General features: G+C 45.4%; 6 protein-coding genes and 7 long non-coding RNA genes across 13 annotated transcripts; 9 read left to right on the forward strand and 4 right to left on the reverse strand.

The window, feature by feature from the left end:
• Nucleotides 1-56,801: 56,801 nt before the first annotated feature.
• LOC135395789 (uncharacterized) lies at nt 56,802-59,057 on the forward strand. Its single transcript, XM_064626882.1, has one exon. It carries the CDS (start codon nt 56,802-56,804, stop codon nt 59,055-59,057), a length of 2,256 nt encoding a protein of 751 aa, XP_064482952.1.
• Nucleotides 59,058-59,204: 147 nt separating this feature from the next.
• On the forward strand, nt 59,205-62,096 carry LOC135395790 (uncharacterized). Its single transcript, XM_064626883.1, has one exon. The coding sequence runs from the start codon at nt 59,205-59,207 to the stop codon at nt 62,094-62,096; it is 2,892 nt and encodes a 963-aa protein (XP_064482953.1).
• Nucleotides 62,097-79,920: 17,824 nt separating this feature from the next.
• On the forward strand, nt 79,921-81,648 carry LOC135395613 (uncharacterized). Its single transcript, XR_010423212.1, has 3 exons — nt 79,921-80,046; nt 81,414-81,458; nt 81,527-81,648. It is a non-coding gene; the product is annotated as an uncharacterized LOC135395613 (long non-coding RNA).
• Nucleotides 81,649-100,148: 18,500 nt separating this feature from the next.
• LOC135395791 (uncharacterized) lies at nt 100,149-101,990 on the forward strand. Its single transcript, XM_064626884.1, has one exon. The coding sequence runs from the start codon at nt 100,149-100,151 to the stop codon at nt 101,988-101,990; it is 1,842 nt and encodes a 613-aa protein (XP_064482954.1).
• Nucleotides 101,991-105,405: 3,415 nt separating this feature from the next.
• On the reverse strand, nt 105,406-106,138 carry LOC135395614 (uncharacterized). Its single transcript, XR_010423213.1, has 2 exons — nt 106,027-106,138; nt 105,406-105,561 (listed from the first exon to the last, which is right to left on the reverse strand). It is a non-coding gene; the product is annotated as an uncharacterized LOC135395614 (long non-coding RNA).
• Nucleotides 106,139-119,547: 13,409 nt separating this feature from the next.
• On the forward strand, nt 119,548-120,287 carry LOC135395615 (uncharacterized). The gene is made up of 2 exons (XR_010423214.1): nt 119,548-119,661; nt 120,127-120,287. It is a non-coding gene; the product is annotated as an uncharacterized LOC135395615 (long non-coding RNA).
• A 59,835-nt stretch (nt 120,288-180,122) lies between these two features.
• LOC135395792 (uncharacterized protein K02A2.6-like) lies at nt 180,123-182,312 on the reverse strand. The gene has a single exon (XM_064626885.1). The coding sequence runs from the start codon at nt 182,310-182,312 to the stop codon at nt 180,123-180,125; it is 2,190 nt and encodes a 729-aa protein (XP_064482955.1).
• A 219-nt stretch (nt 182,313-182,531) lies between these two features.
• Nucleotides 182,532-183,347, reverse strand: LOC135395793 (uncharacterized). The gene has a single exon (XM_064626886.1). It carries the CDS (start codon nt 183,345-183,347, stop codon nt 182,532-182,534), a length of 816 nt encoding a protein of 271 aa, XP_064482956.1.
• Nucleotides 183,348-204,409: 21,062 nt separating this feature from the next.
• Nucleotides 204,410-487,075, reverse strand: LOC135394418 (GTPase-activating protein skywalker-like). Its single transcript, XM_064625152.1, has 11 exons — nt 486,376-487,075; nt 480,439-480,762; nt 476,196-476,312; nt 390,628-390,738; nt 346,629-346,722; nt 322,447-322,565; nt 277,412-277,528; nt 247,550-247,627; nt 214,957-215,115; nt 207,170-207,375; nt 204,410-204,941 (listed from the first exon to the last, which is right to left on the reverse strand). The coding sequence occupies exons 1-11, from the start codon at nt 486,511-486,513 to the stop codon at nt 204,806-204,808; spliced, it is 1,599 nt and encodes a 532-aa protein (XP_064481222.1). The 5' UTR covers nt 486,514-487,075; the 3' UTR covers nt 204,410-204,805.
• LOC135395616 (uncharacterized) lies at nt 211,352-212,525 on the forward strand. Its single transcript, XR_010423215.1, has 3 exons — nt 211,352-211,632; nt 212,061-212,220; nt 212,396-212,525. It is a non-coding gene; the product is annotated as an uncharacterized LOC135395616 (long non-coding RNA).
• LOC135395617 (uncharacterized) lies at nt 309,538-311,180 on the forward strand. The gene is made up of 3 exons (XR_010423216.1): nt 309,538-309,855; nt 309,968-310,186; nt 310,682-311,180. It is a non-coding gene; the product is annotated as an uncharacterized LOC135395617 (long non-coding RNA).
• LOC135394420 (uncharacterized) lies at nt 375,112-378,092 on the forward strand. Its single transcript, XR_010422889.1, has 3 exons — nt 375,112-375,411; nt 376,670-377,545; nt 377,622-378,092. It is a non-coding gene; the product is annotated as an uncharacterized LOC135394420 (long non-coding RNA).
• On the forward strand, nt 453,265-454,914 carry LOC135395618 (uncharacterized). Its single transcript, XR_010423217.1, has 4 exons — nt 453,265-453,724; nt 453,853-453,963; nt 454,080-454,136; nt 454,744-454,914. It is a non-coding gene; the product is annotated as an uncharacterized LOC135395618 (long non-coding RNA).
• Nucleotides 487,076-505,389: the final 18,314 nt, after the last annotated feature.

The following is a 505,389-nucleotide window of genomic DNA, read 5'->3' on the forward strand; positions in this document are numbered from 1 at the left end:
CTCCTCTGATTGCAAAACCCGCAGATGCAGCTGTGGGCTGTTGTTTTTGAAGTGAGCGTCTGTCAAGCACTGAATCGAGAAGCTGCTCGTAACTGACGAACGGCGTGATCGTCCGGACAACCCAGCAAACCAGATACATCCAGAAAATGTCCATAGGATATCTCGCCCGGGACGTTTGGATATCCAGTGGAGTTTGCTAGAGATCCATTTTACATCCATGAGATATCCTTGCGACTAGCATTTCTGCCATGTTTGTAGATCCACTGAAAGTCCCTGCGACGTCTTTCACGGATATTTGAATATATATGGGAGGTTACCAATATCATACATATTTTGCTTTTAAAAATCTCATGCGTGTGATATTTAATGTTTGTCAAGTGCGCAGAGACCACTGCAAATGTGTACCAGCAAAGAATATTTATTGTGTATTCTTGTACAGCACGTACCGAAACTCAGCAATCCTCAGAGATAATGTATGTTATGTCCACCCCGACTACACTCTTAAAAATGAACTTCACCACATAGCACGCTCCTAGCCAACCACCATCCCGAATGACAACGTTCTCGCCCCTGATTTGTTGAAAACGGGAGGAGGAGCCTAGTTTGTGCCGTGCATAATGCACAAAATAGGCTCCTCCTCCCGTTTTCAACAAATCTACACTCTTAAAACTGAACTTCACCACATAGCACGCTCCTAGCCAACCACCATCCCGAATGACAACGTTCTCGCCCCTGATTTGTTGAAAACGGGAGGAGGAGCCTATTTTGTGCCGTGCATAATGGGCACAAAATAGGCTCCTCCTCCCGTTTTCAACAAATCTAGGGCGAGATCTATGGCAAAAATCCCTCTGTGCATATTACAAGTAGTTCCATAATTTTCTTAATTACTTAAGAAAATTATCAAAGACTCAAGTTTTAGAAATTTGATTACACTTTCTCACTGGACACCCTGTATGCAGGAACTCAATGTTGTCGTGGTGACTGCATGAGGTGGTCTGCAGCACGTATTAAAATCAATGGACAAAAGGACTCACATCGATGACTAGCAATGCAATGAGCCAAATGCAAAATGATATGCTCCTGAATGGTGTTTTTCATATACATTACAGATTTTTAACAAAAAGACCACCAACTGCTTGACTACTGCTTTTTCCTTTGGCTTATACACCCTTAAAAATGAACTTCACCGCAGAGCACACTCCTAGCCAACCATCATCTTGAATGATATCGTTATCTGCCCAGATTTGTTCAAAACGAGAGGCGTACGCCTTTTTTGTGGCACTTATGCTGTCCATAACTGTTACAAAAAAGGCGTACGCTTACCGTTTTCAACAAATTGGGGCAGATAACGATATCATTTAAGATCATGGTTTGCTAGGAGCGTGTTATGCAGTGAAGTTCATTTTTAAGGGTGTATAAGCCAAAGGAAAAAGCAGTAGTCAAGCAGTTGCTGACCTTTTTGTAATGGATATATATATATACATATACAACTCCAAGCGCCTGCGTAGAAGTAGTCTATAAAACTGAGGTCCTCCCCCAGCTTCAACAGATAACAAAAGAACTGAAGATTGTGATACAAACACAACAGTGCTATATGTTGAGACATTCTGTGTTACATCTATTAACACAAAGACACTACAAAGATGAACATCATAGCGTTGTACAAAATATGATCCACAACTGTACACAGGGCGGTGTTGATGCACTCAAGCAAAAAAAAGAAGAAAAAGAAAAAATATACATATGGGTGGCGAGATTTCGTCAACAGCATACTGTGCTAGGGTGCCTCCAAGGACAGCATAAGAGATACATATATATATATACAAGTGGCGAGGGTACAGATTTAATTTCGTCAATAGCGTACTGTGCTAGGGTGCCTCCGAGGACAGCGTAAGCTCTTGTGGACTCAGGCAGGTAAATAACTGAGCAAACTGAAAGATACAAAACATGCTGGCATTGTAGATATGTGAAACTGCTTTTTGGACAAACATGTTATGCAAAATGTAAGGTATAACACTATAAAAATAGTAATGCAGCTAACAGTACTTAAAACAATAATAAAATCTGTTAGCTGAAGACCTATCAGGCAACACACACACACACACAGACACACACACACAGAAACTGCATAGACTTTCACAACAAAAACGCCTGTCCTTCCTTTCCTTTGCGTGGCGTAGCCATTCCTTTACTTCCTTCTCTATGTCGTGGTGTGTGGCTTTTCCAAGCTTTTTGTTTGAATGCACAGCTCCTAAAACATGAAACAGTGTTAAACTCCTTTGGTAACAAACCACATAGGCATCACAAGCAGCCATGCGAGTCAGCAAATTTGTGGCGCATTCCCAGAAATTTGCCCCTTCCCCTCATCCTGTTATTGCCTGGTACCACTAAATGAACAGCCACTTTATGAGTGGCTTTCTCGTTCACACACTTGCACAGTGTCTGATATAAGATGCACGCTACTTTTCTTTTCTTTTTTGCTCTTGTTATGGTTACTATGATATGCCATTTGGGACACACTTGTCTATATCAGCACCTCGTAGTTTAATGCCACCACATCCTGCAAGGTTATTTCCGCAAAATACGAATGGTGTGCACTCTTATGGTCCACCACCAAATACAACATTCGTGCAACATATTTCATGCGACCAAGGTAATACGGGCTGCCGAGCCTCCTGACTGGTAATTCCTGACGTGTGCGTTGCAAATAGCCCATACAGTAATTTCTGCAAAACAACACAGTGAAATTATTCACTTCTCACACAAAAGGATGCGAATTGTGATATGGGGAGGACGGGCTGGAGCACTCCAGAGAAAAAACAGCACAATTGCACAGCAGCGTAGAATGCTTCAGCACCACAAAAGCCAGAGAGTGAAAGCCATGAACAAATGGGACTTGAAGCAGCACCTCCTCCTTTCATGCCAAGTGCATGAATCATTTAAGTTACATAGCACTGCTTTGTGATGACTGACCAAGGGACCTCAAAGAAACGAAATGACACACACTGCCATCTCCTCACTATAAATATATCTCATTCACCTGTACAGTCTATAAATAGGATAAAGCAAGGCAGCAACGTCCCCTGAACACAATGAAATATTCCGAGGGTGGAACGCAACGTGGAAATCAGCACAAGGCTCATGGTTAGTTGTCTGAAAGCATGCCAGCAGGGCACTCCTCGGGGCAACCAAGAAGTGGTGGTTGAGGCCCTGTTGCTGCTCGCCCATTTTGTCAACGCCCATATTTCTACATTACAAGCAATTATGCCTTTAATAACACATTTTTGTCGGGTAATATGCAGAGCAAGTAACATAAATGAAATCATAAAACGACTTCAAAATTATAGAGGACACTTACTTATTATTGCAGCACACAGTTTCAAATCCTTGAATACAAGCTTTCCCTTTTTGCCCTCCCAGCTGGATTGTTCTCCAACGTCATCAGTAAAGAGGTGACCCATTATGCGTCTTACGATAGCCTTTACTGACCCTACACCAAGGAGAGCAAGCTCCTGGCTCTGTAATATAATTTTTAGATGTAGGAAAAAAAGAAAAATAAATACACATGAGAAACTGTTTGGGCACCTAATTGTTCACATTTCTGAGAGTGAAGAATACAACCAGCATTAAAGCAACAATATTTGCAGCAGTATCAAGAAAGACAGAGAAAGAGACGTATTATTAGCGTATATTTACGATATAGAATGCTATATCTGCTACAAATGCACACACAGCTGGGTAATTCCATTTTAAATCGACCAAGGTCTGCCGATGACATTTTTTGATTTCAGTGAAAAAAATATATGTTGCAAATGACCTTGAATGAAGACAAAAGTAGGTTCCCGGAGCTTCCTACAGTCACCCAGTCCACAGATGGAGGTGGCGCCGTCTTCGCGAAGTAATTTTTTCTGGCGACTTGGCAGCCTTACTGATGCCACTTCATTCGTATCACAGCCCTCATAGCCAGCACACGTAAAGTGTGCGCACTGTAGTATACCTGTACAGAGTGAAAACGATGTCACTTTAAAGGGACAGTGAAGAAAACATGCCAAAGTCAGCAGCTATGACAAAAATTGCACGTTTTTTTAGCCCTCATAGCTCCTCGACGGCAGGTCACATATTCATAAATGAAGTACGCTTTTAATGTGCAATCTTTCCTGTATCGTTCAATACATAGAAAACCATTCTAACCCATTTCGTTGCCTAAAGTGATGTCCGTAAAGTTTGGTGAGAGGAGAAAATTGTCTATGTTTGGTATGGCACACCTCAGCCTCTGCAACACTTATTCCAATAATTTTGCTGTTACTGAAAGGCCAACCTATCCCCTAAATCCAACTGCAAAAATATGTTGCACTATTTCAGTAGGGTGAACGCAGCGAATTTTTCTCTGTGCCCAGGTATCGCCGTTGCGGCCTTCAATAAGAATCCACTTTCGAGTGGCACGCCATTGCGCGTTTCCTATTTCACAGGTCTATCCAAGGTCTTCGGTCTCTCTGATGTTGTACTGTCTCCCGCCGCTGGAACTTAATTGTGGACATGTCCAAGTTGGCATTCTTAATTACGCGCAACCTTTTTATATGTCACTGGGAGACCAACAGATGGCGTGTAACATGCCGCAGAGAGAGAGAGAGTGGAGTACTGACTTACGTTATGTAGCTGAGTATAGCAACAACTTTTGAAACAGTTTTGTGAATGCAGCACAAGGTGTGAATTTCTTAACTTAAATTTAAAATCTGAACTGGGAAGCGCTACCAGTGGTTGATTGCTGGAGGTGCTGTCTTTATTACAGCAGCAAAAAAGAAAAAAAAACTGTCAGCATACATTGCATAGGTACCATGCCTTTCTGCGATGGAAGTTAGCGTGACATCTACTTGGGGGGACCCAAAAGAAACCGGAATTATTTTCTAAAAAATTGTGTTTTTATTGTTGCATGCTCTAATTTCAAACACCTTCAAAGTAATCTCCCTTTGTTGCAATGCACCTGTCCAGACGTTTTTTCCACTGCTCAAAACACTTTTGGAACTCGTCGACGTTGATGCTTTTTAGTGCTTCTGCCGTTTTCTTTTTCACTTCCTCGGCATCGGCAAAACATTTCCCTTTGAGGACTTTCTTCATTTGAGGGAAGAGAAAAAAGTCGCAGGGGGCGAGATCAGGTGAGCAGGCAGGGTGGGGCACAGGGGTCATGCCATTTTTGGTCAGAAACTGCTGAACACTCAGCGCGGTGTGGGCAGGTGCGTGTCATGATGAAAGAACCAGTCACCTGACTGCCACAACTCGACACGTTTCTTCCGTAGATCGTGGCGCAGCCTTCTTAAAACTTCCAAATAGAAGCTTTGGTTCACTGTTTGACCCTGAGGAACAAATTCGGAGTGCAAAAGCCCCCTCACATCAAAGTAGCACATCACCATTGTCTTGACGTGCGACTTCACTTGTCATGCTTTCTTGGGTCGTGGGGAACTGGCTGTTTTCCATTGGCTAGACTGCTGTTTCGATTCGGGGTCGCAACCGTAGCACGAAGATTCGTCTCCGGTTATGATTTTAGAAAGAAAGACGGGGTCCGTCTCCAACTGGTCCTTCAAAGCAAGGCATGCAGCCATGCGATTCTCTGTTTGTTCGGGCGTGAGCAGTTGAAGCACAAATTTCGCTGCAACTCGTTCCATGCGCAAATCGTTCGATAAAATTCGCTCACATGAGCTCCATGACACCCCTGTTAACCCCACAAGCTCATCAATGGTCCGACGGCGGTATTGCAAGACGGCTTGACGAATTCTGTCGACATTTTCTTCAGTACGGCTGATCGAAGGCCGTCCAGAACGATGTTGATCGTCAATCGACATTTCGCCTCGTTTAAATTGAGAAACCCATTCGTACACTTGTGTTTTGCTCAAAGCAGCCTCCTTGTAAGCCGTCTGTAGCATAACTGCCGTTTCCTGATACGTTTTTGCCCAACAGAAAACAAAATTGCACTTCCGCACGTCGTTCGTGCAAATCAGCCATCACGAAATAGGCAAACGCGTTGAAGTGGTCTAGAAATAGAATTCACTCAAGCCGAATGCAGCGTTGCACAACAACGCCATCTGGTGCACCGATGCAAAACAGTTCGTAAAACTCTCAGCTAGTGGTGGAATCCTGTATTACAAGGAATGCGCCCTCCCGAGGACAGTTCCGGTTTCTTTTGGGTCCCCCCTCGTATATTAATGAAAAAGAATGGAGGACGCGTTCTCACGACAAGGCTTCACCTGGTCTGGCGTGATGCAACCTTCCTCTTTATTGACCGAATCCTGTCTAAGTGACCAAATAATGTCGGGACACAGGGGATGCATGTGCTACCCATGCAGTGTAGCCGGACAGTTTTTTGTTACTTTTTTTTGCAGCTGTAATAAAGACGGCACCTTCAGCAATGCGCCACTTGGTACCACTTCTCAGTACAGATTTTTTTGAAGCACACACCCTGTGCAGTATGGACAAAACTGCTGCAGAACTTGTTGTTATACTCGGCTACATATCACGAGTCAGTATTCCACTCTCAGTCGCTGTGGTATAATAGACAGACGCCATCTGTTGGTCTCGCAACGCCATATAAACGGGTTGCGCGTAAATATAAGAATGCCGACGTGGACATGTCCACAATTAAGTGCCAGCGGCAGGAATCAATGCAACATAACGTAGACCGAAGGCCCTGTGAAATGGATAACGCGCTATAGCATGTCACTCGAAAGTGGAATCGGAGTGAAGGCCGCAACGGCGATACCTGGGCTCAGAAAAAAATTCACTGCGTTCACCCTACTAAAATAGCGCAACATATTTTTGCAGCTGGATTTAGGGAATAGTACGTTGGTCTTTCAGTAACTGCTAAATTATCAGAATAAGTATTGCAGGGGCTGAGGTATGCCATACCACATAGCAGCAATTTTCTGCTCTCACCAAACTTTACTGATATCTCTTTCGGCAACAAAACGAGCTAGAATGGTTTTCTATAGCATATTGAACGATAGGGGAAAGATTGCACATTTAAAGCATACTCAATTTATGAATATGTGACCTGCCGTCGAGAAGCTACGAGGGCTAAAAAAACGTGAAATTTTTGTCATCTCTGCAGACTTTGGCAGGGAACCCCCAGTTCCGAGATTACCATGTTACAACTTGCATTTCATCGCAATCTTGCAACCTTCCAGGTAAACCCATGACTTAAATTTTGTTAGTAGATAGTTAGCGACATATACAGGGTGTCCCAGAAAACGTGTCATTGAATTATAATAAAAAAACTACGCCACCTAAAATCATGTGGTCAACGGCATTTGTTCTTATCAAGTTTTTGCCACCTCCTGATGTGAATGTCATGTATCGTAAGTTTAATTATGTAAATATTTGCGAACTGAACTCGGAAATTTGCCAAGTAAAGGCCACTTTTTTATCCCACCAATATGAAGAGCGTGCCAAATTCACTCAAATTCATGATAATTGACAGTGATATTCACGAGCTATCCCACCGGAAAAAATAGCCGAATATCATGCTTTTCGGAGCACCGGACCATAACGTGCGATGACTTTTTGAGCGTAAGCGCTCTCAGTCCGACGAAAGGAGGTTCAAAAGCCAGCCCACAGAGTGAAAAAGTAACAGTTCCTAAAATTGGGAGAGGGAAAGCATTATCCCAGCGAAAGTCGGACGTGATAAGCCATGCCTGCGTTATCTCTTTCTGCGATGCCGGGGTGGGCTGGGTTTCCAACCTCCTTTCGTCGTACTGACAAGATTGCGATTAAAAATTCACCGTGCGCTATTCTGTGGGAGCTCGTTAGAGCAAGAAGGTTCGGCTATTTTTTCGGATGTGATAGCTCCTGAATATCCCTGTCAATTATCATTAATTTGAGTAAATTAGACACGCTCTTCACATTGGTGGGGTAAAAAAGTGACCTTTACTTGGCACATTTCCGACTTAAGCTCGCAAAAAATTACATAATTAAACTTACGTTACACGGCATTCACATCAGGAGGTGGCAAAAACCCCGTAAGAACAAATGCCATTGACCGGATTACTCTAGGTGGTATAGTTTTTTTATTATAATTCAATGACACGTTTTCTGGGACACCCTGTAGAAGCATGATGCATATCACAATATATACTTACGCACATCTCAGCGGAAAAGCTGTGGGATAGGCAAGTAACTTCAATGCTACAATATTCCATAACTGAAAAAGTTAATCAGAATCAAACATACCGAGGGCTTGGTCGCTGGAAGGTGAACTAGAATGGTGACTTCTGCCCGCTGCACGTGCAAAAGCAAGAAATTATAGGTTTTCACTCTTTGGGCAGGGTAGTTTAGTAGTGCCTACCTTTGCTTGTAACACATGGCACATGTGGCGACGTAACTGCGTGCTGGACTGCAAAGTATAAGCATACGCGCCAACTAATCTATCAACTGGTCGTCATCAATAAGCTATCAAATATTTTGCACTGCATGATTTGACACCACTACAGCTCGCTGTTTCTCTAATGGTATAATGACTGAGTGTTATCTCCAACTGAAGGTAAATGATACACCGTTGCTGACTGATGCTTCACTGAATTTTTGGCCATGATGCTTCGGGTTCTTCAGTGCATTGTCTGCAGAATCATTGTGTCAGGTGGGGAAAAGGCTACATATTTTCTTAGAGCGATGCAGAACTTTTATACTGAAATCATGAAAGTTACCTAGGCTGGAGGTGGGTTCTACGGCCTGTCGGACAACATGTGCAAGGTATTTTGTGAGTGTAATTTGGTGCATTTTTAAGAAACTGATGCACCAGAATTGGCAATCTTCGTTTAAATCATCCCCTCTCCCAAAGCTATCGCAACATACTCATCCAAAGAGTTCAAAATCTCTCACGTTATGCAGACACGAGACAACAGTAGGATGAAACTGTCCATATAGAAAATGCAAAGGCCACAGTCAGCTTATCGCAAAATATGACATGGTTCACGTGACACTGCAAACTACAACGCTTGACACTGTAGGCTAATCTGGGGTACACGTGACAGCACGGCACTGGCTGCATTCAGCCATCTTGTATCTGTTAAGACTGTCACTGCGAGTAGTGTCATAGTCCGCAATCTGACTGTGGCTCTTCTAGTTTCTCCGCTCAATGAGTGTAGTATCATCTTAGTTTGTCGTTTTGTTTCATTGGTGTATGAAGTTCTTTCGAAATTCTTAAGACACCAGATGACTTTGTGAATTTTGCTATTTCTTTTCTCGAAAGGGGAAAGGGAATACAAAATTAACACGCTTGATCACGCATAATTAACTAACCACATTGCAGTCCTAAAAGGTGTCGTACACGTCGTACGCCAGGTCATTGAGCCCCCAAGCAAAAACCATGCCTAGTTAATTTTCTGTTACAGATTAAAATTCTGTAACACTTAACGAAAATAATGTTACACTTCACAATATTGAGATAGAGATGCTGAGATACAATAACGCTGTACTTTTCACAAAGCTGTCTGGTATAGGCGGGTAGTCTTCATCGTCACTGTCGAACAGTCGAGGAGGACGGCGAATCCTCTTTGGCGGGAGCTCATTTGTCTCAAGATCAGACGTAAATGCTGAAATTGCAAGCTTCTCCCTGGTATCCTTATAGCATGCTGCAAATGTCAGGTATTATCCATGAGGAAACAAGGTGATGTTTATAAAATGAACAATTAAAAAATTCCTTTCACAACAACTTCAAACTCGTCGCAGTCAAGGCCAGGGGGAGAACCTTTTCTTATCATGCTGTGAACTTTGCTCATGACCTGCCTAGGCCAACTGCACATGTTTCCAGAAACCCAGCTGCCATGGAACGACTTCCACTTCATCTTTTTCGATGAAGTGTGCGATTGTATAGGGGACCTAGAATAAAAGTCCAATTAGCTTGAAACTAATAAGAGCAGCAACGGACTCTTCACACTGTTGGCATTTGGTGCACACATATTTTTACAAATTACTTCATTTCACGAGAACACTTACAAAGACTCCAGAACCAGGGTCTGACTTCATTGTAGAATAGAGACAGAACTGCCATATTTTTTTTCATTCGCATGACCAGCTGCCCTTAAACTAGCTACACAGATAACAGCTAAGCCAGCTGTGTAGAACCAGCAACTACTTGGGAAGGAAAAAGTTGACCTAACCAGTTCACAAGGTATTTTTATCACAACATTCGAAAGGTAGGCAACAGATTCAATGGAACAAAAAAATCAAGAAAACCACATTTCATAGTGAAGATTGAGGAAATACACTTGATTGGAGCCACGGCAAACCTACTGGATGTCCAAAATGAATCATTACACCTCTCTATTTCCGCTGCTGTAACAGCTGCATCATTGTGACTATGAGTATGTACCAAACTTTATCTACTCTGTGTGCAACAAAGGCACAACAATCATTCCAGTGGCATGAGGCAAGCAGACAACTTTTGTGGGATTTTCGAGTGGCCAGACACGCACATCATTGACCCTTGCAACAACAGGATTAAGGAGGAGAGAAAGGGCTTCTGGAAAAAGTCCCTCACCCGTACAAGTTGACAACCGACTACACATGGCTGGCCGGACGACCTCAATGTAGCAAAATTTTGTATTTCTACCACATGACCATTTATGGAACAATATCTGTCTGGACCTGTGGTTCGCAGAGTGAAACTGGCACAAGTGAATGCAGCATACTGAGGCTGCATGCATTCGGGAGGGAGAGGGCCACGGTTATGGGAATCCGTTAGACCGACCTTCTTTTTCTGAGCAGCTCGCTGGACATCTGCAAGGATAGCTTCGGCATGGCGATTATATAGCTGTGTCAGGGTGGCACCTGGTCTTTTCAGCTGCCTTTTTATAGACTTCATATTGTTTTCAAATGGGAAGGCGCTGAAAGTATCTAACGGACCACGATTTCTGACATCATCAGCCAAATGCAAAAGCCCGTGCACGTTGTAGGAAACAAAGTGCTCCCCATACAGTTTAGCAAATGTTTGGACAAAATGGGACAACAACGAGGACGCATAGCTGGTCTGCGTTTGACAGAGTTCAGGATGTGCAAGTAGAGAAATTGCACAATGCAATGTCAGGAAGTTGAGGTAAGCCGGTTTAGCAAGCACACCATCGAGAATCACAGGACCTGTGTAGAGAAGAAAAAGCCTCAACTCAAGAGCTTTCCATCTATCGATCTCATCCAAGCCCCTCGGCTTGCGTGCAAATTCAGGGGGTATGCTTTGTTGCAGCGAGATACTCCGAGTTGTAAGGGTGGTCCTGTCCATGGGGCCTAGACGCACACACAGAGGTCCACTGAGCCACAGCAAAAGCAATTTTCTCATTACACCAAGGCAAACAAGGTGCATATAGTCCAAGGGTGCGCTGCGCACCATGTCAGTTGGGAGTTCCGTTAAAATTGATGTTCCTCGATGGTGTTCGTTGTCTTCTTGGGACCGGAAGTTTTCATCAGTCCTTAGAATGGCAGAGATTGTGCCATAATGTCTTCTGTTTTCGTGAAATTCGCCCTCATCCATACACTTTGTACACCCCGAGTATCCCGTATGGCCTTTTGTACAAAATATGTAGGAATGTGCAGGTGCGTCACAGATCATGGAGTCAAATTCCACATTGACAATGCTGTTGTTGAGAGTAACCCCAATTTGAATGAGCTCTAACATCTCATCAACAAACTTCCTCAGGTACTCATTGGCTGGTGGCTTTGATGTTCCACAATACACCCCCACTACAAATGGCGGAACGTTGCTTACACCCTTCATGATACACTGGATTGGCCATAGTTCAGTTCTAGAGCTTTTATATAGAGGAAGGCCATCCACATTAAAGGACAGTGCAATTTTTTGCGGCTGTTCATCTACGTTTCTCAGGATTGTTTCTACGCCAGACTTCACGCCAAAGTGGCAATGTGTGCCAGGAGACATTTGTATGAGGTGCTTTGCACTACTTCTTGGGGTCTGCAGAAGGGTCCGCGCATAACGAGGCAGTTCGCAATGCGGAAAATGCTTCACAAGAATGCACAACAGCTTACTCAACGTGCCCTGTGTTATGGTTTCTTCAACAGCCCATGATCTTATATCTCTGGATAACTCATCGGCGGAGAAACTGAAGTTTCTGTTTTCTTCGAGTAGGCTACTCGCATCGGAATCGCTGACATGCGACTCTTACTGAGTGACGAAGGACGTAGATGGTCGAGAAGAACATTCGTCAGTCAAATTTTGATGTTGTGCGGAGTCACTGCAAGCGTTCGTCGCCGTAGCCACATGAGTCTCGGGGCGGTATACTGCCGGTAATTCAACTGAAGGCGTCGAATACGTGACAGGGCCTGTTTTAGAACTAGCCGGTCGTGAATCGCTAAACACGGATATCGTTGCTTGAGCTAGCGCTGACGCTTTTTGCCTTAGGTATTTGTCTCTTTGTTTCGGCATGCTATCTTATAGAGTCAAACGAAGCACTGTCCGGAGCATAGATTCAGAACAGCCTTCAGGCTCTTACATATAAGTAAACTTCCTACTTAGCAACGATTAAAGACTATATTTACATTTGTTCCAGCTCGCTTCATCGCTCGCAGGCGGCTCGAAATTTCGTGGTTTTAACACTGCGGCGTCCACTTTCATACAATGATACCACGTGAAATTACACAACGCACAAACGGCGCGCAAAAGCTGAATACTATACTGGCTAACAGAATGGCTATGAAGTTTGGATTATCATACCGATGGCAATGAGTTGCCCACTCGCCGCTCGCCGTGTGTACATGCCGAAATGGGATGTTGAAGGAGATCTTTTGGTTAATAACCCACGCGCTTTAGTAATAGTCAGTAATAGAAAGTTATTTGAGCGGCGTAAAGGCGGTCGCGGTAAATATATATATTTATCTTTGCTACTTTTTTCTGGGAGGTGTTATAATCGCTATCGACAAGAGGTTGGCTATACTACAGTCCATCCATTCATCAAGGCTATGACTAGTGCCTATGCTATATTCCAGCGCATGTTCGTCCAACATGAAAACATGTGGCGCACTAGCGTGTGGTTCCGTTAGCTGTTTTGACGTTTTTACAGATGAAGCATTTGTGGTGTAGCGAATGAACGAAGGGGCAACATGCGTTGTGCAAGTGCAACAATGTGAAAAATGTGTTTGAAGTGCTCAGAACGTGGTTCCGCAGCCGCGGTCTAAAGTGATGCAGCTATTGTGCGTGCCGTGCAGTGTAGCGTTTTGTTCAGTTCGCTCTTCGCTGATTTGCTGACTGCAAGAGAAGATACATCATATCCTACTTTCGCTGTTTCTTGGTTCAAACATATGCAATCGATGCAGCTTTAGATGCACTTCCCATCGTGCTACTGTCAAGAGGTGTGAAGGACCTAGATACATTTATGCTCTCATAAAAATCGTGCTCCGTATCATTCTCCAATTTCGTAGAGTGAACGACGGCCATCGCTATCGGTTCTGTGATAACAACATTGTAAACAAGCTACTAATTTTGATGTGAGCGAGAGAGACTTCATACTTTTAGAGTAGATTCTCGGGACAGTAGAAGCTTTCTTTTTCGTGGTGGGTAGCGTTACCACAACGTCAACTGGAGATTACAACTGGTGTAAAAAATTCCTGGTGCTTCAACATCGTGAATGCAGCCTTAAGTGTACAACAATGTTAATGGGAATGGCAAGTCTGTGTTAGAAGAATGTTTGCTGGTATCATCATCAACCTGCGACAGGGCTGTCACTTTTTTTCTTGGTGAAGTATGACGTATGCATGTTTGGGGACCGTCAAATTTTCAGGAACACAGCATGTGTGCATGCACCAAACTTCAGCACTCTGATGGTAGCTCCAGCATTCCAGGTTGATATTTTGCAATTTCGTTATGTGGCTGATTTTCACCTAAGCGTCATCGGTACAGTCCACATAGCGCAGGTTCTTTCTTATGGTTCTACATATATGTCTCAGGATTCCCCACGTTTATCTTCCTTGCATTCTCTGTATATGGGGTTAGTTGCCTGTGTGATATAAAAACCTGATCATCATTCTAGTGAAACCTGCGGAACACGTGTTCTATCTATGCCATTTTATTTTGCTATGTCAAACCTGTGGCATCAAGAAATGAGGAATTAATGAGCAATGATAAGACCGTGATATGGAGACGACACTGGTGCGTATCGGGTGTGTGTGTGTGTGTGCACCCCATGACAAGCTGCATGTGGGACTCAAATGCGAATGCAGCTCAGTAGCACAGTCCTTAGATTACAGCAAACAAACCGCACTCTCCTTACCTCAAATGGATTCTTGCCATGGGTGGCTGGCTATTGGACAGTGTTTTTACAGAGAAGCAGGATTCAATTTATTCAGAGTGCAATAGAGGGTTGTGCGATCAAGTCGCACATGAATAATGTGTGTAGGTTGTTGCTGGGTACTTCTGTATTTTTTGCACTTTCCTTTTTTTTAGGAAAAAATGTATCAACACTTACGCAGATAGCAACGCCTATGTCGGATGTGACTCAGCATGTTCTAGAATATTTCAACTTTACCTCTACTTCCACAACATTAATGAAGAAATATTAATTCATTATTCAAGTTAACTTGACAAATGAGGTACAATGAAAGAAGTGCTGGTCGGGGAGTACGAGTGTAAACTAATTTCAGTTGGTTTCACTGCGTAGAGCACTTTGTCATTTTTTAAAGCCCGCTCCAGATTAGCTGGGACAACGTGTATATTTCCTGTTTGTGTGGCTCCTCTTTTGCCACTTTCAGGGATCAGCACTAATCCGATACTTATGACTGATTTCTTTGAGTTTTCGTGGTAAGATAGCAGATTAGAGAACGCAATAAGTGCTTGAGAATTATTTCTTACATCTCAAGTTTTACCTTGTGTAATTTCGTCATCATACATCTAGGCACCGTATCACAATGTAACATTATGTAGCCACACAAGGACTGATGTTTACCTAAACATTTACACTTCGTTACATTACGTTTACACATATGGAATGGAATGTGCCTGGCAACTATAAGTGAAGCAAGGCTGTAATCCGCAAATCCACCATGTGTCTAAATTGTTTGTCCTCCGTTTGAAAAATTTCTCTTATGAGTAGCTCACTTGCTAACTCTCAAAGCATTAAATAATAGGTTACAATATTAGCAGTTGCTCGCCATAAACCTATTGAGCACATTGTCCAGATAGCATTTTTGATAAAAGGTAAATAAATAAGTAATAACATTTATTTCCTCATGTGCAAATGATTTAACATTATCTTACCAGCCCCACATGATTCATAAGACATATTGCACTGCGCATTTGCATGGAATAACATGGTCCCCATATGGAACGGACAGTGTATAAATTTTCCCCGTATTGTCGAGTGCAATGCCCCACTTTGACTGGTTGCCGGCGCAGCCTTGAACAGGTACCGTGTGTGCAGTTGTAGAGACAGGTTTTATCCCCTGCATGCAGACAGAGTTAATGACTAGGGCCAAAAGTTTTAGGGTTTAACCCAATTCTTCCTTGAATTTCCGCTCTACATTGAAGGTTGCCTCCATAAAGTGAAACCCGATTTTCACCAACCAGATTGCCCTCACTGAGACGTCTGCAGGAATGCGCACTAACTTGTTTGGCAGTAAATGCAGTTATATAACCCCACTATAGCAAGCCAGTACAGTTAGTTGGAGTAACTGTGCCAGATTTCTCAGGAATTAGCATACTGGAAGTTTTTCCATCTAAATTTGCATTAATTTAGAGCACGTTTCTTACCCAATTTTTACCCCCCCAATTTAGGAAAAATTATTTCTCCAAAACTTCACACTCTACACATTAACATGTGCAGTGTGAAAGCTACCCCACAATTTACCCCACAATTCATGCTAACATACACTAGTGTATAGTCGAGCCCTGACATGCGACATTAGATGACGATATGCAGCATCAATTATTGTTCTCCGAATATGTAATACATCAAATTAGAGTGATGTAAGAGTTTTTATTTTATTTGCTTGTGTTGCCTTGCTCCATTTTTTTAGGTGTTTGTTATTCGCAACATCAAAAGTTGTCTTGTATAAGTAAGGATTGCGCCTGCAACATCATGTTATTTTAATATATGAGAGCTGTCGAAAGCTGTAAAAAGCACACGTCATTGGAGCACATAAAACATGCTAAAAAAGAAAGTTTTGTTATGCTAAGTTGTCAGAGCTTCATCCACCATGCACTGGTCTCGTACTTTTCTCCAAAAGCAGTTTTTACATGTGTACAGTTCACCAAAATGTGTTTTGTGATGACATGAACTTGGGATGTCCAATGGATATTGAAAGGACGTTACAATGTCTGGGACGTTACCGACCAAATTTGGACGAAGCCATGGATATCCCACAGATATCTGGTGGACGTTGAGATGTCTGAGACATTTGCGACTTATTTTGGATATCAGCAGGACGTTTGTGGTTTGCTGGGAAGTTTCGTCTCCGTATCTCTAGTATACAGTGTCGTTGCAACGGATCCGTAGAATAAGGATCATTGTCCTCTATTACTGCATCACTGCTGTCCTTGAGGAAATCTCTGGATAGCGACGACCGTTAACATTCGCTCGCGTCGGACATGTTGACATCCCAATGCCTTGCAGAGCTGGCAGACGACGGCGGATCAAAAGCGTCCCGGTCCAGATTCTGGAGGCCGCGCCCTGATTGGTTCGTATATAAATACGTTTCCACATTCTTTGAGAGAGGAATTATCGGAATACACACAACATCCGGTGTCTGCTCTTGTCGTGTATTCCATCGAATAACAGCCGAACAACGCCGCTATTTCGTGTGGGGTTTTCGACGACGTGTTCAGCAGTCCATAAGGAATAAAATGACACTATAGTTTAGAAATCGCCCGAAACGGCTGCGACTGTCACTTTAACGCACACACTTGCGTCTATACCCGGTGTGTGCCCCATATGGCCACAGAGTCACGTTCTTCATCGTGCCAATGCAACCGTGCAACCCGCCAGCTTTGGAAGTTTTTGAATCTGGAATCGTTTAGGAAGGCGCGGTGAGACATTGCACCTCGGGCTGCATTGTCCAACCACCTGTAACTTCCGTTCCTTTACACACAGTTCTTACGATGGCAAAAAAAGAAAAGAAAAAGAGACCTTAACTAAGCAAATCTCGGAATTACATTCGTAAAAACAATTATCACAAAGCTGAAACAAAAAAGAAACGGAACGCAAAGAATCTGCGCATAATGTGCACGGGGAAAACAGCCGCATCCAATGGGGCTTCCTAATTTCAGCGCTATCCATGGTGCTGCAATCCAGAAAAGCGACTATTCATCCACCCATCCGCAGACGCAACCGCAATGTCTCAAGTATAGACCCGACAGCCATCGCTGTTGGTGAAATAGCGCGAAGGATTCGCGTTAATTCTGCCATATTTTTTCTTAAGTGACAACATATATGAAGGAGAAAAGCTAAACATTTATTTAAATTACATTTAAAAGTATAAAATATAGATATACCTATACATTTAAAACTATTAGAACAAATAAGTGATCAGCAAAAAGGAAAGCATGCCGCAGCCGAGTGCGCGGCTTGTAAGTCCAGGAACTGTTCTGAATGAGTGCGCTCATTAGATGAAGTTTACAATGGGTCGATTACTTCTTGCGCTGTTTGAACCCGCTCTCGAGGGCCAAGACCATTGATTTATCCAAATCCCGCTACACCATCCCAAAGTTTCTTACACGTTGGTATTGATGGTCGTGCTCTTCCTCGCAGCCCACCCTGTCTGGGTCGACAGATCGGTACACGGAGGTGCTTCTCCTCCTGAGTTACCCGTTCTGCATAACTGTAGTACAAACGCTGATGAGAGGCTATCTCATCTTCTAGCATCTACATTGTGCACCGACTGGCTGAGCAAGTTCAGTGTTATCGATGTTATACTATGGATAACTCTGTAACCATTTCCTTTCCTGTAGCTATGTCACTTATGCTTCGCCGAATCAAACTGAAGAGCAGCATGGCTGTGCATTTCTCTACTGTGAGCGCCAAAACTGAAGCACAGACAACAAAACAAAATGAAACAAAATATATATCTAGCTCTGTCTGTCATCCTAGTCGTTGATAGGGGAGAGTTACCAAAAACGTGTGACTTTCTCGGACGATCGGCGTGACATGATAGTAAGAGAACCCTCCGCCATGAACGCTGTTGAGCCGAAGGCATAGGGTGCCTCAATACTAGGCCCCTCTGCATAGAGTGAAGACAACCACGTCGTCTGCTCGAATTTCCGCCATCTTGACGCCCACACACAGCTCGCGACGCGCTCACAAAAGTGTAGCTATACACACTACATTTTGGAGTTGAGTAAATACATAGCAGAGGTGGTTTGAAAAAGTGGGTGAAACCGGTACACAGCATTCATGCATGGTAAGGGTGGGCGTCAACATGCCGGCTTTGGGGTATTCGCTTCTACACGGGGTGACTCCACCCTAGAGCCCTGCACGGGCCCGACCCGACCCGAGGGCCAGGCTTCTTATTGGCTGTGTGCCCCGAGCAGGGCCGAGCCCGGGCCAACAAACTACGCCAGCACCGGGCCGACAAACATGTTTTCGAGTGCGGCTTCGCCGGGTCACGCATCCAATTCCACACCAATGGAGGATTATTAGTTCATATCATCACGCGCTTGCGTCATTCCTGTGCATATATTTGCAAAAACAAGCAAAGGATACTGCATTATGCGTATGATTCGACTCTCTAGAACCTTCTCGAATCCACTTCACATTGTTCCTGACTCCTCACATATTTCAAAATCGCATTCGCAAAGCTTTGTGAGAGGTGTAGGGATTAGGACAGGAGTTTGTCGACAACATCTTCTACCTCCACAACAACTTCTAGTGCTTTGTGCTAGTGATAACGTGCTTTCCCGCTGGCGTTCTAGATTTAATTTGCGGCGATTTCGGGTGATGCATCTGGTAATCCGAGCGAGAGCGCTCAGGTCCAGTGCACGCTCTGCACGGGAGTCGCTCTGGGGCAGTCATCACCCGAATTTGTCGGACGCTCTACCGCTCTTCTACGAGGGACGATGCGCACGTACGCATTGTGCGTTCGTGAACTTTCGGCAGCGTCGTTGGCGCGTTGCGCACTTTCGCCTGTTGTAGTCCGGATCACAAGGATATACGAGAAGCAGGATCACATCTTCCCTCTTTTTCATTCGCATTATCGGTGTCAATTGAACTTTCATCGCTACTGCTTTCGTAAAGATCCATGCCGTCAATGGTGAACGCAACCAACGCAACAAAGAAGCAGATGACAGCCGTGCAGCCGCAGGAGGAATACGTAGCAGACAACACTCGTGGGGGGCTTATATGAGCATGCTCACCGTCCAGAGCGGAAGAAGAGAGTTCAGGGCAGTTCTGGCTCGGCCTCGCAGCAGGAGCCAAAAAACTGCTCTTGGGAAGATCGAACTGCTCCGCAGTACATCACACGCGGACACACGCGAACACACGGCTCTTGCTCTGACCACACCACCCGAATTTACCACTCCTGTTCGGGGCAGAAAAAAGTGCCCCAAATGCATCACCCGAAACCATTATCTATAGCGGTGTTAAACCGCCATTTATGGTATGTTTGTGGCCTTGTCTTCCCTTCTTATAAATTTGTTTTATAAGCGCTAGAAACGCGTAAGTCACGGCTGGAAATGCTAGGCCGTGCTCCATTCGCTGAGTCACCGGGCCGGCGGGAGCTAGTATTCAGGCACCCTAAAGGCACCATTTCGTGCGCCATCTCTCGAGCGCTGCTGGCGAACGGCGGGGGGTAGGCGACCGCCTTAAGACGCACTGAACCGATGCGATGTACTTAAAGGGGCACTAGAATGCAAAAAAACAACTTGTTCTCAAATGAAAGTCCACGTTTCAATTGGCATAATGCACGCAAAATTCATTCACACGGCACTGCCGTTTAGAAGAAAAACGCAATGACAACAGAGCCGTCTTTGGCGGCAACGAATTGGATCCCCTGGAAGCACAGATTAGCAGCATCCAATCAGACAGCGGGAGAAGCGCGTGCATGCACGTGTGGATTTGGAACGAGCCTTGTCGTAGCGTCGTGTACATACGCGGCGTGATGCGCATTGCTGTATTTTTTTTAATACCGATATACTGAATTGTAGCCCATAACAGTGATCATAAATGTTCTAGTGACAACATTGACATTCAAGTCCTTCGCACAGCGGCACCAGCGTGCTTCCTATGTCGTGCTATGTTTTTCGCCGAAACTGCTCCATGGAGTGGCAGGTGCGTTCACGCGCAGCATGGACTAGAAGCACCCGATGTATACCCGATGCACGAGCTGAAGCGATTCACTACGTAGTGCCAAGGCACGAAAGAGTCCGTTATAATCTCGATTGTAGCTTCGTAATGAAATCAAAAGTTTTGAATTGCGACAACACGCGCGAAATACGAGTAACAAAGCGTGTAACGTAATTTGAAAATTAACTTGTGTTTGCATTTTAGTGCCTCTTTAAACTAAGAAGAAACAATGTATAGTTTACGCTAGCAAACGTTTACCATCGGTTTTATGCCGACGGGAATATGTCGGCGAGCACTAAAACGACGTGTAAACGAACTCACATGACCTCAAAATGACGACGCCTATGACATGTGACCAGGACAAGATGGCGGTTTTGCGAAACGTACCCATTTGAGTTACAAAAATGGCGGGTTTATGTCACCCCCGTGGCTGGTGCCTTTTCTTCGACTGCCACCATTCAACTGAAGTATGCAACTGGTCGTTGTGACACTTGTGTTGCGTTTGTCCTATGTTTATTTGCCTCATTACTAGAGGCACTAAAAAGCGCGCTTTAGGTGCGTAAACAGGCACTAGAGAAGGCCCAGAAAGGCATTAGTTTTCTCGTAGTAGGCACGACCAATATTGCGCTATACCAGCACTACGAGCGATGCTATCAGCATTGGTTGCTTCACGGCCAGTTGCGGGCGTCACTTCGCTCCTCCGGCTTGCCGCAAGCGCCGAGATTCCTGTGACGGCGGAGTTTCGTTTTGGAGTCGCTGGGGGCGCCACGCAGCGCGGACGAGCAGACGACGTAGGGCACCTAGGAACGCGGCGCGCTTGTGCCTAGGTGCCTCGTTTATATGTTTTCCACTGCGTTCTTTTCCTTTTTGTGTGTGTGTGTGTGTGACTAAGACTTTTCTGGCAACGGTATCGTGCTTGTCCAACACATGGTAGACGAGGCGTGCCGAATGCGCTCATGGATGATAATGCCTCTCACGTGCACATGTCAATGAGTGCATGCTTTTTGTACGTACACAATGACGGGCCATTATTTATTATCGCACAAAAAACGAACTCACACATGCCAAATAAGAGCGTTCCAATTAGGAGTACATAGAAATTATAGTTGGCATTACATATGTCAGTTTCAGGGCTTCATATTTTCATTGATAATCTTCATTTTATATGAGGTATTTCACTGATAATCTCAAGACCTTTCTTGAAAGAGGCTTGTGTAGCAGCTCAGGACACGTTGGACACTTTCGTCTAAATTCACTCTCCTGCATGAACAGCTCGGGGAAAGCTCCTCCATCCCTACTTTGAGTCGTGTGTGATCAGCGGTGTCACACCAGTTTCACCGCAAGACTATCCAACACATTTCTGCAACGTTGATCTTGATGGTAGATTGAGCAGTTGCCGTCTCCGTGTCGTTTATGAAGCTCTAGAGATCAAACTCCGTTTGTGACGCCTCGTCTACATTAAGAGACACAACGTCGGCTTCGGCACCATGTTCGGCACTCAGTGTGGGTCGCACGTTGGATGCTTGGCTGGGTCCGCAGTCAATTTATGGGAAGGGTAGACAGGAAAAACCGATGGGACCGCTGCAGGCAGCAGAGTTCATTTTCCTCCTGGCCTGAAGTCGTCTTCTTTGAAGTGCTGGCAATAAACGACCGAGCGTAGGGCTGGCTCCCAGCGCGTTCCCTTTCGCTCACCTTCACACGATACTACGTTAAGCCATGCATCACGACCTCTCTGGTTTTACGGTATTTCGTGGTACGATGAGCCTGAACTTGTCGTCTCTGTTGACGGATATAGCGGCACCGAACACCTTTTCGGCATATTCTGCGTTGTCCCTAACGAGGATCACTGCAGTTCTGTCGTACATGACGTAAGTAACCGTCAGACACAAGCAGACGCCCCGAACCTAAAAACAAAGTACGGAATACGGGCAGCACGTGATGAAAACCAGCTGATATGCGCTTCCTGCCCGTCTGCCCGTCCGCGTTGTGCAGCGCCCCCGCGGCGGAATGGCGAAACTCTACAATCACAGCTCTCCTATTGTTTCCCTAAAACGGCGGCAGGCCGGAGCGAAGCGACGCGCGCAAGTGGTCGTGGTTGCTTTACAGTAACAGAGCACTCTACCGCGTGCAATTCTGTGACAGTTGCTGCTCCGAAATAATGCGGTTGCATTATGACTACTGAAGTCAATCTTCGGTTGCACTGCAAAGATTCTATACAGCCAACCAGAGAGATAAATGGGAAGAAAAATAGTATGGAGATTTTGGCGTCAACAAAACCACTCTGATCGCATGACAAACTTTATTTTGGAATTGAACTACGGCACGTGCACACGTCTACATATTGAAAACACGAAGACAGTATAAAACAAGAATCATTCTTATGTGTTCCGGCGTGAAATTCTATCGCCTGTCGTTACGAATTGTCCTACATGCCTATGAGGACATCACTACATCGGCCGAGTTGATCGTGCGTGCCTGTACGAACACGGGTACCCGTGAGCAGAGTTCGAAGTAACTCGTTACTGTAACTAAGTTCCTTTTTTTGGTAACTTGTAACTTAACTCGGTACTTTTTCAGTACCAAAGGCTGCATTTTTCTGCAGCACACATTTCTAAAGTCTTTGCCTATGTTTCTTTCCCATGTGAAAAATATTTCTACCCCACTTAGATTCAGTTTTGGTCACCATTCTATAAATAGACATTCTGAGGCCATTCAGAAATCACTTTCCCCTCATTTCCTCAATGCTTTCATCACTCAACTCGCACATTTTGCTGCGATGCCCATTACACAGCACTTGCCGATGTTCCCCCCCCCCCCTTTCCAGTGTTGAAAATATTTCTACCTCACTGAGATTTAATTTAAGTCAATATTCTATAAATAGACAACCTGAAGTAATCTAGAAACTGATTATACCTCATTCATTACATTTTTTATTCACTAAATGGCCACGCTTTGAAAACGCTCGTCGCTTCCGGAGCATTTTGCGAAATTTCTTTCCGATGTGAAAAATATTTCTACCTCACTGAGATTCAATTTAAGTCCATATACTGTAAAAAAAGCCCTGAGACAATCCAGAAATCGATTTCACCTCATTTGCTCTGTCCTTTCATGCCGCGTCTCGTGCCTTTCACTGAATGGCCCATTTTTTATGCACATGTCGATGTTTCTTTCCAATGTTAAAAATATTTATACTCCACCCGGGCTCAAGCTAAGTGCATATCCTATAACTAGACATTATCCTGCATTCCAGAAACAAATTTCATGTCATTTACTCATTCATTTCACCTCTCAGCTTGCACTTTCCAGGGTGCATCATGCCTCCGAACCATCAGCTCCTCACCACCTTTCCAATTTTACAAATATTTCTACCTCACACACATTTCAGGCCAAAGTAACTTAAGTTCCAAGTTACTTTTAACTCGCTTTTCACTCGTGTCCACATATTTTCTTGCTTTCTCTCCGGTTCCTTCGTGGCATTTTTTGCCATAAAACGTGATATTCAATCAATGACAGTATTTTATTCAGGAACTAACAACCGCTGCCATTGAAATGAAGCTGAACCATTGTGCGCCCACTGGGAGTAAGGTGCAAAGCGTTCCAAAGCGACCTCTACCAGAGAAACGTCATCATGACATTGGTAGACAGACTAAAACCGAAACAAATCGAAAGGAAAGGGCTGGGTTCCACGAACGGGCACTTGTTCGCTGCCTCCCATTGAAAGAAAAGCAGGACAGAGGGTCGCGTCCCTTTAAGGGACCATATCGTAATCCCCTCAAGACGTGGCTTTCGGGCGCGACCTTGTTCACCTCTAGCTACGAGTGTACTTCAATTCTAACAAATTCGTGGCGCTGTCCAACACTATGACGCCATTTGTTTACAAACAGGGAGAGGTCTATTGTTGGACATATACGAAAACGATCTAAGCGTGTTGCACTCCTCCGCAGGAAACTCAAGGTCTAACTCAACTGCTCACGCGCGCTGCGCTTGCGTAATGCTAATTTGTGTCCGAAGTAACTTGGAAGTAACTCAGTAACTGCGAGTTACATTTTAAGCTGAAGAACTCCGTTATTAACTTAGTTACATTTTTCACATGGTAACTTAACTTGTAACCAGTTCTTTTTGACGGGTAACTTCTCAACCCTAAAAGCGATAAAACCCCGGTGCAGGAGACACAGAGAGACAAAACAGACGAAGCACTGACTGACAAACAACTTTAATTGCAGAGACACAGCTTAAATACACCAACTGCACACACCCGACCCCTAGTGGTCCCAAAGGCCATCATGCTGTAATCACAAAGTTATCACGCAAACAGGAGCACCAAGTAAACGCCTCCCAGGAACCTGAATTCGAGTTAGTTATAAATGAACTGCTGAATTGTATCCGTTACCAACACGGAACGAAGTCCTTCCGTGTTGCTAACGGTGTGTGCAGTTGGTGTATTTAAGCTGTGTCTCTGCCATTAAAGTCGTTTTTTATCACTCTCCTTTCCCATCCAATCGACCTTCCACCACCATCACCATTAAAGTTGTTTGTCAGTCAGTGCTTCGTCTGTTTTGTCTCTCTGTGTCCTCTGCACCGGGGTTTTATCGGTTTTAGGACGTACCACCAAACAGCCCAATTTAATCGCTTTTTAACTTCTCAATCTATGCCCGTGAGGGATATCGTCGGGAACAGAAGGAGTGTCATCACCAGAGAAGTGACTAATTGCAAGTAATTGAGTTACTGTAAGTAATTACTTTTTGTGTAACCAATTACTGTAACAAACTCCTTTCTAAAACATGTATCTGTAATGTAATTGCTCTTTTTCGAGTAACTTGTACTCCAAGAAAATGTACTTAAATAGAATTTCCATGCGGGGGTTAGGTCCTGCAGTGGAACGTTACAGAGTGATTCTAGTGAGAACTTGAAAAGTGCCCTGCTGTTAAGAACAAATTTATCAGCATTATCAGCTTCACTACAAAGCAAGTGAGTGCGTGGGTTGTTTCAGAAGTTTGCTTTCAACGAGTACTACGTTTGACACACTGTGTTTCAATGTTAGGAAGTAACACAATGACATTTCAGGACTAACTATAACTCGAGTACATTTCAGACTAAGTAACTTTTCATTAACTTAGTTTCTTTTAAAGTCATGCAACTGTAACTTAATCACACTTTGTGAGTAACTTACACAGCTTTGGTCGCCACTGAGCATAGCTGCAAGGGTAGACACGGTCCTGCACCGGATGCAAGGAATACAGGCGAAAAAGAATCGACTTTCTGTAACAGGGGGACACACTTGGATTCTGTGATGTAGCGCGTCGAAGAGAGTCTTCGGCTGTTTAGGAACTTTTTTTTCGTTGCAGTAATTATGAAATAAACACGAAGCAGCAAGTAAAGTACCCGTTTAACTTAAGTAACTTATCGGCGCGTATTTTCAAAAACGGCACTAATCCGGGAAACGAAAAAAAAAACAGGGTACCAATGGGTTCCCTTCGACCTGATCTGAGCTTGGAGCATTGAAAGGCAGCATCTGTACGTCTCCCGACGAAAAGGCATGTGCCTGGAAATCCACTCTGTACTCATTACTGCTATGCAACTTACTTTTGTGAGCATCGAAGCAGTCTGCATTATGTATCGTAATTGTTTTATCAATATTGTTATTGTACATATATTCTAAACGAAATCTTCAATTGCTTGAACAGCATGGAGTCCATGTCGAGGCGCAGACGACGTTCTTTTATCTTGATCATTCTTTCTCGCAGTGGAAGTAGGAGGCGACTGGGTATCATAGGACGAACGATATACACTAGTGAGAACAATCACTAGCACTACCATGACAGTCAGCACTACCACCACACAGCCAATCAGAACCTGCGCAAGCAGAGCAGGGAAACGCCGTAAGAGAAGACGACGAACACAAATAATTCGCGGCACTGTGACACGTATACTAGTTTATACCGGGTGTTTCAGTTAAATCCCCGGCCTAAATAATTCGCGAACGGGTGCACCAATCGACAAACTTTCTTTTTTACAAGTATCTGTCCGATACCACCTACAAGGTAGAAATTTGGGGTAGTTGGTACATAGCCATGAGTAAAAACTTGCAGCCAAAGAGAGGGCGGGACACAACGGTAGAAACACACAAGCTGCGCACCGTGTGAATGGAATGAGTGGGAGGCGCTCATTATTTAAATAAAAATTCAGATGAGTTTCGTAAAAAAACGTAACTTCTCAAGCAGGGCGCTGTCGGCATTAAAATGGATACTACACCTTTTGGGACTTTAAGTGGACACCTTTTAGAGAAAAATCTGCCACCGAAGTGGGTCATTTGTTGCAGTAATTAATTGGTTTCAGTTTACAGGTCGCAGTGAAGCGCAAAAGGACGCTCTTCTACTCCCTTATCCACCAATGAATTATGTCCTTACACCAATGAATTACATCAATGAATTACGTCCTTCTGCGCTTCACCGCAACCAGCTGCGAGAAAATATGTAAAGCGAAACCAATTAATTACAGCAACAAATGACCCGCTTCGGTGACGGATTTTTCTCTAAAAGGTGTCCACAAGGGTCCCAAAAGGGGTATACCCATTTTAATGCCGACAGCACCATGTTTTAGAAGTTATGACTTTTTTTTTTACGAAACTCATTTGAATTTTGATCCTCCTCGTTCCAAGGGTACCCATTTGGGTACTTCTGAAAAAGCTGAAGAAAAAACAGTTAGGTAAAATTTCTGCCTACAAAGCCGGCAGCACCGGATCAGGTACGGATTGGTTTCCACTCCTACCAAAGGAGGGAGCCATGGCAGCCGGGCGCTCGGGCACTTCCACGTTTAAAGATGGCGAAGTCAAGTGGTGCGGGCAAGGGCCGGCGAACACGTGAATTTAGTGCTTCTTCTCTTACCGCCTAAATGTGCATTTCTGAGTAACTGTGAACTTAGTGAACCTGACTGACTTTGTTAATGGCCCCAGAAGTCCGATGCGGCCCTTACCTTCTTTCTGGCAACCGCCTTTTGCTTTCGGTACTCAATCGGGTACTTCGGGTCACTTGTCTGTTGTTATGCAGATGTGCATTTTTCGGTGCGCGTGATTTTAACATTTTCAGCGAAGTTTTTACAGATGAAGGAATTCATCTCCAGCGATATGTATGACTCTGGAGACAAAAACATCACATTTTCATGCGCTGTTGTTGGCCTGTTTGTTGACGATACCAGCGACCTTGAACCAGATGAACGAGATAAATATTCAAAGGCCAGGATGCGGTACCAGCTACAATCTGAAGCACAATTTGTAGGAAAAGATATGACCCAGAAGCAATCACAAGTTCCTAAAAACGAACGATGCGCTTGCACGGTCATGAACTTGATGGTCCTCCAAGAGCACGCACGTATTTGTCTTGATCGCTCTCAGTTCCCCTGGTCAATGAACCCATGACAAGAGATAGGATCTTTGAACTAAGAAACGTACTGCACTTGAAAGCATTCCTGGTATCTCAGATGAACAAATAAAGAACAAGCTGTGCCATACTGAGCCTGTTTTAGATTAGTCTATTTGAAGGTTCTAAGAACCCACAACTTATGGTTGGACGAGTAAATGATTTCGTTTGGAGGACAGTGCCCCGCTCCACAATGTCTCCTAACCAAACCGGGCCCGGTGAAGGTGAACAATTTCATTCTCGCTACATCACAAAGCTTTGTGCTAGACTTCGAGATTTATACGGGCAAGAACACTGGATGGAGAATCAAAAAGAGAACGAACTGTTTGGGGCCATTGTCAAACTCCTTCCAGAGAAAACCAGGGTTTGCTGCGTCAATTGCGACATGTTTATGTGCCCTCTAAATCGCAGTCGTCTTCTCGACTTTCATAATCTCCATGACCTGTAGTACTCAATCGGGTACCACACAGGTCTTTCTCGAAATTTGATATATCGTTTTCTACGTTTTTTCATCTAGTTGTGTTCGATACTTTGAGCAAGAATAAAGCCATATCATCGAAAATCTTTCTGTAGTCTTTCCTGAGGTCTGAGGAGGTTAAATAACGAGGGCTTCCCACTCATTCACACGGTGCGCAGCTTGTAGGTGGTATCGGACAGATACTTGTCAAAAAGAAAGTTTGTCGTTTGGTGCACCGTTCGCGAATTATTTAGCCCGGGGATTTAACTGAAACACCCGGTATACAGTAAGTGTAGCTTTGTACTACAGATGATGAAGCAACGCACTGGAGCGAACCCCGATCTGCAGTGAAATGTTTGTTACAGATATAGTAGCGCGCATCAGTGCTCTCTGTGTGCTACGAGTGCTGTCTGATTTGTCCATCACATCCAGGGGAAAGCTGTTCAACGAGTATCCTCCTGCAGGGAGTCAGTCGAAAACAGTGCCACCCTTCACTACAATATATCGTCAACATGTCAATCTTTCATTACTCACTTCTTTTCACTTTTTTACCACACCAATATGAAGAGCGTGCCGAGTTCACTAAATTCATGATAATTGACAGTGATATTCAGGAACTATCCCATTGGACAAAAAGGCCGAACATCATGCTCTTCGGAACACCCGAGCATAACGCGCGACGACTTTTGAGCGCAATCGCTGCCAGTCCGACGAAAGTAGGTCGCAAACCCAGCCTACAAAGCGATAGTAGAAAACGTGACAGTTCCTGAAATTGGGAGAGGGGAGGTATGATCCCAGGAGAAGACGGATGTGATAAGCCATGCCTGTGTTATCTCTTTCTGCGATGCCGGCCGGTGTGAGCTGGGTCTCCAACCTCCTTTTGTCGGACTGACAACGATTGCGCTGAAAAATTTGTCGCGCGCTATTCTCTGAGAGCTCCGTAGAGCGTGATGTTCGGCTATTATTTCCGATGGGGTAGCCCCTCAATGTCCCTGTCAATAATCACTCATTTGAGTAAATGCGGCACGCTCTTCACATCGGTGGGGTTAAAAATTAACCTTTCCGAGTGCAACGTTTGCTGTATGAGCAACGTTATGGGCAGTATGAGCAATGTTATGAGCCGCACGGCAAGGCCAACGAAGCGCTATGTGCGCAGATATAAGCAGTATGAGAAAAGCAATGAGCAGTATGAGCGACGTTATGGGCAGTATGATCAACGTTATGCGCAGTATGAGCTACATTTTGAGCAGTGTGAGGCAGGTTCGACCAAGCCGTTGCGAGTGCCTTCTCAGTGCTTGGGCGCTTACTTGCCTATTCTACCCTGTTTCTCTGAGCCGTTTGGACGTATTTTGCTCCGTTCTGCGTGGAACTCATATTTTCGTCGCCGTCTCCATGCTGTGACAGTGTCTTTGTGGTGTTTCAGTGATCACTGAAGGTATTCTGTGTGTGTACGTTGGAATCAACCTACGGAAGCTGTGGGAGGCGTGTGCCCATTACAGGTACGTTGCAGTCCCGTTTTTCCGTTATTGTTCGTTATGTCTGTCGGGTTAGATGTCTGCAACTGCCACACTCGTGCTTTTTGTGACTCTTTGTGGTAAGCGTTCGCTGATATCCTTTACATGTACCTATAGAGTGTTTAAAATAAAGTCGTGCACTAAATTCTTGTACGAAAATTTTGTGGCTACGTGCTCCAGGGAGCACCGAAATCGCACGTTAGCATGCTAAAAAAAAAGGTGTGTATATTTGGATGCCCCAAAGTGAAGCAAGCCATAAACACTGGGTGTGACCAACCTGTTGCTGTAGTGGCCAGCGAACAAGTATATGTACTCAGTTGTGCAAGCACTGCGCAAACATACTGAGATGTTTCAGAACCGCGTTCATTGGACATAAACAGCATTGGAGGAAGGTTCGTTCAATTTCAATCGGCAAAATGACCTCACGCTTATTCTGAATGACTAAATACAACAACAACAACTTTATTTTTGACCTTGGAGAGTGGGAAGTTTCATCGCCACAGGCGATACTCTATCCCATTGCTGATTGGAATGGGGGTAATAAAATAACGAGCCCCTTCACAATAACGATCGAAGTCCGATGGTGTCCAGAAATGTCAGAAGAGCTTTGAGCGCAGAGCGTTGCTGGGCTGGATTGGGCTAGGGACCAAGCAATTTCGATAGAGAGAAAGGGCGAGAGTCCAGCTGACGAAGAGACTCGGAGAGTGTGGTTCGGGAAGGTTGGTAGTGAGGGCAATGAAGAAGAATATGCTCCAGATCCTCAAGAGCACCACAGTGGCAGCAGGTGGGAGAGTCAACTTGTCTCAAGCGATAACGCCACTGAGCTGTAACGGCCACATCCAGACTCATTCGGTGGATTAATGCAGCATCTTGACGAGAGGTGTTTCGTGGCATGCGGAAAGCGAGCGTTGGATCAACTCTGCTCAAGATAGAGGGGGGAAGAATGTCGGTTGTCCGTTGGCGGGAAGGGAGGGGTGTCACTAGGCGTCGCAGAATTGAACGGCGGTCTCCTCTCAGCAGAACAATACGGGGCCGTTTCCGATACGAGAGTGCTGCTTCTGCGGCGCTGTCGGCCTGCTCGTTCCCCACGACACCACAATGGGCTGGAACCCACTGGAGAACTAGCCTGTGGCCTGCGGCGTAGATAGTGTGGTAAGCCATTAACACATCTGTGACTAGGCGTTGCGGATGGGCCTCGTATGCCGGAATTTTCAATTGCTTGAAGGCAGATTTGGAGTCTGTAAAGACTGCCCATTCCCGGGGTGTAAAATCAGCGATGTGTTGTAGAAAGAAAAGGATGGCATAGAGTTCCGCATCTGTGGAGGAGGTTGGATGTGAAAGAGGTCTTCCGTGCACTACGCCTTCGGATGGTATGACGAATGCTGAGGCGGACTTGTTGTTTTGGGATGCGCCATCGGTATATGCTGCCGTAAACGTAGAAAACTTCTCGTCTACCAGAGCAGAAAAATGGGCTCGGAGGACTTGAGGGGGGCCTGATCTCTTCTTTCCAGAAGGTTTGGGAAGCGTACAAAAGTGGGCGGTACCGGTAGAGACCAGGGGGCTTCCGGCGGTATAGTGTCCTTAGTTATGAAGCCAGTGAGAGTCTGGCGTGTCCTCTGCGCTACTCGATAGAAGTCGCTTTCAGGGCGGTATCGAATTTTCCTGAGGAGCGGGTGGCGGGGAATGTGAGCACGCAAACGGAGGTAGCGCCGAGCCGTTTCCCGTTCACGGAGAACTTCAATCGGGAGCTCACCAGCTTCAGCCAGTACCTGCCTTGTTTCAGCCATTCTTGGAACTCCGAGGCATCGACGAAGGCTTCGAGCAAACAGGGACCGAAGTGTATTTAATGAAGTTGCTGATATCCTGTGCAGAATAGGAAGGCTGTAAAGCACAGTCGCCCTCACCAATGCCACGTGAACCGCGAGCAGGGAACGCTGATCACAGCCCCATCCTGAGCCAGAAAGATGTTGAATTGCGGGGAGCCATCGCTGCACTTTAGTTTCAAGGTGTCTAATGTGCCGAGCCCAGCGCAAGTCCGAGTCGATTACCAAGGAAGCGGTGAAAGCTTCTTTGTACCAAGCCAAAGAGGGAAATTGGCCATAGCTTTACGCGTGAAAGGGAGCTCGACACACTTTCCGGGTGAAAGGTCCATCCCGAGGTGCGTGAGGTACGTATGGATATTGTTTAAAGCGAGCTGCAGGCAGCGCTGGAGAGCTGGGCGTGATTTTCCTACTGTCCAAAGGGCGACGTCATCTACATACGCGGAAAACGACACTTTGCGAGGAGTTACTGATTGTAGGCCGGCCATCACCACGTTACAGAGTGTCGGGCTGAGAATGCTTTCTTGGGGGACTCCTTGAGGAACAGGATGCTGAGGGCTTTGGCCTTGGGACGTACGAACAGCGACAGTTCGGTCCGTAAGGAAGTCTTGGAGCCAGATGAAGCCGGATACTCCAAACGAGCGCAAGGCGTGCAGCACACAAATGTGCGAGACGGTATCATATGCGCGCCTTATGTCGAGGAAAACCGATCGGACGATCCGTCGATGGGCACGAGCATGTTGAACTGTAGAGACTAGGTCGAGAACTGGATTCATGGAGCTTCGGTGGCGACGAAATCCAGCCATTTCGTGAGGGAACGCACGTTGTTTTTCGAGCCACCAGTCGAGGCGATGCAAAACCATTCTCTCCATCAGTTTCCCCATACAGCTTGTCAGGCTCACCGGGCGAAAGGAGGATAGGGCATTTGGGGGCTTGCCTGGTTTCAGGATGGGAACAACCAATGCCTCCTTCCATGTACGTGGTAAAAATCCTTGTTGCCAAGACGTATTATACACATGAAGGAGAGCTTGGAGTGACCGCCCGTCAAGGTTTCGTAGGTAGGCATAGGTGATTTTATCGGGTCCAGGGGACGAGCCGGCGTTCACAAGCTTCAACGCTGCCTTTAGCTTGATTAGTGTGAAGTCACGGTCCATAACTTCCGGGGGACGGGGCCAGTCTTGGTAAAGTTCAGCCGTCAAACTGCATACAGAACTGCGGTGTAGTGGCGTGGTCGAGGCAGCCGCCGGAGTTGTTAGTACCACACAGAAGTCCGTCGCAAGCGTGCTTTTGTCTACACCCTTAACGATAGCCAAGGCCGCGAGAGGATTCTTTTGAGGTGGCGCCTCCTTCAGAGATCGGATTGTCCGCCAGATCTTCGTGGCCGGATCAAACGGTGAAAGGTGGTGGCAAAACTTACGCCAACGCTTCCTGTCCTCGTTCTTAAGTTCTCGTGTTACTTTAGCTTTCATCCGGCGGTATTCCACAATGTCCGTAAGTTGCCCTGTCCGACGAGCCGTTCTTTCTGCTCGGCGACGTAATGCACTAAGGTGGTTAATTGGTGGGGAATGACCGACATGGCCTGTTACCCTTTTAGACATGACCACCGCGTCCTGAATACCGCGGGTAATTGCTTGAGAGAGAGCCTCTGGGGACATTCGGGTGTGCACAGATGTTCTGAGGCCCGCACGAAAAAGTCTCCAGTTTGTGAAAGAAATCAGTCCAGTAGTGGCTGAGAGGGGCAGTCTGTCGTGCGAAATATATATAGGAAAATGACCGCTACCTCTAGTGTCGACGTCCGTAGCGCACGACAAGTGGCGAATTATGTCGGTTGAGCACCACGAGAGGTCCAATACATCAAGTGACGTTGGGGATCGCATGTAAGTGGGCTCGCGGTTGTTCAGCAGGCACATGTTATCATTCTCCATTGCCTCCAACAACCTCCTTCCCCTACCGTCCGTCCTTCGGCTTCCCCAGGCCGAGTGATGTGCATTGAAGTCACCCAGCACAAGCGCCGGGGCTTCCAGAGAACCAAGTAAGCGTTCGAGGTCACTCCACGAGACCTGTACCGCGGGACGGATATAGATACTGACGACCGTTAACAGCATGGGGCCAAGGCGGATCCTGCAGGTGACGTAATCATAAGAGCGATGACAAACTGACCGGATGGGTGCAGCAACGAGGTCATTGCGAACGTATAGCGCTGTTCTGCTCTCAGGGGATTGATGAGATCGATAGATTGTGTATCCATTAACGGCGATGTGTACAATCCATGCAGTGTTCGCATATAGCTATGAAAGGGAACTTGTACTGTTGTAGACGTAATTTAAAATCAGGGAGTTTGTTACGCAAGCTTCGAGGATTCCACTGCATTGCCATGGCCTTTCTATGCAATGCCGTCATGCTGATGCGAAGATAATGCCTCCAGTGCCAGAAGCGCTTGAACCTCGGGCAGTTGCGACACACCAGGAAAAGCACAGACAATTGCCTTAAGGGTAGCGAGTACCGCTGAGAAGAGTCCCAGAGAAGGCATACCTCCAGTGGCTGATGAGTGTAACTGTCTCCTCGTGCCTGCTGGTTCCGTCACACCGTACAACTTCGTACTTTGAAGGTGTGATGTATGTGTTGGGATGAGAAACAGACCCTAATCATGTCCATTTCAGCATGAACCCATACGGTTGTATAAGTTGTGAGATCTGGAACACTTCCTAGACGCAGTTCTAATTTCTTTCTTTCTTTCAACATTTCTATTCTTTCTGTTTACAATTTTGTTCTTTCTTTCAACAGATGCCTTCGTCAAATATGCAGAAGGTAAACCATCGACATCAAAGGTGACTGTACAGAAACGGAAAAAGCTCGTCAAAAACCATTTGGCAAGCTTTCTCAGCGACCTACGTCGCGCGAGTACCCGAATAAACCAGTATTTTGTAATCACGTGTGATCATTTTAGCTTAATCACACATGTTGCACGTTTGCTCAGACGGTTCATGTGCATGAGTAGGCTGTATGAGATTGCTCATATGGCTCATACGCTATATCAGAATGCTGATACAGCTTATACGCTGTACGAGAATGCTCATATAGCTCATACGCTGTATGAAAGTCCTCGTATACTCATACATGCTGATATATGGTCATGTGGTTGCTCATACGATAAACACATATATGAGCACTATGTGATTGCTCATACAATAAACACATATATCAGCTCTATGTGATTGCTCATACAGACGGCTGTATGATTTTTTTCAACAGGGTCAGTTCGCAAAAATTTACAGAATTAAACTTATGTTACCTGACATTTACATCAGTAGGTGGCAAAAACCTAGTAAGAACAAATGCCGTTGACCGCATGATTCGACCGGTGATTCGACATGCATGACCGGTGCAGTTTTTTAATTGGAATTGAATTACACGTTCTCTGGGACACCCGGACGGTTAGGCTAGCAGTCATCTTTTCTTTGCATCCCAGAAATTCCCTGTACACACACGTCATCCAGGCTTGCAATGTACTCGAGCTCTTTGACACACTCATGTTTAAAAAAACATAAAAGTAATATCGTCGCACGACGATAAATTATTTTCCATGAAAACAGTATCATACCTCTTCCAAAGGAACCACGTGATGCCCCAGCACATCGGTTACGGTGCTAGGAGCACGAGACATGTCACGTGGAGCCGTAAAGTACTTAGTTACAAGTTGCTAAGTTACTGTAATTAATTACTTTTACTGTGAGTAATTATTGTATCTAAGCACATTTTAAAAGAAATAAATAAAAAATAAATTTCGAGCCACATTTCGCTCACACCAGAGCAGTGTATAGATGGCTCTGGCTGCCTTTTTCTTCTTCTTCTTCACATGAAGTGTTTTTCTTTCAAGTGTTGGGTTACGAGACTGACCATCGAACTAATTATATCAGCGACCTTTATCAATGACATAGAGACGACAAAGGCAAGTTATCTAGTAAGTTATGACGGGTGTTAGGTGTGCCCTATTATCTTGATGTGTCTACAGAGTCGTTTTATTGCAAACATAATCACTGCCTTCTTCAGGGCCCCGACCGTGAACACTCACATAGCAAGCGTTGTCGTTGTGCTTGATATTGGCGCCCTCCAAACGACACGCGGTGGCACTTGAAAACCATTTTGGTAGGACAAGATTTCAAATGTACGTTGCGATTGGCCCTCGCGCGTGAGCCTCTGGCGAATCACGGGCAAAGTGATGCATTTAACGCGCACCAGCTCACGTGGCTCAGCGGTTAGCGTGCTGGTCATGTCACGTCGAGACTGGGAGGTACCCGGGTGCGAATCCCGGTGCCGGTTGTGCTGTTTAGGGTTCCTCTTGCGTTTTCCTCAGACACTGTCAGACATAAGTAGGCAGAGTTCCCTTAGAAGTCTGCCCAGGACGCGCATTCCCCCAGAGCGTGAGTCGTGACGTTGCCCACCTCTGTGAGGCCGATAACGGCAAGCTCATTCAGCAATGCCACCACCACCATTTAACACGCTTTACAGCATAACGACAAGTTCAAGATCGGGCCCTTTGTCTACTTAATAAACCTGCAAATAGAATAGATAAAACCAAATAAATTCAATCAATAAGTTCAAATAAATAATAAAATAAACTATTTTTAGTAGTACTGTTGGCAACAAGCTGACATATTCGTCACTTTAAATGCGTTAAGTTGAAGTAACCCAAGAGTAACTCTGATGTTTGATGAGTAACAGTAATTGAGTTACATTTCAGTTTTACTGCCTTTCATTGTAAGTTAATTGCTTCCAAGGTGATGTAAGTGCAATTTAAGCACATGTTTTAGTAATTTGCATGGCTCGTGACGTGTCAGCAGTGGTCGTCCAAAAAGTATTTCGCGCTGTTCCGAATTTAACGAGACAGTGATAAAACAGTTACCGTTTTCTCTACTTTTCTCAGTAGTTATCACGCTTGATTCTAAATTAGTACCGGATGAAAGTATCTCCACTACAATTTTTGGAATGGAGGATCTTTTCCCCGGCTATACCGTAGTACGCGACAAAATGATAAAAATGGAACACTGTTGAAGAGGGAGAAAGCGAGACACTTGTAAGACAATTGTTTATGCTCATATTTTTTATTTACTTGCCCTTCAGATAGACATAGTTTGCAACACTTTATTGCTATCAATAGTTCAGTTATTCTCGTTACATAAGCAGCACTGAATACAATGTGCATAAATGTGCGCTTTGTTATAGTTTGAGGAGCTTTCCCAATTATTTTCTCTAGTGTGCGAGAAGCATGACATCGTCAATTGACGATGTTGCCTATCGCTCCAGAATGTGCGTGAATCGAACGAGCTGTGCTTATGTTAGTCCTTGCAAAGAGCCCTTTCGAGGACACACACGCATGCCTTGAAATTCGTTTATTTTTAGTATGGAGCTTGTAGTACTTCCGAGTTCTTCGGTAACCTTGAAGAGTGAATATTTTGCAAGAGGTTTTTAAACACTTCGATGGCACAAGGTTATCCTTCTCTTGAGGCAGCACTTGGTAAGTGCAACACCAAGCTCAACTTTTCATTCTCTAGGGAGAAACTATTCTCACATGCCAACCTTTTTTTTTTTTTGCTAGATCGTCTAGATGTGTACCTCAGATCCTACTAGTTGAAACACGCTTACGTTACAAATTAATCGCTCAAAAAACCTGACGTAATTGAAAAGGAAAGGAAAAAAAAAACGAACAAGACTGAGTTAGTCCACAAACATTATGTGTATAGTTACAGGGCGTTTTTCTGAACTTTACATACTTTTATAGAAAAGCTGAAGAGCAGCATAGATTTTGTGTTTGCACTTTCGAGTTACACGGCCAGGTGGACATAGTCTCGAAGAGGGTATGCAACTATATAAGATGACTAATATGCCGTTTGCAAAAGTTCCAGGGAGCAGCGCGTGCCAGGACATGCTGTGCAAAATGACAGCGACACTGCATACACCGGTACAGCGACGACGATGATCGGAGACGATAGCAAATCGCTGTCGTTTTCCACAGCATTTCCCAGCACGCCCTGCCAGGGCGCGCGCTGCTCCCTGGAACTTTTCCAAATGGCCTATTATCTAAAATTCATTAATTAACTCTTTAATTCGGGAATTTGGCGCAAAAGCGAGATAGCAGATTGGGAGACAATCCTAATTGAAAGCAATTCTATTTTTTTTAATCCTGAAGCGCTCACGTGCGTTAAATATCCATCGCCCAATTTTGATATGTCAATGAGCCGAAACCGACACAGGCTGACACGCCTCACGTGTAAGTGTACTCCAATTACCTCCTTTTACCATTCTGCGGCCCAGATAAGCCTCCGTCGGCGAAGGTGATGAGCTCCTGAGGCGCGCTGTTTTGATTTCGGCACACTTGCACGCGCGCGTTTAAAATGATGATGATAGGTCAGGGGTTTATGGCGCAAAGGCAGCTACGGCCATAATGCGTCAAGACAAATGTTGAATGTGTACCTAAAGTAAAAAATGATTATATTGAGACCAAACAGCCCGTTAAGGATTTTTAAAAGATATAATGACTTTCAATGAGGACTATCTCCCATTCTGCTATCTAGGTTTTGGCCGAAATTCCCTAATTAAAGGGAGACTCTGGTCCCAAAACGTGTTGAGGCAACAGTGCGACGTCAATCCGTACCGTATGATATTTCAGTGAATGCAGTTTATCATCCCCAAGATCTCCGCACAGATAACTAGAAAATGAATAATTTCCTTCGAGTGATTAGGCGCTCCTCCACGAAAAAGCAGTCAAGCAACACTGGGCTTCACCTCACCGGTATTCCTCGTGTATTGCTCTCTGAAGGTTTTGCCGTTACTGCTGGCGAATATTTTAGAACGAAATCAAGGAAGAAGAGCACGAAGTAGTTACAAAGCGCGTGCACGAAAAACAGCCGGTGGCCAACACGAGACTACCGGTGATGTCGCGCATGCTACAGGAGGTAGGAGAGGGAACCTTCAGAAGTTTCGTTTTCGTTTTCAGCTTCCCAGCTCTTTTCATAACTGCCAAACCAACTTTATTTATCTTTTCGGAAGAATGTATCGAATTTATTTACAAAGCGATTATAATATAGTTTCATATTGTTCGGGACTTTCATTAAAGGGCTAATTAATTATTAATTAAGGTAATTATTCATCTCGTCGTTACATACTCTCTTTGACAGGACGTCCGCTTGGCCGTATATCTCAACTGAAACTCAACTCAAACACAAAATCTACGCTGTTCTCATAGCGTTTAATAAATATTCTGTCACGGACAAGAAAAATGCCGTGTACATAACTTATGTAATTACTGATGTATGTATGACATTGCTTATGTAGTGCGACGAACTATGTTTATCGCACCCCAGAATCAGTGATACGTATTAGCCTTACATCATTTTTTTCGTTTCTTTCTTTTTTTCGCTGATGTTATTTGTAACGTGTGAGTAAACGATGTACCTATTTCTGTGTGGCCCTGTGGTGAATGTCATGATATTCAAGTTCCTAAATATTACGTACAAAACTATGAGACGCTGTGCTGCTACGCAGTAGTCGACGCACGTTTCTTTACCATCGAAACCACAATCAATGACTAGCATAAGTAGGACTATGTAGAACAAAACATGAATCTACACGGCACATGCTCAGGTTCCGCACTCAATTGCGTTTTTTAGGCTTTTTGCTTTACTCGTTTTCATTGAAGACCTCTCTCGCGCTTAAGGGACTTGAGGGCGTACTGTTTCACGAACTGGCGTAAATGGAGCGTGGAAAAAGATGGGCGATGAAAGCGATGGGCACACGAAGAGACGACTCAACAGTAGTAGTCTGTGTCGTTTTATCGTGCCCATCGCTCGTGATCTTCAGCATTGAGCTTCAGGACATAGGTGAGAGTATGGCATAGATGCAAGCAAGCTGGAGCACGAACTCCATAATGTGAAAAGCCTGAGCCTGAGCACTACCAGCGGGACACACCTGTGTGTTCGTCCGACCCTCGAAGCGCGCATGGACTCAGGCTTTTCACATTGTAGAGTTCAAAGATAGCAAAGGAACCAGAGGACAGCATAAATCCTCACTATTCCAAGTGCCTCTCTTGTTCACTACAACTACGCTTTGCAATACCTACGCAGATAAATAAAAAGTTAGACTTCGAACTTAGAAACGTAGTCACGGTACGGCGTGAAACGAGATCTAACTCAGTGAAATCTTGCGTGAGTCATCGCTGAGCTTCGTTCCATGACGGCGAAAACCACTCCACTATTCTAATACACCATAAGCCTGTTGTGAAAGACCACTTGCGTTACATGAGCAGCGCACTGAACGTTGATTACGGTTTTGAAAATACTGCTACCTATGCAACAGACCGCATTTCTAAATGATACGATGCGGTAATATTGTTATGTGACAATCCACAAAACTAGAAGCATCATGGCGGCTCTTTACCTTTTTAGCGTCGTTTTTCTGTTCCCGATGCAGTTCTTCCACTACACTTGGTGGAGGGGACGGTAAACGTGGGGTAGTACGAATCGTTGTGCTTGTAATTTGGCCCGTTGTCGTGGGAGACAGCACATCCTCGTTCTTTGTCGAACGAACCTTTGGGGTCATATCGTTTTTTACGTACTTAGGATATAGCAGATATCCAACATAAATGGGGTACAGCAGAAATGTAACAGAGTAAATGGAATATACAGAACAGCTCGGCTTAGAAAACACAGTTAAATGTGTAACGTTTTGCTTAAAAATAAAGCATTTCAGCTCACAGCACCGTAGAAAAGCAGTCCCGTGCAGTGCGTGCAGGAACTTGTTCTTCTTCCTCGCACACGTAGTCGCCGTGATCCAGAAACTGATTGAAGATTGGGCAGGGCTATATGGAACTATGACGAATAGATGTCCAGTACGCACTATCCCGGTGCCGGCTGTGCTCTATGGGGTTTTGGTTTTCCCTGGGTTTTTCACAGCCGCTGCCCACCATATGACGATACAGTTTCCTTAGAAGTCGGCCCAGGACGCGCATCTTACCTAGGAAGTTAGTCGTGATGTTGACCAACACCATACCATCTGCGTTAGTCGTGAGTGACTTTTTCTTGCCTGAGCGTGGCCGACAAAAGGATTCGGATTCACTATCACCATGGATATCCCATGCAAGTACGTGAAGTGATACGTGTAGTGCGATATTAAAGACAGTTGAGAAAGTTGCCGCTACGCCACTCGGCCTCGGCCACGCGGTCACCCATTTTCAAAAGGAGCGTTTGTGTATGATCACTATCTGCGGCCCGCGACTCAGTTTCAGTTGGAGACCCCTGCTATACAGGAAGCTGTCAAATCCAAGAACAGCAAAGTGATCATGATGGCAATTGATGTTCTGAGGCTGGAACACATAGAAAGGACAAATTGGACAAATTGTTCCAGCCTCAGAACATCAATTGCCATCATGTTCAACAGATGCCGCTTGCGTCGATCCCGTCGTATGAATGTGTGTATGAGTGAGAAAACATGTAAGAGTGAAAGAGGGATGAGTGAGAGAGTGCTCGGTTTGTCTCTTCAGATGACGCACCCTTGGAAGGCGCTGGGAAGGTGTGTTAGCTTAGCTCAATAGGCGATTTGAAAAAGTACAGGGAGCAGTGCGCGCCCTGGCAGGGTGTGCCGGGAAATGCTGTGCAAAATGACAGCGATTTGCTATCGTCTCCGATCGTCGTCGTCGTCGTACTGGTGTGTGCACCGTCGCTGCCGTTTTGCACAGCATTTCCCGGCATGCCCTCTCAGGGCGCGCGCTGCTCCCTGGAACTTTTGCAAACGGCCTATTGGTAGAGCCCTGGACCGGTAATTCAGAAGATGTGGATTCGAGTCCTACAGCTGGCTAACCTTTTCAGTGACTTCCTTCTTTCAGCAGCAAAGTGATGTCAACCACTTCAAAGGAATCGGGTGCCTTGCGTATCGTGTTGTTGGAACCGTTATCCGAAAAACCTTCCAATGTGCGCAATATCATCTAACCCCCTTCACGCTTCCTTTTAAATCACCCTACTGAACCGGCGCACAGAGGACGATTTGGCTGGACAAAACCCAAACACTTAAAGTTCACACCCAGTCGTACCAATCAAATCCGTTGGAAATGAAGCTTTTCCCCTGAAACATTTATCCCAAGAGCGACGAAAAAATGTACAATCATCCGCATGCCTGCAAAGCGGCACAACTATATCGCGAGGCAGTTTTGACACTTTGTGCTCCTTGCAAGGCCTACACTCTAAGAAAAAAGGGCTTGAAAAGGTGGTAACTTCTATAGTTACCCCACAGGTCAACATAGCGTCTGATAAAGGGTGTAAAAAGGTGGTAAAATCAATTATCATATATCTAAATTGCTACAAAAAGGCGTACGCCCCCCTCGCTCACCGAATCAGAAGCGATAACCCTATCATTCGTAGGAAGCAGGTAGAACTTTGCAACCTTTTCGGCAAAACATATGCGACAACTATTACCTCCCAAAAGGTATAACTGATCCACCCTTTTTCCCTAATAGTGTATATCAGCCGAAATTCTGTTTACTCACGTTACTATTTTCCCGTTGTTTCACGTTTTGTGACGTAGAAACACCTCCTAGCAATTCCGAGCTTAGTTATTACTGCCACACAAGCCGTTGAACTTCCCTTTGTATCGTAACTCAGACTTAGATGCCACCTCCATAGGTCGGCGAATTCATTCATGATGGCCTTCACCGACTTCATTCACCATCACCTCATAGAGAATGATGTGATGTTGAATGAAGGACATGATGTGATGTGAAGTTGAAGTTGAATGAACGGCATGATGTGAAGTGAAGTTGAAGTTGAATGAAGGGCTATGATGGGATTTGAAGTTGAAGTCCGCGTGATGGGATTTGAAGTTGAAGTCCGCGTGATGGGTTTTGAAGTTGAAGTCCGCGTGATGGGTTTTGAAGTTGAAGTCCACGTGATGGGTTTTGAAGTTGAAGTCTGTGTGATGGGATTTGAAGTTGAAGTCCGCGTGATGGGATTTGAAGTTGAAGTCTGTGTGATGGATTTTGAAGTTGAAGTCCGCGTGATGGGTTTTGAAGGTGAAGTCAGTGTGGTGGGATTTGAAGTTGAAGTCAGCGTGATTGGTTTTGAAGTTGAAGTCAGCGTGTGTGGGTTTGGAAGTCGAAGTCCGTGTGTTGGGTTTTGAGGTCAACGTCGTAATCCTCCAGCAGCGGGCAGCCGGCATAGGTCGGCATTTTCCTAAGAATTCATTCAGCATCACATCATGGTCAGTTTTCTGCAAAGCCCATCACATCACATCACCGTCATAAACCATCACATCACGAGCCCGTAACTCAACTTCAACTTCAGAATTCATCACTTCATAACCCATCATTCAACTTCAACTTCAGAATTCATCACTTCATAACCCATCATTCAACTTCAACTTCAGAATTCATCACATCATAACCCATCATTCAACTTCAACTTCAGAACCCATCACATCACATCACATCATCCAACTTCAACTTCAGAACCCATCATCGACTTCAACTTCAGAAACCATCACCGACTTCAGAGCCCATAATCAGAATTCAACTTCAGATTCCATCGCGGTTTTGAAGTTGAATTCCTATGATGGGTTCTGAAGTCGGTGATGGATTTTGAAGTTCAAGTTGGTGATGGGGTTTTGAAGTTGAACTCCAACAAAGGCCTACGTGAGGTGTGCCCGGCTGGAGGATTACGACGCTAGCGTCCTGCTCGCCTGTGTTTGCGTGGGTTCCCTGGTAGTGGCGCCAAAAGCGTAAGCGAAGGAGGGGTATGCTGTTTGGAGGGTGCGGTGAGCCTGCACTCGGTTGGACTTGGAAGCAGGGTTTACCAATGAAGGAGGAAAGGGAGGGATACCACGTTTGACCTCCGCTGTCGCATGTGAACGGCGGAAGGTGTGTTGCTTGCGCGGTAGGGATGTTGCACAATGTTGCGCCCGTTGTTGACAGATAAGTGAGCGCAAAGCACATTGCGCGTTCATGTGGCTTCGGGTGACCGCTGATGGAGTTTTGAAGTTGAATACCAACGAAGGCCTATGTCGGTGTGCCCGGCTGCCCGCTGTTGGAGGATTACGACGTTGACCTCAAAACCCAACACACGGACTTCGACTTCCAAACCCACACACGCTGACCTCAACTTCAAAACCAATCACGCTGACTTCAACTTCAAATCCCACCACACTGACTTCACCTTCAAATCCCATCACACAGACTTCAACTTCAAATCCCATCACGCGGACTTCAACTTCAAATCCCATCACAGACTTCAACTTCAAAACCCATCACGTGGACTTCAACTTCAAAACCCCAAATCCCATCACAGACTTCAACTTCAAAACCCATCACGTGGACTTCAACTTCAAAACCCATCACGCGGACTTCAACTTCAAATCCCATCACGCGGACTTCAACTTCAAATCCCATCATAGCCCTTCATTCAACTTCAACTTCACTTCACATCATGCCGTTCATTCAACTTCAACTTCACATCACATCATGCCCTTCATTCAACATCGCATCATTCTCTATGAGGTGATGGTGAATGAAGTCGGTGAAGGCCATCATGAATGAATTCGCCGACCTATGGCAGCCGGGCACACCGACATAGGCCTTCGTTGGTATTCAACTTCAAAACCCCATCAGCGGTCACCCGAAGCCACATGAACGCGCAATGTGCTTTGCGCTCACTTATCTGTCAACAACGGGCGCAACATTGTGCAACATCCCTACCGCGCAAGCAACACACCTTCCGCCGTTCACATGCGACAGCGGAGGTCAAACGTGGTATCCCTCCCTTTCCTCCTTCATTGGTAAACCCTGCTTCCAAGTCCAACCGAGTGCAGGCTGACCGCACCCTCCAAACAGCATACCCCTCCTTCGCTTACGCTTTTGCCGCCACTACCAGGAAACCACGCAAACACAGGCGAGCAGGACGCTAGCGTCGTAATCCTGCAGCCGGGCACACCCCACGTAGGCCTTTGTTGGAGTTCAACTTCAAAACCCCATCACCGACTTCAGCACCCATCATAGGAATTCAACTTCAAAACCCCATCACAAACTTGAACTTCAAAATCCATCACCGACTTCAGAACTCATCATAGGAATTCAACTTCAAAACCGCGATGGGATCTGAAGTTGAATTCTGATTATGGGCTCTGAAGTCGATGATGGGTTCTGAAGTTGAAGTTGGATGATGTGATGGGTTCTGAAGTTGAAGTTGAATGATGGGTTATGATGTGATGAATTCTGAAGTTGAAGTTGAATGATGGGTTATGAAGTGATGAATTCTGAAGTTGAAGTTGAGTTACGGGCTCGTGATGTGATGGTTTATGACGGTGATGTGATGTGATGGCCTTTGCAGAAAACTGACCATGATGTGATGTTGAATGAATTCTTAGGAAAATGCCGACCTATGGCCACCTCTTGCCGCCTTGCGAGAGAAGCACTCTTGATGGGCCTCCTCGTGGACATCGCCAAGCAAGAGCACAGCACAACAAATGACGGGAACACATCCCGCAGTTTCTTTGAGAATCCATCCTCTTCGGCGTCCATCACAGGGATTTCGGAGGAACTGATTAAGAGGTGCGATATCGTTCTGCGCACACTCTCGTGCGGATGTGGTGTGAACAGTTCAGCCTTCGCGAGGTACGTTTTTGAAACAGCGCTGCTGTTCGTACAAGCATACCCATGGTATCCAATGCCCCCGTAAAACACAAAGTACACTGTTAGCCGAAAAGGTGTTCCGAAGAGATGACAATGGTACATTCACCACTTACACTCCTCTCACGTTGGATTTACTCCCCACGAAACGAGTAAAGACGGTCCTTTACCCCTTCGTTTGAGAGGAAGGCGTATATGAGGTGTATATACCTCCCATACGCCTCCCGCAGAAGTGGTACCACGTGCATTTTACTCCTTCTGTCACCTTCTCTCCCCGACTGCGCCGCCACTTTGCACTTTCATCCGCGTATATAGGACAAGTAGCTCCCAAAAAAAAATTTAAACGTTTCAACGCATTAAAAGCTCAAAGGTACACCTCAATAGGTGCACTCTGTCTCTTATTAGTCCGCAGTCCTCGCCAACGCACGCAAATTATTCCTGAACTTGTTTTATTTTGCCCAAGTCCTGTCTGTCTGTCTGTCGAAGTTTGTTCTGCCTTGCGCGATTTCCCGTTTCACGTCGGTTTGGTGGACGCGTTCGCAACCATGGGGGTGACACAAACCTGCCATTATTGTAAATACTCTCAAGCCGGAGCTCTTCGCAAAACCGCCATCTTGTCGTGGTCATATGTCATACGCAATGTCATTTTGAGGTCATGTGACTTTGTTTACCTATCGTTTTAGAGTTCGCCGACATATTCCCGTTGGAATACACAGGCGAGAAAATGAGCTGGGAAGTAACTGGTACCAGTTCGTTCCCAGTTTGCACCAACTGGTGGTCAACTGGTACCAAACTGGTAGCAACTGGAAAGTGAATTGGTACTGGTTCAAGCTGGGCTGGGGGCAACTGGGAAGTGAACAGGTACCAGTTCAAGCTAGACCAGTGGCAACTGGAAGTGAAGTTCACATGTTGGGGGAAGTTTCGCTTTCGGTACCGGACAGGTTTCTATGAAGATTGCAAGAGGACGTTGTAGGAACGGTCAGAAAGTAAATTTATAGTAGAAAAAAATCATATTTCAATTTTTGTAAGGTTCGTTAGTGTTACTGGAAGCTAATTTGGAATTGTTATATTTGTATTTTGCGCGTTCCTGCTCCCGCAATGAATGATGCGTTTACTAGGTAACGGTCGCTTGCTTAGCTCGCTGATATGCTGCATTCGTCATCGCCTGACGTATTTTGGGTTTTTGCGTTCGCCTGAGCACGCCTGAACTGAGATTTTTGCTCCTTATGTTCTTAGGGTGATGCTAACATAGACGTTGTTCTTATAATCGGAAGCATTTGTCTGTAAGTTACGACAGTGCGACAGCACAATGAGCGTCAGCGGCTTCACTACGGCTAGATCATCCACTAGAACATCTTCTCTGTGTCCCGCGTCACATTCGTGGCACCTGCAAATGCATGCCGTTTTATGAGTAACATCCGGTTTATGCTAACGTTACCAGCACGGCACAGGGCACTCTCGTGTTTTATATCCTTCACAGGGAAAACACGGATATTCTCGAACCAGCGTAACGCGGGTCTTGAAAACAAAGTCTTGAAACCGGTTTTCAGGACTTTGTGAGCGATTTCCCGTGTTAGACTTCACCAAGTGCAGCATATTCTGCTCTTGTGTGCTCCAGAATTGCTGCCATTTCATTTTGATCGTATTCATCAACGATAAACTGAGGTCTTGAAGAGGGACATCAAAGACTGTTATGTCAGCTGAAAGGGCAGCGGCACGATCTGCACTTTCGTTACCATGTATACTCACGTGGCTGGGCACCCAGCAGAAGATAAACGATAGCCTCTGTTAGCTATTGTATTAGCTAGACGTCGCACTCGCTGCACAAGAACTTTTTTGTGTGTTTTGGACTGAGCATATTGCCTGCAAAGAGCTGAGGGAATCTGTATAGATGACAGGGCTGGGCAAGATACTTCAAAAAAGTATCTTCGATGCCGATACTCGATACCCTCAAAAATTGTATTTCCGATACCGATACAAGATACAGAACAGAAATTGATTTTCGATACAGATACTCGGTACTGTATCGTCGATACTTCGATACATAACTGAAATCCCGAATATAATACAGCTGGTGTTATGATTCGCGAAGTTTACATCACTGAAATAACAATATAATAAAGCTGGTAATATGATTAGGGAAGTAAAAACATTTATTCGTTATTTCTAGAGCCATTAGTGTATTTTTATATCGCACTTTTTCTGACAGGGGTTGAACGTATCCGACCGCACGGAGTTAATGAAGCTGCACTGTCTAAGCAGCTAGTCTTGTTAGAACTTTAGATTGAAGCCATGGGTACGTTGAAACGATCGCATCAATAAGCAGCCTAGCAAAAAACAATTCTTTAAGACAATGTTCTTTGTGCGTACCGGTCTGTGAGCACTTGACTATACATACGAATAAACCTGAAACTTTTTTTCTGCTGCTTTTATCGTTTGGTACTGCAGTACTTCCCGGTAGCCTCTGACTTTGCCTCTGACTTGATTTTCTTAGTTGGCCGTTGTGAATTGTGAGCTGTAGAACGGGTTACAGTGCTCAAGCTAAGCCGGCGGTTATTCTTTCCGCATGGCAGACGCGGAATCCACACTTCGAGTCAAGCTCTTGCGCACTGAGGAGGGGGACATCGGGCAGCGCAGTTCCAGAAGCCGTGAGGTTGGTCCTGTTTAAGGCGTTTTCGGCGCGCCCGCCGTAGAAAGAGACGGTAGAGATACTTCTGGAACCAACTAGAAGCCGCGCGCGCCCACGAGCGCGTCCCAGGGCAGGGCCCAGGGCCTCCTCTCCGGGCGACCTTGACGATGGAGTGCGCGCGCGGACGTAAGCTTCGAACGAATTTATGGTCGACATGTCTACGCCGCTGCGGCCTGGCTTGTACTACCGCCTGAGCCAGCGCCGCCGACCCTAAGCCTCACAACAGCCTCAATATTTGCGTCTTTTTTTATTATCGAGTATCGTTAAAATACACGATACACTAAAAATGTATTTTCGATACCGATACTCCGATACTCTAATTTTTGGCACCCGATACCTAATACCGATACACAAAATGTATCGAAAGATTGTATCGAAGATACATGTATCTGCGATACTGCCCACCACTGATAGATGACTGATGACTCAACGCAATGTTGTAAAATGTAGTTGAGGCGCATGAACTTCTACACTGAATATCGACATGACTTTGTGTAAACAGTGAGTTCTTGTGGCTGTCCCAGTTACCATGGCACAAGATACACCAGCATTAGTCTTCGATCCGTCCGTGTAAAAAGCCACGTGGTTTCCAAAGCTTTCCCTTAAACCCTCAAATTCCTGCTGCAGCACAACCGTGGAAGTATCGCCTTTCCTGTACTTGGTCAGTGAACAGTTGGAATGTGATGGTGGTTGCCATGGAGGCAGGCTTCCACCAGATTCCAAAAGCGGAGTGTTGTAGTGGGTAAAATAATAAAGTTCAACTTCTCGGAAAACTCGCATGCTAAAAGGAGGAACTACTGTGGACTGTGTTTAGGAACAGTTGTTCAAAAGGCGTCCTTGTAACGCATGAGAGCGCTGCATGTTGTGGATAAGTACGAATCTTTAGTGCGTACATGACACCAAGATAAGCCTGTCGCCTTCCCAGAGACCACTCATTGCATTCGATGTATAGGCTTTGAACGGGTGAGGTTCGGAATGCCCTAAGGAGCAGTCGCAAGCCCTGATGATGTATAGGATCTAAGCTCTTTAGGACAGATTGACGTGACGAGCCATAAACTACACATCCGTAGTCCAGCCTGGACCGAACTGTGGACCCTGTACAATGTTTCTCTGTTTGCACCCCAGGACCTGTGAGACAGGACGTTTAAAAGGTTCAGTGATTTCATGCATTTAGCCTTCAAGATTTTGATGTATGGAAAGAGAGTAAGCTTTCTGTCAGAGACTAGACCTAGAAATTTATATTCTGTCCCTACAGCAAGATCACTGCCGTTCATTTTAAGTGACGACTCTGGAAACATTCCTCTAATTCTTGAAAATGGTACACATACTGCAGAATTTAAAGCCATTTTACGGGCAGAATTTAAAGCCATTTTTTCTGGACCATTTAGTTAACCTGTTAATTGTGAGCTGCAGTTGTCTTCCGCACATGGCTAGGTTGCAGGAAGAATATGATATTTGGTCATCATCAACATACAGCGAGTACTTGACTGAAGTGGGTATAATCTTAGTGATAGAGTTCATTTTAAGAATAAATAGAGTAACGCTCAAAACAGATCCTTGTGGAACACCATTCTCCTGCATCAAAGGACGTGAAAGGGTTGTGCCGAGTTGGACCCTGAATGATCTTCCTTGAAGGAAGTCGGCGATGCAGTGGAATAGATGACCACGTAATCCACATGAATGCAAATCAAGCAAGATTCCAATACGTCATGCGGTATCATAGGCCTTTTCCAGGTCGAAAAAGCAGACACACAATGTTGTTTCCGTACACAGGCTTCACATATGAATGTTTCTAAACGAACAAGAGGATCCGTAGTGGAACACCCGGTCCGAAATCCGCACTGATATTGGCCAATGCACTCATTTTCCTCAAGATAGTGTATGAGGTGGTTATTAACCATCCGCTCAAAAATCTTCCCAAGACAACTTGTGAGTGCCACAGGCCTATAGTTTGATGAATTTTATGCATCTTTTCCTGGTTTTAAGAGAGGGATAACGGTTCCACCTTCCAGCGAAAAGTCCTTCTTGCCATATAGAATTAAAGAAATCAAGAAGACTTTCCAGAGAAGTGTTTGACAAATGCTGTAGCATGGAGTAAGCTGTTCGGTCTGGTCCAGGCGCTGTGACTTTTGATGATGACATTGCCCTTAACAATTCTATCATTGTAAAAGGCATATTGTATGAATACCTCCCATAAGTTCCACTAAGATAATTCTGTTTCTCCGGCTGTTCTTTGATTTTTAAGAAGTCGCTACTATAATGCAAGGAGCGTGAAACCCTCTGAAAATGCTCACCAAGAGCATTGGCCTGGTCATCCATGTTCTGTCAGGTTGTGCCATTTACTTGTAACAATGGCACAGTGAAGCTTGCATATTCACCCTTATTTTCCTAAATTTTCCTAATTTTCCTGAGTTTCTCCCATACAGTTTTTGAGAGAGTCTTAGTACTTAGATACAAAGTTTTTCCACGATTCATGCTTAGCTTCTCTTCGTATCCGCCTGGCTTTAGCCCTGGCTTTTTTAAATAGAATTAAATTTGTTGTTCTAGTATATCTTCGAAAGATACCCCATTCACGGTTTACGAGCTGCTTCGCAATCACTCGTCCACCAAGGCTTAGGGCACTTGGGGAGACGACCGGATGTTTGCGGAATGGAATTAGTGGCTGCCCTCATGGTGGTGTCTGTAATCACGTTGCTCATTTGTTCAACACCCATACCTTGACCAGAAGAGAGTGAGAGATCGGCTTCTCTCTGAAACGTGCCCCGATCTGCCTCTGATACTTTCCAACGAAGTGGACGTGTTGCAAGGGTATTTGAAGGCAGGTGCAATTTTAAGGTAACTGGGAAGTGGTCACTTCCTCGAGGGTTTTCATCCACTACCCAGTCTAGCATTTGGAAAATAGATGGGCTACACAGAGAGGGATCTATTGCAGAGAATGTCTGTGTAGCAGCGTTTACAGATGTTGGTGTACCAGTATTGAGTAGACACATTGGCTTTGAGAGTAATAGCCATTCTAACATTTTGTCACGCCTATCCACCCTTGTGCTTCCCCACAAGTAGTTATGGGCATTAAAATCTCCCAAGAAAATAAACTTTCGACTTTCGAGTTGTTTTTGTTCAACCAGATTTGACGGCGGTAGATATAAGGAACATATAGTTAGGACCCCGAGAAGACATATTTGAACAGCAACTGCTTCAAGTGTTGTTTTCATTGGAAGGTGTTTTGCAGGGATGGTCTTTGACGTGAGTATAGCAACATCTCCAGATGCACGTGTTGCACCAACCCGATCTCTTCGGAACAGATTCCATCGCCGGAGTGTATGTGTCTGTTGTGGATTCAGGTAAGTCTCTTGTAATGCAAAACACAATCCGTCATATCTGTCCAAGATATCGCTGATATCATCAAGATTTGTGAAAACCCCTCGACAATTCCACTGCAGGATAGCCATAATAGAGAAAATGAGAGAGATGTGCAGAAGAGGTGTCTGCGTCATGGGGAATACTGTACTGTTCCAAGATTTCTTCCGTTATTTCTTCTTTTGGGCCATTATGGGCTGTCTCGTAACTTTTTTCCGAGCAGTCGCTGGTTCATTCGGCGATATATCAGGGAGTGAGCCACTCCCCGAAATATTGCCCTTAGGCTTCCTTTGGGATTGTGAGCTCAGGCTCGTGAACGACCCTTGCGAGCTTGTGTCATCGTCGCATTCCATGAAGCTTGCCTCGACGGGTTGCGGTGACGAAAGTGGCGTCTGTGAAAATGACGCCACAGAAAAGGATTTCGAAACTCTGGTTACCGTTAGAGGAGGTGGTGTTTGAGAAAGAGGTGTACATGTTTCGTTAGTTTGTATTGTCTTCTCTGTCTGCGTATGTAGGGGTTGGGAAGGAGCATGGGTGAGAGTTTGCAACCTGGACCCCTGGGCCCTGCCCTGAGCCCTGCGCGTATTTTTCCCCGCGCGGCGCGTGTGTGGAGGGTTGTCCGCGTGCTTATCGGCGGGGGGAGGGCTGCGTGCGCGCTTACCTTCTCACATTTTTCAACCTGGGCCGACTTCTTTCGACATTTTTGCGCCTTGGCCGACCTTTTTCACGTATTTTTTCCCGCGACCGGCGGGCGGCGCTCGGGTGGAGGCTCTTACCGGAGGGCGGCGCGTGGCCGGAGCGCTGCGTGCGCGTTTACCCTCTCACATTTTTCAACCTGGGCCGACTTCTTTCGTCATTTTTCAGCCTGAGCCGAGTTGAATCGCTAATTTTTTCTAGGTACAACAGGTGTGCAGTAGGCTGTTTACATGCAAAGGATAGCCATACACAAAAGTACAAGTGAAAATATATTTATTAAAGCCAATAGTGCAAGCAATTATCTTATGAGTTATGACTCTGTGTGAAGGAGAAAAACCTAGCCAAAAAACCTGATGCAGAAGAAATACAATACACGTAACAAAGAATATACTTATTACAGGCATGATGCAATAGCATTGAATAGGTATAACGAATCAAACGCAATATTTTTTATTAATTGTAATCATACACACAAGTTCTCAATGAATTAGAAGGGATAGCACATTTAATCAAAGGAGATGTTCTTAATCAATACGATTACAAACAAAATTACAAGTTGTATCCTTTGCGTATTTTTTCCCACGCGGCGCGTGTGCGGCCGGGGAGGGCTGCGCGTGCGCTTATCGTAGCGTACTTTTCAACCTTGGCCGACTTCTTTAGCAATTTTTTCCACCTGGGCCGTCTTCCATCAGAAATTTTTCCGGTACAACAGGTGTGCAGTGGGCGGTTTACATGCAAGTATAGACATGCAAAGGATAGCCATACACAAAAGTACAAGTGAAAATATATTTATTTATTTATTAAAGCCAAGAGTGCAAGGAATTATGCTGTGACTCTGTGTGGAGGAGAAAAACCCAGCCAAAACCTGATAGATCTATGTAATTTCGAGCATAATAGCTAAGTTTAATATTCCAACATGACACAATTAATCAGTTTCTTATGAAGTGAATAGCGCAGACATAAGGAAATAATTCGAATCAACACATAGCAATAATATAGAACCTAACCGACATATCATCCAATATGTAGGGAAATAATAGCTACACAATACCATATCAAAACGAGAAACGGTCACCACATTTAATCAAAGAAGATATGAGTTCCCTGTCAAGCAACCGTGGTTTCAGCCTACATATCTTTATAAGCCATCATCGCATTGGCGCCAGTTGGGGCACGGCCTTCTTGTGAACATGAAGAGCTCACGCGTTCCTATGCTTCAGGTCTTGTCCTTGGTTTTCGCGCTACACGTGTTGGGAAATCTACACTTCGAGGCACAAACCAGTCCCTACCAGGCCACTCTGCCATTGCGAGACCACTACTACAAGGAAATTGTCGCCTGTTCTACGACTCTAACCGAGTTCCCTGTCAAGCAACCGTGGTTTCAGCCTACATATCTTTATAAGCCATCATCGCATTGGCGCCAGTTGGGGCACGGCCTTCTTGTGAACATGAAGAGCTCACGCGTTCCTATGCTTCAGGTTAGTTACTACAACAACGCTTCTTCTTTTCGTAGTAATGATGTTCTGCTTCTTGCCCTGCCGTGCCCCGGCTCGCCAAAGCGTTTCCTGTGTATACACTGTATTATGTCAAAGCGGTTATCAGACACGCTTGAGAAATGCTCTTGTGGCAGTATTTCTTGGGGCGATCTTCTGTTATTATGCTCGGGAGATGTAGAACAAAACCCTGGTCCCAATCACAAAAAGCCGCAAGACGAGATTGTATCTCTGTTGACATCATTGCAGGAGGGACAGGATAGCCTACTCCAGGAAATCAAATCCGTTAAAGCGTCGCAAACTTCGACAGAGCGTGTTCTTCTCGCTCTTACTGATAAAGTGACCACAACTGAAAAGGAAGTTGCTAATGTGCGTCAGTTAACATCCGAGTTTTCATCCGTGAAGTCGACCGTCGGCACGCTTTCTGCAACAGTATCTACTTTGTCTTCTCGTCTTAACGACCTTGAAAACCGCTCGCATCGGAACAATTTAGTCTTTTATGGCTTTACCGACTCACCAGTAGAAACATGGTCTGAATCAGAGAATCGTGTCGTTACCGCATGTTCTACCCACTTGAATATCAACATTGCTCCTTCCGATATTGAGCGCGCATATCGTATTGGGCAATTCAACAATAACAGTTAAATTCACATCAACCAAGATGAAAGATCAAATCCTCTCGCGGAGCTCGGACTTGCGCGCCGCCAAAATTGGTGTCGCTCAGGACTGCTCCTCGGCTACACGTCTTGCAAGAAAGAGGTTGGTTGAGCACGGTCGCTTGATTGGCATCCCGTTCAAACTCCGTTTCGACAAGCTCATCGCTGGCACCAGAACCTTTGTCTACGATCCCTCGACGGACTCGATCCGTGAAATACCGGAATAGCTAGCCCATACGACCGACAGATCATTTAACTCTTCACAAAAATCTTCAACGCATCAATCTTCAGTCTCTATTCTGTACGCCAATATTAGAAGTGTATTACCGAAACGAGATGAACTCTGCAGCATTGTCATGGACTGTTCGAGTGATATCATTGTTCTCACTGAAACTTGGCTATCTCCTGATGTTAGTGACTGTGAAATTTTACCATTATGCCCAGATTTCCTGTTCTATCGGTGTGACCGCTCCGGTCGCCGAGGTGGAGGGGTTCTTATTGGCATAAAGAATACGCTGCCATCATCACTTGTACATTCTGGTAATCCAGTCCTTGAAATGAGTTGTATCAATGTCAAAATAGGGTTTTCAGATGTGCTAATATGTGTTATTTATCGCCCTCCGGATTTCACCGACTTTGTTGGCCCATTCTCGGATACTGTAAAGTCTCTAACTTCACGCTTCCCCAACCGAAAAATCATAATCCTCGGGGATTTTAATTACCCTGGCATCGATTGGTCTTTACCTTATGGTAGATCAGCCGAGGAGAAGGTTTTTGTTGATACTTGCCTTAATTTCGGCCTTACCCAATTGGTTTCAGAACCGACTAGAGTAACTTCTACATCGTCAAGTCTCATTGATCTCATTCTTACGACTGATCCAGATATTTTTTCTCCGATCACCTTTCCGTTATTCTTAAGTGATCACAAGACTATTCATGTTTCACTCAACATTACCTCTCCGCGCCGCAAAAATCACAACAAGGTCATTAAGCTTTATAATAAGGCCAACTTCGTTAGGATTAATCACGATTTAGAAATGTACTTTCCTACTTTCTTATCCGGGTTTCACGAGCGCACTGTTGAAGAGAACTGGTTTATTTTTAAGAACACGCTGCTGGAGTTAATTGATGCCAATGTTCCTTCACTTATCATAAGGTCATCTAATAAGCAACCTTGGTTTACTGGTGAGCTGAGAAGAATGTGTAATAAAAAAAAGAGACTGTACAAACATGCCAAAAGGACCGGCGCCGCATCTGACTTTGCTCAGTACCTCTCCTACGCGAAGTCCCTTAAATCTACCCTTCGACAACAAAGACACGATTTATATCTTACCACATTGGTTGACACACTTCATTCTAACCCTACAAAATTCTGGCGAATTCTAAATCCAAAACCTAGAGATATTATTCGCTTAAACGCTGACGACGGTTCAGTTGTTCCTGATGTCCAGTGCTGTCACATTTTTAACCAGGCATTTGCCGGTGTCTTCATTAACAATCTATACAATCAACCTCTGGCGTCGTACGCCTGTAGCCTCCCTTCAATGAACCCAATCACCATCTCCCCCAATGGCATCGTCAAGATAATCGATACAATGAAGCTGTCATCAGCATGCGGCCCAGATGGTATCAACGCCAAAGTACTAAAGAATACGAAATATATATCATCACAATACTTGTCTCTTATCTTCTCACAGTCACTTAGGCTCGGTCAAGTACCAGTCGACTGGCGGCTGTCGAAGATAGTACCAATACACAAAAAAGGTGACAAAAATAATCCTCTCAATTACCGTCCGATATCCCTAACAAGTGTTTCATGTAAAATCTTAGAACACATTATATTCTCAGCTATTTCTCCTCATCTTGAATCAAACTCTTTTTTCTACAAATCTCAACACGGTTTCCGAAAAGGATACTCTTGCGAGACGCAACTTGCACGTTTTATTCATGATGTTCAAAGTAATTTAGATAATAACGTACGCACGGACGCCATTTTCTTAGACTTTGCCAAAGCTTTTGACTCTGTTTGTCACGCCCATCTCATTCGTAAGCTCTCCTCTCTTAATTTATGCCCGCTTGTGTTGAAATGGATTGAAAATTACCTGACCAACCGTTCTCAAATGGTGACGATAAACGACCATACTTCTACACCCCTTCCTGTATCTTCCGGCGTGCCTCAGGGTTCTGTACTTGGTCCCCTTCTCTTTCTTATCTTTATCAACGACCTCCCGAACTCCATATCTTCATCCATACGTCTTTTTGCCGACGACTGCGTCTTATATCGCCCCGTTTTTTCTGACTCTGACCGACATTCCTTACAGCATGACCTCGATCGAATCAACGTCTGGTGTTCCACTTGGCTCCTATCACTGAATGTTTCGAAGTGTGCACATATTTCTTTCTCACGCGCTAAGCAGTCTTATCATTATTCATACACACTTGATAATAGCTCGATCCTAAAATCTGATTCATACAAGTATCTTGGAGTGTTGTTGCGGAATGAGACCTGCAGCGCGAACCGTGCTTGATTTAGATTTTCATGTACGGAAAGACGAAGAAGAAGAAGAAGTGTTGCTTTGTTTTTTAGTGTTGTAACTTGTGAACGACGAGGAAGAGAAACTGATTTTGGAATTTTGGAACGTCTGGTTCGAGTCCTTTTCTCTAGCTCATCGAATGTCCTGCGTCACTCTGATCGAAACGAAATCCGGTTAGTAGCTATCCATCTGACCATAACATATTTGGTGCCGAAACCCGGGAAGTCTGATTCCAGACCATCGAGGAGGATGGATCGCTTGAAAGCGAAAAGGACTGTACTGCGAGGGAGGACCACTCGAATCATCAACGAAAGCAAAGCTCTTCTTTCATCTGAGACCGCCAGCGCTGAGGAGCTCACCGTTCTACTAGATCGCCTCACCATTTGCAGTACCGACTTGAAAGACGTCGACACCCAGTTGGAGACGCTCATTCCAATCGAAGATCTTCAACAGGAGTATGACAGCTGCTTTGGATACCAAGAGGAAGTAAGCACAGTAGTCTCAAAATTGAACTACAAACTTCGACAAGTTGAAGCTCCTGCTTTGCAGACCATGACATCGCAAACTGAGAGGAACACTCAGTCCTTGAGGGAGTCAACGAGATCTGGAATTAAGTTACCAAAGCTCCAGCTCCAAACGTTCAATGGCGAGCCCACGCTGTGGCCAAGCTTCTGGGAGCAATACTTAAGCAGCATACATGAAAACGCTACCCTTTCCAAGATCGAGAAATTCCAGTACCTGAGATCTCTTCTCGTTGGACGGGCGTCTGCTGCGATTGAGGGACTCCAGGCCACGGAAGCTTGCTATGATGATGCATTGGAGTTGCTGAAAAAACGTTTTGGTGATAGACAGAAGATAGAACACGAGTATTTCTCCCGTCTGCGTCAACTTTCCCATATTCGCTCTTCGCACGATACTGGTGGACTGAGGAAGATGTATGATCAGACCCAGTCTAGTATGCGAGGATTAAAATCTCTCGGAATAACTGCTGGAAGTTACGCAGCGATGATGAACGACATTCTCCTGAACGCGTTGCCACAGGACATGGTTTTGGACTACCATCGTAGGAAACAGCAACAACCAGCACAACTCGAAAACTCCGAAAGGCAGTTAGAGGATCTCCTCGATTTTCTCCAGAACGAAGTCGAAAGCAGAGAAAAGGCGGGAATATCTAGCCAGGATGGAGGAGTTGTGAAACGAAGAGGGAGTCAGATGAGCCGTCCCAGTGGGCTAGTACTCCAAACGGGTTCTGAGCCGGCCAAGTGCATCTTTTGCGGCTCTTCGGCGCATACGACTGAACGATGCTCTTCTGATATGAATCTGAGTGCCCGAAAAGAGAAGCTCAAATCTCAGCGAAGATGTTTCCGATGCACCTGGGTGGGACATATGACGAACCAGTGTGTGAGACGTGTCAAATGCGATAAATGCAAAGGTAGACACGTAACCTCCATGTGTGACCCGGAGTACAACCCAGCCCAGTCAACTAGCCCTAAAACGCAAACCCGCAGCGCAGTGATCGCCACGTCCTCAGCCACTTCACGTCCCACGGTTTTGCTACAGACTTTCCGGGCTTGGGTGGTCGCCGACAAGAAGTGCGCATACATTCGAGGGTTATTTGACAGCGGTAGTCAAAGTACCTTTGTGCGAGAGGATCTTGTTCGCAGCTTGAACTTGCCCGTCCTGAGAGAGGAGGAACTCTCAATAAGCACATTTTCCAGTGATATGGGGAGGAAACCAGAGAGGCGACGAATAGTGGAGCTCCAGATACGAAGCCAGTATGCCGAGGAGGTAATAACTATGGAAGCAATCGAAATGCCAGTTCTGTGTCATGATCTTCCATCAGCTTCAGCAGATGACCGTCACTTGATTCTACTTCAGGAAGCTGGAGAACATGTTGCTGACGTTGTATCGTTCCCAGGCATACCGCAAGTGAAGGGAATTTCGGTCCTTATTGGGTCGGATCAAATGTGGAAATTGCTGAAAGGAGAGATCCAACGTTACGGGCCAAACGATGAAATCGTTGCCATCAACTCCAAACTAGGATGGACGTTTCAGGGTCCGACTACCGATCGTTCGCTGATCGCAAGGCAGGCCTGCAACTATGTATCTGTGCTTCGTGTGAGTACACTTTCTGAGGACCTGCGCTGTGACCAGCTTTTAGAACGATTTTGCAGCCTGGAAGGAGTTGGAATCGTCCACGAAGATGAATCTCCGTCGGCCGAAGGCCATGCCGTTCTCGAAGAGTTCGAGAAAACACTGAAGATGAGGGATGGCAGGTACGAGGTTCAGCTCCCGTGGAAACAGACAGATTCGCCGTTGAACGACAACTTCGAGATAGCTAAAACTAGGCTGAAGAGACTTGTGTTCCGACTGAACAAAGACAGACATTTGATCGAAGAGTACGACAAAGTTATACGTGGATATCTTCTCAGTGGATACGCAGAAGAAGTTCCCGTATCCAACAAAGAACAGAACACTCGGGTTTTCTACATGCCACACAGATAAGTTTTCCGCGAAGCATCTACAACAACCAAGTTGCGTGTAGTGTTCGACGCGTCGTCGCATGGTCCTGGAAGTACATCTTTAAATGCCCACCTGGAAACTGGACCAAAGCTTCAAGCGGACATGCAGGATATTCTAATCAGGTTTAGGATGCATCAGATCGCTATGATAGCGGATATCGAGAAAGCTTTCCTCCAGATCATGGTCCACGAGAGAGATCGTGATGCGCTACGATGTCTTTGGTACCGCGACGTGACATTTCGTGAGATGTTGTCTAACGAGCTCTGCGTTCTCAGGATGAGTCGGGTTCCCTTCGGAACGACCGCGAGTCCTTTCCTCCTGGCTGCAACGCTGCATCACCACTTTCGTCACATCACTGACGATCTAAGGGACACCGCAAGCGACTTGTTATCCTCATTTTACGTGGACGACTTGGTAACAGGAGCTGATAACGTTGAAGAAGCCACGAGGATGCATCGTCAGGCTTTGGCAGTCATTGAACAGGCTGGAGTGCGCCTCAGAAAATGGGCATCGAATGAACCCCAGTTAAAGTCTGTGTTCAAAAAGGGTGAGACTGACGAGTCGATACATCAGAAGGTACTTGGAATTCCTTGGAATACTGAAACTGACAGCTTGATGCCTAATTTAGAAGCCGTGAAAACGTTTGTGGCAACTTCACCAGTAACCAAAAGGAACATACTCCAAGGCACCGCAAGACTGTTTGACCCTTTGGGATTCCTCAATCCATTTACGTTCAGGGCCCGATCCATGTTTCAAGACCTAGGGAAGAAAAAGGTTGGATGGGACGAAGATATCCCATGTGATGCTCAGCAGAAGTGGAGCGAATGGTGTAATGAACTATCTACATTATCAGCACTAGAGATTCCCCGTTGCGTCGTTCCAGCGAATGCATCTGCGTTTCAAATGCATATATTTTGTGATGCCAGTCCTCTTGGTTATGGGGCAGTGGCTTACCTGAGAACCGCAAACACAAAGGGCGAGATTTCAACGCATTTAATACTCTCAAAAACTCGTCTAGCACCTATCAAGCAGCTCTCTCTTCCAAGACTAGAGCTTATGGGAATGCTTATCGGAGCGAGAATGCTCACTTACCTGCAAAGGACACTGTATAAATTACAGTTCGACTATTTTATGTGGACCGACTCCATGATCGCATTGTGGTGGATACGACGCCGGCCAACCGAATGGAAAGTGTTCGTCAGCAATCGAGTAAAAGAAATCCAACGTCTCACCGAAATATCGCATTGGGCACACTGCCCTGGGACCGAAAACCCAGCCGACCACTTGACAAGAGGCATTACTGCGCTAAAACTGATTAGCAGTCAAAGCTGGTGGCATGGGCCTAAGTGGCTAGCCGGAGACTGCGGGTGCTGGCCGAACGATTTCGTCGAACAGGATCCACGAACGGATGAGGAACGCCTACAATGTCAGGCATTACTGCAAGTGGCGTTGCAACAATGGTCGCCACTTCTTGATTTGGATGCGTTCGGCAAGTATTCCCGTGTTTTGCGAACGACTGCCTGGATTCTTCGATTCATTACAAATTGCCGGCATCATGAAGAACGGCTCACGGGTCCCTTGTCTGCAGACGAACTACTTCATGCGGAAACGTACTGGGTACGTACTTCGCAGGCCGCAACGTATCCAGATGAGGTTTATGCACTGAGGGAGAAGCTGGAATTTCCCACGAACTCTAAGATCGCAAATTTGCAGCCGTTTCTGGATGCAACTGGTGTTCTCCGGCTTAAGGGTCGGCTTCACTATGCGGATGAAGTAGAACAAGTCAAACATCCCATCATCATTTCGAAGGAGCACCGCCTGGCACACCTTATAGCGTATGCTTCACACCACCGCACACTACACGGAGGACTCCAGGACACCATGAACGACCTTAGGGAGAAATGGTGGATTCCCCATGCTAGACAATTTGTAAAGACTGTGATCTTCCGCTGCCCAACGTGCAAACGCTTCCGACTTCAGCCAGCCAGAGCACCTACTGCTCCGTTACCTGCAGAGCGAGTAACCCCCATTCTTCCGTTTGAAGTGGCAGGAGTAGATTTTGTCGGCCCAGTTTTTGTAAAAACCGATGACGGATCAAAGAGATCTTATATCTCATTGTTTACTTGTGCCGTTACCAAGGCGGTACATTTCGAACTAATCAGCAACCTCGGAGCCAACGCATTTCTTCTTGCATTCAGGAGATTTGTGTCCCGTCGTGGAATACCCTCGGTGATGTACTCAGATAACGCCTTGACATTTAAGAGGGCCGCGAAAGATATCCAGAAGTTAGGGAGTCTAATACGGCAAGACGACGTGCAGAATTATATGGCCACAACTATGATCAGCTGGAGGTTCATGCCGGAAAGAGCACCCTGGTGGGGCGGGTTTTGGGAGAGACTCGTTCGGACCCTTAAACATGCTCTACGAAGAGTCATCGGAAAGCAGTCGTTGACGATCGAAGAAATGGAAACGGTGCTAGCCGAAGCCGAAGCAGCAGTAAACTCACGGCCCATCACGTACTTGCATTCCTCACCCAACGAGCCTACTGCTCTGACGCCAGCGCACCTCCTAGTTGGAAAACGCTTGATTGCCTTGCCATCTTCGAAACGACAAGACCCAACCAGATCAACTACAGAAGCGCTTTCGCGAAGGTGGGTGCACCAGCAAAAGATAGCTGACCACTTTTGGAAACGTTGGCACAAGGACTATCTCTGGGAGTTGCGATCGGCCCATGTATCACGTACCACGCCTTCGCATTCCATGAAGGAAGGCGATCTTGTACTCGTTCATGAAGAACGAACACCGAGGCAAGTTTGGAAAACAGCACGGATTGTGAAGTTTCATAGAGGAAGAGATGGAGAGAACAGGTCATGTTCCGTCAAGCTGCCATCAGGCAACATCACAAGACGACCTGTACAGCAGCTGTACCCATTCGAGGATCATCTCCAATGTGCTAGTGACGCCCATTCCGGGGGGGGGAGGATGTTGCGGAATGAGACCTGCAGCGCGAACCGTGCTTGATTTAGATTTTCATGTACGGAAAGACGAAGAAGAAGAAGAAGTGTTGCTTTGTTTTTTAGTGTTGTAACTTGTGAACGACGAGGAAGAGAAACTGATTTTGGAATTTTGGAACGTCTGGTTCGAGTCCTTTTCTCTAGCTCATCGAATGTCCTGCGTCACTCTGATCGAAACGAAATCCGGTTAGTAGCTATCCATCTGACCATAACAGTGTATCTTGCATCTAATTTAAGCTGGGGTAACCATATTAATTCCATAATCAGCGATGCCAACCGCAAACTAGGATTTATACGCCGCAACTTAAAACATGCTCCTCCGACGATAAAGAAACTAGCTTACACCACGTTGATTAGACCAAAATTAGAATACGCGTGCAGTATATGGGATCCCCACGTCGCTAACCTTGCCAACCTTCTTGAAGCATTACAGAACCGGGCTGCTCGTTTTATTACTAATGTCTATCATTATCCTTCAAGTATTACAGCTATTAAACAATCCATTGACCTTCCTGAACTCGACACACGCAGGAAATTTATGAGGCTCTGTCTCTATCACAAATTCTTTCACACCAGTTCATTGAGACCCAGTTTTCTGTTACCAGCTGTACATATATCATCGCGACTGGATCACCCCTTTAAAGTTGAACCTTTCTCAAGTAAAACCACACATTTTTCTCGCTCTTTCTTTCCTCGATGCACCACCGCATGGAATAGTCTTCCATTGCCGCTAGTCATCACTCGTGATATAACCGCTTTCAAACGTGAACTTTTGCATTTTCTCCAGATTTAAGTTACCTTACAGTTCATGCATATTATTTTACATGTATTCATTATGTCTCACTCCAAGTATATATCTGTTCATCTATCATTTTACGTGTGTGTCTAGCTGTAAATATCGTATTATCTTGTTGTTTATTTATCAGTGTGCCTAGCAGTGTGATATATACGCGTTTCATCTTGCTTGTTGTTCATGAGTGTATCTAGCTACAAATATGCGCGAGTTTTTCTTGTTTGTTGTTTATCTCGTTCCTTTTCTTTTTGCTCTGTAACTCCCTCCCTCATGTAACGCCCCATCGGGGTAATTTGAGGTATTTGCATAAATAAATAAATATTCTTAATCAATATGATTACAAACAAAATTGCAAGTTGTATCATAAAAAGTATAATATTCCTACACGTGAGAACCATCATTGCAATAGCGTGAATATCTGTCATAACATTTCGAGCGCAATTCCAACATTACACAATTAACCAATTTCTTATTAAGTGAACAGCATAGACGTAAGGAAATAACGAGAAACAAAACAATCAACAGCTAATAGAAAACAAAAACCCATCACGTAAACAAGAGGTACACAAAGGATTAATAATTGAAAAACAATCTATCAAAAACGAGAAACATGCACACACTTTACACTGAATAGCAGAGAAACATTCAAAACGGCGCATCTGCCAACGTGTAAACAACAGACACATGCAGGAAAATAATTGAAAAACAATCTATCAAAACGATAAACATGCACGGATGAATAGCAGAGAAAGGAAGTTCTGATAGCTGTATGTAATTAACTGTGAACAGCAGAGACCCTGGAAGACCACGGGACACGAACACAAGAGAAAATAAAATCTATAACACCACAAAGAAAATATTCTTAATCAAAACAACAGAGGAGGAGAATAATCTATCATTTTAAATATCATAAAATCATCCTCGTGACTTAATCTAGTCGAACTCAATACAATTTTCATTCTAAGAGACACTACAAACCTTTTTTTGTTTTATCAACACAGAAAATACATTAAAAAATGAACTTCAACGCATAGCACGCTCCTAGCCAACAACCAGCTCTAATAATATCTGCCCTGATTTGTTGAAGGCGTACACCTGTTTTGTGACAGTTATGAAAATTTCGAGCGCAATAGGGAATCTAAGTTCATTATTCCAACATTACACAATTAACCAATTTCTCATTAAGTGAACAGCATAAACGTAAGGAAATAACGAGAAACAAAACGATCAACAGCTAATAGAGAGCCAAACCTCCGCACTATCCAACACATAGAGAAATAATAGCTAATCAATCTATCAAAAGGAGAAATATTACAATATAGCACAGACTTAACGCTGAAGAACAGGGGAACACGCGGCGACACGTAGACAACACTACGACTACGAAACTTGGCGACACTTGACAACTTGACAACACTACTACTAGGCGACTACGAACCTTGATAGAGGTATCCAAGACTTAGAAAATATGCACTGTTTTCATCTAGGTTTTCACTCTTTTCCTCAAAGCCGGGAGACTTTATGTCTCTGTCTATATGACCAAGCTCCCATGCTTTATCACTCAAAGGGTTGGGGGCTATATTCCTTCGTCCAGCAAACAGGACGTTCTAGAGGTCAGATAAGATAGTTCAAAGGCGAAATATTTTATTGTGCAGCGCAAATTGATGTCGATATTATTCGCGGGGATCACTATCTTTTCATATCCTTTCCTTGAAACGGAAACCTTTCATCAAAGTGGTTGACAAGTCGACCAAGTTTGTACAGATGCGATATTGCTATTGAACATGTAGAGAAAGTCCAAATTATTAAACGGTAGCAACAATACTCAATCAAAAACGAGAAACAAATTTAATTACATCAATTTTTGTAATATCTTGCAACAGAAAGTTCTATATAGATGAACCACACAGAAAAATCAAATGTGAAACACAACTCAGAAATATGAGGCATTCCCAACTCAGATATTATTTTTACTTATCTCAATCGAGTGAACAATTGAAACAAATACGACACAATAAATACATCATGCATACATAATGTCCAACTCATAGAATATCAGTCGAACCTGAAACAAAACAATAATTAATCCAGACAAATCATTTCTAAGCAAGGAGCGTGAATACACCGTAGAATCTGTACAGAAACTTGTAATTTTCAATGAATAAACATGATGAATTAGTAGATACTAACGATAAAGTGTGATGAAACCCGACGACCCCCAACACCAACATCAAGTTAGGGAGGGACGGAGTCTAGTATGGTCTTGTACATAGAATCATTGAAAGCGCACATTTTTTCTTACTCTTCACATCGTTTTGTAAATCAATTTACATAATTCTCATGACACGTGGATATTAATAACATTCTTTAAAAAAATTAATCAATAAAATGAGCATAGATATTCTTTTAATTAAGTGTAGACGCGCACTTGAAAACAGAAGCGACAATTGTTCTACGTTGAAAAGATGGACAGATTTTGTACTCGATACCATAAGTCATGGGAGGACATGATAAAACACTGCTTCGAAAAGGAAGAGCCGCGAAACGATTCCATTATCGCTGCATTTCAATACGTCCTAGACATGGTCGTATTCGGAGATGTGGTGCAAACTACAGAACTGAAGATGCAAGAATTTATATGCCGAATCTACAATACTTATAAAAATATCTGCACATCAACGTCGGAAGGGCCACTGGGATTGATGGCGGAGTTTTTGAGATTTGCTAACGAAGAATTGAAATACACTAGACCAGATGTAATTGTAATCATTGCAATGGGCATTGCGTTAATCAAGAAAGCAGTCAGATCAAATTATCATATACAAGCGGTCTAGATCGCACGGTTCATTACGGATTTGTTGAAATTACACATATCTGAGATGGAAAGTACATAAAATCCTATCACGTGATATGTTCCAATACCACGACAAAGCAATTATTTTCTTCTACCCGTCTCTGCAAAGATGTCGAATGAGCAGAAGTTCAATATTGCCGTGCAAGGTCTGATGTATTATCACTTGTTGAAACTCAACAAACATATCAATTGTGGTGGACCACCAGACGATTTTCATCTAATACTCTCTTGTACGCCATTCAAGAGTCTTCATACAAAGAAAGGAAACATCAATAAGAGACTGTGCAAGTTCATCGCGACAAAGTGCAAGTTGTTGAAGCAACACAAACACGGCGACAACATATCGCCTACGTTAATCAACGCTGGATTCAAGCGCCCAATAATCAGAATAAACTATTTAATACCTTCGGAATTCATCAATGAAGACAACAAACGAAATAGAACTGTAATTTATCAAAATAAACAAATATATATGTATAACTGAAACAATAAATGTAATCTTTGTCATCATTATAATGAATTCTGCGCATCAGAATGAAAAACGCCTTGCATTTAGCATGGCTAGACTGAGAACAGTGATCGCTAAGGAAACGAATATTTCACAAAGTGTGTTTAAGAATTCTCATATGGAATCAGAGCTGACCACCAAATAGGTTTTACTCGACTACACTCTGTACAAGTTCAACACCCGAAGGATAGAATTGCCAGAGAAGAATCGGTCATTGAAATTTAGAGGCATGATACATCAGTCTATGATTACCAAAAAAAAGCTAATCTTTTGTGAAAACTTATAATATTTCAGGAATTAAATTTCACAGTGCATGTATATTTCTCAAACAGTTGCACTAGCCCAGACGTAGTAAAAGAAGAAAAGGCGTCTTATTATTAATCTATAATCGTCTATAACATATATCGTCTATATCGTCTATAATATCTTATTATTTCCGTCAACAAAGTTGTCCATTTGTATGACTGGATAGGAAAAATGAGCCCTCCAAGATAGGGCAAAACGGAAATAAGGCAAGATAACTGATTGCAGCGGGAAAAGTCAAAGCGTTCGCGACACAATGTCATCAACTTTTACAATTGCATTCGGGTTCACTGCCTGCGAAATAATACGAACATTATTTCAGTGTAACACATTATTTTAGTGTCACAGCATCCGGGCACTACAAATGGAAAGGCCATACTTTAATTTTATAAGTCTTTAGCTCATAATGTTGTAAAACGCAAATTCCACACTAAAGATCATTTTCTTCTTTAAATTTTCAAAGTCAAAACTGCACGCTATTTCTTGCATTTTTTTAAAGATATAGATTAAAAAATTTTGCATATACTCAAACATACTATACAAGGTATTTGATGGTGGCTTAAATGCTAAAATTTATCGATTCACATTAAGGAGAAGTGGTTACTACCACACATCAGTAAGAGTTCAATTAAAATTTGAACAGGTGTTGCGATTTATGATCTCTTCAATGGCGTACAAGAGAGTATTAGATGAAAATCGTCTGGTGGTCCACCACAATTGATATGTTTGTTGAATTTCAGCAAGTGATAATACATCAGACCTTGCACGGCAATATTGAACTTCTGCTCATTCGACATTATTACAGAGACTGGTAGAAGAAAATAATTGCGTTGTCGTGGTATTGGAACATATCACGTGATAAGATTTTATGTACTTTCCATCTCAGATATGTGTAATTTCAACAAATCCGTAATGAACCGTGCGATATAGACCACTTGTTTATGATAATTTGATCTGACTGCTTTCTTGATTAACGCAATGCCCATTGCAATGATTGCACTTACATCTGGTCTAGTGTATTTCAATTCTTCGTTAGCAAATCTCAAAAACTCCGCCATCAATCCCAGTGGCCCTTCCGACGTTGATGTGCAGATATTTTTATAAGTATTGTAGATTCGGTATATAAATTCTTGCATCTTCAATTCTGTAGTTTGTACCATATCTCCGAATACGACCATGTCTAGGACGTATTGAAATGCAGCGATAATGGAATCGTTTCGCGGCTCTTCCTTTTCGATGCAGTGTTTTATAATGTCCTCCCATGACTTATGGTATCAAGTACAAAATCTGTCCATCTTTTCAATGTAGAACAATTGTCTCTTCTGTTTTCAAGTGCGCGTCTACACTTAATTAAAAGAATATCTATGCTCATTTTATTGATTAAATTTTTTTAGAATGTTATTAATATCCACATGTCATGAGAATTATGAAAATTGATTTACAAAAAGATGTGATGAGGAAGAAAAAATGTGTGCTTTCAATGATTCTATGTACAAGACCATACTAGAGTCCGTCCCTCCCTAACTTGATGTTGGTGTTGGGGGTCGTCGGGTTTCATCACACTTTATCGTTTGAATCCACTAGTTGATCATGTTTATTCATTGAAAATTACAAGTTTCTGGACAGATTCTACGGTGTATTCACGCTGCTTGCTTAGAAATGATACCTATTGAATGCTATTGCATCATGCCTGTAATAAGTGGCTAGTTCGTCTCAAATCGAACAATCCGGTACACTTGATGTCTCGAATGAACGGGAAAAAAATATATGTTGAAGCCATCGGAGAGTTAGGAGAAATAAACGCTTTCCGAATTCTCTGCGCTGCGCGGTTCGGGAAGTAGGAGAGGAGGAAAAAACTGCCTCTCATAAGACGATGTCGTCGCGCGCGGGTTTGACCGTTCGCTACAAGGCTATTTCTTGTCACATTATAGAAATTCCTTGATCTGGCTTTAGACCACTTAGGGCACAATAGGATCCTGCGTTGGCAGTGCTGTACCGGTTTTTGTTTGTCTGCAAAAAAATATCAAAGTTGACTCAAAGTGCCGAAAAACACCATATTCACTGCAGCTTTGCGGACGATGTACAAAACGGATAAGATTGAGCTTTATGCCGTTTAATTTGTCATTCATGTGGCTATCGAATGATGTATAATTTGTTGTTCTGCTCTGCCAGGAACGTAAGCGATACCTCTTTCAGTAACACCATACCACCGAAAAATGACGAATTTCGGAAGCCTTTATCTAAAAAACCCCACCAAAAACTTGCCTCGAAAATTTTATATGTTGTAGGTAGTTCCTTAGACTATGCACAGAAGAAAAATCAAAAGTCGGACTTTATCGGTAGGCCCACTGTGAATTTTTTGCCAGCCCTATACGCGGAGCGCATTCAAGCCGTGGCACCATGTCCCGCGTGTTGCAAAATCGAATTTTCCAAAGGGACTTTCAACTTCTGTCTTCACATAAAATGTAATTGCTATCATTTGGAACCGTTCTGAGCGCTTGCGTTCATAATAGTGTTGTAATCGCTGAATGTAGATTGTGGAGCAACCATATGTGCTCACATTTTTTGCGGGATGACACACATGCATTGCAAGTGCTGGGAGCCCGTGAAGAACAGAATGCTTTAGAATACTTTTGCGTCTTTATAACAGGTGTCCACGGTGATCATATCGAAGCATATTTACAGTACACAGAATAACAAGAACTTGACAGCGAAGAAGACAAGGTGACGAAGGTAAGAAGGTAACGAAAGTTATGCAGAGCATTCCGGGTGGATGAGAGTGCTCGTGTCATGAACTGCTTTAGGCCGTTGTGGAAACCACTTTCCTTAATGTTACTTTTGATGGCAGGTTCTTGTCAGATTTTCTTTCAAATGTGGGCAAGATTGCTGCGTGTTATGATTCAGCCACCTTTGCTGTGAAGTACTTGAAGCAGCTTCTGCATAGCTGGCCCATTTCTGTTACGCCTTCGGTTTGATCTGCTGGAACCACAGTCTTTATGGCAGCTACGCCGATCTCCGAAGCAAAGCGAAAATCCTTTTTCTATAGCACTTTTTTCTTGTGTATGAGGCGGTATATATATATAGTCAGCGAAATCCACACGATCAGCACTGTACAACAAACAGGCCATTGAGGTAGGTGTGATACCAGGACGACACACTACAGTAATGCAGATGTCGTCGCACACTCTGTATAAGGGCACTTCGTGCACTTCTGTAGTCGATGTTCTGAAGTCGAAATGTTTCAAATAATACTGGAAGTCACTGCGTCCCTCCTGCCATAATGCGTACAGTAAATATGCTTCTTTAGAATAACCCTGAACAGATATGCCTCTTACAAAGATGTAAAATCATTCCGTTATTCCCGGGCTCCCAGCACTTGCAATGCATGTGTGACATCCCGCAAAAAATGCGAGCACATCTGGTTGCTCCACAATCTAGATTCAGCGATTACACCATTGGTATGAACGCAAACGCTCAGAACCTTGAAAAGGAAACCTTGAAACCTCAGAATTGTTTCAAATGACAGCAATTACTTTTTATATGAAGACAGAAGTTGAAAGTCCCTTTGGAAAATTTGATTTTGCAACACGCGGGACACGGTGCCTCCGCATGAATGCGCTCCGCGTATAGGGCTGGCAAAAAATTCACAGTGCGCCTACCGATAAAGTCCGACTTTTGATTTTTCTTCTGTGCATAGTCTAAGGAACTACCTACAACATATAAAATTTTCGAGGCAAGTTTTTGGTGGGGTTTTTTAGATAAAGGCTTCCGAAATTCGTCATTTTTCGGTGGTATGGTGTTACTGAAAGAGGTATCGCTTACGTTCCTGACAGAGCAGAACAACAAATTATACATCATTCGATAGCCACATGAATGACAAATTAAACGGCATAAAGCTCAATCTTATCCGTTTTGTACATCGTCCGCAAAGCTGCAGTGAATATGGTGTTTTTCGGCACTTTGAGTCAACTTTGATATTTTTTTGCAGACAAACAAAAACCGGTACAGCACTGCCAACGCAGGATCCTATTGTGCCCTAAGTGGTCTAAAGCCAGATCAAGAAATTTCTATAATGTGACAAGAAATAGCCTTGTAGCGAACGGTCAAACCCGCGCGCGACGACATCGTCTTCTGAGAGGCAGTTTTTTCCTCCTCTCCTACTTCCCGAACCGCGCAGCGCAGAGAATTCAGAAAGCGTTTATTTCTCCTAACTCAACGATGGCTTCAACATATATTTTTTCCCCGTTCATTCGAGACATCAAGTGTACCGGATTGTTCGATTTGAGATGGAACTAGCCAATTGTATATTCTTTGTTACGTGTATTGTGTTTCTTCTGCGTCAGGTTTTTTGGCTAGGTTTTTCTCCTTCACATAGAGTCATAAGATAATTGCTTGCACTATTGGCTTTAATAAATATATTTTCACTTGTACTTTTGTGTATAGCTACCCTTTGTATGTAAACAGGCTACTGCACACCTGTTGTAGCTAGAAAAAATTAGCGATTCAAGTCGGCTCAGGCTGAAAAATGACGAAATAAGTCGGCCCAGGTTGAAAAATGCGAGAGGGTAAACGCGAACGCAGCCTTCCGGCCACGCGCCGCCCTCCTTTAAAGGGACTATCGCATCCATCTCGGTCGATTCCGAAACTTCAGTACCACAATATTTCTCAGTGACCTCTGACAAGGGCCGCGAAAACCCCAAGTGAATAGGTCGCGTATGTGCTGAGCAATCTAATGAAATACATCGAGAGAGCAGACGACGCATAATGAGGTCCCTCTCCACCGTCTCTCCACAACGCCTTGATAACGTCACGCTCAACAGCGCCAATGAGGGCGCTTCTTCCCGCACAGCTGATCTGTGGGGCCGCGGGGCATCTGGATGCGAGGCGGCCAGCAGACACCAAGCGTAATGTTGGAATCGTCGTAATACGAAAGTGACGTCGCGTCGCTTCCAAGCGATTCTGGGGATTACAGCGTTGAAGAAATTGTGTTAGATTACGACCCTTACTCCACAGACCATCTGCCACTTGACCCTGCCGCAAGTGAAAGTGCAGGCAGTGAAAACGAACCGTCCGATGGCGACGACACTTTCAGGTAAGCCTATCATATCCGATCGCTCATGATGATTGTGCACTGCCGGGCATTTTGACATTTGTCCACTTGGAAATGACAGATGCCTCTGCACTCGCTGTACTCCAGTGCAACCTGACGAACACAGGGTGTCGGTTGCCTCGGAAATTGCAGGGACAGTTGTATCGCCGATCACCTGCTCCTCAATGGCGTTTGTCTGCGGAGGGAGCTCGCTGGTTGACGCACCCATCTTTTGTCGTGATGACCGCCGCGTATTTTTGAGCGACTTGACAGTAGGTACAGTGTCAAAACACTTCTCATACGTCGTAAATGGCGTGATTTCATTCCCATTTCATTCCGAGCACATGGATAATGCTTTACTAAAACTTTACTGCTCTTGGTCAAATAAATAATTACTTTTCTTCTTTATTATTGTTTTACACAGGCGCCTCCGATTCACTGCGTATTGTTTCTTCACAAGCTGGATTTATGGGTACCTTGGCATAAGAAACCGAAGGCGGATACCAGGATGTCCTGTGCGCAGGATCAGGACGCTGTACCCATCAACTTCATATAGTGGATCATACGAGCAACATAAGTGTCAAGTGGGCCACTGTATGCAGACCAGGCATATCCATTGTAGGACTTATCGTTATTGTCATTGTTGTTTTTGTATGTTCATAAAAGCTGGTTTCATATTGAGAAGACGTAACTGTATACACTATCAAAACATTATCGATGGTTCCTGCTTTTCATAACCATATGTGGTGAAGAAATGTTGCATTGTGAAGTCACAAATTAGTGAGCGGTTATGCTGGTCATAGTGTTAGTCATATGTGCATGCACTGACCGTTTCGAAAGTTTTAACCCTTTGTAACAGTTCTAGAAGCATGTCTCACAAGCAGTGGAGACTTGTAGTCAGATATTGCAAGTACAGTGGAATGTGTAAATAATTTTCATTGCAAATCATTCTGGAGTACAAACCAAGGTTATCACACGACGAGGACAAGCAGTGGTACTTGTGTAATGCATATTTTGAATACCACCTTTCAGCTTCACCATGGAGAGGTTTCTTTTGTACTACGTTTTGCACCTATGTTGAAAAAAAAAGAAACTTGTGCGTTTTACCCTGAGCATGGATTTATGCTTCATTTCTAAATGGAGGATAGAGGTTAGTGCCAATGTGTGTATTACCACAGTTTTAACTCCTCCTGTGTACATGGAAGCTTTGTGAACATGATACAAATATTAAATGTGTCAAACAAAAGCTGATTACATTATGTCGGTAGATTTTATTTCCCTCCTCCGTGCTATCTTTTCAGTTGCTGTGCGGAGAGCTGGCATTTAGGTTCATGTTGACAGGGTGGTAACAGGGTCTTTCCTTCTATACAATATACGAGCAGTGCAGATGTGAAGCTTGATGTGTTGAAACAAGAAAAAACTTACTATCATGCACATATCCCCTTCAAATGTGAAGCTCTTAGCATATAATACTTTGGTACGAGCCAAACTAGATTACGCTGCTGTTGTGTGGAGTCCTTATCAGAGATATTTATGTGATAAGTTAGAACATGTTCAAAGTAATGCTATAAGGTTTATTTTTAATATACACGATCGTACAATAAGTATGACAGAGACCAAAAAGTACTATAAAATCCCATTATTGGCAGCAGGGCGTAAAATAGCTAGGCTTGTTCTCCTACATAAATTGTATCATTCTGATTCTCCATATATTACTCGCGCCAGTTTTTTCTCGCGGCAGTTTTTTCTCGCGTCGTGTTGAGCATTCCTATAGGTTAGAATTAAATTTGAGCTGCACGGACGCGCATAAGCACTCCACACTTCAGCTGGGTATCAGTGAATGGAACAGGTTGCCAGCTGATGTCGTCGCACTGCCGGACCTTAGCAGTTTTCAACGTGTCTGCGAAGAAATGTTTCTTTAGAATACAATTATAAACTGTGTAAATACTTTGATGTGTTCCTCTTGTTCCCCCCTTATGTAACACCCTTGTGTAAAGGGTCCTTAAGGTAATAAAATGAAATGAAATGAAATGAAATATCAAAGCCCAATACCACCATATTCTTGAACCCTTGGAGTGTCCTCTGTGCACTGTAACTGGAATTGTACTAAAAGTCACAGGTGTGCATATATAGTTCATTAGACGCCGTTCATAGCCAGTTACTAAAATTGCATTTTAAAAAAGTTCATTAGAATCACAAACACAATTCAGAAAAGTGTTTGCAGCTGGACCAAAAACAATAATGTGCATATTGGAGGGTTCATAACACAGTGTTTGTCTCTGCATAAAACATGTGGTGGCCCTGGAAAGGGTCTTTTTTTTACTTTAGTTTCTCTGGCTCATTCAGTGTGTGACGCAGGGGGAAGCCTCACTACTAGAACCTAAAAATAAAAATTCGCTATATAACAACATCAAGCCTTCACAGTATGTGAGCAATATATATCACTCGTAGAGGCTGATACTCCGCATGAGCTGCCGGTTTCACAACATGAACGTTCACTCTGACTCAGAATTCAATTCATTCACTGTACAACACAGATATTAAACTTTCCTAATGAATAGAAGCTTGTGATACTCACCACCTGAAGCAGATTGCTGCTACCATTACCATCAAGCTGCTTCTCTCCACCTGAGATAGAAATTGAGCACTTGATGTTGGACAATATGATGCATAAAAGTATAATGCCGAATGGGGCTATTCTGTTGGAAAGCTGCCTCATTGGCTCTCTCTTGCTCACAAAAATGATGGTGAGTGCATGCTGGGTTACATGAGCAAAGAAAGATGGGATAAACTTTTTCTTAAACTTTAGTATATTTAATTGATAAATAGATAATTTGATAATCTTTTGAATATTGCAACCAGAAAAGTTAGAGGGATGCCGTCAAAAAATTACGTGAGGTGCTAGTGGGGCCTAAGGGGGTCTGGTACATCATTGCCGGCCGCGGTTTATACATATTCCGATGTACATTCGGAAACAACATCTGGAAACAAATGCTTACCAGCTCATCCGGTACGTCGGTGGTGTCCATTTGCTCATGGAACAACGTGGGCACAGCATAGGGCTTTAGCCTCTTGCATTTCGCTGACACTCCCATACGGGATTGCAATAGGTCCTCCTCCATGTACGCTTCGTCGGCAAACTGCGAGGAACAAACGTGCCGAACGTGCAATTCTTCTGCCACAACAAGAAGCCTGCCGGCGATTGCTGCTTCCAACTTTCGTTTGGCGTCCCTGTCCTTGGGTTCGTGAAACGTCATTTCTGGGTTCGCCCCAGACGATTTTTTGCCGTTAGGAACACCACGACGCGTTCCCGAACTCAACGACATGTTGCAATTTCACCACTGAGCGACATTCACAGCACTTTCGAAGAAATAGGGTGTTTCATACACGTAGCCATGCACGACGCCATCTCCAAAGCAGACGATGTCTCCGAGAGAAAATGGGGGAACGGCGCCGGCGGCGCGCCGCCCTCGCATTGGTCGTGTTGGCTTCTACGTCACAATGATGTCATCGGAGGTTTCGCTGATCGAAAAAGCTCGTTTATTTAAAACACAAACATTTCTGAGCAGTGAAAATCGGTGACATCGATTGTCGAATGATGCCAAGCATTCTCGTAACCATTTCCTACCCATGTCTCCGGATGCGATAGTCCCTTTAAGAGCCTCCACCCGAGCGCCGCCTGCCGGTCGCGGGAAAAAATACGTGAAAAAGGTCGGCCAAGGCACAAAAATGTCGAAAGAAGTCGGCCCAGGTTGAAAAATGTGAGAGGGTAAGCGCCCACGCAGCCCTCCCCCCCCCCCGATAAGAACGCGGACAACCCTCCACACACGCGCCGCGCGGGGAAAAATACGCGCAGGGCTCAGGGCAGTGCCCATGGGTCCAGGTTGCAAACTCTCACCCATGCTCCTTCCCAACCCCTACATACTACTTGTGTTGCGCATGAGATCATTTTTTCTTTCTCTTTTCTGGCATTTCTGGAACAAGAAGGGAGATGCCTTCTTCCTGGTTTCTGGATGACTTAGTTTATGTGTAACTTTGATGTTCATAACCTCTTTCTCAAACTTTCACTTTGGGCAAAACCTAGAGTACAAAGGGTGGTCACCTGAGCAGTTGACGCAGTGATCAGGCTCTCTGCACTCTCTGGAGTTGTGGTCCTGCTTGCTGCAGCGAGCACAGCAAGCAGACCCTCTACAAGCATCGGAAAGCGGCCAAGCATCGGCCAAAACGGTTACACTTGAAGCATCTAAGTGGATTAGGGATATATAGCCGCACCTCTGCGGTCAGATACCCTACCTTCAGCGTTTCTGGTAGAGTCGGGCAGTCGAATGTTAGGATTGTGTTGCATGTCGTCATGTGCTCATTCTTTTTCGAAATTTTCCTTACATCAATCACCTTTTGGCTTTTTAGGTTTTCGAAAATCTCTTCTGAAGGAACATCAATGAGCTCACCTAACAAAACGACACCACGGCAGATATTAAGGGTCCTGTGAAAGGTGTGGAAACCTACATTCCCACAACCTCGGGGCGTCAGCCCGTACGTTCCTGCGCGAAGGAACAAGCAGCAAAACCAGAAATTCAAACGAACATACCAGGTTTATTCACCTTCAAACAGTCGACTCCGGAGGTCCTCAGCAAACCTTGAATAAGGAGGCCGGGTAGGACCATCCCGGAGGCCCAGAGCATTCTCCACAGGAAAAGGGGCCTCTCGTCCCAAATTCAGGAACGCCGGGGGTGAAGCCTGTAGATCTGTTGACAGTCGTCCGTGTAGTGAACACCAGCTCAGCCAGGCGAAGATCCCAATTACGGTGGTGCTGACTAGTAAAAGCAACCAACATCATTTTCAGGTTCCGATTAACACGTTCGGTAATGTTAGCCTGAGGGTTATACGAAGAAGTCTTCTTATGCTGAATGCCTAAGACAGCGCAAGAATCTGAGGACACCTTACTTGTAAAGTAGGTTGCGTTGTCGGTGATCAGCTGTGCGGGAAACCCGAACCGGCAAAAGGTGTCGAGTAGTTTTTCCCACACTCTCTGGGAAGTCAGTGTCCTGAGGGGAAACAGCTCAACCCATTTCGTGAAATGATGAGTAACCACAAACAAATACTGGTTAACTCTAGGACTACGCGGAAATGGTCCCATCACATCACAAGCAACTATCTGCCAGTGTCTATTGCTCTGAACAGGCTGTAAGCGCCCAGGGGGTAAACCACCACGACGTTTCGCTCTCTGGCATATGGGACAAGTACGAACATACTTTGTTACATCCTGCCTCATTCCTGGCTATGTCGCAACACGACACAACTTTTCATAAGTTTTCCTGCTGCTGCTGTGACCTGCCAAGGCCGAGTCACGAAAGTAACGTATGAAAGACTTACGCAACTTCCGTGGCACCACGACTCTGAACGGGGATGAGCCGTCGTCCTCATCCGCCTGGGGTATGTATCTGAACAGGATGCCATCCTCGCCCAGCAGATAGGAGTCGTGCCGTCCGTCAGTCGTTCCGGCGTTTGTCGAGTCTTGCTCAGTTATCCACTGCGACACCCGCTGACAAAGGCCGTCCGCTCTCTGAGCGTCTAGGAGCTGCTGTCTGCTCACGACCGTGCCCCAAGACGAAGATACGTCTCGTGCCACCTGTGCTGCTGCCCGAAGTTGAGAAGGCGCCTCGGTGTCTTCCTCTTCCCCCTCCGGTAGAGGCGCGCGGGACAGCGCGTCTGCTACCACGTTCGTTGAGCCCCGCCTGTACCCCACGGTGAAGGAGTAGCCTTGTAGCGTCATGGCCCACCTGGCAAGTCGTCCAGACGGGTTATGGAGCCGCTGCAGCCAAGAAAGTGCCTGGTGGTCAGTCTGGACAGTGAAGGTACTGCCGTCCAGGTAAAGGTCGAACTTCCTGAAAGCGAAGATGATCGCCAAGCACTCCGTTTCCGTGACGGAGTAGTTCCGTTCTGCCGGATTCAGCGTGCGACTTGCAAAAGCCACTGGACAATGAGTAGCGTCATGCTCCTGCAAGAGAACTGCGCCAACCCCATAATCGCTGTTTGCACAACAAATGGTTTGTTAAGGTCGGGCAGATAAAGCCTAGCCGTATTAGCGATTGCTTGTGATAGAGCTCGAAATGATTGTTTCTGCTCTTCTCTCCAATTCCAGTGCGTGTCCTTGCGCAACAGCTGGTTAAGCGGCTGCATTAGCTCGGCACAATTAGGAATGAATTGTCTGTAAAAACCAACCATACCTAGGAAGCGCTGCAAGGCTTTGACGTTACCGGGAACCGGAAAGTCCGTGATCGCCTTTACCTTGTCGCCGTTAGGACGGATGGTCCCTCTGTCCACCACAAAGCCGAGAAGGCTGATCCTAGGCGATGCCAGTTGCACCTTGCGGGGGTTGATCGTTATACCCGCTTCATTCATCCTTGCAAGGACGATTGACAGATATTCCAAGTGTTCCTAAAAATTCCTAGAAAACACCACGACATCATCCATGTATGCCATTGCGAAATTGTACTTCGCATCAACCGCTGGAAACTGGTGGGTGAATTGGACAGTCCGAAAGGCATTCGTACAAATTCAAACAAACCTCTATGACACGTAAAGGCTGTTTTTGGGACATCCTCCGGGGCAACTTGGATTTGCAAAAATCCTCTACTACAATCAAGCGTTGCAAGATGCAGCTCGGACGGCTTGGGAGAACCTGGACGTCGCAAGATTGGACCAGGCTCGCCAGTACAACCGTGGACGTCGGAACCTCACCTACAGCGTCGGTGACCTCGTCCTTCGACGGACTCACCCGCTAAGTGATGAGTCACCAGGCTTTGCAGCTTCACTCGCAGATAGGTGGGATGGCCCGTTCGAGATAAGTGCGTGCTCCTCCGGGCTCACTTACAGGCTTCGTCGCTGCGGCACCGGCGAAGAGATTGGGCCAGTTCACATTTCGGACCTGAAGTCTTACTACCTCCGAGACCCTGACGGAGAGGAGCCCGATTTGCAACCTGCCTCCCTCCAGGACCTGGACCCGGATCCCGTTCCCGGACCTGCGTTCAGCCACTACAACTTGCGTCCCCGCAGGTGGCGCACGTAGCTGCCACTATCTCCATCGCTAAGCATAGTGCTTGTGATTTAGTGCTTTATTAGTGTGATTTCTGTTCCACAGTTTTCCGCTGTCTATTCTAGGGAGGTGCCTTCTCAGGCGCCCACGGTTTGAAGCCGCCTTCTTACCGTTTCCCTTTTTCTTCTCTCGCAGATGCAGCAACATCGTCGACAGTGGAGGACTATGGAGTCGCGTGCCTCACCTGGTCGTTCCGCCTCCCGCTCCGGCTCTCGTAGGAACCCTCGTCGTTCTGCCCCGCAGGGTCACTCTGTGGCCACTTGGACTATAATCCACAACGGACAGCCCGTTTCCTGGGCGTCGCGCTCGCTATGGAACAACCAGCCCCGACCACTAAGGGGTGACGACTTGGCACGGACACCAGCTCCATTTCTGGGCCACACTCTTGCCGAACGACACCCTAGTCCGTTAGAACCATGGAGGAAGGAAAATAAGGAGAGAGTGTGACGTCATTTTGCGCGATTCCGGAAGTTTGGGTGAGGAGAAGCAACTGGGACAAACAATTCTCCTCTCCCAGCTCTCCGCAGCTGTCAGAGGGGTTGTGAGTGCGAGTTTTGGTTTGCGATCGTGCGTTTTAAGGCTCTTGAATCGCGTGTGTTTGCTGCAGTTGCACTTGAAACTTCATTTACATTCTTCAGCGTGTAGGAGATGCCGACCTGCTGCGCGCAACGCTGCAGATCGCGCTCTCTTCGCAAAGAGCGTTTCATTCCATTCGTGAGTATATATGATCAATTCATATGCAAGGAAACTGAAAGTTGTTAGGCAGAAATGCTGGACTTCAAGTTACGGCTGATTATTGCTTTCGTCACTGTGTAGGTTTCCAAAGAACCCACAGCTAAGAGCAAAATGGATCGAGGCCTTGGGGAAAGGCGTGAACTGGGTGCCGCCAGAGTGGAGCCGAGCTTGCTCGAAGCACTTTCACCCAGACGACTTCGTCCAAATGCAGTCTCTCGTCCGACTTCGTCCACGTGCAGTTCCCAAATTTTTCCCACAACATGAGGTAGGACGACATAAACGCCGCAGAGCGCGCACGTGATACTTTTAATGCTTTCATCGTCAAATGGGTAGTTTTTGAGCAGCTTGACTGCTTGTTATAGTTATCACGCTGGTTGCATGTCGCACGTGATATAAATATACCATACTTTACGCTCAGTGGTACAGGAAGAAAAAAAAGAAATCATTGATCTGTATTTTCGCAAGGTGCGCTCTGGATACTTCAGGAAATATTTCAAACTAACAGATGTCCTTTATTTTAGATGTGTTTAGCATGCTGGAACTACAAGTGGGGCTGAAGCTACAGTGGAAGGCACAATGGTGATAGTTATGCTTATCTTGTATTGGTAGTGTACAGCAGCAAGAAGATACATGGTGTCCCAGAAAATGTGTCATTGAATTTTCATTTAAAAAGAACTACGCCACCTAGAATCATGCGGCCAGCAGCATTTGTTCTTACTGGGTTCTTGCCACCTCCTGCTGTGCATATCATGTGTCCTAAGCTTAATTATGTAAAGTTTTGGGATCTGAACTCTGAAATTTGCCAAGTATAAAGATCACTTTTTTACCCCACCAATGGGAAGAGAGTGCTAAATTTACTCAAATTCATGAAAATTGACAGGAATATTAAGGAGCTATCGCATTGGAAGAAATAGCCAAAAATCATGCTCTGCGGAGCTCGCACAGGATAGCGTGCGACGAAATTTTCAGCAAAATCTTTGTCAGTCCGACAAAAGGAAGTTGGAAACCCAGCCCACATCGGCATGACAGAGAGAGTTAACACAGACATAGCTTACCGTGTCCGGCTTCGGCTGGGGACCATGCATGCCTTCCCTCTTCCAATTTCAGGACCTGTCACTTTTTCCACTATCACTCTTTGGACTGGGTTTCCAACCTCCTTTCGTCGGACTGACAGCGACTGCGCTGAAAAAGTCCTTGTGCGTTATGCTCAGGTACCCCGAGAGACGTGATGTTCGGCTATTTTTTCCGATAGGATAGATCTTGAATATCACTGTCGATTATCATGAATTAGAGTAAATTCAGCACGCACTTCAGGGTAAAAAAGTGTCCTTTACTTGGCAAATTTCAGAGTTAACCTTCACAAAAATTGACATAATCAAACTTATAGGATACATGACATGCACGTAAGGAGGTGACAAAAACCTACTAAGAACGAATGCCGTTGACCACATGATTCTAGGTGGCGTAGTTTTTTTTATTAGAATACAATGGCATATTTCTGGGACACCCTGTATGCTTGTTTTTCACATAACAGCTTATAGCTAGAAACCGAGTCAGAAAGACCCATATGTATATCATATGATAACTGTGGGAATAACAGGTGCACCCTCTGTGGAGCAAGTTCAACAGGTAAAAGAAATTTGCCTTAAGGAATTGTTTCCACAGCGTGTTAAATATTTCTACAACTGCTAATGAGACCTGTTGCGGACCAGATGCAGTCCGTGTACAGACGCATTGCACTGAGCTATTTATATGCACTGTGCATGCCCACCAAGCAGGCCGTAAAGCGCAGAATAAAATATTAGTGCCAAGGTTTAGTGCTTATCTGGGTTCTCCTTTGTTCACTGGCTCTGACATACAAGTTAACAGTTGTAAAGCTTGTTGTTTTGCCTATTTACTCAAAAAAATTCTAGTAAATTCTGCATCATGTCATGCTCCTGTTGCAGGAATCCCCCGTGCTATCACAAGAATACATGGAGGAAAAGGAACAGGTATAATGCCAGACAACATTTAGCTTGGATTGGTGAAATTTTACATAAATGTTTTTATGAAAACGTAGCATGCTTCTGAACTCCTGTGGGGCCCTCTTGTCAGCGTGCACACTGAGGAAGCTGAAGGACCACAAGAGGTACATAGTACTTCTGCTCTGACAAAGGAAAACAGTGTAGAGCTCCCTTTAACTTCACTTGGGGTATCATCCTCTCATTATGCCACGATGACTAAGTTGTGCATATATGCTCTTTCATGTAATGTGACGTAAGTGCCCTTGGAAACCACAGAATATAGTAGCCCTTACGATCCCACATTTGAAGTTTACTGTTGAGTGCTGTCGTAATGGGGTCCCAAGTAGAGTTCTCAGAGTACATGTGGCTTTCTGAAAAGGCACAACATGCACATTTCATGCAAATTTTACACATTACAATTTATTTGAGTGAATGGTAACCCTAGGGCACAAGTGGATCTGCTCCCGAGGAAGACTCATCCAATGGTTCTGGAAACCATGCAAGTCAGGTATGAATGGTGAATTCTATGTTCACAGCCCGTATAGCTCTCAGTGTTTCTTGTGAGCATGTTGGCATAACAGGGCTCCAAAAAGAAACAGCATTCCAATGCAAACACTTGTGACACAAAGAATGATATTCTAAATGTGTTTACCTATTTAGGTTGAAGAGGCAAGATTTACTTCCCTCCCTGGCCCTTATACAAGTGCACAAATGTTATGGGTAAGCTCAGTCCCGTGTGTAGGTGCTGCAGACACACAGCTGCTAGCATTACGCAGTCATTCATCGTTCGGCAAAAGCCCCGGATCCTTCTGTCTTGCATGGTGTGTAATTTTAGGTTACAGAGCAGGTGCATATAGCTGCATCTGCGTTTAAAACTATCCATACTGATTCTCTTCTCACATTGCAGAATGTGCATGCATTTTAACCTAACTGCTCCAAATAAAATGTATACTAAAAACTTATGCCTGATGATTAAGTGATGATTTTACTAACATCTACTGACTCTGTTTTGCACAATGTACTCCTCTATGTGAATCAATAAACAAATGAATTTTTCTGAAATCAAGCGTGTGTGACTATTTACCCTGAGATTATGCACCTTACAGAAGATGAACATGTTTTTTAGCAAAATAGTTATATTTACATGTCCCTTCTGTTTATATGTAAATTAGCTATTAAACCATATTGTTCTAAATAGGAATCATGACAGCAAATTACAACAGGGGGTAAGTTTGCAATAGAATGGAAAGTTCTCTAGTATAATTGTTCCTGAAATATTATAGACTGCGTACTGCAGGCTAAATGTGAACCCCATTTTCTTTATGTAACTATAAGCCCGTAACAGCAGTCAGAGGGCACATATAAGCTATACTATACCAGGATGACCAACCTCCTGAACCTGGAATTGTTGGGGAGAACGGTAGTGTGCAGGAATTTTATCTGTGAGGTGTTCCTAATTATTGGGGAAAAATATTACTCTGAAACGATCAGGACTGCAAGAACAGTCTCCTTTCATCAATATTTGTCATGACCTGCACCAGGTCTGAACATTGAAAAGAAACGTAGAAGTGCAAGGGTGCAGGCGAGCTGGTACAATGTAAAACGACGACAAAACCTGAGACACGGAACAGAAAAAAGGTGACACGACACGTTCTCAATGAATAAATGATAAGAAACGTTCCATTTATTGCTGTGATGACATCAGGTACAACAATGTGGTTTGCGCAAGCCTGATTTTTCTCAGCTACTTGCGTACAGCGACGACATGCAGCATAACCTACCCGTGCGTTCTGTACTTTCCCGCTTGCATCCAGCAGGTTACTGTCAGTACTGTGGTACAGACAATGAAAACTTACCCCGCTATGGAGCCAAACAGCACTGAATAGATAACGCTAACAAGAACATGGTCGGATTTCATCCGTTCCTCGCAGCTCGTGATTGCTTTCTCCAGTCAAATTTTCAGCATAATTGTTCCCCTGAAAGTTCGCAGCGTGCACCGACAATGCTACGAAATTCATCGTATTACTTGTTCGCTGTTCGTCGGTTTAGTAATCTTAACTGCTAGTATCTCGTATCTATCTCTTATTGCTAGCATCTCGCCGGGCGCCACAAAACGCCATCCACGCCGGCAGCTGCCCCAGTTTGTTTGTCCCAGTTGTGGCGAAGTCTCACCGCAGATTGGCTGCCTTTAGTCACCTGATCGATATGACGTCCTTATGACGCGTACTATATGTCGTCACTTCCACTACACTTTTGTGATTCGGATAGAAACGGTCGTGCTCCCTCCTTAGTTTTCCTTCCTCCAAGGTTAGAACGGATGGTCGCTCCGTCCACCAGAAAGCCGGTGGACGTGGTAGCGTCATGCTCCTGCAAGAGAACTGCGCCAACCCCATAATCGCTGTTTGCACAACAAATGGTTTGTTAAGGTCGGGCAGATAAAGCCTAGCCGTATTAGCGATTGCTTGTGATAGAGCTCGAAATGATTGTTTCTGCTCTTCTCTCCAATTCCAGTGCGTGTCCTTGCGCAACAGCTGGTTAAGCGGCTGCATTAGCTCGACACAATTAGGAATGAATTGTCTGTAAAAACCAACCATACCTAGGAAGCGCTGCAAGGCTTTGACGTTACCGGGAACCGGAAAGTCCGTGATCGCCTTTACCTTGTCGCCGTTAGGACGGATGGTCCCTCTGTCCACCACAAAGCCGAGAAGGCTGATCCTAGACGATGCCAGTTGCACCTTGCGGGGGTTGATCGTTATACCCGCTTCATTCACCCTTGCAAGGACGATTGACAGATGTTCCAAGTGTTCCTGAAAATTTCTAGAAAACACTACGACATCATCCATGTATGCCATTGTGAAATTGTACTTCGCATCTCCCAACACTGTATCCATCAACCGCTGGAAACTGGCGGGTGAATTGGACAGTCCGAAAGGCATTCGTACAAATTCAAACAAACCTCTTTGACACGTAAAGGCTGTTTTTGGGACATCCTCCGGGGCAACTTGGAGTTGCAAACATCCTCTACTGCAATCAATCGGGCCTAGCGACCCGTTTCAGCCACTGACGGCAGAAGAAAGAAGGCTTTTGTGCCCAGTCTGCCTGGCCCCCGAGGTGCACCGAACTACACATAGACGGGGCTCCCACCACCAAGCCCGGACCGAGCCCGCCCGCGCCACGAATGATGTTGGTTGCTTTTACTAGTCAGCACCACCGTGATTGGGATCTTCGCCTGGCTGAGCTGGCGTTCGCTACACGGACGGCTGTCAACAGATCTACAGGCTTCACCCCGGCGTTCCTGAACTTGGGACGAGAGGCCCCTTTTCCGATGGAGAATGCTCTGGGCCTCCGGGATGGTCCTACCCGGCCTCCTTATTCAAGGTTTGCTGAGGACCTCCGGAGTCGACTGTTAGAAGGTGAATAAACCTGGTATGTTCGTTTGAATTTCTGGTTGTGCTGCTTGTTCCTTCGCGCACGGAACGGACGGGCTGCCGCCCCGAGGTTGTGGGAACGTAGGTTCCACAAAGGTTGATGATATTTTGATTCCAAGCATGTGGTGTGCATTCAGTATGTGCTCACAGTCGGCTTCAGAGGTGCATTTTAGCAGTAAGTCACCTGATCTAAGGCGCTTAATTTCGGTCACGTTCTCTGACAGATGCCACCGCCTTCTCAATGAAGAACGGTGAAATTTTCCCAAGTGAAGTGCTCTTTTCATTCTCAGTGCTTGCATTGCGAACGACAATATATTTAGCCTGGAAGACAATGGCTGCGTGGAAACTTCGGTCCGAGGGCGCTTTCCGCCCCTGATCAAAGATATCTATTCCATGTAACTCTGTAATCCCTTAATTGCTATCATTTAATTACGTAATAGTTACGCTACATGTGCATTAGAATGTGTGTAATGTTTGACTACAAATAAAATGCATTGTTGCATTGCAGTTCCTTGGATGTGCCTTTATTGGGAGCAGCGGTCATGCAAAGGACTACCAGTTACATACCACTTGGGCTGGTACCAGCTAAACTCTGTTCGAACAGGGACACTCCAAATGGAGCCACATTCAACCGGTCGCAGCTCAACAATGATTGCAACCAATCCCAGTCGAGACTGGGACTGGTTAGAAGCCAGTTGTGCCAACTGGTATCAGTTGAGACTGGGACTGGCCAGAAACCAATTTGGCCAACTGGTACCAGTTGATCAAACTGGTCCCTGTACGATAGCACAGTTCAGTGAGTACCAGTTGCAACAAGACCACTTCAAGTGGTACTAGGTGAACGGTGTTATCGAACAGGGACCGGTCGTCCCAACTGGTACCAGTTGAGCTGGGACCGGTTGAACTGGTTCCACTTGAACTGGTCCCTGTTCAATGACATTGTTCTACTGATGCCAGATCAAAACATTTGCGCCTGGGATAAATTTACAGGTCTGGCATCGTAACGAACGATGCCAGACCTGTAAATTTATTGTTTCGTGTACACAGATTGATAGCTACAAAAACAACTTCACTTTTAAAATAAAACACTCTCTTAACTGTAATTCATATAATGTATGCTACATAATCTTCTGCACTAAATGTCACTTTCAGTATGTCGGAGAAACGTCTAATTCCATGCGGGAACGGTTTTACTGACACAAAGGAGACATTGTTCATCAGCGACCAACCCCTGTTTCCTTGCATCTTAATCTTCCTGAACACGACTTTAACACAGCCGTGAAGATCGTCATTTTGGAATCAGGCTTTCATGACAACAACAAACGCAAAAACCGAGAGTCATTTTTAATTGCTAATTTCCAGTCCTTGGCTCCCCATGGTCTCAATATTTTTCCTGGCCCACTTTATCATCTTGTTTCCCCGATTTCCCCGAAGGTCCCAAAACATTGCCAGTCTGCTAAACATAAAAACTCTTGACCTGTTTTTCACCCACTGCAGGAGACCACGTCTGTATCGGTCACTTGACCACCTGAAGCAAACCCCTTTAGTATTGTATAATGCATCCCCCCTTTTCTTTTGCCAACTCCTGGGCCCTCTGTCTTTAAACTGTTGTACATATACCTTGTGTTCTCAACAGACATGTTACAATTCCTCCAGGTTTTATTTTTCTTTGATTATTACTTTTTCATTAATTTTCATTACTCTCAGCTTCTTTATGTTAGAATGCAGGCTAAACACGAGTGCTGCCATTGTTTAGCTTTTCTCAAACCCCAGCAGTGTAATATTTCTTCCAGCGGTCTTCTTTACCATGTTCGCTCACCTGAGATCTCTCAACGGTTTTTATCTCCGGTAACACTCCAACTGTACATCGCCTTCTTTTGTATTTTCTTTTTCGAGCCCTCAGTCCTTTCTAATAAGAATCTGTATTTCCTCCTCACCACCTTCTTTGTCCCCTTTCTCTGATGTACATTAGTATAAATATCTCTACCAAGTGTTCAATGTATCGCACCTGATGAAGGGCGGACTCCGTCCGAAAGCTTGTTTTTCAGTAAAATAAATGTTTCAATCTCTTTAAATACTTACACTGTCACACAGGTTCAATGTGTATTAACATGGGGTCGTCATCACATCTTTTAAAGTGGTCAACATTACGAGCCCTTATGTACAAAACTGCGCGTTTTACAGCGAGATTATGGGATAAACATAATTACCGGGATCGAAAAACGTCCAAAACGGCTCATTCCGTACAAAAGCTCCGGATGAACCAGACACAAGCCCCAGATCAGGTCTGATCTCGATGCGTTCATGTGAAATCCGACTATATCCGATACGTGCCGGACCTACGAAATGTCCGGATACAGATAAGTTTTGGGTCAGATCATAGGAAATCCGACTCTGTCCGGGACATGCCTGCCTCTCCAACCCTACCGGACATACGAAATGCCCGGATTCAAGCCAGGTCAGACCGTGTCCGGATCAGATCAGGGGAAATCCGACTTCGTCGGGCTTTAGCCAACACGTGCCGGCCCTCGGTCAGGGTGAGTCAGTACAATCAGACTCGAGTATGGAAGGCACCATGTGGAACATATTTTCAAGGCGGAAACCTTAAAATACATTAAAATGTAAAAACCTCAGTGTAGTCGACTGTAATTAACCGTTGTTATAGGATATAGAAGGAGGACGAAGATGGGGCACGAACTCGTGGACAGGAAAATAAAGAGGCATTCTGAGAATGTTCTAGGACGGGAACGCCCAACAGCCGCTTTTGTCTCTGGCCTTGGCTAGGCACACTACATTTTTGGCGCAGTCGACAGGATCGAACATCATGTGGATCCAGTTCTTCGTGTGGCGTACTCCCGATCCCGAGGCGAGGTTCGTCTTGGAAAAGTACCAGATCGACGGAGAAGACCCCATTACGCTGCTACCGTCAGTGAGTGCAACGGACACAATCCGGTTCATCGTAGGAAAAGCCAAGATGAGCGAGGAAGGAGACCTGGTGCTCGTACGTTGCGGTCTACGGGGGAGTAGAAATCCGTTCGAGGGGCCTTATACCATCAAGAAGCTCATCACGTTCGGAGGTATATTAATAATAATTGGGTGTTTACGTCGCGAGACAACTGACGGAGGTATATTAAAGGCGGTGACTTATCATGGACGAAAAGGAACGGAAGAAAGGGCTACCATAGGAAATATAGTGCCTTACCATCCACGGAGGGATGCACAAAGGAGCTCCGGAATAATGTAGAAGGAGGACGAAGATGGGGCACAAACGCGTGGAGAGGAAAATAAAGAGGCATTCTGAGAATGTTCTACGACGGGAACGGCAAACAGCCGCTTTTGTCTCTGGCCTTGGCTAGGCACACTACATAGGATCTTTAATGAAGTACTTCAAATGAATGTTACAATGATTTAAACGAATAATTTTCGTAGTCAGTTTTACTCTAAAGGAGAATTTGCGACATTTCTAAAATGTAGCAGCCCAGCCCCTCGCTCCAGCCTGCTAGTAAAAGAACACACAGCGTTGCAAAGACATAAAGTTTATTTTGTACACGAGCAAACGCAACCCAGCACAAAGTAATAACCACAAATTATACACCTGGGTATGACAAGGCTAGTATGGAAACTTCTGACTGTTCTTTCATTTGCAAGGGTACTTTAAACCCGTGTAGCTCAATTGGTACAAATTTAGTTCCGTGAAATTGGGCGACAAGCAGACATAGTCCAGAACCCTTATACATTTCTTTAGGTCATATGCCACATCGATGATTTCCAACTGTGAACCTTCCGTGGTAACTGGTATAACGTGAGCTACCTTGAATCCTGTGTCACCATGTGTAAACAGTTGTTCTTCTATAGGTAACAGTCGTTTTACAGCAATAGACACAAAGTTCGCTGAACTGATGAAAAACTGCACAGAACTGTAATGAACACTGCCATTCAAAGAATATGAAACGGTGTAATCATTTCGACGTTCCTGTCTTTCATATATTTCGGAAGTTACAGTAAGAGAGTTAATGGTTGCCTTCTTGTAGACTTCCACATTCCTCGATGCACCTAATAGATGTGAAACGTTCATGCGTAGTTCACTTAGCTTGCATGGTCTTCCATGGAGCACCACTTCTGATGAGACACCCTTTGCAAGACGAGTTCACTGTGGTTTCTCCAAGATACAGCGAAGTAATGGTCTGACATGATTTTCAAGAAAGCTGAGCGAGTAGCCAAGACTATAGCACTAAGACTATAGCACCTTGGAATGAATACTATCCCTACATGGTGATCCTGTAACTACATTTCTGTCGTGAGGACATTCCAGACAGCAACATGATTTCAATAGTGATTTTTTTTATTTGTGGCCAGATGTCCAAGGAAACAGATCTGGCCTGATGACCACCAGATCTGGGAATGGTATTCAGGTCAGATGCAAAACAGGTCTGGTCTGATATTACCAGATCTGGAAACGTTATTCAGGTCAGATCCAAACAGATTTGGAAATGTTATCCAGGTTAGATCCAAACAGATCTGACCAGATAAGATTATCAGATCTGGAAGAGTTATGTAGGCCCACGCAAAACAGATCTGGCCTGATTAGGATGCCGTATCTGGAAATGACCCAATTCCTGATCAGAACCAGATCTGGAAATTTTGATCAGGCCAGATAAAAACCAGATCTGACATTTTCGTAAGGGAAAGAGCAAACCCAGATGGAAAAATGTTGAAGTGGATTCACGTGCAAGTGGATTAGAAACCAGTAATTGGTTTATAGCTAGGAGTGAATTCGCATCTTGAGGTGGATCCACTTCCAAGTGGATTATGGAACCAGTAATCGGTTTCCAGCTAGGAATAAATATCCGTCTTGACGTGAAGCCACTTGTGCGTGGGTTATGAAACCAGAAATGGATTTCCGCTACGAATCAATTTCCACTCTGGAATCAGAACTCAAGAGGATCCACTTGCAAAGTCGAAATTTATTCCTAGCTAGAAATTCACTTCTGCTTCCATAATCCACTTGCAAGTGGACTGTTGAGCCAGAATAGAACTTCAGCTGGCTCTGAATCAGGTTCGAAGTGAATTCAACAGGAACATCTTTGATGTCATTATATCTCCGGAACCACCCTTAAGCGGAAACTACATCTTTGACTACTAACACCACTACGATCTCAGTGAAAGCACAAAATGTAGAGAATATGAATATCTAACTTTACTGGAAACCACAAAAATGGGTACATATATTCGAGCACATTCAAAACACAGTACATGCTGCTACAAGACATTGCTGTCCAGTGAGTGGCAGTGGCCTGTTGATGGTGTCTTCTTACTCTGAGAAGATTCTAGAAGTAACTCAGAGTTCATGGACTGGATTACTCGGAATGACTATACCAACCTGTTGCACTGAAGACTTCTTTCCGGTATTTCAGAAAAATACCTGTCGCATCATGTCATATAACACTTTAAGTCACAAATTGGTACCAGTAGACAGCAATGCTACTTCACCTGAAGAGGACTTGAACTCACCAACTATCAGCAACCCTGTCCATGTCAAAGCTGCAACACAGGACACAAACGACGAGTCAATATGACTACTGTTTTTTCACTTGTCGTTCTTGTCCTGTGTTGCTACTTTGAGATGAATAGTACACGCCAACTACCCCACATTGCTACTTTTGTATCTGGAATCCTGTTTTCTGCAAAAAAGTACACTCCACAGTATTATTTCAGCCTGGTAGCCAGTAAAAAGTGCTGGTGTACACACCTCATCGTAAATGAACTGGGAATTCAGTTTCATTCAGAAAACCTATAGAAAAATATGTTGCGAAAGTATATGTAATGCCACGGATAAAATGGTAACTCATTTCCTGCAACAATCACACAGCATACCTTACTTCAGTCGCTGGCCCTTATTCTTCTCGATTCATAAGTATCTTGCAAGTATCCTCCACTTGTATGGCAAACTAGCAACTAGCAGACAAGACAAGACGCATAACAAAGTCAGTTAAAAGCCTGAGCAGGACTTCTTGGAGTTCACCGATCAGCTAGCCTGCACTTACGCTATTTGAAATAACAGTAATAGCAGGCAGTAGATCTAACACATTCCGATAAACGTACATACCAGCGTAATTGCAGTCATATATGCGTCCCTTGTAGTTTCTCGCGATTTAGCTCGCGCAGAAGTTGTAAGACAAAGAAACCATACATAATACAGCGCTTGACGACAGGGATTAAAAAACATTCACGTTTTTTTGCCCGTTTTGAAGAGTTGAAAGACGGGAACTGCTACCGACGACCAACCGCCCACCGCAACGACACTTCAAAGCACGTACTGATGCAGATGGCGCTCAGTCTGCTCCGCTTGTCGACGACGAGACCGTTGGAGTTTCGGTTTCAAACTCGAGTGAAGATTACGGAAAGTTCGATTTCAGTACTGTGCGCGAATGTTTCTGATTTGTTTACCTAGGAAAAGGTAACTAGGGCGAATTGTGGTAGGACCACAAACTATTCATATATTATGAAATCTAAATTAAGAGTATCATTTGCCTTGCAAAAACGTCCGGTGAACGTGTCTACGCGTACTACTTGAGCAACCGTATGCACCTGCAAAGAATGCAGAGCGTTTTCAATTCACCTCGTTGAAGATTCGCATATTTCTAGGGCAGGTGTCAAAATTACAGTGAACCAGGGATAAGTCCACCTGCCAGTGAAATGAAACGTAGAAACTACAACATCCGCTTCTCAAGTTGCAGGCACATCCAGTTCAACTGGAGCCTGGGTAAAACCAGTTGGAAACCATTTGACAGTCACGTAGAACCAGATGGTAGGCAGATCCACTTCAACTGGAGACCAGGTGAAGCCAGTTGAAAACCCCTTGGCAATCAAGTTGGCACTTCACTCTGAACCAGCACCTTTAAACTCGTTTATTTAATGTGTAAGCTGTTTCCGGAAGAGTAATTTAGCCAAATTGTCTCTGAAGCGGTGACGAACATTACCCTATCGGTATCATACATACGTTCCCGGATGCGACAGTCCCTTTAAAGGGTTAGGTAACCCTTTAAATACCATGCCAATAATGAGTACCGTGCCCAGAAGAAGAACAGTCTTTGTTAGAAATATCGGCGGCTCTCGTCCTGGGGCAACTGGCAGCACAGGGCTTGAACTTGCTTTTCAGTATCTGAGCTCCCTGTTATTACGGAAAGCGGGAAGCTCAGACCCTGAGGGTCACTGCACCCGGGGAGATTAATTTGCTTTTGTCATGCGATACATGTCACATCGCAGTGGCATGTAGCACAACATCAGCAGTACGTAGACGGGTAGAAATTCAGCGAACCAGTATAAGGAAGTATGAAGGGAATCGCCCCAAGGCGAGAGCCGCCGATATTTCGAACAGAGAACGTTCTTCTTCTGGGCACCATCCTCATCATTGGCATGGTACTTAAAGGGTTAGGTAACCCTGTAAATACCATGCCAATGATGAGGACCGTGCCTAGAAGAAGAACAGTCTTTGTTCGAAATATAGGCGGCACTAGCCTCTACGCAATTCCCTTCATGCTTCCTTATACTGGCTCGCTGGATTTCTACCTGTCTGCGTACTCCTGATGTTGTGCAACATGTGACCAACTAACTGCGATGTGACATGTATCGCATGACAAAAGCAGATTAATCTCCCCGCGTGCAGCCCGAGTGACCCTCATGGTCTGAGCTTCCCCCTTTCCGAAATAACAGAGAGCTCAGATACTGAAAAGCAAGTTCAAGCACTGTGTTGGCAGATCTCATATCTGAATACACCTTGTCTAATGAGGAGTATTAAAAACTGTCACAGCCTCGCAAAATCTCATGCTTGATCTCATGATCGCAAAATCTCATCATACGGAGGTCATACTTTCCACAGTATGCCTATAAGCTACACAGATATTCGTCTACATTTTAGATTAAATCCAGAAGAATGCTTATATCTCGTAGCTGAGTTGACACATGCGCCGTTGGAGATAGGGAGATGCAATAGTAAAATTCGGAGTTTTCTCAGACAAGAATAATATGCAATAGCGAAATAGATACAATTACGTTATCTGGAGCAGTGATTGAACGTAACCTCTCTGCATTCAACCATCCTATCTGCCGTGCAGTAATATTTTGAGACCTGACGCACTTCGTTTCCTTCTTAAGTTTAACAAGACCACATAACCCGTGCCGCAGGGCCCATCTTGCGCCAACAGCAACGCTCACGTCATAATAACAAGAGGCACATGGCTGAAAGCAACAACTGCCGGTAGTTGCAGCATCCAGAACACATGGTCAAGCCAGCCCTGGGTAGAAAATAGGTCACTGGGAAACATCCTTCTGTGCACAGTCCTTCTCTCCCCAACAACAGAATGCTGTCCTATGGATATCCGATGCACGTGGGTTATCCTGGGGATACCGATTTTCGTCCGATATATGTACGCTGACAGGTCCAAGTGAGAGAAAGAGGGAGTCCTATGGGACGTTCGAAAGATATGTATAGTGACATCTAAGCGATCTATAGTGATATCTTAAGCGGACGGGAAAGGACGTTATAGGCAAATTTCTTCCAGCTAATACTCGTAATGACCTACATGATATATTCTTAATTTTAAAGCACACACGCTATATTACTAATGTGCATAATTTAATTAAGCAGACGAAATTGTTGGACTACTTTACTTAATTAATGGTGAAGATGGCATACCAGCCCTTCTCTCCACATGCATTCTGTATGGCGCATATTTGACACTTTTTCTCCGTAACCAGCTGTCAGATTTTAATGCGAGTGGTCTTACTGGGAAGGAGACGACAAGATCTGTAACATGTGGGGCTCGGAATTATTTTGAAAGTGTTCTCAGTTAGTTTGTGATCAAAGCTTGGAGGGTATCCACAAGAACCTAAGACAAATTCTAAAATTCCGGGCCCTACACTCCCCAGATCTTGTCGTTCTCTTTCCAACGATACCACAAGTACCAACGTTTGACCGTTGATTGCTGAGCAAAGCCTCAAATTGCGCGCCACTGAAAATGCACGTGGAAGAGGGAGCTGGTATTCCCTCTTAACACAGTAAATCCTACGCCCAGACCCTCGCGGACTTCTCCAACGGGAGAGCCCCTCAACTTCTCGGCTCTCATCGTTCTTTGTTCGCTTTGTGTCGGTTCGCTGACGTGTTGTGCGCACTTGGCAAGTTCGACTATTCTAGGAAACAGTCTATGCTGGTTCTTTGATGTTTCCGAAAAGTTCACGTTTATAGGATACACTAACTGCAGGGTACTGGGATTATACTCTCACATCTACCGTCACTTTTTCTTGTCAGTTATATTCCAAAAATCATGAAATTCCTGATTCCGGTTTCAATAACGACATGTTGTCCTTTAATTCTCAACTGTCGATCCACATTAACGGTGCCAAAAATGCTAGTTTTACTAAAGATGCTACATTAAGCGCTTGTATCACACAGACGAAAAAAGAAAAACGATGTCAGGGGCAAGCAGCGTAGAATACTGGATGTCTGTCGGACGTCCCAGAGGACTCCTTTCTCCACTTGGACCTGTGAGCGGGCATATATACCGGACGAAGCTCGTTATTCCAGGATATTCCAATATCCAGCACCAGACGTACATCGGATATCCTTAGGACTGCTATGTGTTGTTAGGGCGTAGATCACCGCGTATGTCAATTTCTGGATATCCTGAGGATATCATTTCCGTGCTTTATTTTCTTCATCCACGCTGGATATCAAAGGGATATCCATCAGAAAGACGAATCCGACCACTGACATTAGGGCGTACCGGATCCGTATCGGATCGTACACCCAGTGGATATTCGGTATTGTTGGGGCTTTGGGGGCACAAACTGTGCAAAAGCGCTTCGCAAGTTTGACATCATGTCTACACTGACGAAATCACAGTATTTAGCGGCGCAAAAGCAGCATTTCTTATTTCTTACTGTGAATGACATGATAACATTAATGTGGTGCGACTTTGGACAGTAGAAGTCTCATGCTCCTAACTGTTTGTATTTCCTATATGTAATTAACACTTAAGCACACTGAGAGGCGAAACTCTGAGGCTGTCTTATGTGTCTTTTGTTGAGATGTCTTCATATTCTGCACAGGGCTTGTAATTATAATTGTGCCATCAAATTTGTTCGAATCGAATATTACCATGTCCTTTAAATACCGTGGCAAGAATGAGGACAGTGCACAGAAGAACAGCAGTCAAAATATTGATAGCTGTCCTCCAGATGCACTTCCCTTCACAGTTCCTAACCAATTCGCTGGATTTTCTACCAGTTGTGGAAACCCGTGTTTCCACAACCTCAGGGCGTCAGTCCGTCCGTTCCGTCGCCGAGGACGACACAGCAGGCAAAATGTTCAAATAACAAACAAGGGTTTATTCCATACCTTCGCACAGCACTTGCCGTCCCAATCGCCACAGCCAGAAAGAGCCACCCGCATCAGTCTAGATGCCTTTTATCCTGTTTACAGCGTACGCGCCCCCTACAACAGTTCCGCAGCCACAACAGTAGATAACGCCAGCAAATAATGATAACAACCAACGACGATAACAAAGTTCAGCCCGGCGAAACGTGGAAACAGATAAAGTCCTACACAGTTTACATTTATGGACAAAAATGTCCAAAATGGCATCAGGGAGAAATTGTTTCATAAACCATTTGCTACTGCAGACATATTTCGTATGGGTCACTTGCTGTTTCATTTGCCCCTCACTTGTGTTCCTGTTGCATTTCAGCGATGCGTTATGTTGATCCTTCCTTGTAGACTTGTGTGGCTCACCTTGGATCTACTGGCTAGGCTGCTAGCACTTAATACATTTACCCATTCCTTGAAGCAAATGGGAATATAGGGCTCTGCACCTGAATCACGTGACCTGAATGCATTACTGTGAAGTTGAACATGATGGAGAACGCACAAGGACAAGTACAACAAGCACACACAGTGTTCAGCTAGCATCTGGTTTATTTGGACACACACACCCCTAGTAGAAATAAATGTCTTGCTATAGTTGAACGCTGTCCATGTTTGTTGTCCTTGTCCCTGTCCGTTCTCCAATATGTTAAGTGCAAACAGACATGCTCTACACATTCTTGCACTGTAAAATTTCACAGTCATGGTTTGCTTATCCTTCTATCCTTCTATTGTGCAGTTCAATGCACATCTACACCACCCCAAGTTCCACTCATCGTTCCATGAGTATCTGTTTCTCTGCGTGCAGCCATAGAAGCCATCTTAATCTGTAATTTTTAATTTCAAATCCGTCTAGTGTCATTTACCTGTTTCTCTAATGGCTTTTTTTTTTCCTTCATTATAATTCACCGGCTTGCACTATGGCATTGAGGAGTGCTCAGTCACCCTCCCAGGTGTATATCGCTCGGTGAGCGACCCCTGGTTTGCCAATTCCGAACGATGCGCAGCTACCCAGAGCTGACGTGCCGCAAATACGGCGAAACACGTGTCCTCTGGTGCTATCACATCGTTCCATGAGTATCTGTTTCTCTGCGTGCAGCCATAGAAGCCATCTTAATCTGTAATTTTTAATTTCAAATACGTCTAGTGTCATTTACCTGTTTCTTTAATGGCTTTTTTTCCCTTCATTATAATTCACTGGCTTGCACTGTGGCATTGAGTAGTGCTCAGTCACCCTCCCAGGTGTATATCGCTCGTTGAGCGACCCCTGGTTTGCCAATTCCGAACGATGCACAGCTACCCAGAGCTGACTAGCCGCAAACATGGCTAAACACGTGTCCTCTGGTGCTGTCGCATCGTTCCATGACTATCTGTTTCTTTGCGTGCAGCCATAGAAGCCATCTTCGTCTGTAATTTTCAATTTCAAATACGTCTAGTGTCATTTACCTGTTTCTTTAATGGCTTTTTTCCCCTTCATTATATACAGGGTGTCCCAGAAAACGTGTCATTGAATTATAATAAAAAAACTACACCACCTAGAGTCATGCGGTCAATGGCATTTGTTTTTACTGGATTTTTGCCACCTCCTTGTGTGAATGTCGTGTAACGCAAGTTCAATTATGTACATTTTCGCGAGCTTAAGTCGGAAATTTGGAGTCGCGAGTCGGAAAAACTTTTTTACCCCACCAATGTGAAGAGCGTGTCTAATTTAGTCAAATTAATGATAATTGACAGGGATATTCAGGAGCTATCCCATCGAAAAAATACGATGAATGAATACGACGAAAGGAGGTTCGAAACCCAGCCCTCCCCGACATCCCAGAAAGAGATAAAACAGGCACGGCTTATCACGTCCGACTTTCGCTGGGATAATGCTTTCCCTCTCCCAATTTTAGGAACTGTTACTTTTTCTACTATCACTCTGTGGGCTGGCTTCGGAACCTCCTTGCGCTCAAAAAGTCATCGCGCGCTATGGTCGGGTGCTCCGAAAAGCATGGTATTCGGCTATTTTTTCCGATGGGATAGTTCGTGAATATCACTGTCAATTATCATGAATTTGAGTGAATTCGGCACGCTCTTCATATTGGTGGGGTAAAAAAGTGACCTTTACTTGGCAAATTTCCGAGTTGAGTTCGCAAATATTTACATAATTAAACTTGGAGTACATGACATTCATATTAGGAGGTGGCAAAAACATAATAAGAACAAATGCTCTTGACCGCATGATTCTAGGTGGCGTAGTTTTTTTATTATAATTCAATGACACGTTTTCTGGGACACCCTGTATATATATATATATATATATATATACGGCTATATATATGCCTACTTATGCAAATATATTCATGGGAACTTTGGAAGAAAAATTTCTGGAAGGACGTGAGCGAAAGCCGGCACTTTACAAACGCTACCTGGATGATATATTTATGCTCTGGCCACATTCAGAAAGGGACCTCATAGAATTCATAAATGATCTCAACCAATTTCATCCCACTATTAAGTTCACCCACACGTATTCAACTGCAACTGTTAACTTCCTAGATGTTCAGGTAAGACTACAAGACGGAGTTCTAAGCACCGACCTATTCCGGAAGCCCACTGACTCCCAACAGTATTTGTCCTTTCATAGCTGTCACCCACGGCACACAAAGCTTGCCATCCCTTACAGCCAAGCCCTTCGGTACAGGAAAATCTGCTCGAACGATGACGATCTTGACAGGAATCTAAATCAGTTGCAACAAACATTCGTTGACCGCCATTTTCCACCGAACCTTGTGAAAGACGCTCTCAACAGGGCCCGAAAAATAGAGCGCCAGTCACTATTCGGTACGCGAAAAAATAGCACAAAAGAGGACGCTATCAACCTGATCGTAACATTTGCTGGAAACATCCCAAACATTAAGGGTATACTGAATCGACACTATAGCATACTTCAGCAATCCGACCGCACAAAGGAAATTTTTCCGCAGGCACCTCGTGTCACCTACAGGCGCGCACGCAATCTGCTAGATAGCTTAGTTCATTCTAAAATCAACGAACCAAATGATTCACCAATGGGTTGTCACCCATGTGAAGGCCGCAGATGTCAAATATGCAAATCAATGCAAAACACCACCATAGCCGAAAGTACTAGTTCTCACTTCAGAGTGACAATTAGAGCAAACCTAGACTATAATTCGTCCAACGTTATCTATCTCCTTCAATGTAACGCATGCAAAGCACAGTACGTGGGCCAGACAAAAACCGCATTCAGAATCAGATTTAACAATCACCGATCGGACGTGACGAAAAAAACCGAATCTTCCAGTTTCACGCCATTTTAGCCAGCCAGGGCATTCAATTAACGATGTTTCAATTTTCCTTCTTCAAACAAACTTGAGTTCCGACCGGTGCCGAGAACAGCGCGAATCTTACCTTATCTACAAATTCCAATCTATCATAAACGAGGACACTGGTGTACAGTCAACAATAAGAAACTTATCTGCTTAGATTGTGTACTGCTGCTTGTTCCCCTTTTCTTTGCAGAACAACAGTCCACAGCCCTTGGATTCTATCCCACCTCCCGGACGATGACCTCTTCACCGGACATGACTCAACCACTTCCTTGTACTTGACCTGCTGACGGCCGCCAGGTAGCGGGACCCCCCATATTGGGACGTCATTGTAGCACTGTATAAAACTCCAAGTGTCATTTGTCATTCTTCAGTCCTGACGAAGGCGGAGCTTCCGCCGCAACGTTGACTTCCCCCTTAACGTTCCACTAGTAAATAAATAACTCCCCCTTTTTCTACTTCCTACATCTTCGTTGTCTGCCTCTTATTTTGTTAGTACCTATTTAATTTCGCGGTCGCCCGAACCCCTTTCTTCCAGCATATATATATATATATATATATATATATATATATATCCTATTGAATGTTTCGAGAAGTACAAGATTGTGATCGATCATATCTATACTGCAAGACCATGGACAGCAAAAGTAATCGCAACATTCGTGCCTCCCCGCTTCGTCAATCGCCATCCACACTGCCCTGACTGGGGGCGCATTACGCGATTCAATATTGACACCCATCAGCTCAACACAATGCTCCTTCAGCTCGCTGCAAACGACGAAAGAGTTGGCTGCCTGGATCATCGTTTCTATGACCACGACCCCCTTCTAGTCCTCTCAGCCGACGGACTGCACCCCAGTCCGCTCGGAACCGACATAATGTCATCGCAACTGTCGCACATAATACCCTTGCTAGAAGCGCGATATTCTTCATATACATCCAGACATCCGGCATGCTTAACGGATTCACGGACACTAAGACCCTGCGGGTACCAAAAACAACCAGGACTACACGAAATGCAAGACCGTAGACAGGACCGCAGCCGCACTGAATATCCAACCGACACGGTAAAAGAACCCACAAGTCTGTCACAACTAGACACCAGACTGCCTCACACACCGTCTACGAAAGAAAAGAAATCCGGAGCTTTCCTGAAATCCAGGAAATTGTCTGACAAAATCATGCGCTACGAGAGCCATTTCAGTTTCATCTCGGAACATCTACAGAACAAATCAATTCCAAAGGGAGCGCGGCTCTCAACCAGGCTACCTTTTGCTAACTTCAACGCAACTCATCTGTCCGAGTGGGAAGCTGCCTTACATGATGCGTCGCTCGCTCTTCTCTCTATTGCATCACGCCACTGCGAAGATCAACTCATCGACCTACGAAAAAAGCAACACGAAATGACCTCACTTCTGACGTCTACGGAAAAACGCGCTCTCGCTGGTTTTCAGACAAAAAAAAATCCAATGCCTTGCGGACAGTAAAGGACAGAAAAATGGAACGCGATCTTCCGTCGGCACACCAGGGAACTGTGCAGTCGCCTCAGGACCCGACGAAGGCCATTATTGAACCACTTTTGGCAGGCCGTTCTGACAGTCCCCCCAAATCCATGGTAAATCTCTCATCAGTAACGCTAACAGACATCGAGAAACGCCTTCTATCAAAAGGACTCTGCTTCTGTCCAAGTACAACAGGATTGAACAAATTCCAACTGCACCCAGATCTTGAAAACTTTGCCCGTAAACTGCGCCTGAGGGAATTTTTCCACGATAAAGAGAACTCCAGACAGACGGCTTCCCCTTTCAAAACAGGTTCCAGCTGGTCACCCCCTGAACACAGGGACCGCCATCTCGATGATTACATCCAAGCTGTGCAAAAGGACATCCCCAAAGTAACGTTCAAAAAAGGACCCCCACGACAAAATCTGTCAAGTGAAGAACGCAAACCACTCAGCGATCTTGAGAAACGAAAGGACATTGTCATCAAACCCGCGGACAAGGGAGGTGCTATTGTGGTCATGGACACTGACGCATATATTCGCGAGGGAGCCCGCCAACTGGAAGACACAACGTTTTATGAGAGGCTTGATTGCGATCCCACACCAGACTATGCGTCAAAGATCGAGAGGACCCTAACCGACCTCCGTGATAACAAAAAAATCAGGCCTGATACACATAAGCAACTCCTTCCACAATCTCCGAAACCTGGTCGCTTTTATCTGTTACCCAGGATTCAGAAGCCGGGCAATCCAGGCAGACCCATCATATCTGGCAACAACACAGTGACAGAGAACTTGTCAACGCTTGTGGACTACCTCATCAAGGACATCCCCCCCACCCTTCAGTCATATGTGAAAGACACCAACCATTTTCTAAAGACCATTCGCAACCTCAAACTACCTGAGAACTGCTTCCTTGTCACCCTTGATGTAGCGTCCCTCTACACTAATATTCCCCACTCTGACGGCATCGAGGCGGTCGTGGAAGCCTACACGAAATCACCGTCGGACAGTCCCTACCACGTGGACAGCGCCACACTGAAGGTACTATTGGAAATGATACTAACGCTGAACAACTTCGAATTTAATGGCCAACACTATGTCCAGGTAAATGGCAGAGCTATGGGCACAAAAATGGCCCCAAACTACGCGAACATCTTCATGGGTAAATTGGAAACATGTTTTCTGTCGCGGTGCCACATCAGACCATTTCTCTATAAGAGGTATATCGATGATATATTCATAATCTGGGACAACACTGAGAGTTCACTACTGGAATTCATTCGGGGCTTCAACAACGCGCACCCCAGCATCAATTTCACCCACCACTATTCGACCACAACTACGAACTTTCTGGACGTCACAGTAACAGTCAGGGACCAATCACTGGAAACTAAGGTGTACCGAAAACCAACTGACAGTCAGCAATACTTACACTTTAATAGCTCACACCCCCGTCACTGCAAACTCTCTCTACCTTATAGTCAAGCATGCAGATACCGGCGTATCTGCACAGAGGACAGCGACCTCGAACAAAACCTAGGTGATCTACGGCACGCATTCACCGATCGCAACTACCCTCCCGATGTCGTTAATGACGCAATTGAAAAAGCTCGGCGTTTAGGTCCCAACCAGCCCACAGCTTCCTCAAAAACCGATGAGTACTGCGCGCCGAGCTTAGCTTTAACCTACAATCAAAATGTAGCTGGCATCGGATCCATTCTGAAACGCCATCTCAATATTCTGCACCAATCTGAACATCTTCGGGAAGTCTTCCCAGAGGCTCCCAAGATTGTTTATAGAAGACCGCGAAACTTATGGGACGTACTGGTGAACTGAAAAGTCACGAGGGAACAAAAAGAATTCCTTGGCTGCAGGCCTAGCAAAAAACCCCGCTGCAAAATTTGTCCCCTCATGTTGTCAGCACGGGATGTTACCAGCACCACCACAAACTTCAAATTCCATATCAATGGCACTTTTGACTGTGGGACTCAAAACGTAATATACCTTCTACATTGCACCATATGCCAAGCTCAATACATTGGACAAACCTGCACATCATTCAGAATTCGCTTCAACAACCACAAGTCCCACACCAAAACAAAACCGGAACTCCCGCTATCTAGGCATATTGCCCTTCCAGAACATGCGATTGAGAAACTCTCTATTGCCATATTACAATCCGGATTCAAGAGCGATAGGGATCGTGAAATGAAGGAATCAATTTTAATACATAAATTCAATCCGGCACTAAACGAACACCCGGGATCGCTGTCCACTGTGAAAAACATGAAGAAATAATAACGCCTACAACACAACAAGAAGCTACACCCGTTTACGCGACGCAAACGAGTCATTTCCACACAAATGCGTCTTAGGGAAAGACCCCCCCCCCAAAAAAAAAAAACAAAAAAAACACCCACGTGCGAAACACACTCGACAGGACCCCGCACACAGAATTTATGACCTCCCTTCGGCAACCTCAACGCACTGCGATTTCCCTTCCCCCACCACTGTCGAAGCACACGATAGTGAGTGTTTTCTGTTTGACCAACTCATTATATCTTTTCACTTGAAAAAGAACGGTCCACCGTTCGAAACGTCGTGTCTGTGTAATTTCAAAATGAATTAAATGAAATAATCTGAAAATATTCCTTTGGTGGTGCTCTGTGCGAACTTATTTCTTCTGCGTATTAATACGGCGCCGTCTGAATCTTCAAGACCTTCAAGAATGTATATATATATATATATATGTTTATATATAGAACAAATAGGTTAATATATCAGACGGCTACGAAGTTGAATAAAAGTGAAATAATAAGACTTGGACTACAGATTACAGGAACGTTAACAAAAACTAATTTATTTAATGGGCAATTTAACACATAGATTAAAAAAAGAATGGTCGACGTTTCGACAGTGGCACTGTCTTCGTCAGGACAAAAAAAGGACTTTTTTTTTGTCCTTAAATAAATTAGTTTTTGTTAACGTTCCTGTAATCTGTAGTCCAAGTCTTATTATTTCACTTTTATTCAACTTCGTAGCCGTCTGATATATTAATGATGATTTTATGATAATTTTTTTAATGATCTTTTTTTATGATTTTTTTATGATCATTTTTGATGATAACGGTGATTTTTACAAGTGCTTTTGTCGGAAGCGGCAAGATTTCAAACGGAATTTGTAGATCGTATCTCTTTTCTGACACTACTTTAACGCGGTACGGGTATAACTGTACGATTACATCAGCGATGGCTGCGGAATTTCTAGCTATCGTCGGAAAGCGATAACCAGCGCCCCCTTAGAGAAATTGAAAACCACGTTACTGCACCTGTTGTCTGTTGGAGCCAGAAGTTGCAGCCGGTAGCACAGGTAGGGCGAAAAGAGGATGCTCCATAATGCACTGCAACAACGTGCTGGTGCCGAGCGTCGCTACCGGGCCCACTGCACGGTAACACAATACACGTCCGGCTCCTCTGACTGCAAACCCGCAGACGTAGCTGTTGGGCTTTTCTTTTTGAAGTGGGCGTCTATCAAGCACTGAATCGAGAAGCTGCTCGTAACCGAGGAACGGCGGGATCGTCGCTACTAGTTTCGTCTTCGTATCTGCAATATACACTGTCGTTGCAACGAATCCACGGAATATGGATCATTGTCCTCTATTACTGCATCACTGCTGTCCTCGAGGAAATCTTTGGATAGAGACAGTCAACTTTCACTCTCGTCGGACATGTTGACATCCCAATGCCCGCAGAGCTTGCAGACGGATCGAAAGCGTCCCTGGAGGCAGCGCCCTGATTGGTTGTTAGGTAAATATGTTTTCACGCTTTTTTAGAGATGGATTTCCTGAATAGTTTCAACACTCTGCCTCTGCTCTTGTCATGCATTCCATTGAATAACAGCCGAACAACGCCACTATTTCGTGTGTGGTTTTCGATGACGTGTTCAGCAGTCCATAAGGAATAAGATGACACTATAGTTTCGAAATCGCCCGAAACGGATGCGACTGTCCTTTAAACCACTTTGGCATGCAAATGGGTCCACTTCGGATTCCAGTTGAGATTTTCACCTGGGAACGCCTTGTTTCCAAACGGTTTGACTGCCGATCACGGGCGCGGCCACCTTGATGGTCACATCTGAAATGACGTTCGCTGTGACGTGCGACCATGACCTGCCCAGCATGCATTGCGTTCGCCCAGTACGCTTTCGTCTATGGAGCAAAGGAGTGGATGCCACCCCTGTGTTCGCAACACATGTGGTTGTAAGTTTTCACTGTGGGTGAGTAGTTGCAGATTGAATGTGTGAAACTCCGTAGCCTCAAGAAATTGGTAGTTTTCGGGAGGGGAGGGGATTTCAACTAATACCGCCGTGAGAGATATTCGTGAATACGGTAACGCTTAATTCAATCGCTTCACACTCATAACTTTTGTTCGTATGAGTCAATTCACATAATTCTTTAACATTTTCAGGCTGCATATCACCTTGGCTAGTAATAAGAGGTGACTCTCTGACTTTGAGACAGGTGAGCTCATGTTGATTAACGGGTTTCATTGTTTATGTGGTCAGTCGCTTACGACGTACGTCTATTTGTTTTGCAGTTTCGCCATGGAAATTTGCCGCTGGATATTCAAAAGCAGGAGGACATGATTTCAACCAAATGGTCTACCGAGGCGTCATTATTTTAATGTGTCTGGACTTGCAGTGACAGTAGCAGTATGAACAGTGACTCTTCGGGTTTGCATTTATTTTCCCTGCGTGCTGTTGTAGATACCGGATATTTCGATACTAATCGTCCGAGCCTGTTTGGACTCGAATTCGAACGTACGTACTATTTCACTCTTTGTAACTGTTCTGCGTCTACATGACTAATAAATGGGAGTAGCATGTCACATTCATATCCTGTGGAGCCAAATTTATGTGTGGCACTTCGCTGGTTTGACAATATGGCGTAGATGCAGGCTGGCTGGTGGATGAACTCCATAATGTAAAAGCCTGAGTCTGGGCACACAGAGGTAAACACAAGTAGTAATGTATCAGCTCAACTAGCCGGCAAGTCACATCTTCGTCTGGACGCCATTAATTAGCAATTAGAGCTAATTGGGACCCCCCACATTAATCAGGACCCACCAGGGAGTCATTACACTAATTGGGGATCATCTAAGACACGTCCAGACGAAGATGTGAGTTGCCGGCTACTTGAGCTGATAAAAAATAAAAAATAGGTAGAAAATAAAATGAAAAGATAGAAACAGAGTGGAGAGAAACAATTTATTCGAAAATCAACGATGCCGCGGCGAAGAAACGGCTCCGGGGTGACCAGTGCTTGTTGACGTCGGGTAGTTGCAGAGATCGACGACAGGTGGCCACTTAGTTGCAAGGCATCACACCAGATGGCGCCACCATCATAGCTCTAGAGGAGAGAGACAGAGAACAAGATACTAGCGGCAGGTAAAAATGACAGCACTGCTAAACAAGTCTAGGCATGCGAGAGAAAAGGTCCAACCGCTACTGCTAAACAGAAAACAGTACACATCGGGGGAAAAAGGCTTACGGGGGGATGATCGCTTAGGCCTAACCACAACACTACGCAGCTAACACAAGGCAGAAACCACACATCGCTAAACATGCGAGAAAAGGCTTAACACGAGCGCGGTCACCGCTAAACACGGCAAACATACGAGAAAAGGAGCGCGCTTGGGCCTAACCTCAACACTACGCAGCTAACACAAGGCGGGAACCACACATCGCTAAACATGCGTCAACAGGCTTGGACACCGCAAAACAAGTCTAAACATGCGAGAAAAGGCTTAGCACGAGCGCGGTCACCGCTAAACACGGCAAACATACGAGAAAAGGAGCGCGTCAAATCACTCACCTTTTCCCCCGCGGCAACTTCCAGGCAGAAACTGAGCGAGCGCGGAGAACACACACGTCTGCTCTCTACGAGAGCCAGCCAGAAACTGAGCGAGCGCGCGGAGCGCACGTCCGTCTTCCGCGACGGTCCGAGAGAAACTGAGAGAGGCGACGCGCAGCGGCGCTATGGATGCGCGCGCGCCCTCTGCTCCACCCGTCCGCGCATGCGCGCGCGCGCGCTGCTAGCTCCCTCTGCGCCGGCCGCGGGTGTTTTCGGTTTCGGCTCTCTGCTGCGCGCGCGCTCCTAGCGGCGACGGGTGGCTTCTGTCGCTTCACTTCTCGTTTCTTTGCGCGCGCGCGTTTATCTCTATAAAGGCAGCGCGCACCGCGCTCGCGTCATCACTACGTGAAGATGTTCAGCTACCACTCTTTACAAAATTGTTCCCGCACCCACGCTTCTTGGGAAGAAGTGGAGAAGGAATGTTTCAACGGCGAAAGTCCCCGCAACGAGCTCGTCATCACTGCTTTTCGCTACGTGATAGACATGGTAGGCTTTGGCAATATAGGAGAGATCTCGCCGGGGCCACTGCAGGAGATGGTGCGTCGGATCTACGCCCGTTACAAGAACGTCTGCATAACGGTTCCTGACGGACCCCTGGGACTAATGTGCGAATTTGTGAGCTTGGCCAACGCAGAATTCAACTACATCGCTGCAGACATCGTGGACCTTCTCGCTCGTGCCATCGCTCATATTAAGCACGCCCTGCGGAAGCAGCGACATTTGCAAGCAGTCTACATCGCCAATTTTGTCATTGATTTATTGAAATACCGATTGGTTATTGACATGCAACGCATTAAACAGTCCGAATAACTTTGACGAGACTCTGTGTGTTCTTTCACTGAAACATCTTTATTGAATACATACAAAGGACTTGGTCAATAGATGCCTGCACCCTCCCTCCCTTGTCTGATCTCACGAACGCAGCATTACGAGATGATCAGACGTGCCAGAAAAGGGGAATCTTCATCGCAGCGCCGTCATTGCGCGGGTCACTGCGCCAGCACGATGACGGAATGGTCATTCTTTTCGTACACCCATTCCGCTACCACACTGCCACGATGTCCCGTGCTTCTCCTGTCTGCGAGAGAGAGAGAGAGAGAAGCATGTCTCGACTAGAACTTTTATTCTCGATTACATGCGCGTGCAGCTCTTTGTTCCGCGGTTACTCGATGCCTGACGTCGACGGTCTCGGGCTCTCTTCCGGGTTTTCCGGTGCTGCACAAAGAGGGAGTACTATCGTAATGCGATACGCGTCAAAACACTAGGAAAGCTTACCGTATTCGCAGCTCCATAAGGGAAGGAGTGTACGGCATCCACGAGATAGCGTTTGTCGTCGTAGGGGACCAAGCTCTTCTTGAGTCTCGAAATGGTGTACATCGTTTGCTTTATACTCTGGATGGTGCACTGCTTCTGAGAGACCGCCTTTTCATTGAACAGAGAATCTCGGTACACTTCGTGCAATAAATGTTTCCTCACCACGTCTTTCTTAACTCCTTTCGCTCTCGCGATCTGTTTGTGTGACCCAGCCAAGAGAATGCTGTACATTTTCGCTCGGATGGCTACGACTTCCTGAATAACTCCACCCCCCGTCTCGTCTTTGAAGTACCCCATCTGATTCGCGTGCTCGTCGTTGAAAAGTGGGTGGTCTGGCGGATAGGAAGACAGATCTAACTCACTCTCAATCTTCATCAGCTGCTCTTCCAGGCTTTCACACGTGAGAGAAAAAATTATGCTGTCCGTGTCGCTATAGATCAATTGCACTGGACATGTCAAGCGAGAAAAGAGCGACTCGTAGATGAAGCTGTACATTCGGACTTTGGATATTTCAAGAATGGCAAAGCCCACGTAAAGGGGGTGCGTGCATTTGATGCGGCGTTGCTTCATCTCGTACAAGATGCACTTATCACTCAGAATGTGAAAATGCTGACTGTCGACGGAGCTAGCTTTTCGGAGCGCGCTTTCTTTGTCGTAGGCTATAGCGTACCTTTTCATGCGTCTCACATTTTGTATCGACTTACCGAACGTGCTGTTCGACATGGTTTTGTACAGAAGTCGCTCGAATTTCGTGCTCGCGGCATTCCTCAACGCGACGTTTCTCTGCACGAAGGTTCGCAAAAAGTTGTCTTGGCGGAACGAGAGGATGCTGTGAACACGTTTTATTTTCATGCCCAACCTCACGTACAGAGCGAGCAATGCATAATGAACGACGTAGCGTTCTTTGTCGTAGCACGTCAGCAAGAGTTTCTTGGTGGGAGGGGCGTTCAGCGCCAACGCATCTTTCAGGTGGCGTTGGTAGGGGGACAGTTCGTTCTCGTCCACGCACCTGTGTTCGGGTGCCAGGGGAAAATCCCTGGTGAGCGCGTGCAGTTCTTCGGGATATGACAAGTCTACCACGTACACGTAACCCACTTCCGAATCGTGAGGAATGTTGAGAAAATCGATCTCGCTCCACCTCGAAGGATCCACCCACTCAAAACCACCTGTCGGGAGATGGAAAGTCATCGCGTACGGGTACAAACTGTTCACGTCGAGGTACTGGATAAAAGTCTTTTCTTGCTGGGGATCGTAATCGTCGCACCCCTCGTGATTAGCCCTACAGTATCTGTGGAAGCTGTTACAAATGCCTCCCCTGATCCCTTCTCGATCGTTTCGTACATCTCGCGATCGCTCATGAGCTCGAGTTTGACATTGGTGAGCTTCAGAGCGCTGCTCCACGCGTAACTGGCGAGGGACACGGTGCGTAGGATATCCATCCCATCCGTCTCTAGCGCGATCTTCCTGAAATACAGTACGACGTCGCAGAGCTGACAGGCGTCGAGCGTGACGTAGAGACGCGTGTAACCTCCGAGGTCTTGCATTCGAACAATTCGAAAATCTCGAGGGCGTACTGATAGTCCTCGTCCGTGATCTCTTGGTCGTTCAGGTCGCTTTTGAAAGCTTCCTTTGGCGGTAGTGCGGGCAAATTGTACGCTTCGAAACTGTCGACGAAGGTGTACGGGTAAATGCCCTTCCTGAGAGGCGTCGGAAACGGTCACCAAACATTTGACGGGTACAATGAAACGCGCTCTCGCCACCGCTGGCGAGCAGGGTTTCCACCAGGTTCGACAAGGACAGGTTGAAAAACTGCGTGGTATCGCGGAAATGGAGATCGCCAATGTTGAACCCTCTTATCTTTTCCGAGCTCGAAGCTAAGATCCACGGCTCGCCCAGATTTAGAACGTGCATGTGGCGGAGAAGGGAGCTCAAATCGTACTGCAGGTTGTGCACGCACACGACGAGTTCTTTGGTATTACGACACGTAAGGTTACACGTATCACACAGCGTCGCGACAAAATTCGAAGAACCGGGCTCTACGAAGCGGGTGTGGTCGTGATGCGATACCTTCCGCGTATGTCGGTTAAATTCGATTCCACAAAATTCGCAGTGCGTAGCGCTCGCGTGCCGAAAGTGGTCTTCCATACTCATGACCAACGGCGCGGGACAGACTGTTCAACCTATCGATTTGATCGCTAAATCGCTTGAGCGAGAGCAAGCATTTCTCTGCCGCGTTGGGTCCCAAATAGCCATCTACGTCCATTATTTTCCCATCACAACTTCTCACTAGCACAATGCTATACGAGCTCATCCTGTGCACACTCGAGGCGTCCTTAACGAGTGCGTCCTTTTCCAAGACGCTCTCCGTGTCCAACACCGCGAAATAGGGATAGGGATGCATGTACTGTATCTTGTTGAAGGAGACACACTCCCCCGCTTTTGGCATTTCGAGAATCACTTCGTTTACGTCTCGACACAGACGTTCGTGTTGCTGCAATGCCTCTCTCGTCCGTAACCGGACGTGCATTTCTCGCAATAAAAGTAGTCACTTCGTCCCATGAAAGTGCTAAATTTTCTGATTCCATAGAAATGCTCCCTAACCTCGAGCAGGTGGACTTTATCCTTATAGAGCGTGCAGGGAACCCGTCCGGTAGATATCGAACTCGTCTGCTCGTCGAACACGTAGATGTAGACGGAGATTTTGTTTTTTCTCTCCCACAGGGAAATGTCTTCGTAAGTGACTGGGAAGCAGGGCGGCCAGTACGTTACGCGCGTCTCCGGATTCGAAGGATTCATGTACTTGTGGTATCTGACATAATCGTTTGGTTTGTTTCTCAACGGATGCAAGAGTGCCAGCACGCTATACTTGAAACACTCGTTTTCGTGATTCGGCGGAAGTTTGACGTTTGTGAGAGTCTTTGTTTTTCTTCTTAGCAGCTCGGGAAGCTCGATCGTGCATCCAATCCGCTTCGGTTTTAAGCGCGTTAGTTTTAAGTCGACACATTGGACGTCGTTCGAGGTGAAACCAGACCCTTCTCTCGCATAGTTTTCAACGCGTTGCGAGGACTCTGCGATGGCAGCATTTATCGCGCCTTCGATTTCTTGGCGGTTATGAACGACTCTCATGTGAAGGTTCACGTGAAGGAGATGAGAAGTCAACCCGTCGGCTCCGTCCTTAACCATGAGCGCCTTCGAGCACAGACAAAATTTGAAAGGCATGGGATAAGCTTCGAGGACGCGCGTGATTACTGGAGCTATGCTCGGTAGATAGAGTCGCAAATCGTCGACGTTGTCGTCGTGCGGGGAACAGAGAAGCGTGTACCTAGTAGCCGTTCCGTCAAATGCCTCATCTGTGACAAAAAAAGGAAGGAATCGTCTCTCCGTGACGGAGGGATGATTCTCTACGACGTGTTCTCTCAATTCAACGATTCTACGACCCTGGACAGGCTCAGCTTCGTTTCGAAATTCTGGGCTTGCATCTGGTGATTCATCTCTAACCCTACCAGACAGAGGAATGAAATCTGCATACGACTGATCCCCTTCCCACATGAGCAATTCGTCTGCATTGTCATGTCCATCTAGGGGTTCGTCGTCGTCCGTTTCAGGTATTACGAAAGGCGGACTACTGTCTCTGTCGTCGTCATCTGAAAGGACGACTGGGCTATTACCGAGATTCTCTATTCTAGCTTCGTGCTCTCTTTCTACGGCCACGAGCATGGCATCGATGGGGTCGTACTGACATACGAGACAGCGCGGCACTGCGGTCAAACAAAATCAGTACGAGATTCCCCCTCACGAAACAATGCTCACTTTTCCCTTCAGTTGAGGAACGCTTGAGATTGATGATGAGAGAGGATGGGATGAGTTCCTGTGTTCAGTGTCATGCGGTGACAGCGGCTATTGGTTCCTGAAAAACAATGTCATACATAGAATACACTCTCACAGCAGAGACGGTCAACTTACATTTTGGTCCACGAAACGCCTCGTGTCGTGGATGGATGGATGCCCCTCGTGGGCTTTCGATCAATCGTCGTAGAACCAGCGCACCTTTTATAGTCGCTACACCGCTCTCCTCCTCCTCGCATTGCGACGGTGTCGTCTGTACTTTGACCACCCCGCCTTCCGTCTTTCGCGCCTTTTTGCGATGTCGCATATGACAATGATAATACCATCGACGTTGAATAAAACATTACACTAATTTCTAGCTAACACTCTGGGACGACTTGTACATGACGACGAGAAGACCCAGAGTGGGATTCGAACCCAGGATCCTTCTACACTGGGCGCGACACACTAACCACTAGTCTAATTCGTACTGCGTGACGTTTTTCGTATTGCGGGGTTCGTGTCTACACACGTCACAACATGTTCAAACACGTCCAAACATGTTCAGACACGTTCAATGACGTCATAGAGAGGAAGAGAGAGGAACGAGTGTGTCCAGGGGCGACTTCGCCGCCCGTGTCCGAACATGTTCAAACATGTTCAAACACGTCTTAACATGTTCAAACACGTTCAATGACGTCATAGAGAGTGAGAGGCAAAGCTTTACTATAAATGTCGAAGCGAATGGTCGATCGTCATTCCATCATGATCAGCTTGGTAGATCCTCGTAAGTAATACCCATGACGTCATCATCGCCGAAATGTTTGAAGAGTTTCGTTTCCAGTGTACAACACTTTTGCTGCGCGTGAAGTCGGTTTTTTCCCGCCTCACATATTTCGGGAGATTGGCAGCGCCCGCTTCTTCTGCACCAATTGCGGTGGATTGTGGTCCAAAGGTACGCTTCCTCGTTATTTTTTTAATACGTTCTATAATCGTTCACATTTTTTCAGAGCAAAAGCATTGGACGGACCGATTGATTCGCCCGTTTCTCGGCTGTCGGACGGTACCGTTCGACGTACGTTGCGAAGGACTTCGACTATTGAAGGAAGATGGAGAAGATGGACCATCAGTGTCACTCTGTGACTGAAGAAGATTGTACGTGGTGTGTTTGAGTTAAAAAAAAAACACGCGTTTCTCACACTCCTTTCGTTGCAGATTACGAATGGCTACTGACGGGAGATCTACCCTGGTCCTAACCTTCAAGCCTCCTCCAAAGACCTTCTTTTTGCGAATCGGCGATCAACTGACTACCTGTCGTTGCGGTGGACTCTGGTCGAGAAACCCCAGCCATTGGTTAGACTCGAGCCTTCGTCCGTATTTGGGCTGCCTTCCCGGCTACGAAACCAAAGCTGGAGCCTAATTCATGTGTAACGAGAAATAAAAAAAGGTTGTCTACTCTCATTCCGTCTCAGTCATGATGACGCCCGAGCAGAGGTTTGCCACCTTTGTGCAAACACGAATGTATCGGGACTTGCTGCGATTACGCGATTATATTCACGGCGATAGCTGCGAGGGAGACTTTCGCTCGATTCTCAAGACGATACCCTTACGTCTGTTCACCGTCAGTGGGAAGATTGCAAAGAAAATGAAGCGTTTCGTAGATTACAAGCTCGAGCTGCTGGAGAAGTATAGACGAGGAGAGACAGTCGACCCGTGTCTCATCAACGCGGGTTTCAACCGACCTATCGTCCGTCGCTACTGGCTTCTCCACACATCCCTCGACGTCACGGTGCAGACCGGCGACGACGGTGAGCGTCGGGTCAGCACGTTGGAAGATCGTCTCGCAAGGGTCTTGTGTATGTCGTGAAAAATAAATAGTCTATTTTTTACGAAACGAGTTCGCTCACGAGGAGACGTTTTATTGTTTCGTCATTCTCTTCGAGGTTACAGGAAAACATGGATACACAACTTTTCAAGCTGTAGCGTTTCGACATGCGCGTGGCTACGTAGATACAAAAAAGCCCGCAGTAAGGCGAAAAGGCGATTGAATACACTTGTCGTTATACTCGTCCACTACAGGTAAAGTCTTTCGAAGGTTTGCTTCGATGGGGGGAAGTCCGTAGCTGTCGAAAAACACGGCAGACCCGTCGTAGTTTTTCAGGTAGAGCACCCAGTGCTGCCCGCGCCTTCTTCGCTCTTCCGTATTGATGATTAAATAACCGGGCTTGCGTAAAACGAAGGCTTCGTCGGAAGCGCAAATGCCTCTCAGCATGGAGGAAGCGAGGGGGTTCAGGGACACGAGTTCCAAGATGTCGCTCTCGTACATCTTTTCTTATGGGAAGGTGACCGTACGGTCCTTGTCGACGTACATGAGCTTGGGACACTCGGAAATCAAGAGGACGGTGACCGCGTGTGGAAGGGCTTTAGCGAAGCGTAATTGCAGGCGAACGTTTCCTTTTCGCCACTCGTTCAAATGCGAAGGAGAAGAACACTTGTCCACGTCCAAGTTGAAGTAGAGAAGGAACCCGTTCGTTTTAAATCGCTCGTAGCTATACTTGAAATGTTTCTCTCCCAGTTCTTGCAAGAAGTTAAAGTAGGGAATTTTGACGAGGTCGTTCTGAAAGTCGTACTCGGCTCGCACTTGCTGGCCGTCCACGGAGAGCATCGAATGAGACAGGTCGTAATGACGGAATTTGTAGGGGTTCGATTGGATGTCGCCGAGAAAGTCGGACGTGGCGAGCAGGGCGACGCATAATTTGGAAGGTACCCTTTCGGGGTAAACGTTTTCAAAGTGAGCGTCCAAGCTCCCGGCACTCAAGCTCCGCACCTTGGTTTCCAATCCGCGTAACACGTAGATGGCCGGCGTGGTCTGAAGCCGCCGCTCGTATTCCAAAAATAGGGAAGGTGCCAGCGTCACCTTTTTCAAGTGTAACGTCATTTCTTTAATGTCCACCTCGTAATTGTACGTTTTCTTGTCTTTGGGGACCGATACGAGTTTAAATTCGTCGTTGTTTAACAGGAAAACGACGCGAATTTCGACGGCAGGTACCATCAGGCGCGGCTGTTGAAACAGGTCGGTATTGATCTGACCGACCAGGTTAAAGTATTTTCCACCCTTCGTCGCTTCGTAACGTTGTTTCGGACCGCGAGACGAGACGTCGTAATCGTCCTTTAAATGTTCGTCGTCCTCGACATAAAGTCCAGCCGCGTGCACTGTTTCTTGAGCCGCGGGCGTGGAATGAAGCACGACGTCCAAAATACTCCTGTAGGCGTACAACTCGTTGGAACTGACGAGTTTGTTGTTCGCATAAACGGTGACCGTCTTAAACATGCCGCTCAACAGGTGGTTTATTGGGAAAACGACATCTTTCTCGTCCATTTCTTCCCCGTCGTCGCGAACAATGCGCACGGTCAAAGACACGAAACTGCCGTAGAGATCCAAGTGTGCCCTTTGCAAATTTTGAATACAAAACTCGATCACGGAATTATTTACTCCGTTGACCGGATAAAAAAGTTGGTACGAAGTATCTTCCACGCCGTATTGAATGGAAGGGGGTTCGAATATCATCACATCACTCGTTAGACAGATCGGCGTCTGTATTTTTCCTTTCGTTGACGTCATGACGGAGCGCGCGCAGCGGATGTGTGACCTTCACGGCGTACCAAAGATATCTGCAGGTGCGTCGTGTGTCGGCGCCTTTTGTTGTCGTTTGCGGCGTTTCTTCCCATTGTTGTTTCCAGAGCCCTCCATGGAATCCAGCACGTCTCTCCCCGTTGCTATGGCCGTCTTTTTTACTGCGCGCGATATTCCTTCGCCATCGGCCAAATTCCGCGCCAAGCGCTTCAACGTTCTCTTGGCGATCGGTTTTATTTGCTGCCAGATGGGAACGATAAACTTGGATATGTTGCTCAACACACCGCCCCCTCGTTGGAAAAGGGGTCCCGTGTACACGGGAATTATTTTGGGGGAATTACGGTACATATTTGAAATGCAACGTTAGATTGGTTCTGCCTTTGGACCGCAACGGCAAACGTCTTCCCGTTTCGTCCGCGAGAACGATCGTCACTGAGGGAATTTCGAATTGAGACAGGTTAAAATACTGGATGTTATCTAACGTGTAGGTGACGACGTGCTTGTCTTTCTCGTAATAAAAGGGTAGTATTTTTAATATCGGTTTTTTCCCGCTCCCCACGTACGTGGGTTCCACGATATCCGTGTACACGATTATGTTGTGAAACGGGGGTTCCAGGAGTACCTCGACGGAGCTCGTGGCATCCTCATCCCCCGTGAACACGGTACGCGATTCGAAGCCCAAAAGCACGGCCAGGTACTCGGAAAGTCTTAGGGTGGAGGTGCCCTCGGAAAGCCGAATTTTACATTTCTGTTCGGTTCCGTCGAAGCTGAAGCGCGCGCGTTCGCCTACGCGCTGATTAATCGCATTTAGAAGTGCTTGCGGCGTCGCATAATAGCCGGGAGGCACATGTACTTGCAAAGATCGAGGAATTTTCGTCTTGATCGTGAAAGAAAATTGGCGCGCTACGGGGAGAGAGACGCGTAGCGTTTCTTCGTGTCCCTCGACGGCTGTGAGATGTAGCAGCTTGACAAAGGGTTCCGGTACGTGCAACCCTTTCGGTGTTTTCAGAGAGTACACGTTATCCGCGAATTCTAGCGAGGCGTCCAGCTTGTGCGTCTGGAAATACTTGTTGAGTGTGTTCCGTAGGGACGTGGTTTCCGAATTCAGAGTGACGTCGCCGAAAGCGACGGGTGCGGCGTGCTCCAATAAGATGGAGGTGGCTTCGCGTTCGCTCAATTTGGGGGGTTTCACCGCACGACCTGCTTCGCGGGACGCTAGCGAGGCGTCGAGCGCTTGCGCGAGCCGAGGGTCCAATTCCACGGCTTTCACGTCCACGGGTAAGACGAAGTCGTATCGCGATTTATTGTACGCGAAAGAAACGTCGAATTCCGAAAGGGCTTTTCCCAAATCCCTCTCGAGATCCGAGGTGACACGAAAAGTTCTGCCGGCTTCCACCGTGTCCTCGAAAGAAACCTCGATTTTCGCATCTTGCCTTTCGTAGCCGATATTTAAAAAATCGTTACTTATGCTGAGATCCATCAGACCGACTTTATACCGATTCGAGAGCTGAAGCGGACTATCGAAAGCTACCGTGAAGGCGTTGAGTTTATTCGAGGGAAACTTATCCATGCTGGCGTTCGAGAGCAGGTGGACGTAGATGTCTGACATCATTTCCCAATCTTGACCACGTCGCTGCTCGGAACCCAACTGTCGTGTTCTTTGTCGTAACCGAACCAGCGAACCAAGGAGAAGCTCTGACCGTTCAGCTGCTTCTTTCTCAGCACTTTCGTTACTGGCCAAGGCTGATTGGCGTCTCGGGTTACGACGAGTACCTCCTCCGGGTAGAAAGATCCGTCCACTTCCTTACCCCGGTAATCTTCCAGGTGTACGACGGGAGGAGAGGTGTCTCTCAGGCGGGAGACGGTGAAAATCTGAGGCGACCAACTCCCTTCCGAGCTCTTATGAAAACCTTTTCTGTGAAGTAGGACCCTCACTTTATCCCCCAGTTTGAGCTTCTTTTTCACGGAGGGTACGACGGGCTTCCCATTTATCTTATTGAACAGCTCCAATTCGTTTTCGGGCGTGACTTCGGACGGGCTGATGCCCAAAGTCCTGTGTTTGGTGGTGTTGTAGTCGCGCACGATCTTGGGAAGCGCGGAAACGAAGTGGTATTTTCCCGTTACTCTAAAATAACGGAATATTCTGTCGCGTAAAGTGCGTATGACGCGCTCTGCCTGCGACGCTTTGATTACTGGAGAGAAGGTAGAATACATGTGTACCTTCTTTCGTGAGAGATACTCCTTGACGGTCTTGTTGTAGAATTCCCCGCCTCTGTCGCAAAAGATGCGTGTAGGTACGTTACCTCCCCGAAAAAGTCTTATCATGGCCCTTTTCATTTCGGCGGGGCGCTTCGTCTTTAGCGGGAGGGTGCGCAGAAAGCGGGAGAGGGAATCGATTGCCACGAGAATGTAGCGGTAGCCACCGTTGAATCTCTTGTATTTTGAAAAATCGGCGAGGTCCATTTGCCACACGTCGTTGATCTTGAGCGCGATGATGCGTCTCCTATTAAACTTTCTTCTGACCGGATGGTGGAGCGTGTAGGCATCCAGCTTTCTGAGAATGGCGAGAGCCTTCTTTTTGCTCAAGTGATGCGCTTTTCTATAGCGTTCCACACCCCCCAAACCACCCTCTGGTTTCTCATATCCCTCCATAAGTCGTCCACGCAATGGAGGCCTGCTGCTGCTGCTGCTGCTGTTGAGGCTCGCGAGATTTGGGTAGAGAAATCAGACGCAATAGTTTCGAGACTTTGGGGAACCAGGAAGGTTTCTTTCCCGTCTTACGTTGCAACAAATAATTGACGAGTTCGTAAACGGAGGAGTGTCTGATGGGCTTGCCCGACACGGAGACACAACCCTCGCGATCCCAGGAAAGAACCTTCTTTAATTCCGAGACGACCCTTTCCGCTTCCTCTTCGTCCACCTCTGGAGAGAGGAGCGAATAGTCAAAGTCATTTGTAGCGTCGGACGCCTTGTTTTTATTGTCGTAGGGGTCAAATCCGTACTGCTTGAGTATGCGATACAGTGCTTGCAGTATGAGTTTCACTTTGACGTCGTCACTCTCCTTCGAGGAAAGAATGTTTCCGATGGAGGAGGTGGTCACTTCAATTCTCTTGGCCATTGGCGAAAAGGTTCAACACGGCGGAAAGCAGGAGAGGAACCACCGACGAAAGAACGCCCTGTCCTCGCTGCTGAGACAGATAGCGCTTCAAACGTTGCGGATTCTTGTGAATCTTTTTGTAGGCGAGCCGTCGTAAAAAGCGTTTGTGCTTCTTCAAACGCGCGAACGTATCTGGAGCTAGAGCCACCTTTCCGTTCAATACATTGAGGCAAATTTCGGAGAGGTGTTTCATGTCGGACGAGGACGAACGTCTCAAGACGTCGCGGCGGCGTGGAGGGGGTAGAGTGGAGAGTACTTTGAGTAAAGTGAGGTGAGGGCGGAGATTCATTTCGGAGCGTAGATATATTGACGTTCTCCCGGAAAGATATTGCTACGCAACCTGTGATCCTCGTGCGTATAGTTGTGAAGATCCACGAGTAAATATGCGTGGGGCGACGACATCGCTTGTTTATATGCGTCCAGAAAATACTCCAATCTTTTTCTGCCAAATAGCTGTTGGCCGAAATGTTCCATCTGGTGCACGCTGCGCCACAGGACGACGTAACTGGCGTTGTAGGATATTGTTCTAAAATGGCTACTGTCGAAAAAGATGTTTTGAACGAGTAAGAAGATCGACGCGTTGGCGTGGTGAGAACCCCGAATGAAAAGATCGGTCACCTCCTTCAAGGAACCGGCGTCGGTCATGTGATCGTCGACGACGATCAGCGTAGCGCGCGACGTGTCCCACTCTCGCGGTAGCTCCTTGGTAAATTTTACGGAGTCCCCGAATTCGTCCTGCATGCTCGGCGAAGCATATTTCTGCACGTAGAATATTTGTGACGGAGGCTTGTCCACCACGTCGTTCAGGTTCCTCAACACGTTAGCAACGAAAGTAGATTTGCCGCACATGGAGGGGCCGCTTAAGATACAGCGAAAGGGATGACGGAAACGAAAAGGTTCGGGGGAAGACATGTTACGCGCGTACACGTTGCACGAAGAAAAAGAAGAGACTGAGACTCGAAGAGAAATGCATCGCTTTTATTTACACATCCTCGTCGTCGTCCTCTACATCGGAACTGCGTTCCCAATACAGATTGTCCAGGCTAAAGTTGGACTTCTTTTTCGCCAGTCTGTCCGCCGCTAAGATGCGGTCGAGCGTCTTCATCTTGTCCTGACACATTTCTTGACGTGCTTGCAACCATTCCAGACGGTGGACTTGAAAGGCTTCCTCCACGATGCCTCGTATAAATTCGCGAAGTTCTTCGTTTTTTGTCTTTTCCTTGCGACGACGACGAGAAACGCAGGAGAATAAACCACACATGGCGTTTTCCACGTATCGGTCAGAATGATGACGCGAGCGCGGTGCGCGCTGCCTTTATACAGATAAACGCGCGCGCGCAAAGAACGGAGAATGAAAGCGAAACTGAAAAGCACCCGTCGCCGCTAGGAGCGCGCGCAGCGGAGAGCCGAAACCGAAAACACCCGCGGCCGGCGCAGAGGGAGCTAGCAGCGCGCGCGCGCATGCGCGGACGGGTGGAGCAGAGGGCGCGCGCGCATCCATAGCGCCTGCTGCGCGTCGCCTCACTCAGTTTCTTTCGGACCGTCTCGGAAGACGGACGTGCGCTCCGCGCGCTCGCTCAGTTTCTGGCTGCCTCTCGTAGAGAGCAGACGTGTGTGTTCTCCGCGCTCGCTCAGTTTCTGCCTGGAAGTTGCCGCGGGGGAAAAGGTGAGTGATTTGACGCGCTCCTTTTCTCGTATGTTTGCCGTGTTTAACGGTGACCGCGCTCGTGCTAAGCCTTTTCTCGTATGTTTAGACTTGTTTTGCGGTGTCCAAGCCTGTTGACGCATGTTTAGCGATGTGTGGTTCCCGCCTTGTGTTAGCTACGTAGTGTTGAGGTTAGGCCCAAGCGCGCTCCTTTTCTCGTATGTTTGCCGTGTTTAGCGGTGACCGCGATCGTATTAAGCCTTTTCTCGCATGTTTAGCGATGTGTGGTTCCCGCCTTGTGTTAGCTGCGTAGTGTTGTGGTTAGGCCTAAGCGATCGTCCCCCCGTAAGCCTTTTTCCCCCGATGTGTACTGTTTTCTGTTTAGCAGTAGCGGTTAGACCTTTTCTCTCGCATGCCTAGACTTGTTTAGCAGTGCTGTCATTTTTACCTGCCGCTAGTATCTTGTTCTCTGTCTCTCTCCTCTAGAGCTATGATGGTGGCGCCATCTGGTGTGATGCCTTGCAACTAAGTGGCCACCTGTCGTCGATCTCTGCAACTACCCGACGTCAACAAGCACTGGTCACCCCGGAGCCGTTTCTTCGCCGCGGCATCGTTGATTTTCGAATAAATTGTTTCTCTCCACTCTATTTCTATCTTTTCATTTTATTTTCTACCTATTTTTTTATTTTTTATCAGCTCAAGTAGCCGGCAACTCACATCTTTGTCTGGACGCCATTAATTAGCAATTAGAGCTAATTGGGACCCCCCACATTAATCAGGACCCACCAGGGAGTCATTACACTAATTGGGGATCATCTAAGACACGTCCAGACGAAGATGTGAGTTGCCGGCTAGTTGAGCTGATACATTACTACTAACACAGAGGTAAACGACACACAACAGACGACCCAAGTGTGTTTTCTCTCGTGTATTGTGCATAGCTGGACATTTTGGTGAAACTTCACTCGCCCTCGCCCTCACGGCCGTCACAAGCGCAAGCCGTCACTCGCCCTCGCCCTCACGACCGTCACAAGCGCAAGCCGTCACTCGCCCTCACAAGCGCAAGCTCACACTCGCCCTCACCCTCACGAGCACATGCCCTCACACGCCCTCACCCTCACGGGCATATGCCCTCACTCGCCCTCATCCTCACGGGCACATGCCCTCATGGCCCTCACGACTGCACGCCTTCACTCACCCTCACGTCGCTCACAAGCGCATGCCTTCACTTGCCCTCACCTTCACGGCCCTCAAATGCGTGCCTTTACTGGCCCTCACCCTCACACCCCCACTTTGGAGCGTTGCCCTCACCAGCCGTGGCTTGAATCAAATCAATTTCAAGCCCTCACGATCTCTCCATCAGAAGCCTTCAACTCAGCGACCCAACTGCAGGCACGGTGCATTCTAAAGCGCTGATGTGCACATTTTTGGCAATTTCGTCTATGTCGCGCTCGGAACACAGCCAAGCCTCCTAAGCTGACTGATTACTTGGCGATATGATGCCAGCGACCCAACTACCGGCAGGGTGCATTTTAAAGGGCTGGTGTGGACGTTTATGGCAATTTCGTCAGTTGCGCTCGGAACACAGCGAAGCGTCCAAAGCTGACTAATTACTTGGTGATGTGGTGCCAGCGACACAACTACCGGCAGGGTGCACTTTAAAGAGCTGATGTGTACATTTTTGGCAATTTCGTGTATGTCGCGCTCAGAATACAGCGAAGCGTGCCAAGCTGACTGGTTCCTTGGCGATATGGTGCCAGCGACCCAACTACCGGCAGGGTGCATTTTAAAGGGCTGGTGTGGACGTTTATGGCAATTTCGTCAGTTGCGCTCGGAACACAGCGAAGCGTCCAAAGCTGACTAATTACTTGGTGATGTGGTGCCAGCGACACAACTACCGGCAGGGTGCACTTTAAAGGGCTGGTGTGGACGTTTATGGCAATTTCGTCTGTCGCGCTCGGAACACAGCGAAGCGTCCTAAGCTGACTGATTACTTGGCGATATGATGCCAGCGACCCAAGTACCGCCAAGGTTCATTTTAAAGGGCTGGTGGGGACGTTTATAGCAATTTCGTCTGTCGCGCACGGAACACAGCGAAGCGTCCAAAGCTGACTAATTATTGGTGATGTGGTGCCAGCGACACAACTACCGGCAGGGTGCATTTTAAAGGGCTGGTGGGGACGTTTATGGCAATTTCGTCTGTCGCGCTCGGAACACAGCGAAGCGTCCTAAGCTGACTAATTATTGGTGATGTGTTGCCAGCGACTCGACTACCGGCAGGGCGCACTTTAGAGAGCTGATGTGCACATTTTTGGCAATTTCGTGTATGTCGCGCTCGGAATACAGCGAAGCGTGCCAAGCTGACTGGTTCCTTGGTGATATGGTGCCAGCGACCCAACTACCGGCAGGGTGCACTTTAAAGGGCTGGTGTGGACGTTTATGGCAATTTCGTCTGTCGTGCTGGGAACACAGTGAAGCGTCCTAAGCTGACTGATTACTTGGCGATATGATGCCAGCGACCCAAGTACCGCCAGGGTTCATTTTAAAGGGCTGGTGTGGACGTTTATGGCAATTTCGTCTGTCGCGCTCGGAACACAGCGAAGCGTCCTAAGCTGACTGATTACTTGGCGATATGATGCCAGCGACCCAAGTACCGCCAAGGTTCATTTTAAAGGGCTGGTGGGGACGTTTATAGCAATTTCGTCTGTCGCGCACGGAACACAGCGAAGCGTCCAAAGCTGACTAATTGTTGGTGATGTGGTGCCAGCGACACAACTACCGGCAGGGTGCATTTTAAAGGGCTGGTGGGGACGTTTATGGCAATTTCGTCTGTCGCGCTCGGAACACAGCGAAGCGTCCTAAGCTGACTAATTATTGGTGATGTGTTGCCAGCGACTCGACTACCGGCAGGGCGCACTTTAGAGAGCTGATGTGCACATTTTTGGCAATTTCGTGTATGTCGCGCTCGGAATACAGCAAAGCGTGCCAAGCTGACTGGTTCCTTGGTGATATGGTGCCAGCGACCCAACTACCGGCAGGGTGCACTTTAAAGGGCTGGTGTGGACGTTTATGGCAATTTCGTCTGTCGCGCTGGGAACACAGTGAAGCGTCCTAAGCTGACTGATTACTTGGCGATATGATGCCAGCGACCCAAGTACCGCCAGGGTTCATTTTAAAGGGCTGGTGTGGACGTTTATGGCAATTTCGTCTGTCGCGCTCGGAACACAGCGAAGCGTCCTAAGCTGACTGATTACTTGGCGATATGATGCCAGCCACCCAAGTACCGCCAGGGTTCATTTTAAAGGGCTGGTGTGGACGTTTATGGCAATTTCGTCTGTCGCGCTCGGAACACAGCGAAGCGTCCTAAGCTGACTGATTACTTGGCGATATGATGCCAGCGACTCAAGTACCGCCAGGGTTCATTTTAAAGGGCTGGTGTGGACGTTTATGGCAATTTCGTCTGTCGCGCTCGGAACACAGCGAAGCGTCCTAAGCTGACTGATTACTTGGCGATATGATGCCAGCCACCCAAGTACCGCCAGGATTCATTTTAAAGGGCTGGTGTGGACGTTTATGGCAATTTCGTCTGTCGCGCTCGGAACACAGCGAAGCGTCCTAAGCTGACTGATTACTTGGCGATATGATGCCAGCGACCCAAGTACCGCCAGGATTCATTTTAAAGGGCTGGTGTGGACGTTTATGGCAATTTCGTCTGTCGCGCTCGGAACACAGCGAAGCGTCCTAAGCTGACTGATTACTTGGCGATATGATGCCAGCGACCCAAGTACCGCCAGGATTCATTTTAAAGGGCTGGTGTGGACGTTTATGGCAATTTCGTCTGTCGCGCTCGGAACACAGCGAAGCGTCCTAAGCTGACTGATTACTTGGCGATATGATGCCAGCGACCCAAGTACCGCCAGGGTTCATTTTAAAGGGCTGGTGTGGACGTTTATGGCAATTTCGTCTGTCGCGCTCGGAACACAGCGAAGCGTCCTAAGCTGACTGATTACTTGGCGATATGATGCCAGCGACCCAAGTACCGCCAGGGTTCATTTTAAAGGGCTGGTGTGGACGTTTATGGCAATTTCGTCTGTCGCGCTCGGAACACAGCGAAGCGTCCTAAGCTGACTGATTACTTGGCGATATGATGCCAGCGACCCAAGTACCGCCAGGGTTCATTTTAAAGGGCTGGTGTGGACGTTTATGGCAATTTCGTCTGTCGCGCTCGGAACACAGCGAAGCGTCCTAAGCTGACTAATTATTGGTGATGTGTTGCCAGCGACTCGACTACCGGCAGGGTGCACTTTAGAGAGCTGATGTGCACATTTTTGGCAATTTCGTCTATGTCGCGCTCGGAACACAGCGAAGCCTCCTAAGCTGACTGATTACTTGGCGATATGGCGCCAGCGGCCCAACTACCGGCAGGGTGCATTTTAAATGGCTGGTGTGGACGTTTATGGCAATTTCGTCTGTAGCGCTCGGGAGAAAGCGAAGCGTCTTAAGCTGACTAATTACTTGATGATGTGGTGCGAGAGACACAACTACTGGCAGGGTGTACTTTAAACGGCTGGTGTGCACATTTTTGGCAATTTCGTCTATGTCGCGCTCGGAACACAGCGAAACGTGTTAAGCTAACTGGTTACTTGGCGATATAGTGCCAGCGACAAAAGTACCGGCAGGGTGCTCTTTAAGGGGCTGGTGTGGACGTTTATGGCAATTTCGTCTGTCGCGCTCGCAACACAGCGAAGCGTCCAAAGGTGACTGATTACTTGGCGATATGGCGCCAGCGGCCCAACTACCGGCAGGGTGCATTTTAAATGGCTGGTCTGGACGTTTATGGCAATGTCGTCTGTCGCGCTCGGAACACAGCGAAGCGTCCAAAGCTGACTAATTATTTGGTGATGTGGTGCCAGCGACACAACTACCGGCAGGGTGCCCTTTAAAGGGCTGATGTGCACATTTTTGGCAATTTCCTCTATGTCGCGCTCGGAACACACCGAAGCGTGCTAACCTGACTGGTTACTTGGCGATATGGTGCAAGCGACCCAACTACCGGCAGGGTTCATTTTAAATGGCTGGTCTGGACGTTTATGGCAATTTCGTCTGTCGCGCTCGGAACACAGCGAAGCGTCCAAAGCTGACTAATTACTTGGTGATGTGGTGCCAGCGACACCACTACCGGCAGGGTGCCCTTTAAAGGGCTGATGTGCACATTTTTGGCAATTTCGTCTATGTCGCGCTCGGAACACACCGAAGCGTGCTAACCTGACTGGTTACTTGGCGATATGGTGCCAGCGACCCAACTACCGGCAGGGTGCACTTAAAGGGTCTCTGACCAGAAGCTGGAGAGCCTTTTCCGCAGTGGCTACCGATAGAATACACAAAAGCAACTTCACATACGAAAATGCATGCCTCAACACCTCGTAGTTTTCGTAAACTCGAATTTTGAACATCGCGGTTCACGCCGACGCTGGCACACCTAGCGTCAAACCAAGAAAACGTACGCATATATAGAAAACTCATCTGGTCATCCCACTGGGATGACGTCAATCGCCCATGCAATCAGCGCGCAGAATGCCGTCACGTGATCGAGCACTACAACAACAACTTTCAGCAAGAACCAACATTTTTACGCCGATATGCTGTTGTCACAATGTCTGGAAATAAAAAGTATGTATATACTGCGAAATCTACGACCAGTTTTATAACTGCGATAATCCAATTAGCGACTTCCGTGGAAAGAGGAGCTACGAGGCTACGAGCTACGATGACTTTCGGGATCCAGCGCGCTATTTCACTGCGTTAGCGTAGTGTGTGTATTTCCAAGTTTTCTTTATTTATATCTTTTGGAATAACGACCAATTTATCGAGGTACAGCCCTTACTTCATTTGACGTGCCTCGGTTGTGTCGTCAAAGCGAGATTTCTCGGCGGGCACTCAGTTCCGTACGGTACTTCGCGTTCAACCGCAGCGGCAGGATAATACCGCGGCGGATTTTGCCAATCGTCTTTGAAGAATGCAGACTATGAGACGGACCCCTCGGTGTGAGTACAAAGAAGCTCCGCCTACAGCAGTCCGCAGTGCTTTCCTTGAATCTATCTTCCAAGACTGTTGCATCTGGACGTGACGAGGTTAGTGTCTTCTGTATAATTTATAGAGTGATTACTCTCCTTGTGAGAATTACGTTGTGGCATGCAGATGTTAGGAGACCATTTACGCAACAAAGAAAAATACGGATTAAAGAAAATTGAAGTTTACGCACTAAATCAAAATATTACTCTACAATTCCAAGTGTTGTTGAATGCAGCCATGCCAATGCAGTAAGCAATATTCACAGTACGTAAAATGAAGCTGTGTATTCCGCATCTGGATGTAACATTATAATTGTCACAGCAGTGTGCACCAATGTAGTTCATGACTTCCTTGGACAAGATGTGGAACCAAATGTTGGAAATACAAGGCAGGGATCAGGTACAAGTTTTCTTCTATTTGTTTTCCTTATCATATGCAGCATACTGCACATAGTAAAGAAGGGTTCTGGATTCTAAACCAACACAGTTGAAATCCTTAGTTTACCCCAAGCTGTACTATTGTTGTCTAATCTGGGGAAACACCACAGAGGGCAACTACGATAAAATTGCAGTGCACAAAAAACGAAAGAAAGAATGCCTGGTATACGACAACCATGTCTACAGGTTGTCTACAGGTGCAGTGTACTGGACCCTCGTTGCAAAGAGGCCCAGCAGGGGTGCCACTACAATCCATCCATCCAGCCCCTCAGCTCCTTCAAGACATGCAAAATACAGTAGACAAAGCGTTCACTTGGAAATCAGACATTTACACAAAATTGCCTTGCAAATTCAGGATCTTTTAGCGCTATCCCAAACACTTGCCATTACGGTATGAAATCTATCACTGTACCACCTTACAAGGTTCCACTGCTACGGACCAACTACAAAAATCAGCAGAAACTGTTCCTCTTCCGAACAATTTTTTTCAGCTGATTGGAAATGGCCTTCCTGTGTCCAGTTTCAAAACAGAGTTACACAAACTTGTTGAAGTGTTATTAGAGACAGTCCACTCTGTTATGTATTTTTTTTTGTGTGTGTGTGTGTGAAAATGTGGAAAATGCTCGGTGCAATTGTGTATTTTATTTATGTGGTTGTGATTTGCTGTATGCTCGTAGTGGTAATATCTCAGTTATCGCATTTATATGGCTTTTTTTAACAATGTTAGGGTGATGACTTCATGGAAGTGGAAGGAACAGGAGAGGAAGACATCTGGCAATGGTCATGACAGTTGTCCGTCAGGTACGGGACCAATTTCTTTTATAAATGTGGTATATAGCGTGAAGTCGTTACTAACCAAAAGTTTTTTTGTTCCCTTTAAAGGAATCTACAGGTGGTGAGCACGCGTAAGGAATTGACATATCTCAATACAACTTAGACCTGCCTGTTGCACATGAGATGTGTGACTCTACTTACACACACAAGCTTCTGCAGGTTCGATGCATGTATATTTTGAAACATGAAAGACAGAGTGCTAAAAATATATCTGAGGTGAAAAATTGAGCAGTTTATTGCAGTAATTCTATCGATATATTTTCAGCATTTTGGGAAAAATATAGTGATGGCAAGATTACCTGTGTTGTACTGCCAGACCATCTGCTGTTGGAGTTCCATGTCCCAGTTATTATATATAATAGCTGTTTGAGGTTATTACATATTTATTATGCAAGTTTTGTGCCTGTAAGTTCCTGTAAATGTGCTCTGCGGTGATCATACTGGACAGAGAGCTATGCCTCTAATAACAGTGACTAATGTTCTCCTGCCCACAAACCTATTCCTAGGGTACATCTGCACCCTTGGAAGTCACTGGAGAAGCGTGTTAGCTTAGCTCAATTGGTAAGGGCCCTGGATCGGTAATACAGAAGATGTGGGTTCAAGTCCTACTACTGGCTAACCTTTCCAGTGACTGCCTTCATTCATCATTCATTTCTTAGGCACTTGATGCTTTGTATGTATTTGCATTTTCTATGTGTTCCAGTCTCAGAACATCAACTGCCATGTTCAAAAGAAGTGGACTATGCCTCTGCAATCTTGAACCCATCCCAACATCTCTTAATCGACAAAGTAGAATTTGTACAGAACCGCACGGTTTGTTGCTCGTGATTATCATCCTTTTTCCAGCGTCTCAGCCATTAAAGCCAAACTCTTTCTTACTGCTTTGATTACCAGATGAAAGGTATCAGGCCTGGCATTCTTTCATAAGTTATATTACAGTCACACTCCTCCCCACCCCACTTACTGTCAATCCCCTCACAAGTTACTTCCAAGACTTGATGACTCGCACAAAGTACTTGCTCCACCTACACAAACAAAAAAATTCCTCTACTCTCCGCACCAGCTGATGGTGTCAAACTGGAATGACGTTCCTGCCCACATAGCATCAGAACAAAATGTATCGTCATTTATTTCCAAGTGCTATGATCGTTTTCAGATCGAATGAATTTCTTTGTGGTGAGTGAACGAATTTTGTTTGCATCATTTTGGTATTTGTCTTTTTTGGATAAAAAACCTCCCGCATTTATGTAAATCCCTTCACAAGGGTCTTTAAGTAAACAAATGAAATGAAGAACTTCGTGATACTTTCATAGTTGGAGCACTTTTAATGCATATTTTAAAACAGTGGCTGCTAAAAATGTGTCAGACACCGTTACAAAGGCTGCCGTCTGTATCAGGTGAATCATGATTTTTCCCAGAAGCCCAATAATGTATAACGCTGCATCACATACGCTATTTTGGAGCAATCTCTGCAGACATATTATGAAGATCTTATCTGAGTGCCACAATAAACTATATGAACCACATTTCATGTTACATCATCTTCGACTAAAACATGCCTATTTGAGTATTTGAGCAGCCCAAGATACAAAGCTTGGTTCCTCAAGGTCTACATCCTACTCGAACTGGGTGTGCACTTTGCACACAAAAGGAAAATTGAGAATGAAAAAATGGCTAGGAAGCTAGCGAACTGGGGTTTTACATCATGCATGGAAGATTGAGGTTTTCGATAGTCAACTTGTGTAGTGAGCACTTCTGAAGGACTGAGAGCAGGAACCGAGGTCACACACAGGGTAACCTGCATAACAGTCTGATTTACTTCCACATAACGATCATTAAAATACTTGAGGTGCTTAAACAATACTATTTGGGTGCTATCAGACAGTAAGAGTTCGAACAACAATTACGACTGAATGGGTGGACAAAAGGATGCGTCAGAACAGTATTGGATTTGTGTCTGTGGTGGAATTGAGAGCCCAATGTAATTCTTACCAGGCGGAGCAGGCTGATGAGATGGTGCTTTGTGTCAGGGGTCAGCACAGTGGTTTATCCAGAATCCCAAGCATGGAGGAGTGTTGAAAAAAGTTCGGGGGGAGGGGGGGCCATTATTATAGTTGCATCATTACCGACATGTGTCTACAGCTGAAATTGCAAGGGCACCCCCTGTAGGGGGTACTTCCACCTAGTATCTTGGGTATTTAAAGCATGTAGTAGCTACTATGGGAAAGGCTTTGCGTATCCTGTTCACCGCACAGACTGGTATAACAATTCTCTTGTTTGTTTCAAGTCTGTGCAACATCCATCTCACGAACTGTTGGTATGTAGTGTACGTATCTATTTCCTGTATGAGACACGCAAGCTTTGAACAAAGATAAAGCTAGTAGGACGCCGAGTATTAATTCAGCTGCACTCTTTCTGAATAAGTGACGAACAATAACGAAAACTTCAGAAAAACTATTTTGTATTGAAACCAACCAGCATGATTGTGCACGAGACACGTACGCTTCTTACTTGTGAATATGAGCGCTAGGTTCGTGCTGCCCTCGAAGTTCTAAATATGCTACTTTAAGAGCAGCTCCTTGCAACATAAGCACTCGACTTCTTTCGGCATTATTATGCAATGAACCACTCCGGCCCCTTTACACGGCGCCGTCATACATGAAATTTACACAAACTGTTCATATGCTTCATCGTGATGGATGCTGAAAGCTCATCTAACAGTCTGTCGTTGGAACTTCCTCTTCATGCTGAAGTCGATTCGCGGCTCAACATTTCAAAAGCAAGGCCTCCAAACTCTGCTGCACGTAGCAGGTGCCTCTCAGCTGCTGAAAGGTAGCTGAAAAGCTGACTTGTCGACTCCGCTGTGCTTCCGCCTCCATATTGAAAAAGCACCCAGCAATGCGGAAGTTGCGGAAACCACCCGAACTTCCGGTGTGGACTTTCCACCAATAAACGTCGCGGGCGTTTGACGTCATACACATGGGAAAACCACTGCATAATAGCTAGAGTTTTGCGCTGATCGCACGAGTTGAGGGCAGAAATCGAAACCGCTTTTCGGCTCTTTGTTTGGAATAGTTGGCGGCTCCGCAGAGACGAAACGTTTCAGTTGTAACTTGGAGGCACCATGTATGTTCGTTATCCATACAAACAAAGACATTGACCAGGTTCTGGTCAGAGACCCTTTAAAGGGGCTAGTGTGGAAGTTTATGGCAATTTCGTCTGTCGCGCTCGGAACACAGCGAAGCGTCCTAAGCTGACTAATTACTTGGTGATGTGGTGCCAGCGACACAACTTCCGGCAGGGTGCCCTTTAAAGGGCTGGTGTGCACATTTTTGACAATTTCGTGTATGTCGCGCTCGGAACAGAGAGAAGCGTCCTAAGCTGACTGATTACTTGGCGATATGATGCCAGCGACCCAAGTACCGCCAGGGTTTATTTTAAAGGCCTTGTGTGGACGTTTATGTCAATTTCGTCTGTCGCGCTCGGAACACAGCGAAGCGTCCTAAGCTGACTAATTACTTGGTGATATGATGCCAGCGACCCAAGTACCGCCAGGGTTCATTTTAAAGGCCTTGTGTGGACGTTTATGGCAATTTCGTTTGTCGCGCTCGGAAGACAGCGAAGCGTCCTAAGCTGACTAATTATTGTTGATGTGGTGCCAGCTACACAACTACCGGCAGGGTGCACTTTAGAGAGCTGATGTGCACATTTTTGGCAATTTCGTCTGCCGCGCTCGGAACACAGCGAAGCGTCCTAAGCTGACTGATTACTTGGCGATATGATGCCAGCGACCCAAGTACCGCGAGGGTTCATTTTAGAGGGCTGGTGTGGACGTCTATGGCAATTTCGTCTGCCGCGCTCGGAACACAGCGAAGCGTCCCAAGCTGACTGATTACTTGGCGATATGATGCCAGCGACCCAAGTACCGCGAGGGTTCATTTTAGAGGGCTGGTGTGGACGTCTATGGCAATTTCGTCTGTCGCGCTCGGAACACAGCGAAGCGTCCTAAGCTGACTGATTACTTGGCGATATGATGCCAGCGACCCAAGTACCGCGAGGGTTTATTTTAGAGGGCTGGTGTGGACGTCTATGGCAATTTTGTCTGTCGCGCTCGGAACACAGCGAAGCGTCCTAAGCTGACTGATTACTTGGCGATACGATGCCAGCGACCCAAGTACCGCGAGGGTTCATTTTAGAGGGCTGGTGTGGACGTCTATGGCAATTTCGTCTGTCGCGCTCGGAACACAGCGAAGCGTCCTAAGCTGACTGATTACTTGGCGATATGATGCCAGCGACCCAAGTACCGCGAGGGTTTATTTTAGAGGGCTGGTGGGGACGTCTATGGCAATTTCGTCTGTCGCGCTCGGAACACAGAGAAGCGTCCTAAGCTGACTGATTACTTGGTGATATGATGCCAGCGACCCAACTACCGGCAGGGTTCATTTTAAAGGGCTGGTGTGGACATTTATGGGAATTTAGTCTGTCGCGCTTGGAACACAGCGAAGCGTCCTAAGCTGACTAATTACTTGGCGATATGATGCCAGCGACCCAAGTACCGCGAGGGTTCATTTTAGAGGGCTGGTGTGGACGTCTATGGCAATTTCGTCTGTCGCGCTCGGAACACAGCGAAGCGTCCTAAGCTGACTAATTACTTGGCGATATGATGCCTGCGACCCAAGTACCGCGAGGGTTCATTTTAGAGGGCTGGTGTGGACGTCTATGGCAATTTCGTCTGTCGCGCTCGGAACACAGCGAAGCGCCCTAAGCTGACTGATTACTTGGCGATATGATGCCAGCGACCCAAGTACCGCGAGGGTTTATTTTAGAGGGCTGGTGTGGACGTCTATGGCAATTTCGTCTGTCGCGCTTGGAACACAGCGAAGCGTCCTAAGCTGACTAATTACTTGGCGATATGATGCCAGCGACCCAAGTACCGCGAGGGTTCATTTTAGAGGGCTGGTGTGGACGTCTATGGCAATTTCGTCTGTCGCGCTCGGAACACAGCGAAGCGTCCTAAGCTGACTGATTACTTGGCGATATGATGCCAGCGACCCAAGTACCGCGAGGGTTCATTTTAGAGGGCTGGTGTGGACGTCTATGGCAATTTCGTCTGTCGCGCTCGGAACACAGCGAAGCGTCCTAAGCTGACTGATTACTTGGCGATATGATGCCAGCGACCCAAGTACCGCGAGGGTTCATTTTAGAGGGCTGGTGTGGACGTCTATGGCAATTTCGTCTGTCGCGCTCGGAACACAGCGAAGCGTCCTAAGCTGACTGATTACTTGGCGATATGATGCCAGCGACCCAAGTACCGCGAGGGTTTATTTTAGAGGGCTGGTGTGGACGTCTATGGCAATTTCGTCTGTCGCGCTCGGAACACAGCGAAGCGTCCTAAGCTGACTGGTTACTTGGCGATATGGCGCCAGCGACCCAACTGCCGGCAGGGTGCACTTAAAGGGGCTGGTGTGGACGTTTATGGCAATTTCGTCTGTGGCGCTCGGAACACAGCGAAGCGTCCTAAGCTGACTAATTAGTTGGTGATGTGGTGCCAGCGACACAAATTCCGGCACGGTGCCCTTTAAAGGGCTGGTGTGCACATTTTAGACAATTTCACAGCGGAACACAGCGAAGCGTCCTAAGCGGACTGATTCCCAAGCAGCACACAATATTGGACGCATATTGGCTGGTCATTGGCGATAAGGGTCCAATATGGGACCAGTTTCGCCAAGATTTTCCCCATCTTGGCTAAAAATGGGCAATATGGGCCCCATATTCCCCAGTTTGAGCCAATATTGGGAAAATCCTGGCAATATGGGCCCCATATTGCCCGCTTACACCCCGTATTGACTGAAAATACAGAAAATAGTACGTACCCGTGTTCAACAAATGCCCAAGCAGCACGCAAGATTAAACGTTGAAGCTTGTAAAATCCCCAATTCAGAACATCGTTGCATCCAACAACTTCCCGCAGATGATACACATTGTTCGAAACAGTCAACGTACGTGGCAATCCCAATGTAACGTTCGCTAGAATTCGACAACTCAACAGTCCACGCTCTCGAAGTAGCCGCCATCTTCCTTCGCGATGCCAATGCCAATCGGTAGAGCCGACTGAGAGCGAGGGGGTTGTTTGAGCGAAATCACGCGTCCTACAACTAATGGGCATGCGCGACAGCTCGAATGGACGTTTTATGCCTGCTAAAATGTCGCTGGTTGCTGTAAGGATAACGGAAATACGGCCGGTCAAGTAAAAAACACAATGTTTGATGGGATAGATGGCTGTTCTGTAAAGTTAGGTCCTTTCAAATTGCTGCAAGCAGTGTGAATTGCTCTGGCGTATGTCCGTCACCGTAACGAAAGTATTTCGCTCCTTTGTACTCTCGGAGCGGGTTTGAAATGTTTAGTTCACAGAATATCGCGATCCCAATGAAGGCATCTGAGGGATCTTTGGCATTTGCAGTTCCGTGGGACTGCTCCTGTCCTTCAGCAAGATGGGCTTAGTACCCGTTCATCGTTTTTTGGCGCGGTATCGTGTTATTTTTTTTTTAGTTTGCAGTCATGTGCAACGTTGATCAATTAGATCAGCAGAAATGAACAAGTAAAAAACAGAGAAAAGTAACATCAGTGGTGAATATTATACAGGATTACGCTTTACTATTACACGGGCTCCCCGTTGGTGTTAACACAGAAATATAGGCTATATTGGCGCAAAATGGGCTTGCCAATATGGGCAGCCCATATTGGTTCAATATGGAGCCTTGCGGTCCCCATATTGGTCGAATATTGGCAGCCCATATGGGTCCAATATTGGACCAATATTGGCGTGCTGCTTGGGATTACTAGGCGATATGATGCCATCGACCCAACTACCGGCAGCGTGCATTTTAAAGGGCTGGTGTGGACGTTTATCACAATTTCGTCTGTCGCGTTCGGAGCACAGTGAAGCGTCCAAAGCTAGGAGATGAGCTGTAGATGCTTTGGAGCCGTGAGAGGGTCACGTTACCTGAATAGCCCAATGAGGTCGCTTTGCACACGCCATTTTGGGGGTCACTTCGGTGCGCTACCACCACACCTCTCCAAGTATTCCGAAACTATCTGTTGGGGCTCCCACAGAGATGTATGTAACCGAAACCGGGAAAGCGAGCGGTGATGTCACTGGAGTGGCCCCCAATCTCGGCTTCACTTCTCGGAGCAGTAGGGCTCCTCCTTTCTTTCCTTCCTCCATGCCAGCTCAACATAGACGAAATTGCTAAAAACGTGCACACCATCCCTTCAAAGTGCACCCTGCCCGATAGTTGTGTCGCTGGCACCATATCACCAAGTAATCAGCCAGCTCAGGAAGTTTCGCTGTGTTACCAGCGCGACATAGACGACATTGACAAAAAAAGTGCACATCAGCCCTTTAAGAGGATAGATAGGGAGGGATAACAGCTCAAAGGCCCCATGTATTTTCTATGGAACACAAAACGTGTTCCATAGAAAATACATGGGGCCTTTGAGCTGGTATGCCTGGTAGGTCTTAATCTCGGGTAATATTCGACGGATTTTCACCCGGTTTGTTTTGTACAATAGCTTGTTCAATGCTTTGCTGATTTTTTATTTTCGCTATTGACATTTTTCTAGGCGTTGCGCAAGCACGGGAAAAATTGAATGCAACTTTGAAGCGCTCTTGTTAAAAAGTAAGAAGAAAAATGAAAAATCCAAAAAAATTGAAAATCGGATGCAGAATTCTTTCCACGGTATTTTGATACCATTCTCATTGAAATCCGATCACCCGTTATCGAGATTAAGGGCAATATACAGAGGTACGTAGAGCCGTGCGAAATGGTCCTGTCTTCCTCTTGTACGGTAGCGCCATGCCGAGGATTATAGAATGGAGAAGTACCACTCCGCGTAAGGAAGCCATCGTATTCCTAACCCCTATCGTATTCCTAATGAAAAGAAGCTCACATGTTATATTATGAAGTTCGCTTTTGGTAGCGGAAAAGACAAAATAAAGCCAATGAAGGACTGCAAACATAAACGGTTATCTAGAGATTTCCGTAAAGATTCCAATAATCCGTGCGTTGTTAGGAATAGTTGTTCAATAAAAACCGAGAAATGCATGACGTGTGACATTGACATGATTTCTTCTTATCCCTCGGCGGAAAGCTGCACGCGAACGTCTCACGAGTATTTATACAAATTAGAAGCGTATGTATATGCCTCAAGATGAAATTTTCTATGAAGGTTAAAGCATAAAAAGTTCAAGATCAAGGTAGAGCGGCAACAGAACGTAGTTTTGTGACAAATTTACAAACAGTGTCAAGTCAGGAAACGTGTCACATGACTCTATGGGGAAATTTCGGATTAAAGGCTTTCCTCTGGCACATTGGTTTGCCACCTCTGAAAAAAATATTTGTGTTAATATTCAATTGAAGTAAATTTGATTTCTTGAATTGAACTTTGCCCAGCCAACCTTTTCCTAACGCTCAGATCGTCGGCCGCGACAGCCCACGTAGAGGCCAAGAAGGAGACACACACACAAGAGGTCGCGTCTCCTTTACACGGTATGCTTTACGCAAAGGTTATAACACAGAGGTGAACGCCACATTCCCAGAACACCAAAGATTTTGACCTTTCTTGTTGTGTGTTTATCTCCTTTCTACCGTAATGTGAATACGGTCAGCCACGTTCTCCCCTGGAACGGTGAGCGATGCCGTAGCGGATATAGATCGGCGGTCAAGTGCCGGGAGCGCTTTTACATTCACAATGTGGGGGCATTTGACCGAAGTGTAGGCTGCCGACTCCACACTTCAGCTACCTCTCGTTGCGGAAAGTTCTCCGAAGTTATGTCGTTGGTGCCCGTAAGCGAAGAACGATAGCGCAGCTGACTTCACTTCGACGGCCGAGAGCTCAACGGAAGACGAATAATGAAGCACCAGGACGGCATGTTGATGTTCCAACCAGCAGCTAACATGGAACACGATTCTTCAACTGAGTGTGTTGACGCTGTATTGTCTCAGGCTAATGAGACATCCTCCGGTGAGAATCATTGCCATAAGGATTCGGATGAAATCACTGGACGACGTGTCATCGACATTAGACATTTCTTCTCAACTCTGAAAAGCGTGTCGAAACACACGCCGTTTGACTGTGGCTTGGCTGATATGGACATCATATCAGAACAGCGGAACGGGTTACGTAGCTCGTTTACTCTTCGCTGCCAAATGTGCAACAAAAACGGACATAGTTCACTCTGACGGACTATAAAGAGAACCAGTGCCGAATCGACGTCAACACAGCTGCAGTTTCCGGCATAATCTCTATCGGCTATGGCTTATCTGGTCTCCAGGAGCTGCTTGGCTCTCTCGATATCCCGTGCATCGCGAGTGATACCTTTAGTATAGCTGCAGGGATACCGTTGCTGAAGGAATAGAAAAGGCTGCCCGGGAAGAAATGAGGCAGGCTGGAGTGGAAGAAGCCAGGTTAGCAAGAGAAGCTGGTGAGGTGGACAATGAAGGCTATTCATTGATCACTGTGGTCGCTGACGGCGCGTGGGCAAAGCGATCGTATAAAAACAAGTACGATTCTCTCTCAGGAATGGTAAGTGAATCCTGTACACTCCTTTGATCTTTGAAGTGCATTATCCGAGTAAAAATCCATGCAAATGAACATGCACGGCACCACACAGATTTGTCCAAATGGAGTTTGAAAATAACGTGGAATAGCCCTGCCCTTACAATGCAAAAATGATTGTCATTTGTACGTGTACAATTATATTTATAATCGTTTAACGCTTTACCTGTGATTTATTCAATTGTTTTCAACCCTGTTCTAAAGGCATGTAATTTTGGCCACCGCAATCTGCAAATATTATACTCGTTACACTTTCAGGGCGCCATTGTTGGGTACCGCACGAAAAAGGTTCTTGTGTCCGGTGTCCGCAACAAGTTCTGCACCATGTGTGCCCGGACAAAACCCGGTGACACTCCGAGGCAGCACGTCTGCTACAAGAACTGGAATGGCAGCTCAAGCAGCATGGAGAAAGATGAGAGCGTGGAAGGCTTTCGGCGCGGCATCGAGATCCACGGGGTAAAGTACATGCAGCTGATTGCTGACGGTGATTGCAGCACGTACAAGTCCATCCTTGCTTGAAGCAGCGCCATACCAGAACCAAGTTGTAAGGAAGATCGAATGTCGAAACCATATACTGCGCAACTATAGCGGCCGACTCAGGGATATTGTTCTGACTAAGAAAACGGCGGGTGTCCCATATACCATGAAGAACCTCCTGGGTAAGAACATTGCTCGACTTAGGGCTGGTGTCTACAAATCTATCAAATTTCCCAAAGAACAGGCTCAGCACTCCCTCCCACAAAGAACTCAAAATCTGGATGCGGACATAAGGAATGGCCCATGTCATGTGTTTGGTGACCATTAAGTTGTGCGAATTACTTCTGCAGTGGCGCGTACTGTATGTTTCAACCTAGTGAACAAGCCGTAAAATCTACTTAAATGCGACAACAGTTGAGACACAGACTACATGCAAGGGACAGGGAAACGTTGCAATTTGCAATCACAGTTTTACTAAGAAGAAAACAAACTTTCGTTGGTTCTTACATCTATAGCCTATCAGGGGGGCAGGAAATGCATCCTACCCCCAAAGGTAACACCACTGTTGGTACTGCTGTCTAAACCGTTGTCGCCTCCAGGTATGTACCAACTGGCCCCATCAGTACTATTAATGTGAATGAAAACTACATTAAGTGAAAGATACAAGAACGTAAGCCATATAACTAGGTTTTCGTGATTTGGTGTAAAGGCTTTATTCATCCAGAGCTACAGAAATCAAAACAGGGAGCTATGAGCCACATGACAAATGGCTTGTAGAGATCATGATGCACTTGAGATATAAGCTTTCCCCTGGGAAGAAGGTAGTGGCTGAAAATAAGCCAAAGCTAATGCTGCAGTTGTCCAGTATTACGTGAAGCCAGACCTAGTTTGACGCTTGGTTTGTACGAATAACATACTGCAAAAAATTTAACAACACAGGCAATAATAAGCACTTGTAGTGAAGAAACAGCTACTGGTGGGTAACACAAATCAACTGTTCATTAATAACAGTTCAAAATAACTCTGTAGCGAACTTCAGCATGGCAACATAACTTCCTCCAGGCACTGCAGGTAACAGTGTAGCCCCCACATCCTGTGTGGACAGGGCCAGATGCAGGGTTTTTCCAAGCCCCGGAAAGCATACTATATACAACTGAGCTATATCAGTTGAGCACTATGTGCTGACAGAAATCGAGAGGGGATCTGGACATCTGGACCTGTGCCTGTGTTCGAAAAATATTTGTAACTTTTGCTATCCGCGTCATGGAGAATTCACATTACGTTATCGAGTATATAGAAAATATCAATGCACTCGATCAAATTCCTTGTCATCGTGAAAGAGTTCTTAAAACCTTCGCGTATCAAAGTGAGCCAGCTAAAGCTGTGGAATTACGCTTTCTACAACTCAGTTCGTAAATTGCGGCTGTAGTTCAAAGTTTAATTAAACACTTACTGATGTGTGATAGTCACCACTGCTCCGGAATATGATCTGATAAAGTTTAGCAATTAATGTACAAACAAATATCTTGTATACAATGTGTGACTATATAGACAGCTTTTTAATCTATATATTAAAAAATTGTAAGAAAGAGTGTACAGTTTTGACTTTGAAAATTTAACAAGAACCTTTGGTGTTGGAGTTTGCGTTTTGTTTCATTATAAGCTGAAATCTTCTAAAATTAAAGTATGCCCTTCCCAATTGTAGTGCCTCATATGCCGTGACATAATGAATAGACTCATACTTTTTCAGTATGGCCAATGAAAAACCTCGGGTACATTCTGTGAATTGGAGCTACGTTTATGTGTGCTGCTTTGGTTAAGTTTGCAAAAGGAATATTTACTTATTATAATTACATATCTTCCATTGTGTTTATGCATAGTTCTCATCTTCATTGGTTAAACATTTCTGGTGACAGTTGTGTGATTCGATTCTCCCAAAATCTTATTGGAACTGTGTGCCGCATGTTATGATGGCTAGAATTGTAGACTCCGCCTGAGCGTCATTTCATAATACATTCCTTTCAATATAGTATTGTCAACTGTCCAATCGTCTGAGAAAATATATACACTGTGCAATTTAATTCATAAAATAAGCTTTCGCAAAATATTAGTGATCCTCTTTGTAAACAAAGATTGATGTAACATACCTCTAAATTTCAATTAGCGATTCTTCTACAATTCTTGCCTTCGGGTGTCGGTGTTGTATAGAGTGTGGTCGTGTAAAATCTCTTTGATTGCTAGCGCTGATTCCATGCGAAGATCCTTGTACATAGTGTGGAATAAACGTATCCTTAGCAATCTTCAATCTAATCATAAGCTGTTTTCGTTGCGATGTGTAGAATACATTACAATGATGACAAAGAATACATTTATTATTTCAGTTATACACTTGTTTATTTCGATGAATTACAGTTCTATTTCAAACTCTGAAGTTTCCGTTTGTTGTCTTGATTGATGAATTCCGAAGACATCAAGTAGTTTATTCTGATTATTGGGCGCTTGAATCCAGCGTTGATTAACACAGGTGATACGTTGTCGCCGTGTTTGTATTGCTTCAACAACTTCCACTTTGTTGCGATGAACTTGCACAGTTTCTTATTGATGTTTCCTTTCTTTGTATGAAGATTCTTGAATGGCGTACAAGACAGTATTGGATGAAAATCGTCCGGTGGTCCACGGCAATTGATATGTTTGTTGAGTTTCAATAAGTGACGATACATCAGACCTTGCACGACAATATTGAACTTCTGTTCATTCGACATCATTGACTGGTAGAATAAAATAAATGTATAGTGGCTCTAGGGTGGAATATATCACGTGATAAGATGTTTTATGTACTTTCCATTTCAAGCGTTAGGTGTAACTTGTGGACGCCACAAGGTGGCGACGTATCAGTACAGCAGGGAAGGGCGAGAGCCGTGACCCCCTATCCCCGGAACTGCTTAAAAGAAGTAAGCATGGAAAAAACGAGACAGAGGTGTATACGCCGCGGAACGGACCGGAACTGCTGATAAGCATGCAATCAATAAAAGTTGTATTGCTGCATTTCTTGGTTGTGTCCGTGTTCTCGGGAAGCTGTAAGACGGAACGGCAGGGAAACCCCGGTGGGGTTGAGGGAAGGGGACCCCCAAATTGGCGCCCACACGTGGGGCCCGACCCGTCTTGCCGCACTCCCGAGGGCACTGACAGCGAGTGCATTGGCAGTCTTCTTTGTATCATTTGTCGCCCGTGCCCTTCGCTCGCTGTCGCTTTTGCTGTATATTTGTAGTTCGGGAGTTTGCACTTGCTGGCCATGCCGCCCAAGAAGCCCCCTCTCCAGCCCGTCTACGAGGACGACCCGCCAGTGGCGGAGGACCTGCTTCGGCAGATGACAGCTCTCTGCGCTTTATTGTCGCAGCAGCTCCCCAGTAGCACGTCCGCCGCCCAGCCGTCCTCGGAACCCCCGCTACGCCTGAACCTGACGATACCGACATTTTCGGGCTACAGCGACGCCAAGTGCGTCGAAGATTTTCTTGCGGACCTGGAGGCTTCCCAGACAGCCGTTGGAGCAACCGACGAAGCCGTCCTGCGCCGGATACTACCCGCTGCATTGGTAAGCTCAGTTGCTGTGTGGCTCCGGTCTCAACCTGCATTTCCGTCTATGACCGAATTTCAGCGGCTGTTTCGGGAGGAATTTTTACCCCCGGATTATGCAATGCGTATGCGTGAGGAACTCATGACTCGAACGCAACACGCGGAGGAGAGCCTGTTGGAATATACCCGGGCAATCCAAGAGCTGTACCGCAGAGCTGAACCGCTCGCGACGGAAAGCGAGAAGGTGGCCCGCGCTATTCGCCAATGTCACCCTCGTTTTAAGCCTTATTTGCGGGGGCGAAGCTTTTCTTCGCTCGATGACCTCGCTAAAGAAGCCCGTGTCATCCAAGCAGATTTGTTGGCGGAACTGCAGTACCGCCCACCGCCTAGGCCGGAACAAACGCTGGAGCCTAGCTGCGCATGGAACGGGCCGAGACAGTCGTTAGACGCGGAATTAAGCCCCCGTGGGACTGTTGGAACACACGGCGGTTCGTCCGCCGGGCCAGTTTACCGTTCTTTGGATCGCTTTGCATATGAGCAAAGGAACCGAGCGAGGTCGGCACGAGCAGAGCCGCGCGAGCGCGAAGTCGGTGATGTACGTCATGCACCACGGCAGGACAGGCGCGACTCTAGAGCAAGTAATAACGCAGGAACACAACCCCGTTGTTACGGTTGCGGTGAACGCGGTCATTTTCGTGGTAACTGTCCGCAGCAGACCACTACCACCCCCAGACAACCCCCGCAGGGAAACCCGGGACGCCGGCGGCGGTAATTGGGAATGACTCAGTTCTGTCGTCGGCTGCTGAAAATGTCGATCAGAAGCAAGCGAATTCTAACTATGCTATCTTGTCTGATAACGTAGTGGCCTCGGTCCCGCTCGCATGTCGAGCGCAGGATGACATATGCAACATCGGACCGTTTATCGTGGCGCGCGTTCTGAGTAAGGACGTTGCGGCTTTGGTGGACACTGGAGCGGCTGTATCCCTGATAGGTGACACCATCCACGATTGGTGCCGGGAGCGGAACATTTCCGTACGGACAACCAGGACCTGCCTAAGGCTCGCATCAGATGCAGTGGTACCAGCCGGGGGAGCAGTACGTCTCACTTTGACCATCGACGGACAACGTGTCAGACAACGCTTCATCTACCTGCCCGGATTGGCGGGACTGATGATCCTGGGACGCGACTTCATTATCCGGATAGGACTCGTCCTGGACTTACGTCGCGGAGGCTACCAGCATGCAAGCGGTACTACCTTCTACCCTTCATGGAGTGGACGATGCCGGAAACAGAGCAGAACCGGACTGGTGAGGAGACCCAGGATCCCGGAGCTGGACAATTTACGTCCGTTGAGCTATTTTCCGGAGCAGAACACCTAACAGCGACGGTCGTACCCGCTGTTTTGGATGACGCCCTGAAAAAATTTCCAGGAAGCCCAGACCAGCGACGCATGCTCGCTAAAGCATTGCGGCCATTCTCCTGTATGTTCACAGAGAGACCAGGTCTAACCCATGCATTGGAGCACCGGATAGAAACCGGCGACGCAAGGCCCTGGCGATGTAATCCTCGGTGTTTGAGTGTGCATAAGCGCAAGCTCCTCGATGCTGCGCTGGATGAAATGATCGAGACCGGTGCCGTGAGACCTTCTCGCAGCCCTTGGGCTTTTCCGGTGGTTCTTGCGCCGAAAAAGGGTGGAACCGAGGTTGTGCGTGGATTACCGCCGACTGAACGAGGTGACGGCAAGAGATTCGTACCCTTTTCCCTCGATAGACTCGATCATGTATTCGTTGGGATCCGCCCACGTGTTTACAACTTTGGACTGCAGTAGAGGATTCCTGCAGATTCCGATAGCACCGGATGATGTTGAGAAAACAGCATTTACCTGTCACAGGGGATTATTTGAATTTGTCCGACTGCCCTTTGGACTGTCTAATTCCCCCGCTAGTTTTCAGCGAGTGATGGACGAGATGCTTGGCGATGCGAAATACAATTTCGCTATGGCGTACATGGATGACGTAGTAATTTTTTCACGTACATTCCAGGAACACCTTTCTCAGTTGAAAGTGGTGTTAGGACGCATGCAAGCTGCAGGATTGACTGTCAATTCCCGGAAGATGCAGTTGGCTACCAACAGCATCGATCTCCTTGGGTTCAAGGTGGAGTCCGGCACGGTCAGGCCGAACGAGGACAAGCTGAAGGCTATCCTTGAGTACCCCCGCCCGACGGATGTGAAAAGCTTGCAGCGCTTCCTCGGTATGATTGGCTTTTATAGACAGTTTATACCGCGATGCGCAGACCTAACGCAACCGCTAACTTGGCTTTTGCGGAAGGGAGCACGATGGTCGTGGGGTCAAGCGCAGGAACAGGCGTTTACCTCTCTCGCTAAAGCGATTGCGGAAACTACCCGCTTGTATCTCCCGGACCTCAATCGCCCACTTGCAGTTCAAACAGATGCGATCGATTACGGCCTTGGTGCAGTCTTGTTACAAGAGCATCACGGTCAACTCCAGCCCGTGGCATTTGCAAGCCGTACGCTGACGCCTCCCGAACGCAACTATAGCGTGACGGAGAAGGAGTGCCTAGCAATCATGTTCGCACTGCATAAGTTCGACATGTATTTGGCAGGTGCGAAATTCACTATGCAAACTGACCATCAGGCACTGTGCTGGTTAAAGCGGTTGAAAAACCCAGCCGGACGGCTCGCACGTTGGAGTTTAACGTTGGAGCGATGTGACTTCTCGGTGGAATACCGGAAGGGAACCTCAAATAAGGCGGCAGACGCGCTATCTCGAGCACCGTTGCCCCTTGAGGACGTCGTTATTCCGCAGGAGCTTGTGGCCGCGGTTAACCAGACCGTCACTGAGCAGGAGCTCTCGTGGGGACAGATTGTAAGCAGGAACGACATCCTGGAAGCGCAGAGGACCGACGGCCTTTGTCAGCGTGTGTCAAGGTGGCTGGAAACAGCAAACCTGCAAGGCACGGAAGACGCTGATGAGAGGTAAGTCATAAGACGTCAGTCATTCCTCAAATATTTCCATGATTCTGCATTGTCGGGTCACGGTAGCGGCAGCAAGACTTATTTTAAGTTGTGTCGTATCGCGACTTGGCAGGGCATGAGACAGGATGTTTTGCGGTATACAGGCAGCTGTCCGATATGTCAGAAGTCTGAGCCGCGTGGAGGGCAGCCTCCCGGCTTGCTGCAACCGATTGTTAGCCAGAAACCTTGGCAGATAGTCGCATGTGACGTAATGGGTCCTTATCCCAGAAGTCCCCGTGGTAACCAGTATCTGTTAGTTGTTACAGATCACTTCACGAAGTGGGTTGAGCTTTACCCGCTGCGGAAGTTGGTGTCCGCTCGGATCTGGGACAGACTGCTGGACGTTTTTTTTTCCCGGTTTGGATTCCCGGACCAGCTCATCACGGATAACGCCTCGTACTTTACAAGTAAGGTGTTTGTCGATAGTTGCTCTGCATTGAGCATACGTCACGTAAAGACGTCCCCTTATCACCCTCAGGCGAACATAACTGAGCGGGTTAATCGCAACATCAAGATGATGTTGGTATCTTTTACCGAAAGGCATAAAGATTGGGACGCCCGTCTTACGGAGCTTGGCTTTGCCACTCGTACTACGGAAAATAGGTCGACAGGATTTACCCCGGCTTATTTGAATTTCGGACGGGAAATTGTGTTCCCCCTGGAAAACACGCTGCGAACACGGCACGCACAGCCTAGTCGTTCGTACGCGAAGTATGCTAATGATCTTCGCGATAGAATTTCGACTGCCATTCGTTTGGCACGAGAGAGTCTTGAGGTCGCAAGACTGGAGCAGTCCAGCAGTCCAGTACAACAAAGGTCGGCGCCAGGTCATTTACCGCGTTGGAGATCTGGTACTAAGGCGAACACATCCCCTTAGCGATGCAGCGAAAGGCTTTCCTGCCTCTCTCGCTGATCGATGGGACGGTCCTTATCGGGTAAGCGCACAGCTAACTCCGGTCACTTACAGGCTCGAGCGTTGCAGCGACAACGAGGAAACGGGCCCCGTCCACGTACAAGACCTCAAGACCTTCAACCAGCGCATCTCGGACAACGGCAGGCGGGGGGAGGACCACGATCTAGCATCGCAAGCCCGCTCTCCCTCAAGTCCCCCTAGGGCCGGTCAACCATCCCCCCAAGAGACTACTGCCCAGGGCGGGGTTCCCGGGATTACCCGCTATAACCTTCGCCGACGTAAGCGACCGAGGTGACGTTTTTCGTTTTTTTTTCTGATGCAGGCCCCGAGCGAGGTCCCGCACTCCACGAGACCAACGAAGCCGAGCCCGTCCGCCCGTCCGCCCTCCTATGGTGCGACTCCTTGCAACCGCCCTACCTGTCACGTTGCGACCTAGACGGTTCTCCGAGGGGACACCAGTGTCTCCTTCGTATCCCGCAGACGCTGGCGCGACCAGGCCCGACCCCTTCGAGGGGACCCAGTTGCCCAGGTCCCCGAGCCCTTCCAAGGACTCACCCTCCAGAACAGACACCCTACTGAGCCGCCGGCCATCCATAGCCCGGAAGAAAGGAGTCGCCTCTGCCCTCTTTGTGGGGTGCCACAAGTCAGCCCGGGAGCTCATCGGGCGGGGCCCCTCCACCTCACCCGTGCGCAGCAGCAAGCATCCGCAGCGAGTCCCATGCTTGGACTGCAAGACTTGGAAGCCGCATTGGCCCTGGTGCGGCGCTACCAACCCCATCTTCTCACCGGGACACCAGTTCGGGTCCGCCCGCAAGATGAACGAATTTTGGACCTCCCCGACTTCCCGGACATCTGAGTTTTTTTGGGAGGGGAAGATGTGGACGCCACAAGGTGGCGACGTATCAGTACAGCAGGGAAGGGCGAGAGCCGTGAACCCCTCTCCCCGGAACTGCTTAAAGGGACGGTCTCGTACACCCTGGCCCATCCACAAAGCGTACCATTCGATTCCTCATTGCTGAAAACGTAATACTGTGAATTCGCTCGTCCAGAATCGTCACGGTTATTAAATAAACGAATTAAGTTGATAAGAACAGCGCCAGCACATTGCGATTTCTGTTGGCAACAGCGATATCCGCTACGATGGCAGACCGCTTATTGGATGAACAAATCGTCTGCTCTCGCGCCTTTTTGCAGCGGTGAGAGCAGACGACTTCCAAAAGGTGCTCGAGGATCACGGCGACGGCAATAAATTTGCTGCATGTGGTCTGGTCAAACGAAAGACGCGTATTGTAAAATGTGGTCGAACAACAATGTCAATACGTTTCGCATCTACATTTCGACCAGGAGTTTACGCGGATGACTCCAACTAATAAAGGCAGTTGACGCTTAATTACTAACTTGTCTCGTATGGTTCGGTATTTTGAGCACTTCTAGTTCGTCTTACCTGCGAAAAGAATATTCCGTATGGAAGTGGTGGAAACGTAATCCGGGTGTATAACAACTCTTTTGTCGACAACAATGTGACGAAAGTGGATATAGAAAAGCACCTGTTGGGAGTCACACACTCGAAGCATCTTCAACCAAAGGTCTGATTGTCACACGCGTGCGTGTACTCCGCACGTTTCGTTCACGATGCATATGAGGTAAGAGACGTTCTGCGAGCACGATATGTATGGGACGGCGCCGGACGCAGCTCAAACTAAAAGATGTCGACCGTCACGCAGTCAACTGATAGCGGCAACGGTGTCCAAAGAACTGGATACGCGCAGTATTGAAATGTAGGTATTACTTTGTTGGTAATAGCCAAAAGTGATGTGTACAGATATTGTCGGCACCTCACGAAACGGCAGTCCCGCGTACTTCGGTAGTATTGCGAGAAGGAAGTGCTTGATCCATCAGTTTGTTTTGCATATAGCCTCTCTAAGGTATTATCCCTACCGGAGCAGTATGTCGCCAAACTATGCTCAATAATGTTGTCTTGTACCCCTTCAGTAGCTGACACTAACTGATGAGAGTGGCACTCCTTCCTGTGCCAGAATCAACACCTATTAATGGGTCACAAATAAAACAACTCCAATTCGCAGGCTTCACAGTTCTATTTAATTTTTCCCTGCACATTGCTGATGTGAGAAAAGTATTGCATAATATAAATATGTAAGTTATATCCACAAATCAGTGTTGTGATTATGTGATGTTCAAGCAGCAAAAGACAAGACTATCTTGTTGACAGGACAGGACGACAGGTTGCTCAGAGCTTGCTGCTTGAATATCATTATGACTACCCGATATAAACAACCCATTTTTAACACAATTGGTCAGTGCTGTGGACGTACATTACAATAAGGGACAATAAAAGATGACTACATAAACACTCAACTTCCGCAACTTTTATATTCAACGTGCTGGACATCTTAGTGTGCAACCCCTGACACAATCAAAATCTGAGGCAGTATGGGCTCATGAACACACCGGTGTAGCATGAGCAAAAATAGGACTGACGACATGTCGACAAGTTGCAAACCGCTGTTCCATCTTACAAATTTGTTATGCACGTCTAGGTATTTTTCATATTTTTTAAACATTTAGACATCTTTTATATTCAACGTGCTGGACATCTTAGTGTGCAACCCCTGACACAATCAAAATGTGAGCCAGTATGGGCTCATGAACACACCGGTGTAACATGAGCAACAATAAGCCAGACGACATGTAAACATGTTGCAAACCGATGTTCCATCTTACAAATTTGTCATGCACGTCTAGGTATTTTTCATATTTTTTAAACATTTCCACATCTTTTATATTCAACGTGCTGGACATCTTAGTGTGCAACCCCTGACACAATCAAAATCTGAGCCAGTATGGGCTCATGAACACACCGCCATAACATTAGCAAAAATACGGCTGTTCCATCTTGCACATTCGTAATGCACGTCTAGGTATTTTTAATATGAAATATTATAATCATCAATGATGATAAGGGCTTATTCGATGCAGAAGCATGGTCTTTGATGCAGATATGTTGGATGGTCCTGGAAAGGGCTTTTTTTTTCATAGGCCAGGGGTAATTGAAGACGTTGACGTAGATCAGCTTATCCTTGATTTTGTCATTTGCTCCAGGTGTAATGAAATGAATGGAAAGCCTTCACTTATCACGTTGAGAACCTCCTGCCGCTTGCGGTAATGGATAGAGAGAGCAGCTTTCTTCAGCAGTCTATCCAAGTTCTGATACATTTGACGAAATGCCCAAATCTGAAATTTTGCATAACGTACCATGAAACACACATTTTTATATGCAAATAAAAAGCTGCGCAACAAAAACAAACCTTACAACACCTTTCAGGAGAATACAACACCATGTGTATGTGACGGATCGAAACAGGTTCCGGATTGTGCGCACAACACATGCTGGTATTGGCGAGCAGTGGCTACACACACACCTGCAATGTTTGTACAATTTAGAATGGTGTCACGATCAGGCGGAACATATATACGCAAAAAAGTGCGCTTTTATGGATGAGTTTTACCCGTCAATCGTTGTCGGATCATCCACTACTTTCACTGGCTAACCACGTTGTTGTGGCAAAGGGTCAGTAGCTAAAGGTTCATCGACGTCCCCGGTTCTTCAATCGATCGGCGCCGATGAGCTCATCTTCACCGCTTAGTGACAGGGACCCGTCACTATCGCTAAATTTGTTATCAGACATTACGACGTCGCGCGTGACAACTTCCAAGCGCAAAGCGCATACACCTCCGACTGTATTGTGCATTGCGCTTCGGTCGCCCAATGGGCGACCTGCCACCATAAATACCATAACCACTTCACATGTGACGTTGCATGAGAGGGAGTTGAATCCAGCTGCGACTTCCGTCGTCTGCTGTCACGGCATATTCCTTCAAATTTCTCGAAAACCACTTCGTTGTTCTGGTTGAAACGTCGCGACTGTGTTTCTGTAGCACTCTTGAATATAATTTCAGCTAAGTTTCGGAATCGCTCGATCTGTACGAGACCGTCCCTTTAAAAGAAGTAAGCATGGAAAAAACGAGACAGAGGTGTGTACGCCGCGGAACGGACCGGAACTGCTGATAAGCATGTAAGCAATAAAAGTTGTATTGCTGCATTTCTTGGTTGTGTCCGTGTTCTCGGGAAGCTGTAAGACGGAACGGCAGGAAAACCCCGGTGGGGTTGAGGGAAGGGGACCCCCAAAAACTTCAACAAATCCGTAATGAATCGTACGATATAGACTGCTTGTATATGATAATTTGATCTGATTGCTTACTTGATTAATGCAATGCTCATTGCAATGATTAGAATTACGTTTGGTCTAGTGTATTTCAATTCTTCGTTAGCAAACCTCAAAAACTCCACCATCAATCCCAGTGGTCCTTCCGATGTTGACGTGCAAATATTTTTATAACTATTGTAGATTCGGCATACAAGTTCTCGCATCTTGAATTCCATAACTTGCACCATATCTCCGAATACGACCATGTTTAGGACGTATCGAAATGCAGCGATAATTGAATCGTTTCGAGGCTCCTTCTTTTCGAAGCAGCTTTTTATGAGGTCCTCCCATGACCTATGGTAACGAGTAGAAAATCCGTCCATCTCTTCAATGTATAGCAGTTGTCTTGTCTGTTTTGTAGTGTGCCTCGACACTTAATTAAATCATATCTGTGCTAATTTTATTTATTGAAAATTTATTATGTTATCGCGTTTAGAATGTTATTAATATCCACCTGTCGTGGGAATTAAGAAAGTCAATTTACAAAAAAAAAAAAGATGTGATGAGCGAGAAAAACGCGAGCTTTAAACGCACTAGAACCCTCAATTCCCGGCTTGAGTTGTTGGAGTTAGTTTATGACTTTGACCACGACCATTGTGGGATCCCCCTACTCCCTGCGGGGCGTAAGCTTGGCGAAAGTGCATGGGAGCTCAGCTTCCCTCTCTCACTCATTCTCTTTTTTTGTTACTGGGCTCTGAATGAAAAAGATGTGTTCCTGTGATGTATCGCCCTGCTTGGTCAGAAAGTGTTTCCCTAAATTAATTACTGCTTTGAGTTTGCTTCAGATGATCGCTCTATTGATACTAATAAAAGTATTCTACTAATTGGGAAAGTATCTAAGTTGTGTGCATTGATTTTCACTGTAGCAAACTTTTACATTAATTTGCATTTGAGATGAGTTGTTTGTTTGCGGCTTCTGCGTGTAGAAATTCATATTGCAAAGTTATCATAAAACAATGTAATTAAATTTGATTCTCGTTTTCGCATGAGTATTGTTTCTATCAATGAATAAATTTGACTTTCTCTTTTTGTTTCAGATATTCACTCGATTGATATTTTGTGAGTTGAGAAAATGTACGCATAATAGTTGTGTCAGATCTGAAATACATTAAAATGCATCGTTGCATGCATCGTTTCTCGTTTTGGTTGAGTATTGTTTGCCCCGATAATATTTCTCATTTGCTTAGATAATGTTCCTCTAAAACCAGTTAGCACTGATAGAAAAGTCCATTCTTGGATTTTTTGCGTGCTATTGTTTGTTGATAGAATTCTTATTGTGTTATTGAGAATCGAATAATTCCAATGTATATTTGCGATCAATAAAAAACTTCGTCTCTGTACACCGGTCCTAAGAATATTTCCTTTTGGAGGAAAGAATGTGAAAAAGAGAGAGGGTTTCCCCATCCCGTAGATTGACAACAGATGTGCGGATTCTTCGCTTTGGGCTCGAGCCCTGGCCTTTGGGCACCCCGCCGGGCTCGAGCCTGGTTGTGCTGTGTAAAGCTTGTCTGTACTGCGTGTGTTGGATATCTCCGTCAAGGTAATGTTTATAGTGCCCGAGTAGGACAAAAATTGTATATTGTTAGGTCGCAAGGATGATTTTATGATAGTTCAAAAGATATATATTTCCATTTCCATTTATTAAAATTTGTAATGTTTGATAATTTGTTTCGCTATTATTTTCCTGCGCATTGTTTACATGTTGGCAGATGCATCATTCAAAGCGTTTCTCTGTTATTCATCCGTGCATGTTTATCGTTTTGATAGATTGTTTTTCAATTATTTTCTTTTGTGTACGTCTTGTTTGCTTTGGCGCATTTGTTTGGTTCTCTATTAGCTGTTGATTGTATTTCTCATTATTTCATTGCATGTACCTATTGTTGACGTGTGGATGGTGTGCCGTTCAAAGTGTTTCTCTGCTATTCAGTGCTAGCTTCGTGCATGTTTCTCGTTTTGATAGATTGTTCTTCAATTATTTATTCGTTGTGTACGTCTTGTTTACGTATTGGATTGTGCATTGTTTTGGCTCTCTATTAGCTGATAATCTTGTTTCAATATTATTTCCCGGTCTATTGTTGTCCTGTCTAGCTGTTGATCGTATTTCTCGTTATTTCCTTGCGTGTGTGCTATTCACATCATAAGAAATTGATTAATTGTGTGGTGTTCGAATATTCAACTTAGCTTCCCATATTTTTTATTATGTGTATTGCATTCCTTCTACTTTCTTTTTTTTGTGGCTGGGTTTTTCGCCTTCACGCAGAGTTACAACATAATTCCTGCCACTATTTGGCTTTACTATCCTTTGCATGTAAACCGCCTACTGCACACCTGTTGTAGCAGGAAAAATTAGCGATTCGGGTCGGCCCAGATTGAAAAATGACGATGGAAGTCGGCCCAGGTGTGACGGTATCGTCGCCTGGATGGGATGAGAGTGTGCATGTCCCTACTTACATGTAAACCACTCACGCGCCGCCTGAAAAAAAAATTGCAAACGAAGTCGGCCCGGGTGAAAAATCACCAAAGTCGGCCCAGGTGAAAAACTACTGAATGATAAGGGCACGCGTGGCTCTCCGGCTCGCTGGTAGGCACTCGGACGCCTCCTCACCCGCCTACTTGCATGTAAACCACTCACGCACCACCTCAAAAAAAAATTGCGAAGGAAGTCGGCCCAGGGTGAAAAATCACCAAAGAAATCGGCCTGGTGTTGTGCATGCCCCTACTTGCATGTAAAGTACCCACGCGTCAACTGAAAAATAGTCAAAGAAGTTGGCCCAGGGTGTACAACCATAAGTGTGTACGCTCAGCTCTTCGGCCCGCTGGTAAGCACACGGACATCCCCTCACCTGCGCGCCACTCACCGCGCGCTGGAAAAAATAATAAAAAATTGCTAGGGAAATCGGCCCAGCTATTGTTCTTGAAGTTATATACTTCTATCAGAACTTTGTAATTAAAACTCCATATGGTGCTCACATATAATAATGTGAGACTTTTTATATCAAAACTTGTAATTTTGATAGTAATCATATTGATTAAAAATATCTTCTTTGATTAAAATGTACTCCTTCTGCTTAACTGAAAACTTGCGTGATTACCACTAATAAAAAAATTGTGATCAGATTTTTGGCTAAGTTTTTCTCCTTCACACAGAGTCATAACATAATTCCTGACACTAATGACTTTAATAAATATATTTTCACTTGTACTTTTGTGTATGGCTATCCTTTGCATATAAACCGCCTACTGCACACCTGTTGTAGCTGGAAAAAATTGCGATTGAAGTCGGCACAGATTGAAAAATGACAAAAGAAGTCGGCCCAGGATGAAAAATGTGAGCGGGTAAACGCGCATGCAGCCCTCCGGCCAGGCTCCGCCCACCGGTAAGAGCCTCCACCCGAGCGCCGCCTGCCGCGCACAGGAAAAAATCGCGAGAAAAGTCGGCGCAGACGCGACGGTGGCGCTGCCCTGGTGGCAATGTCTGAGTTTCGCATAAGTCCTATACTACTGACCGGTAAAGGTTTTGGGTGATCCCACGCGCAACCAGCAAGCAGTGTCGAAAGATGGCAAGTCCAGGGAACCGGCAACGAAAAATTGGGTGTACCTCAAAATAAAGTTATCGCAATCCCCGTTGAAAAATAAACTACTGTGAATAAATGTTATCTGGCTATAAAATGCACAGTTGTGCGCGGGAAACTGCCAAAGCGCACTTAGACTAACCTGAACATGAAAATGCAAACACCGAACTTGTACAACCTAATAATAAACTAACCATCGTGCTGTTCCGTCGTGTCCGCCCTGCTAAGCATAAGTCGCTAAAACGTGGCTTTCGTTCGCTAAAATGACTTGGACGGACATCAAAATTTCGTGAATTTGTGTGGTAAATAGTGGTGTCGGATTTTTAAACATGACATATCATCGTACGAAGCAGTCGAGCATTGTCGTTGGTTTTCCTTGTTTCGAGAACGTGAATTTGGGTTCCGGAAAAGGTGGTTGAGGAACCATCTTTGCGTGGGCGGAAATAATGGTGCAGCGGTCGCTTGATCGTTTTTTTCTTATTGGTTCACCTGTTGGTTCACAAAAAAAAAGATGAAAGTAAAAATAAATAAATAAATGAAAGAAAGAGAAGAACAAAGAAAGCTGCAGTTGTAAATGCCATTATCCTAAGTTCCCCAAGCCCTTTTTCAAGTACTAATTGATGTCAAATAATAAACATTTTTAACAAATAAATCAGTCCAATAACTAAATGACATATTTGGATGATGCTCACTGGGTGGTGCTCCTATATCACATATCGTATTCCCTGTATCGTATTTTCTGCTATTGCAGGTCAGGCACAGACTTCGCAGTTGTTCGCTCATACTTTGGATGTCGATGAGTCGTATCTTCAGCAGAAGCGGAGTTGTACGGGCCATGAGACAATGAATAAATGGGTGTACAGCTTTCATTGTACATAAACATCGACACAGAAAAGATGCAGGGGACAAATGTAAAACCCGTGTCTGGCCAACTGTAGAAAAATACTAGCATCCAGAGGACGATGTCACTAGCGAACTAGTGCAGCGAATTATATCGATTTTGTGTTGCCCATTGAATGGAATTTCAAATCAGGAGAGCGAATGGTCGGCTGTGATGTGCCCCATCGGCTAGCGGCAACAACGACCCTGTATTTTTGGCAGCGCAGGTGCTTGCGGGACCACTTTTTCCGTCCACACAACCCGGGACCTTTTTTTTTCTTATACCCCGCGAATTTCGAGATCGTGGATTTCGCAACCGGGAATATCGAGGTCCTCCCGAAACACTTCAGAAGTTTGGAACTGACAGAGGCGTGCACTCTTAGTGAAAAGAAAAGGAAACGGCGAATTATTCTTATGAGAGACGACGATAGAATTTCTAACATTTTTTCAGCATTACGAACATTACAGCACAGTCCTGTTGAACGCTACTGTAACGAATGACTGTAAATCCCGGCTTGCACTAACCGGAAATACGAGAGATTGTCGTTAGCCTTATGAGACAGTTCAAACAGTTGAGTCCGCACGAGTCCGCACAAACTCGAACCGGCAAAATGGGCAAATTGATGTTTCACGTGAAGCGGATAAGCTCGTCTCACTCCTCTATACGCGCACCGTGCGCAGAGAGAGAGAGAAAAGGAGAGGGTTGTTGGTGTCAGTGTCCTTCTCTTTACATTACACAAGCACGACTATGCATAATGTAAAACCACGAGACTAGGGAACACGAAAAGACAGACACAACACGAAGTCTCAAACACAGATGAAAATTTTACTTCACATACAAGGAATATATACATACAAACATATGGGAAGGGAACAACCAGTTGAGGACAAAATAGGAGGTCAGTTCGGGGGAACAAGAAGAACCTTTTGTGTTCCCTTGTCTCGGGGTTTTACATCATGCATCATCAGCAGCAGCCCGCTTGCTTCCTAGCCATTTCTTCATTGTCACGACTATGCAGGCTTAGGGGATAATCCCTTTACGAGCAGCTAAGCAATCTTTTGTACTGGTCTCCAAGGCCATGCTCTAAGTCAGTGGGCCATGAAAGTAACGAGAAGAGAGAGAGAGAAAGAGGATGCAGGAACCAGCATGCCCCCTACGAGGTAGAAGTGTGATGCGCATGCGCACTGCTCGCTCGGCGGATGGATACGGTCAGCGCGGTTTCTTCTTGGCGTCACCAGGTGGCGCCACAGAGTGACATGCTTTCCGTCGGTCGTATGTGTACTCACATTTCATGCTTTTTTATAAAAAACGAAAAGTGGTAGACATATAAATTTGGTGTCTATCGATTCCTGAAATATTTCGAGAGAAAGTAAATAGAAAGTTTTTACCGAAATGGCTATAGAAGTTTAATAAAAACCTGTTCAAAGAGGGAGGAGAAACCTTCGTTTACGTATTATTCTCCGGGTGTTGGTCGCTCCTTGTGTGGGGTTAAGAAGCGAGGGTGCAATACCTGGAAAACGTTTTGTCCATTCAGGCGTCATTCATAAGACCACGGAATAATCCCTTTCAAGGTTTCTGTTGACCTCGGAACTCCTAGTTGGTTCCCAGAAATTCCATTCATTATTCGGATAGCGAGGTTCATAAAACGAGGGAAGAATGCATGTAAAAAGTTTGGTTCCTCGTGCTCGTGTTCATAAAACGAGGGAATTCATAAATCGAAGGTTCATAAATCGAGGGTTGACTGTATATCTGTTACATTTCACTCATCAACCGTCCAATGACACGCTCCGCACACAAACATAGCGGCCGCCATAGGTTTTCGATTTTCTGGTGGCTGCGCTGGCGGCGGTCTATTGTACAGGAGCGGGTTTCCAAATAAGCCTCCCGGGTAGAGGTGTACGCCAATGCCGTTTTTGTGGGCGGCGGCGTTGGGTCCATTTTGGGCCGGGAGCGGCGTGCTCATCTGCGCGTTAACGAACGACATTTTAGCGATATCGTTTACCTCAGGATGGTTTCCCTTTCAGTTCCTTTCCTCTGTAACAGTGCATTTGAGATTACGAATTAGTAACATAACGCTTGAAAAGCAAGCGAGCTGGTGTCATACACCGAATGGTTCGTAATTCAACGTGAACACTGATTAGGAAGATCCCCCAAATGCAACTACGCGTAGTTCACTGTCTTCATATTTAACGAACTGTACTATGGAATGCAGCCTAGTTCTGAATTTCCAATACATGACGTACATTGTCATGCGGTTCTACGCCCGGTTGAATTGTTAGACCCTGATTAAATGAGTTTGCGAGTGTCAGTTTACTTTAGTTTTGAGACTTAATGCAGTCCACTCGTACGTCTCCCTTCCCAGATAGCTTCTGCTTGAAGATACGAACCCTAAATCCCATACATCTGATGTGAGTGCTTCAATGTAGCCATGTCTCCAGAGTTATATGTTGAAAGAACACAAAATTGGTGCAACTCAGATTTATTGAAGGTAGAATGGCAGGTAGCGAGCAATTCGAAACAGTAAATGCAAAACGTGCACAAAACAGATTATGCAGAACTCATGCTCCAGACAAAAGTGTACACAAAATACAGAAGGCCCATTGAGCCACACTACATAATTCTGCATAACTTTATGACATGCAAAAAAAACAAAATAAAAAAAAACATCATGACCAACACATACACTGCTGACCTCCCTCCCTCGACAGCACACGGCCATAATGTCACATTAAAACTCCAGCGCAAAACATGCTCCAGATCCAAGAGTGTAGACACACAACAAACACGTAATTGGCAAAATCTCCAAGAGCACAGGAGCCTGTCCGTCTGTGGCTATTGCCTTGCCGAGGCACTCCTTGCTGAAGTACTGGTTATTCACGGACTGCCGCTTGTAGTCTTCGCTGTAGATAATGAAGTATCCACAAACACGGCTGGCCAGCAGTGTATAGTGTCCGTCACCCTAATATATTTCGACGAAATTGGAGGAAAATGCAAGGGATAACTAAACTCAATTACGATGCGCACGAGAAACTTACCTAGTTCCATCAGACGACACCCACGCGTCCGAGAAGCAGGTGTCCGAGCGAGTGGGTGCCGGTGCCCGCGTTCGAAACACAGGGGTGGCATCCAATGTATTGCTCCGTAGACGAAAGCGTGCTAGGAGAATGCAATGCATCCTGGACAGGTCCAGGTCGCACGTCACAGCAAACGTCAAGGCACACGTGACCTTAAAGATGACGGCGCCCGTGATCGGTGACCAAAACTTTTGTAAACAATGCGATTGTTGTTTCTGCACGCCGTTTTGGATGTTTTTCGATCACGGTAATTATTTTTATCGGATAATCTCGCAGTAAAATGCGCAGTTTTACACATAAAGCCTGGTACTGTTGACGACTTCCAAAGATGTGATGACGACCACGCTTTAAGACTCACTGAGCCGATGCGATGTACTTAAACTAAGGCGATATTGGCTACCATGTTGTGGAATGAGCACCGCATAGTTTACGCTGGCAAAATACGTTCATCTCTTGGCTTTAACACGACGAAATTATGTCGGTAAGTGGCAAAACAACATGTAAACAAAGTCACGTGATCTCAAAATGACATTTTGTATGACGTGCGACCAGGACATGATTGCAGTTTTGCCAAAAGCATCCGCTTGAGGGTAGTTACAACAATGGCGGGTTTGTGTCACCCCTGTGGTCTGAAACTTCTCCCACCCCCTCCCCCGGCAATGTTTCGAGTTGGTGGACTGCTTGGATTGGTCGCAATGTTTCGAGTTGGTGGCTTGCTTGGATTGGTCGAAACGGTCGAAACTATTGCGTGATCGCCCAGATTCACCAATGGCGTATCTTTCTACTCCCTATTACTGGTTTTTGCTTGCATTTGTTTATCAGTTCGTGCATCCCTCCCTTCGTCCTCCTTTCTGGAATATCTATACGCTATACTGGTCCAAACTGGTTAAAACCATGAGGTTTTGGAAATGCGCGATATACGAGGGGTGTTCAAGTCAAACCGGGGCTTTCTGTCTCCTGAGGGTACAAATGGCTCGCGCTACTTCTTTTTCGTCATTTTCACACGTGACAGGCCTCCGCGTTCACCACGTGGTGGTCCAAAGTTTGTGCAAAACAGAAGACACGTGCTGTACAAGATGGCCGACAACGAGGTGAGCGCGCACATCGAACAGCGAATTGTCATGAAGTTTCTCGTGAATGAAAGCGTAAAGTCATCTGAAATTCACAGAAGACTTCCAGCTCAGTATGACCACGATACGCTTAGCCTCAGCAAAGCGTTTGAGTGGTGCAAACGGTTCCGAGACGGCCATACATCAGTGCAGGACGATCCCAGCCGGGGCGCGAAATTCCGTAACGTAGGCTAGTTTACGCATAGGCGAATGCGCTGCATCGCTATTGGTTGGCGCTGCGGCAGCCTGAAAACCTGCGGGAGCCAGAAACGGACGCGGCCGCTACTGCGGTCAACATGGCGGCCAGTGTGTGTTTACCGACTGGACCGACTGGAATGCGAACTGAATTATTGCGAAGGGAAGGTGCAAGGAGCAAAGAAAGTGGGAGAAAGTGGTGGTGTCCGTGGGTACCGACAGACGAGGGACTCCGTTCGAGCGTCAACGGACGGGAGGCGGGCAAAATACTAAACCCACTGTGGTCCCCATATACGCGCGACCGAACGGGAGGGCTCCGGAACACGGGGCATAAACCGCTCATTCCGCCAACACGAGCAACGAGGCCAGTGACCACACTAGAATTTAGAAAAAATAAACGAATAAACGGGGCGACTCCGCTGCGCCAAGCAGGATGAGCCAACAGCCCCTCGAGACAACAGCACACGGCTGCTTCCGTCTCAAAAAGTCTGAAAACACAAAAAAACAACAGAAAATAAGACCAGCGGTGACTCTAGTGCACCGTGCAAAATTAGCGCACCGCTACGGAAGCAAGAGCCCAAAGCTCCTTCCCACTTCAAAAAAAAAAAAGAGCTAAATCACAAAATTACAAACAGGCACTCATACTCGTATTAGCAGAAAACGGGGAAGGCCCCTACGTTGGGCGCCAAATTGTGGGATCCTCTGTTCACCACCACCGGAACCCCAAACTCGCTCGCATCAACCGCGCATGGGAAAAGCCACAAAAACGGGTTCACTCCCAACCAACCTTGTTTATTGTCAGACGTTCCAGACCGCATTGCATCAGAACAGGTTCTGTCCGCCCGGGCTGCGAGGCAGCCACTGCCTACTTCCCTGTTGCGCCCCCGCTTTTATCCCCAGCAAAACAACTAGTGCCCCCAAGGGGCTACATCCCTATTGCTACCAGCGCCCCCACAAAGGCAAAGAACAAACATTTGCTCTTCTTGCTGTTCTTCCTGGCATTGGACCTCATATGAAAATCAAAATGGCATTCTTGATGCAATGCATTCATAGGCAAGCCAAGCTAGGCTTGCCTATCATTTAGTTTGTCCGCCAGCTAGCCCGTATCTACATCATAGATCTTGATGCAAAGCCTGTATTCTTTTTTTTATATTACAGGAGCGTCGGATTGATTCTGAGGCATGTCTCAGTGGTGAAGATCTGTGGAATGAGGACACACATGAACAAGACACCTCAACAGGACAGGCCACCACAGAAATATCTCATTCTGGAACTCTAGCCGCTAGAGCAGGAGCACCATGTCTACCAGGTGTCCCAGGGACAAGCAGGCAAGTGCACGACACCTCGTCACGTAGGAGACCTGCGCCACCGCGACGCTCTGTGATGCAGCCAGCACAGAGATCTGCATTATGGTACAAAAAACTAGCAAAATCGAAAATCACACTAAACCAGAAGAGGTTGGACGTAGCAAAGCTCGAGGAATCCATAGCTAAGGAAAAATTGATCCACGCACAGATGGGCACAGAGTACAAGGCTTTACTCCTTGAGTCAGCTCAACTGAACTTGGAAATAAAACAAAGACAACTAAATGCATGAGTGTGGGAACACGTAACCCTAAACAATGTCTATACCCTCTACGACAATGCATTTATTGCTGCAAAATCACATTGCATACTTTAGGACAAGAAACTTCAGAAGAGTGAGTGAGAGAACATGAAGGGCTCACTGACACAATTCCCTCTGCGGCTTATCTCTGTGAGCTTCCACAAGAGCCTTTTTGCCCACTCCAAAAATAATCAGATTATAACCAAAATGTCGATTCCAGTGTTACCAGTTCTCAGCTCACAAAGCATCTTCAGGAATGCCAAAATTCAGGGATGACCTAAGACAGAAAGCCCCTTGTAGGCGTTTATAGAGATTACGAGCAAAGGAAATTGTGTAAGTGTGCCCCCTGTGTCAACCCACTTTACTCTTCTGAGGTTCCTTTGCCTACGGTCACCTTGTTTGAAATAAACAATTGTTTTGTTTGAAAATATGTTGTCCTGTGTGTATGCCTCTTCCATCATATAAAACCAGGTAGCCTGCATCTTATGCGTCCTTCATGTGTCCTGCTTATCATCATTCTGGTAGCGACTGCTGCAGATCCTCACGGCTCCTTGCAAAGTTTGCAATTATTTGGGCTCTAGCGCTTGTGGCTCCTGACTCTAAAGGACCGTTCCACACAACATCAACTGATTCATGCTCGACAACTGACTCACAAATGTCAGGCATGCAATTGTCTTTTTGTTGAGCAATGTTATGCAACACCGCTGTTGCAACGATCACCGCCAGAGCAGTGTCAATCTTCAAACGTAGCCCCATCTTCAACACAGGAAACCTCCTCTTCCACACACCAAAGAGTCTTTCTACAGTGTTTCTTGTTGCAACATGCTTATTCTGATATCTCTTTTCTGCAGCAGAGTTAGGTGCTGCTAAGGGTGTAAGCAGATTGGGCCTGCAAGGATATCCTGCATCTCCGAGCAAATGACCCCCCTAAATTTGTCTCGAGGTGGGCTCGAATTCTGGAGCTGTCAAAAATTGTGGCATAATGGGTAGCACCAGGCCACCTAGCAACAATGTCGGTGATCCGCAAGTCAGCGTCACATACACACTGCACATTAATTGAAAAGTAGCCCTTCCTGTTTCTGAACAGCTCTGCTGTGTTACCCCCTGGTGACTGTATTGCTACGTGTGTACAGTCAAGTGCTCCAATGACTCCTGGAAAGCTTGCGCAATGTCATAGAATCCGAGCATTGTCCTTTGCTTTTCATCTTGCGTTGGTGGGAATTTTATGTAGAGAGGTGACAGTGAGGCAAGAACATGTGATACTCGCTTGATTATACGGCAGATTGTAGACTTGCTTATGTCAGAAGTGTCGCCTATAACTATTTGAAAAGTTCCACTAGCATAGAAACGGAGGCAGATTAGGAGCTGGCGTTGGTACTGAGGAGTTCCTGTCTGATGTAAACTCGAGGTGCTTCTCAATTACCAGGAGGAGATCATACACTGTACGTTTCATTAGCCGAAATCTGTCATGAAACTGCTTGTCATTTAGGGCTACAAAAGCGTCCGTGGTGTCCCTAGGATAGGCAGACGGCAGCAGTCATGCGCTGTGCTAATACTCTATCGGTACCTCTCTAGGTTTCACGGATACCTGTCTACGATATCACCTGATAGGCAAGTTTTTCTTTTTTAAGAAGTCGCCGAGAACAGCATGTGATACAAGTCTCGCTACGCAAGTTGACATTGCAAAGTGTTACACAAGAAGTGCTTCCAAGAACGGCGCAACCTTGTCGTCATCGACATCAAGCCAGCTACTCTTCGATAAAAGCACACTGTACATTTCATTAGCCGAAATCTGTCATGAAACTGCTTGTCATTTAGGGCTACAAAAGCGTCCGTGGTGTCCCTAGGATAGGCAGACGGCAGCAGTCATACGCTGTGCTAATACTCTATCGGTACCTTTCTAGGTGAGAAATTGTGTTTATTGAACCTACATTCTTGCATATATTGCTGCCGACTGCTCCAGTGACTGCTCCAGTGTTCATTTTTATAGTGTGCATAAGTGATGTCGCAGAGTGAAAGTTGTCTAGCGTGTAAAGAAATATGTGCCGAGGATGAAACATCACTAGAATATTCTGAGTGCGGGTACTGTTATCACATTGGGAAATGTTCCGGCATTAATGAACAAACGCTGGCAAAAAGAACATTTGACAAAGCCAAATGGAAGTGTATCACCTGCAATGTGGCCAGAAACCGTTCTAAACAAATTGTAAAAGAACCGGACGCTCAGATGAAATCTATTCAAGAGCATCTGTCCTTAATGAGTAAAAACCTTAGCTGCTTAGCCAACATCAAAGCGAATGTAGATAAGCTCCTATCAATGAAGACTACTGTGGATCATATCGAGGCAGCGGTAGATATGCTATCAGCCAAATACGACGAAGTTATGTTGCGCATATCGCAAAATGAAAAGGAAGTAGAAGCCGTTAAGAGGCGTGTCAACGTGCTAGAATCCCGGGTTAATCCAGAGGAAATACTCAAAGTAAGGGCTGACATTGATAAGCTTGAGGAGTACAATAGAAGAAATAATCTAGAAATACATGGTGTCGAACAGACAGCGAATGAGGACCTTTTCGTAAAAGTTAACGCTGTGGCAACTGCATTGAATGTACCGCCTGTGAACTGTGATAACGTGGAAGCTGTGCATCCCGTACCTACGAGGTCAAACAAGACTCCCCCTATTATTGTCCGTTTTGTAAACCGTCTTCAAAGGGACACATGGCTGGAGCGCAGGAGCAAACTAAGAGCCCTTATGGACATGAGAACTGTATATATCCAGGAGAATTTAACAGAGCAAACAAGAAGGTTGTTCTGGTTGGCTCGTATAAAGGCAAAAGAAATGTCATATGCACATGTCTGGGTATCACGTGGAACTATTCTGGCTAGGAAATGCGAAGGGCAGCGCTCCATCAGAATTGACTCGGAACGGGATCTTGACAAGTTACAATAACGCTGATGTTTCCCGTTTCCGCGCCTTTGATTTCCTTTTTTGTCACTTGGGTTAAATGAGTGCGAATAAATACTTCTCTGCAGATGACTTAGAGGCATTCCATGACTCCAGAACTCTGAGGTGTGTTCACTTCAATGCGCAATCGATAAGAGGCAAGTTCGATGAAATTGAATCACTCCTTGCTCAATTGCAGAATAGCATCGATGTGCTCTTCATCTCAGAAACATGGTGCGAGAAGGAATGTGATTACTTTACTCATGATGCTTATATGCATTTTTATCTAAATCGGAAGGGCAGAAGAGGCGGAGGGGTTGCAATTCTTTTAGATAAACACAAAAAATGTGAAATTCTGGAAGAGCTTTCTGTTACATGTCCCGAATATGAAATGTTAACCCTGAAGTACCAAAAACACGTCTTTAGTGTAGCGCATCGCCCACCTCAAGCAGATACATCGCCTCTCCTGCTAATCCTTGAAAGACTGTATTCTTTTGTAAATGATCACGCGCTGACACTTGTACAGGGTGGCGATTTCAATGTTGACATGTTGACGCCGTCAAGACTACAAAGAGAGTTCACTCACACCCTGCAGGTACATGATATGTATAATGTGATTGATGTTGCGACAAGAATCACTCCGACAACTTCAACACTCTTAGACTTGTTTATAACAAACTGCTCTCATGAACTACGTGCCGGTAGTGGAGTCATTAATGCGGCCATTAGTGATCACATGCCCATATTCATGTTTACAAAAACGACGCATATTGAAAACGAATACAAAGAGACCTGGAGCAGAAGTATAACACCAGCCACTCTTACGATATTTAGGGAGGCTATACAGTCAACAGATTGGGAGCAAATATTGCACATGAATGACAGCGAGGAAGCGTACAATACATTTATGTCTAAGTTTCTAGATAGTTATAATGCTATATTCCCATTAAAAAAACGTGTCACAAATAAAAAAATAAGGAAGCCTTGGGTAACCAAAGCGATACGAAAGATGATTCGGAAGCGGAATAAAAAATATAAAAAATTCTTACAAGCTAGATCACATGAACATCTGCATGCATTCAAACTGTTTCGTAACACAGTCAACAATGAGCTGAGGCGTGCTAAAGCGGACTATTACAGTCAGCTATTCTCTGGCACAAATGATTCGCGAATAATATGGCAGAAGCTAAATGGGCTACTTGGTCGCCATGGAAGAAACACAAGTAATGTTCCAGATACCATGTCTGTAAACGGTAGAGTCATCAGTGGCAGTGAACTGGCTGATTCCTTTAACACGTACCTAACTTCCTTTTCGACAAATCGAACTGAAGAGAACATAACAATTCCCTGCAATACAAGTACAAACTCCGCGTTTTTTTCGCCCACAGAGGAATCTGAGGTTGTCGAAATAGTTAGAGGCTTAAAGGGAAGCAAGAGTCCTGATATTGATGGAATTCAAATTACCCCTGTGAAATATACTATCGATATACTATCGCCATATTTGTCGCATATTTATAATATGTCATTGAGTACTGGCACCTTTCCTAGCCGCATGAAAGTAGCAAGGGTGACTGTACTGTACAAAGGTGGGGACAAGAATTTATTTTCAAACTACAGACCGATTTCAATACTCCCTGTATTTTCAAAGATACTCGAAAAAATAATGTATCAAAGGCTGCTGTCGTTCCTTATACTACACGGTATTATCGCAAAGGAACAGTTCGGATTTCGGGTTGGGCGCTCAACAGAACTGGCAGTTTTGAGTGCTAAGGAGAGAATTATTTGTAATATTGAAAATAGGTTGCTTACGTTAGCCATATTTTTGGATTACACAAAAGCCTTCGACCTTTTAAGCCATAAGATTCTCCTATCCAAGTTAGAAGGGTATGGTATCCGTGGGCTACCAAATAAGCTTTTTTCCTCATATCTGAATAACAGGAGTCAAAAGGTAGCACTAGGAGCAAAGATATCAGAACCACGAAGAATTCCTTGCGGAGTGCCCCAGGGAAGTATCCTTGGGCCACTCCTGTTTATTATATATATAAATGACATAGTAACTGTTTCCAATAACGTAGATTTCATTCTCTACGCGGACGATACAACATTACTTATCACAGGACATGATATAGAAAGTTTAGTGCACAAGGGAAACAACGTGCTTACCGATATAAGTCGCTGGACAGAAAAGAACATGCTCCGTATCAACCCCAATAAAACTAAGGCAATCATCTTTAGGGCCAAAAACAAACGTGTTGAAAATGTTCCCATTCTTAGACTGGGGTCGTCAAATGTTGAGATCACTGGTAGTGCTAAGTTTTTGGGTGTGTACTTCCACGAGTCGCTGTCATGGGATATGCATATCCATCATATTTGTGGTAAGCTTGCAGGTGCTACTGGAAGGTTGTTCAGGTTCAGACACGTGCTACCAACTCGTGCGAAAGTAATGCTCTATAATGCGTTATTCCTGTCAACGCTGAACTACTGTCATTTGGTCTGGGGCAGCACAACCATTTCAAACCAAGGAACCTTACAAGCAATACAAAATAGATTTATGCGTGCCATAGGGAACCTCGGCCCACGTCAATCAACTAAAGCCTGCTTCGAGCAGTACGGAATAGTTCCAGCCACTAATTTTCTAAATTATAAAAGTTTGTGTTGTTACAGGAATGCACTTAAAAATAATAGTAATGAATTCCTGTCTCTCGTGAACCTCTCGGCGGAAACGAGGTCCTATTATACCAGGAGAGATGCGATGTGGTCATACCCGAGACTGCGCACATGTTATGGGGCACAAAGCGTATCACGCATTTTGCCCCGTTTGCTAAATGAGTATGGTTTTCTCGGCGATAGTGTTGTGCCATCAAACCGGTATCTAAAAGCATTATTTTTTTAGGCGTCCACAACTGGACTGTAATGAACTGGTTATGAGATTTTTCGGCGGCGTTTCTTACTGTGTTTTTTGCCTATGTGACCATATGCTTTTTCTTTTTCAGTTTTGCCTATCTGATTATGTGATTTTCAGTTGTACTTGTTCTTTCTCATGTCAGTTAGTGTTTATGATAAAGTGATTGCTGTCATGCTGTAGGTGACAGGGACCTTTCGTCAAGCTCCATTGGAGCTTTTTGTCCCTGTCTCCCCCACAATATCGTGGAAATAAATAAATAATAATAATAATATCGTGACGGCTGAACTTGAAAACTCAGGTGTAGATCTTCCAGATCCTCGTCAAAGTACTCCATGGCTTTGCATCAGAAGTGATTACCTTCTGACTGTAGCAGACGACACATATTTATTCTGAAGACGATCATAATAATTAAAATATTTTAATGAATACCCTACCATGTAAACTTACTTTTCTTTACGCGCGTTGCTTATGTGAAAATACGTTTTTCAATAAGTTTTCTTTAGTGTCAGCGCAAACTATTTTTTGTTATAATCGCAGACGGTAACACACGCACGCATACACGTATGTCTTCGTAACAAGATGCAGCAGTTTTACATTCACCTAACACCCAAGAAAGCTGTCAACATACTGTTTGACTGAAATGAAGCTATTTATGTGCAAGAATAGCAAGTAATGCTTGAAATGAAAGGACAGGTACACTAACATATGGGGTACAAGGGTCCGCGATGCTGCTGATAATCCACGTATTTTATTCACAACCCCTGCGACACATCCCTGCGAAACGATGCTCATTACGAGACCAATTTCTCTTCTGAAGCACAAATCCGCCACGAAATCTTCCGCTGCAATACCACAATACCAACGCCGCCATATTTAACTCACGGGTTAACCGGCCGTTGACGAGCGATCAAGAAATCCGTCAACTTTAACGGGAGATTTGGCTAACCAGCGCTCGTGAAACAGGGGGGATATGTTTAATGCAAAGTAAGAAAAAAAGGGAGGGAAAGGTTAGCCACGGTGTGGGCTTGCTATTCCCTAATACTTTCAAGCAAACAAAAGAAAACAGCTGGGATACAGAAAATTATCAAAAAATACAGAAGAAACAGCTCCTTCACTAATCGTTGCGCATAGGACGTGAAACAGGGTTGGTGGTGAACCTCTAGTTTAAGGACCCTCGATCTCGGTTTAACTCTTAACCAGCGTTGGTGAAACCGGTCCTTAGACATCTACATGGAAAAGATAAGATCAGCACAAGTGCCTGCAGCATGTGGCCCCCAAAAGGCTGTCTTGTGCATGCTCCCAAGACAAGATGCTACTGAAGTTAAGAACAGTGTTACAGACTTCTGTGCTGCACTAACGAAAAAATGGGAAGCAACATGCAGACGTAACCTTGAGTGCAAAGATGGCCACTGTGTCAGTCAAGTTGACATATGGAAGCAAGCAAGAGTCGATTAACCCGCACGTGAAGCATACAATGAACCAGGACATAAATGCGTATGTTGCTATGTTCTCTCTCGTCACAGACGTTGACAAAATACAAGATGAGTTCCAGCTCTATATGAAAGAAGATGCACCAGGGAGTTCCGACCTTGATTCACTGGCTTACTGGGCACAAAACCATAACTACCTAAACTGGAGGCTTGCCGCAGCAGCTTTGCTTTGTCTGCCAAATGGAAGTTGCGAGGTCGAGAGATCCTTCAGCAAGCTTCGGTATGTGCAAAGTCCTGAAAGGTCATCTTTGAGTAGCGAAACACTCAAACTGAGTGCAATGTTGTTTGTGAACAAGTGCCTACACTGAACGTTGAAGGAGTGTCTCACCTGCAGATCCTTTGGACTTTTGTGCAGTCTTCTTCTAGTCATTTCTACTTTCCTATATGCAGTATTCATTCATGCTGCTATGTATTTTCTTTTCGGTTTCAGTACGTATACCATAACGTTACTCAATAAACCCGATTTTTACCTGTATTGCACTCTTGTCGAGATTTTTGCACCTGATTCCACCCGAATTTGGGCATGCCCTTTTTCACCCGATTTTTACCCCCCGAATTCTCTCAAAAATATTTCCCGAAAACCTCAAGCCCTACTTATAATTGTCTCTTGCATCCAAACCAGTGCAGTCCTCGACTGATATTTCAGACTTTCGAAATCCAGCGAATCTGTCTAAATTTTCATGCAAAATCACTTGGTATTTGCAAAGCCTTCGTGAATAATGCTCAAGCATGCTTTGAAAGAGCACTGAGGTGACCCCCATTTTCTTTTTTTTTTCTTTTTTGTGCAGAGTGTTCTCCAACCAATAGATTGAGTTCGGCAAAGGAACGATGAGTGTAGGTGACCTACACAGCGAGCGCGAGGGCTCCGTTACACACACCTTTAAAAAATTATTCTCCTTGTGAAAAGAGTGCATCACAGAATGAGAGGACGTTGTGACCTACGCTACTCCTCTCACATGACCAGTGATGCACTTCTCAAGCAGGTATTAGCGGCGTGTGACGACAAAGAAGCAAATCACAGAGCCTTCGCCACGTAACTAGCACATCATGTCGGCCATCTACAGCTGCTTTCTCCGGCTGTTTTTTGTAAATTCAATTGCATGGCTATAATGCACTGCAGAGCAAAAATATTTTGCTTGGTGACTCCTGGTGGACAGCTTGACAGACGAGGCAGTACTTCGAGCGATGTTAAATGTTATCTCATTGCTCCTTTAACAGCTGTTTGTGTGTGTCTACTAAGTTAGCCGGCCATGTGACAAAGGATACATGATCTCGTGTCATGGCTGCAAGTACTACTGATGATGGTTGCACGACAACATCATTACTCGATCCTGCTGCGACCTCACTGCTGGTTTCTTTGTACGCTCTTTCTGAACACAGCCCTGCATATCTGGCATTTCGAGCAGTTCTCCCTCTGACTTTCTGCGGGCACAGTTTTCCACGTCAAAGTTGATTATGAAAGCAACACTGACATTAAATGTGACAGTGCTTCTGGAAGCTTCAATTGCCACAAAATAAGTCAAATGGTCCTCGAGGAGCAGTCTGAATTATTGGATGAAAAATATATTGCTTTTACGAGCCGAGATGATGGTAAGACTTTTCTTCCAATGGAAGTCTGTATTTTTGGTGTTCGAATTATCAATCACAGAGTAGACGTTCCTTTTTTGGGTCATTTTGTAAAGCCTCTGAACAAAACAGAGGACATTCATCAACATCTAACCATCTGTGGTGGAAAGTTCAGAACATTTTGAGCTTTCTCCCATGCCTCCTACTCTTGACAATTTGATTACCCTGTGTGTTCTGTGATACCTGCTTGTTCGACAACACCAACAATTTTATAACGTATCCACCTATGTCGTGGCAGAACCAGAACCTCAACACCACCATGCAGCAGATACATGTTGAATGGTCTTCACCAGTCTAAGAAAGGACCAGAAGAAACAAAATTAATTTTGAATAATTTAATTTCTTTTCCAGGTTGAGGGCTCAACCATTCATGACTTCATAAAAGAGCTGGAGCGGGGAGATGCGCTTGTAGGGCAGAATGAAACCTACTCCAGGTGCTTGAGGAAGGCCGTTCTGTGCATAAAAAAAAAGCCAGGACTGAAACTCACTTTGTGGGCGCTATGATGTCCATCAGTGCCGCCCTTGGTAGTGCTACCAGGCGAAGTGGCTACATAAAAGTACAGCCGACAGGCATTGCAAGCTGACGCAAGGGGCTCACAAGGGGGGCGAAGAGGGTTCCGGCTGGACGTCCACCAAAGAAGTCTGCCACTAAACAAGCTAAAAAACGTGTGCACAAACTTCAAGTCAGCGTACAGAGCAATGTGCCCCATGCTAAATCTCATGGACAAGGCCACTAGAATTCACATATCAGCCTGCAGCGACCTGTGCACGACGACAAGTCGCATTCTACGAGCCAGACCATCAGTTCAGCAGTTCTACCGGTGCGCTCCAGTCAAGAGGCCACGCATATCTGTCCTCCTAGACATTCCATCATCACCTATCAGGGCTCATGTAGAGGACACCACCTCTGCATTTGGTGAACCTACATGTTTAGCATACGATTTGATCTCTTATCCCAAGAATTTTGCATCAGCCAACACCTTGAAGCTGCCTCTGAAGGTACCGGCCCGGTTCCACTGAGGATTCACCATCCCCTGATGCCTGCTTGCTATCGTGGCACCCTCTTGTGCTGCTTTCCACGGTCATCTTCACAACATCCCATGGCCCACGTTTCATGACTGTGCTCCTCGGGGGTCCCAGCAGTGGTGCCTTTCTGAGCACATGCTACTGCATGAGTTGCGGTATGCCGCTGTGGACCGCATTGCTGCTCTACGTCGTGGTCCCGAAACCCACCCCGCACTAGCCTTCAGAGTGGCCTTCCCCGTGCTAGCGGTCAAGTGTCCTGGGACTCGTGCCACCATTTTTAATACATCTTTTTAATTTTTTTTACAAATATTTTTTTTACCCCTCAACCACCTAGTTGTTCTTTTGTTTCTTTTTTTTTTAACGCTCGTCTCTTTACCTCTTTCAATACATCTTTTCTTTTCCTTTTAAGGTATCATCAACAGTCTCCATAATCATCCCCCATTCTACCATGATCCCTCATCGTTTTTACTGCTGAAATTGTGCAGTAAAACACCTTATGAATTACCATTCATTGAATCATCAATGGTTTTACTGCTGCAAGTATGCAGAGAAACAAGCAACGACTACGAAAAAATGAAAAACGAAAAGGTAGACCTCAAAGGCAACAAGCGAACGGTATGCCATTGTCACCCAGGTAAGAATGGAGGGCGCGTGCAAGTATGAAAGAGTGGTCGCTGCCGCTGCGTAAAGGGCAACCTCCATAGAGCGAATGTACAGCGAAAAAGCTGCGAACTTCGCTCAGCGTCGGACGCCCTGCGCGAGGCGTCAAAAATGTGAGCGTCCGCCGCCGATCTGCCCATGCCAGATATTTTCGCCCAGCGTCCGCGCTTCCGGAAGCGTCAACTGCAGATGAACCAATCAAAGTGCTCTTCCGCTACGAATCTACGCCAGATCGCCTGCACGTGGTCGTCTGCTCTCGTGAATCATCGTCGTCGTCCTCTTCTTGCAACTGGATGCTGTCGTCTGCTCGCTGTTTCGCCAACTGCATCGTTAGAACGTGAGCCAAGAAACATGTTTTCTTTTCGCAGTTGTGAATATGCTTTTCGGTACGTTACTGGGCGCATCTTTTCATACAGATGCTGGATTTAGTTGCAAAATTTGTGACATTAAATGCACTTTTATGAGCAATTGATTTCACTAAGCTTTCACCTTATACCCTGGCAACAGTGACATCACAGCATGACTTCCCGACGCCGTCCGCTGGTTTTTCGCTCCATGGAGCTGGTGCCGGCGAACAACTGGCGGCGGAACGCACGTGGCAGTCTGCCGCGCGAACTTCGTTGCAAAAATTCGCTCCATGGAGGTTGCCCTTAAAGCATGTAAGCCAGCAAATGAGAAAGGTGGCTGAAAGGCACCTTGGGCACATGCGAGGCATCGTTTTTGCTACACCCTGGTAGCCGTGGGAATGAGTGGCCTCTGTCGTGGTGTAAAGCCCACAAGCTAGCGCATGTAAATTTCATTGCTTTATTTTCTTATTTCTTTTGTATGGATGAGTGGCCGCTGCGGAGGTGTAATGCCTCACAAGCCAGTGCATGTCGTGGCAAGTGCAAGCCAGTGGTCACTGTCTAGGTTTAACGCACATAAACCAGTGATTGTGCCTTTCTTTCTTTTTTCACTTTTTTTTTTGGGGGGGGGCCACAGTAGAACGATCAGCTTGTAGCGAGTGCGTGAGCACATGTGGTATGGATGACTTAGTGGCACACACCACATGAGTGAGTGTCGGAGCGAATGAATGTTTCACACAGAGGCAAACAACAACTCCATTTTGAAGAGGGTGGTGGGTGAATTGCATCACTAATGTTTACGTTCGATTTGTTATTCCAGATTTAGGAAAAACGAAAGACCTGTGGCCCAACGTCACCTGAGCCCCACCATTAATGGTAAGTGTGGAAGACTGCAGTGATCAGGGATGATGACAGGATGTTTATTCACCAAGTGGAAGTGAAAGAAAGCTATGAGGACTCTGCAGTATATTTTCGGAGCAGAGGAGGAAGGTGCTAAGCAGTCGTGTAGGTTCCGCAAACGAATGCTCATGAACGTGGAGTGGCTATGCTTTGTTCGCAAGAATCGTCCACATTTCGTTTGCTTCCCTTATCTGTTTTTTTTTTTTTTTTTTCTGAATGACAGTGAAGTTTATAGTGACGAAAAGGCAATGCAGGGAGTGAACGGATAGTTAAAATTATTCCACTTTGGCGCTGTCGCCACCTGGAAAAGCGCACCTTCCCTATTGTCGTGTGTGATTTGACGGTATCTGCGCTGTTCAGGACTAGATTTGGTAGAGACGCTGAATCGGTCCTCTGAGCAGAGTCTTGTTGGACGTTCTCAGAATACAACCTTGAACTCACACATGCACAAGAGTGCCGTTCACACCATTATGCAGCACTTGACAATGTACAGCCAAGATCAGCCGTTTGGCATAGTAAGAGTTAGCTTGAATTAATAAGAGGTGGCATGTGGCGTAAGATCGCTCGCTTGCACGCATTCGTCTGTCGATCCTCAAGATGCTATTATCATCCAGGGAAGGACTCAGCTCCCGAACTTTGGAGGACCTAGGCATCGGCTCGCAGTGTTTCAAGCAATTTATCTAAAGTCCAAAACACGTGTGCTGCCCTTGCCTAATCCAGTAGTCTTTGGCGTATTTAAATTCTTGAGCAGTCAGTGGCCCTGTTATCTTTGATGGCAGCCTGGTGTTATTGATGAAACACAGAATTCATGCTGTGACTCGATGTACCGTGCTTCAGCTACTGTATCTCTCCATGTCCAACACTGCTGCCGACGTTGTATTTTTTTTTATTGCGTGTTAGCGCCGCGAAGCAACTGTGGCTATGAGCGGCGTACAGATGTGGACAGATGGAGAGGACAGCAGGAAGGAGTGGGGGACAGGGGGATTAGTATGCGTCCTGGGCCGACTTTAGGGGGAACTGTGCCGACATTCGTCTCGAAAGTCTTCGGAAAACCCAGGGAAAACCTCAGACAGCACAGCCGGCGGTAGGATTCGAACCCACCACCTCCCAGTCATCAGCACGACCTTGGTTATCACCAAAGAGCGGACGCCTTAGCCCACTCGGCCATGCCGCTGGTCGCCGACGTTGTAGCGACCGCGTGCAAGGCCATGGGATTCGTTTCATCTATTCCAAGTGACTGGGTATTTCAGGACCAACAGGAGCTGCTTGGGGGATATGCCCCTAGTTTAAGAGATCCGCGGGGTTTGCATCTGTGGACAAAGATTGCAAATGTTCTTTGCCTACGTTCAGACGTATTTAGGCACCTCTGTTTCAAATGAAGGTGGTCCCCTCTGATCCAGTACAACATAATCATTGAATCAGTCGAGAAGTAATCCTTTGTCTTCAAGTTCGTTTGCAGGTACTTCCATGGACGGGAGCATAGAAGAGCCCTCCCCCGAGCTCCAAACGGGCTAGTGTCATTTCTTTCGTGGGGGCGATTCTAGCATGTGCTGTCATAATTTGCTTATGTCGCTCCGTTGCAACGTATAAATAGACAGCTATTCCAAAAGCCATGGGGATGGCGTCCGAAAAGAAATGTAACTTCGCATTATTATGCAAGGCTTGCCTGCACCATAGTACAATTGAACAATTACTGCCTGCAGCAGCGTCAACTCTCAGTACCACGCTCGACAAGCATCTTTAAGATCTTGTCTTCAAGATTCGCGGCTAACAGGGCGTCCCATTCGAGTTCTCTTTTCCATATCGACTGAAGTAGCAGTAGCAGAAGTCTTCCTGTTATTGTGAAGGACAATACGAATCCCTGGGGATTATAAATTTGTACAACAATATGCAAGACCTGTTGTTTCGTGGTCCTTTAAATGGAGAAGCAGGACATCGGTTTCTCGATTCCAACACGTACTGGGAACCTTTGTAACTGCCTAGAGTTAAAATGTCCGGATTAAGGTTAGGACTGGGCTCCAAGTTGTCATTGAGAGATGTGGCGGAATCTTTAGTTGAAGCAGCGTCGAAGACTATTCTTATTTTCGTTGTCACCCTTTCTTCCTTGATTACAGCATGATATGGCATATAATACACATGTCCTTCAGGTGCATTTTCGTTAATTTCAGCTGTCACCTTTTCAGCTTCACCTTTTCCACCACACCTGGGCTTAAATGTTCTTGAATGGCGCTATCATATCGGTGCAGTGCTTATGGAGTTTGCGTCCTTCTTGTCACCTATGATAGACGACGCTCCGCAGTATATTTGTTGGTGGTCATTGATGATTGGGGCTTCGCACGGCAATGCAACTACGTATCTATTGTCGAACCGGATTGAACTTTCGGAAGCTTCACTGACAGGGTGTTGAACTTGACCATCTGTCTTGTCCTTGTTGCAGGGGATACTGATGCTATTGAGACTCCATATGCGGTCCATCAGCGTGTTTACCTCCTGATAACGCACTGAGCCTACGTGCAGCACGATGACATTGTTACAAGTGCCAGCTGAGATAAAGGACAGACAATGTGCTACACTAAAACACTCTGGGGGCTAGTGTATTGTTTGAAAAAAAAAATACATATTTATTGTACTTTCAGCAGAGGGAGTGTTCTAAAAAATAAGATGGAGTGGATGTTGTGTCAAGCATGTCTTGTGCAAACTGAACATTGTGTGTGAACATTCATTCTGTAATGGAGAAAAAATTGAAATTAACTTGAACCTTACAATTACAGATGCCAAAGAGTACTGACTTATGTGAAAACAGCATACCACATTAAAAATTCCTTGCTATTTGTGCCCTGTCAAAACTTCGCTGTGCATTGCCACCTGGCAATCTTTCGACTTATCCCCTTATTGCGTAGAGAGGTTCAATTATTCATGTTCGGTAAAATGAACAAGGTCTCAGGCTTATATAAGAAAAACGTGCGCGGGAGGAAGTGTGTAATGTTGCTTTCATAATAATACTCCAAAACATTCAAAAGGGGTTAACTGAGTAACAAGTTATTTTGCCATATAATCACCAATTATTTAAAAATAATAATATAAAATAATGTGCTCAGGACTTCCAAGCACCAGAACTAAATTAAAATGCCTGTATTTAGTGCCAGCAGAATCTGTTACTGTAGACTGACACTTGCTAATCAAAGGCACACACGGCACACTGAGTCTTGCCAATTTCTACAGGCACATGTGTCAAGGAAGTAGAAATATAATTTCTAGCACATCCGGTGGTCAACAAATTAGTCCGCAGGGTGTGACCGCTTTGGTGTTAGGCATTAACCATGGGCATTGACATTACCAGGGTTTTTTCCAAGTGGAGCAAGAGTGCAACCCCCCGAACACCTCTTTTTCTGGAGACTGACATTGGGCTTTCAGAGGTTACTATCATGGCATCTGAGAATAAACATTACAACCTATGACTAAAGAGTGCACCATTTTTACATGCGATCTTGGATGTGGACCATGGCACCCCTCTCAGTACGCCCATGACTAACTTCCTTTTCGAGTAGATTGTAGTTTGCTGACGTGATGGTAGCCAGAAAATATTTCGGGAGGACAGTTTCTATGGGGACTTTACATGGGGGAGGAGGATCCCGCTTCGTTTCCCTCTCCCAAATGCACTACCAAGGGCATGATTTGTGGGGGGTCATCCCCTAAACCATCCCCTGGACGACAGTATAGGCGCGTGCCACAGCAACAACCATTTGTCATTGTATATACAGGGTGTCCCAGAAAACGTGTCATTGAATTATAATTAAAAAACTACGCCACCTAGAATCATGCGGTCAACAGCATTTGTTCTTATTAGGTTTTTGCCACCTCCTAATGTGAATATCATGTACTCCATGTTTAATTATGTAAATATTTGCGAACTGAACTCGGAAATTTGCCAAGTAAAGGTCACTTTTTTACCCCACCAATATAAGAGCGTGCCGAATTCACTCAGATTCGTGATAATTCACAGTGATACTCACGTGCTATCCCATCGGAAAAAATAGCCGAATATCATGCTTTTCGGAGCACCGGGCGATAGCGCGCGATGACTTTTTGAGCGCAATCGCTCGCAGTGCGACGAAAGGAGGTTCCGAAGCCAGCCCACAGAGTGATAGTAGAAAAAGTAACATTTCCTAAAATTGGGAGAGGGAAAGCATTATCCCAGCCAAAGTCGGACGTGATAAGCCGTGCCTGTTTTATCTCTTTCTGCGATGTCGGGGAGGGCTGGGTTTCCAACCTCCTTTCGTCGGACTGACAAAGACTGCACTGAAAAATTCATCGTGCGCTATTCTGTGCGACATCCGTAGAGCATGATGTTCGGCTATTTTTTCCGATGGGATAGCTTCTGGATATCCCTGTCAATTATCATTAATTTGACTAAATTAGACACGCTCTTCACATTGGTGGGGTAAAAAAGTGACCCTTACTAGGCAAATTTACGACTTAAGCTCGCAAAAAATTACATAATTAAATTTACGTTACACGACATTCACACGAGGAGGTGGCAAAAACCCAGTAAGAACAAATGCCATTGACCGGATGACTCTAGGTGGTGTAGTTTTTCTATTATAATTCAATGACACGTTTTCTGGGACACCCTGTATATGTATTGAGGGAGAGTACTGTGTTACAGAGCTTGAAGAACAGTAAGTGGATCATTTGGGAAATATGTTTACGACTTTAAGACGCAACGTAAGAGCATGCACTGGTAGGATGATTGCAGAAGGATATGTTTGAATAGTCATTTGTGTCATGCATTTGTACATGTGATCTTATTTGACACTGCTTTTGTCTTCTTCAAAGTAAAAAAGACCACTGCCTGACACTGTCGTATCTTTATGGATCCAAGCTCTTGCAAATGCTCATTAAGCGACAAGATCCTTTCAGACGCAAGAATAACAGAACACTTAAATTATCTCAGCAAATGTATGGAACACAGCTGAAATGTGGTTGCACCACCTGCGGTAATAACGGTAGCCACAAGCGAGAAGCGCAATTATGAAAACAAAACGAATTTGAGGCTTCTAATGCGTGCGTCTTGTGCAGCCGTTGAGTTTATGTACACTTAGATGCAGCCAAGCAATACTGAATTCTTCCAACGTACTTGTGCAAAGCTTATGTCACACACACACACACACGCCAAACAACACGGAACGCCGCACGGAACGAGGGCTGACCACAAAGCTTCCACTGTACTAGGAGGTGACTTTTCACTATTCATCTCTCGCTTTCTTTGCTCCTTGCACCTTCCCTTCTCAATACTTCAGTTCCTATTGCAGTGTGTAAAGAAGTACTGGCAGCCATGCTGGCCGCGATGGGGCGATGGCAACTCTCCATCGGTTTCCGACCGGAATTTCGCTGCCGGGGCGGCTCAGAGCCCAGTGTAAGAATTCCCGAGAACATCCAACTTGTGGAGCACCTGATCCTCAAGGACCGACGGATAACATATGTCTCGAACTGGCTCGAAAGACGGACCTTTCTGTGGGAACGCTGAACACTATCATTCACGAGCACCTCCTGTTTCGGAAAGTTAGTGCCCGTTGGGTCCCGAGGCAGCTCTCGGCAATCCAGAAGATGTTGGTTCGATCCCTACAGCTGGCTAACCTTTTCAGTGACTTTCATCTTTCATCAGCTCTCCGTGTTTGACCGGCAGAGAAGACTGGAAATCTCCCAAGAGCTAAGCTACCGTTTCGACACTGAAGGACAGCCGTTCCTTGATCGGATGAACACGTGCGATGAAACGTGCGTGCACCAGTTCACTTCTGAGTCTAAACGCGCATCAAAACAGTGGAAGCATCCAGGCTCGCCAGCTCCCAAGAAGTTCCGAGGCACCCCACCTGCGGGTAAGGTCATGGCCACGGTTTTCTGGGACTAGGCTGGCGTTGTTCATGTTGATCTTCTGCCCAGTGGTACCACTATCAATAGTGCATATTACTGCCAGGTTCTCAGGGATGTGCATAAGGCGCTGAAGCAAAAGCGGCCGGGCCTCATCACCAAAGGAGTCCTCTTCCTACAGGACAGTGCACGCCCGCATACCGCACATCTCACGACACGCACCTTACAGGAACTTGGCTGGGAGTTGCTGCCACATTCTCCTTACAGTCCAGACCTCGCCCCCAGCAATTTCCATCTTCTCGGGCCACTGAAGGCGTTTTTTGGGGGCCGCCACTTCAGCTACGACGACAAGGTCAAGAATGCAGTCCGATCATGACTGCTACGCGCCGGTAAGGATTTCTACGCTGCTGGCATCCAAGCCCTCGTGAAACGCTGGGACAAGTGCTTTAGTGCAGCTGGAGATTACGTTGAAAAATAAAACTAATTTCTCGCCTGTAAGTTCATTTTACTTTTGCGAAAAATGAAAAGTCCCGGTTTGACTTGAACGCCCCTCGTACATACTGGAATCTTCAAGACGCGTCTCCCTTTCTGCCTCGGCAGTTATGGCTATGGGGCGAATTGTCTGTCTCTCTCAGAGGCACGATGCCGGCGCAGTTGATCTCAATGTGCAAAAAAGCGCATCTTGTACTTCGCGCTATAGTCAAATTACCTCTTTACTGACTGCGTTCGCCTCTATGTGAGTTTTTCTTTCGATTGATACAAAACAAACCAGGCTTTACTCGAGGCACGAAATGGTTGCTTACGCCAACAACGTTGCGAGCTGCGGGGAAATCACTTCCACAAAAGGTATAACACCAATTCAGAACTGTGAAAACTGGTTAGCATTATTTCGTCAAACCGTCCTTCGCTATATGCGCCGTCTCATTACATGAGTCAGTCAGGTCCCATAACAGATTAAAAACTTGCTAGTGAGTGCGGTGCACTCAACATCTGTCCACAACTTTATTTCAGACACTTCGTCGGTCACCAAGCCGAACTTTCACATCAAGATTTGTATTTATGCTGGTTGCGTCGCATATAAATGCTTCCAGACCCAGAGGGTGCATGCTTCAATAGGAAGTCGCAGGAATGCGTTGTTACGGTTTCTGACAGCTACAGAAGCCTTAAAGAGACTCTGGCCAGAAGTTGTGTGAGCTCTTTCGTACTTGCAGCCGATAAATCACCCAACAAGGACTCTTCATGCGAAAATTCACGCATTAAAACCCCACAGTTTCTCTAAACTCGAATTTTAAACATTCGACTTCATCGGAGTGCAGCGCGCCTAGCGTCAAACCGAGAAAACATACGTTTATATAGAATATCCACCCTTGCCCATCATCAAAATGACGTCAACATGAGGGCCACTGGCAACACCCACAATTGGCTCAAACGCGTCACGTGGTCACACAATACACTGTCAATTCCCTTAATGAAATGGCATTTATATGTTAATATGTTTTTGTTACAGAGTCTCAAAAAGAAAAATATACCCTGCATTTAACACATGCAGTTGGTTCTACGATTGCATTTTCAATCTGCGTTCTGTTGTCTTGCGTTCCATACGGTTCCGTATCCGGTCAGCTGTAATGGCTGTCATATGACGAGCTTGCGAACTTGTGTGATTCCTGGCTCATCCTGCCTTTTTCGGGTCATTGGGTTGGTGTTGGAGTTGTTCGCCACATTCTGAACGTTTCACCTATCATTGCGGCGTACTGTTCTTGATCTGCTGCGAAGCAACGAACCGCAACGGCAGTCACTCGCCTCAGCGAAATTCTATCTGCTGCATATCAAAGGAGCATCGGGACCTGATGATGTACTGCAAATGCTGAAGTTGAATTCTTTGAACCCAGAAACCAAGTGTGCTCTCGTGTGGTTCTGGCGGAAAAGCAGTTTCAACAAGGTTAGCACATTTATTTTTCAGTTCCAGGTCTACGCACTCAAAACCATGCAAGTGCATCCGATCATTCTGCTGTTCTGTAACACGTATGCTTTCTTACGTATCCCACAGAGCCCTCAGCTTCATGAACCCAGTTATACTTTATGTGACCCTTCTGATGGCCCCTTTAGGCTATGCCGCTCTGAAGCATTGAGATGACGAAAGGTCATGGGGGCTGCACCTCTGCTTTCGAAAGATAAAACAGTCATTCCACACTGTGCTTACTGGCTTTGTATCGAGTCTGACAAATCCGACAGGCCTGGACTGCCTTTTTCAAGGAAGTTTGAAATGTAAGTGTAGTGTCTCCGTCCCGGTTGTGTCAAAGGTACGACCAAACAAAGGCACCAAGATAGCCTTGCTCCATGCCGTTTATTCCACTAAAAACCAAACAATGTTCTTTTTCACGCGCCGTCCCCGACGTCGTCGTCTTCCAAACCCCAAACACATCATCCTCTTTTCCGAGGATATAAAATAAACACTACACCCCTCCCCTAGTTCATTAGGCAGCGTCCCTCATTCAGTAGAGTACATTGAGTATAGTGCATTCCTGACTATCTTTCGGTGGTCTCGTACAGCCGTAACTGCGGTCCCTTGAATTCGGATGACCTTGTATGGCTGAGGCTCGTATGGTGTCTCATGGGACAAGGGTGCTGTCCTCTTCAACAATACACTGTCTCCCTTGTGTAGACCATGGTGTGCGGCATGACGTCTATGGTCAGAGTATGCCTTCATTTGTCCTTTCTTCCGACTGTCCCTCTCCTGTTCGAAGCTAAGCTTCTGCTGCATTTGTGGAAGCTTGGTTCTGATCTTTCTTCCGAAGAGTAGTTCTGCCGGAGTGACACCTGTGGTAGAGTGCGGGGTGGCTCTGTTCACAGCCAGATACTCATTTATCTCGTCCTTCCAGTTATGTCCCCCTACACAGGCTGCCTTTATGGTCTTCTTCAGTCGCTCTACCTCCCCATTCGCTTGCGGCCACAGAGGTGTTACTCTATGGTGACGAATACCATTGTGCTTCATAAAGTCGGCGAATTCCTTCCCGAAAAACGGGGGACCATTGTCTGTCTTCACACTTCAGGGATGCCATGTACGGTGAACATGTCGTTCAACTTGGTGGTCACCGTTCCTCCGTTCAGAGATGATAACGTCGCAACCACGGGGAACCGTGAGTATTCATCTACGACGACAAGCAGGTACTTGTTGCCAGGTAGTGGACCAGCAAAGTATGCTGCGAGTGATAGCCACGGTCCGTCGGGAAGCTGTGTCATTACTAACGGCAGGTTCTTATTCTCCTCTACTGTCCGTTGACATGCCTCACAGTTTCTGACCACAGCTTCCACCATCTTATCGATCCCAGGAAACCATACCTTCTCTCTAATTAGCTGCTTCGTCTTCACCATACCCTGGTGTCCCCGATGGGCTAACTGCACAAGCTCCATCTGCGCCTTTTCGGGAATTACCAAGCGTGGTCCTCGCAAGACCAAGTTGCTCTCCGTTACTGTTAGTTCTCCTTTTATCTGGTTGAAAGGCTTTAACTTTCCGTACTTCCATAGATGTCTGCAAAACTTCTTGTCACGTCTTCGGAGGACTGCAGTCAGTAAGTCCATTTGTTCATCATCTTTGTAAGCCTTTTGAACGTCTTGCAGCGTCATAGCCTTCGGCGTAGCACACCTAACTAAGAACAACACATATTCTTCGGCGGCAACGGCTTCTTTCGTGGGACTTCCTTCTTTCGTTGAAGGTGGATGTCTGGACAAATAATCCGCCGGGTTCGTTTTACCTGGGATATGTTCCACGTCAAAGACGTAATGTTGCAGCCTGAGGCTAAGGCGTTCTAGCCTTGCTGATAGCTTGGCGCTTGGATTCTTGAGTATTGACACCAGAGGTAGATGGTCGGTTTTGACGGTGAATCTTCCCCCCGCTAAATAGACACGAAAACGTTCGACCATCGACACTATGGCCAGCATTTCTTTGTCGATTTGCGGATACCTCTTTTCCGTTGGCGTCAGCGGTCTGCTGTGGTATGCCAAGATGCTGTGATCCTTTTTGTCCCTGATTTCCTGGACTAGAATTCCAGCAACTCCCTCTGGTCCAGCGTCTGTGATGACGTACGTATTCTTTCTGTCATCGAAGTACGCCAGTGTCGGAGCGTGAGACATCTCTTTTCGGAGCCTTTCGAGGGCATCTTCTTGCTCTTGATTCCATGAGAACTCAACATCCGTGTGTGTGAGTCTCCTCAGGGGCTCCACAATTTCTGCTAACCGGGGAATGAACCGACTGCAATAGTTCACCATCCCAAGCAAGCTCTTTACTTCGGCTGCATTTCTTGGAGAAGTCATTTCTGCCACTGCTCTCACTTTTCCTGGGTGAATGGTGACTCCCTGGGCAGAAAAGACATGGCCGAAGAATTTCACACTCCGGGAGCCCAACACACATTTTTTCAAGTTTAGTGTGAGCCCTGCTTCTTCAAGGTTCTTTAGGACCAAACGCAATCTTCGATCATGCTCTTCTATAGATCGACCGGATACCAGAATATCATCACTGATGTTGATGATTCCGTCTTCGTCGGGTAGAACTTGGCTGATGGCGTCCTGGAATATCTCAGCTGCCGCATTGATTCCAAACAACAGCCTTTTGTACCTTCTTAGACCGCAGTGGGTAGAGAAAGTAGTTATTCTCCGTGACGACTCCTCTAGTTCTAGCTGATGATATCCTTCATTCAGGTCCAACTTGGAGAAATATGCTGCGCCATTCAGTGCATTGATAATGTCTTCAACCGTGGGCATCACGTGCCTCTCTCGAGCGATAGCCCGGTTAGCTTCTCGCATATCAATACACATTCTTAGCGCTCCTTCTGTGTGTGGTTTGGGAACCACAACAACCGGTGAGACCCAAAGGGTAGGCCCTGTGACGCGCTCAATGATGTCCATGTCTTCTAAGCGAGTCAGCTCGGCCTCCAATGCTTTCCTCATTCTGAAAGGAATTCGGCGATGTCGTTGTGCGACTGGCTTGACGTTGCTTGATATTGCCAAGTTAGCTTGAACATTCTTTAGTTTTCCAAGTCCTTCTAACAACTTCGGAAACTCTCTTCTGGCATCTACTGATGTTTCCCGGCCCACCGACTGTACGATGTTGATGAGGTTGAGCTCCGAGGCTGTTTGGTAACTCAGCAATGATGCTTGTGGCCCTTTTACTACGAATATTGCTGCTCGTACAGATTTTCCTTGAGTCTTGAATGTCGCTGTGAATGTTCCCATGACAGGGATTTCTTGCTTCAGTCCATACGGAACCAATCGTGTTCTTGTTTCTTCCAGCGTTTCTTGGAAATGCTCGCTCCAAGTCTGCTCTCCTACGACGTTTACTCCTGACCCAGTGTCCAAGCAAAAGTCCACGGGCGTTTTGTTCACGATTACTGTGATTACTGGGAGGTTGTTTATGACACTCTGTACGTGGAACACAGACTCTTCCGAACTTGCTTATCGGAGCGAGGACTGAGGTTTGGACGACGTAGTGAGAGACTGTATCGTTGCTGTGCCCTCTGCTGTGCTTCGGCACCCCCTCGCAAAATGGTTTCTCTTGTGACACTTGAGGCATGTCGCCCCCCATGCCGGACATGTCGTTTTGCCGTTCGGGTGGGGCCAGCTTCCTCCGCATCCTCTACACCTTTCAGTCCTTCTTTTGTCTCGTGCTTTATTCTTCGGACGAGTGCTGTGCGTTCCTTTCTTGGTTTCTATCTTCTGCACTGAGTGAGACTGTGCTGGATTCTCTATGCTGGTGGCTTGGACTTCAGCATTCTCAACGCTGCGAACAGTCGCTAAAACTTTATCCAGTGTGACGTCAGTTTCTCGTAGTGCTGTGTGACGTTGTCTCTGTGATGTGGTGCCCTCTATAATCTGAGAGAGAAGCTCCTTGTCCGCGTCTGTGAATTCACACGTTGTACTGAGCTTTCTGAGTCTGACGTGGAACTGGTCCAGTGTTTCTCCTGGGTTTTGCCGTGCAAGGCGGGATACGTGGCGTTCGTACACAACATTCTTCTTTGGGACAAAGTGTTGCTTCAGACAAGCAACAGCAGTGTCATAGTCTGACCTGGCATTGAAGAGCGTATTAAAAATATCGTATACTTCTTCACCGGCATAATGAAGTAACATGGCACGTTTGCGAGATGCGTCTGTAACGTTTGCTGCCAGAAGAAAATTGTCGAAGCGTGCTTGCCATTTTATCCAACGCTGTGCAAGCGATGTTGCGTCGCTGTGTGATTCAAAGGGCGGGAATGGAGGTAGAAGCGTCTCCATGTGCTCGGTGCTGTTCTTGTGGAGAGTCCTACGTGGTTGCCGTTTGCTGTGGGTTATCTTACGCAGGAAAACCTTGAGATCTTCGGGTTAGAACCCTCGTCGCCAGTTTTTGTAGTGTCTCCGTCCCGGTTGTGTCAAAGGTACGACCAAACAAAGGCACCAAGATAGCGTTGCTCCACGCCGTTTATTCCAGTAAAAACCAAACAATGTTCTTTTTCACGCGCCGTCCCCGACGTCGTCGTCTTCCAAACCCCAAACACATCATCCTCTTCCCCGAGGATATAAAATAAACAACACTACAGTAAGTATGTGTTATATTGGCTTCACATATCCCCACCACATATTGAGTGTGTATATCGCTGTACTTTTGATGCTATAGCATATTTAGCGTACATTATTATGAACACCTAGTGTGGAAAACTCGACACCTGCCACACAATGCCAACAATTGTTTCTGCCTTTTCTTCGACTGCTTATTTTTATTATAATATTATTTTAGTATAACCGTCTGATTTTTAATAGTCACAATTTTTCCATGGTTTTGGCGCACTATAGCATTATTTGCTTATGCGCCATTAAAATTGAATATTCATCATCATCATTAACTGCCATTATTCAATTGAAGTCCCATGTTTCAGTTGGATACAGAACAATGTGGTATACGATGATATGGCCAGATATATTTTTTGCTTTCGTTCTGGAGTTGCTCATTTCAGAAGAATAGTCACTGTGAAGTTTCTTTTCGAAACATTAAGAGGACTAAAACCAAACACTTTTCTTTCAGAGCATCCCTTATGCACCTGCATTTCTATTAAGATCTGTGTTACAAGAATGACAGACCACTCAACAGCGATGAACATTTGAAGTCGGAAGTGCTGGAACGAAGATGCGTTAATCTGTGTGAAATGTGCTTTGTACGTGTCTGAGTCGAGGGCATAGGTCACAAGCTAATTTCTGTCTTCAGAAGAGGTGTCAACTATGCTCCTTCTATCTACTAACCAGCTCCACTTTTTAGGGTTCCCTGTAAACTAATGGAGCGCATCATATACCAGCACGTTGTTAACCATGTTGAGTCTATCAATTATTTTTTTGAAAATTCCAGCATGGCTTTAGAAAAGGTATTTAGGCAAAACTAACATAATTCGATCACAGCATTTTAAACTGTCGTGATTTCTGGGTCCGCGTAGATGCAGTATTTTTTATTTTGTAAGGGCTCAGTCTTGCTCAAGAAATTGTTCAGTGTAGCAACGATACACAATGTCACGAAAGGAGTGCTTATCTATCGTTCCACAAGACTCATTAAAAAGGACTAGTGTTGTGTTTCAACAGAACATATTGAACTCATGAACCATGCATCATCCTGAGAGCTATAAGTCATCCTAGATACAGATGCTGAATTATTTTAAATGCGATAGACGAGCTGTGCGAAGAGGTACCTCCAGTTAGGATGTTGGGTACTACAAGCCTGTGGCAGTTTCTGTGTGGAAGGCTCGCCAGATCCTGTTCACTGCACAAGCTGGGATGTCCATCCTCTTGTTTTTCCCAAGCTTGCGGTAAAAACACCTTGCAAACTGGCGATACGCAGTATATCCATATCGTCTACGCAGATGCACATAAAATATAGTTTAAGCAAATAGGTAACCGGTCACAGTACAGGGTGTGCGTCGTGGCATTTCCACATGTACTTGAGAGCGACTGCAATTTATCTGTACACACCCTGTATATTACTACACATGAGTAGTAATAGGTCTTGTCCAGGCTACAAGGGGTCCAAACTACAGGATTCCTGCCCCTGAGCCCTGCGCGTATTTTTCCTCGCGCGCGGCAGGCGGCGCTCGGGTGGAGGCTCTTACCGGTGGGCGGAGCGTGGCCGGAGGGTTGCGTGCGCGCTTATCCGCTCACATTTTTCAGCCTGGGCCGACTTCTTTCATCATTTCTCAATCTGTGTCGAATTCAATCGCAATTTTTTCCCCGCTACAACAGGTGTGCAGTAGGCAGTTTACATGCAAAGGATAGCCATACACAAAAGTACAAGTGAAAATATATTTATTAAAGCCATTAGTGTCAGGAATTATGATATGACTCCGTGTGAAGGAGAAAAACTCAGTCAAAAATCTGATGCAATAGCATTGAAGGGGTATTTTATTAGTGATAATCACGAAAGTTTTCAATTAAGCAGAAGGAGTAGCACATTTTTAATAAAAGAAGATATTTTTAATCAATACGATTACTATCAAATTAAAAGTTTTATTATAAAAAGTCTAACATGACAACCATAGCGGAGTTTTAATTACATAGTTCTAATATGTAACTTCATGCGCAACAGCTAATATTCCATTATGATACATTTAATCAAAGAATATATTTTTAATCAATACGATTACTATCAAATTAAAAGTTTTATTATAAAAAGTCTAACATGACCACCATAGTGGAGCTTTAATTACAAGTGCCGATAGATGTATATGGACAGCAGAGAACATGGAAGACCATAGGACACGAACACAAGAGGAAATAAAATCTATAACACTACATTGGTTAATCAAAACAACAGAGGAGGAGACTATCATTTTAACTATCATAAAATCATCCTCGTGACTTCCCCATACAAACCTTAATTTGTTTTATGAATCCAACACAGAAAATACATTAAAAAATGAACTTCACCACATAGCGCGCTCCTAGTCAACAACCAGCTCTAATAATATCTGTCCTGATTTGTTGAAGACTGGATGCGTACACTTATGATTGTACACACTGGACTGACTTCTTTGGCTATTTTTCAGCCTGGGCCGGATTCATTCGCATTTTTTTCATGCGGCGCGCAAGTAGGGGCATGCAAACTGACAACATCGGACCACATCTTTGGCGATTTTTCACCCTGGGACGACTTCGTTCGCAATTTTTGTCAGGTGGTGTGTGTATCAAAATTAAAAGTTTTATTATAAAAAGTCTAACATTAGTAACCTAGCGGAGTTTTAATTACAAAGTTCTAATATGTAACTTCAAGAACAATAGATAATATTCCATTATGATACATTTAATCAAAGAAGATATTTTTAATCACTATGATTACAATCAAAATTAAAAGTTTTATTATAAAAAGTCTAACATTATTATATGTGAGCACCATAGCAGAGTTTTATTTACAAATTTCTAATAGGTATAGTTAATTGTGAACAGCAGAGAACCTGGAAGACCATGAGACACGAACACGAGAGGAAATAAAATCTATAACAATACATTGGTTAATCAAAAACAACAGAGGAGGAGACTATCATTTTTAACTATCATAAAATCATCCTCGTGACTTCCCCATACAATTTTCATTCTAAGAGACACTACAAACCTTACTTTGTTTTATGAATTCAACACAGAAAATATATTAAAAAATGAACTTCACCACATAGCACACTCCTAGCCAACAATCAGCTCTAATAATATCTGCCCTGATTTGTTGAAGACGGGAGGCGTACACCTGACAGTTATGAACATTTTCGAGCGCAATAGGGAAGATTATTCCAACATTACACAATTAATCAATTTCTTATTAAGTAAACAGCATAGACATATGGAAATAATGAGAAAAACGATCAACAGCTAATAGAGAACCAAAACACATCACATAAACAACAGACAGATGCAGGCAAATAAATGAAAAAAGAATCTATCAAAACGATCAACATGCACAAATGAATGGCAGAGAAACACTTTGAACGGCACATGATGAATAATTTAATACAGCACAGAGCTAACGCTGAATAGCAGAGAAACAATCTAAACGGCGCATCTGCCAACGTGTAAACAACAGACAGGAAAATATTACTGAAACAGATAATAGAGAGCCAAAATCCAACACGTAAACAAGAGGTACACAAAGGATAAATAGTTGAAGAACAATCTAACAAAACAAGAAACATGCACGGATGAATAGCAGAGAAACACTCTAAACGGTGCATCTACCAACGGTAAACAACAGACACATGCAGGGAAATAATTGAAAAAGAATCAATCAAAACGATAAACATGCACGGATGAATAGCAGAGAAACACTTTGAATGATGTATTTGCCAACATGTAAACAACACACCGGAAAATAATAGCAGACATTACAATTTGAAATAATATATCTTTTGAACTATCATAAAATCAACATTGCGAGCTAACAATATCCTACTCAGGCACTATAAACATTACCTTGACAGAGTTATTCAAACACGCACCACAGCTATACTTTCCAGAGTACAACCAGACTCGAGACACGGTGGGGTCACTCTCTCCCTCTATGCAGACCAGTGGGGTCACTCTCTCCATCTATACAGCCCCGAAAGCGGGGAACCTGTTGTCAATCTGCGGGGTGGAGAAATTCTCTCTCTTTTTCAAATTCTTTCCTCCAAAAACGAAATATTCTTAGGACCGGTGTACAGAGGCGAAATTTTTTATTGATCGCCAAATAGACATTGGAATTATTCGACTCTCAAGAACACAATAAGAACCCTATCAAAAAAAAAAATCTAAGAACAGACTTTCTAAGCAAACGAGAAAATATTATCGGTGCAAACAATACTCAACGAGAAACGTTGCATTTAATGTATTTCAGATCAGACACAACTATTAGGCAATCATTATTCTCAACTCACAAAATATCAATCGAGTGAAAGTCAAGTTTATTCAGTGATAGAAACAATACGAATTCGAAAACGAGAAACAAATTTAATTACATCGTTTGATGTTAACTTTGCAATACACGCAGAAGTCGCAAACAACTCATCTGAAATGCAAATTATTGTGTTTGCTATAGCGGAAATCAACGCACACAACTTAAAAATACATTCCCAACTAGTAGAATATTTTTATTAATATCAATCGAGTGATCATCTGAAACAAAGTCAAAAGCAGTAAATAATTTAGGCAAACATTTTTCATAATCACACAGCGCAAATATACATCACAGAAACATGTCTTTTTTCATTCAGGACCCACTAGTGGAAACGAAGTGAGAGAGTTCCCGTACACATTCGGTTAAGGTTACGCCCGCGGGGAGTAGGGGAATCCAAACAATGGTCTCGGTATACAAAGCCATAAAATCGCTCCTACAAGTCAAGTTAGGGAAGGAGGGTCTCTTGCGCTGTCTTGTACATAGAATCACTGAAAGCAAACGTTTTTCCTTTACACATCACATCTTTTTTGTAAATTGACTTTCATAATTCTAACGTCAGGTGGAAGATTACGAACCTGATAATAAAATTTTAATAAATAAAATTAGCACCAATATGACTTAATTAAATGTCGAGGCGCACTACAAAACAGAACAGACAACTGATATACATTGAAGAGATGGACAGATTTTGTACTCGTTACCATTCGTCATGGGAGGACCTGATAAAAAGTTGCTTCGAAAAGGAGGAGCCGCGAAACGATTCATTTATCGCTGCATTTCAATACGTCCTAGACATGGTCGTATTCGGAGATATGGTGCAAATTATGGAGTTCAAGATGCGAGACATTGCATGTCGAATCTACAATAGTTATAAAAATATTTGCACGTCAACATCGGAATGACCGTTTGGATTGATGGTGGAGTTTTTGAGGTTTGCTAACGAAGAATTGAAATACACTAGACCAAACGTAATTGTAATCATTGCAATGGGCATTGCATTAATCAAGAAAGCAATCAAATCAAATTATCATATACAAGCAGTCTATATCGCACGATTCATTACGGATTTGTTGAAATTACACCTAACGGTTGAAATGGAAAGTACATAAAAAATCTTATCACGTGGTATATTCCACCCTAGAACATCTACACATTTATTTTATTCTACCAGTCAAGGATGTCGAATGAACAGAAGTTCAATATTGTCGTGCAAGGTCTGATGTATCATCACTTATTGAAACTCAACAAACATATCAATTGCGGTGGGCCACCGGACGATTTTCATCTAATACTCTCTTGTACGCCATTCAAGAATCTTCAACATCAATAAGAAACTGTGCAACTTCATCGCAACAAAGTGGAAGTTGTTGAAGCAATACAAACACGGCGACAACGTATCACCTGTGTTAATCAACGCTGGATTCAAGCGCCCAATAATCAGAATAAACTACTTGATGTCTTCGGAATTCATCAATCAAGACAACAAACGGAAACTTCAGAGTTTGAAATAGAACTGTAATTTATCGAAATAAACAAGTGTATAACTGAAATAATAAATGTATTCTTTGTCATCATTGTAATGTATTCTACACATCGCAACGAAAACAGCTTATGATTAGATTGAAGATTGCTAAGGATACGTTTATTCCACACTATGTACAAGGATCTTCGCATGGAATCAGCGCTAGCAATCAAAGAGATTTTACACGACCACACTCTATACAACACCGACACCCGAAGGCAAGAATTGTAGAAGAATCGCTAATTGAAATTTAGAGGTATGTTACATCAATCTTTGTTTACAAAGAGGATCACTAATATTTTGCGAAAGCTTATTTTACGAATTAAATTGCACAGTGTATATATTTTCTCAAACTATTGGACAGTTGACAATACTATATTGAAAGGAATCTATTATCAAATGACGCGAAGGTGGAGTCTACAATTCTAATCATCATAACATGCGGCACACAATTCCAATAAGATTTTGGGAGAATCGAATCACACAACTGTCATCAGAAATGTTTAATTGCTATACAATGAAGATGAGCACTATGCATAAGATATGTAATTATAATACGTAAATATTCCTTTTGCAAACTTAACCAAAGCAGCACACATAAACGTAGCTTCAATTCACAGAATGTACCCGAGGTTTTTAATTAGCCATACTGAAAAACTATGAGTCTATTCGATATGTCACGGCATATGAGGCACTACAAATGGAAGCACATACATTAATTTTAGAAGATTTTAGCTCATAATGAATCAAAACGTAATCGTCAACACCAAAGGTTCGTGTTTAAATTTTCAAAGTCAAAACTGTACACTCTTTCTTACAATTTTTTTTAAGATGTAGATTAAAAAGCTGTCTATATAGTCACACATTGTATACAAGATATTTGTTTGTACATTAATTGATAAAATGTATCAGATCACATTCCGGAGCAGTGGAGACTATCAGTAAGTGTTTAATTAAAATTTGAACTGCTACCGCAATTTACGAACTGAGTTGTAGAAAGCGTAATTTCACAGCTTTAGCTGGCTCACTTTGATACGCGAAGGTTTTAAGAACTCTTTTGCGATGACAAAGAATTTAATCGAGTGTATTGATGTTTTCTATATACTCTATAACGTAATGTGAATTCTCCACGACGTGGATAGTAAAAGTTACGAATATTTTTCGAATAAAATTTACTTAAAACTCGGAGAAAGGGTCACCCGCGTCGACGAACCCGTTTCCGGAAGAAAGCAACACGCTCGCGTGGGGTGTCGCGTTAACGCGTTGGGCGCCGAATCGCGTCCGGTTTCGGAAGGGTGTCCGGGAAACGCTGCCCGGCGTGTTGCCGAAACGCATTCGACGACGCGAGTGACCCTTAGATACTTAGATACTTAGACCCTACAATGTGTGACTATATAGACAGCTTTTTAATCTACATCTTAAAAAAAATTGTAAGAAAGAGTGTACAGTTTTGACTTTGAAAATTTAAACACGAACCTTTGGTGTTGAAGATTACGTTTTGATTCATTATGAGCTAAAATCTTCTAAAATTAATGTATGTGCTTCCATTTGTAGTGCCTCATATGCCGTGACATATCGAATAGACTCATAGTTTTTCAGTATGGCTAATTAAAAACCTCGGGTACATTCTGTGAATTGAAGCTACGTTTATGTGTGCTGCTTTGGTTAAGTTTGCAAAAGGAATATTTACGTATTATAATTACATATCTTATGCATAGTGCTCATCTTCATTGTATAGCAATTAAACATTTCTGATGACAGTTGTGTGATTCGATTCTCCCAAAATCTTATTGGAATTGTGTGCCGCATGTTATGATGATTAGAATTGTAGACTCCACCTTCGCGTCATTTGATAATAGATTCCTTTCAATATAGTATTGTCAACTGTCCAATAGTTTGAGAAAATATATACACTGTGCGATTTAATTCGTAAAATAAGCTTTCGCAAAATATTAGTGATCCTCTTTGTAAACAAAGATTGATGTAACATGCCTCTAAATTTCTACTATCGATTCTTCTACAATTCTTTCCTTCGGGTGTCGGTGTTGTATAGAGTGTGGTTGTGTAAAAATCTATTTGATTGCCAGCGCTGATTCCATGTGAAGATCCTTGTACGTAGTGTCTCCTTAGCAATCTTCAACCTGGTCATAAGCTGTTTTCGTTGCGCTGTGTAGAATACATTACAATGATGACAAAGAATACAATTATTATTTCAATTATACACTTGTTTATTTCGATAAATTACAATTCTATTCCAAACTCCGAAGTTTTCGTTTGTTGTCTTGATTGATGAATTCCGAAGACATCAAGTAATTTATTCTGATTATTGGGCGCTTGAATCCAGCGTTGATTAATGCGGGTGATATGCTGTCGCCGTGTTTGTATTGCTTCAACAACTTGCACTTTGTTGAGACGAACTTGCACAATCTCTTATTGATGCTTCCTTTCTTTGTATGAAGATTCTTGAATGGCGTACAAGAGAGTATTAGATGAAAATCGTCCGGTGGCCCACCGCAATTGATATGTTTGTTGAGTTTCAATAAGTGATGATACATCAGACCTTGCACGACACTATTGAACTTCTGTTCATTCGACATCCTTGACTGGTAGAATAAAATAAATGTGTAGAGGTTCTAGGGTGGAATATACCACGTGATAAGATTTTTTATGTACTTTCCATTTCAACCGTTAGGTGTAATTTCAACAAATCCGTAATGAATCGTGCGATATAGACTGCTTGTATATGATAATTTGATTTGATTGCTTTCTTGATTAATGCAATGCCCATTGCAATGATTACAATTACGTTTGGTCTAGTGTATTTCAATTCTTCGTTAGCAAACGTCAAAAACTCCACCATCAATCCAAACGGTCCTTCCGATGTTGACGTGCAAATATTTTTATAACTATTGTAGATTCGACATACAATGTCTCGCATCTTGAACTCCATAATTTGCACCATATCTCCGAACACAACCATGTCTAGGACGTATTGAAATGCAGCGATAAATGAATCGTTTCGCGGCTCCTCCTTTTCGAAGCAACTTTTTATCAGGTCCTCCCATGACGAATGGTAACGAGTACAAAATCTGTCCATCTCTTCAATGTATATCAGTTGTCTGTTCTGTTTTGTAGTGCGCCTCGACATTTAATTAAGTCATATTGGTGCTAATTTTATTTATTAAAATTTTATTATCAGGTTCGTAATCTTCCACCTGACGTTAGAATTATGAAAGTCAATTTACAAAAAAGATGTGATGTGTAAAGGAAAAACGTTTGCTTTCAGTGATTCTATGTACAAGACAGCGCAAGAGACCCTCCTTCCCTAACTTGACTTGTAGGAGCGATTTTATGGCTTTGTATACCGAGACCATTGTTTGGATTCCCCTACTCCCCGCGGGCGTAACCTTAACCGAATGTGTACGGGAACTCTCTCACTTCGTTTCCACTAGTGGGTCCTGAATGAAAAAAGACATGTTTCTGTGATGTATATTTGCGCTGTGTGATTATGAAAAATGTTTGCCTAAATTATTTACTGCTTTTGACTTTGTTTCAGATGATCACTCGATTGATATTAATAAAAATATTCTACTAGTTGGGAATGTATTTTTAAGTTGTGTGCGTTGATTTCCGCTATAGCAAACACAATAATTTGCATTTCAGATGAGTTGTTTGCGACTTCTGCGTGTATTGCAAAGTTAACATCAAACGATGTAATTAAATTTGTTTCTCGTTTTCGAATTCGTATTGTTTCTATCACTGAATAAACTTGACTTTCACTCGATTGATATTTTGTGAGTTGAGAATAATGATTGCCTAATAGTTGTGTCTGATCTGAAATACATTAAATGCAACGTTTCTCGTTGAGTATTGTTTGCACCGATAATATTTTCTCGTTTGCTTAGAAAGTCTATTCTTAGATTTTTTTTTTGATAGGGTTCTTATTGTGTTCTTGAGAGTCGAATAATTCCAATGTCTATTTGGCGATCAATAAAAAATTTCGCCTCTGTACACCGGTCCTAAGAATATTTCGTTTTTGGAGGAAAGAATTTGAAAAAGAGAGAGAATTTCCCCACCCCGCAGATTGACAACAGGTTCCCCGCTTTCGGGGCTGTATAGATGGAGAGAGTGACCCCACTGGTCTGCATAGAGGGAGAGAGTGACCCCACCGTGTCTCGAGTCTGGTTGTACTCTGGAAAGTATAGCTGTGGTGCGTGTTTGAATAACTCTGTCAAGGTAATGTTTATAGTGCCTGAGTAGGATATTGTTAGCTCGCAATGTTGATTTTATGATAGTTCAAAAGATATATTATTTCAAATTGTAATGTCTGCTATTATTTTCCGGTGTGTTGTTTACCTGTTGGCAAATACATCATTCAAAGTGTTTCTCTGCTATTCATCCGTGCATGTTTATCGTTTTGATTGATTCTTTTTCAATTATTTCCCTGCATGTGTCTGTTGTTTACCGTTGGTAGATGCACCGTTTAGAGTGTTTCTCTGCTATTCATCCGTGCATGTTTCTTGTTTTGTTAGATTGTTCTTCAACTATTTATCCTTTGTGTACCTCTTGTTTACGTGTTGGATTTTGGCTCTCTATTATCTGTTTCAGTAATATTTTCCTGTCTGTTGTTTACACGTTGGCAGATGCGCCGTTTAGATTGTTTCTCTGCTATTCAGCGTTAGCTCTGTGCTGTATTAAATTATTCATCATGTGCCGTTCAAAGTGTTTCTCTGCCATTCATTTGTGCATGTTGATCGTTTTGATAGATTCTTTTTTCATTTATTTGCCTGCATCTGTCTGTTGTTTATGTGATGTGTTTTGGTTCTCTATTAGCTGTTGATCGTTTTTCTCATTATTTCCATATGTCTATGCTGTTTACTTAATAAGAAATTGATTAATTGTGTAATGTTGGAATAATCTTCCCTATTGCGCTCGAAAATGTTCATAACTGTCAGGTGTACGCCTCCCGTCTTCAACAAATCAGGGCAGATATTATTAGAGCTGATTGTTGGCTAGGAGTGTGCTATGTGGTGAAGTTCATTTTTTAATATATTTTCTGTGTTGAATTCATAAAACAAAGTAAGGTTTGTAGTGTCTCTTAGAATGAAAATTGTATGGGGAAGTCACGAGGATGATTTTATGATAGTTAAAAATGATAGTCTCCTCCTCTGTTGTTTTTGATTAACCAATGTATTGTTATAGATTTTATTTCCTCTCGTGTTCGTGTCTCATGGTCTTCCAGGTTCTCTGCTGTTCACAATTAACTATACCTATTAGAAATTTGTAAATAAAACTCTGCTATGGTGCTCACATATAATAATGTTAGACTTTTTATAATAAAACTTTTAATTTTGATTGTAATCATAGTGATTAAAAATATCTTCTTTGATTAAATGTATCATAATGGAATATTATCTATTGTTCTTGAAGTTACATATTAGAACTTTGTAATTAAAACTCCGCTAGGTTACTAATGTTAGACTTTTTATAATAAAACTTTTAATTTTGATACACACACCACCTGACAAAAATTGCGAACGAAGTCGTCCCAGGGTGAAAAATCGCCAAAGATGTGGTCCGATGTTGTCAGTTTGCATGCCCCTACTTGCGCGCCGCATGAAAAAAATGCGAATGAATCCGGCCCAGGCTGAAAAATAGCCAAAGAAGTCAGTCCAGTGTGTACAATCATAAGTGTACGCATCCAGTCTTCAACAAATCAGGACAGATATTATTAGAGCTGGTTGTTGACTAGGAGCGCGCTATGTGGTGAAGTTCATTTTTTAATGTATTTTCTGTGTTGAATTCATAAAACAAAGTAAGGTTTGTAGTGTCTCTTAGAATGAAAATTGTATGGGGAAGTCACGAGGATGATTTTATGATAGTTAAAAATGATAGTCTCCTCCTCTGTTGTTTTTGATTAACCAATGTATTGTTATAGATTTTATTTCCTCTCGTGTTCGTGTCTCATGGTCTTCCAGGTTCTCTGCTGTTCACAATTAACTATACCTATTAGAAATTTGTAAATAAAACTCTGCTATGGTGCTCACATATAATAATGTTAGACTTTTTATAATAAAACTTTTAATTTTGATTGTAATCATAGTGATTAAAAATATCTTCTTTGATTAAATGTATCATAATGGAATATTATCTATTGTTCTTGAAGTTACATATTAGAACTTTGTAATTAAAACTCCGCTAGGTTACTAATGTTAGACTTTTTATAATAAAACTTTTAATTTTGATACACACACCACCTGACAAAAATTGCGAACGAAGTCGTCCCAGGGTGAAAAATCGCCAAAGATGTGGTCCGATGTTGTCAGTTTGCATGCCCCTACTTGCGCGCCGCATGAAAAAAATGCGAATGAATCCGGCCCAGGCTGAAAAATAGCCAAAGAAGTCAGTCCAGTGTGTACAATCATAAGTGTACGCATCCAGTCTTCAACAAATCAGGACAGATATTATTAGAGCTGGTTGTTGACTAGGAGCGCGCTATGTGGTGAAGTTCATTTTTTAATGTATTTTCTGTGTTGAATTCATAAAACAAAGTAAGGTTTGTAGTGTCTCTTAGAATGAAAATTGTATGGGGAAGTCACGAGGATGATTTTATGATAGTTAAAAATGATAGTCTCCTCCTCTGTTGTTTTTGATTAACCAATGTATTGTTATAGATTTTATTTCCTCTCGTGTTCGTGTCTCATGGTCTTCCAGGTTCTCTGCTGTTCACAATTAACTATACCTATTAGAAATTTGTAAATAAAACTCTGCTATGGTGCTCACATATAATAATGTTAGACTTTTTATAATAAAACTTTTAATTTTGATTGTAATCATAGTGATTAAAAATATCTTCTTTGATTAAATGTATCATAATGGAATATTATCTATTGTTCTTGAAGTTACATATTAGAACTTTGTAATTAAAACTCCGCTAGGTTACTAATGTTAGACTTTTTATAATAAAACTTTTAATTTTGATACACACACCACCTGACAAAAATTGCGAACGAAGTCGTCCCAGGGTGAAAAATCGCCAAAGATGTGGTCCGATGTTGTCAGTTTGCATGCCCCTACTTGCGCGCCGCATGAAAAAAATGCGAATGAATCCGGCCCAGGCTGAAAAATAGCCAAAGAAGTCAGTCCAGTGTGTACAATCATAAGTGTACGCATCCAGTCTTCAACAAATCAGGACAGATATTATTAGAGCTGGTTGTTGACTAGGAGCGCGCTATGTGGTGAAGTTCATTTTTTAATGTATTTTCTGTGTTGGATTCATAAAACAAATTAAGGTTTGTATGAGGAAGTCACGAGGATGATTTTATGATAGTTAAAATGATAGTCTCCTCCTCTGTTGTTTTGATTAACCAATGTAGTGTTATAGATTTTATTTCCTCTTGTGTTCGTGTCCTATGGTCTTCCATGTTCTCTGCTGTCCATATACATCTATCGGCACTTGTAATTAAAGCTCCACTATGGTGGTCATGTTAGACTTTTTATAATAAAACTTTTAATTTGATAGTAATCGTATTGATTAAAAATATATTCTTTGATTAAATGTATCATAATGGAATATTAGCTGTTGCGCATGAAGTTACATATTAGAACTATGTAATTAAAACTCCGCTATGGTTGTCATGTTAGACTTTTTATAATAAAACTTTTAATTTGATAGTAATCGTATTGATTAAAAATATCTTCTTTTATTAAAAATGTGCTACTCCTTCTGCTTAATTGAAAACTTTCGTGATTATCACTAATAAAATACCCCTTCAATGCTATTGCATATGATTTTTGACTGAGTTTTTCTCCTTCACACGGAGTCATATCATAATTCCTGACACTAATGACTTTAATAAATATATTTTCACTTGTACTTTTGTGTATGGCTATCCTTTGCATGTAAACTGCCTACTGCACACCTGTTGTAGCGGGGAAAAAATTGCGATTGAATTCGACACAGATTGAGAAATGATGAAAGAAGTCGGCCCAGGCTGAAAAATGTGAGCGGGTAAGCGCGCACGCAACCCTCCGGCCACGCTCCGCCCACCGGTAAGAGCCTCCACCCGAGCGCCGCCTGCCGCGCGCGAGGAAAAATACGCGCAGGGCTCAGGGGCAGGAATCCTGTAGTTTGGACCCCTTGTAGCCTGGACAAGACCTATTACTACTCACATGCTGTCTTCTTTTAGAAACCAACATATTTTTACTTTTCAGTGAATCGAAAGTAAGAACACTCAATATCGCTAAAAGCCTAAGCTAAAAACCTAAGCACAGGGCAATACATAAAAAGATGACTTAAGACAGCACACTGACAATTACGCAGGTGCCTATATTGCTTTTCTCCAATTCACGCTTCTGTATTGTGTCGTCTTTTATGTGCTGCGCCCTGTGCTAGAGTTTTTAGCGACTTTAATGCAGGACCAAATCAATTTTGAGCGCCCAAATTTTAACATCGTTCGACAGGGCCACACGTGGCTTGCTTGTGAATGTGATCGCTCATAATTTCGCGCTCCCCACGGAATTCAAAATATGCCACCTTCAAGACAGTCGTATTGAAGCATAGAAGTTGTAACGCACTCATATTGCTGTCATTCGGCTGCGCTTTCGAGCTCCTATTGCAGCACAAGCATTCGATCTCCTTCGGCATTATGACACACCAGCCGCACCGGCACCTTAAACAGCAAGTACGCATTAAATATGAGGACACGAAATTTCAGAGAACGATTTCGATCGCAGTGTGCGTTAAAAAGCTCATCGCTTACCTGTCTGTCGAAGACAGGCGACTGATTCTGTTTGCTTCATCTGTGACCGATGTTCGTAGAGCTCTGACTTCGGCTAGCATTTGCGGCATCGGCGACGTTTCGCAAGCGAGGCTCCCGAACTGTTCAGCACACAGAATTTCCTTCTTGATCGTAGAAAGGTCAGAAAAATGTTCCGAGCTCGAAGTCACCGCATTTCTTGCTTCGACGTCCATATTGAAGATCGCTTTCTGGATGCCGCTGCTCTCACAAACTCACTAACAACAGAACTTCCGGTCCGGGCGCCCAATGAAACATGAACCTCATGTTTTCGTCACGCACGCGGAAATTGGCGGATATCCACTACAAAGAGGCTAGATTTCGGCGTCGATTGCGCGAGTTAAGGAGGAAAATCCAAGCTGGTTTTCAGCTCCCCGTTTGGCAAACTTTGCTGCCGCGCACAGCCAAAATATTTCGCGTGTGGCTTGGAGGCATATTATACCTTCGTAATAGATGCAAACGAAACATTTGTTGAACTTCTGGTCAGAGTCCCTTTAAAAGAGCAAAAGAAGAACCACTACCGCTATTGTTAAAAATAAATCGAACACTGGAATAGTTCGCTAAATGTCTGCTTCTCAAATATCAACTTTATTAGGCTATGTTAATAGCAAATGCAATTTACTCATTCCACCCTTATGCAACGCGATATACTGGAAACTTCGAGACGCTTTCCCCGTTTCTGCGTTGGCAGTTATGGCGTGAATTTTTTCTCTTTCTCGGAGGCACGATGCCGGCGCAGTTGATCCCAATGTGCATTTTGTAGCTGGCGCTTTAGTCAAATTACATCTTTACAGGCTGCATCCGCCTCTCTGTCAGTGTCTCTTCCGACTGACAAGAAACACAGCAGGGTTAATAATCGAGGCACGAAATATTAGCTTACGTCAACAACGTTTCGAACTGTGGGAAAATCACTTCCACCAAAGATAACCAAACTTGTAACCATAGGCGCCGTCCGTGCGGGTGCCTGGGGTCCTCAGCCCCCCCTGGAACTTTCACGTGGAGGGCCTGGCCCTCTCCAAGAAGTCTACCCTGCTGACAGTCAAGATGAACGTTATGAGGGATATCCGACAAATCGTATGCTTCATTCGAATCAACATAACGAAAATGGCCTCATGACAAGGAATGCCGTACACCCCGCTTGACCCCTGTGCATGAAGCGGGACTCATGCTTATCGTTGCTATGCGATTCATGGCTCACTTCATTTGGTGAAACCCATATTTTGCCTTGATTTGTCCTTTACGTGTATCCTGTATGGTGGAGGATTCAGGAATTTTTTTCTGACGCTTGGGCCCCGATCTTGGACAACATGTTATATACATGCACTGCCTAAGGCCAATTGAAGCGCTATATTTATCGGGAGAACTTGAGGGGGACTAGACCATGCCCCCTCCCCCTTAGGTCCACGCCTGATTCGTGTATGAACCAATTCAGAAATGTAAAAATCAACCCGGTGTAGCATTATTTCTTGGTACAGTCATTTTAGCTAGTTGTTCCGGACATTGTCTGCTTCTTAAATGCGCACTTTCTATTGGGTTATCTAAATTAGATAATATATAATAAGAATAATGCGATATATTCCTAGAATCTACCATTCGCATTTCTCTCTCTGCTGCGCGTGACGGACTCAGAGGGTGCGAACCTCCTCGTACGAATACGATGATAGCGATGTTCTTTGTATGGTAGAGTTGCTTATCGCTGTAACGCAGTTTTTCTTTTCTTTTTTTTTCTGACAGCGTTGAAATCTGTGTGAGTTCATCTTCAGATTTGGTTTGGCTAACGTCACCTAACCTAACCCAACCCAACCTAGCCTACACTGCCACCAGAAATCGCGAACGTGCTATGGACATTTGTGAGAGAAACTTCACACTGTTGTCTGTTGTCACATGTTTGTCTTCTTTCTCCCACTTTGTACAGCGTGCTTGTCAATGCACTCCTCGAAGTTGCTATCACCTTTTGCTGGCGGTGCCAGTACCATTGCTGTTTCATTGCTGCTGAGAGCTGAAGCTCCAGTTCGCCAACTGAATGGTCTATGGGATGGTCGCAATGTTATTCTCAGGCACTCATGTTTTCACCCTGTCGACTTCCGCAGGAAATCCGCAGGATAAAAAATTATGTTCACCTACAGCGGCGCGCAGATTAGCCGAACCGGCGGCGGCGGCGCGCCAATTCACGGGACTCGGCGGCAGCGGCGAGCAAAAATTGCCCAGCGGCCGCGCCTGGCGGCCCACACCTCTACTCCCGGGCCGGCACATTGCAGCGGCCACGGAGGAAAAGTAAGGAGTCCGAACTCGGCTGGAAAACGACGTCCCAATTCCTCGAGTCAATTGTTGGCCGCGGCGCGGCGCTCGCGTTTCCTCCGGCACAGAGCGGTATATTAAAAGGGAGTCTGGCCATTGGGAGGAGTCACAAAAAGAGGCTCGACCTGTCAATCACAGTTTCGCTCCTCTGATTGGTTTGCTTTTTACCAAGGGGGTCGCCATGACACCATACTGCCACCCAAAATGGCGACGAAAACAAACACAGTGAAGCGGGGATTTCGTGACAAAAAATTTTCACAGACTAACCTGATTTTACGCTGCAAATGTACATCCTAATATAAATTTCTCGGAAATCAGTTTCAACTTATGCTCATCCATCGATACCTAACTGAAAATAATACGTTTTGTCGCCGGTGTTAGGCCTAGTGAACACGGCGATCACAACGAAATCATAACAAAAACGACGCTGTGCTGTACAATCTTATTTTTAACAGCTGGATTTCATAGATATAAACATTCTTGTCTCTTATATTCCAACTCTTCATGTAGATTTGTTTAAAAATCATACCGACAACAGAATGTGTCCCAGCAGGTGGTTCTGCCGGCAGCGGTACGACGACGGAAGCAGACGACAATTCCCGACGTGCCTTACGCTCCCTAGGTGGCGCTTATCAAATTTGCACCAACAATCCACTACTTTTGCAGATTGCGAGAGGTATCCATTTCAATCCCATCCAATCCACTTGCCACCCAAAATGGCGCTGCCCATGTTGGATAGGGGGGCAAATAGTGAGGATAGGCTGATTGATAGCGCCCCATATTTCAAGACTTCATTGGTCGGAAAGCTGAAAAAGTGGGTGGAGCTTCAGGTATAGGCATGACCCATTAATGGCCAGACTCCCTTTTAATATATGGCTCTGCTCCGGCATTAGCTCCGCGAAATCGTCTGCACGGCAATGCGCCGTTTGTGCTCGAACACTCTACTAAAAAGCGTTCAAAACGGATGTTTGTTTGATAAGCATAAACAACGGTGTCTCCAGTAACGAGTTAATATTTTCTGGTCAGCTACAATTCTTTTTTTTTTTCAGTTTCTGGTACCTCGTTTTTGTCTCATAGATGGAAGCTACTCCAAAGGAAGCAAACGTTGTTCTGAAAAGCCACATTTGAATGGTATGGAGGAAAGAGTACTATGTTAGAAGCTCTGTAATCGAAAATCGCCGGATGCGATCTTTCCGGAATCGCGCGTTATGTGGATCGTCGCATAAGCTGGGACAGAGAAAGTTTTATCTCCGTACGTGTCAAGCAGTTAAGAAACCTTTGTGTGTGTGAGTGCAAGGAGGGGCAGGACGCCCTGCTGATGGGACACGGTGGGGTTCCGAAGGTTCTGGCACTTAGCTTCTTATTTCTTGTCATGCATGCCAATCGCTCGGTTTTGGGAACTGCAAAAGAAAGTCGGGATCTAGTCTCTAATGTACGTTGACGAACACTGACATCTTGAACAATATACTGACTTCTACATTATACACTATCGCTTTGGTGTTCAGTTTCAAGTTACTTCAGCACAAGCATGCTGCTCAAAGCGTCGCACCAGGAATTTTACGACCCCCCCCCCCAAAAAAACAAACAAACAAAAAAACAGGAACAACATTGCAACACCACTAATATACATATACCTGTCAGAAAAGCTAAAAAGCCCTAATTCCAGTAGATATGGGATTCATTCGCTCCGTTCCTCCAATGAGGAGCGGCCTCCTAGAGCGCCATCCTTCCGAAGAAATGTGAAATAGAGCCACAGAGTAGCATGGAGTCCAGCGTCCAGCACCTCGGTGCCGGCTACTTTGGAAGACAATCAGACATTCCTTGGCGATGTTCTTAACTATTAACTGTTAATGTTCTTAACTTAACGCCATCGTCGACAGTGCAACGTACAGCTCGCTACTTCGGACAGATTCATTGAGTGAAGATATCACCTGACAGGCCCAATGCTATGCTAATTGTCATCCATGAGTTTTCTTTTTTCGTGGCATCCCTGTAGTCGCTTCTTTTGCTATTGTATCGGCAGGGAAACTTCTCAACTTGGAGAATAAGAGCTTCTAAGACATCCAACGTTTCCGCCGTCTTTGCAAGGAGACGCGCGAGACAAAACGCATGCGCGGCATCCAAACTTTTCTGCCATCCTATTGGCCACTGCGCTTACGGTTTCGGAGCTTGCGGGAGAAAAGTTGAAGTTGCCTCAACTCCTTGCGGAAACGATCTTGCGGGCGCCGTCTCTTCGTCGTCATGGCAACCCCCACCGTAAACGTCCGTAACCCGTAGCCACAAGCGTAAACGTGACAGTGTGAACCAGCCTTTAGACTCAAGGAATCGAGACCACGCTTTCTCAACGGCGGCGCGCCAGAGTTCGTTCTCCTTACTTCTCCTCCGTGGCAGCGCCGCATCCAGTAAGCTCACAGCGCCTGGGAGAGGAAGATGGAATCGTGCCCTTTCTGCTCTCTTCTCTACCTCTTCCGCCTCCTCACTCCCTCTGTACCGGAAACGGTCTCCCCCTACTAACTGCGAGCGGAGCAGTACGGATCAGATTGCAGATGCATGCGCAACAGAAGCTAGAGCAGTGCTCGGACAGTTAGCGCTGTTATGTGATTATGAAGTCCATCTCTTGTGTTGTACGTTCCACAATGCTATTCCAGACGAAAAATACGGTTTCTACGGAGGCAATTCTTGGAAAAAAATCCATAGGTTATCTTCACTGGCAGATGGAACATTTCGTCGTTACGGCGTATCCATTTGTCATTTTGACGTGAAACTACTGATTACACGCACATCACAGTCAGCGCTCGTCGGGAAGTAGCGCGCTCTTGTTATTCTTCCTGTGTTGCATTGCGAGTGTATTCGAAATAATGAGCATTGAGTACAGAATATACCTGCTTCCAGTAGCCTGTGGGACCCACAAACACCAACCCATTTAGAACCCCTTAAAAGAGGCTGTGACGCGTCTCCCTAAATACTACTGGACAAATATAACAGTGAGTTGGAGTGATGTAAAGCACAAGTTTTACAGCAAAACAGAGGCCAAAACCATAACTCTTATAAGATCACTGCTCCTCTGAGACTCTGGGTAGCAATATTTGTAATTGTCCTTCTCAGAACCATTAGTAACGAAGGAGGCTGATCTGTTGTCGCGTAGGTATCTTTTACGGTCATTACTGGGTGATGCATCTCCCATGCATCAATACATACCTGTTTGTTTGCTTGTTTGTTTGTAAGGTTTGTTTGTTGATTTCGCCTGGCTGAGGTTCATCAAAACCTTGCGTGTCATACACCTCTGACTCGAAAACTCGCAGCTGCCTCCAAGCATCGCGAACGTTCTCTACTTTCTGCTCCCATTGCCTGCTATATAACACTAGATAAACTTCAACTGAACTCACATATATCAGACTTTTAAAACTAGGTAAACTAGGTCATGTGAACAACAGATCCGTCTACCGCAACAGTAATTGGATGTGTGTCCTAAAATTAATCCATCATTAAGGAATTTATCGCGGTCTGAATAATAATTACCACAATCGATTATGCTGCTGCTTATTATCGAACTGCTGTCACAATACGTTGCGCCATCGCAGTTCGTACTCACATTCGAAGCTTGCATGAGCTACACATTTTTTCTATTTCCGCCGATGCACTCTCGTTATAGAGTCCTTGCTTGTGTAACTCAGCATTGATATGTGAGCATATGGTATGCGACACAACAGAAAATAAACAAAGAAGAAAGAACCGGCTCTGAAGGTGCGATGTCGCGTTTAAAAAAAATCAGGAGAGCTTCCTAATTCGAACGTTCTTTATTTACACTTACATGGTTTCGTCAATTAGCCAAATGTCGCGGCATACCTACTGTTTCATCCGAATTCGGGACAGTGACTGTGATGCCCAGTCCAGCTCACTCAACTGTCCTACATAGAGTATGGCCTACGGGTATGCCCTCTTACGCAATTACTTACACAACATCGAAACACCAACCATATAAATAAGCTACGTGTGCACACCGCTGAACTACACCAATTATCGCGACAGTGTGACGGTACGATGCACACTTGGCAGCACTGCTTGCATTGAGAGTGTCTCTCACAAGCGTATTACGGAAATCTCGGAAAGCGTCTTGAACTACATCTTACGTATGCACAAATTGTGGTACATGTATAAGATGTCTGCTCTCCACATAGGATTATTCAAAGCCCAGGACTTCCAGAGCGCCAACGACAAACTCGCCAGACTTGACCAGAGGTGGGTTGTCAAATGTGTCACAATGCTGTGTCCGGCCGTGCTCCAGCGAAGAGTCCACGTAGAGAGCAAAGCCATTTCTGAAAGTGAGCAGAGGAAAGAGGCAGTGTGAGAGAAATTAGAAAAGTTATTAGATAGAGCTCTGGGAAGGTAGCAGAGAAACATCGACCATGTCTCATTTATACTCATGGTGTAGAAAGCGTGTCTCCAATGTTTTCTATAACGACATTGAATGTCAATAGTGCATCTTTGTGTCCAGTAAGTGAAGCACAGCTGTGTTAGTGGCAGGAAGTACAGTTTCCGCGTGGTCGTCCATCTCCACAGCGAAAGTGACACCAGCTCTCCACTTTCCTTTTTTTCCCCTCCAAATAAACATGTAGCCTCCCCCATCCCCTCTGCGCTCGTTGCATACATAACATGGTTGGTAAAGTATTCACTCTCCAGATCGCACCATAGAAAAGAGGCTGAGTGAGGTGAGGGCACAGCTCGCCCCTTGGAGTATCGATTCCGATGTGGCAGCGCTTATACCTGCTTTGACTGCTGAAATTGAATCAGAAGCTGTCAAGGCTCTCTTCACCTTTCTGGACACCACAGGGCTTCGATCCTTATTGTGAAGGGCTCATTATTTCATTCCCCGCATCACCCCCAGCAATGGGGTAGAGTATCGCCCCCGGCGATGAAACTCCCCATTCATCATCCCGTAATACAGTTGTTGTTGTTTGAATCAGAAGCAAGGTCCTACGTGTGCTATGCCACGAGGGCTTGCGATGCTTGAGTCATTGCGATTGGATGTCTTCGGAGGAGTGATGGAGAGGTTGCGAGAAGAATCGCTCGTGGGGAGATCCGTGCTTGCAACTCCAGTAACCGGGTTGCCCATCCCGTTCACACGGCGCCACCTGGTTGCACGCTACTAAAGTTGCATCCTGTGAATAGACCCATAGGTTTCGATTTCCGGTCGCCAACCTTACCACCTAGCATGGTCAGCTGGGCGCTGTGTGACACACTGACAATTTTTCTCCACTCTAACACCGGCATATTACATGCGCTACACGAAAACCAACACAGGAATTTTCCATTAATCCCACTGATAAAATTACATAAAGGCCCTCCTGTTATCCACTTCCCTCTGTAACACTCTGCACCCGAGGAGACACAAACACACAACAAATATGCATATGTGACGTGGTGTCATTCTACATCTACTATTCCACAGGAACTATTCCAGGTACTATTCCAGGCACTATTCAACAGGCTTTTCTTTCCGTGCAGTTACCACCGAACGTCTGATGTAATAGCCCTTCAAGAAAAGCCTTTCAAACTGTAGAAACTCAACGTAAAATTTCTGTCATACAATTTACATATTTATAACCCAGCGCTGAACATGGACTATATAACATCAAGTTTTCAATTGAAAAATATTGATTCTCTATACAGCTCGCGTCATTAAGTTCCGATTGCTGTCCCTCATCAGTTTGTGCTATTTCTGTGAAGCACTTTAATTATATATTGAGAAAGCACCTTTCTTCTTATCACAACTGTCTAATTCTGTATACTCATATGTGTCCTTTCTGTATTTTCTATTGGTTACCTACCTGTTGCCTTAACACGACCCCGGCTTGGTGCGTGGAGGTATAATTCTTTTTTTTTTTAATTCAGTGGCGATTTGGAGGTAAATCCGAGAGAAATGCGTTAGATTCCGGTCCAACTTGACTTCCGGTTGTCCGCCTCCAGGCTATGCTTGACTTCTCGTTCAACACTTTCCATTATTATATGTAAGTCCATTTAATTAACCTTTACTTATCATGAATTACTTTCAATTACCCTTTAATTACCGACGGTAACCGAAGGATACCTGAGGTAATCTTCCCTCCAATTACGTTTATTTGCCTTAAATACTCTCAATTCCCCTTTAAATGACGTTAATTATCTTTAGTCACATTTAATTACCTACGGTAATCTTTAATTTCAGTTCATCTTTCTCTTAACTGCATATATCTTACATTCATTGCCTTTCAACTCAACCCTCTTGCTTTAATTGCTTTTAATAACATCTAATTATTTTCAATTACCATTACCTCTTACTGTTAATTACCTTCGATTACTTCAATTTCCAATCATTTACCTCCATCTACATTTACCCTCTTATATCCCCATTACATATCCACTTATACCTCTGCCTCCGGTAAGGCTTCACCACCTCATACAGGGCGCGCACACACATATACATGCAACTTTTTCTATTTTGACACGCCTAATGCTAACGCATTAAAATAACATGAATTCGTAGATAAATGGTGATGTAACTCACCCTCCTCCCACTTGGATCATCTTCTGATCGGCGCATTGAAAAAGACGAGATGAAGCTGGCACTTCAGCGTGGCTGCGGGCTCCCACCCATGGATAATGGCTGCCTTTTTCTCCATCAAAGGCGAACACAAATGACTCTCCAGTTCCAAAGTAGGAGCGCTCCTTGTGCCTCTCGGCCCACTGTGTAGAACAGTAAACCCCGAGCCTCTGAAAATAATGAAACAAAAAAATACAGGACATAGCGCACTGGTTCTGTGTATGTGGTGCATATTTATTTAAAATGCATGAAGGACAGGTCAGTCAAACGCATGCTAGACTTGCTATTCCGTTTCTTTTTTTTTTCTTCTTTTTTTTTAAAGAAGAGAAATAACGAAAGGAAGAAACAACTCGCTCACCAGAGACTCATTAAGGCCTGTTTCACAGCGTGTTTTTAATGGAGGCCAAACGGACCCATTGGAACCTACGGGGTTCGATTGCCCTCAGCTACTATTTTTGAAACAAACGGGCGAAGAAAGACGTGTGAAAGAGCCCTAACAAGAGCTCTAATTCAGAGATTATTCGTAACTTCTATGTCTCTCAGGTTGAGCTTGACTACTGTTTCAGTGACACTCTCCACTGTGGGAAGTGGCATATAGGGCTGTTTCAGTGCTACAACACTTCAATGCATCATGAATGTCTCCGCGCGACGCGTTCGTCTGCACGCTATCGGTGATTACATACTGTAGAGCGAGGCAACAGAACGCGAAATACTCCTCGTTGAAAGCCTTTTCATGTTTAAAAAATCCTTAAACGCGCACGTGTGTTTAAATATCCGTTCCTGAAGTTTGCTATACAAATGAGCCGAAGCAAGATACTTTTCGAGCGCAGAAAGAGCGACAGGCAACCCACATGAGAGGGCCACGGGCTTTGGAGCGATGGAGCTGATTGGAGTAGGAGCTAGTCTGTTGGCCAGAAAGTCCACTATTCGACCCAGATAAAGCGAGGGTCGCATCATTTTTGCACCCGAAAAGTGCGAACTTCTTTTTTCGGCTCATTTGCATAGCAAAATTCAGCGACGAATATTTCAACACACGTGCGCGTTTAAGAGTTTCTTAAACATGGAATGGCGTTCAACGAGGAATATCCGCGTTCTGTTACCTCGCTTTTGCGCGAAATCCCCTAATTAATTAATTATAGGTAATCAGTGATCTTGTAGTTAGTTCTTCGAGAGAATGTTCCTGGCCATATAACTCAACTGCAAAAACGGCATCCATTTTGCTGTGTTAGTTGTTTACAGAAATTCTGTAACGAATAAAAATAAACACCCTGTATATGTGAAAGGAGACCCCCAAAGGGAGTCACCAAATACCCCATATTTAAATGAGATGACATTTCTTTAACGGACTCTTGAAGCCTCGGTGAAGTCGCGTCGCGTCAATTGTGTTGGAGGGGGAAAGGGGACTCAATCTCGCTACGTGCCTGTTTTCCCCTCTTACATCGGGCTGCTTCTGCTCAGCCGAAGCGCCCCCCGCAGCTCTCGCAAAATGTATGTATGAAAAAAAAAAAAAAGTAGCACTGCAGAAGGATAGACTCCTTTCTATTCGGTCGTGCGTCCTTGGCGTGCTTCGATTGGATGCCAGAATATCAACAGGGCACTTTGCGCTTCCTCGCCTGCGTAGTGCGTACTCTCTCAGCGGATTCGTTTGGACGGTGGATATCGGCAGTTTCCTTTGTTGACAGCGTTCGCGTCTTATTCGTGTATTATGGTGTCTCTGTTCACTTTGTACTACCTCTCGACACAAATATATATATACGAACAGACTGTCATGGTCGTGGTCACACCTGGGCAAAGAAGAAGCTCGGGGGGGAAACGTGCAGAGTTTGTGACGTAAGGGGCGCGGAGAGAAGTGCACGGGGATTGGGTTCTGCGGGGAAAAGAGTTTGGGCTGCATCGGCTTCGAGTTCTACAGCCCGGCTCTTGGTTGTGACTCATTTCTGGTCCTGGGTTCCTGGGTCCGGCTGCTGGTCTGCCCACCAGATTCCTGCATCTGGCTCCAAGCATTGCGTTGTCCGCGCCGAGAGTTACTTCTGCTGGGTCCGCGTGCGAGGTGCTCACAGGCCCAGCGTCTCGACCTATGCTCACAGTAAACTTTCCGCTTACAACCTTGTTTGACTCTGGCTCATGCTAGCTGCAATCCGAACAACCGTGAGGGCTCTGGCGTCCGCGTTCAGTGTAGGCATTGTGAACTGACCCGCTGTCACGTAGGTTGAGTCACAGCCTGCCGCATCACACAGACTATCGGGGTTCAACTATAGTGCTGTCGTGTGTTCTGTAGGGGTGGAACGATATCGATATTCTTATCGATATTTTATGTCTTCGACATTATCGATAATTTTAAAACATCGATATTCACATCGATAGAGATATGGATATTCCATCGACATAGATACGGATATTCACATCGATATAATATCGATAGTACATAGATACCGATATGCATGCTGATAGAAATATCAGTGATTCGGCGACTTTTCCCCGTGGACAGGATATGAAAGGAGCGGGTAAACGAGTTTATTAACCAATCAAGACGGCTTTCTCCCTGTCTCCCTCTTGATTTGGTTTTGCAACACAATACCGACATGTCCTGTAAAGATGTGATGCATGTTAGGGGAAAACTTTGTTAGTTTCTGAAACTTCGTGGATCGTACGGGGCTGCATTTCATCCATAACGACGCATTGGAATGTGCACAATGAGTTGACCGAGCGCGCAACGTACACGGCGGTCGAAACCGATAATTTTGTATTACTCGCGTGACCCCGTATTCGCAAACATCCATTTCTCGAGGAACGAAGAAGGAAGCAGGCAAGCTGGTGCGGATCCGAAGAGGGCGGCATCCTCTATTCCTAAATTCTTGCACTAATTATTACCCAATCTTTGTCACGATAATTGAGGTCCTCGTAACGCACGTTGTTCGTCGCCGTCTTCATAACGTGCCTCAGCGGTAATACGCATAAAAAACAAGGATAACTTTTTTCCCTTGTGCAAGTAATGGCGTGACGGCTTTTCAAAAATCGGTATATCGATATTTCTTTTAAAAATACCGATATATCGATATAATATCGGGATTGTAGTCGATGTCATCAATTATTTTTTATGATGTTGATATTGATCGATATCGAAAGTTTCTATATTTTTCCATCACTAGTGTTCTAGCCCGAGGAACACCTTCGAGCGCCGTCGGATTTGGAGCATAATGACAAGAAAATAGTATTCTCCCAGCTGCATCACATCCTGTTTGACGTGTATATATATATATATATATATATATAAAGAGGGGGGAAAATATATATATCTGTCTGTCTGTCTGTGTGTGTGTGTGCGTGCGTGCGCGCGCGCGCGCGTGCTTTGCAAGTTTGGACTTAGTTGCAGTGTGCGAGCAAGCGCTCCGTAACGGACGCTGTACGCTCAGTGCATGCATGTGTGTCAGGCATTTGATAAGTATGATGCATCAAATAAATTTGTGTTCGTTACAGTCCTTCCAGAGTTGCTTTAGAAACACGGAATGACTGTACTACGTGCATGAAAGCTATTACAGTTAGAAGTCAGTGGTGGCCGAAACCGGCCAAGCCAAGCGGGGAGCTGACACGCTTCTGATTGGAGGGTCGAAGGAGCGATTGTGAGAGCCAATCTGTTCAATTCGGCCTCACCGTTATTGTCATGAGCCAGCAGTGGCGCCGCTACATGCTTATAAGCGCGCGCCACGTGCTGTTGTGCGTTCTTTCATCGTACGACGCTCGTCATCATACGTCGTTAGTCATATGGATGTTGGATCCTTGCTTTAGCTCATTCGGCCTTTCATCACCCAAATTGCTAGGTATATCTCGTCAGTCATTTTATCGTTGTACGTATCAAACCAGAGTGCTAGTAAACTGTCTGTGTGTTATCCAAATGCCGTATTCCTGAACCTTCTTTTGAGTTTGGCAGATAGCCAGGGACATCGGGTCCGTTACCCACGCTTATCAACATTCTTCACCCCTTTCCCTTTGTCTATCTTGCCTCACATGGCGCAGCAGACAGGATACGGCAAGTGATTCTCCAGGGGCGCGTTCCTGGCAACATCTTCTCCGGCTGTATATCGTCGTTTCCAGGGCGATAGCCGTACCACGTGGTGTTATTCGTAGGCGAAGGAGCTGACCGCGGAGCTGACCGCGGTCAGGCTTCGTAGCGTCGCCGCACGCGGGTCACCGTTTTGTGAGAGGGTGATGGCCTACGCAAAGATATTCGCCGTGCGTCGTGAAAATGGCTGCCATCTGCGCGCTGCTCGCTGATGAAGGCATTGATCTTCTTGAGCCAACGCGCTCATTCCGTCCTCACAGAGACGCGTTTACTGATTTATCTGACGACGACTTTGTGGCTCGCTTTCGTCTGTCAAAGTACGAGACAAGAGAGGTGTGTAAAGCGGTTAGAGGAGACCTTCAGCGAGGTAGGTATTTGCAGCTGTTGATTTTACAGGTACGTAGAAGGTGAAACTGTGTGTGGACAATCGAAATATTGTTTTTCCCGTTGTGATTTCACCTCAGTACAGCGAATTCTGGAATTTGTATCAAGTACATAATTCGACACGTAGCTACGTGTACATGTGATAGAATGTATTCTGAAAGAATGTTAGAACGCTTGTCTCGTGGCGCAGACTTATAAAGAAAAAAAAAATCTTAGGTCAGGGAACGACGAGAAGAACAAACACGACCAAATAATGCTCATACACAATTGTGCAGCTTAATATATATTTATTTGTTTTTTTGTTTTGTTTTTTCATTATGCATAAGTGCCTGACCTGCTCTAACACACATGATGCTCAAGACGTCTCTCTTCACTTCCACTGTCTGATTATTGAAATCTTGTGCCACGCAGCAATGGCGACAAACAACCCTCACAGTGGAGCAGAGTGCCCTAATGCGGTGCAATTGATGGCACTGAAGTGGCGATAATTCCACCCAGCCATGCAGGCCCACGGTTTGTGGATGCAAACTACTACTGCCATAAAGGCTATCACGCTATCAATGTGCTGGCAGTGAGTAATATATTCAATTGTGTGCACCAGGCATCTGCGTCATATTTCCTTTTTATTCCATTTGTAGTACCTTCCTGTATCCTTATTGCCTGTTTGTATTTTCATTACCTTGTAGTCTGTTGTTGTCCGTCTTCCTAGCAATTTTTTTCTCTATTAATGTCTGTGATATACGCAGCTTATGTACAGTGAACAGCTGTGACGGCAACATGACATTCCCGCAAGTTTCATCACTATGGCTGTATATACAATGCCGTGCATCGCTTTTGAACGGGTTTGTGATGCTGGGCGTAAGATACTGTACCTAAATGCCAGATATCCTGGAAGCTGCCATGATGCATCAGTGTGGAGCTTATGCCAGCTTCGTCAAGCAGCAGATACAGGCATCTTTGAATCTGGAGAGTGGCTACTTGGTGAGCAGCCACACTACATTATGTACACAAGAACAACGGTGAATGCTGCTAACAGCATGTGTCATTGCTCTTATGCATCGCTTAACAGCGCTAACAGCGCTAAATCGCTTAACAGCGCTAGACCGTCACAAGTGACAGATGAACACAAGCACACAGTGGCAGGGAAATTTCTGGTGTTTTCTCTACAAAACATATGAAGTTTTATTCATGAGTATTCATTAATAGCTTTCTGGTGTACTTTATAACGAGAATTGCACTGCATTCAAACATATTTTGGTTACATGAACATGGGCAGGAAAGCGTAAGTTGCGTTGCTACACAAAGCCCAGTTTGACTAGAGGATAAAATGCACAATGTATCGTAACATAAACAGGCACAATGCAAACAGCAAAACAGCAAAAACCCGTGGAGTTAAGAAAAAGTGTTCAATGCCCAAAATAAAGTTACGTTCTTCTAAAAAACGTTCTGTTAAGAGGGCAGTTAGTGAAATCTCCCACAAAACATCCTAATGGACCCCTTTTCTGTGTGCAGGTGACAGCGGATACCCGTTGGAACTGTGGCTCATTACCCCTGTCAGGACTCCGGTGACACCGGAAGAAAGTGTATACAATGCTGCTCATGGCAAGACGCGTGTGCGCATCGAACAGTGTTTCGGTGTGTTAAAGACGAGGTTCCGATGTCTGCAGCGGTACCGTTCACTACACTTTGCACCAGATCGTTCATGTAATGTCATCACAGCATACCCTTCAGCAAGAAGAAGAAGAAGAAAAAAAAGAGCACCATTGTGAATACCATTCTTTGGCACTTCGAATTAAAAGCGACCAGGGTGCGGAAAAAGAATTTGCGCGCCCTGAAGAAATAAAATAAGCAGAAATTTTATTTTATAATATCAAAGAGCGGTGTCCAAGGCATGTTTCCACAAAATATAAACAAAATTGAAGATGGCCTTTTTGAGAAAAACGGTCCTGAAAACAGATTTTCTTGCACGCATTCGCGATTACTGCGTCACTGTGGACGGACGCCTGAAGGTATGATAACGCGCTATATACTAAACGAAAGAGTAAAAAAAGCCCTTTTATCTCATATAAGTTCCGTCATATTCGAAAATTACGGGACCACATAAGAAATTGGCAAAGTTGCGCTACAAACGTCCTCGGAGGCGTTTTCGCGATTTTTTTTTGAAATGTTTTCGGGATTTGCCACCGAATTTAATTGTCTTAAGCAAATCTTCACCACCCATTATGCCAGTGAAAAAATTGCTTTCAGAAGAAAGGAGCCGTTCGGAGGATCCAGCGCGCCAAATTTGGAAAAGCTGGAACTGCCCAAATCGCGCTCATTTACTTGGAGCCTCGCCGACCGAGAACGAAATATTGCAGAGCCCTGCGACTAGGCTTGTTTTGCTTCTTTTCGGATTAGGAACAACATTAATTTTTTCTTTAAGAAAATAAAAATGTCACCGGCGCCTCTTGGTCGATTATAAATGAAACTACCCAGTGCTGACGAGCCTTTGCTCGCTCCGGGTCTTGATAGACGGTCCATGTCCTCACAGTGTTCTTTTTCAAATTACATTCTAACAAAAGCTACGTGCGAAGGAGCGACAGCGATAGCTGTATCTATAGTCCACGCGCAATAAAGGCGACATGTGGCTCACGGTTCTGTTCGGCATGCACACGTAAACAACTCTCGGTTCTTTTCGGCTTCGTCTCATCGCAGCCATTTTGCGTTCCCTCACTGCTGGGTCATGCTGTCGTCGTACAGCCAATGCGTGTTTGGTTGCCTGTCCGCTGGATGTGCTATACCGTTTGCGTTCTGCCTCGGCGCGCCGTGCCCTGCATTCCCTATCGGCAGACGCCGTACGCACTCTTCGTGGCCGTCCCACAGCGTGTGATACAGTGACGACGACGCTTGCATACCGCACTGCTGCCACCTGTTTTTTTTTTCTTTTCTTTTTGTTCATGTGTTCTCCGTCTTCCTGCTTCACCAACCAATGGCGCGCACAATAAGACGTCAGGAACCACACCCTCCTTCACGAAAACTGAGGTGGTGGTAAGGAGACGAACACAAAACACAAATAGACGGGTTGCCCTGTTTACTTGTGTTTTGTGTTCCAGTCCCTATCCCCCCCCCCCCTCAAGCTCAAGGAAATGGTACCATCAGCATCCTTACACCAGCTTGCCTGCATTTTAATGTTTTGTTCAAGGGATGACGTTTCGCCCGAAACGTCATCCCTTATCATTTTCTCTTCACTTGTACACCAGTCTTTCAATCTTCTGTATGCATTCTAACAACCAAAATGCTTGTAAGCGTCCCAACAAAGGGTACTCACCTCGTCCTGTGTGGTGCGAATTAGGATGAGAGTGGGCTCCCAAATCTCGCAGCGTTGAAAGAAGCTCGTTATGCTGCAGCCGTGTTCATTTGTTGTGAAGATGAGCCGCGGTTCCTGCATCGCTATGCGCGCTGGAAGCCACGTCCACAGGGTACCTAGCTGGTGAAACCGACGTAACAACAGGCTCCATAAACGTACGCAAAATACGTGGCGACAATTGTGCTCAATATCTTTATACGTTTATCAACTGGTCCGTCCAAAAGGGCCGTATGAAATCCAGCGTGTTTATAGTTTGGTCTCACAAATTAATGGATGCATTTTCCAACGGTAAAGTCAACGGTATCAACACGTAGTAGTTACACCTTGAGGCTGGGTTGATGCACAAGATACACCCGCGTTTACAGATGAGACGCTATGAGCTTCACGCTATGAGACCAGCACAGATGCCGTTTTTTCAATGGAGTTATACGGCCAGGCGGACATCCTCTCGAAGAAAGTATGCAACTACAACATTACTAATTACCGAAAAGTCATTACTTAAAGGGACGGTCTCGTACTGCCACGGCGATTCCGAAACCCACCCAAAACTATCTTAACGAGTACAACACATACAGGGCGTTTCTTTTTAGCTGCAACAAATTTTCATAAAAAGGGAAGTTGCCTCATGACGCTTTTACTTTTGTCATTGGATTAGTCGACGGGGCTGCTATTAGGAAACCGTATTTTTTCTCAATCAAGGGACTAATTAACCGATATATTTTAATCAACTTTTTAATTATTGACTTTAGGGAGCACATTGCAATTGCCATATTAAAGCCTGATCTCCACATGATGCGGTCGAATCACTGATGAAGCATAAAAGTAATCACAGCGCGCGCTACGGACCTAAGTATTTTACTTCCGTCGTCTGCTGTGCACAGCAAGTAATCTGCAAAGGAGCGACAGTGACGTCGATATCTCCGTCCTCACTTAACGTCAGCGAAAGACGTCACAGGCAATTCAGGCAAACCCTTTTCGCGGTATGTTTCACGACCTTTATTTTTTGCTTGCAAGTCGCTTTGTGTATCACCGCTATATATCAGCGCTTATTGCACCGGGGAAGGGTGAGAACCGTGCCCAGCAGAATGAGAGGAGTGATACGGCGAGCGACTCCGAACACACGAAGGAAGAAAATAAAGCAAAAAAGAAATACAAAACGAAGATCGTGAAATATACTGCGATAAAGGCTGGTTTAGAGTCCGACGGAGTGGGGCGTAACGACGCGCAGCGTAGCGCCGCGCATCCCGAGCCGCCGCCCCCGGTGAGTTCATAGTTCGACGACACTCGGCGGAGCGCAGCGCGGCTACAACGCACGACTACGTCAGCCGTCGACGGGGGAGTAGAGCAATATTCTACATCTGGCGTTGGCCAGCGAGCTGTGCACGGCGTGGGCTCCGGTGGACTCACATTTCCCAACATGGCGTCGCCCACTGAGCTTTTGATCGAAGTCGTCCGTGCCCATATAATACATGACGGATATACACTATAGAGATAAGGAAAAGAAGGAGAACAGCTAGGAAGACGTGCGACTTTCTTCTTTAGTTCACTGTCCATGTTTGGGGTACCATCCGTATTACAGTAGTGCAAACTATAACATAGGTCGGCATTTTTCGAAATATTCATTCAACATCACATCATGTCCTGCCTGGCCCATAACATCACATCATAACCCATATTACATCCCTGGCCCATGACATCACCATCACAGCCCATCACATCATAACTCATCACTCAACATCACCATCACAGCTCATCACATCATAACCCATCATTCAACATCAACATCACAGCTCATCATCTCATTACCCATCATTCAACATCACAACTGATCACATCATTACCCATCATTCAACATCACAAGCCCATCACATCATTACCCATCATTCGACATCACAGCCCATCACATCATTACTTATCATTTGACATCATAGCCCATAACATCATTACTCATTATTCGACATCATAGCCCATCATATCATAGGTCAGAATTCAACTTCAGAACTCGTTCTGAGTTCAACTTCGTTGTGTATGATGGACTTCGAATCTGAACTGCAGGGACCGGTTATGAGACTGAGGGCCTTGTATACTGCGCATGCTTGCGCTTCGGCGACGACTTGGCTTCTAGGCTTCGGTGACCATGCGTCCCGGCTCCTGGGCAGATGTCATCTTTTGGGTGGCGGCCGTTTACAGTGACGTTCGTAAATTAAACGGGTGTTGTGTTTGTGCTGTCGCAATGGTGGGCGGGGCTTGGCAGGGCGCCCGCCCACTTCCCGGAGCGAGCCTTGGCGGGGCGGGGTGGCGATAGGGTTGTACTGAAAGCGTGAATGCAAATACCAGGTGCGTAGGATGAGGATTGGCGAGTGGCGTGGCAGCTGGTATGCCGCTGTCCTCCTAGTTTGCGGGTTGTTGCGCAACGCGCCGATCGACTGCTGATATTGTTACATTAGATAAGGCATGACAGGTCTTGGCCTTGGCATCCGGTGGCTTTATGGTGTTAAGTTTCTTGGCGCTGCACGGCTAATCATAGAGCTGGCATATTTCAGTTTTCTGCTACGTATGTGGAAGGTGGCGGTTGTGTGGAGAGAGGCGGGAGCGGTGGTGAAACTGCTCGTCGGTGTTCAGTAGTCGGTTACGCTGCATCGGGGAATGACCGGGATCCCATGATGGGAAAGAGGCATGTGCCAACAGAGGGTGCAGGGGAGTATCGTGACTTCGCCCCTGCTTTTCTGCGTGCATTGAGATTTCCTTTTTTTTTTTTTCCCAGTCGAGAGGTTTCGACGTGCTGCTGTTTCAACTGGGACTTTTAAACTGGGCTGTTTGAACTGGGGGTGCATTGGAAATATCTAGCAGTGAAACGGCGGATTTTCAGGCAAATGCATCTTAGTTTTCTCTCTCTCTCTCGATAGAGTGTCGTATCTCTACAATAGAAGCACGTTTGGTCATGGTTCGGGGCCGATTAGTGGATTCTATAGTGCGTATAAATGAATGTTTCGTACGTTACGGCATATACGGAAAATACTCGCACGGCGCGTATTTTGGATTATTGCCATATGCTCCAATTGCCTTTGTGTGTGTGTGTGCGCGCGCGTGTGTGTGTGTATGTCTTGCTGTATTTGCAGATGCACTGGTGTAAGCAGCATGGCGTCTGAGTCTGGTGGGCCGTACTCTGCTTCTTCGCTTTCTGTATACAGTTAGGGAAATTACCGCGTTCGCATTTCAATCTGCACTGCCGGCCTCAGTTGCTCTGTTGGTAACGTGTATACTTGCTGAGCTCATGATCGCGGGTTCAATCCTGGCCGAGAATGGTAGCAATGTGGGAGCGATAAACATTGCTTCCAGCAACGGTATGTTAAAGATTGCTTTGTCACGTCTAAAGTACCCCGAGTGGTCGAAATTATCAGTAGCCCTACCATGCTGTACGTGCAGCATCTCTTCACACAAATGGGCTAACTTACGATGCGCGTAAATTTACCCCCAATTATATTATTATTCAATATGCACTGTGGTACGGTGCAAAAAGCAGACGATGTCTGTGGTGCATGCTTTCTTTGTTGTATACCTTCACACCAAAAACGACGAAACACAATACTTACATTAACAATTTTTAATGCATATTTTGAGGTGCATAGTTGCATGCATACTCCTGCAGAGTTTTTAGTGCATATTTATGAGCACTCCTTTATTGATTATCGATAGGTCGCTGTTCATGTATCACTGAATCTCCCAGCTGGATATGTGAACACGGTAGCATCCTTTTGCAACAGGTAATGGAATAGGTCTTGTCTTGTGGATTTTCGCTGCGCTGTGTGCACTGGTGAACTACCTCAAGGACACAGGTGCTGAAATAATCTTCTAAATCATTCAGTGCTTTCACACGTCAAGCGTCCTGGAACAACTGGTCGCACCAGTGCACATACGTGCCCATTTTTTACTTTATACTTTAGACATCAGTCGTAATGATTATTTTCAGATGTCATAATAAGAACCTCTGAGCACCCGCACAGTCCGCAACGTCCGCCTTCAGATAAAGATGTGGTAGGCGATAGCACGTACGCTTGCCTCCCCTGGCACTTTCCCCTCCCCCTGAAAAAAAAATCCTGGGAACGCCCATGGGCAGCCGTGGTTGCTGAAACGGCCGACACGTCTCTCCAGTCCGCTTCCCATCCACGCAGCACTGCACTGGGTTCTGCATTCAATCGCTCACAGTCGGCTTCAACCGGCACGAACCCTCTTTGGCGGCATGTTTCGTGCATCCGCTAGTTTGGCGGTACGTGGGCCTGCTTTCCCTCTGAGCTCTGATACCAAAGGGCTTTCTCGGCTTGAAGAATCGTTGGTTTGGTTTGATATCGTCTATACGACGTGGGCCGAACAACGTGAATATCATGTGAGTCACGCTCTATGCTAAACCTGGAAGAAACGCGCGCACCCATGCGCAGTTCCTTTGGGATCGTCGTAGTGATCTGTGATCCTATTCCAGAACCGGAGTGTATCAAAAACTCGACGGCGCTCGAAAGTTCAGGCCGGACAACGGTTTCGGCAGTTCGAAGTGTCTATATACCGATTCCATTGCCACGAAGTGTATAAATGTCCAGGCATGAGAGCACACTGTACGTGAGGCCGAATCGTTCTACAGGTATTTTCTTTTGTGTGAGTCGTCACTCTTGCAGTGACTTCATTGACGTGTCGAATACAGTTCACCAACCATACCTGCGGACCATCACAGTCGTCACTTTGTTTGCTGTTCTGTACTAAACCTGTTAGGCTGTTCCTGACAGAAAACTATTTTGACCGTCGTACTCAGGAACAAAAGACAACTTCGGATAACGTAACCACAAAAACAAAATTGTGTGCAATGAAACATTGGGGCTGCGTCCCGAAGCTCTTTAGCAAAATATACTGGGTTGTCCGCTGTACGTGTGCAGAGTACGCGTGGTTATAAACCAAAATTATGCAACCCAGTTTCATGCCACATTCCCCTGGACAATTTTTCATTCATGCTTGCATTCTGCCTCTGCAAAAAAAAATAAAAAATAAAAATGCGAAAAAATCATAAAGCAAAGCGTGGTATGCTCTGGTTGCCCAAAACGATGTCGGGCAATTGATGCTGTCATTTTGTTCACGTGACAGTGACTTTCCCCGAGTTCATACTGCACAATACCCGTCCCATTTTTCCATGTACCCGCTCATTCGCCGAGACACCAGGAATGTTTCATTGCCAGCAGTAATAAAAAGAAAAGGAAGGAGTGCAAAGAGACTGATTTTCATAACCGATTTATAAGCCCGAACGCGCCGCTTCTTTATGCTCTGGAACCAACCTCCACAACGCACCTGCTCTGAAGCGATGCAAACCAAACAACGCGAGAACGCAAAGGTCAACCCTCATTTTCTGTCCCTTACGGATGACATCCAAGTGCAGCACCACAGAGTCCCCAACTCTAAATACAACGCAGAACGGGAAGCCCTTCCCCTCCCACACATGACACATCAGATATAACAGCCCGCCGCTCTTAATGCTGGAGCCATCCCCACAACACCACACCTGCTCAGAGGCGACGCAAAACGAAGAGCGCGAGCGCGCCAAGGTCAGCCCACCTCCCCTACTCCTTGTTATTCATCCAAGTGCAGCTCCGCCCAAACGACCGAAACCCCGACTCCAAAGCCTGAACATAACGGTGAACTGCAAACTCCCCTCTCCCTCCCACCCACCAGCAGCAAGGTCACACATACAACTGAAACCTTCCCGCCACTACCGTTAAGCTCAGATTATCACAGGGCACGAGAACAGGCACGCTGAAAATGGGGTACCTTATTCATGTCTAGCCATGCATACTTGCAATGCTTACTCTATGGGCAGTTGTAAGCACCCATCCAACCAACCACGACTAATGTCAACCCCACACCCTAAACCGCAGATTTCAACTTGAAAAACCCATCGCAGGTTCTTCAAATTCAATATCTCATCTTCGCACATAAGTCAACGTCAAACTCAGCATCAAATCATTGCCACTCACTCAACATTACTGTCACCATCACATCATTGCTCATAATTCAACATAAATTTCAAATTCACATCACATCATTACCCATCATTCAACATCAAACTCAACATCACATCACATCATTGCCCATCATTCAACATCAAACTCAACATCACATCACATCATTGAATCATTCAACATCAAACTCAACATCACATAACATCATTGCCCATCATTCAACATCAAACTCAACATCACATAACATCATTGCCCATCATTCAACTTCACTCAACATCACATAACATCATTGCCCATCACTCAACATCACATCATTCTGAGTGATGTGATGGTGAATGATGTCGGTGATGGACATCATGAGTGAATTCGCCGACTTATGAACTATAACAGTGCCATAGATTGAGAAGTTACCCGTCAAAAGGAACTCGTTACAAGTTCAGTTACCATGTGCAAAATGTAACTAAGTTAATAACGAAGGTCTTCAGCCTGAAATGTAACTCGCAGTTACTGAGTTACTTAAAAAACGAACGAGTTACTTCCAAGTTACTTCGGACACAAAATAGCATTACGCAAGTGCAGCGCGCGTGAGCGCGGTTGAGTTAGACCTTGAGTTGCCTGCGGAGGAGTGCAACACGCTTAGATCGTTTTCGTTTATGTCCAACAATAGACCTCTCCCTGTTTGTAAACAAATGACGTTATAGTGTTCGACAGCGCCAGAAATTTGGTAGAATTGAACTACGCTCGAAGCTAGACGTGAACAAGGTCGCGCCCGAAAGCCACGGTCTTGAGGGGATTACGATATGGTCCCTTAAAAGGACCTGCTTTCCTTTCAATGTGAGGCAGCGAACAAATGCCCGTTCGTGGAACCCAGCCCTCTCCTTCCAATTTGTTTTGGTTTCAGTCTGTATACCAATGTCATGATGACGTTTCTCTGGTAGAGGTCTATTCGAACGCTTTGCATCTTACTCCCTGTGGGCGATCAATGGTTCAGCTTCATTTCAAAGGCAAGCGGTTCTTACTTCCTGAATAAAATACTGTTATTGATTGAACATCACGTTTTATAGCAAAAAATGCCATGAAGGAACCTGAGAGGAAGCCAGAAAATATGTGAACGTGAGTGGAAAGCGAGTTAAAAGTAACTTGGAACTTAACATAAGTTACTTTGGCAAAGTTCCCTGAAAAAGGAACGAGTTCCTCTTAAAGTTACCACGGCGCAAAAGTACTGAGTTAAGTTACCAAAAAAAGGAACTTAGTTACAGTAACGAGTTACCTCGAACTCTGAACATTGCCAACGATGGGAACACGGATTGTCTTTAGTCGGATTCCGGCACGCGGGTACAGATATGACTGCTTTCCCACTACGAAATGTGAAAATCTCCTTTGGTGGTTTCGTTGCTCTGTGACGAATCGCATCAGACTATGAACCCAGTAGGATGAGGAAGCGTGGCAAAACGAACCCTAGCTGTCAGCGCGGAACGCGGGCGGCGACGGGCGAAGACTACGTCGGACTCTAAACCAGCCTTAAGGGTTCCCTACATCGCGTTTGACGTTTTTCTGTGACGTTAAGTGAGGGGGAGATATCAACGTCGCTGACGCTCTTTTGTCGACCACTTGCTGTTTACAGTAGGCGACAGCTGTCAAATACTTAGGTCCGTAGCGCGCGCTGTGATTGCTTTTGTGCTTCATCAGTGACTCGAGCACATCAAGCGGACATCTTGCTTTAATATCTCAATTGCAATGTGCTCCCTAAAGTCAATAAGTAAAAACTTGATTAAAATATCTCTGTTAAGTAGTCCCCCAATTGAAAAAAAAAAAAAATACGGCTTCCTAGTAGCAGCCCCGTCGAGTAACCAATGACGAAAGTAAAAACGTCCTAAGGCAATACTCCTTTTTATGAAAATTTGTTGCAGATAAAAAGAAACACCTTGTATACAACCGTCAATGTTTAATTCAGAATAATGAAGTCGTCTTCGAGGAATTTGTCGAAACGTGCCATAATAGTAGACGACGAAACCTGCACTTGACTCTCATGCAACTTCATGCATAACATCGGTCTGTGGGTAAGTCGCCCACGTCGCCAATTGGCCGGGCGAAGAGCAAAGGAGCAGCATGCAGTTGTCGCAATTGCCATGGCAGTTTGAACTTACAGAAGGATCCTGAGTTGAGTCATCCCCATAATATGGTGCCGTACCCATAAGCTCCCCTTTTCTTTCGAAATGGGGACACTCAGACGTATATCTCCGCGAGCGGAGAATGCAGCCCGTGCATTGACTGTGGGGTTTTCGAGAATATGGCGCATAATCGGATAAGTGGAAGCTAGGTCCCGTGTTTTTTTTCCCGCGAGTATTTAATGCGTTTTTTTAAATAAACACGCACTCCTTCTCCATGTACTACATTCCAAAACATGATCAGTGTGCAACGGGGAGCGTAATGGAAGCGCGCGTAATATCTTTTTGGTCGGGGCTGTAATACGACCACGAGCGCCGATGACGGACAACTTCAGATTTATGGTTGTGGGCGGGGTTCGCCTGCGACTTTTACCTTTGTCTCTGAGCATTGACATATAGTTGTTCTAAACCAGCAAGTGGGCTACTTCTTAGAATGTGCGTCTTTCCCCTGAGAACTGAAAGAGAATGTACGACAGTTCCCGGGGTCACCAGTCACTTCTGAAAGTCGTCTGCTCACGCCGGTGCACTAGCACGTGCAAAAGCAGACGATTTCTGCATCCAATCACGGACTTTCCCGCAATGGAGATGGTTGGAGTAGGTACCGATCTGTTGGCCAGGTAAACCGCTTTCCGGTCCATATAAGCCTCCGCCGGCGTAGATGATGCGCTCAAGGGGGCGCGCTTTCTCGATTTCGGCTCATTTGCATACATAAATTCCGCAATGGATATTTCACGGCATTGATAGAATGGATTTCAACCAGGATTGTCTCCCATTCTGCTATCTCGTTTTTGCCCAAAATTCCCTAATTAAAGAGTTAATTAATGAATTTTAGGTAATTAGCCATCTTGTAGTTACATACTCCCTTCCAGATGATGTCCGCCTGGCCATATAACTCAACTTCAAAAAGGACATATGTGCTGCTCTCGTACTTTTTTTCATAAAAATTCTGTAAAGGATAAAATAGACACCCCGTATATCTCCTGTGAAACTCCTACCGAAATAAATCTATGTCGTATACTATATGTATGCCTGGAAAATGCTATTAACATGGTTACGTACAGGCAGAAAATATGCAGTCTGATCAAATGTATCCATACTGGAATTACGTTTTCAAAGTTCTCGTTAGAAACGAGACATTTCAAACGCCCAACAATTCTGGACAAAACGTAAACAGGCTTCACATGATACTGCTCCAATAGAAGTCATGTATTAGGAATAGAAATGCGCGTGCAGTACGTTCCGTTGATGCTGCTTTGCATTCCTTCGCTTGTGGGACGTTGCCTGTGTCATGGCGAAACATTTGGTGCAAGTTTCGTTGGCAAATATTGGAGTCTTCTAGGTTCCATTTTGGTACCAAATTTCCTACCTGTAAAGGAGGCTTCACGCGATGCACTGAAGCGCTGGTTGAAGTCCTCGATCTGGCCAAATCAAATGCGCCATGCATTTTGCAAGAAATGCATGAGTTGAATGCTCTGTACCGCTTCTCATACACCCTACAAGACAGATAGGTTCACCGCATTTATTGTGGATGAAAAAAAAAAAAAAACAGATACCATCTTGCTGTCGCGAGACTTTTCCTCCAGAGCACGCAGCTTGTGAGAAAATTGGGCAGTGGCGCGCAGGCAGGGAATGCCGTGCGGCCGATATTAGAACACTAAGTTGATTTCTTTCGCCTCCCAAGAATTTTGGACTAAGCGTACAACAATTGGCATCACCAACCTGCTGCCGTGGGACGCTCGCATTAAAAATCGAAGAGCGCGTTTACCACAGTTTGCTGACACTGTTCTTAATTGGAGAGCAGTGTATTGTTTTTCTTATGGTGGTGCTTTCAAACGCAGATGTGTGGGAGAATATCTTCGGGTTCCTTTGAGGTTCCAGACTTTTCAACTTGACTTGCTGATGCAGCTTCACTTGGGAGCCCCAACGTGGAGGTTCTTCCGCACACTTCCGCATGTACTTCGCGTGCTCCAAATTGCGCTTGCATGAATTCGAAATACTGCGACCCAGCTGCTCTACAACCCTAAGCCTGGATAAGCTTAGAAAGGGACAACAAAAACCAGTTGGAATACCTGTTTCCAAAGTCCTAAACCCACAGAACCGGCCTCGCCACCTTTAATGATATGTCCTCGAAACTGCTGACTTATCCAGCCATATTTGCGTAAGGATGACTTTTTGTTTGCGCTACTTGGTTACGCGCGTTTCGGATAGTTTTCCCTTTGTTTGCTTAGAAGCACACATTACCCAATATTTATTTATATGTCCTTTCTCATCGAATGTCCATCATCGCGTCCTATTTTGTACATCCTGCCGCTGCACATAAAAAGAAGAAGTAGGAAAGCATTTCAGACATAGTAGGTGCATTCTTTTTCAAAGAAATGTGCTGCACTCGTGCTACACCAGTTGTGAAGTGCACGCGAGGTGTAGACTACAGTTCTGAACCAGTTGCACTGGCGCGACACTACCGGCTCCTAAAAAAAGAATGATGAAGCGCAGACCCTGTCGTCTGCTACGTTTGTCTTCAGCTCGTCTGTCGTTTGTTCGCGGTTTGTTTGTAGAACAATTCGTTAGCGGATATTGGGAGAATCTCTTTCTTCATGGCGTTGCCCATTGCTGTACGTGTGGACTTTGTTGACTCCGACAGTGATGACGAGGATGACCACATCGTTTTATTAGGGACGATATGCGAAGAACCAGCACAAGCGCAGCCGTGTTCAAGGATATTATGAGTCGGTCGTAAACAGTTACTACGGCCTCGAGTTCATACGGATGTTTCGGATGTCACGCGGACATGTGGCACAATTGTCCCATCGCTTCGAGGCATCTGTGCACTTTCCAAAGTCAACTATCGGCCGCCCAAGGGTGCCAGCGAAAAAGACGTCACTCATCGCTTTGGCATACCTGGGGTCGCGAACACCATTCGTGGCGGACAAGTTCAATGTCACTGAGTTTTCGGCTCACAAGTGCGTCCTGCGGGTCCTACGTTTCCTGGAGGACATAAGTGAAAATGTCATTACTAGCCCAGAGGAAACGACCCGCTGCCAGCAGTCTGCGGCAAATGGAATAGGCAAAAGGATACCGAATGTAATAGGTGCCATAGACGGGTCGCATATCCCGATCAAAACTCCCCAGTAGTCTCCGGACTCGTATTACAACAGAAGAAATATCACTCTATTGTGCTACAGGGCTTCTGCATTGAAGAAAAAATCATCGACGTTTTTGTCGGAAGCCCTGGAACATCCCACAATGTGAACGTACTTAAACAGAGTTTCTTTTACCTAGAGACATCTACTAAATGCAAAGGTGCCAGAATATCCATAGCATCCAGAGCATCCATAGAACTATTTTTAATTCTGGGAGACATTGAAAATACAGCAATCTTTGAAAGATACTTTGTGCAATGCATGGTGTTCTCATAACATTGTTTTACTGCACGGTATTTTGCTTACATATGAGTGCATCTCAGGGTGACAATACCTTCATATCATACATGTAATGTAATGAACGTGGTGGTCATATTTCAGGTAGGTGCCTGTTTGGTGATGCAGCCTACCCATTGCCGCCGTAGCGCAGGCTAAAGTTTCCCTCTTGTTTTTAAAATAATAAACATATATACCCTCCACCCCGTTGCTTCCATGGCTGCTGACAAGGGTCGGAACAAGCATTGCCGCAGTGGAAGAAGACATACAATTATGCCCACAGCAGACAACCTATTATTATTGAACACACTTTCGGTCTTCTGAAGCAGCGTTTCAGAAGACTGTAGGCGGAGACGTGGACACCATAAGGAACCATAACTTAAAAACCCGAGACTAGGGGACATAAAACGACAAACACAGACAAGGTCTCAAACACTATACCACATCTATATCACATAAACATCTATACCACCAGCTCGCTTGCTACCTCTCTATCCTCTCGTTACCATAAGGAAATCATGTCTGATCATACTGGCATGTTGCGTTTTGCACAACCTGTGCAGTGCTGAGGACGACCTGCAAGCCTTTCAATCGCTCTCCACGAATGAGGAAGATGAAAGTGAAGCGCCCCTCCCTGTGAGTAACGCTGCTGTGCATCGTTCTGCGGAGATCAGGAGACAAATAGCTGAGAGCCTCCTGTAAAATGCTCTTTTATTCATTGCAGACCTAATTCTATTAATTAAATTCATTAGCTACTTTTGTCTCATTTGCATTTACAGGTGAATGCCTCCAGTATATTTTGCGCAGTTTGCCTGCAATTCGATGGAATACCTGACAAGAGCCATTTACACTCTGTATAAAAGAGTTAAGAATGTTGATCAGACTAAGCGGGTTGGTTTTGAGCTACATTCAGTGCAAACTGATGATGCCACAAATCTCTTAAGTAGTGCAATTTTCTCTTCATGGCGCTTCTGCCTAGCTTCCTCGATCGTTTTCAGTTGATTCAGAAGTTCCCGCAGAACTTCTGCTGCACTCTCCCTGGGCGCTCTGCGCCTCTGTGCCTGATGACTTGGGTTTCCGACACCGCCTTCTGCTCTTCGGGTAGTGGTAGCTCATGGCGATTTCGGGTGATGCATCTGGTAATCCGAGCGAGAGCGCCCAGGTCCATTGCGCGCTCTACAAGGGGAGTTGCTCTGGAGCTGTCATCACCCGAATTTGTCGGACGCTCTACCGCTCTTCTCTGAGGGTCGCTGCGCTCGCTACGCATTGTGCGTTCGCGAACTTCCGGCAGCGTCGCTGGCGTCGTATCGCGCTTTCGCCTGATCACAAGCATAGCTTGCGAGAAGCAGGTCACATCATCCTCTTTGTCATTCGCATTATCGGTGTCGCTTTCGCTACTACTTTCGTAAAGATCCATGCCGTCAATGGTGAACCCGGCAAGAAACAAATGACAGACACACAGCCGCAGGAGCAATACGTAGCAGACGACACTCGCTAGGCGCATACGAGGGTGGTTCCATAAGTTTCCGACCCGAGGTAGCACATACGCGCGAATTTGAAAATGCGATTAAGGACGCGTGGCGCCATCTGTTCGAGGGCCGCAGCACCACCCTCAACCCTCTCCATGCTTTTGTCGGTTGGAGAGCGGCATTTCAAACAGCCAGGGTGCACTCTTCAGTTAAAATGGAAAAAATCGAGTACCGCGCTGTGACAAAATTCTTGACAAAAGAGGGACTTTCATCTAAAGAAATTAAAGCGTGACTGGACAACGTGTACATGGAAGCCTCTCCGTCGTACACAACGGTAAAAGACTGGGCTAAGCAGTTTCGACTGGGGCGAGAGTCCATTGAAGATGATCCGCGCGATGGTCATCCAGTGGAAGTGGTGACACAAGAAAATTTGTCTCTTGTCGAGGAGGAAGTGCTGAGCGACAGGCGTCTGAAGGTGAAGGAAATCTCAGAAAGGCTGGGGCTTTCGAAAACAACCGTTTTTCGCGTCATCGGCGAGGGCCTTCACATGAAAAAGGTCAGTGCGAGATGGGTGCCACGTCTTCTCTCGTCAGTTCAAAAGCAACAGCGCGTCGTCTGTGCCAGAGAGTTTTTGGAGCTCTGTCAAGAGAATGAAGAAGAAATATTGAAGTCAGCTGTCACAGGGGATGAGACTATGGTGCTCTACTATGATCCCCTATCGAAAAAGGAGTCGATGGAATGGCGCAAACCAGGAGAAGCTCCCCCAAGAAAAGCCAAGGTCACACAATCCACAAAGAAGAGCATGGCAACAATATTTTGGGATCGTCACAGGATCCTCCTCATTGACTTCAAAGACAGGAACACCACAGTGAATGCGACTTTTTATGCTTCACTCCTGCACCGACTGCGAGACGCCATCAAGTAAAAGAGGCGCGGCAGGTTGAGTCGAGGTGTCCGGCTGCTCCAGGACAATGCCCCTGTCCACACAGCTTCTGTTGCCAAGGCTGCACTAAAGGAATGCGGCTTCGAAGAAATCCACCACCCACTCTACAGTCAAGACTTGGCACCGACTGACTACTTCTTGTTCGCAAACTTGAAAGGGGATCTCAGAGGACGGAGATTTCAAAACAATAGTGAGGTGCAAGAGGCAGTTTTCCAGCATTTTGTGGACAAAACTTCGGACTATTTTTTCAAGGGTATAAGAATGCTGGTTGAAAGGTGTCAAAAGTGCTTCGAAGTTAAGGGTGACTATGTCGAAAAGTGATACACATGTTTCGTCTCTATGACTATTACAAGTTGGTCGGGCCGGAAACTTATGGAACCACCCTCGTATATGTGCATGCTCGCCGTCGAGAGCGGAAGAGAGTTGAGGACAGTTTTGCATAGAGTTAATATAGGAAGACTAGAGAACGGACCTGGCGCGCCGTCAATGGGATTCTCCTATCCCCGAGCGTGACCGCCCGGGCGCAGCCATCCGTTGGTCATGGACAGTGTTAGTGGACGAATTTCTGACCCCTAACAACAGCGGAGCTGCTCCGTTTGTTGCCAACCCTGTGCAGTCACGCGGGGTAACAAACGGGGAAACGGGCCGATGGAGGGAACAGGGAACCGAGGGCGAAAGAAGCGAGGCGAGCCGTGTAATTGCGTTGAGTACGTACGAACCCTTTGGATGCGTGCAGAATTGATCGCTATCACAAGGTAAACGTTGTCATATCAAGCATGAATCATATTTTATCTGCAAGATTGCCTGCGACACCGCCAACCCTTTGTTTTCCACCGACACGGATGAACATGTTAACCGCCTATGACGTGTTGAAGTAGCGTTCGTATATGCTCTGCGAGCGAAATAAATAAATCGTTACGTATCATAACGAATGTAGGCATGTATTTCCGAAGACAACAGTAATCCGAAGATCACACACTAACATTGCCTAAAGATGAACACACAGTTAACCGTCGTCATCATGCTGCTCTGCGAACCAACGGAAATTGGAAATGGCACAAACGAAACCACCCGCCATTCCATGCTCTGGTCTGTCGAGTTTCGTGGTGCAAGCGACGAACGAACGACAGCACACAAGTAAGTGATGTAGTGGGAAAATATTCACTGCTTATTTGTTTAACAAATACACATGAGATACGCGTATAGTACGCCGAATCTAGATAGCAAGTGATGAATTTACGAAAACGAGCCCGTCAAGTTTAGCGGAATGAAGCAGTCAACGGAAGGCAACGCGTTCCATGACCAACGGATGGCAGCTCCCTTGTGGTCACGCTTCCTTGAGCGAGTGCGACCTCCCTGCAGTTTTGGCTTGGCCTCTCGCAGCATGAGGCAAAAAAACTGCTCTCTTCTCTCGGTGCGAGCGAGCTGCTCCGTAGTGCCTTATTCTTTATTCTAACTTTATTCAATTCAATGGTTATGCGCATTCCTGCTTCCTTTGCCTTTTTGATACTGCATGTATGTGCATGCAAAACAACTTTTCGTTTTCGTTCTGCGATGCTACCAAAGTGTACTAGACGTGCAGCCAAGGTTTGGTATACTTTTGCACAGCTGCAGAAGAGGTTGCCCTGTTTTTCTTACCCACGTTTGATCACGGGTTTGCCTGGCGCCGTCAGCACTACTGGAGGGATGTGATGCTGGCTCTCCAAGATGTCATGCAGCACAACACAACTAAACGCAAGAGGCCCACCATATAAATAAACCCATTGCACAGTGCACGCTGAACAAGAACAAAATAGTAGTCTGGTCGGTATAGACTCGCTGGTACGTAATTTAGCACATGATATGTCAATTTGTTCCCATTACTTACTCTTCATGTTCAAATACCACTGTGCCACTCCCAGAGGTATTGTTCCTCTTCGCATTTTTGTATGCCCTTTCTAGGGACTTCCATCAGTTCTCCAGTTGAATGGCAATAAAGTTATCCTTGAACTCTTCGTCCAGGTGGCCGACAGCACCTTTTTTGTCCTGTATCCACCCTTCTTTCCAACTTGGAGCCTGTGTTCCTTAAGACAGTTTATAAAAAAGCGAGTTCTGCTCGCGCTGCAGAGTTTTTCTTCTGCCCCATCCTTCATTGTACCTCGCTGTAGCTGTGGTGTAGCTCCTTTGACTTGTGAGGCTCCACAGTTGGCAGTGCAGCTGCGAGGGTGACGTCCCCATCTCATGTGAATCCTGCTGTTGATGGGTCGTCACCACCGCGGACGGCATGTAAATGCGGTCCCCAGCTGATCAACGAATAAATAAAAAAACTATGTTTATAGGACGGATGATGAAATATGGGTTAGTTAGTTTAGCTTTCGCGGTAGTTTCAAAGGCGAGCAAAATTGGTCGATATGCGCGGTGTAATTATATTTCTTTCAGTCGCTAGAAACTATATGGCAAGTAAGAACTAGCCTTTGGTGACACAGAAATATTTTATAGAAAGAGGTGAATTGATTGAAAAATAAATAAAAAATTGAGATAGAGAGAAAACGAAATATAGACCCCGTTTTCCTAACAAAGCCTCGCCTTACTGTTTTCAATACCGCATGTGATCGAACTCGCCAACCTACCGCTGCCATGCACAGCACATACAAACGTGCATTTCTACATTCAGAACATCTACAATTCCCTGCCGTACGTAAAACTGGGCTGCGCGAACCGCTTTTGATGGGCACTACGCGAGTAAGACAACGTTTTTGACAAAGTCACCTTTTTCCAACACGATTATTAGATAAAGGTTTACTTGCTTGATGGCATGTACAAAATACCCCCCGTCTTTCATTACATGTTCGCTAGTGTCTGATGAAAACAGGCCAGGCTATCATCGTACTAGCTGCCGTAGCCATACCGTCCTCTGCTACACGCGCCCCGCAATAAATTCTTTGAAACACATCTCTTTACGTAAAGGATACATCGATACTCTTTTACCGCACCGTGCTGTGTGCGATCAAGGAGCTCCACGAGCATATGAACGCGTTGTGGTGGAACCGCCTCATGATTACTTCGCCAGTAAAATATCAATGAGAAAACATACAACGCCCACGTAACAGGGAAGCAACGCTGCCTGCTACATCGCACAATATCTTCTTTTTTATCTTCAGGTTGATCGAACCACAGTTCGAAGCTCACGGGTCTTAAGCAATGTAAACTATTCGGTCTGCGCATCAGTATCGTCATAGTATTAAGTAAAGGTTTATTTGAAGCTCTGTACGAAGAGCGGTCGGAGCTTCCAAGATACATATTACTGCAAATACGATATCGACGACTCATGTAAATAAGGTACTCTTTACGTTGAAGATGGAAGGTGGAGACGGATGGATTGACGAAGGATGGCGAAATGTAAAGCCAGCAAAAGTAATAAAGACCATAGTGTTTTTTTTTAATACCAGGGATATTGGCTGGTTGAGAAGTATATGTTTTCCACATAGCAACCTACCACAATTACACCAACAGCAATTGCCTGACGAAGCGTGATGTAGAGTACGAGTATGTTTCGTTGTGTTTCTTCTTTTATGTGCGAGCGATATGGATCAGTCGGCACCACAGTGTTGAGGCAGTCTGAATTTTAGTTTGGTTTGGTTCGAATGAGAAAAAAAAATTCATGGCTAACATTACAATGGACACACTTCACTATGTTGACAACGGCGGGCCCAAACAGGAAAGTCACAAGCACACATAAGTGTTGTGTTGGGATTCAATGCACGGACGATGACCAAGGCAGCATTAAGGGGGGAAGCGTAGGAAGGGAAATGATATTTTCGGTATACTGTACGCCACGTTCTGTCCACGTTGGCTTTGGTCGTCAGTGCAGCTGCGGACTGAAATCTCAGTATGCAGAAGATCGTTACAACGGAAAAGCACAGAAAGAAATAAGAAACACAGGAATAAGAAATGCAGCGTGGGCTCAACGTCTGTCACTCAATGTACTCCGCAACATTTGCCTGAGCTTCCTTGTGTCTCTTCGACATTGTCACTACGCCGTTTGCCTCGAGTTCCGTGCACAGTTCATCGTGCGTCATGGGGTCCACATCCGCTGCACTATCTTGGCACTATCGTGCTGGAGCGGTTCCACGCTGAATCGCGGCCCTTTCTCCTTGTTGCTTGAATACCGCCTTTTTCCAAATACGCGTCACACTTCTGATACTTCTTCGCAGCAGGTGCCCCTGAACTTTATCTTCTTCTGTTCTTCTTTGGCCTTGAAAGTATATGATACCAGCTTAACCCACTGGTTTTTTTCGTATATCTTTCGTTATCAGCCGTTATCAGTGTTATACCCCTACCAAAACTAAGTAACGAAATACCGCTACCCGCTACTCCACAGACAAGTAACGCAATACTAGCGTCGTTACAAATTTGAAAAAGTAACTAGATACCGCTACCAAATAAAAGTAACGCAAATACTATGCCGCTGCTTATCCACTACTGTACCCTTCTCCATGCAACACCTTACCGTAGGCATCTCGTTGTCGAATGTGTCTAAAGGCACATTCCTTCTCACAGCGAGTACGTGGCTATCCCATTTTAGATGTTGGTCTATAACAAGTCCAAGAAGCACAGAAAGTTGGGCTAGTTGGTGGGATAGCATACTGCAATATTTGTTGTGTATACCTTTTGTACTCGTCTTTCGCGTCCCCAAATATTGCAGTATGAAGTCCAAGACGCCTGATAGAATCTACCTTCGGAAGAACGGAATTGCAGAAAACTGAATCATATACTGTAGCAAGTTTCTTTCTCTTCGGTGAAAGGTAAGATGACTTCCTCAGCTTGGGAATAAGTTTATTAGATCCCAGCCAACCAGCAAGTTCGTGTCTTGTCAAACCTTATCAAGCCTTATCAAACAATTCAGATTCATTTTCAGCAGTGATAAAAAAGTTTAAATCGTCCGCATATAATATACTTTTTCCAGATATAAAGTCAGCTAAATCATTAATAAAAACCAAAAAGAAAAAGAAAATGACCTAGGGCTGAGCCTTGCGGGACACCACAGCGACATCCAAGCCTAGTTGAACAACTTCCATTGATAAAAACGTGCTACGTTCGATCAGTTAAATAACTTTTAATTAATTTCAGTGGGATACCCCTAACTCCATACTTCTCAATTTTCTGGATTAAGATATCATGGTTCACAACATCAAACGCTTTGGACAGGTCTACAAACACTCCTTGTGTCAAAAGATTCAGCTCGATGTTACTCCAAATTTCCTCAAAGATATCAACAAGGGCAAGGCTTGTCGACTTTATCGACATACCTAAATGTATGTGCTCTGCTTGGGGTGCTTTCTAAGCGAAAACACATTGCTTCCAGCATCGTGTGTCGGAGATTTCCGACGCACGTCAAAAGAACCCCAGTTTGTCGAAATTATCCGCAGTCCTACCCTGCGGCACGTGCAACATATCGCCATACAATAGGCAGACAACCCTTACGTGTAACATCATTGCACCATTATTTTTTTCTAATCGAACTGATCGTGAGGGAGGCGTGAGCGGCTGCGAGCTTTCGCACCTTGGAATAGCATAGTTGGTATGGTGCCCGTCATTAAGGTCGGGAGTTCGCATCTGGACTTTGATGAGCGGGAGGGAGACGTCCCCGCATCGTCTTCAGGCCACCTGTACGCGGTGGAACGAGTCATCACAAAAACGGTGAGATACTCCCTGTTATATTTAATGGAGTAAATGTAATTTGGCACTGCCGTTTTGCTGCACAGAAGAAAGCCTACCTGATTCAGTGGAAAGGACGGTCGAAGTGGGAGTGCACATACGAACCAAGATCCCACCTAAATAAACGGTGTCTTGATGCCCTCCGAAACCCTACGCGACTAATACGTGGCCGCCTGCAGGCTGCAAGAGACGAGTTTCTTGTGTGCCTCCGGCCAAAACGGACTCTTGAAGATTCCTTTTGAACTGGACATTTACCGCTACGTGTTCAAAGGGGAAGGAACGCTAATTGGAAGAGGATGGACACTGCTGCAAGATCCGAACGACTTTGAGCGTCTGGAACTTCCAACCGGCTGGACGGCATTCGGAAGGGCATCAGGTAAAGGAACGGAACTTCGTTTGCCTGTCAGAGTATCAGCACGGTGCGCAGTGGCCGACTGTGCATGCCCTCTGGAAAGGTTGCACATGCACATGGCAACAGGGGTGTTCCGAAAGAATTAAATTTGTTGCCATGGACGAGGGAAGGAATTTTTTTTATGACATGGTAGGGGGAGCAGTTGTTGTTCGGGGGATGGTGGAGGACTTTTTCTCCATAATTGGGAGCAAAATCAATACAATGGCCAACATATTGAAAAAACATTCGCAGCTGGTGCAAAATGAACTTGCAAACAGAATGTTCCTAAAAAAGTACTAGCCTTTGCTACGTAAGTGCAGAAGGCTAAGAGGAATACAGAAGTACACCTTTGCTCAAACAGAAAGTAGCTTTTAGCTGCCCTTTGTAAAACAAGGTGTACCGTCAAACACCAACACGCAAGACGAGAGAATTACGAATGAAGAAGTTCAACAGTTAAACACTGCAACGTCTAGAAAATAAGAATAGACGGTTGGAAGAGAAGCTAGACGCCATATCCTGCAGTGCGCAGAGTTATGAACCTCAGATCGGTAGCACCAACGCACTTCCAGTCTCCAGTGTACAGCAAATTACTGAACAACCCAGCAGAAGGAAGCAAGAGAATGGTAGGCGTATTCTGCAAAGCTTGTTGAATCCCGTTGAGTCAAGCGTTGAAACCATTTTATCAGACGCTGGTCTAGAAATCATAACAACAACTGTGAAAGACAGAAGTGGACACTATCACCAATTACATCACATTGACCATCGCATCTCTCTGGACATTGGCGCGCCAACCCTTCTGAATTATTCGTACTTCAATATGACAAGAGCGGAGCAGAAAAATATTGAAAGTGTAGTTTCAGTTCTCGATAAACACACTGAGCAGCACTGCATGGTAGCATTTGAGGTGCGTATTCCCCCAACTGCCTTCGCGGACCTGCATTAACGAATGCCGCGATTTTTTTTACTTCTCTGTGCGTATTATGCGAACTCCGCGCACTGACCTAGGGGACAGGTGTCGTTCAAGGCAGAAATACGACGACATGTTTTGAACATGTTCGATGACTGTGGACTAGAGCAGTCAGTGGCGGATCCAAGGTGTGTGTGTGTGTGGGGGGGGGGGGCAATCTCACTGAAAACGTTTGTTTATACATTAGATTTCCCTCTCTCCCTTCCCCCACTACGCACTCCGACAAAGAAACCGCCCCCCCCCCCCCCCCCCACTACCGAGGGTCTGTTCCGCTCCTAACACCAGTACGAATCTGCAACACAGTTGACCATCGAAGTGGAGGGGGATGGGTGTAACACCAGTAAGGCCGCAACATGGAGAGCGCTTAGCTTCCTCATAGTTGATCCATCTTTGCAAATGCAACGTCCTAAACTACATCGTCTTCTGGCAATTGTCAAAATATCGGAAAACTACCTTGGAATTCGAAACATGATGATCCACCTCACAATAGAAATAAACGATGTCGCAGAAAAGGGCGGTGTCGACGTAGACGACACCTTTGTGAGAGTGCAATTGCACTTAAGGGTAGACACGATATTTATTTTACTTGTTCAAGGAATGCCGTCAGGCTCATCAAGTCAACCATGCACAACATGCAATGCGGATTCCAAACAATGATGTGACACCACTCTCCCATCTAGCGTGTTCAATAATCCGCCGCTATTAAGATCACTGACAGGCATGAAGGAAGGCTGTGACCAAATGAGAACGCAGTCCACCATCCCGCACTTTTCTCCATAGAACCTCGTCGCATCATTCCAGACGTTCTACATATGAAAATAAGAATATTAGAGCGACTTCGTGAAAACGTGCTCTTGGAAATGCAAGATGTACACGCCACAAACAAAGCGCGCGACCCCAAGTCAAAGGACGTAGCCGTGGCAAAGCTGTGTGACATCATAAAGGGCTGTGGTGCAAACGTTAAGCTGTTTCGAGAAGGCAATACAAAGGTATTTAAATTCACCTCCTTAACTCGAAATGATGCAAACTGCTTGCTCCAAAACCTACCACAGTTCGTAGCTCCTCTCCTCTACGAAAACACAAGAAATGAAGTCGTCGAGTTGTGGCGGAACTTCCAAAGTGTAATCACCGAATTTTGAACGTATTCAACAGGGAGCGACCTGAGTGACCAGACGTTGAAGTTCTTAAGGATATTTGTGCATCTGGGGTCGGATTCACAAACGCGATTGTAAGTTACGCTAAGATGCGCTAAGACGTCGTAGCCTGCGACGCGCGTACGACGGCGTCGTAAGCGCGATTCACAAAGCTATCGTAGTGGAGAGGGTACCCCCTTTGACGAGGAAGAGGAAGTTTTTCGCTTCCTGTCACGTGCAGCTCGGAGAGAAACAGCCAAAGGGTGCGAGACTATGTTTTCGCTATGGTAACGATGACGAAAATTTGTAATCGCACCAATAGGAGTCGTCCCATTAGAAGAAGTTGTTCGTCCCCAAATGTTTTGTTACTGCACGTGCTCTCGGTCTTTCGGTAGCCATAATGGATGCCATGTAATCACAGGCGAAACGCGTTCGATGACACAGCAAATATATTCCCAGTATGTTCGTCTCGGGGAGGGGGTGGGTGAGGGTGTTTTGTAAGCGGTGTGTTGCACTCAGTTTTGCAGCTTTTATGGCTTCTTTAGACTTTCTTGCAGACAATTTGGAGGGGTGTTGGGGGTGTATTAGCGGGGTGTAGGGATGCTTGAAAAATCCCTGCGACCCGATTTTACGGTGCAAAAAGTTGAAGCATTTGTTGAAGGTTATCAAGCTAAAAAAGTGCCTCAATGTCACTTCGGGGATGGTCTCGAAGGTTCTGTGGCAAAGTGCAATGCGTTGGCGCGTATTACGGAGTCTTTGTTTGCCGTCTCCAAATCCACCGCTGCCAAATAACGCCGCCATCTTCCTTCGTAAGACTGCTCGGGAGCTCTCGCAGGATTCCGCCGTAAGCAGCGAAGATTTTGCGACGCGCGCCCTTCGTTAATCTACACTTCGTCGTAACTTTCCCGTACGACGGAGTTACGACAGATTCCGTCGCATAAGCTCTTTGTGAATCCGACCCCTGACACTCAACCGCAAGGGATACGGACCGGACCGTGTCACTCGATATACACACACTTTTCTCGTCATGCTACAATGATAACAAGGCTGCTTAGGTGGTTTTCCAGCCAAGGTCTAGAAAGGGAAAAAATGGTTGTACTCTTTGACACTCTGCCAATCGCGTATGAAATGCGATGGCGTTACTAGCATTGCAGCAGATGAAGGACGACGACTCCATTTTGGGTGCGAAAGAAGCATACTTTTGGGAGTTTTAGCAGATCGGCAACACTCTATGGAAACGATACGATAAAGGAGGCTGTCGCATAAAAGATCAGCAAAGTTATGTAAGCCGATTGACTTATCATAATATCCCAAGCGTTATCCTTGAGAACTCCCGATCTGCTCAAGCTCAATTTTCATTCCGAAGACCATGAACCTGAACGTGCCACCGTACACGATCACTTGGACGATTCCTGTTCGTCTGGGTCAATTCTAGCGAACTTCTCGCGAACACACAATCTATATTTGTGCCGTTGCGTGTGGTCGGCACCTTCACATCACCCACGAAATCCAAATTGAACGTCTCGCTCATGTAGTCGACAACCAACCCATTGTTGACGTCCATGGCGGTAATGTTAAAGTCTCCACACACAATGAGCGACACGCCGGTACAGCAGTGCGCCGTTTTTACCTCGGGAAACTGTAGTTGCGTTTTAGGAGTTCATGGCAGAAGATTCCAAGTGAGGAAGAGTTAGACGTCGTCCCGTGAAACGTTTGGCATGAGGTAGACAGCGACAATGATGGTTCCATGACCATTGATAGTGCTCTCGATCGCACACATGTCTCCCGTCCCGCTTCGTTTTAAAGGGCAGATGCCATGGAGTGACCGTATTTTTCCCTTGCTTGGTGTAAAGTGCGACACTAGCCGTTCATGGACCATCAGTGAAAGTTTCCGTCAACCCGAGCACGTGCGCCTTCCTAAGAATTGCATCCCCCTAATCGGTCCGCAAAATCTGAACGTTCGCGACGGCCATGCTCAGAATTACGACCATGCCAGGAGCGGTTGTTTTCGCCATCTTCGACCGACTCGAGGAACTTCTGTGAGCGTCGAGCAACGGTAGCCTTTGGCGGTCGAGTCGTTCCACTGACATGTTATCTGCTCTACCAGCAATGTCCAGAGTGAAATGTTTCTCACTGCGGTGGAGGACCTTTTAAGGTCGGGTGGCTGAAGGGGGGACCGGACGGCGTCGTTTCGTAGGAACACATGGGTAGCAGTATGGGTGCCTGTGAAGATAAACGGCGTGGCCGCCGACGATGTACGAGTTGTTGTGCGCTTGTATTTTTGTTCATTTGTTAAGTTTATCGAGACGCATCTGCAAATAATGAACAAATAAAAAATAAAAGAGATGAACAAGTCTGTGACTGACATGGCCAAAGTAGTTATATCCCTGCAGAAGGCATTTACTTTTCGCAAGTGCTGACAGTACCAAGAAAAGCCGTTGGTGGCAGATATCACAGGAAAGTACCCAGCATTACGTACTGAGCAACAGGTACTGCAACTTTACCAGAAAGCTGGTGGCTACATCTTGTTTCCCTATGCTCATAAAGATGCCGCTTCTACAATGCAGTCTTTGTTGTTATAATTGTAATTGACAATGGGATCGGTCGTTTCATTCGAGAGAAAATGTCCGTGGAAATACTCTGTAATGACAAGGAAAGCGGCAGGTCAAGTAAGAAACACAATGTCCGATAGAAAATGTTTTCTGTAATGCTAAGTGCCAGATGCGTATACGAAGAGGGGAGTCAAGTCCTGTAGATCACATAAACAAAATACAGAAGCCGACACTGAAGATTTTTGTTTAAGTTTAATTTGTACAAGCTTTCGCGTGGAGGACGACGCTTCCTCAGGTACGACCTACGTGACTGACCGTACGTACCTGAGGAAGCGTGGACCTCCACGCGAAAGCTTGTACAAATTAAACTTAAACAAAAATCTTCAGTGTCGGCTTCTGTATTTTGTTTATGTAATGCTAAGTGCCTTGAATTACTGCAGATGCACTGCGAGTTGATGAGGCATATGTCCGTCACCGTTACGAAAGTGTTACGCTTCTTTGTGCTCTAGGAGTGGGTTGTAAAATTTTCGTTCGTATAGTACTGCAATCCCAATGACGGCTTTTGAGGGATGTTCCGCTTGGTTAGTTCTATGGGACTACCTAGATTCTTGAGCAAAACGGAGCGGCACTGCACCTGTTGTTCGTGCTTTGGGTCGAGGTCATTATTGTTTTTGTAACACGGTGCAACGTAGATCAGTATCTGCACACACACACACACACACACGCACACAAGTGCAAGTGGACTCGCATAACTTAATGACAGAGTGGAGTGGTGACAGAGTGCTTAGTGGTCTCGGCAATGTGCTTGGGTAGGGCAGATAAGGGAACACTTGCAGGAAGGGTGCCAGGGAAAAACCAACATTGAGGGGAGTCGAGGGGACCCCCTCAGGATGGGGTGTCAAGGAACACCCTTAGCAAGAGAGTCATGAGAACACCCTTACAAGGGCCTAAACACCCCAAAGGGAGCCATATGTGTGACTAGCGTGAACTCCATCAAGGGAGTTTCCCATACTCCCTTTTTTCTGAGAGTGTTCGTTGGAGTTGGTCGAGAGGGTATCGGGGAAAATAAGCGCTGGTGGTGAAGAAATGGAAAATTCGCCGGCGACGTGCAGAGTTGTGACGTAGACGAGTTCAGCCGGTGAACACCTAAGTCAGTTTTGACGGCAGAATGTAGACCCAGGGGAATAACGAGAACATTGTCAGCCCAGGTATTGGGGTCAGCTTGGTAGCGTATAGCAGTTTTGATCTGCCGGTGTAGCCGTTCAACGAAATCATTGCTAGGGGATAGTGCACTGTTGTTAGGTTTGTTTTACATCCGATGAAGCTGAAGAGGTCTTTGAAAAGCTTGGATTCAAATTGGCGGCCTCTGCAGGTGGTGACAACTGCCGGAACACCGTAACGGGTGACACAGACGGACTAAAACAAGCACGCTACAGTGTCGGCGGTGGCACATGGGATGGGGTAAGCCTCTTGCCAACGGGTGTAACGGTCGATGCACGTGAGCAGGTACCGGAATCATCGGGAAGCGGGCAGTAGTCCGACGAGGTCAACATGAAGTGCTCGAAACGGTTGGTAGACGGTGGAAATCGTTGAGGGATGTGGCGATATGGCTTGTCAATGTGGCTCGCTGGTTCAGCAGGCAGGAACGTGTCCAATGCGGAATATCGGTATTAATACGTGGCCAGATGAACCGAGCACAGACGAGGCGTTGTGTCGCACCGATTCCCATATGCGTGAGAGCATTCAATTTTTTTGAGACTGTGAATGGGAATGGCACCTGCACAAACGGTCGGGGTGAATCGGTAGAGACGTCACATGTCAGGGTAACGTTCGCATGGGGAAGGGGTACATCTTGCAAGCCCAGTGAGCCTGGTGAGGACTGGAGGTCCTGCAGCTGCGCATCCAGTGCCTGAGCTGTTGCCATGGAGGCGAAATCGATGAATTCAGAGGAAGTTTGGATAGGTAACACATGGATGCGAGACAGGGCATCCGCTGCACTATTGTGAATGCCGCTGACGTGACGGTCGTCGGTGGTGAACTCATACACGAATGCGAGTTGGCGGATTGCCCGTGGGCTGAAGGATGACTCCCACCCTTGGCGCCTGCCATAATTCGATCTCTCATGTTCTTTGGCACCTTGAGGTTTGTGTTGTATTCGTCTGCGCATTCCTGCCTCAGAATACTCTCCATCATGCTTACGAGGGTTGCACACCTCTACACAGCAAAGCTATATAGGGCGACATCTTTTATTATTTTTATATCTTATTTTATTAATAGAACATAAAAGAAATTATCACAAGAGCATCAGTGAACTGCCAACACAGGACAAATTGAATCATACCAGTGAACTGGAGTGATAGAAGAAAATCACGTTCCACGTCACCTACTCATGCCAATTCTTGAAACGATGCATACCTACGCACTACTGATGGAATCCCAATAAGGGTGAAACAGCTGTACACTGCTGGTACGGCGACGTTCGAGCTATAAACTCATGCATATGTACAGTCGAAACTCGTTAATATGACCACAGCCGTTCCCGCAGATCGAACTGTCATATTAACGAACACGGCGTGTTAGAAGTTGTACCATGGCTTTTACGTAGGCTTCTAAAAGTTGAAAGCTGATAACAGAGTACGAATCTTCAACCAAGCATATCAAAAAACGTAATAACACTTTATTTGTTGAAGAAATCCAACAAATGCTTGGTACAAGTCTGAATCTGATTCTTTTCTTTTTTCTTTTTTTTTCAAGGACACGATTGCACTGTCGATGGCGAGTACACCCTGTATGTCTTTATGCTCTTCAAAGAAACGCAGAGCCGTCCTAAGGGCTTCAGTGGCCTCCGTTGCGCTGACTGGGGTGGTGTCGTATTCCTGCTCGTCACTGTCGGTAACAGGCTCTGTGTCCTGTGCTGTCGGCACTGCTGGGGAAACAAGGTCCAAAATGTCTTCGTCGGAGATGGCTTCTATAGCGTTCTCGCTGTTGCCAATGTCAACATATGGCTGAACAGCACTGTCCGAGCTCGAAAAATTACCTTTAGCGAGCAGCGCTTGCCGTTCGGACATTGTCCAGAGGGTCATCACCCGAGGAAGACGCGGAATCGGGCAGTATGCTTCCAAACAATTATTTACTGTAGTAGCAGATATTTTGTCCCAGGAACGCTTGATCGCCAAAAGCGTCCGAGGAATGTCGACTGTTTGAGGTTTCCCGTTCTCCGCACAAGCCAGGCAGTGCCGCACAAGGTCTGCACGGTATGACGCCTTCACAGCAGGAATGATGCCAACATCAAAGGGCTGAAACTCTGAGGTTTTTGTACCTTTCTCGATCCACTATGCGGCACCCAGCGTTGTCCACAAGCAACAGCACGCGTTTCTTTTCCTTCTGAAGAGTCTCGTCAAAAATAGCAAGGACGTCGTTAAAGATGCTACTCGTCATCCACGCCTTCTTGTTGTAATAGTAGTGGCAATGAATGCTGGTGTCAAATACCTTTCCGAATGAACTGTGTCGCGCTGTTTTCCTGATGATGACCAGCTTCCGTTTGTCAGTACCAACCTCCACGTCAGCTGCGTCAGTGGACGAAGACTACGTGAGGGAGGGAATGCAAGATTCATCAACCTCTCGCAGGCTAACTGCTGAAGAAATTTATAACATGAACGAAACAGCAAAGACCGCATTAAGGTTGCGTTCTTGATGACCGCAACTTTAATGCGGTCATAGTAGAGCAACTTACACAGGAGTGTTCCGTGGACCCTGGCCAGAGGTGGGCACCCTCACGAGGGCGTGCGAGGGTGAGGGTTTCCTCACCTCACTATATTTGAGGTGAGGTGAGGAAAATCTTCACAAAAATTTTTGAGGTGAGGTGAGGAAAACCATGGGAAAATTTGTTGAGGTGAGGCGAGGAAAAATTTATGAACGCGCACTTTATGAAAACTTTTCCCGCGCGTACACGGGATATCTTTCCTTCTTTCCGCAGCTTCTGTCTCTCATCTGGGCGGGGACTGGCCTCCTCTCTCGCCGCTGATCTGACGCCCGACTTTGCGCGTCATTCGCATACCCGCAATTGAACCTCAATTTCCGCGCAACTTTTACGGGTATAACAATCGTTCCACGAAGCGTTTTCTATGATTGACTAGGCCAAATCCTCCAGCAAAAAAAAAAAAAAAAGAAACGTTACATTGACTAAGCAATTTCATGAGTTCAATTTCGAAAATGTATTTCAATGGCAAATTGATGAAATTATTTGTATTTGGCGACAAACTAAATGTCCAGAAGAAATTTGTTTACCCCATATTTTTCCGTTAAGCCGTTTTCTTATAATGGTCAAATGACACGTTTCGTGCCGCACCCTGTATGACTCAGGCCTTGGATATATGCATTTACATTGGCAGTCACTCAAAGCCAACGCGCATCGAATACACAATCTTCACATCGAACGCACAAATAGCTTTAAAAAATTGAGGTGAGGTGATGTGAGGAAAATTTCGAAAAAAATTGAGCTGAGGCGAGGTGAGGAAAAGTCTCAAAAATTCCGTTGAGGTGAGGTGAGGTGAGGAAAATTTCGAAAAACATTTTTGAGGTGAGGTGAGGAAAAATTTTCAAAAAATTTTGAGGTGAGGTGAGGAAAATTTTTCTCCCAGAAAATTTAGGTGAGGGCGAGGCTAGTGAGGACAAACGCCAACCTCTGACCCTGGCCGTCTCTGTGAGCATTGCATCGTTGACGATGGCTCCTCTAGCTCTGATGTCGTTCAACCATATCACCAGTGCTTTCTCCGAGGACGCTGCCTCGCACGAAACGTGCCTATCTCGTCACAGGGCAGGCCCAGCCAGTTCTCAGAGTCATCCAGGGTCGTGGTCACCGTAGGCCGTACTATGTCAAGGGATAGCTCTCCATTGGCCCAGTCCGCGAGATCCTGGTGGGTGCATGGTCACTCCTTGAACCTGAGGCATATCCGCGTCTTCGTCCCTGCAGTCAACTTGGTTCGCTTGCGCTTCTCGGGCATGGTCGATGAATGCCGTGTTACAGCTGGTCCCTATGCCCATGTGACTAAGAACACCACTTACGTCAGAAAGGGGCACCGCGAATCACGTACACCCCAAAACGGGCCTCTGACTTGGCCATTATAGCTCAGGATTGAAACTGCGGTTTGAATGACCAAGGACACCACTAGCACGTCAGGTAGGCGCACCGTGAGTCACGCACCCCAACAAACGGGCCTTCGACTTGGCCGTTATAGGTCAGGTTCAACCACGGCTTCAACCGCGGCTTCAGTGACCAACGGTCATAGTGACGAGGGCAAAATACACCGGTTCGCCCCTAGTTGTGCTGAAAATACCGCTCATTGCCATATAAATAAAATGTCATATTAACGAACATGAGTTACATGCGGAGGCCATTGGGAATGAACTGTTCCCGAGAAAGGGGGTCATAAAGCGCGTGTAGGGGAGATGGTATTCCTCCACAGGAGTCCTGACCGGCGGTAATGGAATATACCAGCGGGCAGATGTTCGGGGCTTCACGCTAGGACGCTGCCGGTATTGACGGGCAGTGCGGTAGCGCGTGGCGGCTGGGTCACGTCGTCATCGTCCACGGGCAGCCACATCACTCACCTTCAGACGCGGAGCGGTGCTTGCGGTTGAGTGGTTGAGGTTCGCGTTGATACCATGATGGAGGGGAAAATGACGGCGTCTCGTGGGGGGCGGCTGGACGTGCGGCTTGGGATCGCGGCAGTGTGCACGGCAGCAGCAGGATAACGGGTGTCGTCATTTCTGAGTAGTGCGCTGAACGTCGTGCTGCTGCACCATGTCCACGCCAAGCTGCATGCCAGATGATAGCAGAGCGAAAGGAGAATCGTGAGGCATTGCAGAGAGCGCCTCCCAGAATGCGAGCGAGCCGAGCTGACGCATGTGCGGCGTCAGGGCGAAAGGCCAGCGATATATCGATACAGTTTGGAGAGCGCGTGCTGATTGAATTATCGTTGTTAATGGTGCGGAGTGCCATCACGAAGTACGTGGAGGCCTGAAGAAGACCACGGCGTACCACGACCGGTACGGGGCGTTGTAGCCGAATGGTACCGGGTCAGAAAAATGGAACGCGGCCTTCTATTACGGGCCCCGGTGGAATGACGTCCTCGGTATGCTCACGAGACGGGCCCTAGCGCCATATTCCAGTTTCTGGGCAGGTGTGCGAATCTTGATGCACGATGACGGTGGTCGTTCTGAAATTTAGGATGATAGAAGGCCGAATTACGCCGAACATGGTGTTCGTAGTTCGGGTCACCAAATGTAGAGGAAATGGTCTTCCTCCACACGAGTCCTGACCGGCGGTAAGGGAATATCCCAGCGGGGAGGTGTGCGTGGCCTCACGCTAGGACAGTGCCGGCAGAACTGACGGGTCAACGCGGTACCGCGTGGCAGCAGGGTCACATCGTCGTCGTCGTCGTTCACGGACCGCCATACCGGGATGTCTTATTCACGAGTGTCATATTAACGAGGTCCGACTGTATTCTTTTCTTTATGCTCTTTTACGAGTGTTACTACCTTTTTTATTATAGCACCAGCCTGTTCGACGTGTGTTTTGAAATAGGTTGTGCACAAATGTTTCCAGGGTGTTCATTTGTATTTGTTACATATTCTTGATCAAAAGATATGAGTGCAGCATCGATATCGTTTTTGCAGTTGTGTCATACGGCCAGGCGGACATCCTCTGGGAGAGAGTATGTAACTACAAGATTACTAATTATCTCAAATTCATTAATGAACTGTTTAACTATGAGATTTTAGGCAAAATTGCCACAATGTGAGACATACCTCGTTGAACGTCTTTCCATTTAAAAAATCTTAAATGCGCGAGTGAGTTCAAATATTCATCGCCGAATTTTGCTATAAAAATGAACCGAAGCCGAAACCGCGCCGATCAGGAGCGCAGGGAGGACAGCGCGCATCCCACGTCAGAGGGAGGGCCACGTGCTCTGGAGCGATGGAGATGATTGGAGTAGGTGATGATCAGGCCAGATCAACCCTTTTGCGGTCCAAAAAAGCCTCCGTCGACGAAGGTCATGCACTCCTGTGGCGCGCGGTTTTGGTTCTGGCTTTGGCGTATTTGTACAGCGGAATTGGGCAATGGATATTTCACGGCTCACGCTCGTTTCAGGATCTTTAAAAGATAGAATGGCTTTCAAGGAGGGTTGTCGCCAATTCTGCTATCTCGCTTTTGCCCGAAATTCCCTAGTTAGTCATGTAACTAATGAATTTTGGATAGTTGGACATCTTGTAGTTGCGTCTCTTCGAGAGGATGTACGCCTGGTCGTAAAACCCATCTGCAAAAACGACATCTGTGGTAGTCTCATATCTTACTTATGACAAATCAGTATCAGATAAAAATGAACATTCTATATAATATTACATTGCACGTGCACTTGGCCCAAAGAAACAGGCCTGAGTGTTTATACCGGCCTACGCGGTTCTTGTACCTGCTCATTGTTGTTATTATTTTCGGGCGCTGTTTTCAATAACCAGAAAACATCGTCCAGGCATCGTCCTCGCGGATATCGGTCTGAGGAGGGGTAGTTCTTGTTGTTTTCATCATTTGGAACCCGAAGAGTACATATTACGGGCCAAACATCACCCATGGGATATCCAAATACATGGCTTCTCACGAACACCAGACATCCACAGGGCTGCATTTGGGTGTACTTTGGACCGAGTAGGTCGATCGCACGTGTCATAATTATAATATTTAAAATTTAGCGGGAGTGTATGACATATACCAAAACCTTTCCCTCTGGAAACCATGGCCCCCTGAACAAAGTTATGAACTCACCTGATCCGCGTCGAGAACTTGAGATTTCACCTTCGGTACAATGGCAGTGGATGCAGATCGCACACGGTCATACCGCTCCTGAAAAACATTTCTTGTTGGTCAAAAAGCCTCATAATCCTGGTATTCGACATGCCCTTAGGAATAACATAATGGTGTATTATTTCGCGAGACCACCGTGATTATGCGAGAATTTAATGATTATACGCAAAAACTCGTACTATCATGAAGAAACCGCTCGGACAAAAGCAACAGGAAGGCGAAAAACGGTGAGCGAGATATACAGAGATAACACTGGAGATGCTCAACACTGGATTGAGCATGTCCGGTGTTTTCTTTGTGTATCTCGTTTGCCGTATTTCGCCATGTCTAACCAACTAGCCCGGTTCTCCACCTTGACCACAAGTTATAAGAAGCAGCCGATGTAAGGGTTCCCTGAACGACTTGCGGTGGACTTTTGGAAGTTCCAGCACGCCTTCGCCGAAAGCGTCAAGCAAGACATGAACGGACACTTATGTTTATGTGCGCAATGAGTGCACGTATACAGGCTCCAAAAGTGCGGTACGTCTTCAGCATACAGAGAAGAGTGTTGATAATTAACTGCAAATCAAAACAATTGACTTTGTGACGATGACGAAGTTGAGGCAACGCGCAGTCGCTAATCAACTCTCGGTTCGGACTGCCCTCCTTACTCCTGACACCTTTCTTTACAATCGAAGCGGTTTGATCCAGGGTGTCGAACCGAAACCGAACCGAAAACCGTACCTGAACCGTTATTTTTACTGGAACCGAACCCGAACCAGAACCGAAATATTCATGAGAATTTTGAACCCGAACCGGAAAAAATAATAGCGGTATAACCGGTTCGCGAGGAAACGGTTCGGACATAAAAGAAGTCAATATAAAAGTTCAAGTGCCTCAGTACCCGAATGAAGACACGTTGGTCTCCATATCATGGATTTTCCAAATTTTCATCTGGCAGTCAAACGAGGACGTATAATATGCTTTCAGCGCCCTTTTTAACAGGCTGAAGCGCAATTGTCCTTGTGAGCGCCGCGGCTAGTGCCCCACGCACACGCATGTCAGACGCTGGGTTTCCAAGCAACCGTGGCGGCCGTCCTCTGATAGCAACTGCTGCATTTTCCGAAAGGTGAATTGCCTGCCATCGTCCACCGAATGGAGCACGAATAGAGTAGAGGCCAGTTGTGTAGGAAGAATATATGATTAAGCAAGCGCCCAACATTTCTCTCTACACTTGAACAGCAAAATTTAAACAAGTCAGAAACATGCGAAGTGGAGGAGCATACACGGAACGGTACCTATGTGATTGGTGGTGGTCTGAAAAAACAAGTAGCCCTGCTTACTGGTAGTGCAATTGTGTCCTGACAGATTGCCATTGTGTTGTGGATTAACTGGTACACTGCGTCTATGTAAAATGCTGTCCATCTGAGGAACTGCATGGCTATAGGATGGCAGAAGAAGGCAGAGAAACAGCTATACATAAAAGTCAAGCAAAGTGCCCTAGCAACATAATAAATAAGTTGTCTTTTTACTGCAAAACTGTATTTTCCCAGTTTGCTATTGTACAAATGGATTCGGGTAAGCGAGATTTCTATTTTGCATCATCTTCGTATTTCCAACAAAAGTATCGGGCAAAGTATCTTTTTTTAGTAACGGTAGCGGTACTCCGTTACTTTAAGAAAGAGGTATCGATATCGGTATTTCGGTACCCTTTGCTGAAGTAACGAGTATCGGTATCGTGATACCGCATTTCGGTAAAGGGTACAACACTGAAAAAGGCAATTTTGGGAACAGACAGTGGCAGGACTACACCGCTCCATTAACGTGGACGCCATGTGCAAGTGCTCATCCATTTCTCCTTTCTCTCGCTAAAGGGAGTACCTGACCACTAAAAATGTCAATGCAGGCAACAGCAGTAAGCTATTAGCCACGCATTTCCTAATAAAAGCCGTTTTATGTGAGATATAAAACGGAAGCGTTCAACCGGTTCGCGAGCCGGTTCGGGGCTTCGAGCCGCTTTGCGAACCGGTAGAATAGCAAGGAGAGCGAGAATAGCAAATCAGACCCATCAGCAAGGCTATCAACCTGAGGCTCGAGCGATCCTGGGTGTTGGTAGTAGAGGTACGATGGTAAACAAAAAAAAAACTTTACAGCATGGGCATGGGGTGTGTGTGTACTATTAAGTTACTTATAATTTCAACGTAGAAAAAACTATCTGTTGCTCCTAGAGCACTGCACGGGCCCGGGCTTGCCCGAGCCCGACCCGGCCCGCGGGCTTAGCGTTTTTTATGCGGGCCTGGGCCGGGCTCGGGCTTCGGCCACCGGGCCCGGGCCGGGTACGGGCTTGACAACGCCGGCCATGTACGCGAACGTATTACACGAGACTGGACAGCTGAATTTTCATGTCACTTTTTTTCCATTGGGTATGGGATATCATGGCATTCTCATCTGAGAACTATCACTTTTATGTGTGATCAAGCTTATTTCGTGTAATGGGTCTGGATTACACGCGTGACTCGCACACATTTGGGGAAGATTGGTGTGGCGGGCGCGCTGAAATGTCTGCTGACAAGATGAAAGGAGTTGGGCGATTTGGGCAACAGAAGGAGCGTCCTTCGCTTTACCAAAGCCAGAGAGGAGCAGCCGCGTACTACGTCTGCACACGACACCGCCCTCTCCGTAAAGCAGAGTGAGACGGTGATCAAGGCGGTCAACACCCAAGCGAACAAGCACCAAGCACAGAGCGGCTTGCAGGCAGAGAAACACAGCCGCTCCAGTTCGTGTGTACCTCCTCACTCGCTACTAATAACTGCGTCATTTTCCTCGCTTTAGTAAATCTAAATAGGCCTCCGGGCCTCGAGAGCACATAGAGCAGAGGCGAACTGGGACCTGGCCTGAGCATGGAAACGGGCTGCGCCCGTGCCTGTGCGCCTGTGCCTGCGTGGTCATCACGATGCCAGTCTGTTTGGAGTTATCAAAATCTGTGATAACTGTATGCATTTCGAATTGGTATGTGTCATTAAACCTGATATTATTCATTTTTATCTGTTCTCGTGTGGTACTGTTGCCCTGTGGATGATCAGTATGGTTCCATCATGGAAGGGAACACAACGCAAACGAAGTCCGCGAATGTAAACGTGCCATGGCTAATTATGCACTGCTTATTATTCATATCTCTGACGTCATTTATTTACAATCGTAGTAGTCCGCGCAACGGATGGATGGCCCTGTCGGTCCCTATCGTGGCATCATTCTGAAGACACATGGGCCTATGGGAATTACGCTACCTGTTTAGATATATCTTGAAAATAGAAGCGTACCATGTCAAAAGACTAGATAAACAATGTGTTAGCCAAGAATCCTTGTTTCTACACGGCAACGAAGCTTTTCTTAACACGATGTGTTACCATAATAACAACCTTTTTGTTTATTAACCAGATCCAGTCTTGATCTAGATCATGTTCTGGTTTAGCCCTCTCTTTCAATTTTTCCTGGCAAAGGCCAAATAGAGACAGTTCACAGTTTGCGCTCCTCCCATCCCATTCTTCTTTAAGCTGGATTCACACATGCGTTTTTTGAACGCGTTTCGCGTTCGCGGCGCCGCGAAACGCGAGCCGCGGAGCGTTTCCAGCCGCTTTTCGAGAACCGCTCCGTGCTGCAGCTTCGGAGGGCAGAAACGCGAACGCCTTTCATCCAGCCAATCGCAGCGCTCGGAGGAGTGGGGTGGCTTCCTTTTGGTGCCGGCGGGCAATGGCGGGCCTCCCGATACCGCGCTGGGATCTTTTGTCATTTGTGCGTGTGTATGTGTTTGGTGCTACCGCGTGAGTAAATTCCTTGTCACCAATAGCTGTTTGGTGTCTGAGCTATCAACGATGAGCTGGGAATTTGCGCAAACAACGGAATCGACGAAAATAAATACGACTTGTGTGTGACCGTGTTTTGGTCGTCGGTAGGTAAACATGTGTCTCGCTTTTTCTGCCGTTCTTTCTCTGTATTGTGTCGCGTTTGTCGTTCCAACGATTGATGATTCCAGCGGAAATGCTTCACGATAATTATAAAATGGAGAACATGCTTCACATTGTACATTTTGAGGAAGAGAGCAGGAAGTGTCGGTACGATCTTGACGTAGCAACAAGAACGAAGCGAGTTTTCATGATGGCGGCTCGGCTATGTGTGACAGGCCCCTCTCGGCGGCGCCGCGAACGCTGGGGCGGCGCCGCTTTTTGAAACGCATGTGTGAATGAGCCTTTAGTGTTTTGCGCTCATTACCTTACTCCTTCACTTTGTTCGATGCCTAAGGCGGCCTGCCGAAGATTTGCAGGTTAATGACATAAAACAAGAGAAAATGGATGTGGTCACTCGAACATCGTCTCCGTGTCGCATTTTATCATATCAGCGATGCTCCAGACATGTTTTTAAAGTTATTCGTCAGCGGCTTGAGCTGCGCAGTTGCAGATGTGATGTTATCGTGTGAGTGCGATAATAGAGTTTTAGTACATCGTGCGCTATCGCCTTTGCGTACGTAAGGGATAGCGTCGGCGGTTCTGCGCACTGCGCGGCGCTCTCTTCCCGTTAGGGGCGTGCCGCAGAATCGTCAACGCTATCTCTTACCAGGGGTGTGTAGTAATAGTAGTACGTTGTATTACAATACGATTACTGTAATACTTTTGAGTATTTGTATTTTGTATTATAATACTCATTTTCGGAATGTATTTGTATCTGTATTATAATACAGAAAATCAAGGTATTACATGCATTATAATACTTTGGAAGGTGTAATACTTTCCCAGAGCTCGTAAGTCCGACAGGCTGAGTGACCGGTGCACTTTATCAGTAATTTTTGTAATGTAACATGTACACACGAACAAGGCCCCTATTATTCCTCTGTCTCATATTATCCCAAAGGGAGTGACATCGGGACAGAGGTTACTGGACGCTTCCCCGCATTCCTTCCAGTTCAGGTCCGCAAGGATGAGTTATCCCTTTGCAAGCCCTTGGTCGTATGAAAGAGTGCGTCCAGTGCAGTCACGCCTACGGTTGTACTATGGACAGTCACACACTTTTGAACCGCCCACATTTTATTGTCCAGACTGGACGAAATCAAGACTCCGCAGCACTGAGAGCAAGCTGCTCGCTGTGATCGATGATCAGCGTTATCTCATCATATTCGGACAGGCCATGCACTATAGATACTACATCTTTGAGAACATGCTAAAAATGTAAGCACCTGGAATAAAACGTGATTGGGGTATGACTGTCTCGATAAGTAACGCACAAATTGTATACAGTCGAAACTCGATAATATGACCACGGCCGTTCCTGCGGATTTTAGTCATAAAGCGAATTGTTATATTAACGAATACCACGTGTTACGAATCGTACCTTAGCGTTTACGTAAGCTTCGAAAAGTAGAAAATTACGTAAGCTGGTAACAGAATATGAATAATAAGGCATTTGAATGAATGACACTTTATTTTTTGAAAAAGTCCACAAAGACATTTGCTTAGTGTAACTCTCAATTTGACGCATAAGTATTCGCTTCTTTATTCCGCCAATCGGAATAAAATCTGTTCGTTTGCGCTTCTCCTCAGACATGGCCGATGAATGCCTTATGGCTGCAGCAAGTCACTATGACACAGGAGGACACTGCTCTTTTAAGCACTTCAGACAGGGGCATAATGACGCACCCCGAAAGCGGGCCCGCTTTTTGGCCGACGTATAGGTCAGGAGAACCACCGCGGTTCAGTGACCAATCGTCATAGTAATGAGGGTAAAGTACACGTATTCGCCCATAGTTGTGCAGAAAATACAGCTCATTGTCGTATAAACGAAATGTCACACTAACGAACAAGTGTTACATGCGGAGTCCATTGGGAAGGAACGGTTCCCGAGAAAAACGGTCGCAAAGCGGGGATGTCGTATTAATGAGTGTCATATTAACGAAGTTCGACTGTATATTTCTTTCCCTTTCGTTCTCCCCAAGTTATGTATCAATGCATTACTAGTATTATTCGTGTAATACACCCAAGTATTGCTATTACATATTATAAAACCGATTTCTAGGAAGTATTATGAATTAGTATTATAATATGCAATATGGATATTGTACCCTGTACCTTATGCACACAAAGGCGATAGCGTACGATATACTAAAACTATCTAATGTGCCGCGTGAGCGCACTCTGCGGTATCGTGATCGTGAGTATGAGATCAGCGTCATTCATTTGCGTGAGGTCCGTTCAGTGGCGTGGTAGTCTGTGATACTCAGCCGACTCGGTGGCTGTATTGCACCCCGCAGCAACCCTTTTTACTGCGAGTGCGAGATAACTGCAGTCGCCGTATAGGCCTTCGCATGAGTCCGTCCTGCGGCTCAACTCGTTCGCGCCGTGGATAATTGTGAGTTATCACGGGCCAAAATGCCGAGCTCTGTCCGCAACACGAGCCCGTTTGGGTGCATTCGGTTGACCTTTTACACCTACTTCGGTGAAAGTGGCACGAATATAGCGGAAGTAAAGGTACATGGGAAATGTATCTGTGGTCACCATGACCGTACCAGCTGTCAAACAAAAGTTGCCACAAAAGGCTGACCGAAGTAGTCGTTGCAGTCGCTGTTGCTTCGAGACTTTAGCTTGGCGTACCAGCCACCCGATGCTGAACTGAACACGACGTTCAGTATCGTTATCTTTTAAAGGGACTAACCTCACGAATGTGTTGTAATGGATGGTGTGTCTGACCATAGAATGGTATTACTTACATGTACGTTAAGAAGTTGCTACAGAGCGAAAAAAAAGGTATTTCATGATTACAGTGATGCTGATCATGTGTCAATACTATAGACTATCTCGAGATGTCATTTGGTAACTTTTGCACACTCTCCACTTCACCAAACTGTACTGTAGATAAGGCTTGGAAGTAATTTAGGAATATTGTTAACTATTGTGTCTACACTAAAACAGTCCACTACAGTTAAAAGGCGTACCAAGCATATACGTAAGCCTTGGATAAACAGAGAGATAATACGTCTTCAAAGGAAGATTAAACGCACTCGCAACAGGTTCAAGAGAACAGTGGACAAAGAAGTGAAAAAAAAAAAAAATAGCATATGTTCAACGTGCAGCCAAAGAGCCTATGTTTATAATTCTCAAACGTCGCCACACCAGCATTGGACAGCTGTTTCGGCCTTATTGGGCCTTCATCAGCAATGCGTAGGTGGGCGACGTTTGAGCGAGTGGCGTCGGAAGGTCACGTGGAACGTGATGTCCTCCCGTCAGGGTGAGTGACTCACCTCTGAAAGCCCAGTGCGAAGCCAGTAAAGTATTAAATGAAGAAAAATAGCATACGCTCTTTGGCTGCACGTTGAACATATGTTTATAAGTCCCAAACGTCGCCACACCAGCATTGGACAGCTGTTTCGGCCTTATTGGGCCTTCATCAGCAATGCGTAGGTGGGCGACGTTTGAGCGAGTGGCGTCGGAAGGTCACGTGGAACGTGATGTCCTCCCGTCAGGGTGAGTGACTCACCTCTGAAAGCCCAGTGCGAAGCCAGTAAAGTATTAAATGAAGAAAAATAGCATACGCTCTTTGGCTGCACGTTGAACATATGTTTATAAGTCCCAAACGTCGCCACACCAGCATTGGACAGCTGTTTCGGCCTTATTGGGCCTTCATCAGCAATGCGTAGGTGGGCGACGTTTGAGCGAGTGGCGTCGGAAGGTCACGTGGAACGTGATGTCCTCCCGTCAGGGTGAGTGACTCACCTCTGAAAGCCCAGTGCGAAGCCAGTAAAGTATTATATATATATATATATATATATATATATATATATACTGGAAGAAAGGGGTTCGGGCGACCGCGAAATTAAATAGGTACTAACAAAATATGAGGCAGACAACGAAGATGTGAGAAGTAGAAAAAGCGGGAGTTATTTATTTACTAGTGGAAAGTTAAGGGGGAAGTCAACGTTGCGGCGGAAGCTCCGCCTTTGTCAGGACTGAAGAATAACAAATGACACTTGGAGTTTTATACAGTGCTACAATGACGTCACAATCGGGGGGTTCCGCCACCTGGAGGCCGAGGTCATAGTCCGGGAGGTGGGATGGAATTCAAGGGCTGTGGACTGTTGTTCTGCAAAGAAAAGGAGAACAAGCAGCAGTACACTATCTAAGCAGATAAGTTTCTTATTGTTGACAGTACACCGGGGTCCTCGTTTATGATAGATTGGAATTCGTAGATAAGGTAAGACTCGTGTTCTCGGCACCGGTCGGAACTGAAGTTTGTTTGAAGAAGGAAAATTGAAACATCGTTAATTGAATGCCCTGGCTGGCTAAAATGGCGTGAAACTGGAAGATTCGGTTTTTTCGTCACGTCCGATCGGTGATTGTTAAATCTGATTCTGAATGCGGTTTTTGTCTGGCCCACGTACTGTGCTTGGCATGCGTTACATTGAACGAGACAGATAACGTTGGACGAATTACAGTCTAGGTTTGCTCTAATTGTCACTCTGAAGTGAGAACTAGTACTTTCGGCTATGGTGGTGTTTTGCATTGATTTGCATATTTGACATCTGCGGCCTTCACATGGGTGACAACCCATTTGTGAATCATTTGGTTCGTTGATTTTAGAATGAACTACGCTATCTAGCAGATTGCGTGCGCGCCTGTAGGTGACACGAGGTGCTGCGGAAAAATTTCCTTTGTGCGCTCGGATTGCTGAAGTATGCTATAGTGTCGATTCAGTATACCCTTAATGTTTGGGATATTTCCAGCAAATGTTACGATCAGGTTGATAGCGTCCTCTTTTGTGCTATGTTTTCGCGTACCGAATAGTGACTGGCGCTCTATTTTTCGGGCCCTGTTGAGAGCGTCTTTCACAAGGTTCGGTGGAAAATGGCGGTCAACGAATGTTTGTTGCAACTGATTTAGATTCCTGTCAAGATCGTCATCGTTCGAGCAGATTTTCCTGTACCGAAGGGCTTGGCTGTAAGGGATGGCAAGCTTTGTATGCCGTGGGTGACAGCTATGAAAGGACAAATACTGTTGGGAGTCAGTGGGCTTCCGGAATAGGTCGGTGCTTAGAACTCCGTCTTGTAGTCTTACCTGAACATCTAGGAAGTTAACAGTTGCAGTTGAATACGTGTGGGTGAACTTAATAGTGGGATGAAATTGGTTGAGATCATTTATGAATTCTATGAGGTCCCTTTCTGAATGTGGCCAGATCATAAATATATCATCCAGGTAGCGTTTGTAAAGTGCCGGGTTTCGCCGATTTTGCCGATTTTCTGCCACGTTAGGTCCCAAATAGCCGTCTACGCCCATTATTTTCCCATCACAACTTCTCACTAGCACGATGCTATACGAGCTCATCCTGTGCACACTCGAGGCGTCCTTAACGAGTGCATCCTTTTCCAGTATGCTTTCCGTGTCCAACACCGCAAAATAGGGGTAGGGATGCATGTACTGTATCTTGGTGAAGGAGACGCTCTCCCCCGCTTTTGGCATTTCGAGAATTACTTCGTTTACATCTCGACACAGACGTTCGTGCTGCTCCAACGCCCTTCTCGTCCTATAACTGCTCGTGCATTTCTCACAATAAAAATAGTCACCTCGTTCCATGCAAGTGCTAAATTTTCTGATTCCATAGAAATGCTCCCTTACCTCGAGCAGGTGGACTTTATCCTGATAGAGCGCGCAGGGAATCCGCCCGGTAGATATCGAACTCGTCTGCTCGTCGAACACGTAGATGTACACGGAGAATTTGTTTTTTCTCTCCCACAGGGAAATGTCTTCGTAAGTGACTGGAAAGCAGGGCGGCCAGTATGTTACACACGTCTCCGGATTCGAAGGATTCATGTATTTGTGGTATCTGACATAATCGTTTGGGTTGTTCCTCAAAGGATGCAACTGTGCCAGCACGCTATACTTGAAACACTCGTTTTCGTGATTTGGTGGAAGTTTGACGTTTGTGAGAGTCTTTGTTTTTCTCTTCAACATTACGGGAAGCTCGATCGTGCACCCAATCCGCTTCGGTTTTAAGCGCGTTAGTTTTAAGTCGACACATTGCACGTCGTTCGAGGTGAAACCAGATCCTTCTCTCGCATAGTTTTCTACCCGTTGCGAGGACTCTGCGATGGCAGCATTTATCGCGCCTTCGATTTCTTGGCGATTATGAACCACTCTCATGTGAAGGTTCACGTGGAGGAGATGAGAAGTCAACCCATCGGCTCCGTCCTTAATCATGAGCGCCTTCGAGCACAGACAAAATTTGAAGCGCATGGAATAAGCTTCGAGGACGAGCTTGATTACTGGAGCTATGCTCGGTAGATAGAGTCGCAAATCGTCGACGTTGTCGTCGTGCGGGGAACAGAGAAGCGTGTACCTAGAAGCCGTCCCGTCAAATGCCTCATCTGTGACAAAAAAAAGGAAGGAATCGTCTCTCCGTGACGGAGGGATGATTCTCTACAACGTGTTGATTCTACGACCCTGGACAGGCTCAGCTTCGTTTCGAAATTCTGGGCTTGCATCTGGTGATTCATCTCTAACCCTACCAGACAGAGTAATGAAATCTGCATACGACTGATCCCCTTCCCACATGAGCAATTCGTCTGCATTGTCATGCCCATCTAGGGGTTCGTCGTCGTCCGTCTCACCTATTACGAAAGGCGGACTACTAACTCTGTCGTCGTCGTCGTCACCTGAAAGGACGACTGGGCTGTTACCGAGATTCTCTAGTCTAGCTTCGTGCTCTGTTTCTATGGCCACGAGCATGGCATTGATGGGGTCGTACTGACATACGAGACAGCGTGGCGCTGCGGTCAAACAAAATCGGTACGAGATTTCCTCTCACGAAACAATGCTCACTTTTCCCTTCAGTTGAGGAACGCTTGAGATTGATGATGCTCATGAGAGAGGTTGGGATGAGTCCCTGTGCATTCAGTGTCATGCGGAGACAGCGGCTATCGCTTCCTGAAAAACAATGCGATACATAGAATACACTCACACAGCAGAACCGGTCAACTTACATTTTGCTCCACGAAACGTCTCACGTCGTGGATGAATGCCCCTCGTGGGCTTCCTATCAATCGTCGTAGAACCAGAGCACCTTTTATAGTCGCTACATCGCTCTCCTCCTCCTCGCATTGCGATGGTGTCGTCTGTACTTTGACCACTCCGCCTTCCGTCTTTCGCGCCTTTTTTTCTTTGCGATGTCGCATATGGCAATGGTACCATCGACATTGAATAAAACATTACACTAATGTCTAGCTAACACTCTGGGCCGACTTCTATTTGACGACGAGAAGATCCAGTGCGGGATTCGAACCCAGGAACATCCTACACTGGACGCGACACACTAGCCACTAGTCTAATTCGTGCTGCGTGCCGTTTTTCTTATTGCAGGGCTCGTGTCTACACATGTCCAAACATGTTCAAACACGTTCAATGACGTCATAGAGAGAGAGAGAGAGGAACTAGTGTGTCCAGGGGCGACCTCGACGGTTCGCCGCCCGTGTGTCAACACGTCCAAACATGTTCAAACACGTCTTAACATGTTCAAACACGTTCAGTGACGTCATAGAGAGGGAGAGAGACGAACTAGTGTGTCCAGGGACGACTTCGACGGTTCGCCCGCGTCTGAACACGTCCAAACATGTTCAAACACGTCTTAACATGTCCAAAAACGCTCAATGACGTCATAGAGAGTGAGAGTAAAAGCTTTACTATAAATGTCGAAGCGAACGTTTGATCGTCATTCTCGTGCCATCATGATCAGCTTGGTAGATACTCGTAAGTACCCAGGCAGCACAGCGCGACGACCCAACGTCGGTGCGCTTGCGGCGACCGACCCGACCGGGTCGGCTCCCGACCATGGTCCGGCATACGGTTTGCAACACGGGGATGTTAATGGTCCGTTATCGGCAGCCTGTATCGTACCCCAACGATTTCCCGAGGTGCAGCCAATGCACACTTACGGGTACCTCTTACCCCCAAAACAAGAGTTAATTTGCGCGATTTTTAAAAACAAAATCAATATGTCATTGTAGAAAACTCTTTATTGCATCATAGTCACAAGATACATGGGTTCTTTAATGCATTACTTCACCAGCAATGAAAAAAAATTAGTGTTACATTGAAAGTATATAACCGCCAGTCCCGCAAATGTACTATTTACTTCACAAATATTCACTTAACACAGGTTATATGGAACAGAGATAGAAGTTGGAACTCGTTGCCAGTTAAGTTAGACTGTTGAAAGATGAAAGTCACTGAAAAGGTTAGCCAGAACATAATTGTAGGCCGGTTCCACGTTAGCTCAGACAGGGAGGTCCCATGGACCTCCTGAATTTTCATGATTTTTATATATACAGTATTTTGGCGCTCATCGCAGATCATGATCAACATTGGGAAAATTAATCATTCGAATACTTTCCCTGCAAAAAATCGAGAAATCCTGCCCTGAATTCAATTGTTGCAATTTTGCCGTATTTGCACGTGTATACATCCTGAGTTTTAAAATATATCGTAGTGCAATTTTTTTGTGCTTTAGTATACCTACCTGCCAGCACTCCGAGCACAAATTTAGGCGCACAGGTGCAACACTGTATCGTATAAAAAGCGGCGAACATGCTCTGTCGCGCAGTTTTGTTCAAACTTCGACGCTTCTTGCTCTGGCTGTAGATATTTCCGACACGTTCATACGCAGTGGGGCCGCCTTTTAACGCGCTAATCAGCAGTATACGCCTTTGGAGAAGAAGTTTTTGCGTTAGATGAAAGGCCTAACATCGGGCCATATCCTTGCACAATATATTCGAAATCAAGTGGGACCTGTTTGAGGAATACACGCGCAAAATCCATGTTTATTTCGAAATATGCCTAAACATTTGCCTATTTCAGCACATGCCGCTAAGAAGTATATGCAGGATGGATATATCAGATGAAAGAGCATTAAAAGCTGAGTGAGCTGATACCAAGCATTGCGATCAGGGACATCTATAGCCAGAGATATCAGGCGTCGAAATTAGGACAAAAGTGCGCGAGAGGGCATGTTCGTTTTTTTTTTTTTTATAGCACACAGCGTTGCACCTGCGCGCATAAATTTGATCTCTGACAGCTGGCCTGTAGGCATAATAAAGCAGCATCAAAAAATTTCACAATATCTCTTAACACCTGGGAGGGATACGCGTGCAAACACGGCAAAACTGAAACATCCGAATTCAGGGCCGGATTTTCTCGAGTTTTTGCACGAAAGCTATTCGGCAAAAATGTTGATCATAATATACGATGAGCTTATAAATATAAAAAATACTGAAGACCCAGGAGGTCGATGGGACCTCCCTCCTTGAACTGACGTGAAACCGGCCCGTAACTAAGTTTCAAACGCAGTTACACGTAATAAAACGTAATGAAAATTGACGTGAAGTTCCTAAGCTACTTTAGAAATGTAACAGGTTACCTTAAAGTTATTTTCTACTCAATATATATACTTTTCAGCTCTTGACCTGTCTATATCGTTAATTCAGACCTTGCTGTCACAATGGGCGATTCAAGACGTTTCGAAATAGTCTTGATATACAAAAATGATATCAATATCTGCTACGACAAACGAAGCCTACATTTATAGGCTTCTTTAGGGAGGGATTTGATGATTTTGATCTCGTAATAAGGTACATGAAAAAGGAGCACAAAGCAAGTTTATGCTCTACGAGTTGTCCCCTACATACATATCGTAGAACCGTGCCAAGTTTTAATCCTGATACTCAATGCCCTCTATCATTATCAATACACTGGTTATCGTTAAGATGCGTGATACCTGAGCTTCCTAATGCTCGGCTAAAACATAATTTGTAACATTCACCGTGTAACAACGGGAGTTATTCGCGCCGTGCACGTGCCATCTTTCATCTCAAGTCATGGGGGAAGGGCTCAGCCTGCGATGTTTTTAGACCAGAATCAAACAAAAGGAACTTTGAACTTTCTTCAAGTTACTTCGACGAACTTAAGCCCCCCCCCCCCCCCGCCGAAACAAAAGAAAAAGGGAAAGGAACGAGCTCCTCAAGAAGTTACTGGAGCTCAAAAGCAAAGAGCTATGCAGAAAGTAAGCCGAGTAGCCTAGTTACAGTACCGAGTTACTGGTAACGAGTTACGCGCAACAACATGGAACACGTGAACAACTTGAGAATCCGTACTATATGTGTCATGATCGATCTATACCTTCCTTAAGGAAATAGAAGAAATATTTGCGCATCTTTGCTAATACGAGGGCAACATACACATAATTTGGGAACCACAATCTAAGAAAAAAGGTGTGAGAAGGTGGTAACTTCCTTAGTTACCTCCTAAGCCAACATAGCGTCTGATAAGGGTTGTAAAAAGGTGGTAAAAGAAATTATCATCCATCCAAATTACAACAAAAAGATGTACGCCCCCCTCGCTCACCGAATCAGAAGCGGTAATCCTATTATTCGTGGCAGAGAGTGAGGTAGCAGGTAGAACTTTGCAACCTTTTAGGCACAACACAGATTAGACACAGCATAGGCACAGCGCGATAGATTCATAGTGTTGAAACCGAAGTGCGGGGTGGATTCTGAAAGTGGAAGATAGCTTGAGGTCAGGGTTACACTGAGAAAAGTACACCACACCACAAGATGCACACGTTATTCAATACAGACCAAATAGCTCAACTTACAGTTTTCAGCATGACATGACAAGATCCGCTAGAAAAATCTTGACCATCATCACTGGCTCTGAGGCAGAGATCTGGTGGTGGGCACTTCGGTGATACCTCCATCAAGGCATTGATTTCTTTAAGCACGCTCTGGTAGTGGTCCAGCATGACATTCTGAATGAAAGATCAGGATAGCTTTCATTCACTCACAGTTTCAAACAAATTGACATATCATGCGACGATCACATTACGCAAACAGATTAAAGCGGAATAATTTATTCACTTCGGAGGTTCCTTTTTTTTTTCTTTTCTTTTTATTTAGAATGACTACAAAAACGTACCTTGAGCTGAAGTCCTCCAGCATTCCAGTTTTGTACGCACGCAGGAGATGGAAAGCACAGCTGCAGCACGCAGTCGTCCTGAGAAATGGTTATATTTCGTTTGATGTCAAATACACAATGCATACAATTCCACACTTTACTGAACCATATTTTCACCAAAACGGAGTCCATTATCCTAAAAGCAACGCATAAACCACAATGGATCACTGAAGTCAAAACTATGCGATGCTGCGCTGCTAAGCTTCGAGAGAAGCCTTCTAGAACGGTGTCACTCATGTTGAAAAGCATCTATGAGTAACGTTTATCAATGCGAGGAATATCACAAAAAGAAATAGCACTTACCACTCGATGAATCGCTTAAAAATGTTGGAATTCCTCTAAAGTTTCGGGAGCACGCCCGGATACATTCGTTTCTCGCAGCGAGAGCGACGGGGACTCCGACAGTGGAAACACGGCTGGATGATCGAGGAACATCATTGGCCAGATTCGAAACTGTCGGTTACGTGATTGCATCACTCGGCGCCTGACAGTCTGGGAAGAGAAATCCGTTGCTGCACCCCGGCCATGTGACTGATTGTCGTGAAGTGATCAGATCAGCATCGGGGAGCGATCCTATATTTTGGTCACATGACCAAGGTCAGTCCAGACCGGGAAATGATCAGAGCAGCATCGGGGAGCGATCCTATATTATTGTTTACATAACCAAAAGGAGACCGAGCGGGAAATGATCAGGGCACCGTCGGGGGTCTACCTTATCTTCTCTTATGTTCTCCCTCCTCAGTTCCCACACCGCTGGGAACCAGTCGGGCGCTATCGCCCGTTCAGGAGCCGAAGCCCCCATTGCGTTCCCATTCTTTTCCCGATGGTTTGTGCTGCCTGGGTAATACCCATGTCGTCATCATCGTCGAAATGTTTGAAGAGTTTCGTTTCCAGTTTACAACACTTTTGCTGCGCGTGAAGTCGGTTTTTTCCCGCCTCACAAATTTCGGGAGATTGGTAGCGCCCGCTTCTTCTGCACCAACAGCGGTGGATTGTGGTCCAAAGGTACGCTTCCTCGTTATTTTTAATACGTTCTATATTCGGTAACTTTTTTTTTTCAGAGCAAAAGCATTGGACGGACCGATTGATACGCCTGTTTCTCGGCTGTCGGACGGTACCGTTCGACGTACGTTGGGAAGGACTTCGACTATTGAAGGAAGATGGAGAAGATGGACCATCAGTGTCACTCTGTGACTGAAGAAGATTGTACGTGTCTTTAAAATAAAAAAAACACGTGTTTCTCACGCTCCTTTCGTGCAGAATACGAATGGCTACTGATGGGAGATCTACCCCTGGTCCTAACCTTCAAGCCTCCTCCGAAGACCTTCTTTTTGCGGATCGACGATCACCTGACCACCTGTCTGTCAAAAAGAAAAAGGTTGTGTATATATACTCTCATTCCGTCTCAGTCATGACGCCCGAGCAGAGGTTTGCAACCTTTGTGCAAACGCGAATGTATCGCGACTTGCTGCGATTATGCGATTATATTCACGGCGACAACTGCGAGGGAGACTTTCGCTCGATTCTCAAGACGATACCCTTACGTCTGTTCACCGTCAGTGGGAAGATTGCAAAGAAAATGAAGCGTTTCGTAGATTACAAGCTCAAGCTGTTGGAAAAGTATAGACGAGGAGAGACAGTCGACCCGTGTCTCATCAACGCGGGTTTCAACCGACCTATCGCCGTCGTAAGAAGCGTTTGTGCTTCTTCAAACGCGCAAACGTGTCAGGAGCTAGAGCCACCTTTCCGTTCAATACATTGAGGCAAATTTCGGAGAGGTGTTTCATGTCGGACGAAGAAGAACATCTCAAGACGGCTCGACGGCGCGGAGGGGGTAGAGTGGAGGGTGCTTTGAGTAAAGTGAGGTGAGGGCGGAGGTTCATTTCGGAGCGTAGATATATTGACGTTCTCCCGGAAAAATATTGCTACGCAACCTGTGATCCTCGTGCGTATAGTTGTGAAGATCCACGAGTAAATAAGCGTGGGGCGACGACATCGCTTGTTTATATGCGTCCAGAAAATACTCCAATCTTTTTCTGTCAAATAGCTGTTGCCCGAAATGTTCCATCTGGTGCACGCTGCGCACGGTTTGCCACAGTACGACGTAACTGGTGTTGTAGGATGTAGTTCTAAAATGGCTACTGTCGAAAAAGATGTTTTGAACGAGTAAAAAGGTCGACGCGTTGGCGTGGTAAGAACCCTGAATGAAAAGATCGGTCACCTCCTTCAAGGAAGCGGCGTCGGTCATGTGATCGCCGACGACGATCAGCGTAGCGCGCGACGTGTCCCACTGTCGCGGTAGCTCCTTGGTAAATTTTACGGAGTCCCCAAATTCGTCCTGCATACTCGGCGAAGCATATTTCTGTACGTAGAATATTTGTGACGGAGGCTTGTCCACCACGTCATTCAGGTTCCTCAGCACGTTTGCAACGAACGTAGATTTGCTGCACATGGAGGGGCCGCTTAAGATACAGCGAAAAGGATGACGGAAACGAAAAGGTTCGGGGGAAGACATTTTGCATGCGTACACTTTGCACGAAGAAAAAGAAGAGACTGAGACTCGAAGAGAAATGCATCGCTTTTATTTACATGTCATCGTCGTCGTCCTCTACATTGGAACTGCGTTCCCAATACAGATTATCCAGGCTAAAGTTGGACTTCTTTTTCGTCAGTCAAGATGCGGTCGAGGGTCTTCATCTTGTCTTGACACATTTCTTGACGTGCTTGCAGCCATTCCAGGCGGTGGACTTGAAAAGATTCCTCCACGATGCCGCGAATAAGTTCGCGAAGTTCTTCGTTTGTTGTCTTTCCTCGCCGACGAGAAGCGCAGGAGAATAAACCATACATGGCGTTTTCCACGTATCGGTCAGAATGATGACGCGAGCGCAGTGCGCGCTGCCTTTATACAGATAAACGCGAGCAAAGAAATGAGAGTGAAACCGAAACGAAGAAGCCACCCGCTGCCGCTAGGAGCGCGCGCACAGCGGGAGGAGTGGAGAGTCGAAACCGAAACAGCCCACGGTCGAGAGGGCGGGCGGTGCAGAGGGCGCTAGGAGCGCGCGCGCCCGCGCGCATGCGTAGCTGCTGCGGCGCGTAGCCCCAGTAAGTTGCTCGCTGGCTGTCGTGGAGAGCAGACGGGTGCTCGGTTGCTCCGCAGTCCCCGCGCTCGCTCAGTTTCTGCCTGCCTCTCTGATGGAGCAGTCGCACCCGTCGTCGCGGGGGAAAACGTGATTGATTTGCCGCGTTGTTTTACCGCGCTCCTTTTCTCGCATGTTTGCCGTACGCGCATGTTTAGACGTGTTTAGCGATAACCAACGAGTGATTTGCCGATGTTTGACCGCGCTCGTGTTAAGCCTTTTCTCGCATGTTTAGACTGGTTTAGCAGTGAGCAAGCCTTTTGTTCGTGTTGACGCCAGTTTTGCTGTTCCCATCTTGTGTTAGCTGCGTAGTGTTGTGACGCTGTGGTTAGGCCTCACCAGTCACCTTTTCCCCGATGTGTGCTGTTTAGCAGTAGCGGTTAGGCCTTTTCTCTCGCATGCCTAGACTTGTTGAGCAGTGTTACCATTTTTACCTGCCGCTAGTATCTTGTTCTCTGTCTTTCTCGCATAGAGCTATGATGGTAGCGCCGTCTGGTGTGACGTCTTGGAACTAGGTGACCACCTGTCGTCGATCTCTGCAACTACCTGACGCCAACAAGCGCTGGTCACTCCCGAGCGGTTTCTTCGCCACGACGTCGTTGATTTTCGAATAAATTGTTTCTCTCCACTCTATTTCTATCTCTTTTTTCTTCTTTTCTGCCTACTTTTTTATTTCTTTATTTTTTATCAGCTCAACTGGCCCACAACTCACACAGTGGTCTGGACACGTCTTAGATGCTCCCCAATTAGTGTAATGACTCACTGAATGATCCTAATTACTGTGGGGGGTCCCAAATTGCTCTAATTGCTCATTAATGGCGTCCAGGCCACTGTGTGAGTTGTGGGCCAGTTGAGCTGGTAATATACTACTGTACTGATTTTTATGTACTTTCCATGTCAATGGTTATTTGTAATTTCAACAAATCCGTTATGAATCGTGCGATGTACACCGCTTGTATATGATAATTTCATCTCATTGCTTCCTTAATTAATGCAATGCCCATCGCAATTATTACAATTACATCTGGTCTAGAGTACTTCAATTCTTCGGTAGCCAACCTCAAAAACTCCACCATTAAACCCAGTGGTTCTTCCGATGTTGATGTGCAAATATTTTTATAACTATTGTAGATTTAGCATACAAATTCTTGCACCTTCAATTCTGTAATTTGTACCATATCCCCGAATACGACCATGTCTAGGACATATTGAAATGCAGTGATAATAGAATCATTTCGCGGCTCTTCTTTTTCGAAGCAGTTTTTTATCATGTCCTCCCATGACTCATGATAACGAGTACAAAATCAGTCCACCTCTTCGCTGATGCTTCCTTGTTTGTTCAGTTTTCGAAGTGTGCGACTACGCTTAATTAAAAGCATATCTATGTTCATTGTATTGTTTAAAAATTTGTTATGCTATCTGGTTTAAAATGTTATTAATATCCACCTGTGTCGCTGACAAAATTATGGAAACTGATTTACAAAAAGATGTGATGTGTAAGAAAAATGTGTGCTTTTAATGACTCTATGTACAATGCAGCGCTAGAATCCCCCACCTCCATACAGGCGTAACGTTGACAGGGAGTGTAGGGGGAAGTTTATGGCTGGCGACTTCCCTCTCTCACTTTATTGTTCGAATCCACTAGTTGATCCTGTTTGTTAACTGAAAAAACACAAGTTTCTGTGGTGATTATGTGGTGTATTCACACTGCTTGCTTAGAAATAATTTGTGTGAATTAATTATTGTTTTTGACGTTGTTTCAGGTGTTTACTCGATTCATATTCTGTGAGTTGGGAATTATGTATGCATGATGTATTAGTTGTGTGTGTCGATTTCCTCTGTAAGATACTTTTAAATATTTCTCGCTTGGTTAGAAAATGACTACCTGCAATAATTATTGTCTTGTATTTGTCTCTGTGTGGTTCATCTATGTAGATTGCTTCGCAATTATTTTCCTGCATGTATCTGTTGTTTGTGTGTTCGATGATGCGCAGGTTTGGCTCTCTATTAGTGCTAGCTGTTGTATTGTTTTCTTACATTTGCGCTAGCCAGTTTGAATTTACTAAATTTGCAATGTTTCTCGTTTTGATTGCGTACTGTTTTCGTTGATGTTAGCATAATATTTCTCGCTTGCTTAGAAAATGCTTGTCTAAAACCGGTTTGCTCTGATATTGATGTCTCTTTCAGTTTTTTTTTTGTTTCTTGCTAGTGGTTGTTTTGCTATAATTCTTATTGTGTTCTTCAAAGTTGAATACTGCTAGCATCTATTTACGATAATTCACCAATAAAATATATTGCCGCTTAACAAACTTGGCTGGTTTTAAGAATATCCCCCTTTGTAGAAAATAATGTGAAAGAGAGAGAGAGAGAGAGACCCCACCCCTTGGAGTGACAAAGGATGTGCGCTTTCTTCGCTTTGGCTGTATCTGTAGAGGGAGAGAATGCCTCCCAGCTTTGAGGCAAAAGCGAAAGATAGCTAGCTTGGTTGTACCATGTCTATTATCTGTGTGTTGGATACCTCCATCAATATAAGGTTTGTAGTGTCTGTTAGAATAAAAATTATATAGTGTTCAATTAGATTAGATCACGAGTATGATTTTATAGTGTTTCAAATGATAAATTATTTTCCTCTGTTGTTTACATGTTGTAGAATGCGCCGCTTAGAGAAACCGGTTCGCGTCGATATCATTGTATGTTCTCTATTAGCATTGACTATTGTTTGTGTTCCTCTGTTCTTCAGCCTTAAAGGTCAGCTCCGGAGGAAACTCACTGTCACATATCACAACAAAAACTAGCATGCACAAAGGTTGATGCCTGCTGAACGTACTTCCAAAATAGTTTGGCCGAATACCCTGTATTTGCTGCGAAATCTGTTTTTTGGTTTGCTGTCCGATCGTCCGCTTGAACAGCTGACGTCACGGTCAGCTTTCGCTTTGGCTCTTCTTGGCTTGTTTACTTGCTCGCAGTTTCGCAATAGCCAGCAATCGTCACTCGTCAGGCTGAAAGCGAAATCGAGAGTCGCCTGTGCGTACGGGCACCATTCTCTGCGTCTTAATTTGATCATCTTTTTTTCTTCTCCGGCTGGTCAGTACACACAACTTTGTCTAAGGTGTCACTTTGTGAGAGATGCAGCGTGAGTGAATTGTGAGAATGGCGTGCTTCTCGCAGTACGAGCAGGTACGCTAACAACAAAGTGCTTTGTACCAAGTTCCCAGTTGATTTTGTGCGTGATTGGGTGGTACGAAACCAGTGGTTGAGTGCTCTGAACTTACCAAGGCAACTGTCGTGTGTGCTCGAAGCATTTTGCATCCGAATGCTACGAGGTCGTTCACCTGACGGCCGCTTTGGACTCGGAAAGTCGCTGAAAAGGGATGCGGCTCCTGCGTCGTTCGTCGACAACAAAGAGGATAGCACCAAAGGCCCGAAGTTGCAGGTAAGTGTCCGTACGAACTTGCACTATGGCTTGCACACAATGTGAACATGTGAACGACAAATATGGGGCTGCTAAGCCCTATAGTCCGCGGTTGTATGTAAAACTACGCAGTTTCTCAGAGGAATTGATTGCGAAATTACATGAGTTTGGAGAAGTCTGAGCTTGGGCACAGGGAAGACAAAACAGTCACAGCAGCTGAAATTAGCAACAACTTAGGAGTTCCTGTTTTGAGACACTGTGTCTGTCTGGACTTCTGTGGGATCACAGTCAGCCTTTTCCCAACCATGGAACTACCCCATATCCCACACATGGTAGCATATTGTTGTTCCTCTTTAAAAGCCAGGCTGTGTCTGTGAGTGCTGTGTATTCAAATCGTAATGTAAAGTTATTACGTGCCACAAATTCCATTGTGTTCTTCTATACTAATGAAGTTGACTTCAACAACCGCAGGCCTTCAAAAGGTGCTCGAGTACCTTGACCAGCAAGAGATGACGCTCAGCATGCACATCACATATTGGCACAAATAGGCGAAGTCATGAGAAGGACTCATCTGTCTGTGAATCATCGTTTTGACACATGGCACATTGCAAGAGGACCACATTTCCTTTATAGCACACCGTCATAACACATGTATGCTGTCCAGCCTGTGTACATTTGTTGGCAACATATTTCCTATTAGAAGGGGTACAGTTGGGGGCAAGCTATGCTGTTAACATTGTTGATCACATTTTGTAGCTTAAATATGAAGATTCCTTTTGCACAATTTTTAGCAATATTAGGCTTAACAGGTAGAATTATAATTTCTATGATAACTATAACTGCCCAGGAAAAAGGTGCATACAGCAGCGCTGGTGAAGCAACATCTGGTGCTACAATAATGGTGTCACAGCATTGTAAATCTGCACATGGACAAGCAATGATAATGGAAATCTGGTTCTGGTAAAATGGCTCACAATACTATGGCACATCATGGATATTTGGATCATAACGTTGCTTCACATATTCATGAGCATCAAGGTCTCCATGCAAGATGTGCACATCAAGACATTGGGAAGCAGCTTTGGCTCCATGAAGGTGATTTACAGTATTTCAAGCTAGCAGCGATTACTAAGCAACTGTCCTGCATCCCTCACTTACAGGAACTGGAACATTCGAAGCATTGTAGGGGATAGTGGATGTACCTCCCCTTCTGAAAGACATCCTGCCATTGTGTGCACTAAAAGTTGCCGTGCCTCAGTGCTGTTTCTTGGCCATGTATGTAAGATATCACAGCACCACTCCCACCTTATCTGTGCGCCACATACGTATTGTATCTACACATGAGGAATGTATGTGAGAAAACTACTGAAACATAGAATTGCATTGCTCATTTATTGCACAAGACGGTTCTGTCTGTTTTAGACATTCTAATAATGCTAATTTTCATGTCAGGGTATGTCCAGGAGCTCACTCGCGCTCTACTCGATCACTGTGGACGGAGGCTGTTCATGGGCTCCCGAACAGAAGGAAAAGACTACACAAGCTCACCGCAAGAGTTACAGTGAATGAGTCACTACGACGCTGACAACTCTGCAAGGCGTTAAATGCAAGCGGACAACAGAAGGCCTTCAGTGAACGTGTACAAGCAGACTCATACCTAGGATTTTTAGTTTTTGGCATTTCATTCACCATTAATCGGTGGCTTCTGTAGAAGCGTAGGGATGGGGAAACAAACACAAGATTTTCGTGCACAAAGTAATTGGTATTCCACGTTCCTTAGCCATTTGAACTACATGAAGTGTCAGGGAAAAATTAAAGGGGTTGGGACGCTTTCATAGATGTAGTTTGTCGCATCATGGGTGCCTCATGCATTGCGCACCATAATACTGATAATTTTTTGTGTGTCATATTTCGCGAGATAAAAGCCTTCGAATAGATTCCCGACTAAAGCGCAGATGTCAAAGACCTCAGAGCTACAGCCAATTCCACTGATAGCCGTAAGGGCTGTGACATCAGAGCTCCATGAGTTTCGCTATTCAAGATGCCCGTTTTCTACACACTATTCCCGCCTTGGTTGTAAAACACAGATTGGTACAAAGAAGCTTCTTTTATGTTCATGTGGGATGATGGTGTTGCAACCCCTTTCACTGATTTGTGGGGAATGACCTCATTTTGCACATAAGACTCACCACAGAACACCTCAACTGCACCTGTATTCTGTCCATCTTGCAGTGTACTTGTTTACCTGTTGCGAGGGGTTATGTGGGACAGTCAGGTAGTTTTATGATCTCTGTGTATTCAATAAAATTATGGCATATTCAATGTTATGTGTAAAATTACAGTATCTGTGGAATGTGTGGAGATATGCATTGATACAAGAAGTACCTTGGCTCCTGATACCAGCATGCAGATCCAGATGTAATAACGGTGTAGATGACGTATGCAAGCAACTCATCTTCATTTTTTTTTAGTGGTTGATTAATGCGTTGGTGCATGGCTGCGTTGGACTAGTAAACCAGCCGAAATAAGTGTGAAGATATCCAGGGGCTGATAATTACACTAGCACGGTGTACTTGTACTGTGCAGTCTACTCTTGAGCTCTCATAAGCCACGTATGCCCTCATGTAAGTATCTTGCTTGTGTATCTGGTGTTTGCTCTCTCGACAGTGTAAAATATCGGCAAATACGTTCATCGCGAATTTGCACTAAAGTTGTCATTCACTCGTACGTACCTACAGTGTGTATACGATAACATGGCGTTGCCAAGCACAACTCGTTCACCCGATTATAATGCCACGAAGTGTGATTTCTGTTCCTGTAACGTCAAACGCCATGCCTTCGAGAGGGAGAAAGATGTGCGCAAGTGCATCCCTTCGCAAGCAGCAAGTGATGCAGCAAGTGATGTAGCAGTGGTGAACCGTAACGATAAGAGAGTGAAGTCTTCAATTAAGCAATGAATTTACTTACTTTATCGAAGATACCTACAATGCGAATAACGATATCTTTCGTATGTAGGGGTAGCGCAGTTCGGTTGACGATACGTGACCGTCATTGTGTTCTTCGCCAGTTTGCCGCTGACCGGAACGCGACAGCGTAATTGCACGAATCCTAACTGCACAAGTGGTATCAATAGCGTGTTTTGGCATTGGCAGGTAATCCCACTAATAAAAAACGATGCAATCAAGAAGCCTACGTCGATCGAGCAGACGCGCTCCCTTCCACCATTGCCTGCCTACATTCCCGTATGCTCCGTAGGGAGGGATGCCTTGAAGCACACTGATATCACTTACGTCAGCGGTATACACCGCGTGAACAGCTGCCGTCATAAAAATGGCGGCCCCCATGTCTGTTTCGAAATGGTTAATTTAAGATTATTTAAAATATGGGGCTGTTTTGTGGAAATGAAGGGTGGTTTCAGGCAGAGTTCGATATGGGCTTCCAGAATATTGTTACAGTTTCAAGAAGTCAAGGTATCCCCGGAGCTCACCTTTAAGTCAGTGCTAGTCACTGTATTAATTGTGTAATGTCTCTCATTTTGATAGATTGTTTCGCTATTATTTTCCTACATGTGTCTGTTGTTTGAGTGTTGGATGATGCCCAGGTTTGGCTCTCTATTAGTGCTAGCTGTTGATCGTGTTGTGTTGTTTCTCATCTTAGCTTCCCTATTGCGCTCGAAATTAATTAAAACACTTAATAAGAAACATGATAATGATGGAATTATTAGTGTCGCAATAATGGCGATCACGTCTCAGACTTTTTATAATAACACAATTTGATTGTAATTGTAATGATTAAGATTGTCTTCTTTAACGAAGTGTAGTGTTATAGATTTTATTTCCTCTTCACTCTTAAAGATAAGGTCGGTGCGCTTATTAACTAAAAACTAAGCACTTACTTGTCACACCAGCCACTAAGATCTTGGTAACCGTAGGTAGTAAAAGTGGCAGTAGTAACATTTACTAATTGAAGAGGCTAGTAAAGAGCACTACCTCCAGCAGCAGGTCTTAGCTGATAGCACTGCCTTTGGCTAGTAAAAGCGCGACCTTCACTTAGTGAAAATTACAAAGTCTACACTGGGAAAAAAGAAAGAAAAAAGCATACATGGCTTGCGTATAATTTCGGAAAAAGGGAATGCTAAAGTTTTTTCAGCGCCAATATATTTCCCAACTTGTATATAGAAGTAGTAACAAACATACGAAGATCTGTCACCTCTAGCTGTGGTTGTGTGTGAGTGGGAGGGGGGGGTGTACTCGGGGGATACTGCGCCTAAACTCATATTCGCAAAGCATGGGTGTGAACGAAAAAGGACAGCTCTTCCTAGCAGATTCCCATCTGCTGGACAACAGATACTGATATAATGCATCGCAACTTCTCAGATTACGATGTCGCCGCCAGCCGCGAAGCGACTTCTTGGGTGTGGATGCGCGCATACGGTTGTCTCAGGAGCAAATAATACGCTACCGTAAGTCTCTCCCGTATTGAATAAAATACTACTCTACTGACACGTGTGTTTTTTAATCAAATTACCGTTTAACTCGGATAATATCGCCTCCATCACAAATTAACGGGCATAAAATAACATGTAGCAAACATAAGTATCGATCTAGTAACAGCTACTAGGCAAAACTTTCTGGCTAGTAACGGCAGTATTTACTGCTTTCCACAACTCTTAGCTAGTACTCAGCTAGTGACCAACTAGTAAAGCCCTTCGAGGGTAGTAACCGCAGTCGTTACTACCTTTTTACTAGCCATTTTTCTAAGAGTGTTGTGTTCGTGTCGTCCCTCTATGTTTCCCATAGTCTTCCAGGCTCTCAGTTGTGCACGATTAACTACTTACATCTATCGGCACTTGTAACTGAAATTAAAACCCGCTATTGCAATGACGATGGTCACGTGTCAGACTTTTTATAAGAAAACTTGGAATTTTGGTTGTTATCATATTGAGTAAAAATATCTTCTTTGATTTTGATTTTCGTTTCTAGTTTTGATATAGTATTGTATCGCTATTATTTCCCTACATGTAACTGTTGTTTGTGTGTTGGAGGATACGTCGGTTTGGATCTGTATTAGTTGTAGCTGTTGATTGTGTTGTTTCTCATTATTTCCTTACGTCTGTGCTATTCACTTAATAAGAAACTGGTTAAATAAATTTGTGTCGTGTTCGAATAAGGTATATTCAACTTAGCCTCTCTACTGTGCTTAAAATTACTTACATCTATCAAAACTTGTAACTGAAATTGAAACTCCACTATTGGACCGAAAGTGCTCACCAGAGTTCGAGGTCACTAATTACAAGTAACTCGTTACTATTACTAAGTTCCTATTTTTTGGTAACTTGTAACTTAATTCGCTACTTTTGCGTCATGGTAACTTTCAGAGGAACTCGTTCCTTTTTCAGGTAACTTTGCCAAAGCAACTTAAGTTAAGTTCTAAGTTACTTTTAACTCGTTTTTCACTCACGTCCACATATTTTCTTGCTTTCTCTCCGGTTTCTTCATGGCATTTTTTGCCATAAAACGTGATATTCAATCAACGACAGTATTTTATTCAGGAAGTAAGAACCGCTGCCATTGAAATGAAGCTGAACCATTGTGGGCCCACAGGGAATAAGATGCAAAGCGTTCGAATAGACCTCTAGCAGAGCAACGTCATCATGACATTGGTAGACAGACTGAAACTGAAACAAATCAGAAGGAGAGGACTGGATTCCACGAACGGGCACTTGTTCGCTGCCTCCCATTGAAAGAAAAGCACGACCGAGGGTCGCGTGCCTTTAAGGGACCATATCGTAACCCTCTCATGACCGTGACTTTCGGGCGCGACCTTGTTCACCTCTAGCTTCGAACGTACTTCAATTCTACCAAATGCGCTGTCGAACACTATGATGTCATTTGGTTACAAACAGGGAGAGGTCTATTGTTGGACATAAACGAAAACGTGTTGCATTCCTCCGCAGGCAACTCAAGGTCTAACTCAACTGCTCACGCGCGCTGCACCTGCGTAACGTAACGCTATTTTGTGTCCGAAGTAACTTGGAAGTAACTCGTTCTTTTTTAAAGTAACTCAGTAACTGCGAGTTACATTTCAGGCGAACTTCGTTATTAACTTAGTTACATTTTTCACACGGTAACTTAACTTGTAACGAGTTCTTTTTGACGGGTAACTTCTCAATCTATGGTGCTCACATCTCAGACAACAACAACTTTATTTTGAGATGGAGAGTGGGGAGGTTCGTCGCCAGAGGCGATACTCTACCCCATTGCTGGTGGGGATGTGGGGAATAAAATAATGAGCCCCTTCACAATAACGATCGAAGTCCGATGGTGTCCAGAAATGTCAAAAGAGCTTTGAGCGCAGATCATTGCTGGGCTGGATTGGGCCAGGGACCAAGCATCTCAGACTTTTTATAATAAAACTTTTTGATTGTAATCGTATTGATTAAAAATATCTTCTTTGATTAAATGTGCGATTCCATTTTAATTCTGATTAATTAAAAGCTTGTGTGTGTGATTACCATTAATAGAAAATATTGCGTCTGATTCTTTCTGTGTGATACCTCTTCAATGCTATTGCTTCATACCTGTAATAAGTAAGTATATTCTTTATTATGTGTATTGTATTGTATTGTGTCTCTTTTGTTTCAGGTTTTTTTGGCTGGATTTTTCTCCTTCACGTAGAGTCACAACATAATTCCCGGCACTATTTGGCTTTAATAAATATATTTCAACTTGTGTTTTTTGTGTATGATTCTCCTTTGCATGTCTATGCTTGCATGCAAACCGCCTACCGCACAGCTGTTGTAACGAGAAAAAAAATTGCGAGTGAAGTCTGCCCAGGCGGAAAAATCGCGAATGAAGTCGGCCCAGGTGCGATGGTGGCATCGTTTGGCAGTGCTGCCAGCGTGCATGTCCCTACTTACGGCCCATCGCGCGGCTGTTGTAACGAAAAAAAAATGTGAGTGAAGTCAGCCCAGGCGGAAAAATCGCGAATCAATAAACGCGCTTACAACTGATCACGTTTTTCCCTCGGCATGTAACAGTACTACTGGAGCATCTCGTTACAATTTGCAGATCCTGGTGGTTGGTACAGTGAAGGGGCGAAGAGATCTCGGAATCTGGGTGGGCAGCTGTACCTGGAGAAAGACTCCGCCGAGAAGATAAATTTGATCGTAGGCAAGAATCACCCAGAATCAGCCAACCCATCAATGAGTCATCGAGTCCTGTATGTGCTCGATCCTTGCATGGTAGACACGGCCACTGTGGGCAACGGGGTGATGTTGCGAGCATAGGCCAGTGAGCTTGTCGATATCGTCGAGATACTATCTGTCACGCGAACGCAAAGTCCGACCAATGTGGTGTTGTCCTATACTTGGGGCGCGAATAGAATTATGTGAACCTGACTTGGCGATGGTTGCGTGAACTGCTGGATGACTGTTGAGTAGAAGCTGAACACCACCACGTGGTTCGTTCATTCACCGCAATGACCTCGTGTGTTTCCGTTGTCTAAGCTCCGTTATTATGAGCAGCTACTGAAGCCGTTGCCGTTCGAATGTGGTCACTCTCTTGACGCGCGCAGTCTTTAGTACATCATAAGCGTTCTCGGATATCTAGGTAATTCAGGAACCTCCTACAAGTACAAGGCGACGACATAAGGACGTGGCCATACTTTGTATCCTGGCTGATAATGTTGCTGTGGGCAAATTAGCACGTACTCTACTTGCGAGAATCATCCTCTCCTTGTGGTCCGTCCATGTTGTAATGCTGCCCCTCGAAGACCGCTTTGTTGTGTCTGAGGCGCATCAGGCTTACATCGAGGTCAAACGTAGCAATTAAGGAAATTCGCAGAGGTCGGATACCACGGATATCACTGAGAATACGCTGGATTACGAATAATGACATGAACAGAATTATCTATTATTTCGGATGAGGAAAATATCTACTGACAGCGATGATGACTATGACACTGTTGCATGCAATTATCGAAACGAGACCACCCCACACCATTCTGATGGGCTATAGCATACTAATAACGATAAGAAAACAATTGCAATGTAGGAACCCAGACGAGTACAGGACGAGTACGAGAATGACGAGAGACTCGTCCCGTACTCGTCTGGGTTCCTACAACTGTTCTTTTATCATGTCCTACCAACAAGCCAAAGTCCTTGCTCTCTTCAGTAATAGCATACTGACACACAAAGCGTATTATGAATGGATGAAAACATATACAGACATGAAGAAAACAAAACAATACCAACCTGTTGTACAGGTAAGGAATGGCACGAGGGCAACGGAGGGAGGTCAGTAGAGGTCCATGAGCGCACGGAAGCTTCAGCCTTCAACAGTAGGTCGTTCAACGATTTTCCACTTATCCCCTGCATGGAGAATGTTAGGTTTGCAACAAACTTTAATAGCATATGGAATACAAAGGATTGCAGCAATAACATCAGACACAGGTGCAGAGCGAGCCTCGTGGAGAGAGGAAGATGTCCGAAAGCGAGCTACCGGACGATGGACCACCTTTTGAAATCTTTTTCAGTTGAGAGGTCGTACTTGAAAAGGACCTTTCCGAGCTCGTGTCCTCATCGTTCCACTCCATGGTGTTATTGTCTATGGGGGAGGACGAGGCAGCAGACAACGCACTGGTTGTCTTTTCTTGTGGTTCTGTCTGTGTAGAGTGTGTAACCATTTTAGGTTTCTGCTTAGCAGTTTCTGCAAATGACTAGCTGAAGAGGAAGGGATATACTTTTTTCCTGGCTTCAGGATAGGTGAGGTTTCGTGTGGTATTGATATGTAGTACCTCCTTTTCGATTTTCCATTTTGGGCAAGCGCTGGAGTGTGCGGGATGTTCACCCAAGCAGTTAACACACTGGCAAGAATCGGCACTCTTTTGTTTCATGGCCCTGCTGGGCACACCGTGCACAACAGGGTGAGCCCCTGCATGAGTCTGCTGCACGCTCAAATCGGTTGCATTTAAAACAACGTAGAGAGTTGGGGATATATGGCCGTAAGTAGTCAGATATTCTCCCTTCAGCTTGTCTGGAAGCGTATGGTCAAATGTAAGTATTGTATTTCTTGTCGTAATGTACTCGTTATTCTTGAGTATTTTTATTTTGCTACACCAATGACGTCCTGATCTTTCAAATTTTCTAGGATGTCCCCCTGGGGTACTTCAATTATTCATAATTCATTCATTCATAATTCGTAGAGAGATATGACACCTCGGCATGTGTTTAACGTCCTTTGCAGGGAAGCAGGTATTTCCTTACCCATCATCCCCAAAATTCTTTTGCAATCCTCTTCTGAGGTACACTTCAACAAAACATCTCCAGATCTCAGGCATTTTATCTCTGATACGTTTTTTGATAAGGATGTAACCGCCTTCTCAACGAAGAATGGTGACATCTTTCTTTGTCGCTGTCACCATAAGTCAAAACAATGTATTTTGCAGTGAAGTCCTCAGTAGGTTCAACTACTTCGGTCCGGAGGCGCTTTGCGCCCCCATCATTGAAAATGAAGAATTTCTACCCATAAACGAGTTCAGTTTGATAAACGGGTATTCCTTCCTGTTGTCCACATTTCATACCGATACATTTGGGAAGGTCCCGCAGTTGTAACAACCCATCCACCGGGGCCCGACCAAGACCCCGACCGCTACCGTTCAAGGTTTCTATCCCTTCACCTTTCATACCCTCGGCACGGTAGGTAACACCTTGGGACTGGGGCCCATGGTAGCGCCACTCACCAAACACCAGCCGGAGCCGGTGCCAACTGCGGGGCTTTATTTGATGATGATGATGATGATTGGGGAGTTTCATCACCAGGGGCGATACCCTACCCCACTGCTGGTGGTGATGTGAAAAATTGGATAATCAGTCGCCTCGCAGTGAAGAACGAAGTCCTACGGTGTCCAAAAAGGTCAGAAGAGCTTTGAGGGCAAAGCGTTGGTGGGCTAGACTTTGCTATGAACCAAACAATTTTGACACCATGGTGTTCATGAACCTTTCATATGAATTGCATACCTTTCTATTTTTCACAATCTGACAATTTAATGTATCTCTACAATAACAATGCCAACTCATTTACATCACTTTCTAGAGGCTTTGAAAGTTGGTGAATGTATATCCACTTTATACCTTTAAAGGAAAAGCCTGATACTGAAGCACTAGAAAATTTGTGTAGAAAATGTTGTTCAAGCTTGTCTGGTTTATCCAAAATACATTTTCTCACTCATATTGTTATTGAAGCGTGCCATTACACGTTTCCACGTTACATCACGTTTCCGTTTTGTTTCTAGCATGCGCGGATCACAATCACAAACCTAAACTACTAAAGCATTCTGCATTTACAAATTTTGTGGAATCAGAAATGCCACATCCTTTATGAAGTGCCATTTGTATGATTTGCATGACTCTTGAATCAAAGCTCTTTGTCACACGCAGTTGGGCTACATGGAATATAAGCTTCAACAAAACTGATGTGCGTTTCCACTGTCACACATTAAAATTCCTTTCCCCGACACTGGTAATGGGCATATTCCATACTTGAAGCAGAGTCTTTTTACGCGGTGATGTATCCAGACTTCCCCAGCCCCCTCAAATGTTTGCCCCCCCTAATTTGCTTACCCGTCCACTGCCTACAAGAGGTGGACCTTGCTATTTCCCTCCAATTTTGTGCAACCCTCCTCCACCCCCCGCCCAAGCCTGGGGTTCTGGATAAGCCACGGTTTTTCCGATCCACGGTACGCAAGCCAAAAGTTAGGTTGCTGGTTAATTGTTCTTGCTAATTATGAAATTATCATCAACAGATGTGCCACGGTTCTAAGGATAACAAAATAATGATGCCGCTCTAATTACTTAAATGTAGCTTTAAATTAAAATTATAACAAGTAACTAATGTGAATACCTTGGACAGTACAGGTTCATCACAAGCGCAGGACACACCTGTCAAAGCCTTCTTGAAAAAGGTTGGTGAAGCGGTTAGCCAACCTCCAGACGGAAAGCAAAAAAAGGATAAGAGCACTACTGCAACAAAGGCGTCGGATGAAGCGCAATATTGCAAAGCTCGAAAATGTGACTGATGGCATGACACAAAAAAAATCATTCTTCAAGAGAATGCTGATGTTCTTCCCAGCCTCGTAGGAGCGAGACCTACTAATGAGGCGTGCTGGAAAAGGGGCAGGCAGCGCACCATCTAAAAAACACAGTCCAGAACTCAGAGCGCTTGCACTGACGCTACATTTCTATTCTAAGCGGGCGTATGACTATGTGAGAGACACATTCGACACTTGCCTGCCCCAACCACGGACACTGAGAAAATGATACGAATCATTCGATGGAAATCCTGGATTTTGTAGAGAGGCCAAAGAAGCACTAAAAATGAAAGTACATGACACTGCATCGAAGAACACACCAACATCATGCAGCATAATGACAGACGAGATGGCAATCCGAAAACACATAGAATGGTTGGAAAAAGCATGCGTGGTTACATGGACTTTGGAACAGGTGCCACAACAGACAGCTCTGTAGCGAGGGAGTCTTTGTTGTTATCAGGGTTGGCTACCGGAAACGGAAAAGAGAAAGGTAATTACCGAAATTCAACAGGAAACGAAGAAGATGATGATGATGATGATTGGGATTTTTTTGGCGCAGCGACAACGAAGGTCATAATGCGCCAAGCTTGGTGATGTAATGTAACTTAAGTTAAAACTGTAATGACGTACTTAAAACCACAAGGTAACAGGAAACGACAATGGAAACGGAAACCAAAATTGTTTTAGTTTCCACCACCACAAACGGAAACGGAAACGAGATTCAAAAGTGGTAACGATAACGGAAACCAAATTCGCAGGACGTTTCCTTCAGTGTTTTAGCGTTAATATGAAAATTATATATATCCGCACTATTCTTCCAGTCATCATTCATTCATTGATTCATTCATTCATTCGTTTATTTTCGGGACTTTCTTTCGTGTTGAGCCCACTGCGCAGCAAGATGGACGCGAAAGTTTTGGATGACGTGTTATGTTCGCGCACGAGCGGAGACTTTTGAAACTTAAAGGCATGTATTTCCGCAACCTAGAAAGACATCTACTTGCGGTGTATAAGATTCGTGACGTACTTTGCATTAAAGCCTTTAGTGTTTGCGCTTGGTGTGGCTGTCCTTTTGCATCCATTATGTAACTAGAATATCTGACATGAAAAAGCCAAAACCAGACAGTACGAGTTCCGGATGAGAAACAGAAACCAGTATCGAAATTACCTCGGAAACGGAAACGGAAACGAAATTCTTAAAAGGCAACGGAAACAGAAACCGCTACCGAAAATCGTCCAGAAACGGAAACGGAAAGCCGAGGTTTTCAGTTACCGGAAACAATAATATGTTCAGTAACCAAACCTGGTTATTATGCTTGTTTTTATGAACAGCAGCAGAAAGCTTCCACTCAGGTACTCTTTAGTTGATGGGGTTTCCGGGGAACAACGAGGAAATGTCCGCCAAGGGCTTCCGATTGCCCACGAAGCAGGGCAGAAGTCATCTCACTCACTTGTGATGCAGCTGCAGCCAACAGTGCTATGCTTAGAAGCCTAGGATGCAGCCTAAACCATGAAACTGGACTCAAAACAAGCTTTTCGCATCCAGAGTCTGGGCAACCAGTTGTGGCGTTTTCAGATGTCTGCTCAAGCTCCTGAGGAACACACTGTGCGACAGGCACTGCGTTTTCCGTAATGATGGGGGGCATAGTGCGCTGGCGTCACATTCAGGAACTTCATATTATATCAGTATAATCAGTAATATATATATCAGTTGAAAATCGACCCTTCGGAGTGCAGAAGGTGCTGGGCCCATGACCAACGAGCACTCAACTGCCAGCTTTGCGAGCAGTTACACAGTTTTTAGGGGACACCAAGCTGTTAGACGGGGTATGACCTTGACTGTGGCGTTCGTCGCCGCTTCGCGACATCTCCAGTGGATGTGTCTGGCATTCCTTTCCTTAGGTGATTTGTGGTAGCCAGCCCTCGTGAGGAGGGCTACAATCCCCTTTTTTTTTCTTTCAATCATCATCATCATCATCAAGACAGAGCTCATAGATCATGGAGGAAAAAGCCACTTTGTCCGGAAAACATTAAATGAAACGAGAAAGTTCATTCAAGAAGCATCGCGATAGTAATTTTTTGTGATGTTCCCCTTCAGTTGAATGGTGCATTCGCAAAATATTTAACTTACGCTTCGCGCTTCTCCCACCAGGCGGCGCCAAACATGTTCGCCGGACGCTAAACCTTTCTTCATTCCGAGGCTTCCCGCGCATGATCTATTCGTTCGATTTCGAAAATTCCACCGTGTTCGTGCTGAGAAGAAGCCAGTCCACCTGTCAACAAATTGTCATGTACCTGTGACAAAAATCACTGGGAGAGAACGACGCCAAAAACAAAGCCCAGTGCGACAAAGTTCAACATTTTTTTATTGTATCATCAACGCGGCACTCGTACACAATTATTTGGTGCACATCATATAGACGTTTAACAGAAAATAAAGATTGGGGCTCTAGCTCCAAGTAGTTTTTATGGGAAAAAATCACAAAGTTGCGTTTTTTTGGTAAAACGCGTATGTTCGGGTTAAAAATAAACTGCCGGTCGTCCTAGGATTTCCATCTTGGGACCAAAACGTAGCGCAATGGCTATATTTTTCAACCTCAAAATATCTTAAGGGCGTCTTTTGGTATTGCCGCGTAACGACTTTTTTTAAATCCGGTACAGACAGCTTACAGCCCCGACGGAGTCTGCGCGGCCTTGAGCCAACTTCCCCACACAACGCTGATTTCGCGGCATTTTCGGCATGGTCGTGAAGCACTGCTGGTTTAAAGGTGTATGTATGTTCCAAAATATAAAGGTTTCAATATATCAGGTACAAATATACAACAAGAAGACACCAGGTACGGGAAAGGGAACGCCGCTTTGCCCTCTCTCAAGAAGCGAATATCACGCCTGGTATCTGATTCATTCAACGGGGAGCGCCGAGGCCGAGTCAAAGTTAAACAAAGCAGCAAGGAGGCCGTTGTGGCAAAGATGCCTTACGTTTTTGTTATCTGCAACCGAAAGGTTTAAGTAAGCAAGGAGGGGAAGGAAAGCATCAAGAAAGTGGAATAGTCTATGTGGAGGTAATTAGATTATAAATACAAGGGGCGATAATCATGGACGGATTACTAATGCAACCTGGGGTATGGGTGATAAAAGCTGTTTCCAAGGCTGTGCGAGAAGTATCATCTTTGCAATGCAATAAAGTTTTAGCCTCACTGAAGAGACAACAACAACAACATGAATGACGATGGGATGAGGTGAGGTGGGTGAGGTGAACCAGAACACTGGTCTCAATGTTGCGATGGTTCGGAGGTTGGTGAATTATTGGAAACATTGTTTTTGTGGTCTGTTAAGCGTTAAGCGTTCATTAATACATCTTACTTTGGCCAGTGCAGAAGGCTCCACATTTTAAGGGAATTGAGTACACAACGCTTTTGGAGCAATTCACAGAAGGAGATTTGTGGTTTAGGGTGCAACCGGTTTCAGTAGAGGGGTGTATCAACTGAGTTAGATTTGGGAGTTTGTTAGGCATCGTGTATGCCACACGTACACGGTAAGCAGCAGCCAGTTTTCCTAGTAAGTGGGAAATACCATGGATAAAGGGAATGATGGGAGGACGGCGGTTGGTAGGGCTTCTTGTAGCGCGATCATATAGAATAAGGAGGTCCCACAAGCACTTTCGGATTGAATGTTTTGTAGCCAGCATGTAGAAGACGCTAAAGCTGCTGATGATTGGCGATAGAAATCGTGTGAACACACGACATTTTTATAGCAGCGGACAAGACCGATTTTATAATTCCGTTTTTGACAGATTTGGGGTGACAACTCTGGCGATGGAGGAGAGGTTTGAGTTTTTGAGGAGGAGAGTCCTAACTTAAAGAAGAACGTTCTGTCTACGAATCTTAAGAAATTATTAAAAGGGGTCTCTCTAGTGAAAACTGACTCAGGTGAGCATTTTTCAGTACATCTGACAACCTTTTCGAGATCGTAGGGATCTGACGCAAATACAATTATGTCATCAACATAACCACAGAAGTGTTGGTCCAGTCAAGTATACACCAGCTCACTTGCATTTTACTTCTATGTTCAACATGACACAACCACGTTTGCTAAAGCAGCAAAAATAGCAGGCCACCGGGTGAAAGAAGGAAGTCACTGAAAAGGCCAATTCCCACCAGGCCACCTGGAGACAAAACACAGGCCTCAAGGACGAGTGGCGCCTTGCTAATACAATGGCTTTCAGAAGCAATAGTAGCCAGACACCACCTCACTGAACGTTTTCTTTTTCGTTTTTTTATATAACTGGGTTTCAATGTCCGGCGCTTCCTGCCGCACACCGTGACTATGGCGCCATACCGTGACTGCTTATGATGACTTGGAACTGCTCCTTTTCTTTTTCGTGTTTGTCTCTACTGCTGTTTGCGTGCTGTGGGCATCCCGAAATTTCCCCAATATGGTGACTTGCATTTTTCGACAATCCAAAATGGACATCCTCGTGAGACATGGTTCGCCTGTGGTCGACAAACATGCCGAAAATTCAGAGTGTTGTGCGGGAAGGTTGGCTCAAGGCCGCGCGGTCTCCATCTGGGCTGTAAGCTGCCGGTACCGGATTTCGAAAAATCGTTATGCGGCAATAACAAAAAACGCCCTCGAGATATTTTAAGGTTGAAACATATAGTCACTGCGGCTACGTTTTGGTCCCAAGATGGACATCCTAGGACGACCAGCAGTTTGTTTTTTTAGAACCCGAACATCCGCGTTTTACCAAAAAACCGCAACTTTGTAATTTTTTTCAGAAAAGCTACGTAGAGCTAGAGCCCTGATCTTTTTTCGGTTAAACGTGTATGTGATGTGGACCAAATAAAAAAGTAATTGTGCACGGGTGCCGCGTTGAACTTTGTTGCACTGGGCTTTGTTTCTGGCGCCCTTTTTCCCAGTAATATTTGTCAAAGGCATATGACAAGTTGCTGAGAGGCAGACTGGCCCCTTCTCAGCACGAGCAGTGCTGAATTTTCAAAATTGCACGAATAGTTCATACGCGGGAAGCCCGGGAATGAAGAAAGGTTTCGCATCCGGGGAACATGCTTGGCGCCGCCTGGTGGGAGAACGGTGCGAAGCAGAAGTTAAATATTTTGCGAATGTACTACTCAACTGAAGGGGAACATCACAAAAAATTACTATCGCGATCTGTGATGGTCGAGCCACCGAATTCGGACGTTTCCTCCACAATGACTCAATCGCAAGAGAGGCTTCCTTGTTGGATATCTTCGTTGGCTTAACAGCACTGATCTCCACTACAAGAATTTGGAAAATACAACAAAACTGCAGTATCTTCCAGCATACAAGCACGGGCACAGATCTGGAGTGGGACCATTTCAAAGTGGTTTAGTGGACAGGCCACACTTTGAATGTGGGACCAGTTGAAAGTGGAACCAGTTTCACGATGGTCCCCCTTGAAGTGGAACCAGTGGAATTGGTCCAGTGGTATCCTCTGCTAAGTGGTTCAGGATCCGGTCACCTAGCAGCTGGGAGCACTGAATGCACAGAAAATAATGCGTAGAAATCCACATATTGTTCAAGTAAATATTGTTTATTCTGCTAAAAGCATACACTGAGTAGAAAGCAATCTTTATATTGTCACGAAGCGAAATGGGTCGGCGAGTCGTCGAATAAACAGCGAACGGTTCATTAGACTACTTGGTAGCACAAAAAAACGCAAGAGTGATAGCTCTCTGAACACAACTGAGTCCAAAGAATGAATGCTCCAGCTTGGAGCACACACGCATTTAAGCGTCGCGCCGAAAAGTCTAGAAGCAGCACGTGCGTTTGCCAGAGAGCAGGCGATGTGTATGGAAGCTTCTTGCTTCTTCTTCAGCATGCGCCAGGATGAGATGTACCGTTTCGTGCCTCCCTGGAAGTTTCGCGATGATGATTCGTGGCATTGCCCCCTCCGTAGACGGGGCATCGTCTCGACGCCGTTTCTCCTTCTTTTTTTTTTTTTTCATGTTGTTTCCTTCCAGCCAGTCTTCAGCGCTACCTGCTGTAGTACGGCTTGAGTCGAACGACGTGAACTATTTCAGTCCTCGGGGGTCGTCGAGAGGGAACGCTGCCCTCAGGTACCACTTTGTAGTGCAGGTCTCCAATGCGTCGAAGTACTTTGTAGGGACCGAAGTACCGCTTCAGTAGCTTCTCGCTCAGGCCTCGTCGTCGAATCGGCGTCCAAACCCATACCAAGTCACCTGGACTGAAGCGTACGTCTCGTCGGCGCAAATTGTATCTTCTTTCATCGACGCGTTGTTGTTGACCAATCCGTAGTCTGGCCAGCTGGCTGGCTTCTTCTGCTCGCTGTGTGAAGTCCAGAGCGTCGTTTTCCACATCACTGTGTTCGTGGGGCAGCATCGCGTCCAGCACAGTCGATACGTTATGGCCGTGTGCAAGGCGGAACGGTGTGGATCCCGTTGTTTCCTGGACAGCCGTGTTATAGGTAGGGTTTGTGGTTTTCGGCATTTATTTTCAACCCAATTCGGGGGGTGTTTATCGGCATTTATATTGGGGACTATAAATCGGATTTTTTCGGCATCTATATTCCGCCCAAAAAATAAATGCCCGAATACGGGCACCTATTTATTTCGCATGAGGAGAGCCTATTTTGCGGGCGAAGTAACAACGAACCGAAAAGAAGTGAATTGATTCATCGTTACATTAACAATGTCTTTTATTGCCTGTGCCAAACCAGCAAACAATGAGACTACCTCTTGTTGCAATAGATGCAAGCGTACATCATCATGCTCGCATCTGTCATAGCGGCTCGCTCCTTGCGAATAATAACACGCAGTTTAGAGAACGCGCGCTCAACATTAGCGTTAGAAACAGGAATAGCCAGTATGCTTAAGGCGCACTGCGATAACAAAGGCCATATGCTGGAACGGGTCGTCCAAAACTGAATAGGAGATATATACACCTGAGGGGCAGGGCATGCAGCATATTCGAAAAACTCCCGCTTTATATCATCCATACGAGATTCATCAACAGAGCTGAGGTCATCCTCCTATAAGCGCTTACGCACAACGAAACGAGGGCACAGCCCGAAGATAATGCCACGCTCGAGAAATAGTCGACAAAGGGAGATTCCAAGGGGATTTCCCTTTGCGGTTCCAGGTATGGCAGCTATCAGGATACGGGAAATTCGTATTTTTTCGGAATATTCCGAATCTGAAAAAAATCATCCGGGGGGGTGTTTTCCGGCATTTTTCGGAAAATGCCGAAAACCACGAACCCTAGTTATAGGCGAACGTGACGTAAGGCAGTATTTCGTCCCATGTCTTTTGCTTGACGTCGACGTACATCGAAATCATGTCGGCAAGGGTTTTGTTTAGGCGTTCGGTGAGCCCGTTCGTCTGCAGATGGTACGCCGTTGTCCTCCGGTGAGCGGTGTGGCTGAGTCGAAGGAGTTCTTGTGTTAGCCTGCTCGTAAATGCCGTTCCCCTATCGGTGATTAAGGCGGTCGGAGCTCCGTGCCGTAGTACGATGTTCTCGATGAAGAACTTCGCCACTTCTGTTGCTGTGCCCTGTGGAAGTGCCTTAGTCTCAGCATAGCGTGTCAGGTAGTCGGTGGCGACGATTATCCAACGATTTCCGGAAGACGAACGTGGGAAGGGCCCGAGTAGATCCATCCTAATCTGCTCGAACGGCGCCGACGGCGGTGCGATTGGCTGAAGGTACCCAGAAGGTCGTACCGGCGGCGTTTTTCGTCGTTGGCATTCCCGGCACGTCCTTACGTAGTGGTGTACGGTCTTGGCCAGTTTTGGCCAGTAGTACTTTTCCCTTACACGGGCCAGTGTCCAGCTGTATCCCAAATGACCCGATGACGGTTCGTCGTGGCAGGATTCAAGAATCTCGGTGCGCATGTCCCCAGGCACAACGAGAAGCCACGTAGCGCCTTGTGGTGCGTGGTTTTCTTTGTAGAGAACACCATTACGTAGGGAAAAACTTGGGAGTGATCTTCTGAAGATGGGAGGAACATTGTCGGCGCGGCCCTGCAGATAGTCGACGAGTGTCTTCAATTCGGGGTCGTTATACTGCTTGGTAGACATGGTAGTCGCGCTCATTAGACCGAGGAAGGCGTCGTCGTCCTCGAGGCTGTTGTCCTGTCGCTGGAGTGGTGCTCGGGACAGGCAGTCGGCGTCGTTGTGTTTTCTTCCCGACTTGTAAGTGACGGCTACGTCATACTCCTGTAATCGGGGGCTCCATCTCGCTAGGCGTCCTGAGGGGTCCCTTAAACCAGCCAGCCAGCACAGAGAATGGTGGTCTGTTACCACCTTGAACGGCCGTCCGTACAGGTAGGGGCGCAACTTTGTGATGGCCCATATGAGTGCAAGGCACTCTTTTTCGGTCGTCGAATAGTTCTTCTCTGCCTTGGTTAGCGTTCTGCTTGTGTAAGCGATGACACGTTCGACGCCGTCGTGAAGTTGAACGAGCACGGCTCCTAGACCATCGTTGCTTGCGTCGGTGTGTATTTCTGTTTCGGCGTTTGGATCGAAGTGGGCAAGCACGGGTGCGGTCTGTAGACGCGTCTTCAATTCATCAAACGCCTGTTGCTGGGCTTCACTCCAGATAAACGTGGATCCGTCCTTCGTGAGGGCATTCAGGGGTGACGCAATTCTTGAAAAGTTCGGAATGAACCGTCGGTAGTAGGCGCAAAGGCCAAGAAAGCTTCGAACGTCTTTCACGTCAGAAGGAACACGGTAATTTGCGATGGCCGCCGTCTTCTCGGGGTCGGGGCGTACGCCGTCGCTGCTCACGAGATAGCCGATAAATCTGAGTTCCTCGTAGCCGAATCGACACTTCTGAGGCTTCAACGTCAGCCCTGCAGTTCTGATAGCCTCGAGGACTTGCTTTAGCCGTTCAACATGTTCTTCGAATGTTCTTGCGAAGACGACAACATCATCGAGGTACACCAGGCAGGTTTGCCTCTTCAACCCGGCGAGAACTGTATCCATAACACGCTGGAACGTCGCTGGTGCTGTGCAAAGGCCGAAAGGCATAACCTTGAATTCGTAAAGTCCATCCGGAGTGACGAAGGCAGTCTTCTCACGGTCCCGTTCGTCGACTTCAATTTGCCAGTACCCCGTCTTGAGGTCCATGGAAGAGAAAAAAATTTGCGTTTTGAAGGCGATCGAGCGTGTCGTCGATGCGCGGTAACGGGTAGACGTCCTTCTTCGTTATCTCATTGAGTTTCCGATAGTCGACGCAGAACCTGAGTGTTCCGTCCTTCTTCGTCACTAGTAACACCGGCGATGCCCACGGACTGGTCGACGGCTGGATAGTGTCATCTCTTAGCATCTCTTCTACTTGCGTTCGGATCGTTTCTCGCTCTTTGCAGGAGACCCGGTACGGCATGCGGTGAATTGGACGGGCCTTCTCGTCGACGATGATGCGGTGCTTCGCAATGGGCGTTTGTCTTACTTTCGACGATGCAGCGAAGCAGTCACTGAAATCGTTGAGCATCTGGAGAAGGGTTTGCTTTTGAGTTGTATTGAGTTGAGGGTTTACGTCGAAATGTTCGGCCTCGTGTTCCGTGGTGACCGCGACGCGAGCAGTGTCCATCAGGCAAACATCCGTGATGGAGTATTGGTCTACGGTGACGGCTATCTTCGTGCCGTTCGCCAGGTGTTGTGGCTCCGGGCGAAAATTTGTGACCAGGAGTTCGAATATTCCGTTTCTTACGGGCACAATTCCTCTTGCTATCCCAATTCCTCGTTCGAGGAGAAGTTGCGTGTTGCCTTCAGCCAACAAACAGCCAGTCGGTGGTCTCTCGCACGTTGCGGTCACAAGGACTGACGACAAGGGAGGCAGGTTGACGTGCTGAGTCGTCACGGCGGTTACGTCCGTGTTTGCGCGTTTCTCCGGGGTTATTCGTGCCCACCACTTGTCTTCTGCTGTTTCCGGCGTTTTAAAAGGGATAACTCCATTTGTAAAGTTGATGATTGCTTCGTTTTCGACTAGAAAGTCCATTCCGAGTATTACATCCCGTGGGCAGTTCGGCAAGACGGCAAAGCTGACGACGTACTGGATGTCACGCACTTGTATGACTGCCGTGCATCGGCCAGTCGGTGTTACGACGTGTCCACCAGCAGTGCCGATGTTAGGCTCATCCCACTTCGTTTGCACCTTGCGAAGCTTCTTAGCCAACCTACCACTTATAACAGAGTCGTCGGCTCCGGTATCGATTAACGCAATCATCTCATGGCCGTCGATGAGCATTTTCAGGTTATTGGTAATTTTTCGAGCGTCGTGTTGGTGCTGTGTTGCTGTTCGTCGAGTTGGAGGAATTGTAACTTGTCGTCGGTCCGCAGCTTCACCTCCCGGAGCTGCAGTCTTCAGTTTTCCCGGTTAGGGCTGCGCCACACAGGTCGTCTTGCCGGTGACGGTGAACGTGCTCTTCCTGGCGACCTGCTGCGGTGGGGGACGCTCAGGGACAGGTCGCGTCGCGAGCCAGCAGAAGCATTCTGCTGCCCTAGATAGTCTTCAATTGCGGCGGGGCGACTACCGTGCTGGGGGCGGGGGGCGCCGGGTGAAAAACCGGGAAGGCCAAGTCGTCCGTAGGGACATCGGCGATAGACGTGGTTGGCCTCTCCGCAGTGGTAGCAGAGCGGTCTGAAGTCGGGAGTCCGCCAAACGTCCGTTCTGCGAAACGGCTGAGAGTGCGGCGGGACGCTCGGAGTAGGATGGACAGGCCGAGGAGGCGTCCAACGGTTTCCGTAGTACGACGGACGAGTAGGTGGCACCTGTCTCACAGCGGCGGCGTAGGTTGGTCTCGGTACTTCGGCGTCGGGGTTGGCGGTTGACGATGTCTGGATTGCCTGCTGAACCTCGTCCTTGATTATCTCACCGATCTAAGACAAATGGTCTTGAGCCTTCTCAGGACAGAGGAGAGCTCGTACTTCTTCGCGTACCACCTCTCGAATCAGCTGTCTGAGCGATCCGACGTCGAGGCCAGCGGTCGTGGAGAAAGCCTCGTAGCCCTTTTGTCGTTCTTTGACGGTACCGCGGGACCTCTCGAGAGCAGGGTCCTCTCAATGCGGACGGCTTCGTCCAGAAAAGCGTCGGTCGTGGCGGGTGGATCCCGGGACAGGGCGCGAAAAATTTATTCTTTTACGCCCCTCATGAGTCGCTGAACCTTCTTCTCCTCGGATACTTTGGGGTCAGCTCGCCGGAAGAGCCGCAACGCATCTTGGACGAAGCCTGTAACGCTTTCGTTTGGCAGCTGGATCCGTCTCTGGAGCAGATGTTCAGCGTGTTCAGCTCGTTGTTGAAAAGCGAACGCCTCGCGGAGTTTGCTTTTGAAGACGTCCCAGGACGTGAGCGAAGTCTCCCGGTTCTCGAACCATGTCTTCGCGGTGCCTTCCAGGGAGAAATAGACGTTGACGAGCTTCTGGTCGTCACTCCAGTTGTTGAACTTGGCGATCCGCTCATAGTGGTCGACCCAATCGTCCACGTCGTCGTAATACTCCCCGCTGAATGTCTTCGGCGACCGTGCAGGGGCTATGGGCGTGGCAGCAGGTTGTGCCACTTGGGTACTGGTCTCCGCAGTGATCTTCTTCTTGCGTTTAGGAGGTTCTAAAGGACCGAATTCTGCAGGCAGACCAAGCTGTCTTCTTCTTTGTCGCAGTTGGTCTTCCAGGCCGTTGGACAAGGTATGCCCCGCACTTCCACCAGAAATGTCACGAAGTGAAATGGGTCGGCGAGTCGTCGAATAAACAGCGAACGGTTTATTAGACTACTTGGTAGCAAAACACAAGAGTGATAGCTCTCTGGACACAACTGAGTCCAAGAATGAATGCTTCAGCTTGGAGCGCACAAGCATTTAAGCGTCGCGCCGAAAAGTCTAGAAACAGCACGTGCGTTTGCCAGAGAGCAGGTGATGTGTCTGGAAGCTTCTTGCTTCTTCTTCAGCATGCGCCGGGATGAGATGTACCGTTTCGTGCCTGCCCTGGAAGTTTCGCGATGATGATTCGTGGCAATATGTATGTACTACGTAGTATACTTGTGATAACTCACTGTGTCTAGACTAGGCATATGCCTGTGTTGACTGTGCGGTACACTTACGGATCACAGGGAGCATGGCGTTTTGTTGACCACCTCACATCTTTTATTTTCTCAGAGCAGATGACACGCCTGTTCTCCATCCAGGGGCGGATTACTGGCCACTTGTCGGTGCGTAGCGCAGCGTCGTCTCCATAGTAACGCGTGCTGCACGTGACCCGCTTCGTCGTCAGAAGGAAGAAGTGACCTTACTCGCAGCCTGCCACCGTCGCCGGGCGTGTGCGTTCGTAGCCATTGGGCGAGGAGGTCAGCCGACGCAAAACGCTGCGATGTTCGTCGTTGAAAATGGCGCTTGTGTACGCGTTTCTAGTGGAACAAGGAGCCGCTTCAGTGAAGTCAACAAGGACATTTCGTGTTCACAAGGATGTCTTCACGTGGTTGTCGGAACTGCAGTTTCTTTCCTTCTTCCGACTGTCCAAAGCCTCTTGTATACACATACAGGATGTATATGGAAACATGGACATGGCATCGAGTGTTTCCCATGTAGGGAACGTTATCACCCGCATAAGCTGAGTTAGTGTGTTTGTAACCCACCATTACGAAGTTAACTTCGTTTTGCACAAACATGACATTCCTTTATTTAGGAAATATTTGGACACTGCAATAAAAAAAAACTAGCAACACTTGCGCTATTCATTTGTATGCTTTATCCGCAGAAGCTTGTGCGCAAAATATTGTGATATTGGAACCAGTTCCTACGGGAATGAGCCTGCACATATTTTATTGCCCGTATTGCTAGTAACTCTGATTGGCATACCTAGTATAGGCGGTCAATGCTTCCTGCGGTCCGCCGTTGTTGTTCCACCATTCTCCTTCGTTCTTCAAGGAGTTGGTGCGATATTGATGGTGGCACCTGCCTCCTCCTCCGTCGACATCTGCCTCCGCTCCGCACATTTTGAGCTTGGCTGCTTGCTGTAGCCGGCAACTCCCCACAGAACCATTAACCGCCCATCAACATCCAGCGAACGTCGGGTTGTGGATGCTGGGTACGTCTAACGAAAGTACACATTTGCTCCCGGCTACGTTTTAACTACGCCCGTACTACCGTGCTAATCAAGAGAAAATTATGCGAAATGGACGTCGTAGGACCGCCGATGCGGATCTTCGAGGGACCTGTGGATAATCTCTATTCCAGCCCCATAGGTATCGCGCGCCTACGGAAATATCGTAATTTTAATCATGAGATAAGCACAACGACGCAAGTGTGCACCCAAAATACTTTATTTCTATATAGACTTTATTTACATGTGCATTCGTACATGCCTGCCCTCACATGAGCAGTACAAATAATGAAAGAACGTGACAAAGTGCTATATCCAGATCATTCCCGTTCATACAGATCGTGATCACAATATCGCCAAGTTATGTAAACAAGAAAAAAAAAAAGATCCATGTTACTTGCCGTATAATTATTTGGCATCTTGTATGGAATCGACGCAACTGTATCCTCACGCTCCTTCACGCCTTATGAATGGCTACCAGTCTCATTGTATTGTTCCTTTCTGTGTCTTCGCGCCTCTGGAATTCACTGGCCAAGTTCTGCCGCCGAGGCACACTGATAAAAACAACAGACATAATACAGGCATCATCGGTCTCTGCCTATGGCACATACGCATACCAGTGTTTGTCCGTACTTCCCGTTTACCTAGCATTCTTACCTGTAACGCATAAGACAGTAAGTAATTTCAAGAGTGCTCATGGAGAAAACATCCCACACTCTCTGGGAGACGCTGAAACGCACACAACAATGAATGGCCGATGCTGAGCGGTATAGCCGTTTATGCATGAAAGAACATCAAGAACACAGTGAGTGGACCACAAAATAAAAGTAGCACACACGTGCTAATATGCCTATATTACGACCTCAGCCAGGATCGATTGTATTTTTTTTTCACTAGCCAGTGGGCAACAGCGACTTGAAGAACAAAGGAGTCTAAAACCCGAGCGCTTACAAACAAAGGCACCACGGCCGTTTACCTGTATTTCGGTCATAGGTAGCGGCCCCTGATGGAGAATCCGTTGCCTACAAGGCATATGCACCTAACTCTTCACAAAATTCAAGCTGTACTGGTGCTGTTCGCATTGCAAATTACCGTATTACTCCAAGTCATTGCAGACGCCGCCATGTTTCTCCAGCCTCTCCAGCGGCGTTTGAAATCTTCCGCACACAACGGGCTATGGCATCACGTGACTCTCTCTTCTGTGCGTTGCGAAAAAATAAGCCTTCTGCGCAGATTTCTCCTTTTGGCGGCGACGCGACGCAGTCAGACGACAGAGCGGGAGAGAAGAAGGAGGCGGAGGGTCAAGAGCGAAAAGGAGTGCTCAAACGGCTCTTTGTGGACACAGTGCGGATGGGGTGCGCACGGTGTCCACAGGGTGATATATGTGGGACGTCTGCTGCTGTATACTCATTGGAGCATCCCAACTAACGCGTCCAGGAGGCATTCAATGGATGTTCACTTTAGGCTGCGGATGCTCGGACCCTTGTTGGCTGTCCAGGGGCGGTTACTGGTTCTGTGGGTCTCTGGAAGCCTCAGCAGGCTGTGTGTCGCCCAGAGCTCTTACACGAATAACTGCTTAATTTAGTTGTACAACTAAAAAGGAGGAGGAGGTCACTCGAAAAGCTCAGCAAGCACACCGTAAGTCCACCAAATAACTTTATCCTCGTCAGTATAGCAATCTTCCCCGCAACGTATAGTGCACAGATCGCCGTCCTCGTCTTCTACGAATGTAATGCTAAAGTAAAATACGCATTTAATCCTCAACACATGTTTCGCGTGAAAAGAAAAAGGGACCGCTCCGAGCACCCAAGGATTATCTTCGAGCCGATGACGGCAGCAGACGACACTGCACTGCATTCGCATTGGCTGATTCGTGTCTTACGTGCTCATCTAGCGAAGTATGTGCAAGAAGGGTTGTTTCCACGCGTTAACAAAATTTATATTTCTTAGAGGTAAATACAACGTAAGTTAATGTCGTCAAATTTAGGTTTTTTGCTTGACAGACTTGCGTCTGCCATCGAGAGTAGCGTCATTGCTCCTCGCGCTGGCGAAGCTCGCCTACCCAGCGGACGACGATGGGCTTACCGACCACTTCAGACCGTGTGTCGGCAGCACGCGCTTTCCCGACGGTGGGCGTTGCCACGCTAGGCCGACGCACCGATGCAATGGCCAGTAATCCGCCCCTCAGGTCACGTATGTAGGTCGCGACACGTACGCCATACGTGCGGAACCTTCCTCTTCATTCATACGTTCCGCATCTGCAGTTTCCTTGTTAATTTACCCGTATTGGGCATTCAACATTAAGTATGCACCCCCCTTAAAATACGCTTACCATGTTGGGGAGAATGATAGGCGGGGAGCATACGCCACCAACTTGTATTCTTCTAACTAACGACGTAGCCACCTATAACACTTGACCCTTATCGGTATGCTACACCCACCAATTATTTGATGCAGATGGAGAATTTGTGTACACCTGTGTAAAGCCTATACCATGTTTGATTGTGTCAAACCAGTCGAGCATCATGATGCAGAGTTACAATGCAGAACGTACAAAGTCTTTTAACAGAAAAATCAAAGTGGTAGCGTTGATAACAGCAGATCACAGCGGATGAGGTGTTGCTCACAAGCCGTATCTGTATCAAAGAGCGCGCATCTAATAGCATCTTGATTCATAATTGTTATGTGACTTATTATTTTGTATAATAAACTTCTTTCTTATGCCTTTTGTCAAAAGCAGAAGACATAGGCGCGGTTTCACCAACGCCGATTAACATTCCAACCGAGATCAACGGTCCCTTAAATTGAATTTAACGCTTAACTCTGCGTCACTAAAGAGAAGTATTGCCACTAAAACATTCGGCACGTCGCCAACTAACCTTTGCAAACAAGAATTGAGTGTTAATTTCAAGTTTTAGCCAACCTCATCTCGGTTAAAATGTAACGAGCGTTGGTGAAACCGGGCCATAGACTAGCTATCGCAACCTAGAGTGCAGCGTCTTATCGGCTATTACCTGTTAATGGGAATGCTGCCATTGGATTATTTTGCCCATGCACCTTGCACATATTGCACTGTAAGTCTGCATTGCGATGGTAGACTGGTTTGAAATTTACCATGCTCAAGATGCGCCTTTAGGCTCTACAGGTGACTACAAAAATTTTTCACCTGTGTCAAGTAATTGATGAGTATGGCGTAAAGATAAGGGTAAACTTTTATAATTAGCTACCTCGCAGTAAATCACCAGTGTCATACTCCAAATCGATAATTTGCTCACAAACCATACATAACATTAAAGAACATTTGTAGTTATTCTTTCTTTGTTCCGAAACGCCTTCATATCATCAAATGTAGAAATATATGCAATAAATGAGCATTGCATTTGTCATGCCTTCTTGCTGTGTGGTTTGCATGTGTCAGAAAACACTCACTTGCATGAAGTACTGTTTCATTTACACAAAGTCGATTGAATTTTGAGGTGTGCAATGAACCACTGTTTCCTGTGGAAGGTTGGGGTGTGTACTAACATCCTTCAGTAAAAGGGCGTACTAGCACTCCCTCGGGGAGGGTGTACAAAAACACCCTTCGGTAAGACGGAGTGTACTCCCGCTCCCTCAAGGAGGGTGTACAATAACACCCTCCAGTAAACACAGGTGTGCTAGCATTCCCTCGGGGAGGGTGTACAAGAACGCCCTTCATTTTGGGGTGTTCTTTGACGCTTTAGGGGCGTCACGTACGGGACTACCGACTATACCCCAAAAGGGGCGTCATGGCGCCTCCTACCTTTTTTCTTAGAGTCTACTTGCAGATGATGGTGAAAGCCCGTTAGTAGTCGATCATGACTACAGCTACCTCCCGCAACCTAGTGCCCTTTCAGACTTTGCAGAGAGTAACACACACAGTTTACACATAAGTAAACGATATGGAACAAGTGTAACCTTACTCCAACAGAGAAAACCGAGTGAACGCAGCTTTGGGGACTATATTACGTAGTATTACAGTCTGCGACTGCACGCACCTCTGACCATAGAAGTAAAACACAACGCTGCATGACCAGAATTCAGGGACACCTCCTCTGATTCAGGTTCTGCCTGATAGCAGAAGGACGTGTAAGAAAGCGAACTTGAAAGAAAAGTATGCGGCGAGGAGGAAGGAAGATGGAAAGAGACGTGGGCAGACGAGGAAGGGAATTTGTACATCAGATATCGCGCGCGGAGCCCGGATATCAGCAGCAATTGCCCAGCGCAGAATGAAAACGTGATGAATCAGCTCTGATAAGCTTTGCCAAACTTTTCTACGCTGTGCTGCTGCTCAGAATTGTGGGCTGCTGCTCGTAGCGTGTGGAACGGGGTGATTGCCACTTGTAAGGCTAGCCCTGGTCCATTTTTTGTTCTCTCTGTGGGGAATGGGGATGCCTTTGACCAATGTGTGTCCTGGGGCGACTTCTGAGAGAAATGTGCCGGCGTATGTGTGACAGCGTCTGAGGAAAACCCCAGAAATTATCCTACATTATGCTGAAAAGAAATTATGCTCTCTAAGCTAAGAAAGCGAATTCAGTAACTGTACCTCGTTCGTTCTTTCATTTACTTCATGGCAGCATCCACAATAGTAACAGCAGACCTTCTAGTGTGACGCAAGGCACAGGCCTTTTCCATATCATGGAGGTGTTACTCAAATAGGCGCTCGAATCAAAGACAAAAGGAAGAGAGAAGCCCAAGCAGCACAATGTACTAGAGTGTAATAGTTGTGGACGGCATGTGTCTTATCAATGTAATTAGTGCGGCCGTTAATTATTTTGTAATGAATCTTCATAATTCCTGAAAACAAGCTGAGCGCGCAATTCCAAATTTGAAAGCACAACCCTGAGAAGTCTAGTCAGCAGGAATCGAAACAGTAACACTTGTCTGTGTTCGGGCAGCCGCTCTTTCCTATCACCCTCACTGTCACCATTTGACGATACTGACATCACGCTGTTCCTCAAAACATGCCCCCCTCCCCCCCCGCTTCCTAGCGTCCTCGTTGTTTTTCTCTTGTTCAAATCTGATACAACGTAGACATTTATTGAGCAGCGGAATGGATGATTGTGTTTTTGTTATCTGCGAGGTTTTTACAGTAATGCATTTGTAGTTTTATTGCGTGACGTTATCACATCACATCGCGAACTGTGTTGTGCAGATCAAATGAGATAACAACGGAAAGAAAATCAAGTACGGCACGTACTATGATAATGTAGACTGAGAAACAACATCGCTATTTCCTCACCCCAGGGACAAAGCGGGCTGTTCCATGATTTAAGGAAAAAACGTGTTGTTAGTTGAGAAGTCTTGACACCGAGACAGGGAGAGAAGAAATTGCCGCAAAACCCGCATAGTGTTCAATTATTTTGTATGTTCACACATTTTTTCACTAGAGAGCGAAAAGGCTCTGTGATTTCGGTTCTTGCATGGTAGGCCCCTCTGGGTTATGCTCTACATCTTTGCGGTTACGCAGTCAACGTATTTTCACTAACTATAATGATTAATCCGGAACGTTAGTTAACGGCTGCGCTATTTGTTTATACGCCGCCACCTATGAATTGGTCGCATCCGGAATAGATATATTGAACGACGTTTGCGAAAAAGAAAGTCATTCGCGGATTTCATCAAATTCATTCAGTCTTAGTTCACGTACCCTGTATGCAGGGTATCCCAGCTAAATGTGACCTTTTTTTTTTAATATGTCTATCACTTTTTCCGAGATGAAATCAATTGCAATATAGCGTATGCTGAACGGCATTCCCTAGGAGGGCATTAGCAGACTCCTAAGCCAATGTCTTAATTCTTTCAATAAGTAACTTTTTAATTAGAAAAGCTACGAAGTTGTTCCAATGAGAAAATCTGATCTCTTCGGTCACCAGATACCAAAGCCGTTTTCAGAACAAAAGTCTGTTCGATATATCGTATGAAAAAAATTCGTGAACACTTTTTTTTCTTTATTTTGTTCATTGTGCATCTTGGAAAAAGCGTCTTTCGTTGACCCCTGATGCGAGAGAGTGAAAGAGCACAGTGCCGACTCATGCGTCGAAGATTGGCTTTAACTTGCGGAAAGAAAACAAAAACAAATGCATCGGGTGACTCTATGGGAGCTGCCCTTATCTTGAGCTGCATTTTCCGATTATTATTTTATTTTATCTTTTTCACGGACGCAAGAGGCGATAGTGTGCTCTTTTATTCTCTCGTGTTGGGGGCGAAGGAAAGACGCGACTCTGGAGATGTGCAATAAATAAAATAAAGAAAGAAATGGTGTTCCTTCACGATTTTTTTTTTTCTGCAAACGATCTATCGAACGAATTTTTGTTCTGAAAACGGCTTTGTTATTTGGTGACCGAAGAGGTTAGATGTTCTCATTGGAACAACTTCGTAGCATTCATAATTAAAAAGTTAATTATTGAAACTTAATTAAGACATTGCCTTAGAAGTCTCCTAATGCCTACCCAGAGAGCGTCCTTCAGCATATGATATATTGCAATTGATTTCATCTCGTAAAAAGTGATAAATATACCTTTAAAAAATATGGTCACATTTAGCGGGGACACCATGTATATGACAATAAACACGCATGGTATTTTTAACATATTCATTATTTTGCTATTAGAGCGAGTTATCCCGTAAGGAGGTTACGGCCTTGCACAATGCTGCATGAGAACGAAAAATTTGGCGAGTTAGAGAACAAAGGAAGTTTAAGCCACATGTCCGGAATTCATGTTAAATGATTGAAATGCATCTACACTGCGAAAAGCATGCCTAAAAATTTCTTCACTGTAATTCCAATTACCATTAGAGCGCGTCAAAGCTGACCCGCATAATTGGTTCCGTCGTCATATTGACCTCGAACGAAAATTTGGTGAGTTGTGTCTTTACAGGGAACAAAGGACGTTTAAGCCACAAGTTCGATATACATTACATTTAAAAATCTACATTAAAAAAAACATGCTTGTAACTTTGTGCATCCTATTTAGTTTCACCATTAGAGCGCGTCCAAGTTGGCTTTCACCAGGACTTCGTCGTCACATCGATCTCGATGAATGAAAATTTGATGAGTTCCGCCTTGACAGAGAACAAAGGACGTTTAAGCCACATGTTTGAAATTGATGGTAAATGATGGACAAGCATGTACACTTCAACAAACCCACCGTGGCGCATTATGCATTTCAATTAGTTTTGCCATTATAAAGTGTTAAAATGTATTCGCGTGACGATTCCGTGTCAGGTCGACCTCTATCCATGAAAATTTGATGAGTTCCGCCTTGACTGGGAACGAAGGACGTTTAAGCCACATGTTTCAAATTTATGGTATATGATGGACAAGCATCTACACTACAACAAACACGCGTGGCACTTTGTGCATTTCAATTAGTTTCCCCATTATAGCGCGTTAAAGTGTACCCGTGTGACGATTCCGTGTCAGGTCGACATCTATCAATGAAAATTTGATGAGTTCCGCCTTGACTAGGAACGAAGGACGTTTAAGCCACATGTTTCAAATTTATGGTATATGATGGACAAGCATCTACACTACAACAAACACGCGTGGCACTTTGTGCATTTCAATTAGTTTCCCCATTATAGCGCGTTAAAGTGTACCCGTGTGACGATTCCGTGTCAGGTCGACATCTATCAATGAAAATTTGATGAGTTCCGCCTTGACTGGGAACGAAGGACGTTTAAGCCACATGTTTCAAATTTATGGTATATGATGGACAAGCATCTACACTACAACAAACACGCGTGGCACTTTGTGCATTTCAATTAGTTTCCCCATTATAGCGCGTTAAAGTGTACCCGTGTGACGATTCCGTGTCAGGTCGACATCTATCAATGAAAATTTGATGAGTTCCGCCTTGACTAGGAACGAAGGACGTTTAAGCCACATGTTTCAAATTTATGATATACGATGGACAAGCATCTACACTACAACAAACACGCGCGGCACTTTGTGCATTTCAATCAGTTTCCCCATTATAGCGCGTTAAAGTGTACCCGCGTGACGATCCCGTGTCAGGTCGACCTCTATCAATTAAAATTCGACGAGTTCCGCCTTGACAGGGAACGAAGGACGCTTAACCAACATGTTTCAAATTGATGGTAAATGATGGACAAGCATATACACTACAACAAACACGCCTGTCACTTTATGCATTTCTATTAATTTCGCCATTATAAAGCGTTAAAGTGTTCGCGCGTGACGATTCCGTGTCAGGTCGACCTCTATCAATGAAAATTTGATGAGTTCCGCCTTAACAGGGAACAAAGGGCGTTTAAGACACATATTTGAAATTGATGGTAAATGATGGACAAGCATCTACACTACAACAAACACGCGTGGCACTTTGTGCATTTCAATTAGTTTCCCCATTATAGCGCGCTAAAGTGTACCCGCGTGACGATTCCGTGTCAGGTCGACATCTATCAATGAAAATTTGATGAGTTCCGCCTTGACTAGGAACGAAGGACGTTTAAGCCACATGTTTCAAATTTATGATATACGATTGACAAGCATCTACACTACAACAAACACGCGCGGCACTTTGTGCATTTCAATCAGTTTCCCCATTATAGCGCGTTAAAGTGTACCCGCGTGACGATTCCGTGTCAGGTCGACCTATGAAAATTTGATGAGTTCCGCCTTGACAGGGAACAAAGGGCGTTTAAGCCATATGTTTGAAATTGATGGTAAATGATGGACAAGCATATACACTACAACAAACACGCCTGTCACTTTATGCATTTCTATTAATTTCGCCATTATAAAGCGTTAAAGTGTTCGCGCGTGACGATTCCGTGTCAGGTCGACCTCTATCAATGGAAATTTGATGAGTTCCGCCTTGACTAGGAACGAAGGACGTTTAAGCCACATGTTTCAAATTTATGATATACGATGGACAAGCATCTACACTACAACAAACACGCGCGGCACTTTGTGCATTTCAATCAGTTTCCCCATTATAGCGCGTTAAAGTGTACCCGCGTGACGATCCCGTGTCAGGTCGACCTCTATCAATTAAAATTCGACGAGTTCCGCCTTGACAGGGAACGAAGGACGCTTAACCAACATGTTTCACATTGATGGTAAATGATGGACAAGCATATACACTACAACAAACACGCCTGTCACTTTATGCATTTCTATTAATTTCGCCATTATAAAGCGTTAAAGTGTTCGCGCGTGACGATTCCGTGTCAGGTCGACCTCTATCAATGAAAATTTGATGAGTTCCGCCTTGACTAGGAACGAAGGACGTTTAAGCCACATGTTTCAAATTTATGATATACGATGGACAAGCATCTACACTACAACAAACACGCGCGGCACTTTGTGCATTTCAATCAGTTTCCCCATTATAGCGCGTTAAAGTGTACCCGCGTGACGATCCCGTGTCAGGTCGACCTCTATCAATTAAAATTCGACGAGTTCCGCCTTGACAGGGAACGAAGGACGCTTAACCAACATGTTTCAAATTGATGGTAAATGATGGACAAGCATATACACTACAACAAACACGCCTGTCACTTTATGCATTTCTATTAATTTCGCCATTATAAAGCGTTAAAGTGTTCGCGCGTGACGATTCCGTGTCAGGTCGACCTCTATCAATGAAAATTTGATGAGTTCCGCCTTGACTAGGAACGAAGGACGTTTAAGCCACATGTTTCAAATTTATGATATACGATGGACAAGCATCTACACTACAACAAACACGCGCGGCACTTTGTGCATTTCAATCAGTTTCCCCATTATAGCGCGTTAAAGTGTACCCGCGTGACGATCCCGTGTCAGGTCGACCTCTATCAATTAAAATTCGACGAGCTCCGCCTTGACAGGGAACGAAGGACGCTTAACCAACATGTTTCAAATTGATGGTAAATGATGGACAAGCATATACACTACAACAAACACGCCTGTCACTTTATGCATTTCTATTAATTTCGCCATTATAAAGCGTTAAAGTGTTCGCGCGTGACGATTCCGTGTCAGGTCGACCTCTATCAATGAAAATTTGATGAGTTCCGCCTTAACAGGGAACAAAGGGCGTTTACGACACATATTTGAAATTGATGGTAAATGATGGGCAAGCATCTACACTACAACAAACACGCGCGGCACTTTGTGCATTTCAATCAGTTTCCCCATTATAGCGCGTTAAAGTGTACCCGCGTGACGATCCCGTGTCAGGTCGACCTCTATCAATTAAAATTCGACGAGTTCCGCCTGACAGGGAACGAAGGACGTTTAAGCCACATCCTTCAAATTTATGGTAAATGATGGACAGGCATCTACACTACAACAAACACGCGTGGCACTCTGTGCATTTCAATTAGTTTCGCCATTAGAGAGCGTTAAAATGTACCCGCACGACGATTCCGCTAGAACAAACACGCGTGGTAATTCGTTCATCTTAAATATCCTTACCATTAGAGCGCGTCAAAGTTGACCCACATAATTGATTCCGTTGTTATATCGACCTGGAGTTTACAGTCAAGAAAGGGCGTTTATGCCACAAGTCCGAAGTTTATTTGAAATGATTGACAATAATCTACATTACAACAAACGCGCGTGGTATTGTGCAAAACGGGGATTCCTGTAGCGGTGAAGTAAGTGGGAGTGCAAGGGGAAGTCATCTGCTATTCACATATTAACTGCACAGGCGATCGCACAGCATTAGGGCAACTAAATGAAACTGAACGCCATGCAGTGTGGCATAAGTCTAGTACGGCATTATTAAGCCAAAACTCTGACGCTCTAGCCCTGCCGTTACTCTCATACCTACCTCTGTTTAACTACCTCTACAAACAAAAAAGAAAAGAAAAGGAAGAAGAAGAAAAAAAAAGAGCAGACCACGGATCGAACCACGGCTCCTGAAAGCATCGACTAACATCTTTACCACTGAGCCAACGCTGCCCGCACCTGCACCCTGCAGGAATGAACGTACAGACGCTTCGCAAGCCACACCGAGCTTGTTAATACTTCTTTTGTCGTGGGAACAAAATTACAGCGTCCCACAACAGCACACAAAGTTGCAAAGCGTACAAGACAAATTCAACTTTTATGTCCTACATGCGCATTTTCTGGAGAACCCACTGTTTTAGCCAAGTTCAACAAAAATAGAACACCAGTCATTCTGCCATGAAGCCAACACGGGGCAAATAAGTCCTCCAGGAACAAAACTGCGACGCTCTTGCGCTTCCATTCCAATCGTACACCATCGATGGGCCTCTCACAGCAACACCCATTTGTGGGCTTTTCTTTCTAAAGGTCAGCGTCAACAGATATTCTAACAAAACCAGGTGGAATGCATTGCTTCAATGGAGGGCGGCGAGTACGCCGGTCAAGCCAACTTTAAGAAACCGTGTCCCGGATTTCTGGGAATGTTATGTTTCATATACGCCGTGGAAATATAATTTGGGAGCTAGCATTTCTTCGTCTCCTACAAGCACGTGTCTAAGGTTGTCTTTCGAGCCGCGGTACCAGACATGATACAAGATTAACGTGCCGAAATGGTGGAGCAATACTTTCGAGCACTAAGCGTGGGCTACTGTGTGAACATCGAGTGTCCATCTGCCAGAAGGCTGATGCACGTTTGAGCACACGAGTAGCGAGGAGTCTTGCTACTTTAAAAAGAAGGTAATACTGACCTTCAGTCATCATCTCCAATAATGCTGTGGTGACGAAGTGTTCGCATGGAGCCACACTTGTGCCAAATTCAGTTAAGTTCGTGTAATTATCTATGAGTAACTTTAAATATTTATCTCTGAAGCAGCATTCACAAAGATAAAGTAACATAAATGCAGGCTAGCTGAAAACCTGACCCAGAAAGCAGGAGAGAGTTTCTGTAGATCTCAAGGGAGCCGCCATGTTGTTCGGGTCACGTGGGCGGACCACGTGGTAGACAGGAGTGTTCCAGAGTTCTACGGGCCGGATGCTATGCGATCTCCCCATAGAAGAACACACGACTGGCCGCTTCATGTACTTCCATCTTCCATGGGCGCAACCACAGAAGGCCTTGAAGGGACATTGTGCCGTATTTCTCAGAAATATTAGCTGTTTATTACGGAACAAAACAAGTATCGATACCGGCGCCCTCTGTTTACATCTTGCTTTCGGAGTTCTGCAACGTTGCCTGGCTGAAGTTGACCTTTCGACTGTCTACCGGAAGCAGTTTCGGCTCAACCAATAAGGAATAAAGTGATTTGGGAATGTTGTTTTCTGTTTCCTATCACTAGCCATGGCGCGAGCACATTAACACATGAAACATCATTTTGACGTCGACTGTCACAACGGTGGTTGCTTTTCAAAGAGAAAAGTAATGCAGCCTTAAAGCACGGTATATCAAGTAATGGACAAGATGGTGTCGTCCATTGTTATGAAGGGATATAAGGCTTATGCTCAGCTTGACGTTCTCCTGACACGTCTGCCTGTTGTAAGCACGAGAACATGGACACGTTATTGAATAATTCAATTATCAGCTCAATTAACGATATTATTTCACAATTCATCCGTGTTAATTTCGCGCCTCTACACTGATTAAAAATTCGAGGACTGAAGCACCATCTGGCAAACGCATGCAATTCGCGATTCCAATGAACTACAGGTGGCTCCCCGAACTTCCAAGATGGCGGACGAAAGGAGGTATCCGGGCAAAGCCAGCGTAGTGAATGCGGTGTCGGCCGAATTATGTTCATCTGTTTCAGTTTTTAATACCCACAAATTGGCATGTTTCATGAAAAAGGAATCAATTTTGTCTGCTGGTCACCTCATAGTGTGCAGTTGAACTCAGAGACGTAGGCATACAGTTTCCATCGTCGGAGTTTGTTTACATACCGTCGGGAGTCTAGCGAACAAGGGAGGCATTTTAGAATCTAAGAAGGCAAAGCAGGGATTAGTTGCTGAGAAGAGTGACATAGCATGTGTTTTGGAATGTGGATTAGTAGTCTGCAAGGCAATACATGTTTGAGTTTCTCCTGCGATAGTCTCGTAGTATTTACATGTGAGTGTTGCAAGGGAACAACAGCTCCGTTTGAAGTGTAGTGTTTCTAGGAATTAGATATTTTTGTCGGAACTTTGAGACACAAGTAATCATAAAAAATGTAATGCACAGGTTAACGTTCACAAGGGCATTTGCAATAGCTGAAGAGAACACTTTGTTTGGTGTGGCGATGACAAAACGTGCTGTGCAACGTTAGCTACCACCCTGATGTTTGCAGAACTATGTGACTGTATGTAAAATGCATACGTGAACAATACATATTTTGAAAATCCTTCGCACACATGCGTATATCTGACACCTTGTCTTGACCATACCATACATGTGCAACTATTTCACATGTCATATGCTCTGCGGATAACATCTGAGCGCTGCAAGAGATGCTTTGGCAAAGTAAATTATTCGTTTTTTGCACTGCTCCTGGTATTCACATACAACTTGGTGTGGTATTTTTATCTTTGCGAATCATTCGTTAATACGTGTGCGGCACCAGATAGAAGCTGTCTCCTCCCAGAGAACACCCATAGTGGATGCTCGGCTACGCCGCATTAGTACGGTAATATTGTTTACTTTGCCTGAAGTCTGAAAATGCATACATGTCAACACGACAAAGAAATTCCGGTTCCTCGTTCTGTATTGCTAAGATTAATATTAAGATGAAATCGTGGTGACAGAGTTGATCAGGAAACTCGTGTGATGGGTCGACACATGGGGCTTCCGTTCTTCTTGATTAGAAAACTATTAAAAGAAAGCGTGGGGTATTCCCACAGGCTGAGAAGAAATTAGTAGTGCAACATTCCTCTCTTCGATTTCGATACATTCTTTCCGGCATTCTGTCCATAAGCAAGAGAAACGTGTACCACCGTACCGCTTCCCTGTCCGGACGCGCGCTCGGACCTCCACTCGCAACTTTTCGCAATCGCCGCCAGGTGGCCACGCCTTCACTGGAATCGCGAATAATATTACTTGCCCGTGCTATCATTTCTACAGTCTTGCTCACCTTGCGCAGCTACAACATGGCACTTTTATCAGCACATTACACATACAACCGAAGTGTACAAATTTAAAGGTTGTGCAAGCTTTTCATTGAAAGATGTCTGTTCACGGTTCCGAACGGGTGACAACAGGGCGTTCTTGGAGGTTCTCGTGAGGCGGTGGCCGAGCTATAGCAGCTTTACAGCATGCTGAAATGCTTGCAAGTGACGTTTCTTCGCGCGTTCTTCATTTGGCGACCAATGATAGCTTGCCCAGAAAGTAATGCACGCATTACACTGACGACAATAGGGCACCTGTGGGACTGACTTGAATGTGTGTGAAGATTCTATGTGGTTGCTGTGTTGCGGTACCATAGGGTTTGAGGAAACTCCTTCTCATGCAGTGCAATCAGTCCACCCCCACACACACCCCTATTATTAAAGTCGCGCGTTCAAACAGTACGTAGCGCAATTATATCAGATGCTGCAGTGGTGAAGCAGCACACACCGGAACAAATGTTGACGAATGTACATTTCCCATATCGCTTGTTTCATGCATTTATCCGTTTTATAGATGCTTGTGGTATCTCGCATTGGGGGTAATTAAAAGAACGGAGGCCTACTCCATGAAGTATGAACAACCTCCTAGCAGATCCAGCTACAGCTACCTTTCAGGTAGGGGAAGGCAGTTACCATTTCGCATCTGACTGTGCTGTTCTCCAAGGTTCATTGTTTTCTGTGTGCTTGCTAATCTGGCTGTAGAGTCACCTCCATGCGATTTATATATATTTTTTTTCTTAAAGGGGCAATAAACAGGTATACAAGGCGCACTTTTTTAAATGCATTGTGATACGTTGCTGAAGCCGCGCACAGTCTTCCACCCGTGCCTCTGACATCGACGACTGGACCGGCATTTGCTGCTATCACCATCGCTTCGGACCATGCGCTCGCAAATGTACGAGCCCCTGCTATTGGTCGGAAAACTCGACCGGACGCCATTAGAAACGCCCCCAATGTGCAAGCAGCCGCCTATTTCACATCGTTGACAAGAGCTCCGCCACCAAGTTCTTTGTCGATACAGGAGCTGAAGTACGCGTGTTCCCTGCTAAGAAGAGCGAGCGTTTCTGACCGAGTTCACTACAGATGTGCCCTATGTGAAATGCTCGCCTAACCAACCAGCCGACGCCCTCAGCAGTATTAACGCCCTTCATCCAAACCTCTCCATCAACGCCGATACCATAGCCGTCTTCAACACGAAGATGATGAGTTATGTGCTTTTCGGCTTTCTGCTACCACAGCGCTCGTCCTTGAGGATACTGTCCTACCTACATCGAGCACTTCGATCATCTGCAATCGACTGGCTCGCCTCGTACTTTCGTCCCGGCTCCTCTCCTACGCACGGTGTTCGACCGCTTACACTCTCTCGCACACTGTTGTGTTCGCGCCACACAACGCTTCATCGACGCTCGCTATGTTTGTCTCTGAATGTGCCACGACATGGACAAAGACCTGCATCGCCTGCCAGCGAGCCAAAGTCAGTCGCCACACCCGAGCATCACTCGCTTGAGTTATCAACACATGTCAGAGATAGGAACCTAAAATAGGGACTTAACATAACGGAGGATTTTACAATCTGAAATAGAATATTAATACCCGGGTGTTGAAAAAGACAAGTTTAGACGACTGCAAGGCAACACAGCTGCAAAAAATGTGCGAGAAGTCGAGACCGTTGCAGAGTCTCCATATAAATTTTGACAATTACTTCCTTTCCTGTTAAAGGGACTCTGACCAGAAACTGTGGGAGCTCTTTCGTACTTGTAGTCGATAAAGCACCCAACAAGGACTCTCCATGCGAAAATTCACGCATTAAAACCCCACGGTTTCTCTAAACTCGAATTTTAAACATTCGACTTCATCCGAGTGCAGCACGCCTAGCGTCAAACCGAGAAAACATACGTTTATATAGAATATCCACCCCGGCCCACCATCAAGATGACGTCAACACGGGGGCCACTCGCAACACCTACAATTGGCTCAAACGCGTCACGTGGTCACGCAATATCTGTCAATTTCCTTCGTGAAATGGCATTTCTACGTTAATATGTTTTTGTTACAGAGCCTCAAGAAGAAAAATATACCCTGCATTTATCACCTGCAACAGTTTCTACGATTTTCTTTTCAATCTGTACACAGCATTCGATATATGCTTCCGTATCCGGTCAGCTGTAATGGATGCCGTATGCCGAGCTTGCTAACTGCGAACTTGTGTGACTCCCGGTTCATCCTCTTTGTTCGGGTCATTGGGTTGGTGTTGGAGTTGGTCACCATATTCTGAACGTTTCACCTATCGTTGCGGTGTACTGTTCTTGATCTGCTGCGAAGCGACGAACCGCAACGGCAGTCACTCGCCTCAGCGAACTTCTGTCTGCTGCATCTCAAAGGAGCATGGGGACCTGATGATACCTTCAACTAAAAAAAACCAAATGTGCTCTCGTGTGGTCCTGACGGAAAAGTAGTATCAACAAGGTTAGCACATTTATTTTTCAGTTCCAAGTCTACGTACTGAAAACCATGCAGGTGCAGTCGATCATTCTCGTAGCTGTTGTGTAACGCGTATGCTTTCTTACATATCCCACAGAACCCTCCACTTTTTCGACCAAGTTATCGTCATGAGATCCTTCTGATGGCTTCTTACTAGGCTATGCCGCTCCGAAGCATTGAGATGACGAAGCGTCGTGGTAGCTGCACCTCTGCCTTCGAAAGATGAATCAGTCATTCCACACTGTGCTTACTGGCTTTGTATAGAGTCTGGCAAATCCGACAGACTTGGACTGCCTTTTTCAAGAAAGTTTGAAATGTAAGTATGTGTATATTGGTTTCACATATCCACCACATATTGAGCGTGTGTATGATTGTACTTTATATGCTACAGCGTATCAGCGTACATTATTATTCAACACGTAGTGTGGCAAACTCGACATCAGTCACACAAAGCCAACAATTGCCTTTTCTTCAATTGCTTATTTTTATCATATCATGTTTTTGTCTATATCTCAGTTTACCAACCAACAAAGTATATTATTTTAGTATAATCTGATATTTAACAAGTCACAGTTTTACCATGGTTTTGGCACACTATAGCCCGAGTTGCTTATGCGTCATTAAATTGAATCATCGTCATCTTCAACTGCCATTATTCAATTGAAGTGCCAGGTGGATATAATGATATGGCAAGATATTTTTTTTTTGCTGTCATCCTGGAATTGCTAATTTCAGAAGAGTAGTCACCGTGAAGTTTGTTTTCGTTTTCAGAAACATTAAGAGGACTAAAACCAAACACTTTTTCTTTCAGAGCATCCCTTATGCACCTGCATTTCAATTCCAATCTGTATTACAAGAATGACAGACCACTCAACAGAGATGAACATCTGAAAGTGAAAGAGCTGGAATGAAGATACGTTAATCTGTGTCAAAGGTTCTTAGTATGTGTGCGAGTCGAGGACATAGGTCTCAAGCTTACTCCTGTCTCCAGAAGAGGTGACAACTATGCTCCTTCTATCTATTAACCAGCTCCACTTTTTAGGGTTCCCTGTAAACTAATGGAGCACATCATGTACTACCACGTTGTCAACCAAGTTGACTCTGTCAATTTCTTTTTTTAAATTCCAGCATGGCTTTAGAAAAGGGTATTCAGGCAAAACTAAAGTAGTGGAATTCGTTCACAGCATTTCAAACTGTCTTGATTTCTGGGTCCATGTAGATGTAGTATTCTTTTTATTTTGTAAGGGCTTTTGACACTGTGCTCTACGCTCGCGTGTTGGCCAAAGTAGCCTAATTAAAATTTGATGCTGCTACCTGGATATGCGGTTTCTCAACTAACCGTAACTGTGGCGACAACTCGTGAGGAGAACCTATCATATCGCCGTGCAGCAATGTTATGTTATGTTACAATCGCTTCACATTTTAATCTAGTCAAAAGCAAGGCCTTTTGGTGATCGGTCTTGTATAATTACGTGCCCCTCCGTTATGTAACACCACACTGGGTTCTTCAACCTATGAGAGAGAAATAAATATATTGCCAAGTAAACTGTCTACAAGGCTCGTTATTCCATTTCGCCACACTACCACAAGCAATTGTTAGAGTAGTGGCCCAGGGTATGAAGCTCGCCACTAATCATCATTCAAACAAAGTTCATAATGTAAAATGCTTTACTCAGAACACTGGCTTAACACAACAATTAAGAATAAAGAGAGCAAACGTTTCATTGCCTATCCAGGTGGCATCATCCCTCCAACAGAGAACAATCAAAAACAACATCAAAGGAGTCAAATCGGTGGTCCGCATTCCTTTCATCCAATGTATTTCATACGCTATTTGGAGGGCACTGTGCCCATCAGGCATTTTGACTGTGCATATCAAGTTGAGTGCATAGAATCTGATACAACCTACATTGGCGAGATAGACAAAAGACGTGGGACAAGACTAAAAGAGTCAGGGCTACTAATGCTTAGCTTAACTAAACAGGACCGAATCAGTCTACCACTGCTGTCCTAAGGGACATATATTTTGATGGTGCAGTAACCTTTGCTCATGACTAGCGATGGGACCCTAGAAAGTTCTTAGAATCCTGCTTTATCAGGCGTGATGCTTCAGCCTGTAATACATACCGTGGCCCCCTATCGGATGTGTAAGATTCCCTCTTAGATAGGCTGATGTGCTCATCTTTGGCCTCTGTTGTACTGATGATGCCACCCGGATAGGCGACAAAACGTTTACGCTCTGTTTTTAATCGTTGTGTTGAGCGGTGTCTGCAGTAAAGGACGCTACATTATGAGGTTGTCACCCGGCTTCTGGAATATATTTTCAAATAAAGTTGTTGTTTTACAAAGCTCAATACATTGCAGAAATCATTCTTGTTGCCTATTGTTTGGGGGTGCCATTCTTGCAGTCACATGAAGCACTGAAGGGCCAATTTAAAAAGTAAAGGCAGTCTGATTTATGTTCTTGCCGACATGGCACAGCGTATGTACGAGGTAGCTCCATTTCAGAAGCCTGAGAACACTCAAAGCAATTAGTGTGCTAGCATCAGATATGGTGCACAGCATTACATATTTGCTTATGCTAGGGCAACTAAGAAGGGTGGATAGAAAGGCAGTTACGACCTGTTTCCACAAAAGACACTCAGATTCATTAGCAATTTCCTCCAAGAGAGCCAAGGCTTTTTCTAGATTACTAGAACATGGGTACCTGGTTATAAATAACAAGAATTCATCTACCAGAAGTCAGTGTTTCACACACCCTGCTTTCCATCAACACTATTAAAAGGTTTGACCCCCAAACCTGCACAAAATTCCTGGAGAGTCTTTACTGGACACTGTTGCTGTCCCTCTCACCAGGTGCTCTCTATGAACCCGATTCACAGTTCTGGATGCACTGCCTGAGCTAACTTCAGCATGCTTTCCCAACACGAATGGTAACTGCTATGAGGAGTGTTGTACTTACTGAAAGCAACATGAAATGCTGTACCTTGACAGGTAACGTTGATATCCTTCTTAAGACCGTAGAGAGATGTTCCTTGCTCCCTTTCTTCCAAATCTTACTATCAGACGCAAGCCCACTTGCCACCAAGCCAATGAGATGTGCCTCACAGTCAGTGCAATCAAGGGAATCTATCACTGAGGCTCAGAAAAGCTGTTTTCCATCGGGATCTGATCCAGCACTGAGCCGTGAGTAGCCCCGTGAAAGTACCAGGGTTTCTTCGAATTTTAGATGTGCCAGCATTTGTTTTCCTCCCCTCCTTCTTTTTATGTAGTAACTGATTACTTTAGCCTTGTACTACTTTGGAGATTGAAGATGCGGAGATGATATAAGAGGTGGAACTAGGCTTTATGCAAAATGAGGCAAAGTGTGACTATGTACAAATCTTCTGAGAATGTCTATGTATCATTCACACAAAGAGAGGATACGTGTTACATCTTTTTCCGGTTTTGATATTTATTTATTTATGAATATATCTCAAAGGCCATTGCAGGCATTACATGAGGGGGGACATCAACATGGGTCACTTAACAAATACGGAAGTTACAAGGAACATACATATTTGGAAGACAAGACTCTATTTTTTGTTCGTTCATCAGTCTTGCTCAAGAAATTGTTCACTGTAGCAATGGTACACAATGTCACGAAAGGAGTGCTCATCTATCATTCCGCAAGACTCATTAAAAAGGACTAGTGTTGTGTTTCAACACAACATGTTGAACTCATGAACCATGCATCATCCTGAGAGCTATAGATTATCCTAAATACAGATGCTGAATTATTTTAAATGTGATAGACGAGCTGTGCGAAGAGGTACCCCCAGTTAGGATCTTGGGTACTTGAAGCCTGTGGCATTTTCTGTGGGAAAGGCTTCCCAGACCCTCTTCACTGCACAGGCTGGGATGACCATGATCTTGTTTTTTCCAAGCTTGTGCCATACTCACCTTGCAAACTGGCGATACGCAGTGTATCTGCATCGTCTACACAGATGTACATAAAATATAGTTTAGGCAAATAGGTAACCGGTTACAGTACAGTGTGTGTGCATTGTCATTTCTACATGCACCTGAGAGTAACTGCAGTTTACCTGCCCACACCTTGTACATTACTACACATGCTGTGTTCTTTTAGAACCCAAAATTGTTTTACTTTTCACTGAATCGACAATCAAGAACACTCAATATCGCTAAAAACCTACGCTAAAACCTTATGCACAGGGCAATACATAAAAACGTGACTCAGGACACAGCACACTGACAATTACAAAATTGCCTATATTGGTTTTCTCCAGTTCAGAGTCGTGTACTGTATAGCCTTTTTATGTGCTGCGCCCTGTACTGGAGTTTTTAACGACTCTATTGCAGGACCAAACCAGTTTTGGGCGCCCAAATTTTAACATCGTTCGACAAGGGCACATGTGACTTACTTGTGAATACAGTCGCTCATAGGTTCGTGTGCCCACGGAGTTCAATATGCGACCTTCAGGACAGTCATATTGAAGAATAGAAGTTGGAAATCTTTGTGGGTTGTAATGCACTCATACTGCAGTCATTCGGCAGTGTTTTCGAGCTCCTTGCAGCACAAGCATTATCTCCTTCGGCATTAGGACACACCAGCCACACCGGCACCATGAACAGCAAGTGCGCATTAGATATCAGAACACGAAATTTAAATTTCTGCGAACGTTTACATGTTCGATCACAGTGTGCGTTAAAAAGCTCATCGCTTACCTGAAGACAGGCGACTCATGCTGTTTGCTTCATCTGTAACTGATGTTCGTAGAGCTCTAACGATTTCGCATTCGCGGCATCGGCGACGTTTCGAAAGCCTACCGAGCTGTTCAGCACGCAGAATTTTCTTCTCGATGTCTCGATCGCAGAAAGGTCAGAAAGAAGTTCCGGGCTCGAAGTATCCGCATTTCTGCCTTCGACGTCCATATTGAAGATCGCTTTCCGGACGGATGCCGGCGCTCTCACAAACTCACTAACAACAGAACTTCCGGTCCGGGCGCCCAATGAAACGTGGCCCTCGTGACTTCGTCACGCACACGGAAATTGGCGGATGTCCACTGCAAAGAGGCTAGATTTCGGCCCCGATTGCGCGAGTTGAGGGGGAAAAGCGAAGCCGGTTTTCTGCTCCCTGTTTGGCAAACTTTGCCTCCGCGCACAGCCAAAATATTTTGCGTGTGGCTTGGAGGCATATTATACCTTCGTAATAGATGCAAACGAAATATTTGTCGAACTTCTGGTCAGAGTCCCTTTAACGTCTCTCTTATTTTGCTTTGGGGAATTTCGCTACAAATCATACCTGGGTAGTAATGTCATTACTGTAATGAAATTACAGTAATAAATTACTTTTTCTGGTAATTTGTAATGTAATTTAATTACATTTGAGCAGTAATTCCAATAACATTACCCATTACTTTTTACAAAAGAATCTAGTGTGTGTGAATCTGTGTTGGCACTTGGCAGAAAGAAAGTTGGCTGTGACGCACTAATTCGGCATGTGTCAGTTTACTGGACCCCACTGAAGGTCAGTTGACCTGACTAAAGGGCAGTCAGTGACCTTCCACGTGCCGATTGAATGCGTCACAGTTCATAGTGGATGTTGCAATTCTTAGTTTTGGGCAGGGCACCGCCCCACCACGAACAAAAGTTATTCAGGTCAACGGTCTGTGTACTGTAGTGATTGTTTCCGGATCCCAACCTCCGGTCCAGAGGATCGGGAGCGCGGAGGAGGCAAGCATGTACTCGGCTGTCGGCTCTTATATCCGCTCAATTTGAGCTGCTGTCAGAGGTATAGTTCGACCATGGCTGCAGATGGAACAGACCACGCTTTGAGCCGTCTCCCGTGGCCAGATATAGAGCCGTATTTCCAGCTGAAAAGTGTATCTGGCAAAAACGTTGTCGTCAAATGTAAGCTGTGTCCTCCTGGCTCGAAGACGTACTCTGCGAACATCAAGGCATCTTCCAATCTGAGGAAGCACATGGAAGTAGGTACCGTTTCTTTAATAGTTGTCATTTCTTTACTTGTCGTGCGACTACGCCTGTAACATGTAACAACATGGCTACAGTATCATACTTATTCAATGTTCGTTTACTAGGATGTGATAATGGCACATAAATTATAGAAAACTTATTTTATTTCATTTCTTTGGGCACAACAGAAGAAACATCCGAGTGCTCTTGCCGAGTATGAACGGCAAAAGAGCAAAAGGAAGGCCGCTGATCTCTCAGCCGCCCCAAACAGCTACGAATTCCAGACTGTGTTGACACGTCAAGACCATCGGCATCGCAGAAGCAAATTGACGCTCTTCTAACGAACTTTGTGACGGGCACATTTCAGTGCTTCTCAATTGTTGAACATGAAGACTTCATTCGTCTGTTGAAAGCCCTCGACCCGTCTACACGCATCATGACAAGAAAAACTCTTGCTGGTCGCATAGATGAATCCTGCACACGTATGAAGGATGCACTACGTGACTGCTTGCTTAACGTCCCCGTTGTATGCTGCACAGCAGATTGCTGGACGTCCTTCCATCGGTAATCTGGTCCCCCGCTAAACTGTGGTCTTCGCCCTGTCTGCATACCTTCTTTGGCTTACTCTTCTTATTTTGATCCTAGGAGCGTTTTGGGGGTAACGTGTCACTGGCTTGAAGAGAACTGCGAGCGAAAGTCTGCTGTTCTGGCCTGCAGACGAGTAACTGGGAGCCATACCTATGACGTCTTGGCGACAGCCCTTCATGACATTCTCACGGAGTACGGAATCCTTAACAAGGTTGCAGTAGTGGTGACAGACAAGGCCTCAAATTTTCTAGCATTTAGGTAGGGTCTTGGCAAACTGATGTTTGTAAGTGCGCATTCTTGTTGTCATTATTAATCTAATTGCATTCCTTAGTCCTTACACTCTTGCTCTTGATCTAGATTGTTTGGGCGCCCAGATTTGGACGATGAAGAGGAACCTCACGGGAGGGAACAGAAGAAAACACTTGTGCGCCCATCAACAGACTCATCCGCCTACGAGGACATGCATCTGCCAAGACATGAACGTTGTGCGGCACACACGATGAACCTGCTTGTGACGACGGATACAGAAGTCGAGCTTCAGGACCCCTGATACAGAGAGACGTGGAAACGTGTGCACTCAAAGTGCAAGGCCCTTTGGACGAAGCAGCAGCATTCCACCATTGCCTCAGAGGTGATGCGTAAACATCTAGGAAGATCACTTGTCATTCCCTGTCCCACTCGGTGGAATTCGCTGTACAACGCCTTGGACCAGGTGCGGCAAGTGGGAAGTGCAGTTAGCACTATTTGTGATGCCCTTACTCTTCCTCGGCTCAGTGGTGACGAGATGGCATTCATTCAAGAGTATACCACAGTAAGCAATGCCATACACTTCGCCTTCGTATTTCTTGCATTTTCTGGTCTGGCGTCGAAAATGTGTCATCGTTGTTGTTGATGTCTTGTTGTGTGTTTTAACAGCATGTTTTGCAGATCATGCAGCCGGTGGCAAAGTCTCTCGGTATATTAAAAGGGGACAAGTATATGCATATGGGAGCCTTGCTTCCGACGCTCTGGTCGTTTCGACGTGCCTTACACAGTCTGCCGAGGCCACGGTTCTGCGAAGCCCTCCTGGAGGCTTTACACATTGGAATTTCCAAATGGTGAATGCCGTTTTTCTATTTATCTACATTTACGACAAACGTGTCACTAATTATATGCCCAGGTTTTCGGAGCAGTTCAGCAATTCGGATTATTTGATTGCGGCAGCGACATATCCGCGATTCAAGCTGGGCTGGCTTTGTGATGCGGATCTGGAACAAAGCAAATGGAAAATTGTTGAGCATGAGTACAAACAGGAGGCTGGAAGCATCATTAGGCCAGAGAAAAGACCATGGAGAGCAGCGAGACGCGGCAGAGCTTCCCGATGATGAAGACTTCTTCCAAATTGGTATGGGAGAGGAAGGCGGCACGGCAAGCACCGACGAGCTTGGGCGCTGGAGGCTAACCAACACGATGTCAGAAGGGTTCCCCTGCCTTGACGCTTTTCCGATAATCAAAGCCATGTTCATCGACTACAACACCGCGTTACCATCATCTGCATCAGTCGAGAGAGTCTTCAGCATGGCTAAAGACACGTTCAGTCGTAAGAGGGGCAGCCTAACAGATGGCCACTTCGAAAGCCAGTTGCTCCTTCGCTGCAACAAGAGCTTTTTGAAATAAAAAAGGATTGTCACAATCTTCCGGACAGAATAAAATATTTCTTGTTGTTACAACATAGTGTTGTCTTAGTCTAGCAACGAATTTCCACATTCTCAATATCGTTACGATGAAGGTAGCAGTAATGACTTTGTAATGTCATTACTTTTTCGTAGTAATTGTAATTTCATTACATTTCAGTTTCAGTAATGAGTAATGTAATTTAATTACATTCCAGCTGGGGTAATGAGTAATGTAATTTAATTACATTTCAAAAGTAACTTACCCAGGTATGCTACAAATAAATAATCTGGTCTTTTTTCTGGCATTTTCTGGTGTCTCAATGTATGTTGTACCTTTCTAACGTATACAACGAATAATGGAAATGGGTAGGAGCAATTTATTAAAAGCACGTGACCAACAAAACATTGCTCCTGATCATTTTCATAGTTGGTTAGTCACTCACAAAAAGCTGGACATTTGGCATTGCCTTTTAGCAATTCTGTTCTAATCTTTCTAAGATATATGCATCTTTGTACTGTTACTGATTTTACACAGTGTCTCATTCTGGTTCCAGGTTGCGTCCGGAAAGTATTTCCGACAGCGAACGATCTATGAACTGTCGCAGCGGCCAGGAGCAACTTTACATTTCGTCCGGCTATGCTTTGAAAGGAGCACCGGTAAGTAAATGCTCTACGATGACCAGCTTTATGTCCTAGCTGTACGCTTTCTCTGTGCTGTTGTATCTCACTAGATGGAATACACAACAATATTATTCATTTTCTTTCAGGGATGACCCGTCCGGTGAGGCGTACCCGACCATGCCACAACTTATTTTTCCGTAATGTTGAACTCTAATAAAGGTCTGATTACTCAGCTTTAAAGGATCATTAAAGTGGCATCCAGCATTGCGAAAAACTGCTGTCATTTTATCAAGCAGTATGTGAAGAGCATTCCCACAAAATATTTCTGCCCAAAGTTTTTTCACCGCGGCGCCATTCATTTGCAAAATCGCTGCCGCGGTGACTGGTCGGAGCGCTCTAACTGGAGACCGCACCCCCCCCCCCCCTCCCCTATTGTGACGTTTGTGGTAAAGAGCCCCCTCATTCGTTGGTAGAAAAAAAACGTCTGCTACGAATATTGCGAGCTGTTTCTTGTTGACTGCTATTCGTTATGTGATTTATATCCCGATTTCTGAAAAACAAAGCATATATGCAGCCCGACAAAATAGTATTGCGATCACAACAGTGATATCCGTGGCTTCTGCGCAATCGTTCGTTGCGCGTCTACAACTGGGGAGCCACGTACGTGTCAGAGCGCCGTTCAAAGCGAGAATACTTCCGAGTCGTTTGCTGTAGGGCGTCTCTTTGACGCATTCGTTAATTACCAGTCACGGCAAAATCCCCCAACAACACCGAATATCCACTGGATGTACGATTAATGTCCTAACGTCCGTGGTCAGATTCGTCTGTCTGATGAATATCCCTCTGATATCCAGCGTGGATGAAGAAAATAAAGCGCGGAAATGATATCTTCAGTATATCCAGGCACGGACATGCGTGGTGATGTATGGCCCAACAACACATGGCAGTCCTAAGGATATCCGATGTGCGTCTGAAGCTGGATGTTGGAATATCCTAGGGATAACGAGTTTTATCGGACATATATGTACGCCCACAGATCCAAGTGGAGAAAGAAGTCATCTGGGACGTCCGACAGACATCCAGTGTTCTGCGCTGCTTGCCCCTGACATCATTTCTTTCTTTCTTTTTTTTTGTCTGAGATTCAAGCGCAATTGATGTGACATATTTCCTGAAACTAGCATTTTTTTGCAACGTTTATATGGATCAACAGTTAACAATTAAAGGACAACATGCTGTGACTCAAACCGGAATCAGACATTTCATCATTTTCGAAACATAGCTGACAAGAAAAAGTGACGGTAGCTGTGAGAGTATAATCCCCCTCCCCTACAGTTATTGTACCTTATAAACGCGCCTTTCCTTCCTTCGGAAACATCAAAGAACCAGCATAGTGGCGTTTCTTAGAATACAGTGAACCCTGGTTAATATGACCCCCGATATTGTGACAGACTCACTTTATGACCGTTTTTCTTAGGAACCGTTCCGCCGCCATGTAAATCCATCTCGTTAGTATGACTATCCGACTATGACTGACATTTTTGTCACAAGTAGGGTCAAACACAGGGATTATCTTCTCGTTATTATGACCACGTCACATGACCCGCAGAGTAGCCCCAGGGAGAGGCGACAAACATACCTCAGGCAAAGGGTGACACGTGTTGAAGTATAGGGTGCCAAGGTTTGGGATGACTCCTGATGTTGTTGACCTAGGAATTACTCATGCGCTTTTCGGACTGCCAAAGCACTGTAGTGCTTCAAACAGCAGTGACCACGAGACCAGGTCGCAGTGTGCTGCTGCTGTTGTGCACCGAAGAATATCCGAACGAAGCGGTCTCTGAGGTAAGCGGACTGTGCGTTTCTCCTTAGTATGACAATTCGCTTTATGACCAAAATCTGCGGGGACGGTGGCGGCCATATTAACGAGCGTTCAGTGTATTCGAACTTGGCAAGTGCGCTCAACACGTCAGCGAACCGATACAAAGCGAACAACGAACGATGAGAGCCGACAAGCGATTGCTAATATGGTGGATGCTTCTTTTTTCTTTTCTTGTTTCTTTTTTTGCCGTGATAAGACACCTTCGGCCGTAATGAGACACTTGCGATTAAAGGATTTGCGGCCGTACTGAGATGTTACCATTGAGGAAGTCCGCGAGGTTCTGGGCGTAGCATTCACTGTGTTAACCATTAATTTAATGTAGTCCAACAATTCCCTTTATTAATTAAATTATTCACATCAGTAATATAGCATATGTGCTTTAAAATTAAGAATATATTATGCCTGCTTTATTAGGAGCATTAGCTCAAAGAAATGCCCATAAAACGTCCCTTCCTCGTCCGCTTAACGTCCCTATGAATATCTTTCGGACGTCCCAGAGGACTCCTTGTTTCTCTCCCTTTGACCTGTGAGCGTACATATATCGAACGAAACTCGTTATCCACAGGATATTCCAACATCCAACTTATGACGTACATCGGATATCCATAGGACAGCCTCAGTGCGTTGTGGGGTCTGTTTCATGTGTCGTATGTGGCCGTATAGCTCACCAGCGCGGAGTTCACGGTTGCGTGAATGAGAAAGGCAATGCATGAAGAAGCAAGACGCTCACTTTAATTCAACGTCAGGATACCAAGCCTGATACAAACCTTCGAATATGCAGCCTATACTTCAGCGAGAGCGGAAATCAATCGCCGCCGAGCGTTTTTGTAGGACATCAACGATGGAACAGCAGCAGATATTCCCCCGCTCGGTCAGCATGGCGATGCAGCATGTACATTTAGCAAACGCATCCCCTTTCTGTCCGATTCATATGTCGATGTCCACATCAGTTGTCATGTCCCGGTGGCGTCACCGAAGAAATTTCTGAAGTAACAACTCCAACCCCATAGAGCCGCATACCGTCGGGGAGAACTGGGGTGTCGCTGTACACAGTGACATTCGCGTTGCACTACTCGCTCTTGCCAAAGTGTCAGCGGTCCCAAACGTCGAGGTCGTTGACGGCCTTCGAATCCTTCATTTCGGACATCAGGTAACCGAAGAGCGCCAAGCGTCTCGGAAGTAGTAGCAGACACTATCAGGCGCTCCGGCCTTAGTGGTGTTGCTTACCGATGGTGGCCGACGCCACCTCGATCATGTGACCCCAGATCCAAAGAGGAGAGCATCTCCTACACACGTCACATGCTGACGCGCGTCCAGGCGTTCGTCAGGTATCCGTCCTAAAAGTGTTGAGGGTGTTTCGCACACGGGAGATTTGGTGGGGTATTGTAGGCGTCGCAAATTCGCTACGGCTGTACTAATTGTGGGAAAATGATTTTCGTGCGCCTAACATTCAATAGGGAACAAAAACAGAAACAAAGTTGTGTGGTTCTGGACGGCTCCTTTAAGATTTTATATTTTTTGATAAAATTTTGTTTTGAGGATATCTGACTTCTTGCCACAACAACAAGCAAAGCATTAAAATACCATAGTGAGGCGGGATAGCAGTAGCCAATGTAGACATGAAAACACTTGGGAAATGTTGTTATCAACGTAAAGGTAACAGTGAATAACGTAGAAATTTCAAAATTTGGCGACAGTTGATTCTACACGCTTTCGTGCGGTCGTTTTCTATGTATAGATTCTACGCTCCGGGTTAGCAAAAATTCTACAATGCAACCGTATACCCTGCAACGTTTTTCCAACGTTGCTTCTTGATATCGTTGTTGACATGGCCCTTTATGTCGCAAAAAGCAGACCTACCTTTATACCGTAAGCAACCTCTAGGAAGACGTCCACATTGACAGGGCACATTTTACAGAAAGACACCATGCGTTCAAGTAGGACCCCGGCATCAACAGGGGCGGCGCCTTTCGGTCCACCTGCATATGGAATCAGATATGCTATAGCGCACTGGACATGTTTCAAGAAAGGTCACAAATAGCATATAGGTGCAGTTAATGGAAACACGACTAAAGTACACAATAAAAATAAAACAACAATTTAATACATCATTTAAGGTCCTCTCTTTCCATATCTTACTCTCTGAATTACCACGAGCAACGGTGTCCCCAGCAATCATCATCACTAAAATAAAGTTGTTGTTTGTCACTCTCTGGAGTATTCCAGATGTGAGAAACCCTTTACATTGAAACACTTGTAGAGGAGACGGTGTTCGTTTACATAAATCCTGATCGGCAATGACGTCTTAAAGCACCGGGTATGCTGCAAGGCTTCCCGGCCCGTGACATCTTTCCAAGGCGTTACCGATCGAACTCAGTGACTCGTGCCATGGCGCGCGGTTAGTGGCGCGTCGTCGTCGTAAACGGGCCACAACATGCTAGGTTTACATGACCACATACTGACCTCAAGGTTGTTGGTTCGAACACGGCAAAGGACCCCAGCAACTTGCAGAGTAGCTGCAATCTCGGCCTGGGTTACATGGGTAGGCTGAGCCCAGGACCCGGGCAGAGTATCTCACAAATTGGGCCCAACGTGGGGCCCGATTTAATGTGCCACCCGCCAAGGAGACATATTACTTCTTGAGTTTTCGCTCACGCAATGTTGCTCGCAAATGCCATTTGCAGCTGCCTTATGTCCCATTCGGCATGATACCGTTTCCACGGGGTGAGCCACGAGACTTTTTTCCCCGTTGTACTGGCTAATTATTAGCACACAGCTTTCCCTAGTGACCGCGCTAGTTTCAAATAGCGACTGTGTTATATGTTTATCAGTTTGATCAGCACTGTAGGTGGCGATTAGAGCATTGCATAAAGAATGTGATGTAGGTACTCCCTTCCGTTGCCCTGTGTAAACAATACCTCGTTCAAACCTTCCAATGCGTAAATAATTGTATTCTACAAAATAATTCAAAAACTCAGTCTCTGACGGATGACATAGCTCCAACTCTAAAAGTGCGTCTCCTCTGCTGTCATACTTGCACCCCGTTGTATAATAACGCGGCTGCTCTACACCGTCACCCTTTTAGGCTGGTGCACAAAATCGTGTAGGCCGCCTTTACCGACCGTATGGCCAACAATGTGGGTCAGCGCTCGGTGAACTTGTCTCCGCTAGAGGCTGGCTTTGTTTTCCTGGACATTCCGGGCTAGAGTTGTTTCTGTCCATTTTTGTTTTGTTCCCCGTTAGCGCCGCGAAGCAACTGTGGCTATGAACCGTGTACAGGCGTGGACAGATGGAGGGACGACAGCACAAAGGAGTGGCGAGGTTAGTATGCATCCTGTGCTGACTTCAAGGAGAACTGTGCCGACATACGTCTATGGAAAGTCTTGGGAAACCCAGCAAAACAACAGACAGTCCAGCCGGTGGTAGGATTCGAACCCATCACCTCCCAGTCTTCAGCACGACCTTGGCTGCCACCAACGAGCGGGACGCCTTAACCCGCCCGGCCATGCTGCTGGTATTCTCTGTACAAATAAACCAGTTGCTAGAAGAACGCTATCTGTGTCCGTCCCTGTTTTCTGAGCGTTCTTTACCATGGTCAGTGCTAACCAACACGCTCTTCACCTTCTTGCATCTCTGATGGTCGACCTAACCAGAAATGTCATAATGAACAAAGCCATTCAAAAAGGATCGCCATTCTTACGCTGGCATCTTCTTCTCGGTACCGTGGTAGTATCATGAATCCTTTTATTATTATTATTATTTTGATGCTCCAGAAAGGCTTTTGCGGCAGGCAAAGTGACTTAAAGGAGTACAGAGGGCCATCCAAAAAAAAATTCAGATTAAGACATCTGATGAAAGTGTGTGTGTCATTATACCGAATAGCGCGAAAGGTTTTGATGTGTGCAATTTGTTTCCCAGAAAAAAACTCACATAAACATAGCTCCGCGCCTTCACCCTTAACTCGCCACTCCAGCTATAACGAGGATGAGGAGGTATGATGGCACGTCACCGATGACGGCATAAGGAGACTCGTTCTGGTTTGCCGATCAGTGGGGGTCAACGCATTGTTCCTTTGCCACCGTAAACCTGTTTTGCCAGTTTTCCCGGAGAATTGGGGATACAAGGAGCGCCCGAAGCTTTACCGAGCAAGGAGAAAGGCTTTATCAGAACCCCGAACAGCCGAGTAGCAGACGACATTTTTCTAGGCCAATCAGCAAGCGAGTCCTTATAGCGTCAGCGCGAGGTTCCAGGTAGATCACAGGCTGGTACTGCTCTTCACCACCGTTGCGCACGGTCGCTATTTGCGGCATATTTTAAATTCAGTTTCTGCGATAATTATGACTCTGTGGTGTAAATTACTTCGCATGGTGCATCTTACTGGCAAACTTAACAGTTTTATAAGAAGAAAACTGGGTGTTAAAAATGACTTCTGTGCTACTTTAAGGAATGCCACAGTTTCTTGAGCAAACCAAAACACAGGCCACTGGACGAGTTAGCAAAGCCGTTAATACTAGCTCGTACGATGACCAATCCGTGTCATTTCTGTCTGCCTGAGAAAAAAGAAAAAGAAACGTTCTTTTCAGGAAACAGAAAAGATTAATGCTTTTGAACATGAAGGAAGCATTCGAAATGTGGAAAAGAAGGAACGCCGACATGACTGAGTCCACACTGGTATGTTCTGCCAGGTGCCTCGGGAACTCAGTAGCGCTTGGTGTGTGTCTCCTCCGTACGTGCTTATTCCAATTTCCAGTCCTGTACCAACTAGCCCAACATTCTGCGCTGCTCAACTCACTATGTGCGTACCAGTACCACCAAGCAGTAAACTCATGGTACAGCTTTGGACAAAAGCTTACGGGACACGGCACACATACATTTCTTCATCATAATGGCTCCCTGCTAACTATCAGGAAGATATTGAATAAGAGACGGGTGCCCGGCTATTCTATCGATCTCTCAGTACGTGTGTTCGCTCCTGTTTGTTGCCAGGTGTCGCTCCAATGGAGAAATGCGACACCCCGGTGTTCCGTAAACTTTTGTCCCAAGTTCGACAAGCAGCTGGCCTTAAAGGAGTACACAGGGCCATCCCAAATCTTTTTCAGTTGAAGACATCTGACGAAAGTATTAATTCAATGAGCATTCAGTGAGTTCTGTTGTTTAATGAGGCTAGATTTCCATTTTGACGTCAGAGACTTTGCTAGGGCGCAAAGAAATGAATTTTTCCTTCCTTAAATATTGTTCATCATTTTAAACATAAGCCAGACCTTAAAGAGAGACTTCGCAACGATTCGAAAAAAAAAAAAAAAAGGCGAGCATCATACAGAACACGAACCACACCCTCAATACAGAATACAACATTGGCATTCATTTTGCGCGAGTAATTAATTCGTAAATGATGACAACAGCAAACCGAAACTGAAATGCGAGGAGCAGAAAACGGCTACGGCGGTTCGTCCGGAGGAGGATTCCGTGACGTCGACCAACATTGTCGTCTGCTTCCAAGCCTGCATTCTTTCTCCCTTGCCGGATGCCGGAAGATGTCAGCAGTGTGTTGCTCTCAGCGCCCTCTCGCTTCACAGAAGCGAAGAGCTCGCTTCGTAATAATTCGTTTGAGTAAAATCTGCAGCGTTTTGAACCGAGATATTTCGTACACGTGTTCCTGACATCCCAAATATTACGGGTATACCACAACCTTTGTGGATTTTGTTGCGGAGTCCCACTTTAAAGAAAATATTCCAATGTCATTAAGAGGTCTTCCCTGGGTTTTCCGAAGACTTTCCAGATGAATGTCGGCACAGTTCTCCCCGAAGTCGGCTCAGGACGCATACTAACCGCCTGGTCCCCCACTCCTTCCTGCTGTCCTCGCTCCATCTGTCCACGTCTGTTCGCCGCTCATAGCCACAGTTGCTTCGCGGCACTAACACGTAATAAAAAGTGTCATTAAGCCTCAGAAAAATATATCTAGTTTCAGTACGTGCAAGCAGATTGCATCTACGTCGAAGCGTTGATGTTTTACGCGATTTTTGTGAGGTATGGTTAGCTCACTAGAATCTTTGACTGGTACTTTCTAAGAATCACGGGAAAAGGGTCGACTTGCGTGTCTACGCAGCAGACGACGCATGCTATGGGTGCTGGAGGTGGATGTGCCTGACTCTCGAAACATCCTTAGAAAGCGGTAAAGCGCCACTGTCAGAACCTGACTAATAGACTGTGTTTTCCTGTGTGTGGACATAAACTAATTTAGCGACGGTAAGCACTCACGTAATGTAGCATTGCGTATAACGGCTGCAACAATCAAACTTCAAGCGTGTGACACGTGTGTAAGCGGCGATTTTCCGCTGCAGCTGAAAATAAAAGATGTGTTACAATCAAAATGTCAAAAATTCGTTTTTGATGTTGTGGGTTTCATATTCTTCCATACATTCATATGTAGGAGAAGTACGCAGCATTACCGTCGCTGTGCCAATACCTGGTATTGTAGTCCTGAAGGGAATAGTCAGCCCTTCACAACAGCGCAACAGCCACCCATACTGCTTCAGAAGCGTCTGGGAAACCTGTTTTAAACACACAGCGATCACAAAGCACCTCGCCTATCGTAACCTGTAAGCAAAGGTCGGCAAAATAACTCATCTCACGATATGCACAATCACGATCGCCGATTGCGTGAGTCCTGCGTGTTTTCACACCGCGTTGCTGCACATCTGCGATAATTTGCCATCACGTTGGCATGGAAACGCAAAGGACCGCGATTATTGTGATCGCACTCACGCTGCACTCAGATATATTAGTGCAGTCATGCTGACGCGTCTCTCAGTAGTAGTAACGGGAACCACTGTGTACGGCTTGGAGCGAAATTGTTCGCTTCAACGCCGTTATCGCGTGAGTCCGCGATCAATGTCCTTGCGTCGCTACGGCAGTCTGACCTTGATGTTCAAATTGCTGCTGCACATTCGCGCTTGCTTTCTGGAACGTTTTGCCATTAGTGTATCTTTATTTCTACTTTTCCCTGCCAGAGGCAAGAGAGCACGTTCTAAAATTAACCGATGGGGTACTGTGTTTCGGTATTGCAACTGCGCATGCCGCTTACTCGCACATTACATTTTTTTTTTTTTTCAGTCAAGCAGGCGTATCATGCATCATAATTGCATTGTATGCATTATGATTTTGCCAAAGGGTCCATTCTACCCGTGTGTTTGGATTTGATTATTTGGTGCCGTAACTTATGTCAGCAACAACGTACATGACGACGATGTAGAGGAACGTCGTTTGGCGATTTGTGGCCCATTATCCCTGTCAAGTGAGCCTCAAATGGCATGCGTGTGCACTGATTCTTAGGTTACTGGTAGGATTTGTGGTGTTTCATTCTGGTTTTCACACGTTCGGCGTGCAAAATCGGATCTGATCGGTGATTATTTCGCCCGGACACTACCTGTCGCTGGCTTTTGATGGTGGAATTTTAAATTGAAAGACAGCTGGTGGAAAGCACTGTCCCATGTAGATAGTGAACGCATTGCTACAGGCTCTAGATAGGCCGCTCCTTGATGCTCACTTCTTCCGTCCATTGTACTTCCACATGAAGCCAAAGAAAATAAAACTGAGCGAGTTGATGCGCTCATTCCGGAGATTAATGGTGTATTAATCATTTCCATCCACCGCGTGAAGATTGTGGCGGTCTACGTTTATCTGTGCTGCCTTTCGCTAAATACCGAAAACCAGAAACCCTGTACCTACTGACCTAACCTGTATGCAAGGATATTTCAAATTGCTCAGCACTTCTTTCCTCCGCCTTTCTAATACACTAGTAAATTTTGTATTATGCAACAAATTTTATTTGCCTTGTCGCCTTCGCACTGGTGCAACTATAATTGGCAATAGGGCTTTTCGAAATAAAGCAAAAGAGAAGAATTCTCGTGTTCCTAATCTGTTATCAAGGTTCGGAACCACACGTGGTCCATCGTTTATCGAACATATGCCTAAGGAAGGATACATTCAGTCGAACACCGCCAATGCATGACATTCAGTCATGGTAAAGGTCGCGCCACAAACAAGTTTTGAAATCAAGTAACTCAGTTGTACATTTCCGGGTGTGATTTTTTACATTATCTTGTGAGTGCACTAATATGCCATAACTGACATCGCGTGCTGATATCGTGATCGCGAGAGTGCGATAAGTCACAATGATTCGTGTGAAGTCCGACTGGCGACGTGATGATCTCCGATCGTCATCATTTATCGCCTGGAGCCGTTTGATTATTTCAAGCTCCTGAAAATATTGGGATCACAACACTGCGATACCCCAAGCAACACAATGTACTGAAAGTCGAGTGCAATAGGGGTGGACGGTATGTGTCTTATCGATGTTCCTTAGTTTCACGAGTCTGTTCAAGGCCTTCCACCTACCCGTCCACCCCTATTGCACCCGACTTTCAGTACATTTTGCTACTTGGGACAGGGCGCGATTTTGGCCTTCGCGTGAGTTTGTAGTGAGTGTGAGGTCGATGCGCTCTTATCAGATGATTGTGATCGTGAGTCATCGTGAGCCAAAATGCCGACCTCTGCCTGTAAGGCACTTGACACGGAAGCGAGGACACTGATGTCATTTCCGCACGAAATTACCGGTTACCTATTCAGGCTTCAAGACGTAGGCGCGGTAGTGCCACCCCTTCGCCGATGGAAGAGCTTACTCCATCAACAAAATACAAAAATACAGTGACCGGTTGTGTGACATGTGATAACAACACCGCGTCTTATCTAACCTTACGCGCGATAGCTCGGTGTTTGACATTTCGTGCGTCTGCTTTGTTACTTTTGGTATTTGCCCTTCCTTCTGTCGTGGCAATTTTCCGGGCAGTCTAGTGGCTGCGATGATGACATTCGACGCCGAGGCTGGGAAGTCAGCCGGGTTCGAATCCCGGCACCGGCTGAGGTTTTCCTTGGGTTTCCGGCAGATTTTGCAGACGAAGTTCCCCCAGAATTCGGCACAAAACGCATACTAACCCCCGCTCCTTCCTGCTGTCCTCTCTTCATCTATTAACATCTCTTAGCCGCTCATAGCCACAGTTGCTTCACGGCGCTAACACGGAATTAAACATAATAATTGATTTATAAGATCCCTAATATAATACTCAATTTAAAAAAAAATGGGCATTCGATGCATTGCTTTCGTACCAAGACCCATGTAAATTGTTGCATATTTTGTCGATTTTTACTGCATATTTCAAAGATTTTCAGGGCATAGTGCCAGCATATTTAGGGAGTTTTTAGTTCATATTTATCTGTGCGTCCTGCCCATTTTAAAAAAGTAATAACATTTATGTCGACAAGATTGAGAGGGACGATGACTTCTGAAACCATCACACATTTGTGTACCTTGAGCGTTTCTATAACAATAACCTGCTTCCGGAACTTTTTTATTCTTGTCATTTCCGAAGCGGGAACCGGAGAAAAGATCCCCGGAGAAAAGGTCCCCTCAAAAGTGCGTCCCATGGAGTTAAAGCGGGGTCCCATAGCCTCGATTTGAGCAGCAGCAGCAGAGCAACAGCAGCGGAGCAGCAGAGCTGCAGCGACACGAGCGGTCCCATAGCTCTGGGCGAGAGCAGGAGCGCTGCCGACCTGCAGAAATTCCCTGCTGCTCTCGTATTCGAATTTTTGGTTGCTGCGCTGTCCTGTTGCTCTGCAGCCTGAGCACCCGGCGTCGCAAGCCAATCAGGAGGTTGGTTGGTATTGTTTTCGTTCGACGGTGTTTAGGGTTAGCAAGGCGGAGTGTGGCGGCAGAAGGTTTGTGTCTGGATGTTCTGTGATTTGTTTCTGAAGACTTGGACACGCTTGTGATTGCCAGTAGTTTGGAGAGTGTTCAATCATCGGGACTGCGTGAAGTGCGCTTTCAGGACATAACTCAGTTCATAAAGTTCAATAAAGTGCTCGACCGAACCTCCGTGATACATATGTTGTGTACCAGAGTTGTAGCTAACATATTCATTTGTTTTCTGGAAAGTACTTCAAAACCCGTGACCTGGTAACGTACAAGCAAATTACGTTCAGATCCATGCTGTGTGAAAACCATACCGACCACATTTCTTGTGAGGGTCGACGACTTGCGAGCTAGGTTGTTGTAAATGAAACTGACTCTTGAAAAGGGTTCGATAGAGATAGACAATGTTCAGGCTACAAAGAGGTTGGGTAGAGATAGACAATGAACTCGTTACCTTATGAAAACAGGCAGAAACTAGTGATGACTAGCAGAAGAGGCCTTCGTTTTGGTTAGACAGCTTTATTTCACTGACAGCAACGTACGCATTTGACAGTCACAATAAATCAAAATATCGAATACTAGTAACGAGGCAATATTTATACGACAAAATCCGGTAGAAGAGTCTCCGTCCAACCGTAGCAGATACTGCACAGCAGTGCGAAAAAACGAACCTACGTTGAATATCACGATACTTCCTACATATCAACGAAGAGCCAATTAGATAATATGAGGTTCGGACCACCCCCACAATCATTTCACAGTCCACTTGTGAGCTACAGATCCATAATATATCCCACTTATATCAGCCTTTCACCTAGAATTGCATTCCTACGTGTGTGTACTAAAAGGCTTAGCTACTGCGTACGCCTTCGGCATGTTCGAAACGTAAACAATGCCGTAGTTGCCAACACGTTTTGGACCTCCTACGCCGCTGCTGCCGCTAATTCAAAACGAAGGTATGGGACGCCTCTAGCAGCAGAGCCGCGGCAGCAGAAAACTGCTCTGCTGCCATGTTGCTGCTGCCGAACCGCTGCTGCTTTGCTGCTGCTGCTCGCATAAAGCTATGGGACCCGGCCCTTATACCTCATCGCTCGTAACCCGAATCAGTGGCTATTAGAGCGCGAATTTTCCTGTCATTTTTTTAATTATTATTCACATGGTCTTGTACTTGGGGTTCCCTTGTACTTGAGCGCTTAAAACACGATTCTGGTCCAAATCTATGGGACTGATTAGAAGACTGCAGAATGTAGCAAGTAGGTTGAAGAAGAAAAAGAAAAAAAAAAGCAGCGTGGAACTTTCAGCTACTGAGCATGCAAAGAGGGCCATGGTATGGCCGTGGTATGGCATGAGGGTATGGTAGCAACGACTACCTCGGCACTGAGGAACTCGACACCACGTATATTTTCATGATTCAGACTGAAAAGCGCATTTTAAAATTTGAATTTTTTTTCGACGCCTTATTTTTAAACTGTTTATAGGATCGGACATATCTGCGCTTACTAGTTCTGGCTGTTAGCTCTTTCCGCTGAACCAGGTCCCAACGGCCAGATAGCCAAGGACACTGCCCTGTCAAGTATATTGGCCATTGACACAAAGAGCATCATGAGTCATCCTGAAATTCGTGGATTAGCTTTGACGTGCGTCATCCGAAACCCAGGGCAGGTCATATTATCCAGGGCAGAATACACATCTTTTTCCTGTATTTGTATGAATAGTCTTGGTAATTCTACTATAAATGAACTGTCATTTTAACGAGTATGACACACATAGGATTGACGTGGGGACGGAATGATTGCCGAGCAGAATGGTCATAGTACGAGGACGTGAGATCCTGTGTATTGGGTGCCATGCTTTCGTAGCAAGTACAATACAATATCTTTATAGATATACCTCATGTGTGATATATTTCAGGGAGTTCATTATTTTAGGGATTTCAGTTCATAGTTGCATGCATATTTCGGGAGCTTTTAGTGCACAATTATTCGCACATTAGTGAATGCACTGTGTACACGGTACTAAAAACTGTGTTGCCAACAAGCGCAAACCAATAAAAGAGCAGGCAAGAAGCAATCTTTGTGGGATGCACTTTTGATGGGACGTTTTCGCTAGGGACTTTTTTTGCTGGGGACGTTTTCTCCGGGGTCCTTTTCCCCGGGGACCTTTTCTCCTACACCCCCTCGAAGCCTGCCAGTCAGAGACCCTGACTACAAGGAGACATACTGAAGACATAGGGAGACATGCTGCACCTCAGCTGCAGCTCAGAGTCACGATCCCGATACATGGTTGCTTCGACACTGCTAACATCCCTCGACATTCAATTGCTGGTCAAGTGATCACAATGCAGCTTCGTAACGCCATTCGCCGTGGTCTCGACCGCCTTTCATCGTTCCATTCCCCTCACACCACAGCTTTCAGCGTACACGTACATACCTGCGGAACATTCGCGTTCTTAGCAGTACACACAATAGACCTATCCCTATTTACAAACAAATGAAGTCAGATGAAACAACAGCGCTGCCAACTTGGTAGACTGGAACTACTATAGTAAAAAATCAGTAAGTCACAAGAAAGACACGTTTAAATGTGGCTTCGCATATTGTAAGATTTTTTTTTTAATTACTTACATATTAGTAGTTGTATGGCCTTGTTCTGCTCTATTCTACCATTAGCCCTATCTCTTCCGTAGCCCTTTCTAACGATGGCTACCGGGCTCTTCTATCCTCAGGAGCTTGAAGGGAGCGAGTTTCTCTCAGAGTGCACTTGGTGTCTCTATACAAAGCAAGCGCGAACGAAGTCGTAATAACAAACCACGTTCCGCACAGGATTACAACATTGACCTTCAGACCATGCAAGTCCTGGGATGTAGCCTTCTTTTCTTTCCGCAGTGCACTGGAAACGCGAATGAAGACACGAAAGCGGCGAAAAACGTGACCTCATTTGTGTGTACCGTTAATACAAAGAAGCCACCCCTGACCTTCGCGAAGGAATATGGCTTTGTGAAACGGCGGCGTTCTCCGGTCGCGCTGTTTCGGTTTCACTATGTCTACCAACGTAATGATCACGTCACGGTGACTTTTCTTCGGTAGTGGCCTACTGAAAACTCCAAATATAATAAAGTGCCATACCTGGCGCGCCGCTTCTCGTAGGCTCATGAAACTTCGAGGATTGGTTGGAAATGATTCCGTCGGCCGCATATGTGGTTGCCATTGATATCCATCGGTTATTGATAAAGCTATGTAGCTCTATGTAACATTCACAATCTTTCGCGTCCCGTGCTTCACAACCACGGGAATAGTCGCAAACGATACACAACGTATTGCACATGAAAGAATTGATGTTCTGAGGCTGGAACAACATAGAAGGGACAAATACATACAAGGCCTCAATTTGCCTAAGAAATTAATGACGAAAGATGAAAGTCACTGAAAAGGTTAGCCAGCTGTAGGACTGCGAGCTGTGTAGATGACGCACCCTGGACGTCGCTGAGAATGCGTGTTGGCTTAGCTCAATTGGTAGAGCCCTGGATCGGCAATCCAGAAGATGTGGGTTCGGGTCCTACAGCTGGCTAACCTTTTCAGTGGCTTTCATCTTACAACGTATTGATCTGTCAGCTATTAAAATTTCACGCATTTACCTGTCACTACGGGAGAACTACAATAAAAAAAAAACGTCTACGCTAGTCGCGCGCTTACTCGGCTTAGAGGACCACCCACCACTTCATTGGTCCATAAAAGTTCAAACCTACATCATAGTTATCTTGCAACGTAAGGCCGCTACTACTACATCATCGCCGATCAGGACTCATGTAGGGGAACACCTCCTCCAGTGTGCATGGCACCTGCCTCCCGCTTGGAGTTATCAAAGATGGCTTTGAAACTGCTGGATTGATGTGCTAGTCACCCACCACTTCACTGGTCCATAAAAGTTCAAACCTACATCATAGTTATCTTGCAACGTAAGGCCGCTACTACTACATCACCGTCGATCAGGATTCATGTAGGGGAACACCTCCTCCAGTGTGCATGGCACCTGCCTCCCGCTTGGAGTTATCAAAGATGGCTTTGAAACTGCTGGATTGATGTGCTAGTCACCCACCACTTCACTGGTCCATAAAAGTTCAAACCTACATCATAGTTATCTTGCAACGTAAGGCCGCTACTACTACATCATCGTCGATCAGGACTCATGTAGCGGAACACCTCCTCCAGTGTGCATGGCACCTGCCTCCCGCTTGGAGTTATCAAAGATGGCTTTGAAACTGCTGGATTGATGTGCTAGTCACCCACCACTTCATTGGTCCATAAAAGTTCAAACCTACATCATAGTTATCTTGCAACGTAAGGCCGCTACTACTACATCATCGTCGATCAGGACTCATGTAGCGGAACACCTCCTCCAGTGTGCATGGCACCTGCCTCCCGCTTGGAGTTATCAAAGATGGCTTTGAAACTGCTGGATTGATGTGCTAGTCACCCACCACTTCATTGGTCCATAAAAGTTCAAACCTACATCATAGTTATCTTGCAACGTAAGGCCGCTACTACTACATCATCGTCGATCAGGACTCATGTAGCGGAACACCTCCTCCAGTGTGCATGGCACCTGCCTCCCGCTTGGAGTTATCAAAGATGGCTTTGAAACTGCTGGATTGATGTGCTAGTCACCCACCACTTCATTGGTCCATAAAAGTTCAAACCTACATCATAGTTATCTTGCAACGTAAGGCCGCTACTACTACATCATCGTCGATCAGGACTCATGTAGCGGAACACCTCCTCCAGTGTGCATGGCACCTGCCTCCCGCTTGGAGTTATCAAAGATGGCTTTGAAACTGCTGGATTGATGTGCTAGTCACCCACCACTTCATTGGTCCATAAAAGTTCAAACCTACATCATAGTTATCTTGCAACGTAAGGCCGCTACTACTACATCATCGTCGATCAGGACTCATGTAGGGGAACACCTCCTCCAGTGTGCATGGCACCTGCCTCCCGCTTGGAGTTATCAAAAATGGCTTTGAAACTGCTGGATTGATGTGCTAGTCACCCACCACTTCATTGGTCCATAAAAGTTCAAACCTACATCATAGTTATCTTGCAACGTAAGACCGCTACTACTACATCATCGTCGATCAGGACTCATGTAGGGGAACACCTCCTCCAGTGTGCATGGCACCTGCCTCCCGCTTGGAGTTATCAAAGATGGCTTTGAAACTGCTGGATTGATGTGCTAGTCACCCACCACTTCACTGGTCCATAAAAGTTCAAACCTACATCATAGTTATCTTGCAACGTAAGGCCGCTACTACTACATCATCGTCGATCAGGACTCATGTAGGGGAACACCTCCTCCAGTGTGCATGGCACGTGCCTCCCGCTTGGAGTTATCAAAAAATGGCTTTGAAACTGCTGGATTGATGTACTAGTCACCCACCACTTCACTGGTCCATAAAAGATCAAACCTACATCATAGTTATCTTGCAACGTAAGGCCGCTACTACTACATCATCGTCGATCAGGACTCATGTAGGGGAACACCTCCTCCAGTGTGCATGGCACCTGCCTCCCGCTTGGAGTTATCAAAAATGGCTTTGAAACTGCTGGATTGATGTGCTAGTCACCCACCACTTCATTGGTCCATAAAAGTTCAAACCTACATCATAGTTATCTTGCAACGTAAGGCCACTACTACTACATCATCGTCGATCAGGACTCATGTAGGGGAACACCTCCTCCAGTGTGCATGGCACCTGCCTCCCGCTTGGAGTTATCAAAAAATGGCTTTGAAACTGCTGGATTGATGTGCTAGTCACCCACCACTTCATTGGTCCATAAAAGTTCAAACCTACATCATAGTTATCTTGCAACGTAAGGCCGCTACTACTACATCATCGTCGATCAGGACTCATGTAGGGGAACACCTCCTCCAGTGTGCATGGCACCTGCCTCCCGCTTGGAGTTATCAAAAATGGCTTTGAAACTGCTGGATTGATGTGCTAGTCACCCACCACTTCATTGGTCCATAAAAGTTCAAACCTACATCATAGTTATCTTGCAACGTAAGGCCGCTACTACTACATCATCGTCGATCAGGACTCATGTAGGGGAACACCTCCTCCAGTGTGCATGGCACCTGCCTCCCGCTTGGAGTTATCAAAGATGGCTTTGAAACTGCTGGATTGATGTGCTAGCCACCCACCACTTCACTGGTCCATAAATGATCAAACCTACATCATAGTTATCTTGCAACGTAAGGCCGCTACTACTACATCATCGTCGATCAGGACTCATGTAGGGGAACACCTCCTCCAGTGTGCATGGCACCTGCCTCCTGCTTGGAGTTATCAAAGATGGCTTTGAAACTGCTGGATTGATGTGCTAGCCACCCACCAGTTCACTGGTCCATAAAAGTTCAAACCTACATCATAGTTATCTTGCCACGTAAGGCCGCTACAACTACATCATCGTCGATCAGGGCTCATGTAGGGGAACACCTCCTCCAGTGTGCATGGCACCTGCCTCCCGCTTGGAGTTATCAAAGATGGCTTTGAAACAGCTGGATTGATGTGCTAGTCACCCATCACTTCACTGGTCCATAAAAGTTCAAACCTACATCATAGTTATCTTGCAACGTAAGACCGCTACTACTACATCATCGTCGATCAGGACTCATGTAGGGGAACACCTCCTCCAGTGGGCATGGCACGTGCCTCCCGCTTGGAGTTATCAAAAAATGGCTTTGAAACTGCTGGATTGATGTACTAGTCACCCACCACTTCACTGGTCCATAAAAGATCAAACCTACATCATAGTTATCTTGCAACGTAAGGCCGCTACTACTATATCATCGTCGATCAGGACTCATGTAGGGGAACACCTCCTCCAGTGTGCATGGCACCTGCCTCCCGCTTGGAGTTATCAAAAATGGCTTTGAAACTGCTGGATTGATGTACTAGTCACCCACCACTTCATTGGTCCATAAAAGTTCAAACCTACATCATAGTTATCTTGCGACGTAAGGCCACTACTACTACATCATCGTCGATCAGGACTCATGTAGGGGAACACCTCCTCCAGTGTGCATGGCACCTGCCTCCCGCTTGGAGTTATCAAAAATGGCTTTGAAACTGCTGGATTGATGTGCTAGTCACCCACCACTTCATTGGTCCATAAAAGTTCAAACCTACATCATAGTTATCTTGCAACGTAATGCCGCTACTACTACATCATCGTCGATCAGGACTCATGTAGGGGAACACCTCCTCCAGTGTGCATGGCACGTGCCTCCCGCTTGGAGTTATCAAAAAATGGCTTTGAAACTGCTGGATTGATGTACTAGTCACCCACCACTTCACCGGTCCATAAAAGATCAAACCTACATCATAGTTATCTTGCAACGTAAGGCCGCTACTACTACATGATCGTCGATCAGGACTCATGTAGGGGAACACCTCCTCCAGTGTGTGCATGGTGCCTGCCTCCCGCTTTGAGTTATCAAAGATGGCTTTTCTTTGAAATTGAACAGTGAAAGTGTTTCATTCAAAACTAGTGACCATGGTGCTTGTTTCACAACCTATAAACTTGCGTCAAACCTTCGGCTGGCCTGGAATCAGCAAAAACATTGCTATGTATTTCGCATCTTCTATAATTACTCAAAGGAGGATCACTGGCAATGTATTTGTATTTGTCGCATATTAGTTTCTGCGAAATCTGCAGTGTCAGTAGGTACAATGAATTTGGCACAAGAATAACGTGCTGCTTGCCCTGAGGTCGTACTAGGAACAGGTCATAGTGTTCACTTTGCAAAATAACTCAAATTTCCAAATGCAGAATTACAATTATCGTTAAAAGAAAAACGACAAGTACAACATTTCTCCAGTACGAATTGTCCACACGAAGAACGATGTTTACAGTTTTCACACGTTTTCTAAATTACTCAAGGAAGTTACATACCTCGATATTGCGACATTGTGTTTAGTCTGGACTACAAGTTGCAATAATTGCAATTTCAGGATGTCCTTTCGCAAGGGATCCATACCACGCAGTTCTCCTGCAATCTGCATTCCAAAATAATAATCTACATCCCTTTCAACCTCCGGCTCATTGAGGACTGATATCGCCTTGTTTAACATATCTTGTTGGGTAGCGACCCTCTTTCTCTGTTTTTTTGGAATTCTTGCTGGAGCTTGACCGGGAGGCTTTTCCTTTTTGGGGGTGGCTCCAACGGATCTGTCTGAATTTAATAAATTGTCGGCTATCTTAATATGTTTGCTTGTCTGTTTTCAATCATGTGGTGAATAAAAGTTTGCTACCTCGTCTGTGGGACTTTCGCAAGGTGGGTCAGGGTAGCAGAGAGAGAGGGACCGGTGCATTGAAGGTGGTTGTGATAGATCCTGGTCCTCAGCATCCCTTGGCAGCGATAAACTGATTTCCATGGATGACACGCTCTTCGTTGGCTTATAGCAGCCGACCAAGAATTTCATTTCATCATAGTGGTCCCATTTTGACACATACACCTCATTTGCCCCATATACACTGCCAGACTTTCTCTCACTGGCCTTTGTGTGTTCCTTAGGGAATTACGTTCGGAGGTTCTGAAACTTCGCCAGTGCACTTTTTGCTTAGGAGAGACGTAATATGAATGCACTGTGGTTAGTTTTCTCAAAGCCGAGGACAACGTAACAACAGAAATGTTTGAGCTAATGTGTGATATTTTTATGGTACAGTATATCATTTTACAGCAAATGTGCAACTGAACCTTCCCCAAAAACTTCATGAGGATGTATTAGAAGAAGGTGCTATGAATGAGACTCAATCACTACAGCTTTGCAACAGCGCTGATGCTTGCACAAAAAATAGAACTATGTAGTCACTTAGCTAATCCTACTCGTGTACCTAGTAATCATGAGTATTTTGCGCTTGACGACAGCGTGCAATTCAGTTTGAAGTGACAAAGCTGAGACTTCACGGTGGAAGTTTAGAGAGGACGCACCATGGGACGCACGCATAAACGCAAGATGAAAAGTACATCAGCGTGCATGGAAAGCACACTTATATTTTTCTCCAATAACGTACCGTCGCATCCCAACTCCTTCGCAACCTCTTCCAGTTGTCGTTGCCTCAACGTGCGATTTTTATACTGTGCGTGGGTTACGTCGTACAGGTTTTCCCGTTCTTGGAAAAACCTAATGAGGGGATGCAGGCGTTCAGCCGTTCACCCAAAGTTCGATGCCTGTGCATGAACCATGTTAGTACGTAGCATTACATGTACGCAAAACATACCATATTCAGCTATCGCCTAGAGACCACATGCAAGGAACAAGTTTTCGTTTCGGTAAACGCGGGGATATGAACCATCCAGAAGAGGGAGGGACGACAAAAAGCAGAGAGGGTTCGGGAAGTGAGGACATATGTCACGTGGCAATACTCCTCTCGCTGACTGGCCTCTGCAAGGCCAATTTCTGAAGTTTTCGCTCGGCGACCGATTCCCACCAACTCGAATTGGTCATGGTTGGTGGTGTCGGCCGACTGCCACCAACTCCAAAGCTGGTCCGAGTTGGTGCAGAAAGTTGGCCCGTGTGAACGCCCGCTAAGACCGATAGCATTCCACGTCTGGAACAATGCACTTCGTCGTCTTCCACTGCATCTGGGTGCTCCCAGCCTCCGCTTCGGTTGCCCGGACGTCAGCGCAGTTGGATGGCGACTTCGGCGACGAACTTGTCGGTTGAAGCTGGATCCCAGGCATTCGAGTGCTACCGTTGTCGGTCTTCCTCCAGGCCTCCATCCAGGCTCCCGCTGTCGTTCTCCTGTTCGCCCTCTGCGCTTCGATCTCCTTCCTGGCTTCTGATTCTTGTTCGTGACATGACACGACGCCTTATAAGGTCTCGTTCGTCCAACATCGCACGAGCCTCGTGACACGTCTGAGCTAATCACAAACGCGACCCCAAAACCCAGACTACAGCAATGTATTCATTAAACACGGTAGACAAACAATATCCGGAAACCACAACTCACAAACAGACGAATACAAAACACATAGATCCGATGACACACTTCAAACTCAAAGTAACCCACTTTCGCTCTCGCAAAGGGACTCCCACGCCAGAGGTGACAACTACACAAAAGACCACATTACACAAAGACGCGAGACGCTCCGGGCGCGATAGGGTTTAACGGAACAACGGGGATTTGACCACATGTGGCCTTGACTGGACCCGGAATGTTGTTGCTAAACAACTGATTATTGGGGAGTTTCATCGGCAGAGGCGACACTTAAAGCCACTAAATAAGCTACGCTACAGAGTAGCGTCACTGAGGTACTGGAGAGAGTGTGTCGCCATTTTGTTCGCGGGGCGCAGCTGCGCCCCCTGACGGCGTCGACAGTGCCATCTGTCGGGTACACATCGAACCTTCGGTGCATTTGTCGATCTGTTCTCTCGTACACACAAATACGCGACAGAAACAGGAAATAGTGCGCGACAGAAACAGGAAGTAGTACGCCGGCACCGTACTACTTCTTGTTTCTGTCGCGCATCCATTGATTTCTTTGGTTGTGCTGAAAATTTGTGTGCAAGTGTTGACCTCCGTTATGTCGCGGTGCTGTGCGAAAGGGTGTTCAGGTTCGACTAGACGGGGTAAGCGATGTTTCCTATTTCCCTTATCTAAAAACGATGAGCGGCGTCTGCAAGCATGGCTCGACATCGTCGATCGTCACGACGAAGGCTTTCGACCAACTGCCTTTTCTCGCCTGTGCATATTTGTTTTCTTCTCTTTCTTTTCAACTTTCTTTTCTTTTCTTTTCTTTCATTTCTTTTGCATTTCTTTTCAACTCGTTTAACATGATAGAACTAAAGATTTTGCCGGAGTGTGGTGCTGAATTATTTGCTCTTGTGGTTGTTTGGCCCTTGCTGTTGTGCTTAACTGTCCGAGTATTACTAGGATCACTTCGCTCCGGAACAGTTCGAGACGCACAGGACGGACGGGCGGTTGCTTCTGAGACATTTTACTGTGCCGACATTTAAGACCTCTGAAATCCCCAAAGGCTGTGACAGGTGCAAGATGCTACAATGTAGATGTACTCCGGTGATCACAGAGCCACCGCTTTTGGGAGAGAATTGCGCCGCCCATGAGGACAGCCCTGTTGTCGAAAGTGTGTATCGTTTTAACTGATTTTCATCAAATGACGGAGATAACTGAACTTCATGTCCAGTTGCTTGCTTCGTTGTCAGCTCCTACTGTCCAGCTGGAAGTTGAGATACCATCCTCAGGCTATGCACCGCAAGAGCATGAGATTTATACGACTGACGAAAGTAAGAAAATCATTAGAAAGGCCCAAGAAACATGACATGACCATGTCTTGTTGACATTGCAGCGGTTCCATCAAATGATGGGCAAGAAGTGGTACCCTGTGATGAAGATGGAGAGCTCTTGAATTTTTTTCATTACTCTGTACCTCACGAAGTCTTTGTCACGAGGTCACGAGGTCTTTGTCATTGTACATCCAGGCACTCAAACCATACATACTGCAGCTTTTTCCCCTTGTGATGAAGGGCCCCAAATGCCCCTGGCAGCTAATGTCCATGCGGTTGCACAGAGGGAAACAAGCCCACTAGCAGAGGATGTTCATGAAGCTGGTGAGCCAGGAATTGTTGGTGGGTGCCCACTTTCAACTTCCTGTTGTGAAGCATAATTTGGTTGATCTGTAATGCTGTCATTAATAGCCGTGTATGCTTTCACATCGTGGCTAGCAATGGACCAAGAAGTGACCCAGTCTCAGCAAGTCCAGAAGCTTCAGTCCAGGCTTCACCTTGCAGAGGAGGGGATATCGGAACAGGAAAAGGAGTTGAATGTCCTACGAAGTAAGGCACTATTGTTGCAAGTGTAGAGCGTATTAATATTTTGTTCCTCTTGCATTTCCAAAGGCATGCTGTCACCAGCCCAGCTGGCAAAACTTGCAAACCTGGATGCTAGGGGAAACCGATGGAATGCTCCAACAATAAAGCGAAGCCTTCGAATTCAATTTGCGTGTGGCAGGAGGGGGTATAACTTCCTTCATGGCGAAATGCCACAACCTTCTGAGCGCACTCTTCAGAGACGAATTGAAGGAATCAAGCCAGGTGAGGAAGCCCCTTTCACATTCTATACGGGGCTTCAACTGAGAAAAATTTTGCCTTTATCTCCATCAATGTAGCTAGATTGTAATACACATGAGAGCTTTCTTGAGTGCACACAAATCTTCTCAGGCATCCTCGAAGATCTGCTGCCCGCACTAGAATGCAAGGTGGCATCGCTGACACCAGCTGAGCGACACTGTGTCTTACTTGTGGACGAGATGCAGCTTACGACAGGACTTGACTTCGACATGAGCAGCAAGGAAGTGATTGGGATGGCCACAATAGCACCAAGCGCAAGCAAAAAGGTCGTGCCTCCCAGCACTATTCCCTTTGCCACGCATGCACTCGTCTTCATGGTCGCAGGTCTGTCAACAAGATGGAAGCAAACTGTTGGTTGCCACTTTTCAGGTAAATAGAAGCACACAGTGTTCAACAATCCAACTGCCTGTAGACCTTTCATGACCACATACTTATTTTCAGGCGACTCCGTGTCAGCAGCTGCACTGAAAGATGTTGTGTTGTGGAGGGAATGTGGTATCTGGGCAAACCGTAATGGAGAGCCCAACGTGAGCTGCCCCCATCCTTGTGGCGAAGCGAATGCGACGGGTGGCAGGAACCTATACTTCGTCGCAGACGCGCCCCACATTTTCAAGAATATCCGCAACCACCTCGTCAAGGGGCAGACCATCTTTCTACCCCAAGATGTTGTGAAAAAGCATGGCCTGCCAAGTGCAGAAGTAGGTCATAGTTATTGCTTTATTTTCTCTTATATATTTATTTCTCGTACATTGCGTTGTCCTGCGCTGGAATGCTCACATTGCAAAACTTTGTTTCCAGGTGCTTTGTAATAATATATGGTACTGTTTACTTTCAGGTTTCAGTTTCTCACATAAAAGAACTGGCGGAGCTGGACGACAGTCATGACCTGAAGATTGCACCACATTTGAAACTCAAGCATCTCGACGCGAAACACTATGAGAAAATGAACGTTGCCTCAGCAGTAGCTGTTCTGAACCGTGCGGTTGCGGCAGGAGTCCGACTGCTTGTGGAAATGGGGAGACTAGAGAAGGAAGCACTGACAGCAGCCTGGTTCGTTGAGCAGGTTCACAAGTGGTTCTGCTTAATGCCCTCAAGGAGTTTCTCCACTGCGTTGAGTTCTGCTAAAGCCACAAAGCATGAAGAAGCAGTTCAGGGGACAAAATCAGAAAGACTGCTTCAAACCGGTTCAAACGGGAGTCCCGTTGACCACCACAAGTGCATTGAAGCTTCAGGAATACTTGAGGAAAGAACATGGTTTTCGCTTTGTGCTTCTAAGCAGGCTTTCACAAGATGCGCTGGAAAACCTGTTCTCCACTGTACGCATGCACAACCCCGTCCCCAGGGCTCTGGAATTCAAGGCTGCTCTTAGGCTGAACACGCTGACGCAGTTTTTTAATCCCAGCTGTAATGGAAATTACGCGATAGATGATTCTGTTGACATGCTAGATTTCAACACTTGCGCTACTGTTTCGTCGGACGTGTGCGAAGTTCCCCTGGACCTGACATGTGACAGTGCGGACATTTCAGATGTTGAGGAGCAGTCGCTTGCGTACCTAGCCGGTTACGTCTGCAAAAGTGTACAGCAGAAATTTGATCTGTGCACCGTCTGCACCAGTGACCTGAGGTTGAACGCAATACAGCAGAATGCCAATCTGATTGCTCTTAAGTCATACCGACGACAAGAAGAGGAAAATCCACTGATAGTGCCTTCGAAGGACGTTTACACAGTTATAAACCATGCAGAGAAGGTCTTTCTCCAACATAAGAAGCTGTTGCTGTCCCATTCGCTTCAACGTGTAGTCAGCGTCGCTTTAGCAACTTGTCCGAAGGTTTCACTCCCAGGTTGCCATGCCGTACAATCGAAGTTAGTTAATGCCTACATGTTATTGCGACTTCGGATACACCTGAGGAAACTAAACGCAACTCACCTCAAGAAGCAGGTTCAGGACGGCAAAACTTGCAGTAAAAGTGCTGGAATGCGTATCCTGGCAGCAAACGTGAAGTAAAGAAGCAACTTCAAACAAGGGACCACATTCAAGACTGCGGAAAGATTTATATGAAGGAATTTCTGGTGCTTTATCCTCTACCCAGTGAAAGTTATAGCTTTGGCAGTGATATTTTAGCCCTTGCTCTGCCACTCACTGCAAAGTCCAAGCAGTGCAAGTGCACCACTCAAGTGAAAGAGACAACATTTAGGAACTGTATGCGGTCTTGTGCAGGATGCTAAGTGAAAGCTTTACCCCAACCGGTGAAATTTTAGCCCTCATGAACATTTCATAATGTATTTTCCTTGCTCTGCCACTCACTGCGAAGTGAAAGCAGTGCAAGTACACCACTCAAGTGAAAGAGACAACATTTAGGAACTGTATGCTGTCTTGTGCAGGATGCTAAGTGAAAGTTTTACCCCAACCGGTGAAATTTTAGCCCTCATGAACATTTCATAATGTATTTTCCTTGCTCTGCCACTCACTGCGAAGTCCAAGCAGTGCAAGTGCACCACTCAAGTGAAAGAGACAACATTTAGGAACTGTATGTGGTCTTGTTCAGGCCTAGTGAAAGTTTTAGCCCAAATTTTCTCTCTTAGACATTTTTCATGTATTTTCCTGGGTGTGAAACAGTGCCTGAAGGAACTTGTGCATGCAATGACATTTCAAATGCATCGGTCCTCCATGCACCTGTAACAATAAAGCCACCTTCAATCGAAACGGAAAGAAAAACAAAGGCTGGTTATCACACTTGTTTCACAGTAAAGTAATAAAAACTGCCCAAGACAATATGTTGCTCTGCTTTCCATGCAGGCGTGCATACGCTGCAATAAGCAAACGGTCCCAACTTTGCGGACATCCTGTCGCAATTTTCCAATCCAAACTGGATATCTGACTGCAAAACTTTGGACCACAGACGTTGAACGAATTGTACGGTCCATACTTATCACGTACTGCTTGTCCGTACCGATCGGTTTATCTCGCGCATGTCTAGTCTCGACCAGTGGGCTCGCATGCACCAGTGCACGAACTCCACTGTACGTATATGCAAAGAAGCAACAAAAAAGCAAAGAAACGCGAATCGTAACGTTCCTAGCTGCCTATCCCTACCCCTGCCCATCTACCCGCACCGCGCACCAGATGCTCTTTGCTGGATCGCGGGTTCAAAGTGTACCCGACAGATGGCACTGTCGACGCCGTGAGAGGGCGCAAGTGCGCCCCGCGATCAAACTGGCGACCCGCTCTCTCCAGTACCTCAGTGACGCTACTCCGAAGCGTAGCTTATTTAGTGGCTCTAGCGACACTCTACCCCATCGCTGGCGGTAATGTGGTGAAATGGAACAATGAGTTGGCTTCAGTGTGAGGACCGAACTCCGACGGTCTTACCAAAATAATAAATTGAACATAGCGTTTTACGAAATTGAAGCACTGAAATTAAGTTTATACATCGCAATCCATCCATCGCAAGTATATCCTGAGTTGCTGGACTCAGAGGTTGAGCGCGACACTGACAGGATGCAGACATGTTTCTGTCGATTTTTTTAAAATCCTGCAAGATGTACGAATCCAACCGATGTAAATTACTTGTGTAGGGTGTACGCGTGACACCGAAGCACCACTTGGGCAAACCCGGGTGCTGACAATTGAATAGGCTGTCCTCTCACGGCTCTGTAACAGCAGTTCCATTACCGGAAACAATAATGGAAACGAAATTGCGTTTTCCAAGTCGTTTCAAACGGAGCAAAACTGAATGATAAATTTCAACGGAAAAGTTCTCATATGCCTATCGGCAATTCTCTGCGCGAAACACATGTCACATTACCTGGGATCGGCGGCGTAACCAAGCACGCTGCCGAGGCTAGCACGTGTGCTCAAAAGGACGAGAACGCGTATACCTCACACATTGGGATTCCGCATCCTATTGACAGGGCATGACACCCCCCCCCCCCTCCCAAGGAAAAAAAAAAAAAACCCTAGCGTCTCTCATAAAGCTGTTACCGGTAAGCATGCGCCGGTTACAGGGGCGGATCCAGACCCTCACCTGGTGGGGGGACGCGGTTTTTGTTCTTTGGGGGAGGGGGCGATTGGCCCCCCAGGATCCGCCACTGAACGGTAAGGACACAAACGTAGCCAAGGTAGGAAAATAATAGGTACCCACTTGTCAGCTCAGATATAGAGAGAATGATGAGAGCCATTGCGCATCGGTAGAGGGCCCGCACACCTTCCAAGAGGAAGCAATCCGTCACACGAACCTGTGGAGGAATGAACCATATATGAGTATACATCCCCGTGAACAACTCGGATGCTTTTGAGACGCCAAGTCAAATAAGAAAACACTTACACCCCAGTGGTTCCCAAACTTCGCCGCCCCACGGCCCATAAAATATACGTAGACGACCCCCCCCCCCCGTTTTCCCTCCTCGCGATGCATGCCGGATGTCTTCCGATCTGACCGCATGAACGTTAGCCGAAACGATATACTGACATTTTACTGGAGCTACATTCAGAGCGAGTTCTCTGGGTCAAAAAGTCTTGGGGTGCGTTAAGTAGCGGCTCTATATACCTAACGCGCTCGGTGCACTCTGTCCCTCGTACTCCGGTGCGTCTACTAAACGATCTTTCAGAGCTCGATACGCTACCAGGCGAAGTTTCCAAGGACGCCCACTGGTTTTCTGGCCTCCCTCTTCCTCCGTACGTCACGAAGCAGAGCAGCACTTACGCGCTCCGACCTCCAAGCTGGAGCGCAAGAGTTCATCGAGAGCGCAACGCCCCGGAAAACGAGTAACACCGTTTAGTAAAAAGGAGCGCGCTCCCGGAGCTTTGGAGCCTCTACTTAACGCGCCCTTGCACAACGGCATGAGCGCCATCTCTGACGCTGCGCATGTGCTTTCTGACTCCAAAGATGATTTCCGTTTAACAGCGGTCAGAAATCGTTCCATTATTAAACAGGTGGATGTACGCAAAACTCTGAAACACCAAGCTCGAACGAACGCTTAATCCTGAGCAAATACGGCGCCGTGATCTGCTAACTACTGCATGCTTCGCTCACCGACAACGCACGCGAAACGATTTTCTTAGGTTTTTGGCGTCCGCTCTAATTCAAGAAGACGCTTCAGCGCCGTGTACCGTGAAGGCGGGCCGACCGTGTATGCCGCGACAGACGCAGACGCTGTAGCCCTTAATGGGAGTGAGTGGACCTCACGACATAGAATTTGGCCATCGTGCACAAGTAAAGCGAGGATGTGGGATGCGTAAAAAGGGTCGCGTACCCCACATGCAAGCGCATTTCTGAGCAACCTCTGGTTCTGCTGCCACGGGCTTCCTGGTGACGCCGAATAGCGGGCCGGCCTGGCATTTTTTTAAAGTTGTGGGCTGCTTCGCGACCTCCCTCGGAACGTGTCGCAACCCACAGTTTGGGAATCACTGATTTACGCTATTAAACGTTTACAAGTTGACATCACTGCACTACGTCACCATGAAATCATACCGCTAGTACTTCCCTCACGGGGGGCTCAAAAGATCAGCATAGCTCTGTACAGAGAATGCAGTGACTATTCACATATTGCAAAATTATTGGCGTTCAGCTGCACAATTTCAGCATATTGTGAGGAAGAAGATACCCCGTCATACTCCACCCAGCCATAGACTTCATGCTCTGAGCCCGTGCCGTCGAACTTGGAATCTGTCTGACTGCATTAAACGTTCTGCCCTCACTACCTGTGTCCATCCTAATCCTCACATATTGGTGGAGGTGCGACCATTCTTTGTAACCCTCTTAACGCTCTCCATGAGCACTGGATTTGAGATCCGCGCGACGACTGAAAATGCCCTTTCCTCGGAATGACAACGCACCATCAGGAACCCAGCCGAACACCGCGCTAGAGGCGCTGTACCAGAGCATCCGGCGCGAGGTATAAGGCAGCGAGACCCGCCCACCTTTTCGGGAGCCATCACCGATGACATTGAAGACAGGGTGGATATCTATGACAGCAATGACGTACAGCTCCGTAACGTCCCGTTCTACGTTTGCGAGAATACCAAGACGTGGTGGTATCTCAATTATGAAACCGATCTCGATTCGTGGGCCAAATTTTCACAAAGCGTCCGTCAGCAGTTTGGGAGGTCTTCCTCGTACAAGGTCGACGCTGTGTACACATTACCCCACGCTCACAACGTGATGACGAGAGCTACACATCAGATATACAAGACGTATTGCTCCTCTGCGCGAAGGTCGACGAGAACATGACCGATTCGGACATGATTAGACATATACGCAAAGGAATTCGTGAGGATGTTTTTCAGCTCCTAGTCAGTAAAGCACCCGCCACTGGCGCCTCTCTTTTGGCGCACTCAAATCGGGTTATGACACACCCAGGGAGGCCACAGAACAGAAAAAGCCACTTTGGAGCGCTACAGTACTTGCTCGCTGATGCCGCTTCCGGTTGTCTGCTCATGCAGTGCACAGACGAAGGACACGTTGGTTTAGTTTGAACCTATAGTAACGTTGGAAGAAACGACTGCGGTTGTGAAGACTTCTTGTAACACCGAATGAAACGGAAAAGATGGGAATCTGTAACAGACGTCAGAGGAGATGTCTACTGTGAAGATGGCCGCATGGCGTGAAGATGTCTGCATGGAAGCATTGCATTTCCCGCAAATAACTGCGATATCCGTGTGGAGGTTGTCCACTAATTGAAAAGCATGATAACAGTTATTAAATTATTACAATTTCCCGAAATGGAAGCATTTGGCAACATAGCAACTCCGTATTTTGCTTCCGAGCCCACACTTCAAAGATCGTCTGCCGGCGCTAAACGGGAAGTACGTCACGGAAAATGTCAAGCACCCGTGCGCTTGTCGTCTGCTCCCGTGCACCCAAATGAAACTAGAGCGCGAAAAGCGGCTCGGAGTCTCACACACCCGAGTGTGTCGCGTTCAGTGGATTCTGAGACACTCGCGCTCACGAGCGCCTACTTAACGCACCCACTGTTTCGGAAAGATCTCGGTCTGCCAGTACCTCCAAGAAGCACGGGACGCTCGCATTCGCCAACTGAAAGCTATTCGGGTGTCGAGCCTCCGAAACGTCGTCGATGATACGAACCTGCGCGCTCTTGTCCGGGATATTGTCAGCGATGATGATAATGGCTGGGTGAGCGGCCCAGCCACTATCATCAGAAACTTCATCCTCTAAGGCAGTGCCATTGAGCTTTGAATCTGTTTGACTAAATTTAAATTTCTGCCAGCCGCCGGAAGTTTCCATTGCCGCGAAGATCCTGGGAAAATGGCGTGCCCCGAATCCACGTAATCTCCGCAAATGCACATTCGCAGAGAGGCCACCTTTCCCAATCTCCTCCCCCTCCTCTCCTGGGGTTTGTCGTCTGCTCTCGCTCCGCCACCCTCGCACGTTTGCATTCCGCGCTCGCTGCGTAACGTGTAACGTGTTGCCCAAAAGTAGAGGAACGAAAAGCGATATCGGTGTGAAGCAAAAATTTATTTGTCTTCATGAATTGTCTCGAAAAAGGAACAGTATATACACATGTCTTGTAGCAGGCTTCACCGGAGCATAAGGTGTATCAACACTGAAGGGCAGTTTAAGCAAATCGGCCGGTGGCCGCGGGAACACTGAAAAAAGAAAGTGTATATATCATGGATGACTCTGGAAGAAGAAGAAAATGACTGTACTGTTTATGAATAGTAGTCAACAGAAGAAGCTGAAGAAAGTGCCTCAGATACGGAACAGACAATACTTTGACCTCAGAATGTTCTACTGGGCCTATTCCTCATCATTGGCATGGGATTGTTAATGGGTGTTGCTAACGGCTGCAAAGCCAATGGACCTTTTTCACAAACGTGTCGTATCCTAGCGGCTCTCCAGCGAACCACGCTCGGTGCCCGCCAAAACAAACCCACGTGGGTAGCACAAAGGACCAAAACCGGTCCGGAGTGAGACCGACGAGCTAGCGCCGTTCGTGCGGTCTCCCCACTGGTCCCCACTTCTGTCGTCCCCATACTGCGCCATTTAGTGAAGACGGAGATAGCCCTCTCCGGCGTCTCAAGGTCATGCGCATAGGCCATGGTGAAAAGGTCCATTGCAGAAACCTGCATATTACTATGCAGGCTTCTGCAGATGCTCTGCTTCTTACATTTCTCTGTTACTAAGCTATCAATTGACTTCCCAACCTTCAACATCATCTATTAGCAATCCAATGCTAATGATAACCAGTGATCGCATCATAAGCAATCATAACATTCTCATTCCCCTAACGGCTGGAACACTTAGATGCAAAACAGCAAGAAAGCACTATACATTTGCATAGTATCTTGAGTTATTTCTCACATTAACTTCACATTCTGACTCCTTTTCATTCTTATTATTCCCCTCTATACAGGGTGCTCACGTAAGACTGACCAGCTCTTGCGGCCGTTCTTCTGCACAATAAACTCATTCATTCATTCATTCATAAATTCGCGATTTATTTTTCTTCCGCAAAAGTCGTTGAATGCATTTCTATACAAGATGGGGCCTACTCAAAGGTGGTGGTGTCTCAGTAATTAGGGCAGCCGTTAATTAATTTTCATAATTAATCACCATAACTAGTGAAAATAGGTTGACTGCGTAATTGCAAAGTTGTAGAGCACAACCCAGAGAAGTCTACCCCGCAATAATAGAAACCGCAGCGTGCTCTGTAACTGCTCTAGTAAAAAATATGCCAAAATATTCGAGCGGTGGGCGGGTTGTGCGGTCACTTTCTATTCTTCCTATCTTGGTGTCACCCTTTCTCAACTGGCATCAGGCTGTTCCTCAAAGCATGGACACCCCGCTTTGTCCCCAGGAGTGAGTGTGAGGGGGAATAGTGATGCCGTTTTTCAGCCTACGTTATTGCCAAAATGCCGCCTTTGATTTTGTTCTTGGTTTGGCTGATTATCTGGCTTGATCTGCTCAACACCCCTCAAGACACAGTTCGCGATTTCATCTGATAAATGTCACGCAATAACACAGCCTATCTATAACTTCGGAAAACAATGCAGATAACAAAAATAAAATCACTGATCCCGCTGCTCGATAAGGGGGGAATATGTTTAATGCAAAGTAACAAAAAAGAAAAGGGAAAGGTTAGCCACGGTGTAGGCTTGCTATTCCAAAAAGCTATCAAGCAAACAAAAGACGATAAAGCAGCTGAGACACAGAAAATTATGAAAAAAAATACAAAATAAACAACTCCTTCACTAATCGTTGCGCATATTACGTATCAGAGAATGCCCAGGAGTTTAGATTCCCGAAGGAATCGTGTCAGCGCAGACGTGAGTTCAGCCTGCTGAGTAGGGCCAAGTAGCACCGCGAGGAAACCTCTCGGTAGCCTAGATGAGCAAGGCAGCGCCGGAGACTCGACCGGTGAACTTCGTACCGCTGGCAGGCAAGGAGTATGTGTGGCACGTCAGCTTCTACGTGGCACGTGGGGCAAAGAGGCGATGGATGCTGACTCATCTTAAATAGGTGGAGTGGAGTTCGTGCCACATTCAGCCGCAGCCGATGAAGCAACGATTCCTCGATGCGCGGGATGCGGCCAGGCTCGATAAGTGTGTACGTTCTAGCAGGTTTGTTTTAACAACAAAAATAACGGTAGCGACCAGGACGCTAGCAAGCGGGGATGCCCCACGTTTTGAGGAAGAGCCTGATGTCAGTTGAGCAAAGGTGACACCGAGACAGCGATAGGAGAAATCGGCCTTCTGGCGACGACCGAGGACAGTATCCTGAGAGTAACACCGGTGACTCCCGACCTCTCAGACAGAGACCCTATCGTGTGTCGGCCTCCGAAAGACAAGTCATCGCCAAACAAGTCGACGATATGTTGTCCAGTGGTATCGTGCGCCCCTCCTCCGGTCCACAGGCATCCCCTGTCGTTCGAGTCACTAAGAAGTATGGCTCTATTCGCTTCTGCGTAGACTATATACTGCCGCCTTAACAAAATCACACGTCGCGATGTCTACTACATGCCTCGGATAGACTGCGCCTTGGACGCCGTCCACGAAAGCACGTACTTCTCCTGCCTGAATCTTCGCTCTGGCTATTGGCAAATTCCCATAACCACCTCAGACATTTAAAAAAATCGCATTCACCACTCCCGATTGTTTGTGTGAGTTTACAGTGCCTTTTGGACTCACCAATGCCCCAGCGACATTTGAACTCAGTGCTCCGAGGATTGTGCTGGAACTTATGCCTCTGCTACCTTGACGACGTCGTCGTCTACTCCTCGACATCCCTGCCCACGTTCAACGACTGAAGGCAGTCTTTCACTGTTTAACCGCCGCTGCCTTACAGCTCAACCATAAAAAGTGTAATTTCGGATGTCGCCACATCAAGGTTCTTGGCCAAATCGTCTCCTGAAAAACTGAAGACAGTTTGGAGTTTCCCTCAACCGAAAAACGTGAAAGATCTTCAGAGCTTTCTCGGTTTGTGCTCTTATTTAGCCTACTCATACGCGGTTTTTCTGATCTTGCTGCCTTGCTCACAGATATGCTCGTCAAAGATACCCTTTTCCTCTGGTCTGCCGCCCACACCTCGGCCTTCCGTCGGTAGAAGGACATCCTCACCTCCGCGCACGTCTTACGGCACTTCGACCCCGCTGCACTAACGGAACTGCATACCGACGCATCGAAGGGATCCGAAGGGAAGGTAGAAACGACCGAAGGGATCGCTTACGTTGCTGGCATGCCAAGCAGGACGCGACGTTACGGGAGGCAGTGGAGCACTGACGGGGCCAGTAAGTCGTAAGTCTTGTAGAAACCGAAGTGCCCGGCAGTGACATCGTCGTGAAGGCCGCAAAATATCCGCGAACGGAGCGTGGGGGGAAGAGATAAGAGGAGCCGGTCGGCCATCGGAGCAGTAATTCTTGTATAGGACGCCATCAGCCATGGCAAACTTTTGAACTTTCTTGGCGAGGCTTTTCTTGTGAGGTGCCGGGCGGCCCTCGAAGTGGGAGATAAGCGCAGCGAAGTGATGGGGGTCTTTCATCTGTTCATGCCGAAGAGAGCGATGGTCGAACGTTGTGAGGGGACAGAACGGAGGGTGTGACAGAGCTGTGCGACACAGAGTGTGACAGAGCTGGACACGGGAAGTGCGTCCGCTAGCGGGCAGCGAGACAAGGCGTCGAAGTGTTTTCGTCCGGATTTATCCGTGACAACGAACTCGTATGTTGAAGGCGAAGGATCCAGCGAGCAAGGCGGCCGGTAGGGTCTTTCAGGGAATGCAACCAGCACAGGGCGTGGTGGTCGGTAACGATGTTGAAGGGCAGACCGTATATGTATGGCGTAAAGTGGACGACGACACATATAATCGCGAGGCACTCCTTTTCGGTTGTCGAGTAATTCTGCTCGGCATTCGTGATTGTACGACTGGCGAAGCTGACGGCATGCTCTCTGGGCACGTCCAGGAGCCGTTGCGCAAGGGCTGTGCCAAGGCCATAGGCACTAGCGTCGGTATGCAGTTCGGTTGGTGCGGATGGGTCGAAGTGCCGTAAGACAGTCGCGGAGGTGAGGATGCCCTTCAACCGACGCCTCTCCCAATGCAAGCGGGCGTGCTGACCGGCGCAGGGCATGGTGGTTAGTTGCCCACACACGTGACGGTTACACGTCATCAAACATGGCGTCCTCCATACCCGTAGCGTATCTTACCTGAATACGGTGGAATACGGAGACGAGAAGCGGCCGAATCACTTGCTTCCGCTTTTATAACGTCTTTGGAGCTAGAAGTTATCATACTCGTTGAAACACAAAATAGATCATCTCAGTGTGGAAGCAATGGATCACTAAATTGCTAGAAGACGTACGTACGTCATCGTGACAGTGCTTTGCTTCTCTTCTGTTCAGCTTAACTTTCGCTGTGATTTATTACGTGACAAATGTTGAACTACCCCATACCCTTCAAAGTGTTGTGCAAATGGGTTCCTTGAAGGTCAGAGGTTTGCTGAAGATGAAGTTTGCTCAACTTCGAAGCCTCCGCTCAGACCGCCATAACCGAAACAAGTGAAGATCACGTGACCGGACAACTAGATGGGCGTGGCATTGCCAGGAGCGACCGCTAGAGGAATCCCACGGCCCTCTGTGTTTATAGCCCTATCCTTAGTTTCTTACCTCCATGGCTGAAGGTCTTGCAAAATCATGTGGTCCAGAAGGGAGGGGTCAATAGTCAATGTGAGCGAGGGTTCAGGCGGTAGAGGAACAGGATTGGCGACAGAAGCAGAGGTGTCCAGGAGCGCAGCAATGAGGCCAGAGCGCAGACATACAGGCTCGTCCAACGTATTCGTGATGGGAATGAAGGTTTGGCCATCTTCGAGACGAGTGAGTACATAGGGAGCCATTAAGTCTTTGCGGGCTAGACTTTCTACTCGGGGAGTGACTATACCTCCCTCGGTGTTTGCGGAGCGGTAGAACGCGTCACGACCGCAACGAAGTCGGTGGGACGTGGAAAGAGCAACACGTCGTAAGAAACATGAAGTTTGAGGGGTGTTCCAGAAGTATCATCGAAGCAGGGCAGGTGAGCGAGGGTGAGTTCCTGGAGGGCACAGTCAATCAAGGCAGCATTGTCACGAAGAGAGTTCCATCCCACGATGACGTCATGACACTTGGGCGATGAACGAAAAAAATACACAGTCCAGTCTGGTAGTAGTGGGAACACAATGAGTCCAGGGAATGAAGCACTCTTTGAAATATAACTTTAATTTCTTTTTCCTTTATTTTTCTTTTTTACTTTATTCCCCACATCACCACCAGCAATGGGGTAGAGTATCTGCCCTGGCGATAAAACTCCCCATTCGTCATCTCAAAATAAAGTTGTTGTTGTTGTTGTTTACTAGGGTACAGAAAACCACTGCGGTTTCGATTCTAACGGAATAGACTCCTCAGGGTTGTGACCCAGAACTTCGAAATTGCGCGGTCAACCTATTTTCAATAATTATGAATATTAATTATGAAAGTTAATTAACGGCTGCATTAATTCCTGATACACCACACCTTTGAGTACACTCTTAAAAACGAACTTCCCCACATAGCACGCTCCTAGCCAACCATCATCCCGTATGACAACGTTCTTGCCCCTGATTTGTTGAAAACGGGTGGAGGAGCCTATTTTGTACCAATTATGCACGGCACAAAATAGGCTCCTCCTCCCGTTTTCAACAAATCTAGGGCGAGAACGTTGTCATACGGGGTGATGGTGGCTAGGAGCGTGCTATGTGGGGAAGTTCGTTTTTAAGAGTGTAGGCCCCATCAATGATAGATATATTCAACTTCTGTGAAAGAAAACCAAATCCGGAATTTACTAAAATTATGGTCAGTCTTACGTGACGCACCCATCAGGTAGGACGTAACATCAGGTTTCTAGCTGGTAGGGGAATAATATTATCATTGCTTATAATTCTACAATATGCCCAATGGGCTACACATGTACGTATATCAAAGAGAAAGGCAAAAGCATCTACATCCCTTTTACTTTAATTTACCTCAGGTGAGTAGAGGATCAAATGTTCTACTCAGAGCTTCTGCACTGTTTTATCAGGAATCAGTGGACCCATAGCGGGCACAGTGGAAACAATGCCGCATGAAATATAAACAAGTTTACACACGGTACTGCATAAGTGCTCATACTTTGCCATACCGGCACTGGACAGCTGTTTCGGCCTTACTGGGCCATCATTAGCAGTGCGCAGGTAGGCAACGTTTGAATGGGTAGCGTCGAAAGGTCACGCGTAGAACGTGATGACCTCCCGTCGGGGTGAGACCCTCACCGCTGAAAGCCCAGTGCAGTATAGAAGTGACTATATGAAGTGAAGCCGTTGCCTACCTGCGCACTGCTGACGATGGCCCAATAGGCCGAAACAGCTGTCCCGTAGTCGTATTACATATGACACATACGCTACGTGCAGCCAAAGAGCCTCGGCTTCATTTACAGCGGCAGTTATGTGCTGCACAGTCTAAAAAACTAGCACAAAACTGCTTGTGCTAGTTTTTTTTTAATTCCGTGTAAGCGCCGCGAAGCAACTGTGGGTGCGGCGTACAGAGGTGGACAGATGGAGAGCGGACAGCAGGAAGGAGTGGGGGTTAGTATGCGCCCTGGGCCGACTTCAACGAAAACTGTGCCGACATTCGTCTGCAAAGTCTGTCGGAAAAGCCCAGACAGCACAGCCGGTGCGGGGATTCCAACACGCCGAACCTCCTAGTCTCTGCGTGGAAAGCGATCATCCTACTATGTCACGGGAGCAGGTACTGCTAGTTCCGTCAGCAGCGCTCGTGCCCCCCCCCCCAAAAAAAAAAAAAAAACTGGAAAGCTGTGATGCAAAAGGAAAATGAAAAAAAAAAACGGGATTGGGTGAGCGTGGGTGTAGAGGAGGCTATCACGCCACTACGCAGTATGCGGACGCTGAAATACACGTTACATGAGTCGTAACCATCATCGTAAAACCCAATGCGCTGTGCATCTTCTTTCAGTGCACGCTGCGACCGCTACACCACCCCAAGTGCCAGTCTGTGAAGATTACATCGAAGAGATTTGTGCAGTGCAGATGCCCAGTGGACTCGTGATATAGCCATGTGTTACTTCTCGCCTCTCGCCAGGACGGACCGGATGCTCGACTCGAGTCTGCGCTCTCACACCTTACCACACTACCAAGTTCTTCGTCGGGGACTTCAACGTGGACGTTTGAGCTGGCACAAAATACGGCGTTCCTAGAAAGCATGTCCCACCAACTAGGCGTTAAGCTACACACCAACGTCCGCCAACCCACAACCAGATACGGATCGTGCATAGACTTGGTCACTGAAAACACCCACTTCGTTCGAGAGATCACTGATCTCGCCAACCATTTCAACGACCACGAAGTAGTGGTCAACACACTGAAATAAACACTTTGTATACAAACTATAATGCGTCCTCACTCAACCACACACACCGGACGCTGGAATTCGCGTTACAGGAGGCGTAGCCGTCCTTGATTTTACAGCGATAGCTGTATGAGGGAACTTGTTTCTCAAGGACGCCGTAGGTCCAGACTTTCGACTCAGTGCGCCATTGGCTGGCGCAGCAGCAAATCGGACAGCACATCAAAAGACGTCAGGAGCAACGCTGCGTCCTTGCCAAAAAACGGCATCCGTTCGGCGTCAGTGAACCACGTATGTACAAGGGCCGTCAGTGTATCACACGCTATGTGGCCGCCACGAAGAGTGCATACGGTGTCTGCAGATAGGGCGTGGAGGGCTCGGCACTTCGCTGAAACGCAAACGGTATACCACACCGAGGGGACCAGCAACCAGACGCGCATTGGCTGCACGACGACAACATGACCCAGCAGTAAGGAATGCAAAGCGGCTGCGATGAGACGAAGGTGAGAAGACACGAAAGTTAGGGAACGCTAGGCCAAGGCCAAGAGACGTAAACTGTCCCAGACGTGTGCATCTAAAACACGTGCGCGTCCGTCGGAGTTTGCACTGCACGATGCGGATTTTTCAGATAAGTTTTTGAAGAACGAGTTTGGATATGTTCGTGACGTTTGCGATGGGCTCTGGTTTCCCACCGACGTGGTACCCGAACGCGTGCAACTCCGCCAACTGTTGACCAGGGAGGTTCACGGCAGAATGTGTAGAAAACTTTACAACAACAAAAAATTGTCCGTGCGCAATACAGCCATGAGCGTCATCTCGCCCTTATTGCACGTGCACGATACAGCTGTGGCTGTTACTTCTTCGCACGTGGGCTGCGAAAAGGCCTGATTTTTTTCCGCCTCCATATGTAATGACAAGTCTCTATATTTGTATTCATCATGCAAGTTTCTTGCGCTTGTTTTGCTCCGTTGCGGTTCTGTTGAAATTGGCCTGTCTGCAGTATTTCTTCAGCAGCAGCCTCCTGTATACTTCGTTCCCTCATGCTCAAGGTAATGCTTCAACGTTACACCAGCTCGCTTGTGTACTTTTTCTCTCTTCGACGTTCCTTGAGTTCTTTATTGAAAAACCAGTAATGAGCTCTGTAAAATCAAGCTGTTTAAGGCTGTCCCTTTGTATGCATAAATGTGGCAAGGTACTAAGTCTGCCGTGCGTCATGGTTGCTCGCTGAGTGTTCCAACATGAGCGCTCATAGGAACTGTTGTTAACCGTCACACTGAGATATACACGAAGAGCAATCTCTACATTATGCAACTTCCTTCGCTCGTTTCTCTATAATCCCCGTGTATAGGAACTGTTCTCGGCTGCCAACCTCGTCTTGCAAACAAGCCTAGCACAGAGACCGAAGTGTACTATCTCGAGGATGCCCAATTTCTTCAAAGAGATCAAATCCTGACGGCAGTTTTTCATACGCACCGTTGATCAACAGAAGCTAGAAACTTATCTACGGCCGGGAGAAAGTTCTTTCTGTGGAACTTGTCTGGAGGACAACCGAACCGTGCATCCGGGACAGTTCCTTAGCCCAATGGCGTCAGCCGTACACTTGATCGTCAATTGCGCTTTCTTACTGCAGTAAATGCACACGTTCTAGTTACATATTCCCCAATCATGCCGTAGTGATCGAATGCTTCACGCCTACAGGTGGAAGCATCATGAGGTCGCTGTCCAGGCCATGGGCGCACGGAGAGGGGGACAAGGGGTGCCGTGGCCCTCCTGGGGAACCAAAGTAGCCTGTGAAAATTGCGCGCTTTATTCATACGCCGTCATGATTTATACTCAGATGGCATAATACTACGGGCCTCTGAATACCCATACAGTACACAGCGTCTGTCTGCAGGAGAAGGGGTGAGTGGGAACCCCCCCCTCCCTCCTTAGAAAAATCCTGGGGTTCAGGACGATGTTTTGATTTTGTAACGTTTTGCTGGTCTCGTTGACTCTATTGTGCCAAAACGCCGCATGAATTCCCGTTTCTAATTAATGACACCGCCCGCTTTAAAGCGAGCCGAGCGAGCCAACCTCGAGTCGCACCCACAGTTGCTTCGCGGCGCGAACACGGAATTTAAAAAAAAATAGGAGTAGGTCTGCACATAACAACTGTCGCTGTAAATGAAGCCGAGGCTCTTTGGCTGTACGTAGCGTATGTGCTTCTAAGTCCTCAAACGTCGCCATACCACTACTGGACAGCTGTTTCGGCCTTATTGAACCATCGTCAGCAGTGCGCCCTATTGGAAAAATGTCTTGAGGTTACCTCAGGCTATCTTGAGGTTGTCTGAGGTTACCTCAGAACTCCCTGGGGTTCTCCTGAGGTTACCTCAAGAAATCTTGCGGCTCTACCTCAGGATCTCAGACCTGTCTGTGAGTCTTCTAAGGTTACCTCAAGAAAGTCTGAGGTTCAGGACCCCGGACCTCGCTTTCGCTCTTTTGAGGTAACCTCAAGAAATAACCCCAGACCTGGCTGCGGTTCTTTTATGTTTCCGCCTCAAGACCTCAGACCCGGCCTTACCTCTTCTAGGGTTAGCTCACCGAATCTTGAGGACCAACATAGGGCCTCGCACCTACGGCTTACAGCCTTGGGAATTTCTGTGGCAATTTCTCTGGGGTCCTTTTCGTTTGAACGGTTCACAAGGTTTTTTGGAGTAGAATTTAGTTTGGTGACTTTGAATTCAATTATGTTAACTTCATTAAATTGACAACGGTTTCACTTCATATAGTTACTTCTATACTGCACTGGTTTTGCACAGGGCTTTCAGCGGTGAGGCTCTCACCCTGATGGCAGGACATCACGTTCTACGTGACCTTTCGACGCCACCCATTCAAAAGTTGCCTACCTGCGCACTGCTAATGATGGCCCAGTAAGGCCAAAACAGCTGTCCAGTGCCGGTGTGGCGATGTATGAGCACTTCTAAGCAAGTTTACACACGCTCCTGCATATTTCATACGGCACTGTTTCCACTTTTCCCGCTATGGGCTCAACTCCCACTTAACTCCCCCTCACCTGCCCTGCTTCGATGATACTCCTGGAACACCCTCCAAACTTCGTTGCGGTCGTGACGCGTTCTACCACTCCGCAAACACCAAGGGAGGTACTACAGGTTTTCCCGCCCATTTTAGTCCAAGTGCCATCTGAATTAATCCAGGTGCCACCTGAAATAATCCAAGCACCATTCAATTTAATCCGGGTGCCATCTGAATTAATCCATTGTGTTTTTAAGCACTATAACCGTGTATTCCCACGAGAGACGTCCCCGTAGAATATTCTAGTGGAAGAAAAATTAAAAAAAAAATTATGCTGATGAAACCGAAACTGTGCCGTGTGTCATGTTGAACATTCGCACGACGCTGAGATATTGGGAGTTGGAGCGGGAGTATAGCAAACGACGCCACTGGTGCTGTCGTCTGCTACAGAATATCTTCTGACTGAACTGCAGGATATTCCAAACGGCTAGAAGAACATGAAAAGGCACCACTCACATAGCAGACGACACCACTGGTGCTGTCGTCTGCTACAGAATATCTTCTGACTGAACTGCAGGATATTCCGCGCGGTTAGCAGAGCGCGAAAAGGCATGATGCTCATAGCAGACGACACCAGTGGTCCTGTCGTCTGCGAAGGAATATCTTGTGATTCTGCCGCAGGATATTCCCTGCGGTTTGAAGAGCACGGAAAGAGATCACGCACGTCCTGCAGCTTAGTCACAAGATATTCTGTAGCAGACGACAGTACCAATGGTGTCGTCTGCTATGTGAGTCATGCATTTCATGCTCTTCTAACCGCGTGGAATATCCTGCAGCTCAGTCAGAAGACATTCTGCAGCAGACGACAGCACCAGTGGTGTCGTCTGCTATGTGAGTCGTGCCTTTTCGCGTTCTTCTAACTGCGCGGAATATCCTGCAGATCGGTCACAAGATATTCCTTAGCAGACGACATGACCAATGGTGTCGTGTGCTATACTTCCGCTCCAACTCTCGATATCTCGGCGCCGTGCGAATGCCCAACATAAGACGTAGCAGAACTTAAGTCCCGCCACAGCTTTTTTCTTTTCCTTCCACTGTATGCAGAATATTCTGCGGAGATGTCCGTCGTGTGAATATACGGTTATAGTGCCTAGAAACACCATGGATTAATTCAAATGGCGCCCGGATTAAATTGAATGGCGCTTGGATTATTTCAGATGGCACTTGGACTAAAATGGACGGGAAAACCTGTAGTCATTCCCTGAGTAGAAGGTCTAGCCCGCAAACTCTTAATGGCTCCCTACGTACGCACTCGTCTCGAAGATGGCCAAACCTTCATTCCCATCACGAATACGTTGGACAAGCCTGTATGTCTGCGCTCTGGCCTCATTGCTGCGCTCCTGGACACCTCTGCTTCTGTCGCCAATCCTGTTCCTCTACCATCTGAATCCTCGCTCACATTCACTCTCGACCCCTCCCTTCTGGACCACATGATTTCGCAAGACCTTCAGCCATCAAACCGATGTCCCTTGCTCGCCTTACTGCGGGAGTACGTCTGTCTATTTCATTTCAGCCGTCCCACGCTGGGCGCCGGCAAAGGCGTTTCTCATCCTTTCGACACTGGTGACACCCGACCTATCAGACAGAGTAGCAAGCCAGCTTGAGTATGCTGACCTCTCCTATAATTCCCAATAACGAAAGAAAGACCCAATCGCGTGTCGGCCTCCGAAAGATAACTCATCGCCAAAGAAGTGGACGGTATGTTGTCCAGAGGCATTGTGCACCCCTCCTCCAGTCCATGGGCGTCCCCTGTTGTTCTCGTTAGTGATGGGCCGAGAATCAATGATTCGTTCTTGGTGAACGAATCAGTAGCTTGAACTGAGTGAATCGATTCACCTCCCCTAAAAAGATTCGTTCATTGATTCACCTTCAATGAGGGCCCTCAAAAACTACAAAGAAAAAGAGGAAACATTCTGAGTTCAAAACATTTGACAGAGGTAGGTGCGTCGCCATCTCTGAACGCGAACTGCAATCACAGCACGCATCCACAGTGACACGCGCTTGCGCGCACACGGTGTGGTCGTATGGTACCCTATGGTGAGGGGGTGAGGGCACGGCAGCGCGCAAGCGAGACTAAATCAAACGAACGAATCAATTGAATCGGTCTGCACCTTTTGATTCAGTTTGAGTGGTTTGAGCCGTATGAATCACGGCTGGCTGCTGTGCTGCTCTCCTCGAGTCGAAGTGACTCGTTTGCTGTGCGTCTCAGATCACTGATTCATGTAGCAGTCCGTTCACTTCGGACACTTCGAGTTCGAGGGAGAATCTTTGTATGGTTGTGCTTGTGCGGCTCACAGATTCATTGAGTGATCCATTTGCGATGGAAGTCGGTTTGGTGGTTCGGTTGTGCGCTGTGCTCGTGGGGCTCACTGAATAGTTTCCCGATTAGTTCGCTTCGCGCCAATCGCTGGGGAACAATTCTCAGTCTGCGCTGCTGATTCATGACGTGATTCGTTCTCTCCGAGCTATTCTGGCACTGTTTGTTCACGCTTTCTGGCGTGATCCACGGAATGGTCTGGCAGCTCCTGATCGTGTGAGTGGGGATGGGGCTTGAATTGGTTTGCTGATGTTTGGTGTTCCTTGGCTGATCCTTCACTGGGGATGGATCCATTCGGCACCTAACGAGTTCACTATCTCATTGAGCGGTCTTAATTAGGTAGGAGCCCTGGCGCGTCCGTGCAACCGTTGCCGTGCTCGTTGTGAAGGACTTGGTGTTGGCTAGTCCCAGGCTGAAGTTCGAGGCTGGGGTATGTTCATCGACGTGTGCTATCTTCAGTGAGCTGCCGGACTCTCAGCGACGCGTTTGTGCCGGTGGGCGGACTGAATTTTCATGCATATGTTTGGAAGGCAGGATGGTCGTGCAGGCTGTGAACTGTGAACGCTAGTAGGCATATGTCGATTTTCTGAATTACTAGGCATCACTGGTAGCTCGTCCAGATTCATGGTTACTGTGTGATACAATACTGGTATCTATGACAAGGGCGTGAAAGCAAGTGTAGCTGAGTCGATGAAAGCTCAATGTACACGTGGGAACGCTTTTTTATTTCGTGTTTCTTCATTTCTTTTGAGTGCCGTGCTGATTGCGAGTATGTTATAACACGCAGAGATAACCACAGCAACGCGAGACTGCCGGAAGAGCGCCTCTCTTCTCTTGACTCTTTCTTTATAATAAATGTGAGGTCACCGGTCACATAACTTGATGACGCCATCGTGTCACGTGGTGTCGTGATGTCACTGAATCACTGAACGGCTCTTTTGAACGAATCACTAAAGCGAACTGAACCAAATGAATCGATTCACTAAAGAGTCATTTTGCCCATCACTGGTTTTCGTCACTAAGGATGGCTCTATTCACTTCTGCATAGACTATTGCCGCCTTAACAAAATCGCACGACGCGATGTCTACCCCATGCCTCGGATAGATGACGCCTTAGACGCTCTCCAGGGCAGCACGTACTTCCCCTGCCTGGATCTTCGCTCTGGCTATTGGCAAGTTCCCATGACCACCTCAGACATAAAAAAAAACACATTCACCACTCCAGATGGTTTGTACGAGCTTACAGTCATGCCTTTTGGACTAACCAATGTCCCAGCGACATTTGAACGGATGATGGACCCAGTGATCCGGGGATTGCGGTGGAACATATGCCTGTGCTGCCTTGACGAAGACGTCGTCTACTCCACGACATTCCCTGCCCACGTTCAACGACTGAAGGCAGTCTTTGACTGTTTAACCGCCGCTGGCTTCCAGCTCAACCATAAAAAAATGTCATTTCGATTGTCGCCATGCCAAGGTTCTTGGCCGCAAAGTCTCCCACACCCTGACAAACTGAAAGGAGTTTCGAGTTTCCCTCAATCGAAAAACGTGAAAGATTTTCGGTACTTCCTCGGTTTGTGCTCTGACTTTCGCCGATTCATACGGGCGTTTGCTGATCTTGCTGTCCCGCTCACACATATGCTCGGCAAAGATACCCCTTTCCTCTGGTCTGCTGCCCACACCTCGGCCTTCCGTCGGTTGAAGGACATTCTCACCTCCACGCCCGTCTTACGGCACTTCGACTCATCCGCAGGACCCGCGGGCAATGCACATCGGTCTCAGCCAGCTGAGAAACCACTCCGAAGAGCAGAACTGTCGGAGAAATTCGCATTCCAAGAAACTCCTTGGTTCACGGCAGTTCAATGCCGCAACAAGTGACAATCCTCGAACAACATACGGACAGCATTTAAACGAATAAACGAGGGTGTGAGTAGTAAGTACTGGACTCTCACAGTGCACAACGCTACAAGGCTTCTGGACGTCATTAATTAGCAATTAGAGCTAATTGGGACCCCCCACATTAATCAGCATCATCCAATGAGTCATCAAACTAATTGGGGAACGTCTAACTCGTGTCCAGACCACCCGAGCGTTGTGCACTACGAGAGTCCATAAAAAATTTAAAAAAAATAGATAGAGAGAGAGTGGAGAGAAGGAGTTTAGTTGAAGATCAACGACGCCATCTTGAAGAAAGCGCCCGGAAAGGCCGCTGACCGTCGCTGGGCGACGGAGCACAGAACCAGGTTGCAAAGCATCGCAGCTATGACCACCAGTTCCGGACATCCTGTGACGTCAGCTGTGACGTCATCACGGCATGTCTGGGCAAGTTAGGACAGCTCTGGACATGCAAGGAGAAAAACACTCGTAATACAGAGGCTGGCAAAGCAAGAGTATGCAAACCATCAATAGCTAACAACAAAAAGAATTAGTTACACAACAAATGAGCCCACCAGAACAGGAGCGCAGAACCATGCGACTGCTCCATCCGAGGGGCAGGCAGAAACTGACTCGTAATGCTTTTTTGTCCTGTATAAAGCCCCGCAGCTGCACCCCCAGCGATTACTTTCTCAACTAATCTCACAACAAAATTATTAAGAATCACGCCAGCGCTACTCCCGTTCCCAAGGCAGAAGAAGATAGAAAATGGCGGGGATGCCCGGACAACAGCAACCAACACCCGACGTGCACTGGCACGAAAATCGCAAACAAAGCGGGAACAAAGTTGGTGAAAGCATTAGTTACACAACAAAGCACCTCACCACAGCAGGAGCGCAGACCGATGCGACTGCTCTCCATGACAGCCAGCCAGAAACTGAGCGAGCGCGGGGAGCGCACGTCTGCTTTCCGCGACAGCCGGAGAGAAACTGACTGGGGCGCCGCTCCGCGGCCGCTACGAATACGCGCTCCTAGCGCCCTCTGGGGCGACCACCTCTGAGAGGCTAAGAGTGAAGACATTCCTGCGCCCCCTGCTGGCCATTCTCATTGGTCGTGAGGCTAAGAAAGAAGAGCATTCCTGCGTCCCCTGCTGGCCGTTCTCATTGGTCGTGACGTCATCCTATTGTCTCAGGGCTACCATGTTTTTTTCCACTAATGCTCCTTTGGTCAATCTACAATGAAGCCACAGTATGACGTCATCATGCACCTGCGCGGCTCAAGGACGCGTACGCTCTAGACAGGGTACCTATTATTTATTGAATCACTATCCCATGATTACTTCCTTTATTCTTCTATAACGATTGAATAGGAAACTATTGCAGTAGAGCACCATGCATGAAAGCTGATCGTAGGAATTCCAAAGTCTTACTAAATGAGACTTGCAAAAGAACAAAATATCCTAACACGTAACTCCACCAACGGCAAATAAGAGGACTAGGTACTCCACAAATCAACACAGAGTACGGGTAAACAGGAGCGCAGAACTCAGGGCAGCACTATCGTCAAGACAACAATGTTCCTTGTCAAAAAAGAAAAAAAAAATGTCAACACAGGAAAGCATGCATATTGGGGCATGTCAGAACACGTCAGGACAAATTGTACGACTGCTGGGCAACAGAGGAAAACAAACACTTGAACAGAGTGAAAAAGACACTCACCATCATTTTTCCCGTTCACAGCATTCCCTCATTGTAAATCCGCTCGTCACAAAATCCACCTGCATCGTCGAACACCATTCACCAGTGACGAACCACACATCCGCACCCCATCAGAGGCAGACAGAACCCCACCGAAGCTACGTCCTTCCACTGACGGCCAACGCCAGGAGCAAAATTTGCGTGTCCAGACCCGTCAGTGTCCAAGAGAGAAGTGAATCCTTGCGCCCCCTGCAGGCCGTTCTCATTGGTCGTGACGTCATCCTATTGTTTCAGGGCTACCTTGTTTTTTTCCATTAATGCTCCTCTAGACAAGGTCAACCTGAAACAATGGTCTCGTGGTATGACGTTATCATGCAGGTGCGTGGCTCAAGGACGCGTACGCTCTAGACATGGGACCTGTTATTTATTGAATCACTATCCCTAGATTATTTCCTTTATTCTACTATAATGATTGCATAGGGAACTATTGCAGAAGAGCACCATAGACAAGAGGAGACTGTAGCATTTCATTCCCAAAGTCTTACTGTACAGGGAAAAAAATAATCGTTCAGCAAGACATGTCCATCCCAGCCGAGAGCCATGCAGCTAAGTGAATAATGACGCTTTGTTCCTCCTGAATAAAGTCACACACCTGTCCCCCTCGCGGTTACCCTCTTAACTAAATGAATCGCAAAATTATTAAGAATAGCTCTACTCCCATTCAAGGCAGCACTATCGTCAAGAATATTTCTTGTACAAAAAGAAAAAAGCTACATGTAGAACGAAAGCATATCAGAACAAGCCCAGGCATGTCAGTGCATGTACAACAAGGGGAAAAAAGCGAAAAGAAACAAAGAAGGAAACCAGCATCAAACTATTTCTAAGCACACGCACTCCTGTTATTCAAAAACAGTGCACATCATAAATCCGTCCAGGGCAATACACACCATTTTTCTGTTGCTACACTTTTTTTCCAGTGACGGTCAATGCATTGCTACAGACTGCGTAACGTCATCACATCCTGTCTGAAGAAGAAGACAGCGGCAAAGACTCCTATTATTCATTGAATCGCAAGATTATTTCCTTTGTCCTACTCTTAATGACATTCATTCTCTCATTAAAATTCAACAAAAAAGCACCCTGCATATTAACGATTTTCACCCCAAAGGCTCATCATGGTCATTAGAATTACAGTAAACTACCACTGCTCTTTTAAAATAATAAGTGAGACCACGCAACATCACCTCCAGGATTATGTAATACATGACCCTTTCTATGCTCATACATTGGTTGTCTGAGGCTACACCTGCGAGCAAAAAGGCGCGGAAGCCGGGGGGGGGCAAAGTTCCATTCGCGCATTGCGAGCAAAAAGGCGGGAAAGCCGGGAGCAAAGTTCCATTGGGCGCACGCCAAAGCACAAGACAGAACGCCTATACGGGAACAATGATGGCATTCGTATACTATATTAATGATTATTGCAGTTTAGAAAAACTACTACAAAACTATAATTTTAGGAGCCCATTAGAATTCTACTTTCTATGGAAACTATAATTGCCCTATTACTTGGATCGCTATTAATGAAGCGCTCCAATTTTTTTTCTCTTCCCATTTCAGCCTTGTCATGCAGGGAAGCAGACTCACATCCAAAATAATTAATTTACACTGAGGGTGCCGTGCTTCAGAAATTCCTATCCTGCGCTCAGATGCAAGCATTTCTTCACGGATACCTTTAACAGCTGACTTCCTCAACATACCGAGCTCCTAACAACATCTAACAAACAATCAGAGAAACCCTCTTCTCAGCTGTACCATGCGACTGTCTTCCTCATAAAATCGGTGATCTGAGGAAGAGAGCAGCGAAAAATTGCGCGCACTTGTGCTTGCCTTCAAAAAACTGAAGCATATGCCAATAAACCAAGAAAAAGTCACTCATGTCTGGTATCTGATAGTGCCACATACACAGACGCATTGCCCTTGCGTAAAGAAAGTACAGGACAGGGATACACAAATTTCCTTAGGTGAGCAGGGAAAAGGCTTAAGACCTCAGGTCACCACACATCGCCACGCGGCTAGCACAACATGACACCAACAACAACATACTAGCAGCGGGTAAACGCAGCACGGGACAACGCATTAAACACACGGAGCGCTCAGGAATAATCGTAGCGTTACCGCACATCGCTACGAAGCTCAACGTCTAACACAAGACGGCAGCAACAAGATATTAGCGAAGGGTAAAAATTGCAACACTACTGATAAAGTCTAGACATGCGACATCGCATACGAAACACTGCTCATCGGGGAAAAGGCCTAAGCCTGCGGCGAATCATCATAGAACATACACAACTTCATTTTTCTATTTTGCGTAAACTAAATGCGGTCTGCTTGGAAAACGACGCACAAATTTTCTTAGGGAGCAGAGAAATATAGAAATTTGTACTCCGTGCTCAGATACCAGCATTTCTGCTCAAAAACCTTCAAAATTAAGCACTGCTTACTTCGTCAAGATATCGAACACCCAACAAAATCAAACAAACAACCCCACTTCCACTGGTAGAACACTATTCAGCTTTTACGCAGGAGGCTTTCTTCTACATAAAAGTAGAGAAAATAAGAGCAGCGAAAAATTACACGCACTTTTGCTCGCATAGCTATAAGAGAAAAAATAAATAAAATAACGACGCACACGCTAATAAACTGTGACAAAGACACCCATTTCTGCTATCAGATAATTATTGCATAATGCTAAATACTCATTTGCATTGGCCCTGCGTGGTGAAAGCACAGGACAGGGATACACAATTTATGTTAAGTGAGCAGGGAAAGTCACTTCTACTCGAACAGCTTAATACCATCAAGTCTGAATTTTTGCAAAGAAAATAAAGCTTGAACAACGCTACGAAGGTGACAGACACATACTAACAAACAAACAAACACTTCTTCGAGTCTGTATTATCTTTTAAAAAATAACGAAAGCACACATAAAAAATAATCGGCTAGGTAGCCTACCAGACGTTGTGCCTTAAAGTTGGCTGCACGCAATGCGCGGAAGCATGCTGTGAAGCCAACTTGCGGTTTTGCTGGATACACATGAAGTCCGATTCCCATTGGAAATCGCGCTAAGGACGTGCCAAACGTGGAATTTTCGCAAAATTAATCACAATACCTGGAATTCTGTTCATTTCAGCAGGAATGCTGGCGCTTGTGCTCCATTATTCAAAATTTTCGAATATTCGAATTTCTCGATTATCAAATTTTCGAATACGAATAGGGTTCGAATATCAACAATATTCGAACAATATTCGAAATTTCGAATATTTGCACACCTCTAGTGAATACTGACACTCAACGATATATAACAAAAAACAAACAAATTCCATTCTCATGAACTCTCCTCTGCCGAGCGGCTTTCTCCTGCTCTACCTGGATGCTGACTTCCCCCCCCCTCACCTACATTCTGAGTAAAAGCAGTGAAAGAAGAAAAGAACCGCGAAAAATTACACGCATTTGTGTCACAGGACAGGGATACACAAATTTCCTTAAGTGAGCAGGGAAAAGGCTTAAGTCGTACCGCTCAGGAATAATCGGAGAATCACCGCTTATCGCTACGCGGCTAGCGCTTTAACAGCGCTACGAACGTGACAGATACATACTAACAAACAAACAAACAACAGCAGGACCGGCGTCGGGCACTCATAAGATACCCTGCCCAAAACAAAGACTTCGCCAGGTTCGCGAGGCAATTCCATTAAAAACGCTCGTCCTATCCTACAGATAGCAATGCAAACGCGACTGCCCTTATTTTTTAAACCACTATTTCACGCAATAGTACATAAATGTATCACTCGTGCCACACGAAAAGGCAAACACTTACTTGTCAAGTGGGGTCCCAGCGCGTGCGCGCGCGCACACACACTAACATTTTCACACTCACAAACACAAAGTCTATTTTCACAACCACATAAATCCATATTATTCCTCAGGTCAATAATTATCCTGCCATCGCCAAAAGACGGCACAGACATGTATGCTTACGCAAGACAATCGGTCCTCGTTCCGGATGTAATAGGATATCGCCACTCGGCCGGCGCGAACCAATAAAGAAAGAAAGGAATGCATGTTCGCTACGAAGAAAACGGTGCCGTGCTTCTACGCAGCGATCATTATACAGACGCGTAAATGTGAACATCATTCGCTACACACTATAGCTCTCATCATTTTTAAACCAAACCGTGTTCATAGGTCTTCACTAAATAGGTGAGTCGATAATGACTCCAAATAAAATCAAATAAAATAATCATTCCAGCACCGCTGGCTGCAAGCTTGGGTACCCAACAGAGCAGCGCGCTCCTATCAACACGCCTTCGGCTGACCTTACACACCCGTAGCCTTTTCTGAATACATTCTGCCGGCGCTGGAATAAAAGATTTATCGCGAGGGTACTACGATGTCAGCTCTGTTGCTGTTTAAGTGATAAAACAGTGCGCTGACTCGGGGAATCGCGCGCCTCCAAACCGCGAGAACGGGTCCGCGTTGCGCTCGCGCCGCGGGGAATCGCGCGCGTCGCAAGTCCAAACCGCGAGACCGGGCCCGCGCGCGCGCTTCGCGGTTCGGGCGCACTGTTTTATCACTTAAACAGCAACAGAGCTGACATCGTAGTACCCTCGCGATAAATCTTTTATTCCAGCGCCGGCAGAATGTATTCAGAAAAGGCTTCGGGTGTGTAAGGTCAGCCCAAGGCGTGTTGATAGGAGCGCGCTCCTCTGTTGGGTACCCAAGCTTGCAGCCAGCGATGCTGGAATGATTATTTTATTTGATTTTATTTGGAGTCATTATCGGCTCACCTATTTAGTGAAGACCTATGAACACGGTTTGGTTTAAAAATGATGAGAGCTATAGTGTGTAGCGAATGATGTTCACATTTACGCGTCTGTATAATGATCGCTGCGTAGAAGCACGGCACCGTTTTCTTCGTAGCGAACATGCATTCCTTTCTTTCTTTATTGGTTCGCGCCGGCCGAGTGGCGATATCCTATTACATCCGGAACGAGGACTGATTGTCTTGCGTAAGCATACATGTCTGTGCCGTCTTTTGGCGATGGCAGGATAATTATTGACCTGAGGAATAATATGGATTTATGTGGTTGTGAAAATAGACTTTGTGTTTGTGAGTGTGAAAATGTTAGTGTGTGTGTGTGCCTGTGTGTGTGTGCGCGCGCGCACGCGCTGGGACCCCACTTGACAAGTAAGTGTTTGCCTTTTCGTGTGGCACGAGTGATACATTTATGTACTATTGCGTGAAATAGTGGTTTAAAAAATAAGGGCAGTCGCGTTTGCATTGCTATCTGTAGGATAGGACGAGCGTTTTTAATGGAATTGCCTCGCGAACCTGGCGAAGTCTTTGTTTTGGGCAGGGTATCTTATGAGTGCCCGACGCCGGTCCTGCTGTTGTTTGTTTGTTTGTTAGTATGTAGCTGTCACGTTCGTAGCGCTGTTAAAGCGCTAGCCGCGTAGCGATAAGCGGTGATTCTCCGATTATTCCTGAGCGGTACGACTTAAGCCTTTTCCCTGCTCACTTAAGGAAATTTGTGTATCCCTGTCCTGTGACACAAATGCGTGTAATTTTTCGCGGTTCTTTTCTTCTTTTACTGCTTTTACTCAGAATGTAGGTGAGGGGGGGAAAAGTCAGCATCCAGGTAGAGCAGGAGAAAGCCGCTCGGCAGAGGAGAGTTCATGAGAATGGAATTTGTTTGTTTTTTGTTATATATCGTTGAGTGTCAGTATTCACTAGAGGTGTGCAAATATTCGAAATTTCGAATATTGTTCGAATATTGTTGATATTCGAACCCTATTCGTATTCGAAAATTTGATAATCGAGAAATTCGAGTATTCGAAAATTTTGAATAATGGAGCACGAGCGCCAGCATTCCCGCTGAAATGAACAGAATTCCAGGTATTGTGATTAATTTTGCGAAAATTCCACGTTTGGCACGTCCTTAGCGCGATTTCCAATTGGAATCGGACTTCATGTGTATCCAGCAAAACCGCAAGTTGGCTTCACAGCATGCTTCCGCGCATTGCGTGCAGCCAACTTTAAGGCACAACGTCTGGTAGGCTACCTAGCCGATTATTTTTTATGTGTGCTTTCGTTATTTTTTAAAAGATAATACAGACTCGAAGAAGTGTTTGTTTGTTTGTTAGTATGTGTCTGTCACCTTCGTAGCGTTGTTCAAGCTTTATTTTCTTTGCAAAAATTCAGACTTGATGGTATTAAGCTGTTCGAGTAGAAGTGACTTTCCCTGCTCACTTAACATAAATTGTGTATCCCTGTCCTGTGCTTTCACCACGCAGGGCCAATGCAAATGAGTATTTAGCATTATGCAATAATTATCTGATAGCAGAAATGGGTGTCTTTGTCACAGTTTATTAGCGTGTGCGTCGTTATTTTATTTATTTTTTCTCTTATAGCTATGCGAGCAAAAGTGCGTGTAATTTTTCGCTGCTCTTATTTTCTCTACTTTTATGTAGAAGAAAGCCTCCTGCGTAAAAGCTGAATAGTGTTCTACCAGTGGAAGTGGGGTTGTTTGTTTGATTTTGTTGGGTGTTCGATATCTTGACGAAGTAAGCAGTGCTTAATTTTGAAGGTTTTTGAGCAGAAATGCTGGTATCTGAGCACGGAGTACAAATTTCTATATTTCTCTGCTCCCTAAGAAAATTTGTGCGTCGTTTTCCAAGCAGACTGCATTTAGTTTACGCAAAATAGAAAAATGAAGTTGTGTATGTTCTATGATGATTCGCCGCAGGCTTAGGCCTTTTCCCCGATGAGCAGTGTTTCGTATGCGATGTCGCATGTCTAGACTTGTTCAGTAGTGTTGCAATTTTTACCCTTCGCTAATATCTTGTTGCTGCCGTCTTGTGTTAGACGTTGAGCTTCGTAGCGATGTGCGGTAACGCTACGATTATTCCTGAGCGCTCCGTGTGTTTAATGCGTTGTCCTCTGTGCGTGCATGCGTGTGCTTTTTTTTCCTGATTTGTGACGTCATCGTGGCATGTCTGGACTTGTTTAGCAGTGTTGCAATTTTACCCGCTGCTAGTATGTTGTTGTTGGTGTCATGTTGTGCTAGCCGCGTGGCGATGTGTGGTGACCTGAGGTCTTAAGCCTTTTCCCTGCTCACCTAAGGAAATTTGTGTATCCCTGTCCTGTGCTTTCTTTACGCAAGGGCAATGCGTCTGTGTATGTGGGACTATCAGATACCAGACATGAGTGACTTTTTCTTGGTTTATTGGCATATGCTTCAGTTTTTTGAAGGCAAGCACAAGTGCGCGCAATTTTTCGCTGCTCTCTTCCTCAGATCACCGATTTTACGAGGAAGACAGTCGCATGGTACAGCTGAGAAGAGGGTTTCTCTGATTGTTTGTTAGATGTTGTTAGGAGCTCGGTATGTTGAGGAAGTCAGCTGTTAAAGGTGTCCGTGAAGAAAGAAGAGTCTGCGTCCCTGCATGACAAGGCTGAAATGAGAAGAGAAAAAAAATTGGAGCGCTTCATTAATAGCGATCCAAGTAATAGGGCAATTATAGTTTCCATAGAAAGTAGAATTCTAATGGGCTCCTAAAATTATAGTTTTGTAGTAGTTTTTCTAAACTGCAATGCAATAATCATTAATATAGTATACGAATGCCATCATTGTTCCCGTATAGGCGTTCTGTCTTGTGCTTTGGCGTGCGCCCAATGGAACTTTGCTCCCGGCTTTCCCGCCTTTTTGCTCGCAATGCGCGAATGGAACTTTGCCCCCCCCCAGCTTCCGCGCCTTTTTGCTCGCAGGTGTAGCCTCAGACAACCAATGTATGAGCATAGAAAGGGTCATGTATTACATAATCCTGGAGGTGATGTTGCGTGGTCTCACTTATTATTTTAAAAGAGCAGTGGTAGTTTACTGTAATTCTAATGACCATGATGAGCCTTTGGGGTGAAAATCGTTAATATGCAGGGTGCTTTTTTGTTGAATTTTAATGAGAGAATGAATGTCATTAAGAGTAGGACAAAGGAAATAATCTTGCGATTCAATGAATAATAGGAGTCTTTGCCGCTGTCTTCTTCTTCAGACAGGATGTGATGACGTTACGCAGTCTGTAGCAATGCATTGACCGTCACTGGAAAAAAAGTGTAGCAATAGAAAAATGGTGTGCATTGCCCTAAAAGGATTTATGATGTGCACTGTTTTTGAATAAGAGGAGTGCGTGTGCTTAGAAATAGTTTGATGCTGGTTTCCTTCTTTGTTTCTTTTCGCTTTTTTCCCCTTGTTGTACATGCACTGACATGCCTGGGCTTGTTCTGATATGCTTTCATTCTATATGTAGCTTTTTTCTTTTTGTACAAGAAATATTCTTGACGATAGTGCTGCCTTGAATGAGAGTAGAGCTATTCTTAATAATTTTGCGATTCATTTAGTTAAGAGAGTAACCGCGAGGGGGACAGGTGTGTGACTTTATTCAGGAGGAACAAAGCGTCATTATTCACTTAGCTGCATGGCTCTCGGCTGGGATGGACATGTCTTGCTGAACGAATATTTTTTTCCCTGTACAGTAAGACTTTGGGAATGAAACGCTACAGTCTCCTCTTGTCTATGGTGCTCTTCTGCAATAGTTCCCTATGCAATCATTATAGTAGAATAAAGGAAATAATCTAGGGATAGTGATTCAATAAATAACAAGTCCCATGTCTAGAGCGTACGCGTCCTTGAGCCACGCACCTGCATGATGACGTCATACCACGAGACCATTGTTTCAGGTTGACCTTGTCTAGAGGAGCATTAGTGGAAAAAAACAGGGTAGCCCTGAAACAATAGGATGACGTCACGACCAATGAGAACGGCCTGCAGGGGGCGCAAGGATTGACTTCTCTCTTGGACACTGACGGGTCTGGACACGCAAATTTTGCTCCTGGCGTTGGCCGTCAGTGGAAGGACGTAGCTTCGGTGGGGTTCTGTCTGCCTCTGATGGGGTGCGGATGTGTGGTTCGTCACTGGTGAATGGTGTTCGACGATGCAGGTGGATTTTGTGACGAGCGGATTTACAATGAGGGAATGCTGTGAACGGGAAAAATGATGGTGAGTGTGTTTTTCACTCTGTTCAAGTGTTTGTTTTCCTCTGTTGCCCAGCAGTCGTACAATTTGTCCTGACGTGTTCTGACATGCCCCGATATGCATGCTTTCCTGTGTTGACATTTTGTTTTTTTTTCTTTTTTGACAAGGAACATTGTTGTCTTTACGATAGTGCTGCCCTGAGTTCTGCGCTCCTGTTTACCCGTACTCTGTGTTGATTTGTGGAGTACCTAGTCCTCTTATTTGCCGTTGGTGGAGTTACGTGTTAGGATATTTTGTTCTTTTGCAAGTCTCATTTAGTAAGACTTTGGAATTCCTACGATCAGCTTTCATGCATGGTGCTCTACTGCAATAGTTTCCTATTCAATCGTTATAGAAGAATAAAGGAAATAATCATGGGATAGTGATTCAATAAATAATAGGTCCCCTGTCTAGAGCGTACGCGTCCTTGAGCCGCGCAGGTGCATGATGACGTCATACTGTGGCTTCATTGTAGATTGACCAAAGGAGCATTAGTGGAAAAAAACAGGGTAGCCCTGAGACAATAGGATGACGTCACGACCAATGAGAACGGCCAGCAGGGGGCGCAGGAATGCTCTTCTCTCTTAGCCTCACGACCAATGAGAATGGCCAGCAGGGGGCGCAGGAATGCTCTTCACTCTTAGCCTCTCGGAGATGGTCGCCCCAGAGGGCGCTAGGAGCGCGTATGCGTAGCGGCCGCGGAGCGGCGCCCCAGTCAGTTTCTCTCCGGCTGTCGCGGAAAGCAGACGTGCGCTCCCCGCGCTCGCTCAGTTTCTGGCTGGCTGTCATGGAGAGCTGTCGCATCGGTCTGCGCTCCTGCTGTGGTGAGGTGCTTTGTTGTGTAACTAATGCTTTCACCAACTTTGTTCCCGCTTTCTTTGCGATTTTCGTGCCAGTGCACGTCGGGTGTTGGTTGCTGTTGTCCGGGCATCCCCGCCATTTTCTATCTTCTGCCTTGGGAACGGGAGTAGCGCTGGCGTGATTCTTAATAATTTTGTTGTGAGATTAGTTGAGAAAGTAATCGCTAGGGGGTGCAGCTGCGGGGCTTTATACAGGACAAAAAAGCATTACGAGTCAGTTTCTGCCTGCCCCTCGGATGGAGCAGTCGCATGGTTCTGCGCTCCTGTTCTGGTGGGCTCGTTTGTTGTGTAACTAATTCTTTTTGTTGTTAGCTATTGATGGTTTGCATACTCTTGCTTTGCCAGCCTCTGTATTACGAGTGTTTTTCTCCTTGCATGTCCAGAGCTGTCCTAACTTGCCCAGACATGCCGTGATGACGTCACAGCTGACGTCACAGGATGTCCGGAACTGGTGGTCATAGCTGCGATGCTTTGCAACCTGGTTCTGTGCTCCGTCGCCCAGCGACGGTCAGCGGCCTTTCCGGGCGCTTTCTTCAAGATGGCGTCGTTGATCTTCAACTAAACTCCTTCTCTCCACTCTCTCTCTATCTATTTTTTTTTATTTTTTATGGACTCTCGTAGTGCACAAGGCTCGGGTGGTCTGGACACGAGTTAGACGTTCCCCAATTAGTTTGATGACTCATTGGATGATGCTGATTAATGTGGGGGGTCCCAATTAGCTCTAATTGCTAATTAATGGCGTCCAGAAGCCTTGTAGCGTTGTGCACTGTGAGAGTCCAGTACTTACTACTGGTGTGCAGTCCCACCCAATGAGACCAAAAGAGGCTGTCTTCCTTCTACACACTAATCTTGTATCATTAATGTCCTTATAAGCGGCCAGCCCGTTAAAGCATTTCTGGACACAGTAGCATCCATTTCTGTCATTCACCTTAACAGAATACTGGGCTTACGCTTAGAAGACCTGTTTCTGTACAAGCATACGATAGTTGCACGTCATTTCACAATACGTGGGCCGACATTACACTGACGTTCCAGGAAAGAACAGTCTCATTACAAGCCTTGATCATGTCTGATGTTCAATATGATTTTCTCCCCTCACGACCTGATATGAAGACTCTCAATGCCGAACCTATATTGGAACGACAAAGTCGACGCTGACTCCCAACAAGGCAATAGCAAATTAATGTTACGTATTCAAGATACGGAAGACATTAAACGACCCTACCCTGATCTCGTTTGCCCACAGGGATATCCCACAGGTATGAAACATTTCGCCGTACCATTTAAACTCGGCAACACAATAACAATCAAACAAAAACCGTGCCCCGTTTCCAGAGAGAAGTGGCTTGCACAAGAGCTCGACAGAATGTTACAAGCAGGTATCATCAGGCATTCTACTTCTCCTTTTGCATCTCCGATCACCATAGTACCAAAGCAAGACGGATCGCTACGTTTGTACACGTATTACCGGAAAATCAACACTCAAACGGAGTTCTTCCCTTGGCCAATAACCCGAATAGACGACATAACCAATGAAACCGGTGGTTTTCTCCAGGATTGATTTGGCGAAGGGGTTCTGGCAAGTTCCACTAACTGAAACAACGAAATGTAGTTTTTGACGGTTTGTATCAAATTCAATATACTACCTTTTGGCTGACGGAGTATTAGAGGAGATGAGCCATGATATCCTGTGCCACTCAACGGTATTACAAGGATAACCGGCGGAAGAGTAAGAAAGAGTGAAAGAAAGGAAAAGAACAGAGAGAGGAGAAGAGAGCGAGTTAAGAGAAAGAAACAGAGAGGAATGTAGAGAGAAAGGTAATTCACTAATGTATTAACTTATAACTAAGAACACTCCCAAGGCCAAGGACTTCTTGGGTCTAAGAAAGAGAGAGAAAAAAAAACTAGAATTTAAATTTAAACAACTAACGTTAGGACAACAAGGGGAAACGCAACAACAAGGGGAAAGAATAACTAAGAACACTTATCGAAAGAAAAAAAAACTAGAAGTAATTAATACTAAATTAACTAAGTAAAAAAAGAAAAGAAACCGGGGGAACCTTACTGGACGACCGCCTCCGACTAGACGGTGCCAAGGGTACTGGGACCCAATCACCAGGCTTTTATCTGGGGCCAGGAGCAATAATACCGTATAGAAAGACCCTGTGCTCCCTGCGGACAAGCAGCTTGGCATCGAGGACTACCTTCAGCTGCAGGAGACTTCAGCTGCGGAGTTGTAAGGGACATGAAGAGGAGGAAGGGTCAGTTTTAGAATAGAGACCGGAATGCGAATAAATCCCTTTACCCGTATTCACCAACTTACTTAAACCATTGGTTTAGTGACGTCGGGTTTAAATCGATCACGTGAGACTTTCGTTCGCCAATCCTGGATCACCATCCCATGCTCTACAACCTGCTGCTGTGAAGCCAATGGCACCGCACATGGCGAGCTTCCTGCACGGCGCATGCGCATTTCGCCAGAGTCTGCCAGAACCGATGGAGGCCGGTAGGCCTAATTCCCGATTGACGAAGAATTTTTCATCAAATCTTGGGTAAGTTTTGATTGATATAGTTACTAGAAGTTAGTTGATATAGTACTTTGTATAGTACTTATTATAGTTACTAGAGTTACTTTTATCGCAATGGGACGAATATTCACTTCAAATATTCCATTTCGATCATCCACCCAAGCTACTTAAACCGGTGGTTTAAGGCTATGGTCTCACTCCCCTCTTAAAAAGAGGCAACTTTGTACCAGACCTGTAGCTCTCATTTTCGTCTGTTGGTGGTGAAACTGGTGCCATTCGGAAGCGATGATAAGGCCTGGAACATGCCAATATATCCGATTATGGGTGGTCTTTGTACGAAACTGGCGCGAAAGGGAGAGCAGATAGCGGCGCACAATTTGTTGCGTTGTTCTGCGATACGTAGAGGGTGGACCGTCTCGCTCTTATTGATATATGACGCCGATAATCCGGAAGCGCCTTCAGGAAAAAATGAAAAAAATGCCTTTCTTTGGCCTCCTGTTTCGAGGTGTTCTAATGTCATGAAACCAGGCTAGAAGTGGCAGTGGACGGGCAATTATGCGTAAAACAATTGCTGAAAATTTCGGCATGATTGGAAGAGCACAGCGCAGGTTATTACGTTCCCAAGCCATTCCAAAACATTTCGACCAAACCGAAACTATACAGGATTTTCGGTGGCCACATCGTGGCGGAGCATGTAACTACCGTGCGATCAACTCCAGTATTCTGCGAAAGGTGGCGCTTGCGTCACTTGTGTTCGTTACGTCACGTTGGTTGCGTACTGCTCTGGCTGTGCCGCCGCTGTGCTGCGGGACGCATTCATTCACGCCGTGTTGACAGGTGCTGACTGTCTTGTTCTGATTTGAACTGTTGATACTGCGGTAGGCTGCACGTTCATAGTATCGTTGCTGCTGCCGCTTCGCACAAACTGGAAACGCACGGCAATGACACGGCCGTGCAAGAATCCTCGGAAACCGCGGAGTTGCGGTCGGAAATCAGTCCGCAAGCTCCGTCGGCGGCTGGCTAGAGAAAAAACGGTAAGTTGTAACCAAGTGATTGTAACTTTGTAGTGGTGCAGTGCGCTTGCTCTTATTTATTTGTTATTCCCCGTAGGCAATCCAAACTGTGGCCTTTGCCCTTTGTCTTAGGCATCAGTGGTCTTAGTCTAGTGTCATTGCCTTGACTCTGGGGGCAGGACTGAGAAGCACCTGTATTACGACTCTCCCCCGATGATTTTTTTTTTTTTTTTTTGATAGTCTGAGGTACAGTACAGGAGTAAAAGGGTGAGAATGGACAGCGTTCTCTAGGTTTAGAACTGTCTTCTGATGTGTATCTCACTTCGATATTTCATTTCTGCCCATGAGAGCATTGCCAAGTTTTTGTGCATTCTGACTTTTTCGGATTACCACAGTGGTGCCAACTTTCACTTGCGGCTATCCAAGAGCGTACGATGTGATGCGGTTCAGGTCGACCCGGATGTTATCATAAACAATATATGCATTTACCAATTTCTAATGGCTGTGTTCCATCTCCTCTTCTTCTATGTTTGCTACAGTTGCCTCACTGCCTCATCCCGTTGTTTTACCCTCGTCAAGCGAATGGCCGCTTCCGCAGTACGATGAACTCAGCATGGGCATGCTCATAGCAATATCACCATGCCCGTACTAGCATACCTGAAATTTGACCCGTATATTCCTTTAGTCTCACCATATGTTCTCGTCTTCGTCTTTTTTTTTTTTTTACCTTCTCCAACGTCCTGCGGTCTCCTGAAAAGTTATCGTATAGATTCTTCTCCCACAAAAGTCTTCTAACACTTTGAGTACGTTATGCAAGAGCAGGAAATAGACCAACTTGCGCGAGATTTCCGACCACTGACCTGCTGCAATTGGGTTAGCATGGCACACGCCAGAGGAGGACAGATGACCGAGACAAATAATGGGAAAGCGCGCCCGTTCACATTCCTTCGGTTGTTGTACCACCTGTCTAATTGTAAAAGAAAATCGTGGGGGAACGCATAAGGCTGTTATTCGAAACGTGTCTCTTGTGTGCTTCCTTGTTTGTCTTTCTCGCATTCTCGCAACGTGTCCTCGGCCTAACATATTGGCCTTGGCTCATAATCGTTGTTGTGAACGAACTAAAAATCGTAGAACCCTATGTTTGCGCATAGAGAGCAATACGTGCGTGTAGTGTGCCTGTGGACCAAATCTAGCGGTACAATGAACGACTGTAGCATTTCGTGCAGCACTATCTTCGGTGCGCAAACAGCCATGGTCTCAAGGGAATATAAAACTGTAATCGGTATCATCAACATAATTATCGTAATGAACCTAATTATCGCAATACGTTTGAACAGTTGCACACCTCGCCGCGCATGCTGAATCATATTCGGTTACTGCAAGTGTCACTGACATCCTGCGTGTTAGATAAAGCTGTTAGGGGCAAAAAGCAGGCTCCTACAAAAGAATTGTCACTGCTAGGCAATGAATGTGAACACAGAAAAGGCTACGAGCTAATTTCTTCCGTCTCCCAAACACACGCTTCTTCGTGTTGTTCCTTTATTTATTTATTTTTATTTTTTGCTTCATTGTTTCTAGTCGAACGGAAGGAACCGGGTTATGCACCAGCTTGCCTGCGTCCTGTCCTTTCGGTCGGCAGTTAGGTAGCGGAGTACCGCTATTCGCTACTCCTCTGAAACGCGGCTACTCATTCCGAAACGTAGCGCGGTACCGCTACCGGAAGTAAATATGTACCGGCGCTACTGCCAAGCTGCCTCGAAGATATTTTTTTATGACGAACATGTAACCATGATGACTAGAGCCCACACAACGCTTAGGCAATAAAATATTGTTTTATGCAGAAACAATAAGCGCGAAAAATGTCGATACCAGCTCTGAACTTTATTCTAGGCAGAATAAGAGCGTACAGAAATCAGAAAATATCAGTTTGGTCATGCCGGATTGTGACACGGACACTGCCTTGTCGAAGTGAAATGGGGGGGGGGGGGGGGATATGTTTAATGCAAAGTAAGAAAAAAGAGAAGTGAAATGGCGTGGAATACGAGTTACTTCTTTTGTCTTGCCCACTAAAGTAGCGGTAGCAGCATCGGACACGTTACCAAAATTTGTAGCGGGAATTATTTTTCCGCTATTGGTTAGAAATTTAGCGCGAGCGCTCCTCCGCTACTGAAAAAGTAGCGAAAAGAGCTGCTCTGTTAGTAGCGCCGCTACGCACAGCACTGTCTGTCGACAAGGAAACGTATCCAGCCAGACACGCAAACACACAAAAGAAAAAATTGCCCCCGAATCACGCACGTGTGTGCCGTAATGTAACGCGTATGACTGAATTCAGGTACTGTCTGCACCATGATAAACATTCGTTATGTAGGCAAGGGGATTTTGTCGGTCAAATCCTTTTTTTTATGGCAAAAACAAAAACAAAAGAAAGCGAGAGAACAAGAAACAGCAAATCGTGATAAAATTTACCTTTTTTTGGGGGGGGGGGGGATTCATAAAATTAGATTAGGCATATGCTGTGGGACTACTTCTGTGTTATGTATTCTTGTCTTTCGCATTGCACGATCTCGAAAACCTTCCGTATAACGTTCCTTCCATCTGCCGACGTCCTTGACTCTTGCAAGTGAACATGTACGCGTCCTTACAAATGTGGCTTCCCAGCTAATAGTTCTTCTTATGAAGCCACAAAAACGTCGTAGTTAGTAGTTAGTCAGTTAAATAACTTAGTAAAATAAAAATAAAAACATGGTATTTCTGTAACCATGTCAACTGTTTTACATGGCATATCGTATCACCAAAAATGCAACAATGCAATTCACCTTCCTGAAGTTGTACAAGTTGATGCATAACTTTCCCATCAAGACAAGAAGAAAAAAAAAAGGGGGGGGGGGTGCCGCGGGAAATGTGTGATCAACGGCATTTATACACGACGGAGCTACGGCAGACGAGGAAAGGACGGAAAGGCACCACACCGCCCTTTTCCATATTGTCCTGGTCTGCCGTAGCTCCGTCGCGTCTGAAATGTCATACCAACCCCACACTGCGTTGTTAGTCAACGACATTTGTTTGTGTGATATACACTAACACAACTACGTGGGGGCTTGAGTGTCTGCCCCACTGCCCCTCGGAACTTTATCATGCTGGGGCAAGGTCCCCTCCAAGCAGTCTATCCAGCTGACACTCAGGACGAACGTTTCGCAGGATATCCTAATGGTCGCGTGCTCAATGTGTAGACAACCTCTCGCTCGTCTAGATGCTCAAAACACACGACTGCTCTGGAGCATCTTTACTTGGCGACTGCTGCTCCTCCTTCGAGGATGTACAAGATATTGGATATACATACATATGTTCGGGTGCCTCTTCTGAGTCACGCGGCGAACTGGCTTTTCCTCTTCGGGCTAAAGCGCGCGAGTACAACGTTATGAGTACTTGGGTGTCATAATTAAAAGCTATCTAAAATTGGCTAGCAAACCTGTTCTAAAGCTATACTCGATGATCTTGGGTGTGGAAAGAGAATTTTCGATTTTGGGAGTGAACATGAAAAGGAAATAGCAGTAGCGTGTCATATGAGTCGCATGTTTCTCTCAGGGAAGTCACAGTGACAGTACGTCAATCAGCTACGTGTCTGTGAGAAACTTGCTTTTATTTCGTTGCATTTCTCCATATTGTGCTCATAGCATTTGCCATTACCTTCACGTTTTAGTCATAATATCAGTATAGGCTCAGTATATAGTAAAGGGGATAAGTCCATGAACGGAGAACCTGTTTCATGACAGTAACCGATCGCAGTTGTCTCGCGACGTAAAGCCTCGAATTATTATTATTACGGCAGTAGCTATCGTCGTTGCCTTCGCAAATAGCGAAGAATGGTTGTAGGAAACAATATCCCCGAAAAAAAAAAGTCCGTACACCGAAACTTCCACACCGAAATGTCCCGTTCCCGCCCCAAAAATGTCCCCGACTGACCGCGTTATTCAGGCTACCGGCGGTATTCCTGCGGCTAATTTCAAAGTTAGCTAATTCCTAAAGTGCGAATGTCACGAGGGACTCCTCGTGTAGTGGCTCAAGTATAATTATTGCGGGACAGGGAAGAAAACTTTTCCGGGCATCCGTTCTAACGAAACAAAATACAAGATTACAACAACACACGCACACGAAGACATGATGATGGCGTGGGGCTGATGCCGGCCAGCAGGCTGACAAGATCACAGACGTTTTTACCAGATGTACGTTTTCTTGTATTTGCGTTCACGCTTTTCTGCTTTTCATAACCGATTGTGCACCCCGATGCTTTGGAGAATTGTCTTTGCGTGACAGTAAAATCCCGAGACGAGGGACGACGAAAGGCAAGGGATAATAAATCGGCGTTCGATGAAACGGCATTGGGTAAAATGTCCCAGTCGAAATGACGAAATGAAAACCCCATCACATTTCCCTGTGCCGTTTCCCTAATGTATCAATTTCGCGTGTGACGTTGTCCCGGTCTACGTTCCTGAGTACTCTGTATTTCAAAGAGAAAAATAATATAACTACTAAAATGCTACTGTATTCTCGTACTGTTGCTGGTTGCTTGGCTGGTTGGTTATGTGTATCAAGCGTAAAACAACATCATAGAAACAAAGCACAACGAACCATTGCGCATCATTTGCCGCCATCCTTTTCACCGAGTCTGAGTTCCCGATTTTTCTATTAGCGAAAAAAAGAAAAAAGACAGGAAATGGGGGAAATCTATTTTTCCCTTTTTTACACGCGCCTTTCTACATTCACAACTGCAGATTCGCGGAAACCCACCCAGGAACGTTTCCTAAGCGTTTTTGACGAGCGGTCGTTGCTCAAAACGAATGAGAGCAGCATGAAAAGTCTACTCAGCAGCGATAATACCGAAATCAGTTGAACCCTGGGGATATCGTCTGCGCCATGGTCTGCGAACGAAGTGCGGAAGTGACGACAGCGCTCTGCGGGCGATTTCAGCTGAATTCGTGCTTTCTCGGCGACGCATCGTGGTGGACGAACACAAACACGACAGACACGGACGGCGTTCAACTAGCAACCCAGGCTTATTTGACACAAATCTTCCCTACCGCAACCCGGGGGCGTGTTTCTCGACAAAGGGGACGTGACGTGAGGTGACATCCTATTAGCCATGTTATTGTTGTTTTTCGTTTTCGAAATCCTTCGCGTAGCCACATGGTGCCTCCAGGTGTCTGCATGCCACGTGTCATCTACGCTTACAATGGATTCTATAAAAGATCGGCCTCATACCTTCTTCGCCAGTGGGAACGGCAGCAGCAACGAAAGAATGTTCCCTTATCATTTCTCCGCTGTTTTGCAGTTGCTGCTATCTCTGTTATACCACGGTAACGACGACCACAAGCCACGGACACTTCGACACATGGATGCCCTAGTTTTCTACGCGAGGGCCCTGTCTCCTTTACTGGAGACTGCGTAGGCACCTGGCCACGTGTCCCTGCGACTTCATCTAAGCTACTCATCGACACCCACCAAGTGTCTGCATACCACGTGTCATCTACGCTTACAATGGATTCTATAAAAGATCGGCCTCATACCTTCTTCGCCAGTGGGAACGGCAGCAGCAACGAAAGAATGTTCCCTTATCATTTCTCCGCTGTTTTGCAGTTGCTGCTATCTCTGTTATACCACGGTAACGACGTACCCCAAGCCACGGACACTTCGACACATGCATGCCCTAGTTTTCTACGCGAGGGCCCTGTCTCCTTACTGGAGACTGCGTAGGCACCTGGCCACGTGTCCCTGCGACTTCATCTAAGCTACTCATCGACACCCACCAAGTGTCTGCATACCACGTGTCATCTACGCTTACAATGGATTCTATAAAAGATCGGCCTCATACCTTCTTCGCCAGTGGGAACGGCAGCAGCAACGAAAGAATGTTCCCTTATCATTTCTCCGCTGTTTTGCAGTTGCTGCTATCTCTGTTATACCACGGTAACGACGACCACAAGCCACGGACACTTCGACACATGGATGCCCTAGTTTTCTACGCGAGGGCCCTGTCTCCTTTACTGGAGACTGCGTAGGCACCTGGCCACGTGTCCCTGCGACTTCATCTAAGCTACTCATCGACACCCACCAAGTGTCTGCATACCACGTGTCATCTACGCTTACAATGGATTCTATAAAAGATCGGCCTCATACCTTCTTCGCCAGTGGGAACGGCAGCAGCAACGAAAGAATGTTCCCTTATCGTTTCTCCGCCGTTTTGCAGGTATGTGCCAATTAGTGGCACTTCTTACCGTAGTAGTAGCGTTTGCCCATTGCTGCTGCCTTCCCCCTACAGTGTTCTTCTAAAATGTGTATTGACATGTCTCACTTCCTCTCACTATCCGGGGATGCGGAGTTCAACCCTGGTCCGGTGACAAAAACCTAAGAAGACAAACTGGCCAGAGCCCTAGATATATTTTCACTGGGCTTGACAGTAAGGCCACTACATTGATGACTGACGTTAAAACACTTCAGAGGAATCAGCGAACCACAGACAACGCCATCGCTGTTCTTACAAATAAGCTAAGCACCGTCGAGGGGGATCTATCTACAATCAAAAACGCACAAACAATTTTTATGGAAAATGTTCGAACCGACCTTACAGATATTCGATTGTCCAACCGAACAACTTCCACAGAAATTTATTCGTTGAATACTAAACGTTTGAATGGCCTTGAAGACAGGTCGCGCAGGTCAAATATTGTGTTTTACGGCCTGCCTGATTCTGGTGCTGAAGCGTGGAGCGAAAGAGAATCAAAAGTAATTGAACTGTGTCAGTCTACACTCGGCATTCATTGCTCGCCTTCTGACTTTGAACGGGTGCATCGTATAGGTAGATTTGGCAGTGGAAGGCCAAGGCCCATTGTAGCGAAGTTCTCCTCATTCAAACTAAAAGAAAATGTGTTGTCCTCAGGTCATAAGCTTAAAGGGTCAGACATAAGTATCGCGAGTTACTTCTCCGCGACCACGCGTTTGGCCCGCCGCAGACTTGTGGAATTTGCCAAAACACAGCACGATGCTTTTAAGCTTCGCCACGATTGGCTTTACACAGGGCGTAAACTATACTACTTCGACCCAGAGTCAAATAGTGTTCAGGGGTCTCTACCGTAGCTACCATCACGTAATTACCAGTCACATTCAGGATCTACGTCATTACCATGTGTATCCATTATGTTAACCAACATTCGTAGCATCATGTCCTAGCTCGACGAGCCCAGGGCGTTGATCCACTCCAGCTCCTCAGATATTGTTGTACTAACCGAAACCTGGTTGTGTGCTTCGATCCCGAATAAAGAACTGTCGCCCTTTCTGCCCGATTTCACAATCTTCCGGAAGGGCAAACACCCGAGAAGAGGTGGCGGCGTCCTAATTGCCTGTCTCTATCCTTATCTCATCAGCACCACAAGTACGCTGGAAATTCTATGTTTTGCCCTATCATAAGCCCTTCCTTCCACTGTAATTGGAGTTTACAGACTACCTCACCTCAATGACGGTTCCTTCTCCCCGAATCTACGTAATGACTTAGCAGAAATCACGACTAAACATCGCACGAGTCGAATCTCCCTTATGGGAGGCTTCAACTACCCTGCGATTAATTGGGATAAAACCAACCTTACAACGACGTCATCTCTACAAGAAGCTCAATTCATCGACTTATGTTTAACATTTAACCTCACTCAGGCTGTCCTACACCCAACAAGGGTAACTACCACCACCGAAACCACTGTTGACCTCGTACTGACTACGCATCCCGAACACATCATGTCTCTTCACGTGACAGACGGCCTTAGCGACCACGAAAACATCTTGTTTGATATATCATCAGCACGCGCAGCAACACGAAATCACACTAGCAAAGTTATATATGCACATAACTGGGCTAATTTCCAAGCCATTAATGACTTTAATGGGTTTGCGGTCCCTTTATGATAACTTTTCCACCACCTACGCAGCACGCTCGGTGGAAGAAAATTGGTGCTTCTTCCGTGACTCCCTAAATCAACTAACGGAAACCTACGTCCCAAAAGTACGCATTAAATTATTCCAACATAACCCATGGTTTTCCAAACGATTAAAAGCCTTGCTAAGTAAGAAAAAGCGTCTGTTCCGCAGAGCGAAACGTCTCAATAATGGAGACACATGGGCTCAATTCCAATCTTGCACTCGACAATACAGAAAAGAAATTAGGGCGGCTAAGATAAAGTTCTTTAACTACCACCTGCCCTCCCTGCTACAGTCAATAACCCTAAGAAATTCTGGAACGTATTATCTCGACCTAAATCTGACCTCTTTCCGTCAACAGATACAAACGGCATTCCCATCCCATCTGATCAATGCGCCCTCGAATTCGCTTCGTTTTTTTCATCTGTGTTCAATACTGATAGTCTAGCGACGACGCGTCCTTATTTTCACCCTCCTCTGCACCTATGCCTAGCCTCCATATAACACATCAAGGTATTTGCAAGGTAATCGAATCTTTAGAACTCACGTCCAGTCCAGGCCCCGGTGCTATCAACCCTAAGGTGCTATATAATACAAGCCTAATATCGAGCAAATTTTTAAGTTGCATATTCAAGCAATCCCTCCAGAAATCTCTGTTGCCCAAAGACTGGAACATTGGGAAGGTCATTCCAATTCATAAATCAGGTAACACATAGGAAGTTGGCCACTATCGTCCCATTTCTTTAACCAGCATTCCATGCCAAATATTTGAGCACATCATACGAACTACATTGTGAATCTTCTGGAATCGCATAACTTTTTTTACCCTCTACAACATGCCTTTAGGAAGAACTATTCATGCGAAACGCAACTTGGTTGTTTTGTACACGACCTACTTCTAAATGTGGACACTAACTCCCAGACTGATGCAATTTTTCTCGATTTTCGCAAATCATTCGACGTGGTGCCTCATGCTAAACTTCTCCACAAGCTGTCACTACTAAACATGGACAACTACATGCTTCGCTGGACACATGAATTTTTAACACTTCTTAACACTTTTAAAAACCGCACTTTTTTCGTCAGTTGTAATAACCATTCCTCACCCAATGGTATCTGGTTTACCACAAGGCAGTGTTCAACACTCTTAAAAAAAAGGTGTCCTTTAACTCCTTTTTCGTGCCACATATATGACTCCCTTTTGGAGAGTACAACTACTCTCCCGTACGTTACTCCGGTACTCCCTAGCGGAGAGTAATATTACTCTCCAGTAGGGAGTTAGAGCGTAAGCCCACTCCCTAAAGGGAGTGAGGAGACTCCTTTTTGAGAGCAATTGTACTCTCCAAAAGGGAGTCATATACTATGTGGCAAGAAAGAGGAGATAAAGGACACCCTTTTTTTTAAGAATGTAGGTCCCCTCCTTTTCTTAATTTACATTAACGACCTACCCGCAGGTATATCCTCTACTGTTTGATTGTTCGCAGACGACTGTGTCCTGTACCGCAAAACCACCTCCCCTTATGACCAGTCCATCCTGCAGCAAGACCTAACTATAAGAGGAAAATGGTGCACTGGGGTCTGGCGCTAAACATTAACAAACGCAACACTGTTTCATTTTCTCGACAGCGGATCTCTCGTATTCCTTCGTACCCCTACTCAATAAATAACACACCCCTCTCACCTGCAGGTTCCTATAAGTGCCTCGGAGTTTATCTTTCTGCTAACCTAACGTGGAATAAACACATTGATTACATCACTGCCAATACTAAACGCTCATTGCCTTCATCAGACATAATCTGAAGATGCCCCCCCACACACACACACAAAACTCTTAACTTATCTCTCGCTTGTACAACCAAGGCTCGAATATGCCTCCGCCATCTGGGACCCTCCACAACGATACCTTATCGATTCGCCTGAATCTATTCAAAACACAGCAACTCGCTTCATCGCTAACAACATTAAAATACAATTTTGGTCTTGCTCTTCTGGAACACCGGCGCGGCATAACGAAATTATTGCTATTTCACCGATTTTTTCACTCATTTCCACCAGCTCAATGTCCCACCTCTCGTTCCGAAGTTATTTTCCCACACATTGACCGCCCCAACAAAGTTAAACGCTTCAATTGCAACACTAATTTGTTCTCAAAATCCTTCTTTTGGAACACTACCATCGATTGGAATGACCTCCCCACTAACCTTGCGCTCATCGACAAAAACTGTACCTTCCGCAAGCAAATCCTCGCTCACCACTACCATGATCACCACTCACATCAATGTATATAGTGTTGTTGTTTTATTATATTTATACTTTTTTTTCTGTACGCATTCATGTTTTGTACTGTTTATTGTAACGCTGTGTAGACTGCTCTATCACACCTTAGTATTGTATAACTGTGTATAGCAAACATTCCTTTCTTAATTACCACTGTATTCCCACCCCCATGTAATGTCCATTAGGACGCTTAGGTACTGTGAAATAAATAAATAAATAAATTTACTCACTGATTTTTTTTCGAGCAACCTTGAACGACCTGGTTTATAAACACATTGCACCATGCCACACTGATATGTCGTGTGCGAAATTACCTTGATGTTTATCACATTTCCTACACTCCTCTAGTTGCAAATGTCGTTCGCATGACAATATGAGGTCTAACCCCACAGCCCTGCACGTTGGCTTCCTAGTTTTCGTGATGCTCCGATAAAAACTGACTGTCTTCACAAGGTAACACTTGACAGATTTTATGTAGGAAATCGTACACGACATTCTGAAAAATATTAAGATACTATTTTCCCCAATGTTACCTAATAAAAAGCAAAATGGGTTTCTTACCACGTGGCCAAAGGGCAACGCTCGAAATACCCACAGCTCCCAGGTGCGAAAAAATGTATCAATGTCTTCTTCTTGACGCAGGACCTTCTGCAGACGGGTGTAGGTCTTTTTCTGCAAAAGAGAAAAATACTTTTGTGTTTTTATGTTATTTTGATAGTTTTGGAGTGGGAAAAAATCCCGGGAGGAAGTGATAATGTGGAGCGGAACGAAGTATGTTTTTTGATATCTTGATCAAGTTTACTTGCTTTATGATATTTATATGCTCAAGGCCAAAGACATCTCCCGGAAAGAAAACTGCCACCTTAGCGAGGTTGAAAACAAATAGTTAGTCCTTTGGACTTGAAGTGCATATTAGTCACACGTTTTCCTTTTTTCAATACAGCTCAGGAAAAAGCAGCGACATGCAACGTCAGATGTACCACGTTATGGAATTCTGAACCCCGATGTTGTTACGTTTATTTCATGGACAAACATGGCAGAGTTCATCGCTGTAACCATGTCAACAAATCACAACAAGCATATGCTATGAAAAAAATATGTGATCACTATTTACCTAAACTTTTGCTAAAGTAATTTGGCGAAACGCTAATTAAAAAAAACATGTTGACGTGAACTGTCATGTTTGCCAAGTTAAAGTAACGTTTTCTTGTCGAAATCAGGAAGCGCGTAGGGGATTTACCTAAATCCGCCACAAAATATGCTACCTAGTGCAAAGAAAGAAAAAAAAAAGTGCCAAAATGGTTCCTTTAGAAGCGCAATTGCTCTGCTCCCATCAATTTTCCATCAAATTAGTGCAAGAAGCAGCAGAAAAAAAAAACTGTGGTCGGCCTTTTTTCTGTTTCATTCCCACTGTTGTTACAGATAAAGACGGTGGCGCTGTAACCTGCTGCTATTATCAGGAGAAGCATCGAGTAGAAAACCGGTGGAGCAGTTCCATAGTCCTTCTAGCGTCGCTTCGATCGTGACGGTGAGCTGAGAGCAATCGCCCTTTTTCAAAGTAGCCGTTTTCGTGCACTTTTTCGGGCTGCACCATTGCACTAAAAACGTACTTTGCGGTGGATTTGGGTAAAGCATTCCCTTAGCATGTCACACCAGGCTCTCGAGGAATTAAAATCGTTTTCATTAAAATTTGTTAGAATTACTTTCAGAACATGGTGTACTTTCACAAAAGATAAATGCCGTTGATCGTAAATTATTTTGTAGGGTGTTTTCTTACAATTTTTGACATGGTTACTGAACACCCCTGTTTCACCCAACAACATGTCAGAAAATTCCGTTTAGAAAATCTATTCTGAAAGGTCTTCTTGTCAGAAAACAAAGGGGACAACGGTATTTGTCTTCGGCTAACACCTTGCCAGGATTCAAGAGCATTTCAGTCAATTTTCGGTCGCGAGGAATTGAATTGCGACATTAGCCATTTCAGCGCACGTTTTTTGCCAGAAACAGAAAGCGCATGTCGGATTTGTCCCATTTCGGTACAAAAATAAATTTTCTAGTACACAATGATAGCGCAAATTGTCGGCCGCCCTCAGTTCTCTGCCAAGTGATTGCGATGACGTGCCTCCTCCTGTCTCCACTGAAAGCAAACTTTACCCAACGGCGGGCGCGGGTCAATTGCCTGGAAGGACTGCTTACTCTCGGTGATGTCATATGGGTTTGCGTCCCCAATGAGGGGACAATGCCCCCGGCAGGTGCAAGGCACGTCTCTAACACGTACAGTGGACCTCAATCCGAGTCACTTTCTTGGATTGAACAAGCTGGGTATTTAAAAACTTAGCCACTCAAGGACTCCTCGGAATTACGAACTACAATAGGTTGTTGCACTCGTTCGTTAGTAGAGCAATAAATTTGGCTACGAATACGAAAATACTCCGATATTAACACGCCGTGCTCGCTTTACCGCGTCGCTTTTTCATGCAGAACTGGGCGCGGCTCAGCAGCAGTAGCACCTCTAAAAGTCCCAGCGCTTTTTTTAGCTGCTACTATTGCACTAGGTAGCGTATTTTGTGGTGAATTTGGGTAAATCTGCAATTCGTTTTCTTTTCTTTCCTTTTTTTTCCCTTTGTTTCTGGTAAGAAAAACTTACGTTGACTTGACAAATTTCGGAGTTCAATTCAGAAAATTCAATTTACTGCAACTGAAAGTTGATCACAGGGCTCGTAGGTCATGGTAGAATAGCCCGCATGTACTGTTGGCCTCATAGGATGTAGACTTTCTAACAGAATTTTCTGACGCATTTAGGTGCAATACCCTGCATAATCCTCATGTAATGCTGTCGCTTAGGTTCGGTTTTGTTTCCTACAGGTGGAAGCTGTTGTATATGTTTGCTGCCGCCTGCCAATAACTTGCTTGGGGCGGTGACGTCTGGATATATGCACGAAATCTTCATAGGAACGCAATCTTCATCGTTTCAGAGGAGAAATCTACTGTTATTGTAGTGGTAACAGACAAGCAAGCTAGTGTACACGGACGAAGTGCACAACGTAACACTGACTTTGGGGATGCCATGACAAGGAGGCTCTCAAGATGCTCGCAAGGTCAATGTCATGTTGCTCCCTTCTGCTATTATTCCCAGGGCAACTTCAAGAAATCACATAACGTACTTATACAGTGAATAGAAACGCAAATTTTGCAGTCATCCCCACAGGGCCGGAAAGTACACGTCAGCCCTGGAATGTGCAAAAGTAAATTGAACTGCAACGTCTCAGTGAACTTTGCTCGGTTGATGCTTTTCTACAAGAAGAAATTTACAATGCTCCGTGTCACGTAGAAGAGCTGTGAACATGAGACAGGGTCACACACTTATGTTCACCGCTCCTCTACGGTATATGTACCAATCCGCCGAACTGTTGCTGTGTCCACTATTCACTGTTTGCTTTATGAGGTGACTGTGCACCGTCACTGACAACTACACACTAAGCGTCAAGTACATCTGTAAAACCATAGTTTACTGCAATTTCCAGGAGCTGTTAGTAACTGCAATTGACTGCACAAGTAGCCCATCTCATAGGTCGGCGAATTCACTCATGATGTCCGTCACCGACATCCCTCACCATCACATCACTCAGAATGATGTAATGTTGAGTGATGGGCAATGATGTTATCTGATGTTGAGTGAAGTTGAATGATGGACAATGATGTGATGTGACGTTGAGTTTGATGTTGAATGATTCAATGATGTGATGTGATGTTGAGTTCGATGTTGAATGATTCAATGATGTGATGTGATGTTGAGTTTGATGTTGAATGATGGGCAATGATGTGATGTGATGTTGAGTTTGATGTTGAATGATGGGTAATGATGTCATGTGAATTTGAATTTTATGTTGAATTATGAGCAATGATGTGATGGTGACAGTAATGTTGAGTAACGGGCAAGGATTTGATGCTGAGTTTGATGTTGACTTATGTGCGAAGATGAGCTATTGAATTTGAAGACCCTGCGATGGAGTTTTTCAAGTTGAAATCTGCGGTTTAGGGTGTGGGATTGACATTAGTCGTGGGTGGTTGGATGGGTGCATACAACTGCCCATAGAAGTAAGCATTGCAAGTATGCATGACTAGCATGAATATGGTACAGCGTACCTGTTCTCGTGCCCTGTGATAATCTGAGCTTAACGGTAGTGGCGGGAAGGTTTCAGTTGTATGTGTGACCTTGCTGGCTGGTGGGTGGGAGGGAGAGGGGAGTTTGCAGTTCACCGTTATGTTCAGGCTTTGGAGTCGGGGTCTCGGTCGTTTGGGCGGAGCTGCACTTGGATGAATAACAAGGAGCAGGGGAGGTGGGCTGACCTTGGCGCGCTCGCGCTCTTTGTTTTGCGTCGCCTCAGAGCAGGTGTGGTGTTGTGGGGATGGCTCTAGCATTAAGAGCGGCGGGCTGTTATATCTGATGTGTCATGTGTGGGAGGGGAAGGGCTTGCCGTGCAGCGTTGTATTTAGAGTTGGGGATTCTGGTGGGGACTTGGGGGACTTCTCAAGTGGTGCTGCACTTGGATGCCATCCGTAAGGACAGAAAATGAGGGTTGACCTTGGCGTTCTCGCGTTGTTTGGTTTGCATCGCTTCAGAGCAGGTGCGTTGTGGAGGTTGGTTCCAGAGCATAAAGAAGCGGCGCGTTCGGGCTTATAAATCGGTTATGAAAATCAGTCTCTTGGCACTCCTTCATTTTCTTTTTATTACTGCTGGCAATGAAACATTCCTGGTGTCTGGGCGAATGAGCGGGTACATGGAAAAATGGGACGGGTATTGTGCAGTATGAACTCGGGGGAAAGTCACTGTCACGTGAACAAAATGACAGCATCAATTGCCCGACATCGTCTTGGGCAACCAGAGCATACCACGCTTCCGCCTTATGATTTTTAGCAGTTTTTTGCAAAGGCAGAATGCAAGCATACATGAAAAATTGTCCAGGGGAATGTGGCATGGAACTGGGTTGCATAATTTTGGCGCGTACACTGCACACGTACAGCCGACAACCCAGTATATTATGCTAAACAGCTTCGGGACGCAGCCCCAATGTTTCATGGCACACAATTTTGTTTTTGTGGTTTCGTTATCCGAACTTGTCTTTTGTTTCTAAGTACGACGGTCAGAATTGTTTTCTGTCAGTAACAGCCTAGCAGGATTAGTACAGAATAGGAAACAAAGTGACGGCTGTGATGGTCCGCAAGTATGGTCGGTGACTGTATTCGACACGTCAATGAAGTCACTGCAAGAGAGACGACTCACATACCTGTATAACGATTATACAGAAAATACCTGTAGAACGATTCGCCCTCACGTACAGTGTGCTCTCGCGCCTGGACATTTATACACTTCGTGGCAATGGAATCGGTATATAGACACTTCGAAGTGCCGAAACCGTTGTCCGGCCGGACCTTTCGAGCGCCGTCGAGTTTTTGATACGGTTCTGGAATAGGATCACAGATCACTACGACGATCCCAAAGGAACTGCGCATGGGTGCGCGCGTTTCTTCCAGGTTTAGCATAGAGCGTGACTCACATGATATTCACGTTGTTCGGCCCACGTCGTATAGACGATATCAAACCAAACCAACGATTCTTCAAGCCGAGAAAGCCCTTTGGTATCAGAGCTCAGAGGGAAAGCAGGCCCACGTACCGCCAAACTAGCGGATGCACGAAACATGCCGCCAAAGAGGGTTCGTGCCGGTTGAAGCCGACTGTGAGCGATTGAATGCAGAACCCAGTGCAGTGCTGCGTGGATGGGAAGCGGACTGGAGAGACGTGTCGGCCGTTTCAGCAACCACGGCTGCCCATGGGCGTTCCCAGGATTTTTTTTCCAGGGGGAGGGGAAAGTGCCAGGGGAGGCAAGCGTACGTGCTATCGCCTACCACATCTTTTTCTGAAGGCGGACGTTGCGGAGTGTGCGGGTGCTCAGAGGTTCTTATTATGACATCTGAAAATAATCATTACGACTGATGCCTAAAGTAGACAGTGAAAAATAGGCACGTATGTGCACTGGTGCGACCAGTTGTTCCAGGACGCTTGACGTGTGAAAACACTGAATGATTTAGAAGATTATTTCAGCACGTGTGTCCTTGAGGTAGTTCGCCAGTGCACACAGCACAGCGAAAATCCACAAGACAAGGCCTATTCCATTACCTGTTGCAAAAGGATGCCACCGTGTTCACACATTCAGCTGGGAGATTCAGTGATACATGAACAGCGACCCATCGATAATCAATAAAGGAGTGCTCATAAATATGCACTAAAAACTCTGCAGAAGTATGCATGCACCTCAAAATATGCATTAAAAATTGTTAATGTAAGTATTGTTTTTCGTCATTTTTGGTGTGAGGGTATACAACAAAGAAGGCATGCATCGTCTGCTTTTTGCACCGTACCACAGTGCATATTGAATAATAATAATATAATTGGGAGTAAATTTACGCGCATCGTAAGTTAGCCCATTTGTGTGAAGAGATGCTGCACGTACAGCATGGTAGGGCTACTGATAATTTCGACCACCCGGGGTACTTTAGACGTGCCAAAGCAATCTTGAACACACCGGTGCTGGAAGCAATGTTTATCGCTCCCACATTGCTACCATTCTCGGCCGGGATTGAACCCGCGATCATGAGCTCAGCAAGTGAACACGTTAGCACCAGAGCAGCTGAGGCCGGCAGTGCAGATTGAAATGCGAACGCGGTAATTTTCCTAACTGTATACAGAAAACGAAGAAGCAGAGTACGGCCCACCAGACTCAGACGCCATGCTGCTTACACCACTGCATCTAGAAATACAGTAAGACATACACACACGCACGCACACACACAAAGGCAATTGGAGCAGATGGCAATATCCCAAAATACGCGCTGTGCGAGTATTTTCCGTATATGCCGTAGCGTACGAAACATTCATTTATACGCACTATAGAATCTACTAATCGGCCCCGAACCATGACCAAACGTGCTTCTATCGTTGAGATACGACACTATATCGAGAGAGAGAGAGAGCAAGAAAACAAAGATGCATTTGCCTGAAAATCCGCCGTTTCACTGCTAGAATTTGCAATGCACCCCCAGTTCAAACAGCCCAGTTTAAAAGTCCCTGTTGAAACAGCAGCACGTCGAAACCTCTCGACTGGGAAAAGAAAAAAAAAAGGAAATCTCAACGCACGCAGAAAAACAGGGGCGAAGTCACGATACTCCCCTGCACCCTCTATTGGCACATGCCTCCATAGGCGGAGAGTTTTTAATCTGCCGGAGGGGGCCAGGGCAAAACGTCCCCCCCCCTTTCATGTACAGAGGTCGGGCATGGTGTTTGGAATTCCGTGTTGCGACGCTGTGAGCAAAATTTTTACATGATTCTCATGATCACTCGCATGAAACACGCGGTTTTTAGGAAATCCTTTGAAACTTTCATTTTGAGTGTCTGCGAGGTAGACCTGGGAAAGCTCCGGGGAGGGTCAGGCCCCCAAGCCCCCCGCAGTCGGCGCCTATGCATGCCTCATTCCCATCATGGGATCCCGGTCATTCCCCGATGCAGCGTAACCGGCTACCGAACACCGACGAGCAGTTTCATCACCCCTCCCGCCTCTCTCCACACGACCGCCACCTTCCACATACGTAGCAGAAGACGGAAATATGCCAGCTCTATGAGAAGCCGTGCAGTGTCAAGAAACTTGATACCAAGAAGCTTGAAAACTTGATAAAGCCACCGGATGCCAAGGCCAAGACCTGCCATGCCTTTTCTAATGTAACAATATCAGCAGTCGCTCGGCGCGTTGCGCAACAACCCGCAAACTAGGAGGACAGCGGCATACCAGCTGCCACGCCACTCGCCAATCCTCACCCTACGCACCTGGTATTTGCATTCACGCTTCCAGTACAACCCTATCGCCACCCCGCCCCGTCAAGGCTCGCTCCGGGAAGTGGGCGGGCGCCCCGCCAAGCCCCGCCCACCATTGCGACAGCACAAACACAACACTGTTTAATTTACGAACGTCACTGTAAACGGCCGCCACCCAAAAGATGACATCTGCCCAGGAGCGGGGACACACGGTCACCGAAGCTCCGAAGCCAAGTCGTCGCCGAAGCGCAAGCATGCGCAGTATACAAGGCCCTCAGTCTCATAACCGGTCCTTGCAGTTCAGATTCAAAGTCCATCATACACAACGAAGTTGAACTCAGAACGAGTTCTGAAGTTGAATTCTGACCTATGATATGATGGGCTGTGATGTCGAATAATGAGTAATGATGTTATGGGCTATGATGTCAAATGATAAGTAATGATGTGATGGGCTGTGATGTCGAATGATGAGTAATGATGTGATGGGCTGTGATGTTGAATGATGGGCTATGATGTGATGGGCTGTGATGTTGAATGATGGGTAATGATGTGATGAGTTGTGATGTTGATGTTGAATGATGGGTAATGATGTGATGAGCTGTGATGTTGATGTTGAATGATGAGTAATGATGTGATGAGCTGTGATGTTGACGTTGAATGATGGGTTATGATGTGATGAGCTGTGATGGTGATGTTGAGTGATGGGTTATGATGTGATGGGCTGTGATGGTGATGTCGAATGATGGGTTATGATGTGATGGGCTGTGATGGTGATGTGATGTTATGGGCTGTGGGCTAGGCCGGACATGATGTGATGTTTAATGCATATTTCGAAAAATGCCGACCTATCGCCCATCTCTTCATTTCCCTATCGTCTTCCATTTTTATCGCGACGCAGCCTTACTTTTTAGTAAAGCAGTGACGCAGCTTCGCGTAAGCTTGGCGAGGATCAAATTCTACAGGTTTTGCCGCTCATTTCAATCCATTGGTCACTCAATTTAATCCAAGCGCTACCCAATTTAATCCAAGCAACACGTGTAAATGTATTCCATGTGTATTCAGTCATGTCATGACTGAGACTTTCATGATTTCGCCAATGTAACATGAGTTTATGACTACTGATTCAACCCCTGGATTTTGCAGTCTCATGCTGCCACTGCAGTATGACTGCTTTTTGTCATTATGACATTTCATGACTATTTCATCGTATGTTCTATGACTCAATTTTATGGGACTACCGCTGCTTCGAACAGTGTCATGCAGTGTTATATGACTACCGACAGTCATTTCATTCTATTACTATTTTCATGGTATGTGCCATGAATCAATTTTATGGTACTACTGCTGCTTCAAACAGTGTCACACAGTGTTTTATGACTTCTAGCTGTCGTTATCACATTTCATGACTATGTTCATGAGATTTGCTGTGAATCAATTTTATGGGACTGCCCCTGCTTCAAACAGTGCCATACAGTGTTTTGTAATTACCGACGGTCATTATGGCTTTCAATTACTATTTTCATGATATGTGCCATGAATCGATTTTATGGGACTACCTCTGCTTCAGACAGGGTGATACAGTGGTTTGGGACTATACCGGCGGTCATTATGACATTCCATGAGTATTTTCATGATATGTGCCATGAATCGATTTTATGGGACTACCTCTGCTTCAGACAGGGTGATACAGCGGTTTGTGACTATACCGGCGGTCAGTATGACATTCCATGAGTATTTTCATGATATGTGCCATGAATCGATTTTATGGGATTACCGCTGTTTCAAACAGTGTCGTACAGTGTTTTATGACTACCGACGGTCATTATGACATTACATGACCATTTTCATGATATGTTCCATGAATCAATTTTATGGGACTACCAGTATTTCAAACAGTGTCATGCAGCGTCTTATGACTACCGATGGTCATTATTACATTTCGTGGCTATTTTCATGATATGTGCCATGAATCAATTTTATGGGACTACCACTGTTTCAAGCAGTGTCATAGTGCTTTCTGACTACCAATGGTCTTTAATACGTTCCATGACTATTTTCATTATTTGGGTCATGACTCGGCTTCATCAAACTACCGTCGATTCATACAGTGTCACGAGTGTTTTAGAGACTACAGACGGCCATTATGACATTAAATGACCATTTCCATTATACGTGGCATGAACCGACATTATTTCATTTCCTTAAAGACCGTTTACGTAAAGGGGTTACATAAGGGGGAGAAGGAACACAAAATAGAAATCTTTAGACAAGTTTGAGTGTTACAATCACAAGAATATTTTGTCGCATGCTACCTGAAAGCTACAAAGATCTCGCAGTGCGACAACACCTGTTGGCGAGTCGTTCCATTCACTAATACAAAGACGCAGTGTGGAGTATTTATGTGTGTCTGTGTAACTTAGTTTTGATTCTAGTTTGTAAGGATGCGACGAGAGAGAAAATGAGCAGGGGTAACATAACAACCATAATGATTTGATTTATATATAAGAACAAGCCTAGCTATTTGCGTCTCACTGCCAATAACGGAATTTTATACCGCCTTTTAATCTCGGTCATACTTGCTGTGCGATCACGTAAAAAATAAACATCATAGCATTGTTCTGAACAAGCTCTAGCCTATCACACAAATATCTAGCCTATCACACCTGATAACGACTCCGCACACCGGCTGCGTATTCCAATCTTTACCTACCAACGTGTTATGGGACTACAGCTGCTTCACACAGTGTCATATAGTGTTTTATGATTACTGACGCTCATTATGACATTCCATGATATTTACACGATATCTACCATTACCGACTCGATGCAACTCAGGTGCTTCACATCGTGTTATACGGTGTTTTATGACTATATACGAATACCTTAGTGACTATCGGCATTCATAAAACTGCATGGCAATGCGTGAAGCTGCGGTATCTGCATAAAGTCCAGCCATGAACGTATCACGAAAATAGAGAATGCGAATATGACAGTGTTTGAAGCAATGATAGTCCCATAAGGTTGATTCAGGGCATATATCATGAAAGTCCTCACGAAATGTTATAATGACCGTCAGTAGTGGCAAAACACTGTATGACACTGTGTGAAGCAGCGGTAGTCCCATAATGTCGGTTCATGGCACATGTCATGAAGATAGTCATGGAATGTCATTATGGCCCTCCGTGGTCATAAAACACTGCAGGACACTGTTTGAAGCAACGGTAGTCCTATAAAATCGATTCATGGCACATGTCATGAAAATAGTCATGAAATGTCATAATGACCGTCTGTAGTCACAAACCACTGTGTGACCCTGTCTGAACTGTTGAGGTTTCATGTCGTGGATAGTCTGTGCGTGTGGCTTCAACACTACCGAGAGAACATCAGTCAGACATCCAGTTCGGTCCAGTTAGCGAGAGAATGTGGTACACCACTTTGTCATCACACACCTCGCGCTGCTGGGGCCTTTTATTATTAAAAGATAACTAATCCGAAACCAAAGGATTTGCGCTAGACGCAAAAGATACAGCCCAACAAATGCCCCCCTGCGTCCAGCAAATCCTACACATCAAGGAAAGTTTGTGAAGCCGAATCATTTGCTGCACACGGTGTTCTTTGCGTTCGACGCTGGTTTCGTCAAAGCGTCGGCGATCATGTCCTCAGTGCGTAAGAATGTGATCCTGAACCGTTTGTTTTCCACTTCATTTCTGGCGATTTGAGATCGATGTGCTTTGTTTGTTGATGATACATCGGGTTTTCAGTTTCTGATGGCAGACTGGTTGTCACAACGGACTTCTAAGGTCTGAGTTCCATAGTTATTGAGTCCAAGTTCTGCTATGAACGTTTTAATCCGCTTTCCTTCTTTTAAGCCTTCCGTGAGCGCATGTTGACAAAGCTATTAGTTGTTGTCTCGTCGATCTCCAACTGACTGCACCCAGAGACATTGTGAACACGTAACCACTCCTCGATCTGCCAGTGCCGCACTCGTTCCAGCTTGCATCGGTATAAGCTGTTATTGGCTCCTTGCATGGGCTGTACGTTATTCCAACGTTGCGGGTTCCCTTGAGGTAGCGTAGCACTCCTTTCGCCATCCTCCAGTGACTTAGCGTGTGGCTTAAGTTGAACTGGCTCAGGTAGTGAGTGAGAAAAGCAAGATCTGGACGTGTCCCTTGCACCAAATACATTAAATTTGCTATCAGGGACAGAAATGGTACATTCGGATTCTTCTCTGCAGCAGTCGCAGTCGTTGTGTCATTCCTCTGTCCAACTTCCATTGGTGTTTTTATCGGTTTGCAATCCTCCATCTTGAAGCGGTTTAAGATCTCGTCGATGTATTTTCTTTGACTGATCGTTAGGGTCCTGTTCTGTGTGTTATGTAGTACCTCAATTTCGAGAATATAGGTTGGCTCTCCCAAGTCTTTCAGCTCTACTTTGTTCCCTAGGTGCTTGATAGCTGTTTTTAGAAGGGCTGATGAAGTGGCCATCATAAGCATGTCGTCCACATATACGCTTAGAATAACCTTCTGATGTCCTTGGATCAATATGTAAACACATCTATCCGCTTCAAGTCTCCTGTAACCCAAGTTCCTGAGGATTTCATCAAGCGTTAGGTACCATGTCCTCCCGGATTGCTTGAGACCGTAAAGTGCCTTCTTTAGTAGACATACTTTATTGGCAGCTCCGGGATAGCCCAAAGGTGGCTCCACGTAGACAGTTTCCTCGAGTTTTCCGTGAAGGTACGCCGTCTTCACATCAAGTCGGCTCATTGCCATTCCTTCCTCAAGGCCTAATGCAAGGAGGATTCGCAAACTTGTCAACTTGACAACGTGTGAAAAAGTCTCAAAATAATCCACGCCTTCAACCTGCGATGTCCCTACGGCAACAAGTCGTGCCTTATACTTGTCTATATTTCCTGCGGCGTCTCGCTTGATGCGGTAGACCCATTTTGATTTGACCACTTTCTTGTCTGCTTTCTGTGGTACTAAGGTCCACGTTTCCATTTTATGAAGAGATTTGAGTTCCTCTTCCATGGCTTCGATCCACTGTGCTCGTTGTGGCGACGCCATTGCTTCATCGTAAGATCGTGGGTCAGTTTGCTTTTCCTCCGTTTGCTGTTCTGTCGCCATTTCACAGTAGTTAGCCTTCTTTGGATCAACTTGCATACGACTATGTGGTCTACTGATTCTCGTCGATCGTCTTATTGGAGCGTCATTCTGTGGAGGCTCCACATCAGATTCGTCAGTAGCTTCATACTCGCTGTCTTCTTCAAGCTGAGATATTGCGTTGTGATTTCCCACCTGGGGGGTCACAACATTCCCACCTTCTGCTTGTGATTCAGCCACATCCATATCAACAAATACGTTATCATGAGGTTGGTTCTGGTTCTCGTGGTGGGATTTGACTTGAGTACTGAAAACTTTCGTAATCCTCCTGGCGGTTACTGTCGCTGTTCAACAGGAGTGAACCCTTTTTGTCTTCTATAAATTTTACGTCTCTGCTAGCAATGATTGACTTGCTGGACGGATCATAGAGACGATAAGCTTTCTTGTCTTGGTAATATCCCACGAAAATAACCTGCCGGCTCTTTTTATCGAGCTTGTTTCTTTGGTTGCCAGGAATCCAGGCATAGGCAAGGCAACCAAAAACTTTAAAGTATCATACCGATTGGTAGGGCTTTGAGTATATTTCCTCTGGTATGCCTCCATCGAGAACCTTCTTGCTGCAACGGTTTTTTATGTATGCTGCAGCGTTGACTGCCTCGGCCCAAAAAACATAGGCAGTTCAGCTTCGTGCAGGAGCGTTCGAGCCGTCTCGACTAATGTTCTGTTCATTCGCTCTGCAACGCCATTCTGAGCGGGTGAATATGGCGCGGTCCTCTCATGAACTATTTCCTTTGCTTTTATGAAATGTGCCAAACGATCGTTGACGCCATTGTCAGTACGAATCCTTTTGACAGTCCGTCCAAGTTGGGTTTCGGCGGTGCATATGTGTCCCTTTAATGCTTCAGCGGCTTCGCTTTTGTAGCGTAAATGAATTGCTGCTCGTCTACTATAGTCATCTACAATAACCATAAAATAGTTGCTGCTCCCTATTGACTTCACTGGAAAAGGGCCACATAGGTCTACAGGCAGCAATTCTAGTACTTCTGAGCTGTAACTTGAGAGCGCCCTGAAAGGTTCTCTTGAGTGCTTCCCAATGACACAGTTCTCGCAGGTTTCCATTCCCTTCGAAAGGAGTGGTAGGCCGGCCACCGCATTCGTTCGTGACATTTTCATTAGCGCGTCGACGTTCAAGTGTCCCATACGACTGTGCCACAGCATTTCTGCACTGTCGATCTTTGCATGATCCGCCCGCGCTGTTACCGGTATGGCTTGTGCATTCATTTTGTAGATGCCGTCAGTTTTCACCGCGGAGAAAACGAAGTTCTCTTCCTTGTGGACGGTGCAATCGTCGTCGCTGAAGATAACTTTCATACCGCTGTCGGTAAGCTTAGACACGGAAATCAGGTTATCCGTTATGCCAGGAACATAAAGAACGTTTCTTGCTGTTAGCCTGTTGTCCACATTGTCATCTAAGACACGAAAAATGACGGTTCCGGACCCTTCAGCGTCAATAGTCTTGCCATCTGCCACCGTAACTTGCCTCTTCTTTTCGTGCTTGAAGTCCCTTAGGATATCCATACATCCGGTCATATGGCTTGTGGCTCCCGAATCAATGGACCAATCTTCAGAGGCACACTTAAATTCCTTAACGCCAAAAGCAAATTCAGTCAATCGTTCGTTTCTGTCTTGTGCTGTGGGTGCTCTGACTAGTCTGGCCGTTTGCCTCGACTTTCCTTCAGTTGTGTCGGGATTTCGAATCCTGAATGACTCGTCGCGATTCCTGTTCTGACGTGGCGTCCCACTTCCAGCGTTTCCTGCTGAACGGGTCCAGCAGTTTCGTGCAAAGTGTCCAGTTTTCCCACAATTGTAGCACTTGAGCGCTTTGGTTGGCGAAGCAAATTTATCTTCGTGTTGGTACCTTTTCGGCCGAACACTTGCTTTACACGCGGCCTCATCAACTGAGTCCCTTTTCTGACGTTGTTCTTCTTGTAGAACGGCATATCTGACCTTTTGTAGGGTAATATCGGACATAGAACAAACGTCAAAGCCTCGGGCTACTCCATAATATGCTCTTGGCAGTCCTTGAATGACTACAGTAGCTACTTCAGCATCTTCGATAGTCTAGCCTAAACTCCGTAGCTGCTCAGAAAGGGATTCTACGCGGTGCATGTATTGTGCTGCATTTTCTTCTTTGGTCCTGTTTTAGAGCAATTTTCTTTTCGAGTACACGACCTCGGTTAACCTCTTCGAGTTTGTTCCAAATGTCCTTTGCAGACGTCTGGTTTACGACGTAACTCGTCAACCTCTTGTCCCATTCACGCCTGGCATCCTGGTCAGTTGGCCGTTCGCCTTCCACGGCTGACCAAAGTCCCTTCGCCTTGAGGTATATCGTCATTTTAAAACGCCATGTGGGATAATTGCTGAAGTCAAGCTTCTCTAAGTGGACCGAGTGATTCGTCGACGTTCCGTCCGCCATTTCGGTTTCTCAAAAGAATATGAACTTGCCCACCGCTTGAGGTTACTCGGTGTCTTGAAACCGATCTGGGCCCATAACCTTTGTTGAGGTTTCATGCCGTGGACAGTGGACTGTGCGTGTGGCTTCAACACTACCGAGAGAGCATCAGTCAGACATCCAGTTCGGTCCAGTCAGCGAGAGAATGTGGTACACCACTTTGTCATCGCACACCTCGCGCTGCTCGGGCCTTTTATTATTAAAAGATAACTAATCCGAAACTAAAGGATTTGCGCTAGACGCAAAAGATACAGCCCAACATGAACAGCGGTAGTCCCATAAAATCGATTAATGGCACATATCATGAAAATGGTCATGTAATGTTATAATGACCGTCGGTAGTCTTAAAACACTGTACGACACTGTTTGAAACAGCGGTAGCACCATAAGATCGATTCATGGCACATATCATGAAAATAGTCATGGAATGTACGCGTAATAATGACCGTCGGTTGTCACAAACCACTGGATGACAGTGTTTGAAGCAGCGTAGGCTCATAAAACCAATTCATTGCACATATCATGAAAATAGTCATGGAATGTTCTAATGACCATCGGTAGTGATAAAACACTCTATGACACTGTTCGAAACAGTTGCAGTCCCATAAAATCAATTCACAGCACATGTCATGAAAATAGTCATGAAATGTGATAATGACAGCTAGAAGTCATAAAACACTGTGTGACACTGTTTGAAGCAGCTGTAGTCCCATAAAATTGCTTCATGACACATATCATGAAAATAGTCATGAAATATCATAATGACTATCGGTAGTCATAAAACACTGCATGAAACTGTTTGAAACACTGGTAGTGCCATAAAATTGATTCATGGCAGATACCATGAAAATAGTCATGGGATGTGTAATGACTGTCGGTAGTCATATAACACTGCATGACACTGTTGAAGCAGCGGTGGTCCATAAAATTGAGTCACAGAACATACCATGAAATAGTCATGAAATGTCATAATGACAAAAAGCAGTCATAAAACACCGCATGACACTGTTTTAAGCAGCAATAGTCCCATAAAATTGATTCATGGCGCATATCATGAAAATAGTCATGGAATGTCATAATGACTGTCGGTGGTCATAAAAGACTGCATGGCACTGTTTGAAGCAGCAATAGTGCCGTAAAATTGATTCATGGCGGATATCATGAAAATAGTCATGAAATGTCATATTGACAAAAGCAATCATAAAACACCGCATGACACTGCAAAATCCAGGGGTTGTTGAATCAGTAGTCATAAACTCATGTTACATTGGCGAAATCATGAAAGTCTCAGTCTGAGTCATGACATGACTGAATACACACGGAATACATTTACAAGTGTTGCTTGGATTAAAGTGGGTAGCGGTTGGATTAAATTGGTTGGTGTCTGGATTAATTTGGTTCAGCACTGGATTAAATTGGGTAGTGCTTTGATTAAATTGAGTGACCAATGGATTAAAATGAGCGGGAAAACCTGTAGATGAAATTGTAAATGAGACGAGCAGTACTCAGTACATTGCGCAAATATCTCCCGTTTCTCTGTGCAAATTAGAGATGTAGCGAACCCTGCCAAGGTTCGAACTCGCAAAAGTTCGCGAAATTCCAACTTTTCTTCGGAAAATTCGAAAAAGTTCGCAGAAGTTCGACTCCAACTGCGCATGCGCGCCCATCTCCATACCGGAAGCGGAAGCATATGTTTTTCGACTCGAGAAGCCGCCAAGTAGTTGTGGTATGTTTAGATGATGACGTTCTATATTTTTCTACGCGCTATACTTATTACGTTGGCAAGGTGGATTGGAAACCTGAAAAGAAAAAGTATATGCGAGCCCCCTGCTGGCGCGACTCAGATGCCACCGGACAACACCCGTGTTTTCCTGTGCTTCCTATGCAATTTCAAACTATCCCGAAGCAGACGCAGTTTGATAGATGCGAGTACATTATTGCAATCTCGATTGCACTTCCTGTGGTAGTAGTTAGAAGAACGTTATTTTCAATAAACTTTAGTAGGCCGCGACAAAAATACGTAAACTGAAGCCAATTAATTACTGCAACAAATGACCAGCTTCGGTGGCAGATTTTTCTCTAAAAGGTGTTCACTGAAGGTCCCGAAAGGGGTCCATTGTAATGCCGACGGCGCCCTACTTTAGAAGTTACGTTTTTTCACGAAACTCATTTGAATTTTTGTTTAAATAATCAGCGCCTCCCACTCATTCACACGGTGCGCAGCTTGTAGGTGGTATCGGACAGATACTTGTAAAAAAGAAAGTTCTTTGATTGGTGCACCCGTTCGCGAATTATTTAGCCAGGGGATTTAACTGAAACACCCTGTATACGAAAATATAGCCAAATGAATGCCCTATCGAATGATGTAAGTTGCAGAAACAAAGCTATCCATGTATGTCCAAAATTAATTTTGGAACACAACACACACATATATTAGATGATAATGAAGTGGGCTGAGGCGGTACACTACCCTATTGCATATTGGAAACGGATGAGGGGATGATGATGGGGGAAGCACTTCCAGAGATCCGTCACCAGACCGGCGGAGCGCAAGTAGTCCGCAAGAAGACGAAGGCTTTGCATCTGGTGGGCAGCGTTCGACCACGGTCCGAAGATCTTCGCGAGGTTGAACGGCCGTTTGTCAATACGTTGCATAGAAACTTCCATCAGTGCACGCTCGTGGTGATACCGCCCACAAGCCAGGATGACGTGGCAGAGGCCGCCGTGTACTCCACAAGTGGGGCAGAGGGAAGACGAGGTGGAGCCGAGACTGTGTTTAAAGGCAGGTGTAAATGCAACGTTGAGCCTCATGCGGTGGAAGAGTGCAGTAAAGGGGAAGGGGCGCGGTAGCCGCGGAGGAATTTCGAGAGAGAGCGTGGGGTCTACATCCGAGAGAAGGGAGCGGGCTATGTCGTGTTGCCATTGAGCCTGCATCTTGGTGCCGGTGAGTGTCGAAAGGAGGTGTCTTCGGTCGCCCGGAGACATCATTATCGGGGGAAACGCTGCGTGTTGATGGGCGCTCAAGGCGGCTCTGTCTGCTTCTTCATTACTGCTGATACCGGCATGTCCGGGGATCCACTGTAATGCGCCAATGTGCCCTGCAACGGCCGCCTCCTTATACACTTGCAGAATGTCAAAGACAACAGGACTGAAGGACCCGCGTATCCCCAGGTTGGCCACACACTGGAGCGCGGGTCTGGAGTCTGTAAACACGACCCAGGACTGAGCTGGGCTGACTGATATTTTTTGCATAGCAAAAAGAATGGCGCAGAGCTCGGCACACGTAGGTGATGTTCTGTGCGAAAGATGGTAACCACAGGAGACTGAGTGAGATGGAATGACAAATGCCGAGGACGAGCCATCCCGAGTGGATGACCGTCAGTGAAAACCGACGTTGACGTCGTGTATCTGTCATTCATCAAGCCCAGGGTAAGCTGCTTGACGACACACTGGGCTGTATACCTTTTTCTTCCATGCAGGCCAGGGACAGTTACGCGGATGACTGGACTTGACAGAGACCATGCGGGAGCCACTGTCTTCACCACGAAACGCGGAACGCTATATATAGGCATCAGCTGAGCAATCACCGGGCGGATCTTGCGTCTCAAAATCTTCGATACGAGCGGGTGCAATAAAAGGATGTTGCGATAAAAGGCGGAGGAAAAGTCGGCAGGTCTCACGGTAGAGAAGAACGTCCAGCGGGGTCTTCAGCAATAACTGCTCGGGGGACGCCGAGGCACACACCAAGGCTTCGCACCAGGAGGCACTGCAACCTATACGCGAGCGACCCTCGCATCAATACCCCGTGGACGGCCAACAGGGAGCTTGTGTCGCTGCCCCATCTGATGCCTTTCAAGCGACGGATCACCGCAATCCAACGGCGGATCTTGATCTCCAAGCTTTGCAATATGCTTCCGCCAAGAGAGCCCAGCACCAACAATAAAACCGAGGAACCTATGGTGAGACACGTACTTCAATGGTATATGCCAGCAACCGAAAGCTGGAAGGGCCGCATGTTCCGCCTCGTAAAAGGGAGTCTTACTGTCTTTTCACACAAAAACTTCGTGCAAAACAGCAGAAACCTCATAAAGATACGCCTATATATCTTGAACAAAAATGTCGATCAACAATTTCCAGAATACACAAAATGTGGGGAAATTTTGTCACATATAATATCTGCAAATATCAACACTCTGGACGAAGAAGTCCATGAGTTGTGGAAAACGACGTCATAACACCCATGTTGTTAATGCAAATGAGTGGCATAGGTCATTGAGGGAGTAAAACAGAAATGAACATCATAATTTCTGCAGAAAACATTAGTTCCATGCTCAACTTTTCTGTTCTAGCACAACATTTTGCTATTTCACCCATTTTCTATTCTTCCTATGTTTAGTTTTGAGACAGGAAGAACAGCAATAGGGCAAGTCATACATATCCACACACTCATCGAGTCGTTATTTGCATTCTAATAAACGAAATCGAACTCAAATGTGCTTGAAATGCGAGCATTGCGCATTTGCGAAAGGCGTATGGAAGAGGTATGGAAAGACGTTGCGAAGCCGCGACCAGGATAAAATCTGCACACTGCCTCCTTGGCGCAGAGCCAGCTTGATAAATCACCATCACGAGGAAAAGCTAAAACTGTAAACGAAACCCGTTCTGTAGTGTTTATAGCATCCACCAAATGTCACCACTTGTCCAGATATGCTTTGGAGGCTGAATAGCGCCGCTCGAAAACCGTCGATCACCGGTGATCGATGCAGTATGGGCGTGGTAAGGAAGAGTTACGGTTCGCGCAAAGTTCGCTACATCACTAGTGACAGTCCACCAGCTAAAAAGCTTCAAAGGATCAAATGTGACGTTGCTCAATCGTGTTGCGTGTCTTCTCGATGCTCTGTCGACGCGTGGCACATTCGTCATAAGGCTGATTTTATTTGTTTTTGATATGTTCTTTATAAAAAAAGACTTCTAAAAAAACGCTCTTCTTGTGTTCTGCCCAATAACAATCTTAGCTTTATGCGGATAGTCGTCGTCAAGCTAAGCGCCCATCCATTCGGGCAAAACCAAGCTCTATTATTTATAAGTTACAATTACTGGAACGACTGGACTGAATCGCTAGGAAGCGCGTGGAACTGAATTCGCCGGCCTGCACCATGCTGAAGATAAGGCATTCGAAACGCGAGATGGTTTATTTGCCAAATAAGTTCAAGAAATGAGAAAACTTCCCACATGAGCGTGGTCATCAAAGAGCTCGAAGGAGAATGTCATCAGCAAGGTTCACCCCCAGTCATCACTGGCTTGTGTGTTCACAGTATAGGCCTGTTGCACGACGTCTGGGGGCGCTCCAAACCATGTCTTTCAGCGCGCCATATGGCCTAAAATGCGCAACTCGATCGTGTACCATTCCCGCTCAAAACGATCAGTTTCAGCGCGGTCACTTGGTTTCAGAATCATGTTGCGTCTGTACTGCGGGTTTCTGGAAATAAACTCCCTAAGTGAATTCTTTAGGGACTCGAATTTACGGAAAGGAGAGGCGCTAATTAAACACGTCTACGGATTAGAAGAAGAAATTAGGGAGTTTTAGTTCCCACTACGATAACACACCAATCGATACGATCTCGGAAAAACAGATACGACTCACGAGTCGGTGGGAATGATTCGTAAAGCGCTTGTCCGCAGTTTTAGTTTGCAGACGAAGAGTCACTGAGAACGACCCACCGATACAGAAAATCAAGCGGGACGCCATCTGTTCGCAAAAATCTTGACTTCGTTTACTAGTATCCAGTTACATACGCGTGTTACAAGCATTTGTATCAATGGTTGTGGAAGACGTAATGTTGCTAAATGTTTCTCTGTGCATTTATGCGCCGGCAACAGCTTTTGGTCACAAATAGTCTGCGAAACAATGCACATCCTCGCTTAGGCTTAGGCGTCCAGACGGGGGAAGTCACACAAGTACAGGGTGTGTGCAGAAAAACATGACCCGCATTTTTACATGTAACTCGTTGCCTACTTAGCCGAGGAACTTCCGGTGGCGCACGACGGCGCATTTATGCGTGCGAAATCTGTAGAAAAATTGTGGAAGCCATACCCAGCTTAAAAAATAAACGGAACAACGAAAACGTCGGCTTCCGTGCATCAGAATAGGGCAACATGGTGGACAATAGGGTATATGTGAAAGGCAACGTGGTGCACGTAGGAAAGTTGTGTTCAAGTACCGCTAGGCGAGCTAGCGGTGCATCAATCGAAACGATGTCCCACATGGATGCTCATCGGCAGTATCCCTAGCGGTGCCTGCACATAACTCTCATGAGACCGAAATGCACTACCATGCACTGTCATGACCGCCCTATTCTAATGCATGGAAGCCCATGTTTTCGCGCTCAGTTATTTTTTTTAAACTGAGTATGGCTTCCAGGATTTTTTTGTAGCTTTCGCACGCATAAATACGCCGTCGTGCGCCACCGGAAGTTGCTCGGCTAAGTAGACAACGAGTTACATGTAAAAATGCGGGTCATGTTTTTCTGCACACACCCTGTACACAAGACGGAGAAGGTACACACACTACGCCTCGTCAACAGTCCACTGTCCTTTCTTCAGAACATCCGCTACTGTACCCGTGGTTGTAGCCCAGCAATGGTTTCGGGAAGTTGCAGACCAAAATCGTTCGCAGTGCACGTCGCAAGCGAACGATATTGTTTCTGTTTTTGTCAGCCATCTTGTTTGTAAGTGAACGCTCTGCGCATGCTCCAGCTGAGTGGGAGCACGAAAGCTCGCACGAAAGAAGTCCAATAAATTCGGAATGAGTGGGATTCCGATATTTTCGTAGCCGATAGAGATCTCCGACTCAGTATACGCATGCGCACTTTGCGGAAAGCTGAGTCGGAAAGTTATCGGAGGAGCAGAACTGGCCAACTAAAACTCCCTATTGACGGCGACGTACGCTAATCAAGGGGAAATGCATCTCGCAAGTGAAAGACAGCGTCAGCTACAACCTGTCTGAACGAAAGTACCATTTCCTCAAATCATTTACATAAAAGTGGACATGATCTGTGAAATCCCTCTAGGAAGTCGTAAATGCGTATTATCACGGTCCCTCAACACTCTTTCTGGTCTGGAAACTCCGCTCGAATACAATAGACAAGATCACTTAGGGACAATTGCTTCCGCATGGGGCGATCGCGTCGTTTGGGAGGAGACCACGGCCTACTAGATTATAACGACCATGTCAGGCGCACCCCTTCTATGCGCCGCATTTTTGGAAGGTAGCGGTGGCGCTTCTCATCGTCCCAGTTATTGCTTCCTCAACTTCTACAATACTTTGTACTTCAGCTTACCTTAGTATTTCTGTACAAGCGGTGGACGTTCCACAGACGTTTCATTCTGAGGTTGATTATCATCATCATTCTACGCGTTTTCATAGGGGCTATCGCTGTCGTCTGCTACGGTAGTCGTACACACGCTTCTGCGCGTTCAGAATTCAAATTTCCATCATCCAATTGTGTTGTGCCGATCAGTAGCGCCCCTGGCGGATCGTTCGGACAGGCTCCTCATAGGGTTTTCTGATTGTGACATGGTCGTTATAATCTAGTAGGTCGTGGAGGGGACACCCTCGTGGAGCAGACGACGTTTCCATAGCGCTGCGTGTTTTTAGGGAAGATTTGATCAGCTACTTTATAAAGTTCATTTCGGGTTTAGAGCAGAAATAATTCTCGAATAGGTTCATGAGTTCAGCCCGCACATTTTAGTACAGTTAGCGTAAATTTGCAGATTTTCCGCGTAGATTGCAACTTTCGTTGTTGTCTTTTTCTGGCACGGAAAATGTTGATTTTACTCTCACTCATATCTCTCAATGAAGGTTGAGAAACATATTAATTCATTCTGTTACACTATCACACAAACTATAGTTGTGTGTTATAAAGTAATGCCGCTTTCGGTAGTTATTTCGTGAGGGCGAAACTTTCCAAACGCGTGGTTTCCTCGTATGCAGTTTGTTGCAATCTGAGCAGAGATAAAATTACGAGGTTAGAGAAAATTACAGAGAAAATTACGAAAATTACAGAGAAGACATAAGACTTCAGAAGAAGTACTTATAGAAATCCTGCGTTGTAATCATGATCATCTGAAAGTCGTCTCTGGTGGTATGAGAGACGGGGGATACACATGCTATAAATCGCATGACTCGATCGTTTTCGGTGAAGAAATAAACTTATGTTGTTTTTCGATGTGGTTGACAATAACTGATCTATATTACACTATTAACGAATTGTAGATATCTTAACACACTTTGGGAAGATGTATCGACTTAAGATAGCAATGGCTCTCATGCGTTCCCTTTAAACATAATGCACATGATCATCCCATGATAATATTTCTGAAGAACCCTTCAAGTATTCCTACTATTTTTGCGGCTTGGACTGACTGACCAACCGGTTGTAATAAGGAGATTCCAACATGATTTAAGCCGGGTTACTAAATTAACAGGATAGAATTTCCGCTTACTGAAGTGTGGCCCTAATATCACTTTTCAGCTATAGAAATTGGCTGACGAGATTCAAGTGTCAAATTCATCGCGTTGGAGATAGCCTCGGCGTATCAGTCAGATCAGTTCCAGGACGTTCCAATGAACAAACTATTTCAAATGATAAAATTGTAGCGGCGTGTGCTGCTACAGAATGAAGTTTTATGTGGGAGCGGCCACTGTTCTCATAGCTCGGAGATAAATTTTAGGACTGGCCAAGAACTACATTTACAAGAAAAACGTTGCAGTATCTGGTGACAAATAAATATAATAACCGGAAAGAGATAAGTAAGGAGAAATGCAGAAAATTTAATGAGTCAGTCTTTCGCTTGAAAGTAATGATGAAGCCAAAGAAACGATATTTTGTAGCACTATACACGGCCATGAACGAGCTCTAGAGTCTGTAGTGTATAGGCCGCAGAAAAATTTCACCTATTGCAGATCAGAAAGGAAAAAGAAAAATGAAAAGGTAAAAAGTGAAAACATCATCCCTCCCTCCCCCCGCTTCCGATTCAGCAAAAACGAATATATAAGCCGGTATGTAAACGGGTGCGTAAACGGGTATTAGCTAACTTCGTTTACTGCTGCATCTTTCCTCGCAAGTTGTACCATAAGAAATGTTATTGTATTGACATCATGTTGAAAGACCTATCATTTGAAAATTTTACGGTTCTTATAGTGTTTGATGCTCCACAAATCACGCTCATCGCAGAACACCTCCAATAAGGCTACTAGCGAATGGTTTGTATTTATTCCCGTATACCAAGTCATCGCTGTTTTTAGACAACGAAAAAATACTTTCATTCACTTCTCGTAAAGTTAAGGCTCCGAGGAATATAGTCATTCCAAAATGCTGCGTGCTCGTATCAGTCTCCTTCATCTGTGTAGATCATTCATACACACGAACAGAGTGCAAAGATTGCAGTAAATTTCAAGGATATTTAAAAAAATGAACGTCTGTTTACGCACGCAAAACGCAAGCACCAAAAAAGAAAAAGTTCTCACTTCCAAACACCCGCAGAAACACATGCAATCGATACGCGCAGGCAGCGGCGGACACGAAAGTCTCCTCCCGAGCGACGATGCGCCGCGACGTGTCGTCGAGGCGCCCTAAGCGAACTTTTCGCGGGAGTTTCCTGACCAGAAAGAGTATTGAGGGACCGTGGTATTATGTTAGAGTGTAGCGCACTCTCTACGTACTGCACTCCTAAAATTCTGAGCACCCTTTTCGGTGCAAATGAGGTGTAATTTGGGTGTAAATCGTTTTACACATCCCTGTTACACCCATGTGGAAAAAAGTTTGCATGGGGGTGTTATATGGGTGTAATAGTTACAGAGCCCATTTTTGAGGGCGTATCTGTGGCTACTGGTGCGAAAAGGGTGTAACTGACCAAAAACATTGTCGTGGAATATGAATGCCGTGTACGCCGAGTCTTAATTTTCCCTCATACCAAAACCAGTAAGAAACACAGACATTATCTTTATGGTGATTTGATACTCCAAACAATTCCTCACTTCAGTGTTTTTTGTGTATATAATCAAACTAAACTTAGACACCTCACCCTTCGTTTTAACTGGAAGGCGAGCAGGGCTATCGAATTTGCAGACGCTTGCAAGATAGGTAATGTGTATAGTATCTGTTTTCTCTTAAAAAGTATCCCATTTACGTGATGTTTCAAATTTATCAGTAAATTTAAGCGCGTACATCCTTATCCGTATATTTATCTACGAGGGGTGTTCAAGTGAAACCGGGACTTTCTGTCTCCTGAGTGTACAAATGCCTCGCGCTACTTCTTTTGCGTCGTTTTCACACGCGACAGGCCTCCGCGTTCACCACGTGGTGGTCCAAAGTTTGTGCAAAACAGAAGACACGTGCTGGACAAGATGGCCGACAACGAGGTGAGCGCGCACATCGAACAGCGAATTGTCATGCAGTTTCTCGTGAATGAAGGCTTAAAGTCATCTGAAATTCGCAGAAGACTTCAGGCTCAGTATGGCCACGATACACTTAGCCGCAGCAAAGCGTTTGAGTGGTGCAAACGGTACCGAGACGGCCGTACATCAGTGCAGGGCGATCCCGGCCGGGGCGGCTCAGAGCCCAGTTCCTGGAACATTGAAACTTGTGGAGCGCCTGATCCTCAAGGACCGATGGGTAGCATGTCTCGAACTGGCTCGAAAGACGGACCTTTCTGTGGGAACGTTGAACGCTATCATTCATGCACACCTCCAGTTTCGGAAAGCCGGGCCTCCTTACCAAAGGAGTCCTCCTCCTACAGGACAATGCACGCCCGCATACCGCGCATCTCACGACACGCACCTTACAGGAACATGGCCGGGAGTTGCTGCCACATCCCCCTTACAGTCCAGACCTCGCCCCCAGCGATTTTCGCCTCTTCGGGCCAGTGAAGGCGTTCCTTGGGGGCCGCCACTTCAGCTGCGACGACGATATCAAGAATGCGGTCCGATCATGGCCGCTACGCGCCGGTAAGGATTTCTACACAAGTGCATTAGTGCAGCTGGAGATTACGTTGAAAAATAAAACTATTTTCTCGCCTGTAAGTTCATTTTACTTTTGCGAAAAATGAAAAGTCCCGGTTTGACTTGAACGTCCCTCGTAATATAGAACCAGTTCGGAATTGATTTATTGGGACAATATTTGTCCACAATGCACTACATTTTCATGGTATGCATTGACTTTGGCTGATATGCATGAATCACTCACTATGGGAACAAAACTGCACACGTTACGCCATTGTTTAAGGGTGTTGATTTACACCGAATATGGAATCAGTTAGGGTATCACTCAGTTACGCCCCTGATGGTGTTGAATTAGCACCTCTCTCGGAGGGTGTACTTCCATCTTAAGGTGTTGATTTACACCCAAAAAGTAATCAGTTAGGGTATCATCCAATTACACCCCAGAAGTTGTATAAAATTTTAGAGTGTGCACGTGCACACGCAAACATCTCAACACTCACACATGCAAACGCCTCCGGCGCTGGGACTTTCGACTCAGTCCACAGCATGGACGTTCCCAGGATGTTTTCCAAGTGTGTGGGGGGGGGCGAAGCATACACCCCTCTTTTCCTGGAAATGGGCGCTGCGGACTGTGTGGGTGTTCAGAGGTTTATATTATGACATCAGAGAATAATCATGACGACCTCTGTCTAAAGAGCCCCAAAGTAGCCTAGATCACTACGTTCACATAATCCCCTCCACACTCTAACAAAGCAGCCATTCACTCCGGCCGTAGAAGCCCGTACGGAACCTTTCTTCCCTCCGGGCTGTTGACCCACAATTCGCATGAACCTTTAAACACGTCACACCTAACCCTTTAAATACCATGCCAATGATGAGGACGGTGCCCAGAAGAAGAACAGTGTACGGAAACGGTACGGCTTTACTGCAGGAATCCGACCCCTCGTGTTCTTCAAGTGTTAGAACAGTTTACAATACAACAGTATGGTGTACCCGACTTTCTTTTCTTTGGCAGAGATGCCATCGCACTACAGCGGAACGGCGCGAAATACGACACACAGGATTCACTAGTACGGCAGCTGTACAACACTCGGGACTCCAATGAACTACAGGTGGCGCCTCGAATTTCCAAGATGGCGGTCGAAAGCATGTCTCCCGAGCAAAGCGAGCGTATGGAATGCGGTGTCGACCGAATTATGTTCATCTGTTTCAGTTTTTAATACCCACAAATTGACATGTTCCATGAAAGCGGAATCAATTTAGTCTGATGGTCATCTCATACTGTGCAGTTCAACTCAGAGAACTAGGCAAAAAGTTTCCGTCGTTGCAGTTTGTTTACAAACGTTGTGAGTCGAGCGAACAAAGGAGGCAGTTTAGAATCGAAGAAGACAATGCAGGGATCAGTTGCTAAGAAGAGTGACATAGCATGTGTTTTGGAATGTGGATTAGTAGTCTGTAACGGGGGGGGGGGGGGCAATACCATGTTTGAGTTTCTCCTCCGATAGTCCCATAGTATTTACATGTGAGTGTTGCAAGGGAACAACAGCTCCGTTGGAAGTGTAGTGTGTCTAGGAATTAGATATTTTTTGTCGGAACTTCGAGACACAAGTGATCATTAAAAAATTGTAATGCGCAAGTTAACGTTCACATGGGCATTCGCAAGAGCGCAAGAGAACACTTCTTTGTTTGGTGTGGTGATGACAAAACGTGCTCATATGACCTTAGCTCTGACCCTGATGTTTGCAGAATTCTGTGACTGAATGTAAATGGTATGTATTAACAATACGTATATTGAAACCCCTTGCCACACACGCGTATATCCGATACATTGTCTTAACTTAATGCCATACATGTGCAACTATTTAACATGGCCTGAGTTGTCTCGCGACGTAAACACCCATTTATTATTATTTAACATGCCATATGCTGCGCGGCGAACATCTGAACGCTGGAAGAGATGCTTTGGCACTGCTCTTGGTATTCATATACAACTTGGTGTGACCTTTTTATCTTGCGAGTCTATGCGAGATCTATGCGAGATCTATGCGAGTCATTCATTGATACGTGTGCTGCACCAGACAGAAGCTTTCTCTCCCAGAGACCATTCATAGTGCATGCTTGTCTACGCCGCATTAGTAGGGTGACATTGTTTACTTTGCCAGAGGTCTGAAAATGCATACATACATACACGACAAAGCAATGCCGATTCCTCATTCTGTATAAATAAGGTTAATATAAAGCGCCAAGCGCATGATGCGTTTCTCCAGCGTTTATCGAGCGTCCTGCCGCGGCGTTTGGGGAGCGTCAAGCCAAGGCGTCGAGGAACAATAGACCGTTTACAGCATCAAGTTGCTTTCTGCGCTAATAGATGGCGCCACAGTAGCCACGCCATTGCTTGCCTTCTGCGAGTGCCTTTGCCTATGTGACTGCTTCCGACCTTTTTTGCCGCTGTGCTACAGTTATGTGCAAAATCTGGAAAAGCAGAGGGAAGAGCAGAGGGAAGAAGCAGCTATACAAAGACTGCCCGCGTTCGAGGCATTTTGCAATGCACGGGTTTCCACAAAGAGAGAAAAACAAGCTGATTCGACAACGGTAGGTATCGAATCTTCAGAGGAAGGATTTCAAATCGGGAAGGATTTCAAGTCAGCGAGGGTAAGTAATGCAGCCCTCAAATCGGCGCAGCATTTCTGTGTGAGCCCCAAACTCTGCTGTTGGCGTTGGCTGCTGCTTGTGAGAATAAACTTCCCCAATAGTAGCAGGGGCCACGTTCCTCGCAGTTGAACCGCTCCAGGTACACGCCATGTCAGTGCACGAAGCACTCATGAGCCCCTTGTTTGTCGCCTCTACAAGCTTGATGACCAGTGTACAAATATGATTGCACCTGCTGCTCAAACCCGCTTTACATGTGCATGTTGCCGCCAAAGTGGGCCCGAAGCGAGTCTCTGTACTACACGTTCTGCTCACTGTTTGTGTCGACCTGATGTCGGCCTTTGAAATTCATACACCATCGTTGCACTGGCACAGTACTACATCGACATGGCCGCTGTCAAACAGTTTCCTTGCGTTTGCAAATTCTCTGTATTTCAGCGCAGGCTTTCCGTCTCCCTCTAGCTCGTTGATCATGTGGTTGTATACATCTGAAATCAACAATAAAAGTACGCTACTACATAACGACAACATAACAGCCCTTACATGCATATCTTTCTCAGATAGTTGTAACAACAAAATTATAAAACACTGAAGCTTTCCTTTAATGGCTATACAAGCTTTCATGTACCGCAACTCTTGCGATAAAAAGCAAGAAATCACGAGCTTACGATATTACACTATGAACGTACCCACAACTTAACGTATGCCCAACAAAAAAAAAAAAAAAGAAGAGAAAAAAAAAACGCCGAAATATGTAGTAACTCGAGCATATAGTGGGGCCGATCATGTGGGACGCACGAGGACAGAAATGTCATTCTAAATCAAGCAAATGCACTCACCTGAGCGTTGAAGCTTCGGCCAAAGCCTCATGACATCCTTCCATCCGGAATTCATTGCAAAAAGTTTAAAATCGTGGAAAGCGTCACTGGGTTGCACCGCCGTACTACGTGCGCCATGTCAACAGGCAGCCGAAAGAGAAGGCAAGCAGTGGCGCGGGAGGTCACGTGCGCTAAGATGGCGGCGCCCAGATAATTCTGCTGTAAACGGTCTATTCGCCTCGAGATCGAACAGCGTCGCCACCATGCGGCTGCTCCGTGAACTGCCTTTAGTGGGGATGCGCCGCTCGGGCCGGTGCTTTCGCTGTGGTCATCGTGCTGGAAAACGTGCTTGGAAGGATCAATTTCTGGACTTTTGAGCTTTTAAAATCGGTTCAAAATGAGTGAAAATGACTTGGTGGAAAACTTTTTCAGCTTCTCTAGTTCTCTGCGCCAGCGTGCTTAGCAGGGAAGAAAACTACAGAACGTGCATATGTTCCAGTATGCGGATTCCACTCGGCCTTTGTTATACTATATTTGTCACTGCGATTCTGTGTGTCAAACAAAATGTACCAAGAGCTAAGGTCAATTATGTCAAGTTTTTTTTTATGATAGGCGTGCAACTATGTCACAGTTATTTATAGAATGGTTTCTGTGCTAGCTGTTCGAAGTTACTTCATAATGCTCAGTTAGGATATTCTGCACGCGCTAAACACAAGTTGTATCGAATGTATGAATATATGAAATATATGAATGCATGAAGATATATCATTTCATCTGACCGGGTAGACTTTTATCTTTCACATACGTAATCATTGGAACACACGCATTCAAGGTATAATGCACCATCCTTGAACGTTCTATGTGCAACAGCGTGTTTCAGAATATACCTGCCGCTGAAACCAAAAACTTAGTTTATATGTAGTTATTTCCTGACCGGTAGCACCCCACACAAAGTCAAGTCCACCACACAGGTGCGGTCATCTGCTAACATATTTTAGCACCATTTAATGAATGCCCATACACGAAACGAATCAAACCTCGAACCTCTCCCGGACGCATTTTGTACGGACTCTGAACGGGACGGACTCTGAACCCTCTCCCGGACCATAACAGCAGTGGTTATTCAGGCACGACCTGAATAACCACTGCTGTTATTCGGCGCAAAAACTGTAGCGAAGGGATCTTATGTTGCATTCTTGCACATTTGTACACTTATATTCATTGTTATTGTTGATTAGTACATTGTACATTTAGATCAGTGGAGACAGGAATTTTGAGTTTTTCCTTTATATATTTTTAAATACTTGTTCTAGATAAAAGGTACAGGGAAAGACAGCTATACACAAGCGACGAATAAATATTCGGGCGAGAGCAGCAAAAGACTAAAACAAAATATCGCTTGGAACAAAGGAGGCAGTGTTTCCCTTCAAAAGCACACAGGAGATTTTGCTTTTCGCAGTGCGGCACTTTTTGTCAACTTCCACACCATATCAGCGTTCTAAGTATCACATTTCAACAATATATACACCGCAATATGTGAGGCACTGAGCGGTATTTCATCCAGAAACACTGCGACATCCACGCAGAAAAGCCAGAGCCTGGTGTGTCCGATCATGCCGTATCCCCGCTAGGGCATCCGTCGCAGCGCCACCTACAGTTCGATCTCGAGGCGAATAGGCGCGCGACGCTTCCCTCGAAGTCCGAGGCAAATAGGGTTCGGCGACAGAAGAGGCTGGGACGACGCACGCAAGTGGCCAATCAGGGATTAACCTCGGGATAGATTCATCCGGTCGCGCCAATTTTCAGGAGCCCCCAATAGATGGCGGCACGCGGAATCTCTCAGACTGCTGTTCGGCCACGGTGTTCGGCAGTAGAACAGAGGTTTGTTGCCGATGTTAAGAACCCAATTCTTGTGTGAGTGTCCAACATACAAAACACAAGGAGAAGTGTGCAACAGCTTGATGAAGATGTCAACCGGAATACTGAGTTCGCTACATCTAAATACACGAAGCGGGTACCTTGTGAATAGCGGGACCGGGATTCACAACAAATACGACTTCGTGAGCGTGCATTGCTGCATGTATCTTGTTCGTTACAGCGTGTTATCACTCAAAAGCAGCTGCGTTTGAGATTCTTCACTTGTAATAAAGTGTTTATCAAGTTACGTAGAGTTGCTTTCCCTGAGAGATTACGGAAACGTTCGCATGAGACGCCGTCCATCCGCCGTTGTAGAAACGCTGCATGCGGTGAGCTCCGAGCGTTTTTTGCCAGCGTCGTTTGTCGCTGAGAAAAGCGCGACGCCCTGCCGTTCGCAAAACGTCTGATGCGGTTGGCGCTTAAAGGTAAAATCGTGGTGACAGAGTTGATCAGGAAACTTGTGCGATGGGTCACACATGGGACTTACGTTCCGTTCTTGATTAGGAAACTCTTAAAAGAAAGCGTGGGGTATTTCCCAACAGGCTGAGAAGAAATTAGTAGTGCAGCATTCTTCTTTTCGATTTCGATACATTCTTTGTTGCCGGAATTAGTTACATAAGCAAGAGAAACGTGTACCCCCGTATCGCTCCCCTGTCCGAACGCGCTCACGGACCTCCATTCGCAGCTTTTCGAAATCGCCGCCAGGTGGCCACGGCTTCGCTGGAATGGCGATGGTGAAATAGGAGCGCAGAACGCACAGCGGGTCAAGCGGGTTATCCCGTAGCTGGGAACACATATTTGTACATACAGGATGTCTTTTTTTATACAGATTTTTCATTAAAAACTATAAGGGCTATAGACATCCTGTTTCTCTTCTGCCATCTCTGGGCCGGTGGACGTTCTAGGCCATCTGTTGCTCAACCGTCGAATGACTAAATACCTAAAAATCATTAACTGTTTAATTATAAAATCTACAAGGTCGTCCCAATGAGAACATCTGGTCCCTTCGGTCACCTGATACCGTTACCGTTTTCAGAAAAAAAAATCCGTTCGATAGATCGCCCGCAAAAAAATCGTGAAAGAACACAATTTTTTTCTTTATTTAGTTCATTCCGCATCTTCGGAGAGGCGTCTTTCCTTCACCCCCAATGTGAGAGGGTGAAGAAGCACAGTGCCGGGTCATGCGTCGAAGATGAGCTCGACCTTGTGGAAACAAAACAAAAAGAAATGTATCGGGTGACGCTATCCGAACTGCCCTTATCTTAGGTTGCATTTTCTGTTTTCTCTTAATCTTTGTATCTTTAAAGAAGGATAGTGTGCTCTTTCACCCTCTCACATTAGGGGTGAAGGGAAGACGCGTCTCCGAAGATGCGTAATGAACAAAATAAAGTAAAAAATGGTGTTCCTTCACGAATTTTTTGTGGACGATCTATCGAACGCATTTTTCTTCTGCAAACGGCAACGGTATCAGGTGAACGAAAGGACCAGATGCTCTCATTGGGACGACCTTGTAGCTTTTATAATTAAAAAGTTAATGAACGATTTTTAGGTAATTAGTTATTCGACGGTTGAGCAACAGATTGCCATAGAACGTCCACCGGCCCAGAGATGGCAGAAGAGAAACAGGATGTCTATAGCCCTTATAGTTTTTTAATGAAAAATCTGTATCCAAAAAGAAAAGGACACCCTGTATATTCGCTGCAGAACTGAATGCTCGTTTGGCTTCTACGCTCGATGGTGCGATAGTCAGCATGTATGTGTAGGAGCGTGTGAGAAGTCCACCTCTTTTCATGAAAACTTGAAAAGCGCCACTTCTTTGCCTTTGAGTGACGACAAAAGCAAAACAGATGCGCAAAGCTAAAGCCCGTGCGTCAAAATTCAGGGTCAACAATCGGGGCCGGTTACTCGCAAAGCCAGAAATATGCGTGAGCATTTTGGGCAGCTCGAGATGCAGTGGACGAATTGTAGAACATCGCAAACCAATGCTAGAAATTAAAGAACCCACAGTTATTTCGAAGTTATGCGTTGCTACTACGCCACGTGTGGATTCGCGGTATTTTTCTCGAGTCCCAAGTTTTCTGAAAAATCCCCAAAATCCTCGGTATTTTTTCTGAACAATCCTGGGATTTCGGGACGTGGAATAACAGGCGGTATCCCGGGGTTTCGTAATCCGGGATAACCCGGATCCCAACACTATCAATGACAGCTGACACTGGAAGTCATTTAAAGGACAACAGAAGCAAAAACATGCTGCCAATCTGTTTACCTCATATTAGGTGTGTACCAAAATTCGACTGAGATTTACGTATATTCGGTGAAGTGCCGCCATAATCGTGATATAAAACCCGGCCGCGGAGCACTCTGAGCCCCTGGTAAGCGTCGCCGCACCGCCGTAGCAGACCACGGAAGTGACGCACATTATTCCTCCTGTTGGAGTTCCCGCCGTTCATTTAGTTGTTGCTTTGCGATCGGAGGTTTATTTCCGCAACAATACATTTATGCATGCTATAGTGAAATGTCTCCCGTGTGCGCTACAGGGTGTTGCCCACTTCCTTTCGACAACGGGAGGCCAAGATATTTCTTAGGCGAATGACACACGGACAGACAGCACAGACACGGCATTAAACTTCAACTGGTGTTTATTACAAAGACAACCCTACCAAGGCTGGCCCCCAAACCCTTCCCAAGAAAGGTGACCTGATTCTCTCCAAGGATGAGAGACTTGCTGCTCACATTGTTGTTGTCTCCTTCTTGCGTTCGCCCAGCGCATGTTTCACCAAATCCGACACGCTCTACTAGTCTGTCGTTGCTTCCGAAAGACGGGAACTTATCCTGACCGTGAATCCGTCCAGGCCTAAGTGCGCGGTACATTTTGTTGACGATGACTTAATAACAAATCCGGACGTGCTCATTTACATTTTGTATTCTCACGCAAACGGAAGGCAGAAATCTTCACTTTCACATGGCGTTTCGGCGTCTGGTCAGTCTGACTCCCGCTGCAGATAAAAATAAATATGTACGAACCCCCAAATCATCGGAGACGTTGCCTTTACACTTCCAGGAGACCTCACAAGACTATCCTTGACTTTGCTGACCAAGAGCGAGGGAGGCTCCGCCCCCAAATGGCGCGCCAATAGGAGGACTCGGGAGGCGGAGCGCTGCGGCCTCTGCTCTTGCCTAATAGATGGCGCATCGGTAGCGCTCGGCTCGGGATATGTGAGCCGCTGTCGTCTGCTTCTTCCGGTAGAGCTACGAACTTGGAGCCTCTGCTCTCGCGTAAGAGATGGCGCAACATTGGTGCTCGGTAAGGGCACGTGTGGTCGCCCTAATTTTGAGCCTGGACCTTGAGACTGGCCAGTAACCTAAATTCCGATGACGCGGCGATAGCAAACCATAGTGCGTAGTTCTGACGATTATGCTCCATGGATGTGTCATTACATTACCAAATTTGTGGTCAGTTCAACGTTTCGCTCCGCTCTTTTGCGTAAACATTGTCTCACCTCATGAAAAATGAAAGAAATATTTGTTCTACTCCTCTCACTGAAATAAATCATTTAAAATAATTGTAATGTGTGTTTCTTTTTTTATTTTTGTAAGTAGTTACGCAAGTATGTAAAAAGGAAAGAAATGTAGCTGCTTGTTCTACTCCTCGCACTGAAATAAATCATTTACAATTGTACTGTTTGTGAGTCTTTTTCTTTCTTTTTGTTAGTAGTTACGCAAGTATACTGCGTAGTTTTGACGATTATGCTTCATGGATGTGTCATTACATTACCAAATTTTTTGTCCAGTTCGACGTTTCGCTCCGCTCTTATGCGTGAACATTGCCTCAGCTCATGAAAAAGGAAATAAATGTTGCTGCTTTTGTCCTACTCCTCGCACTGAAATAAATCATTTAAAATAGTTGTACTGTGTGTCTCTTTTTTTTTGTAAGTAGTTACGCAACTATGTAAAAAGGAAAGAAATGTTGCTGCTTGTTCTACTCCTCGCACTGAAATAAATACTTTGAAATAATTATACCCTGCTTCTTTTTCCCTTTTTGTAAGTAGTTACGGCAGAAAATAATTGTACTGTGTGTGTGTGTGTTTTGTTTTTGTAAGTACAGAAGCACGTAAAAAGGAAGGAAATGTTGTTGATTGTTCTACTTTTTGCACTGAAAGAAATCATTTGAAATAATTGTACTGTGTGTGTCTTTTTCGTTTTGTAAGTAGTTACGGAAGAAACTGTTTCGTTTTTGTAAGGGATTCCGGGACATTTGGACGAAGGCCATTTGATCGAACACCGTTTGATCGAAACGGCAGCGGTCATGAAACAGAACACACAGACAACGTGAGAAGATTAAGAAGCAATTCCCCAAGGCCCTGATACCTTCTGCATATTTCCTGCAGATATGTTGGGAAAACGCAGCGAACCACATGTCTCACGTTAGCGTGGGCGTAGGAAAAAATTGTCCCAGTTTGCGGAGCATTTTACCAAATGAAATGTTTGGGCGTACTTTTAGCAATACGCTGAGACAGTATCAGCCACGAAGACATGAGAGTGGAGCTAAATGTCTAATTTTACTTTCCAAGCTCCTGCAAACGCAGTTTCAGCAAATGCAAATAAATAGCGAAAAAAAAAAGGCACATCATCGGATCGGCTTCTGGATGCGAAAAAGTAGATTAGGATGAGGAATGTGCTTATGGGCGAGCGGATGGCACAGAGTGAAATATTCTTTGGGATAACAGCATTTAGAACTGAAGCTTTCTTTTGTTGTTTTCTTCTTTTTTGTTTCATCAACGCTCCACGCGAACGAATAAAAGAATCGATCAAACGACCGCTGCCGTCTCGATCAAACGGTGTTTGATCAAATGCCTTTCGACCAAATGTCCCGCGTTCGATCAAACAGCTTTCGACCAAACGACGTTCGATCAAATGTCCCGGAACCTTTACAAAAAGGAAACACACACACAGTACAATTATTTTCTTCCGTATCTACTTACAAAAAGGGAAAAAAAGAAACAGTATAATTATTCCAAAGGAGTTAGTTCAGTGTGAGGAGTAGAACAAGCAGCAACATTTCTTTCCTTTTTACATACTTCCGTAACTACTTACAAAAAGAAAGAAAAAGACACACAAACAGTACAATTGTAAATGATTCATTTCAGTGCGAGTAGAACAAGCAGCAACATTTCTTTCCTTTTTACAAACTTGCGTAACTACTTACAAGAAGAAAAAAAAAGAGACACACAGTACAATTATTTTAAATGATTTATTTCAATGCGAGGAGTAGAACAAAAGTAGCAACATTTCTTTCCTTTTTCATGAGCTGAGGCAATGTTCACGCATAAGAGCGGAACGAAACGTCGAACTGGCCAAAAAATTTGGTAATGTAATGACACATCCATGAAGCATAATCGTCAAAACTACGCAGTATACTTGCGTAACTACTTACAAAAAGAAAAAAAGAAACACACAGTACAATTATTTCGAATGATTTATTTCAGTGCGAGGAGTAGAACAAGCATGTACATTTCTTTCCTTTTTACATACTTGCATAACTACTTACAAAAATAAAAAAGAAACACACAGTACAATTATTTTAAATGATTTATTTCAGTGAGAGGAGTAGAACAAATATTTCTTTCATTTTTCATGGGCTGAGACAATGTTTACGCAAAAGAGCGGAGCGAAACGTCGAACTGACCACAAATTTGATAATGTAATGACACATCCATGAAGCATAATCGTCAGAACTACGCACTATGGTTTGCTATCGCCGCGTCATCGGAATTTAGGTTACTGGCCAGTCTCAAGGTCGAGGCTCAAAATTAGGGCGACCACACGTGCCCTTACCGAGCACCAATGTTGCGCCATCTCTTACGCGAGAGCAGAGGCTCCAAGTTCGTAGCACTACCGGAAGAAGCAGACGACAGCGGCTCACATATCCCGAGCCGAGCGCTACCGATGCGCCATCTATTAGGCAAGAGCAGAGGCCGCAGCGCTCCGCCTCCCGAGTCCTCCTATTGGCGCGCCAATTGGGGGCGGAGCCTCCCTCGCTCTTGGTCAGCAAAGTCAAGGATAGCCCGTTTGGTGCTCAAACCCGTTGTTTAAACTTATGGCGAATTCGGGTGGTCATTTCATGGCAACACGGTCTGGCGCTCGGAAATTGCCCGCGCTGGATCTCATGACCGTTGCCACCCGTACATGAGTGCCAGGAATCTAGCGGTTTTAGCCGTTTGGGTCACGCTAGGGGCATCGCGGTCGCTCGTCTTCGCGTTTCGTCGTCTGCTGACGCACGTGAACTTCGGTGTGCTAGCCATTGCGAGCCCTCGCCCTTGCAGTGCGGATGTGAGGATACCGGATATAGTTCCAAGGGCAACCCACAGCTTGGTCGTTTCGAGACCGGGCGAAAAAAATGCTGGCTGGCAAATTTCGGGAGCTCGGAAATCGTCATGCGAACATCCGAGATTGCTTCGCTTTGACCAAGCGAACGTCACTGCTCAGGATCTGGCAAAAAAAAAAAAAAAAAAAAAAGAAGTTGCCACGAAATGACCATCCGAATTCGCCATAAGCAATGACAGAAGCGGTGACGCTCGGGGAGCGGAAGGAAAGGAAGTTTGACATGGAGATCATCGGCGGTTTGGTCTTTGTTTGTTTGTTTGTGTGTTTGTGTGATTGGTTGGATTGCGAAGCGCGAGACGGTTGAGAATAAACGTGTTCCTTTGTAAGAGATCGTGGGCCTGGTCTTCGTAAGCGTAGCAGTTCACCACACCCTCCACCTCGCTCTAGGTACGCCTAATTGCAACTGAGGTCGCTGGGCCATTCCATGTCACCAATGTTATTTCGTGTCCATGACAGAGCCTCTGACTTCTGCTACCTCCTTAAGAGCGACGCTTCGACTCAGTCCAGCGAAGACAGGCGACAGGCAGTGCAAATAATCATCTAATGTCCTCAAAGCCATTAATGCTTTCCACATTTCCACCGACGGCAAACACTATGTCACCTTTGGCAGGCCATGATCGAAGCATAGTTCACCTGTCACCTTTTGATCGGCATAATCTGAACGTGCCTCATTCGTCCCCGAAGAATGAACCGTGGCCACATACTATGCGAATCTCCAGCATGGACTTGCCCTTCCAACACAGAACATGAAATCAATCGTGATGCTGTACACCATCAAGGGCCACCAACACCCGTCTGTTGTCCATACCTTTATGCAGATGCTAAAGGTGGCAAACCAATAATTCTAACATTTAAGCATGCTTGACATACTGTTCATTCCCCCATCCTCATGTCACTGGGCGTCAGTGCCACAGATAGATTGTATCACATAAATCTTCTGGGGATTGAAGGCCAAGTCGGGAATAGTGCATGTTACAAAATGACTGTCATCTTACCCCCATGTCCATCTTATTAAACCTTGCCAGCATCCGGAAACATACCAAAGCTCGAAAAACTATACCACTTAGACACTTGTAATGTACTCAAGTGATCTTTGTTCTGACATGTGCAGCACGGAATTTCAGCACTTTATTGATCTAGTGATCTCCGAACCGTGGCTCATCTCGCCCGTTCTTCTTCATCTTGTGTCTCATCCTGTCCATTTCGTTAACCTCCATTTGAATGACCTCCTGGTTCTTCAATGTGTCAACACGAGGAACATCTCAGGTTTGCTCCGCACGACTTGCAGAGCATTGCCGTCCACCTAAATGAATCAGGCACCCCGACAAATGTCATCGTACAGACGACTGTTCTTTCAGTCAGTGAGATCCTACAGCACGTTGAAAACCTGTTGATGCACCCTTTAGCCTTCTCTCCCAAAAACCTGTCCCAGCAGAATATGCCGTCATGGACAGCTACACAGTCGCATAGCTACAAGCGGAAGTACAAGGAAGTGCTCTCTCGCAGTTGTTCGCTGTCCATTTCTATACTTCGTTCGATTAAACACGTTCTTGTTGGTTTCCCTTATGTCGCCATATTGTTCGATATAACACCGTGTCAGAAGTACTCTCTGGACACAACCACTGAACCAAAAGCGACCTCAGCGGCACCAGCATTCCGGGCGCAGCGACACAGCTTCAACATGGCCTTCGCGTTCCTACAGCATCCAGCGCAATTTGATCCCGGCAAGAACCCAGCATTCGAATGGGACGAATGGAATAAAGCCTGGAATGAAGTAAACAGAGTATCAGATACTAAACAGCGAACAGAGCTAAACCAGGTGCAGTCGGAAAGCGCTACTACTGCACGTACAAGGCACAACAGCTCGATGTTATACCGAACATTTCCAGCCCAGCCTGAGGATCAAAAGAACTGAATCAAGTACATTCTTGACCACTCTTTCATGAAATACAAGCCTTACTGAAACGTCACGCGGTCCGAAGCAATCTTCAGCAGCATGGTACAGAAACCAGGTCAGTCTACAGATGATTTTGTAACTGAACTACTTCGTCAGACTGACCAAAAACTTAGCTACTTGTCGGTACCAGTCGGTAACGTGCTGGTTTGCTGAGCTCAAGATCGCGGGTGCGATCCCGGCCGAGGACGGTAGCAATGTGGGGGAGGTAAACATTGCTTCCAGCACCGTGTATCCGAGATTTCCAGCGCACGTCAAAAGAACCCCAGGTGGTCCAAATTATCCGCAGTCCTACCCTGCGGCACGTGAAACATGTCGCCACACAGAGCAGACAAACCTTACGTGTATCATCACAGTACCACTATTATTGTCGGCGATGTGGTAGAGCTTCAGGTGAGGAAGTTAAGGTTGATTTGCTCGCGCTGTTTTTGGTTGTTTTCCGTGCTTGTTTGCCGATCCGCGCTACATTCCAGCCGCGGCTTCATCTCGGAATAAACGTTGGATTTTATACTCAACGGCTCCACTAGTTATCACAACTGGCGAGGAGTCTGACCTTTTACGATGCGACACAACAACAACAACAAAATGGCATGCCCCCACGGCAAAAATGCCTGCGATGGAGTCGGCGGTGTTGTTAAAAATGCCGCACCAATATACAACCTGCGCTGTAAAAGAACGGACGTAACCCTAAACGCTGCTGCCTTCACTGATGCTTTGTCGAAAAAGGTGCTACATGTTCCCATTGACGACCGGTGCCGCCAGGTGCTGAAATGTCGAAAGAGGTTGCTCTCAAGAGAGTGCACAAAGATGCCCGGTGCCGACACGGGATAACCGGTGCCATTCGACCGATGCCGAAACATCGAAAGAGGTTGCTCTCAAGATGTGTCACACATGTAAATATCTGCAACTAAATGTGCCTTGTACTCCCCCCATCAATGTGGTTACTTGTTCTATTTCAATTTAAATGTACTACGTACGTATGAGGCACGACGCGATATGACCTTGCGGAAGGAGCAAATGATTGGACGGCTTGACCGCACGCACCAGCCTTCCGTTGAAAAATCACTGCGTCGGCTGCGCTCAAGAACGAGTACTAATTTTCATTCCAGATATTGCACAAGGATTGTCCTACAAAATATCCAAAACTGGTGACACAACTACATATATGCACTCGTCACTTTCGTGAAGATGCACCAACTGAAATAAGTATGGAAGCAGAGTACTCAGGCAGTTGGTAGGTACCTTGTCAAATCGGACATCCGGAGGGAGGAAACCGCTGATGGGGGAGGTGGATTTTAGCTCGCTGGCATTGCTGATAGCAACGGGAGCTTGAGGTCCACACGGGCATTGCTGGCTGCACGGGTCCACAGCCTGACTTGTGCCTGCATGCGTGGCCAGACATAGCGAGCTTTGATCAGCTTTTGCGTTCTCCGAACCACAGGATGTGACAAGGTGTGCAGGGCTTCGAAGACTTGTCGACGCAGGGGCACCGGGACGAAAGGTCGTGGTTGGCCCAGGGATACATCGCGGACGACGGTTGATGTTGCTCCCGGAAGGAGCAAATCTTCGAAACGCAGGTTTGTCTGCGCGTTGGAGCGAACCTCGGTAGTTCTTCATCGGAACACCGAAGCTCAACTGACAGTTCATCTTAATACATATAGCGATTTCCTACATAGCGCTAGAACATTGCGCTATATTTTCCTCCTCGCATTGCTGCGAACCGCTATAAAACCGCTATTGCCAAAATAGAGCCCCACTCAACTTTTCTAGCGCTATTTTGAGCGGTGAGTCTGCATTAAGAGGCCATACCAGTCGGGAAGCAACTCCGATTCACGATTTTCCCGATTCTAGATGGCGCCACGCTCGCCGTCCTTATCACACAAGCGTTTGCCGGGAGGAATGCACCTCCACCCGATTGGACATTGAGTATGACGTCATGCTCAAACCTCATTGGAGAAAATCGCCGGCAGCGTCGTCTGCTGCATGGTCTGCAGCTCTCCCGCTTGTTTGTGTTATTGGTGTGTGAACCACGTGGTTTCAGGATTGCGTCAAATTTTTCGAGTGTATGGGGAAAAGGATGCTCGAGTCACAAAAGTCATGCAGGATAGGGAGTTACTGCTTCGCTTCGATGGGTGTAACACGAGAGGAAGGAAGCGCTGGTGCACGAGTGAAGATGCAGGAACAGCACACAAGACATAGTGTTTGCCCACACTGTTTTCAGCTGTCATCCAACGAAAGTGCAAGGATTGCAGGTATGGTGTACTGCAGTGACAGACTGTTTTTCATATTATAAAATGGTCTGACCATTTAGGTTATACCCGATGCCATCCCGTCCATCAACAATTAATTCGTGCGAATAACGATAATTTATTCTGAGACGATGGACAATGATGTGTGTTTATTGCTGTACCTTTTTTGAAAAAATTAATTGGAATTTAAAAATTTCATGCATTTCGGAGGCAGAGATTGGGTGCTACCTTTGAACCCACAATTTGGGGTGAAATTGGACGCTAGTGACAGGTTTGGGCATCGTTGGTAATTTTGTCCAGCCATCATTGGCCTTTGTCCAGCAGGTTGCTTGCAATCAAAAGTGTAAAACTATTATATAAGTATTCTTCAGCCTCCCACACCTTACTACTTCTTTGATATGAAGTTTACATCGCATGTGTATATACACATGCGACTAAACAGTGTGCATTCAAAAAGGGTACAGGAATAAACACACGTTATTCTCCACAGTCTCACAATAAATTATCATTATTCGCACGAATTAACTGTTGATGGACGGGGTGGCATCGGCTGAATGGCCAGAGTCAGACCCTATGTACGTGTTGTTTTATAATATGAAATACGCTCTGTCACTGCAGCACACCATGCCTGCAGTCATTGCTTTTCGTTGGGTGACAGCTGAAAACAGTGTGGGTCAACACTGTCTTGTGTGCTGTTCCCGCACCTTCACTCGTGCACCAGCGGTTCCTTCCTCTCGTGTTACACACATCGAAGCGAAGCAGTGATTCCCAATCTTGCATGACTTTTGCGACTTGAGCACCCTTTTCCCCGCTCCTACACTGGAGTACTTCGACACAATCCTGAAACAACGTGGTTCACACACCAACTACACAAACAAGCGGGACACGGAGCTAAACAGACAGGCGGACCATGCAGCAGACGACGTTGCCGGCGATTTTCTCCAATGAGGTTTGAGCATGACGTCATACACAATGTCCACTCGGGTGGAGGTGCATTCCTCCCGGCAAACGCTTGTCCTATCACGCCGTTCGCCTCCCGAAATAATCCCCATTGTGCATGGTTGACCTCGCAAGTTTAAGGCGGCCCGCGCCCTCTGCGTTGTTTGTCGAGTGGTACAGTGTCGGACTTTGCAACGAAGGTTCGCAGTTCGATTCGAGACATTCACGTCTTTTTGCTTGTCTCCTATTGCTACATGAGTACTTTATATTTATTTTTTCTTCTTATATAGTTATGCAACAATTATTGTTTTCACAAGTCACTACCGCCTGTACTGACTGATTATGGAATGTTTAGTTGCTCTTCGTATTGTTTTACTAGTGCATACTTACTGTATGCCGAGTTGCCGACGTACAAGTGTGATCGGATAGTACGGATGCCGGTATCTCGGAGGCTCTCAATTGGATCTACCAGCGGCTATAAATTAGGCTATAAACAATGCCTACACACAGCGCTTACAATGCCAGTCTGGAGAATCTAGTGCTGGAAACTGTATTTCTTTTTTTTTTCTTTTTTTGCACTTGCTTACATAACAATAATAATAATAATAATAATAATTTTACTCAAGAAAGCAAACTACAAATATAATAAAACAGGCCCGTCTAAGCCGAAAGGCTTGTGGCACTCGCCCTGAAGCAGCCAGCGGCATACAGTTTGACAGTATATGAACATATAAAGGTACTACATCCTATGATAAAGTTGCCGCAGCGCTTTTTTCAGTTTGTACTTCGATTCCAAAGAAAAACTCTCGAAGGGGAGCTCATTAAAGTTACGAGGTACATAGCATTGCCTGCGACAAAGTCCATATTTTGTGTGTGAGAAATGCACAGCAAAGTTAACCCGCCTGCGTCTAGAAGAGCAGCATTCGCTAACTGGGGTCCTATATGAGGGGTCCCAAAAATGTTTTTACAACATGCAATTTACTTTGAAAATAACCCTATTATTCATGCAAAAATGACATTAAAATGTATATTTCTGGTAAGTAAGCATTATCAAATATCTGAATTCATTTACAAGGCGTTGGTGCAAAAGACTTTTCAAAATTTCCGTCGTAGAACAGACTTCTTATTATTACCCGAAACCTTCAGTAACATATTTGAAAGGCTCCTTTCCTCCATGTTCTCCCTTCTTTTTCTTTTACCTTACACCCGCTCAGAAAAATGTTAGCCGACAACCCCAGTGACAGGGGACTCCTTTTCTTCTGGTGTACAAGGTTGCAAAACCGTACAAAGGAGGTGAAGGGCGATAAAGGCTTCGGGTCGACACACGGAAACCAACCAAAAAAGATATGGGAAGGTCGAGCGGCAAGGCCTCGCAGCGGGAGTCGCGATATTCCTTACACAGTCTTTTTTTTTTTCCTGAACACCAAGAGGAACGATTCGACAAAAAATAAAAGGACACATTGCAGAAAAATAATAACTATGGTCACCTGACAACATAACAGGTTCTTGTTTGAGTGTGCCAAAAAAGTACAGTTCCGGGCCTCCTTATTATGTGGGACAGGATAATATATGCATTCCTTTCTTTTTTTAGAAGAATTTCTGAAGCGTAAATTTTTACTCAGGATTTCGTTGTGTTGAATGCTGAGGTCTCAGTTAATTCAATCTAAACTTGAAAACGTGAAATTCGGTCGTGGAAAAGCTGAAGAACTGGACAGCATGTGAGCCAAATCTATGCGTATTTTAGGAAAATCACTATTCTTGAAGGGCAACACAGATGCAATTACAAAATTGGGGTTTCCAGAGATGAATATGAGCGCTAGTTGCCAAATGAAGGAATGATCACGGAGAAGTCGTTTCATATAATCAAAGCTCGCCCGAGATGCCAGAGTTTCTTGGGAACCGGAAAAAATGTTCCCGGAAAATATGTCCCCCGGAAAAAATGTCCCCTCGAGAAACATCCACTCTTGGTACGCGTGGAATTTTTGCGAAATCCCCGGTTGCGATATTGCAGGTCTTGTAGTCCTCCGACTCAAAATAAATACTAAAATTCCTAACCACTTACTAAGGGTTTTTACTTTGAGAGCTCAACCTACTTTCACTTACGATTTCTCGTAGGGAATACACCACAATCAATTTCACGTTCGTTGATACAACGTGACACGGGTTCGAATCCTGTCACCAGGTGTGCTCTCTGAGGTTTTCCCTGGGTTTTCCGTCGGACTTTCCTGATGAATGTCGGCTCACTTAGCCCTGAAGTCGGCCAAGGACGCATACTAACCCCCTGTCACCCTCCCTCCTGCCGTCCTCTGTCCACACCTGTACACCGCGTACAGCAATAGTTGCTTCGCAGCGCTAACACGGAAAAACATTTTCTCTGCTAATTAGCACAAATGTGAAGTGTCACAGAAAGTAGTACGCCGTCCAGTTTCAACAAATCAGGAGAGAAGATGTCATTCGGATTGACCAGGAGCATGTCAAGTTCTTTTTTAGAAGTGTGCAGATCGACGTGCACGGTTATGTGTAAAGAGGGAAACAAAATGCGAGGGGAAAGCAACAAAATTGACAGACAAAAATATATTTCAATATGTCTAGCGGTATCACATCTCGGGAGCCCCATGACTGTACAGGCCGCATTGTTGCAAGACACAATGAAGTAAATTCACCAAAACTGACGCACAGCGACTACCTAGGCAAAGAAATGCTATGTGTGAATAGTCATTTTAAAATGGAATTGAATACGAGTAAATTAAGTGACTCGTTGAATAACCGTAACTGGATACATATACAACATATATTGGAATACAAACATGTATGGTACGTATATGTATGCGTAAGTATAGCGCTTACTCTTTTTTTTTTTTTTGTTCTCCATGTGCCGGGTCTCTTCAAATATATTCAGTTTAGTATCGCTCTAACCTAGGTTCCCACCGGGGACGATTTTTCCGTATCCCGGAAATTACAGGAGCGCTGTAGTGAACAGCTGAGGAAACGGATCATAGCCGATCAAGTGCTATCACATTATTTGTTTAAATTGGGAGACGGGATTTTTTAAATTAACATGCATGCTAATGCACAGTAAAACCATTGAAGAAGGAACATAAATGCGGTTACACCCACTGCGCCGCTTGCATTGTGCCGATTACATCTGTTCTTTCTGTTCCTCTCTCGCAAAGTTTGCTGAGTGCAGACAACGCGGTAAGATTAGGAAGGGATTCTGCAACAACAAATAAATCTTGACTATGACACGAGGTGATTCATCACTGGTGATTTTGCAAGGTCCTGCTACCTTCTACTTATTTCTGATGATGTTTTTGATGATGTCTGATGATTTCTTATGATGTTAGCCGCGTTCTTTTATAAAGGGGAGTACTACAGAATACTGAGCGCAATGACGCATTACCTTCTGTATTCGTATCAATGAAATGAAACGCAAATGCCCACTATCCTGAGGCTCTGACTTCACGCTCGTTGAAGGTGGGTATCGTCGGACGTAGTTCCCAACTCAACCGGAATACTAGTATTTTTATATATAGTTCTGTTTTGTTATTGGTGGCGGTCAGACAATGATGTTGTAGTTGTTGTCTCATACTTTCTATGTTTGTGAACCGTATTTTCAATGCAATGAAACCGCAATGAAATACCTGAATAAGTGGGTGTAGAGCTTTTATAACCCATAAACATCGGCCCAGAAAAAGATGTAAGGACAACTGTAACACCTGTGTCTGACCGACAGTAGAGCAATACTAGCATCCAGCGAACGATATCGCTAGTGAACTAATGCAGCGAGCTATATCCATTTTATGTTGCTTGTTGAATGGAATGTATATTTAACTACTCATTATTAACACATAAAAAAAACAAAAAAGCACCCAATTTCCCAATTTCAACAAATCCGCAAAGCGAACGATAACATTCGGTCGGCTGTGATGTGCTTCATCGGCTGTCTAGATTTCAGTTCTTACTTGCATCTATATTTTAGGGGCTTTTAATGCACAATTATCCTCACTTTACCCACCACACACTTTCTTTTCGTAGTAAACATATTGTAGATTATTGTTTTTCATCTTCGCTGGCTAGTCTATTTGCGAGCACCAAATGCTATGCATTCCAGTTATTTGATTTCTGATACAATAGCCACAAAACTTTTTCAGAATCTACACCATCCCATTCAGTGGTCATTCACTGGAGTGCTCACTCTGTGTCTCTTTGGCCTTTCCATTTTCAGCCTTCTGACAGTTTGGCGTTATGATTTTTTGGTCTTTTGGCTGTCGGCCTTCTGATAGTTCGGGGTCATGATTTTCGGCCTTTTGATAGGCTCAATCAGCCTAAATAAATGCATTGCATTTAGCAACAGCTATTAAAAAAAATGGAAAAAGAAAAAAGGAGAAGGAGGAAGTTCCTGAACCCCCCTTGAACTCCATCTTTATGTATAAATGAACAAGATAAGATCAAAGGAACTTGACGCGCGACGAGGTCTCGGAGCACGATTTCCGCCTCATAATTGCGCTGATTATTATCCGGAAACTTCAGTACTATATTTTTAGACACTCCTTGGTTTTCACAGGGTACTTCACATTACACCAGACCTTTCGTTCAGCGGAGACACTAGTTCAGGGGAGAGTCCCCAGTGACCCGGAGCTTTTCCTTATCTACCTCAGAAGGCCTCGCTTTGTTCGCCGTGCAAAGACAGACGGGTACAGGTTTTGGGTCATCCAACGTGCAACTAGCAAGGATTGTCGAAAGATGGGAAATCCAGGGAACCGGTCTCGAAAAATTGACCGTATCTCAAAATAACGTGATCGAAGTCCCCGTTGAAAAATAAACTACTGTAAATAAACGTTATCTGGCTGTTTCTGCGCGGAAAATGCCTGGTCTAAGACATCTCGGTGCAGGACAATTCGGTATGGGACATCTCGGTGCACGGACATCTCGGTGCACGGACATCTCGGTGCACGGACATTTCGTTGCGCGGTATTTCGGTGCGCGGACATCTCGGTGCGCGGACATCCCGCTGCACGGACATTTCGGTGTATGCGTCACATGTTTAGTCGTCGTTTCACGTCGTTACAGCGTCACATGTTTAGTGCAGACCCAACAGCGGATTTCCATCGCATTCACTGTGTGTATATTTCATATTGCGTCACTTTACTAAAAAAAGGAAAACTACCAACCTTCTTCGTTTGTTACGTTTTAATAGGCGAATTTGAAATGCCTGACGTAGCCTTGACGTTGGATCCCCACCAATTCGGGGTAAGAGAACATGGCAGGAGATGGGCAAATAATGTAATAAGCATGAGGCGAAATGGCGATAGGCGAAGTGGGAAGACACGTTTCATTTCATTTTCGTCTGATAAGTTTTTATTCATATAAACCCCAAAGACCCTCGTGGCACCGACATGGTAGCTACTATACAGGGTGGTATTTTCTTTTTTATCTGCAAGTAATTTTTATTCGAAAGTGAGTCGCTGTCGAAAAAGGCTGAGTGTGAGATTACTTAATAGGGGGTCGTTGACTGCATGTTTCTGCTGTAGCATACTTTATAATCACAAATTTTCGACATGGTTACGGAGACATCCTATACAGGGTATCCCAGCTAAATGCGAACATATTAAAAAAAATAAAAATATATATATATATATATATCTTTTTCCCGAGATGAAATCATTTGCAATATAGCATATGCTGAAGGGTACTCCTTAAGCAGACATAAGCGAACTCCTAAGGCAATATCTTAATTAACTTTCAATAATTAGCTTTTTAATTATAAAAGCTACGAAGTTTTCCCAATAGGAACATCTGGCCCCTTCGGTCACCTGACACAGGAGCCGTTTTCAGAACAAAAATACCTTCGATAGATCGTCCGCAAAAATTGCCTTCTGATAGGCTTCCGGAATCGAGCACCACTCACCAAGGGTTAAAAAACAAAAACAAACGAGGCGCCCTTCGCGATGAAATTTGCTGGGTGTTATTTCCAGCCGCGTGTCCTAACCTCCAGTAACTTTTTAATCGCACTTTATTAATTAATCCGGCATCCCAATTGTTTCCCAGCGACGTGCGAAACACGTAGACTTTTACTTTTGGTACAAGAAAAAAAAAAGAAAAAAAAGAAAACGCGCAAGACACGAAAAGTACCAGAGAGCGCTCCAACGTCTCTCTCTCTTTCTCTTTTGTTCATGCAGAGCATCTTGTCGTTTTTAAAGACACGGTTTAAATACACCCTCTATATTCAAATGAACAAGGATATCGACGTAAAACATCAAGTTGGGCCTGTTTTTAAGATATGACGGATAAAAGCGCTAAAATCAAGACGAAGGACGAGATACACAGGTAGCGGTACATGTGTGTGTCGTCCTTCGTCTTTGTTTTAGTACTTTTAGACGTCATAATATCGAATCCGCGTTTGCACATTTTACGAATGTGCAAAACTTGCTGCATAATTGTCTTTATGCTTGCAATGTATGTTTGCCGGAGCATTAATAATTATTTGCTAGAGATACCACGCAAATCATCACTTTCAGCGCTATACGCTTCGTGCAAAGCGTCCGCCGCGCCACGGAGAATCCTGGCGGCAGCCATAAGAACTTGTTGTGTGAGTCCGCTCGGTTCTCGAGGGCTATTCGTACGCTTCCAATATTCACCTTGCTTCGGTGACGCCGCGCCCGAGTTGATAGCTGCTAAAAGTAATGCCGTAGCGTACGAACTGTTGCGTCGTTGGGTGCACAAATACGTACGAGAACGCCGGGCGTAGCAAAAAGATGGTTCCTGGTTGTGTGGGCAGAAAAATGGTCCCACATGTACCTGCGCGCCCAAAAATACAGGGGCGTGTTTGCGGATAACTGATTAAACAAATCACAGCCGACCGAGTGTTACCACTCGCTCTCCCCATTCGTTGAAAAACGAGGCATAGGCCTTTTTAATCTGTTAATAGATAATAAAATCTGCAGGTCATTCAATGAGTAACATAAAAGCGACATCATTCGCAGCACTAGTTCGCTAGCGATATCGTTCCCTGGATGCTAATATTTTTCTACTGTTGGTCAGACACGAGCTTTGAGTTTATAAGTTTGAGCTTCATTGTAAAAGAAGAAAAGAAAAGGAGACACGAGTTTTACAATTGTCCCCTGTACCTTTTCCGTGTATATGTTTATGGACAATAAAAGCTGTTGCCCTCTCATTCGGTGATTCATTGGCTCTTCAACTCCGTTTCTGCTGGAGCTACGGTTCATCGACATAGAAAGTATGACAGAACAACTGTAAAACCTGTCTGACCAACAATAGGAAAACACTGGCTTGAATTGGGAACCGTAACACTAGGTTGAATTGGGAACTACATCCAACGACCCCCCAGTACAATAAGTGCGAAGTGGGAGCCAGGCTAGTGAGCTCAGTACAAGCGTTTATGTGTGTTTTATTTTATTGGTTCGAATATACAGAAGGTAATGTACCTCTTTGCTTACTCCTCTGTAATCCCTCCTGTTATAAAAGAACGTGGGTACCATTTTTCCCACATATCTGTAAGAAATCTCATTATCTGTACCCCACAAAAAGAGAGAGAAAGGAACAGAAGCAACAGTCGGCAATGCGCTCAATACAGCCGGTGCAGCAAACGTAATTGCTTTCCCGCCAAATCCACACGAAGTGGACAGGAGTAGAAGATGGGTGTGGGCCGTGAAACGTACGTGTCACAAAATAAGCTACTCCATGAATTCCGTCTTTTTTAGGCCAATGATCCTAATTGATTGCCGTAATCAGACCGTATATCGTTCGTGATGTATGCTTTCAATTCAGACATGAACTTCCAACTAGCTTGGAGCTTGTCGCTTTGTCCCGCTCAGGTAATGAGACTTCTGCATCCTTTTGGTGTGGGTGCAACCTTTGCAAAATTACTGTAAAAGGTATGAAAGAAAACACACGCAAGTGCGGTGCGCAGGAAGAAAAGCTAAAAAAACTGTAATAACGCTGACAAACCTGCTTCTGCATATGGTCTAATGCCTTATTGACCGCTGAGGACAGAAATTAGTCGTTCGCAGTTTAAAGAGATTGAAACCGGCAAAATTACACAACCGATTCACACATTTTTGATCTGCATGACGCCCGCCACATACACTTTTGACTGGTTCCGATATCGGACGACTCACACAAAAAGTTCGCATTCCCACCGCTACGTGGCCACGCAAAGCGCCACCTTTAGTCTGTGCACGAGGCGTATCGACACAGCCCCAACACCCTCTTCGTCTTTTTCTTCACTGTTGCCCGTGCACCGAGATGTCCGTGCACCGAAATGTCCGTAAGAAACATTTATCTGTGTGTAATCCGCTTGCTGGCTGTTTCAACATTACGAACATTACAGGGCAGTCCTGTTGAACGTTACTGGAATGTTTGTGAAGTCGGCCTTCTACTAACCGTAAATACGAGAGATTCTCGTTAGCCTTATGAGACAGTTGACTGAGTAAGCACAAACCCGAAACGGCAAAATCGAGCAAATTGACGTTTCATGTCAAGCTAATAAACTCATCTCACCGAAAAAAGAAGAGTGGTCTCTTAGGGCCGCGACAATGCTGGCTCGTCTACCCAACGCCCCCCCCCCCCCCCCCCCCCGACAATGCTGGCTGACGATAATCCCTTTACGAGCAGCTAAGTAAGCTTTTGTTCTGGTCTCCAAGGCCATGCCCTAAGTCCGCTGTCCATGAAAGTAAAGAGGAGAGAGCGGAGAGAGGGAGCACATGGTCGGCGGATGGATACGGTCAAAATGTTCCGCGCGGTTTTTCCTGTGCTAGAGGGCGACACAGAATAACGCGGTTTACGGGGCTTTGAGACGGTATTTATCCCTACTCACGTTTCATGCTTTTTTTATAAAAACGGAAAGTGGTAGACATATAAATTTGATGTCTATCGATTCCTGAAATATTTCCAGAGAAAGTAAATGGAAAGCAGGGAAGGGTAACGGTAACGGAAACAGAAACGGTATATTACCGAAATTGGAGATGGTAACGATAACGCAAACGAAAACGCATACCACGGTCCTCCATTACCGGAAACAGAAACGGAAACGAATTTATCGTCGGGTATTGAATTCGGGTAATGGCTATTCCTGTTATGCGATGACATTTGAGTGACTTTTCATTTTTTGCTATTGTATTTTGATGACTCCATCCCTGTAATGCTCTAAATACTACTCGAGACATGGGAAGAAAGCGCAAGTTGGATATCGAGGGTGCATCCCTCACTTACCACGCCCCAGTCCTCATACCTCCATGACATCAACACATGACTATACTCCTTCACAGCGTGAGGATGCCACCCTATGATTTTTAGTTACTTATCTTGTACTTTTTTTTCTTTTCACTGTGGCCATGGCAGTATTATTTACTATTGAGCGCGTCCGCTTATGAACGCGACATTGGATTAAAGTTAAGCCCGTCTTGAGCTGCTGGACTCCGAGTGATTGAAGACTGAAAACATGTTTTTACATGTATATTTTTTTATCTTGCAACATGTGCGCATCCCAACGACGTAAAATTACTTGTGTAGTGTGTACTCGTGACACCTAAGCTACACTTGGGGAAAGCAGGGCGCTGATAGAGCCGGACAGGCTGTCCTCCCGCAGCTCTGTAACAACGATTCCATTACCGGAAACAGTAACGGAAACGAAACGGAAACGAAATTGAAAGGCCGGTATCAGAAACGGATAACGGAAACGAAAATATAGCAGTAACGAAAATGGAAACGGTAACCAAAATACGTCCGTTATCCTTCCCTGATGGAAAGTTTTTTTCGAAATGTCTATAGAAGTTTAATAAAACCTGTTCAAAGAGGGAGGAGAAAAATTGTGTATTTTTTTTCGCATTCGTGACGTCGCCGTAAAATACGTACGACATATATGAGAAATCCTGTAGCGTAAATAATTTCATCTCGTCTTCCTCTTTATGATGAGACCACCCGCGTCAAAATCTGCGCGGCGGTTACCGAGAGAAAGCATCAAAACTGTTCCATAGGAAATACATTGGGACGAAGAGCTGGTATGCCCTACCAGCTCTTCGTCCTAATGTATTTCCTATGGAACAGTTTTTATGTTTTTTCTCGGTAGCCGCTGCGCAGATTTTGACGCGGGTGGTTTCATCATAAAGAGGAAGACGAGATGAAGAGAAGTACGCTACTAGATTTATCATACATGTCGTATGTATTTTACAGCGACGTCACGAATGCGAAAAAAATACAAAATTTTTCTCCTCACTCTTTGACCAGGTTTTTCTAAGCCATTTCGAAAAAAACTTTCCATTTACTTTCTCTGGAAATATTTCAGGAATCGATAGACATCAAATTTATATGTCTACCACTTTCCGTTTTTATAAAAAAAGCATGAAATGTGAGTACGGATAAATACCGTCTCAAAGCCCCGTATATGGTTGCCACCTTTCGGAGTGCAAAATACCGGCTGAGGGAGAGGAGGTAGAATAGAGGGAAAGGAGGAAATGTTCGCGGGAAAGGGAAAGTGGGTGAGGTGTGAAGAGTATACAGAGAGCGAGAAAGAAAGAACGAGCGTACTCACTCAAGACAAAAACGATAATAATAATGAATAACTAAGAAAACGACTGGTGGCTACGGAGTTGGGTCTGTGCTCCAGATTTATTCAAGCTGTAATGGAATGTTGAAAGGAAAACTCCGTAAAAACCCCTATGAAAGGTGTTGAGCCACAAATACCGGCAAAAGGCTGCCGGTATCACCTTCCTACCGGCAACCGGCAGAGCGAGCAAATAACCGGCCCTGCCGGTATAATGCAGGCCTGGTGGCAACCCTAGCCCCGTAAACCTCGTCATTCTGTGTAGCCCTCTAGCCGTAGCACAGGAAAAACCTCGCGGAACATTTTGACCGTATCCATCCGCCGACCATGCGGCGCGCACGCGCACCGTAGTGCTCCCTCTCTCCTCTTTACTTTCATGGACAGCTGACTTAAAGCATGGCCTTGGTGACCAGAACAAAAGCTTACTTAGCTGCTCGTAAAGGGATTATCGTCAGCCAGCATTCTCGGGGGGGGGGGGGGGGGTAGACGAGCGGCCCGTGTAAGAGGGGTGTAGGAAAAAACGTCCCCGAAAAAAATGTCAACGTTCCCAGCCCCTCAGGTAGGATTATAGAGCAAAACAGTGCACCGACTTTGATTTGATCATACCAAAGAAAGTATTTAAAATTCAACTACATACCTAACACTGCGGGTGGAATAGAGTAAGTTACATGGCGAATAAAGGCATTCTCAAATCTCAATTAGGCACGAAACAATGGTGAGGCGAGTAGAAGGAAATGCCGCCCATTCTATTACTTTATTTTTTTCTGTAATTCTATATTTATTCACGTACTTCCTGATTCAAATGTGTTCGGCTGACGTTAAAACCGTATCGTCCGTCCAATGCCGCCAAGAAATTGCACGGAGGCTCTTCTCTCCCGGTGTGTACTGCATACAAAGATTCCGATGCTGCATTTGCAGATTCACTGCCGTCAGCTTTACACGCTTTTTCGGCGGTATTCCTATTGCTTCCTCGTGAATTAAAGCAGACTTGTGTGAGTATCACCATGTAAATGCGACAGTAAATGAATCCTTAGACGGTAATGCCAGGGGCGCGAAGCTGTAGTAGAAATCTATTGTAGCTAAAAACTCACGTGACCTCCGGAGCTCGACCAATGACTGAGGACTAGCCACCGTATTTTTTTTTCTTTTTTGATTATGTCGCGAATGACGTAAATGACGTGTCATCCGTTTCTCTCTCACTACTTTCCTCCTCTCTGCTCTGCTTCCCGTCTTCTTTTGTTGTTCCTTTTTTTTCTTCCATGCACGTTTTTTTGGTTCGCGTTTGTCGGAATGCAGTGAGAGTTACAGGAATACGACAGAGCCTTGGTTTTTTGTCACATGAAGTATTTTATTGTGCAACATACGGTTATGCAAGCAAGACGTACACAGGATGACATTAATATTGCTCCAGAATTTGCTTGAAGAAGCTTGATAATGTCGGACTGCCTCTGGCAAGGACTGCTACTGGGAACTGGAGCTCAGTGGCTGCAAGATGAAAAAAAAATGGTATCAGATATACGGTTATGCATGTGAAAGTTGCAATGTAAATAGAAAGAATAAAGGTGCTATTGAACGCGAAAATTAAGAGCGGTGGTAGGGTTGTGAGAAGCTCGCAGCCATGGGGTGTGATGAGCGACCTTAGTATAAAAAATACCTTTTATTGCGCTACTTCACAATGATATATTCCGACCGATTAGCCTGACAATCTTGGCTTTGGCGCTACGTACAGAACAGCTACTAAGTGAACGCGTCGTACGAAACTTGTCGAGCGAAATCACCAAGAATCAGACTTACAGTAGGGTAGTTTCATTTTAAATCGAACAACGTATGAAAGTCGTATTTTTTAATTCGCCCAGAAAAAATATATGTTAGAGGACAGTTCAAACGACGCAAATCGCGCAACGTGCGATGCTCGTGCGTGTAGTAGTTTCCGCGTAGGAGAGGGGGAAAGCCGGAGGCTGCTTGGGCGCGCTTTCTTCTGGACCGACTTTGACGGGATCTAGCACCGCTGACTTTATGCCTAGGAACTGGAGGATTTTTGTGATTATAGGCTGCACAATAGACACTATCGACAGCCACCCACAGAACTCTGAGAGCCACAGATTTTCTGTTAAAAAATGCCAAACTTGGCGTAAACGTTCAAAAAGCCCAAACTTTGTTACCAATTTTCTTCATGACGGAACATCTGAGAACATCGAGCTTAGTGCCATCCGATAGGACATTAAAAGACCTCTTGTGCTGTATAAAATTCATTTTCTCAGCCCAGTTGTTTCTGCGTTATTAGCTTGGGAATCACACATGGTAGGCGAAAATTGCCAATGTTGCATCTCAGTTTTCTCAAAAATGCCATCTTCGATTTCCTTGATTATTTTTCAAAAGGTGGCGTCATGTCTCTACTTTAGACGCCAAGTGAGACAATCTTTTATTTTTGCCTGAGAGACGCGCAGCGATTTTTTTTGTCAGGCAAGGTGCACGAGGCTGCCCCACCCACGAGCACGAGACCTTCAACCTCTTCTTTGCTACAAGTGTCCCGCTGACGAAGAAATCAATGACCACAGTGCCTGAGCTTGTTGTAGTGTCCCCAGAGCATCACTTTACGTTTACCCAATGGTCTCTCAGTTCCGTCAGGCTCATTCAAACCGTGGGAGAGTACATGAGTTGCCTGTGCGCCCTTGACCAGAAGCCCCGGTTCGACGAACATACCGACGAAGCAGTGAGAAGAAACGAAGCGCCTCGTAGAGATCTTTATCCACTGGTAACATCTTAGCTTTTATTTCACGTTGCCTCCAGTCCCCCAGGCAGTGTGAAAGGCACATCCACATTCATTGGTAAAAGAACGAAAACCGAAAGTTTCGAAAAACGTAAAATGTGCCCATTGCGAGACCCCTGCAGGTGGTGGCTGCCACCATTGGATTAGCATCATCCGATAGCTTTAGACATGACCTTTCACATGATATAAAGTGACTGGGTTCAAGCGCATTCTTTGTCCGCCTAGTATCGCAAAACCACGAGTGGTACGCGAAAATTTTGCATGTTCGATCTTAATTATTTCTAAAAAGCCGGAATATCTTTCACGATTTATTCCACAGGGGCAGAATTATGCCGGTCCTTTGCGCTGCTGGTAAAGTACCTTTTCTCTTTTTGATTGAGACGTAGGTCTACCTTTCCGCGGAGCGATTTTTCCACACAAAGGCGCTCTTCGTATGTTTACGAGCGCGTTTTGCTTCGTAGTCTTCGCTTTGTAATTTAATGCCCAGATGTTGCATTATGTACTTATTTTGCACTTATGGTACGTATGTTTATTTTTTCCTTTGGAGACGCTGGGCAATACTTTCGTGGGCGACTTGAACTTGCTATTACGCACTTTCATGGGAGTCGTGTGCGTATACGCACGTGCGCATATTCACTATTCTCCCGCACATGTGCTTGATGCAATGCACATACGCACGCTATGAGGCTGTTGTGCGAGTTAATATTAAGAAGGCAGAACTACGGCCACAGGGGACAGAAAGTTACAACATCTGAGAATACAAACTTGTGGTCGCGTGGTTGCAGTCGCCTCTTAGTGATAGTTCCGAAGGTGTGCATGCTCTCTTTAATTAGTTTTATGCTCCGTAGCGTTATTTCGGAACCACGACGAGTGGTACAAAACCCGTAAGACCGCTGTGATGACAGTTGCTGCTCTAAAGTATAACACGTTCGCCCTCACCGAGATGTGTCAGTGTCACCGTGGGAATCAAAGTTTCCGACAGAACAACGCACAACTAAAATCCCTCATTTCCGGTAGCCGTAGGTACCTTAAACCCTCGGTGTGGTCTTCAGTAGTCCTTCTGGCATCCATGCGCTTGAACCCATTCACTTTATATCATGTGAAAGGACATGTGTAAAGCTATCGGATGATGCTAATCCAATGGTGGCAGCCACCACCTGCAGGGGTCTCGCAATGGGCACATTTTACGTTTTTCGAAACTTCCGTTTTTCGTTCTTTTACCAATGAAAAGGATGTGACCTTCACACTTCCTGGGGGACTGGCGGCAACCTGAAACAAAAGCTAAGATGTTACCAGTGGATAAAGATCTCTACGAAGCGCTTCGTTTCTTCTCACTGCTTTGTCGGCATGTTCGTCGAACTGGGGCTTCTCGTCAAGGGCGCACAGGCAACTCATGTACTCTCCCACGGTTTGAATGAGCCTGACGGAACTGAGAGACCATTGGGTAAACGTAAAGTGATGCTCTGGGGACACTACAACAAGCTCAGGCAGTGTGGTCATTGATTTCTTCGTCAGCGGGACACTTGTAGCAAAGAAGAGGTTGAAGGTCTCGTGCTCGTGGGTGGGGCGCGCAAGGCCGCAGCCTCGTGCACCTTGCCTGACAAAAAAAATCGCTGCGCGTCTCTCAGGCAAAAATAAAAGATTGTCTCACTTGGCGTCTAAAGTAGAGACATGACGCCACCTTTTGAAAAATAATCAAGGAAATCGAAGATGGCATTTTTGAGAAAACTGAGATGCAACATTGGCAATTTTCGCCTACCATGTGTGATTCTCAAGCTAATAACACAGAAACAACTGGGCTGAGAAAATGAATTTTATACAGCACAAAAGGTCTTTCAATATCCTATCGAATGGCACTAAGCTCGATGTTCTGAGAGGTTCCGTCATGAAGCAAATTGGTAACAAAGTTTGGCCTTTTTGAACGTTTACGCCAAGTTTGGCATTTTTTAACAGAAAATCTGTGGCTCTCAGAGTTTTGTAGGTCACTGTCGGCATTGTCTATGGTGCAGCCTATAATCACAAAAAACCTCCAGTTCGTAGACATAAACTTAGCGGTGCTAGATCCCGTCAAAGTCGGTCCAGAAGAAAGCGTGCTCAAGCAGCATCAGACTTTCCCCCTCTCCTACGCGGAAACTACTACACGCACGAGCGTCGCACGTGGCGCAATTTGCGTCGTTTGAGCTGTCCTCTAACATATATTTTTTCTGGGCGAATTAAAAAATACGACTTTCACACGTTGTTCGATTTAAAATGAAACTACCCAGTAGCGTCATACCTTTATACAGTACGACGTGAACGGGTATTTAATCATAACGTTTAGATGATATTGTTTCACGAAAAGAAATATAGTCTACCATCATATCTCCAAAGCTACGCTGTCTGTCCCGGTCACCGCGTATTCCGGTAACTGTTAAGCAACTTATTCACAATACACGAAGTGAATGCGCTGTTGTAAGGCAACAAGCAACGACAAATGACTTACCTCTCGGCAGTCGTTGACCAGGTATCGGGTACGAGGCGTTCGGGCGCTCGAATACTTTCTACACCAAGAAGCAGAGCACAAATCTTGCGCAGGCATCTTCCCTGGCAGCTGTTACTGTTCGAGGACACTCACATGATACAGCTTGCGTTTTTAAACAGGAAAAATCAGAACTCATAGTCCAACACAACCGCTACACAACACGAGCCGTCCGAAACGGACGCCGTCGAGCCGTCGACTCCGTGGACGCCGGTTCCAACCGGCACAGCCGCCGCGCTGTCGCCTGTTCGAGCGCCCGCGATCAAATTTGAAAACGGCCAATCATCGCTCAGAAAACGAATTCATCCTCATGGGAACCAATCAGTAATCACTAGCCACCGGATGTCTCCATGACGTTCAATTTATGACGTTTTCTGACGTCCGATGACGTGAAACGCATGAAGCGCCTCACTTTATCCCGCAAAGGAACTGGCGAGTTTCGGGCCCTTGGTAATGCGCCTTTTTCAAAAATATCTTGTGCTCATGCACAAAGGGTGCTGCCACCCAGCGGCGTGATGGGGAAACCAGAGAAACAATCTGGAGGGCAGCCAGCACGGAAGGAGCAGGGTGTACGAGTATGGCGCTAAACTTAAACGCATGCTGCTGGTCGAAAGCAGAGAGTCGAACCGAAACGTTTAACGGTCCGGTTCGGGTTTAGGTTCGGCGATTAGGGTTCGGTTCCGGTTCAGCTCCAGAAGGCAATTATAATGGTTCAAACCAGTTCTTTCCAAGCGGTTCCGTTCACGAACCGGTTCAGGGGCCACGGGTGCGAATGAAGCACAACAGGCAGGTTAAAGCAAGCTTCCGTGTGTGTGTTACAGTGCTTGAAGTGGGCAGGAAGGCGTCAGTGGTCTTTCAGGAGTTTGAAAGAGTTCGTGCAATATGAAAGACAAGATTAGTAGCGGCTACAAGAGGAGCATAGCGATGAATTACTGGTATGGGTTGACTTTCCCCGCACGTAGCTCATGTCGCCGGGGTTACTCTCCCACCGAGTAGTTCGTAGAATCTCACCAGGAATAACAGTCAACCAGGCCTGCTACCTTGGCCTAAGTCATTTAAGTAATTGAAATTATTCATTTCCAGTCAGAATCGCAAATACAGGTTAATCAGCTAACGACGCTTCATGGTAGTTGGATTGGAATGATGCGATTGTGAGCTCGGGGTCTTTATGTGTGTAAAAGACACGTTATTGTGTCTGTGGAACAAAGACAGAGCAAATGAAAACAGAGAGTTCCACTCATTTCCGACCCATCGGCGATTTTTAAATACTATGTCAGTATGGTCGTTGCTGCTTCGTTTATTTCAAATCCACAAAGAAAGCCAGCTTGGCATGTTCTTTTCAATCTCAGTAGAATGAGGGCGGCTGGTGCTTTACTTTCTAGTACCCTAGGCACGCAGCAAACGTAATGCATTAAACGGAATGGCAGTAACTTCACCTCCTAACCAACCATCATCCCGAATGACGCCTTTTCACACGCACATTTCTTTCGCGTCTGACATTTTTTCAACACGCCCCTGTTTTCAACAAGCCGGGGGAGAGAACGACGACACGCAAGATTATGGTTGGTGAGGAGGTGAACTTACCGGCATTCCGTTTCATTAAGTTTGTAGTGTGGCTATAGCGTATAAGGGGCTTATGTAAGTTCACACACGCACACGTTGGGAATTATGCTGCAGCGCTGTACACACGGATACGTGCTAGAGCTGAGCGCGGGGGGGGGGATATATATTTATTGAAAGGAGCTGAGCTCAGGTAGTTTGCATTCGCAATGCATTACTCATAACAGAACAGAAGAAGAAAAAAGAAGGGCGAAGAAGATAAAATTTAAAAGACCGAAGGTCGCAGACGACGACATATACATCGGTTGATCTGCGTATTCGCATTTATATATAGGATGCCCACGGTTCAACTTCAGAAATGATCTATAACATAAACACATAGCGCTGCGAAAGAAAAAAAAAAAAAACTGACAGCTCTCCTATGATGTTACATCTTACAATGAAGCACTGTTTGTAACACGAACGTTGTAGGAAAGAGAGTGTCAGTTTCTCTTTGACAGAGCTGTATCTCAGTGATCATTCCAGCAGCTAAGGTGGCCACCGTGGGCCATTTCAGCAGCAGGGTGGCTGATTAGTATATTATTATGAAACTGTAACTTCATGTATGCTGAACATGTAACTTCATGAATGCTACTCAAAACTGTCATTGATGCCTAATTCTTATATACATTCATGTGGATGCCTTATACATTAGTAGCATGGGCGTTCCCATGATTTTTTTCAAGGGGGGGACAATGCGCTTCTACGGGGGGCAAGAATGCAAACCCCCACCCCGTAGCACATCATTTTCTGGAAGCGGACGCTGTGCACTGTGTGGGTGTTCAGAGGTCCCTATTATGACAACTGAGAATAATCATTACGACCTATGACTAAAGAGTGAACTATTTTCGCAGCGACCTTGGAGTTCGAGGAGGGCCACGCCCCCCCCCCCTCTCGTGCCCCCCTCTCAGTACGCCCATGATTAGTAGTCATAACAGTTTTCAGTTACCACCTTTGTCGTTGTTATTTGCGATTCTGAGCCCCGGGGTCTTCGTCTAAAAGGCGCGTTATCCTATCATCATTGACCGTCGCAGTGATTCCATGTCGGTAGATATTGGCATGTTCTTGGTATATATTGGTATGTTCTAACCATATTGGTATGTTCTTTTCATTCTAACCCGCATGAGGATGCCTGTCCCTTTACTTTGTAAGGGGCTTCAGTAAGTTCACACACATACGTTTGGAATTATCCTGCAGCATCGTACACACGGGCACATGCTGTAGCTGAGTTCAGGTAGTTTGCTTTTGCATAGCACTGCACAAAAGAAAGCACAGAAGAAGACAAAACAAAAAGAAAAAACAAACGAAAAAGAGAGAGTTTGAAAGACCGAAAGGTACGGTCGCACAGCCAACGACATATCCGTCGCTTGGTCCGCGTGTTCGCATTTATATACAGGATGCCTGCGATAACGGTAGAGATGATCTCGAAGACATGGCGCTGTCAAAGAAAAAACTGACAGGTTTGTGTTACAGACGGACTGACCTTACAATACAGCGCCTGTTTGTGACAAACGTCATAGGACAGTGTCAGTTACCCATTGACGGTGCTATGTGCCAGCGATCATTTCTGCTACCAGGGTGGACGCCCCGTGTATAGCTGAGTTTGATTAGTATATTATTATAATATATGTCACTTATTGACTACTACCCAAAACTGTCATTGATCCCTAATTCTTATACATATTCATGTGTTTGTCTTAGACGTAGTCCTAACCGTTTGTAGTTACTGTCTGTTGCTATTTCGTGACTCGAGAAAATCCAGATCATTGTTGCAGGGCACGACTTTTTCGGGGGGGGGGGGGGGGGTTGATGTAGGGGGAAGGTGCGGTCAGCCTGCTCTGAAGTAGCGGCTCGGTGCACCCAGGGGAGGGAAAAGAGGGGAGAGTGAAAGAGGGAGGGGAGAGATGATGGTGGCACAGGAGAGGGAGAGGCGTGCTAACCCTCTTGCTCTAAGATTTGGGTAGTCCAAGGGGACTACCCACCACAGAAAACATGGGAGCATCCCTCAGTAGTCTTCATTGGGAAGCTCCCTGTACCACGGTAACCGCCAGGATTATTGGCGAAGTTACGCCATCCGACTTTTTCGGCAAGCAACAGGAAGTCTACGGAGCTAGTAAATGAAGAAAAAATACGAAAAATAGTTTTTGTCTTCATGCACAACATCCTAAGTTTCGTACTTAATTCCGTGTGAACCGTTATTTGAACCGCTAACCGGTATTTTTTTACCGGTTTAGTTCCGGTTCAGCTCCAAGATGGCGTCGACTCTTTCGGTTCGGTTCAGTTCCGGTTCGGCCGAAAATAACGGTTAATAACGGTTTTCGGTTCGGGTTCGGGTTCGGTTCGACTCTCTGGTCGAAAGTACTACCTGAACCGTGTGCGCAGCATGTTAATGCACTGGAACCGTGAACAACCGAATCATGCCGTCAACTTGCGCTATGCCAGGGTGCAACGCAAGGGGTGTTAAGGGTTTTTTTCGCTTCCCGTCGAGAAAACGCGATCCGCAGATGCGTCAAGCGTGGATAAACGCCACTAAAAGAGTGGATGAATGTGGCAAGCGGTGGACACCGACTGCATATTCAAGAATATGTCACCGACACTTCGTGACAGGTATGTTACAATACGTTGTTTGTCAAAAGACACCGGCTTCACGGGCGTCCGCGTATCGTTTAATAGGCCAACCAAGCCGGTCACCCAGGCACGTTGACTACGTACCATGTGCTGCTAACTGCGATGATAAAAAGTCTCTCCAGCAAAGAAGGGACGCCATCCTGAGGCTTCAACGCTCAGAAAGACGCTACCGAAACAAGCAAGATGAAAGTATGTTGTTTTCCTTGGAGAAGGGTTGGTGCATTCGATGTAGCATGCTAACATAATTGCTGGCATATTTTCGTTGATTAGCGCAAACGAAAAACAAAAAAGAAAGAAACAGCCTATTTTTCGTTTAGATTCACCTGACTTCGCTGTTTTCCCGAGCGGTGCCCGTGAGGAAGATCGCAAACAGACAGGCACAGTTACCCATGCCAGCAGCGAGATAGATATGGACTGTGAGACCTCAGGTGAGCAGTTGTAGTGTCTGTTGTGTCCGTTCATCCACATTTGAGATCTTAGAACATTCGTGGCAGTCATTCACCTACCAATCATTTCATTTTGATTGATACTGAAGATACTGCAGGTTCCAAAAGCACTGACATCTGCCAAGCCAGCACAGAAGCGGCAATACAGAGCAGCAGTAAGTCTGGTCATTACATCAGTCTACATACTACTGTGTTGGTCTTCAATCTTCAATAATGGTGGTAAGCAGCCAACACAGGCTGTTAGTAATTTTATTGTAATAGTTCATAAACCATGACAATTTGCCAGCTTTCTTAAAAATATTCCGAATAGGGAGCACGCCACCTCTCATGGGTTACCCAGCTTAATCGCTTGGATAATTAAGCAGGCTTACATGTTGAAAGCAATGTTGCTTATGCTGGGTTGAGTTATCTTATTTCTTTGCTTGGAAATAAATCATTCCTACTTCATTCCTTCATGCAAAATAGGATAACTCACCCCGACAACAGCAATAGTACTCTCGACGTGTCAGTCAGCTAATTAAGTTGGATAGCCCATGACAAACTGTTGTACAAGGACTGGTAGAAATCCAGCGAACCGGTAAGGAAGTCTGAAGGGAATTGCCTCAGGACTAGATCCATCCGTGGTTACAAGTGTCGGAAATGTTTGTAACTACGGATGGATTAATTGGCTGAAATTAACATAACCCACCTGCCACATGAACGCTACGTTGTTAACATTTACTTTTTATAATAATTACCAATGTCTCCTTGACCAACATTTAGCGCACACGGAGCTAGAGGTGGTAGCTGCGGAAGCACTAACCTTGCTACCACAAGTCATAACTCTGAAGGAAACCAAGACCCACTGCAACCAAAGCAACCTCAGTACAGAAAATCAGCTCCTGAAAATGCGTATCCAAGCTTTAGAAGAAGAAAGCAGGAATTTGTCATCACGTCTCCACAACAAAGAACTTTTTGATGCGATTTTCAAGCACGTGGAAGGCAATGCAAAGAAAATGCCTTACTGGCAGATGGGACCGAGAAAAGAAGATGGAGGCAAAGGACGACCCAGAAGTGTGAGCCTTCGAGATGAATGTTTAATGGTACTTGTCAGGCTCAGGACTGCAATGCCAATTCCAGAAATTGCCAGAAATTTTCAAATATCGGAAGCAACATTCAGCAGAATATTTACCACTTGGGTAAAGTTCCTGGATAAAGAACTGAGTGCTCAAACACACTTTCCTTCCCGTTGTGCTGTTAGGTAAAATCTTCCTAAATGTTTTGAATGCTTTCCAGACACAAGGATAGTGATTGACTGCACTGAAATTTATTTATTTATTTTATTTCAACGATACTGCAGGCCCGAAGGGCCCATGCAGGAGTGAATACAGGACAGATATCAGGGCGTACAAAAGCGACATTCCTGCGGTACTCACATGCTGTAGCTATAAATTGCTCTAATTAGGTGCACTGGCATTCCACTGCTAATGAGAAGGCATTGTCGGAGCAAAAGGCTTCAGATGGTAATCGGTTCGAAATCGGAAATCAGAATGCAAAGACCCTCAAAGCTAACGGGGGGGGGGGGGGGGGGGGGGAATGCAATAACTGCATCCGTAGGAGACCGCCACAGTCGCAAGCAGGCAGATGTGCTGCCATCGGCATCATATTGTAGGTCCCATCCAAGCCGTCACCCATTTCGCACTCACCATATATTTGGTATTTCAAAGTTGCTGTGTGATTTGGAGCATATCCAAGTAATTTCCACGGTTTTAACGTTAACAGTCATCCAAACAGCATATGGCAGCGAACAAATGCAGGAACATAACTTCGAGGGACCTACAGTATGGCAGCGAGGTGACGTCAGTGAATAAACCCTTCCTCATCACTGTTACAAACTGCGCGCGGTCGCATTACAGCTCCGACCAAAAATATATTACGCGTGCTTGTATTACACTCCCCGTTGTACACTGATCATTCTTCGAAATGAACTGTCGCTGACGACGTACATGGAGAAGGAGCGCGTGTTTATTTAAAAACCGTATTAAATACCCGCAGAAAGAAAACATGTGACTTAGCTTCCACGTATCCGATTGTGCGCCACACTATGGGAGACCCCACAGTCAATGCTCGGACTACATTCTCCGCTAGCGGAGGTATATGCCTAAGTGTGCCCATTTCGAGAGCAAAGGGGTTTACTCAAACCAAGGTGCTTCTGCAAGTTACAATTACCATGACAACGACGACGCACCCGCAGGCAGATTTCATACGTGAGTATGCATGAGAGAGGCGCAGCTTTCGTCGTCTGCTCTTACGGCACGTTTCGACAAATTCCTCAAAAACGACTTGGTTATTCCGAATTAAATTTTGACGGTTGTATGTGTACAGTACTCGTGAAACCAGTTTTGGCTAAGTTTCAGAATCGCCCCGGCTGTACGAGACCGTCCCTTTAAATCCTATACAAACTCCCTTATTCTGTATATATATTTTCTTATTGACCTCAGTTATTGTTGAATCAAAACGTAATTTCAATAGTTCCAAGAAACTTTCGACAGAACATCCTTCTTCACTTATAAATTGTACCGTTCCAAACTGCTCTATTTCCCTTCCAACACATTTAAACATTTCCTCGGTTGGGATATTATAATAGATCTACTACATTTAACGAGAAAAATTTAATTTTCTCATGCCTTAATCCCCTAAGCAACTCAATAACGCTCATTGAGTTTTTGACTTCCTTTAGAATCTTCCTTTTTTTTTTTGTAGGAAAGAACTTACTGCACTAACTTGCCAGGTTCCCTTCTCTGATACTATTGTTTGGAGAGGAGAACCCTCCTTATGTAATTTTACAGTAAAGAAAGCTTCCAAATGAATCCCTTGCATGTTTTTTAACAACAACTTTATTGTGAGATGATGACTGAGGAGTTTCATCGTCAGGGGCGATACTCTACCCCATTGCTGGTGGTGATGCGGGGGAATGAAATAATGAGGCCCTTCACAATAACAATCAAAGTCCTATGGGATCCAGAAAGGTGAAGAGAGCTTTGAGGGCAGAGCATTGGCGGGCTGGATGTGGCCAGGGACCAAGCAATTTTGTGAGGAAGAGGGGGCGAGAGGCCAGCTCGTTAAGGGATCCGGAGAGTACGGTTCAGGAAGGTTGGTAGTGTGGGCAATGGAGAAGAAGGTGCTCTAGATCTTCTACGGCACCGCAGTGACTGCATTGGGGAGAGTCAACTTGTCTCAAGCGGTAACGCCACTGTGCTGTAAAAGCCACATCGAGGCGCATTCGTTGAACTAATGCGGCATCTTGACGAGAGGTATGGCAAGGCATGCGGAAAGCGAGCGCTGGATCATCTCTGCTCAGCATGGCTGGGGGGAGAATGTCAGTGGTCCATTTTTTTAAACAAGCTTTTTTAAAGAAGTAATGCAACTCTGTAATCCCACTTCTTCAAACAATTTCTTGGCCTTTGCTTTCATTCCTGTACTGGGTCAACCTGTTACTAATACAAAAGTCTTATCATTTTGCATATATTGCTTGTTTTCCTGTTTCCTTAAATGCATTGTCTGTCAAAAGAGGCTGACATTGCTTAGATTTTAACTCATTTACTACCTCTTCTGTTTGCCTTCCAAAACGATGCTTTGCTTGGCAGTTCAGTGTAGTCGTTGTGTGTTTTAATTGTTCTGTATTTCGTCCTTTTTACCCAGCACTGGGGTTTTATCGCTTTTAAATTTGTTGGAAGAGTTGGCAGACAACAAGCACAAGAAATGCTATCGGGCAGTACCTGACGCTCTCAGAGTTCTCCGTGTGGCCAGATGAGAAGCAACGCCAGTCTACATTTCGTCTGATAGGTGAACACATCTATAAGAAATGACTAGTTTAGGAAGCAGACAGAGAGTACTTGAAGCTGTGGCATTCTTTGTTAAATGTCGTAAATGACAGTTATGGTGGAGAAGTACTCCCAGAATTTAAGGGTCTTCAAGGGACTTCCAAGGCCTCGAAATATGGACTTTCAGATTGAAGGGCTTCCAAGTGTTTCAAGGTCCTGTGCAAACCCTGACTAATGTATTGGCTTAACACAAGGCATACACCCTTATCTGCACATGTACAGTCAAATTATTTTGACGAAGAAACAATGTGCTGTTCACATTAGGCAAACTGAAAACTGCAAAAACAACTTGAAAAATCCTTCATGGACACTGAACACCTGCGTTGGCATTGTAAGCGCTGGTGAAGAATCGAAGAAAAGTGCAATGACATGTTCAGAAGGTTTACTGATGGGCACATCTCAGCTGACAGGTTGTCAAGAGGGAAAATAAAGGGTAGTAAGTGCTCTCTTCTTGAACTGGCAATGCCTTCCGCATTTGTCGTGTTGGTTTCACTGTGTTCTCAGTCGTGACGTCATACCATCTTGCCTGTGGGTCTAGTACATTTCAGTGCACGACAACAACAACACAGTATGATCTCCTGCGACAAACATTTTTTCTATTATATTGTCACCAGACACGACACATAACTTGTGAGAACAACAGACACGTAAAGTACTTTGTGACCATTTGTCTGCCACTGCATTCGAAACACTTTTTCAATGAGATAAGTTCACGGAAGGACACAGTAACGTAGGCTAAACAACATGATATTTCTCTAGTAAAGGCACGCATCAATGAAAAGCATCTGCGAAAGCTTGCTAAATTTTGAAGGCATGGTGAATAAGGAACGGTAAAAATAGTCTCTGCTGTGATTTTTCTTTCGCTTTGCCTCACCCAAAAGAATGCGCACCGAAGTGTCCGTTCACCGAAACGTCCACACCGAAATGGCCGGTTCCGAGTTCCTGTTTGGAACAGCCTCATTCATTAGCGCTGTAAAGCCGCACTCCTCGATGATGCAGTCTGGCTGTGCTTATCATTAGAGGTCTGTGCAGGTGTGGGTATACCCACGGTTACCCACGTATACCATTGCAATTTTCGGATTTGCGGGTAGAAAACTCCACTTGATGCGGGACGAGAGTATACCCACGTTTTCCCCGCAAGTCATGCAGGTACCCGCGCTACCACCATTCATGGTAGTGTGTGTGTGTCATGGTAGGCTACGAGAAAGTTTCTCCTTCCTTAGCAGAGGCTGCTGCGCTTCAATAGAGTATTCCAGCATCGAGCATGCCTAGTAAAAGGTCTTTTTCTAAGGCTGAGCATATTCTCCACGAGAAGAGGACAGCCCTCAACCCTACTCAAGTGGACGCCATACTCTCTCTCAACAGCTTTTAAGCGAAATAAAAGCGTGAAGGACCAGACTTCCGGAGTGTCTTATAATAATTTGATGACTGTTTTTTCTGAATAGTTATACAGTCGACCCGCGTTTATCCAGACGGCTTCGTTTCCTGTGAAAATGTCCGGATAGCAGGGGAACCGGATAAGTGAAAACCGTCTTTATTGACCATTACACAGAAAACTATCCATTGTCACCTGTTTCATTCTAATACACGCATCCAGTTCTTACAAATCTTTGCTAATGGCATTCATTGACTTGCGAAATATTGATCTGTTGCACGAAAAATAATAGCGCTGTTCTCAGTGCCGCTCGCGCATTTTCTAGCGTCACAGCTGGTGCATCCACGCTTTCATCATCAGATTCTTCTTGAACACTATCGGAAGCGACGACACTGACGATGTCGTCATCTGTGATTGCAGCGCAGGGGTCCTCGTTGCACACCTTCTCAGTCTGAAATGACCAGACTGCTCAGTGGACTACTTTTGTGTAACTTGCAAAGTCCGAAAGGGAGAAAATTCTTCCTAGCAACACCGTCTTTGTGTCAGCAAAAAGGAGGCCATGACCAGAGTTCTCGACCTCGCTTGACTAGATGTGGGCCAAGTGTCACTCCTGGACAATGACCGGATAACTGAGGCCGATTGTTGGGTATTAGTCACTTCTGTTCCCTGGAATTCTCGTCCGAGTTCGGAAGCTGAAGTCCGGATAAACGAGGGCGAAATACGAGGGGTGTTCAAGTCAAACCGGGACTTTTCATTTTTCGCCAAAGTAAAATTAACTTACAGGCGAGAAATTAGATTTATTTTTCAACGTCATCTCCAGCTGCACTAATGCACTTGTCCCAGCGTTTCACGAGGGCTTGGATGCCAGCAGCGTAGAAATCCTTACCGGCGCGTAGCAGCCATGATCGGACCGAATTCTTGACCTCGTTCTTCGCAGCTGAAGTGGCGGCCACCAAGGAATTCCTTCAGCAGCCCGAAGAGAATGAAATCGCTGGGGGCGAGGTCTGGACTGTAAGGGGGATGTGGCAGCATCTCCCAGCCAAGTTCCTGTAAGGTGTGTGCCGTGAGACGCGCGGTATGCGGGCGTGCATTGTCCTGTAGAAGGACTCCTTTGGTGATGAAGCCTTGCCGCTTTTGCTTCAGCGCCTTATGCACATCCCTGAGAACCTGGCAGTAATATGCACTATTGGTCGCACTATATGCACTATTGATATGGACACATGTTACCAGTCGGTCCTTGAGGATCAGACGCTCCACAAGTTGGATGTTCTCAGGAACTCTGACACTGGGCTCTGAGGCGCCCCGACCGGGATCGTCCTGCACTTGTGTACAGCCGTCTCATAACAGTTTGCACCACTCAAACGCTTTGCTGTGGCTAATTGTATCGTGGCCATACGTAGCCTGAAGTCTTCTGTGAATTTCAGATGACTTTACGCCTTCATTCACGGGAAACTTCATGACAATTTGCTGTTCGATGTGTGCGCTCACGTCGTTGTCGGCCATCTTGTCCAGCTTGTCTTCTGTTTTGCACAAACTTTGAACCGCCACGTGGTGAACGCGGACGCCTGTCGCGTGTGAAAATAACGAAAAAGAAGTAGCGCGAGCCATTTGTGCACTCAGAAGACAGAAAGTCCCGGTTTGACTTGAACACCCCTTGTACATGGGGAGAAATCCGTCCCCATGCTTTTTTGTCCGGATAGCGCAGGATCCGGATAAATGAAGTCCGGATAAACGTGGGTCAACTGTATATGCATTTTGATATACCAAAAGTGAACTATCATGTGCGCAGACACTTTTGTGCATCCTATGCTTTGCTACAGTATTCTAGCTCGTGCTGCTTGGCTGCACGGTATTTCATCTAAAGCATCACTGATGACTGGAAGTTCCGAAGTATAGCAACCCAAAAGATCACTACCACAAATCGAAACAGAGAAAACACGTTCGAGACGCGGATATTGGCTGTGCACGCAGTGAAACGGTGAACAGTGGTGTTGAGCTCAACATCAACAAAATTTCGATATTTAACCGGAGTGTAACCGAACTGTAGGCCTCACACGAATGTTCAGAATTCGGTGGCAATCACCTGGAGCCACGACCGTGCTCGGGATGCATGAAGCGTATGGCAGATTCACGTTTCACTGGATGACATTAAAGGAGCATGAAAGGGAGCATGAAAGGACACTTGACAAGCCTACAATTATTTTCGATTTGTTCCTCTGTACTAAAGCATTCACCCTGTGAAATATGAAGTTGAAAATCATTCAAATAGCAAAAATATTCTATATTAACCACAGCCATGAACGGCAGCTGCTATGACCCACCTGCAAGGCGAACTGGTCGTGACATCATACACAGAGGTCTTTTGTGAGCAAAATTGCAAGCAAAATTGAAAACTTCGCAATGAAATATGTTTTAATTTGACCTGGAGCTACGATTTATTAAGATTTGATCTGGAGCTAAGATCATATTTAATCGTTGACACTCTCAGAAGATCGTATCTAATCATTGACTCTCCCAGATGCTGTCACTACTGTGTTCTTGAGGATCTGGAACAGATTATTCTTCATTGCCCACACTACCAACCTTCCCGAACCGCACTCTCTGGGTCTCTTAGTCAGCTGGACTCTCGCACTTTCTCCCTATCAAAATTGATTGGTCCCTGGCCGAATCCAACCCACCAACGCTCTGCGCTCAAAGCTCTTTTGACCCGTCTGGATACAATCAGACTTTGATCATTATTGTGAAGGGGCTCATTATTCCATTCCCCACATCACCACCAACAATGGGATAGAGTATCACCTCCAGCAATTAAACTCCCCATTCATAGTCTTAAAATGAAGTTGTTGTTGTTGTTGTTGAGGAAATTCTATAAATGCATACATTGCTGTAATGTTGCACACGTACATTACTGAAATGTAAAATTTGTGTTGCAAGAAATCACAGATGCATTCACACAGATGTGACGTTAACAATTGATATTGCGGCAATGTTGAAAATGAACGTTGCGGATAACGTTGAAGTTGCGGACATTAGCTACATCTGAGCAATGTTACAAGCTGACATTTAGATAACGTTGCTGCAACTTTTTGTGCTACCTGGGAGGTATTAAATGCAAGAAATCATACTTAATATCTAAACGCAGCTCCAAAAACGAAACTCAGCTGTCACAGGGATATCAGTGCTGGCGGCAGGCTGGAGGAGAAGTGAAGTGACGTGCGTAAGTGGCCGTGGTTCTACACTCATCTTAAACTTGACTCACCATTGTACACACGTCTATCATGGGGATGACATATTAAAGGAAATGTTCCAAACTGCCCAATTGGTTCCACTAAGCAGACCTAATAATCTATACAACATTGTCACATCTTCCCGCTTAACACAGTAGCGATCTGGATGCTACCCCTGTGGCAACACACAGTGCCACACATGCAATGTCACTTTCCCTTCTATTGGATCACAGCACTAGCTCTCAATTTTCATTCAACCTCCAATTCCTCCTTTCATTCCTCCAATATTTGCTATCTAATGTTATGAAACAAGTGCAACGTCCAATTCATTGGGGAATCCTGCAACTCCATGCACTAAAGGTTCTGCAGACACAAGTTCGATATTCAAAACAAGCGTCACTCCCCTATTTTTGTTAATTACCACCTACCCGACCAAAGCGTATACGAGAATTTAAAAATCGTCATATTAGAGTCAGGTTATAATGTTACGCAGAAACTCCTATTTTACTTCAAAATTCAAATTATTGCATCTGCATGAACTTGTAGAAGCACCGATGACGACAATGCCTGTTCTTCCTTGCGCGTGTGGTGGTCGCACACACTGATTCCTAATTGTGCCCACGAAGATTAAAGGCCCTTGGACTACGAGCTGGCATTTATTGTCTTTTCTCCATCACGCCCCGCAACAATCTGGTGACCCGAACATTAGCCCTGGCTCCCTTCATTCACTCATCAAATTCCAATCTCTGCCTCGAACTGTAGCCATTATTTCGTATGAATTGCTTTGTTTGTATCTGATGGTGAATTTGCATGGTCATTTCCTGGCAGCTTTCTTTGCCAGACTCTGAGCTATTGCGTTCACTTGGCCAAAATGTGGCAATCGTGCGAGTTCTCGTGGTGAGCACCAGGGCCCATTTCCATAAAAGTTGAGTATGAGTCTTGTGCTCAACTCTTACGAAAATGGGCCCAGTAATTCACCAGCTAGCACTTTTTTGCCCAGCCTTGATAAAGCCAGGCATCAGGTCGCCCAACTTGACCCACTCCACCAGACAAGGTTGCAGTTTCCCCATAGCCCCCAGTTTGTTACATACACAAAGGTATGCCATTGCTGGCACCTTTTTAACCTAATTCCTTCTTCTTCTTCTCCCCAGGAAGATGCCTGTGATCCGCAGGGGAGATTGGCCAGGGCTAATTCATTATGATATGAGTGTGACAGTGACACTAAGGGCTAGAACCGGTTGGAGCCAGCAACGAATGAAATGAGATTATCTGCGATGACGGGATTCCATTTTCCGGTATGGGACGCACCGAACGAGAGTAATGCGCATAATGAGAGAGGCACGCTGACCCTTAGCAGTGGAAGGGTGAGGGACTGTAGGCGAAGGCGGCGGTAGGTACTACAGTCGAGAACAAAATGTTGGAGGGTTTCGTCGTGACCGCATTCAGGACACCCTGGGGAAGGTTGCACCCCACTGCGATGGAGGTAAAAGTTAAGCGGGAGGGCAAGACACTGAAGACGCGTCAGACAGACTTCTGCACGTCGAGAGCGGCAACAGCTCGGGTTCCAAGCGAAAGAGAGGTGTTCATAGCCGAGGCGGGGAGGAGGCCGAGCAAGGGATAGATAGCGTTTGTAACGGGCACAGACAACGGCAGCAACCGGCGGGAGGATAGGAAGCACGGGGCCGGACAGGGCCATCTTCGCCAGGGTGTCACCAGCCTCGTTGAGCAGGAGCCCACAATGGCCTGGAACCCAGGTTACAATGAGGTGTGATATGTCAGAGGGGGCGAGTGAGGCCAGGACTGGGAACAACGAGCTATCGCGACTGTCCAAGGCCGATACCGCAGATGAGGAATCGGATATGAGAAGTGCCTTACAGAAAAGTGGGGGCACTTTGAGTAGTGCGAGGACCATTGCCAGGAACTCGCTCTCGTAAACAGGTGTATAGTTGGGCAAGCGGATAGGAAAACAGGCGTCAAGTTGTGGGATGACAATGCCCACACCGGCCCGCTCATCCGACACAGATGCATCAGTTGCGATGATGAGGTGATCGGAGAACCGAGAAAAATGGCAATTCAACACAGTCTGGAGATGATTCAAGGAGGTGTGCTTCGCGCCGGGACGAAATATATCGAGAACCTGGACGGAAATTGGCACTGGCGGGGGCATAGGTGGGGCAATGTCTACAAGCGAGACGTCCAACGGAGTCAGCAGAAGCTCAGCAAAGAGGAGTTGAGGGATGTTTGATTTCCGCCATCGTCTACACATCCAGGATCGCATATATTTAAGAGAGTCATTATGCTCTAAAGCAAGCGGATTCTGCAACAATGATAGTGTGTTCACGGTTAGCAGGGGGAAGCGATCCTTCAGCGGCAGGACATGGGACTCAAGATACAAAGCATCGTTGGCAGTGAACCTAGGAAGGCCCAAGCATAAGCGTATTGCCTTCCTCTCTAAGATAAACAATTTCCTCAGCCGGTAGTCGGGAAGATGGGAGAAGATGACACATCCATACTCCAGTATAGGGCGAACGTAACATTTGTATACATAGAGCAACGCATTCCGATGCATACCCACACAGACGCTAGCGCACCGTTGAAGACAGCCTAAGGCAACAGAGGCCCTCTTACTGATGTAATAAACGTGGTGTCCCCAGGTCAAACGGTCGTCATACCATACACCTAAGTACTTCAGTGTGGTAGTCTGGTCGATGCTCTGGTTGCCGATCATCAGCTCAATGTGGGGCGTCGCGCCGCGATAGCCAGGAGGAGGGATCAGGAGCACTCAATTCCTTTTCTTAACCTTGCCTCGAATTCTTTTTCTTTTTCTATATGCTTCCACCAGGGTGTTTGGCTTCCAGAGTTCACATGATTTTTTTTGTTTTGAATGTCTTTTCTTTCTTTTTTTTGCCACCTCTCCTCTTATGATTCATGTGACCACACTGTATGCTACATAATGCATACTTACGTACTGGTTATAAGGATTATTTCCGTTGGTGGGCACTACGAAATAAATAACCGCAGACAGAAGACAGGTCAACGAGTAAGCTACAAACATGTGTGCGTTCTGCACTGAAAATAGAGCAGAGAAGCACTGTAAATTTAGCTGAGGCGAGCTACATCCAGGAACAACACAAACACACAAGCCTCCAATGCCCAGGAAAAAATGAATTTCAAATAGTAATTAGGGAAACAGGTGACAATGCCAAGGTTCTAATCCTGGCATTAGCACCTTCTTGCTAAGTCATATCAATAAACAAAGAAATTTTCCCAAATATAACAAAGGACCAATTAATGTACCGTGCTGCCCGTAACCTTTGGAGGGCAAGCACCTCAACACAAGAATTTAGGCCCGGTTTCACCAACACGGGTTAACATTTAGTCACAGGTAAAGCTGCTGCATGGGCTAGCGCTAGCACATCTACTAATGCAGGTGACAGAGTGTCTAATGCACATTAACGACATTTCTTGTAAATTATTTGACATTTGAAAGAAACATGCACCTCCAGCAGAATATGCTTGCAGAACCATTGTTAAACATATGAGCACTATCAAAAAGATGAAGATGCAGAAAGGCCAGCAGCTGCAAACCAACAATTTATATAGTACAAAGAAAACTTCTTAATATATATGAATGCTCTGCAGCACACTGTTCATAAAGGAACCAGGAGGTTCAGTTTAACCTCCATATAACTGCTGCTTTATCAGCTATCATTGTGCAACATAGATCCAAGTCTTTTAACCTGGGTCGAAAGTTTTCTGATGAATCGTACTCAATTCACTAGTGTGAATGGTTCGAATTCCGCTTTATCTGAAGTAACCTCCGGCGTTCCTCAAGGCAGTGTGCTTGGAACTCTTGTTTTTAATATACGTGAATGATTAACATACTGGTATGTTGTCCTCTGTACGATTGTACGCAGACGACTGTGTCATCTGTCAAACTGTAAACACTCATGCTGATGGCGCAACCTTACAATCCGACCTTGACAAACTGCAAGCCTGGTGCAAAACGTGGATGATGACACTGAATATCTCTAAATGCAAGTACGTCCCCTTTCATCAGAGCCGCACACCTTATCCTTATTCATACAAAACTGGTGACAGTATTCTCAGTTCCGGCTCTCAGTACAAATACCTCATGGTTTACCTTTCACATGATTTGAACTGGAAAACTCACATTCATAATACAGTCTCTGGCGCCAATAAAGTTCTAGGTTTTCTGAAGCGTTATTTGAAGAGGTGTACACCCAAAGTAAACAAATAGCTTACGAAACCTTTGTTATGCCGCTAATAAACTTGAATATGCCGCCGCTATATGGAGCCCATACCAAGTAACATACATTAATGATCTTGAAGCAGTTCAGAATAGGGCCGTAAGGTTCATAACCTCTAATTACTCTAGATTTACTAGCATTACAGCCTTAAAACAGGATGTTGGCATCCCCCTCTTGTTGTTCGTAGAAAAATAGCACGGCTGTCTTTATTCCACAGATTATATTACTCACAGGTTCCTTTCGTCGACATTGCTTTGTCTACTCCTCATCGTCGACTAGCTCGAATTCAACATCCTTGCTATATCATCTGCCCTAGAGCTCGTACGTTGAGTTTTTCCAAGTCATTCATTCCATTCGCGATTTCCGAATGGAACACCTTACCCTCATCTCTTGTTACAATCACCAACCCCATTGAGTTTAAAAGAGGACTGTACGATCTACTCATATGACACACCTCTGTCATATGTCTGTCACGTTCCCGTGTATTTTGTTTACATTGTGTGCCTTTGATACTTTGTATGTGTGTTATTCGCTTTTGTTGTTTCGCTACTGTTGCTATGCTGTGATGCTATTATTTCGTCCCCATCCCTTATGTAATGCCCGTATGGGCCTTTAAGGTATAATAAATAAATAAATAACAAAATTAAACATGACCACACTTTAGGTCCTTAAATAGAACAATTCAAACTTGTCGAGAAAAAATGGTCCAAGGGCCGACCCATGCAGCAGGTTGTTTTGTCATAACCCATAATCAATTCTAGCGTATATTGTTTTGTCATGAGATAGGCTTCAAAAATACGAACGGCGCTCTTATTCTTGAATATCATGCATGTTTTATTGAGGAAAAACGTCGTCACTGTAGTTACAGTGCCATTCAGGAGAGTATAAAACAATACGTTTTGCCTGAATCGTCCTTTCTGATGCAAACACAGAATGTTTGCAACGTGCAAATAGCAAAGTCGGTTTTCTTTCTGCCCTTGGACATGGCACAGACTATCACAAGTTTCTCGTCAACTGACAAAACTTTGTTTTCTGACTGCACTAATCACAAAGGACCACAGGAAGCAGATTGAAACACGAAAGTGACACGGGAGCGACTGCATAGCTTCCATAGCAAAAGAGATGAGATTAGGATGAGATGGTTGCCCGATCTGCCAATTACGTTATTCCATGAGACAACTTCAACAACCAATAACAACACACTGTGACGTTGACGTTACTGCTCTCTCCCTCACATGTTGTGCAGCACTCCTCCTCCCTCATTTGCGGACAGGCACATGATATTGTATGCAATGGTGCAATGCTGTTTCTTCAGGCTTCTTGTGCTGCAGCCTTCGTTAAATAGGACATGCCGCACAAAGACACTTCGTTAAATCAAGTGCAGAAATGGAATGGCCTCTATGGAGAGGTATACAGTAGAACCTCGTTAATTCGAAATTGTCTGGACGGCGAAAAAAATTCGAATTAAGCGGGCGTTCGAATTAAGCAAACCTCGGCACATGGTCAAGGAAAATATGTTTATTTGCCGAAAAACTCACTTATCTTCGTCTGCTGCTTTCCAAAAATGACATCGCACGTCACCATTCGTTCAAGATCAGTTTCACTAACAAGCGTCCCGTCGAAACACGTCTACAAACACGTGATCCAGTTCTAGGAAAACAACCAGTTCTTCTTCCACAATCAGCACGGATTCCGAAAGGGTTTTTCCTGCGAAACCGAACTTGCATCGTTCACGCATCACATCAGCCTCGCTTTAGATAACAACACTGAATGCGATGCTATTTTTCTCGACCTATCAAAAGCCTTTGATAGGATATCACACTCATTGCTGTTTAAAAAATTATCAGCGCTCCACTTCCACCCACTTATACTTCAATGGATTAAGAACTTCTTAACAGATCGCTCACAGACGGTATACGCTAACAACCACTACTCTTCATGTGCGCATGTCACCTCTGGTGTCCCACAGGGTACGGTATCAGCACCTTTGTTGTTTCTAATATATATTAATGATCTCCCACAGTCAGTTCCATCGCACATCTGCCTATTTGCAGATGACTGCGTCGTCTATCGCACAGTCCATTCCACAGCCGACCATATAGCCTTACAGAAAGACTTGGATAAAATAGGCGAATGGTGCGAAACCTGGCAGATGTCGCTTAACCCCACAAAATGTAAACATGTGATGTTTTCACGAAAACAACGATCATCTCCCACTACATATATCATAAGTGGATCACCTGTAGAAACCGTTACTAACTACAAATACCTTGGAGTGCATTTCTCATCTGATCTAACATGGAACACACACATCTCGAACATTCTTTCTAATGCAAATCGTAGTCTTGGGTATCTTCGGCGACACATTACTCACGCACCTCCACACCTCAAACGGCTGGCATATCTCATGTTTGTCCGCCCGAAGATCGAATATGCCAGTGCCATATGGGATCCCCACCAAACGTATCTTTCGAATAATATCGAAGCCTTGCAGAATCGGGCTGCCCGGTTCTTTTTCAAACAATATTCACCTTACACCAGCGTAACCTCACTCAAGGCCCGAGCTGAGCTCACCGACCTTAAAACACGTCGCATGATTCAACGGCTGTCATTATTTCACAAGTTCTATCACTCTCCCACGCTCCGCAGTAGTTACATCCGCTTCCCTTCTTACCTTTCCTGCCGCGTTGACCATCAACATAAGGTACTACTAACTCGGTCACGTACAACATCATTTGAGGCATCCTTCCTTCTTTCAATGAACATCATCAGACTGGAATAGACTCCCACGGCATATTGCAGAACTCACGGATCATATCCAATTTACCAACGCATTAATCGCCGAGTTCACTTGACCACTGTCGCTCCATGTACACGCACATCATTGCTCTCTATCGTAGATATATTCTTTGCTTTTCACCTTGTTATAATCTTTTTCTGTCTGCTGTCTTTTTTGTGTGTTTTTTTCTTGTTTTTTTTTAGTCTATGCTCATTGTTTGATGTACAGTGCCAGTGTGTTGCTCACTCCTTCATGTAATGGCTTAAAGGCCCCTTGATGGACCAATAAATAATAATTATAATAAGATCAGCTACGAAGTCCATCATATCGCAGCGCGTACCATTGGCTTAACTAACTTCCGAAAACAACAGTGCGCGTACAGATTCATCGCCGCCGTTGGCACTCTGTTCATTTGCACGAGCAATGTTCAGAATGATGCCCCCCGTGAGAGTTGCGGCGGTGTCATGGCGTACTCTTCGAAAGACGCAAAGTCCTCAGAACTTGCATCACCGGCAGGAGCTTACAGCATGTTGGAGATCTCGCGGCTGCGATGATCGACACTTTTCCTTTCTTCGTCGGTGTCTTGTACTTCACCCACGGGCTGTCTCCACAGCCCACAGGCAAGAAGTGGACTTCAAAGTGGATCTCAACAAAAGCACGAAACGAAAGCAAACCAGCAGTTCACATAATCTGTAATGGCAGCACAGCAGGGACGCTGGGTGGCAAGGAAGAGCGAGGAGGTTATGCTGCGTGATTGGCGGCTGGGAAAGGGAAGTCAGCAAGGGAGCAAGTACACGGTTTTTATGGTAGGTCGTCGTTGCGTGGGTTCAAAACCAATGGTAGATGATGAAATTCAGTAGGAAACTTACAAATTAAGCGGGACACTCGCTATCTCAAGGTTCAACTGTAGTTGATTTGCAAACTTGAGACAGAATTTGAGGCTGCACAATATTAATCTCAACATGTGATTTCATAAAATCACCAGTTGTAAAAGGTTCGTTGCAACAGGTAGGCTTTGTTTCAATTTACCATTGTTTTGTAATTTCTCTGAAGACGCTTCACATAACGCATAATGTTTGTAACCCTCACAGGAGTATACACTCTGTAAGCGCGCAATGTCACAGCGCATGACGTAACAGTGGTGTTTCACGTACACCGTTGTTCGGCTACAGGAGACACGTGCTCGCTCCATAAAGGTAAACAAAGCAGCTTCAAGCCCAAGCGGAGCGGCAGAATAGCGAATATGGCTCCGATATCGACACCAGAAGTGTCGTCTTTCTTTCATGACGACCTTGGCTGCTTGAGCAAACGCGGAAAAAAGTGGAACACAGGATATATGCTTATGTTTGACTTCATGGACTTTTGTATTAGCTCGAATGTGCGTGTTTCGTTCTAAGATCATTCGTACAGCATTGAGTGAGGGTGACATTGTGACCCTATGGATGAATCTTGGGTGCTTTGTGTGTATGCCCCCAACGGAACCGAAAAATGTAGTCATATGGCAGCTACACTGCTGTATGCTGCCATCAAGAGCGTGTCAAAGACCAACTTGCTGCAGCAGTCACCCCAAAAGTAGTATGCCACTAGACTTGTACAGTAACTTGAGTAAAGTATTTAAGTTACATATATTTTGAAATCTAACTTAAATACTTGTTTCTGTACTTCTACTCATTTTCCAAGTTACTTAGAAGATACTACTCTGCGTGTCACACGGAGGTCGAGTGAAAGATTCACTTATGTCACGGCAATGCGTCTGAGATATTCGTGACATCCACATCACTCTTGGGAAGGGGTAGCACCTTGGGTTTAGGGGCATGCATGAGGCCTGAATGTCCTGAATGGTACGCAAGTTAACCATTCAGACCCCTATCAGGCAGGATAGAAGACAGATGCCCAACATGCCCAAGATGGCTGCAAATTATCAAGAAAGTACCAAGTTACTTTTTATCGCAATAAAGATGGTGCCCCGGTACTACATTGTTCATGGGTAAGCGTGTGCAAATATTCGGAATTTCGAATACGAATTCAATACTTGCGATATTCGATTCGTATTCGTACTCGAAAATCTGATTAATCAAATTTTTCGAATATTCGTAAAACTTCGTATATTCTATTTTTTTCTAATACAATTGCTGCTTATTACAAAGCCGTTGCTGGCTGTGCGCTGGAATTCGTATGTGGCCGGAACAGCGACAAACATGAATAGTAGAACAGCTGCAAAGCGACGCGCGGAGCTTTCGAGGCACGCTCATCTGCGGTGCGTCGATACACATTCGGTATCCAAAACTGAAACTAGTAGGCAGTTGTGTGCAGTCGCCATTTTAAAGTCCGCCCCAGCCAAACGTGAAACTACGGTACGCTTGATGCATCATCAGCACAGTTGCGGCTTTAGTGAATTGCCAGCGAACTCTGAACATTCATGTGAGGCCTACAGTTCAGTGAAATTTCGGTTAAATATCGAAATATTGTTCGCGTTGAGCTGAACACCGCTGTTCACCGTGACACTGCATACACAGCCAAAACCCACACCTCAAAAGTGTTTTTTTTTTCTACCCGTTTTGATATGTGGCACTTAGCGATATCCAATAGAATCATGGTCGCGTGCGATGACAGCGATAATCGAGGAGCGGGACGTGATGATATTTTGACATAGTTTCTCCAACTCCGGCGATGTGTGACTGTACGTTAAAAGTGTCAACTAGGGTGATAATAACGCCGCAAAGTCATTTGAAACTGCAATTACTGTCGTTACAGATGATAGCAGGACGCATATAGCCTTAAAGGAGTTCTGCACAGAGACACCGAAACTTTTCTAATGTTGCGTCTAGTATAATGTTTGTGTGAACTGAAAGTTCATAGCCTGCCAATATTGGTTTCTGTGGTTGTTAGGGAACACTGGGAATTAACTGCCTTTAACCGTTCGGTTTCGTCAATGCAAAAGAATAGCCATTTTTGTGTGTATCATGATATCATCCCTCAATGCCAGTCGACCGGCATGCGCCCTACCGAAGTGGAGTAGCCGATTTCAGTCAAGGTGAGCCGGACTGCAAGGCCATTTCGCAGGAGAATGCTGCGCAGTCGCAGCAGAACCAAATAGCCGGATGTGACCGAACCTTTTCAGTGACTTCCTTCTTTCATCGGCAGATTCCGTTCATTCGGAAATGAGCCATTACGTCATCGAACAGGTTGTCTACAGTGGACAGCCAGCGAGATTTTTACATAATTGGGCATGGTTCTAAAATATGTTTGCGTATACAGTCGAACCTCGTTACAACGAAGTCGGATACTACGAATTTTCGCTTATTATGAAGTTTTACTTCAGTTTGGTTGATCATGCTTTGTTTCTATGGGAATCGCTTTTTGACAACAAACCTAGCTTCCCAAGGTTCCTCGGAATCTTCGGTTACAACGAAGTGACTTCGCATGCCATCCCGAAGAATTCAGGGTGCGATAAGCAACAAACAAAGCTGCCTCTTCCGAAGCTCTTCAGGGGATGAGTTCTTGGGTCGAGAGAGGGGTGAAAGTGGGAGAGTGCGAGGCCAACGAACTTGCAAAGACTCAATTGGCTGCACGTTCCGACCCTTTCATCTTCGCCCTCGCCCTCGGAACGCCCACCCTCAGCTTGTTGACATTCCGATCTCTTCGCGTGTGTTTCGTTTGTTACGTTCTCGACAACCACGGCTTTTGTGCGCCTTCACATCCTGTCTCAGAGCTTGGCGATGTAGAGAAAATGGAAAGCCCTATCCTTGGACATGAAGATGGACATTTTCCGAGAAGTTGACAGTGGAAAGCTGAAGAAGGACGTTGCAGAGAGATACGGAATTCCTGCGAACACCCTATCAACAATCCTCAAAGCCCGTGAGAACATCGAGAACAGATGCAACGCGCAAGCAGTAGAAAAAGGTTGCAGAAGTGTACTTTTCCCAATGTTGAAGAGGCTCTCCTTGCATGGTTTAAAGATGTCACAGCCAGAAATCGGCCAATCTCAGGCACCCTCTTGCAAAGAAAGGCGATGGATTTTGCATTTCTTCTTGGCCACAAGCAAGAAGATTTCAGTGCAAGCTCTGGCCTGTTGCACAGATTTAAGACTCGCCACGAAATTACGTGCCATATGACCGCCGGTGAAGCTTCCACCGTCGACCAAGGGAGTTGTGAAAGGCGGCTGGAAAATGTTACGCCTTTGCTGTGAGAATACGATGAAAGGGACATTTATAATGCTGATGAAACAGGACTATTCTTTAAGTTACTCCCTGAGCGATCGCTAGCAATCGAAGGTGAGTCGTGCCACGGCGGGAAGCGCAGCAAAGACTGACTGACAGTGTTGTGTGCCGCAAACATGGACGGTTCTGACAAGCGAAAGCTGGTCGTCATCGGGAGGTCCAAGAAGCCACGTTGTTTTAAGGCTATCCAACGCCTGCCGGTGGAGTACCTTGCGAATGGAAAGGCGGGGGTCACAACAAATCTTTTTGAGTAGTGGGTGATGGCCCTTGACTGCGACATGCAACAGCAAGGGAGGCAAGTCCTTCTAGTCTTGGATAACTGTTCAGCTCACAAGATAGCAACGCCATTGTGGTCTGTTCAGCTGTTATTCCTCCCGCTGAATAAGACTTTGATAATGCAGCTCCTAGATCAATGTATCATTTGGTCTCTGAAGAGCATGTTTCGGAAACGTCTTGTTTCGAGGTTAGTGTTTGACATTGGCCAGAAGCGAGATCTCACGACGATAACAGTGAGAACCGCGATCGAGATGCTCTATGGGGCATGGAATGATGTGAGCAGCGCCACAGTGAGGAACAGCTTCGTCAAGGCTGGGTTTGCGCGTGCCATGGTAACACCGCTCAAAGAGGAAAGCCAGGAGCACCTTCACATGGATGTGTGGAGGCATTTGAATGTTGACGATATCACGTTCGACGATTTTGTGTCGGCAGACAATGGCCTCATGGTGGCGTCCAAACTGACGGACAACAAGATCATTGAGGAGGTCAGCACAAGTGCCGCCGAGACGGTCGAGACGCCAAGTGACGATGAGGAACTTGAAGACGAAAGCTTGCAGCAACCTCGAATGAAGAACGAAGATGCCCTCAACATGGTGCAAGCATTGAAGGACTTTGTGTTGGGACATCAGACAGCCTCAGCGGGAGATATTTGCGACGCATTCCGCTGCGCCAACAAGGTCGACGCTTTCATTATAGCTAATGCGATCGCCATGAAGCAGCAGAAAATAAGATTTTTTTACATAAGCATGTTTGTAAGGGCATTAGCGCATTTTGACGTCATGTATAACCATCGCTATCGCGAGTGCCATAATAAAGCGTTCGTTTATCGTTTTCTTTTGAGTCTTCTCTTACAACGAAATTCGGATATAATAAACAAATTCGTAATTTCCCAGAGACTTCGTTATAACGAGGTTCGACTCTATATGTGTATATCCACTAAGAGCGACAAAACTTTGCAGAGTCGTTCTCCTTCTGGGACTTTTATCAGATGCATGGAAAAGTAGCAATGTTTTTCGGACTGTGCAGAACCCCTCTAAGCCCGGCCCGCATGAAGCGATTTTGCTCGCGACTCGCGCGTGTCAGCGTCGACAGGACAAAGTTTTGAGGCGCGCACGCAGCTATTCGCCGTGAAATGAAAGAAGCGCTGAACACGAACGTCGCGGAAACAATCACGCGTGATGAGCACAGCAATATAACAACGTCGAGGATCGCGGTTTTGCTGCACTAATGAATGAGGCCGTCAGGAACAATGGTCAGGAATGTCACTCGAGAGAGCACAGTGGAACCATACAGTTTCTTGCCTACACGACAAATGCAGAAGGCATTGTCAGTGCAAGAAGAGGGCACTTGCCACCTTCATTTTCCACCTGAGATGTGCTCGTCACTAAACCATCTCACATTCTGAACATGTCATTGCCCTTTACTTCCATTCTGTCTGTTTCACCAGTACCTAATATTCCAACACAGATGTTCACTGTTCATGAAGATGTTTGAAGTGAAAGTTGTTTTTATGGTTTACAGCTTGTCTCATGAGAACAGCACATTGTTTCATTCAAAAACTAATTTTACAGAACATGAGCATATAGGCATGTATGCCCTATTATAAAGCCAATACATTAATACATATTTCTTCTTAGCACTTTGGGTATTTTTTTAAGGATCAGCAGAACACATGCTTGTCTTCGGGCCTTAATTGTTACTCTCAGAAGCCTTTATCTTATGACGTGATATTCGATTCGATATTCGAAGGACAATTTTGCAGATATTCGTATTCGATTTGTATTAGAAAATTTCAATATTCACACACCTCTATTCTTGAGTGTTTCCGTTTTTCTTCACAAACAATGTCAGCGGTGTCGAAGTAACGCCTACAAACAACTTAGGTGACGGCTGATAGCCTTCTCCCACCGCCGACGTTCACGTTTGTCTTTTGGAATAAGTAAGACAGATACTCCATCCAAGTGTCCACAACATGTATTTATGTATAACGCACAGAGTGAAAGCGATCGCTCCCGCTTGTTTACCTTTATGCTGCTTGCACGTGGTGCTTCTCCACAAATAGGAGCACGCCACATCACTGTGCGCGTCGCTCTGCTCTCTCGCCCTCCTCTTGTGCGCAGAAACTCACTTAAAGAGCATATAGCCCCTAAAATGTCAGTCATGCAGACACACTGTTGGAAGGACTGGCATGGAAGGTACATACGCAGAGTTTTCTAGTGAGTGTCTTGAGGGTGCGAGCTGAAGTATGATGCATGAGACGGGTCTGGCTCAGGTGGCGCACCTTTGTTCCTTCCAGTAGGCAGGAGACACAGTCATATGCCTGTGTATATACAAAATATGCATTAGGCTAACCTAGACAACCCTGTAGAAACATCATAAGCCAACTTCAAGAACAGGAATTGTGTAGTACACAAGCCCCGACAAGATGAAAACCCTTGCAGTGTTGGTTAATACATAATAATGAGTTATATTGCCTCTTACAATTTGTGTCACACTACAGCAGTTGTGGCAAACTGCAGATGTATGGCATCTTTTTCTTTTTTCTCCCATTTTGCTTTTTGAATCCAATCCAACGAAATCCCAAAATCGTTTAATGCTACCCTTGACTAGGTGCTGGCACAGATATATGAATATGTTATACCTCAGGTTATTTCCTGAGCTTGAACTTGTCTGTCTAAGGGAATGTTTTTCTACCTGTGCATAACAGAAAGCAAACAAAATGCAAAGAGGGTATGCAGAAAGATGCATTTTTCAAAATTGAATAACTTTTGTGCAATAGTACTATTTGGAAGTTCTTCATGTGAAGGATGCATTTCTGCTTAATGTGAGATTATGTGAATGCATCGGCCCAAATATTCAACTTAATTACCGTAATTCCACGCGTATTAGCCGCGGCTTATGCACAATTTTTTTTTTCTCACGGGCGCTCTGCAGCTTATCCACCAGTGTGGCTTATCTGTTAACTATTATACCCTGGTATTTTCCCCATACACCGGTTTTAACGAAAGAACCGACAGTGTCTCTGGAACAGCACCGTCCTGCCGATGCACAAACTGTAAGTAACAGGGGCGCGTCCATATTCGAGTAGATTGACCTTCCTGATGCCTTCCCCCAAGCAGCTTTAACGAAAGCCGTGACAGTGATTCGTGCCTTCTGGAAGACCACTGACCCATCCATCCATGAAAAACACGCAACAAGGGTGTAATCCTATCTTGGTAGAACACTAGAACTGAACCCCTTTGTTGTACACCATGCCGACCCCAGAGTATGGACGACAGGGTTTATGGCCTTGTCTGTGGTCTCCTTTGTCGCACAAATCAGTCGCATTGTACTGCCCGCGGCTTATCTGAGAGTGCAGCTTATCTGCCAGAAAATTTTCAAAACGTTCCTGGAAACAGGTCCTGCGGCATATCTGCGGTACGGCTTATACGCGTAAAATTACGGTAAACAATTACTAGATGTATACAGTATATGGTTATATGTACAGATGTATATTTGGTTGTTGCAAACTAGTAGCCATTTCCCAGAACTGGTTGTATGAAGACATCTCAACAATCACTTGCAAAAACATGTCGCAGTGCAAGACTAATTTCCATAGATTTTACTAATCGGCATCATATGTGAGTTAAACTGAGTATATCTCATGGTTTACAATGCACCTTTTTTTTATATTGGTGATTCAAAAACAAAAAGAAAAATAAACATTAGAATTTCTCATATCATCCAAGCATTTGTGACTTCTACCATTCAACTTTCCGCCTTACTGCCTTGTACCGCTTGGTACTGTATGATGCATGCTTAATGTGTGATTTACTAAAGCGGCAGTGCACCTTCGACTGTGTATACTAATCATGTCACACAAAGAAATAAAGCTTTTCACCATGAGAGACGGAAAGCAACAGTGCAACGGTTAACAAGAGCAATGGCAAACATTTTTTGTTTGCTACCCAAACTTCTGGGTTTTAAGCTGTCACCCATGATTGCATGGAGACATGGCGAGAAGCAAAAACAACACAATTGGTTTTACTTCTGACACATGCAGATAACCAAATTTTAACAACAATGGTGATCCCTGCAGATGTGTGCATTGCTACAACTAAAGAATGGCAGTTAATGAAAAAGCACAAGCAGTGGTGCCTTTTTGCCAACTCTTGTTCTTTAATTGAAGTACATTTTGTTGGGTTTGAAAGCACAGAGTTGCTAACTCAGGTTGCATCAAGGCAAAACTCTGATACACCCAAAAGAAAACAGGACATAAAAAAAGCTAGAATAAAAAAAGGCAGCTTCCACCTCATTTTCCGTTTATTTTGGCTCACGTGCATTTTACCAAACAAACAAAACACAACAAACAACGATTTGTGCTCAACACAAAATCATGTGGTTCAACACACTTGCACTGGGCGTCTGAGGCTGAAGTGCTGTGTTAGTCATTCTGTGTGTCATTTCCTTAGACATTACTCCATTGCACGAGTGAATTGCATTACTATGCAGTGGTTTGTGAATGCACCACAGCTTCAAAAAGTGACCTGCATTGATACCAAGACAGTGGGTGGAGTTGGCTGCCTCTAAGTAGCCTGGAGTGTACTACCGTAATTCATACCTGCCAAACTGACGAACTCTGAATTCGGGAGATTGCCTGCAGCGCGATGGGAGGCGGGTGTCAGTACGCGCTACGCATTAATTTTGTGCGCTCAAGATATCATTGCCACCCTATGTATTGTGATTCCTCTACGTCATATGTAGCTGCGACACACTATCGTTGCTTCCGTCGACCACAGTTGCGAAGGCGCGTCGTCAACTGGCTCTTCAACATTGCATTATTCGCGGACGCAGCCATTTCACCAATGATGGCAGTGGTCTCAGTCCGTCTGCACCTGTAGCACTCCACTTTGCCACATTTTGGGAACATCTTCTGGAACAGAGGTCACACATGTTCGCTTATTCTCTGCGGCAGGTTGTTCTCAACTGCTGTGAAAAGGCACTTGGCACGTATGTGGAACAAGTGTAGGTATTTCTTCTTCTGTTCGGAGAGCGCCGTTGTAGGAAACAAAACTACTGTACGAGACTGGACTGACAATAAGACTATAGCACGTCTTCTCAAGAAGCTCGGACACAATGAAACACGCGATCCGCTTGAACCTCCAGCCATGGATGGTCATGTGTCATGTGGCCATATGTGGTTCGTTGCTCACATCCTTACCCCTTTGTTGGGATTCCGCCAATCCAAACTTTCTCATGAAAACGTGTTATGGGCTGTCTAATTTGTTCAGTAATACGTTTTGGCAGCTTTTAAAGGAAAATGAGAGAGAGAGAAAAGCCCAAGGCCCCAATTTTCCGGGAGATTGGAGGGTGTGTCCGTACAGGCGGGAGACTGAACGAACACGCCCTCCAATCTCCCAGAAAATTAGGGCCTTGGGCTTTTCTCTCTCTCTCTCTCATTTTCCTTTAAAAACTGCCAAAACGAAACTGAACGAAATTTGGGAGTCTCCCGGATAATCCGCGAGATTTGGCAGGTGTGGTAGTTGCACATTAATAAACTAGTGCTTAAAAAAAGTTGTGGAATAAAATTATTTCTCAAAAGGTTCAATGTTTGGCATTGAACCTTTGCTTTCTAAGAGTTTGATGACCCTACAAGGTGAAGAGAAATAGGAAGATGATGATGATTGAGGTTTTATGGCGCACAAGCAACTAAGGCTATAGTGCGCCAAAACTGTGGAAATAGGAAGAGGTTATGTGAATAAGACATGGATGTCGTGCAAAAGCCATATGTAGGTTTGACCTGTAGATTAAGAGAAAGACGTACGTACTCATTTGTGACAACTGGAAACATTGAATAAACTTTTTATAAGAATTGGTCCAGGTTAAGCAGAGACCCCTAAGACATAATAAATACTGCATGAAGAAATTAATTTCTTGCCAGTCAAAATAAATATGTTCATCACAGCAATGTCATGTCTGTGATGTTTCATGGCAATTTCAGAATGAATCAGGGAGTTATGATACCTACAAAACTAATAGTTTCATGCTGTCCACACAAGATTACCAGATATTGACCAAATGGGTTCCATCTAACAAAGCAGTCACCAGAGACATGACAAAATATTGCAACTGCATACAAAAAGATTAACCTGCATGTCCTATTACATTTACTTTATATGCAGTGATGAAATCAAGTTAAAGTCCGGGCGGGATGGTGATCCATTCTAAAACAGATTTAAAAAACCAGTGCAGTGCTGTGTTTGTCTCGTTTTTTGTTCCTTTCGTTGTCCCCTTGCACTGGTTTTTTTTTTATTGGTGCTGTGATGATTTCAACAAAATCCCAAATGCAGTTATTAAGACACTGTGCAAAGTAACTGTTCTGAGGCTTGGAAAGTTTGGAAGGCAAAAAAAAAAGGGACACAAATTAAGAATGTCAGTAATTGGCCAGTAGGCTACAAAAGAAATACCTTTTCTTCTCCTAGGTAATGTAGGAAAAGAGCAGTAAGAGGGTAGAGCAGAGGGCAGTAGCTGACAAAAGGGTACGCCAAAGACACATTATGCAGCAGACGTTCACAGCAACGTCTCCCATTGTTTCCCAGGCAGAAGTCCTCACAATAAAGAGGGTCCACAAAGGAAGGCAAGCCAGGGCTCCATGAAGGAGAACAAGGCTCTGTCTCATCATGACATCCGGGAGAGCCCTTGGAGCGATGATATGTTGCCAGGAGGTACCACAGGTCTCCACGGCGAGGATGGTGGATCGGCCAGTGCTGCTTGCGTACTGTCACTTTTGCCTGCACATTCAGTCGTTCTGATTTGATCCCAGTGGAAAGAATACAGTCTCCAATTGAACATAATGGATTTCTGACATGTTTGTTGAACGATGGCACTCACTGAAATATCATTTGATCTGACTTTAAAACAAACAACATAACCATAATTTAATTGTACTGAACGTGAACAGGGATAGGTGTGTGAAAGAGCCGACTCCAGATTAGCTGCTTCTAAGCTCCTCCAAGCTGTTACCAACTTTTAATGAATTATACATTGCCTCAGAGACCTTATATTTTATAGACTTTATAATTTCAGAGACCTTATAATCTTCTTAGCATGTGTCCTAATATAGAAGCTGCTCATTTATCATTCCATTCTATTCCCTGCAGTAGAAAAAAAGAAAAGAAAAAGAATACACCATTGCTACTTTAAAGACCATTTTGTATCAGGTGATGTTTGCACAGAGGGAGCTGCCCTTTCATGAGCCCAATGTCAAGGAAGCCCAAAAGAAGCCACAAGGAGTTTGTCTAAATAATTTTAAAAAGTTAAGTGAGGGGATAGTGATACATGTAATGCTTGGTGTAGTCAAGGAATAATGGGTTGGCAGAAAGTCGAAAGACACCAGTTTCAAGCTGACAAATCTTCTTTGCAAAAAAAAACTCACACCCTCTCACAATGTCAAAAGTGCTTGGTTCATGGCCAAATCCAGCCCAGCCACGCTCTGCCATAAAAGCACTTGTAAACTTTCTGGCCACCATGGGGCTTGGGTTCTCACTGTGAGGCAACTCATTATTCCATTTCACCACATTTCCGCCAGCAATGGGGTAGAGTATGACCCTAGGCAATGGAACTCCCCAATCATCATCATTAGAATAGAGTTGTTTTTGAAAAACAAATGGAACAGTTGAAAAAATACAAATGAAGCATCTCTCACCAAAACACAGTTGGAAATGATGTGACCATGTGTGAATGGTACCAGGACCACAACCAGCCTCAGTGGCTCAGTTGATAGCATGTTCGCCAACTGTTCTCAGGGGCACAGGTTCAAACCCGACAAAGGACACCAGCAGCTTTGTGGCATGGTACAAGTTGCTCTGACATGCCGTTTTTCATGAGGGACGTTGAATACGGTGTGCCGTGAGTTTAGATTTCAGTGCATGTTAAAGAGGCCCCTAGGTGGGCAAAAATAATCCACGGACCCACCACTATGGTGTTGCTCGTGATCACAGTTGTCTCACGGTGCAAAGACACAAACTATTATTATTAACCTAGACCACTGATTGCTTGCACTCTGTTTACAGGGTCGACCAAGGAATCATACTAAAAATTACAAGCAAGGTTCTTTCTTTCTCACCTCTCACAGACACATTCTATAGGGGCATGTACATGAATTGCACTTGAATAGCATTCCCCAAATTCAAGCACGGCCACAGTGTTCATTTTTGGGTCGCAGTATGGTGTGGTACTCCAAAACTTCGTTGGGTTGAGAGTGGCACAAGTATTTTTACACATTTTACTTGGAGTACTTCTAGTAAGCATTGTGTCATAGAAGGAGCAACATGTACTGTAGGGGACACGGTTGTCTAAAATCAGCACTCCATGGTTTATCTCATCTCAAATCTTCAGGTGCTGCAAGACCATTTCTTTCGAGTAATGAACGCGTGCAGCACATGGTCCACCTTCAAATACAATATTGACACAACATTTTCTAGTGCAACCGAGGTAATATGGGACGGCAAAGTACCGACAGGCGATTTTAGCTAACCGTGTCCCCAACAGAACATAATACCACTCATGCTGCAGTTAACGCGCTAAACAAATTTAGTTATTTACCCTCAGCATATGTGTGTTAGAGTGGGGGTGCAGGAAAAAACTGTTGAAATGTGGTATCATCAATACATATACCAAAATTGTATGAATGACTTAACAATAGCAATGCAATTTTAATATGTTAACAGGAAGAGAGTGAGACTGACAGAGCATTATTCCATGTCAAAACAATCGACCAATGAATTTTTCAATAATGTAATGCTGTTAGTTGTGTAAGTGATTCACAAAGGCAATTCCGTTATACTTGAGGTTCTTGCTATAAATTAAGAAAGGGTGCGAGTTACACAGCGATGGAATCCTGCTTCCTGACGATGCTCTATTCCTGGTGAAATGCATCTAGGGGGATGACTCATGTACAGAGTCACGGTAGTAAATTTTTTGGAAGAAGCAATGATGTTTACTGTTATGGCATAGTGACAGTAGTGGTATAGGAAGCTTACATTTTGCAGATGTGAAAGTGTTTCACTGACGTGATAGTGCAACTATCAGTGCTGAGCATATTATTCTATATTCCATGCATTATATAGCATGAATGAGTCCCTCCTTTTGAAGGTCCCAAACTGCTGCCCCATAGTCCAATTCTGATCTAACTAGGGTTTTATATAGCATAAGCTTCAAATTTACAGAGGCAAGGAATAAATTACGTGTGTAGCCTAACATTCGACTGGCGCTGAAACCCATTAAGTAAACTTTCCTAGGATATATGCATGATTCACAGTATCAAATGCTTCTGACAAAGCTAAAGATAACGGTATCGCTATACAACGTTCTTGTCGAGGGCACAGATGCAACCAGAAAAATATTGAAGCATGGTAATAGTGCCATTATTTTTCAACGCATTATTATTGGGCTGCAGATAAAAGACTGAGTTTTACTAAAAATACTTATCAGAACCAGGATTAGCAAAATAGATACGAGGGTGTAGTGGAAAGTAACATTAATTATAGATAGGGTTCCGGGATTTTGGAGTTTACTTTTTGGCATATTCAGAGTTTATCTTTCTGAGATTATTATGTTCCGACGATTCAGAGTCTTTCATCTTTTCATTTTCATATCTCAGTTAATATTCGAAATTTGGAGAAAAAGCTGCAGCTGTGAAACAACATATATTCAAAAGAAGAATGAGATGCTCCCTCTCCAAAACGCTTACTGTTATGCTGCGGGACTTGCAAACAACGACGTATGTGCCACAATCACCTGGCGACGTGAGCACGCCAGAATCCTGGTATTCTTGTACATAATTGTTAGGCAGCTTCTGCTTGCTGTCAGTGTTGCAACATCAAGCTGTCCTTTCATGAAAACAATTTGTATGCCATCTGCATTTCCTTGTCTACTTTTGAGGGGAAAGCACGATTCACAGAAAAACAAAAACCCTAGATGCTGGACATTTTCCAAGCAGGCCCGGGAAATTGCTCAAAGGGCCTAAAAGGAGCAATGAGGTGACAGTTAACATCGCTCAAAATCCTGCCTCATCTGTCAAGCTGTCCACCAGGAGTCATCATGCAAAATATTTTTGCTCTCCGGTGCATTATAGGTGTGCAATCAAAATTGCAAAAAAGTCAGAGAAAGCAGCCGCAGACAGCAGGCACGATGCTCTTGTGACGTGGCTTCGTGGTTTGTTTCTTTTCTTTTTTTTTGTTTTCTTCGTAGCTCATGCGCCGCTTATACACACTTCAGCTGTGCCGCTCTACATCACTAGTCACACGTGGGGAGTAGCATATGTCACAACGTCCTCTCATTCTGCGATGCGCTCTTTTCACGAGGAAAAGAATTTTTCAAAGGTGTACGAAACAGAGCCCTCACACTCGCTCTATAAGTCACCTACACTTACCGTTCTTTCACAGAAACTCATTTTATTTACCGAAAAACTAAAAAAAATTTGGGTCACCTCAGTGCTGTTTCAAAATGCCTTCATGACGAATGGGGTCACTAAATAAGGTACCCTATTCAGTGTGTCCAATGGTGAATGACATCTATGCAAGGATGGAGTTCACCACATCACACAAATGCTTCAAAAAAGACAAGTGCACAGTGGATTTGGTTTAACAGAGCCACCCTTCCTTGTGGTAGGGGTTGGTGACCACCGACGCAAGGTAATCTCAACAACCAAGAAAACTAATCCAACCAGCCATCAAGGTGTGACTCTTCTTGCTCGGTTCTCAGTTACCAGAACAACACAAATGCAGTTTTTTTGCATAAATCTGAACTGCTTCAAATTTTACCAGTGTACGTCTTTCTCATTTTTCTTTACAAATCCAAAAACTCACAATCCTAATGATAAATAACAACTAGTCCTCTAATCTACTGAAATTGTATTTGAAGTCTCTGACCGCGGATGTATCAATGATGGGAGATTTCCCTACTAGCCGCGGAACCAAAGTACATGTTATTCTTCAGCAATTTTCTGAGCTGATCATCTGAAGTAGCATGCACAGCTTGGGGCAAAAGTTTACGGAACACCGGGCTGTCACATTTCTCAATTGGGACAAAACCCTAGCAGCAAGTAGGTGCAACAAAATTACCACAAACAGCTTAACATTAATGGAAACTCAATCCATCATAAAGTGCTGGTCAACGCAGTGGCAGATCCAGGGGGGCCGTTCAAGTGATCCCCCCCCCCCCACAAACGTCGGTTTATACATTGGATTTCCCTCTCTCCCCCACTATGTGACAAAGAAACTGTCAACACCCCCGACCCCCAAAACCAAGGGTCTGGACCCATCGCTCGGTCAACAGCAGACCAAGTCACCATAAATAACCTCACCAATAGTTACCATGGCACAAGCAACATCACTTCCTGTGACGTAGCAGTGTCCTAGCAGGGTGTGACATTACTTGCTGCAGCAGGTATTATGAGGCATTTCTTTGTATTAGGCTCAATGCTTGGAGCTTGATAAGTATTTTCTAAAAAACGGTTTGTTCATTCTTATCGTTGAACATCGATGCATTTTGTTACCTCAATGGCTCTGCAAATGTAGATGATGAGGGCAAAAATTAAACAAATGTTAAAGTAAAGTGTTTGCATTCGTATAATCAAGCCTTTAAATGTCGTCTTTACTACATGCATGCTATTTATACATTGTGCTATTTATAAACTAGGGGGCCGTAAGAATTGGGGAGTGAAACATGGCGTTTATTTATCGTTCCATCTGTGTTTTTTATGTACATATATCATAACTCCAATTGTTTGTGTACACTCCGCCTGCTTTCACCAGCTGCAATTATTGGTTTATCCGAGTTTAGGTTATGACCTGTTTCACGTGCATGTACCCTGAGTTCAGATTGATTTTTAGGCAGTCTCGATATCTCTCTGGTGTTCCTTCATCTGTGTTTGTACCTTTCTACCTGTCTTCCCGATGTATAGCAGGAGACTTCTGCTATATGCTGTCATTTTCTTGTCTCCTGATGATGGAAGTCGCAAGACTCGCAAAACGTTATGTTAGCTGTTTTTACTTGTTCTGCTACACTGGTGTATTTTATAAGTGTAGTAAACATGTCCCCCCCTAGTATTTGGACTGATTTTAATGCTGTTAAAAATTCAACCAAAATACCAAATTGCTAATAATTGAACAAAAGCATAGTATGCGAACAAAAAATGCCGTTACTACGCGTGTATTTCCGTGAATCCTGCCATTTCGATTGCCGTATTTCGAGCACAGACCTGATTTCATTTCACGGAAAGGAGGGGCGGAAACCCATCTCCTGTGTCCCTGCTGAATATATACTGTATCCTATTAGACATATTCACAAAAGAAAACGCTGGGTGTGATGTTCGCGTGGAGCACAAATTTTTCTCAACTCACCTCTTTAAGCTTCCCCTGCTTCAAAAATCTATCAACATCTTCAAACGTCTTAGTCGGTGCCGGATGGGAGCCTGACACCGGCGTTTTCGAATCGTCGATGTAGCCGGCTTGGTAACATGCTTCAGACGGCATAGTCATCGCACTTACACTCAGGATGGAATTTGGCAGGCACGTATTCTTAGCAGTCTCGCGAATCGTACATCATTACGATCAACACAACTGCAAAACACGTGAAACGCCCTCAAGGAACACTGGTGATGTTCACAGGTCGTACCGCCCCTTCACCGCTCCGACTGAGAAGGCCTTCTCTCTTTCCAACCTTGAATACCACAATTCCTACGTCTCCAACACATAAATGTACAGGTATAACTGAAACGCTACAAGAAAGACACATGCTTCGATACCACAGGCCGCATCCCAGTGAAACTAGAATGAAGCTAAATGAAACCACTTCCACTTTTTGACCACTGTTTTTGACAAGTAAGCTAACCAGAGTTGCCAACTGGGGACTGTGGTTCCCCACGACCTACTTAAATGTAGCCGATTATAGCGACCATGTTACCAGCTCTCATTTGAAATTGAATCACGGATTATACGAATGCAATGTGTTTGCAGATAAAGTGTACCCACAATGGTTCACATGCGCGTGTACTTTATCTACACATATGCGCCGACGCTATTGCGGCCGGCACAGGCCACTGATCTCAATCATGGAGGAAGCTGGGCTGGATCGCGCATAGGAGAGGGGCTCGTGGGAGAGAGGTGCGGCAACCGGCCGCCATGTTGGAGGACCCAATGGCGCCGGCTGCTCCCATAGGAAACAATGGGAAGCGATTCGATTTGGAGCATTTGTTACTCTTAAAACGCTCCTCATTGTTGATTAGCACGCATCTTTCTTAGGAATCAGTGTGCTGGTATATTCCTACCGTGCTTCGGCGGTGTGTCTGTAGTTTTCATGGTAATTTTTCTTCTCCGCTTCCTGTACTCCGAATATGGTGTCGTTAGTTACGTGCACGGGAAGCATAAAAATAGAGGAATTTGGTGAATGACTACTTAAAAATTTAATTGCTTTTGCTTAGAAAGGGTTTGCACTGTTTGTTATTGTAAGGTAGTTTCGTTTGTGTGTGGTTTTCGTTTGTTATTGTGTGGTTCGTTAGGCGCTGTATATGGTTCTCGTTTGGCCTTTTCCATAATCCATTGGCATTCGTATTGTGTTCTACGAGTGTGTTGCAGTTGTTCAGCTGTCGGCGCAGTTCGTTACAGAAATTCGAAGCGCTGTGCACGAAGAGCGCATGACGTAACAAGTGCTGCAAGAGTGATTGCACTTGCGAGGTTAACGCCGCAGTTTACTTCCACCCTGCCTCACAAACGGCTTGGTGATACCCAGAAAAACTGGATAAAATTGCACAGAAACATCACTGCGAATATGACATGTAGAATTTATAGATTAATATTACAACACTCGACTTCTACGGCCATTAGTCATTGTCATTGATTGTTGAATACTATGATTCTTGAGAGCTTCTTCCGTTGTTGTGGTCTGTCATTCGCGTTTTCTGTGTGCTCCTTTGCAAGATGGTGAAGTCGAATCTTGCCATAGCAGTTAGCTATAAGCGTTATGAGGCGAATGACGTGGTTTTCTTCTGGAGAGCACTCAAACATGTGCTCGTAGAGGGTAGGGAAAACGTTGTGTCTCAGAGATGTGGACCTAGAACCTTGAGTGCATCAAAGGCTTCCTGTGTGAAACCTGGTTCGCCGTGTATAGAGCTGTACCACGACCTAAGTGTCGCCTGGTGTGGAAGCGAAAGGTTAAATGTCTTCCTGACGTACTCGTATGCCTTTACTGAATAAAACTGGAGAGTGAGCGCAAAGCTACGCAGTGACTGGGGATACTGCTCTCTGCTTACTTTTCCAGCTTTGTTCTGTAGGGTGCGCAGTACTAAATCTAGCTGCACATCAGACAGGGTGCCACGAAGCATGTCAGTGCATTGACTTGATACGAGAGATTTCTTCTCGAGATCTTCTATAACACTCTCCGCAGTGAGTACCTTTTTCTTCAGTCTTCGGGCATTTTCTTCAGAGCGTTTCAGCTTCTTCACGTTGTCCAGTGCTTCAACTGTGATGTCTATCTTCCTTTTTAACGTCCGTGGACTCTCTTGCACTGTGTATGTGTGGTCAGCAGCAAGGTTATGTGAGGATCGGACTGGCTGAGGTGACAAGAACCCTGGACCTGCAGCCCACGATGGTCCTGGCTGTGAAATCTCATGGTTGACGTCCTGCTCTACCTCTATGTTATGTCTTGTTGGAGGTGGTTTTCTTGCTGTACCCTCTGTGATGGAAAGATTAATTAATTATTTTTAGAAGCTGTTGTTCATGTGGGATAAATGACAACATTTGTTAAATTCAGCATTTATTTCCACATTTCTTGCACATGCCAGGAACTGAGGTCATGATAGAGGTCAGTGGGCACTGCAGTGAAAACCTAGAAATTATTATTTTTCCTTCATTATTATTTATGTATTTATTTTTGCATTGCATGAGAAATACCTAACGAGCTAGTATATGTATTGGTTCCTACAAGCTCGAATATTACGCCACAGGACCCTGACCTTATACAAGGACTGTCTTGAATAATCAAATCAGGGACATGAGTCTGCATTTCTAGGTAGTGAATGTAAAATTACATTGCGAAGAACCATAAAAGCAAAAAGTAGTAGTGTCAGTTCAGTCCAGCAAGTGCAATGTGAGTTCGCAAAAAAAAAGGAAAAGAAAAAAAGTGTCTTACAAGTCTCCATGACTTTGCACCCAGAGCACAGTGCACAAATTCAGAGCTGTTGTGATCACCACCAGCTAAAACTGAGAAGTTGTGGAACCTCAATATAACAGAATTTTGTTTGCAAGCTATTTCTTGCATTGTCATGAGCCTCAAAGAAGATGACAGAAAGCCTAGCACGAATGTAAATTATTTTGTACCATAAATTTTGTTGCATAAGTGTTTGTTGTGTCATTACACATTCTTAGATGATCCAACAAATTTGAATCTGGGTTGTTTTTATGCTGGCTCAACCTTTGGTTAACGCATTGAGATGTTTGACTTATGTATACAAAGCCACAAGCTAACGGGATTCTATATACAACATTTTTTGCACAAGGAACAAACTTGATGGTTCTGTGTTCAACATTACAGGCAGATTCTGGTTTTGAAAAAGGCGTTAAACGATCTAACCTGAAGTTGTTCCTAAAGAGGAGACGGACCCCCATCTCATTCGACATAGCCTTCAAATTATGCGAAATTTTGTGGTAGTACGGAACTACTGCAACTTTCTTGTTTTTTTCATTTTCTTCCATTAAGCGTTTCGGCTGAGCTTGAAACTGAGCAAGTAGATTGTGCTGTATTAGCTTAAACTCATATCCTGCTCTTTGTAATTTGGCGGTCTGCAGCTTGAGAGCACTGAACACAAAATGCGAGCAAGATTTTGTCAATGCACTGGTTATCAAGGAATTTATCAAACTATTTTTCACCAACTTAGAATGGCAACTCCTTCTTGGCAGAAGGGGTTTTTTACTTGATGCACCATATTCCCAGCATAACCCACCTTTGAAGTGTAAGGTCAAATCTAAAAACTTCAAAGCGCTCGCCGCGCCAGAGAGAACCCAAGCGGCATCAGCGCGAACTTATTTTGTGAGTTCTTTTAGCTTCCGCATTGCGGAGCCTGTAGTTTACGCGCCGTTGCCATTTTAAAACGCTGTGTTTCTTAGTCAAAGTACGGTGTAATGTCACGCACAAACTGTTGTGTAGTGGGTTGTACCGACACATATGGGAGTGCTCCGCCAGGTACCAAGTTTTAAGCTGGATTCACTCATGCGTTTTTTTAACGCGTTTCGCGTTCGCGGCGAAACGCGAGCCGCGGAGCGTTTCCAGCCGCTTTTCGAGAACCGCTCCTTGCTGCAGCTTCGGAGGGCAGAAACGCGAACGCTTTTCATCCAGCCAATCGGAGCGCTCGGAGGAGTGAGGTGGCTTCCTTTTGGCGCCGGCGGGCAATGGCGGGCCTCCCGGTACCGCGCTGGGATCTTTTGTCATTTGTGCGTGTGTATGTGTTTGGTGCTACCACGTGAGTAAATTCCTTGTCACCAATAGCTGTTTGGTGTCTGAGCTGTCCACGATGAGGTGGGAATTTGCGCAAACAACGGAATCGACGAAAATAAATACGACTTGTGTGTGACCGTGTTTTGGTCGTCGGTAGGTAAACATGTGTCTCGCTTTTTCTGCCGTTCTTTCTCTGTATTGTGTCGCGTTTGTCGTTCCAACGATTGATGATTCCAGCGGAAATGCTTCACGATAATTATAAAATGGAGAACATGCTTCACAACGTAAATTTTGAGGAAGAGAGCTGGAAGTGTCGGTACGATCTTGTCGTAGCAACAAGAACGAAGCGCGTTTTCAGGATGGCGGCTCGGCTATGTGTGACAGGCCCCTCTCGGCGGCGCCGCGAACGCTGAGGCGGCGCCGCTTTTTGAAACGCATGTGTGAATGAGCCTTTACAGCTTCCCATCGAGGCCCCACGCGGTGGACAGGCGGAAAAGATGGATATCTGCGGGAACCGGTCCACTCGTCACAATCCCACTCGTCACCGGAAGACTCGTCACAGGATAATTGGTCACACCGGCCCTCTGGTACGAGGTCCTTTTGTCACCGGAACACTTGTCAAGGGGGCGGAACACTGGTTGCAAGGTTTACCCCGTTCCAAAGGGAATGCGTTTCACCGTGTTTTACCAAAGGGATTATTCCAGTGCCCGACCCGCACTTCCGCAAACCCGGATTCCGAAGACCGCTGACCGTACAAATTTCACGTGTTTGCTAAGGGCACGGAGATCATGGAAGTGATGAAAACTCAGCGTGGGGCTCCGTTGCTGGAGAGCGGACAAAAGTTGAGAGACTGACCAAGGTTAGGTCAGGAGAGCCTTTTACGTATTTCACACGTTAGGGAGTGGGTCAGTTCATGTAGAATATGCACCCGTCGAGACTGACGAAGGTTAGGTCAGAAGACCCTTTTACATATTTCACACGTTGGGGAGTGGGTCAGTTCATGTAGAATATGCACCCGTCGAGACTGACCAAGGTTAGGTCAAAAGAGCCTTGTACTATTTCACACGTTGGGGAGTGGGTCAGTTCATGTAGAATATGCACCCGTCGAGACTGACCAAGGTTAGATCAGGAGAGCCTTTTACGTATTTCACACGTTGGGGAGTACGGTGCGGTGAGCAGGTGGCAGGTTCACTGTGACGAATATTCCGGCGTGACGGCAGTTCCTCGTACGAGATGCCCTGTGACGAGTTGGCCTCCTTGACGAGTTCACCTATGACCAGTTGGCCTGTGACGACCGGGCTTGTGACAAGTTCTCCTAAACCCGATATCTGCAGTCAAACGCGTTACAAAGTAAGTTAGTTTCCTTTGTTTGCCGCGCTACGAACTGTTCAGTCTAAAGGCTCTGATATATATGATGTTTGATTCATGATACCACGTCTTTGTTGCTGCTTTTTCCTACTGTGCCATGACTTCATAGCCTTATCTTGACACGTCCATTGCGTATGAAGCCTCTTGAATGATATGCGTTGAAAGAGGGAACTTGCACGGCCCCTTAGGAGGGCATACCAGCTCTCCGTCCCAATGTATTTCCTATGGAACTGTTTTTATGCTTTTTCTCGGTAACCGCCGCGCAGATTTTGACGCGGGTGGTTTCATCATAAAGAGGAAGACGAGATGAAGAGCATTACGCTACCAGATTGCTCAAACATATGGTATGTATTTTATGGCGACGTCACGAATGCGAAAAAAGTACACGATTTTTCTCCTCCCTCTTTGAACAAGTTTTATTAAGCCTCTATAGACATTTCGAAAAAACTTTTCATTTACTTTCTCTGGAAATATTTCAGGAATCGATAGACATCAAATTTATATGTCTACCAATTTCCGTTTTTATAAAAAAGCATGAAACGTGAGTACGCATAAATACCGTCTCAAAGCCCCGTAAACCGCGTCATTCTGTGTCGCCCTCTAGCCGTAGCCCAGGAAAAACCGCGCGGAACATTTTGACCGTATCCATCCGCCGACCATGCGGCGCGCACGCGCACGGGTGTTGTTTCCAATGCAGCCCCAATAGACGGATTATCTCCGATGAATAGAAGGATTAGCCATTGTGTAGGGTACACCACTAGAGGGCGCTATGAGCGACGCTTCACCACTGGGGGCTATTGCTATCGCATTCCGCGGATGACTGTTAACATTGGAATTGCCACAACGCTTAACTGAATCCCTATTAGTGACAGTGACCACCACAGAAAGGAAGGCACTTACATTTTACTGATATCCACCCAGTGATTCTGCAGCCATAAGGTGCTTCAATATATCTTACAGCACTGTAGTGTTCTAAATTGCTTATACTGCAGTATTACTAACCGCTAATTAAACTTAAACTAGTATGTGAGAATGATATAATGAAGTGAATAAATATATAAAGCAAATAGCGGAACAACTTTCCTCCACTCTTGTCTGATCATATGCACCATCAACAAAATAATATTGCGCAAGTCTGGAGCCTTCTAATATACGCGCTCGAGTCGCAAAAGCGTTATTAGGCAATTAAAAGGAAAGTATGTAAGTCTATATACACGACGGGATGCACACGGCTGTTTGTGAACGGACTGGTTCGCGAAAGTGCGTTTATAATGTAAAGTGTAGCAACACGGGAAGAATAATGTGACGTAATTTATCGTGCACGTCCTTTTGTTTATATTAATTTATTTATATTGTCATGTCCGTGCCGTAGACCCCGATCTCACAGCATAGCAATTGAGCTATCAAACAACAACCATCAGTTGAACAATAAACGGAGTGAGATTAATATAAACTCGCTCAAAGACTGGTACACAACGCTGGACCCAAAACCCTCTGCCGCCGACGCCGCGTATCGCAGTCACGAGGCCATAACAACGCTGTGGAGAGCCGCCGCCGAGAGTGGCGGTCCTATCGCTCGCAGCGCCCCTACAGCCTTGCACAAGGGCGCTCTATTTCGCACCGGCATCCCATGCCTCCCGCTATCTCTCACCATGCTCCCCGAAGGAGCAATGACGTCTTCCGCGGAATGCGACAGCAGCGGCCCCCAGTGGTTACCGCAAATGGAGGAAGTAGAACACCTGGATGAGAAAACAAGCGCTTCAGTGGGGTTCATACACGGACGTGGTGCATTACAGAACCATCCAATTCAAAACAAACTTTATTGATGCAATGATGGTGATGAAGTACTGTATCTTTCGTGTAAATAATGAAGTAATGCGGAATAAGAAGCGTTGTCTGTGGCGAGTGTGTAGGACAGCTGAGTTAAGTTACCACAAACGAGGAAGTAGAACACCTGGATGAGAAAACAAAAGCGCTTCAATGTGGTTGATACACGGACGCGGTGCATTACTGAACCATCCAATTCAAACCAACGTTTATTGATGCAATGATTACGATGAAGACCTGTACCTTTCCTCTAGATAATGAAATAATGCGGAATAAAAAAGCGTTGTCTGTGGCAAGTGTGTAGGACCACTGAGTTAAGTTACCGCAAATGGAGGAAGCAGAACACCTAGATGAGGAAACAAAAGCGCTTCAATGTGGTTCGTACATGGAGGCGGTGCATTACTGAACCATCAAATTCAAACCAAACTTTATTGATGCAATGATGGTGATGAAGAGCTGTATCTTTCGTCTATATAATGAAGTAATGCGGAATAAAAAGCATTGTCTGTGGCGAGTGTGTAGGACAGCTGAGTTAAGTTACAACAAACGAGGAAGTAGAACACCTGGGTGCGAAAACAAAAGCGCTTCAATGTGGTTCGTACATGGACACGGTGCATTACTGAACCATCCAATTCAAACCAAACTTTATTCATGCAATGATGGTGATGATGAACTGTATTTTTCGTCTAAATAATGAAATAATGCGGAATAAAAAGCGTTGTCTGTGGCAAGTGTGTAGGACCACGGAGTTAATTTACAGCAAATGAGGAAGTAGAACACCTGGATGAAAAAACAAAACCTCTTCAACCCGATTCATAGATGGACGCGGCGCATTACTGAACCATCCAACTGAAACCAAACTTTATTGATGCAATGATGGTAATGAAGAACTGTATCTTTCGTCTAAACAATGAAGTAATGCGGAATAGAAAGCGTTGTCTGTGGCAAGTGTGTAGGACCACTGAGTTCAGTTTCCACAAACGAGGAAGTAGAACACCTGGATGAGAAAACAAAAGCTCTTCAATGTGATTCATGTATGGACGAGGTGCATTACTGAAGCATCAAATTCAAACCAAACTTTATTGATGGAATAATGGTAATGAAGAACTGTATTTTTCGTCTAAATAATGAAATAATGCGGAATAAGAAACGTTGTCTGTGGCAAGTGTGTAGGACCACTGAGTTAAGGTACCACAAACGAGGAAGTAGAACATCTGGATGAGAAAACAAAAGCGCTTCAATGTGGTTCATACACGGACGCGGTGCATTACAGAATCATGCAATTCAAACCAAACTTTATAGATGCAATGATGGTGATGAAGAGCTGTATCTTTCGTCTAAATAATGAAGTAATGCGGAATAAAAAGCGTTGTCTGTGGCAAGTGTGTAGGACCACTGAGTTAAGTTACCACAAACGAGGAAGTAGAACACCTGGATGAAAAAACATAAGCGCTTCAGTGTGGTTCATACACGGACGCGTTGCATTACTGAACCATCCAATTCAAACCAAACATTATTGATACAATGATGGTGATGAAGAACTGTATCTTTCGCCTAAATAATGAAGTAATGCGGAATAAAAAGCGTTCTCTGTGGCAAGTGTGTAGGACCACTGAGTTAAGTTACCACAAACGAGGAAGTAGAACACCTGGATGAGAAAACATAAGCGCTTCAGTGTGGTTCATACACGGACGCGTTGCATTACTGAACCATCCAATTCAAACCAAACATTATTGATGCAATGATGGTGATGAAGAACTGTATCTTTCGCCTAAATAATGAAGTAATGCGGAATAAAAAGCGTTCTCTGTGGCAAGTGTGTAGGACCACTGAGTTAAGTTACCGCAAATGGAGGAAGTAGAACACCTGGATGAGAAAACAAAAGCACTTCAATGTGGTTCATACACGTACGCGGTGCATTACTGAACCATCCAATCCAAACCAAACTTTATTGATGCAATGATGGTGATGAAGAACTGTATCTTTCGTCTAAATAATGAAGTAATGCGGAATAAAAAGCATTGTCTGTGGCGAGTGTGTAGGACAGCTGAGTTAAGTTACAACAAACGAGGAAGTAGAACACCTGGGTGAGAAAACAAACGCGCTTCAATGTGGGTCATACACGGACGCGGTGCATTACTGAACCATTCAATTGAAACCAAACTTTATTGATGCAATGATGGTAATCAAGAACTGTATCTTTCGTCTAAATAATGAAGTAATGCGGAATAGAAAGCGTTGTCTGTATCAAGTGTGTACGACCACTGAGTTAAGTTACCACAAGCGAGGAAGTAGAACACCTGGATGAGAAAACAAAAGCACTTCAATGTGGTTCATACACAGACGCGGTGCATTACAGAACCATCCAATTCAAAACAAACTTTACTGATGCAATGATGGTGATGAAGTACTGTATCTTTCGTGTAAATAATGAAGTAATGGGGAATAGGAAGCGTTGTCTGTGGCGAGTGTGTAGGACAGCTGAGTTAAGTTACCACAAACGAGGAAGTAGAACACATGGATGAGAAAACAAAAGCGCTTCAGTGTGGTTCGTACACGGACGCGGTGCATTGCTGAACCATCCAATCCAAATCAAACTTTATTAACGCAATGATGGTGATGAAGTACTGTATCTTTCGTCTAAATAATGAAGTAATCCGGAATAAAAAGCGTTGTCTGTGGCGAGTGTGTAGGACAGCTGATTTCAGTTTCCACAAACGAGGAAGTAGAACACCTGGATGAGAAAACAAAAGCACTGCAATGTGGTTCGTACACGGACGCGGTGCATTACTGAACCATCCAATCCAAATCAAACTTTACTGATGCAATGGTGGTGATGAAGTACTGTATCTTTCGTCTAAATAATGAAGTAATGCGGAATAAAAAGCGTTGTCTGTGGCGAGTGTGTAGGACAGCTGAGTTAAGTTACCACAAACGAGGAAGTAGAACACCTGGGTGAGAAAACAAAAGCTCTTCAATGTGATTCATGTATGGTCGAGGTGCATTACTGAAGCATCCAATTCAAACCAAACTTTATTGATGCAATGATGGTGATGAAGAGCTGTATCTTTCGTCTATATAATGAAGTAATGCGGAATAAAAAGCGTTCTCCGAGGCAAGTGTGTAGGACCACTGAGTTAAGTTACCACAAACGAGGAAGTAGAGCACCTGGATGAGAAAACAAAAGCGCTTCAGTGTGGTTCGTACACGGACGCGGTGCATTACAGAACCATCCAATCCAAATCAAACTTTATTAACGCAATGATGGTCATGAAGTTCTGTATCTTTCGTCTAAATAATGAAGTAATGCGGAATAAAAAGCGTTGTCTGTGGCGAGTGTGTAGGACAGCTGAGTTAAGTTACCACAAACGAGGAAGTGGAACACCTGGGTGAGAAAACAAAAGCTCTTCAATGTGATTCATGTATGGTCGAGGTGCATTACTGAAGCATCCAATTCAAACCAAACTTTATTGATGGAATAATGGTAATGAAGAACTGCATCTTTCGTCTAAATAATGAAATAATGCGGAATAAAGAACGTTGTCTGTGGCAAGTGTGTAGGACCACTGAGTTAAGTCACCACAAACAAGGAAGTAGAACACCTGGATGAGAAAACAAAAGCGCTTCAATGTGGTTCATACACGGGCGCGGTGCATTACTGAACCATCCAATTCAAACCAAACTTTATTGATGCAATGATGGTGATGAAGAGCTGTATCTTCCGTCTATATAATGAAGTAATGCGGAATAAAAAGCGTTGTCTGTGGCAAGTGTGTAGGACCACAGAGTTAAGTTACCACAAACGAGGAAGTAGAACACCTGGATGAGAAAACAAAAGTGCTTCAATGTGGTTCATACACGGGCGCGGTGCATTATTGAACCATCCAATTCAAACCAAACTTTACTGATGCAATGATGGTGATGAAGTACTGTATCTTTCGTCTAAATAATGAAGTAATGCGGAATAAAAAGCGTTGTCTGTGGCGAGTGTGTAGGACAGCTGAGTTAAGTTACCACAAACGAGGAAGTAGAACACCTGGGTGAGAAAACAAAAGCCCTTCAATGTGATTCATGTATGGTCGAGGTGCATTACTGAAGCATCCAATTCAAACCAAACTTTATTGATGGAATAATGGTAATGAAGAACTGTATCTTTCGTCTAAATAATGAAATAATGCGGAATAAAGAACGTTGTCTGTGGCAAGTGTGTAGGGCCACTGAGTTAAGTTACCCCAAATGAGGAAGTAGAACACCTGGATGAGAAAACAAAAGTGCTTCAATGTGGTTCATACACGGGTGCGGTGCATTATTGAACCATCCAATTCAAACCAAACTTTACTGATGCAATGATGGTGATGAAGTACTGTATCTTTCGTCTAAATAATGAAGTAATGCGGAATAAAAAGCGTTGTCTGTGGCGAGTGTGTAGGACAGCTGAGTTAAGTTACCACAAACGAGGAAGTAGAACACCTGGGTGAGAAAACAAAAGCCCTTCAATGTGATTCATGTATGGTCGAGGTGCATTACTGAAGCATCCAATTCAAACCAAACTTTATTGATGGAATAATGGTAATGAAGAACTGTATCTTTCGTCTAAATAATGAAATAATGCGGAATAAAGAACGTTGTCTGTGGCAAGTGTGTAGGGCCACTGAGTTAAGTTACCCCAAACGAGGAAGTAGAACACCTGGATGAGAAAACAAAAGCGCTTCAGTGTGGTTCGTACACGGACGCGGCGCATTACTGAACCATCCAATCCAAATCAAACTTTATTAACGCAATGATGGTGATGAAGTACTGTATCTTTCGTCTAAATAATGAAGTAATCCGGAATAAAAAGCGTTGTCTGTGGCGAGTGTGTAGGACAGCTGAGTTAAGTTACCACAAACGAGGAAGTAGAACACATGGGTGAGAAAACAAAAGCTCTTCAATGTGATTCATGTATGGACGAGGTGCATTACTGAAGCATCCAATTCAAACCAAACTTTATTGATGGAATAATGGTAATGAAGAACTGTATCTTTCGTCTAAATAATGAAATAATGCGGAATAAAAAACGTTGTCTGTGGCAAGTGTGTAGGGCCACTTAGTTAAGTTACAACAAACGAGGAAGTAGAACACCTGGATGAGAAAACAAAAGCGCTTCAATGTGGTTCATACACGGGCGCGGTGCATTATTGAACCATCCAATTCAAACCAACCTTTATTAATGCAATGATGGTGATGAAGAGCTGTATCTTTCGTCTATATAATGAAGTAATGCGGAATAAAAAGCGTTCTCCGTGGCAAGTGTGTAGGACCACTGAGTTAAGTTACCACAAACGAGGAAGTAGAACTCCTGGATGAGAAAACAAAAGCGCTTCAATGTGGTTCATACACGGACGCGGTGCATTACTGAACCATCCAATTCAAACCAAACTTTATTGATGCAATGAGGGTGATGAAGGGCTGTATCTTTCGTCTAAATAATGAAGTAATGCGGAATAAAAAGCGTTGTCTGTGGCAAGTGTGTAGGACCACTGAGTTAAGTTACCACAAACGAGAAAGTAGAACACCTGGATGAGAAAACAAAAGCGCTTCAATGTGGTTCGTACATGGAGGCGGTGCATTACTGAACCATCCAATTCAAACCAAACTTTATTGATGCAATGATGGTGATGAAGAGCTGTATCTTTCGTCTATATAATGAAGTAATGCGGAATAAAAAGCGTTCTCCGAGGCAAGTGTGTAGGACCACTGAGTTAAGTTATCACGAACGAGGAAGTAGAGCACCTGGATGAGAAAACAAAAGCGCTTCAGTGTGGTTCGTACACGGACGCGGTGCATTACTGAACCATCCAATCCAAATCAAGCTTTATTAACGCAATGATGGTGATGAAGTACTGTATCTTTCGTCTAAATAATGAAGTAACCCGGAATAAAAAGCGTTGTCTGTGACGAGTGTTCAGGAGAGCTGAGTTAAGTTACCACAAACGAGGAAGTAGAACACATGGGTGAGAAAACAAAAGCTCTTCAATGTGATTCATGTATGGACGAGGTGCATTACTGAAGCATCCAATTCAAACCAAACTTTATTGATGGAATAATGGTAATGAAGAACTGTATCTTTTGTCTAAATAATGAAATAATGCGGAATAAAAAACGTTGTCTGTGGCAAGTGTGTAGGGCCACTTAGTTAAGTTACAACAAACGAGGAAGTAGAACACCTGGATGAGAAAACAAAAGCGCTTCAATGTGGTTCATACACGGGCGCCGTGCATTATTGAACCATCCAATTCAAACCAAACTTTATTAATGCAATGATGGTGATGAAGAGCTGTATCTTTCGTCTATATAATGAAGTAATGCGGAATAAAAAGCGTTCTCCGTGGCAAGTGTGTAGGACCACTGAGTTAAGTTACCACAAACGAGGAAGTAGAACTCCTGGATGAGAAAACAAAAGCGCTTCAATGTGGTTCATACACGGACGCGGTGCATTACTGAACCATCCAATTCAAACCAAACTTTATTGATGCAATGAGGGTGATGAAGGGCTGTATCTTTCGTCTAAATAATGAAGTAATGCGGAATAAAAAGCGTTGTCTGTGGCAAGTGTGTAGGACCACTCAGTTAAGTTACCACAAACGAGAAAGTAGAACACCTGGATGAGAAAACAAAAGCGCTTCAATGTGGTTCGTACATGGAGGCGGTGCATTACTGAACCATCCAATTCAAACCAAACTTTATTGATGCAATGATGGTGATGAAGAGCTGTATCTTTCTTCTATATAATGAAGTAATGCGGAATAAAAAGCGTTCTCCGAGGCAAGTGTGTAGGACCACTGAGTTAAGTTATCACGAACGAGGAAGTAGAGCACCTGGATGAGAAAACAAAAGCGCTTCAGTGTGGTTCGTACACGGACGCGGTGCATTACTGAACCATCCAATCCAAATCAAGCTTTATTAACGCAATGATGGTGATGAAGTACTGTATCTTTCGTCTAAATAATGAAGTAACCCGGAATAAAAAGCGTTGTCTGTGACGAGTGTTCAGGAGAGCTGAGTTAAGTTACCACAAACGAGGAAGTAGAACACATGGGTGAGAAAACAAAAGCTCTTCAATGTGATTCATGTATGGACGAGGTGCATTACTAAAGCATCCAATTCAAACCAAACTTTATTGATGGAATTATGGTAATGAAGAACTGTATCTTTTGTCTAAATAATGAAATAATGCGGAATAAAAAGCGTTGTCTGGGGCGAGTGTGTAGGACAGCTGAGTTAAGTTACCACAAACGAGGAAGTAGAACACCTGAGTGAGAAAACAAAAGCTCTTCAATGTGATTCATGTATGGACGAGGTGCATTACTAAAGCATCCAATTCAAACCAAACTTTATCAACGCAATGATGGTGATGAAGTACTGTATCTTTTGTCTAAATAATGAAGTAATCCGGAATAAAAAGCGTTGTCTGTGGCGAGCGTGTAGGACAGCTGAGTTAAGTTACCACAAACGAGGAAGTAGAACACATGGGTGAGAAAACAAAAGCGCTTCAATGTGGTTCGTACATGGACGCGGTGCATTACTGAACCATCCAATTCAAACCAAGCTTTATTGATGCAATGATGGTGATGAAGAGCTGTATCTTTCGTCTATATAATGAAGTAATGCGGAATAAAAAGCGTTCTCCGAGGCAAGTGTGTAGGACCACTGAGTTCAGTTTCCACAAACGAGGAAGTAGAGCACCTGGATGAGAAAAGAAAAGCACGTCAGTGTGGTTCGTACACGGACGCGGTGCATTACTTAACCATCCAATTCAAACCAAACTTTATTGATGCAATGATGGTGATGAAGAGCTGTATCTTTCGTGTATATAATGAAGTAATGCGGAATAAAAAGCGTTGTCCGTGTCAAGTGTGTAGGACCACTTAGTTAAATTACCACAAACGAGGAAGTAGAACTCTTGGATAGAAAACAAAAGCGCTTCAGTGTGGTTCATACACGAACGCGGTGCATTACTGAACCATCCAATTCAAACCAAACTTTATTGATGCAATGACGGTGATGAAGAGCTGTATCTTTCGTCTATATAATGAAGTAATGCGGAATAAAAAGCGTTCTCCGAGGCAAGTGTGTAGGACCACTGAGTTCAGTTTCCACAAACGAGGAAGTACAACACCTGGATGAGAAAACAAAAGCACTGCAATGTGGTTCGTACACGGACGCGGTGCATTACTGAACCATCCAATCCTAATCAAACTTTACTGATGCAATGATGGTGATGAAGTACTGTATCTTTCGTCTAAATAATGAAGTAATGCGGAATAAAAAGCGTTGTCTGTGGCGAGTGTGTAGGGCAGCTGAGTTAAGTTACCACAAACGAGGAAGTAGAACACCTGGGTGAGAAAACAAAAGCTCTTCAATGTGATTCATGTATGGACGAGGTGCATTACTAAAGCATCCAATTCAAACCAAACTTTATTGATGGAATAATGGTAATGAAGAACTGTATCTTTTGTCTCAATAATCAAATAATGCGGAATCAAAAACGTTGTCTGTGGCAAATGTGTAGGGCCACTGAATTAAGTTACCCCAAACGAGGAAGTAGAACACCTGGATGAGAAAACAAAAGCGCTTCAATGTGGTTCATGCACGGACGCGATGCATTACTGAACCATGCAATCCAAATCAAACTTTACTGATGCAATGATGGTGATGAAGTACTGTATCTTTCGTCTAAATAATGAAGTAATGCGGAATAAAAAGCGTTGTCTGTGGCGAGTGTGTAGGACAGCTGAGTTAAGCTACCACAAACGGGGAAGTAGAACACCTGGGTGAGAAAACAAAAGCTCTTCCATGTGATTCATGTGTGGTCGAGGTGCAATACTGAAGCATCCAATTCAAACCAAACTTTATTGATGGAATGATGGTACTGAAGAACTGTATCTTTCGTCTAAATAATGAAATAATGCGGAATAAAGAACGTTGTCTGTGGCAAGTATGTAGGGCCACTGAGTTAAGTTACCACAAACGAGGAAGCAGAACACCTGGACGAGAAAACAAAAGCGCTTCAATGTGGTTCATACACGGACGCGGTGCATTACAGAACCATCCAATTCAAACCAAACTTTATTGATGCAATGATGGTGATGAAGAGCTGTATCTTTCGTCTATATAATGAAGTAATGCGGAATAAAAAGCGTTGTCTGTGGCAAGTGTGTAGGACCACTGAGTTAAGTTACCACAAACGAGGAAGTAGAACTCCTGGATGAGAAAACAAAAGCGCTTCAATGTGGTTCATACACGGACGCGGGGCATTACTGAACCATCCAATTCAAACCAAACTTTATTGACGCAATGATGGTGATGAAGAGCTGTATCTTTCGTCTAAATAATGAAGTAATGCGGAATAAAAAGCGTTGTCTGTGGCAAGTGTGTAGGACCTCTGAGTTAAGTTACCACAAACGAGAAAGTAGAACACCTGGATGAGAAAACAAAAGCGCTTCAATGTGGTTCGTACATGGAGGCGGTGCATTACTGAACCATCCAATTCAAACCAAACTTTATTGATGCAGTGATGGTGATGAAGTACTGTATCTCTCGTCTAAATAATGAAGTAATGCGGAATAAAAAGCGTTGTTTCTGGCGAGTATGTAGGACAGCTGAGTTAAGTTACCACAAACGAGGAAGTAGAACACCTGGGCGAGAAAACAAAAGCTCTTCAATGTGATACATGTATGGACGAGGTGCATTACTGAAGCATCCAATTCAAACCAGACTTTATTGATGGAATAATGGTAATGAAGAACTGTATCTTTCGTCTAAATAATGAAATAATGCGGAATAAAAAACGTTGTCTGTGGCAAGTGTGTAGGGCCACTGAGTTAAGTTACCCCAAACGAGGAAGTAGAACACCTGGATGAGAAAACAAAAGCGCTTCAGTGTGGTTCGTACACGGACGCGGCGCATTACTGAACCATCGAATCCAAATCAAACTTTAGTAACGCATTGATGGTGATGAAGTACTGTATCTTTCGTCTAAATAATGAAGTAATGCGGAATAAAAAAGCGTTCTCCGAGGCAAGTGTGTAAGACCACTGAGTTGAGTTTCCACAAACGAGGAAGTAGAACACCTGGATGAGAAAACAAAAGCACTGCAATGTGGTTCGTACACGGACGCGGTGCATTACTGAACCATCCAATTCAAACCAAACTTTATTGATGAATGATGGTGATGAAGTACTGTATCTTTCGTCTATATAATGAAGTAATGCGGAATAAAAAGCGTTCTCCGTGGCAAGTGTGTAGGACCACTGAGTTAAGTTACCACAAACGAGGAAGTAGAACTCCTGGATGAGAAAACAAAAGCGCTTCAGTGTGGTTCTTACACGAACGCGGTGCATTACTGAACCATCCAATTCAAACCAAACTTTATTGATGCAATGGTGGTGATGAAGTACTGTATCTTTCGTCTAAATAATGAAGTAATGCGGAATAAAAAGCGTTGTCTGTGGCGAGTGTGTAGGACAGCTGAGTTAAGTTACCACAAACGAGGAAGTAGAACACCTGGGTGAGAAAACAAAAGCTCTTCAATGTGATTCATGTATGGTCGAGGTGCATTACTGAAGCATCCAATTCAAACCAAACTTTATTGATGCAATGATGGTTATGAAGAGCTGTATCTTTCGTCTATATAATGAAGTAATGCGGAATAAAAAGCGTTCTCCGAGGCAAGTGTGTAGGACCACTGAGTTAAGTTACCACAAACGAGGAAGTAGAGCACCTGGATGAGAAAACAAAAGCGCTTCAGTGTGGTTCGTACACGGACGCGGTGCATTACTGAACCATCCAATTCAAACCAAACTTTATTGATGCAATGAGGGTGATGAAGGGCTGTATCTTTCGTCTAAATAATGAAGTAATGCGGAATAAAAAGCGTTGTCTGTGGCAAGTGTGTAGGACCACTGAGTTAAGTTACCACAAACGAGAAAGTAGAACACCTGGATGAGAAAACAAAAGCGCTTCAATGTGGTTCGTACATGGAGGCGGTGCATTACTGAACCATCCAATTCAAACCAAACTTTATTGATGCAATGATGGTGATGAAGAGCTGTATCTTTCTTCTATATAATGAAGTAATGCGGAATAAAAAGCGTTCTCCGAGGCAAGTGTGTAGGACCACTGAGTTAAGTTATCACGAACGAGGAAGTAGAGCACCTGGATGAGAAAACAAAAGCGCTTCAGTGTGGTTCGTACACGGACGCGGTGCATTACTGAACCATCCAATCCAAATCAAGCTTTATTAACGCAATGATGGTGATGAAGTACTGTATCTTTCGTCTAAATAATGAAGTAACCCGGAATAAAAAGCGTTGTCTGTGACGAGTGTTCAGGAGAGCTGAGTTAAGTTACCACAAACGAGGAAGTAGAACACATGGGTGAGAAAACAAAAGCTCTTCAATGTGATTCATGTATGGACGAGGTGCATTACTAAAGCATCCAATTCAAACCAAACTTTATTGATGGAATTATGGTAATGAAGAACTGTATCTTTTGTCTAAATAATGAAATAATGCGGAATAAAAAGCGTTGTCTGGGGCGAGTGTGTAGGACAGCTGAGTTAAGTTACCACAAACGAGGAAGTAGAACACCTGAGTGAGAAAACAAAAGCTCTTCAATGTGATTCATGTATGGACGAGGTGCATTACTAAAGCATCCAATTCAAACCAAACTTTAATAACGCAATGATGGTG

Source organism: Ornithodoros turicata, chromosome 5 (assembly GCF_037126465.1).
Source record: "Ornithodoros turicata isolate Travis chromosome 5, ASM3712646v1, whole genome shotgun sequence".
NCBI lineage: Eukaryota > Metazoa > Arthropoda > Arachnida > Ixodida > Argasidae > Ornithodoros > Ornithodoros turicata.

Bases quoted from the DNA above. Each gene is read 5' to 3' on its own strand.
- LOC135395789 (XM_064626882.1), top strand. From the start codon at position 56,802: ATGGATCGCTTGAAAGCGAAAAGGACTGTACTGCGAGGGAGGACCACT.
- LOC135395790 (XM_064626883.1), top strand. From the start codon at position 59,205: ATGCATCAGATCGCTATGATAGCGGATATCGAGAAAGCTTTCCTCCAG.
- LOC135395791 (XM_064626884.1), top strand. From the start codon at position 100,149: ATGGAACGCGATCTTCCGTCGGCACACCAGGGAACTGTGCAGTCGCCT.
- LOC135395792 (XM_064626885.1), bottom strand. From the start codon at position 182,312: ATGGGAACATTCACAGCGACATTCAAGACTCAAGGAAAATCTGTACGA.
- LOC135395793 (XM_064626886.1), bottom strand. From the start codon at position 183,347: ATGGAGACGCTTCTACCTCCATTCCCGCCCTTTGAATCACACAGCGAC.
- LOC135394418 (XM_064625152.1), bottom strand. From the start codon at position 486,513: ATGACTATGCCGTCTGAAGCATGTTACCAAGCCGGCTACATCGACGAT. The intron at 390,739-476,195 runs GTATGTACCTTC...TCTCTTTTGCAG, and splicing joins CACTCACTAGAAAACTCTGC to AAAAAGACCTACACCCGTCT. The intron at 322,566-346,628 runs GTGGGTACCTAT...TTCCATATGCAG, and splicing joins CTCTATATCTGAGCTGACAA to GTGGACCGAAAGGCGCCGCC.